The sequence below is a fragment of the Lutra lutra genome, chromosome 2 (assembly GCF_902655055.1).
Source record: "Lutra lutra chromosome 2, mLutLut1.2, whole genome shotgun sequence".
Taxonomy (NCBI): Eukaryota; Metazoa; Chordata; class Mammalia; order Carnivora; family Mustelidae; genus Lutra; species Lutra lutra.
This window is the reverse complement of record NC_062279.1, coordinates 101,912,472-102,489,187: the sequence shown is the minus strand read 5'-3', so window position 1 is coordinate 102,489,187 and position 576,716 is coordinate 101,912,472. Positions and strand designations below refer to the sequence as shown.

The window sequence follows — 576,716 nt, the reverse complement described above, 5'->3', positions numbered from 1 at the left end:
TTTTCTTTTTTTCTTCTGAACACCTTTTTATCCCCTTTCTCCCCCCTCACGATTTGGGATCTCTTCTGATTTGGCTAAAGCATATTTTCCTGGGGTTGTTGCCACCCTTTTAATATTTTACTTGCTCCTTCATATACTCTTATCTGGACAAAATGACAAGGCGGAAAAATTCACAACAAAAAAAAGAACAAGAAGCAGTACCAAAGGCTAGGGACCTAATCAATACAGACATTGGTAATATGTCAGATATAGAGTTCAGAATGATGATTCTCAAGGTTCTAGCCGGGCTTGAAAAAGGCATGGAAGATATTAAAGCAACCCTCTCGGGAGATATAAAAGCCCTTTCTGGAGAAATAAAAGAACTAAAATCTAACCAAGTTGAAAACAAAAAAGCTATTAATGAGGTGCAATCAAAAATGGAGGCTCTCACTGCTAGAATAAATGAGGCAGAAGAAAGAATTAGCGATATAGAAGACCAAATGACAGAGAATAAAGAAGCTGAGCAAAAGAGGGACAAACAGCTACTGGACCACGAAGGAAGAATTCGAGAGATAAGTGACACCATAAGACGAAACAACATTAGAATAATTGGGATTCCAGAAGAAGAAGAAAGAGAGAAGGGAGCAGAAGGTATATTGGAGAGAATTATTGGAGAGAATTTCCCCAATATGGCAAAGGGAACAAGCATCAAAATCCAGGAGGTTCAGAGAACCCCCCTCAAAATCAATAAGAATAGGTCCACACCCCGTCACCTAATAGTAAAATTTACAAGTCTTAGTGACAAAGAAAAGATCCTGAAAGCAGCCCGGGAAAAGAAGTCTGTAACATACAATGGTAAAAACATTAGATTGGCAGCAGACTTATCCACAGAGACCTGGCAGGCCAGAAAGAGCTGGCATGATATATTCAGAGGACTAAATGAGAAAAACATGCAGCCAAGAATACTATATCCAGCTAAGCTATCATTGAAAATAGACGGAGAGATTAAAAGCTTCCAGGACAAACAAAAACTGAAAGAATTTGCAAACACCAAACCAGCTCTACAGGAAATATTGAAAGGGGTCCTCTAGACAAAGAGAGACCCTAAAAGTAGTAGATCAGAAAGAAACAGAGACAATATACAATAACAGTCACCTTACAGGCAATACAATGGCACTAAATTCATATCTCTCAATACTTACCCTGAATGTTAATGGGCTAAATGCCCCAATCAAAAGACACAGGGTATCAGAATGGATAAAAAAACAAAACCCATCTATATGTTGCCTAAAAGAAACTCATCTTAAACCCGAAGACACCTCCAGGTTTAAAGTGAGGGGGTGGAAAAGAATTTACCATGCTAATGGACATCAGAAGAAAGCAGGAGTGGCAATCCTTATAGCAGATCAATTAGATTTTAAGCCAAAGACTATAATAAGAGATGAGGAAGGACACTATATCATACTCAAAGGAACTGTCCAACAAAAAGATCTAACAATTTTAAATATTTATGCCCCTAATGTGGGAGCAGCCAACTATATAAACCAATTAATAACAAAATCAAAGAAACACATCGACAATAATACAATAATAGTAGGGGATTTTAACACTCCCCTCACTGAAATGGACAGATCATCCAAGCAAAAGATCAACAAGGAAATCAAGGCCTTAAATGACACACTGAACCAGATGGACATCACAGATATATTCAGAACATTTCATCCCAAAGCAACAGAATACACATTCTTCTCTAGTGCACATGGAACATTCTCCAGAATAGATCACATCCTCGGTCCGAAATCAGGTCTCAACCGGTATCAAAAGATTGGGATCATTCCCTGAATATTTTCAGACCACAATGCTCTAAAGCTAGATCTCAATAACAAGAAGAAATTTGCAAAGAACCCAAATACATGGAGACTAAACAGCATCCTTCTAAAGAATGAATGGGTCATCCAGGAAATTAAAGAAGAATTGAAAAAATTCATGGAAACAAATGATAATGAAAACACAATGGTTCAGAATCTGTGGGACACAACAAAGGCAGTCCTGAGAGGAAAATATATAGCGGTACAAGCCTTTCTCAAGAAACAAGAAAGGTCTCAGGTACACAACCTAACCCTACACCTAAAGGAGCTGGAGAAAGAACAAGAAAGAAACCCTAAACCCAGCAGGAGAAGAGAAATCATAAAGATTAGAGCAGAAATCGATGAAATAGAAACCAAAAAAAACAATAGAACAAATCAACGAAACTAGGAGCTGGTTCTTTGAAAGAATTAATAAGATTGCTAAACCCCTGGCCAGACTTATCAAAAAGAAAAGAGAAAGGACCCAAATAAATAAAATCATGAATGAAAGAGGAGAGATCACAACAAACACCAAAGAAATACAGACAATTATAAGAGCATTCTATGAGCAACTCTACGCCAACAAATTTGACCATCTGGAAGAAATGGATGCATTCCTAGAGACATATAAACTACCACAACTGAACCAGGAAGAAATGGAAAGCCTGAACAGACCCATAACCAGTAAGATTATTGAAACAGTCATCAAAAATCTCCAAACAAACAAAAGCCCAGGGCCAGATGGCTTCACAGGGGAATTCTACCAAACATTTAAAGAAGAACTAATTCCTATTCTCCTGAAACTGTTCCAAAAAATAGAAATAGAAGGAAAACTTCCAAACTCATTTTATGAGGCCAGCATCACCTTGATCCCAAAACCAGACAAGGATCCCATCAAAAAAGAGAACTACAGACCAATATCCTTGATGAACACAGATGCAAAAATTCTCGCCAAAATACTAGCCAATTGGATTCAACAGTACATTAAAAGGATTATTCACCACGACCAAGTGGGATTTATTCCAGGGCTGCAAGGTTGGTTCAACATCCACAAATCAATCAATGTGATACAACACATTAATAAAAGAAAGAACAAGAATCATATGATCCTCTCCATAGATGCTGAAAAAGCATTTGACAAAGTACAGCATCCCTTCCTGATCAAAACTCTTCAAAGTGTAGGGATAGACGGCACATACCTCAATATTATCAAAGCCATCTATGAAAAACCCACCACAAATATCATTCTCAATGAGAAAAACTGAAAGCTTTTCCGCTAAGGTCAGGAACACGGCAGGGATGTCCGTTATCACCACTGCTATTCAACATAGTACTAGAAGTCCTAGCCTCAGCAATCAGACAACAAAAGGAAATTAAAGGCATCCAAATCGGCAAAGAAGAAGTCAAACTCTCACTCTTCGCAGATGATATGATACTATATGTGGAAAACCCAAAAGACTCCACTCCAAAACTGCTAGAACTTGTACAGGAATTCAGTAAAGTGTCAGGATATAAAATCAATGCACAGAAATCAGTTGCATTTCTCTACACCAACAAGAGAGAAGAAAGAGAAATTAAGGAGTCCATCCCATTTACAATTGCACCCAAAACTATAAGATACCTAGGAATAAACCTAACCAAAGAGACTAAGAATCTATACACAGAAAACTATAAAGTACTCATGAAAGAAATTGAGGAAGACACAAAGAAATGGAAAAATGTTCCATGCTCCTGGATTGGAAGAATAAATATTGTGAAAATGTCTATGCTACCTAAAGCAATCTACACATTTAATACAATTCCTATCAAAGTACCATGCATTTTTTTTCAAAGAAATGGAACAAATAATCCTAAAATTTATATGGAACCAGAAAAGACCTCGAATAGCCAAAGGAATATTGAAAAAGAAAGCCAAAGTTGGTGGCATTACAATTCCGGACTTCAAGCTCTATTACAAAGCTGTCATCATCAAGACAGCCTGGTACTGGCACAAAAACAGACACATAGATCAATGGAACAGAATAGAGAGCCCAGAAATGGACCCTCAACTCTATGGTCAACTCATCTTCGACAAAGCAGGAAAGAATGTCCAATGGAAAAAAGACAGCCTCTTCAATAAATGGTGTTGGGAAAATTGGACAGCCACATGCAGAAAAATGAAATTGGATCATTTCCTTACACCACACACGAAAATAGACTCAAAATGGATGAAGGATCTCAATGTGAGAAAGGAATCCATCAAAATCCTTGAGGAGAACACAGGCAGCAACGTCTTCGACGTCAGCCGCAGCAACATCTTCCTAGGAACATCACCAAAGGCAGGGGAAGCAAGGGCAAAAATGAACTATTGGGATTTTATCAAGATCAAAAGCTTTTGCACAGCAAAGGAAACAGTGAACAAAACCAAAAGACAACTGACAGAATGGGAGAAGATATTTGCAAATGACATATCAGATAAAGGGCTAGTGTCCAAAATCTATAAAGAACTTAGCAAACTCAACACCCAAAGAACAAATAATCCAATCAAGAAATGGGCAGAGGACATGAACAGACATTCCTGCAAAGAAGACATCCAGATGGCCAAGAGACACATGAAAAAGTGCTCCGTATCACTCGGCATCAGGGAAATACAAATCAAAACCACAATGAGATATCACCTCACACCAGTCAGAATGGCTAAAATTAACAAGTCAGGAAATGACAGATGCTGGCGAGGATGCGGAGAAAGGGGAACCCTCCTACACTGTTGGTGGGAATGCAAGCTGGTGCAACCACTCTGGAAAACAGCATGGAGGTTCCTCAAAATGTTGAAAATAGAACTACCCTATGACCCTGCAATTGCACTGCTGGGTATTTACCCTAAAGATACAAACGTAGTGATCCGAAGGGGCACGTGCACCCGAATGTTTATAGCAGCAATGTCTACAATAGCCAAACTATGGAAAGAACCTAGATGTCCATCTACAGACGAATGGATAAAGAAGATGTGGTATATATACACAATGGAATACTATGCAGCCATCAAAAGAAATGAAATCTTGCCATTTGCGACGACGTGGATGGAACTAGAGGGTATCATGCTTAGCGAAATAAGTCAATCGGAGAAAGACAACTATCATATGATCTCCCTCATATGAGGGAGAGGAGATGCAACATGGGGGGTTAAGGGGGTAGGAGAAGAATAAATGTAACAAGATGGGATTGGGAGGGAGACAAAACATAAGTGATTCCTAATCTCACAAAACAAACTGAGGGTTGATGGGGGGAGGGGGGTTGGGAGAGGGGGGGTGGGGTTATGGATTTTGGGGAGGGTATGTGCTATGGTGAGTGCTGTGAATTGTGTAAACCTGGCGATTCACAGACCTCTACCCCTGGGGATAAAAATATATGTTTATAAAAAATAAAATTAAAAAAATAAAAAAAATAATAAAACCCCCTACTATTATTGTATTCTTGTTGATGTGTTTCTTTGATTGTGTTTATAATTGGTTTATATACTTGGCTGCTCCCATGTTAGGGGCATGGATATTTAAGAATTTTAGATCTTTTTGTTGGACAGACCCTTACCTTATCTCTTATTATAGTTTTTGGCTTAAAATCTAATTGATCTGATATAAGGATTGCCACCCCAGCTTTCTTTTGATGTCTATTAGCATGGTAAACTGTTTTCCACCCCCTCATTTTAAATCTGGAGGTGTCTTTGGGTCTAAAATGAGTTTCTTGTAGATAGCATATTGATGGTTCTTGTTTTTTTATTCTTTCTGACACCCAGTGTCTTTTGAATGGGGCATTTAGCCCATTTACATTCAGGGTAAGTATTGAAGGATATGAATTTAGTGCCATTGTATTGCCTGTAAGGTGACTGTCTCTGTATATTGTCTCTGTTCCTTCCTGGTCTACTACTTTTAGGCTCTCTCTTTGCTTAGAGGACCCTTTTCAATATTTCCTGTAGCGCTGGTTTGGTGTTTGCAAATTCTTTTAATTTTGGTTTGTCCTGGAAGCTTTTTATCTCTCCTTCTATTTTCAATGACAGCCTAGCTGGATATAGTATTCTTGGCTGCATATTTTTCTCATTTAGTGGTCTGAATATATCATGCCAGTTCTTTCTGGCCTGCCAGGTCTCTGTGGATAAATCTGCTGCCAATCTAATATTCCTACCATTGTATGTTACAGACTTCTTGTCCCGAGCTGCTTTCAGGACTTTCTCTTTGTCACTAAGACTTTTAAGTTTCACCATTAGATGACGGTGTGTGGACCCATTTTTATTGATTTTTAGGGGCCTTCTCTGTGCCTCCTGGATTTTGATGCTTGTTCCCTTTGCCATAGCAGGGAAATTCTCTACTATAATTTGTTCCAATATACCTTCTGCCCCTCTCTCCCTTTCTTCTTCTTCTGGGATACCAATTATTCTAATATCATTTCGTCTTGTGGTATCACTTATCTCTCGAATTCTCTCCTTGTGGTCCAGTATTTGCTTGTCTCCCTTTTGCTCAGCTTCTTTATTCTCCATCATTTGGTCTTCTATATCACTAATTCTGTCTTCTGATTCATTTATCCTAGCAGTAAGGAACTCCATTTTTTATTGCACCTCATTAATAGCTTTTTTGTTTTCAACTTGGTTAGATTTTAGTTCTTTTCTTTCTCCAGAAAGGGATTTTATTTTTCCAGAAAGTGTTTCTCTAATATCTTCCATGCCTTTTTTGAGCCCAGCTAGCACCTTTATAATCGTCATTCTGAACTCTAGTTCTGACATATTATCAATGTCCATATTGATTAGGTCCCTAGTTGTTTGTACTGCCTCTTGATTTTGTTTTTGTTTTTGTTTTTGTCTTTGTTTTGTGGTGTGTTTTTCCGCCTTGTTGTTAGTCATTTTATCCAGATAAGACTATATGAAGAAGAGAATAAGGTACAAATAGGGTGGCAAAGACCCCAGAAAAATATGCATTAACCAAATCAGAAGAGACCCAAAATTGGAGCCAGAAGAAGGAGGGGAAATTATATATATATATATATATATATATATATATATATATATATAATATTTATTTATTTATTTATTTATTTATTTTTTACTGGTGAATAGAAAAGAACCACCCACTTGTTTTGGGGTGTATTCTGGTCTTTAGAGGAAACTACCTCCCAAAATTTTAAAGAAAGAAAAACATATATATATATATATAATATATATATATATATTATATATACACACAAACACACACACACACAAATAAGGATAACACAATGAAGAGATGGAATATGGCTATAAAGATGAAAATTAAAAAAAGATTCTAAAAAATGAATTGGTAAATTAAGTTGGTTGGAAAAATAAAAAATAGAGGAGAGACTGTGATCAGGCTGGAAACTAGAACAAAGCCATGTGGTAGATTTAGGGTATATTTTGATCTATTAGAAGAAATTGTATCCCAACATTTTAAAGAAAAATAAAAACCTATATGTATAGAAAAAACAAGGTTAAATACAATGAAGGGTTAAAATATGGCTGTAACAATGAAAACTTAAAAAGATTTTTAAAGCTAGTATTAAATGTGTAATATTTAAGAAAGAGGGAGAGTTAAATAAATAGAATAAGAAAAAAATAAAAATTTAAATTTAACTTTGCGAGACTAAAGGATCACGGGGGCAAAAACCATGAATTCTATGCTTTGCTTTCCCCTAGCTCTGGAATTCCACAGTTTTCATTGATTGGTGATTTTGGTCTTGGTTGAATGTTCTTGCCCATCTTCTAGAGAGGGGCCTATTTCAGTGATTCTCAAATGTCTTTGCCTGAGGCGGAATTGCACTGCTCTTGCCAGCGGCCAGGCTAAGTAATCTGCTCAGGTTCGCTCTGGGGAGCTTTTGTTTCCTCAACACTTTCTATAGAGCTTTGGAGGACAGGAATGAAAATGGTGGCCTCCCAATCTCCTACCTGGAAGAACCGAGAGCTCAGGGCCCCACTCCTCAGTGCACCCTCAGAGAAAAGCAGTCAATCCCTCCCGTCTCTCTGGTTTCCCGGCCACATTCCTTGCTCACCCAGCCTGTGACTGAGCATTTCTATCCCTGGCTTACAGGCCCATTTGGAGTCTCCAAACCCAGCAGATTCCTGCCGTGCGCTCCTTCGCTGCTCCTCCCAGAGGACGAAAGAGGGGGTCTCTCTGGATCTGCCACTTGTGGGGTCCCTGCTCAAAGAGCAGTGGCTCACCTGTGCCTTGGATCATGGCTTAAGGTAATCCTGAGCTGAGAGCCCCCACCTCAGTTCCGTCTCTGTGCTCCAATACCTGTCAGCTCTGCCACACTCAGACACCCCCAGTTTTTCTGTGACCCCGTGGGTCGTGAGACCACACTGTCTCTGCAAGGTCTCCAACCCCACTTAGTCCCTGGAGCAACATCCCTCATTGGAGCAGACTTCTAAAAGTTCTGAATTTGTGCTCCATGGCTCCACCGCTTGCTAGGAGCTGGCCCCTCGCCCCGTAGTCTATCTTCTCGTTGCTTCAAATTCACTTCTCTGCACATCCTACCTTCTCAAAAGTGGTCAATTTTCTGTTCCTAGAATTGCTTCTCTTCTTCTCTTCTATGTCCTGTAGAGTTTGTAGGTGTTCAGAATGGTTTGATAACTATCTAGCTGAATTCCTGGGACCTAATGATATTTCAGTCTGCTACCCTGTCATCTTGTTTCCTCCAGTCAGGATTTTTTTTTTAATAGCTATAAGGATTCTTCTCATTCACATGATGTTCAACAAAGAAAAAAGTGATTTATATTCATTATGATATTGAAGACTTACAATTATGAAAGAATAAAATCATAAGTAACTTTATGTGCATTTAAAGTTCTAGGCCATGTCTTTAAATGTAATGCTTAGCAGAGTAATGAGGTTTGAACATCCCACAAGGTGGGCTGAACTAAAATAAAGAAAGACATAGCTGGGAGGCAGAGATGATTGCTAAAACAACAAGAGAAATATCTTATGTCTTAGGTGATCACTGGCCAAAGTCCCAAGTAGACTATGATCAGTAAAGTGAAAAGAGGGAGTTATCCCATTAGAGAAGGATATGGAAGTTGATGGAGTAAATTCTGAAAAATGGTTAGCAGAATTCGCACATACAGACTCAGCTGGCATTATTAGATCAGTTGCTTGAGCCTATCTAATACCGCTATAACTTCTATGGATAGACTAATAGTAGAGCTGAAATTAGAGCATGGATTCATGGACACCCAGTTAAGACCTCCTTCCACTGCCTCATGCTGCAGTGCCTACATTTGGTATTTTTGTATTTTTTTTCAATCCCCCCTGCCATCTTTATTGAGTATAAGTGAGAAAAAATTGTATAGATATAAGGTGTATGACTTGATGTTTTGATATACAAATACATTGTGAAATAATAGTCACAATCAAGCTCATTAACACACATCATCTCACATAGTGAAATGGGGAGATGTTGGTCAAGGGGTACAAAGCTTCATTTATGCAAGATGAATAAGTTCTGTATAGCTAATTACAGCAATGTAGATATGGTTAATGATTGTATCATATAGTTGAAATTTCCTGAGAGAGTAGATCTTAAGTGTCCTAACCACAAAAAAGGTTGGTTTTAATGTTCTGCTTATATGTGTGTATATATGCATGTGTGTGTGTGTGTGTGTGTGTGTGTTGGTATTAAATATGTATGTTACTATTAAGATTATTAAAACAAATTCACTTGAAAGCATTACTAATTTTTAAGTTGCATTTTGTATTTTTTTTTCAATAAAGGGAGCAATTATGTGGAATATTTGAAATTTGGAGATGTTAAAAATAGTTCTCCTTGAGTAATAAAGGTCAGACCATTCTCTTTATGTCTATTCGGCTCAAAAACGAAGAGCCATATAATGTATATATTTTTTAATTGAAGTATAGTTGAAAACCAGTGTTATACTAATTTCAGGTATGAAACATAGTGATTTGACAAGTCTACATTATGCTATGTTCACCCCAAGTGTAGCTACCATCTGTCACCAGACAACACTATTATAATACCATTGACTATGTTACCTATGCTGTATCTTCCATCCCCTTGACTTATTCACTCCATCATTGGAAGTGTGTACTTCCCACTCCCCTTCACCCATTTTGCACATCCCCTAAACCCCTCCCATCTGGCAATCATCACTTTGCTCTCTGTATTTATGGGTTTGTTTCTTCTTTTATTTTGTATGTTTGTTCATTTATTTTGTTTTCTAAGACATGTAAGTGAAATCATATATTTATCTTTCTCTATCTGACTTATTTCACTTAGAATTGTACTTTCTAGCTCTATCCAGTTTGTTGCAATGGCAAGATCTCATTCTTTTTTTATGGCTGAATATATGTGTACACACACACACACACACACACCCCACATCTTTTTTTTCCATTCATCTGTTGATGAACACAGGTTGCTTCCATATCTTGGCTATTATAAATATTGCTGCAATATACATGGGGATATATATGTCTTCAAATTAAGTGCTTTTGATTTTGGGGGTAAATAGTAGTAGAATTACAGGATCATATGGTATTTCTGTTTTTAATTTTTTCAGGAACCTCCATACTGTTTACCAAAAAAGCTGTAATAATCAAAATAGTATGGTAGTGGCACAAACATCAACACAAATATCAATAGAACAGAACAGAGAACCCAGAAAAAACCCCACACTTACATGGTTGATTAAATCTATAACAAAGAAGGCAAGAATATACAACGAATGGTAATGGTACTTGACAGCTTCAAGCAAAAGCATGAAACTAGACCACTGGCTTGCACTACACACAAAAATAGAATAGATTAAAGACAAATGTGAGACCTGATACCATAAAACTCTTAGAAGAAAACATAGGCAGTAGTTTCTTTGACATGAGCTTAGGAACATCTCTCTGGATTTGTCACCTCAGGCAGGGGGAATAGAAGCAAAATTTAACTATTGGAACTATGCCAAAATAAAAAACTTTTGCACAATGAAGGAAACCATCTTCAAAACAGAAAGACAACCTAGTAAATTGGAGAAGATATTTGCAAACAATATATCTGATGAGGGGTTAATATCCAAAATATATAAAGAACCTTTACAACTCAGAATCAAAACTCAGGATCAATTCAGGATCAAAAACCACATAATCTAATAGAAAAACCTAAATAGACATTTTTCCAGAGAATCAGATAGACAGCCAATGGATGCTTCAAAAATGCTCTCAACACTAATCATCAGGGAAATGCAAATGAAAACCACAATGAGATATCACTTCACACCTGCCAGAATGGCTAGAATAAAAAAGATAAGAAATAACAAGTGATGAGGATGTGGAGAAAAAGGAAGTCTCGTGCACTGTTAGTGGGAATGTAAATTGGTGCAACAACTGTGGAAACAGTATGGAGGTAGAACCATATAATATTCAACATGGAATGATGTTACAGATATACAAACTTCTTCTCCTACTGAATTTAAATGATTGTACTGGGGAATATGAATTTTCAGTGACTCCAGAAAAACTTATTTCTAGCAACAAGAGAAGAGCTAAATAGGCAATACCTATTTCTTCTATTTTTAGTTTATACCATAGTTTTCTGGAGAATATGCTAAGTCTAAAAAATACACCCATTGGAAAAAATATGATCCCATATATAAAATCATTTGTTGATATGGCCTAACATTCACTTTCAGATTCCTCCTTCTCCAGAAGAGCTCATTCTAGAAGGGGGGGGGGGTATGTGGAGGATACTTGAAGTGAGAGATCTGTCACCTGACTTTCTTAGCTCAAGTCCCTGATTCCTATGTCTTTTGGGATTATTTTTTTCCAAAATAATTTTCATGAGTTGCCCTAGTTTAGGAACTTGCTTTTTTAAATCTGTCCTATATCTCTGCAGAATCTAAGATATTTGAAAGAGACAAAGACAAAAGCATCTGGATCTTGATATGACAAGGGATGGAAATAGGAGAGTCTGGGATTTCCTTCCACCAATAAACCTACTATCACTCCAGGTGATGTCAACAACCACAAAGAAGTCATTAAGCACTGTGGCATCTCACACCCACCCGTCTTCCCCTCTTTGCCACATACTTTCATGTCATCACCAATAACTAGAATGGTACCTCCAAAGTCTCAAGGCAAGCCAATACTGTTTATACCATCTGCTATAACTCTTTGTGTTGATTCCTCTTATTCATTGACCTACTATTTTTTGTCTGTCCATCTCATTCTCTTCTGTGGCTTGATGTACTATCTACTTGCTGATGACCCCTAAATTTCTGCTTTAGTCTGAGTGGGTGACTGCTATGGGAGAACACTCATAAAATTCTTAGATGCCCCCTTTTTTCAGATAAGGGAATCTATTAGACACTAGTTTAGCAGTATCCTTTAGCAAAGGGTTACACAGCCACTCACACAATTTTACATTTATCCGTAGGCCTCATTTGATTGAGAAATTTTTTACCAGCTGGAAAACAGGGATGAGAGGTGATTTACTTTCCAACCCAACAAGTGTCAGGTTGTGTCTGTTTTTTTCTAATTGCTGCTGGCAAACTGATCAGTCCCTTTGAGCCTGTGTATCTCTTCCTGTATTTTATCATAAACACTACTAAAAGGAATAGCCTGGCAGATTCAACATTCTGTGTCTAGATATTTTTTGCCAGATCCACAAGTTTATTAGGTATATTCTCTATCTTCCAGTTTATTACAGGCAATATTTATGCTAATTGTACTGGAATGAGTTATGAGAAGAGTGAAAGCTAAGATAGAAAATTGAATAATAATCTTGAGAAAGAAGAACAAAGCCAAAGGTATCACAATCTCAGATTTCAAGATATAGTACAAAGCTATAATACTCAAGGCAGAATGGTACTGACACAAACATAGACAGAGATCAATGAAATGGAATAGCGAGCCCAGAAACAAACCTACACTTACATGGTTGATTAATCTATGACAAAGAAGGCAAGAATATACAGTGAGGAAAACACTGTCTCTTCAACAAATGGTGCTGGGAAAATAGGACAGCTCACGCAAAAGAATGAAACTAGACCTCTGGCTTATACCACACACAAAAATAAAATAAAGACCTAATGTGAGACCTGACACCATAAAACTCTTAGAAGAAAACATAGTCAGTAATTTCATTGACTGATAAGAATTTCTAGTTCTGTCTCATTAGGTAAGGAGAAAAAATAAACTATTGGGGCTACACCAAAATTAAAACAAACAAACAAACAAAAAACCTTTTGTGCAGTGAAGAATATCATCAACAAAATGAAAAGTCAACCTACTGAATGGAAAAAGGTATTTGCAAACAGTGTATCAGATAAGGTGTTAATACTCTAAAATATATAAAGAACTTATATCATTCAACACCAAACAAAGAATCTGATTTAAAAATGCGCCAAGGATGGGGCGCCTGGGTGGCTCAGTGGGTTAAGCCCTGCCTTCGGCTTGGGTCATGGTCTCAGGGTCCTGGGATCGAGCCCCGCATTGGGCCATCTGCTCGGCGGGGAGCCTGCTTCTCCCTCTCTCTCTTCCTCCTTGTGGTCTCTCTCTCTCTGTCAAATAAATGAATAAAATTTTTTTTTAAAAATGCACCATTGGGGCACCTGGGTGGCTCAGTGGGTTAAGCCTCTGCCTTCAGCTCAGGTCATGATCCCAGGTTCCTAGGATCGAGCCCCACATCAGGCTCTCTGCTCACCGGGGAGCCTGCTTCCCCCTTTCTCTCTCTGCCTGCCTCTCTGCCTACTTGTGATATCTCTCTGTGTCGAATAAATAAATAAAATATTTTTTTAAAAATGCGCCAAGGACCTGAATAGGCATTTTTCAAAGAAGACATGCAGATGGGCAACAGACATGTGAAAAGATGCATAACTTCACTAATCATCAGGAAATGCAAATCAAAACCACAATGAATTATCACCTTTTGTCAGAATGGTTGGAATCAGAAGGATAAGAAATAACAACTATTGGTGAGGATGTGGAGAGCAAGGAACCCTCATGCACTGCTAATGGGAATGTAAATTGATTGTCAAATCACTATATTGTGCACCTGAAACTAATGTGTATGAACTATACTTCAATTGAAAAAAAATGGAAGTAAAATATAGTTTGGGACCAGACTGCCAAGATGAGTTTTCATCCATAATGGCAACCCTCAGAGTCTCCTCAGATAAAGACTATATGTTTTCCCTCAATTCTGTTTAGTTCAACAAATGTTTATCGAGTACTCACCATGCACCAGGCACTCTATAAGGTTCCTTCATTTAAGTTTTATAATGTGATAGGGCAGAAGGACATAGCTACATATATGGGTTAAAGTTGAGACTCTGGGAGTTGCAATAGTCTGTGTGAGAAATTCTGAGTTCCAGAGCTAAGGTATTGGAGGTAAGGATGAAAAGTGGGGAATCAGAGTGAGAAAGTCTTGGGAGATCATAGGTAATTAGGTATTTGGTGAGGGAGAAAAGATATTCAAGAATGAAATTGGGATGTTTTTAGCTTGGGGTGTCTAAATTTGTGGTGGTGTCCTCTAAAACAATAAAACCATAGGAAATAAATAGATTGAGAGCATGTTTGGGGTTTGGGTTTATTTCTGGACAATGTCAAATATATGTACAGACTTATCCAGGTGAAGAAATATGGCAAACAATTCCAAAGTGAGATCTAGTCTACATATACACCTTGCAAGTTATCAGTCTGCACATGACAGTCAAACCCAAGCCTTCCAAAGCTTTGATTTAAACACCCACACTAGTCACACAACTTCTGTGCCTTGTATAAGGGAGATAAGAGAAAGTTGTGGAGATTCAGTGGTGGTTTTCTCCCTATTGTTTCATGCGGAGCCCAAGTACCATATTTCACTAAATTATTCCTGCTTTTGGCACCTAAATTTTAAGTTACATAATTCCCACATTCAACTATCATACACTTAAGTTTATGGTTTTGTCAATGGCAATAAATTGAAAAGAGGATCTTGGATATTTTCTAATTTAGGACCAACTGCTTTTTAAAAACTTAACCAGCATGATGTGAATATTGATTATGGAAAAGATAAAGCAAAATTTACATTGGTTTTATGCTTGTCATTATGATATACCCTTTCTGACATTATTTAATCCTCTTCCTAAGTCTTTCAAGGTAGGTATTATTGCCACCACTTAATAAATAAGGAAACTGAGGTTAAGGGAAATTACTTTCTAAAAATCACAATATGTGGGCAAGATACTTAATAATATTAGCAAAACAACTTAGAACTCTTCAGTTTTTTTTTTTTAAGATTTTATTTATTTACTTGTCAGAGAGAGTGAGAGGTGAGAGAGCACACGTAGGGAGAGTGGCAAAGGCAGAGGAGGCAGAGAGATAAGCAGGCTCCCCACTGAGCATGATCCCAGGATCCTAGGATTGTGACCTGAGCCCAAGGCAGCTGCTTAATGGACTGAGCCACTCAGGTGTCCCTCTTCAGGTTTTTAAAAAATAAGTTTCAATGCTTCATAGAACAAAATTTACCATGTAGCTTAATACTTCTCCCTTAATTGAAATGTCACTTCCCATCAACTCTTCCTTTGCTTTCTTCTTCCCTTCCTGTCTGTTTGCAGTGTTGCCTTTTATAGTGGATTTAAAATTCTTCAAGTTTTTCAATGTCTGTAGTACATTTTGATTTTGCTTTACTTTACGACTTCGTTCTTTTATTCACTGGAAATTTTGCTGGAGGCCTCACAGAGATAGCACAGTTCCCTAAATGAGTTATCAAGCCGTCTGTGCCTTTGACACTTCAGATCCTATGGCCCATCTCTTTAAGTGCATTCTTGTTTAATTGATGACTTCCTCTGTCCCTTGTCATTTCACTACACCCATATAAAAAGTAATCTCAGCTGCATCAATCCACCAGCACACTTTTTCTTTTCCTGAACAATAGCTGTTTCTGAGTCCTACTAGAGAGAATTACATAATTCTGCACATTGATTCCATTACAATTTCAGTTTCCAACAGAAGACAATACTTGAGGCTCCTCAGAAAAAATCTTCTGTGTGCCCACATTTATCTCTTTCATTCCCCTCAAACTGTGTTTTCCATTTACTCTTTGTATCTTCTGTCCTTTTACTTTAACCTTCAGTCTCACCAGATAATCTCAATTCCTAACTCACAAACAAAACAGTGATGTCCTACAATACCTACTTCCTGCTCCATTTATCTAGCCCACAACCTGCCTACATCATCACCCATCCTTTAGACCACTTCCCTCATATGGTACCAGATGTGGTTCACTCCTATGTATGGCTAACCCTCAACTGGGCATAGGATGGCATTCCCATCTCCACAACTCACATCTCTAGATTTCTCTCTCTCATATTCCTTCAAAATCGCACTTTCTGAAGAAGTGGTCTAGGCTTCTGCTTACCACTTTCTAACTCCCCAGTGACTCTTCAAACCATTACAATCTAGTTTCTGTCTTCACCACATCAAACTAAAGTGTCTTCATGATGTATTCTTATTTCTTGAAACAATTAGATTTGGTATGGCTTACTCCACTAGTTTCAGTTACAATATAGTTAATCTTTTTCCTTCTAAAAAGAGCTAACTCCAATATTGCACGTTGTAAAGAAAAAAAAAATCTAAAAATCAGGGACAAAATTATAAAGCCCAGGCAATCAAAATATTTCCATCTGAGTCTTAGGGAACCAAATAGCTTTTGTTTTTCTTTAGACTAGGAATGCACTGTTCTACTTGACTTGTAGCCTCATAGGAGCAACAAGAAATATTTACTAGAGAATTTTTTTTTTCCTTTGGCTAGCTAAATACATATTAAGGCCTATGTGATTAACCGTGATAATGCTGCGTAATAGATTTAAATTTAAAATGATTTTGGGGGCCTTCTAGACAGAATTTATGTCATTTATTTTGTCTTACAGGGTCAGAACACTTTTTCCAATTGTGTTATTCTGTAGTATGCATAAAAAGAGAGTCTGTAATTTCTCCCGGGAGTTTTCCTTAGTAGCCTGTGTTTGCCTCTTCTGAGAGGCTTCTGAGTATTTCTTTCAGGGAAACATAATCCATTGGAGGTTGCCAATTATAAACATCTGAAAATCTTGAATAGTTATCTGGAATACACAGGGTAAGTTAGTGTGTGACAGGTGGAAGTAAGCTTGATGTCCACATAAAAAGTAGTAATATAGTGGGACACAGACTGTATTGGGATTAATAATATCATCTAATGCAAAAAGTAAGTCAATTTCTGTGCCTCATGATGGGCAGATTCCTTGAGTACACTTAAAGAGTTTCTGAAAACAATTTATAGTATCTCGAGAGAATAAAATGACTACAGGAATGGCTCCTAATTAGCTTTCATTCCTGATGAACAAGATTTTACTAATAGGATGGTAATAGCCTTATCAGAAACATTTGTTTACATGAAGTCAAAGTCTAATTTTTCTTGGGCTGGAGTTTGTGATATATGAAGTAAATGTAAGTACCAAGAGGTACCTATGAAAGTGAATCTACTTCTGAAGTGTTTAAAAGAACAGTTACTAAATTTCATCAATAGTCAGTTAAATCAGAGCAATAACTACAGTATGAGAAAAAGATACCATCTGTGAGTCTTATTTTTTCTTAATTGGCAGAAGAAAAGAATCAGAAGTAATAGGATGCAGATGACAATTATATTGAGAACTTTTAGTAAATAGAATGAAAAAACAACAATAGGCAAGATTAGTGGTAAAAGGAAGAAGTGCTGAAAAATCAGAAATTATTCCGTTGTTTTGAGCAGAAGTTGTCTACTTTTATAGTCAGTAGTTTGTCATTTTGGGAAGAGGTTGTCTACCTTTTATAGTCAGCAGGTTCAGAATGCCTAAAAATCACCAAGTTAGGGTCTCCTGTTGGAATGGAAGCCCAGTGGTCTACAGAAATTTTGTATATGTTTTAATTTGGGAAACATGAACCTAAAGATCAATACCTTAGAATTTTATTACTATACCAATTGTTAACAGTACCTTATAAGGTTTTTCCTGTTCAGGTTTAAGGTGCGTTTTTTTCGGATGCCTTTTTCAGAAGCTCAGATTTCCGGGTTTCAGATCATGCAAAGTCTGCTTAGGTAGGCATTTTGGAAATACATTTTTACTTCTTGGTATAAAGCTAGAGGTCTCTCAATTTGAGTCTCCTGCAATAATTAGTCATATCAGCTTCTGATAGAGTAGAATCTAGGGTTGGAAGTACTTCTCAAATATATTAGGCAGGCCTCTTATTAATTCAAAAGGAGATTACTTGTAGATACTAGAGATGATTGATCTTATTGTCCTCAAGATAGTTGACAACAGTTTAGCCTTGGTGGTTCGAGGTTCCCAAGAGTTTTGTTAATTGTAGCATTGGAACTCCCTCAATTCTCTTTATCTTTTCTGAAGTTTGGGATGATAAAGTTTGTGGAGATTCTGAGTAATTATTTTTTATAAAGTTCTTAAATAATGGTGCCAGTAAAGTATGTGTTCCTGTTACTGGAGAGAGAAGTTGGAATTCCCCAAGTCAGAATATAAAATCACACTTTTTCTACCACTAAAACCATAACTATTAAATTAAAGCTTCAAACTACCCAAAGAATGAATAACAATAGTTAGAACTTACTTAAAATGCATTTGGAGATATTCAGAAGGGTCCAAAATTTATGTTCCTGTCCATGTCGTACCTTTATGGGCCCACCAAGCCATTCATTTTCTATGGATTTCTGTGGTAGTCAGAAAAACCCAATAACCCAAGCATTTCAAAGTCATGGACTAACACAAAATCAAATATTTCCTATCAGTATAAATATTTAGCCTTTTACCTTTTTTTTTTTTTTTCAGAAGGGAGGTCTGAGCAAATGCAACAAATTTAGCCATCTAAATTGATGTAACTGTGAAAAACTTAAATCTTAAGGAAAATTCATCTCTGATAGAATAACCTACTTAAAAATTTTTATTTTTTTTAAGAATGAAACATTTACAAACATAAGTAAATCAAAGAATTATCCAAGAGTGTTTCTATCTAAGAAGTCTGTGCAAGGTATGGATTTTTTAAGAATGAAACATTCACAAACATAAGTAAATCAAAGAATTATCCAAGAGTGTTTCTATCTAAGAAGTCTGTGCAAGGTATGGATTGTTTCTGAGATAAGTTAAATGATCATGGGATTCTCCTTCCAGCAAAGGAAAGAGGTAGCTGGCTTTAGAGCACTGCAGAGATGAAGAGTTACACATGAATTGGAAAATGACACAGTTTCATAGTTTGACAACCGACCAAAAGTGCTCAGGCTATTTTGTCAATAGAAGAGCTTGTATAGTATGGGAAACCATTAAGCTTACTTGGCATTTTAAAACTAATGTCAGCTGAGGTTTTCATAATTTTTCTATTACTGGATCACTCTTAGTCAAGGGGCTATGTCTTGGTAATTAAATCTAGAGAAAGACTTTAATAAGCAATAGAACTATGATGATTTACATGTCATTGAATCATACCCCAGTACTTATTCAGACTTTAAATGAACAACAAAGAGAGAAGGAGAGAAAGAGAAAAGAAAAAAAAAAAGGTTTTATAAATATAGAAACCTCGAAGCAAATTGCATTGGTGATTATTATGTACCCTATCTATGAGCTGAAACAGGAATATGGTTTCTTTTTATTTGAAAAATATTCAGTCATTAAAATATCATTTATGTTCACATATTTACTAAAAAGACAAACTTTCCTTAAATTTTCAGTGTTTTTTTAAAATATAGATTAAGTTTGGTAGACAAAAGCTTTCAAAACAGTTTTGAATTAATTAAAATTTACAGGATTTTTAGACAAACCTAATTATTCTTATAGTCCTTTATTTTGTAGGGTGAAGGAGGAAACCTTGTGCTACCAAATGACCATTTTGGAAAACCCAAAAATAGTATAGTTATAAAAGACATCTTAGAAACTTTTTTTAACATTTTAATCTTAATTTTATTTTTTATCACATATTTCAAAATATTTTACTGAACAGTCATTATGAATTTTTACTTCCTAGGGATTTATTGGTTTTTAATTATTAAGGCAAATCAAAGACAGTAAGCAGTAGTCAGCAAGGGCCTGGGGGAGAATCAATATTAGCTCCTGAGGCAACTGCTTCTGAAGTATTAACTTTAAGTCAGAGAAGAGCTGATGGAGAGAGAAGGCCTTTCCCCCAACAAGCCAGGGAATTGTAGAGGAAGATGGAGATTACAGATCTGTCTCAGCCCACATTTTCCCAAGGGTCTTCAACCCAGATCTCAAGGTCCCACTTCTTTCCACCAGTGTCCCTATTTAGGATGAGAGATCTGGGGAGACTGAGTGTTTAATTTCAGGCTGCAAATCTGCAGTTATACTTCCAGATATGCAACCTCAGAAGAGGAGGAAAACACTCAAAGCTGCTATGGAGCCTTCCAATCCTGTGTTCTTAATTATATGCTTCTGACTCTTATTTCCGTTTATGCTTTCTGAGGCCCAGAGAGAAAAATGGGTAATTCCACCTTATATTATGCTATCAAGCATGACAATGTAAAGAAGGGTGATTCTACCACATGTGATGGATGACCCAAGTAAGTCCCTTTTATCTAGCAAGAAGGTTATCCCTGAGCTCCTTCAAATGCAAACCACCCAATTCCTGACACCCATCTCTAAGGTACATTTCCTGGGGACACGTATAGTATGAATTATCATATCAGTCAAGTTCCCAGCAGGAAACAGTTGGCATACTCATGGTAGAATAACTCAAGGAGTGTTTATTTACTAAAGGAGTATTTACAAAGATATTACAAGATATAGTGGAACTATAAGGGATAGTGCAGGATCTTGGGGTTAATAAGAGCCCTTATCATCCCTCAGCCTGACAGAATGAGAAGAGGGAACAGTTACCGCAACCTGGAAGGAGTATGTTGGGAGAAAGCACCTGCAGCAGTCAAGGGACACAGACTTCTTGAAGTAACCTTGAAAGAAGGGAGGCAAGAGAATAATTCTAACCTCAGTCTTCTCCTTACCTTTGGTCTGTTGGTACTCTTCATTGGCCAGTACCTACTGGAAGCTAGAGGACAAGGAGGACCACCAATGCAGTCCATCCTGGGGCAGAAAAAAAGGAAGGGGAGATAAGGATAAGGTCTTGAGAGGAAAATAGATGAAGTCTGGTCACTTGTATTACTGATATTTCCCTCTTCTATTTCACCTCTGCTGGCTACTAGAATCACTGTTGGGGGCTTCCATGAAATCCTATACTTCCAGATTTCCTGGAAGGGCCTTTTCTGACTTTGCTTTTGCAGCTCTTCCGATAGTTATCTAACTCAAATTCTTTATCTTAATTTTCTTTCCACTAACTATATCTTGAGTGTCTTCTGCTTTCCCAGCCAAACCTATCTCATCCAAGAACATTGCCTCCCTTAAAATGGGGTCCATAGCCAAAAAGTAAGTGATCAGAGAGAAACAAATCCAGTGCTTCTTTCTCCAATTCCTCTGGTCAGAAAGATAATGAGAACTGAACAGAGAGATTTTTTTTTTCTTTTGTTTCCTTGGAGACCTATGATATTGAATGAAAGGTTCACAAGAAGTTTGAAATGTTATTTTTAGTCATACTTAAGAACATAGCATTTTAAGAGCAATACATTCAGATGTGTGTATATAACACTAACACAGATAGAATAAAGCTTGTTAAGGCAAAATTTCTATAAAAGAGTGTTACTTTTTAGCTCTTCTTCTCTCTGGGCACCAAAATCTAGACTGCAGCAAGTATGTGGAAACTAACCAGAATGGATCTTCCAAACCTGGAGAGGTTTATTAATTCAAGGCAGATGAAAGTAAGGACTGAAAGCAAATAAACACATACTTTAGAATAAGAACCATCTGTGGAACACTTTGCAGTTAACTTGTTGTAAATCTAGATAACGAAGGACAAAACTTTATTATTCTTTTAAACATTTTATTTTATTATTTTTTAAGATTTTATTTATTTATATGATAGAGAGAGAGAGATCATAAGTAGGCAGAGAGGCAGGCAGACAGAGAGGGGGAAGCAGGCTCCCTGCTGAGCAGAGAGCCCGATGCGGGGCTCGATCCCAGGACCCTGAGATCATGACCTGGGCCAAAGGCAGAGGCTCAACCCACTGAGCCACCCAGGTGCCCCAAAACTTTATTATTTTTTAGGGAAACTGTGGAAACCTTTAATCCTATCTCTAGTTCAGTCCATGCTGTTTCTCCTCCCAAATCTGATGACTCTTTTGTTTGCCAGTCATGTCTTTTCTTTTAGTGGTCCATACTTCAGTATTATTTCCTGATATAAAGGCTTTTGCTTTTGGATACTGCACATGTATTTGCTAAAATTTTATTTTAACTACAGCCCTTATTAGTGATTCACTGTGGCGAATAAGAACAGCCCCAAACTCTAGAGCGCTTGTATGTACAACCTTACATTAAGCATGCTACATGCATTATCCAGCTTAACTCTCATAGGACCTTTATGAGTTCATCTGTTGTCTTTTTATTATTTCCAACATATAGCAAAGGAAATGGAGGCTTAGGGTTCCTGCCTAAATCCACAAGTTGGAATGTGAATGCAAGTCTGACTGACCTTAAAGGCATTGTTCTTTCTTAACCTTTACATTGTGCCCCTTCTTCCAAGCAAACCTACAACCTATACTAGGAAATGCGTTTTCTCTACATTTCTACCATGATGTTGTGCTTTTATGTCTCTCTCTACCGTGAACTGGTAATTCTATTTCTTGTGTCTTTTCTCCCGTATTATTCTATTTGTACTACTGTGAGGGAAAGGATTATTTTCTACCAGTTTTTTCAGGGAGAAGAATTAACTGATTGGGGCAACAGTTAGGAGACATTTGGATGCACTGCTACTTCCTATGTAGCACTGTGAAACTTCCCTGGAGATAGAGCTCTTTCATATCCTTTTTTGTGGGGATCATGAGTTGAGTTTTTATCATCCTGTAACACCTTTTCTTCCATAATCTAGAGCCATATCCTATTTGCATGGGCCCTTTGAATCCACAGTTAGCAACGATAACTATCATAGCCTACAGCTTACATGTCTTAAAGGCTTGATATTCCCACTTCACCTTATTCATTTCTAGAAACTGATCCCATCCTCATCACTTGCTTTCTAGGAAGGGAACACCTCACATTTATCTTTTGTTTTCCCTTTATTTAGCACAATGGATAATTATGTACTAAAATAAAAATAAAGAAAATCTAGGGCGCCTGGGTGGCTCAGTGGGTTAAAGCCTCTGCCTTCGGCTCGGGTCATGATCCCGGAGTCCTGGGATTGAGCCCCATATCAGGCTCTCTGCTCAGTGGGGAGCCTGCTTCCTCCTCTCTCTCTGCCTGCCTCTGCCTACTTGTGATCTCTGTCATATAAATAAATAAAATCTTTTTTAAAAAAATCAAAATATGAACACATACTCTGTTTCAGCAACTAAAAATGTTTTCTGTTCTTTGATCCAAAGATCTTTAAAGTGTTTATAAAAGACAACTAAGCTTTACGACAGTCTTATATATCTTACTAGCTACTCTAAAGCACTTCTTGCAAGTTTTGAAACATTCAAGGAGAGCTTTTAATCCCACTGAAAGCCAAAGAAAAATAGGCTGTACTGTCATGCCGCTTATTGGCAGAAGTGAAAAGTAAATATACTCTAAAGCGTACCTGAAATCTGTTTCAGTGATTATCTGAAGCTTTCTTCAGATAAGATTAAGAGATGGGGCCTTCCTTTCTAGCCAACAGAAGGTCACAGAATGCCACTCTGCCATCTGCCTCTTTTGCTTTTGTTTTTATCAAGTTTAAAAAAGATGTTGTATGTAGAAGAGTTTGACCAAGATCTTCTATAACTGATTCTCTTATCAGGGTGATGGAATCACCCTGGGTTGATGAAATTTTAGTCCTTGGTTTGGGATTAATTCATTCAGTCTTGGTAGAAAGACTTAATGTATCCTGTTTGGGGAAGCCTCTTTGCAGAAAGCTTTTCTTGGGTCTTTGTCTATGCTGTTCCACATGTTGGTGAAGTCATAGATGGAAGTGTCTTACTTGGAGGTGAACAACTTTCTTATGCAAGTAGGGAGACTAAAATAAAGACTGCTTTTGGGCATGTTTCTCAGGTTTCTTATCTGATTCCATTGAAAGTTCAGATTTCTGTAGTACATTTTTAAACACAATGGCTTTAATTTCACACTTATTTAACAACTAGTGCAGGAACTCTAAATAAATTATGGAGAGGACAATAAGTCCTTGCACTCAGGGAAGTGCTACATATGCGCTCATATTCTCTTCCGAACTAATCTAAAATGAATCTTTTCCACCAATAAATTGTACTAGTAATGAGTTGAATAGCTTTATGGGTTATTGGTCATTTTCTTGGTAATATCTCTGATCATTTCAAATACCCACACATAAAATGAGTTTTCAAAATGGGAAATAGCACTGAACATTAGGGGTAATGGGTTCAGAAATTGAAAACTAGATTTATATAAGGAAAAAAAATACTCCAAGTGGTTTTAGCCTCCACATTTAATAAAAGGATGTTCTTGAAGAAATTACCACAATATTAAGAGTTACTAATCAGTTATGCAAATACTTGTTCCCAAAGGTGGTTAATATCTAGTATAAGTGCTTAATTCAGGTATGTAACTGACAAATTGAAGCTAATTGGAAATACCAAATTTAAAAAGTTAAACTGGTATAACCCAGATGGCCTACCCAAGAGAAAAAAAAAAAACCTTGTTAACGATAGAAAAGAAGTGTCAAATAATTTCTTTGAAAGGTGAACCTAGGAAAAGCTCATTATCTATTTGTAATATTTTTTTGAGAAAATGCCATTGAGTTGGAGGTATGAGTTGTATCTTGATGATCAGCACTTTACAGCCTTTACACAGCTAAATAGATAATCAAAATTTTCTTATATTTGATCATACATTTTTTTACTTTCACTTGAATATGAATATGGATTTAACTTCTGAGAATTCACAAATGGTAAAATAATTCATATATTAGTATTTCAGAGTTCTTGCTAATTCAAATCTGAGTTTAGATGGTTTATCTATATACTACTTACATAAAGAGAATTTTATTAAGTAAATTAAAATCATAAGTGAGATTATGGGGGAATGCACAACATCCTAAATTCATTATCTTTAAGTGCTTTCTAATTATACTCACAAAGTGCTCAGCATTTTACATATATTATCTCATTTAATTCTTATAATGTATGAGGAATACCCAACTCATGGTATTCCCATTTCATAGATCAAGAAACCAAGATATAAAAAGTCTAACTTCCACCAAACCATACAGTCAGTAGATAATAGGGATGGAATTTGGAGAGCATTAGGCTCTAGCCCCTAAATTGCACCAAAATCCTTTTCAGTTAACTCTGAAAAGCAAGCTAGCACTAATGGTGTGAAAATGTGGCTGGAAGAGGGACTAGAAATAGGGACCATGTGGTTGCTTCCCTCTTTATTCACATAATATCACAGCCTCGTATGAACTATTAGAGCATCTGCCCAACCTGGTCTCAGAATGAAGACATGATCTTCCAGTAAAAACAGTCATTTGTTTATTAAACACCTGCTGTGTGCCAAGCATGGCTCTCAGTGTTTGGGATACATTGATGAACAAAATAGGTAAAGGTACATATCTGGCAAGGGGATACAGATAATAAACTATTAAAACAATAAATAAGTAGATTACATAGCATTTTGAAAGCTGATAATTGTCAGAGGAAAAAAGGTGTGATGAAGGGGATAGGGGAGTTTGTGTAGTAGGGGGAGCTGTACTTTCAATAAGGTGATGACGTTAGGTTTTTTTTAAGCTTGTATTTGACAAAATGCTTAGAGGAAATAATAGAGTTATCATACAGAGATAACTAGCAAGAGAAACACTAGTACAAGGGCATTGCTGTTAGATCTTACCTGCCTGTTTCAGGAACAAGGAAGTGAGTATGATGTGGGTAGAGGGGTGGGTGGGACAAAGGAGAGCAGGAAGAGGGCAAAGATGGTAATGGTGAGCTAGCAGGCTTCCCAGGCCTTGTAGGCTAAGGCATGGATTTTGGCTTATTTTCTAAGCAAAACAAGGAGATATTAAAGAATTTTGAACAAAGAAGTGACCTGATTTTTTAAAAAGATTGCTGTAGGTGCCTAGTTGAAAAAAGCAAGGGAAGAAGCAGAGGAACATTTGCGGAAATCCAGGGGAGAGATGACGGCTGCTGGGACCACGTGGTAGCAGTAGTGAGAAGTGGCTGGCTCTGCATTAATTTTTAAGGTACATTCAGAGGATTTCAAAATAACTAAATGTAGATTGGGAGAGAGAAAATTGAGTCCTAAGGAAGCAAACAAGCAGCCTTAAAAAGGAAGGAAATGCTAGGATATTCTACAACATGGATGAACCTTACACTAAATAAAATCAGGCAGCCATAAAAAGACATTATTATACTGTTTGTATAATTGATTCCAATTATATGAGGCACCTACAGTAGTCAAATACACAAAGACAGAAACTGGAATGGTGGTTGTCATGGCTGGGAGTGGGGGAGATTCTTTGCACAAAAGTGTGAATGTACTTAATACCACTGACCTTTACACTTAGAAGTGATGAAGATGATAGATTTTATGATATGCACATATTACAATAATTAAAATTTCTTAAGGGTTTTTTTTTCTTTTTTTTTTTCTAGAGAAAGCAAACTCTAAGCCAAAGATGACACAATGTATTTTGACCTGAGAAAATGAAAGAACGGTTTTGCCAGCCTTAGATAAAACCTAGCCCAGGCATTAGTACTTGTCCCTTCCAAAAAATTCTCAGAAAAATAAGACCACAGTTCTCTAAGAAATGATGGTTCTCCATCAAAGTTGTAGTACTGGTACCTAAAGTCTCCTTTAAGGAGAGTTTAATATATTCTCTCTAGGAGTTCCTCCTTAGTGCTCCTGCTTATACCATGCTTTGTTGTCTTCTATGTGCAAACAGTGAATAAGTGCATGTTCCTAATTTAACCGTTCTAGTTTAATAGCAGCAATAATCATGCAGTTATTCATTTCTACAAATGCATAACAGCAGTCACTATGCTTTACTTCTATATTTTAATTGCTTATCAACATCATGGGCCATTACCTTATATTCTAAACAATGGCTTATCATGCCCTTTTGCTTACACTGTGTCTTCACTTCTGCCCATTATAGTGACTCTTGACAACTTTTATAAGAATCTCCCTTTAACATGATTACTTCCAAGAACCAAACATTTTATCAAGTAGTTAGCATGTTGGTATTGCTTTCTCCCTTTCTGTCCATGTTTTTATCCAGAGACATGCAGGTTGATATCACACTTGAATCCCACTGTTGCTTTCCTGTGTGAATCACCATGGCTTCAGCTGTGGGTGTGTGCATGTATGTGTATGTGAGCTCCCCTGGGGAAGCTCTATCTGCTTCTTTGGGACCATCTTCTTTGGATAAAGTTGCTGGGGAAGTTGCTGGGGAGCAGTGGAGGTGGGTGTTGCTCTGACCCCCAGTAGTCAACAATGTCAACAAAGACCATTCATTTCAATTAGTAATATTACTTTCAGTGTTTCTGTATGAGATTTTTCTGAATTCTTTAGAACAACATCATCAATTAAAGTGACAGCTGTATTCTGTCTTGGAATGACTCACACACCCTTGATTCCTACCTTTTTCTAGAGTGCCTTCTTATATTGCTGCAGAGTCTAGAAAACCGGAATCATTATTGCCCAGACTCCTATGGATCAGGGTTCTAAAAGCAAATTAGGTTCCGTCAATTATATGTAATCAAGTAGATTTAGAAGGCAGAAATGCACACAATGCCAGATTTTGTATCTTTCTACTATTTTAAGAAAAGGCAGTTTCAGTGGTGGCAATTTTTTCTTTATTTTGGCTTCCTGATCCCTGAATCACAGCTATGAGATATGTTTTGGAACTCAATATTGCAGGAATAGCTGGAGAGGTTGTAGAAGATTTCCCCTGGCCTGTCAATTCTGAGATACTCCTCAAGGATCATCCTAAGAGCTCATTGTTCCCGCTGTGCCAACAACCCTCTAATGATTTTTAAGTACAGAACTCACTGTATTAAACCCCTGCCTTACTAAAATATAGTGTTTCTGTTTCCAGAAATGAACACTGAGTCATGCATACTCACATATGTGCAAAGAGATGTGTTCAAGGTTGTTCAATGCAGTGTTGTTAGTAATGGCAAAAAGCTGAATATCAATATGTAGAGACTGTTTAAATAGAATATCAATATGTAGAGACTGTTTATATAGACATCACTGCCACTGTACAGAGAATTAGGGAGATTTTTAGGTATTAATATGGTGTACTCTCTGAGTTATGTATTTTAAATGAAAGAAGCAAAGTGTAGTGCAGAGTACACAGTATGTTTCCATTTGTGAATATTGATATAGAGAAAGATACATATGTGGAAGAGTATACAGGTGTATAAGAAATAAATCACTTTGCTTCTGGACAAAAATAAAATCTAAGTGGCTAGACAGAGACAGGATATAGACTTTTTACTGTGGTTTTCCTTCTACCTTTTGAAGTTTGAATCATGTTATTATAAATAAGTGCATGACACCTACATTTACCCTTTATCTCTTATTATCCTGACTTGTAACTATTTTTCTCTGATGTGTCCTGGTCAATTCATGTCTTTTCTTACTATTCCTTTCCCATCTCCCTCCTGGAGTTTTTACTAATTTACTAGGTCAAAGGGTAGGGAAGACTTAAGGAGAAATGTCTCAATAGAATAACAGCTGAAGAATTTTGAGAAAGAAACAAAGTTGTAGTTCCTGGGAGTTTGTGGAAAGAACTGAAAAAGAGAAGCTGAGTGCTTAGTGAAAGTTGCTTCACTGAATCTAATTAGAATGCAGAAAGATCCTGGAAGAAAAAATTGGGTGGTCATTGTTTTATTGCTTGGAAAACTGAACCTAGTCTGGGGCCTTAACAACCATTGCTGATTCTGTTTCCAGTTCTTATTTTGTGGACAAGTACACTGACCCACACTATACTTATTTTCCCTATAGAGATGGCAATTTGTTCTCTTTATTTCACAGGGATTTGTAAGTTAGTTGGCAGGACTTTCACAAAGTGCTAATATGATATGTAAGAGTTTTAAATTAAAAAATTGTGTGGGGGCGCCTGGGTGGCTCAGTGGGTTAAAGCCTCTGCTTTCAGCTCGGGTCATGATCCCAGGGTCCTGGGATCGAGCCCAGCATCGGGTTCTCTGCTCAGCAGGGAGCCTGCTTCCTCCTCTCTCTCTGCCTGCCTCTCTGCCTACTTGTGATCTCTGTCAAATAAATAAATAAAATATTTTTTAAAAATAGTGTGAAATAACTATGTTCATAGTTCTTCATGAACTGTGAAGTTCAGTGTTTCATACAGATGTTGTGTCCTCCAAGCAACGATCCATACTATTAAAAACAGGAATCAGTAGAGGCACAAGATAGTTTATAAAACATTCTAATTACATACTCAGTTGAAACCAGATAAGAACATATATAATACTGGAATCAATGGTGATTGTAGCTAAACAAATCACTTAGAGAATCAGAATGTCAGTGTTGTACAATGCACACAAAGACCACATATATGTATCTATAATAAGAGTGGCCAATATTGTGGGTCATTAGATTCAATATCCTAATTTTAATACAGTCATGCTGGTAACAACAACAATAATCTAGCTAATGTTATTATATGCTAGACTATTATATGCTAGTAGAGATACTTGTTTATTTATTTTATCTTTCCCAAACCCCATGTAATACATGATACCAACTATACATGTGGGAACACTGAGATTTAGAGAAGCTAAATTAATTGCTTAGTGTTGCACAACTAATTAGTAAATGGCAGCCCAGATTTTGCTGGATGTCGAAGTTCAAACTCTTAACAAGTGCTTTATACTATTCATGTCTGTATAGCAGCTGTATTTGTTTGGCTTTTATTTATATGACTTCTTCCCTGTGCTAGACTGACAATGTTATACTGGATTAAGAGATGCCCTTACATTCTTCAGGCCATCCTATAGGGAACCAATGGAGAGAATCCATTTCAACAGAGATTTTCTTCTGAGAATGTTTGCACCGCTACCCTTTGACATGTGAAAAACCAGATTACATAAAAATCCTTCATAAATATACTATTTTTGGCTTTGGAACTTAGATCATCAGTCATCACAGATCATAAATCATCTGGAAGGACAAAAGGACTATACAAAATAGAAACATGTCTGCTACCCTTTCCATGAGCCATTTGCAAGAACAGACACCTACTTAGACTATTGTTTGGAGGAGAAAGATATAATCCAGGGCTTGCATTTTAGGCAAGAGTGTATCAAGTGGGAAGTTCCTGGGCTTCTGGATATTTTGCATTTGTAACTGAGATAGAAAGAATACGGATATTTTCTTCCATTTCCTTTCATGGATGGTGTCTTAACCTATTTAAAATATAGTTTACATATAGGGTGTATTCACTGCCTTTTAAGATTCTGGAATCTCCCATATGTGACAACTGAACAACTTGCCTAAGGGAATTACCAACCTCCTCCCTTAGCCCCCACGCATAGACATACACAGCCCACAGAGCTTTCAGAAATTAGCCGTATTAAAGTTTATTGTGACTAGTACTTATCTTTTACTAGTAGCTAACACAGAACCCGTCAGAAAATGTAGCAACTTTCATCAGAAGGACTTGCTAGTAAGTAAAGCCTTAAAGGAGATGGTATCTCAAAGGGCATTTACCCTATGATTGGCATCTTTATTTCTTGCAGTTCTCCAGAATTAACAAGTAGGAAAAAGCGGCAGGAGCTGTATCCAGGAAAATAGTGCCTAGAGGCTTCAAGTTCCAGGCATTTGGTTGGCATGCTGGATGAGTGTTTTTGGAGGGCAGAATTCTGTGTGTTCATGTTCCTTAATATGAAATTGATACTCCTAATTCTTGCTTCCATTTGAGGATTGCTTTGATAATCAACCGAAAATATGTGAATAAAGAGAAATTGACTACTGATTACTTGTCTTCTCAGAGCTCAGATGAGCAGAGCCATGTGCCCTTGCACATGAGGAAAGAAAATATCTGCTCCATAAGATTCCATCTCTTCCTTAAGCCCCCCCAAAATTAAGGAACACTAATTCATTTTCACTACTGTCTTGTTATATTCAAATGATTTTGTGCTTGGAGAAAACTCACAATATTTACTATGAATAGACTTTTTTGGTTTTTTGCTGATCAGTTCTACAAGAAGGTACAAGAAGAAACTAGAATGGTAGAAAATAGTGAAATTGGTAAATGTGTCACTCCCAGTGTATAGCTAAATTGATCTTATCAATGTCAATTATAGTACATTCTTTCTTTCTAGAAAACAGGATAAGATGTTCCTAGAAATCAGAAGAGACACTTAAGTGATAAATCTGTGGGAGCAACTAAATTCATGTCTATGATATAACTAAAATATTTAAAAAATGAAACATATAACAAAGTCTTTAGTGGTTGTTAATATGCCCAAAACCTTTTTTTCTTGAAAATCTAGCTTCATTAAATTAAAAACAGTAGTACTGATTCTATGTTTTCTCTTGGGCTAAGCATCTATGCTCACTTTATGAGGAAAAACTGATAAATAGATGGGAAGGAAATTATTAGTCTGTCAAGCACTTTGTATAGTGTTAAGTGTAAAACCGCTGAAAAACATTAGGTCTTGCTCAGGTTTAAGATTCAGGAGAAGTGGGGCACCTGGGTGGCTCAGTGGTTAAGCCTCTGCCTTCGGCTCAGGTCATGATCTCAGGGTCCTGGGATCGAGTCCCGCATCGGGCTTTCCCCTCTGCAGGGAGCCTGCTTCTTCCTCTCTCTCTCTGCTTGCCTCTCTGCCCGCTTGTGATCTCTCTCTGTCAAATAAATAAAATCTTAAAAAAAAAAAAAAGATTCAGGAGAAGTGATGAAATGCTTAGCTAGGAGTAACAAAGTGGGATTCAGCTGTGAAAAAAAAAAAGTAATAGTCCTTAAGTTTTGAATGAATATTTTAATCTCTTTGAGCCTCAATTTCCTAACCTGGGAAATGGGCATGATAATACCTATTTCAAAGATTTATTAGGAGGATTAAATGTGACTAGATAATAGACTCTCCCTCTATCCTGAAGCCATTTACTTTGTCATTTCTTTTTTTTTTCATCATGACTATCCTGTGTTCTTCAGTCTGGTCATTACACACGAGACTGGAACAATGGTGACTGACCCTGTCAGACCAGAACTGATACTGTATTTGCTCAAAGTTCAGACTTCAAAAAGAATAGCTTAATTAAACTAATTAAACTATATTTTGAAAACTCAACTCACTTCGTACCCTATATGTCGCCCTATCTGCAGAGAATGCTGATATTCCACCAATGTCAGCTATGTAAAATTGCTTGCCACAGCTGTTCTGTATCTTGGGCAGCAGTGAGAATTATTTTGTAAACCACTGAGGGTTTTAGCAGGAAGAGAAAAACTTCTGGATTAATTACCAGAAAAAGTACTCTTTCAGTACTTAGCGATACTCTGCTTTTCCTTTCTGGATTTCATTTCCAAAGTCCCTATCATTTTACTCCAGCAATATTCTCTAGTCTTGCTCCCTCCCCCCAGCTAGCGCCAGAAATCCTACAAAGCCAATGGAAGTATGACTACCAACTTCAGTATTTTTGGCATGTTGATGGATCCACCCACAATGTTTGCTTAACTTCGAAAATAATTTTTACCTTCTCCTAGGTGGTTGCTGAAGACATTTCTGCCCCAAATCTTTGAGTCAGTGGCTGTATGTAGGCAGTTTAATCTGCCGTATGAACTCAGACACGTTAATTGACACTTTTTGGTACATGACTCACCATGTCGTGTGTCAATATATGTGACTACTCCTTTGTTAGTGTGTAGATTAAAGGGAGTGCTCGGTGTGTCAACTATAATATTGGGTGATTTTATTTCACTTTCACTTCTTTTCTCTTTTTTCCACACTCTGTTTTCTCTATGGTGAATGACCAATTCCATTGTTTACAGCAAAATAATAATGTAAAGTGAAACATTGCTCCTCAAGGTCTCACCCCAGTTTTCTTCTTGCTTTAGCTGTTGCTGCTTTTTAAAAATGTTAATACAAATTGGTTTTTTGTTTTTATTTTGGCTTATTTTACTTAGGAAAAGCAAAGATTAATACTGGGAGAGGCAGGTCCTTTGAAAAATGGCAATGATTATTAAGCAACGTTGTTTACCTTAAGTAAAAGAATTGTGAAGTTTATTATTAAATCAGAGTGGGGGTGAGAAATCATAAGGCATAAATCATCATTTAATCTATGAAATAGAAAAATTAACTAAAAGGAATTTGTAAGTTTTTCAAAGAAACTGTTCAAAGAGGAGGATGTTTTTATTCCATTCTCTTCATCCTGATTCTTGAAAAATAATAGAATAAAAATTGGAAGTTTAGCAAGTAACTCCCTTTACTTTCAATCTATTTAGCAAAGAATCCTACCTAGTTATTATATGACTTCCTAAATTCATGTACATATTCAAATCCCAAATCAGCACACAACACAGAGGCAGTTCTCAATAAATGTTTGTCAACAGGAAAAATGAATAAGGGAGAATATAAAAGATGTCCTCATCTGTTATGTGGGAATTTTAAGTAAAGGAATGAGAAAAACTCAGTGGAATTCCTTATCACTATAACTGACTGAAAGGAGATGATACAGAGTGACATGCAGATTAAACAAATTTTTAAAAGATATTTTGAGGGGGTAAGCATTGGCTCTTAAGTGCTTGTATCAAGAAGCATTTATTTACTACTTACTGTTTTTAAAGAATTGTGAAAAGAAACTCAGGAGAACTGGCTGCTCTATACCAAGCAAAATCTGATAGGGATAGAAAAGTGCATATAACAATCAACTATAAAATTCAACAAAACCAAAAACCTATATGAAATATTTCTATTTAAATATAAAAGACATAGTAAGGAAGAAATTGGTAAGTCTGGGATTAAGGAAGAATTCTGGAATTATGACAGTTAGCTTGTACTATACTGAATATTTTTCCCAAAGAAATAGAGCATTGTTAAAGTACAATTAAAAAAAAAAAAAGTAAACTCAAGATTTTCAAGAAGCTATGAAATAAACATGTCAAAAATTTTATTCAATTTCATTAATTAGTGAGAGAACCAATAAAATGTTATGACCAGGCCAAAGAGCATTTGAGGAACTGCTTACATGTGCAATTAAATATAGAACTGTTAGGGGCGCCTGGGTGGCTCAGTGGGTTAAGCCGCTGCCTTCGGCTCGGGTCAGAATCTCAGAGTCCTGGGATCGAGCCCCGCATCGGGCTCTCTGCTCAGCAGGGAGCCTGTTTCCTCCTCTCTCTCTGTCTGCCTCTCTGCCTGCTTGTGATCTCTCTGTCAAATAAATAAATAAAGTCTTTAAAAAAAAATAAATAAATATAGAACTGTTAGGTTAAAATAGCTGGATTAGAAACAAAACTGGTTTATTTCTTACACAGCAGTGAGCCATATCTTTTGGGGTTGTCTCTTCTACCAGAAAGAAATTATTTGCATCTCTACCAGAGAAAAATCTATAGGTTAACCTCAGCCCCACAGAGCTGTAAAAAAAAAAAATCCAACCTCCAAAAAATCCAGCTGGCACTGCCCTCAAAGTGCCTTCAGAAATCTCTTTTGCCTGTTTTCAAGTGTTAAGGAAATTTTCTAGTAACATTAATACATTTTTATTTAGCACCCTCATAATCTATTTATTGTATTCAGTGTGTATTTTTTCAGGGTTTCTTCTAATCTTAGCTTGTTTATTTGGAAGAGGGGTAAAAAACACAGAATGAGGCAATTATAGAAGCTCCAATTCCCTTGTTTTCTACACCTCAAAATATAACTTCCACTTGAGTGAAATAGTTACATGCCCCAAACCCACACACCCATACTGAGTAGAGAGTATAAATCAAAAAGTTTCAAAAACAATCTCCTCTTCTGTTCTGCACTCCAGTGGCTCTTAGTAACATGTGCCTAAATACTAGTTGAGTAAATGTAGTATCCAGGGAGTGACTATATCAATCAACCTTCCTTCCCATAACTACAGGTAAACACTTGGCAGTTTTTGGCTGTAAGGGTGGAAGGTTTACATAGGTTCCCTTGAGGATATGTGTAACTTAAAATTGGCAAACTATCAGGACAAGCCACTGCTGGGGATTAACTCAAGCCTCTTCTCTTCCTCTACCCCTTCTTCCTACCCTTCCTTCTCATGTAATCTTTCTTGTGCGTGTGTGTGGAGGCGGGGGTGGGGGAGTGGGGCGGTGGGGTGGTGGAGGGGTTGCAGGGCAGGACTCCATGTTTCCTGTTGAGAGTATGTCTGTCTTCTCAACATGAAAAAAGGGGCCATTAATCTACACATTCTATATAAATTCCACAGACAACTAGAATAATTGGGATATTTAAACACCAGCTCCTAAATTAGGAAAAACCCTTTATAACTTGACAAGTTTCAGATTCCCACAAGCATGCATGTTCTTTCACTTAACAACTGCATAGAAAACTTACTTCAGCTCATTCAGCACTCATCAATACCATAATCTTATTATCTAGTTATCCCAATGTATGATTTTAGTTGAATAACTTTATCAATCCCATATTGTTGCCACATAGAGCCCAAATATTTGCTGTTACAAAGATAATATAACAAAGTAATTGATAGATATCTCTAAACATTAATGATTTCTAACTTAGGCTTCTTCATAGAATTGCTAAGTCAGAAATAAATCAGTTTTTAGACATTCGATGTGTTGCCAAATTGCCCTCTAAAAAGTTTTATGCCAATTTTTCTTCCCACAGAAAGTCATAAGAATAGTATTTTCCAAACATGATGCATTTTAATAGGTCCCATTTTAAACTTTAATTTTTTGACCAAAACAATATAAAATATAAATGCAAAAATGTAAATAATAAACCTATGAAAAATATTTTTTTCTCTTATAAATTACTTACACACACCAATTTTGACTTGTAAAAGGTCTGTTATCATAATGATATTGATCCCTTATCTAACATTAAAGCAGCAGGAATTTTTCACAATTTATCATTTGTCCTTTAATTTACTTATTATGAAAAGAATTTTTAATTTTTGTGTAGTCAAATCTGTTCTTCTATAGACTTTAAAGAAATATTCTACTCTTCTGACTTTATTAGGAATCACTTTAATTTTAACTAGTGCCTTTAGCATATATTAAAATAATGTTTTTATTTTGCCTACTAAAGTGATGTTGTGCTATAAATTTTATCAATTAATAATTCTTACATACCTTGAAGCCAATCTCACTTGGTAATTATTTCTCTTTGACTACACTGTCAAATTAAATGTTCTTAAATGTATAATTAAGTATAATATGTGAACATAAAAGTATACCTTGTAAGTGTACAGCTCAGTGAATTTCCAGAGATTGCATCAGTTTTGTAACCAGCATCTAAATCAAAAAAGAGAATGTTATCTACACTACAGAATTCCCTCCATGTTCCCTTCCAATGCTACTCTCATCATGAAAAATCAATATCCTGAATCTTAAGACTACATTTTGCCTAGTTTTGTACTCAGGCAAAATATTCTATCCCTTCTATCAATAAAAGTAAATGTTTAAGCTAATTAAAGAATAGGTAGAAAATTAGAATTTGTAACCATGCTAAAAAACTGAGTGAGGAATTGAAATGTTTTCACAAAGCAAACACCAGGCCCAGACAAGTTAAAAAAAAAAAAAAAAAAAAAAATATATATATATATATATATATATATATATATACCAAATATTTCAAGAACAGATAATCCCAATCTTAAGAAAATTTTCCCAGAAACTAGGAAAAGAGAAAAATGCCTCAACATTTTTATTATTGATATCCAAAATTGAAGAGCCAAATACAACAAAGGGAAATTATAGGCAGTTGACTTTGGTGAATATAGATACAAAAATCCTAGCCAAAATATTCTAAACCAAATCAAATATTATAAAAGAAAATATATCTTTTTATATATCAATACTTATATATATTGATATATATAAAATATATCAATTTAGATTTATCCAAGAACTTAACACTGACTTAGTATTATAAAAATTGATTTATTTAATTCACATATTAACATATTAGAAGAGACATACTTGGCAAGCTCAACAGACAGAGGAAAAGAGTTTTGATGAAATTCAACATATACTCATGATAGAAACTCTGAGTAAACAAGGAATTAGGGAAAAAAAGCTTCTTAATTTAAAATGTATATTTATAAAACATCTACAAAAATCATAATAACATTTTTAATGACAAAGCCTTTTAATATTAGGAATACATTAAGTGTATCATCACTCTTTTCATGATGGTACTGGAGGTCTTGGCCAGGAAAAGAAAGACAGAAGATAAATATAAAAATTATAAATAAAGGTGTTATTATTTTCAAAAGATATACTAGTGATATAAAAATCCCAAAAGAAACCCAAGAGAATGTTAGAATAAAAAGGAGGGATTAATAAGTTGCCTAGATGTTAAATCAATATACATAATCCAGTTACATTTTTATATAACTTTTAAAAATCATTCAGAAAATATCATTTTTAGAAGATGACATTTTTAAAATAACACAAAAAGTAATCCAAAATAAATCTACCAAAAACATGTTCATGCTTGTCATAAAGAAAATTATAAAATTTTATTAAAGTGCATTAAATAAAGCACTATAAAAATGCAATGCAGGACATACACAAAGATTGAAAATGGACATCTTAAAGATGTCGGATCTTTCCAAATTGAACTAAAAATACATCGAAATTTCAACAGGTTTTATACAAAACTTGAAAATGAAACATTAAAATTAATGTTGAAGAGCAAATATCCAAAAAGAACCAAAAAGCTTAAAAAAAAGGAAAGATAATCTGAAGAGGCTTCTCTTCCCAGATATCAGGGCTCATTTTCAAATTTGGTTGCATAAGACAGTGTAATATTGGAACAGAGAATATGAATAAATCAAAGGATCGAATAAAGAGCCTAGGAAAAGAGAGAGCATGAAAACATACATAAACTTGTTTTATGAACCAAGCTGTTATTGTAAATCAATGGGGAAAAGATGGATTATTCAGTAATAAAGAGAGCAGGTGCTCTCTTTAAAATTTAAAATTTAAATTCAAAAATTTAAAAACTTTAAATTTTAAAAATATTTTATTTTTAAAATGTTCAAACATACTTTTTTTTTTTTAAGTAGTAAAATGGTCATCTGTATTCCTTATTAGTCTTGGTTCTCCAAGGGAACAGAACCAACAGGATATGGAGAAGAAAGAGAAAGAGATTTTAAGGAATTGGCTCATGCAGTTGTGGAGACTTGGTGAGTCCAAAATATGATGGGGAAGGCCAGAAGGCTAGAGACTCAGAAGAGTTGCAATTTGCATCCAAAGGCTGTCGGCTGGCAGAATAACTTTTTGCTTAGGGGAGGTTAGTCTTTGTACTGTTAAGACTTTGAACTAATTGGATGAGGTCCACCCTCATTGTAGAGGGTAATTTGCCTTTCTTAGTCTATCAATTTGAAAATGTTGATCTCATCCAAAAAAACACCTTCACAGAAACATCTAGAGTAATGTTTGACCAAGTATCTGTGCACTGTGGCCCAGCCAAGTTGGCATATAAAATGTATTTCATTATAGCCATCATCTAAATTTTCCTCTCTCTTTTATTCAGAAGTTGTTATTTCTACATCATACAAACAATTAATACTAATACAATTCTTCACCCCTTATGCTAGTAATTGTTTTAGACCATTAATTATATTTAGTGTTCAATACCAATTTTTTTCCCAATTATCATTTTGGCAGATTTCTCAGGAAAAGCTCACTGGTGTAATACTTCCTTAGATTCTGCATGTTCAAAATAGTTTTTCTCTAGTCTTAAACCTAAGGATAGTTTGGCTAGATATTATTAGCTCATTATTTCCTTGCACATCTTATAGATGTTGCTATATTGTTTTCTGATAAAATATTGTTGCTAAAAGGTTAGATGCCAACCTGCTTTGCTTTCCTTTGAAAGAACTTGGTCCTTTTGTCAGAAACCCAGAGAAGTTTATCTTTAGTGTTTAATTAATACGAGGATATGCTCCAAGTTGACAATTCAATGTGTAGATTCAGTCTTCTGTAATTTCAAGAGAATTCTTTTGAATTATGTTTTGAAATATTAGTTCTGCTCTATTTTTTTCTTCTTTAGGGTTTTCATTTCCAGGTTTATTAGATTTACTTTGCCTTTCTTCTGTACCTGTTTATTTTTCTCAGATTCTTTTTGTCTCTTTTCTTATATCTGTGTAGTTTTCTTGACCTTTCTCATGTCTAGCATCTATGTCCCTTTATTATATAGTTATATTCACTCATCTTCATGTGTCAGTAGTTTATCTTAAATTCCAGGATGATTTTGTCCTTTCTGAAAAGTTTTTCTTGTTCTCTTAGATATTCCTTTACATCTTCCTCCTATTTTACCCATTCTTCTGATTTCTTACGTTTCTCCTTTATAATGGTTTTCTGTATTTTTGAATGTTACATTTTTATGTCTGTTTTGTTTCAGTTCTCTTTTACTTTGTGTCAGCATTTCTCTCATGTACTTTTATTTGCAACACAATTTTGAATTTCATCACATACTGTTTTCTTATAGTATCCCTGTAGGGTTTGCACCTTCTGGCTTTCTGTTTTTTATTTTTAAAGATGTTGGGTATTTCTGATATTTTATTTAGAAAGGGGATTCTATGGAAGGTAATTGAAATGGCTTTTCTGATTTCTCAGTTTGAGGGTTTCCTCTTCTGTTGCTACAACTAAGGGGAGTTGTTATATTACATGGTATTTTTTTGTGGCCAGCCTTTCTCTGGTTCTTCATTCCAATCATATTCTAAAAGGTCTACTTACTTTTAAAATCACTGCTTGCTGCTTTCAAAAGGACACCTTCCAATTTTTAGGTTGTTTCTCTTTCTACCCAAGAATTGGTTCCTTCCTAGGACTGCCGATTCCAGTCCCATGCATTTAGAAACCTGTTCCATTCAACTCCTCCATTGTTGAGTTCTCTGAACTAATCCATCACACATTTTTCTCAGCAGTTTCCTTAGGGTGGAACTCTTTCCTTCTGAAGGTGATCTCCTATACTGATCTTTTTTCTGGACTCTGACACTCTCTATACTTCATAATTTTCTGTGAAATTTTTTTCTGAGTTTTATGCAATATTAGGGGTTCTGGCAACAACTTTGTCTTGTATGCTTTTCCTAACTACATACAAATTGAAGTTTATAGTTGTTTCAGTCTCCCAGTTACACTATAGAAGTTGTGAGAGTTAATTTTATCTATTTTGACTATACATGAATTTTAGTAGGAAGTTTCAGGTGATTCCAGTGTAGGTTGCTGCTATAATCCTAGAAAGTCTGAAACTCCTAGATTTCTTCAGCTTAACTTAAATGAAAAAACCCATAATATTTAGAACAAAATATAGATGATTATCTGTGTGAATTTAGGATGTGAAAGACTTTCTTTAACAAGACTCAAGAACTTGTATGTGTCTTCTTGGGCTTCCATAACAAAATACCATGTTCTGAGTAGCTTAAACAACAGAAACTAATTTTTTCACAGTTCTGGAGACTGAAAGTCCAAGATTGGGGGGCCAACATTGTCAGGTTCTGGTGAAGGCTCTCTTCCTAGCTTGCAAACAGCCACCTTCTTTTTGGGGCCTCACATGGCAGAGAGAAACAGAGATAGAGAGAGAGAGAGAGAGAATTAGCTGTTTGGTGTTCCTCTTATAGGGGCACTAATTCCTATCATGAGGGCCCTATCCTTGTAACTCATCTAAACCTAATTACCTACAAAAGACTCCATCTTAAAATACCATCACATTAAGGACTAGAGCTTCAATATATGAATTTGAGGGGTTTGGGAGACACAATTCAATCTGTAACAAAGTAGAAGTCGTATAAGGAAAGACTAAGAAATTCAATCATATTAAATTTAAGAATTTTTACTCATCAGGAAATAGCATAAATAGATGAAAAGGGAAATAACTGAAAGAAAATTTGTCTAATACATATAACCAACAAAAAATTGATATCTAAAATATATAAAGAACATCAAATTAGTCAATGAGGAAATGGCAGAAAAATGGGCAAAGACATAAATAGGTTTTTCACAAGCAAAATTCCACAGTCAATGAACATATGAAACAGATTCTAAACCTCATTAATGTAATCCATGTGAATGTTATCCATGTAACAAGGAAATGGTGCTTAAAACCAGAATGAATATAAATATATACCCACAAAGATCAGCAAAATGTTTTATAAGTGAGAGATTATGTAGCAAAAAGGAAGCATTAAGTCTGAAAACAGACAAACATGGAAGTGGTAGAAGTCAGAACATTCATATGTTGGGTGTGGGGTGGGGGTGAATAGCAACTGTAATGGGGTATGAAGGTGTTTTCTAGGATAGTATTCTGTTTCTTGATCTATATGCTGATTATACAGCTATAAGTAGTAATGTATTTCATAAAAATTGTGGAGTAAAATAGGACTTGTACATTTTTCTATATGTTTGTGATACAATAAAGATATTGAAAATTTTGTTAGCTTTTAGAATAGAAATAAAGTACAAACCTACAAAACCCTAAGATTAGAAAAAAAAAGAGTTTACAAACCCAACAAAAATAATAGAGGAGTAAAAAAAATCAGGTAAAAGTAAACATAAAAATGTGACAACCATTTTCAATAAGTCAGTAAGCACATGTCACCTTGGTGGAAATCCATTTTTTATATAATTTGTAAGAGGTTTATTTAAAGCAACATTACAAAGAATGATTGAATATACCATGAAAATTCTAAGATAAAGCAAGAGTGCAGTTGCAACTTAAAATTCAAGTTTAAAAAATAAGCAAAAACAATAAAGTAATTATACATTGAACGATAAGTACCATCCCCTAAAATAATAATAATAATAATAATAATAATAATAATAATAATAATTTAATCATATGGACCAATATGTTTTTGTTGTTATAGTTGTTTGGGAAGAACATTTTAGTTCTGTTCTTTTTTGGACCAAATTGTTAAGTAAGGTTCAAGATTGCCCAGTTAATACCAACTTTCTTCTCTATCCATGCTGTGAACCAATTCAGAAGTCAAAAAAGAGTCAGACAAATGGATAGTAAATTATCAAAACTGATATTAGGGAAAATGACCTTTTTCTGTGGACAGGTAGGCTAATGAATTCCATTAATAGACACTCATACCAAATCACACTGATATCATTAGGCATCACTGCAGACGTACCTTGCAAGAGCAGATTCTTTACTGCTGGTTGATCACCTATCTGGGAGCAGTTGAGCACACATTATTATTTTTTTTTAAAGATTTTATTTATCTATTTGACAGGCATAGATCACAAGCAGGCAGAGAGGCAGGCAGAGAGAGAGGCGGAAGCAGGCTCCCCACTGAGCAGAGAGCCCAGTGCAGGGCTCGATCCCAGGACCCTGAGATCATGACCTGAGCCGAAGGCAGAGGCTTAACCCACTGAGCCACCCAGGCACCCCGAGCACACATTATTTTTACAGAAAGGGCACTAATGAAAAGAGGAAATGAAGAGACAGAACTGTGCATGTCCAGTTCTTCATCTCTAAATCATTAATTACCAATGTTCTCCCAAAGATGGATGAGTGAGAAAGGTAGAGGTCATTGGTGATTTGTGAATGGCTGAGTCTCTAATTGGCAGACATTAATTGTCAAAAATACCCATACACCATTTCTTTAATAAGAGTTTAAAGACATACCTCCTTATGCTTACTGGGTAAATGGATGTCCATCTAGACTTGACATTTCCAAAGTCTTCCCTACAAGTTGATAAGGACATTTAACTAAGTTCTGTCCAATGGAATGAAAATAGAAGAGATATGTGCCACATACTGATCAGCCTTTCAATGGTTAATGTACTCCACTGGCTAGAAGAAGATGAAAACTCAGACTCAGAGATGCAGCAGTCCAGAGGTAAGCAGTTCATCTATTCAGCTCTGCCCCTCCTCCAAGTCACATGTATAAACCACTGGATTTTAGGTTGTCTTAGTTATAGATACTTAGCCTCTTTCTCAAGTACCACAAATTAAGTGCCTGAAAGTATTGTAATGTCAAATTGCAAGGCTAAAAGCATTAGAATAGCTATTAATTAGTAGGCAGTGATGGCAAAGATAGTTGATATTTATTGTGCTATGGTAAATTTATTGTCATCTTCTCTAGGTTGAAAGGTGGACTATATGTCCACAGAGTTCTATAATTTTAGCAGAACTTAATTGGTATGTGTTGGAAACTCCTTACTGCTTTCAACAAATTTCTACTCAGACTAATTATAAGAAGTAACTCTGAAAAAAACCAAGCAGTTGGGAAAAAAGTCTCAGCCTTCAAAACCTCAAATTAGGAGTTTTTTATAAAACAATGAAAGGCAGTGGGAGGCAACCAGCACTAAAAATCAATTGAGTGTTGCATAGCCATCAAAGTCTAAGTTTGCTGGTAGAGCATTTGACTGCAAAGTCTAAGTTTGCACATGGCATTGAGGTGGTCCAAATAAAACTGAAATAGAAATGAAAGAACAGGCAAAAGGCAATATAATAGAAGACAAAAGTTGGAAGTCTTAACAGTTTTCTTAAAGGACATCTTTGAACACATGAACCAGGACCTTACTAACTCAGAAAGTGCAATTATATTACAAAAAAATCATATGCTTGACCCTCAAAAGCACATGACAGATTATCTTCTGAAATAATCCCCTAGAGCCAAACCAAATCAGCAGGAAGCAGGTGGTGACAGCTGTTCAACTTCCAGTACTACTTCTGATGTAGCTACAAAAGATAATGGGGCAATGTTTGCCCTCAGAGGACACATCCAAAGGCCACACAGAATAATAGGCTAAAGAGTTCTGCCCAGGGGTCACAATGAATGTCAAAAGGAGGAAATTTCTCCATGATCAGAGCAGGGAGTCAATGCAGGTCCTTCCCAGCAAGATTTCTTTGTGGTTATGGTACAGGGACTGCTGTGTGTTTCCTGCTCTTCCTCCTCCATAGAAGAATTATTTGTAGCTAACTAGTTCAAACTCACCATAGTATATTAGGTGTTAGGAGGGCCACAGATAACACATTAGTCAGGTCATAAGTCACAGGGTCACAGGTAGCAATACTTTGATCTGAATACAATCAAGGTGTAGGACTTTGGGTTGTTTAGTCTTGGAGACTTGAATGTGTTCTAGGTTTTGAAAGCAAGGTGTGGCTGGGTATGTGGGGATCAAGGGGAGTAGACTCTGGCAGTGACAGCTAGTTGCCCACTAATTTTCATTCCTCCCTTCTTTATTATAGAATGCCTGAATTATAGCTAGCCACTTATACTAGATAAAAGGTTAATATTCAGAATCTGTAGAGAGTTTTTAAAAGTCAAAAGCAGGGGTGACTGGCTAGCTCAATAGGTTAAGCGTCCAACTCTTGATTTGGGCTAAAGTCATGATCTCAGGGTGGTGAGATAGAGTCCTGCATTGGGCTCCACACACAGGGGGAATTTGCTTGAGATTCTCTCGCTCCCTCTCTCTTTGCCCCTAACCCCTGCTTATACTCTCTCTCTCTCTCAAAAAATAAGTAAATCTTAAAAAAAAAAAATTGAACTGAACTCATGAATTACCATTGAATTCCTGTCGTTCTACTCCCCATCTCCCCCCTCACAGCATTAAGTAAATAAGAGTGAAGGGATAAGAGTGAAGAGTTAAAAAGGAAAGAGAAAAGATGCAACCCACCAATGCAATATGATTAGGAGAAGAGACTAATCAGCACTTTGGAAGCTGGAAATCCATGGACAGTGGTAATTGATACAGTAATTCTAAGTCAACTGAATCCTAAATAAGCAGTGGGGGAAATAGAAAAGCATCATTATTTATGCTGCCAAAGCCCTGAAAGGTTTAAGAATAGCAGCTAAAGGTAGCTCAAGAGGTGAGGGCAAAGGTGGAGTTTAAGTGGACAACTACTTAAAAATCAGGATAGGAAACAACAGGTGGTCTTGAAACTCTTTTCCTTCACTTCATCCATTAGGCAACTATTCCCACACCCCTTAAATGCCCTGGCTTCTCCCCTCTACTCACCTTTTAATCTCCTACCAGACCTCCAGTAACACTGAAGGATTAGCCTCAGGAGAGGGTAAAATAGGCCTCTAGACCAGAACTGCCAGGTATTGCTGAGGACAGGACTGTACTAGACAGGTATCTTTACCTTACCTTGTAATTGCTGAGATCTACTAACTGCTTTTTTTTTTTTTTTTTTTTAAGAGAGAGAGTGAGTTCTGGCTGGGGTGGAGTGTTACAGATGGAGAGAAAAAGAAAGAGAATCAAGCTCCACATTCAGCGTGGAGCCAGACACAGGGCTCCATCTCATGACACTGAGATCATGACCTGAGCCAAAATCAAGTCAGACACTTAACTGACTGAGGCACCCAGGTACCCCACTAACTGCTTTTTATATAAAATCTTGGTCTCTGGTCACTGGTTTAACTTCTGGTTTATTCTTATTTTTATTTATTTAACAAATATTAAGTATGCTTAAATATATATATTTCTTTTGACCCAAACTAAAGTGTTTTTTTTCTTTTAGTTTCACATGCTGGCTTAATTCATTTATCTCTTTTAAAATAAGTAATTTCGGGGGCGCCTGGGTGGCTCAGTGGATTAAGCCGCTGCCTTCGGCTCAGGTCATGATCTCAGGGTCCTGGGATCGAGTCCCGCATCGGGCTCTCTGCTTAGCGGGGTGCCTGCTTCCCTCTCTCTCTCTCTCTCTGCCTGCCTCTCCATCTACTTGTGATCTCTCTCTGTCAAATAAATAAATAAAATCTTTAAAAAAAAATAAAATAAGTAATTTATCTTGCCTTTCTTACCTCTGGTATATTTTTACACAAGTTTTCAATGCTGCTTTGGTATTACTTTTGTTGCCATTTTCCTTGAATACAAATATATTTTCTTTGCCTCCATGTTCTGCTTCTGTAAGGTATATATCATATTTCTATTCTTTATTTATTAACCTTGAAGACTTTGAAAAACTGAATTAAACTTGTATTATAATTAAAATTACAGCTAAAGACAAACTGATACAAATTGTTTATTGTCTTCCTCCTTCAAATATGTTAAATTCCTCTCTGACTCTACGTGCCCAGATGGTTTATCCACCAACATTCCCTTGTACTATGTTAGTCTTACTCTATTAAATCCAGGTAATCATTATTTCATTTTTTCTTTATATAATATCTGTTTTTGCTTTGTGAATAGTTCTTGTTCGTTTTGTTCTGTTTTTAAACAGATTTATAACAGTTTTATTTTTATATATTTAACTACTTGGTCAGTCAGGAAAAAAAGGTAAAAACTGAGCAAGATAACCAGTCTTTACCAGTCCTTATCTCTCAGGTCTAGAAATGGTTACCTATGGAGCCATGAATTAAAGTATCAATATCACATCTCTTACAAAATAATAAGGAGAAGGAAGGAGAAGGGGGATAGTCATTGAGTAATATATACCTTGAGGATAGCTGCTGTAATTCTTGACTGTGTATCTAGTTCTAAGGCCATATTTACTAGTTTCTTTCCTTCTTTTTTTTTTTAAGATTTTATTTATTTATTTGACAGAGATCACAAGTAGCCAGAGAGGCAGGCAGAGAGAGAGGAAGGGAAGCAGGCTCCCTGCTGAGCAGAGAGCCCGATGTAGGGTTCCATCCCAGGATCCCGGGATCATGACCTGAGCTGAAGGCAGAGGCATTAACCCACTGAGCCACCCAGGCACCCTATTTACTAGTTTCTTATTCCTACTGTCATTGTGTTCCACTTGCCCTCAGCAGAATACTTGCTGGTTGGTATTTTTAATTAGGGGGATAATCTAAATCTTAATTCCTGAAATGTCTGAATCCTTAGTGTTCCTGCCTTTATTGGGCTGCTCTGTTCTTCCACTGAAATTTACTATCAGACCTAAAATTACTAAGAGCTATTTCAGTTCATTCCTAGGTTGTAAAAATAATAGCAACTGTTCCCATTTATAAAAGCAAGCCAATCATCCCCTTTGTAATTGGAACTGATCATCTAAGTTTCTTCTCTACCTGTAAATTCTGTGGTGTAAAAGGTCTGAAATACCTAGGCAGTGGTCTGAACTTCTAGTTTGATGGGACCACTGTTACATCTTCTACTAGAAACATTATACATGGGAGTAAAAAACTCAGTGCTACATAACTTGTGGTGAAATCAGTTCCTTGGTCAGAAGCAATGTGTGTAATATCATCATATTGAATAAGGCTGTCTCTAAATTCTCAGTTGTTGCTTGCAGTAGTAGTATTGTGAGTAAGGAAGGAATATCCAAATCCAGAATTAGTATTTATTATAATGAGGACAAATCACTACCTTCTCCATGATGGAAAAAGGCAGTGTGATTAACCTATAACTAGAAGGCTAACTTATCTTCCTGGAAGAAGGAGCCATATCAGGTCCCTAGAATTGGCCTCTATTATTGGTAAGTAGGGAAAGCAGCAGGGGCCTTCGCTTTATCACCCTTGGTGAAAAGAAGACCATGTTGCTAAATCCATGTAAAGTTTCCATCCCTACCACCATAGCTACTTTATGCATAGTTATTAGATTTCTGGGGAAAGAAGCCAGTATTCATAAAATGAGTCAGCTAGTTTAATGATTTTTTTTTAAAGCCTACTCTCAGTGACTATATTTTTATGAGAAACCACATGAGACACAATATCATCCCACTCTGTATGTGTTATAAGTCCATCCATATATATCTTCTCCAGACCCCTCTTCACCCCTTCACCATCAGTTATCTAGTCCTGTTCTTTTCAAGTTTCTGACCAATAAACCATACATTAGTTGACACCCATGAGTAGGATTCTCAGGCCATGCCTCCTTCCAAGCAAAATGGAAAATTATATATATATATATGGAAAATTATATATATTTCTCTTTTTCTCCACCTGATCAACACCTCTGAGTGGGTATGCAAGGCAGCAATATATCATTCCCAGTTGGTGCTAGCATAGCCTGCAGAACTTTAAAAACAAAGCTGCAGGGGCACATGGGTGGCTCAGTGGTTAAAGCCTCTGCCTTCAGCTCAGGTCATGGTCCCAGGGTCCTGAGATCGAGCCCCACATCGGGTTCTCTCCTCAGCAGGGAGCCTGCTTCCCCTCTCTCTCCCTCTGCCTGACTCTCTGCCTACTTGTGATCTGTCTGTCAAATAAATAAATAAATAAAAATCTTTAAAAACAAAGCTGTAGGTTTTCTTTTTTTCTTTATGTGTTAGCTATTCAGAAGAAATATCTCCATGAGGCTATAGGTGTGGGTAGAAAGAGTCATGACAATGCATCATGAGTAGGTATCATGAGAGCTTGAGCCATGTGTCCATGCAATTTTCTTGTTACTTAAATATCCTCAAGTCTAATCTAGAATAATACTCTGGAGCCAATTACTCAGTAAATCATAGTGATTCCTTCACAATCTTAAGGATAAATCTCATAATACCTAATACATGGTGGACATCTCAGGTTACATTGTATCCTAGTGTCCAGTGATCTAACACTCACTCTCTACCAGGTCTCAAAAAGTCAAGAATTGCTTCTCAAAATGAAATTGTTATCAGCAGAAGACTTTTCCTTCAAGTCCTAGGGAATTCTCTATTCATCCTTTAATGCAGATTAACAGAGATTTTATATGTAATCCTTATTTATTATTGATACTTGGAACTCCATTGAATTTAATGGGTGATAGGGAAGCTTGCAATAGACTGATCCTGTTGAGTCTTCTTTTGCTTTGCTCCCACTCAAAACATGCAGAGTTATAGTTTAGTCAAGAAATGGATCAGAGCATCACTTCCCAAACCCTCCAGAAGAGTCTGACAAGTCTATACTACTTTGTTAATGGTAGGCAGTGAAAAGTACATCCTTCCATTTGGGAAGAGAAATCACAAAATGCCTAAGACCTTTGCACTCTCAAAATTTACTGACCTGAGAGGTCCCTGAAAAGGATTTATCTCTTAGATCCTAGCACATATGTCTCCATATAAGGGATCTAGCATACTTGTTATTTTTCAACAGTTGAATCTGCCTGATATCATCAATACAGTACTCTATATCATAATGTTCTAGAAGATGTTCAGATGATCAGTGGTGGAGCAGATTACCATGCATCAGTTACCAACCCCAGAAGAGAACTCTAAACCCTTCTTCCCATTGCATCTTGGTATCAGAGTCACCAAGAAGAACACAGTGCAGTCAAGCAGTGGGTGAAACAATGCCTAAATTTATAAAGAACAAAGAGAGGAAGATCAGCTTTCTATAGTGGCTGTCATTCTCCCTGTGGCTTTGGGTCTTTTCCTACGGCTGATACAGAGCAATTTGCCTACTGTAGCCCTCTTGTACCATAGTAAAAAGACTTTGTCTCCTCCCTACAGAGGACAGATAAAACAGTGGGGTTGGCCAAGTGCCATATGTCTCACATGCATAAATAATAGAGAAAAGAGTATTATTTGATCCTAAAACAGGCAAAGAGATTCCCACACAAGGTGATAAGCCTGGTACAGGCTGTGAGGATTATTTGTCTCTTGGTAAGGAAGTGTTCCAAGCCCAAGGCTCATTCTTACATGACAAGTGGGAGTTGAAACACTGAGTGTGTGAGACTGCTCTTCCCAACGATCAACATTCCACTAGACTATGTGAGGAAAGAGATTTGAAAAAACATAACCTTGACAGTGAAGGTACACTTCTATTCATGTAAAATGAAAATGAAATGCTTCTCATCATCTTTCCAATTCCTACGATGTAGATTTCTTACAAACAGATGCAGTAATTCCTTATATCCCAATATGACACTTCTTTTTAAAATTTTTTTTATTTTTTATTAACATATAATGAATTATTAGCCCCAGGGGTACAGGTCTGTGAATCACCAGGTTTATATACTTCACAGCACTCACCATAGCACATACCTTCCACAATGTCCATAAACCAACCACCCTCTCCTTACTGCCCTCCCCCTGGCACCCCTCAGTTTGTTTTGTGAGATTAAGAGTCTCTTATGGTTTGTCTCCCTCCCGATCCCATCTTGTTTCATTTATTCCTTTCCTACTCCCCAACCCCCCTGACATTGCCTCTCAAATTCCTCATATCAGGGAGATCATATGATAATTGTCTCTCTCTGATTGCCTTATTTCGCTCAGCATAATGCCCTCTAGTTCCATCCATGCCATTGCAAATGGCAAGATTTCATTTCTTTCAATGGCTGCATAGTATTCCATTGTATATATATATACCACATCATCTTTATCCATTCGTCTATTGATGGACATCTAGGTTCGTTCCATAGTTTGGTTATTGTGGACATTGCTGCTATAAACATTCGGGTGCAGGTGCCCCTTCGGATCCCCACATTTGTATCTTTTGGGTAAATACCCAGTAGTGCGATTGCTGGGTCATAGGGTAGCTCTATTTTCAACGTTTTGAGGTACCTCCATGGTATTTTCCAGAATGGCCACACAAGCTTGCATTCCCACCAACAGTGCAGGGGGTTCCCCTTTCTCTGCATCCTCGCCAGCATCTCTCATTTCCTAACTTGTTAATTTTAGCCATTCTGACTGGTGTGAGGTGGTATCTCATTGTGGTTTTGATTTGTATTTCCCTGATGCCAAGTGAGGTTGAGCACTTTTTCATGTGTCAGCTATCTGGATGTCTTCTTTGCAGAAATGTCTGTTCATGCCCTCTGCCCATTTCTTGATTAGATTATTTGTTCTTTGGGTGTTGAGTTTGATAAGTTCTTTATAGATTCTGGATACTAGCCCTTTATCTGATATGTCATTTGTGAATATCTTCTCCCATTCTGTCTGTTGTCTTTTTGTCAACTGTTTCTTTTGCTGTGCAAAAGCTTTTGATCTTGATTAAGTCCTGAGTTCATTTTTGCCCTTGGTTCCCTTGCTTTTGGTGATGTTTCTAGGAAGAAGTTGCTGTGGCTGAGGTCAAAGAAGTTGCTGCCTGTGTTTCTTCTCAAGGATTTTGATGGATTCCTTTCTCACCCAATATGACACTTCTTGGCAATGGGATCTTGCCATTCTTCATGTGAAGTAGCATTATATTTCTTCCCCCACCTTGAATCAGAACTGGCCTTGTCATTTGCTTTGAGCAACAAAATGCCACAGAAGTAATGCTGTGAGACTTCTAATTCTATGCCTCAAGAGACCTTGAAGCTTCTGCTCTTACCTTCTACCAAAAGTCTGACTTGTAAAGAAGCCATAAAAAGGACACCAAGGAATATTACAACCTTTTGTTTACTGTTTTGGAAGTAAGGGGAAGGTCCAGGAGTTTCTCTTCTCCCATCTTCCTTTTTTTTTTTTTTTTTTTTATTTGACAGACAGAGATCACAAGTAGGCAGAAAGAAAGAGGGGGAAACAGACTCCCTGCTGAGCAGAGAGCCCCATGTGGGGCTCAATCCCAGGAGTCTGGGACCATGACCTGAGCCCAAGGCAGAGGCTTTAACCCACTGAGCCACCCAGGGCCCCATGTCCCATCTTCCTATTATAATAGTTCTTACTCCAAACATATAGAGGCAATGTAGAGATTTTTCAGTGGCCAAAAATGTTTATTCCAACTCTTCATTCAGAATCTGAGACGATCTCCATAGGCTGGATCTGTGGGCCTACTGAACGCTTTGTGAGATGAAATCAAGCTTGTAAAATTTTCAACACAAGAGGGCCTTTTTCCAGTTTAACTCAGAGCCCAGTTACATGCCTATGCCTAATTATAAGAGGATTAGAAAACATACAGAGGGACATAGATATTTGTTGGGCAGTAACAATTTTGGCAGAGAATTTACTGCCCAACAAATATCTATGTCCCTCTGTATGTTTTCTAGTCCTCTTATAATTAGGCACAGGCATGTAACTTAGGTACTTATTTCTATTCAATATATACCTGGGATAGGAACACAGAGATAATCATCAATTGATGTGCAGGAATTGTAAGTAAATAATTTAAAAAATTCTGTCCCTCATTAGTTATATGAAAATGTTCATGTTGCTATGCTAGGAGCCAGTGGACAGATCTGGAGCCTGACAATTTTTTTTTTTAAAGATTTTATTTATTTATTTGACAGAGAGAAATCACAAGTAGGCAGAGAAGCAGGCAGAGAGAGAGAGGAGGAAGCAGGCTCCCTGCTGAGCAGAAAGCCCGATGTGGGGCTCGAACCCAGGACCTGGGATCATGACCTGAGCCGAAGGCAGCGGCTTAACCCACTGAGCCACCCAGGCGCCCTGGAGCCTGACAATTTTACAATAGAACGCATGTTCATGATTTATTCTCCTTTAGCCTATGATAGGCTCTGTCTCTGGGTTCTCTTTATATTCTTTAAATAGCTCAAATGCGAAAATGGACAAGATATAGGGAAGATAGAAAAAAAAAATACACAGACCAGAAATTGCTTTGTTCTACATGCATTTTATCTTTCAATAGGAAAAATAAATATCCAGACCTCTTTAAATAGAAACGTTCCATCTGAAGCATTTCTTTTCCTTTATCCCTTTCTTTCTTTCTTTTTTCCTTTTTTTTCATGTTGTGCTGATGAGTTTCCATGATATATAGGAATTGGGGCTGAATGGGGAATATAGAAGCAGTGAGAAGTGAGAAAAGTGGAAGTCGACCTAATATTCCTGAGGAGGCTTTGGAAATCTTGGCATATTACTGAAGACATAAGAGAGCCTGTGAGCATTAAATGCACTCCTGTATTTAGTGAAACTGTGAAACTGCCACAGAACAGGGTACTTCCACTGTCCCAGATCTAATGTTCTCAACACACCAGTCTATCATTGTCAACTTTGAGTATACAACGTGATCAATAGTATGTTAAATTACTATGCTGTTCTCTGGATTAAAAAGGCACATATCAACCCAGTCTTTTCTAGCCTTCCACAAAACTAAATAAAACATGGAAAAAGCTGGTAACTCATTATAGAACTTAAAAAGCATAAACAACAACCTGCTTATTGTTGGAAACTGCAAAGTCTTCCTTTCCTTATAGGCAAAAAGAACTAAAGTTGAGAAAACCCAATCAAACGTGACATTATAACACACTTAAATTTTGCCTTCCTTCCAAACAAAACAAAACAAAACAAAACAAAACAAAACAAACAAAAAAAACAATTTATAGCTTTCCCACTATGTCAGTGGACTTAGAAATTCAAGGTCTGAGCCTGCTGTTTGTCAGAAGAAAAGAAACTAGCTTCAGTTTTATTCCTCTGTAGGTACCTTTTGTTTGTTTTTGTTTACTTAGATATTTTATAGTATTTTCCTTTATCTTTCTTGTTTTAATGTTTCCCAAGGTGGGAGTAAATAAGTATGGATTTATTTTCACTGATTCGGCTGAGAACATAACCTACTACATTAGTCTCTATTTCCTACCTGGTGGTTTTCTGAAAGTCACTTTCTCTGGATAATGGTGTTAGTGTTAGTAGAGAAAAGAAATGTGGAAAAAAAACAAAGGACAGAGGTAAAAAATATTTAGCAGAGTAGAGAAAGAATAATACTTTCTTCTGGTTGGAAAGTCTCAAACAATTTTACTCCAGTCACCTATTTCTTAGATTACCAGAAGACGTTCCTTGCCAAATCAAGGGAATAAATCCAGAATAAGACACAAAATCCAAAAAAGTGTGGGATCCAGACAAGAGTCTTTGGAAATCTTCACAATGAACATGAAGGGGCAGCTCTGGACCACACCTCTGCAAAGCCAATAACCAAAAGACCAAATTTAAGGGGGGTGGGTATGGAAGACTCCAGAAGCAAGGTCTCGAAAAATAAATACAAAAAAATAAATAAATATGTTACCTGATATGTTCTGACTCTCTTTTTAAAAAGAGATTTTATTTATTTGTCAAAGAGAGAGAAAGAAAGCACAAGCAGGGGGAGCAGCAGGCAGAGGGAGAAGAAGCAGGCTTCCTGATCCACAGGATCTTGAGGGAGGGACTTGATCCCGGGACTTGATCCCGGGACTCCAGGATCATGACCTGAGCAAGAAACAGACGCTTAACCAACTGAGCCACCCAGTCATCCCTGTTTGGACTCTTTGAGAAGAAATTCCTATTTCTGGTGAGAATCTGCAGGTACATTAATAAAAGGTGTAGAAGAAAGAAGGCAAAAGAAAAAATGAATCGCTTACCAACTTAAAAAAAAAAAGAAAAGAAAAAAAACAACCAAACACATGACCAAGGTAAGCAATGTATAATATATGTGTCAATTATAAATAATATTAACAAGTCATAATAATGTAAACACTGAATAATAATTTTAAAAACTTTGGGGTGTAGGAACAGACATAAGAGAACTATATGTTCATCTTTCACAACAGGACTCTATGTATGTATCTGAAGTTCAGAAATAAAAAAAATAGCAATCTGAGCATGTACTTAAGAAATGTAATAGTAAAAACAAAACAAAAGCCTAAAACACTGAAAATGATTCCCAGTGGGGTATAATAATAAGAAACTGACAGAATGGAGCCCAGGGTTTTCATTTTTCATTATAAACCTCAAAGAATTTAACTTTTCAAATTACATACATGAAATACTTCAAATAAAATAAAATTAAATTAAAAATTAGTTAATTAGTTAATTAAAAAATAAAGAAATAAAGAAGACTCTGGGTTCTCTTGACAGGAAAGTGAGCAATACCTAATTCATCTGCCCTCAACTTCTCGTTTAAATAGTTGTGGAAGTTTTTTTTTTTTTTTAAGATCAAAATTCCAAAAACAACAGAAACTTAATTTGTAAAAGCCACCTGTTTTTACGAAGTCAGTAATAGAATTGGTAAAATATTAGAAGAATCCCCTTGTGGTGGGGAAATGCAGGTGTAGAGAACACATGTGGGAGTTTTCTACATTTTGGACGCAGATTCTTTTTACTCATGAAAAAGAGATAAGCCTCCAACTTGGGTTGTAGGAACTACCTTTTAGTAGAATTACAGCTTTTCCATAACCTCTCCTGACCGTCCTCTCTCTAATAACTTTTTGGCCCCAATTCAACTTTCCCAGTAATGCATTTGCACTGAAAGTAATTTATATATGGTTATCTCCTTGAATCAAAAAGACTGGAATGGAGGACTTGATAAATCACAATTGTATTTGTTTGAGGGTTTGTTTGCTTTAATTCACCATTTCTAATAAGGAAAGAATCACAAAACATTGAAGAAGATTTTTAAAGTAAAATTTATTTCTTACCAAAATAAGCTCAAAATAAAACCAGGAAATTCCTCCTTCTACCTGAAATATCCAAATTAAATACCTACAAAATAGTAGAAGTCTGGCCAGGGGCCCTACAGTTATAATAAAAGAAGAATCTTTTTCCCAGCAGACTTTCCTGATGACCTTGTCCAAAATTGCAAACACCTTCACACCTCCCCCATTCCCTACACTATTACTTGTTTTACTTTTTCCTAAAATACTTGTCATCATCTAACATAGTATACATTTTACATATATTTATATATATATAGAACTCTGTATAGATATATACAGATAAATATATGATTTTTTCTCCCCTTCCCCTGCAGCAAGGGGGAAGAATATAAGAATATAAACTCCATGAATATAAATCAAGAATATAAACTCCATGAATAGGAAGATTTGTCTTGTTTGTATTTTCACTGATGTAGCCAATGGTTAGAATGACTGGCACAAAGTAGACAATAACTATTTGGTGAATAACTGAGTGAATTATAACAGGCACCAGGTAAGTGAAGGGAAGGGCCCGAGACCAACCACATACTCAGTTTACAGAGATCAAGCAAGCCTGGAAAGAACTTTCCTCATATAAAAACAAACAAACAAACAAAAAACCATGAAGCCTATAAAAATAACTTATAATCTAAAGGACTTACCATGTGACAGGCATTTTAAAATTTTTATTATATTTTTATAGGTGATATATTCAAATATTCCCAAATCAAAACTATGTGAAGGGAGAGGAGCATAGAAATCTTGCTCCTAACCCTGTCCCTGTCCTTCCCATTCTGCCAATTTATCCCTAGTGATGACCACCATTCTCCTCCGTTCCTGTAGTGAACACCACCATCCTCCTCTGCTCTTCTATAGTGTCTCTTTATATAAATTCCCATTTTCCCTTTATTTTAGAAATTTTTTCGATTGAAAAGCTTTGTTCTGTTCCATGTCTTGGTTTTATCCAGGAATTTGAAATATGTAAATTAAATCTGTCTTTCTTCTAAGAAGTGAAATTTCTCTCTTTTCTTTTGAAAACTCTTCTTTTCTGCCTCTTTTTGTTTGCTTCTTTTTTTTTATTACCTCATCTCATTCTTGTTACATTTTCTGTGATGTTTATTCACTCTTATGCCCTTATAATTTAGCCATCATCCCTCAGATATTTTTATCACCTATATCTGCTTTTTTCCTGAATTCTGCCACTTCCCATTTCCCTTGAGTTTTCTGGTTCTTGGTTGCCCTTGTTGGCTGTAGCTTCCACTGATTTCTTGTATTACTGTCTCTGGTCTGTCTTCATAGCTACAATTACCTCCTTATGTTTTCCTTATTCAAGTTAGATTATTACTTTCATCTACCTTGTGGCAGTATGTTTCTGGCATGTTTTCTTCAGAGAAATTTTTCTACATACTAGTTGTTCATAGTTTCATCATATAGACATTAGATTCATCCCTTCTTATAATTCCTCTTTGAAAGAGTTGAATTCTTTTGTACCAGTGATTAGCAGAAAGTTCCTGGAACAGGAGAGAAAAGCCAAGGTAGCTACTCAGATTTCACTAACTGACGGATCTGTCTGGTTTCTTGAAGATATAATCTCTCTCAGTCTGTGGGGAGTGGAGAAGGAGAATTTGTTCAATTTATTGTTATGTGTATTTTATTATAATAAAAGGCTTTTATCTAAAATAGTTCTTGTTTGCATATTTTAATACCCATTTGTTATATTATTTTAATATGTTAATTATATATACATATGTGCTTATGTTTATGCATGTCTATATGTATTCTGTGTAGCCATGCCACTTTTAGATCCCCAAACCTAAACTATTTCATAGAGTTTCTCTCATTACTCAGGTCTCCCTGGGATTGTCCCTGGGTCATACTATGAAGGGATATAACTTCCTTTCAAATGTGTTCCTTTTCTTCTAGACGGAGGTGCTCTCTGAGAGAAACACACACATGTAAATTTATTTAATATATATATAATGCAGTAGAGATGCTAATGTAGAGAATTATTTGGAGAAAGAGAGACAATTAGAGATGTAAATCAGTTATGAGGCATTTTTAGTAGTTTATGCAAGAAACACCAGTGGTTTATAAGAGAAGCTGACAGATACATGGAGGAAAAAGAGATGAAGAAATTGTTGGTATTTTGTGCTGTGAGGATCTGAGATTAATGTTACAGGCTATGATGTTATAGGTGTTAGGGCGTAACTGGAGATGACAATGGGATGGGAATATAGACGCCTTCTCTGCATACTATTCCAGGATGGGGACAAATTTTATATATATATATGTGTATATATATATGTGTGTATATATATATGTATATACACACACACATATAATGTATTTATATTATATGTAATTATATGTATATATATTATATGTAATTGATACAGGATTTGGTTTCTAATGATTTACACTTTACCTAAAGTTGTAATACTATGGTAGTGGGGAAAGAATGCATATTATTCATCAGAAACTGTAGAGCCAACATGCAAACTATTGGGAAAAAAATACAATTAGAGCAGTATCTCAAACTATACTCCAAAATAAATTTCAGGGATATTAAAAAGTTATATATAATATATGGAACAACAAAAAAGTTTTAAAAAATATGCAAATATATTTCATCTTGGCATGAAGAGGGAATAAAAGCAAAAGCAGAAGCCACAGGAATTATTAAATATGATTACATAAAAATGAAATTTATGTAAAGAAAATAATATCCTAAAAGTGAAACAAATAGGGAAAATTTCTTATGAATGAAGAAGTTTCAATATTCTTGATTTGAAAAGTTCTTGGAAATGATTACAAAAAAGATGCAGGTGACTGTTGAAAAACTACACAAAGACTATAAATAGATAACTTAAAAAAATAAAGAGAAGAATGGTCACTACCTTTAGGAAGAAATATTCATCTTGAATAGAAACCAAATAAATACATATTAAATAGTAAGACACTTGTTTCTCTATCAATTAGTAAAAATGTTCATTTTAAAAAACTCCATGAGGATGCAGGGTAAATAGCATTCTCACTATATCAGCTGATAGTGTAAATTGGTGCAACTTTTCTAAAGAGTAATCTGAAAATATGTATCCAAATCCTTAAAAATATTAAATTTTTGATCCAACTAATGTTCATCTAGTAATTTATTCCAGGCAAATAATAATACATTTAAAGGCTATATGCAATGACAGTTATAACAACGTTGTTTATAATATTAAAAATGGGGAAACATAAAGTTTCTAAGATACCTATTGACCAAATATTCATTCATGCACTAGAATATTATGCTGCCATTAAAAATCAAATCATAGCGCAATGTTCAGTGAATTGAAAAACTATGGCAAATGGAAAAAAAATTGTAACATGTAGAATGATCCCAAATTTATTTCATACATATATGCTTAATAGATTAGATATTTATTTTTAAATGCTAATAATGGTTATATGTGTTTACCTTTTGTATATCTGTGTTCTAAGCTTTCCGTGCTAATCCTGTAATCTTTTGTAATTAAGAAAAATGTTTTTCAAATTTTCTCTTCTTCCTTATTACTCCACCGTTTCTCTTACCCTTTCTTCCCAACTACTCTTTCCTATTGTTAAGACTTCATAAATACATTTCTAAGTTTTAAAATGGAGGACTCTTTGGAAAAGAGAAAATGACACACATATTATTATTTTTTTTTATTTTCAGCATAACAGTATTCATTGTTTTTGTACCACACCCAGTGCTCCATGCAGTGCGTGCCCTCTCTAATACCCACCACCTGGTTCCCCCAACCTCCCACCCCCCCACCTCTTCAAACCCTTCAGATTGTTTTTCAGAGTCCATAGTCTCTCATTGTTCACCTCCCCTTCCAATTTCCCCCAAATGCCTTCTCCTAAATCCCCATGTCCTCCATGCTATTTGTTATGCTCCACAAATAAGTGAAACCATATGATAATTGACTCTCTCTGCTTGACTTATTTCACTCAGCATAATCTCTTCCAGTCCCATCCATGTTGCTACAAAAGTTGGGTATTCATCCTTTCTGATGGAGGCATAATACTCCATAGTGTATATGGACCACATCTTCCTTATCCATTCATCCGTTGAAGGGCATCTTGGTTCTTTCCACAGTTTGGCAACCGTGGCCATTGCTGCTATAAACATTGGGGTACAGATGGCCCTTCTTTTCACTACATCTGTATCCTTGGGGTAAATACCCAGTAGTGCAATTGCAGGGCCATAGGGAAGTTCTATTTTTAATTTCTTTTTTTTTTAAAGATTTTATTTATTTATTTGACAGGGACAGATCACAAGTAGGCAGAGAGGCAGGCAGAGAGAGAGAGAGGGAAGCAGGCTCCCCGCTGAGCAGAGAGCCCGACGTGGGACTCGATCCCAGGACCCCGAGATCATGACCCGAGCCAAAGGCAGAGGCCCAACCCACTGAGCAACCCAGGTGCCCCCTATTTTTAATTTCTTGAGGAATCTCCACACTGTTCTCCAAAGAGGCTGCACCAACTTGCATTCCCACCAACAGTGTAAGAGGGTTCCCCTTTCTCCACATCCCCTCCAACACATGTTGTTTCCTGTCTTGCTAATTTTGGCCATTCTAACTGGTGTAAGGTGATATCTCAATGTGGTTTTAATTTGAATCTCCCTGATGGCTAGTGATGATGAACATTTTTACATGTGTCTGATAGCCATTTGTATGTCTTCATTGGAGAAGTGTCTGTTCATATCTTCTGCCCATTTTTTGATATGATTATCTGTTTTGTGTGTGTTGAGTTTGAGGAGTTCTTTATAGATCCTGGATATCAATCTTTTGTCTGTACTGTCATTTGCAAATATCTTCTCCCATTCCGTGGGTTGCCTCTTTGTTTTCTTGACTGTTTCCTTTGCTGTGCAGAAGATTTTGATTTTGATGAAGTCCCAAAAGTTTATTTTGGCTTTTCTTTCCTTTGCCTTTGGAGACATATCTTGAAAGAAGTTGCTGTGGCTGATATCGAAGAGATTACTGCCTATGTTCTCCTCTAGGATTCTGATGGATTCCTGTCTCACGTTGAGGTCTTTTATCCATTTTGAGTTTATCTTTGTGTATGGTGTAAGAGAATGGTCGAGTTTCATTCTACATATAGCTGCCCAGTTTCCCAGCACCATTTATTTTTATTTTTTTTTTAAAGATTTTATTTATTTATTTATTTGACAGACAGAGATCACAAGTAGGCAGAGAGGCAGGCAGAGAGAGAGAGGAGGAAGCAGGCTCCCTGCTGAGCAGAGAGCCCGATGCGGGGCTTGATCCCACAACCTGGGATCATGACCTGAGCCGAAGGCAGAGGCTTTAACCCACTGAGCCACCCAGGCGCCCCCCAGCACCATTTATTGAAGAGACGGTCTTTTTTCCACTGTATATTTTTTCCTGTTTTGTCGAAGATTAACTGACCATAGAGTTCAGGGTCCATATCTGGGCTCTCTACTCTGTTCCAGTGGTCTATGTGTCTGTTTTTATGCCAGTACCATGCTGTCTTGGTGATCACAGCTTTGTAGTAAAGCTTGAAATCAGGTAACGTGATGCCCCCAGTTTTATTTTTGTTTTTCAACATTTCCTTAGCAATTCGGGGTCTCTTCTGGTTCCATACAAATTTTTGGATTATTTGCACCAGCTCTTTGAAGAATACCAGTGGAATTTTGATTGGAATGGCATTAAAAGTATAGATTGCTCTAGGCAGTATAGACATTTTAACAATGTTTATTCTTCCGATCCAAGAGCATGGAATGGTCTTCCATCTTTTTGTGTCTTCTTCAATTTCTTTCATGAGTGTTCTGTAGTTCCTTGAGTACAGATCCTGTACTTCTTTGGTTAGGTTTATTCCCAGGTATCTTATAGTTCTTGGTGCTATAGTAAATGGAATCGATTCTCTAATTTCCCTTTCTGTATTTTCATTGTTAGTGTATAAGAAAGCCACTGATTTCTGTACATTGACTTTGTATCCTGCCACGTTACTGAATTGCTGTATGAGTTCTAGTAGTTTGGGGGTGGAGTCTTCTGGGTTTTCCATATAAAGAATCATGTCATCTGTGAAGAGAGAGAGTTTGACTTCTTCATTGCCAATTTGGATACCTTTTATTTCTCTTTCTTGTCTGATTGCTGTTGCTAGGACTTCTAATACTATGTTGAACAAGAGTGGTGAGAGTGGGCATCCTTGTCATGTTCCTGATCTCAATGGGAAGGCTGCAAGCTTTTTCCCATTGAGGATGATATTTCCTGTGGGTTTTTCATACACACATATTATTATTACATGTATTCTAGTTATATTTATGAATTATCTATAGTATTAACATTTATAAAACACAAATTCCTGGCTTTTAAAGCATGACTTTTTTTTTTAAAGATTTTATTTATTTATTTGACAGAGAGAGATCACAAGCAGGCAGAGAGGCAGGCAGAGAGAGAGGAGGAAGCAGGCTCCCTGCTGAGCAGAGAGCCTGATGCAGGGCTCGATCCCAGGACCCTGAGATCATGACCCGAGCCAAAGGCAGCAGCCCAACCCACTGAGCCACCCAGGCGCCCCTAAAGCATGACTTTTTAAGTAAAATTTATCTTTTCTATTTTAGAATATTTCATATTTCTTATGACTAAGGCAGTTTTTTTTTCCCCTCTAAATCTGGGTTCACAAACTTGACCGCACATCAGAATCACTGGAAGAACTTTTAAAATTACGAGGTCTGGGTGCAACCCAGATATTCTAACTCAGCAATCCTGGGGCCCATTTAGAAATAGATACTTCTAAGAAGTTCGTAGATGATTGTCATACTAAGTCAGTTCTGGAAAACGCAGCTTTGGGTGACTAATAATTCCATTCTATGAATCTTTTTTACCTTTCACTTATGAATAATAACACTAGTAAAACTAGGCAAATTGAAAAGTGAGGTTGAGTGTCTTTGCAAATTGACATAATTTAAAGTAAGTCTGTTTAAAGGAAACTTACAAAGTCCTCTAACCCCTATTTCTATGTAGCTTGCATCGTTCTACCAGACTACTCAGCAGAATTATGTTGATAATCTAACTCCACATTGACAAAAGTTGTATAAAGAAGTACCCTACTTTCATATTCTTAGAACAGAGCTAAGTGGTAAACAAAGACTGTCTTTGACCATTAGTGGAGAAAATAACCAAGAGATGACATCTCTACTTCTCCAAAAGTACATTTTTTCCTTTATTATGGAATTTTTTCCTGTTGTATTACATTCAACATTTAGTGTGAATGAAAGACCTAAGAAAAATCTTACCACTGAATCAAGAAAAAATTATGATTTGTGTTGAGTTTATAAAATTTTGTGGGCTTTAATTAAAAGAAGCACAGTATGTGCACCTAGGAGAAATGTTTGCATGCAATTCCCCCAGAAAACCAAATTCTTTTCCTTCTATGCAGCCATAATTTCTAACTTTACAGTTAGAATTCTAAATTCTAATAGAAAATATGCCACGTAATATTGTGCATTGGTGGTTTTATAAGGACAGAGTCATGAAACTAGATTTTTTTAATGCATTCACAAAAGAAATGGTAGCAGTTGAGCCATAATTAGTTGTTGCTTATTTAACTAGATCTCAGGCAGCAAGGCCCAAACACAGATTTTACCAGCTAAGACTAGACAGCATGGGTTCTAGAGTTCCTAAAACTTTTCAGTTGGGTAATGATGATGAACATTTTGTCATTTGTATGTCATCTTTGGAGAAGTGTCTGTTCATGTCTTCTGCCCATTTTTTGATGTGATTGGTAGATTCAAATCAAAACCACTTTGAGATACCACCTTGCACCAGTCAGAATGTCCAAAATCAACAAGACAGTAAACAACAAGTGTTGGAGAGGATGTGGAGAAAGGAGAACCCTCTTACACTGTTGGTAGGAATGCAAGTTGGTGCAGCCACTTTGGAAAACAGTGTGGAGATTCCTTAAGAAATTAAAAATAGAGCTACCATATGATCCTGCAATTGCACTACTGGGTATTTACCCCAAAGATACAGATGTAGTGAAAAGAAGGGCCATCTATACCCCAATGTTCATAGCCGCAATGGCCACAATTGCCAAATTGTGGAAAGAATCAAGATGCCCTTCAACAGATGAATGGTAAAGAAGATATGGTCCATATATATACAATGGAATATTATGCCTCCATCAGAAAGGATGAATACCTAACTTTTGTATCAACGTGGACAGGACTGGAAGAGATGATGCTGAGTGAAATAAGTCAAGCAGAGAGAGTCAATTATCATATGGTTTCACTTGTGGAGCATAAAAGATGACGTGGAGGACATTGGGAGATGGAGAGGAGAAGTGACTTAGGGGATATTGGAGAGGGAGACAAACCACGAGAGACTGTGGACTCTGAGAAATAAACTGAAGGTCTTAGAGTGAGGGAGGGGCGTAAGGGGTTGGGTGAGCCTAGTGGTGGGTATTAAGGAGGGCACAAATAGCATGCAGCACTGGATGTGGTGCATAAATAATGAATTTTGGAACACACACACACACACTAAATTTAAATTAAAAAAAAACTTTTCAGTTGGGGATTAATAGAACATTTGAAGTATATGGAGAGAGATGACCTTAATGTTTACAAGAAAGCTGGGGAGTAGAAATAGAAAAGATTTCGGCCAAGTGTGGTGTCTTTGCTACACTATTCAGGAGAACTATGTTTATAAAAGAAGCAGAGGGCGCCTGGGTGGCTTAGTGGGTTAAGCCTTCAGCTCAGGTCATGATCCCAGGGTCTTGGGATCAAGGCCCACATCAAGCTTTCTGCTCAGCAGGGAGCCTGCTCCCCACTCCCCTGCCTGCCTCTTTGCCTACTTGTGATCTCTCTCTCTCTGTCAAATAAGTAAGTAAAATCTTGAAGAAAAAAAAAAGAAGCAGCAGAAAGCTGAAAGTTGAATTTATTTGTGATGGGTGTCATTCTTTTACAAAACATCAGCTAGAAAAGTGACATTACAGTTTTTTTGTTGTGTCATATAGAAATAATGAAGACCAGAGGGGGATTCAGCTTCATGTTCTGGAGCAAGCTTAAGTAACCTAAGAGCTTGATTCAGGTCTCCCAAAAACTTTGTTTGAACTTGAAAAAAATCACTGACACTCCATGAGCATTAATTTAGTGACATGTGTAGAGGAAGGATGGTAATTAAAGTTTGGATTTTGGAGGAAGGTGCCAGGTTTGACTCAGCTGTGTCACATACAGGATACGCAGTCTTGCACGAGTTAATATTTCTGTGCCTTGGTTTTCTTGTGTACAGAATGGGAACAGTAGCACTTACTTCTGGGGTTACTGAGAGAGTCAACTGATTTATTATATGTTAAGCATATGGAAGAATGCCTGAAACACAGTAATTGTTTTAGCAATTATATGATGAAAACTTAAATCTAAAACTCGGTGGTTTTCAAATTACTTTTAGGTGTATGGCCTTGGTTCAAATGAAATGCCACATAGATATCTAAGTAATAAAACATGGAATTAGAAATGCTTTCATTGGGCAGACACAAATGAGTTGAGATTCATGCCCCCACATCTTTCCAGCCCTTCCCAGGTGAACCCCTGGACAATATCAAGAAACCACAAAATGATGGAGCACTGTTTAAAAACAGTAGTGAGCTTCTCCAAATCTGTCATAGGTTGTGTATCAGTTGGGAGTTGTGGCTAGTAATAGTATTCTGAAAATAGTGGATAAAACACATACGGATTTATTCTACGAAGAAGAAGTTTAGCAATGGGCAGCTACAGCTTATATGGAAGCTCTCCAATGCCTTCAGAAAGCAAGGCTCTCTCTATCCTCTAGAGACCCAGTCATCATCTTCATGGTCCAGAAAGACAACTATAGGAAGGAGAAAGGGGATAAAAACAGCTTTCTAATAAGCCTTCTCTAGTATCTTCTGTAAAGATCTCAGCCTTTATCCTTAGATAAAAAGGTGGGGTATGTGGAATCTTTTAATTCGATATGTGTCTACCTGAAATAAAGTAAGGAAAAACTCAAAGGAGAGAATGGGTTATGCTAGGATATGCCTTTATATATTAATTTTAAAAATACCATTGCATTTTGTGAGTAAAGGGAATGGTAAGGCTGCCTCCTAGATCAAGGAAATTGAGAAAAGAATAGTTTATCAATGAAAATCTGACTCTTTTTTAAAATTAATATATAGTGGAATATTTGCCCAGGGTACAGGTCTGTGAATCATCAGGCTTACATATTTCACAGCACTCACCATAGCACATACCCTCCCCCATGTCCATAACCTAATCACCCTCTCTCTACCCTCCCAACCCCCAGCAACCCTCAGTTTGTTTTGTGAGATTAAAAGTCTCTTATGGTTTGTCTCTCTCCTGATCCCATCTTGTTTCATTTTTCCCTTCCCTATCCCCCAACCACCCCACCCTGCCTCTCAAATTCCTCATATCAGAGAGATCATATGATAATTCTCTTTCTCTGATTGACTTATTTCGCTCAGCATAATACCCTTTAGTTTCATCCACCATTTTTGCAAATGGCAAGATTTCATTTCTTTTAATGGCAGCATAGTACTCCATTGTATATATATGCCACATCATCTTTATCCATTCATCTGTTGATGGACATCTAGGTTCGTTCCGTAGTTTGGCTATTGTGGACATTGCTGCTGTAAATATTCGGGTTCAGGTGCCCCTTCAGATCCCTACATTTGTATCTTTGGGGTAAATACCCAGTAGTGCGATTGCTGGGTCATAGGGTAGCTTTATTTTCAACATTTTGAGGAACCTCCATGCTGTTTTCCAGAGTGGCTGCACCAGCTTGCATTCCCACCAGCAGTGTAGAAGGATTCCCCTTTCGCCTCATCCTCGCCAACATCTGTTGTTTCCTGACTTGTTAATTTTAGCCATTCTGACTGGTGTGAGGTGGTACCTCATTGTGGTTTTGATTTGTATTTCCCTGATGCAGAGTTATGTGGAGCACTTTTTCATGTGTCTGCTGGCCATCTGGATGTCTTCTTTGCAGAAATGTTTGTTCATGTCTTCTGCCCATTTCTTGATCGGATTATTTGTTCTTTGGGAGTTGAGTTTGATAAGTTCTTTATAGATTTTGGATACTAGCCCTTTATCTGATAAGTCATTTGTGAATATCTTCTCCCATTCTTTCAGTTGTCTTTTGGTTTTGTTAACTGTTTCCTTTGCTGTGCAAAAGCTTTTGATTTTGATGAAGTTCCAATAGTTCATTTTTGCCTTGGTTGCCTGCCTTGGCGATGTTTCTGGGAAGAAGGTAGAAGAGGTTGCTGCCTGTGTTCTCCTCAAGGTTTTGATGGATTCCTGTCTCATATTGAGGTCTTTCATCCACTTGGAGTCCATTTTTGTGTGTGGTGTAAATGGTCCAGTTTCATTCTTATGCATGTGGTTGTCCAATTTTTCCAACACCATTTATTGAAGAGACTGTCTTTTTTCTAAAGGACATTCTTTCCTGCTTTATCGAAGATTAGTTGACCATAGAGTTGGGGGCTCTCTATTCTGTTCCATTGATCTATGTCTGTTTTTGTGCCAGTACCATACTGTCTTGATGATTACAGCTTTGTAATAGAGTTGAAGTCTGGAATTGTGATGCCACCAACTTTGGCTTCTTTTTCAACATTCCTCTGGCTATTTGGGGTCTTTTCTGGTTCCATATGAATTTTAGGATTATGTGTTGCATTTCTTTGAAAAAATTTGATGATATTTTGATAGGGATTGTATTAGATGTATAGATTGCTTTAGGTAGCATAGACATTTTCACAATATTTGTTCTTCCAATCCATGGCATGGAACATTTTTCCATTTCTTTGTGTCTTCCTCCATTTCTTTCATGAGTACTTTATAGTTTTCTGAGTACAGATTCTTTGCCTCTTTGGTTAGGTTTATTCCTAGGTATCTTATGGTTTTGGGTGCAATTGTAAATGGTATTAACTCCTTAATTTCTCTTTCTTCTGTCTTCTGTTGGTGTATAGAAATGCAACTGACTTCTGTGCATTGATTTTATATCCTGACACTTTGCTGAATTCCTTTACAAGTTCTACCAGATTTGGAATGGAGTCTTTTGGGTTTTCCACATAAAGTATCTTATCATCTGCAAAGAGTGATAGTTCATCAAGGATATTGGTCTGTGATTCTCCTTTTTGAGGGGGTGTTTGTCTGGTTTGAGGATCAAGGTAATGCTGGCCTCATAAAATGAGTTTGGAAGTTTTCCTTCCATTTTTATTTTTTGGAACAGTTTCGGGAGAAAAGGAATTAATTCTTCTTTAAATGCTTGGTAGAATTCCCCCAGGGAAGCCGTCTGGCCCTGGGCTGTAGTTTGTTGGGAGATGTTTGACGACTGCCTCCATCTCCTTACTGGTTATGGGTCTGTTCAGGTTTTCTATTTCTTCCTGGTTCAGTTGTGGTAGTTTATATGTCTCTAGGAATGCATTCATTTCTTCCAGATTGTCAAATTTGCTGGCACATACTTACTCATAATATGTTCTTATAATTGTTTGTATTTCTTTGGTGTTGGTTGTGATCTCTCCTCTTTCATTCATGGTTTTATTTTTTTGCCTTCCTCTTTTCTTTTTGATAAGTCTGGCCAGGAGTTTATCAATCTTATTAATTCTTTCAAAGAACCAGCTCCTAGTTTCATTGATTTGTTCTACTGTTCTTTTGGTTTCTATTTCATGATTTCTGCTCTGATCTTTATGATTTTTCTTCTCCTGCTGTTTAGGCTTTTTTTGTTTTTCTTTCTCCAGCTCCTTTACATGTAGGGGTAGGTTGTGTATTTGAGACTTTTCTTGTCTTGTATCACTATATATTTTCCTCTCAGGACTGCCTTTGCTGTGTCCCACAGATTTTGAACAGTTGTGTTTTCATTTTCATTTGTTTCCAAGAATTTTTTCCATTCTTCTTTAATTTCCAGGTTGACCCATTCCTTCTTTAGTAGGATGCTCTTTAGCCTCCATGTATTTGAGTTCTTTCCAAATTTCCTCTTGTGATTGAGTTCTAGCTTTAGAGCCTTGTGGTCTGAAAATATGTAGGAAATGATCCCAATCTTTTGGTACCAGTTGAGACCTGATTTGTGACCCAGGATGTGATCTATTCTGGAGAATGTTCCATGTGCACTAGAGAAGAATGTGTATTCTCTTGCTTTGGGATGGAATGTTCTGAATATATCTGTGATGTCCATCTGGTCCAGTGTGTTATGTAAAGCCTTATTTCCGTGTTGATCTTTTGCTTGCATGATTTTTCCATTTCAGTGAGGGTGGTGTTAAAGCCCCCTACTATTGTATAATTATCGATGTGTTTCTTTGAATGTGTCTTTAATCAGTTTATAAACTTGGCTGTTCCTGTGTTAGGGGCATAGATATTTAAAACTTTTAGATTTTTTTTTGTTGGACAGACCCTTTAGGTATGATATAGTGTCCTTCCTTATATCTTATTATAGTGTTTGGCTTAAAATCTAATTGATCTGATATAAGGATTGCCACCCCAGCTTTCTTTTGATGTCCATTAACATGGCAAACTGTTTTCCACCCCCTCATTTTAAATCTGGAGGTGTCTTTGGGTCTAAAATGAGTTTCTTGTAGATAGCATATTGATGGTTCTTGTTTTTTTATCCTTTCTGACACCCAGTGTCTTTTGAATGGGGCATTTAGCCTATTTGCATTCAGGGTAACTATTGAAGGATATGAATTTAGTGCCATTGTATTGCCTGTAAGGTGACTGTCTCTGTATATTGTCTCTGTTCCTTCCTGGTCTACTACTTTTAGGCTCTCTCTTTGCTTAGAGGACCCTTTTCAATATTTCCTGTAGCGCTGGTTTGGTGTTTGCAAATTCTTTTAATTTTGGTTTGTCCTGGAAGCTTTTTATCTCTCCTTCTATTTTCAATGACAGCCTAGCTGGATATAGTATTCTTGGCTGCATATTTTTCTCATTTAGTGGTCTGAATATATCATGCCAGTTCTTTCTGGCCTGCCAGGTCTCTGTGGATAAATCTGCTGCCAATCTAATATTCCTACCATTGTATGTTACAGACTTCTTGTCCCGAGCTGCTTTCAGGACTTTCTCTTTGTCACTAAGACTTTTAAGTTTCACCATTAGATGACGGTGTGTGGACCCATTTTTACTGATTTTTAGGGGCCTTCTCTGTGCCTCCTGGATTTTGATGCTTGTTCCCTTTGCCATAGCAGGGAAATTCTCTACTATAATTTGTTCCAATATACCTTCTGCCCCTCTCTCCCTTTCTTCTTCTTCTGGGATACCAATTATTCTAATATCATTTCGTCTTATGGTATCACTTATCTCTCGAATTCTCCCCTCGTGGTCCAGTAGTTGCTTGTCTCCCTTTTGCTCAGCTTCTTTATTCTCCGTCATTTGGTCTTCTATATTACTAATTCTGTCTTCTGACTCATTTATCCTAGCAGTAAGGACCTCCATTTTTGATTGCACCTTATTAATAGCTTTTTTTATTTCACTTGGTTGGATTTTAGTTCTTTTCTTTCTCCAGAAAAGAATTTTATTTTTCCAGAAAGTGTTTCTCTAATATCTTCCATTCCTTTTTCAAGCCCAGCTAGTACCTTTATAATCATCATTCTGACCTCTATTTCATATTGCCAATGTCCATATTGATTAGGTCCCTAGCTGTCCATACTGCCTCTTGTTCTTTTTCTCATGGTGAGTTTTTCCACCTTGTCACTTTATCAAGATAAGAATATATAAATGAGAAAACAAAATACTAAAAGGGTGGTGAAGAACCCAGAAAAATATACACTAACCAAATCAGAGGAGACCTGAAAACGGAGAGAGAAGAATGGGGGGGGAATATATATATATATATGTATATATATATAAAAAATATATAATATGTGGCTCAGTTCTATTCACCAGTCTAATAGATGTACATAATGTATAATATATATCATATATAATATATTACAATATATTATATTACACAATATATATAATTATATATGTATATAATTATATGTTATACAAGTAATTGTCTATTTTTATATAATTTATAAATATAAATTATATTATATGAAAGTATAATTTGTATATAATTATGTTATATAATTAATAATATATAATTGATATATATAATATAATATATAATGTATTATATTATATTACATAATATTTATAATTATATTCTTATATATATTTATAAGTATATAATTATAATTATATATATAACTTATATATAAATTATATTTAAATTATATTTATATATAAAATTTTTACATATAAATTATATATAAATTATATCTTTCATTTAATTTAAGTTATTAAAATTTTAAAATATTAAATTATATATTTATATATAATTTATATAAATAAAGTATAATTCATTTATATATAATTATATATTTTATATAAATTATATATAAATTATATTTATATTAAATTAAATTTATATATATAAATTATATTTATATTAAATTAAATTTATATATATAAATTATATTTATATTATATAAAATATAATTTGTATATAATATAATCTATATTATATATTATATATTATATATTTAACATAATATACTATATATTTTATTATATAATATTATATCATAATATGGTGTGTGGCTCTATTCTATTCACCAGTCTAATATATATTTGTATAACATATGTTACATATTATATAATATATATATTTATATAAATTGTATTTGTGTAATTTGTATATAATTATGTTATATAATTAATAATATATATTATATATTATATATAATGTTAATTATATATAATATTATATATAATACAAGATATATTATATATTATAACATTAAATTATGATATAATATGGTGGGTGGCTCTGTTCTATTCACCAGTGTAATATATATATATCATATAATATTATATGATATATATAATCATAATATAAAATTATATATTATATTATGACTATATATAAAATGTTATAAAATACATAATGTAATATAAAATTATACTTTTGTAATTTGTATATGATATAATTATTTTAGATAATTAATAAAATATAATATATATTTTATATAATTAATAATATATAATATAATTATGTTCTATTAATAATATATTATATATTATATCATTATATTATAATCAAGTGGGTGGCTCTGTTCCATTCACCAGTCTAATATATATATATAACATATATAGTATATATTATGTTATATATTATATATTATATATCATAATATTGTATAATATTATACAAATCTTATAATAAAATACATATTATATATAACATATTACAATACTATAATATATCTACCATACTATATTATATATCATATGATATATATTATAGATATATGATATATTATGACATATATGTTATAGTAAAATGTTATATATAATATATAATAAAAAGTATATAATATATAGTATAATATATAATATATTATAAAATGCATAATATTACACATTTATACACTTCATAATATATTATGTAATATATAATTATATAAGTATATTATATATATTTTATTCATATTTATATTTACATGTATAAATAGAAAATATAAAAATAAGTTATAAATATAATATAAATATATATAATAATAATAAATAATATATATAATCTAATTATGTAATAATATATAATATATAATATAATAACATAATAAATATATATTATATACATAATATACTTTAAATATATAAATCACATATGAATATATAATTAATTCTATAAAATATAAAATAATATAGTGGTATTATATATTATGTAATATAAAATACATAGGTTATATTACATTATAATATAATACAATATATATCATATATTATTATAATATAAAAATATAATATTATATCATTAATTATTATACTTTATAATTGAATTATATATAATTATATTTATAATATATTATTATAAGTATACATATATTATAAATTTTAATAATTATGTTAATTATTAATTTATAATATAATATGATATATTATTATACAATAATAATTATATTATACATATTGTATAATTATATAATTATACTTAGTATATTATATATTATTTAATTAAATATATATTTTATATGATTTATATATAAATTTTATTTATATATGATTTATATATGAATTATACTTATATATGATTTATATATAATATAATTATGATATTATATGATTAATAATATATATCATATTATAATATACTACACATGTAATATATATATTATATATATATATTCACCAGGCTAATATATTGGTGAATAGAACAGATCCACCTACTTGACTTTGGGTGTATTCTGGTTTCTTAGAAGAAACTGCCACTGCCTCCAAAATTTTAGAGAAAGGAAATAAGGATAACAGGATGAAGGGATGGGATATGACTGTAAAGATGAAAATTTTAAAAAGATTCTAAAAAGGAAACGATTAGATAAGTTGGTTGGAAAAAGAAAAAAAGAAGAGAGAGAATGTGATCAGACTGGAGTCTAGAACCAGGCCATGTGCTAGATTTAGGGTATATTTTGTTATTTTATATATATATATACATACATATATATATATATATAATATGTAATTGTATCCCAACATTTTAAAGAGAAAAACCTATATGTTTTCCAAAAATAAGGTTAAATACATGAAGGGATAAAATATGACTATAACAATGAAAATTTGAGATTTTTTTTAAAGGTAGTGTTAAGATAAAATAGTTTAAAAATGTTAAAAGAGGAAAGAGTAAGAATTAAAGAAACAGAATAAGAAAAAAATAAAATTAAAAAAAAATTCACTTTGCAAGACTAAAGGATCATAGGGAAAATGCCATGATTTCTATGCTTTGTTTTCCCCTAGTCTGAAGTTTGCAGTTCTCATTGATCTTGGTGAATTGGATCTTGGCTGGATGTTCTTACTGATCTTCTGGGGGAGGGGCCTGTTGTAGTGATTCTCAAATGTCTTTGCTTGAGGCAGAATTGTACCGCCCTTGCCAGGGGCCAGGCTATGAAATCTGCTCAGGTTCCCTCTCAGGAACTTTTGTTCCCTGAACGCTTCCACAGAGCTTTGGAGGACAGGGGTGAAAATGGCAGCCTCCCAATCTCTGCCATAGGAACTGAATGCTCAGGGCCCCACTCCTCAGTGTGCCCTCAGAGAAAAGCAGTCAATCCCTCCCTTCTCCCTGGTCTCCAGCTGCGCTCCATGCTCACCCTGCCTGTGACCGAACGTTTCTGTCTCTGGTGCACAGCCCCATTTGGAGTTTCTAAACACAGCAGATTCCTGCAGCACACTCCTCTGCCACTTCTCCTGAAGGAGGAAAGAGAGGGTCTCTCTGTATCTGCCACTTGTGGGGTTCCTGCTTGAAGAGCAGTGGCTCAGCTGTGACTTGAATCATGGTCTAAGGTAACCCCGAGATGAGAGCACACTCCTCGGCTCCAGCTCTATCTCTGTAGCCAGCTTCCTCACTCCACTACCTGGCAGCTCTGCCGAACTCAGACACCTCTGGTCTTTCTGGGACCCCACGGGTCCTAAGACCACACTGTCTCTGTCAGGGCTCCACCCCCACTTTGCCTGTGGAGTGATGTCTCTCAGTAGAGCAGACTTCTTAAAGTTCTGATTTTGTGCTTTGCTGCTCCACTGCTTGCTGGGAGCTGGCCTCTATCCCCGCAGTCTATCTTTCCATCGCTTCAGATTCACTTCTCTGCGCGTCCTACCTTCCAAAAAGTGGTAATTTTTTTGTTCCTAGAATTGCTGCTCTTCTTCTCTTCTATCTCCTGTTGAGTTTGTAGGTGTTCAGAATGATTTGATAACTAGCTGAACCTCTGGGACCTAATGCTGTTTCAAAAGTCTGCTACTCCTCTGCCATCTTGCTTCCTCCCCCGATATTTGACTCTTTTAATTGAATTTTTATCACCCTTAATTTGTATATGGTTTCTAAAAACATGTATTAATTCCTCTGGTGATTAAAATAATTTTCAATGAATATATGCCAATAAGTTTTAAAGTATTTTCTTCTTGGCCAGGGGAGTAAAAGGTTAAATAAATTTCCATCTACAAAATAAAAGTCACCTTGAAAATATGAAATTGATGATGTATGCATGGAATACAGCATAATGTCCAGAACATGATTTACAATAGAAGACATAATTCTGTATTCCCCCTTTTTACTCTGAATTTCAATTTCTTCATCAACTTAAACTAAATGATGCCTAAGGTTTTATAAAGCTCAAACACCCTGTGAGAAAAATCCCAGAAATTGAAAGACATTTGAGGGAAGAAGGGCTTTGGATGCCTTCAAAAATAACATTAAGTATATGACTTTAGGAACCTAAGCTCTTATATAAAAGCAAGACCAAAGGGACTACCAGGATATGACTGAAGCTAATTAAACCTCACAGGAAAAACCTATTTCAGAATATATTTTGCCCCATTGCCAAAGTAAATTTATAGCACTGGAAAACAGAGGGGAAAAACATTTCACCCTCAAGTCATTTTACCTAGCTAATTAGAAATTAACAATTTTCTCATTAGTCAGACTCTTTGAGCCCATAATATTTACAGGGACACCACAATTTATATGACTTTATGGGACATACGAATGAAACAGAAGATGAAGTGTCTGCACTAGATTGTCTTGAAACAGGGCAAGCAAATATTCACTAAACTTCTACTTTGTATCAAGTTCCATACAAGGAACTGAGTGTTGAATGCTGAATAAGACGCAAAACTTGACATCAAGATTGCTCTAGCCATTACATGTTATGCCTGGGTTCACTGTACCCCACTCACAAAAAATGTTACATTGTTACTCAGAACCTGCTTTCAAACATTATCTACCAAATAGCACTTCCTGTTCCACAGGTTTATTCTTGTTGATACTTAAGACTGAGTTCATGTCTTTAAACCAAAGAAACCTCCATTCCTGTGCAGAATAAATCCTTGGAAAGTTTTCATAGGATGCGTGTTGTTCTTACTAGTTGTGAAAGCAAAGGATCTTGTTGAATTAGGAAGATTCTCTTTTGAGCACATATGAAAATCAGTATCTAAATTTATAAGAACATCAAATTGAAAAAAAGCCTAAATTTTAGGGTAAAAAAAACCATTAACAAAGTCAAATTCCATTTTCAAAAATCAAAGTGAGAATTGAGGTATTTGCCAACCTCAGTTCTTCAAGACAAGAGATGGGAAACAGTTTATGTGGTATGCCAAGCTTAGCTTTTCCCATTATATGATTTTCACATATCCTTTCTCCTTTTCCTTTTCACCCTTTGCTTTGAATTTCTAGTTTTGGGTCTCTAGAAAAGTGACAAATAGCCAGCAGAGCCAGGCTGAGTATGATGTATATCTCAAGTCATGTACTAAATTTCAGTCTTCCCTTCCCTACATTCAGTACTTTTAAGAAGCCTGGAAGATATCTTTATCACTTTTCTTTGATTTTCATCATGTATTTTATGCTTTAAAATCAATCCTTGAATCATTTAACGGGTTTAGAGAGTTGTTTTTTGGTTAGAGGTACTCTGGGGTGAGGAGATGATTTATTCCTGGGTAATGGAGAACGAGCTAGAAGAAGGAAAGGATGCTCCCTATCCCAGAATAAAAAATCATCACCAATAAAATGTCTTCATATTGCCTAATATTATGCACTGGACAAATCTAATAACCTCCTAAGAGCTACTTACTACCAACTTATAGATTTGGTACTGCATTTCTTTCTTTTTTTTTTAAGACTTTATTTATTTATTTAGGATCATGAGTCAGGGGAGGGGCAGGGAGAGAGGGAGAGCAAATCTCAAGCAGACTCCATGCCCAGCTGGGCTTAATCTCCTAACGCTGAGATCATGACCTGAGCTGAAATCAAGAGTCAGATGCTTAACCAACTGAGCCACCTAGGTGCCCCAAAACTGCATTTTCTACCCATACCCAAAACTTAGGAAACTGAGTCTTTGGTAAAAATATATTAATTTTTACTTCTATCCAGAAACCTCATGGTAAAAATATATTGTTTTCTTACTTCTATCTAGAAACGAAATGTTTAAGAGCTCAGAACTACTTTTACTAACATTTGATTTTGATATTCTGTTCTCCTCACGAGTTAGAAAGAAAAGTAAATTCTTGGAGAATGAGAGGTGCCAAAGAAATTACTCAAAAGGAAGCAGTTAATTATTCAGTGATAGATGTAAAGATTAAAACCCTCCAGGGACGCCTGGGTGGCTCAGTTGGTTGGACGACTGCCTTCGGCTCAGGTCGTGATCCCGGAGTCCTGGGATCGAGTCCCGCATTGGGCTCCCAGCTCCACGGGGAGTCTGCTTCTCCCTCTGACCTTCTCCTCACTCATGCTCTCTCTCTCTGCCTCTCTCTCAATAAATAAATAAAAATCTTAAAAAAAAAACCCTCCATGTAGGAATTAGGTTAAAGACATGATATTATTAAATGAAAGCTGAGGATAATTAAATAAGGCTGAAACCAGCATCAAAAGTAGGTACTAAGGTGTGTGAGAAAAGGACTGTGAAGACTAGTAACCAACTGAGTATCATGTTTTGGAGAACAAAATTCTTGTGTTCTAGGAAATCAAGTATATAGAGCATATTTTATGGATGCATGGTAATACATGGTATAAATACATGTTACAATACAAAGCTTATAACTTGGCTTTTAAAGAGGTTGGGATTATAATCCCCTAAAGTTAATATTATATGTGGGTTTTTAGTGAGACTGTGATTGAATATAATGAGACAATTCAGAACTGGTAAAGAAAAAGCCAATAGAAAAGGCAAGATTCAGTGAAGATAAAGACTGCTATAAAGAAGTAATTGAAGGATTCACAGTTACTCTTTAGAGTGAGGATCATATTTCAGCATCTTTCTAACTTTAAAATATAGGTGTAAGTAATAGCAAAATTTGGAAATACTTAGAAAAAAATCAGCTTAAGCCAATGTCTTAAGACAGGAATCAGGAAGAAATCAACAGGGTGAAACAAGTATTCCAGGAGTATCACTACATACCAAAAGCATGACTTGGCAGTAAAGCACAGGAAAATCCTGCTACACCCTGTTTCTCTAGGAAGTGCCAAAATAAAGTTTTTGGAGAGAAGTGCAATTGCCCATGACCCAAATTGTTTCCATTGTAAATTATGCTTAATTGGGAAGATATTCTGATTCTTAATTAGGAAGATATTCTCCTTAGAATACCTGTGAAAATGAAAAGTTTATGGAAAAGATCAGTCTTTCTTTATACATCCACTAGGGTGACCTGAAAAGAGCACTGATCTTGGAATCAATCAATTTGGTTGGGAATACAGCTTTAAACTAAATGTAGTAATAATAACTGTTGCCCAGAGTTGTTCCTGTGAAGAGCTTATAAGTGCTGGGTAAAAATGACTATAAACATCCTTTTTTTTTATTCTAAATTAAAATTGATACATTTCATTTGATGAAGAAGAAGGAGAAAGAGAAGGAAAAGGAGATTCTTATTGAGAGAAGTATGCTAATTGACTTGTTAGTTTTCTAAAACAGGAAATCTATGGACATTATGTTTTTGTCTTAGAATAGTAAAATGGATTTCTCCCACTTGCATCATAGAAACATTTTTCTTGTAGGAATGACTCTACTGTTAAGCCTGCTATGTTGAGGAATTTCAAAGATTGGGGAAAATACAGTTTAAATGGATCACTTTAATATACATCTAGCATTTTGTTAGGAAAAAGTTCTGACTTGAAGAGTAGTTGTAAAATGGTTTCTTGTAATAAGCATTATTTCTATAATTCTGGTGCAATAATAATATAAGCCTTAATATTTAGAAATGACTACCATACAAAGAATTTAGAATACTATAAAGATAGCATATTGTCCAATATTCATCATTTCCTTAGGGTAGCCAAAATATCTCTTTTCTCCGAATGAGGGGGAAAAAATCAAGCCTTATAAATTACTGAAGTAGAATAACAATGTTAAAGATAATAATAGAAGTTGGAGTTTTTATTTTTCTTCATATATGTATGTATGTATGTATGTATTTTTCTACATATATATCTTTTTCTGATGTAAAGAGTCTAAATTAGAGAAACTCATCAAAGAACCAGAAAAGTAGGGATGCCTGGGTGGCTCAGTTGTTAAGCATCTGCCTTGGGCTCAGGTCATGATCCCAGGACCTCGGGATCGAGCCCCGCATCATGCTCCCTGCTCAGCGGGAAGCCTGTTTCTCCCTCTTTCACTCCCCTTCCTTGTGTTCCCTCTCTCACTCTGTCTTTCTCAGTCCAATAAATAAATAAAATCTTAAAAAAAAAAAAAAAGGACCAGAAAAGTGTTAGAAGTTCATCAAAAAAGAAACATAAAGGTAACACACGGGGAGAACTAGGTTTCTATCAATATTTAACTGTCTGGGAATTCTATGTATTTTTAAGTTCATAATCAAAACAGGGAAATCTGGGCTTCCATTAAGTAGAGAGATGGCCCACAAGCTGACCAAGATATAGATAGAGAAATGCATAGATTCATAGGTATGCAATTTATTTCTTTTTGTAACTAGAGAAATGGTACTTAAAATTCCTCTTCTATCAATTTCATTTGTTATGATATAGGTTGGACAGAATTGCCTGCCTTCTCAATCCAAATGTCCATCAATAGATGAATGGGTAGAGAAGTTGTGAGATACACCCACACACATACACACATACACTGGACTATTACTAAGCCATAAATAAGGATGAAATTTTCCCATTTGTAACAACATGGATGGATGTAGAGGGTAAAATGCTAAATGAAATAAGTCAGTCAGAGAAAGACAAATATCGTATGATTTCACTCAGGTAGAATTTAAGAAACAAAACAAACAAAGAAAGAAAAAGAACAGACAAACAAAAAAACAGACTCTTAACTATAGAGAACAAATTGGTGGTTACCAGAGGGAATGTGGGGGTGGGAAGATGGATGAAACAGGTAATGGGGATTAAGAGTACACTTATCATGATGAGCACTGGGTGTTTTATAAAATTGTTGAATCACTATATTGTACACCCAAAAGTAATATAACATTGTCTATTAATTGTATGGAAATTTAAAAATAATGTAATTTTAATAATTGCCTGGTTTCTGTTAGGGATAATGAAAGTTATCCTATAACTCATGTAAAATATATTGTAGTATATCTAGTTATAAGTTGCTACAAGCCCTAGACATTGAGATTTGAAAATAAATAGCAAAGGAATATAAACACTTAGATAAAAGAAATTGTAACAAGGCCCGTAAGAACTGGAAAAAAGTAAGGGTGTGACAAAAACAGCAAAGTAAACTGCAACCTGGCCATAAAAGCATTTTAAGCCTTTGTGAAAGAAGAACGGCTCTAACATAAGAAAAAGAAAAGAAAGAAAAGAAAAGAAGAGAAGAGAAAAGAAAGGAAATAGTTACTTAAACAGACTATAAGTACTATAGTTCAGAAACTTAGATAATTTAGGTGTTCAAATGACTGATTACAATGCTGAGGATTATGTTAGGAATCTATAGCAGGCCCTAAGCATTTTTTAAAAGGGGAAAAAATTAAGTCTTATTTTGTAGTTATCTCACATGGAATCTTCAAAGCTAGGATTACAACATGAACATATGAGAACCAGGAAGAATGTAAATGAAGTGGTAAGGACACAGAAGAGAGGAATAAACATGATTGGCCACATGGAAAGAAAATAGTTTCATTTGTCAGGCACAAGTGAAATAAGTTCCTCAAAGACTTATTAGAAAAGAAGTATCCCTAGGTTTGTAGTTATAGTGATTTGGGAGAAGAGTGATTTAATGACTTTTTCATATTTACAATCAGACATACATATTTTCCAACATCTTGCCTGAATTTATTGGGTATGGCTCTAACTTTTATGGAACATACAATTCAAAGTTCTTGTAGCTTAAAAATTGAGGATGGCTTACAAATACCTGGGACATTAACCCTCAAAATTTCTGGCAAGAAGGAGATGGCCCAGTTTACCAAAGTTTTACCAAAGAAATAATTCAGAAGCATAGACAAGCTTAAAGGAAACAAAAAAGAATAGTGAAAAATCCCACACCAATAACTGTAAGAAACCATTCTAACTCCTAAAAAGTGAAAGATGCAATTAGCAAAACTAGCAAGATGCGCAATAGGGAGAAACTCATTTGGACAGCTATGGCTCTTAGTATAGAACAAAGCCACAAGAAGAACCATATTGAAACAAGGATTGAAGGAAATAGGACATAGATATAAACCAAAGCTTTATCTTTCCATCACCTGATTTACTTCCAGTACTTCCCAATGTCTGAACCCTACTGGAAACCAGGCAATGGAGCCCGTGTTTCAGTCAGTAGAAGACAACCTCCCAAGGACAGAGCAGGATGGGAAACAAAAGTGTAAAGTGGATCCAAAGAGTCAAGTAGAGAGCAGTATCTAACACAAATTCCCCATTCTAAACATCATCAAGTTGCTTCAGTGGTTTGCTGGATCAAGAAAACATTTGGGCAAAAAAAAAGATTCACTTAGTCTATCATTTCTTTTGTGCATTGTTCATGACCAGCCAATATAATGAAAGAGTTGGGTTGGCAGTATGTTAAAAAAAAATGGTGAGTAAATTTTTTTTAAAATGGAGGATTGAATGCTTTTAGGATAAAAATTATTATTAAAAAGAATGTGGATTTTACAGTATGGATTTGGATAAAGAAGATGTGGTATATATATATACAATGGAATACTATGCAGCCACCAAAAGAAATGAAATCTTGCCATTTGCGATGATGTGGATTGAACTAGAGGGGTATTATCTTAGCGAAATAAGTCAATCAGAGAAAGACAATTATCATATGATCTCCCTGATATGAGGAAGTTGAGACACTTTCATTTTTGTACTACAATACAGTGACGTAAAATGCAAATTTGGGTGTAAGAATAAATTACACCCAAGAATAGAATAGAATGTAAGAATAGAATGGGCACAGAGAGAACATTAACCAGTGTCCCACAGAGAATACTGCAATTATCCCAAAACTGACCAGAAAACAAAAGTACTAGAAAACTGATAATATATTTACATCCAATTTAGCCAAATGTAGTACTTGCAAAGTGATGAAACACTGAAACAAGTCTTTATGAAGAAATATCAAAATACAGATTGGCAGCCACAGAACAGTCAAGAAATTACTGGACATTAAAAGAACAGGATAGTTAACACAAAGACATTTTTATATAGATTCTGTTCTTGTGTTTGCAAGTGAATGTTCTTATATCTAAAATATACCCAAAAGTAAGCACCAACTGATATAAGTCATGGGAAGGAGGATGCAAATATAAAGATCTGTTCAGGTTAATTAACTAATGAGTTTAGTCATAAGTTAAAGGATAGAGCATAGCCAGGCTCCTAGTTACTTGAAGCTAGAAGACAAATTAATTGAGTGTGTTCTCCAGTGTTTCAGCCTCCAGTTTAGCACCATACATTTCTGCTGAGGGCTATGTGACATTATTTTCCAGAAGCTAGGGGCAGAACTGTATAAGCCATTATTACTGCCTCCTAGGAGTCTATGGGCTTAGTGAAGGAAATGGGCACATAAACCCATAATCCTTTTCTCTAAAAAGCCAAATTGAAAATGGTTGTGATGAGATGAGAAGAGTGTGAAAACAGCCAGGGCTGAAAATCATGAATATCTAAATCGGATTCTGCCACAAGTACCTTTCTTAAGCTTCCTGAGGAAGGGTTATGGATAAAGAACATCTGATGAGGAGCAAACTTATTGAAAGCTTTGGCAAGCAAACTCCATTGCAGAACCTTAGAAACAAATCAGGATCAATGGTTCTTTTGCCCAGCCTAGGCAGGCCTAAGAGTCTTTCTTGTACCTAGGCTGATTTTCAAAGGGAATAAGGGAGACAGGGTAGTTACCAACACATAAAAGGAAGTAGAGTTCAGTGCTTCATCACACCACCAGACTAGGCAGAACTCGCTAGACAAAAGCAAACCAGAAAAGAGCTACACTGACAGTGTCATGATGTAATCCCCCATTCTCCTCATCTTGATATTTCTAGTGACTAATACCACAACTAAATAAACATTGCTGTTTCTGTTATCTATTGCTGTGTAATGAGTCACCCTAAAACCTAATGGCTTAAAATGCCACCACTGTATTTTCTCTTACAATTCTACAAGTTGACTAAGTCAGGCAGCTAGCCAGGTAGCTAGGCACTTCTTCTCCTCCACCTGATGTTGGATAGGGCTGCAGTCATTTGAAGGTTAAGTTGGTCTTGAACATCCAAGATGGTTCACTCACATAGCTGGCAGCTGATGCTAGCTATTGGCTGAGAGCTCAGCTGGAGCTGTTGTCTGGAACACTGCATGTCTCCTCTCCATAGGGCTGAGGTTCTCACAACAATTCAGTTGGTGTCCAAGAGAATGCATCCCAATAGCATGTGTTTGAAGAATATACTTCAAGCCACCAGTGTTATTTCTTTTTTAAGATTTTATTTATTTATTTAGAGAGTATGTGCACATGCAAACAAGTGGAGGGGCAGAGGGAGAGGGAGAGAGAGAATTTCAAGCAGACTCCATGAGCATGGAGCCTGACATGGGGCTTGATCTCATGACTCTGAGATCATGACCGGAGTCAAAATGGAAAGTCAGTTGCTTAAATGATTGAGCCACCCAGGCACCCCAAGCCACTAGTTCTTAAAATCTAGGCCTAGAACAGACACAGTGTCACTACTAACTCTTTCTGTTGGTTAAGCAGTCACAGGACTGGTCCAGATTCAGGAGAAAGTACAATAAACTAAAATAGAATTTCCAAACATTTGTATTTCACTACAATTCTTGAACATTAACTATCCCTATCAGCATACCCAAGAATAAAGTAAGGGACAGTGGTGAGGTGGTGGTACAGATGGTATTCATGAAGTCTCTCTAGAGAAGCACATCTTTTATTTATTGACCTTGAGTGGCAATAGGTAATGTTAATTGTCCAATATTGTCAATCACCTAGGTGTTGGGGGCAGTTGCCTATTGCTGACTGATTATATATATATATATCAGAATTTACAAGTGGAAGAATACAGAATTAAAAGGAGTCAAAAGAAATGGATGCTCAAAATGAGATGAGTTCAGAGAGTAAGTGAAGGGAAGATCTGACCTCTCTAAATCTAGATGGTAACACTTCATTCATAAAGTGGAGTTCAGTTGAGATTAACTAAAAACAAACAAACAAACAAAAAAACCATAGAAGAAATATGGTGTTTAGCAAAATGTCTTCTTTAGAGAGCATGAACTATGGAATATGAACATTATTAATTCAGTTTCTTGTAACTTAAATGTCCTTCCTTTTGTGCTTCTGGATATTCTCCCTCCCCTAAAACCAGATAAGTATGCTTATTATTGTAAAAAACAATAATGATAAGCTTGGAATTGTCTTAAACTACCAGGAAGCCTAATTTGTTCAATCAAAGGGAGCTATCAACATTCTGTTACAGAATATTAAGGAAATCAAGATTGAAAGTAGTTGAAAAAACTTTGAGCCAAAAGTGGTTTTTTTTTTTTCTGTTTGAACTGATTAATTCAGTATTAATGTAATCCAATTTAAGAAACAAAAAAACTTCTTCAAGCTCATTGTTTATATATTTTATATATTGCGTTAATCCGTTTTAAACATGTTTTTAAAATTTGTTTCCTTTAAATGTGTTTCTGTTTTATCTGTCAGAGATTTTCTGGGGTAGCAAGGCTCCAATTTTATAATGGAAGTCAACAAGATCAGCTTTCATGTGTAGAGAATTGCTTTCATAGGCAATATTTGTTTCTCAAAGAGCAGACATCTGCATTCTCTATCTGACTGTTCATAGCCAATAGCTGTGCTTTGGGACTACTTTTATTCTGTTACCTTAACATCAGTTATTTGAAATTAGTGTTTTTGGATGGGGGGCAGAGAGACTGTGACACAAATAATTTCTTATGGCTGAAACAGAAGTAGGCAGCCAAGACTGTAACTGCCCAGGCCCATGGACATCAGTGTGAGTAATAAAAACAAATCCTCTGGAGATCCTTTGAAATTTTAGCCTGCAGTATCTTTGGAAATGTTTCACAGTGAAATTGTATTTCTAATTCCATAGCCAATAGCTGTCACAACCACCTCCTCCATATTCTCCCAAACATGCAATGGCTTCTAACTGTTCATTCACAGCAGTCACTTCAATTTATACCAACAGTGCATGGTGGAGGGTAAGCCAGCCACTTCTGATTTACTCATTTCAAAACAATGCTGCAACATCTCTTCCCCCTACACATTTGACAGAGGAGTTGTGCAGTCTTCATCAAGTGTTCCTGAAGAACATTCAAGAAGGATGATTGATAACCCTATAGGAGTGGATTGATTCTTAAGACTTAGCATATGAACCTCACTTTTCTCTGTGGACAGAAGAAGAAAAGAGAAACAGTAGAGAAAGAATACAAATGTAGTCTCTCACTCTCTCACCCTCTGTTCTCCCCACCACTCTCTCTCTCTCTTTGGTTTTAATTTTCTTAAAACTCTTTTTCTCCAAAAAGACCCAAACCACAGTTACCACAAAAAGATATGTGCTCATGCTTATTTAACTCCTTGGTACCTCTCTGTGCCTCATCTAATAAGGATGTAGTCATAACCCTTACTCTATAGGGTGATTATAAAGATCAACAAACATAAAATTCTCACAAGAGTGACTGATACATAGTAGTCATCCACTATTTGTTATCTGTGCTTAGAAATCTTTACATAGGATTTGAATTGATATGTAACATAGTCTAGCTTTGGTCCTCTTGTGAACTGTAATTTATACCACCCTATTCCCCCTATTTTGGCCATACTTTTTCCTTATACATAAAGTCAATAAATCTAATATACCTTTAAAATAGTAGATAAGAAAAAAGGAATTAGTGCTACCTATGATTGACAGGATGATAACATCCAAAAACAAACAAACAAAAAACCTTTGAAAATTACCTCCAAAAATGATGATGATGGTGGTAGTGGTAGTGGTGGTGATGGCTCACGTTTGCAGAGTACCATATGTTATCCAAATATTTGCTGTACCCAAACTACACATTAGCCTTTTGATATAGTATTCCTGTATCTATTTTATAGAAAAGAAAACTGAGTTTTAGGTTTTATAACTTGCCTCTACATTTTTCTTAGGCCTTCAGAGTCAAGTTTTTAAAGTATTATGTGTTTACTTGACTAAATCCTTAATACCATGGCTTGTTAATCTAATCAATCCCCACCTCATGGCTGAAATGAAACAAAATCTTCTATGGCTTCATTATTACTAAATTAAATTAGCCCTTCTTACCTTATCTTACTTAATTCTACTATAGCAAGTGATATTGTTGAACACTCCCTCCTTTTTAAAAATGCTTTCTATCCTTTGTTTCTATAATACCATATTATCTTGATTTTTGCCTTTGTCTACTTATTGTGGTCACTTTAAAAAAAAGACTTTATTCATTTGAGAGAGATACAGAGACAGAGATGGAGAGAGAGAGCACAAGAAGGGGAGAGGCAGAGGAAGAGGGAGAAGCAGACTCCCTACTGAGCTAGGAGCCCGACATGGGGCCCGATCCCAAGACCTGGAGATCATGACCCAAGCCAAAGACAGATGCCCAACCATCTGAGCCACCCAGGCGCCCCATTGTGGCCATTTTTTAAGAGTCCTACCTCCCTATGTTTCTTAAGAGATTGGCTTCCAAATATTTTTATTGTACCATGGGAGGAAATATATTTTGAACCACAAAACTGCATTCGAAAATATATTTATATGGGGCACCTGGGTGGCTCAGTTGGTTAAGTATCTGCCTTTGGCTCAGGTCATGATCTCAGGTCCTGGGATGGAGCCCTGCTTTGGGCTCCTTGCTCAGTGTGGCATCTGCTTCTCCCTCTCCCTCTGCCCTTAACCCCACTCGTCCCACTCGTGTTCTCTCTCTTGCAATAAAAATCTTAAAAATGTGTGTGTGTGTGTGTGTGCACGCGCATGTGTGCGTGTATATGTATATACTTATACAATTTTATGAAACAGTATTTCCTTACTACAAGCAAGTATATTCAGATAAAGTTATCTTATCTCAATAAAAATAACAATGTTGGTCCTAACTATCCTTTTAATTTTCTGGTTTCCACATTTTTTAGCATTCTGTCTCAATATTATGTTATCTTTTGCATGTGGTTCAAACTCTGAAGGGACCAGTCTACTTTACCACAGCTATCCAAATGTCTGTCAGGTACTAGTACAAGGTAGTAGCAAGACCCAAGAGACTAGGTAAGAGTCTTAGTTATGCACAAAAAAGCCTAAAAGATAATTATAACTAAGTCCCCATAATATTTTTTAGATGATGCTATAGATTTCAAGGAGTCATTTGCTAAAAGTTTCAAATTGAATGAAGAAATAATACTTTGGGCACTGGGTTTTAAAAATAACAGAATGGATAACCTCTCTAATTTTGAACTAATAAAAACATCTACCATAAAAAACCCTTTAATACTAGAATCAAACATGACACTAGGATATTGTCTGATTTAATATTCTAATGGGAAAGCAGACAAATCTGTGCATCTCCTGTTAACATTTCAAGCATCATTTGTCCATTCATTCATTCAGCAATAGCTATTTAACATTTTCCATGCACAAAGTAGTATGCTTGAGACCACAAAGGACACAAAGATAATGTGGACATGGACTTGTCCTTCAGAGATGTCATATTAATGTTATATATTCATTCACTTAACATTTTAAAATAATAATGATTATTTTTGAATACTTTTCTGTCTTCCAAACATCCATGGATCTATAACTCATTAACTCCTTAATCGAAGACTAATGCTTTTTAATTATGTTCACCCAACTGACACTACAAACTTAAATCTAACAAGTCATTGGTGTGGGTTTTTTCTTTATTTTTTGGAAAAAACTCAAGTACTCTTTTTATTCTGAGAAAGCTTTATCTGTTAAACAATTAACATCTAGATCCAAGTGAATGATAAGCTATAATCCACTTGTGTTACATGAAGTAAATATTAGCCACAACTAGATAACAAAATTCAAATAAAGTGGATTTTTGTCTGTTTTTAGGACTTGCTTTCATGACTTTGGCAAAATTCATAATTTAGGTAATAACCTGCCACTCACTGATTTCTAATCTCAAAGAAAATGAGAAATTATGTTTTATCTTTTCAAAGCATGCTGAGTAACGTGTTTTTGATCTAGTAGAATTATTTTCCAGTCAAGACATGTAAACCATTACAAAGTAAACTAATCATGTGGGATGTTAATAATGTCTGGTTCTGTGGGTACTTCAGCAATTAATGTGCTACGAAAGTAGTGACCAAGAACAGGGTTCATGCTACACTATTAGCCCAATAAAAGGTGCCAGCCACACCTTATCCCAAATGATTTCTCTTTTTGTTTGGAATGGCAGCCAAGCCTGACAGCCTAGGTTGGTAGAAAGAAATCTTGGTCTAAAAATATGCCAAAGGGAATCTGAGGATATACATACCCTACAACACAGCAGTTTCACTTTGGGAAATATATTCTTGCATATATGCCAAGAAAACTTGTATGTATAAAGATGCTCCTTCCACCATTATTTGTAATGAAAAGCTAGAAGGAACTCAGATGTGCAACACACACACACACACACACACACACACACACACACGATAAGAAGATTCTATTCTGTGACTACTGTAAAATGAATAACCTGGACTTAAATATATCCTTAAACATAAATCTGACTATTGAAAGACAAAAGCATGATTCAGAGAGATATATAGAATATGATATCACATGTACAAATTTTACTTTTTTAAAGATTTTATTTATTTATTTGACAGAGAGAGAGAAAAAGACCACAAGTAGGCAGAGAGGCAGGCAGGGAGAGAGTGGGGGAAGCAGGGTCCCTGCCAAACAGAGAGCCTGATGTGGGGCTCGATCCCAGGACCCTGATATCATGACCTGAGCTGAAGGCAGAGACTTAATGCACTGAGCCACCCAGGTGCCCCACATGTACAAATTTGAAAAACACAGAATGGTTCCATACAAATTTTAGGCTTGCTTTTCCAGCTCCTTGAAAAATGCTGATGGAATTTTGATCGAGATGGCATTAAAAGTATAGATTGCTCTAGACAGTATAGACATTTTAACAATGTTTATTCTTTCAATCCATGAGCATGGAATGCTCTTCCATCTTTTTGTGTCTTTTTCAATTTCTTTCATGCATATTCTGTAGTTCCTCAAGTACAGATCCTTTATTTCTTTGGTTAGGTTTATTCCCAGTTATCTAATGATTCCTGGTGCTATAGTAAATGGAATTAATTCTCTAATTTCCCTTTCTGTATTTTCATTGTTAGTGTATAAGAAAACAACTGAATTCTGTACATTGATTTTGTATCCTGCCACACTACTGAACTGCCGTATGAATTCTAGTAGTTTGGGGTGGAGTCTTTTGGGATTTCCACATAAAGTATCATGCCATCTGCAAAGAGAGATAGTTTGACTTCTTCTTTGCCAATTTGAATACCTTTTATTTCTTTTTGTTGTCTGATTACTGTTGCTAGGACTTCTGGTACTATGTTAAACAACAGTTGCCAGAGTGGACATCCTTGTTGTGTTCCTGATCTTAAAAGGAAGGCTGTCAGCTGTCAGCTTTTCCCCATTGAGAATGATATTCGCTGTGGGTTTTTCATAGATAGAAGTTGAAGGAATTTTCATAGATATGAAGTTGAGGAATGTGCCATCTATCCCTATACTTTGAAGGGTTTTAATCAGAAACGGATGTTGTATCTTGTCAAATGCTTTTTCTGCATCATTTGAGAGGACCACGTGGTTCTTCTCTCTTCTCTTATTGATTTGTTCTATCACATTGATTGATTTGCGAATGTTGAACCACTCTTGCATCCCCTGGATAAATCCCACCTGGTCATGGTGGATAATCTTTTTAATGTCCTGTCAGATCCTATTAGCTAGGATCTTGTTGAAAATCTTGGCATCCATATTCATCAGGGATATTGGTCTGAAATTCTTTCTGATGGGATCTTGGCCCAGTTTTGGGGATCAGAGTAATGCAGGCTTCATAAAAAGAATCTGAAAGTTTGCTTTCTGTTTCTGCTTTTTGAAACAGCTTCAGGAGAATAGGTATTATTTCTTCTTTCAATGTTTGGTAGAATTCTCCAGGGAATCCATCAGGTCCTGGGCTCTTGTTTTTTGGGAGGTTTTTGATCACTGCTTCAATCTCATTATTAGATATTGGTCTATTCAGGTTGTCAATGTCTTCCTGATTCAGTTTTGGAAGTTTATATGTTTACAGGAATACATCCATTTCATCTAGGTTGCTTAACTTATTGGCATATAACTGTTGATAATAATTTCTGATGATTGTTTCTATTCCCTTGGTGTTAGTTGTGATCTCTCCCTTTTCATTCATAATTTTATTAATTTGGGTCCTCTCTCTTTTCGTTTGGATTAGTTTGGCCAGTGGTTTATCGATCTTATTGATTCTGTCAAAAAAACAGCTTCTAGTTTTGTTGATGTGTTCTACTGTGTTTCTAGTTTCTATCCCATTGATCTCTGCTCTAATCTTGATTATTTCCCTTCTTGTGAGTGGGGTTGGCTTAATTTGTTGCTGAGTTTCCAGTTCTTTAAGGTGTAAAGAGAGCTGGTGTATTCTGGATTTTTCCTTTTTTTTTTTTTTTTTTTTTTGTTTTGTTTTGAGTGAGGCTTGGATGGCTATGTATTTCCCCCTTAGGACTACCTTTGCCGTATTCCATAGGTTTTGGACTGATGTGTCTTCATTCTTATTGGTTTCCATGAATTGTTTAAGTTCTTCTTTGATTTCCTGGTTGATTCATCAAACATTCTTAAGCAGGGTGGTCTTTAGTGTTTGAATTCCTTCCAAACTTTTAGGGTGGAATGTTCTATATATATCTATGAGGTCCATCTGGTCTAATGTGTCATTCAATGCTCTTGTTTCTTTATTGATTTTCTGCTTGGATGATCTGTCTGTTACTGAGAGTGGCGTGTTAAGATCCCCTGCTATTAATGTATTCATATCAATATGACTCTTTGTCTTGATCAATAGTCGTCTTATGTAGTTGGCTGCTCCCATATTAGAGATATAAATATTTACAATTGTTAGATCTTCTTGGTGGATAGACCCTTTAAGAATGATATAGTGTCCTTCTTTATCTCTGACTATAGTCTTTAGTTTAAATCTAACTTATCTGATATGAGAATCTCCACCCCAGCTTTCTTTTGAGGCCCATTAGCGTGAAAGATGCTTCTCCATCCCTTCACTTTCAGTCTGGATGTATCTTTAGGTTCCAAATGGGTCTCTTGTAGACAGCATATGGACAGGTCCTGTCATTTTACCCAATCTGCAACCCTGTGCTGTTTTATGGAAGCATTTAGGCCATTCACGTTCAGAGTGATTGTTGAAAGATACTTTTTTATGGGCGTCATGTTGCCTGTGAAGTCCTTGTTTCTATAGATTGTCTCTGTAAATTTCTGTTCTATGTCCCTCTTGGGTTCTCTCTTCTTTTATAGAACCCCCCCTTAATATTTCTTGTAGTGCAGGCTTGGTCAATGTCTTCCTGATTCAGTTTTGGAAGTTTATATGTTTACAGGAATACATCCATTTCATCTAGGTTGCTTAACTTATTGGCATATAACTGTTGATAATGATTTCTGATGATTGTTTCTATTCCCTTGGTGTTAGTTGTGATCTCTCCCTTTTCATTCATAATTTTATTAATTTGGGTCCTCTCTCTTTTCATTTGGATTAGTTTGGCCAGTGGTTCTTTTACTCTTTTAAACCTTGTGGGTCTTCGAAGTGCTTTATCTCTCCATCTATTTTGAATGCCAACCTTGCTGGATAAAGTATTCTTGGCTGCATGTTTAGTGCCCTGAATGTGTCTTGAAAGTCCTTTCTGGCTTGCCAGGTTTCTATGGACAGATCTGACGTTATTCTGATAGACCTTCCCTAGCTGTCCTCAGTAGCTCTTATCTAAAATTATGATTCATCAGTCTCACAATCAAGTGCCAGAAGAGACCCTGAATGGCTAATGAAATGTTGAAAAAGAAAAACAAAACTGGGGGCATTACGTTGCCTGATTTCAAGCTTTACCACAAATCTGTGATCACCAAGACAGTTTGGTACTGGCACAAAGACAGACACATAGTCCAGTGGAACAGAGTAGAGAGCCCAGATATGGACCCTCAATTCTATGGTCAAATAATCTTCAACAAAGCAGGAAAAGAGATACAGTGGAAAAATGACAGTCTCTTCAATAAATGGTGCTAGGAAAATTGGACAGCTATGTATAGAAGAATGAAACTCAACCATTCTCTTACACCATACACAAAGATAAACTCGAAATGAATAAAAGACCTCAATGTGAGGCAGAAAACTATCAAAATCCTAGAGGAGAACATAGGCAGTAACCTCTTGGACATCGACCACAGCAACTTCTTTCAAGACATGTCTCCAAAGGCCAAGGAAACAAAAGCACAAATGAACTTTGGGACTTCATCAAGATCAAAAGTTTCTGCACAGCAAAGGAGACAGTCAATAAAACAAAGAGGCAACCCACAGAATGGGAGAAGATATTCACAAATGACACCACAGACAAAGGGCTGATATCCAAGATCTATAAAGAACTCCTCAAACTCAACACACACAAAACAGATAATCACGTCAAAAAATGGGCAGAAGACATGAACAGACACTTCTCCAAAGAAGAATACAAATGGCTAGCAGACACATGAAAAAATGTTCACCATCATTAGCCATCAGGGACATTCAAATCAACACCACATTTGAGATACCACCTTGCACCAGTCAGAATGGCCAAAATCAACAAGACAGTAAACAAAAAGTGTTGGAGAGCATGTAGACAAAGAGGAACCCTCTTACACTGTTAGTGAGAATGCAAGTTGTTGCAGCTACTTTGGAAAACAGTGTGGAGATTCCTTAAGAAATTAAAAATAGAGCTACCTTATTACCCTGCAATTGCATTACTGGGTATTTACCCCAAAGATACAGACGTAGTGAAAAGAAGGGCCATCTGTACCCCAATGTTCATAGCAGCAATGGCCACAATTGCCAAATTGTGGAAAGAAGATGCCCTTCAACAGATGAATGGTAAAGAAGATATGCCATATATACAATGGAATCTTATGCCTCCATCAGAAAGGATGAATACCCAACTTTTGTGTCAACATGGATGGGACTGAAGGAGATTATGCTGAGTGAAATAAGTCAAGCTGAGAGAGTCAGTTATCATATGGTTTCACTTACTTGTGGAGCATAAAAGATGACACAGAGGACATTGGGAGATGGAGAGGAGAAGTGAGTTGGGGGAAATTGGAGGGGGAGACAAACCATGAGAGACTATGGATTCTGAGAAACAAACTGAGGGTTTTGGAGGGGAGGGGTTGGGGGGTTCGGTGAGCCTGGTAGTGGGTATTAAGGAGGGCATGAACTGAATGGAGCACTGGGTGTGGTGCATAAACAATGAATTTTGGAACACTGAAAAAAAATAAAATAAAAAATAAATAAAAATAAAATAAAGAAAAACACAGAATGCTTTGAGATTATGGTAAATTAGAAAACAGATAAGAGATACATGCTAACTTTAGAAGGGAAGTTTCTTTGAGCTAAGAAAGGAAGGGAAAGGTTGGGAAGGGAGGAATTTTATGTGTACTTTTAATAACCTTTTTAGGAATTTTAAATACGAATGGACAAATCTTAACATTTGTTAAGTCTTAATTATAGGAACTGTGTGCTGTTTATTCTCTTTGATCTTTCTTATAATTCAAACATTACTGATTTTGAGCTATTTTTTTTTTTAAATGACAAGATTGACATGTAAACTTGGATCAGATCTGAACCAGAGTTAGTACGTACTATAACAAGATTCTGTCTGGGCCATCCAATATTTTTTATCCATCTCCTCAATATGATGATGCATTTATGATTCCAGGAACTTTGTCCAATTTGAGACAGACCCTAGTTGAGGGTATTTAGTAAGCAATGGTCACAGAGGCTGAGCAGGTTGGTCCCTGGCAAGAACCCTGGACTCCACATAAAATGGAAAATAGGAGTACTGATGAGGAACCCAGCTGAAAATTAGTACACCATCTAGGCTCCCCTGACAGCAAGAAACAAAAGATAATAGACTAAAGAAATAAACCTAAAATGAGACTAACCATACCCAATGTTTTTGGTGGCTTTCGTAATTTTCTATGTAACATTGTCATACTTGTAAAGCATTGTGCCATGTTATCCCTTGATATGCCTTGCTTCATTTTATACTTATGTCTAGGTTTTATTTATCCTGTTGTATGGATAAGGGAACTGAGTCATTGTTGAAAAGTGTTGAAACTGGAGTAAATCTAAATAAAGAAAAAGAAAGAAGGAAGGAATAAAAAGAAAGAAGGGAGGAAGAAGAAAGTCCCCACAATATAGTTTAGTAAAATGAAGATTTAAAATATTCAAGGGGGTGCTCCTGGGTGGTTCAGTAGGTTAAAGCTCCTGCCTTCGGCTCAGGTCATGATCCCAGGGTCCTGGGATCGAGCCCCACATTGGGCTCTCTCCTCAGCACAGAGCCTGCTTCCTCCTCTCTCTCTCTCTGCCTGCCTCTCTGCCTACTTGTGATCTCTATATGTCAAATTAATAAATAAAGTCTTCTAAAAAAATTCAAGGGGAAAAATTCAAGTAGTATGAGGTCAATAAAACTTCTTTTCTTTCTTTTTTTTTTTGTAGTCAAATCCATTGTTGTCATAAGTAGAAAAGTTGACCAACAGTGCCTCTGCCTAAAGAATTGGTAGAAACTATCCTCATGTAAGCAATACTCTTGGTTCTAATTTCAGAGATTTCTGTGGCCTTTTTCATACCTTAAGCTGAAAGAGCAGGTGAATAAATGCAAAATAACCTTGAAACAAAAAGAAAAGAATAAGTGATTCCGTATAAATGTAAACCAACATTCAGTTGGGGAAGCGGGAAGAAAACTGAGCATGTATACCAATTGAATGAGAATTTTATTTTTGCATCTTATGTTTAACATTGTAGTCTTAAAATGGAAGTCATTTTGACATTTTTTAAAACAAAGGGCAAAAGCTATGGTTGGCTTGCATTTTTGTCAGTGTGCCATTCTCGTGAGGCAAAATGCAGTGTAGACCAAAAGTCTGAATGACTGAAGATCCTTTGAGAATATAATTATTCAGGCAACTTGAAAGAAATGGAGAGAGGGGAGACCTAGGGAATAAGTTCTAAGAAAAATAGCCAAATTATAAAAGAATTATGTTTAACTTTATAGAAAATGGTTTTTTAAATTTATTTTTTTAAAGATTTTATTTATTTGGGGGAGAGAGCACACAAGTAGGGATAGGAAGGAGTAATCAGAGAGAGAGAGAGAGAGAATTTCAAGCATGGAGCCTAAAATGTGGCTTGATCTCATAACCCTGAGATATGACCTGAGCCAAAGTCAAGAGTTGGATACTTAACCAACTGAGTCACCCAAACACCCTGAAAGAAATAATTTCATTGGAAATATCTTTTTTTAATTTTAGGGAACCTTGAATTTTATCCTTTTGGAGAATTGAACATGTTTTGTTTTCAACAGTTAAAAATATCCTTATGTGATAATAATAAATGGCAATTCTTTTTTTTTTTTTAAGATTTTACTTATTTATTTGACAGAAAGAGATCACAAGCAGGCAGAGAGGCAGGCAGAGAGGGGGAGAGGGGGAACCAGGCTCACCGCCCAGCAGAGAGTCCAATGTGGGGCTTGATCCCAGGACCCTGGGAACATGACCTGAGCCAAAGGCAGAGGCTTTAACACACTGAGCCATCCAGGTGCCCCATAAATGGCAATTCTTAAACCCCTTTCACCACCTCCCACCTCAGGGAAGAAGCAATAAATTAAGTAAACATAACTGACACCTAAATCACTTTCTAGGTAGCAGGAAGTAGAACTTTTTATGATTCTGGCAGTCCCCAAGGTAAAACATAAGAAATCTTATGATCTTCAATGAAATTATGAGGCCCCACGGGTTCAAAGCTGTGCTAATTGCAAAAGAACCCTTTCTCAATATACATTTCAAATATACTTTCATGATGGGGAGCATATGATTAGGCTGGGACACCAAAGTGAAATAAATGCTGTTTTCCCAAGGAAGTGTCAGATAAAACGCCAAGTTTAAAAGCAGTTAAACGTAAAAAAGAAAAAAGAAAAAAAAAATGTTACATGATCCTTAGACTTGTTAGACTTGTTCCTTAGCCACATTGAGTTGATGAAAGAACCAGTTGTAAAGAATTTGTGAGGAAGTTTTTTGGAGAAAACTCTTGGGAGCTACAAAAGAAGTAAGCAACAAGGTATAATAATAAAGTTTGAAGAAGGTATGTCAGGTAAGAAATATCCAAAAATGGAGGAGGACTTTCACATAATCCATAAAAACACTCCATAGAAGAATCCACTTAAAACAGCTGCTGGATCAGAGAGCATAGAGCCATCTGTTGTCAACATAGTCAAAATAAGAACTTTCCTGCTCTCCTTAACTACTCCTCCTCCACCTTTAGGTTTAATTTTAGGATAGCCTGCCCTGAAACTCAGTTGAAACAGAAAAAAATAGCCAATAATTAGGGATGGAAATTTTAAAAGGAAGTGACTGAGCATTCTCCCTTTCTGGCAGGCATAGAATAAGAATATAGAAGGGTCATGAAGCCACTATAGGTCTCCCAATAAGTAGATATATTTTAACTGTCTTTATGCATTTATAAATGAGCTTTCTTTCAAGTTATCATTTACAAATCTATTTTATGTAGTCTTTACTGATTGCTATATTGCTATATATACTGATTGCCAGCTCTGTTAGAAAAATAATTCTTGTGTTACTCTCTATGTGCTAATGGTAACAGGCCTACAATGAGGGTCAAAAAGTTTTATGTTTTTATTTTTTGCCTATGAACTAGAGGTAAAGAGAAAAGAGTAGGAATTTGAAGAATCAGAACATCGACACATTCTTTTACACATTCCCGTATTTTCATGCCTAATGATTCCACATTTGTAATTGAGCATAAGACCCAAATTTAAATTTCTTCATATTTATTATATGGATAAAGCAAAGGTTCAAAGACCCCATTGCACATAACACAGAACTCGAAAGAGGAATCTATAAAAAGAGCAGTCTAACAAGTAAAATTTATGAGTTGTCACTAACAACAATTACCTAAAAATGTAACAATGAGGCAATGTTCTTTTTGAGGTGAACAGTTATTGTAAATTTAGTATAAATTAGTTGACATTTAACTTTTAAGGATGATAATTTTAGAGGAAATGTATTTATAGGATTAATTTTTTGATCTGATTAAATTTTACATCTCAGTTTAAATTATTTCTAAAACACAATATGCAGTACTTATAAAATCATTCCATTTTTATTAGAAAGTGTTAGTATTCTACAAATGCCACTGGATTCAATCACCAAAATCTAAGTAGTCTCTAAAAGAATATTCTGTTCTTATAATAGTGTTTTGATGATGGTCATCTACTTGTTATTAAAAAAAATTTTAAGAATTCTAGCTTGGTGAAAATTCATGGAGAATTTATTCATTCTGCCATTCTCACCTCCTAGACTTTGTGTTAAATTAAAGCTTTACACACAAAAATTAATCATTCACCATGAGTAGACCCTTTGCTAGGCAATAGAGCAGTGATACATTTATGTATTATCTTTATCTTACAAACTCATGAGATTCCAGTGGTTCTGCAGAGGACTTGGATTGGGTCTTTGTGAAAAAGCTTTCCCTATCCCATAAATCTTATAGAAGATGACGATTTCCTACAATAAGATAAAAGAATGATGATCTTTTTCAAGCAAAGAATAATAAGCAGAGTCAGGCTAGTAGATGTTGAGTGTGCTTGGCATAGGGTTCTGCCAGTTCAAAGAGAGCCCTTGTCAGGCTGCTGAAAGCCCAAAAGGGGAGTTTAACAGAGTTTCCTTAGCCCTAACCTTATCAACCTAAACCTTCAGCATAATTATCTGACGTGTTACAAAAACTGCCTTCAACTAGTGTAATACTAAACTTCATCATCTGAATTTCAGGTAAACTGATTATCCTTCCTAATTACTATATGGTGAGTAGGTATCACACATGTTCAATCATATGGCAATCATTTAACAATAACTAAGCTATAGGGGCAGGTGGGTGGCTCAGTCAGTTAAGTGTCTGCCTTCAGCTCAGGTCATGATGTCAGGGTCCTGGGATCGAATCTAGAGAGATGGACTCCCAGCTCAGTGAGGAGACTGCTTCTCCCTCTGCCTCTGTCCCACTCATGCATGTGCACTCTTCCTCTCTCAAATAAATAAATAAAATCTTACAAAAGAAACCCCCAATAACTAAGCTATAAACATGTCTAGTCATTGCAAGGAGAGTTAAAGCATGGAAATTCAGAGCCTATAAAAAGAGGACCCACAGAAAGTATTACATTCAGGAAATAAGTAACATTATTAATAAAATCACTTTCCTAGTAACATTATTAGAAATAAATATAAATAAGAAATGAGGCATATAGAATCTCTTTGAATTCCATTCTACAAGACAAAGAGATCTTTAAAAAAAAAGATTTATTTATTTATTTATTATTATTTATTTATTTATTTGACAGAGAGAGTGAGATCACAAGTAGGCAGAGAGAGAGAGGGGAGGAAGCAGGCTCCCTGCGGAGCAGAGAGCCCGACGCGGGGCTCAATCCCAGGACCCTGGGATCATGACCTGAGCCGAAGGCAGAAGCTTTAACCCACTGAGCCACCCAGATGCCCCCAAAGAGATCATTTTTTTAAAATAGCAAATGTCTGGGGCACCTGGATGGCTCCGTTGGTTGAGCAGCCAAGTTTTAATTTCTGCTCAGGTTGTGATCTCAGGTTCATGGGTTACAGCACTACATCAGGCTTCATGCTCAGCAGGGAGTTAGCCTGAGGATTTACTCTCCCTCTGCCCTTTCCCCCACTTGCATGCTCTCTCTCTCTCTCTCTCTCTCTCTCTGTGTCAAATAAATATATAAATCTTTAAAAAAATTTAAAAACAAATGTCTGGGTGCCTGGGTGGCTCAGTGGTTTAAAGCCTCTGCCTTCAGCTCAGGTCATGATCTCAGGGTCCTGGGATCGAGTCCCACATTGGGCTCTCTGCTCAGTGGGGAGCCTGCTTCCTCCTCTCTCTGCCTGCCTCTCTGCCTACTTGTGATCTGTCTCTGTCAAAGAAATAAATAAAATTTTAAAAAAATAAATAAAAAAAACAAATGTCTGCCACTGAAAAGCATCTTCTGTCAACTTAGAATGTTAAGAAAATCTCTTTGGTGAATGACATGGATGATGGGCCTGTAGGATCATGGGCAGCCAAAGCATCATATTATCCCAGTGACTGAGAGGCAGAGGTTCCATCAGCAAGTCTGCAACACAGCAGCTCTCAGAAGATACCTCAAGCAGAAGAATTCACACCAGCAGAAAATAATGAAATAATCTGAAAATGATATTTAAAATTAGTAGATTTAGAATACTCAGAGATAATGAGGAAGCAATATATTTGAAATAAAAATAGGTTCTCTAATGAATGGAAGAGCTGAAAACTAGCCTTTGGAAATCTTGGAAAGAAAAAAAAACAGTTACAAAATTAAATGCAGAACAAGTGTATTAAACTAAAACTTAAGGAGCCTAGAACAGAGCAGTAAGACATAAGAAGTTAAAACTCCTCCAAATGGGATCAGAACTCAAATTCCCAGATGGCCTTGAAGCTTGGATTCAGTTATATATATTTGACTCCACTATTCAGACATGCCCATTTGAGACCTTGATATGAAAGTGAGCCAAGAAAGGAATTAGTCTGTTTATGCAACTTCCACTTTTTTTTTGGCACAGGTAGTGAAAGAGCAATTGGTATTTTGTAGTGGCAGTCGAAGCTGGAGTGATTGCAAGACAGTCTTCCTGTTGCAGAAGAAGCCTCAGTGTTCCAAGAAGGGTTGTTCTCCCTTCCATGTGAACTGAGGAAACAGACATGGCAGTTTGCTCATCAGAAAAATTCTCTGATGTAGTTTTGGAAAAATGTTTTTCTGCTTGGACTGAGAACCATAAGTACAAATGGTGAACTAAAATATTGGCAAACTTCCTTAATATCTAGATACTGACTGCAAAAAATAACAACAACTTTTTGTGTTTTAAAATAAGATTAAGTTAAATACCCTAGAAGTTCACACTGTGATTATCTTAGTGAAACATCATTATGTTCTCTTTGAGTTTCAAGGTCAAACCAACAATATTTAACTTGGAACACAAGCCTTTGTATACTTTTCACTGAATTTGCTCAATAGAAAGTCTCTCAATTAGGGACAAACTATGTCTTAAAACACATTTTGGATGAAATACATAAAATAGATATAAATATATGGGATATAGATATATTGGATATATATATATATATATATATATATATATATATATATACCCTCAAAACTATTTTAAGATAGCAGTTAGTTTCCTGTTTTAACCAACAGATGTCAAATATAGCGTATACTTGAGTAATAATACCACCAAGAGTAGAAGAAAGAAGCTAGCTGAGAGAGAGCTCAGAAATTATGTATCAAGAAATAAGTTTAGAAGATGGTCTGAAACATTAGGCCAAGCAAAACATCTCTCTTAAGTAAGAATACTCCAGACCTTTAAAAAGAGAAAATAGTTTTATCTTTTTTGTGATTATAAAACATCACTATAAACCTTAAATAGTTGATGGAAACATATATTTTTAAAAAGTAAGAAAATCACCCTAAATTCTAATACATAGCAATAACCACCATTAACATTTATTAAACATTAATTAAATGGCCTCTGATTTATAAATGCCAATAATTTTTCTATGTATAAATAAAGATATAGGGCACCTGGGTGGCTCAGTTGGTTAAGCAACTGCCTTCAGCTCAGGTCCTGGAGTCCCAGATCGAGTCTCACATCAGGCTCCCTAATTGACAGGGAGTCTGTTTCTCCCTCTGACCTGTCCCCTTTCATGCTCTTTCTCTCTCATTCTCTCTTCCTCTTAAATAAATAAATAAGTAAAATCTTTAAATAAAGATATATATTCAGGGCACCTGGGTGGCTCAGTTGGTTAAGCATCTGACATCAGCCCAGGTCATGATTTCAGGGTCCTGGGATTGAGCCCTGTGTTCAGCCTCACATTGGGTTCCATGCCTATTTATCTCTCCTCTCCTTCTGCCCCTCCTCTGCTCATGCTCTCTCTGTCTCTCTCTCAAATAATAAATAAAATATTTTGAAAAATATTAAAGCATTAAATCATAGTATTGATGCCACTTTTAGTTATTATTAAATCTTTCCAATTATTGATGGTGAACAAAGGCATGTATATTCTGGGGCACCTGGGTGGCTCAGTTGGTTAAACAACTCTTGGTGTTGGCTCAGGTCATGATCTCAGGGTCATGAGATCAAGCCCCATGTCAGGCTCCACACGCAACATGGATTCTGCTTGAGATTCTCTCTCTCCATCTCCCTCTATCTCTCCCACTGCTCTTTCTCTTTCTCCTTCTCTAGAATAAGTAAATAAATACAATCTTTAAAAAGAAAGCATGTGCATTCGGATCTCTTCCTAAAAATTCAGTGAAATTTAATTTAAAAATTAAAAATATTTTCTTAAAATACAAATAACCAGGGCGCCTGGGTGGCTCAGTGGGTTAGGCCGCTGCCTTCGGCTCAGGTCATGATCTCAGGGTCCTGGGATCGAGTCCCACATCGGGCTCTCTGCTCAGCAGGAAGCCTGCTTCCCTCTCTCTCTGTCTCTCTGCCTGCCTCTCCGTCTACTTGTGATCTCTCTCTGTCAAATAAATAAATAAAAAAATCTTAAAAAAAAAAAAAATACAAATAACCAAAGTAGGGGAGATGCAAACACTCAAATTGCCTATTTGTATATATAAAATAAGGTGGAAAAATAAAACCACTTGAATCAGTTAACATAATTAAGTTGAGTTGACTTTTCCTTTCAAAATACAGGGGCTTTCAGTTTGCTTCAAATGAGGAAGATCCAGCTATTTACTACAAATAAGAAGCATTCATAAAGTAGAGTATCAAGAAAGATTAAAAATGCAGGAATAGTCAAAAATATTTCAAACAAATACTAACAAGAAGAATTAGAAAGAGCTACATACTATTTCATTAAGCAGGGTTTACAACAAAAACATTTAATTGGAAAAATGAGGGAAATTTTCATGATAAATTATATATAATCAATAAGACATACCAAACATAAGCCTTTGTGTCTCAAGGAAAGGAATAAGGAATGCTTCTAGAATTATAAACAGAAACTGACAAAATGATTACCAAATGTATTTATCAAGCATACCTCTTTCAGAATTTAAGAAACATCATAAGAAACAATATAAACTACAACATATAAAATTCGAATATACAATAATTGAGATTAAATTAATAGATTTAATAAACTACAACTAAAACACAGACTGCAGTTCTGTCCTTAGAATAGGAGCTGGTAAAGTCAGTCAAAGCACAAAAAACAAAACCAACAGAAAGGAAGACAAAATTGGAATTAATCTAAGTGCTAATACTGTACAATCTTCAATGATGGACATACATATCAATAAAATGAAAAAAAATTTTTGAAGTTTAAAATACTGTCATATTCCATTGCTTCTCGGCCTTTTGGCCAACATCAAGTATAAAGTGCTGTCATATTCCAGAAGTAGATTAGAGAGGAACTTCCAGTTCCCAGTTCCTCATATAAGGACACCACTCTATTCTAACAGCAAGTGAAAAGCTGAACAGACTGAAAAATAATCAATTCCTCTTAGATGCATGAGAGAGAAGAGAACAAGAGGCAAACTGCTCCCACCAGGAGTGGAGAGACAGACAGGTGAATAGAGGTGATCATAATTTACAGAGAAGCAGAGACCCTCAAGCAAAAACTACCTCAGGAACCTGTAGCATGAAACCTGAACTATAATTAACAAATTGCTAGAGGCTTGGTGGGGACAACTCTTGAGAGCTAAAAACTCCAGGGGACCCAGTCATAGGAGGCTCTCAAAATATTGTGAGGCTTAACTCACACAGTAAATATTAAAGATATATTCTCTTGGGTTTCTAGGAGAAGTGGGAAAAGGAACCATTCTGAAACACTCCAGAACACTCATTTTCTTAACAAGGACTGCCCTCAAGAAAAACTAATTAACCAGAGCCTAGTCTGCTAGGATATTATCAAACTCTAACTGACCTGAGGAAAGGAAGACACAACTACAGCCCACTCTAGCCATCCTACTCCCTCCAGAAAACAAACAAACAAACAAACTGAGAAATACTTGTGAAGTTCACCATCCAGAGGCCTAAGCTTAATAAAAGAATGAGACCTAATCATGAGACTATAGAATAGTTGCCCCCCACATTTCTAAAGGCCTTTTTAGAGTAGGTTCTTTTATCTGGTACCAGGTAAGTTATGAGGCATAACAAAAGTTTAAAAAACATCCAAACAAACACTATTCGAAGAAACTCAGCAAGCAGAAGAATTAGACATGGCAGGGCTGTTGGGATAACAGACCGGGAATTTAAGACAACTATAGTTAATATGCTGAGGCTCTAATGGACAAAGTATACAGTATTGAAAAACAGATGGGGAATATAAGGAGAGAAATGGAAAAAGAAATGCTAAGAATCAAAAAGAAATGCTAGAGATAAAAAACACTACAATAATAATGAAGAATGCCTTTGATGGGCTCACTAGTAGACTGGACATAGATGAGGAAAGAGCCTATGAGCTAGAGAATATATCAATAGACTCCTCAAAAACTTAAAAACAAAAAGAATAAAGGCTTTTATAGTCAACAAAACAACAGCAGAATATGTAAGGACTGTGGGTAGGACTACAAAAGGTATAACATCTGTGTAATTGGGAGTACCAGAAAGGAGAAGAAAGAGAGAAAGGAACAGAAACATTATTTGATTCAGTAACGACTGAGAATTTCCCCCAAATTAATATTAGACACCAAACCGCAGATCCAGGAAGCTCAGAGAATACCAAGTAGGATAAATGTCAAAAAGACCACAAACAAACACATACAAACAAACAAATAAAAACTATACCTAAGCATATCATTTTCAAACCACAGAAAACCAAAGATAAAGAAAAAACTTAGGGGCACCTGGTTGGCTCAGTTGGTTATGTAACTGCCTTTGGCTCAGGTTGTGATCCTGGAGTCCTGGGATTGAGTTCCGCATTGGGCTCCCTGCTCAGCGGGGAGTCTGCTTCTCCCTCTGACCTCCTCCCCTCTCCTCCCTCTTTCTCTCTCTCTCTCAAATAAATAAATAAAGTCTTTTTAAAAATTTTTAAAAAGAAAAATAAAAAACCCTGAAAGAAGACAGGGGGGTGGGAAGTACTTTCTCCCAGTGTTTGGGATTAAATTCATGCACAGCTGACTGTGGCTGACTTTTTTTTTTTTTTTAAAGATTTTATTTATTTATTTGACAGAGAGAAATCACAAGTAGGCAGAGAGGCAGGCAGAGAGAGAGGAGGAAGCAGGCTCCCCGCTGAGCAGAAAGCCCGATGTGGGGCTCGAACCCAGGACCTGGGATCATGACCTGAGCCGAAGGCAGCGGCTTAACCCACTGAGCCACCCAGGTGCCCCCTGTGGCTGACTTTTAGTGACTTTATGACTATTAGTGCAATGGCAGAAGGACCTTAAAATGGCCAGAAGCTTCCTTCTTCAAAACCATAATTTCCTTAAGTACTAGTTTTTGTACATCTACCATGCTTATGATCATTGAAGACAGAAAGTAAAATTTTTAAGAAATGGTTTTAAATGTCACTGTGAGAAGGGCAACTTTAATATCCAACCTTTGTTTCTGGCTATAGGAGAGACCACATGCATGATCTATGGCCTGCAGATTTAAGGCATGTACCATAAATTTGCAAATTTTTATAAGTAGCAGGAGCCATAAATAAAATTAATAAAAATAAAGCAGGAGCCTTCAGTGGACCATAGCAATATTTTATTAAGCCAACTGCTTTTTGATGATGTGGCACAGGGTAAGACCAATGAATTCAGTGGGTATATCCCATCATTGCAATATATATTTGGCAATATGTGTGTCTTGGTTAGAGACATATTTGTTTAGGATATAATGACATCTGCCAGCTTACAAATCAGGGTGCTGGGAAAAGTCTCTAGGCAGAGAAGGCCAATGCAAATATGAAAAATGTCTAATTCCATGAGGGAAAGTGCTTGTCTCTCTAAGGAGAAGAGTCAAACATAATCAATGGGCACCAACTAGCTGTCATATCCCAGAAATGGTCCCTGTGTGGGGTACAACATTAGCCTCCATTGCTGTCAGTTTAGGGGCTGAGCAATAGCAGTAGTCAGATCAGATTTTGTGAGGAAAAGACCATGGGTTGAGCCCATACGTAGCCTCCACCCCTGCCATTATGGTCATTTTGTTCATGCGCTCATTGTGCAAGTATTGGGGGACTTAGGGAGGGAGGGAGGGAAAGTGACTGACAAGACTCCAAGTCATTTTGTGATGCTAATTATGCAAAATCTCCTTCACTGTCGATAACCATATAAACATCTACATAGAATACAAAGAAGCTCACTTTTCTTATTATAAGAAGTATTATCCCTAACATTTCCTGGTCACCAATTATCCAATATTGTTTGTTCCAGGTGACTAAATATTTAGCCAATTAACCAATGCCCATAAATCAACAAGATACAAATCTCAGTTCATCTTTTTTTTTCCATAAAAAATGGACATCCAGATGTATCTCCAAAGACTATATTCTTGAAGAATTTTACTTCACTACAGTCTTTCAGGGTCACTTCACAAAGGGGTTATAATGAGAAGCAATCCACTTCTATCTGACAAAAATTTTCATGCACATCCATCCATAAACCAGACTCATTATACTTTCTCCTCCATTAACTGGCAACAGGAAACTTCCTGTGAAGTTCTAGGTATGAGTTAAGTAGGAGACGGTGAAGAACAGATACAGCAGGTGTCTGAACCAATATTCATGCGGTTTACTGCTATAGTCAAGATCAACTTAAGCCAAGTCTTATATAAACTGCTTCTGTTGTATAATGAAATGCTGCTGCGCATGCAGTTGCACGTTTCAGTAGCACAGAAAATACCCAGTTCATGATGGAAAGTCCAGGCCCCACTGTTACTTGGTGTCTCAGGGTCAAGTGTCCTGTCTCTACCCAGACCGAGCAGCAGCCCAAGAGCCACTTTCCAGATGGAGAATGGTTGTTGGCCAAAGAAAGCATAGGTCTGCTCAAAAACCCTAAAGGCATGCGATGTTATTTGCCTCCAGAGCTTTCTAATGGCTTTCTACAGCATCTTTTTTGTCTCAGGTATTTCAAATAAAATTGCATCTGTTAACTTATAAGGAGTAGATTGTGGGGCAGCATGCAGCACAGACTAGAACTGCTGCAGAACCCCTATTTATATATCCAGGCTGCACTCAAAACTAGCAACATTAATAGATATATAGTAAATGAGTTAATAAACTCAATTAAACTAAATTAAAATGTCCAGATATTTTATATGTTGCCTCCAAATGCAAAAAGATCCATGAAATGGTATGTCTCACAAATTCATACTAGGTGATACAAAGTATAGAATGAGTCTGACACTTTAGATACTGTCCATATAAAGAATAACTTGATAAGGCCCAGAACCCTGTATCCCAGAAACATCATCAGTGTGGCAGACCTCCAGTATTTTGCAAGGATTATTGCCCACCCTGTGGCATAGATTAATTTTATTAAGGCATCTTAGATGTTTGCTATTTTGTTTTTGCTGGGTCCAATTATCATTCTGTCCATGAGCATAATAAACCTGTGCTATGTTCTGTTGGTTACCAAGATGATCAAGGACATTCTAAACTATGTTACAAGATCATGAGAAAACATAAAAGTTTGGCAACATCCTGGGACAAGTCAGTAAAATTATACTGTTGTCTCTGCCATGTAAATATAAACTGCTTCTGATTTTATTAATTGTTGGGAACTGACAAGAGAGCATTTACTAGATCAATAACTGCATATTGATTTCCACAGACCGTTAATTTACTCCAGGAAAGACACTGCATTTGGAATTTCAACTCTGGCTCCTGTGTTTGCCTGCTTATATGTGTATCTAATCTGGTTTTCCATGGACTGTCTGGATTTTGAGTTCAGTTTTCAGTTAATGGTCAAATAGATAGGATATATGCCTATCTCAGGTCTTTGGTGATGGGCCTAATCTTTATTTCCACAGAGATGCATTAGTGTTCCTGATGCACAGTTTTGGTGAGGGTTGTTAGAGCCAGCTGCAGGGGCTTCCACTTGGCCTTTCCTGCTCTAATATCCTTACTCCAAGTGAAGCAGGGAGCCACTGTAGTGATTCTAACAGATATTAACTATATGTGTATATTCTGGGGCAGAGAAAATATTAAGACTGGTCTGTAGTCTGTCTGACATTCTGTGAGATGGAATAGAGCCAAACTTCCATTCATCACTTGACCTGTATAAGTGCCTGCTGTGTCTAGTTATTTATAGGTACATTTGGGTCTTTGAGGATCAACAAAAATTTAAAACAAAAATTTAAAGCCAATATCTAATCAGTCCTAGAGTTTCAAGGTTTTTTCTTTTACCTAGTGCTCAGTTGCTTAAGTTCATGGCTGAGGTCCCTCTGGAAAAAAACTTGGGGAAAGAATCACAGTATACATTGCACTCTTTTCTTCAGAATGTTTAGTCTCCCTCTGTCAAGGCTGTGTGAATCTGTGAAGTGGTATAGTTCTGGAAATAGGATATAAGACTACATTATATAATTCTACTCCTATAGCAAGTTAATTTTCTAGAAGCAGCCATAGAGTTTATTTTGCGTAAGTTACTAATACTTTATTTCTGTAGATAACATATATTCTTTCATGTCCACCATGATCAGTTAGCCTACGTCACAGATTTATGTGAGTCAAAACACTGACTAAATCCATCTCTGTGGCTTATTGTGGTAATGGGGACCACATAGTCTATGATGATTAAGCTTTGCCATATAACATCTAATACCCTGAATCATTTATTCCCACTGAATTCAGGAAACTTAATTCCAATGATGCAAGTACAACTTTATCCTTGGCCTACAGAAACTAGTCACCACAAAGTTCTTTAAGGTTGCTGGTGTCCTCCTGGTGCATTTTTTTTTTTTTTTAGTACTTTGATAAAAGTTGAGTCCTCCAGTCACAAGGTTACAGTTGAGGGAGGTGGGTGTTGCACAGGTAGACCCACTGTAACATGTACCTGTTTCTGAGGCTTGGACTGTTTCCTTTAAAGACACCATGCCAGGAATGTTCTTGAGCCCTTTGATTCTACTTACATGAGGTATCTTATAAAGTAGTTAAGTTCATAGAAATAAATAGAATGGTATTTACAGGGATTGGGAAGAGGAGAAAATGAAGAATTACTAAATGGATATATAGTTTCAGTTTCGCAAGAAAAATTTCTGGAGATCTGTTTCACAACAATGTGTATGTACTTAACATTACTGAACTATACAATAAAAATTGTTAAGATAGTATATTTTATGTTATGTGTTTTTTACCATAAGAAAGAAAGAAAGTTAATTTTTGATAACATAACCTTATTACCACTCCCAAGTGATTTTCAAAATCCAGGGTAAGTGCACTCCTGCCAATGAATCTGGCCTAATCAAAACTTATATTCTACCTTGTATTCAACCTTATATTCAAACCTTATATTTCCACCTCCCTGGTTTAATACTCCCAAACACACCTTTATTATAACTTATACTTTTACCTTTACACATACTTACTATCTTTCTGATGAAGATCAATGGTATCTTTTAATTTTGTTATATTCTTATCTCCTCCTAAAGATCTTATACTTCCCACCCAAGGCCATCTTGGAATCTAATTCTTAACTTGTCTTGGAAGCCAGAGAGTAAGTGAAGGTAAGCCAGAAAGAGAATTGCCATCACCTTGTAAGAAAATTGTCCCAAAGGGAGTGATTGAAAGATTTTTATGGTAAGAAGGACTGGCTACCTCAGATAGCAGAGATGGCCTCTGCCAACAGGATGGCCTTTGAAGTTTCAAAGGACTTTGAAGTTTCAGAGTTCTCAGCCTTGTCCATGTCTGCTGAAATGTGTCTATCTCCGAGGCCTCTTCCTTCCCCACCAGTGCCTTAACTTTAACTTAAAATCTTAGCATTTAATTGTTGCTACAATCCTGTAATTCTTATTGTCAGATAGAACTTGGTGTGGTCCTGAGCCATGTCTGTCCTGAACCTACAGCAGATGACAGATGATTTCAGACCTGCAAGGAGGACTGAGAGTCTCCCTATTTCTTCTCAAATGTATATTCGTAATTTTAATATTTCCATTTATCTTACTTCTCTAAAGGGACATACAAATGATCTAGTTGACTCCTCAGTCTTCATCATAGAAGCTGAGTGCAACAGCCATTTGATCTCCCAGTTCTTACTACTTAATATGTGGTATCATACCAATTGCCTCAACATCATCTGGGAGCTTTTTAGAAATTCAGCTTCTTAAACACTATCACAGACCTATTTTATCAGTAACAGCATTTTAATAAAAAAACTGCAGTGGTTTGTATGTTTATTAAAATTTCAGGGGCACCTGGGTGGCTCAATGGGTTAAGCCTCTGCCTTCGGCTCAGGTCATGATCTCAGGGTCCTGGAATCAAGCTCCTGCATTGGGATCTCTGCTCAGCAGGGAGCCTGCTTCCCCCTCTCTCTGCCTGCCTCTCTGCCTGCTTATGATCTCTGTCTGTAAAATAAATAAATAAAATCTTATAAAAAAATTTCAGAAGTGCTGTCCTTATTCCTTGCTTTCCTCAGGCACTACCAGTGGTGATAGTTTGAGTAATTGTGACACCACGGCATGTCATAGATTTATCTGTTACTCTTTTTCTCTTTGCAAGAAAGTTACCTCTGCATTTCTCGATTTTATGAGCAATCCAATCTCAGATAATATTTTAACAGTCTGTTTTCTGTGACTACTTCTGGTACCAATTACTTTATCAATCAGGTTCCTGGCAGAAAATAGATGACATACAAAATTATAATCACTTAAGGATGGCAATAAAAGAACTATTCACAAAACGTGGGTAATGACAGAATAATATATAAGGAAGTTGTCCAAGCACACACATAAACATACCAGAGAGCTCCTTTCTGTAGGAATTTAGCCTGTTTAAATTGCTCTTAACCTTTCATGTAAGTTTTATATATCCATTTATATTATTTATCTGTGCTCCTACTTTACTTCTATAATTAAGATAAGGAAACAGGAAAATGCACAAAACCAAGACAAAGCAAATTCAAAGAAGAAAGTAGAATGGAAAAGCAAAAATCTATAAACTGTAATATGAAGTCAGAAATGAGAAAATGAGACCATTAGAAAAAAATTGTAAGCCATATAGTTGGAATCAAATACGGCTATAAACTTCTAACAATAAACAAGGAAATTTGCACAAAGCTAAGTCTTCAGGAGTAATAGCTTTTCCTACTTAAACCCCAGAAATAAATATCTCTTACTCAGAGAGAGAACACTATATAACATATTGGCGATGGTTCTTAATAATGGCTTTACTTTATAAAAATGACAAGTATCTAAAGTGCGTGGATTGAAAGATTAAATCAATATTAAAAATTTTTAATTAATATATATTGTATTTTAAAAAAACATATATTGTATTATTTGCTTCTTGGGTCAGGTCTGTGAATCATCAGTCTTACACTATTCACAACATTCACCATAGCACATACCCTCCCCATTGTCCATCATCCAGCCACCCTATCCCTCCCCCGCCAGCCCCCTAGTAACCCTCAGTTTGTTTCCTGAGATTAAGAGTCTCTTATGCTTTGTATCTCTCCCAATCTCATTTCATTTTTTCCCCTCCCTACCTCCCACGACCCCCTGCCCTGCCTCTCCAATTCCTCATATCAGAGAGATCATATGGTAATTATATTTCTCTGATTGACTTATTTGGCTTAACATAATACCCTCCAGTTCCATCCACGTTGCTGCAAATGGAAAGATTTGGGTTTTTTTTTATGGCTACGCAATGAAATACTAAGATTTTAAAGGCACTGTTTGGCATTTAAACACTTTGTCCTGGTGTCAAATAATTAGCAAGTTAAAAAAAAAAAAGTTAAAAAAAACCAAACTAAACAAAAATGTAAATACAGATCCATAACTCCTTATTTTAAATTCTTAGGGCACATTTTAGAAAGCTAATTTTAGAAAGCTAATACAAGGCACATAGCATATATTAGAAGATATAAGACAGTCCTAGTAGGGATCTGAAGCAATGGCCTATAATCAATACATTAATATATCTGCAGTGAAAAATATGAATATTCACCTGTAGTGTGATAAAAAGGGACTATGAATACCCTCATTTCAGTCCAAGGTAGATTTTATCACTAAATTTCATGTATCCCATGAATCAGGGTTAGTTAATATCTGAAAATCAACTAATGTAAACCACCATACAAATAGGAAACAGAAAAATAAATCAAATGATCTTATCATAAGGGAGGATTTTCTTTTTTCTTTTTCTTTTTTTTTTAAGATTTTATTTATTTATTTATTTATTTGACAGACAGAAATCACAAGTAGGCAGAGAGGCAGGCAGAAAGAGTGGGGGGAAGCAGGCTCCCTGCTGGGCAGAGAGCCTGATGTGGGGCTCAGTCCCAGAACCCTGGGACCAGTACCCAAGCGGAAGGTAGAGACTTAACCCACCGAGCCACCAAGGTGCCCCAAGGGAGGATTTTCTTAATTTGATAAAGGGTATTTACAGAAATCTACAGTAATCAACATAATTAATGGTAAAACATTAGAAGCTTTCCCTTTGAGGTTAGGAATCAGATAAATATTAATATAGGATATATCTTCATGACCTCAGAATAGGGAAGGAGTTTTTAAACAAGTACAGGAAGCAATCATCATAAAAGAGAAAAGTTGATAATTTAAACTAAATTATAATTAAGAACTTCATTCTTTAAAAGACAACTAAAAAGAGTAAAACTAAGACTGAATGTGGGAGAACATATGAAGAGCACATAAAATTCAACTTTTGCTTGAGTCAGAAAAACATAAAACTCAATAAGGAAAAGACAAACATCAAATAGGAAAATGGGAAAAAACTATGAATAACAAATTCACAAAAGGGAATATTCTAAATTGCTAGGAATAGGCAAATATGTGCAATTTCACTAGTAATAGAAAGTGCAGATAAAAATAACATGACATTACAAATTTCAAAATAACACAATGTGAACATTTATCTGTATTTAAAATATATATATACACATATGTGCATATTATTATTATTATTATTATACCTATCACAAATCTCAGAGCAGAAAAATTATCCAGTAATATAATGGATATACCACAAGTAAGTTTACCAGTTATTTGTACAATGATTGCTTAGACACCTCTAGATACAAGGAAATCCATTTAATCTTTGAACATCTCAGAGTTAGAAAGTTTTTGCTTTTCATGTTTTTTGACCAATTTTTTTCATTTTTAAATTAATATTTGCCGGGGCGCCTGGGTGGCTCAGTGGATTAAGCCGCTGCCTTTGGCTCAGGTCATGATCTCAGGGTCCTGGGATCGAGTCCCACATCGGGCTTTCTGCTCAGCAGGGAGCCTGCTTCCCTCTCTCTCTCTCTCTCTGCCTGCCTCTCTATCTACTTGTGATCTCTCTCTGTCAAATAAATAAATAAAATCTTTTAAAAAAAATTAATATTTGCCTCCCACTGTTCTCTTCACCTGAATTTCATTCTAGAATGAGTCAAACCCCCTTTTCACATGACACAAAAAACTTATAAATTAAAATAATCCAGTAATAACAAAGATTAATTCATTTAGGTAGTCGTCTACTACTAGATGTGCACAAGGAGAGGATGAATTACCATATTTCATGACATTATAGAAAGTCATATGTGCCGCCTCCTGATGGTACACGGGAGAAGAAATGAGGCACAAACAAGTCAGTAGCAAGAGAATGGGAGCAGGGGAGACGGTCTTGCAGCTGACGTGTTTGTGCCTCATATGCATTAAATGATTTCCCAAGATACTTCTAAGATCTCATTTCACATAATTCAAGCAGTGTTTAAGATTCCTTATACTCTTTCCTTGGGTAAACATATCCCATGACCAGAGCTCTCCTGTCTGCTTCCTGCATCTACTCTGGCAGCTGCAACTGGATATTGTAGGAACAGGAAGAGCCCTGATGCAGGAAGACTCTGACACTTTATCTAATCAAGGACTTGCTCACTGTTTATGTGTATATAAGAGCAGATTTTCTAAGCCATAGAGCATACTATTCTATCCCATGTGGTGCCACTAATCACATATGACTATTAAGCATTTGAAATGTGCCAGTAAAAAGTGAAATGTGCTGTCTGTGTAAAAGACATACTGTAGTGCCCCCCCCCCCATTTATCCATGGAGGATATGTTCCAAGACCCCCAGTGGATGCCTGAAACCATGGATAGTACTAAATCTTATATATACTATGTTTTTTCCTTACATATATACCTATGATAGAGTTTAATTTATAAATTTGGTATGGTCAGAGGGTAATAGCAATAATAATAGAATAGATCAATTATAACAGTATGCTGTAATAAAGGTAATGTGAGTGTGGTTTCTGTCTCTCTCAAAATATCTTACTTTGCTGAACTCACACTTCTTGTGAGGTGATAAAATGCCTATATGGTAAAAGGAAGTGAGGTAAATCATGATGTAGCATTAAGCTACTGTTGGCCTTCTGACAGTAGGTCAGAAGGAAGATCATCTGCTTCTGGACTGCAGTTGACCACAGGCACCTGAAACCGTGGGGGGGACTACTGTACTGAATCTCAGACTCAGCACAAAGAGTATAAGATAGCTCATTAATAATTTTTATAATCATGACATGTTAAAATGACAATATTTTGGATAATTGAGTTAAATACATGTATTATAAAATTAATTTTGCCCATTTCTTTTTGCTTTTTAAGGGAGCTACTGGAAAATTTTAAATCACTCATGTAACTTATACTGATTTCTGTTGGACAACTGGGCTTAGAGACTAGGTAGGTTCATAGCCTGGTACTTTATAAGATAAATATTGTTCACAAAAGTGCTTTGTCCCTACAACATAAAAATTTAGACTTTGTGGCTAACTTTAAAAAATCATTAGTATTATCATAAAGTTGAGCTTTTTAAAAATTAATTTTACTTTAAAATCCAGGAGACTGGGCTTTTCTTGGGCTACTTTTGCATTTCTATGGCAGTAATTGTCTGGAGCTGAAGGGCTGCTGAATTCTTTTTAGACTAGCCTTGCCACTTCACCACAGTCCCCAGCCTTCCCTACTGTTAGTCTTTGTCCCTTCAACATGAACAGTATTTAGTTATGTTGCCTACCTGAGCACTGTAGGCTTTTGAATTTGTAAGCTCCAACACCAATATTTGACATTCTACTTAAAAGTGGGTAGGGGATTGTAACCATGTGTGGGGCAGGGTATAAAGGGTTGATTTTAGTAATGTGATATTCCACTGGCCTATTTTGTGACTCAGGTGTTTAAAAGTAGAAATCTGTATTTATATGTGGAGAAATCACCTCTAGGAATAATTGTTGTCAATTAAATCATTTGAATGAATGAAGTAGATGAGAGTTCCTATCCACTTGCTGAAACAGGATTTTGTTCAAAAGGTGTGTGGGGATTCCACATCCTGAGATCAATAGGGAGTAGTGATACATGTGTATACTAGAAAAGAATTCAACATTAAGTGGTTTGTTGATTCTTCTTGAAGAGAAACCAAATGGCAGTCACCCAAGCCTTAGAAAGAAAAGTCAAAGGAAGCTACAAATAAGAACAAACAAGGAAACCTTAGGGAGGGGGTGCTCCAAATCAGAGAAGCCCGCATTCCTGTTTGAGAATCAATTAACAATGTGGCCACCAAGAGAGACCTAATACTTCCAAACATGTTGGCATTTATAATTATAGTCAAGACAATCTGATAATAGTCCTTTATATAATCTGTTCTTCCCAAAATGTCATCTTCTCCCCCATTATCCATTGGCCATTTAGAGAGCAGGTTTCAAAAAAAAAAAAAAAAAAGGACACAATTGTACATTGTTTTCTAGCTCAACACTCTTCCTGACGGAATTATTGAGGAAGCATTATGCAGATCTATTGTTTACTAAAGCCATAAAACCATCTGGTCCTAGCGGTTCATTTTTTGTAGCTGGGTTCTGGAAGCCAGCATGGATTTAACTTCCTCTGTCCTCCCTATTCTAGGTGCCAAGCCACTGTTGACAAAACACAGGTGTTTTAAATTTCTCATTTTTGACTGAGCTTTCCATCCTGATCCTTGCTGTATTTACCTTTGTTCTATTTTCTGTAAGATCACCTTATCTTCAGCATTTACATGTCCCAGTCCATTTCCATATGTCACATAGGTTTCTTCTGAAAATCTGAGGAAGAGTCCCAAACTTAGACAAATATCTGTAAGTGTATCTCAGAGACACAAAGCACACTTGTAGGAAGTCACAAAAACCACCTTGGGAATACACATAACATTCAGGTGACAGCACAGGACTATGACCATTCAGCTGACAGCATCTACACTCCACAAAGTATTAACCATCTTCTGAGGGGTTTTAGGTTTTCAAAATCAGTCTCTGATCATACTCATATATCCATACATTTTGAATACCAGGTATAAGGATATCTAAGACTTTATTGCTATTAAGTAGGCTTGATAAGTGGATTTAATTTTCAAGATCATTAAATTATACTCTTTCATTTCCATTTTCTATGAGAATTTGGAGTATTTTTTTTTTAATATTTCACTGTTCTTTAACGCAAATAGATTCCTCCAGATCATAGCAACTTCTGTACCTACTTAAGGAGTGGAACTGTATTTCCACCCTGGAATTTCCACCTGGAATTTCTCCAGTATAAGCTATGAAGGCCAAAGCAGATCATAGCCTAGAAACTGAATGATGCCTTTTCTTAGTCTCTAAATACCCTGAGGGCAATTGTCAATCGCGAGCAGTTGGGGCTGTCCCCAAATCTTCTCACTATCTATATTAACATGAGCAGGAAGAAAAAGTGAAGTGATCTTTTTCCAGTAGTTTAGACAAGTAAAAAGACACATGCTAAAATATTTATTTTCTATGGTATTTAAAATGTTTCCAACACTTAAGCGCTTTAAAATCCATTGTAAACAATGTTAGATTGACCACACTGAGTACTACTAGAACAGGTTGAACCTTCTGTGTGCTTAGATAAAAATAAACAAATAAAGTAAACCAGAGAAGAAATTGTGATGGTTTTTTGAGATAACAAAGAACAGATAATTTTTGACATGAGATGATAAACAACAGTTGTTTATCACCCACCCCCACCGGAATATTTTGGCTAAATGAGCTTGGCTGTTTGAAATGTCAAAAGCCTAATATTTCTTTAATTTCTATACCCTGCTCTCTGTACTAAGTTCAGTGTGAGAATTGCTGATGAAAGAAGGGGGTTGTGATAGCAATAGGAAGAAGATGTGAATTTTGGTTAATGTCAGAATCCTGGGAGTTGCCATCAGCTAAAAAAAGAACTGGTGGGAGGAGGATGTGGCTAGTTGCTCAAAGACTTAGAGCTCTGCTCTGGTAGCCACATCCTGCCTGTGGCTAGGACAACCCAAGTACCACATCTTACCATTTTCTTCAATGATGAAGCACCCTCTGTTGTTGAAGGGGTCTCTCTTTGCAATAAACCAATGTAATCATGAAAGGTTAATAAATATTTAGTTATAAGAAACATGGGGCTTTGAATATTGTATATGCATATGAAAATGTTTGTGGCCAAGATCCTTTAATGATAATAAAAAGTAATATGCCATCACAGAAGAGAACTTGGAAAAATATGTAAAGATTCAAAGAAGAAATTCAGAGTCAACTCCTCTGATACATTGAGAATAGCATTTTTTTCTGCTAGTATATATATGTGTGTGTGTGTGTGTGTGTGTGTGTGTGTGTAGATGTGAATACACATATACATGAAGGTCGTTGATTTTATATATGATATATATATATATACTTATAAAATGGAAATCATATTATGCATAATTCCCATGGTCATATCAAATATGAGCAATTTTTACTCTTTTATTCACTTTATATTAGGTTATAAGGATTTTTCCATGTTAAGGGTTCCTTAAGAACACTTTGAATGTCTGTGTAATATTCCATTATATCAGTGGTTCTCAGGTTTTAGTATGCATCAAATTATCTTTGAAGGCTTTATAAATGCTGGACCCACCCCCGAAGTGTCTGAGAAAATAGGTTTCGAGTAGAACCAAGAATGTGAATTTCTAACAGTTTTCCTAGTGATTCTGATCTTGCTGGTTTAGGAACTACCCAGTGGTTGACTAGATTATATAAATCATTCTCTTATAATTGGATATTTAGATTTTTCCTCATAAATAACAGTAGAGTGACGATTTCTGTACATAATAGTTTCCATAAGATAGGTTTCTCTTTTTTTTAAAGACTTATTTATTTATTTGAAAAAGAGAGTGCTTGTGGGGGGTGCAGAGGGAAAGGGAGAGAGAAACCCAAGTAGACTCCATGCTCCATGCTGAGCACAGAGCCCGACTTGGGGATCAATCTGACAATCCTGAGGTCATGGCCTAAGCCAAAACCAAGAGCTGGACACTTAACTGACTATGCCACCCAGGCACCCCTCCATAAGATAGGTTTTTATAATGGAAATTACTGACTAAAAAGTTACTAACTTTTTGGAGTCTCTCAATATGGCCAAACTGAGTTGGAAAAACTGCCTCAATTTATACTGTATGTAGATTCTTTTATTCTACTAAGTCCTTTTTGCTACTTAGTATATTTTGCTTTATAAGCATTTGGTCAACATAACATCTTATTTCAATTTATATTTCTTTCACTACCAGTGAAGTGAAGTATTTCATTGTATTTTCAATATTTATTTGAGTGAAATGTGAACAAAGTTCTGTGGCTGTTTTTTTTTTTCCCCAAGATTTTGAGATCTTAAGATTTTTCTTATGTATTTCTAGGAACCATTCATATTTTTAGAATATGAATTCCTAGTTAATCATATTTGCCATAGATATATTTTCACTATTGTTTTTTCTTTATTAATTTGGCTGTTTCTGACAGAGTGGTTTTGATTTTTCAATTTTTATGCAGCCAAGCCCACTTTTTTCTTTGTGATTTTTTTTCTTTCATTAGAAAATACGTGTCCTAAAATTAAATGTTTTCCCAAGTTTTTCTCTTACAGTTTTAGCTTAGTATTTGATTACCTAATACTAAGTACTGGAATTTCTGGCCTTTCCCCCCTTTTTTCTATCTTCCTTCCTTCCTTCCCCCTTTCCTTCCTTCTAACCCTCCCTCCTCTCTTCTTTCTTTCTTTCCTTTCTTTTTTTTTTTTTTAAAGATTTTATTTATTTATTTGACAGAGAGAGATCACAAGTAGACAGAGAGGCAGGCAGAGAGAGAGAGGAGGAAGCAGGCTCCCTGCCGAGCAGAGAGCCCGATGCGGGACTCGATCCCAGGACCCTGAGATCATGACCTGAGCTGAAGGCAGTGGCTTAACCCACTGAGCCACCCAGGCGCCCTCTTTCTTTCCTTTCTTTAATGTTCATAAAATGTAAAGTGAAGCCCAAGTAGTTAATTAATTACCCAGTACCATTTCTTTAATAAGTATTCATTTTCCTACTCAAATATGATGCATGATCACATTTGAAAGCTAATCTGCAAGCTGGAAAATTAGTTCTTGGTTGGTATCTTTAGGAAATGTGACCTGATATAAGATATTTTTGTTTTTAGTAAGCATAACAGGAAACACATGTATGGCATCTAATGAGAAAACCAGAAATTGAGCCACTATGAAGTAATGATAGCCCTGATTTCAGTATGTGTCTTAGTTCCAGCTTTGGTTTCCAATTAGTTGTTTAGAGGGTTTCCTTGTTTTGTTCATTGACTTAAAGGTATTGCCCTCAAAGGAACAAAAAAAAAAGAGAAAAGTAAAAAAATTCTCATTGCCTTCAGGAAATATGGACAGCTGAGTGTGTTTCCCAGAGTATGAGGTAAATGGGAACTTTTATTTTAAAATCTCAGTGCATCATTAAACAAAGAACACAATTTTAGTATCTGGACTAACTTCGTTAGTTCCTTTTCATTTTGTTTGCCTAACATCAGGTTTTTCTCTATATTCTACCATATTAAACTTTTCCCACCTACCCCATCCTTGCTCCAGAATATATTGGAGCTACATTATAAGGTGTAACAGAGTAAAATAACCTTTTGATTTTGCTTTTGATAAAGTCAAGTTTTGTTTACAAATGTAAAGTCCCTCTCATAAGTAGCTGTCAACGATTTTTAAATATTATTGTAGTTCCTTCTATTAAAAGCTTCTTAGTGCATTACTGCAGAAAACTATCACTACAAAATCTAATTTCTGAGGCAGTGACAATTATTCAGCACTTTTTCAGTTAGCTTGTACAATAAATGTAATTATCTTTAAAACACCGGGTCTCAATTGTTACAATGGTAAAACCAAGTGGAAATGCCAGACCTTCAGACTATGAACCAAGGTAATGACCAATGTCCAGGTTCAAATTATTAAATGGCAAAATAATAAACTGTTTTTCCAACTTGATTTTTCTAAGAACTGACTTACAGATTTTGAATGGGAAATGTTATTATTAATAGACACAAAACTGCATTTATAATTCAAAGTCAATTATATTTTTAAATGCATTTAACACCTGTATCTGAGACAGTTTTGCAGATTTTTAAAATTTTCTAATAATTTTGGTACAATAGAGATTTTTGAGGGCTCAGTTTTTATGGAAATTTTTTTTTAAAGATTTTATTTATTTATTTGTCAGAGAGAGAGAGAGAGAGCGAGCACAGGCAGACAGAGCGGCAGGCAGAGGCAGAGGGAGAAGCAGGCTCCCCACAGAACAAGGAGCCCGATGTGGGACTCGATCCCAGGACTCTGGGATCATGACCTGAGCCGAAGGCAGCGGCTTAACCAACTGAGCCACCCAGGCGTCCCAGTTTTTATGGAAATTATATCCAGACCTTCATGCCAGCCCTCTTGTCCAGTTCTTTTCTTTTCCCACCTTCATGCTAAAAATAGGAAAATCATACCTAACATATTTTATTTTTTCCCCACTTAGCCACTGTTACTGATATGAATCAAAGGAAAAAATTACTAATCATGTGTTGCAACTTCCCACTTCTGGCCTGATGATAGATATGTCTAATCAACTGCAACATTTTTCTTTTTATATTTGTTATATGTCTTTTTTACAACCCTTCTAAAGGCACAGAGGTAACTAAGCAGTCCGAAGGTCTTCCCTGTCACTGACCGTGGGAAGGGATCTTATCATTTCTTTCAACTCTAAATGGATAGAGGAATTAACAATGTCCACAAGAGTGGAAGACAAAGTAAGAATTGTTGGGGATCCTAGGAGTCTATTTAATTTGCCTCAAATTACCTGCTGATGATCACTGAAATAGTGAGGAGTGCTGGATACCTGTTGCTAGTGTGACAGCAAGAAGCTCTATGCATGGTTCTCCTAGCCTAAATGAATCCCAAGTATGGAGTTCCTCCTTGAAGAAGCCTACATTGTCATGAAAAATTAAACCCCAAAAGGAAGCATTTGTCTGTAAATGGCACAGCTTAATCACCTCTTTCTGTGAATATATCTATGACAGTCATTGTATGTACTTAGGTGTGTTTTTATCAGATCCACCTTCCAAGCTGTTTCTCCAAATAGAATCCACACATCGAATATTAAAATATAACAATAAGACATGATAAATAAGCATATGCAATTTAGAATACATTTGATTTCTCCCTGAAAGTTTTGAAATAATAAATATTTGATCAATTGCTAAAATACATAGAGCCACATTTTTTTTTTGCTTTAAGATGTAAGATTGCAACAGAAAAAACATGGGCACACAGCAGCTGCTCTTACACAGAGTCCTAGCATTCCTGGCACAGGCATTCCGGTAGGACTGGGACAGTGCAGGAATCCAATTATTTTGGAAACTTGCAAGAATATTTTGGCCCCTCTCTTTTATTTGGCTCTCTATACTGTGGTCATTCACTAGTATTTTTCCAAGAGCTACATTTAAGTTTCTGATACAGCTAAGAAGGTTACATATAGCTACATAAAATATTTAGTATTTTCTCAGGCAATTTTTAATCAAAATATAACGAATATTCTCTAATTTCCTTTTTTTTTTTTTCCTCTCACCCACCTACCAACTGTCACCATCTAAATCGCACTTGGCCAGTATTTGGCAGTGGGATTCTACACCCTCCATCTGGCCCCATCACAGCCATCACTTGTGGATCACAGAATACTTCCCCATCAGCCTCAAAATCCAGCACAGGTTCCTGAGCAGATTTTTCCAATCTCTTTCAGTAGTTGTAAGAGGTGAAACCTAGTTAACTTCCTGAACTTATCTGAGGGCCTGAAGTATAGAAAAGATGTTCCAAACTAAACCTATCAAACTAGAATCTTCAATAGTGAGTGTCCTGGAATTTATATTATAAAAAATTTCACCAGGATGTATCACAGTACAGCCCTGCCTGTACTGTTCATAGATTGGCAATTAGAGACATTGATAATAAGGAAAAAGATTAATCAATTTATTTAAGATCATTGAAACTCAGTTTGCTAACATATAAAAATAGTATTATAATACTTTCTTCAGTGGGTTCTTCAAAAAACAAGATGAAATCACGTGCTTGAATGTACTAATATCAGAAATGGAAGTGGCGGGACTCCTGGGTGGCTCAGTTGGTTAAGCGCCTGCCTTTGGCTCAGGTCATGATCCCAGCATCTTGGGATCGAATCCCACATCAGGCTCCTTGCTCGGTGGGGAGCCTGCTTCTCCCTCTGCCTCTGCCTGCCACTCTGTCTGCCTGTGCTTGCTCTCTGTCTCTCTGACAAATAAATAAATAAAATCTTAAAAAAAAAGAAAAAAGAAAAAAGAAAAGAAATGGAAGTGGCAAAATCTGTACAGATTTAATGCGCATTAAAGAGGTAATAAAAGACTACTATGAATACCTCTATGCACACACATTTGTTAACTGAAAAGAAATGGACCAATTTGTGAAAGACACAATTTGCCAAAACTCACAAAAGAAGAAATAATCTCCATATCTTGTGTCTATTTAAAGAAACTGAATCAGAAATTTATAACTTTCCAAAACAGAAAGCACCAGGCCCAGATGGATTCACTGGTTAATTCTACTATTTAAAGAACTATTTTAAAATACTATTTAAAGAAAAAATATTTAAACTATTTAAAGAAAAATATTTAAAGAAAAATATACCAATTACCTACAGTCTGTTTCAGAGTTTAGTAGCAGAGAAAAATATTTCCTAACTCTATGAGGTCAGGATGGCCTTAATTCCAAAACTAGACAAAAATGTTACAAATGAAAAAAACAAAACCAAACAAAACCCCTCAGGCCAATATCTTTCATGAACACAGATGTAATTCTCAACAAAATATCAGCAAATTAATCTAACAATATTTATACACAAAAATTATATACCACAAACAAGTGGGATTTATGCCAGGTGAGCAAGACTGATTCAACATTCAAAAGTCAGTTAATGTGATCCATCCACCAATAAGCTAACAAAGAAAAATCACATAATCTTATCAACAGATGAAGAAAGCATTTGACAAAATCCAGCAAACTATTAATAAAGAAGAAATGCAACTACATAAAAAAAATCTACAAAAAAATTTATAGTTAACACCACACTTAATGGTGAGAAACTAGAAACTTCCACCTTAAGAACAGGAATAAAGCAGGGATGAGGTTTCCTTTCACCACTGCTTGTCAATGTTGTACTGGAAGTATTAGCTAATGAAAAAAGGACCAAAAAATAAAAGGAAATAAAAAGTATGCAGATTGGAAGGAAAAAATAAAACTATCTTTGTTCACAGATGGCATGATTGAATACATAGAAAAAATAAAAAGACAAAACCCTTCTGGGGTTTTGCATATAAGCAATTGCATATAAGCAATTGTAACAAAGTTGCAGATGCAAGGTAAGTACACAAAAGTCAATTATTTTCCTATATACCCGCAATGAACAAGTAGAATTTGAAATAAAAAACAAATTACTGCTCATATTTAGCAGGCAAAGGAGAGACATACTTTGGTATATGATGAAAATTATAAAATTCTGATGAAAGGTATCAAAAAACTAAATAAATGGAGAGATATTCCATATTCATGGACAGAAAGACACAATATTGTCAAGATGTCAGTTCTTCCCAACTTGATATATGGATTCAAGGTATTGCCAATCAAAATCCCAGCAAGTTATTTTGTGGATATTGACAAACTGATTCTAAAATTTAATGCAGAGGCAAAAAGGTCCAGAATAGCCAACTCAATATTGAGGAAGAGCAAAGTCTGATGACACTACCCAATCTCAATTTATTATAAAGTTATAGTAATCAAGACTGTGGAATTGGCGAAAGAATAGACAAATAGATCCATAGAGCAGAATAGAGAGTTCAGGAATAGAACCACAGAAATATAGTCAACTGATCTTTGACAAAAGATCAAGGGAAATAAAATAGAAAGAAGATAGTCTTTCAACAAATAATGCTGGAATAACTCTGTAATTGACATTAAAAAAAAAAAAAAAGAACCTAGAAACAGACCTTACACCCTTCACAAAAACTAATTCCAAATGAATCAAACACCTAAAGGTAAAACACAAAACTATAAAACGTCTGCAAGATAATATAGGAGATAACCTATGAGTTAAGTGATGACTTTTTAAATACAATACCAAAAGCACATTCATGAAAGAAGTAATTGATAAGCTGAATGAGAAGACAAGCTGTAGACTGGGAGAAAATACTTGCAAAAAGACACCTGATAAAACACCATTACCCAAAATACACAAAGAACTTTTAAAACTCTTCAAGAAAAAAAAAATAATTAAAAGATATATAGATACTAAATAAGCATCTCTAAAGACCTCCCACCTCACCTGTTATTGGGGATTTGTAAATTGAAACAGTCAGATATCCATACCAATTAGAATGCCCAAATCCAAAACAATGACAGCACTAAATGCTGGTGAGAACTAGGGCAACAGGAACTCTTAGTCCTTCCTGGTGAGAAGACAAAATGGTACAGCCTCTTTGGAAAACAGTTTCTTACAAAACTAAACATTCTTTTACCAGATGAACCACACTCCTTGGTATTTACCCAAATGCATTGAAAACTTATGCTCACACAAAATCTGCTCACAGATGTTTATAGCAGCTCTATTCATAATTGCCAAACTTAGAAGAAACCAAGAAGTTCTTTAGTAGGTGAATAGATGAGCTATAGTACATTCAGGAACAGGATATTATTCAGCAGTTAAAAAATAATAAAAAGGAACTATCAATTCATGAAAAGACCTAGAAGAAACTTAAATGCATATTGCTAAGTGAAATAATCCAATCCGAAAACGTTGTGTGATTTCATCTATGTGACATTCTGGAAAAGGCAAAACTATTAGAGACATTAGAAGGGTCCATGGCTGATAAAGGTTAGGGAAAAGAGGGATGAATAAATGGAGTACAGAGGATTTTTAAGAAACAAAGCTATTCTCTATGATACTCTAGTGGTGGATACTTGTCTTTATACATTTGTCAAAACCAGTAGAATATACAATACCAAGAATGAACTTCAATGCAAACTATGGACTTAGAGTGGTAATGATGTGTCATTTTAAGTTCATAGGTTGTAACAAGGTACCATTGTAGGGGATGTTGATAGTTGGGGGAGATTGTGTGTGTGTGTGTGTGTGTGTGTGTGTTGCACAGGAAATATACAGGAACTCTGTACAGTCTGGCCAATTTTCTATAAACTTCAAGCTGCTCTAAAAACTAAATTTTATTGATTAAAAATAAGTGTTGACAAAGATATGAAGAATTTGCAACCCTCATACATTGCTGGTGGGAATGTAAAACGGTACTCACTTTATTTTTTTTAAAGATTTTATTTATTTATTTGAGAGAGCAAGAGAGAGAAACAGAGAGAACTTGAGCAGCAGGGAGGCATAGGGGGAGAGGGAGAAGCAGACTCTCTGCTGGGCAGGGAGCCCAATTCAGGACTTGATTCTATGACCCTGGCATCATTACCTGAGCCAAAGGCAGACACTTAACTGACTGAGCCATCGGGCATTCCTGGTACTCACTTTAAAAAACAGTTTGTCAGTTCCTCACAATGTTAAGCATAGAATTACCATATACGATAAGCAGAATAATAGGCCACAAAGATGTCCACCTACTAATCCCATAATTTGTGAATGTTACATTACATGGCAAGAAGAATTTTGCAAATATGATTAAATTAAGGTTCTTGAGCTGTAAAGGTTATTCTGGAACATCACGGTTGGGGAGGTATAATCATAAGCATCTTTATAGGGAAAGGAAGAGGCAGGAGAGTCAGTAAAATAGATGTGAAAAAGGAAGCAGGAATCATAGGGTAGAGTTGGAAGATACTACACTGCTGGTTTTGAAGATATTGGATAGGGGCCATGAGCAAGGAGTTCAGGCAGCCTCTAGAAGCTAGGAAAGGCAAAGAAATTATTCTCTTCTAGAGCCTCTATAAACAATGCGGCCCCTGGCAACATGGCCTAAACTTCTGACCTCCAGAACTCAAGATAATAAATTTGTATTGTTCTAAGCAACTAAGTCTGCAGTAACTTTTTTACAATGACAATAGGAAACTAATATACTATATGACCCAGCAATTCCACTGTTTGGTATATGCTCAAAAGAATTGAAAATATCTTTGCACACAAAGATGTGAAAGTTTATAAAGGCATTATTTATAATAGTCAAAAAGTGCCAATAACCCAAATGTCCATCAACTGATGAATACATAAACAAATATGACTTTCCATACCATGGAATAGTGCTCCTCAATAAAAAGGAATGAAGTATTGATGCATACTAAAATATGGATGAATCTTGGAAAAAGGAACTAGACACACAAATTTACTTATTGTATGATTGCATTTATATGAAATATCCCAAAGAAACAAGTACATAGAGATAGAAAGTAGATTAGTGGTTCCCAAGGCCTGGAGGAAGGAAGAGGAAACAGAACATCATAGCAAATAGGTACAAGGTTTCTTTTGGGGATGTTGGGTGATAAAAATGTCCTAAATTAGATAGTGGTAGTGACAGTTGCACAACTCTGTGATTATATTTAAAAACTGAGATGTATACTTTAAAAAGGAGAATTGTATGAGATGTGAATTATATCTCAATAAAGCTGTTATTTAAAAAAGTAATGCACCTGATACTTAAATTGTTATCCAGATGTCATATACTAAGTTAATCTCAAAATACTGACACCTTTAGATAAGGTAAAACATAGTTTACAAATTGCATTCCCTTTACTAGCTTCACATTAGGGAGCATTATATCGGGGAGGGGGAACAGGAACTATTAAAATTATTGTATTTAAACCAAAACTAAAGAGGTTACATGACTTCCCCCAAGGTTACAGAACCAAGAACATGAAAGACTAGTTGAGAACTGCACAAAGTTCTGCCCTTTGTTTTTCCCTAAACCATCCTTAAAAGTTGAAAACCATTACCACTATTTGAATTAGAGAATTTCCTGAAAGGAGGTTAAAAAAAAAATTGGAAGGGCTTCTGGTAAGATATAAGGGAAAAACTCAAAAGAAATGGAAAGCTAGATGAAAAATAAGTGTTAAAAAATACTAAGTAGAATTCCTATAAATTGAGCCAGAATGGATTAATGAGATGGCAAAAAAAGATGGCAATTTTCATGGGCAAATATTGCACAAAGACCCAGACATTAAGGTAACCCAGATTTTCTTCATTTTATAGGACACCTATGGGTTTTGAATACTTGTCTTACCTACCAAAAATTTTCAAATGACATTCACTACTGCATTCTGTTCTTTATCAGGCTTTCTACTTTCTTTACTCTCTTTCTATTTTCTCTTTCCTTGTCTCACCAGCTTCAACCTAAATGACAGTCTTCAAATTTCCCATAATTCCACCTTTTGTGAACAATACAAGGCTAAGCTTGTCTTCCTGGACAAATATATTTACTCTCTGACCTGTCTCACTTTCCTAAGTTAGACTCATCCTTCTCACCAACACCCAACATGTTCTACCTTATTCTCAGTGACACACTCTTCAGTCACAGGCCCAAAATTTCCCTCCATTTCTTTACCATGTCATTGTCTCTTGGAAATTGATAGAGCAGGCAGAGAAAAGTAAACAAAATAAAAGTAAGACGGAATTTTCTAGAAAAACAGCCTCCAATTCCCAGGGAAAGAAGGAACGTGAATGTTTGAGAAGATGGATTTAAAGAATGTTGATAGGGGCACCTGGATGGTTCAGTCCCTTAAATGCCTACCTTCAGCTCAGGTCATGATCCCATGATTGAGCCCCACATGGAACTCCCTTCTCATTGGGGAGTCTGTTTTCTCCCTCTTACTCTGCCTGTCCCCCTCCACCGGTTTGTGCTTTCTCTCATTCTCTCTCTCTGTCTCTCAAATAAATAAATAAAATCTTTAGAAAAAAAAAAGTTGATAAAATGTGACAGTAGGCCAGGTGCGGATGGGGTGGCGGGTGGTGTTCAAAGATTGGATACTGAGGAAAATGAGAAAATAAATGTTATGGCATAAGAAGAAATTATATTTTGATGCGTGTATTTCTCAAAAGATGACTTTTTTTTAAAAGTATCCTCTCAAATAATTTTCCAAGAAAGTCTTCAAAAGTGATTTGGAGGGATGCCTGAGTGGCTCAGTCAGTTGAGCAGCTGCCTTCAGCTCAGGTCATGATCCCAGGATCCCGGGATCGAGTCCCACATCCGGCTCCTTTCTCCGCAGGGAGCCTGCTTCTCCCTCTGCCTCTGCCTATCACTCTGCCTGCCTGTGCTCTATCTCTCTGAGAAATAAATAAATAAAATCTTTAAAAAAAAAGTGATTTGGATATAAAAAGGCATCTGAGTGACTCAGTCAGTGGAGTGTCTGCCTTTAGCTCAAGTCATGATCCCAGGGTCCGGGGATTGAGCCCAGCATGGGGCTCCGTGCTGAGCAGGGAGTCTGCTTCTCCCTCTGTCCCTGCCCCAGCTCAGGCTTGCTCTCTCATGCTCTCTCTCTCAAATAAATAAAGTCTTTACCAAAAAAAGTAATTTGGGTATAAAAGTTTGGAAAATGGAATAGTAAGGTCAAAATGTAACTATCCAAGTCAATTAAAGTTACACTGTTTAGTATATAAAAATACTCCCCACTTGCATTCATTTTCACAGATTTTTTGAGAAAATAATTTAAGTCATCTATACTATAATTGGACTTTTAAACTTCAAAACATTTTATTAATCCTCCCTTGTTTTTTCCATGATATCTCATCTTTATTGACCTAATAATTACACAAGTGCAATTAAAGTCTTCACCTCTGGAAAAATAAACATCTTCTCAAGTAAATTTAGAGGATCAATTTCCATAAGTGGGGAGCACTCAACAATGTTTTGTGTTTCTTTAAGATTTTATTTATTTATTTATTTATTTATCTTAGAGACAGCAAGAACATGAATGGGGAGAGAAGCAGAGGGAGAGGGAGAGAGAATCTGATGCAGACTCCATGCTGACTATGGAGCCAGACCCAGTGCTTGATCTCAGCACCCCAAGATCATAACCTGAGCCACAACCAAATGTCAGACACTTAGTGACTGAGCCACCCAGGCACTCAACTTGGGTTTTTTTTGTTTTGTTTTAAGATTTATTTGTTTGAGGGGGAAACCAGCAGAGGGAGAAAGAGAATCCTTGAGCAGACTCCCCACTGTGAGTGGAGCCCTACATGGAATGCTGGATCCCAGGACCCTAAGATCATGACCTGAGCCTAAATCAAGAGTCAGATGCTCAACTGCTGATCAAACCCAGCATCAGGCTCCACACTCAGCAGGGAGTCCGCTTGAGATTCTCTCTCTCTCTCTGCCCCTCCCACCAGCTGCTCATGCACTCTCTCTCTTTATAATAAATAAATCTTATAAAAAAGAAAAAGAAAAAAAGAAACACTTGAAATAATCTGAATTCCTTCTCACTCCTATTAGAAGAAGGATTTAAAGAGAAGGAGGATGAGGAGGAGGGGGAAGAAGAGGAAGAGGAAGAGAAGGAAAAAAAGGAAGAAGAAGGAAGAGTAGGAGGAGGAAAAAAAAGAGGAAAAGGCTTCATTCTAACATAGTGAGTAGAGGAAAAAATGCTTACCTGATAAGATTAGAAACAGTAATTTGTCAGGTAATTTAAAAATGAGGTTAAAATAAATAATCATATAAATTATGTGAATGTACTGTAGAGAGTTGAGAAGGTATTCTGAGTTTACAGTGTCCTTGCAAACCAGCACTTTGGCTTGCCACAGTTTGATCCATAACAAAGCTTCTAAAAATTATGGGCAAAATATTTTGACAACTTAAAATTCATTCCCAAAGTGGCTAGAAAGTGAGGGACATCTTGAAAGAAAAAAATGAAGCCAACGTGTGGCTCCAACTCTGAAGCTAGTGACAGCCTAAAGACATTTTACAATCCCTAGTGACGTCATTCTTAATACAAATGGTAGCTGAGAAATATGCAGATATGAGCCTTGGGAAGAAGTCAGAAGCCCCATTTTCAGGATGGAGTATGACATAAGAGCCTATCATGAGGAGGAGTAATTGTCATCCTTGTCAAGTGGCGTCTGGGAATCTAGTGGTAAGCCTAAGCCTGCAGGTAGGTATTAGGGTTGAAGGCTTTATGATCAAACCATACCTGGTGAATTAATAACTACACACTTTAATTCTCTCATTTTCAATGATTTTTTTAAAGACTTGGGTCATTTGATTCTGCCCTAGATAAATAAAATTGCATGTGCTCTCAATGTTCTGGAATTGAGGTTATTATTCTAACTGGCACCTTTTTATTGTGAATCAAAAGCCATCTATATTTGGGTTTGAACAAACCATGTTATATTTGTAACTCAGAGCTCAGTTCTAGGAGCCAGGCTTATTCCATGTTTTCCCTATATTCTGAGAAGTTCCAACTATTTAGTTTATAGTATATTTATTTGTTAATTACCACAGAAGGAGATGGTAAAGTGTTTTACTTTCTACCTTCTCTCAGAATGGAAGGATGTTCATTTATTTAATCTGGAGATTTAAAAAAAAAAGTGAGATACAAAAAAGGTCAACACTATAGGCAGGATATTACCCCTCCTTTTCTTTTTTTGTCACGAGATTATACTGTTGTTATCCATGTAGAGAATCTCCTGAACACTTTCATTCTCACTGGCCTCTGGGCTGAGAGAAAAACAGACCACAGTCTTTTGGTTTTGAGCTTTGTGGGCTCACTTCTGCATGCTCTGTAACATGACTGACAGGAGGTAGAAGGCAGTTTGCTTCCCATAGCCAGGTTGCTATGAATCTCAAAACTCCTCGGCCAAATCAGTGGGAGCTTTGTACATCAGCTGGATAAACATGGTACCACCAAAGCAAATTCTTTGATCACTATTCCACCCCCATGTAACTTTTGAAGTACAAAATAATTAATCCATTATTTTTAGGAAGATCCATTCCATTTGCTACTAGTGGCTATGTTGGATACTAATTGATAATAAGATACTTTGGGGAGCTTCATTAAATATTGTTACATAATTTGTTGGCACAGATTATTTCACTGCGATGTGAGGAAAATCAATGAAAATGTCTAGGCCTCAATAAGGAGAGTACTTACTTTGTGGCTAGGAGGGGCTACAATACTTTGTGGCAGGCAGGTTATAATGTGCTAAAGAGAAATATTTATATAATGCAGGATGTAACTTTTGAGAGGTCCATTTATTTGTTTTATTGTTACATGAAGCATACAAGTTAAATATTACTGGCTGTTTGAACCACTGAGAAACACAACAACAGCTTTGCTTGAGTAAGAAAGATTCATGTACATTGTTACCTCACACTGCCTTCATTGAGGGCTGTAAGGAAATTCTTCTTAATCAGGCAGCAAACAGACAAATTTCTTGAAAACATAAAATATGGAAAATTATTTTTAAAGGCCTGCTTTTTGGGGGTGCCTGGGTGGTTCAGTCGGTTAAGTGGCTGCCTTTGGCTCAGGTCATGATCCCAGGGTCTTGGGATCAAGCCCCACATCAGTCTCTCTGCTCAGCGGAAAGCCTGCTTCTCCCTCTCCTTCTGCCTGCTGCTCTGTGTCAAATAAATAAAACCTTAAAAAAAAAAAATCCTGTTTTTCGGAGAACTCAGTAAAGGCTGAAAAATCTTAACTGATTTATATTTTTTCAGGGTTGTTTGTTTTATTTTGCCAAGAATTTGAATGTGTAGTGTGTTGAAAATACTTGAAAAATTTATGTCAATCAGAATTACTGCCAAGAATCATCAGTATTACTCTGTGTGTGTGTGTGTGTGTGTGTGAGAGAGAGAGAGAGAGAGAGAGGTAGAGCCCCATGCACACATATTAAGGTATTTCAAATTAGCTTATCATTTTTAGATCATAAGTGTTTTCTGAATAACACAAAAGAGTTAAAATCAATACATTTAAAAAATCCTCAGTTTTATTTTGTGGTAATATCTATGTTCTTAGAAATAAAAACAAATTATTCTAATACTAAATAAGTAATCACAGAGATACATGAAATGATCAGTGCAAAATTTTAGGAGAAACTCTTTTTCTCTTCCTCTTATCCCAAAATACTAATCTCATATTCTGAGAGGTGCAGAAATTATTTTACCAATTCTTTTCTATAGCAGACTGATACAGTGATGACTTTGCTTGAAAAAATGAAAAGAAAAAGAAAACCAGAAGGAAAAAGAAAAAGAAAAAGAAAAAAAAATACTCAAGCCTCAGAGATCTGCTCCCCAGAGGAACACTTGATTTTCTTCAGCAGCTCAACATGTCAAAAGATTTATTGGTCGAGAAATCTGACCTATGAGTGACCTCAGAAGATCTAAAAGAACGTGAACTAATGCTAGGACTTGGCTACTTCTCTTACATGTGACTAAGACGTTGCTACCTTGACTTTTTTTTTTTTTTCAAGATTTTATTTATTTTTTTGACAGAGAGAGATGCAGTGAGAGAGGGAACACAAGCAGGTGGAGTGGGAGAGGGAGAAGCAGCCGCCTCCCTCCAGCTCACAACCCCCACCCCACCACGCCACCACCCCCTGCCAAGCAGGGAGCCTGATACCAGGCTTGATCCCAGGGCCCTGGGATCACAACCTGAGCCGAAGGCAGACACCCAATGACTGAGCCACCCAGGCACCCTACCCTGACATTTTTGAAGTAAGTCAAATAACAACAGCTTTGTATTAACTATTTATCCTTTAGGATTTTGTCATTAAATAAAGAGATTTTCAGTTTTTTCATATGAAAATGTTTAATACAGGATATGTTGTTTTGGTTAATATTCCCCTTTGGAAAAGTGTTCTTTCTCAATCCTCTTGATTGGTCTCAAACCACTTACCCTTTTATTATCGTGATATGCCCATAATTTCTTCAGCCTCATTATTTCCCCATTCACTAAGAAAGATGAATGTGGCAGATGTAATAATAATAATGAAAATAATAAGGTGAAGACAAAGATAAAGATGAGAAAGGGTTTATTGAGTTTTCTTGTGTGCTAGGCACTCTCCTTGGTGCCTTGCAATATCTTCATTCATTTAAACTTCACAAGAATTCTGTAAGATAGATTCTAATTTCTTCACATTTTAGACATGATAAAACAGAGGAACAGAGATATTAAGTAAATTGCCCAATGTCATACATCAGCCCCCCCAAACTGTAGGCTTTCTAAACTGGGTTTCACCAACATGACTTAAACCTGGTTCCCGTCCTTTATGAGTACACTTTGCCCCACTGTGTCTAGTTAGTATTGGTCCTGGCAAGTTCAAACATATATTTCTGCCAAAGAGTACCATAAAGAATTGAATATAGTACACCATGAAGTCCCAAACCAGACAAGCTAAGCTGGCACAAGCTTAAAGCTTGACACTCCTTTTTCTTTGCCTACTGACCTTTCATGTCAGATCACCTTTCTTAAAATCTTGGACTCAAGATAAGGCCTCCCTTTGTGTCAGCTGTCAAGATTCCCAATAAAGCCAAGTCTAGTCAGTCTCCCTCAGTATTAGGCCAGACTCATCAAGGTCACTCCATTTTGCCTATTTTTCTTGGCACCTCCTCATATGGTCTCTCCTCCCTTTTATCAGTGGCCTTGCTGTCGAATGAAGTCTATAAAACAGCAACAGCAACACCAGCAGCATTACCCAGAAGGTTCTCAGACATGCAGACTCTGCAGTCCCACCAAAGATCTACAATTCTTGTACATGTCACGTTTGAGAAGCACTACTCCTGGACGTTGTCTGTCCTTTGATAAATGCACCTAAATCTCTATTGCAATGGTTTAAAAACTCTAGTGGGCATTAGAATCCCTTGGAGATTAAAACACAAATCTCTGTATCCCACTTACAGAATGTCTGATTCAGTAGGTCTGGAATAGGGGGAGTAAACATTTCTAACAAGCTCCCAGATGTGGCTCCTGCCCACCTGTGAACTAACTACACTTTGAAAGCCACAACTCTAACTCTTCCGGAACTCTCTCCTCTTCTGTGTTCAAAACTTCTCTAGAAAGTTGTGAGTTCTGCCTATGTCACATTAGGGAGAACATTCCCCCTTAGTGGTTCAGACCTGAAATTGTTCTACAAAGCTGTTATGATCTAAGAAGAAATTTTAGGCTGATGAGAGGTGGCATATATAAGGTGGGGAAGTGGGGATGCATACCTGAGACCCCTGCCCTCAACCTGATCTCTAAACTGTTGCTTTATCTAGTACAGTAGTTTCATAGAATAATTTTTGTTCCTTATTAAATGAAGTGGTCACAATTAAAAACAGGGTGGGGGAAAATATATTTTGAAGGGTCTTTTAAACGGGCTTCTAAATGGAAGTAATAATAGAATAAAGGGAAAAATTCAATTAAGAAAAGCATGGAATTCCTTGAGTGTCATGGAATACAAGGAGAATTTGGGATTGGAAAGAGAGAACAATGAGAGGATAACACATTATTTGTCTGGGTCTTTACTGAGGAAAAGTTTAGGAAGCTTCTCACTCCCAAATTATTTTAGAAATTGATATTTTGGAATTTCTAAGTTGTAGAAAAGTAAAACTACAGAATATTCTATACCAAATCACTAGGAAAATATAAATAATTCACCTGGTTGTCACTGGCATATAAGATTGGAAAATTTTGAGGTGTACAATTATGGAATATTTCCCAGAATGTTCAGGCTTTTATATAAGACAGCTGGTGATTGTGCAGTGTGATAATCATTTCTATCAGGGCTCCAGAGGGGATACTGGGAACTACCATTTACCTAAATCTCTTTCCCATTTCACAGAGGTTGTTACAACTTACAATAAAGCACTGGAGCTTAGAAAATATAAGGATATATATGTTATATATTTTATTATCTATGTATTACATACACATACATGTATATCTTGCACAAAAGCTAACAGGGCTTCTTTAAGAAAACTTATTTGGAATAATATGAGAAAAATGAGAACCAGTAGTTTTATAATCTATTTAGATTTTCAGATTTTGTTTTTAATTTTGTGTTAAATAAATGCATTGTGTTATCTAGTAATGGGAGGCATGGTTTTCAGTGGACTTGAATAGGAGTTATAGGATAATGATTTAAAAAATCCTTATCTTTGTAGCCTTCTTTTATAGATATATAAATAATTTGGAGGAAGCAGGCCGTAGTCAAATCTCTAAGTCTATAAATGGTGTAGGCTTTTTACTGCAGTGAGATTCTGACCTAAAACAGATAAACTACAGAAATCTCTTTTGACATGAGAGGGCATAAGAATGGCAAATGAGTCTCTATATAACAAAATCCAGAAAGTTGCTTATGGAAAAATAATCCAGACTTTGCTCATGGAATGGCAGAGACAACAACAATCCAGATAAAGGACTAGGCAATCATTATAAATGTTTTTCAGAGAACATTGGTTCTCTGGGAATCTCAGGGGGAAGAATTCAAAAGTTAGTTATCCTTCAAAGAAAATCAAAGGATAAAACTTATCTGGGTATTGCACAAAGTCATAAACAAGGACACATTAGAAATGAAGCCCAACAATGACAATCTGAGAGCACGAAGGGGCTGGCAAACGGTTTAATTAGAAAGAACCTGAGGATCAAATCTTCCACCTGCAAAAATGAGATACTGGCATGAGATGGAACTCTTTGAAATGTGAAATAAGTAATATACAAGGTGGAGGTGGAGAAAAGAGTCATTTTAGACACTGGAGACATAAATTAATTATTATATCCTGAGAGTTAGAACAAGCTGCAAGAAAATGAAAACAAACTGAAAGTTTTTTGATACCATGGGTTGTGGTCACATAATGACTTTCCTTCTAAGGAAATATGGGGAAGGGTGGCTTTTTATTGGGAGTCCCTCAGTTTTCGGAATGAGGATAGCCATGGAGGACACCCACAGTCTCCAGGGACCTTTGTTACCAAATACGAGGTTGGATATACCATGCTAATTATATTCTTATTGTTCTTAATGTTCTGTAAAAGTAGCTCTCTTCCTGATAAATTACAGAAAAGATTCCCCTTATATGAGCCTCGGTCCTCCACTCCTGTCCTTGGGGTATTTATTTATGCCTGTCTCCTAGCTGATTTCTCTCCTATCCTATTGCTTGTCTTTCTTCTCTTGTCTTCCCATTGCACTTTATTTTCTGTTCCACAGCAATATATTCTGGGCCTCTTTGATCACTTTCTCTCTCATTTATACTCCCCATAATTTCTTCCATCTCCAGTGTTCTAGTCTTACTGCATCTTTTCTTTCACTCATCTTTTTCTCAACCCTTGGTATTTGATGTTTTGGAAAGTCTTAAGGGAAGGAAAGTTGGTGGGTGAGGAATGGAAAAGCAGAGAAAAATGCAGGAAAAAGGCAGAAAAAATGCAGAGAAAAAGAAGATTTAAGATGAGGAAGGAGCATTGTAAGCGTACGCAATATCTATTGTTTCTGTAACTTTAGGACTATGGTGACACACAACACAATGGCATTCCTACTCCACACTGTTCCAAGTAACTAGCCAACTGTTTGGCCATCTTCCTTTGTATTAAGTGGGCTAGAAAGATGTTGAATCAAAGAATATTCATAGAGATCTGAAAAGTTTATTAAAATAACTCCTCCCTGTTCCAACTACCTGTCCCTATAAGACTAGATTTTCTGCTTATATTTGTACTATAGGCAACCAATTCTTCAATAAACGCAGTGAAATATCATGACACATTGAATGCAGAAACATATGAGAATGCAGCTCTTTTTCTATTAAGGACATATGCAAAAATATAAAACAATGCCACTTTCCTCATTTTTTGTTTCGGAAAATATAATTTTCATGAAAATATCTTATTTACATTAAAATGTAATATAATTATGACTATTTAAAAATTTAAAAAATTTTAAGCTCTTAGTTTTAATTTATAACATAGTAGATAGCTATAATCCCCCAAAATAAAATGTCCTTGAAGTCCTTGATAATTTTGAACCATGTATAATTTCTTCATAAATTATATTTTCTTATTTTTTCCATGCCGTTCAATGGAAACAATAGTTAGTTTAGTAAAGTTTAAAGTATTGAGCCATTTTCTTAAGTGAACAATCCTTTATATTTCTCAGAAGTGATCATCAGCCACTGAAAAAACTAATGTAGGGTTTTGAAATGAAGAGTTTGGAGAAGATCAGCTTTTCTTTCCAAGAATTTTGTGTATTATATGGTGAAAAGATAAAAGCCCTCTTAGGGAAATCTGTCAAAATCCTGGATAAACGTCCTTAACATAAATGTTTGACTTCACAAGTAACTAAAGGATACCTCTAGTGTCTCCAAACGTAGGAGAAATTGAAAACCAGTGTTATAATCAGGCACTAACAATTTGGCAGTCTTAGAGGTTTTGCTAGGCTGAGTAATCAAGAGGCTTGGCCTTTAAAGGCCACATGAAGCCCTGGGCACCTGTGAGTTGATAATTTGGAATGAAGATGACTCATACAACTACGACCCTTGAAGGACATCGTCCACAATGAAAGTGTGAACTTCATTAAAATCTCTCCACTTGAAAACGGATATGACAAAGGAACTTTGTATCATCCTTGGCTCTAGGTAGGGAAAAAAACACCTCCCTTAAAACATTGTATTCAGAGGTCTGCCTTAGGAAGGTTAGGGATTTAAATTAACACAGTTTTCATCGTCTGGAAAATTAATATAAACGGTGTTTCTCAAAGTGGTAATGTTTAAGCCTGGCAGATGCAAACCCAAGACTTTATTATAAAGATAAAACATGTCATCATCCTTCTAGGATCCTAATAGATAAAGTCAGTTGAACATGATTTCTGCATTCAAAACTATAAAACACATGAGGAAAACACCCACAATGAGCCAAAGTCATCAAAAAATTTTTTAAAAAAAGGGCAGACACATATATTCCTAAAATATTTAGATGAAAAAGACTGATAGATGTAAGTCAGATAATGTTTAAAATTGTGGAAGAGATAAAATAAGAAATTAAACACATGGGAAACAAACGTCCAAAAAGACCAGGCAGTTTGCAATAATAAACAAGTACAAATGTGAGAAATGAAAACTGTAATGGCTGTTAAAAAAAAAAAAAAACTTACAGGAGAATATTTGGTTATAAAGCAGATTGAAAAGAAAAGAATGAAGCAAAATATATATTTGGAGAAATTAGTAAGAATGCAACACATGAATAAAAAGAAATAGGAAATGGGAAAGAGAGAAAAGTAACATGAAACATAAAATGGAAGAACCAACATAAATCTAACAAAATTGCAAAGGAAGTGAAAAAAACAATGGGGAAAGATATTATTCACAGAAAGATAAGTCAAGAAAACAGGAGGCACAAATAAAAGCTATGATACATTAAAAAGAGACAGAACTATACATATACAAGATTTAATAATATATATTTTATGCCAATATATTGCAAATTTACAAAAAATAGGCAAATTGCTAGGAAAAAGAAAGTATCTTACCAGAATTGTTTCAAGAAAACATAGGATTATAAGAGAATGAGCATAGAACAATGAAAGTAATTGCAAGAGGAGTTAAACATTTACAAATACAATGTAATTTTACAGTGGTGTTCTTTGCATAATTACATGAGCTAATTTTTATCCTATATACTGTATTATATATAATAAAAATAAGGGATACACTACATGTTATCTGACTGGAATTTAAATAAAAACTTTTTTTAAAAAGGGAAAATAAAAAAAATAAAATAAAAGGAAAGGAAAATAAATTCCCAATTATCTTATGAGACTATGATAATCTTGATGTCAAATTAGAAAAAAGATAATAAAAAATAAAATTATAACTTAGTGTTTCTATAACATAAATATAAAAATACTTTAAAAAATTAGTCAGTTGGGGCGCCTGGGTGGCTCAGTGGGTTAAAGCCTCTGCCTTCGGCTCAGTTCATGATCCCGGGGTCCTGGGATCGAGCCTCACATCGGGCTCTCTGCTCGCCAGGGAGCTTGTTTCCTCCTCTCTCTCTCTGCCTGCCTCTCTGCCTACTTGTGGTCTCTGTCCGTCAAATAAATTAAAAAAAAAAAATCTGTTTATAAAAAAAAAAATCTGTTAAAAAAAATTAGTCAGTTGAATCTAGAAGATATATATTATTATACCTACTCACATACATGTATTTATATATATGACAAATTTAGATTTATCCCTGGAATACAATGTTGTTTTAATAGTAGATAATTCATATAAGCTATCCATTTAATAACTGAATTATAGTAATAATTTCAAGAAGAAAAATCACATAAATATCACAATTAGATAAAGATCAAATAATAAAATTCAATATTCCATATACGATAATGAATAAATTATTAGCAAACTAGGAATAAAAGGAGATTTCCATAATTTAATAAACAGTATCAAATTTTGCAGCATACATAATATTGATTGGTGAAAACTTAGAATTTTGTTTTCAATCAGGAATATGACAAGGACATCTGCCTTCAGTGACCATTTTAACATTATCAGAGATTCTAGCCAATATAATATAAAAATAAAAATAAAAATAAGGCATACAACTTAAAAAGGAGAAGCTACAATTATTTTCCTTCTCAGACATTATGCATTATACATTTTAAATATGGAAATATACTTTTAAAAAGTATTTAGATAACAAGAGAATTTATCAAAGAAGCAAAACTGTTTGATATGATTAAGATAAAACTTTAATTACAACTTCCTAATCATGATATACTTGCTTTTATTGGATTAGCCCTTCTGCTTATAACAAATATAAATTCTAGAAATTTAAGAAAAACAATGACAACAACTCATTTTTGAAGAGAGATGAGAAACAGAGACATTTGGAGCAATCTCAAATTTTGAAAGAAAGGAACTTCCCCGGGGCCAAATTGGCTTTCTGTGGCTTTTTGCTAAAGAGAACTCCCTGACGCTCTCTGCAGCATCTAGAACTAAATCAGAAAGCTGATTGTTAGGGTTAAACCACCACTCTTTCTAGCTTTCTACAACTTTGGTGGAAGTAGAACTTCCCTAGTCCTACCCAACTCTTAGCAAAGCCTTGCCAGGTGTGAGCAGGTGATTCTCAGGCCAGCTCCCACTTAAAGCCAGATTTCAGGTGTTGGCAGAAAAAGTGCCCATATATATTTTCTTTTTGAAATTACTTTTAGGGGGGGTTCATTCATGTTCTTTGCTATCAAGTATTCTATTTTATGACTATATCAAATTTTGCTCATTTTGTTTAGTGGACATTTGGATTGGTTCCATTGGCTAATAAAATTAAGGCAGGCAATAATGTTTTTGAAGAGGGCTTTTAATGTGCTCTATTGAGTGTGAATTTAGATGTGAAATTGCTGGTTTTCAGGATTATGTACATTCAAATTGAGTAGGCTATGCTAAGTAGTTTTCCAAAGTCCTTATACCAATCCTTTTTCAACTGTATATGATGGATCTACATGTCTCCATTACAAGGCTTTATGATACTTTATAATGCTGGTAAGTATAGAGAAATCACACAATTCCAATTTTCCTGCTAATTAATGTGGAGAAGAGCCTTCTCATATGTACATTGGTCACTTGGTCATTCTAAGTTTTTAAAGTGTCAGTTAACATCTCGCCCCCATTTTTCTATTGCTTTGTCTGCATTTGTCTTACTAGTCATTTTACATAGTAATAGTCCTATTATAGCAAATATCTTCTCCCACCTTTGTGTCATTCTCTTAATGGCATATATTGAACATTTTAATATAGTGATTTTTCATATTTTTTGTGTCCTGTTTTAAAAATATTCCTCTACATTCAAAGTCCTCAAGAGATTTTCCCCTTGAAGAATGACTTGGCTATTTTTGGCCCTTGGCATCTGTGCACAGATTTAAACTCACCTTGTTAAATTACATTTCAAAATATCTCCTGAGGAGTGCCTGGGTGGCTCAGTTGGTTACGTGTCCAACTCTTGATTTCAGCTCAGGTCATGATCTCAGGGTCCTGAAATGGATCCCTACCATGGGCTCCATGCTGGGCTTGGAGTCTACCTAAGATTCTTTCTCCTTCTCCTTCTGCCCCTCCCCCAACTCATGCATGCACATGCACACATGGGCTCTCTCTCTCGCTCAAAAAAACAAAAAAAAAATAAAATATCTTCTGATATTTTTATTGGATGGTTTTAAGAATTTTTTTTCCTTTGATTTTAAGGACATTTACTATGATGACCCTTCATGTGATATTCTTGATATTTATCCTATGTTGTGTCTGTTGTACTTCCTAAATATGTGGCTATAGATTTTTCATCAATTTTTGCAATTTTTTAATCCAGTATCTCTTCAAATAATGATTCTTTCCCAATTTTCTCTTATTTCCTTCTGGAGTATCAATTGCATGTATAAATGTTCACTATGTCTCCATGTGTCTTTTAATATGCTTTTCCATAATTCTTTCTTGGTGCTTCAGTTCACTAGGCCTCCTCTTCTGTGTTAACCAGCTTTAAATTTATCTACTAAGTTGTAAAATTTAAGTATTAAATTTTTTAGTTATAAAATTTCCTTTAGATATCTTTTAATGGATTTTAATTTTCTGGTAAAATTCTCCTCTTTTGTTTCATTTTTCTAAAATATCTTAATCACAGTCATTTTAAATCCCCTGTCTGAAAATTCAAAAATATGTATTTCCTGTGTGTTTATTTCTACTTTTTTATCTGTTGGTTTCTGCTCATTTGAATGTATTTCTCAGTATATGTTTTATTTTTGTACAGTATTTGTATTGAATGAACATACAGTAATTTTATTGAATGCAGGATACTTTATATGAAAATTTCTAGAAATAATTTAAAGAGCAGAATGATGCTATCTTTATAAAGAATTTAATTTTGCTTCTATCATTTAAGGAATGTGGGGCAGATTACCTTTATACAGTCTGGATTTAAATTGATTTGAATCTGGGCTTCAGTTTGTAAATTCTGCTCTATTATTGGTTGTCAATCACTCATAAAATGTACCTCTTCAGTCATCCAATTAGAAACCAAAGTTTCTACCAGACCTCTTTGCCTTGGAGAACTTGATACTCTAATTTCTTTTTCTCCCTCCTGCCCTCCCTAGCTCTGTTGAGACTGCCTAAAGCTTTGCTTAGTTCTTACCCTCTTGGTCTCTTTCCACCTGGCCTACCCTTCAGTCTACTTTTATTACACTCATCCTCTTGGAATCTGGAGAGGTACTTAAGATTTGACAAATGCTTTGAGGCAAAAATTATGCCAGTGTTGGTTTCATTTCAGTCCCTGCCTTCTCTCTCCGATCTCAGCCTTAGTTAGGTTTTCATGAATTTATAAGCTCTTCAAAGCTTTCAACTTTACTGTGTTTTTGTTTTGTTTGAGAATCTTATTATAGTAATAAGAAGTTACACAATTAGGCAAAACTGGGAAATGAAGATTCCAAAGGCAGAAATTAGAGAACAGGAGACAAATTGCTAACTAACTCTCCTGAAGTCAGGGGCTTCCAATGACTTAGCATGAAAACACAAAGGAGTGTTGGTGGAGAGGCATGTTAAAGGCTATGTCTTCTGAGTCTGCTGGGGAGCTTGGGAACATGACTGGCCAGGGCTGGCTATATGAAAAGGAGCTAAATGTAGTGGGGAAAAGAAAGGGCAAAGTGGAAACCGTGAACATCTCTACATCTATTTCTCAACATATGTGATCATGACACTTTCAAAGCAAAATGGGAACTGCTTCCAAATCTCACACAAATTTCTCTTTGGCCAACTTTACCTGGAACTATAAAAGGAAAGGGATTCTGGGAAACAGGTCTAGCCTAGTCAAGCTGACACAGTATAAAACTACCAGAGTTATGACAAACAATTTACCCACAAGGAAACAGATCACCAGTAAACATACTAAAAGATGCTGAACTTCACATTTACTGAGAAAAATGCAAATTGAAAACATAATAAGGTACTCTTTCCCATGCATCTGACTCGATAAAATTAAAAGTGTTAGTGAAGATCATGTATTCCTGGAAGAATATAAATTGGTTTAGCCACATTAACAAACGATTTGGAATATCAAATAAAATTAAAGATGTGCACATCTTCTAACCCAGTAATTCTACTACTAGATGTACACTATTCACATGTGCACACAAATAAAGGAAGCTAACCAAATGCTCATAGCAGCATTGGTTTAATAGCAAAAAAAAAAAAAAAAAAGGTCATCATCATCAATAAAAAACTAAAATAAGAAAAAAAGGAAGGAAGGAAGGAAAAGAAAGAGGAAGAAGAGAGAAAATTAAATGTCTTCTAGTGGAACTCTACATAAACATCTATTTAGCCATACAACAACAACAAACCACACAGTAGTTAAAATGAAAGAACTCAAACTAAATATATGGGCATGAGTAGAACTTAAAAACAAATTGAGAAAGCAAACTGCTAAAGAACATATAGAGTATAATAGCACTTCTAAAATTTTTAAAATATGCAAAATAACATATCTATTTGTGGAATTCATACATATGTAGTAGAAATATAAAACATTCAGCAGTGCGATACAAAATTCAGGGGAATGCAGTAAGGGACCGTTCACAGGAGGCTTCAGTTGTACATGTAGTGGTTTATTTCTTATGCTTAGTGTTGGCTGCATGGGTGCTGATTTTATTCTCCCTGTTTTTCTGTCTCTCTAAATTTATTTCTTAATTGCTGTAAAGAGAAACTTGATCTTGCCAAGTTATTCCATCCCACCTGCTCATAAAAATAGTCAATAATCCTCACGTACTCCACTGGCCAGTATCTTCCATGGCTCAATTCTTTTCCCTCTGTATTCAAATATTTGTCTTTCTTTTATGTAAAATTAATCATAGTTGTTAGATATTTTTAAGGGACGGTTAAGGCGTTAAGGCTCAGGTCTAAATTTTTTAAGTTAGATAATACCATCTCTCTTTGTGACTTTTACATTGTTAAATAAATTCGGTTGCATTTGATATATTTTTCTTTACAGAGCTAAAGAAGGTTATTTTGGAATTGATTTAAATAAAAAGAAAGGGGAATTTACTCAAAAGGATTTAGAGGATTTGTACTTTATATTAAAATGTGAGAATAGGGGCACCTGGCTGGCTCAGTGGGTTAAGCCTCTGCCTTCAGCTCAGGTCATGATCTCAGGGTCATGGGATCGAGCCCTACATTGGGCTCTCTGCTCAGCGGGGGGGGGGGCTGCTTCCCCCCTTCACCCTCTGCCTGCCTCTCTGACTACTTGTGATATCTCTCTCTCTGTCAAATAAATAAATAAAATCTTTAAAAAAAACTTGAGAATATTTGTTTGTCGGAATTTTAGGTGGTGACTGAGAGAGCAGAGTGACCTGGCAGGGCTGCTCCACTTGATAGAATCCATTGGACAAGGAGGCTGTGATGTAAAAGGAGGACCAAACAGGGGGTGTCCAGACTTTGGAAGCTAATAGAATGGAAAGGAAGAAACAAAGGAGTAAGCAAGTGGTAGAATGTTGTGGATTGTGTGAAACGGTCCTTCCTCAGAACACCTCAAATATTCAGTTAGATCACTAAATCACAGAATGCTGACTGAGATTGAAATTTTGAGGAAGTAGTTAAGGAGAGGATATTCACACCAGGGTTTGACATGGCAGAAAACTAGAATAGCACACATGGACAAGTGCACAGAGGGATAGAGAAATGTGAAAAATACAGCAAGGCAGCACACAAAGTTTAAAGAGAGCTTGGAGCTGTTATGAGACCTCCAGCTCGAAACCAGTCCATGTTTACTCAGATATCCAATGGCAAGTGGTCGTCACTGTTGAGATGTCCATTACATCAACAAATATTTAAAACAGGACCTGTTTCCGTCCCCTTCAATGAAGTTTGTAAATATAATTGAAATACAGTGCTTATTTTCAGAGCAACCAAATTCAAATTCAAAGTTGAATGAACAAAGACAACCTTTACTAAAGGAAAGAATACCCAAATGTGGTACATGCATGTAATATGATGCTCTCATGTGATAAAATTGAAAGAGCTATCAAACTATGCAAAGTCATGAATGAATCAAATGATACATTTAATTGCATATATTCTGTTTATGCCTTAATTAAAGAAAAATGGTAATATCTTTTTAGAGAAAAATGTGAATTAAAGACAAATTCATATGTCAATTTCATTTTTACATCTAGATATGTACTGAGACTGCCTCAGTGCCTTTTCACAAATAGACATATGTTTTTGCCTCTCTCCTTAAAAAAATGTAAACAGTAACACTTGCATCATTCCTAATCAAGGTAACAATCTGTAAATAAAGCATGTAATACTTGAGAAGACTTCTTTACTAAACATTTTTTTTTTTACTTTTCACACTTACAATATCTCAACATTAAGCATGTACATTGATGATCACTTTTATGAAAACAATTTCTTTGCCTTCATTTATTCTATCTCTTGTGAACTGTTTAATCAATAAAAATAATTCTACTTTATTTTAAACCTAAAAAGTACCTGTACTAGAAAAAGAACTATGAAAGAGTTACAGAATAAATAAAATTTCTTTAATTTCAAGTAGTAAGAACTGTACTACACTAAAAATATGATTTTCTTATTATTAAGCACCAACATTTTAGTGATTTTTGTTTTTATGCATAATATGTGTTCCTTTTTCATTCCTTGCTGGAATGAAAACTGTCTTGAAAATATTATGCCAGTGGTGGTTTTCAGTGAGAGGATGAGAAAATTGAAGCTGAAAATTCTTGGTTTTAATGACTTTTTTACCCAAACAGTAAAAACATATATCTTCTATCAGGAATTTCAGGGAAGGTAAAAGCCAGAACAAACCTCCTTAGCATTAGTGTTTAGTGGAAGTCTCTGGGCTCAATACTTTGATTTAAAACCACCACTTGGGTAAGCTGCTTACATTCTTTGTACCTCAAATTACTTATCTCTAACAGGAGAATGTAACCATACTTATTTCATAGGAGTGTTTGGAGATCTGAATGAGATGAAGTATGTAGCGCTCTCAACATAATGCTGCACATATTTTAAAATTGAATAATTGCTAGCTCTTCTTATTCTTAAATGACATAGGCCATCACAGATGATGAAGGTTTAAATATAAATATATATGCCTACATACATCTTACTGTTTGGGTTAAGGAGGCAACCCAGACCAACAGAAATTGCACTGGACAAGGTCCAGGTTGGCTTGCTGACCAGATGTTTTGTGACTTGGTGAATTCGGCTTCTCCACATCTTCTCACTTTCCCCATTTATAAAATGAGAGTTTACATGAGAGAGGATTTTTATGATTCTAATCCAGTCCTGATAGTTGATGATTCTTTTTTCAGAGTACACCTACAGTAGCAAGTAGGAATACATGGACTCACAGATTAAAGTTATTCTCAAGAGAGAAAAACAAAAAGCTGAAGAGGCTTTCTCTTGCCAAATTCAATGAGTGATAAGAACTCAGCAATAGATTTTAATATAATTGAAAAAGAGTTGTTATGGACTGAATGTTTGTTTTCTCCAAAATCCAGTTTTTGGAATCCTAACCACCAACATAATGGTATTAGGAGGTGGGGGGAGGGGGTCTTTGGAAGGTGACTAGGCTAGGAGGGTAGAGCCATCATGAATAGAATTAGTCCTTCTATAAGAAGACACAGTAGGGCTTGCTCCCTCTCTCTGCCCTTTATCATAGGAGGATACAAAGAGAAGACCACCATTTGCAAACCAGAAAGCAAGTCCTAACCAGACACTCAGTCTGCTGGCACCTTAAACTGGGACTACATAACCTCAGGACAGTGAGAAATAAATATTTGTTGCATAAGCCACCCAGTCCATGGTATTCTGTCATAGCCCAAACTAGGGCAAAAGTGAATTCTCCCAATCTATTGACTCTTCAGCCATTCATTTATGTAAGATTAATGAATACCTACTGTGTGCTTAGTATATTTCTAGGAGGTGCTAGAAATATGGAAATAATTATTAGCCCTCTGCATATTCAGTGGGACCAGTCATTGTGGGGGGGGGGAGACCATATTTATGTGATATGGTAATGTAGACCATCTACCTACCTCTAGAGGAGGTGCTAAGGAAGGAGGCCTTCATCTGGAGATGGAGAATTTTATTTCTAGATTATATATCTTTTATATATTGTCTTTCTCAGTTTTTCTGTTTTGTAAAATAGGGATAATTTTAGCAGCCACTTTATAGAACATTATGAGAATTTAATAATATAATATAGGTAAAGTGATTAGTGAGTTCTCAATAAATATTATATGTTTTAATTTTAAAAAGTTGATAATATATTTTAGTGGTTAATAGCTTTGTTTTTGGAGTTCAACAGGTCCTTTCTGAATATCAGCTTTGCTATTTCTTATTTCTGTGTCCTCAGGTTATTCCTTAACCTTTAAATATATCCTCATTTATATGGTGAGAATTATGAGTGTTCTTTGTTTTGTTGAGATGATAAAACTATAAAATATTATAAAATACTTATTAAAATCCAAGTCTATTTTTAGTGCTTAATAAATGCCAGCTATTTTAAAATAAACAATTGAAGATACAAAAATATGCTGTCATTAACAACATGTATACATATGTATCATATTACAGAACATCTTAGATCAGGTATCTTAAAGGTTGAGCCCAAGACAGGGCTTCTTGTTCCAGTGGTTTATTGGGGAAGTGCTCTCAGTGGAACAAAGAGAGGGAAACTAGATAGGGTAGTGTGTAAAAAACTAATCAAGAATGTAGTCCTAGTTAGACACTAGCTTCAGTCTGATCCCTTGGGAAAATCTGAAAACACAAGTTGCACAAGAGTTAATCCTTCATCATGGCAAGTGAGCCAACCATTGTCAGCCTGACATTGGTTGACTTCTTGAGGGCAGAGAGAGAAAGCAGCCCCCTAAGAAAGAAGTTCCTTATCAGCCAAGAGTGATTCTCTAGAGAAGGGCCAATGGTGAATTATAATAATAAGAGTTATTATTATTATTATTATTATTACTATTGTTAGTCAAATCCAGTAACAGGGTGATGGGTACAGATGGGTAAAGACAACCTCAGTAGGATGCCAACAGCATGCACTATACAGCAGAAAGTGAAGCTATATTTAAAAGGTTTAGAGGTACTATTTTTAATGAAATTGATGGTTTAATAGTTTAGCTTTCTGGAAGTTGAGAAGAATAGAATTTTAAAGTTTTTCTTGATCTATAAAAGTAATTTGTTGGATGTCTTCTGTTTGGCCCTCTGGAGCCATTGTGTATTGTTCTCTGCTTTGAGCTGTTATCTCCTGGAAGCTGAAATGCATGAACTGTGTCAAATATTCTCTTATCTTTGGCTTTTGATTGGGTCAGGCCAATAGGATCACTGGAAGACAAATTATGAGTCAGAAGGATTCCTTCATTTGGGGTTTATGTGTGCCTGCTCTGAAGGTCCCAGGGCCTTCAAGGATCCCATGTCTCAGGTTTTGGTAATTTCTTCCTCTTCTTGTCAGTGTAGGTGAAAGAGTAGCAAAGAATGCTCTGCTGTTAGCAGATTCATGATACAGCATATATACTGCTTATTCTATCGTAAAACATTTCCTTTTTAAACTTTCTTCAAAGTACTCAAATTAAATTTACTATCTGTTTCCTAAAGTGACCCTGAATTCCATAAGTGGTATATCATGTCATAACCAAAATGAATATTTTCCTTAAACTACATTCTAGACACAACTTACTACATGAATAAATTCTCACTTAAAATACATAGAATATGATAGACTGACTATGTGAACTATTTTTTTAATATGGCCATTTCTCTGGAAACCTTTCATAATACTGAATTAATACTGAATTAAAATTCATCAAAGTTATTACTATAGAAAATTAAGATAATATATCTGAGGGAATTAGCCTGGGATATTCACAGTAGCTTTATTACCTGATGCTTGTGTGCAAATGAGCATCAGCCTGAAGTATGGGTGTTCTCAGAAAATCAGAGTCAAATTCTGAGTCAATATTTCTTCAAAAGGACACAGGTTTACCAAAAACTTTCAAGGACCCAGTTTTTAAAAATCTAAAGAAATCCATACAATGCCTCTTTTCCCAAAATATTAATAATATTGAAAAAAATTAAAGACCTAAATGTGTGGGAAAATATACCATGTTCATAGATTGGAAGGCTCAGTAAAGATTTTGCCAAAATAAATCTAAAAATAGAATGCAATCCTAATTAAAATCCCAGTAGATTTTTTTTGTAGAAATGTATGTTAAAACACAAATATCCAAGGCAACCTTGAAGGAGAAATTGGAGAAACCTGTTCTACTTAATATAAAAAATAATTACAGAGCTACAATAATAAGGAAAGTACAGTTTGGATGTAAGGACAGATAAACTAAAGGACCAGAATAGAGTTCAGAAACAGACCCAAATATCTGGACACTTGATTTATGTCTAATGGGACACTTGCGGAACAATGGCAAAGCAAAATCTTTTCAATAAATGATGTTACATTAATTAGATATCCATGTGAAAAAATAAAGCTTAACTACTACATCATACAATAAATAAATAAAAATCAATTCCAGATGGCTATAGAACAAAATATGAAATGTAAAAGAAAGAAGTATCTAAAAGATAGTATCTAAAAGATAACATGGAGATTACATTTTATTTATTTATTTTTTAAAGACTTTATTTATTTATTTGACAGACAGAGATCACAAGTACACAGAGGCAGGCAGAGAGAGAGAGGAGGAAGCAGGCTCCCTGCTGAGCAGAGAGCCCGATGCGGGGCTCGATCCCAGGACTCTGGGATCATGACCTGAGCCGAAGGCAGAGGGTTTAACCCACTGAGCCACCCAGGCACCCCAAGATTACATTTTAAATATGAGGCTAGGAAAGGTTTCTGAAAACATAAAATGTGCTGATCATAAGAGAAAAGACTGACAAATTGGAGTATATTATAATAAGAATATAAAAAAACACCATTAATAGAGCAAAATGGAGGGGCACCTGGGTGGCTCAGTTGGTTGAGTGTCTTACTCTTGATTTCAGCTCAGGTCATGATCTCAGGGTCATGAAACTGAGCCATGTTGGGCTCTGTGTAGAGTTCAGAGTCTGCTTGGGATTCTCTCTTCCACCCCCGCAACCCTGGCACTCACTCTCTCTTGAGTAAATACATACATAAATAATCTTTTAAAAATAAAAAAAAAAAATAAAGCAAAAAGATAAGCTACAGAGGGAGGGACGATACAACCAACAAAGATCTGGTATCCAAAATACAGAGAGAAGTTCTAAAAATCAGTAAGAAAAAGGTAAAATCCACCATCCCTTTAAGGAGGGCAATTGTTATGATAAGCACTGGCTATTCTATGTAAGTGATGAATCACTAAATTAAAAAAAAAAAAAACAGACTCTTAAGTGTAGAGAATAAGAGGGACCTTGGGTAGGGGTATGTATGGGTTATATAGGTGACGGGGATTAAGGAGTGCACTTGTGATAAGCACTGGGTGATGTCTGGAAGTGCTGAATTACAATATTGTACACCCGGAATTAATATTACACTGTATGTTAAATATTTGTAATTTAAGTAAACACTTAAAAATAAAAAAATTAAACCCAATAGAAATATGTCAATGAGGGCGCCTGAGTGGCTCAGTCAGTTAAGTGTCTGCCTTTGGCTCAGGTCATGATCCTGTAGTCCTGGGATTGAGCCCCACATCAGGCTCCCTGCTCAGCGGGGAGTCTGCTTCTCCATCTCCCACTGCACCTCCCCCTGCTCAGGCTCTCTCTTTCTCTCTCCATCAAATAAAATAATAAAATCTTTAAAAGAAAAGAAAGAAATATGGCAATAGACTTGAAAAGTGACTCACAAAAAAGAGTACCAAAATAGCTAAAAACGTATGCAAGGTACTCAGTATCATAAGGCATCAGGGAAATGGAAAGTAAAATGTAATTTTGATAGGTATGTAGCAGCATGCCATTGGAATGGTAAAAAGAGAAACAAAACAGAGAAAACCAAGTGTTGGTGAAAATATGGAGCAACAGGAAGTGCTATAAATTGTGGGAGAATGGAGTATAACTTGTTACAGCCACTTTGGAAAGCTATTTGTTAGTATTTACTCAAGCTGATCATAAACATATTTCATAATCCTGCAACTGAACTCTTACCTTTTGGACCCGAAAGAAATGCACACATGTGTACCACATGAGAAGTTCAGTAATATTCACCAAGCATTATTAATCATAGTCCAAAACTGGAAACAACTAAATGTTCATCAGCAATGAAATACTTAAAGAAGTGTGTGTGTATATAAATATATAGGTATATATATGTGTGTATATACATACACACATACACATCATAATACTATTCATGAGTGAAAATTTTAAAAAAGACAGTAACAATTAAGTAAAAGAAAGATCATCATGTTAACATTGACTCCGTTTGCATAAACCTCAAACTGGCAAATGACTTTTTCATTTTTTATATGTATGTTATGCTTTGAAGGCTTTTTAAAAAATCATACAGATTCAAACAGGGATAAAGTGATCATTAAATTGTAGTAGTCAATTTTAAAGCTTTTGTGGTAGCAACTTAGGACTTTCTAGAAAATCTAGTTTCTTTTGACAATGTTTCCTTTTAGCAACATAGGTATGTATTTATGTGCTGAGCAATATATTATTTATGCGTTACCCAATATATTCTCTACACTACTTTAATGGGTCTACTTATAGGTAAAAGAAAAGGGAAGGAAATGGATACATACATACACATGTATGACATACATACATACACATGTATGACATAAGGAAAAGCACTAGGTGCTTTACATGTTTGTTTTCTTTCATCATCAGAATACCCTGCTAGTTATTACTCTTCACATTTTTCAGATTAAGAAGTTGAGACTCAGAAATTTTAAGTAACCTCCCTAGGTCATGGATCCACAGGATATATTTCCAAGAACATAGCTAGTACAACAGCATAGCTAGTCTGATTTCATATCAAATTGTTTAGCTCCATAGACTATATACGCTATAGGACATGAAACAGTTTGACACAGAAAAGATCTGAGCTTCACTGTGTGGCTTCAAGTTCAAAAGACTGAACTTGGGCCATAACTCCATCATTCACTACCTGTGGAACAGTGGCTCATGATCCTTAAACATTCTGAGCCTTGGTTTCCTTATTCCTAAATAGAAAACTAGAGAGGTTGTTGTTGTCCCTCCCAGATCCCCTTTACCATCCAGAGCACCCATTCCCCATCAGCTGTGAGTTTTGACTGACAGTGGCCCTCTTCTCCAGAGAATTGCCCCGAAAGTGTTGGTCACACAGGAACTGCCACTTGCCCAGAGATCTTGGCTAATGTGGGCCCAAAAGGCCATCTCCCTGCAACATGGGTGTCTCATTCTGTGGTGTGGTTCAGGCTCAGAGCTTTTCCCTGGGATTAGCCTGAAGCTAATGACCACTTAGGACCTCTCTCTTGCTTAGGTTTTATTCCCTGTCCTTCCTGCTTCCCTTAATCTTTCTCTTGAGGGCACTTTTTCACTAAATCATTTGAAAAGGATCTCTGTCTTGGGCTTTGCTCTTAGATAAACTTAGATAGACAAAAATACCCACTCAAACAGTATGAAAAAATAAATATATAGGATATATTCTGTTAACTATATTATTAAAGTTTGATGTTAATAACATGTAGAATTATAAAACAACTAAAAAAGTTTATTTTTATTCCTTTTCCCTTGAATATAAAAAACTACCACCTTTCAGGTACCTAGTATACTTGGTTTACTTCACACGTTCAAATAAGAAATGAGTGAATGCTTTTATACCTTGGTGATTCAGCTAATCAAAGTGTTGTAGTCTTAGGGTCACAAGGTTTCCAAGAGTATAAAGAGGAAAAAAAATATGTTTGGTCAGTTTGACTTGATCACAGTGACTTAATCTGGATGGATACATTTTGGTAATCTAGACGAATCATACAGTTTTTGCTTGGGTATCTCCTAAAATAATTTTTAAACATTATATTTTCAGTTGTAAGGTAAAATTTTATATTGAAGCTTTAATAGCTGCACATGATTGTAAGTTCTAGCAAATTGTGTATTGTATTTGTGTGTTAAATATTTTCTATCAAACCATTAGAGTGACAAATTTAACTTATTTAGAGGAAAAATATCTGCCAAGGAATTTAGTTGGCAAAATCAGTTCTTAATTGTGAAACCAATAATCTAAACTAGGCTTTCTGTGAGGAAGAAAAAAATCCAAAACCTGATTTTGTTTTTCAATCACAATAAACACGTAAATATGCATCCCCACTATCATCTAACTTCTGAATGTGAAGACATAACTAATGTGTAGTCTTTGGGAGATAGATAACGTGACAGGGACATAGCCATGAGCCTCTCTCACTTAGATAAGACAGAATACTTCCCTCTGATATTTTCGTTCATGCCTTTCTAGCTTTACCATGTGATGCTCTCTCAGCCTCACTTCTCAAATTGTTCCTTTGTTTGGCACCCAAGAGGTTTCACAGCTTGGGATAACTACCATACCAATTTCAGATGAAGGGGCAGGGCGTGAGAGTCTGTGAAGAGAGGTGTGGCAAAGGAGAAGGGGCAGGTCCCAGGAGATCGCCTAACAGATCAACTTTAAGAAAATGTAAGTGTGGACTTTGAGGATCTGGAAATTGCTCCTCTAAAAAGTGTTCCCATCTGGTAACTTCTGGAAAGACTTTTTAAACCCCTGGATTGTGCATTTTGCCACCCTAGCCTCTGGACCACCCAATGCTCATCCAGATGCCTGGAGATAAGGGACGCCCTCAGGTCTCTACTCAGAATTTCTCCCAGGCAGAGTCCATAGCTCAGAAAAGTTGTTACTGTTGGTTTCCCCTTCTTATGTATTACTTTTTGGTTACATATAACTAAATTTCAACCCAACATCAACACAAAATGGGAATGAATGCTAAGAATATACTGGGGTCTCGGGGGCTCCAAGAACCATCATGCATCTGGGCCTCAGGAACATGGTGGAGTTAGAGAAGGGAATACTAGCAGTCTTTCTACTGTCTTTCAGCTATGCTCTTCTCTGTATACCTAATATGTATTTCTTTCTCTCTTTCTGTAGAAACCCTTTTTCTGCTTTCCTGATCTTATAGGATAGAATGATATAGCTACTGAAATTGCCTTTGTATAAATACCACCTGTGTTCTAGAGAAAGATTGAATCCAAAATTCTGCAAATAAAGGAATCTGATGGGGGAAGACGACATCATGTACCCAATCTTAATCCATAGAACTATGGCCCCTTAATTCATGTAGGAGATGGGGATGAGTCAGGTTTGAGATGTGGCTTCTAAACAGATAAAACAGCCAGCATACACCAAATGCTTTCCAAGGCTGGGCAGAGGACCTAGCCACAAATACCCTGGCTCAGTTCTGAGCGGAGTCAATGTGTTTCCGGTCTTGGGAATATTTTCACATTAATCTATCCATAAAGGGACTACATTCTACGTTCTGAGACTTAAGAATTTCATACAAGACAAGGGAGATTATTTGGGGATTGGAAATGGAGCAAGAGTGAGACCATCTGCCGATGAAATTACATCACATGTACTCCTAGGATGTCCATTGTGGAGGTGGGAAAAGGAGACTAATGTGTAGCGATATAAAAAGAGTGGGTTTTTTTTTTTTTTTTTTGAAGGTATGCAGTGAAGTGATATGATTGTTTTCCTCTACCAGCCCTCTATCCATGTGGTTTACGATCCTGACCAGCAGATTCTCCTTATCCACCCATATCCTCTCCAAACCTTTTCCATTTCCATGTATAACAACTCCCTGAATGCTTTCACTGCATCTCTTGTCTCAGTGCTGTCCTCATACTTCCCCAGCACCTTCCCTCAATGCTATGAGAACCAGGATTGCCTCGGAATTTGCATCTCCACCACTGACTTGTGGTGTGAAATACACTCAGCTCCCTGTAGCCTGGAGGTGTGACTTAGGGGTCTGACTTAGGTGTGACTTAAGTCTGTGACTTAAGGGTCTACAGAGGTCCCCTGCAGAGGTTAGCAAAGTTACCATCCCTGGGTCTTTGTTTGACATCTCATCCTTGCCTTGTTTCCTTCCCTTACCTGTCATTTGCCCTACTTTCCTCCCCCCACTTGGGGCACTCTTTAATGAATCAATTTTAGATGAATTTTCAACTCAGGGTCTATATCTGGGTACCCCAACCTTAGGTAACTGACAAACCATTAGAATTACCTGGAAATTTGGTATATTTGAGAAAATAGAAATTCTTTATCCAGGCCATGAGTGAGAAAAACAAAGTGAATTTTTACCCTAGAAAATTAAAACAGAAGTTTTATTTCTTAATCAATATATGATGCGTTTCTACGTGACGTGTTGTGTGTGTGTGTGTGTATGCACTTGTTTGCATGCATGTGTAGGAGACAGAGACAACCAGAGAGACAGAGAGATATGGATGCATAAATATTAATGATATTTAGAATAACTGCTCACCTCGAATCAGAAAACAATTACACACTGTGAATATAAATAGGGGTTTGAAACAGAACCGAAATTATATATGTATATATCACATATATATATATATGAAATTATACACACATATATATAACTCTATGTGTTATGTGCATATAAAGAGATTTAAGGAATTGGCTCACACACCCATAGGCTGGTGAGTCTGAAATCCATAGGGCAGTTGGTAGGCTGAGGCAAGAACCAATGCTCCTCTTGAAGCAGAATTCCTTCTTCTCCCAGAGATCTCAGTTTTTGCTCTTAAGGCCTTTAACTGATAGGATGAGGCCCACCCATATTATCAAGGGTTATCTCCTTATGTCAAGTCAATTGTAGATGTAAATCACGTCTACCAAATACCTTCACAGCAACATCTAGACCAGGGTTTGGTTAAAAAACTGGGTATTACAGCCTAGTCAGTTGACATAAAGGACTACCTATCACACTGTAGGACTAACAAAGTAAGAAGAGAAAAAAAAAGTTTTTTTCCTGTATCAAACAGTACCAAAACATAACATTCACAAAAACTGCTTAGCATTTATGCAGTATAATGAATTTGCATATTATTAAACTGATCATATTAACTTTTTTTTTAAAGATTTTATTTATTTATTTGACAGACAGAACACAAGTAGGCAGAGAGGCAGGCAGAAGGAGAGGGAGAAAAAGGCTCACCGCTGAGCAGAGAGCCCGATGCGGGGCTCGATCCCAGGACCCTGGGATCATGACCTGAGCTGAAGGCAGCCACTTAACCGACTGAGCCACCCAGGCACCCCGGATCATATTAACTTTTTACAAGACAGTGACTCATAAACAACTCTATATATGTCTATGTATAGATACATTCATATTTCCAAGTAATCTGTTCACATCTTTGAAAATCAGAAAAGAACTCAGTATTTCTAGGTGTGCCTCAGACACATTAGGAAGGCATTCTTTTGGGATGCCTGGGGGACTCAGTGGGTTACACGGCTGCCTTTGGCTCAGGTTGTGATCCCCGGGTTCTGGAATCGAGCCCTGCATTAGGCTTTCTGCTCAGGGGAGAATCTGCTTCTCCCTTTCCCTCTGCCTGCCGCTCTGCCTAGTTGTGCTCTCTGTCAAATAAATAAATAAAATCTTAAAAATAAAAAAGAAGGCATTCTTTTTCAAGTCCAGCTTGTATAATACTAGTAACTGTCCATTCTTGTCCCATGCTGCCCATCTACAGAGGTGGCAGAGTGCAGAGCATGAGGGAGGAACCAAGCCTTGGCCTAAAAGGGAGCTGGGGAGGTTACACGAAGTGGTAGTGATACCGGGACTCTGCTGTGGGACTGCAGGCCCAGGGTAGATGCAGTAATATCAAAACCAGTCCAAGTGGAGTGTATCCCATTCAGTCTAGTAGAGGCCACGCAGCAGGGACAGAAGGAGAGGTTCAATACAAGAAGCAGATCAGGATGCACAGTCATTCAGAAGTATCTTGACATGTAAGAGCAGTAAGACACATGCCATCATCACTGGGTGTCAAACAGTAGCCTGGCGGTCCCACGGGGTTAGATGGATTATTTAGAAATGCTGATTGGCATCACTACTCTTGATAAATATTTGATCTCCCTCTACTATTGGATATGTGGGAGGATCACATACCTTTGTCCCTCTTGAAATTAGGTGTGGCCAAAGGAGGAGCTCAGGCCAATGAATGTGAGTGCAGCCATGGGTGAGTGTTATTTCCAGGCCAAAGCTCTTGATTGCTGGAGGCCAGCTGTCCAGGGCTCTCCTCCCCTTGGGTTACTGTGAAAGCACCTGCTAATAGGGTACCCTCTGACAGACTGAAGCAGGCTGGAATGCTGAGTCAGCACCCGGAGGATGGCTGCCCCGAGGGGTGGCTCAGACCTGCAGATGACTTCAAACTTTGTTAAGCTACTAAGATTTTTCCATTTGTACTGCAGCATACCCTGTAACCTGACTGATGGGGACATGAAAACAGGCATAGAGAATATTCAGTGAAATAGCTCCAAAACTTATCAAGACTCCCCAGTCAGTCCCTGCCCCACCTTTACATCTACTGTTTTGCTCTGTTTATTTTTGGCATTGGATGTGCTAGAGAAACAACTGGGATGGACAAGGATGGGAGCAGTTTATAGTCATTTTTTGAATGGAGAGGATTTCTGTAAGCCCCAGAATCAGAAGGTGTTAACTTTTGAAAACTTACAGAGCTATGGACTAACAATCTCAGCTGTTCTTTGTATCTTCCATATGATTTAGTGATGGGTCTTTGGATTGTAAGGAACGTAACTCTCAAACCAGCTCTAGAAAACACGGTTTATTGTAAGGGCAATGAGGGGTCTCATAAATCCAGAAAAAAATTTAAACAACCAGGCCTTAGGAAGGACAAAAAGGAAAACAGATTTAGGATAGTGTCTTTGTTCCCCTCTCCTCCGTCCCTCCCCCTAATCCTTTCCTCTCTTCACCCTTGCTGAATCAGACCTATGATCCTTCCAGCCCAAATGGCTTCATGTGTTTATTCACCTGGCACATGACTTATTTGCTGGTGGCCATCTCAGTCCCAGGTTGTAGGATCTTTCATTCAAACAACCACCACCAACTTTCTTCTGAATGTTTAAGTCCAGCTCTTCCCAGAAGGTATCTTATTAGCCCAGCTCACTTTTGCCAATTAGGTCAGGGAAGTTAAAGGTCACTAGTCCTTAGGTATCTTTTAGTTAGATGTTCAACTATCCTGGTCCAATCTTCTGTGGTAGCAGCAGGTGAACCTGTGTTCTGACGCTCACTCAGCAGGTTCTATGGCTGGGGCATTTTTAAAGATGGGTATGGGTGGAACAGGTACCCTAAAGCATTTCTAGCACAATTTCCCTGACTGTCTAGATTTCTCTGGGCTGGACAGCAGGGACACCCTGAAAGAGGAAAAAAACAAAAAACAAAAAACACCTCTTTTGAGAGACTATTTCTAAACAACCATTACCCACACCCTGCTCACTTCCTCCCTGAGAATTGCTAATGTCTGGCCTAACTTATCACCAGGGAATAGCTTAGATGCTGCAAACAATAGAACTCTTTGTGTATTTGGAGAAAGAGGAGCTGTGAGTAATACTGTGCCCTCCCCTGGATTTACACACATAATTATTCTTACAGTGGGGACATGTGAGAGACACGCCTCATGTTAAAACTAAACTCCTGAATTCCCATTCCATTTCTCATCTTCAAGGCCTGAGTCAACTCTTCGTAATCTATGAAAGTTGATTTTGTAACTTAAAAAAATCTAAATGTGAATTTTTCCCCCTACAAGTGCTTTGAAATGTTTATTTCTTCTTCTCCCCAGTTTTAATGAGATATAATTGACATAGAAAATTGTATAAATTTAAGGTGTACAACATTATTTGGTGTATACATATATTGCAAGGTGATTACCATGATAAAATTAATTAACATCCATCATCTCACATAGTTATAATTTTTTCTTTATGATTAGAACTTTAAGGACATATACTCTTAGTAACTTTCAAATATTCAATATGGTATTGTTAACTATAGTCATGATGTTGTACCTTACATCCCCAAAGCTTATTTATCTTACATCAGAAGTTTGTACCTTTGACCCCCTTCACCTCATTCCCCCATACCCCACCCCACTGAAATGCTTATTTCAACTTCTGAGAAAAGCAGAAAAACTAACCTGGCATAGCATTGCAAGTGAATATTCTTTATTTCAACAACATTTATTAAGCACCTAGGATGTACCAGGCATATGATCTACGGGCACTGGAAATTCAAATGGGAGTAAGGTCCCTGCTCTCAAAAATCATATTGTCTAACTGCAGAAGGACAAAAGATGGGCAAACAAATCACACACATAGCACACCCACACATGTAATGTCAAGTAATTATAGACATGAAAAAGGAGCTACCTCAGTATGGAGAGGCAGAGGCTGATGAGGTGCTATTTTAGGTAGGTGTAAAGACTGCCCAGCTACAATAACCAGTGAACTCCCTTTTTTCCCCAAAATCAGTAGTCCGTTCTCAGTTGTCATTTTATTAAACCCATCAGCATTGTTGACACAATTCATTTCATTTGCTCGACCTCACAGACACCCTCCTTCTCCTCCAGAACCTCCTCCTGTCCATCAGCTTTGCTGGTCCCTCCTCTTCTCTCCACCCCTTAAATGAAATGGAGTATGGCTACAATGCCATGACCTGCTGATTTGTACATTACCAGCCTGGCTGTCCCCTCTCCATAGACTCGTATTTCCAACTACCTGCATGTCTTTTCCACCTCTGCGTATAATATGCATCTCAAAGTTAACATATCAAAGTCCAGTTTTAGATCTTCTCCACAAAATATGCTCTATTTCCAATGTTCCTTTCCTCGGTGAATGGTAACTCCATCTCACATTAGCTCAGACTCCAAACCTTGCAGTTTTTGACTCTTTAATTTTCCTGCATCTTCAATCCAACAGCAAATCTGTTATCCTTACTTTTAAAATATGTTTGGAATTAGAAACTTCTCACTACTTCTTAAACTCTGTATCCAAACCACTTTATTTTCTAGCCTGGATTCAGACGCCACTCTCTTACGTGCTGTTGGCATTTCCACCCCTGGTCCCTTCCCACAACTATGTAGAGTGTCAGTAATTACAAAAGAGTGACAGTTTTCTTTATGCAAAAATCCTATCATTTACCACTTTCCTAACAAATATGTTTCATTTCACCAGAATGACAGAAATTTTCCTATGGTCTATAAGGTCCTATATGATCTAACCCTACATCATCTTTCTGATCTCATCTTGTACTGCTTTCTCTGATTTACCAGTGTTCTAGCTACACTGGCCTCCTTTCACATTTCTTTAAAAATGTCAGACTCTTACTTTGCATATGCTATTCCCTTACCTGGAACATTTTTCTTTTTTTTTTCCTCCAGAGAGCTGCATAAATACTGCCAGCAGTTCATTTTAATCTTTACTAAAATATCACCTCTCAGAGAGGTCTCCCCTCAATAATCTGCCTGCAGCAGTGAGTAACACCCCTTTGCCCATCATGTCTTTCAGTACCTTTACCAGCATACATTATTTTTTTTATTTATTATTATTTTTTTTTTTTACAGAGAGAGATCACAAGTAGACAGAGAGGCAGGCAGAGAGAGAGAGAGAGAGAGAGGGAAGCAGGCTCCCCGCTGAGCAGAGAGCCTGATGCGGGACTCCATCCCAGGACCCCGAGATCATGACCTGAGCCGAAGGCAGCGGCTTAACCCACTGAGCCACCCAGGCGCCCCCAGCATACATTATTTTTATGTTTATCACTTAGGCCACCTGACATATTGTTTGTAATTTTTTTAAAAGATTTTTTTTTTTAAAGATTTTATTTTTTTGACGGAGAGAGAGAGAATAAGCACAAGCAGGGGGGAGCAATAGGCAGAGGGAGAGAGAGAATTAGGCTCCTCACCAAGCAGGCAGCCCAGAGTAGGCCTTGATCCTACGACCCTGGGATCATGACCTGAACTGAAGGCAGGTACTCAACTGTGCCCTGAGTGTGCAATTGTTTGTAATTGTTCCTTTTTTTTTTTTTTTAATTATTTTTTCTCTCTGTTAGAATGTAAGTTTTATGAGGGGAGAGACTTTTTTTTTCCCACATTATATTCCTAGTGCTTGATATGTGTAAGTGTTCAATAAATGTCTATTGAATATATGCTTTCCAATAATCATAAATATTAATAGAGTAAAACCTCACTGACTAGAAATTAATGGAAAGATTGCTAGTCTGAGTACAAGATTTTTTTTAAGATTATATATTTATTTATTTGAGAGAGAGAGAGAGAGCAGAATGTGTGAGAACGTGAATTGTGGGGTAGGAGCAGAAGTCTCCCTGCTGAGCTGGGAGCCCAATGTGGGGTTCGATTCCAGGACTCCGGGATCAAGATTCTTTTTTCATAATAGACGATTTCCTTGCAAATTCATGAATTTTCAATTGATAATGGGTAAAACTTAGTCCCAGTAAAGTTAAATTTCTGTTGGTTTTGATGAGTGAAACTCATTTATAATACTATATTGATTTTGTATATGCAAGTATACTTTTAAAGGGCTTGATGAACTTTCTCCTAAATTGATTTATCAAATCTCCTACAATTTGATAGTACCTTTAGTTTGAGTACTAAGTCTTTTGCTGTTGTTATTGACATTGTTCTCAAAGCACTTCAAATACCAACTTCAGCTCATTTCAGGTCAAATATTCTGAAATTCTGAGTTTAGGAAAGCCAGAATACATAAAGTTTTATGGCATGACTATTTCTTAGATTGTCAATGTAATGTCACACATATATCTATTTAAAATGTAAACATTTATGACTTGGCACCATTAACCTATTCATATTTTTTTCAAGATTTTATTTATTTGACAAGATCACAAGTAGGCAGAGAGGCAGGCAGAGAGAGGGGGGGAAGCAGGCCCCCTGCTGAGCAGAGAGCCGGATGCGGGGCTCGATCCCAGGACCCTGGGATCATGACCTGAGCCAAAGGCAGAGGCTTTAGCCCACTGAGCCACCCAAGCGCCCCAACCTATTCATAATTTTTAAATTAATCATAAAATTAGAATTTAAGCTATCTAGGAGAAAGGGTTAATAAGACTTCTTACCAGTGAGTGTGTGAGTGTGTATGTATATATATACATACACACTCATATATATGGAGACAGAGATACGTATATATACACACACATATATGTATGTATATTAGTAATATTGAAATATCTCTGAGAGCAGATACTGTGGTATTAAGCCTAGGGCTTCACATATTGGATGCCAATACATTTTAAAATGCTTTCTTAAATCAACAAAATTGGTTGAGCACATACTCTGTGCTCAGAACTGGGATATAAGATGAAGATACAAATATAAATAAAACAATAATATGAATAGATGTTTATTAAATCTGCACGAATATGATCACCTGAAGTCTTGGTCAAATTTTATGTAAAATATGCCCACTTTGTATTAAACTTAGCATATAATTCTATAAGTTATAGTTTGGCCCCTAATAGAAAAAATTTAATTTGTTACTGAATACATTTGGCCTAACAATTTTTTATGTACTTGGGGAAATAACTTTTCTAAAATGAGTAAAATTGCCTTCTGAAAAATAAAAGGTTCAACAAAATTTCAAGAGCAATCCAAAAGATAAAAAATAAAAGCCCTTTTAGTTTAAATCTTGAGTAAAATCCATGTTGGATCATATATTTTGTAGAGTCTCTGTTGTGAAGAGGGTAGAAGTTCATAAGTTAGAAGGCAGCGTCAGAGGAATTAGCTTTACAATAATAAATCAAATTCTCGCACACATTCATGGCCCTATCAAGACTGACTGTTTACGCGGCAAGTTCTTCAGTGTTGTGCTCCACCAGTGCAGGTGAGAACAGGTCAGACATATTGCTGTCGACCATCGGCTACTCAGAACGAAGTGCATGCCTCACAAGAGCCAAAACCAGACGTTATTATGCAACTCTTCATGTCAAATGGTAGAATGTTCATCCAAGAACAGAAAGTCCACATTTTCGAAAGCAGGTTATTCTCAAAACAGGATATAAAATATATCTTTTTTTTTCTTTTCTGCAGAAGAAAAATGTCTCTAGGTCTACCAGAACACTTGACAGCAAACTAAAATATTGTTCATTTACTCTGATTTACACCAAAAGAAGTAAGCTGTGACATGGAACACTTGAATGCATTGATTATTCCAAATCTTCAGTATTTTTTTTGCACACGTATTTATCTTCATAATTCATTTAGATGAATGAATAGTAAAATTAGTTTGAGTTCTCCAATAATGAGAGGAAGTTGCACCTGACACTGAAATGTTTACAAATATGTGTACAATTCTTATATTATAAGACTTTGAGATTCTCAAAGGAAATGACTAAATCTTCGAATTCTTTATACATTTTGCATCACCTAGTATAGTACCTTGCACAGAACAGGTGTTCAAAACACACGTGGTAAATGAATAATTCATCTACAAAATATGCAATTTTGATGCTTGTGTATTAAAAGAAATAAGAATATTTTTGGTATTCTGGTCATGCTGTTATATAACAGATGCACGATAATTCTGGATTTTACTTTTTGAGCTAACATAGTAAATAACTCTTGTGTATTAATTTGGGAATACTAACAAATTACTAACAAATATTAACAAATAAATAAAACAACTAAAAATTACTAACAAATATTAACAAATTAATAACAAAATACTAACAAAATACTAACAAATACTAACAAACTACCCTAACAAACATATCCTCAAATTCCAGTGGAGCACTCAGTAAAAATCTATTTCTTCTTTTGTAAAGTCTAAAGCAGATTTCCTTTGTAGATGGGCAGCATTCCTATAGGTGGTAATCTAGTCATTCAGCTCCTCCCATTTAGGGTTATGCTTTCCCCTGTGCCCTAGAAGCCTCTGCATTCAGCTAAAGGAGTAGAGCTCATTGGCTGAAGAAAATGCTAACTGATGCCTAATTGCTGTTGACCTGAAACTGATCATTGATTCAGCCCAGAATCCACTGGCCAGAAATAGCACACGTGCCCTCTCAGATGCAAGGGAGTGGAATCCAGAGCTGGGCAGATGCTTTCTAGAAGTATACTAAGGAAAGGGAAATACAATTTATTATCAGACTGCATTGTTTTCTGCCACATTGGGCTCCCCCCACTCGTTTCTCCTTTCTTTTTCTTCATAAGCAAGGGACATTGTTGAAATAACTTCTTGAAAATGTAAATTCCAAGTGTAAGGTAATTTTATGTAAGGGATAATATAATCAAGGACTACTTGGACAGTATAATAGGATTTTAAAAAAATTGCAGCAGATCGTGGGACATCTGAAAAAATATCTCAGTATGAAAGATGATTTGGCTATACCAGTATGCAGGTTTGCAGGTAACTAGTCCTTAGTTAATATCTGCTGTGTTTTTTTCCTTTGAGGAGGGCCCAGTTTTGTCCAAGAAGAGGTGTTTGTGTTGCAACAGTATGGGACCATACACATGTATTAAAGGTGACTGATGAAAATAAGATGTGTTGTAAAATGATTATGATTCATAACTTTTTTTCCCACACATACCTCAGGTAGGAGGTGTCCCAAACTTGTAGCGGACTGAAGGGTGTGCCTCAAAGGTGTGCCTTTATTTCCTATCTGTATCATAAAACTTTTCTATGGTGCTGACATTTTAAGCTCTCTGATCTTGGTTCAAAGGTGTTCTTCCTAAACCTGAAAACTGAGTCCAAATAATGGTGGGATCTGCACCTCTCTTTGCAACTTGTGTCAAAAACACTGTGGCCTTGGAGGTGAGCATCACTGGACATGGCTTCCTGGTCTTTCCTCAGGCAGGCTCTCTTCTTCACCCATAGGCTTGGCATCCCTGCCTTACTCTGTGCCATCTGGCTAGGAACCAACTTCCCAAATCTGCCTTAGCAACTAGGGCTGCTGGTGCTCAGGAGACTGTTTTCAACAACCACTTCCTGAGGCGATACAGTGGCCTCTCAGAGCTCATATTTTTATGACAATTTTACTAGACTCTAGGCTTTATTGAGAGCAAGGACCATTTTCAAATAACTGCTCCCCAACACCCCCCCCCCCACACACACCCCACACAAATTATTCTACCACAGTGCCTAGCATGTAAAAGGAACACAATACATATTTATTGAATGCACTGTCTGCCTAATCACCACATGCTATCCTGGGGTTGTGAATTGGGCAGCAGAATCTTGGAGCTGGTGGCAGCCTCCCTAAATATGTGGGATACACCCTATATGGTCTCCTTTTGTTAGAAGGCTTCCACAGAAGCTCCCTGCCTTTTACTGTGAGGTCCTGTTCCTTGCAGGCTATACTCTTCAAGCCAACTCAAACAAGTTCTCAAACTTATTTTCGAGTTTGAACTCTAATCTAATCTGTCTACTGGCTCCATCTCCTAGCTCCCCTAAATCTTTTATTAGGCTTTTTCCTGGATTCATTGTCCAATTCAGGAAGTAGGAAAAAAAAAAACCCTGATATTGAAGGAATTAAGAAATATAACAGGAAGAATGGAGGGTAAGAAATTTATTCAGCTCTCTGTTGTTCACAGAGAAGCAAGCTCCAATCTCTTTGCGGGGTTGGTCAGAGAGAGGACAGTAGGAGCGGAGGTGTCCTTCGGACAGAGGGAGATTGGCTCTTCATTCTGTGGTGGGGCAGGCAGGTAAGAAAGGAGCTGTTGGGCCATTGTCACGCTGTCCTCCCGCGCCTAGCATTCTCTCCTTTATTCTCCCAACTGAAGGGACCACAGTGGGGATCCGCCTTGGGCTTCAGGGCGCCGCACACAGCCGGAGCACCAAGTGGACGTCGGATGATTGGAAGGAGCCAGGAAGGGAGGTGTGGTGCCACCAGTCCTGACCACTGGCTGCGTGAGCCTGTGAACAGGGAAAAGGAGACCCTCTGCGGTGTGTCTCCCGCCCCCTCATTTCTCCCTGGAGATCGGCAGGGCAGTCCCGGGTGACTCAAAGTTGCTGGGGGTCGCTTGGACTCCCGTCCCCAATCTCCTTGGCGAGCCTGCCCGGCACACTCAGCCACGTCCCTGACTCGCGACGCTCAGAAGCGGCCCCCTCCTCAGAAGGTGTGGATGCACGGGTGGGAAACACTGATAACCACCACACCGCCCACAGAAAAAGCCCAGTAACAAAAACCACCGTACACCCATCACAGGCGGAGCCCGACTCCCCAAGGTAAGTTGTTTATTCGTCGCCGTTTTGGCGATCCTCCCTGGACAGCTGCGGCAGCGACAGCGACAGCAGCTGTGCCGCGGGCCCCGGAGCTCCCCGAGCTCTTCCTTCCTCCGCCCTCTCTCGGTGCTTCTGACCCCCACCCCCTTCCCTCCTCTCCCTGCCTCCCTCCTTCTTGCCCTCTTGAGGGCCACGCACACACCCGGAGACACCCTCCGCGCTTGGCTACTCACACTGCGGCTTAACCCAGCCGACAACGCACAACTGCCAAAGCCGCGCGGGGGAGTATGCGGGGTCCAGGGGCGGATGCCAAATGGGGCTGCGGGGGGCAGCGTACAGCCCCTCTACTCCCAGCGGCGACCCCCTCCCCATTCTCTTTCCCTAATCCGGGCCTGCCAGCAACAGTGACACCTGAGCGGGGACTGGGTGGCAGAGGCAGCAGGCCCACTGGCCTGGCAGCTGGGAGAAAACAGCGGGAGGCGGGGACGGCGAGGAGGAGCGGGAGGCGGGGCGAGCGGGGAGGCCGCTACCTAACAGTGAGTGACGTTCATCTCAGCCAATGGATGCCAAGAGCTTCGACGCCGGGGCGGGGAGTGGGGGGTGCTGGCTCCGCAGGGAGGTGGAGGCTGCCGGGGCGCTGGAGGCGGGGGCCGGGAGGAGGAAGGGGAGGAGGCGGAGGCGGGAGCGGTGGCGGAGGCGGCGGCGGAGGAGGAGGGTAGGTTGCGCCCGGGACTGTGTCTGCCGAGCTCCGCGGCTGTGTCTGTGTGAGAGAAGGAGCGGCGCGGGGAGGCAGAAAGGAGCGCGGGCGAGCGCAGCGACGGGACGTCTCCGGCGGCCGCGGACGAGCGGTGGCTCTTGGTGTGGGGAAGCAGAGGCGGCAACAGCAGCAGCAGCAGCGGCGGCCGCCTTTCCGCCGCCGGGGACGCCGAGGCACGGCTGGTGGCACTGACATCGGCGGCCCTGCCTCTTCTCTCTCGCCCCCGGCCCTCCCATGTGATCGGTCTTAATCCCGGCAGAGTGCGCGCGTGGGGCTCCATTCCGCGGTGCCCGGTCTCCTTGCCAGGGTGGGTGCTCCTGTGTGCGCTTCTCCTCCCCATCCCCCTTCCCCCAAGAATAAAAGAAGAACCAAGAGGCGTGCTTAGAAAATAAATAAATAACCACCACACACGCGCAGCCCGGAGCGGAGTCGGCGGGGCTGGCGGCGGCGGAGGAGGAGTGAAGGCGGCGGCGGCGAAGCAGGAGGAGGAGGAGGAGGTGGAGGAGGTGGAGGAGGAGGGACGCGCGAGAAGGCAGTAACTTTAAAGCCAGCTCAGAGCCCAGACCTCCAGCCGAGCGGTTTGCAGCGCGGCGGCGGCAGCGTTGAGTGTCTGGCCCGCCGGTCCGGTCGGGGTGTGCAGTAGGACGGACGAGCAGCGCGTCGCTGTCCCCCGGCGGCTGGAGATGTCCGAGCCCAAGGCAATTGATCCCAAGTTGTCGACGACCGACAGGGTGGTGAAAGGTAAGCGGCGCGCCGCGGTCGCCCGGGTGCACCGTGTGCCGCAGGAACCCTCACGGCTTGCCTCCCCTCCCCCCGCCTCCGGTTCTCTCCTTGCTCCAGCCACGGACCTTCTAGGATATTGTGCAACCCTCGAACCCCCCTCCTTTGCGCGCCCTTCCCCCAAGCCTCCCACCCGGCCCCACTTGGGGCATTTTTATTTACGGGGGCGTCAGTTGGCAAATGGCTGAGCAGCGGGGAGGCGGCGGCGGGGGTGGCGGTGGCGGGAGGGGGCGCCCGGGGGGTGGTTGCTGGCAGGGTGTAGCTGCTGTGACAGAAATAGGAAGTGGGTGGCTGCTCGCAGGCTTGCACGGGATCGGGTTTATGATTTTCTTTTGCAGAGGGAGGGGTGATTTATGGCTTTTAAAAAATTAATATGGCATTTTTATGTGGCCGTGGCTTTCCACCGACTGCCTCGCTCGGGCAGGGTTCTCTCGGCGCTCCATTGCAGCAATTCCCTCCGCGCCCCCTCCCCCTCCCCCCTGAAAAGGCCTGCACAGGACTCGCGAGAGAGCGGGAGAGCGTGGGGGGAGCCCGGCGCTTCCTTCCGCGCGGGGCGGGGGCGGCCGCAGGCTGAGCGGGTGGCGGAGGGGACGCGCGGGGGCCGCGGAAGGCGGGGAACGACCCGAGAGCCCCGCCGCCGCCGCCCCGGGATTCCCCCGCAGGCCCTGAGAAAGACACGAAAAGCTGTTCTCCAACCTCCCTCGCCACCCGAGCTTTCCTCCGCCGACCTGTCATTGCTCTTGAATGGTTCCCCGCTGGAGCACTCCTCCCGCGTGGTAACCTCACCCCTCTCGCTTCTTCCATGCCCTGGCACCCCCTTGTTAACGGGCTATTTGATTCCTATTATTGGCTCCTCTCCCCGCCCCGGGATCGTGTATACTCCTGCCCCTGGGGTTTCTGGCGAAGAGAAGCCGGGTTGCGTGGGGGTGAGGAAGGGGACCGCCACTGGTCTTTCTTGCCCGGGAAAACCCGCCGTTCTCCTTGTGTTCCGTGGTGGAGTGGGGTAGGAACCATCGTACTAATCCTGGAAGGATGGGACAACGGAGCAGATCCGCCAGGATTAAGTAGTGTCCCTCGTCCCTGGCGTTAGGACCTGGAGCAGAGCGGGGATGGGGTCTGGGCTAGGCGCGCAAGGGGCCGCTGAAATTGGAAACAGCACTGTCTGGTGTGGCTTGTGTGTGTGCGCGTTGTGTGTAAAACTGAGATAGTATTTAATGCGGCCATGCAAGTAGAATGCAAGGCAATAAAGTCATTTGCCCCATGAGCACTTAGATGCAGTAACTCAGCAACCCTGAGACCATGAGACAGAAGGCCTGGGGTGTCCGAGTTGTTCATTGCTCCATGCACATTTGCTCAGTTTTTAAAGTTTGCGTGTGTGTGTGTGTGTGTGTGTGTGTGTGTTTTCCTGGTGATGGGGGGATATCGTGTTCTGTTTTTTTAAGAAAGAGAGAATAAAGTATCTTTTCTTGTTTTGGTTGTATTAGAATCATTCCTGCTTGAATGCAGTATTCATGGACTCATCAAAATAAGGAGGAAATACCCTTGCAGTAATGACTGGAAGTAGGGCTATAGATGCACAGCTGTTCTTTCTGCACGCATAGCTCCTCAGGTTGAAACAGTGAATTCAAATTCATTCAAAAGAACTAGGCTATGTATTAAGGTTTTCTGTTGACATTTTAAAAAAATTACGACCTTTTGCTGAGCTATGGGAGTATCTCCCTAAAGTGTGAAGTTTAGGTGTAACTCCAATCTGTATGTTGAGATTGCCTGTTTTCAAAACAAGTAATGTAAAGCCTACGATTCAAAAGATAGTAGTAAATGTGTCAACAAATAAAAAACATTCATATGTGCACACGTAAGTTCAGGTTCCCTGTTTTAAATCACAAAGTGTGGCTTCTCCCTGTAAGTGTAAAGTTGTCAAGCAGGGAAGAATGTAAAAATAATTGTCCATGCGTTCTGGCTTGGTGTCTTTACCAGTTATTGTGAAGGAGCCCATTCATCCATTCCATGCCTATTTTGTCTTGCTTTTTCCCGATGCTGTATTACAACATTTTTATAAGTGGCTCTTTATTGTAAGTACACAAACACCCCATAATTCCAAAAATATGATTTACATATTTTTGCAGAACTGAAATGCACATGTGGATAATATAGGAACATAGAAAAGTCTCAAAATAGGAAAAGGTAATTTTGCATTTGTTTTGATAAGGATCTTGATATGAATTTTGAATATGAAATTTTGTTTATAGAAAAAAATTTTATTGATAAATCGTAATTTTAAGGTGGGGATGCTATTTTTCTTTTGCTTTCTTAGAGACTTTATATTGTTGGCTTAAAAGGCATTATCGAAAGGTGGATCCAACATTTTGTCTCATATATGATTTTTATAACTAATTGTTTGAAATGGTAATCTATTTTGATTATCAGTTCTCTAAGAAATAGTATTTCCCCACTTATACACATGTTTAGTGAGTAGAGAGTGCATGTATAATGAATGGAAAACAGATGACCAAATGATTTTTTTGAATTTATAAAATTAGATAAGACATAGTTCATGGAACCATGACTTGAAAATTTGTTAGAACTTAATCTCAGTGGTCTGAGATTGACTCTTTAATGCAGGGAAAGGATTATCCTTGGGTGAAAATTTTGTGTTCCTTAAGCTTTCTCTCCTTTTACAAAGTACAGATAGTAGTATTTGGTTACATAAAGAAATAAGTATTTGGGTCATTATTACCATGGCCTGCCGTGGTGTTTGTTTACAGTTATCTGCATTAGTGTCATCTGGCTTTTGTTGTATAACAAATTGCTATTTACAAATAAAGCTGTGCTTGTGGTTTTGTTTGTAGTAATACCATGATGTGACGGCTTTCTTGATTTGTACTTCCAGAATGCAACTTTAGAAAGGTAGGTTGAGTTTAAGTCTCAACTAACTATGCAATTTTTCAGGTTCATAGCATCTTCTAGAGTGTGTTCAGAGCCTGTGATCAGTTTTCCAAATCTTAAAAATGAAAGGGAATGGCAGCATTGGAGACAAAAAGCATTCATTTAGGTTACCTCAGGAAAAAAGTTACTTCATTTAGCAAAACTGGTGCTGTTTCATTTTGACTGTTCTTGGATAAAAACAATGGAAAGCATAAAAATTCCTAGACAAGATCTTGGTAATGCCCTTTGTTGGAAATCAGAATAATTTGATCCATTTACTGTTTTACATTTTTTTAAGGAAACAAAATATATGTATAACTATATGGCAAAAGATGGAGGGCAGCAAATAGAAGAATAACCACTCTCCCGGCTTTCCGCCAGCACACCACATAGTCTGGATTTTCTCTGAAGCGGTGCTCCACAGGCCTGGTTTCAAACTTTGGCTTTTGTTCATTTCTCCCTGCCTGTTCCTGCCTTTAACTCCTTGACTGGCCCTAACACTCCTTATTGGCTATAGAACTTTGCTACACAAAAGTCATACACTTAGAGGAAATTAAATTGTATGTGATGAGTGTCTTGCTTTGTTGCATCGCTTTCCCTTCCCTTTGTTCCTATCTCTAAGTATTTTCCAATGGGCCTCTTACCTTAACCCAAACTGATTTTGATGGTAGAAATTCCAGATACCATGGCAGGTTGATGGGGGGCAAATTCCTGGGAGGAATTGTGGGGAATTTCTCAAAAACTGTAGGTAGGGAATTTGTGCTGTGTGTCAGGTTACTTTTGGCTGTGGGGAATTAAAACAAAATATGCTGTCTTTTTCTGTATTGCCAGCTTATATACTATTTGTGAAGACAAAATACACATAGGGAAATTCTGGAAAGGTATCTAAGATCATATAATCATGAAGCTGGTAGCTAAGCAAAATATTAAATAAGTAAGGATTCAAGCCACCAGTGTTTCTAGCTGAATGAGATAGTAATACTGCTTAAGAAGAAAATAAAAATATGCTACATCAGTAATCATCATCATTTTTGGATTTTGAAACAAAGTATTAACTAATGCCATTTTTTGTGGTGTGTCAAGAAGAGCTCATTGTGAGTTTATTTTACTTAGATTTATTACCATCAGTTCAGTTATTCCGTGTATATTCTATGTATCTGGTTTTCCATTTGAGTACAGTAAAACCTCATTAATTCAGTGTTATTAAACGTCAGTGTTTGGTGGCTAAATTTACATCAGCACTGGATGTGAAGAAAGGGGTCTGCTAATCTAATTAATACTATAAACAACACAATTTGGGTATGGTTAATATACTTAACAGAACAGATTCTTTTCAGGACATACTGAATAGCATGTCAATTAATGCTATTAATTACAAATTAGATTAATCTATTCATTAGTATTTTCTTTCAGGATTTCTACTATAAAGTAAATATAACAAAAATGCATGGTTTTCAACAAATTTTGTAAACTTAAGGCTTAAGGCATTTTGTAAACTTAAGACTATGATTCAGGGAAATTCCAGTGATTTAAAATGCCATCTATTAGAAGATTAACATGTAAAAAATAATATTTTTTGGAAACTGGAGGAAAGAACCTCTACTTTAAATGAGCCATGTGTTTTAAGACATCCAGTATAAAATATGAAAAAAGTAACACCTTAGAATCTAGTTAGAGGTTTACTCCAACATTTGTTTGTATTAGTTTAAAAATATGCCTTTTTAAGTCTATTTTGTGTTTTAAGTCTCTTTGTTTCTATAAGTATGACCTGTTTTTATTTATAATCTTAGAAATATGAAATATGACTCTGATATACTGTATGCTTATAACTTTTGTAATTGGACTCTTAAACTTTTCCGTGTCTTTTCTGTGTCAGCCATGTGTAAAGTTGGAACTAATTATGAAACCAAATAAAGAATCCATTTAGAGTGACCTCATTGGAAAACAGCATTTTTCTAGATATACCCTCCTTTTAGCAAATCCAGTTAAATTACAATTGGAAAGTTTTGTGAAAATATTGGACACTCCAGAACTATAGAGAATGATAGTGATTCATGATCTGGAACCTTGGTAAATACTAAGAAATCATATTGTTACTCTTTTAGCAACTTTCTTGACATTCAAGAGAGATACAGTGAGATTTGGAATTCCATCTTTCTGTAATTGCCCTGTTACATTTGATAAGTCACAGGCTATTTTCCTCAAATGTAAAATTGTACTCTCCATTCACTTGTGAGAACTAGAGTTCTCACACTTAAGAGATCCTTAAGTGGAATTTGAGAGACCAAGTGGTCATGCTTGCTCCCCTTGCCTGGGAATGGCAATTTGGTCACTGCTGACACAGAATTACAAATGAGAATGTGTTAATGTATTTTCAGGGTCACTCAAGAATAGTCAGAACGATTAATATTGAAATCTGTGAATGCCTTGGGTCTGCAACAGTAGCTTATGGTGGCATTTATTTTATAGTTGAAGAAATGGAGACAGAATAGATAGAATGGTCGGTCACAGGTGGGACTAGAATGCAGGTAAGTGTAAGCACATTCTTTCCTTTAGCAGAGATGCTCTTCTCTCTTAAAAATCTGTTTGAAACTGTGACTTCTTTTGGTGTATTTAAGCTATCACATTTTATTTCAAACTTAATTTTACTGAATTACTAGCTATATAAAATAACTATAATAGAAGAAGCTTTTGTATCTGTATTTAGCAGAAATATAAATTCTGATGATAAATGTTATAATCTGGTTTGATCATGGCATGAGGTTTACTAAACAAAAACTGTTAAACATTATTTTCTGTTCATATATGTACACGGAAATACCATATTCTCCTGCTAAAAAGTTTTTTTTTTTACTTCTATTTTGAAGGTTGTTATCATAAGCCTCTTTGTCTGAAATACAGATAAATGGCCCATACCGTTGGCCTGGTTTGAGGATTTTATTAATTTCTAAAGAACGATCAAATGAAAATACCAGCCAACGCTTCTTAGGGTTTTATTCCTTTTTAAAAAATAGTCATCAGGTGGGAATGTAGACAATGAAACACGATTTCAATTTATAAACTAAGTCTTTAGTAGTCTTGGTATTTGCAGTATTTTTAACTCATTTTATTTTTTACTGTATTTCCATCTTCTGTCTTCATGCAGGCTATATCATTGATAAGCCATCAATTATATTTCATATGAAGTCAAATAAAACATTTCATATTTCTCTACTGTCAGGTGTTCTGAATAATGGCTTAAATCAGATGGACTGTCAGCTTGAGGACTTAGACCTATGGCTGGGATCTCAAATCCATTTCACAGATGTACATGCAGTAGCCGAAACCTTGAAATTAGAAACAAAAACCAAGGAAGCAGTAATCGGTTATAAAATTACTACATTTTTGGAATTAGATGTATTCTTTGTAAGACCATCCTAGAGAAAAATAGAATTTTCTGTTTATCTTCTTATTACTTCCTTAATCCATGCTTTTGCCTCACAGCAAAATATGGTGGTCTGTCTGACTTTCTATGAACTATCTCCTGGAACTGGAAATTCTGCGAATGTCTGCAGAAGCATAACAGACAGATACCAGAGATTTATGTTTGCAACTGCCTCAGATTATGACATACCACCTTACAGAGTTGTCATTTTCGGGTACCTTTGTACAGTTATAAACCAGAAGAATGATGTTTGATGTTGAGACAGAGTTTTATTTATATGGAGCTAAATTTTAAAAAATCCCACCAGCTCTAAGCTTCTAAGACTTGGAGTCTCTTCTTAGAGTAACTGTCTAGATCCACTTTATTTTTTTCTCTTTTCGGGGAAGAGCTACTACTTCTGATTTAAAATGTTCATTTGTCTCTATGTAGCATTCGAACGTTTAGGAGGCTCTAATACGTCATTGTTTAAACTGTATCTTCCAGGATGCTGCGTATGCTTGGAAGGTACACCAGATTATCTGTTAATATGTCTGTTCAGAGTTTTAGTTTGAAAACTATGGTCATTGAACCAATGGGGCCTGGCTCAGTGCCTTGCTTCTTATGCACTGAACCAGTTCTTGTCAGATGACTTTGGACATTGCACAGTTCTCACGTGTGCCTCCTAAAGCAATAAATGGAGACAGATTATATGTTTATTTTGAGCTCATTATATTCTGATTCTTTGTAAATGATTCTATATGATGACTGTATGGCTAATTGGAATGCTTTGTTCTCCAGCCATATCAGGAAATACAGTATGAGGAGGAGGTATTAATAAGGTGATATAATTAGGTGGAGGGCAGTTTTGTGTTTGGTCATTTGGACTGGCTTTATGCCAGTTGAATTTAAAAGGCTAAATCCTTTTCACTGTGACAGAGTAGTTTGAACTTGAAAGCTTTCTTTCAGTTTTTGTTGTATTTCTCCATAGACTGATCAGTTTTTGACAGGTGAGAAGAAATATGTTAATCACTTAGTGTTTGACATATTGGGTGATAAATATTTTTTAATTATTGTTTAGATTTGGACTTGAAGAGAAAAGGACCTGGCAAATTCCATGAAAACTAACAAACAAAACCAAGACCAGAAAAAAAAACCCTCTTCCTTTGTTTACATCTCAATTTATCATTTTCTGTAATGCTTTTATAATTTAGAAATGCAGCCTTCTTCAACATAACCTCCTGCCCTCCTCCTGCCCTCCTCTGGCCCCCAAAATGTCATTGGATTCTATCCAGGTAGGAAGATATATGGGCTATGAGAAGTTAAAAAAATGTGGCACCAACTCTGCTGACTCCTTATATTCTGCTAAGTGGGCTTTAAGCCATCTGTTGACATTTGTTTTTAAACATCCTGTAAGCTATGCCATTTTATCAAATTAAATTAAAAACACAATATATTCTCTTACAGTGACAGAACCTGAGTCAGGACTTCCAAGTTTGTGTTATTATTGTTATGACTATTTTGTTTTTTACAAAGGAATTAAAAATTTTTTTCATTACACCTGGCATTGTTGGTCTGCTGTGCATATTAATGTCAATAAAGTACATGCGTCCCTTCTCTGTGTGGGTTTGATTATTGTCATGGTAACAGTTCAGTTGTCATCACTTAATTCTCATCATTTAGCCTTGGTTCAGATGTTGCCTCCTCTGGGACCCACGTCTCCTGATATCTTCAGTTGGAGTAAAGGGACTCAGCCTCTTCATTGTCACAGAGGACACCTTGAATAGAGCATGCTCTGTGAAGATTTGTTTACCTATCTGCCTCCTTCCCAGGAAGTGGAGAGCCCAGGAGAGTGGGGCCTGGCTTTACTTATCTTAGTATGTTTAGCCCTGGTACAATGCCTACTGTAGATTAGACCCTCCATACGTGGTTACTAAATGAACAGAATAACCGATAAAGGGGAAGAGGGATTTAATTTCTAAATTATAGGGTTCTTTTCTATTTTGAAATTTTGTGGATCTCAAATCATGGGCAGCTCCCAAACTTTGGTGAGTTTCCTGATTCTCAAGCGCCAGTCTTGTAGAAGGGTGTTTTCGCCTGAGTTTTTGAAATGCTTTCTTTCGTTAGTTGAGTTTGTATGTTTTTGCCCTAAAGACAACCAACGGAAGCATAACTAGCAGGAGCGGCTTATCCCCAGGATGTGCTTGGTTTTCAGGGGCTTATTGTCAGTTACAGGGCATGTAGGTCAAGTTTCTCGAGGAGGGGTGATTTTTTCTTCCTACGGGAAGACTGGTGATGATACCAAGTTGAAGGAGAACTGCTATGACAAGCCTCAGGGAGGCTTGGATTAGACTGCACGATTATATTGCTTGTTTAGAAAAATACACAAATGTAAATGAATAAGAGCTAATACATTTAGGAATCAGAACAGAGATGTGAAACCTGCTTGTAGGCCTATAAAAGAGATGTCTATGTAGTACTAATACAAAATCTTAAGGCACATCACGTGAGTACAGGCTGCTGGTGAGTCACCTCTCCTGATGGCTCAGCCCTGGGGTCCACATCAGCTGGGAGGGGGTATGATGAGGCATCTGCTCTCAGTCTGTTCCTTACAGGAGACCATGGACCGGCTAGCCCAGACTTGGTCCAATGCCTCTCTGCTAAAGGAGGCTGCCAGGGTTTTCCAAGCTCCTATTTATGGGCTAGGATTTCATCTGTTTCCCTAGGGCAAAAATACTTTTCCTTCAAGGAGTTGAAGGCTAGGGAAACGGTAGTTTCCCACATAAAATCACATCATTGTCAACTTCTGCCCATTTGCATTCAGCAGTCAGGAGGTGATACCTCTGGTACCTTCACCTCTGGTCAGAACTCTGAGTGTACTCTCATTCGACATGCACTTTCAGAAACAGGTGTAGAAAACTTCCAGTATCTTCAAAAAAAAAAAAAAAAGTTTCCTCCCCTTTCCCAAGTGATGAAAGAACTTAAAATTATGATAGGAACTGAGACATTATTCAGTCTGAATAAGATGAGGTTGAGTGGTAATTTAACTATAGATTATAGGTATTAAAATTAATTTCTACAGTGGATCACACTCATACATTATTACCACTAGCAATTGAATAAGAAGAAACACAATTGGGAAGGAGCCAGGATTTAGGTGACCTTTTTTTTTTTTTTTTTTTTTTTTTTTTTTTGAGAGTAGTCATGGACATTTAAGACTGGCACGGATTATGGGGGAATCTTCTGAATGGAGAGAATAAAGGATTCTCATTTATTTGGGTTGTAAATGTGATCTAAATCTGAAATTATGAAATTCTGAAGCTGGAAGAAACTTTGGAAATCCACTCATCTGGCTTGAAGCCAGTCCTCCCAATTCTGTAGGGTGAGAGGGATGGAGAAGGAAAACTTTTATCTCATACACTTGCTGTGTCTGAACCAAAGAAAACGAACAAGCCAAACTGAGATTTTGAAGGTACGATAGTGATCTCGCCCAGGCCATCCCCATTGTGGAATGTCCTGTCCAGCCTCTGGGGTGGATGGTAATCCCACTGTTTCATGAACACATGTTGTGAGGAGTTCCTACTTACTAAGACCTGCTCTCCTTTCTGCTTGCCAGAGTATTTCCTTAGAATTGATACCAGTCTAATGCTCTGGAGTACACAGTTATTATTCCTAGCATTGCCCCACAGAGTTCCATGAAATGGGCCTTATCTGTTTTTCATAAGAGAGCTTATTTGATATTAAAAACAACTTTCATGTTCTTAAGTCTTCTAGCTGTACCCCATGTGGCATCATTTCTGGGTCTTTCCCCAGCCCAGTAGCCTTTCTCTAAAACCATGCAGGTTGTTAAGGTCTTTGGAAAATGGAGAAGTTTGATAAGATACATTTTAGCTAGCTATTTTCATTGAACCTCCATCACCTTGAGCTTGATTGCCTAAGCCCTCTGCTCTGCTCTTCTGTGTCCTTATGCTGACCCTTAACTTTTTTCCTGAAACTCTAGTCCTTCACTGGTGGTCCCAGTCTCGTATGCATCTCCTGATGCCCGTTGGCTGGGTGCAGACTGCCACTGCCAGGATGCTCCTACTCCTGTCCTTTCTATTGAAATTCCCCTCCATTGTATCCTCTCCCAGGACTGCAGCTTTCAGGTGTCAAATACCTAACGTGCTCCATAAGTAGAGCTTTCCAGAACACCCGAGTAGCAGATGCATGACTTTCTGGAGGTGTTGCTTTCATTTTACTTGCTTTTATTTGTAATATAAACCAATAATAAAGACAGCAAGATAGCTTGACACGACAGTGCCATTAGCATGGTAACTGAGGATAGGCCAGGTCCCTTGTTTACTTTGCAAGTCACACCACCATGAAGAAGGCAGCTCAGCACCCCACTTGCCTAGAGCCAAACCTGCCTCCTCTGCCACCCAGTTTTTGAAGGTGGGTGATAAACAGCTCCTATGGTCATTGAGTTTGGCTAACCCAGTGAGTTCTACTGTAATTGGATAACTCGCTTAAGTTTCACTGAGGCCTAAAAGAGGCCAGTGCCTTCCAACTATGGTGTCACAACACATTTCTGTGTTACACTCAGCTGTGAGGTATTAACAGCTCCTGACAACAACGTACAAAAGTTTGCAAATGACTTATTTTAAAATACCTATATAAAAACGAGGCTGGATTCATGCTCAACCCTAAGATACTGCTTTCCCGGGGCGCCTGGGTGGCTCGGTGGGTTAAAGCCTCTGCCTTCGGCTCAGGTCATCATCTCAGGGTTCTGGGATCGAGCCCCACATCGGGCTCTCTGCTCAGCAGGGAGCCTGCTTCCTCCTCTCTCTCTCTGCCTGCCTCTCTGCCTACTTGTGATCTCTGTCTGTCAAATAAATAAATAAGATCTTTTTAAAAAAATTAAAAGATACTGCTTTCCCCTTGCATTTTCATATGTTTGCTCATGCAGGAGAGGAAGGGACAGAGCTGCAGCTGTCGTGGGGATCTTGCATTACTTGTAGTCTTCTTGATCTTCTGGTGCACCTCTGATCACAGTGGGACTTTTGCATCCCTACCCATAATCCTTGAAGTGTTTGCTCTGTTCCAATGAACATTTTTGAGGAAAGTTTCTTAGAGTCTGGATTCATGCATGCTTGTGTTTTGTGCAAGGGAATGTCATGTCCTATGCATCTCGACAGAAAGGCTGGCACACACGGTCAGAGATTGTGCCTTCACTAGCCACATCTGTCGATTGGATAGATCTTGAAACACATAGGGAGGCACCTCTGGGGTGATTTCAGCATGCTCTATGCAGCCTTGTCTCCTCAAACATCTCCCAGGGGCCATGCCCAAAGTACTATGATTAGTTATTTAGGATGAGCTTGGCCTTCTTTGAAAGACGTTTCATAAGTAACTGATCTTTAAAAAATAATTTGGTGAATGGACTAAATTTTTCTTGGCCTTTGGGTGGTACTGAATTCAAGAAGAATCCTGTGTTTCAGGAGACTTTTTGAGAGTAAATGTTCATGTCTCCTTTTGAAGAATTCATATCCCATGCTTCTTATATCACTCAATTTTTCTATCTGCTCACTTCAAGGGTGATAGAGTTGTAACATACCAGTTGGCAAATGGATTAAGTAATCCATTATTGAGTATCAAATGGCTGTTAAAAATATTATTTCCTTCACTTATCAGGCCATTCATCTCCCCATCCATCCTTCCATCCTGTCCATGCATGCATCACTGCTTGCCTAGCTCTGTGCTATGTGCTTGGTACTTCAAGTAGGGGGACTCTGAGGTTGCTATCCAGTGTGTGTGTGTGTGTGTGTGTGTGTGTGTGTGTGTGTGTGTTGGGGGGAAAGGGGAAGCAAATCACAACATAAGTGGTAATTACTGTAATAGCAGAAGACGCAATGTGCTGTGGAGTGCAGGGAAGGGAGTGATTAACTGTCTTCCTAGATCGTGCTTTCATTTTTTGGCAAAAATAAGTGGAAGCCATGTTAATTTTTTCCTGTATGTATTAAATATAAACACAATGTCAGGACATAGGCTTATTTGTAAATGAGGATGGCATCAAAGGAACTACAAAAGGGATGATGAGTGTATGTGGAATTCTGCCTCTCTTACAGGTTACCTGTGAGCAAGGTGTAAAAGAAAGAATCATGAGTTGTAGAAGGTGGAAGAGGCTATAAAAGTCAACTAGTTCAACTATCTTCCAAAACAAAACAAAACAAAACAAAACACTCTTCCTATTAAATGGTTAATAGCCCCCCAACCCCGTCCCAGAATATTTACAGTGATGAATAGGCAGCATGGGAGTGTGAAAAGAACATTGGCTTACAGTTTGATAAAACCTGCACTTACATCCTGCTTTCTCTGTGTGCCTGCTGTGTGTCTACGGGAAAGTGATGTAACAACCCTGAACCCATTTTTCTTACTGAAAAGTGGAAATGATAGTATTAACTTTGCAAGGTTATTGTTACTATGAGAGGAACTGTATTTGAAATACATGGCTTACTGCTTGCTCAAAAGAAGTCCTTAATATATGTTAGGCATTGTGGGTGGTTTTTTGTTTGTTTGTGTGTTTTAATTGTTGGAGAACTCCTTTGAAAGCAAAGCTTTTCACTTCTAGAAATAATGTGCATTAATGTATTCCTCACCTCCTACCCATTGTCAAATCAACTGCAGTTTTAGGTCCTCTGCTGTTGAGGCTAGCAAAGGTCACCAATGACTGTCCAGTTGCTGGCTTCTCTGGAATTTGACATAATGGGCCTCCTCTTTGTTCTTTAAATGTTGTCTTCATTGGCTTTCATGGATTTCCTCTTTGACTTGTTTGCCAGCTCCTCTCCACTGAATCCTAAATGTTGTTCCTTTTCTTTTTGCAAGATCTTCCAGGCAATTTCATCTCCTTACACACATAGGATTGACTACTGCTTCTAGGCTGATGAGTAACACCTCTATATTTGTAACCTAATCTTTTCTGTGGAGCATTCTCTCAAACGCTATACAGAACAGTTGCTGTGGATGGGTATGGTGAAAATAAAGTGGGGTATTTCTTTGCCTGTGTTTTCTAGCCTTGTTGACGTTACCATCATCCATCCAGGTTAATTAAACCTGTCATTAAGTTCAGGTCTTCTAAATATTTCACCTAGTGCTGCAGTAGCTTCCCAACATTAGTCTTTTTGCTTTCAAACTTGTCCCTTCTCATAAATTAATTTTCCCGTATTGACACTAGAGGAATCATTTAAAAATGTACATCTGGAAAAAAATAAAAATGAACATTTGATTATGCTAATCCCCTATTTGGTTGTTGACCTTTTTCTTAGTGGTTTGTTGCAACTGTTTATGTATTATGGAATTTGACCCCTATAGTGTGAAATTTGAAAATAGGTTTAATATAGCATGTGTTACGTTGTACTGCATTTAAGTCTCTGCAATTTATTAGAATATAAATTCTTGAGAGAGAACATTTTTTTAATTTATAGGTGTATTCGGAATGCTTATCTGTGTTTTGGTCTATGTCAAGTTGATTGAGCTAAACTGAACTACTTCAAAATCCCAATGATACTTTCCATGGCCTTGTATTTGCTTTACCTCTGTATGGGCCAGTCTAGCTTGTTATTGTGTCCTTCTGTGTAAAACTTCTCTGATCTCAGGCACAGCTGTCTGCTATACTTCTTATACTTTGTACATACAATATTTCATAAACATTTGTAACAAAATTTTCTCTGTGAAATTACCCAGGAAGGCTTTATCTACTTCATCTCCCCAGTGCTTAGTATGATGCCTGGCACATAATTAATCATATTATTCCATCCCTCCCCTTCCCCAGCAAACAAATTGATTGGAAAAGATCTATCTGTGCATCACAAATCCGTAATGATCCTAGTACTTCCATTTTCTCCCCCCTTCTAATATCGTATTTTTTATTAATGTAGTTCAAGTTGAATTATTTTTCCTAGTACTCTTCACTTCTGGAATACCTGACCTCCTCTTCCTCCTCCCCAGGCATGTTCATGTAAATCTATTAAGCCAAGTCTCCTTCACTCTGGATTTTGTCATTATTTCATGCAATTCTAAGCACAACAGTTAAAGGAATACCTTGGTTTGATTTAAATCTTGCTTACCTTGTCCTTGGTTCTAGCCTTTTTAGATCTTTTATTTAAACATTTGGATTCTCTTCTTTTTTTTAGTTATTTGCCCCAATTAATGTCCTTAGTGGATTTTCCTAGGTCTTATACCTAAACCTGGCAACCAAATGAATTTTTGGAGCCACTCAGTTTAGATGAGTAAGTTCACAAATCTTTATTTTAGGTTCTGGATATATAACATGGGAAAAAATCCCACCTGTGTTAATAAAGAAGCTTGTGGCTTCTGTGCCAAAAAAGGGAAATGCTTGAATAATTGATTGTCCTTGATCTTTTTCTTACCTAATTAGTGTATTTTTCTATGACTGTACTTGGAATGATAAATTTTTAGAAAATGTCCAATGCTTTTGCCTACTCTCAGATGTAGTTTAATCTTTTGTCATTTTAGGCAGTAGAAGAAATGAATTTTTCAGGGATAATGATTAGAGGCTTGGTGTCTTTATTGCTGGCATTTGTTTTGTAATATATTACATTGCAATTATATTTGAAGGAAATACTTTAACTTGTTAGCTACTTTGCTTCTTCACAGAATCTTACTCAAAGTAAATAAATAAGTAATCAAGCGCCTTTATATATTTTTGAGATTTTTATTCTAAAAACATTAGTATTAATGTATATGGCCTGCACATGCATTACATAATTTTATCCTTCCAATAACTCTGAGGCTAGGAGAGATGCCGTACCTTTTGAAGGTCACACAGCAAGTAAATAGTGGAGCCAGTATTTGGATTCCAACAGTCTTGACTCCAGATCCTGGGCTTTTACCACCATAACACTGCGTTGACTTGCACACAAGGTCAAATTCATTAGGTAGCATCAATGAATTGATAGAAAATAGACTTTATTAAGGATTTGTTTTTATGTAAAATACTGTCACTGCTGGCCATCATTTTAGTAGATTATCATTGGACTGTTCTGTGAGAGAAAAATCTTGCACTTTTGTGGGGCAAGTATTTCTGCTTCCTTTTTAGGAATAGATAGCCAGGGCTCACCAACAACGGGACTAGACTGTTAGTTAGTCTTTACTTGGCATTACTGACTTAATCGTGGTGTTACAGAACAAACTAATATAAAACATAGGAAATGCTGTGAGTTACATAAGGAAGGTATTTTTATTAGACCTTGACAAGGTTTTTTGTCCAAGTTAAAACTATGAAAAAAAAACAAAACAAAATATCCAGCTATTGTAGGTGCTGTTGGCCTTTGTTATAGAGACTTTGCTTCTTCATATTCATTTTCATATTTTTGTCACTAAAGCAAATAAAGGAAGCCACACATAGCTAAAGTGAAAGCCACTTCAAGGAGACGTCACATGAAACATTTTGAGGAGGGAGTTATGTGGTTTCATTGTGACATTTTAGATGAAAATGCAAATTGTTTTGAGATCAGAATTTTTTCATTTACTACTTAAAACTCTTCTGTACTATGACGAATGTTTGGGACTAGCCTAGTTGCACTTTTCAACTGATGTTGTAATTATTTAAAGGCAAGGGTGATGATTCAGATCCAGAATTTTTGATGCTTTTCTGAGGCAGTTAAGTAAATTTATTTCTTTTTTCACATGATTGCTAAACAGATTTCTGATCCAACTGAACATGGTTTGACTGATTTTGAGAAGTCCTGTGATTGAAATAGTTGCAGTCACAGGCTTAGGTGGAAAAGATTTAGCACCCTGCCTTGATTCCCTGAGTCTGTAAATTCAGGGAGCTTCAATTTCATTCTGAGGCCTCTGGGTTTCCTTTGCTTCATTGCTAATACCCCTGTATGTGGGAAAATTTCTTCCCTGCTGGAATCAGCTTGGGTTCATATTTCCTTTTCCTGTCCGTATTTCCCCCTGTGACATTTTTGTGAACTTTGGACTTCAAATATGACCTTTATTTGATGGTTGTTTAAAGGTGTTCATTAACACGTAGAAGAAAAAAAAAATGAATAACTTTGATTCTTAGATACCAGTACAATGAGGGTGTTTCATTGACAATTCTTGTTTTGTTAATGTATACATATTGAAGTGTAAGACAATTCATGGCCTGAAAAAAACAAAATACATATTATAACTTTTTGCTGTGTGTGTTTATTTTAATCCTTGGCCTAGACCTTGACTGAAATAAGCTTTACCTTTTAAGGAAGTTGGGACTGAGATATGATTATACCTAGGGCTTATTATTGTACACAGAGATAGTTAGAATGTTTTTAGTATAGGAAAAAATACCAGGTAAGTTTGTATTTAGAAAGGAATATCTAAGTAAAATAACCAGTGACTAAGCATTCTGTTTGTGCCTTACGTGAACAATATGAGCAATACGTAAGAAATATGCTTTTTAAATATGGCTTTCATTTTATTTTATCTTTTCAGTGTTTCAAGATTCATTGCTTATATAAAATTTAAAAAAAAAAAAGGAAAGTGGAAGCCAAAAAAAAAAAAAATACATATATATATGGTTTTCCTTTGTATCCTAACACTGCACTTGTGGAATAAAGGATTAATTTAGAGAGTGTCTCTTTTGAGAATTCCCGTAGTAAGTGCAACTTCTGAACTCACCTATTTTTGCTTTTTCTTGGACTAATGAAGGAGGCTAACATATCTGTAGTACATTCCAGATTGTAAAGTTTTATTCTTGTGGAGGACAGCAGGTCTCTCAGAGTCCCATTCAGTCACAATATTTGATTATAACTCAATTGGAATAGACAAAAGCGAGACTCAGTATGGCCTTGCTTCTTCATATTCTGAAAAAATGGAAATGTGCATAAATTATTTTCAGTATGGCCACTATTTTTAATAATTTCTCCTTTTACTCTTATGCTAAACATGTAGTATGAAATTTCCTTCTGTGCAAGGTGTCCAACTATGAGGTTCTGTGAATGGTTTCTTTCTGGAATGATGGAGTTGTCTCCAATAATGGATATTTTTAAATTATTATATAATCATTTGTAATTACATTACAGATAATAAAGTTACCATCTGCTTTTATTTGAACTTCTGTCCTATGAAGAGATAGCACCAGAAGTGATATTTTGCTTTTGATTATTTAGCATGTATTCAAGACATTGCCTTCCTCCTGCACTGCTATCCCCAGCTACTGTTCAGAGATTTTCATAAATGAAGGCAGTGAGTGGGAGGAAAAGCTGTGTTGCTTGTATTCGGGGCGATAGTGAGGCAGTTAGAAGTGGTGTCTGTCTATAGGTCACCCTTAGTTGATTTGTGTTGTCATGCAAGAAACTTTTTTATGTATTTATCTTAGGACACACATTCTGGAGAATTCACTATATGCTACTTTTTGCTTGCCCTTTCTCCCTTTCCTTTCCCTTCCCCCTTTCTTCCTTCCCTTTCTCCCTCCCTCCCACTCTCCTTCCTCCTTCCTTCCTTTTTAAAGTCTTAATTATTTAAGTAATCTCTACACCCATTTTGGGGCTCGAACTCATTACCCCAAGATCAAGAGTTAAAACCTACTCCAACTGAGCCAGTCAGGCACCCCATACTCATTGCTATTTCTGAAGGAATCTGGTCTAGAATGTTAAGAAAGAGGTAATGGAAAGGACTGGTATGGTAGGGTGAAGACACATCAGTCTTCACAGCCCCGCTTGTCTCTATTTTAGAAACATTTTATCATTCTCGTTACTTCTCTTTAAACTGACCCATTGGGTTAAAATTAAATTTATATTTATGATGTGGCCTGCTTGGTGTCAGTTATTTATTTATTTTTTAAATGCTCTTTCCTTTAATTCCTGTAGTCATCCTCATAAGGCAGTTAATGTGGCATCCTGTTTGACTGAAGAGGACAGTGGGGATCAGAGAAGTTATTTCTTCATCATCACAGAACTAATCAGTGGTGAAGCCAAGATCCAAAAACAGAACATTTAAAACTTATTTTGAAGGATATGCAAACATACATAGAAGTTGGAAGAAGAGAGCCATTAACCCCATGCACCTGTTCCACAGGTTAAGCATCGAGGTCTCACATTTCACTACATTTGGTTTACCTATACCTTTTTTCTTTTCTTTTTCTTTTTCTTTCTTTTTTTTTTTTTTTAAAGATTTTATTTATTTATTTGACAGACAGAGATCACAAGTAGGCAGAGAGGCAGGCAGAGATGGGGGGAAGCAGGCTCCCTGCTGAGCAGAGAGCCTGATGTGGGGCTCGATCCCAGGACCCTGGGATCATGACCAGAGCCAAAGGCAGAGGCTTTAAACCACTGAGCCACCCAGGCACCCCTTCTTTTCTTTTTCTTTGCTGAAATATTTTAAAGCTGATCCCAGATATCCTGTTATCGACAGTGCAAATTTCAACTCGAGAGCAAATGTTTTATCTCTGTACCAGATGTTCTAAGTATAGGAGAGAATGACCTAATATGAAAACTGTGAACTAGTGGAAGCCATATTTTTCTAGAAAACAAGTTAAATATCTATGTTCAGTTTTTTTTTTTTTTTTAAAGATTTTATTTTTTTACTTGACAGAGAGATCACAAGCAGGCAGAGAGGCAGGCAGAGAAAGAGGAGGAAGCAGGCTCCCTGCTGAGCAGAGAGCCCGATGCGGGGCTCGATCCCAGGACTCCGAGATCATGACCGGAGCCGAAGGCAGCGGCCCAACCCACTGCGCCACCCAGGCGCCCCTGTGTTCAGTTTTTTTGATATGGGTCATCATCATTTGCTGCTCATTTATTAATAAGCTCATAATAAAATACATACTACCTACCGAGTACCAATTCTGGGCTCGGAACAGCCCCTCATGCCTCAGGCATTGCAGTTCATTTAGTTCCCAGGAACCATGTGCTACGTAATCATTTCTTGTGGCTTCAAGTTACTTTTTAAAAATAATTTTTTAAGTATCTTTTTACATAGAAGTAAAATATACAAATTACCTTAAATTACAATATCTGTTGTACCCCTTTATCTCACCTTTAATACTAATTATAATAATGTATTGATGGAGGAATAGAAGGTTGTTGATCCAAGTGGGGACCATACACCATACACCTCTGCAGGGCCCGGGAGCACAGGAGAATTACAACCTCAAGCCATACCCCAGAACTTTCGAATTAGAACTGCATTTTTTTAAAAAAAGATTTTATTGATTTATTTAACAGAGAGAGAGAAAGAGAGATCACAAATAGGCAGAGAGGCAGGCAGACAGAGAGGGGTAAGCAGGCTCCCTGCTGAGCAGAGATTCCAATACGGGGCTCTGTCCCAGGACCCTGAGATCATGACCTGGGCCAAAGGCAGAGGTCCCTACAACTGCATTTTAAATAAGGTCCTTAGGTGATGTAGATGCATATTAAAGCTTAGCAAGCCCAGGGTAGCATTTAAATAGTGCCTCCCAAGCGTGGCTGCACTTTCCAGTCACCCGGAAAACTTTTACAGTGACCAATGCTCAGTTCTGTCCCTGACCAATTAAATTAGACTCTTCAGGTGAGGCTCGCAGCATCACTTTTTTTTTTTTTTTTTTTTTTTTAAAGTCTCCCAGGTGGTTCTTTTGTTAGGCCAGGCTTTAAAATGCACTGGTTTAATAGAACTAGAGTATCTTTCCATTCTGTGTCAGCTACTCTGAACAAAGAATTTCATCTCGCAAATCATATATTGAAAATGATGCCATTAATGTAAATGAGAGTTGAAGATGAAAGAAATTCTGGGCTTACACTTATTTCTTTTTTTTTTTTTTTAAAGATTTTATTTATTTATTTGACAGAGAGAAATCACAAGTAAGCAGAGAGGCAGGCAGAGAGAGAGGAGGAAGCAGGCTCCCTGCTGAGCAGAAAGCCCGATGTGGGGCTCGAACCCAGGACCTGGGATCATGACCTGAGCCGAAGGCAGCGGCTTAACCCACTGAGCCACCCAGGCGCCCCCACTTATTTCTTTTTTTGGTGATGGTAATTCATTGATCACTCCATAGGAAATAATTCCCTTTGATGCAGGACTGAACATCTTCACTCTTCTTATCCTTCCTTGGCACTAGGGAATGAAAATACTGCCAAAATACATTGTCTATTTTTGTTCCATTTTTTTCCTTTAGGTGAAGAATTATGCAGAGGGAGGCAGGGAGATAGGAAATACCAAATGTATAAAAACCGGACCAAGATCATTAAATAAACTCATGGGGCTACTCTAGATAGGTTTCTAAATATTATGATTTTGTTCTTAATTTTTTTTTTTCCCTGTGTTGGGACATGGACATGGATGTTTGCTTTTCTTTGTCCGCGTCTTCAGTTCTGGGCATAAATTTTGTTCACTCAGCTGCGGTTACGGAGTGCTTAGTAAATGCAACCAAACAAAGTAGTAGAAGGACACTGAACAATGGAGAGAGGTGGATATTTTTGTGCTCCTCACCCTGAGTGGTTTAGAGCCTGGGCTACTGGAGCCGAACTGCCTGTGTTGCATCCTCGCTCTGCTGCTTCCTTGCTCTGTGACTGGGGCCAAGTTATTACGTGCCTCAGTAGTTTGTTTTTTTAAACCTGTGAAACAGGGTAATAATGGCACCTACCTGTAGAGTTGTTGAGATGATTAAATGAATCAATATATTTGTTAAAACCCCTGAAAGCATTGTCTGGCATGCATGTAGTAAGCGCTGTGTAAGTTTTTGCTGATGATATTACTGTTATAAATATTACATACCTTAAAGAGTAGAGGTGGCCTATGAATGAAAGCATAGGTCCCTATCCTAATGGTTTTAACATCTGAGAGATTCTTTAGGTTAAAGCAGGACTTTTGTTCCGGGATATTACATCCATGATTAGATCAGGGGCACAAGATGTTCAGGGACATATTCTGTCTTCATTTATTCCTTACTATGTTGGGTAAAGTGGGTTAATCAGTCCACCCTGGACTGAAGGTGGGGGGTGGGTGGCACGTGATGGGGGGCCGGCAGGTGACACTCATCACACAGACACAATTAACCTGAGTTTGTTGAAGTATTTTACATTCCTTGAATACGAGGCACTGAAGAAAATCACATTTTAGTCTTTAAAATAATTGCTTTCCCAAAAGCCCCGTAGTAGCACATTTGAGTATTTTTAAAGCTATTCATTAGATTAGTGGCGTTTTAAGGTTTGGCTTCGTTTGAGGAATGGCTTTAGACATGGAGGAAATGTGGCAGACAGATTAGGAGGCCAGCACAGAGGGCCTGGAGTCTCTGCAATATTAGAACCATCAGAAGTGGATACTTCAAGGGAGCTAAAGATTACATTTTAGCCCAGTGCCTTTATTTCACAGACGACCAAATTGTGGCAGAAGTGTGAGTTTTAGTGGTCTTAAGGGGAAATGCATGTTCTATTTTAACTTATTTTTTGGTTCTTTTTTCATTAATTAAATATATTGTGGGCATATATGTACATACGTACGGCAAGTGTAGCAGAAATCATGTAATAGCAACATTGAAAGTTTTCTACAATAAAATGTTTTTGTGTCTTTTTATGTCCTCCCTCTTCAGAGTTGTGATATCAACTAAATATATTACTTCTTTATTGCAGGCATTTGGAATAGACTATGGTATCTATTTTTTTTTTTATGGGCAAGATTAGGCATGTTTATATTGGCATAGGAAAAGTTGCTATGTGAAAAGAGTGACTATTTTATTATTTATTTAACATTTAACCTGAAAGTCGAAATGTGTTCAAAAGAGTTCATTTGACAAGGGTTCTGAGTCAGGAGTATTAAAGGACAAATGAAACAAGGATTTCTTATTCTTAATCAGGGTTGGGGGAGAGGGCCAGCCTTCTGCAGGGGAAATGACTATAAATGGTCTTTGCAGTTAAGACATCCTCTGTTGCAACAGCTGTCTTTCTGGTTGGCCTGGTTTTCCCCTTTCTTCACAGAGTATTGCTGCTAAAAACACCTTTCTCTTGGCACTTGAACTCTGCCATTTGACTCTTCAATTTTCTCTTGTATCCTGCATAAAATTAAATTTTCTTGGTTTTACTTTTGAAGCTTTGTGCAGCCTTGGTACCAGGCTGCTTGCCTTTGTTTTCGTTGTTATTCCCATCTTGGGGGCCAGTTCACTGGTACTTGGTATCCTTGGAAGGGTTTCCTCATTTTCATGCCAGATGACAACAACAAATGATCCCAGCTCCTTGGTCCTTTTATAGTTAGCTTCTTTGGGAAGAAAATTTAGAGAAAGGAGATAAAAAATAAATTGTATTCAGCACTGAAGATGGAATGACATTCACTCCCACTGATGGACTTTTTGGTCCCTTATGGTTTTTCTAAGCCTGTAGGCTAAGGGTTGCTTTTCCTTGCTTTAGTGATGTTGTAGTGTTGCCAGAGTCACACCCAGCACTGATTTACCTATGAAATACTCTTCTGTTTGTTTTCTCAAAGAAATACATGTAGTTTCTGAATTCTGTTTTTTTATTGTAATTCTTTAAGTCAATTGTACTAGTGGATTTGTGTTTCTACTTTTTGATTCTGAGTTACAAATGCACAAAAGATAAATATGTACGGACATGTTCATCTCCATAGCTGTGCTGTCCTGGAGTTTGTTTATAAGCATTGTCATTTGTAACATGGAGGTGAGAAAATGGAATCTTTCGAATCGCATGGATCATGGGTGGATATAGAAACACAGATCATACCTGCTGTATAAGAGTCTTTTGATAGAAATAGCATAAATCCCATCAAAAATAGCTGGTATTGGAATTGGAAATCTAAGGCCTGGATTTGGCTTCAGCGCACATCAGGGTTCTCCTCCTCACCCCTCTGTGATGCTCTCCTTTTTGCTGGCTTTAAAATCATGCAGGCTTTTGCTATGTTGGGGGAAAGATGCCCACCAGGAGATCTAGACTTACATGGTCTTTCACTAGAGGTCTCAAAATAGGCCTGACCCAGTATACATCAAAATCCATATGCTCCCTCTAAAAAGATTCTAATGAAATCCTATGCCTCTCCCTGTCTTGAATCAGTCTTTATGTTCAGGTCTGCCTACTGACAAAGTAATGACAGCCTAATTACAAATTAGAATATTGCTTGTTGAACTCAAGCTTAGAATGAAGGAATAGCTGTGATGTGTCCTGTTTTGGTCAAGCTCTTATAGTCTGAAACATTGTCCTTTTTCTACTGCAAGTATATTTCTTTCCAAAAACCATGACCAATCGCTTGGAATCCGAGTCCTCTCCACTGTAGGAAACACATTGAAATATTATATCTTTTTAAAAAAAATATGCCATTGAAGATATTCTATGGCTGTGCTGATCTGTTTTTATAACATCTTCTTTTAGCAGCTAGACTGTTTTGATATCAGTAAACTATATAAGTCAACAAGTAAGTTTTAACTGATTACATCTCAAGGTAACTGTTTTTGGGTAGCTTATACGGAATGTCTCCCTAATGCTAATACCTAATCTCAAATGTAAACTCTTTTAATCGCATTTAAGATAGGTTACTTTTGGATTTTTTTTTTTAATGTACTACAAATGTTGTATGTGTAAATTCTCAGTGGTTTCTATAAAACCCAATATTTCCTAGTTTTGCTATTAGGTTTGTTGATTTTTATGTACTTTTGAAAAGTAAGACTAGTTCACACAACCTGTAGCTGATCTAGAAACTTGTTGAAATTAATGAACACTAAACAGATGCTCATGAGTGAGAGTTACTCTTACATGGGGCACCTCCCCTAATTAGTAGCCTTTCCTTGGAGACATGCCAAACAAGCTAAGTATCAGTAGTCATACCATAATCTTAGTCACTTTTTAAATAACATACTACTAGCTTTTAAAAATAATAATGGGGCGCCTGGGTGGCTCAGTGGGTTAAGCCGCTGCCTTCGGCTCAGGTCATGATCTCAGGGTCCTGGGATCGAGTCCCGCATCGGGCTCTCTGCTCGGCGGGAAGCCTGCTTCCCTCTCTCTCTCTCTCTGCCTGTCTCTCCATCTACTTGTGATCTCTCTCTGTCAAATAAATAAATAAAATCTTTAAAAAAAATAATAATGTAATTTTTTCCTCATTCTTTTTGGGGGCCATGCACTACTGAAGGAGGGTAAGATAATTTTCTCTTCTGTTCTTCCTTTTCAAGCCAGGCAGCTTTTTTCAATCTGATATAATTCCGAGAAAGAATTCTTTGCTTTCCAAAGCTTAAAGCTCATAAGAAAGTCTCTCAATGTCTGCCTTCTTTTAAAATATTTTTTTTCTCTTTATTATGTTCTTATTTGTTATCACTTTAAATTAATTAATTAGTTAATTAATTTATTTTACTTTTTAGTCTAGAGATTGCTTGTCCAGCAGAAATGGACCCAGTATACCTTGAGAAGTATGGAAGCCTATGTAGAAAAGTCTAGCAATGGGGATGGTTTGGACAAAATGAGAATCTCCAAACAAATTACCATTGTGCATTCCTTAGATTTTAGGTCTTTTTGTTAAAAGTTGCATGCAAGTGGTAATATATAGTGGACAGTACATTGGACCATTAGAATTCTTTTGGAATTTATAGTGGATTTTATATTCACATTAAAAACAGAGAACGCTGACTATTAAGTTACGCTCAAGTATAAGGCTATAGACCCTAACTTTAAGAGTACTATCAAATCTTAAACTATCCTTTAATGACTGAAAAACAGAATGCTGACTATTAAGTTACACTCAAGTATAAGGCTATAGACCCTAACTTTAAGAGTACTATCAAATCTTAAACTATCCTTTAATGACTGTTGCTGGAAGATATCTATTTTATTTCCCTTCTTGACCTCTACTTCATATTCCTATTTTAGTGCTGTGTACTGATATATGAACAGAGCAAGTATTACAGTACTGTATATATGTAATCCTAAAATATATAATATTTAAAAATAAGCCTTATAATTCCAATAAAGCTCCTAGATTAATGATTTATTTTAAGATTGGATAGGCAAGTATGATGCCTACCTCTTCTCAAGTTGACCTTAATCTAAGCCCATCATTAATGGAGACTGTTTGCTTACCACCTCCTTGATTTCTTTAAAAAATATTTCATTATTTAAGGATTTTCTTTCATGAAATATCATTTTTACTTAAAAAATACTTAATAGTTGAAATTCCTTTTGTTAAATGTGCTATAAACTTATTTAAGAGGAATGATTTAGTTGGTATGGGGGTTTTCTGAGGCCAGGCCTTTTATAAACAAATGTTAATAGGTTAGTTCAGTAGTTGAACTTTTTTTCATACCATTCAGTGGTTTAAGTTTTTTCTAAATCCATTTCTTAAAAATATAAGTTTGGTATTTATCCTAAAGCTTGAATGTATGTTATTACCTCTAGTGGGTGATTTATATTCCAAAGTGGCTTTTAATGTGTTATTTACTACAGTAAACTGCTATTAGAAAGTAAGAAATAGTAGTAGGTAACACTCGTTGAGTGGTTGTATGGATTAGGTATTATTCTAACCTATTTCTCATGTAGTAATTTATTTAATTTTCAGAGCAACTCCAAGAGGTAGATACTATTATTATCCCCATTTTATAGTTCTAGAAACTGAGTCGCGGAGGGAATCATTTGCCCAATGTCAAACGGTTTGTAAATGTCGACATGGAGACTCAACCTAGAGACGTGGTTCCAAAGTCCGCTATTTGTTCTGCATTATGCCTCTCCAAGGACTGTAAGAATACTGGACTGTCATGAAGTAGACCATCAGGTGGACCTAAATCCACAAAAATGCAGTTGATTAAGTACGATTCTCTGATTCTGAAAGAAGTAGACAGGTAATATTGCCAGTCTCCAAGTACTATTTGCTCTGACAAGTAATACCATTGTATCATCTATATTTTGATAGGACATTATTTCTGTGTCTAATTTTGAGCCACAGTCCTTGTAAATCTAACATAAAGAATGATTGAACACACTGACATGCATAGAATGGGAGCACATAAAGAGAGCTTACAAAGGCAGGGAATGTTTAGTCTAGCATTTAAGATTATGGGGAGATAGGGAAATTCACTTGTCTGCTAACTTTTTGGAAATACATAGAATTTAAGGATAAACTTAAATGAACTTAATGAAACTTAATGAAACTTAAACTTGAATGAGTTGAAAGTACGTCACTTCACAAAGAAATTGCAGGGTTGCCTCTGTGTGTGTATGCATGTGCATGGATGGGTTGGGAGTGCTGAGACGAGGGGCCCAAGGCCATGTTTCAGTGACAACGTGTGATCTGGTTTTGCTTGATGGAGGATTATTGGCTGGCTTTGTCTCACTGAGTGCCGTCAGATGGATTCTAGGAAATGATTGTGGGAAGTTGGGAAGGTTTCTGAGAGAGAGGAGGGGAGGGTAAATGCCATGAGGAGTGGAACATTAAAGAAAAAAATATTTAAAGAGATTTTCAAAGACTTTTTTGTTTTCTCCGTGAAATGACTCCTTCTTCTATCTTCCCAAAAACCTTTTGTAAAAAGTGACTTTTGGGGGGGTTAGTGCTTTTGAAGTTATACATCTGTTTTTCTCAAATGCTTCATCATGAAAGAAAAAAGACTGTCTGGTACATGGCATCAGGGACTAAGGAAGTCTATTCACATTCAAGTTACAGATGGACAAATTGTTTTTAAATACTAATGGTACTGTAACATGTTTGAGGATAGGTGTGCCTAGATTACTTATTGAAGCACCGTTCAGATTTTTAAAAAATTTTTTTAAATTATTTTTACTAACATAATGTATTATTTGCCCCAGGGGTACAGGTCTGTGAATCATCAGGCTTACACATTTCACAGCACTCACCATAGCACATACCCTCCCCAATGTCATATTTGATTCCTTATCAAGATTTGCATTTTCTCCTGTGTTCTCTGGTTATTTGTCCAGGACTACTGGATACTAGAAGAATTTTGGAACACGAAGGACAATTTAAACTCAGTGATACCCCCATTGGTAGAATTTATCACCTAATCCAATATCCTGTATTCAAACACAGGAGGGGGAAAAAAAAAAGATTTATTTTTTCCCTAGGTTCCTCCAAATATTCACTATTATCTTACATTTTTAGTTGAGCAGCTTGCTGTCAAGCCAGAAAACACATTTCCCAGCCCCCTTTATAGTTAGGTGAGTGCCTGTGACTTAAGTTCCGTCCAGTAGGAAGTTTGAGTATTGAGTGGTGTTTTGAGATACAGACTTAAAAAAAGAGAGGTAACACATCCCTCCACCCCCATTCCTTTATCCTGCTTCCCGGAATGCAGTTGCAATGGCTGGAGCTCTGACAGCCATTTGTGATGAGAATCATACACCAGAGAATAGGAAGTAGTCAGCTAAAAGAAGTCTGGGTCCTTGATGACTTTGTGGAATTGCCATACTAAATCTGGATTACCCAGTTTGATTTCTTTTCTGTGAGAGAGAATTCAACTTCTGTCTTATTTAAGTCATTGTTATTTTGGGTTTGTCATATGCAGCTGAATCTAATTCTAGCAGATGTAATTCCTTTTCCATACAAAAAAGTCAGTGAATAGGATCTTTTTTGGATACTTTGTTTATTGGCTTTATTCTCGTGGGCATATTTTGCATCCTAAATGAGAGACTCTGATTCCTACATGTAAATATTAGTGAATAATCAGAAGCAGCAAAGTACATCTAGGGAGAAGAGCATGAACTTGACTTCAAATTCTGCTAATTATGTGATCCTGGATTAGTTATTTAACCACACCGAGTCTCAGTTTCTTTTTCTGTAAAACTAAGATTGTAGTGTTTTCCAAAGATTATTGTTGAAGAAAATATATTTAGTTCAGTGTTTAGCACTTACTAAGCTTAGAAGTCACATTTGTTAATTCCCGTTATTCCATTATATTAAAGGATCTGAGATCATGTCAAATGGCATATTCCTCTAATGGCACTGAGGAAATAAAAAAGCAGAAAAATGGACCATGTTGGGGCTATTGGCAGGAAAAAAAAAAAAAAAAAAAAGAAGTGAAGGAAACTTATGCCAGGTAGGAGGGCCTCCACTAAAGGACAATCATAGGAGACTACCAACAAAAAAGAGGCTAATAAGAATTCATCAGGATGTGAAATGGAAATTGGGTTGTTAGGAGCTGGTATTTATGTGTTAAGGCTAATTTCAGGATTTTATATACAGAGAACAGAGACTTAATGGGTAAGTTCATAATCCTCATAAGTAGGACTGTAATGCTTAAATGAAAAAACAGTCGAATCAAGAACTAGTTGTTTCTAATTATTTTGAAAAAATATATATATAGTTGACCTGTGAACAATGCAGGGGTTAAGAATGCTATTCTACCACAGTCAAAAATCTTCATATTGGGGCATCTGGGTGGCTCAGTGGGTTAAGCCTCTGCCTTCAGCTCGGGTCATGATCCCAGGGTCCTGGGATCGAGCCCCGCATCGGGCTCTCTGCTCAGCAGAGAGCCTGCTTCCTCCTCTCTCTCTCTCTCTGCCTGCTTCTCTGCCTACTTGTGATTTCTGTCTGTCAAATAAAGAAAGAAAGAAAGAAAGAATTTGTTAAAAAAAAAATCTTCATATAACTTTTTTTGGTCTTATTTATTTATTTATTTATTTATTTATTTGACAGAGTCCACAAGTAGGCAGAGAGGCAGACAGAGAGAGGGGGGCAAGCAGGCTCCCTGCTGAGCAGAGAGCCCGATGTGGGGCTCTATTCCAGGACCCTGAGATCATGACCTGAGCTGAAGGCAGAGGTTTTAACCCTCTCAGCCACCCAGGTGCCCCTTCATATGACTTCTGACTCTCCAAAACCTTAACTGCTAATAGCCCATGTTGACCAAACCCTTACCAATAACATAAATAGTAGATTAACACATACTTTTTGTGTCATATGCTCACAATACTGTAAGCTAGAGAAAAGCAAATGTTGTTAAGAAAATCATAAGGAAGAGAAAATGCATTTATAGTACTGGACTGTATTTATTGAAAAAAATCCATGTATAAGTAGATTCATACCATTCAAACTCATGTTTTCAAGAGTCAACTGTATATTGTTCTGCTGCAGAATGGTTTTTATGAGAAGAAACTAAACAGTGACTCTTACAATCTTAGAATGAAGGAAGATGGCCATTCAGGTAACGAAGAAATAGTTTGGAGGATTGATTTTTTTTTTTTTTTTTTTTGTATTTTGTTTCCAGTATTTTCTTTGTGGTTCAGATGAAAAAATGTAGAAAGCATCTCATAGAGATTATTTTTATTCTTTTAAATATATTGAGTCAGGTACTTTTTATTAAATTATTTTAAATGATAAATGGTGACAGGGGTATTACAATGCCATGTAGTTTTCATAGCAGAGCAACAAGCAACTTAATAATTATTGTTTTGAAAATTACATTTTTTGGTCACTTGGCTGGTAATATCTCCTTAATTAAAATGTGATACATTAGAAGACTAATTCCAAAACCTATTCTTTAAAATCAACGTATGTTGAGATACATACAGTAATGTTGCCAGGACAATTGTTGAATAGTGTAGTGCAAACATATTTTTGCAAATATCTGATTCCCTTTAGTTTCTGGATTGTGTCCCAGTTTTAGATGTAGGGTAGGTGATGAAATTGCTGGGCATTCGATGGACTTAAATATTGCAAATGCATTCTATTTTCTCTAACAATTGCTTGACAACCTCTGACTCCTTTTTCCTATTGTACAGTAATGACTCTATTCTCCTAGTGTTTGTCCCTCAGTTGAAGTGCTTCTTAGAATAGGATCAGTTCCCCCATTTTTTCATGTGTTCATTTATCAGCTCTGGTTGACATTTAATTATGCCAACCTTTGTATTCATAGCCATTTAAAAGTTAAGTTTAATAGAGTTTTAAAGTATCCAAACAAGGTGTATCTTATATAATTTTATTTTCACTTAAAATTCTGTTACTAAAAAAGCCAGCATGGGGATTTGCTTATAATAAATCATGCCTTCTTCTAGGAATTTTAAAAGTCTGTTTAATGGGACTCCTGAGTAATAGCTGTGAGGTCTGAATTGCCTCAGACTCCAGACATTTCAGATGAAAGTTTCTACCAACATGAGTGCTGATCTCCACATATGCTGCTAGAGGTTGGTTGGGAAAGTTAGGGCTGGGATGTTCTCTTGCAACACAAAACAGAACATAAACTGAAATGAAGACCATATTGTGCAAAATCTCCATGTCTGCCATGTTTGCAGATGTCAGCCATGCGAATGAGAACATTAATTGGAAACTTCAGAAAGTGACCCTTCTAAAATGTAGTACATCTTGGACAAGAAGATGACTCTCCAATGGCTTTAAGTCAGATTCTCATTGGTTTGTCCCAGAGATGAAGTCCATAAACGGGATTCTCTAAGAACTCCGAATTTCTTGGTATTAAACACTCAAAGAGAGATGTTTATAATAGAAAAAAAAATCCATTTCCACTTATGTGGTCTTTCGTAATAAAGAATGACGTAGCTTCAGGAAAATGCAAGAATTTGAAAGGTCTAAGGTGAAGAATTTGGTTAGATAGAAAGAGAAGGAAAGAAGAAATAAACTTTTGAAAATGTATTAGAATGCTCTTCTTAATAACTTGCCTTATTTTTGGGGTTACATTTTCAAAGTTCTTTTTCTGTATTTCTTTTGTCTTTTGTATCCAAAATGTTAATATGTCAAAGACATCGGTTGCTAGGTGCAGTGCTTGGCTGGAAGCATTGCGTTCATGCCCTGATTGTTACATGTTTTGATTATCTTTTAAAAATTTTTTTATTATTATTTTAATTTACATATAATGTATTATTTGCCCCAGGAGTACAGGTCTGTGAATTGTCAGGCTTACACACTTCACAGCACTCACCATAACACATCATACCCTCCCCAATGTCTACAACCCAACCACCCTCTCCCTAACCACCCCCCAACCCTGCAACCCTCAGTTTATTTTGTGAGATTAAGAGTCTCTTATGGTTTGTCTCCATCCTGATCCCATCTTGTTTCATTTATGCATTCTGTCCTTCATTTGTTACTTGACCTTATAGTACTAATCTACACAGTTCCTTTTTGTAAAAAACCTAATTAGGGATTACTAGAAATTTCTTCAGAAAAGTATTATACAGTTGTCCAAACAAAATTTTACTAAAAGACTATGTTACTTTTTTCATTTTACACAAACTCTCCGTATATTAACTAAGTGAATGGTCATTCATCCAATATAATAACTAAAATAATTTATGAATTTTAGTTACATAATAATGTAAAAATTGGATTGTAGATATTTTATTTCAGACATTTGTTTTTTCTTCTTAAAGTCTTTTCTCCAAGGCAAATTTTTCTATTAACTATTTATTCACAAAATAATATTTGATAAATTCTAGATTTCTTTTGTGTGCCTCATATCCCATAAGTTTGAGTTATATTCATATACTCATAATGAAAATGGAATTGAATTATAAAGATCCATGTTATATAATTGCAATATTTGCATCAAACAATAAATATGCTATATAGATGTTTATCTCCTTTATCATGTATTTAGTTCAAGAGAATGTAGTTTAACTCAAAATTATATGTGATCTTTTTTTTTAAGAGATTTTATTTATTCATTTGACAGAGAGATATAGAGAGAGAGCACAAGTAGGCAGAGCAGCAGGTAGAGAGAGAGGGAGAAGCAGGCTCTCCACTGAACAGGGAGCCAGATGCAGGGCTTGATCCCAGGACCCTGGGATCATGACCTGAGCCGAAGGCAGAGGCTTTACAGAGTGAGCCACCCAGGTGCCCCATGAATGGATTTTCTGCACATCTCTATCCCTACATTGAGTAGAAAGAGATTAACTTAAAAAAGATATAATAAATTGGCTGGCTTAGGCAAGGTGTTAATGTATGTGTTTGTTCGGAACCTGAGCTTTACCAACAGAAAAAATACAGCAGTGTTCTGAGAGATAATACCATATACTATCTTATAATATAGAAATGGAGCATGGCTTGGGGACCAGAACACCCAATGGATAGCTGTGTGGCCTCGGGTAACTTACTCAATCTTTATGATTTCCAAATTTTTGGTTGGAGTAATAGGATTAATATCAATAAACTGATAGGGCTGGTTGTAAAGACTAAATGAGATAGCATTGGTAAAAAACAGGCACTGTGCCTTATCTCACACCAGGCACCCTACAAACTTTAATTCTCTTTTTCCTGGGCAGAGAAGAGAAAAATGGCAGGAACGTAATAGAACAAAATGGAATACAGAGCACTGTACTTTCATAATTAAAAAACAAAACAAAACTGATCCCTTAGGATTTTAGCCATAGCTGAGTTCATTGGCAAATAAGAAATCTTGAAATGATAGATTATGTTTCGTTTCTATGACTTACTTAACATCGTGAGAATTGACTAATTTTTGATTTTTAAATGAGTCTTCTTTCATAAAGCTTAATTTTTTTGGTGATTTTGTTCTTTCTTAGAAAAAGATTTTTGCATTTCTCACTATTCCATTTAGTTTCAATTAAATTTTCTACTCATATCTTTAAGATGATGGATTTCAAGTAATTTGCTCTTCCATCTCAAATACATTAATATAAATTGTATCTAGCCAAATATATAATTTTTATTTAACTTGATAAGATCCTTGGATCAAAAAAGATTTATGCATGCCTTTACTCTGCTGAACTTTTTCATGGATTTTATATATTATTCCCAAGTAATTTTGTTTGATTGAAGTAAATAATGTTAATTTACAAAATCAAACATAAATCCTTTTTTTCCTTTTAAAATAAAATTCTACAGTTAGTTTCCTTATTATTCTTGCAGGACAAGTGTCACTTTTTGGAAAAGTTTGAGGGCTTGTGTGATTAATAATTCCATGAGCTAAGTGGATCAGTATTAAAATAGAGCTTAATAATCATTTATTGGCTACTGAGAATTTTTTTTTTAATTTAAGCCTATTTTTATTTTTGTAGATTTGTATTAGTTGTGAGAGATTTAAAAAACCTTGGCAGTTGAAAACTACTATGTAGAAAAACAGGAAGTTAATCAGTGAAAGCTTTTCTTTTTACTTATACAAACACAATTATCAGTAATACTACAGTTGAATAAAGTACAACCGGCATACTTTAGTTAAATGGCGGAGTAGATATTAAGTAGGTAACCTGATAATTCATTGAGTTTTCATAATTGTACTTGGCTTAGGAAATCTTTAAATATTGACCTTTTTTATATCTTTTTTATATATTGATTTTTTTCATATAAGAGACAGAATACAGAATTAAAATATTAAAGTGGTTGTGTCTATTGAATCATAAGGGTAAGTTGATAAACACATACTTTTAAATAGAGTAATATACAGCATACTTTATAAAATTATTTTTTCTTGTTAGTCCAGTGTAAGAGTATTCTGTAGAAACACTCAGTTGCCTCACACCTTACAGACTATACCTCTTCTGGTTTAATTTTGACTGCTAACCATCCTTGTATGGTGTACAAAGAGAATTAATCAACAGAATATAGTCTGTTCTTCTTGTGCAGGTACATCTGGATTTCTTTTTTAAAAAGTATACAACTGGAATTTTCCCAGGGCCCTACATGGTGCATATATTATATATATGCTATGTGTTTGTGTGTATATCCGTGTGTGTGTATATGTGTGTGTGTGTGTGTGTGTGTGTGTGTGTGTATGGCTCTATTTTATCCTTAGGCAAGGCCGCATTTCTTTCTTTGAAGTTAGTGTTTCAGTTTGCCATCGTTAAGAAAGTTTTCCCTGAGCCCCTAGAGCAAGATGAAGTTTTTGGGACTGTGCTTTCCCTCTGTTCCCCAGTATTTTGCCTTTGGGGTCTCAAATGTTTACGTGAGACCTGTATCAGAACATAACTACTTCAGAGCCTGGATGCACCTACTTCAGAAGGATTATGTTTCTTATATTCTATTATTTATGCATTATTGTCGAGTAGAAAGCTTTCTCATTTTATAATATCTCTAGGAGTAAAGCCCCTTAAAACGGGAAGCCGCAGGAAGTACCAAGGTTACACCTGATGCATACCATCTTTTTTCCCTTTCTGCTCCCTTAGCTTTAATAAATCATAGATGACAAAGGCCTTGCTCTCAAAGTGCAGAAAGGCAATGGCAGGGGAAGGTGGGGCCACACCTCTTTATATGAAACCCTGCTTTCCCTTTTACAGGAAATATCTTCCTTTCGCTATTAGAAGTTTCAATCTCGTGTGTTTGTGTACAAAATTTCACATTTCAGAAAGCATGCTTTAGTTGAATAATGCAGGATTGTGTGAATATAAAAGTTTTTACTAATAAATTTTTTGTTAAAAATTATTCTGAAATATTACATTCAAGGGATTTTGTGAACATTCTATATGTCGGGTATCAGGATAACAAAACTGTAAGTAAGTATACTGTGATAACAACACAAAACATTAGGTTTCTATAGAGCAGTTTTCTCCATCCAGTTTTAAAATCTAGAATTACTGGGGCACCTGGGTGGCTCAGTGGGTTAGCTCCTGCCTTTGGCTCAGGTCATGATCTCAGGGTCTTGGGATCGAGCCCCGCATCGGGCTCTCTGCTCAGCAGGAAGCCTGCTCCCCTCTCTCTCTCTGCCTGCCTCTCTGCCTACTTGTGATCTCTCTCTCTCTCTCTCTCTGTCAAATAAATAAATAAATCTTTAAAAAAAATAAAATCTAGAATTACTTTGGCTCAGGTAAAGTCATCTTGGAAGAAAATAATTTTTAAAAATTCCATGTGCATAGCACGAAGAATTTTTGAATGTGAAAAATACATAAAAGTGTTAATAAATTACTTTTACTTTCTCCTCCCAGGCCAGATTTCAAGCATACGGATCTTTAAGAGTACAAATAGGAGTCCTTGTAACTGTAGACATGAGTCATTACAAGATGTATTGTTAAGTTATTTGGGACACACCCAATAGATGAAAAGGCTAAAAAATGTGTAAGATGTAATTAGGAAATTCTCCCTTGATTACTCAGTTACCATTGTGCTTTCTTTATCATTATTATTTTTGGGTAACAGATTCAATAGATTCATAGTAAGAATTTGTATTATGCAGGGGCAGTTTGTATCCTTTTAACAAACTTATAGAATTGGAGTACAAATCAATAAGATTTTTAAAGAAGAGAAGTATACCCTTAAAAAAGCAATATAAATACTTCAATTATAACCTCACTGGTTACTGTCATCTGGGAAAAAACACGGAGCATATATTTGCTCCAAAGAAAGATTTCACATGCTAGCCACTGATTGTCCAAGTGTCAGCCACAAGGTACATCTGGTAGACTTAAAAATAGAGAGGAAATTCCAACCAAAAAATATCACGTAGTCTACCGTGTTTTAACACTGGATCAATTATAACTACATTTTATAATCAAGCTGTAATACCTATTAGTCACATAATCTAGATAAGTCATTTGTTAGGAGAGGACTTTCTTTTTGGGAATTTGCATCTCTCTCTGTGGCCATTAGAGCTCGACTCCAGAAGGTTCATTTTCAGCTGATAAGTCAGCTAACTATGGTAGCCTCGCTGGTTTTCCTAGGTTGGTGCTGCCAGACTACATTCTCAGAATTGTTTCACCGAGGTAAAAGTCCTGAAACACTGGAAATATGGCAATTATTCATCCTCATTTCAACATACTCTGTGTTCAGGTTCCCATGGAGCAGGAAAAGTAGAGCTGTAATCACATCACTGACTGGGGCAAAAGTTGACTAGGCAGAAATCTACCCTCAGATGCTCTTGTTTTCCACATAATGTGGCATCGTTTATGTAAATACAAACAGTGTGCCAACAAAATCTGGTTTTCTTCGAATCAGAAAGAAATTAGGGCCGTGATTTCTTTTAGCTCCACTTTAGATCTTGGAATGTGCCCCATGCTCTAGGTTTACTGTGTTTTGCTGAGAAAAATTCTTTGGTCATTTGATAGAGCTGTAATACCTGCAAAGGCCATCTCCAGGGTCAGATCTTTGGGGAAGGTGTGAAGAGGTAGTGTATTGGCTGAGATATTCCACAAATGCTTATGGAGTGGAGGTCTGCCAGGAAGGGAAAGAGCTAAGTCCTTAACTCATGCTTCTGGTCTAGCTCGGAGACCTTGTGTGCACCGTTTTTGTCTTGCTTATCTGTGCCCTAAGCCTCACATGTTAAACTAAAGGAGACCACAGTAACACAATAAAACAAAAAAGAAAGAAAATGAGAGTGCACCTTCATAAAATAAGCAATCCATATGAAGTAAGGCACTTAGATAAATTTAAGGCACACAGTATGATGGTTTGACTCACATATGTTGTGAAGTGATTACCATGGTAGGTTCAACGAACACCCATCTTCTCGTATAGATACAATAAAAAGAAAAGAAAAGAGAAAGAAAGAATACTTCCTTGTGATGAAAACACATAGGATTTACTCTCTTAATGATTTTCCTATATATCATATAGGAGTGTTAGCTGTAGTTCACGTGTTGTACATTATAGCCGTCATACTTATTTTATGACTGAAGTTTGTATCTTTGATCACCTTCCTCCAATCCCCCCCACCCCTCCCCTCTTCTTTCCCTCTAGTAACCACAATTTTAATCTCTTTTTCTATGAGTTCAAGGTTTTTTTGTTTGTCTTTGGATTCCATATGTAAATAAGATCATACAGTATTTGTATTTCTCTTTCTTATTTAACTTAGCATGGTGCCTTCACAGTCCTACCATGCTGTCACAAATGCTAGGAGTTCCTCATTTTTATGGCTGAGTAATATTCCATTGATTATATATGCCACAACTTCATTATCTGTTCATCCATCAGTGGACACTTAGGTTGTTTCCATGTCTTGGCTGATGTAAATAATGCTGCTATGAACATGGGGGTGCAGGTATCTTTTTGAGGTACTGTTTTTGTTTCCTTTGGATATATTCCCAGAAGTGGAATTGCTGGATCATATGGTAGTTCTATTTTTAATTTTTTGAGGACCCTCTATAACTGTTTTAAAGGATGGCTGCACCAATTCACAATCCCACCAACAGTATGCAAGGGTTCCTTTTTCTTCTATCCACATTTGTTATTCTTATCTTTTTGATGATAATCATTCTACCAGGTGTGAGATAATATCTCATTGTGCTTCTGATTTGCTTTTTCTTGGTGAATTTAATGATGTTGAGCATCTTTTCCTGTACCTGTGGGCCTTTTGTGTATCTTCTTTGGAGAAATGTCTATTCAGGTCTTTTGCCCATTTTTAAATTAGGTTATTTGTGCTTTGCTTTTTTTGTTTGTTTGTTTGTTTGTTTTTGCTATAAAGTTTTATTGAGTTCTGTATATATTTTGGACAATAATTTCATTATCAGATATATGGTTTGCAAATGTTTTTTCCCATTTCATAGGTTGTCTTTTCACTTTGCTGATGGTTTCTCATTCTGTGTGGAAGCTTTTTAGTTTGATGTAGTTTCAGTTGTTTTTTATTTTGTTGCTTATATTTTAGGTTTCATTTTCAAAAAATGATTTTAAGACCCCTGTCAAAGAACTTTATTTCTGTGTTTTCTTCTAGGAGTTTCATGGTTTCTGGTCATACACTTAAGTCTTTAATCCATTTTGAGGTAATTTTTGTGAGTGGGATTATATATTGGTCCATTTCATTCTTTTACATGTGAATACCCAATTATCCCAATAAGTATTTATTGAAGAGACTTGTCTTTTTTTCCATTGAGTATTCTTGGCTTGTTAAATATTAGTTGATTATATATGCTTGGGTTCCTTTTGATTATGTACTATTGGTCTGTTTGTTTTTAAGCCAGTACTATATACTGTTTTGATGACTCTAGATTTATGGTGTTGCTTTAAAATCAGGAAGCATGATGCCTCCTCCTTTGTTCTTATTTCTCAAGATTCCTTTGGCTCTTTGGGGTCTTTTATGTTCTATACACAGGTTAGGAATGCTTTTTCTACTTCTGTAAAAAATGCCATTGGACCCTTGGTAAGGATTGCATTGAATCTACAAATGGCTTTCTGTAGTATTGACATTTTAACAATATTAATTTTCCCAATCCATAAACACGGGATACCTTTCCATTTATTTGTGTCTTCTCCAATTTCTTTCAGTGATGTTTTATAATTTTTGGAATAGAGATTTTTCACCTCCTTATTCCCAAGATTTTGTTGTTTTTGATGTTATTATAAATGGGGCTGATTTATTTCTTTTTCAGAGAATTTGTTAGTGTATCTCATTTACTTCTGCTGAGTATCTTTTCTTTGGGGTTAGAATACCAGTCTTTTGGTGTTCTCTCATTTTGCTGATAAGTGAGGATTGTAATGGTATATAGCCCATGTTCGTTTGCTTTTTATGTAGCTCCGTGTATCAATCATTACTGCTGATTTCTTAGTGGAAATTTTTCTTTCAACCTCATTTTGGCTTTACCTCGAAATGCCTTCTTCTGTTGGCTGAAGTTTAGCACTGTAATTTGTGGCTTTCCGGAGAGGGAACCTCCATGGTCAGGTGGAGGAGGGAGACTGCATTCCAACAATGGAATAGTAGGTGTTCCAGACAGAGTGATGATTCTGGAGTGACTAGGGGTGCGGGGTGAAAGTTGGCTACTAATTCAAGCCTTACCTGAGGCAGTACTTTTTAAATAGAAAAGTGCCCTCTCTAATTAGCTGGCCCAATAGGTAATTAGATTAATGACAGCCAACTGCTTTAGAAACCTCTTCCAGAGTAAGTTAACCAAACAATAGATGTTCCAAGGATATGACAGAGAGCTAATTTTCCTGCACTAAAGAATTTGTAGCTTTACTTCTTGTATTGTGGTGGACATTATCAACTTATAAAGGTGAAACAGGTTCTTATTTTTGGGAGGTAGACATAAAGCTTCTTTCTTCTGAGGATGTCTTCTTGGGGAAAAAAAAAGCCTATTGCTTGAATCTACCTTTTCGGTAAATCCTATGCTCTCAAAGCATTGTGTAAAGCTGAAATTCACTGGTTTAATTGGTAATAGAGTTCTTAGATACTAGAGATGGGTGTATTTACATCATTTAAGATTCACTGAATAAATAATCACTTTTGTGGGCTATGAAAAACACTTAGAAAACTGGTTTTAGGCTGTATATAATTTAGTGATAATTAAGTATATGTTCTTAAAAATATTTTTATACTATTAGAAGCTAGTAGAACACATGTCATCATTGATTTTTCTAAACTGCTCCCCCTACACCAAAATCTTAGCTAACCTGCTGAAAGCAGAAAATTTATGACAATTGATTTCATTCTGAAGTTAGACTTGAGTAAAAAGTTTTCATGTTACTAATTTAATTTTATTTCTATTCAAAGAATATGGTCATCTTTTGTCTTTTATGTGAAAAAAAGGATGATTGTTACCACTTTCTCTCCATACTTGCACTCTAAAAGAAGTTTGCTCTAGGCTTTCTCATCAATTAGCTTGACCCCAAATTAAATTATGAGAACAGACCCTTATAATTCTTGTTCTAAATATTCGTTGGCTTGCTAGTAAACTTCAATTATGATTAGCCATTTAAGTTCATTTCACTGTTCCTGAGATATGAAATACTAATTCTCTAAATGCACTTTCATAAACCATAATTCATGGGTGCAGACTACAGGACTTCAAAAGTTATTTAGATAGTGTCCTATATTTCTGTTGATCACCTCTTAAAAGTAGGACTAAAAAATGATAGATGACAGAAAGAAAGAATAATGCCTTTTGTGGTCTTAAATGGTTCAGTTTTCAAACATGAGCTTTATGGTTCATATGAGCAAAAGAGTTCCTACAAAGCAGTTAAGCTACTTGAAAACCAGGCAGTTTTTCCTTGCCTGATGCTGAGAAACATTTTTGAGCCATTCCAAACCACTGGGATCATTTACTCTGATTTCAGATAAGCAAAATAAAATAAACTCTTGCCCATGTGGGAACTGGTTCTGCTGTCTCTTGTTCTAACTCTGCAAAGCCTGAATGTCTCCCTAGTATCTTTGAATGGGTCTCATTGTTTATTTATTGTGCTTTTCACAAGTGCTTGTTACTTCACCCTTGTTTTACTAATAGCTTTCTTCTAAAGTGGGTTGACATTTCAGCTAATTTTCAATGGCCTCAATGTTTTTTCTTAAATTAGGCCAGGCTGATGGGCCTGTTTAAAGTGAGACAGTCTCATATAAATTGTAGCATATAAAAATAAGGAACCTTTATTAGAGATTTTTTAATTTGTTTTCCTACTTAAAAAATGTAAGGTCAAAGAGAATATTTTTCTTGTATTCTTTAATTACTTGTGTTGGTAAATTAAATAAATGGATATAGAGTTTAGAACCTGGAGAAATGATAAGTTTTTATATTAAAACCTACTAGCTGTGTAAATATTCTACATTTTTATTTATTTTTGATTGAAATACTTTTAAGAATCTTTACACGAGGAATTCAGAAGATAGATCAATGGCTTCCTTATCTAGATGATCAAATTTGAACACTCTATACAATATTTTACGTTTAGATTTTTATTACTTTAATTTTAAAAACTAAAAAAAATTTTTAATCTGTAGAAATGAAACTACAGGAGAATGTTGTCTTTATACTAAGAATTGAAACTTAAAACTACATAGCAATATTGGCACAGAAATAGGCATCATTATACAAAATCATGAAATAGGTTCTAGTACATAGTAAAACTTGCTTCCATGATAAAATGACATTTCAATTAAAAAGAAAGAGCATGGAATATTCAGAAAGTTATATGGCATAGCTTTTAGCCTTATTCAATTTTATATATAGAAATATATTCTAGGGGCTCTGGGCGTCTCAGTCAGTAGAGCATGTGACTCAGTCTCAGGGTCATGAGTCGGAGCCCCACATTAGATATAGAGATTACTTTAAAAAAATTAAAGAAAATCACTTTAAATTACTTTAAAATTACTTTAAAAAATTAAAGAAAAAAAGAAATCATTTTCAAATATATTAAAAACATAAATAAAAGCCAAAAAAAAAAAAAAACCAAAAAGCAATCTAAATAAAAATATTAGGAGAAAACATAGACTACTAAGAAAATATCCTGGTGAAGAATGTCTTCTTAAGCTCGCTAACAAACTTTGATCCAAAAAGCAAAAATTGACGAACTTGGTTACATAAAAAGTAAAACATTCTTATTTGCAAAGGCACCATAAAGAAAGGCAGGAAGATATTTGCAAAAAAATGGTAGAAAATTAATACGGTTATTATGTAAAGGGTTTTACCACCTTAATCAAAAGAAAAAACAGTTTAGAGAGGGTATGAACCATAAGCAACATGCAAATAGAACCAGTGAAGATTTACAAATAATAATATAGCTGAAAACAGTAAGATGTTATTTTTATCCTATCAGATTTTTTTTTAATCCTATCAGATTAGTTAATTTAAACAGACTTATAATATCTAATGCCAATAAGGATATGGGGTAATTGACATTTTTACAGCCTGTTGATAAGACTGAATTTTTTTTTAAAGATTTTATTTATTTATTTGACAGAGAGAGAGATCACAAGTAGGCAGAGAGGCAGGCAGAGAGAGAGAGAGAGAAAGAGAGAGAAGCAGGCTCTCTGCTGAGCAGAGAGCCCGATGCAGGGCTCCATCCCAGGACTCTGAGATCATGACCTGAGCCGAAGGCAGGAGCTAACCCACTGAGCCACCCAGGCACCCCAAGACTGTGAATTTTTAACACCTAAAATACATTTTTTATTTGTTCCGCTGATCCTATTCTTCTAGAAATCCATCCTTCAGAAAATACCAATTCATAGAGATAAAGTATGTGATGTCTATTGTTAATAATCTACACGTTGTTAATCTAAGTTGTTAAAGATGTATTTTTAGCAATTAAAAAATCAGTTAAAACTTTTGAGTCAAATACAGTATGTTCAAACTATAGAATATAATGCAGCTATATTAAAAACAATCGGTAGATAGATGCATTCTTGGGAAAATGCGCATGATCTTTTTTACGGGAATAAAGGAAATTGTACATATGTATGTGTATGTGAATATATGATCATATATTTTATGTCATTTTGTTAATAAAAAATATCCTATAAATTGCATACATTTGTATATCTTTGTGTACACATAGTCAAAATATGGATATTTCCCTGGCCTGGAAGGGCTCCTTAACTGTAAGACTGTTACGGAGGAGGAGGTAAAAGGAATACTCGTATCCTGCATTTGTAATGTTAAAAGCATTCAAAATAAATATAATGGCCCTTCCCAAGTTTTAAGTGAGACATAAATTTGCCTTCAACTTTTCAACTTGGTTACTGCCCTTAGTTTATACCTGCTTTGGAATGACTCAGGAAAGGCACTTGGATCGCTCAGTTAGTTAAGCATCTGCCTTCAGCTCAGGTCCCTTAGGCTCAGGTCTTGATTCCAGGGTCCCAAGAATGGGATCCCCTATCTGGCTCCCTGCTCAACGGGGATTCTGCTTCTCCCTCTGCCCCTTTCCCCTGCTCACGCACACAGGCTGTGCGTTCTCTCTCAGAAGCGAATAAATAAATCTGTTAAAAAAAAAAAAAGACTCAGAAAGATCATATTGTATTTCTCCTAAAAGGTAGAGGTTGAGAGCCAGGAACTTTTGACTTGTCATGTCAGGCTCTGCCTTGCTGAGGCAGGGCTAGATTATCACTGTGGCCAAGACTCAGTTTCTCCTTTTGTCAAATGGGAATGATTATATTGAGAATTAGTTTAGTGCTTTTAGGTTATTTGGAGCTCGATATAAAAACATATGGTAATGACAGACTTGGAGATGGCACGTTCTGTTATTTGTCTTCTTCTTAGTGGATCCTGTAACAAGCTGACATTATAGATCAAGAATTACTTACTACTGGGGCACCTGGGTGGCTCAGTGGGTTAGGCCTCTGCCTTCGGCTCAGGTCATGATCTCAGGGTCTTGGGATAGAGTCCCGCATCGGGCTCTCTGATCAGCAGGGAGCCTGCTTTCTCCTCTCTCTCTCTCTCTGCCTGCGTCTCTGCATTCTTGTGATCTCTCTCTGTCAAATAAATAAATAAAATCTTAAAAAAAAAAAAAGAATTACTTACTACTCTCTGGCAGTAAGCTAACTTAAGAAAAGTTTGTCCTTGCTTATGGGATTATGTGATACTAAGATGCTCATAATAATACCCCCCTGCAGCCTGATCTTCTCATGGTTTTAGAGCCAGAAGGGACCTTGAAGATTGTGATTGCCAGTACATTTTAAAGATGATCCTCATACTGAGGTGACTTCCTTGTCCATGGTCACAGAGCTGGGACATCCTCTGTCCCAGTAACATGCTGGGAACTATTTCTTGCATATATGAATCAGTAAAGTCATCTTCTTACCCTTACTCTCTAGGGCTTTTTCTTTAGCATTTATACATTTTGCTTAACGTTTCCTCATTGGAATGCATGGAAGGAGTATTGTAAAGAAATCTAGGTAAGAGGTTTACCTAGTGAAATTACTACCGATGAGATTACTATCTACAAGAAAAGTTATACCCTGTTGGAAGCTGGGTAGCTTTGCTTCCAATTTTACTTTATTTAACCCCCTTTCAAACTGAGATTTCTTTAGGATATTCAAGAAACTATATAATTCCCTATGACCCTGCAATTGCCCTACTGGGTATTTACCCCAAAGATACAGATGTAGTGAAAAGAAGGGCCATCTGTACCCCAATGTTTATAGCAGCAATGGCCACGGTTGCCAAACTGTGGAAAGAACCAAGATGCCCTTCAATGGACGAATGGATAAGGAAGATGTGGTCCATATACACTATGGAGTATTATGCCTCCATCAGAAAGGATGAATACCCAACTTTTGTAGCAACATGGATGGGACTGGAAGAGATTATGCTGAGTGAAATAAGTCAAGCAGAGAGAGTCAATTATCATATGGTTTCACTTATTTGTGGAGCATAACAAATAGCATGGAAGACAAGGGGAGATGGAGAGGAGAAGGGAGTTGAGGGAAATTGGAAGGGGAGGTGAACCATGAGAGACTATGGACTCTGAAAAACAATCTGAAGGGTTTGAAGAGGTGGGGGGGGTGGGAGGTTGGGGGAACCAGGTGGTGAGTATTAGAGAGGGCACGGATTGCATGGAGCACTGGGTGTGGTACAAAAACAATGAATACTATTATGCTGAAAATAAATTTAAAAAATGATTAAAAAAAAAAAGAAACTAGGGACGCCTGGGTGGCTCAGTTGGTTGGACGACTGCCTTCGGCTCAGGTCATGATCCCGGGGTCCCGGGATCGAGTCCCACATCGGGCTCCCAGCTCCATGGGGAGTCTGCTTCTCCTCTGACCTTCTCCTTGCTCATGCTGTCTCTCACTGTCTCTCTCTCAAATAAATAAATAAAATCTTTAAAAAAAAAATAAATAAAAAAAAGAAACTATATTAAATGGACTAATTGTTGCAGAAAATATATATAGGTAATGTTTACTAATTTGAGCGTTTTCTTTTAAATGGGCCATTATTTGGTGGTTTTCTCTGAGTTCATGTGTGATTTAAAAATATATATAAATTTTTTTTAAAGAAACTTGTTGTTTGGAATAAGCACCATCTCATTAGGTATGTACTAAATACAAGGTGATTAAAAAAATATGCAAGCCAATCTTTACAAATGTAAGCAGGATTACTTTTCCTGGAAGTGAGCATGATTATTGTATTACTTGGGCAAAGAATGGTCGAGAGAATTAGTGACTCACGTATTAATTTCATTGGAAATATTTGAGCAAGGAAGGCCTAATATGTAAGAACCAATATATCATGTTTTTTATATTAAATGAGTTGAGTTTTGTAGTCTCAATAAATTTTGGACATTTGAAGATTTGAATGCTTGCTTTTTATGTCATTAGGGTTTGTGTGTATGTATATTCATATAAGGGAGAGGTATTTTATATATAAATGTGTGTATATATGTGAATTTATAGATAAGAATGTGTATAAATTTGTTTGTTGGCCTTTTAGATGATTCTGTTTGTGATGAATGATGGTGACTTCTGTTAAGGACCTTTGAAGTAGTTTAAAGTAAAATCCTATATCTTAAATTATTTGGTAAGATTGCAATACTTTTTTAGTTTAATGCTTTCCCCCCTTATTTTCTCTCTCCTTTTACTACCAGATTATCCATGAATAGTGATAGAAACAATGATATTCTTAATATAGAGAGAACTTAGAATTTCTCAAAGATGCATTGCTTTTGGGATGTGGATATACATTACCTTCTGGGATAACATTTAAAACCTCTGCATGAAATTTTATCTTTTGTGGCATAAAGTGATTAAATTATTAACTTAAAAAGTAGTGACAAAAATTGTTTCATCACTATGGTAACCCTAATGCCTTTTCCCTGGTAGATTGTCATCACAGTTTATGTTTTTGATCTGATCTTTGTTCTTTGTCAGGAAAACCAAAGCCAAGATGTGTGACTTTGCCAGACTTTTATTCAAGCAGGTTTTCTGACTAAACATGTTTTATTATGTTATTATGATTCACATCTTCTGGATACAAAGTGTTTATATGGGTAGTTTGACTTGACAGCTTGAGGTGTTTATTTAACGTGTATGTGCACTAATTTTTAGTTTGTCTCTGTTAAATAAAGCTGATACTATTTTAGCTTATTTGTCCTTATGACCCAAGTTATTTGTTTCTCTGAAAGAGCAGTTGGTGTGCTAGTCTATTATTTGTCTTTTTACTTTACCTTCTTTCCTCCTCCTTAGTAGACTATGTTCCTGGAGGGCAAAGATCATTTAATCCACTTTACAAACCTAGTGCCAGGCTTAGAACTGGGCATTCAATAAAAGTGTGGTGCAAGAATGCCTTTTAAAGTAGTTGTAGGAGTGTGCAAGATGCCAGTCCTTGATGATAATGAGAGCTAGTAGTATAAATGTTTTTCTGCCACCTAATGTTTATGACTTGATAAAAATAAGTTAGACATTTCATAATAGAAATTATAAATCATTTCTTGGTATCATTTGCTGATGCTTACTACGTGTTTATTACAATGGGATATTAAGATTAAAAAAAAAGTAAGCCTCTGTTCTCTAGCATTGCAGAGATATAGAGGACAAAATTATAAAAGTCCGGTATGTAAAATTTATTAAAAAAAAAAACAAAACAGTAAAAAAAGATCCCTTGTAGGTCTAGGTTTTGACAGCCAGCTTTTCCGGTGACCACAAATGAAGGTTTCTTTGCCTCTGTCCGGTTTGGAAGGGAATTGAGACTTCCGGTTGCACCTCAGGGACTCTTGGATCTAACTGGTGGGAGCACTGTCTGTGAAGGTGGCATAGAAGTTGCTGTGAGACCTACTGGCTTGCGCTGATTCCAAGACTTACAGGGGAAATACTAGATTTTTGGAACTGAGAGCAACCTCTGGAGTCATTCATTAGAGTTGGCCTCTCACTGCTGAGAAAGCCCAACAGGGATTTGCTGTGGCCCACAGTGATGTCTGGGCAGAGCCAGTCCCTTTAAGAGCAGGTTCTCTGATTCCTGGTCCAATGGCTTTCCATCAGTGGTGTGTTTTTACTCCTTAAGTGGTGGTGATAAAAGTAAAAACAGCTGAACTATTCAAACAAAAGGAGCTATAATCCAAACATTATGATAAGGCATGAAAACCAATCAAACAAAGCTACCTTCATGGTTTTACTTAAAAATGACGAAAGCAGTATGCTGTAGAGTAGCTTCAGCGTGAGATTTAGGGCAGGAGATCCTCATTGCCAAGACCAATATTCCTGCACAGAACAACAGGGAAAGCTAGGCGTTTCTGTTATGGTATGTTGCATTTTGAGTTTTCTGCTAACATCTGGCCATGTATGTGGGGGCTGGCTTGGTTGACCCTTTTCCAGGATGGGTCACCAGTGGGTTCCCCTTCCTGGCAGTAGGTAATTGACCAGGACACACTCTGCATAGTCAAACTATATGGTTCTGAAAGACCTTGGGCCAGCTTCAGTCGCCTTATATCAATGGTATCCTGGTTAAGTTAAGCAGTGACTTGAATTATGAAGCCAACTCATGAAATCCATATAATAATTACCTAGGACATCGTAAATGAGTATGATGATGATTAGTTTTGCTCCATGACATAGGTTATTATTTTGAAATGGAAGCTTATAGTTACTCTTAAACTGACTCTGTGTTATAGATACTGTTTATGATCTGGAATAAATCCCATTGCAGCTCTAAAAGAAGTCGTTCAGAGAAGATTAAGGAGGATCAAGGAACTTGTCACTTGCCAGTATCATTGACAGGCGCAACCAAACTTCAGTAAAAAGAACAGATAAGAGAAAATGAGGAAGGCAGAGATGTATAAATATTTCCTTTTTTGTCATTACTTAGTATTCCGTTTGCTGTCACCTCTGAACCAGTCATATTTTGGTCTGAACTTTATCAGTTCCCAGGATGGTGTTGTATCCAAATGTGCAAATATTAAATTTTTTTCTAAAGATGCTCTTGGTGGTTTAAATATGTTCTGATTTCAAGTATTCTTATTTAAGTTCAGAATGTTTCTACAGTGGCTTGGCTGCAGGTTGGTGTTATAGAAGGGACCATTAAGGGCACATTAAATAGGGTGGCATTGTTTTGCTCTGATTCATTAACTTCAGCTATAATTTTATGTCTCTTAAGTTTTAGATCTATAATTGTTTACTTTACCAGTGGTAGTCCTGTATGCATAAATGGAAATTTTTGCATATATTTTCAATAATAAATAATCTTCAGAAAAACTATCCCTTATTAAAAAAAAAGTTGTTGGGAAACAGAAATAGAGTCATCTGTTTGAAACCCTCAGAAAAATAAACCTGTCACTAAAACCTTTAAGTAAAATGACATAGTTACCAGAATCTATGAGAATAATGGGGACAGGTGGGACTCTATCTTTTAAGAGTAAATATTATATATTCTAATTACCTCCTGATTATTTTTGAGAATACCTTAAAGCAAAAAAAAAAAAAAAAAAGTGAACTGGTTTATCAAAACATAGATTGTAATGAAAATAGTTCATTCATCTTCCTTTTATTCCTCTTAGCTTCTTCATACTAAGAGTATGAAGGAGCAGTAAAATAAACAAAAATAGGCACTTGGAGAAATATGAACTATGTTAGACTCTAGATGCATAATAAATAAAAATTTGCATAATAATACCTCGATTAATTGTAGAAACAAACATACTAGTCTATAGGTAATGGTTAATTCTTATTTTACACTGTGAATGAGAGGCAAATAGAATTAAAAATGATTTAAAGGTTACTGTAATGGAAATCAGTTGAATTTTATTTGAATAATAAATTACACACACTTTTTTTTTTTTAAAGATTTTATTTATTTGATAGAGAGAGATCACAAGTAGGCAGAGAGACAAGCAGAGAGAGAGAGAGAGAGAGAGAGAGGAAGAAGCAGGCTCCCTGCCGAGCAGAGAGCCCAATGCGGGACTCGATCCCAGAACCCTGAGATCATGACCTGAGTGGAAGGCAGAGGCTTAACCCACTGAGCCACCCAGGCGCCCCTGAATAATAAATTACACACACTTTAACAATGTTGAAAATTCTTCTCATGCTACCATGAGAAGGTAGACTTACAGGGGAAATACTCATTGCCATTAAAATGTATAATTTTTTTTTTAAGGTTAAGTATCCAATATGTCTCTCCATGTGACACTTTTTCTTGAAAGACGTAGAATATTCCTTAAGAAATTAGAAAAAAAAAACTTGGCCTATTTTAAAATCTATTACAAAGGAAAACTCAATGACAAGAAACCTTTCTTGAAGACTTAAAATGCAAAAAAAAGTTCATAAGGTGTTGGGTCTGGCCCACTGAAGTGAAAGATCACACTGTCCATGTGAGACTTGGAGATTTCAAATGTTTTTCTTTTATACTTTGCTTAGGACTTCAGAACCAGTCAAGAATGTAAGGTGTTAATATCTATAAATCATTACAGTAGGTAATGCGTACCTGGCAAACAGTCATTGTAGATTTGCTAATTATCTGGTTAAATTTTATTCATGTTTGACAGCAAAAAGCTAGAATTTAACAAAGAGAAAAGTTTGAAGCAAAGTAAGCACATCAAGAGAATTGCCAAATCTCCATTTCGTTTTATTCTATACTAGATGTGGCCTTACATCATGAGATCTACAATGAGATTTTGAATTTTCCAAAAGGAAATTTCCAGAAGTGTTCAAGAAATGTTATTTAGAATTCCTTAATAGTTGTAGACTGTACATGTGCTCATGTTTGAGGTTTTCCACCTGTGTGTGTTCTATGTGTAAATTAGAAAATAGATGCCTATTTGGATAAAACTCATGTCTCATTATTCCTAAAGGTCTTTACACTACAAACAAATGAGCGAGTGTTTTTTCAGATAAGTTGCTCTTTCCCTTAAGTAATTGCCTGTTGGTACCATAGCCCTACCTTGTGTATAATGGATGTTTTGTATTCCAAGATGCTAGATAATTAAATTATTAATATTATTCCCCTAGTGGTTCCCAATGTGGCAAGGGTTTGGGGGTAGAGGCTGTTTGCAATGTCTAGAGACAATTTTTACTGTCATAACTGGGGTAGGGATCAGGTACTGATACCTAGTGAGAAGAGGTCAGGGATGCTACTAAATATCCCATAATATACAGGACAATTTCCTGCAACAAAGAATCATCCAGCCCAAAATGTCAGTAGTGCTGAGGTTTAGAAACCCTATTCTAGATGGAAGGGATAGTTTCTTCCTTGTCATATAAAATGTATTTATTTTTTTTGTTATTAAAACTCACAAAACACTCCTAGCATGTAGTAGTATTAGACCCTAAAACTTACCCCTTAATGAAATTGATAGTTAAATTAGCTATGTATAGGGAATAAAATTGTAGCATCTGGTTAATGTGTGGATATAAAATTATAATACTGAAGTATACCTAGAAAAATTTTAAATTGAGATTTGGTAAACATTAGTTTGTGTTTTCAAATTACATATTGGTGAAGCTGGAAGGGATTATAGTGGTCATCTGATTTGTTGGTTCCAACTGAGGTGATGTCTTGATAGTCATCAATGCTTCCGAGTTTTACTTGAGGAGATGTCTTGCTCAAAAAAAGAATGCTTAGGGGCGCCTGGGTGGCTCAGAGGGTTAAAGCCTCTGCCTTCAGCTCAGGTCATGATCCCAGGGTCCTGGGATCGAGCCCCACATCGGGCTCTTTCCTTGGTGGGGAGCCTGCTTCCTCCTCTCTCTCTCTGCCTGCCTCTCTGCCTACTTGTGATCTCTCTCTGTCCAATAAACAAATAAAATCTTTAAAAAAAAAAAAAAAGAATGCTTAGAATCCTACTCTGAGATAATAACTTTTTATAACCTCGCTCACTTTTTAGAAGTACTTTTTGGAAGTGGTTGTCATGACCTTATGCCATCCCCTGGCACTCCCTCTTTGAGAACCATTGCTCTCTTCTATCCCATATTGCATGGAGGCTCAAAGATGCTGACATCCATTGGTAACATGGTGACTGCTGTATGGAAAAAAGCCGATCATCGTTTTTTTCCTATTGCTTTAGTCGACTTGCTTTTAAAATGTAGAAATACTTTTTCTCTATTACGTTCATTCTCCTTATACTAATAGAATGCCTCCTAGGTGCCTGCCAGTCCAGTGCTAAGGTGTGAGGATACAGACATTGTCCCCGTCCTCCTGGAGCAGGAGAGAGAATAAAACAGATAAGCAATAAAAGCAAAGTGGGAGTATGTAAAAATGGGAACAAAAACATTGAACAATGAGGGGCCTCCCCCACAGCTGGATCATCTGAGACCCAAGAAGTTGAAGTGACTTGCTTAAGGTCACCTAATGACAATGGAATGACAATGGAAATTGGAGGGAGGGCAGGGACCTCTGCACAGGGCTCTGCCCTCCTGCTCTGTGCCAGTGGACATGTGGGTTGGGAACAGGGGCATTTTCTAACTCTGGAAAAACAAAATGAAAATAAAAAAAATAAAAATAAAAATGGTGGAATATATTGGAGAAGGAGTAGGTACTTCAAAGAGAAAGTGACTAGCCCTTCTTCCTTTCTTAAGAGGACTCAGCCACAGCTCGGCTGGTTGGCATCCTTTGGAGGTCTGAAGAATGACGAGTTCTTTTCTGAGCTGGTCCCCTCCCTTGTACTAGGCTCTGGGAAGTCAGTAGCTGCCCAGATTGTCTCATGCAAAGGGGGAAGCATGGGAAGGTGGAAAAGGAGGATTGTAATATTGCTGCGGTGAAGCCAGGATGTAAGGGAGGATAAGACAAAAGGCTAGTGGGATTATAATGGAGAAAAGTCAAGAATGTGTTTTCCATGCTGCCTACCCTTTGCTACCCTTGAGCTTCATAACGTACTTGCCAATAAGCCACATTGTAGGTGGGGATTTTGTTTCTAGACCAGCCTCCTCTAGCCTACTTCACCTATAATGCGTTTTAACTATAGCACTAATGGTGCTATAGTACCAACATTTTTATAAACCATTTTGAAATGGTGGATGTGATTTGGGCAATACGGCTAGCAAGTTGACTTATTACATGTATAAATGAGGGCCTAAAAATGGCCATATAGATTTGGGAAAGGATTTTTAAAATATTTAAATTTTTGATCTGATACCTGAGATTATCGTATGGAAAAACACTTCAGTACAAACTAGATTCACTCTTCCCCATATGAGAAAAACATTTTCTTTTCCCCTTTGAATCATATCAGCTCTTAAGAATGCATAAAATTTTGTTAGGAACATGCTGTGCCCTCCCCTTCCCGCACCCCTCATTTTTTGGTTAATTGTTGTTTGCTCTGTTGTAAGTACTAAAAGCTGTACTTAGTTCCACTTAGTTCATCATTCTTTAATTTTTTTTTTCTTTCTAAATTGAGAACAGCCTGATTAAAGAGTATTGTGGCAGTAAAAATTCGCTAATTCATTGCCCCAGTATAGTGGCTCCTGTGTACAGGGCTCAAAACCAAAATACGCTCTAAAGCAATTATCTCCTTGGCTCCTAAGAGAACTCCTGTTAACAAAAGCAAAACAGGAAGTTATTGGAACCCATGAAAAGGAGGCTGATTTAGAAGCCACATGGAGATGCCACGGGAAGACTGTACTGGTGGGATTTAGGATGAGCAATTGTGATAAGCTTTCAGCTGTCAAAACAGGTAAGAGGAAATTAGTAGCCTGTCAAAAAGCAATGAAACTCAGCTAGGGCTAGATATAGCATCTAGGGTCTTTTTCAGAATTTTGAGTACAAAACACCCACATTTGAATTAATAAGCATTTATTGGAGATTCATTTATGCCATATTCTATGCTGGAAAGTTGGGAAGATAGAAAAGAAGGTTTGGACACAATTCCTGGCCTCAAAGACCTTTTGGAAAAGAGAGAACTGCCACGTTGGGGGCTGCGTGTGTAAAGGACAGTAAGTTGATACCATTAATGGGCTCAGAGGAGGTGAGAGAAGTTGTGGACCATCCAAAGCATATATTTGATCCCCTCACCCTTCCCATTGTCATTGTCTCCCACACATCATTAAGGTCAAGCACCCATTAGTCTGCCTTTGCTTTTGCAGCTGTTACTCAACCATTTCCATTCCTTTTTGAGATGTCCTTGAGAACAAGGACTGTGCCTTATTAGTGTTCTTATTCTAGTGCCTGTCAGTGCCTGCTAAACATATGTTAGATTTAATGACTGAGTGAGTTATGAATGGATTAAGAGGTGAAGCTTTGTGAAAGAGATGAGGAGGTAGGGTATGGCTAGGCACCGATGGAAAGTTGGGGCTGGGAATAGGAAGTGGAGGAAATATTCCAAATCCTAACAAGGTCACACCGAGGAGCATGAAGGGCTAGGGAGGTAATTCGTGTTAGATTTATGTATACATTAGAATGCATGTCAGTACAGACTCATTAGGTTGCAAGTCATAGGAACCCCAGCTCCAAGTGGATTAAACAACACGACATCAGTAACTTTGACTTTTCAAATGAGGAAATGGTCTGCAAGAAAACTGCTATTAGTGAAGGCAAAGCAGGAATTATTTTGCCCCACATAGAATGCTGAGTTAGTGAATACAGAGGCTCTTACCTCCCTGCCTAACTGAATGGCCTGTAAATCTTCAGATATCGTTTGAACTAATCAAATGCTGTTTCAGGTGCTGGTTGTTTTACTCTCCTGGGCTCTGTGTTCCTACTGGGTGGTTTTATTTTCATGACTAGCAAAATGGCTGTAGTAGCTCCTAACCTTATAAAGCAATACCAGATCTCCTGGTCTTGATGGCTCTAATGTCTCTTGCATCTGACTGTGATCTTGTTAGCAGCACATCTCAAAACCAGTCCCTGCTTCCAGGGAATTGGGATATGCTGTTTGGCGCTCGCCAGTCTGGTCTTAACCCACGAGCTAGTATTTATTGACTGACTGGTTGCATGTTTTTAGTGCTGGGATGGTGTTTAAATTGTAACCACACACTTCTGCTCTCACCCTGATACTCTCTGTGTTCCTTGTTTTTCTCCAGTGCACACATTACCTTCTAATATAATATATATCTTATTCTGTAGTAGACTGTTTATTTCTCCTTATTGGAAGGTAATCTTCATCAGGGCACATATTTTCGCCTGTTTTGGTCAGTACTCCATCCCTTTTGTCCAGAATATGCAGAACTCAATTAATATTTATTGACGTGAAAGGATGGAGAGACAATGCCCTTACTTTTATTTTTTAATTTTTTTTAAAGATTTTATTTATTTATTTGACAGACAGAGATCACAAGCAGGCAGAGAGGCAGGCAGAGAGAAGGGGGGCAGCAGGCTCCCCTCTGAGCAGAGAGCCCGATGCAGGGCTTGATTCCAGGACCCCAAGATCACAGCCGGAGTCCAAGGCAGAGGCACAACCCACTGAGCCACCCAGGTGCCCCTGCCCTTACTTTCTTAAGCCTACATTCTTGTGGAAGAGAACATATATTGCATTAGTAAGTAAACAAGACAATTTTAGATAGTGATAAGGATGGTTATAAATAAAACCTGTCCGTGGGACAGCAAATGCAGGAGGCGTGGTTTAATTCGACTGTCAATTCTGCCTTGATTGTATAGCTGATAACAGGAGAGGAGGGGCCGTCCATGCACATTCCAGAAAGAGTCAAACCCATATAGAGATAACAAACACGATATTCCTTACAGAGGCTGTTGTATGGTTTAATCAAATTAGGAATACAGTTATACCCTTTAGAGAAACCACTATTCTAGGATTTTTGTTGGTTTCTTCCTGGCAAGTCTCATGAACGTCTGTCGACTTGTAAACTCTGTGTCACTCATTTCTTTTGAAATTTTTTTTATCTCGCTAGGTAAAATTTTGGTGTTATATGGTCTTAGTTATCCATATGTGAGCGACACATCTCTGATGTCAGGCTATCTTCCTTCCTTGTGCCACCCTAGCATCACGATAATAAGCATTTTATGAGGGCATACAAACTCATTTTGGTAGTGGTCTTAAATATCATTAGGAAGGTAATTCTCTCTCTCTCTCACACATACACACACACACACACACACACCAGTGTTTAAAGTAATTTGACGATTATCTTCTGTTTTAGGTTCATGAGTGGCAGTTAACCAAAAATTGGTACAGTACTTGTGATGTTTCTAAATATGTAACTGGAACAAAGTGATATTTGAATGAGACAAAATCATATTATAGAAGTCCTATCATGACTTCATAGAAGTCACATTATGAGCTCATATTTGAAGATAGTGATTTTGTGTTGTAAAATAAAAGAAAGGTTTATAAAGCCTAAATATATACATACATGCTTATATATACAAAAGAAACAAGTATGGAGAGATCTGTACCAAGTTGTTACCAGTGCTTACATCAGAGAGTGAGTTTTAGGGGTTTGGAGAATACTGATTTTACTTTACACTCTAGCAGATACATGTTACAAGTTTATCTGGAAGTGTGCATTATTTATTTAATTCTGAAAACTACAAGAAAAATGTAACAGCATTTAGAAAATTGACCCAGAGTAGTTTTAATACTTAAGATAATTACTGGATATTTTGTTTTGCTTTATCACTCCAGATACTATAAATGGGTATGAACACTGTATAAGGCAATGAGGCATTATAATTATTGAGAAAATTATTTACAACCCTTGACTCATTCCAAGAAATAATTCAACTGAGAAAAAGAGCTACATTACACAAGTTGCTCATTGCAGGTTTAGTTAAAATGGGAGAAAAAAAATTAGAAACAATTTAAGTGTCCAATAAAAGAACAATGGAAATCACAATTGTTTGACCAAAACAACAGTGATTCTACCAAAGCCCATTCTATAAGAAGACAGGGTAAAAATAAGTAAGGAAGTGAATAAATAGCTCATTAAATTTTTGGAATATTATGGAATTCCTAATGAAGTCATAACTAGAAACATGGGAGGCATGTGGAAATGTTATGATGAAATGTTAAGTGAAAATGCAGAATGGAAAATTATAAGGGAACTATGATCGCAACTATGCAACCAAAAGGTATTCTGATATATAAAGATGAAGCAAATATGCAAAATAAAAATACGTATTTTAGTTTGGAACTATTTTGGCATACTTTATAAGTGTATTTTAATATAGATATATTTTTAATATAAAATGAGGTTGACATGAACTTTGTAATGGTGGTTATAAAAGAGAGCATTCCCATGTCATTTTTTGTAGTTGAAACCATAAAGAAAGAGCTTTTGTTTTTCCTTTCTCTTGTACAGTCGGAGTGACAGATAATTGTTGGTAACCCTCACTTTCAGGATTTCCTTTTTATAGCCAAGTTGAGAGGAAATGCCTCAAATCAAAAAGGGGAAGGAGAAAGGGACGCAAGGTGCTTCATTGTGTGTGTGTGTATGTGTGTGTGTGTTCTAATAGTTTAAAACATTGCCTCAACTTGGATTATTTCTATCCTCAGGCCAGTGCATAAACATTTTTTTGAAAAAAGCTAAAATGTTTAGACAGCTGCTTCCTTTATTTTTTTAAATATACAGATAATATTTTTACTACCTCCCAGACATTATCATGCCTCTGTAACTAGCATGCTTTCAACTCCTGTAAACCCCTTAACTTTATTTCTGCATTTGGTAGCACTGTTTTGATATCAATCTCTTCCTCCTTCTTCTTCCTTTTTAAAAATGATTGTTATCTATGAATTTGTTTGACCTTAGGGTGCCTGCAAATTCAAATGACATAAGAGTAATTTCATGTTTTGTATCCTCTATTGTTATTAATTTCATATTTAGTATTCTGTATTGACAGCCTTGCAGTCTTTTTGCCGGGGTGGGGAGGGGAGGAGTTAGCCATTATTTAACCTCAGTGAAATCAATGGCTTTTATGTATAACTAAGACATGTAAAAATGTAGAAGATTAATTAATGTCTTTTACTTGTGACTCTGCAACACCAAGTAATCCACTTAACTTTAGTTTTTCAGCCTAACACCTGGCCGTTTTGGAGATTTATTATTTTAACTGATTAATGTGGTAGGAGTGGTTGGTTCTGTCGCTCATATAGATAAAGCCTTAAGCTTCTATCACCTCTTTTGCATTGTTGGCCATCATGTGACCTATTGGCCTTAAAATGGGCTTTGCTTTCCCTGGATTCCTTCGGCTCTTATTTTTATATCAGATTCTACTTTGGTTGCTGGCATGACTTTAACCTGGCAGGGCAAAGGGCTTTCTTGAAGGTGACCTCGACCTGTCTGACTTCAACAGTCTGGTCAAGGAGGGGAAAAAAACAGTATAAGGCAGCAGGAACTGGGTTATTGGAAACTGTTGTTTTCATTTACATTTTTAGGGAATGCAGAGAGCTTAAGTTACAACCAATGATTAGCAAAATTCCTTTAAGGTTTGTCAGGTTTGTCTTTTGGACAGATTTACCAAAAAGACATTTAGGCATTTTCTCCACGTTCATTAATAAAGGGAGGCTAGTTAATAGACAACTAGCTACTATTATGTTTCCTTTTTTACGTCACATGATGCGTAGATCTTGAAAGGTAAAAAAAAAAAAAAAAAATTCTGTGCGCCTCTCATTGAAATGGTGCACATCCTTCTTGCCCTGTATGTAGAAAGGTGTGGGTCCTTTAAACAGAAGACTTCGTACATGAATGGAAGGCTGCCCAGAGCATCTGAGCTTCATACTCCAAGGCTGAAAGCTAGACCGTGCATCTAAGAAAATTAAAGTGGTTGGCCACTGTTTGGGCCAGAACCTTGTGTTTCCATGCAGAATATTTTCAAAACAAGATCTCTGTCATGAAGAAAAGGTCAACATCAGTTCTTTCCAAAGACTCTTCTACTTCTTTTGGTGGTACAGTGCCAAGTGTATACATTAAAAGGAGTTTAGATAAATGAGTGTGACTTTTCAGTTGTGTTTTTAATGCTTAAGTATGTTTAAGTGTGTTTGAAAGACTCAAAAGATATAAAGCTTATGGCTATTCCAAAAATTTTAAACGTCATTAAAACAAGATAAATTAGCTAGGGCATTTCTGCTAGTAGGGATTTTTTCCTTTCCATTTTTTCCTTTTTTTTTTTTCCTTTCCTTTTCCTTTTCTCCAGTTTGAGAAATGAAATACAGATTTTGGAATCATCTTTTTGTTTAATCTTTAAATAATAAGTGTTTAGTAAACATAGCCTCAAAGTGCTTTTTTGCCTAATTTTAAGAGAAAAGACATATTACTATTACACATAAACACACATAAGTTTTTCCTCATGTGTATAATCTAAAAGCTCCTGGAAAAAAAAATATATACTTTCTACTAGAAAAAAAAAAATTACTAACTACTTTTAAAAGCCTAAAGTTTCAAGTTTCAGCTGCCAAAATTGATCCTGGACCGCTGTAGCTAATGTACTCTCCTTAGAGAGGCCAAACCTGGCTGGTCATAGGTGACAGCTGACCTACTTACTCAAACTTTGCTAAAGGACCAGGTTCTCCCAAGTTCTCCCTAGATGGCCTGTCATCCACCAGCTCCGGCTGCTAATGCTGAATCTCTTACACTTAATTTTTTTTTAATAGGTTCAGTGTAACCAGTCAGTGTTGGAGTCCTCGTTAAAATTAACGTTTGGCAAAATTCTGACACATAGAGCAGCTTGTAAGAGTATTTAGAGTTCCATTTCAAAATGAAGATAGGGCTCGTGAATGCTATGAGTTTGATTATAGAGCCCTTTTCACTGTTTAAAGAAGTTTTTGGTTTTTAATCAGGGGTTTAACTTTAACTAAAATAATCAATTCCATAACTTTCATTCATAAGACATTATGACTTTTCTACCTTCTTGATAACTTACTAGTATAGTAAATATTTTCAGGTGCTTTATGACTTAACTAATTTGGGATCCCTGCCATGGTGTGTGCAGATGTTTCAAAGAAGTCAGGTGTCTGGGTGAAAACTATGCCAGGAGTGTGGCTGGCATTTGTGCTCAGTTGCTTTAAGATCTATTTATTGTCTTTTTCCTCTAAAGAATAGATATTTTACCAGGCAGTTGAGAGTTGGAGTTTATGCTGTTTTGCTTTTTTGTTTTTGTTGTGTAATTTATCTGCCAAAACCTTTGTTGAAAGAGTACAAGTTCTTGGTCTGTGTTCTCTGGACTACTTCTTGATGATTCACACTACCAGTGATTAATGGCATGCTTCAAAGCAGCAGCCACTAAATTCAGGACTCCCTTTGTTGACTTTGTGGGTCATGCTTGGGAATTCTGGGAGAGGTGTTTCCTCACGATAGGAATGGCCAACACCCTGTGTGTTAGGAAAGTTTGTGAAACGTGTGTGTGTATGTGTGTGTTTATATACGTTATGTATCTATATATACATATATGTGCATATATGTGTGTGTTTGTGTGTATACACACACACAGGTGTTTGAAAGGGAAGGGAAAAGGAAATAGATTTGGTTAATTCTTTGAAATGTATACCATTGTTTCAGAAGTTTTAGAACATTGGTTTATGGGATGTGATAGGAATGGGGAACTCTTTGCTCATTTACATGTAAGGAAAAGACATACAAAAATATGGGTCCATAATGATTTATTACATGCAGGGGTCATCACCATTTTTCTGCATTTCATTACACACCAGTCACATTAGATGCAGATCTGTATAGGGGCAAACATAAGTTGTTCATCTTTAATGGAAGGGATAGTTGGGAGGTCATAAATTCCTCTAACATTTGATGGCATTTGACTTCAATGAAGCAATACAGTAAAATAATTCATTTCCAAAATAAAAAGTTTTAAAAGCTAAAAAAATCTTTATGTCAAAATAAATATTGCATGAATATGGAGTTCTGTGTTTACCTGAAAACAACCTGTAAATTCTCTGCTAGGCAGACAATCAGATTTCACCACCGTTAGGTGTGAGAGTGCATATGACAGAGGTTAGAGTCCTTGTTTATTGTTATTTTTGCCTTTTTTTTTTTATTGTTAAACGTAACACATTGCTTTATGAAGATACTGAGAGAGCTTGCTTTAGCAAGTTTAAGTCTATTGGTGCGTAGGTATGACATTTTAATCCACATGGTTTAAATGATGTTTGGTTACTATTTGTTTAAAAACAATGGAATAAAAACATCTCCAGCTATCCAGATTCCAATCTGTACAGATGACTAATCATGTGGCAGATTTGAACATAAAGGTTCTAGTGAAAAATATAAAATTACAATGAAAAGTGTATTTGCTCCCTGATTTGAAAGTACAGAATGTTTTCTGTGCTGTTTAGATATGGGGAACTATGACACTGGAAACAATGGTAACCATGGCGAACGTACCTTACAAAATAAATGAAAAAAAAAAAAAAAAGAAGAAAAAGAGAGCGAGATGTGGGGGAAGAGTAGGAAGCAGTTGGTGTAGTAACAGACTGGTGGGTAAATAAATATTTAAACTTTATGCCTGGTTACTTGGGTAATCATGAGATTATTAGATATTTAATCTAATTTTCCTAAATTCTTAAATTCTGTGATTCTCTGACCCAGGAGGAGTCCAGGAGTGATGTGAGTAAACTTTTAAGTTTTGAAGGGACATCAACTCCAAGACTTAGAGCCCTTGGGAGTACCCAGAAATCACTAGTGAGACTTCCGAAAAGTTAACATTATGCCTCCTGTACCTCCTGTTAAGACTCTTATCTACTCCGTGCAAGTATAAAACAAATGAACAATACCCCCCCCCCTCCAAATCCTGATCCTAGAAGCTTAAGCAAAGAGGAAGTTTGTTAGAAGTGTCCTGGGCAGCATTATTCAAAAGAACTTTCTTTGATGACCTAAGGTACTCTAAATCTGGGCTGTCCTCTGTGGTAGCCAATAGACCTACACAATGATTGAGCACTTGAAATATGACTAAACTGAGGAACTGGATTTTTAATTGTATTTAGTGATAATTAATGTAGATTTAAATTTTTTCAATATTTAAAGGAATCCTGGGAATAATTCAGCCATCAGTCTTGATAAAAGTAAGAAACCAAGGTGGCCCTGGGGACTCGGAACTGCTTTGGGATCGTCAGAAGCAGGGGAGTGGACTTTTTAGAGTTACAGTTACCGTGACTCAGATACCCGTGGCAACCAGCCCATGTTTATAAGATCCAAAGGACAACTTCCAGGGAGTGACAACCTGATTGTCTTAGCTCGGGTCTGGAGTCAACCCCCAAATCAATCAGCTGTGGGCTGGGTTACTGAATGAATGAGGGCGTTCTTATGGGAGTGTTGATGATAGTTCTCAGGGGTGGGGAAAGTGCTTTCCAGGCTGCCATCTTCAGAATTATCTACCACATTACTTAAATCTTTTCTCCTTGCAGGCACCGATTTTTTGAAATTCAAAATACTCTAATTTAGTTAATTCCCTTGTGTTGCACCTGACATATTTACCTTTTTATTGCAAATTAAAATAGTTCTGCTGTATGTTGATAAAACTTTACTAATCCGAGAGACTAATGATTTGTAACATCATGTGGAAGAAAATCATAGCTACTACAGCTACAGGCAACAATCTGAGTCATAGGAGTCAACAATCTTTTTTTCTAGATGAGGAAACCAAGGCTTAGGTGTGCTCCCTCAAGTTACAGAATTAGTTTCACATTAGGGCCAGATGCTTACTTTCATCTGAACTCATGCTGTTGGCCAGTTCAACAGTAAAACCAATGGTTTGAAAATCATCTTGCGGAAATTCAGGGCTTTCCTGTACATTCTTTTTTAGTAAAATGGTAATGTGAAGAATTTGTGAGAAAGCAGAGTCATGCATGTTTTGAATTTTCATAGTTTTCCTTTTTTAGTTTTTTTTTTTTTTTTAAGAGTTTATTTATTTAGGGGCACCTGGGTGGCTCAATGGGTTAAGCCTCTGCCTTCGGCTCGGGTCATGATCTCAGGGTCCTGGGATCAAGCCCCCACATCGGGTTCTCTGCTCGGCAGGGAGCCTGCCTCCTCCTCTCTCTCTGCCTGCCTCTCTGCCTACTTGTGATCTCTGTCTGTCAAATAAATAAATAAAATCTTAAAAAAAAAAGTTTATTTATTTATTTGACAGACAGAGATCACAGGTAGGCAGAGAGGCGGGGGAAGCAGGCTCCCTGCTGAGCAGAGAGCCCCATGCAGGGTTTGATCCCAGGACCCTGGGATCATGATCTGAGCTGAAGGCAGAGGCTTTAACCCACTGGGCCATGCAGGTGGCCCCCCTTTTTAGTTTTTTTTAATTAAAATGTGATGTGTGTGCCATGTGAACTTAGAAAATCGCATCTTCTTACTTAATACGTTTGAACCAAGTATTACTTGTCTCAGGTAAATTAGGAACAACTAGAAAGGAAAGGTACCCACTTATGGTGATTGTGAATTTTTTGGGAAGTTAGAGTTTGAATAGCTGTTTAAAAGCCCATGATACGTGAGTTGAGGACTTCCCTGGGAAGAGATCTTCTTTGTGCATTAGCCGTATTTCTGTAGTGAGGGGGGTGGTGAGAGCCTCACTTTGCTCTTTGCACCTCCTCAGGCCCAGGAAGTGAAACTTACTAAGGCGATGAGCACCTACATCTATTGTATTAAATTATGCTAACAGCAGTCAGTGGCTATCAGTGCTCAGACTATCAAAAACACCCTCACTCAGAGTAGGTTTTAGCAGTTAAGTCAGATCTAAATTGTATTAGTCGTGGGGCAGTCGGCTCAGGTCATGATCTCAGGGTCCTGGGATCGAGCCCCGCATTGGGCTCTCTGCTCAGAAGGGATCCTGCTTCCTCCCTCTCTCTGCTTGCCTCTTTGCCTGCTTGTGATCTCTCTCTGTCAAATAAATAAATAAAATTTTTAAAAAAATTGTATTAGTAGTGGGATTATCTATGCTCGTAAGCAATAACTGCATACCACTTTTAAACTATTCCTTAAAATATTCTTGTTATCTCGAGTAGCTCTTCTCAGGAAAAGATTTGGGGCAAGGGCTATCAAAGTTAAATATCAGTTATTGTAGCTATGGAAAGCTCCGTGAAGATGTACTTACAGGCTAAGATCGGAGAGGGTATTGAATGCAAGTTCTCCTGTCGTCGTCCCCCCCCCCCCCCCCCCCCGTTTGTTATTTGTCATTTGGGAACCTAATAAAGAAAGAGACACTCTCGATAATTAGCAAGCCTGCCTTGGTTATATTAAGTAAAGCATTTTCACTAATTGCGCCAAAGATTATTATTTTACTACAGAAAAAGGAGAAAAAAGGAAAAGAAATTGAAAGACAAACAGTAGTTATTTTTCCTATCTGAGTTGGACACTGTGTGTTTTACCACATTCTGATTATTACATTTGATTCACTTAAAACCCAGCTGGGTATACCACTTAAGAATTTCAGACGGTCGTGGCACGTTCTTTTTGACACAATCTCATTCAGAGCCAACATAATTTCATTTAAAAAAAAAACCCAAAAAACAAAACTCAACAAACCAAATAACCCTGAAACCTGCACACATTCAAGACCAGGGAAGGGCCACGTCTTCTTCACTAGGTCCCACCCCTCTTTGCCTATTTGAGGGCATTGCCCCCAGCAAGTCCCTTTCCTCTGCTTCATCATTTTCCCTCCGTACTGGATCATTCCCATTAGCAGAAAAACATGCTATAATTTTTTGGTCCTAAAATCACAAACCATCTCCTGAGTCCACATTCTTACCCAGCTACTAGCAGAACTTCTCAAAAGAGTTGTGTACATTCACTGTCTTCAGAAGGCTGTCTCCTCCAACGTTTTCAATTCCCCTCAAATGCTTTTCCTCTCACTCTGCTCAGAACCTGATCTTGCTCTACTAGGTTTCTACTAATCTCCATGTTGTCAAGGCCAATTGTAGGTCCATCTAACTTGACATGGCAGCAGCCTTACGCAGTTGATCATCCCATGTCCCAAGGAACACTTTTTTTGCTAAAGTCCCAAAGCATCAAACTGTCTTGATTTTCCTCCTCCTTTTAGACTGTTCTCTCTCAGTCTTGTTTTGCTGGTTCTTCATCCTTTGTCCAACCTCTAACTGTTGGGATGTCCCTCTTCTCTTTGCTATCTATATGCACTCTGGGGCAGGGCTATTGTTTGACCATCATGTGTACAGTGATGATTTCTAATTTTTGTTCACTGTTTGACTCTTTTCCCAGAGCCTCTAGTCTCATATAGCCAAATGCCTGCTTGACATCTCTACTTGCTTTCTGAATTAACTTGTTTCCAGACAAACTCCTGCTTCCCTTTGTTCCTTCTGACTGGTAGCACTGGCCTTCTTGATGTTACTTCAACGCAGAAAACACACTCCTCACTCAAGGTTTCTGCATCTGCTGTTATCTTTGCCCACCATGCCCCGTCTTCCAGACATGCACACAGCTCGTCTCCCCACCTTCATTCGTCTTTGCTCGTATAATCACCGCTCTCAACCCCACCACTTTCTCTTCTTCATGTTTCCTGTAATCCTCACTTGACATGCTGTATATTTATTAGTTTCCATTCTGAGAATATATGCTACGTGAGGGCTAGGACTTTTGTCCACTTTATTCACTATTTTATTCCTCATTCCTAGGGCAGTACCTGATCCCCAGTAGGTGCTCAATTAATCTATGTTGAGTGAGAGACTACATTAATACTATAACCATGATGATACTACAGCTTGCTTCAGTTCCAGGAAACTGAAAATCTGAAATAGCTTAAATCAGGTTCTCCTTTGAGGCTTTGCTTTAGATAACTTGAGTCTTCGGGAGACAGCAGTGCCTTGCTCTTAAAGGACAATTTCCATCATGTGCCTTTTTCCTCTGCAGCTGTCTCTGAGCAGATTGCTCATCCTAGCTTCTTCTTGGAATGAATCTCTCCTCCTCTGAACTTCACTTGGCTCTTCCCTCTTCCAACTTGGCTTCTGTTCTCGGAGCTTAGTTCTGCTTCCTGACCTCACAGAGCTTGCCCTTTTTATAGTAAAAAGCCTATGGTGATGTCATGGGCTCAGCTGGTTTCAATCAGGTTTCAGGCTGAGCACAGTTGAAGCTGGTGAATGACTCTGCAAGTTATCATTTGCTGGGCCAGACTCATTCTGACACAAAACATCATCTCATATACAGCAACAACCCTTTAGCAATCATCACACAGAAAGTCACGGGAAAGAATTTCTTCACTCCTTACTAATGGAAAGTCAAAATGGTTGTTGGCTCTCTGTACGAATGCAGGATGGTCAGGTAACTAATGCTGCTGGTCATCTGGTATTCTGCTTATGGGTTCTCTGTGCCCCCACCCCTCTATTACCTCCTAATGCATGTTTGTTGCCCTGACTTCATTCCTTTGTTCCGCTTCCTAAGTATCATTCCTCAGACCCTTAATTAAACTATCCAAAACTCATTTCCCACCTTGTTCTTACTCATCACTCTGCTGCTTCTGGATTTTTTTTTTTTTTTTTTTTTTGGGCTTGTCATCTGTAAAATGAAATTGGATTGTGTGGTTTCTGCCCAAACTTACTCTTTTTCACAAATTGACTTGAATTCTAGGTGCTCATCTCTACTATTAAGCTTGGAGTCCCAACAACAATTCCTATTTTTCACTTTAGGACATTGATCAAACTTTTCTTAGTGAGAAGGTGATTGGCTTGAGATTCTTTTATTCAAGAAGAGTATCGTACTCCTAAGTCCGATGCAAGACCTTTTCATTGCATTTTTTAGTTGGGAGAAAAGCTTTGTTGGGAAACTATTCAGGTTTCTTAAAATAAATCTGTCATATTTAAAAACAGTCTTGTATAGAATAGAGTGTGTATGAAAAATAATGGCTGCCGGATTTTTGTATTCAGAGCTTTGGAAGTTTTGATAGCCAGTGGCATGAAGGGGATAGGTGTCAACAGAGGTGTTTGTTTAAAGGGATGGTTGGGAATATGTAAAGTGAGTGGGTGGAGGGAGAGAGAGTGCTTATGACCAGGGTGATCGCCTGATTTATTGTCTAAATTGGAGTACTTTGAAGATGCAAGTACAACAGGCAAAAACTGGGACTGCCTTATAAAAACCTGACTATGACATTGCTAACCCATGTCAACTTATGGGTGTCCCTGGGTGGCCTTCAGGATCTCAGGACTCAGTGGGAGTTGATATCTCCCGTCATGATCTACCTTATCACAAGGACCGAGACTCAGGAGGCACACAGTTCACAAATCGGTATGGAGAGACCTGTTGTTGAGCAGGAGCATCACTTTTAAACCACAGCAGATGGGAATATGGTGGAGGGAGTGTACCTAGTGTCTCTTTGGGTTGTTAATGGACCTAATTCTGAGAGCTAACAAGAGACAAAATTTGGAGTAATGGAGTAATAGTGAAGGGCTGACACATGCCAGGAAGTCCAACAAACAAAATAACCTTTAAATCAAATAGAATACGTGAAAAATATGCTGACCACATTATAAGTTTATAGTTCTTTTAAAAGTGTATAAGTTAAATAAATTCAGTATTAAGTTTGTTTTGAAACACTGAATATTATAGTCATAGTTAAAAGAACTGTTCTTAATTTTTCAGTAATGGCTCTTATTATTCATATTTTATATTTGTTGCCATGTTAGAATAAAGAAGTGGTTCTCTCTACATATTAAAAAAATGCCTTTTTAATCTACTAGACAGGTTCCACGTTATGACTTAGGAAGAATTCCTTGTTTACTTAAGCTTTAAGAGGATCCTGAAATTAAGAAGAGAACTTAAAAGACTGCAATAAAGTCTCTTAGTATTATGACTAATAATACTTCAGTTTTTTAAAATTTAATTTTATTTTTTCAGTGTTCCAAGATTCATTGTTTATGTACCACACCCAGTGCTCCATGCAATACGTGGCTTCCTTAATACCCACCACCAAGCTCACCAAACCCACCCTCCCACCTCTCCTCCAAAACCCTCGGTTTGTTTCTCAGAGTACACAGTCTCTCATGCCTCATCTCCTGCTCTGATCTCCCCCAATTCTCTTTTCCTTTCCTTCTCCTAATGTCCTCCATGTTATTCCTTATGCTCCACAAGTAAGTGAAACCATATGATAATTGACTTTCTCTGCTTGACTTACTTCACTCAGCATAATATCCTCCAGTCCTGGAGTTGGGTATTCATCCTTTCTGATGGAGGCATAATACTCCATTGTATATATGGACCATATCTTCTTTATCCATTCGTCTGTTGAAGGGCATCTTGGTTCTTTACACAGTTTGGTGACTGTGGCCATTGCTGCTATGAACATTGGGGTACAGAAGGCCCTTCTTTTCACTACATCTGTATCTTTGGGGAAAATACCAAGTAGTTAATTGCTTCAGTTTTTTTTTTTTTTTTAAGATTTTATTTATTTATTTGACAGAGAGAGATCACAAGTAGGCAGAGAGAGAGAGAGGAGGAAGCAGGCTCCCTGCCAAGCAGAGAGCTTGGTGCAGAACTTGATTCCAGGACCCTGAGATCATAACCTGAGCCGAAGGCAGAGGCTTAACCCACTGAGCCACCCAGCACCTAATTGCTTCAGTTTTCATGAAAATTTCTGTTTAAGGAGTATTGAAATAGACAGAATTCTGAACACTCTTAAGCCATTGAGCAGCAAAAATTAGAGATCAAGTTTGCAGTCAGTCAGTGACTTATAATAGTAGCTACTTAATAAATATCATTGACTTGATTTGGCTGAGGGTTGTCCTTGGAAAACATTATCAATCCATTTTAATTTTTGGTGAACATTTTTGCAAGGCTGTGTACATCTCTATAGATGCAGTGGCTGATATATATATATATATATATATATATATGTATATATATATATATATATTTTTTTTTTTTTTTTTTGGTCTAATAGGACTTGTGTGCCTGTGTGAAATGAATGTGTACACCACTGTGTCCTGGAGTGGATAGTGAGTGCATAAACTTCTGAGGAGACAAGAGCCATTAGAAACTCTTGCATACTTAGTTATCTAAATATTGATAAGTGAATGCAAGTGAAAGAGAGTCCTATGAAATTAGGAAATTAAAAAGTAGGCGTTAGGTTTGTTACTAAAAAAAAGTAACAAAATAAAAAAAATACAACTATGCTTCTTGGCATTTACCAAAATGAGTTGGAAACTTTTGTCCATAGACAAGCCAGTGCACAAATGTTTCAAGCAGCTTTATTAATTAATAATTGCCAAACATGGAAGCAACCAAGATGTCCTTCAGTAAGTGAATGGATAAACAAACCAGTACATGCGTAACAATGGAGTATTATTCAGAGATAAAAATAAATGAGCTATCAAGCTACAAAAAGAAAGGAAGCAACCGAAAGTGCTGGTTGCAGAGTGAAAGGAGCCAATGTGGAAAGTTTATGTTCTCTATGATTCCAGCTATACGAATTTCTTGACCAGACAAAAACATGGAGGTATCAAGAACACCAGTGATCCCCAGAGATTCCAGGAAAGCATGAAAGAGCGGGAGGGAGGAATAGGTAAAGCACCGAGTGTTTTCAGGTCATTGAAACTATTCTGTATGATATCGTTGTGGTGGATACATGACATCATGTATTTGTCAAAACCCACAGAAGTGTAAAATACCAAATGTAAGCCTTAAATTAACTATAGACTTTAGTTAATGTGTCAATGTCAGTTCAACACTAACAAATATATCACACTAATGGAAGATGTTAATAATAGGGAGAACTGTGGAGGGGCATCAGGAGGTAGATGGGAACTTGTACTTTCTGTTCAATTTTTGTAGATCTAGAATCGCTCTAAAAACAAAAGTTTATTAATCTGTTTTTAAAAAGGGCGTATCCCATCTTCTAGTCCACAGTGGGTGTTTAATTACAGTATGAGTGCAAGATGGGGTGAATGAAGTAATGAACCAAGTGATAATGGATGTGGAAGTACCATGTAAATTATAAAAAACCTCACAAATGCAGAGAAAAATAAAAAAGAAAAATGAAAAAAATGTAATTGTGGAAAAACTTCAGTGCAAAAGATCGAGGAGGAACTGAAATTTGATTGAAAGACTGAAACTGTTATTAAAAAGGTCAATCTTCGGGGCACCTGGGTGGCTCAGTGGGTTGGGCCGCTGCCTTCGGCTCGGGTCATGATCTCAGGGTCTTGGGATTGAGTCCCGCATCGGGCTCTCTGCTCGGCAGGGAGCCTGCTTCCCTCTCTCTCTCTCTGTCTGCCTCTCTGTCTACTTGTGATCTCTCTCTGTCAAATAAATAAATAAAATCTTCAAAAAAAAATTTAAAAAGGTCAATCTTCAGAAAAAAAATAATGAGTACAGTTTCCTTTGGATAAAGGTTGATAGCTATGCTTCTGGATTGTGTGAAGTAGAGGAACCCTTGTGAGTGCTTCTAACATTTGGTTGTGTTCTGAGGGTTTCTGGTTATAAGTTTCAGAGGGGCACTTCTCTGGAGGTATTTTTTGTTTTCTTCATTGTTTAATGTGGTCAGGTTTCCATAACCATGATACAAAACCTTGATAAGATGTAAATGTGACCTTTTTACATAATCAGCTTCCCCCAAAGAAGCTTGAAGGGGAACTTCATTTGCATCATATCTTATAATTTGGGGTCTTTGGTCTAAAGGAAACTTATAACATCTGGGTGAATTTTGGAGAGACCTTTGTTTTTTAGTTTTACTTTTGAGAATGTCAAGTGCAAATATGTTGAAGGTGTACTGCTGTTTTACTCAAATCAGCCTCTTATTGCCTTTGAAAATAATTGTGGCAGTAGCTTTGGAATGATTTCTCGTTGGCAGAAATGTATTTTCCCCAGCCTTAAGTCTTCTTTGCAGTGGTCCATAGGCATGTGGGTGGTGCAAGGTGGTAACATGTTGCCAGTCATGTTTCTGCAGGATTGGCCACACAAGGCAGTCTGACTTTCTGTAGGCTATTACAGAGCCCAATGACATGCTGCTGTAGGGGCCGGGCGGAGGCTTACCTGCAGCTCTGAGGAGTCAGGGAAGGAGTCCCAGGGGAAGTGACAGCTGAACAGGACCTGAGAGACAGGTGACAGTTAGCTGAGTGAGGAGCTGCTACTAAGAGAGGAAGGTCTGCAGGGGAAGGACTAGCCAGTTCATGCAGAGGCTTACATTAGTCAAGGCAGAGGAGCATCTGAAGAACAGAAAGATGTTCTTAGTGGCTGGGATATATATCGTTAAGTGAGGAGTTATGAAGAAATAATGAGGCTAATAAGGAAGTGGGGTCAGAGGCAAGGCCTGCAAGCCGTGTTAAGTAATTAACCTTTGAAGCCCAGTCAGTGAAAACCGTTCAGCTTTATTTTTGAACTTTTGAACATCTTGTGATTAAGAAATAAAAATTATGTATTAATGATTGATTTTTTAGAGGCTTTAAATGCTATTATTCACACATCTTATCTGATACTAATTGTCTTATTACTCGAAATGGCTTGGAATATCATAAATCACCTGTTAGACTTGTAATAATCTAAATGAACCTTCACTTTAACTTGATTAAAGTGTTTTATGAAGTGAAACATTAAATCAATTATATAAACTAGACTTGTGGGAAGGAGGGCTTTCTCTAAAGGCAGAGAAAGTCCCAAAGATTTTACTAATGTGGAAGATGCTTCAGGTGTTCTTTTTATGTGATCCATGACTTTCATGCCAGAATACTGTAAATGAAAAGATTAAGTAAAAGAGGTATAATTGTAAATTGGAAGTGTCTCATTTCTTTAGAGAAATTGGGAAGTCAGAAATTAATGTTGGTTTAGCATTTACGCAGAATAAATTTTGTCCTGAATTACTAAATAATTCAACAGATCTTCAGCCTCATTAGTTGAAATAAAGTAATTGAAGAGTTTGGAAGTTGTAGCAAAATGATAGCTAGGATGATTTTTTAAAAATAAGATTTCTTTTTTTTGAAAGATCTTCTTTATTTCTTTATTTATCAGACAGAGGGAGAGAGAGCTTGCGAGCACAAGAAAGGGGAGCAGCAGGCAGAGGGGGAAGCAGACTCCCTGCTGAGTGGGGAGCCTGATGTGGAGCTCGATCCCAGGACACAGGGGTTATAATCTGAGCCAAAGGCAGATGCTTATCTGAGACACCCAGGTACCCCAATAGCTGGGATGTTTCTCAATAATAATTGAGTAAAGACTGTAAAACAGGCTGAAATTTAAATATAGTTTTCATCTATAATGTTTTTTAAATCTACTCTGCTATTTAGAGAGTTATGCTGTAGTTTCTTTATATAAAGCTTTTTTCAGGTGTCTATTTACTCAAATAAATTTTTAAAAATTTAGGTTATAATAGTCAACTTTCTATTGCCTTTTGGTCCAGTGTGTTTTCCTATTTTATCTTTTTTTTTCCTTTTAGTCTATAGATATTGTAATTTCTGTATAGGTAGAAGCACCCTTAGCCATCTTTCTGAAAGAATTCTTCCACTCTGTTCCTTCACTCATTCTGACCCCATATATATATATATGGGGTCAGAATATATAATATTAATATAATATATATAATATTATAATAATATAATATATACAAATATTATATATTAATAATAAGTACTATAAGTACTTATAAGTACTATAATAATATAAGTACTATATAATAATATATAATATAATATATATGATATAGATTGAAACTTATTTATAATATATAATATTATATATGTTATATATAACATATATAACATATATATGCTCATTAATTCCCATTAATTCTTTAAGAGTAACAGAAACCCTTGTGCAGGTTTTGGGAAGTTACAAACAGCTAACCTGGATTTAGAAAGAAACATGTACCAGTTTGTATTTTGAAAATATCAACTAATGTATACCATTCTTAAATTGATAATTATGCTACCAATTGGAGGATCATAATCAAACTTACAAAATTCACCTACTCTGAAGTACAGATGATCTTAAGGTCTGATACTATTTCAAATGATTTAAAATCTACCTGGGAAAAGTAATTTAGGAGAAGATCTGAAGCTATTTTAGCTTCTTTTCTGCTATCCTTTCACCCCAGCTGCTCACTCTTCGTTCCTACCTGGGAACAGTTTGCTCTTTGTCCACCCAGTCTATCAGCACCCTTGCCCTAAGGGAATGTTTAAAAGTATTTGTGTTACAAGGTGTTTCTCTGTAAATAAAGTACATGTTGTGCTGTCAACAGAGTTTGCCATTAAGCAGGTTTGATGCAGTCTACCCACAGGAGAGTACTTTTGTTTAACAAACACTTCCCTAGTCCTTGACTCAGCCAGGTACTGTTTCAAGTACTTTCCAAATACCACCTCACTTAGTCTTATGAGGTAGATTGGTGTTATTATTAACCACCTGGTGTAGGTGGGGAAATTGAGGCCCTAGCTGTTGGATTGTGTGTGCTTTGTACTGTTGCCTTTAAGTATAAAAGAAGTATTAGTATCAAAGAGAAATATGCTAATGGTCAGGAATGTTGGGAACATCTTTATAAGTTTGTATTGAATAGATAAATGAGTCTTAATATGATTACCTTTTATACTATATAATATCCTGCACTTCTTGTGCATTACAGGATGAGAAAGTCCATCTCTGGAAGGTACCTAAGAACTGGGTTTAAATCTTGACTCTTGCTTAGTTATAATTTGTGTAAATATTTATATTGGGTAGATGTTTTTGAGTATAAAATGGAACTAAATATTCCATAAAGTAGTTATGGTATTAAATTAGATAATGAATATAACAGACCAACTATGTTGAAGGCATTCACTAAATGGTATATAGCATTATTATATGGTATAACTAGAATGATAGAACTGGAAGACATAAAGAAGATAAATCTAAAAACAGAGTTTCAGTGCTACATTATTGACTAAGGGTGGTGAATGAAGTGTCCACAAGCACGGGTCATATTCCCTAACCTAACTTCTAGGTGTGCAGAGTAGGGTGTCAGGAAGTCTTTTTGAAGGAAATTAGGCCCAGCTACTAATTTAAAAAAATGGTATTATTCACAATTATTAAGTAAATTAAAAGAGTTACATCATTTTATTATTATCAGGGATGGCTAGGATAATAGCAGTATGTCATATTTTAAATTGTTTTAAAAACGTGAATTGCATCAAAGATTGACATTTGTTTAGCAATGGCATTTTTGTTATCTGTGTTTCGTGTGTGTGTGTGTGTGTGTGTGTGTGTGTGTGTGTGTGTAATTTTTCCTACCATGTTTTTTGGTGTATCTTCTACCCTTGTTTGTGATTTACCTACATTGTGTCATTTCAATGGGAGAAGACTTTGCATCTTAGTAAGCAGCAGGAAGCTGTCCATTTCCGGTGGTGCTGACTCACACAGTAACAGGAAGACAAATAATGTCTGAAGAGGAGAGGGGGAAGGATAAGATCCCCTTTCCCTAAAAGGAGACAAATTCAAGCCAGAATTAAAAGCTACATGTGTGATAGGTAAATAAGCCCATAGGTCAGAAGTTTTGTCCTTATTTATTGCATTTTTCTTTGTGTTTCATTTTTGTTCCACTGGCTCACCAAAGAGTAAACGATTGCCAATGCATACTGCCTTTTAAATTTATGGTTGTTCTCTCCAATTAGAAGGTGGAAAGAGAATATCATATTTACACTTCTAATTGCTGGTATGTGTATGTGGGAAACTAGAGAGCTAGCACTTATCAATTATGCTTGGCACCAATAAATTGTTATTGGTTGAATGAAAGAATTGTTGAAATGGATTTTAATTATACTAGATTTAACTGTCTAGCTGAATGCATGAATTGTTAGTATTTCTAATGAATTGATGACTAAATGCTGCTTTTTACTTAAGATGGTTTAGAAAACATGTGGAGTCCTATAAAGAGAAACCCAGAGGACTTGGAAAGGTGGGTGGGGAGCACAGATATATGGAGACTAGCATCTGTGTGACATTAGGACTTTTGGGGAGCATATATATGAGGTGAGAGGTATATTTGTCAGTAGCTAAATCTAGTCACCATCCCTTATCCTGAGAGAATCACCCCCTACTTGCATACCTTTTAGGTACAGAATTTATTCTGTTTTCTTTGTTTGATATTTATAATAATAATACACATTATATTTTATAAATTTAGTTACAAAATAATGTCTTATAGAAGGGAGTGTGACTTGACGTAGGTAAAATGAGTAAGTTTGTATTAACTTTGTTAGGACCACAGGTGTTGCTGGTTTTGGAAGCCAGAAACTTGGCATTCTATGTAATGTGGTCGACTAACACAAAATCATCAGAATGATTTCCACATGTAGATTATAGAACTATTCTTAAAATTTCATAGACTCACACTAAACTTAATCTATTTTGGAGTAAAAAGTTCCAACCAGGACTTCTACACCATGATTTACTTGAGTGCAAATGATGATGACACTGGTAATTTAAAATGGATCTTATCCAGTTGCTAAAGCTTATATAGGGAATTGGGGTCTGGACCAACCAACCTGTAAATTAAGAAATAAAAACCACTCCAGTTAAACAAAGTTAGTATAGAAGCAGCTGGATGGGTCCTTTTTGCCAGTATACCCACGTGCCATTTCTAGAAGATATTCCGTAATAGAACCATTTATATAGACCAAGAAGGTCTAATTGAAAACATCTTTTGGTGCCTCATTTCCTGTAGCATAGTGCATCCCAAATAACTGGTAAGCAGTCATTTTGTTTCTCTGAACAAACTTTAAGGAACTTATGGTATTAATGCACTGAGCCTTTCCTTTGTAGCTCAGAGTTTGAAGTCAGCTTAGTTTGAACAAGCTTATCTGCTACCTGAAATTAGACATTCCTCTGTGTCTTGGGATGGAACAGTAGTCTGGGATACACATTTAGAACTAAAGAAGTTTTACTTTTAGAACCTGTGGTGGCATGGGTGCCTATGTACATGTGTGAATGGATCTCATAGATGATTCTTTTTATGCAATAGCTAGAGCCATTTTGAAAGTTACTGATGTTAGGAAGTAAAAATGCAAAAACTCAGCACCTTCTTTTTCATTTTGTCCTCTTGGAAATTGCTGTCTTTGTGTAATATTCTCAAGAACTTGACTGTAATGTAGCACACTTTGAAGCACGGGAAGTGTATTTTCATTACTATCTCATATGTTATGTGCCTTTAAGTCCCATTTGTAAGAACTCCTTCTAACATTTAATGAAATCTCCTGCAGCCCATCTCTGCCACAGAGATTACCATGGGAAAAACGAAAATTGATGAAATGTTTTCCTGTTCCGGGGGAGACTTAGGCCAGCTTATGGAGGCTGGCTAAGTAAAGGCCTTCCTTCTGCTAATATTACATTTCTGGAGAACTGCCACATTTGGACTCTTATCTTACAAATACTTGTGTGTTATCTTCCCCATGATGTTCACATTTAAGTGCTTAATTATGATGGCAGTTCACTTTCTGTGTTTCACAGCTGTAAAACAAAGTGGATAGTACCACGGCATGCCTATGTTTCCAACAATCTCACTTAATAAGAGCCTGTGGTTTTTTTTGTTGTTGTTTTTTAATTTTTTTACTGAGCACCTGTTAAAGCCAGGGAGAATTCTGGATCTTAGGGATATAACAGTTAAACACACACACACACACACACACACACACACACAAATCCCTCTTTGCATGGAGCTTATATTCTTTTTTTCCCCCTTTTGATTAGGCTATTAATTCAATGGATAGTCCACTGGATGATTATTACTCAACACTTTTTTGGAATAATGACACTTCTGTGTGTGACAGGAGTTGGGAAAAGTAAATAGCATTTTATCCCTGCCTTCATGGATGGGAATGGCAATATTGTTTTTTGAGCTCTAGAATATGAGTTAGAAGTAGATTTGATAGAGACAGTTTGGGGCCATTCTGTGCAAAGCCTTGCGTAACAAACTAAAATGATTGCATCTGATTCAACTGTGAATGTGGAGCTGGTAAAGATTTAGAACCAGATAGTGGCATGATTGCTGCTGGGCTTTGGAAGAATATTCTACAATCAGGGCCCATAGGAATTTCTAGTCTAAATTGTAAGTAAGGTATGGTCAGGTTTATGTCTGGAGAGGTTTATTATAGCCTGTTGTAGGCAATGGATTGATAAATGTGGATAGACCAGTTAGTGAGGCTGACACTGTGTTCTAGGGGGAAGTAGAAATTACCTAAAGCAATATACTGCCGCTGAGGGATATATTTGAGACAAATGGTAGAAATACCAACTAAATATGATGAATCCTTAGTTAGTGACTGCATGCGTGACAACTGACAACTGAGGTGACAACTGACTGGGTCTTGGGTGACCCCAGATTTCCATTCAGCAGTTAGAGTAGTGGACATGTAGTAAAATAGGGATTCCAGGCTTTGGGAGAAGGATTTAAACAAACTGGTGTATTAGTGTGAGGTGATAGGCAGGAGGAGAGGAAGCACAGCAGGCTGGGGCAGTCTGCATTTCAAGACCTTCATAGAGGAGGGGAAGTGATCACAACAGTATTATGTTGAGAGGGAACTGGATCCGTGGATGGGTTTTTCTCTTCCTTTCTTCTTCCTTCTTCCCTTCCTCCATCTCTCCATCCCTTCCTTCCTTCCTTCCCTCCCTCCCTCCCTCTTTCCCTTCCTCCCTCCCTTCATCATTCCTTCCTCTCCTCTCCCCTCTCCTCTTCTTCCCTGCCCACCCCTCCCCTCCCCTCCTGTTCCCTCTCCTCCCCTTTCCTCCCTCTTTTTCCTTCCCTTCCCTTCCCTTCCCTTCCCTTCTCTTCCCTTCCCTTCCCTTCCGTTCCCTTCTCTTCCCTTCCCTTCCCTTCTCTTCCTCTCCTCTCCTCTCCTCCCCTCCCCTCTCCTCCACTCCCCTTTCCTCCTCTCCTCTTCTCTCCTTCTTTCCTTTCTTTCCTTCTTTCTAGAAGGGACTTGAGAAGTTTTGTACAAAGAGTAAAAAGGAGTCAATCCCCAGAGAGAATCCAAAATGTAAGAGAACTGTTCTGCATAATTGATAGAACAATGGACTTGACTGGGCAAAGACATAACTTTCAAGAAAACAAGTAGAAGATTCCCTTGGCAAAGAGGAGGGATGCTTAGAACTCAGAGAAAGGAGTGAAGGGAGAGGGGACAAGGGGACAGAGGTTGTCTGAATTGGTGAGGACTGAGTCTGTGGAATCTCGGGGGTGAAGGGCTCAATGGTCTTGGCAGAGCTTTTAAAGGCAGAATACAGCATTGCTAAAAACTAACAGCAAAAATGAGAAATGTTGACTGATTTGGTAGTAGTAAACATAATAAGTGAATTTGGTGACTGACTTATATAATTTTTATGGCAGTTTTGTCCTGGACTGACCAAACGATATTTATGAACTTTGGGCAGCTAATATTTAGTGCCAGTTCCATGAGACAACTGAGTTAAAAGAATCAAATGCCAAGATATCAGGTTCATGAACATGACCTGGAATCAAATCATGATAATGTCCTTGGCTTTCTTCCATGAAGTTGCTAAGGAGGATGCTTTGGATACATGTAAGTCTCAGACATTTGGCTCACAGGTATGTTACTTACATATGTGGCTAATGTGTTAGACCTAGCGTGTCTCAGCACATTCATGTAAATGATATGCTATTAGGATATTTGGGATTTGAGTCTTCCTTAAGTTGGTCTAGTTATGGAGGTGAGGTAAAGCTGAAATTTTACTATCGTCAGTCTAGGAGTAGTTAAATACCTCAGTGTTACTTTGTGTTGTTGACTCTGACTTGCAGCTCTTCATAGTGATTCTGACTTATCTAGGGTACTATTCTAGATGAAGATGGTTCTGTGTGTTCCAGTTGACTCTAGCCTTGTGGTCCAATTGCACTGGAGCCAGAGAAAGAACCAACGGACCAGAATTCTCCCCTGTGATTGCTGAAATCCCATTAGTCAGTAGGTGCCAACTGAAGAATGTGATCACTAAAAGGTGACAGACTTTTACCTTCTTGTCTTGGATTTCTTCCACTGATGATTACTGTGTGCAGATATTTTTGTAGAAAATGAATACTATCTCTTTCCTATTTGCCTTAGTTGAAAATAGACTAATTATGAGCATGTATAGATTTTTTTTCGCCATATTGTTTTTAGCCCAGGCCATTCAGTGTATCCCTGAAAAAGAGGAAATTAACCATTTAAACTGAAAAAGTTTAACAAGAACCTTAAAAGTGTCCTTATACAGTTTTAGTTTCTCCTGCGCACTTGTCTGTAGACATGGTAGGTTTCTTCACTCAACTTGTCAGTCTTCAGTTTACAGTATTTCAGTTGTTCCTCATTAGTGGCTGAATTAAATTCAAGGCATTTAATCTCCCTTCCCACCTCCCTTTCCACCTTTTTTTAAGATTTTATTTATTTATTTATTTATTTGAGAGTGAGAGAGAAAACACGCATGCACAAGCAGTGGGGTGGGAGAGGGAGAAGCAGACTTCCAACTGAGCAGGGAGTCCACTTAAGGACTGGATCCCAGGACCCTGGGCTCACGACCTGAGGCAAAGGCAGATACTTCACCGCTGGAGCCACCCAGGCGCTCCTACCACCTTATCATTTTTTGCGCTGTTTTTTTTTTTTTTTTTTTTTTTTTGAGACTGAAATCCTATTACACTTAGAAAGAGGCTCAGTTATTTGCTTTCCAGAACATACCATGCGCTTTTTCCCCTGTCCCTGTTTCTGTGCCTTTCTTTACCAACTGCCCACCCCATCCCCACTTCTCAAAGTTGTTGTTTTTTCTTTTTCTTCAAAACACACTTCTACTTTCAGAAAATATTTCATTGAGTCAGTTAATTGCAAAAGATGGGGTAGGATTTTTTAAAAAATTACTTAGAATCTGATTTAAGATGTTGCATGGATTTAACTGGTGAGCTGGTATTTCATGGAAAGGCAATTTTGAGGCAGCTCAGTAGCTGAAGTATGCTATTGAGAAGTAGCCTTGGGTATTATTCCTTTGCTGAAAGTCTTCTGATCGTTTCCCTTTATGAGAGGACAAAGCTCTAGCTCCCTCAATTACTGAATCTCTGTTTCTTCTCTACCAGACCCCCTGTTGGTTCAGAGTCTTGGCACAGGGTCTTCCATATACCTCCAACACTCTTCCCTCCCCTTCTTTGCCAGATTAGGTGTCACCTCCTTTAGAAACCATTCTTCTTGCACTTTTCCTCTTTCAGTCCTAGTACAGTGTGGGCTTCAAGTATTTTTAATACTGAACCTTATGCTTGCGGCTCTCAAAACAGATGTCATAGCACAGTCTCTGCCCCATAATCATTTGATTCCTTGTCTTTCCCACTAGAGTGTAATCCCAAGTATGTAGCACAGTTTTTAGCAGTTCGTCCACCCTGAATAAATATTGGTTGAAAAAACACCTTTATTCACACTTACGGATAATTCATACATATTAAATATCACATTGACTTAAGAAAACCTTTTAATTTAGTGGAAGAATTTTATTCAACTTTTAAATGAACCATTAACTTATCCTATATCTAATGTATATTCTGTTCAGTACATGAATTATCTTCTAATATATATTTTTTTCTAACAACTAAGCAACTGAGTTCCATTTTATAGAGTCCTCCCCCTCAGGATGAGGGTGTGGAAATCCATACAGACATATTATTTCATTTCTAGGTAACCAATGAAGCCCCAGGGGAGAGGCAGACTGGTGAAAAGATGTCTATCTCACTACAACATAGCTCTATCAGCTGTTTGAAAAAGACAGCCAGGGTGGTAATCTGGTGCAGGGGTGTTTCATGCTCTTACAGTATTTGGCTTGTTTGTAGACAAGAATTAGTTGGTCTGATACTATAGATGGAGAGGACATCAGTAATCAACAATTATTGAGCAGTTATTAACTGTTCTCTCAGAATTTCTGTTCTTGTGTCTTTTTTCTGTGTGTTCGTGTGTGATACAAGTAACCCTTTATTTAAAATGCTTTCAGAGTTGAACTCAGGTTCAGTTGGGAGATTGCCATGGAGACTCTACTCTTATTGGTCATCACATTGTCTCTGAGTCTGTCAGTGTGAAGCTATTGTCTTCAGGTTGGTCCCAACCTTGACTTCTCTTTGAAATTTTATTAGTAATTCTTTTTTTAAAAGATTTTATTTATTTATTTGACAGACAGAGATCACAAGTAGGCAGAGAGGCAGGCAGAGAGAGAGGAGGAAGCAGGCTCCCCGCTGAGCAGAGAGCCTGATGTGGGGCTCGATCCCAGGACCCTGAGATCATGACCTGAGCTGAAGGCAGAGGCTAAACCCACTGAGCCACCCAGGTGCCCAAAATAATTCTTAGTTGTAGGTTTAAAGTTTTGTTTTTAAGCTATGGCTCATGTAGACTGAGTAACACCATGATTTTAAATGAGAGACATTAGATAGTCCCTCGGTTATAATAAGAAAACTAATTTTTATAATTTATTAGCAGCCATCACATAGCCAAGACTATACCTGAATTTAATAACCTCATTGAAAAAGTATATTTACTTTAAATTCCACTTACCTGTTTATACTTCTGATACTGCACATAAATCATAAAAAGCATAGGGATGTGTATAGCCATTCTTTTTTTTTTTTTTAGTTATTAATAGTTTTGCATATTTTGACAGCGTTTAGGAAAAGAATAAGTATGGGGTGAATGAGAGAAAATGTAGAGTTTTGGTGAAAAGTAGGGTTGATGGGAGGAAGGGAGAAGCTTTAAAAACAGTGTGGAATTACCAATTGTTATTCCATCTAAGGCCATTGGTAAGCAAGTAGGCTTGTTGAAGTATAATGTTATTCTACTTTCTGTTTGCATAGGTAAAGGTAATTCATCCCTCAGTAGAGATTAAATTCCATATTTCCTCTAGTATGATGTCACAAATACATTTGTAAAAATACAATATTTTTTTCCAGGTAGAACATGCAAATGACATTTATTGTAGAGACATTTTCTATATCCCTTTCCTTGATTTATTCACCTGTATTACATAATTAAGTCCTCCTCTATCCTATGAGCAAATGACCAGTGCGGCTTGTCAGTTCCATTTTATTCATTTGGAATCATGTTAAATGGGTTGTGTTGGGTTCGAGGGCAGTGTTTGTGTATCTGTTGTTACTCTTTTTTTTTTTTTTTTAAAGATTTTATTTATTTATTTATTTGACAGACAGAAATCACAAGCAGGCAGAGAGGCAGGCAGAGAGAGAGGAGGAAGCAGGCTCCCTGCTGAGCAGAGAGCCCGATGCGGGGCTCGATCCCAGGACCCAGAGATCATGACCTGAGCTGAAGGCAGCGGCTTAACCCACTGAGCCACCCAGGCGCCCCCTGTTGTTACTCTTGTATGATTTTTATTTGGCTTATGGTTTTACTTTGTAATTTAGCCACTCCTTACCTTTCATTCAGCTTGTCTCCTCCAAATGTTGACAAAAACAGAGAGAGAGCGTGAGTGAGCAAAAACTCACTGTTTATATTTATTCATGTTTCCAAGTGATTCATGTTCAGTTATCCATTGCCTGAATCACCATTCATTTAAAAAAAAAAAAAAGGTTTACTTTTTCACTTTTCTTTCTGTGTATGTTCTATATTTATTACAACAAATACAGAATTATTTGGGGCGCCTGGGTGGCTCAGTGGGTTGAGCCTCTGCCTTCGGCTCAGGTCATGATCTTGGGGTCCTGGGATGAAGCCCCACATTGGGCTCTCTGCTCAGCAAGGAGCCTGCTTCCCCATCTCTCTTAGGGGTTCAGGCCAAACTAGTTAGGTGAACTCAAAATGGGATATCTTGAATATCTTGGAGAAAGCAGACCCTAATGCATTGGCACATGGGGTGACAAACTAGACTGTAGGGAAACAAAGTTCAGTGGCGTGTTTATGGAAATCAGCGGTAATGTGAATTTTGGGGGCCCTCTTCAGAATTGCTTCTCTTTATCACCTAGATCAGAGATGAAGCCTGCCTTCCAGCTCAGATAGAATAATTTGGCCTCTGAAGAGAGGTATACAGTTTACATTCGTTTTAGCATACTGGATTCAGAAGTTTTCACATCAAATCGGACTTTTTCCTGCTGCCTCCTTTAATAAGGGCAATTTAGGGCCTGAGTTGCCAGATCCTCTTCTCAGCGTCTTCATCTCCTCTTCCCTCCGTAGACACATTTAGTTACGTTTCTCCCCTGGCTCCCGTAGATATGTGAGTTTGCTACCCTTTCTCGGGTGATTAAATGAGATATTTGTTTAATGATTTTTTTGAATTTGACAAACCACTGAGAGAAATTAAGGATCATTGGCCTGCTGGCCTGTGCAACTGGGTGTTTAGAATCTAGATTAACTCTGAGACTGAGAGACCAAGGTTAGCACAGTAAACTCAGTTTTATGTGTACCATGTGCATTTTTCCATATGTTAAACAGTAGCTGCTCGCTGGTTTCCAAAAAACAGTTCATGAAGAAGGCTTGAGAGGAAATTTTTTGCTTTCCTTCAGAGCCCTCAGTAGTCATTTCAGTTTTTGTTTTCAAGATTTAAACAAGCCAATTCTTGTTGAAATGTAAAACTGCAAAAATTCAAATGTGATTGTTAATGACAGTAACTTTTTTTTTACTACTAGAGTGCTGGGTCATTTAAAAAAAAAACAAGATAAACAGAAACAATACCTCTCTTGCAGGAATTTTTGTGGACAAAAAATATGGAAATATGTTTATGCTTTATTTGATTAAAAGTGAATGAACTACATTAAGCGAAGTATTTTTCTGCCTGTTTTGAATATTTAATAATTGCAATATATAATATATAATTATATATGTTTATATTATAATTAAATTAATATTTAATATTCAAACAGAAATATTTGAATATTTCTATATTTAAGGGCAAATTTGCTAATTAGTAGGAGAATCAGTACATTAAGATAATCTTGGGGAAAAATAGCTTTGGGTGGAGACGCTTCCTAGCAATTGTGGTATACCAAGTAAAGGACTCCTGTCAACATCATCTGTGTCAACCTGAATGACCTCACTTAAAAATTTGGTAAAGTGGTGAGAGTGATAAAAGGAGAGAGTTTGCAGAGCAGATCTAGATTTCTGTTCTACTTTAATAAAACTCTGGAATGGTACCTTAATGGACACGATATACAGTATAACTAGTGTGGAGTAGATGATAATGTGGTTGGACAGATTTTTCCCTGGTTGAATGAAGGAACTGATGATTTCATTAATGGAATATCTTCAGTCTGGAGAGGTGCTGCTGGTGATGAGCAGAAGGCTCTGACCTTTATGTGTGCATGGGGTGGGAGGTTTGACATTTTGCCATTAATTATGGCAACAACAACAACAACCACCCCCAAAACCTCAGGATGGCATTAAAGTAGAAATGTAATGTTGAGAGTGGAACATGTAAGAATCCAGAATTTTAGAAAGCTGTCCTCCTTGAAGGTAAGGAATACAGCTAATCTGTCTTCTTCTCATTTTTTATATTCTTGATAACTGTCATCTTGCCCTTTGTGAATGAGGTATTCAAAAACATGTGTTCATTGATTAATCACGGAATGCGATATAATGTGTGTTTTGGAGTAATGGGGACAAGAATGGCGCTGGTGCTAAGGTCCCACTCTTGAAATTCTGATGTAATTGATCTGAGATGGAGTCTGGGGATTGGCATTTTGTAGAAGCTCTTCAGATAATTTGGATATTCAGCTGGGGTTAGGGACTAACAGTTTATAAGTCTAAAATTGTCTGGGATGGACAGAAGGTGGCATATGCTCACATACTCTGCAACAGCTTTTGCTTAGTAATGCATATTTGTCCTAGGACTTTGCTTGTTAAGATTGAGAGCTGAATAAATGAAAATATCTGTATGGATATGGGACATAAGCTTCAACTTAAATGTATTTTCTCAAGGACGTACATACCACCACCTGAGTGTGTGTGTGTGTGTGTGTGTGTGTGTGTGTGTGTGTGTGTACACACGCATGCTCGTGTGCGCACGGGGCGTCCTAAGTGGCTTAGCTTCACCTGTGAGATAGGGTGATTCTCAGCCTTGTTTCTCTTCAGTTGCTTGCTTTCCAGCACCCCCTCCTCCCTCTGGCTCCTCTGAGCCCCCACTGCCTAAGAGAACATACCAGGGCCACAGGGTCAACCACGGGCATAGAATTTAATGCAAATTTTCTTCTCAGCAAAGTAGCTGGCCCACTAACTGTAGGAGTAGGGTGGTCAGGTGGATAGTTACAGCTAACACCAGCCTGATTTGCATTTTTCTAATTATTCTTCTAAGGCAATATATATAGCTGAAAGTTATGGAGCATGCTATATAGTCCCGGGTAATTGAAACCCTGAGAGTCAGGAGACCTGCATCGTAGCCTCAAATGTTTAGGGGGCCCCTAATTTTGTGACTTTCAGAAACTTATTTACCTGCCTTTCTGTCAATTTCCTTTCTGTAAAAGGAGAAGCTCAACTTAAGCACCCACTAAGTTTCCTTCTAGCTCTTAACATGTAAAATTCTACTTTTATTATTAATTTAAGAAAACATAAGCATCCACTTGTAGCTAAACACTATTTTCCCAACCTAAAAAAAAAAAAAAAAAATCCAGCTGAATATAGCCCTGTGGTGAATGATGTTGGTAATGCATGTGTGGGGGCAGGGAGCATATGAGAAACCTCTGTATCCTCTCAATTTTGCTGTGAACCTAAAATTGCTCTAAAAAAATAAAATCTTAAAAAAAACCAACAACCAAAAATGAAATAAAAATTAATGGCATCAACAATTTATATGATTTCTTATCTACCCTTAATTTTGGAGTATTTTAATTAGAATGTATCTTAGTGTTACAAATTAACACTACACCAGTTTAGAATATTTTTATAATCTGAATGAGGATGAAGGCCATGGGGATATGCATGTACTCCTATTATTTACTTCACTTGTAGTGCTTCTATAAAATGTAAATAACATTCCCTTTGATTGCCTATTTGTGAAGTGGTTATTAGTAAAGGGAGGGGGTTGGTGAGTTCCTCCTATTCTACTAAAGAAAAACAATTTAATCTAAAAACTGTTATGTTAAAAAGCCAGTCTTTATATTCGACCTTAGCCCATGGTCAATATTTAACTCACTGAGTGATTCTTAGAAAAATCTTTGAAAATCATTTTTTGGAAAACAAGGTTAATAATATCTGTGAATATTTCATACTGTAATCCTACAGAGAAATGGAAATAGGGTAGATTAGTTTAAGATTAGTTTAATTCTGCAGAGAATAAGCATTAATGCTTGATTCTTCTTTTGATAGCTTTTTTGGGGGTTAACCACACACATATAGTTTAAATATTTTTATGAGATCTTTAGAAGAATGTGTGAGAAAAGTCATGATGATTCTATAATTAACTTGCAGAGGAAGGAATTTGGAGAACCCATGATTAATTAGGTATTTCTAAACTAATATGTAAATCTCTGGCCAGTGTTTTGCAATGGGATCTTCCATTTGATACCTTTGAAGAAAATAAAATTCTGATTTCTTAAGTGAAAAAATTGTACTACCTCAGTAATTTATAAAGGATAGTGCATGCTTTTTTCAGACTGATGTACTAAAAGCAGTTACTGGGTGATGTTTGCAAATGCTTTGAAAGAACTTCAGGTATTTGAGATATTCATTTAAGAATTTGGAATAGTTGGGGCGTCTGGGTGGCTCAGTGGGTTAAAGCCTCTGCCTTCAGCTCAGGTCATGATCCCAAAGTCCTGGGATTGAGCCCCGCATCGGGCTCTCTGCTTGGCGGGGAGCCAGCTTCCCCTTCTCTCTCTCTCTGCCTGCTTCTCTGCCTACTTGTGATCTCAGTCTGTCAAATTAATAAGTAAAAAATCTTTAAAAAAAAAAGAATTTGGAATAGTTATAAAAATTATGGAATGATCATGTGACATTAAGAGACAGAATATATTGTTATAAAAATACTAAATTTAGTTTCAAATGTAAGGATTTGTTTCTGGAGTGCTTAAAGTTAAATGTGTATGTTGTTGCCTCCTTTTATGGAATTTTCCATAATATCCTTTCACTATGACTGAAAACAGACTATAAGACTTTTCTCATTCCTGAACGAGTTACCCCATTATGCTGTAAGAGGGCTTTGACTTTGACACTTTCACCTGTTTTGATCTAAGGAACTTGGGTTGCTAGACCTCAGCTTCCTTATCTCTAAATTGGAGATACTAATAGTACCTACCTTACATAGTTTCATGAAAACTAAGTAAGATAATACATATAAAGTATTTAGCTGAAGACTGCTCTGTAGTAAATACTCAGTAAAAGTGAGTGAGTGTGTTGTTATCTTGCCAGTGAGCTAAAAATCATCGGTTCTTTTGTTCTGCTGGCTGGTGTTCTCTCTGTGAAAGTGATGTCTCTAACCTTTTCCATTCTTATTCTTTCTTGTAAGAGCTCATGTATCCCTGGGACACTGAAAGTAATTAAGTGGTTTACTTTAATGGATCTTCCCTTCTAGCTTATTCTAGATGGGAATAATCAGAAAGTAGGTGACAGTGTTAATTAGAAACAGAAATTAACATCTTTTATAAGAATAATTTATCTGATGATAATAATTGAGAAGTGACTGTAAGATCATCAAGAAGATTTTATAGGATGAATCACTTTAGATGAACAGAGGTTGTTGTTTCAGAGGAAGAGGCAGATAGTTTGGACTTGCAGTTTAAGAGAGAGAGAGAGAGTTACAGCGTGTTGCTGGCATTCATTTTTTAGTTAGTAATTTGGCTCATCAGGGTCATACCTATAGGTTGAAGCAGAACTTGCCTCTTTGATGAAAGACTACTTGAAAGTACTAACATAAAAGCTTATTTAAATGACATATCTATCATTCTAGAAAGATCTTGGGTAGTCCTACATGGACCAGAATGGTATTAGAAAAGTAAAAGATTTCCTGTGAAGTCAGATATGCTATTTTGAGGGATGAGTTTATTTGGTCACTTAAATTTTGTGTTAAGCTTTGAATTCTCTCTCTCTCTCTCTCTCTCTCTCTCTCTCTCTCTCTCTCGCTTATTTTATCATGAATTTGCTTTGTAAGACCAGAGAGGAAGCCAACGTGTTAAGCAAGTTCTAAGTTATTACATCTCTAATCCTACACACACACACATAGGCACACGCACACACACCACAATTTCTGTGTCATTTCAGAATTACCCAAGGGAATATTTAAATGAGATGTGATGCCAAGATCTTTATTAGAATAGAAATGTCGCACCTTTCTTGTTGGTATTATTTGCTTTGTCTTCGGAAGCCTGTGCCGCTGCAGATGAGTCATTAAGAGAAACTGGCGTCCATGAAACTACATTATTACAGTCGTGCTTTCTAAACTGGTCATCTAGCTAAAACTGGATGAGGCTGAAAAGCAGAGTTTCTGCCTTGCAAGGAGAGTAATTAGTATTCAAATTGGTCAGGAAGTTTCTTATGTTCTGTGCGCTGACAGCTTTTAGCATTTTATTAGCATACACTTTAGACACCAGAGAAAATCCTAGGGCCAGTAGCATTCACAGAATGCACGGGTCTCAGAGAAGGGGGCATCTGACAGAAGATTCACATTCTTATTTAGTTTGGCAGTTTAGATCTACTGCCCTGAGAAGTCAGCATCTTTTAGGATGGTGTGATAGTTTTTATACAAGCATTCGAAAACACCTTTCAGAATTTATAAGTTGTTATGAGCATAATGATTTCAGTGTAGCGCTGTGAATAAATCTGGTGTTATAATGACGTGTTTAATAATTCTAACCAAGTAACTTTTTTTTTTCATGACAGATACAAGCAAATGACTACATTTGTTAAGCTGGTACTGAGATACATCATTTTTAGCTCCCATGAAAGAAAATTCTTAGTTGGTATAACAAAGCCTGCAGCTATAAGGTCATGGTCTGCGCTGCAGGTACTGGTCTGTGGGAGTGGAGGAGGGCTTGAAGTTGCTGGGATTTATTGAGATCCCTGATGATCCTGGTCAGAATGGCATCCACGCTCATTTGTGGATGTTTGCTGAATGAATGATTGCCAACTTGCCAACTGGGAGAGAAAGAAGGAAAGCATAAAATGGAAAAAGAAAATGTTCAGCAGTGAGGTTCATGACACCTGGGGTCATGACCCATGTTCTGATGAGTTTCCAAAGTTGAATTTATCTCAGGGACACATGAGAGGAAACAGTTGGCATGTGGGGTGGTAAAGAACGATGATAGAGGAAGACGAAAGAATTTGTAGTGTTGTTTTCTTCAGAGTCATGAGAAGGAAGTGTTCAGAGTAATAAAAATATTTAAATATAAACTGAAGAAAACCTCTGGTTCCCCTTTTCGGTAGATGGGGAAACCCAGAACAGAGATTAAAAGGTATAATCTTATCTCTAGATGCAGTCGACTGAAGTTTCAAAAACAGAAGCCGGGTCTTCTGACTCCAGCCTACACTGGATACTTTCCTCAGCTCTGTGAAAACCTTGGTGGAAATTCTAAATTGGAGTGGTTTGTTGGATTTCCAGAATCAACAGTATGCTTGTCTGGGTTCTTTTCAGAGTCTTAATTTCTCAGAGATTGAATTTCTTTCAAGAAAGGAAACCAAAGAATTCCTTGCCAAGCTTCAAAGAGGCAAGTTTTCTCCTTTCTGAGTTTTATCAAAGGAAGACTCACTAGGACTGTGGGGAAGGGATGAGCAGGAGACCTGGAAAGGAGTGGTGGCAGAGAAATGTTTGAGCCCTGCAGAAAGCAAGTAAGAGAGAAATTTCAAATGAAGGGACAGTTTCCCAGAGAGAATTGGTTATAGCTTTGTGACAAAATCAGGTAGTTCCCACCCAAGCAGAGGAATTTAGATGGTATCTCCTCTTTCCACCTTTAAGGTTAGTGTCTGAAACACTGACAGATTTGAGGGATCTTAGAGATTACTTCTGTATCCAAGAGGAAGACTTTTGGGTGCACAAGGCAGCAGCCCTCCTCTCTAGTGTTACTTCCTCTTTCTTGTGGTTGCTAGTGGTTCTTTGGTTCATCAGAAATTTTGAGCAAATTGCATGTGGAGGTGTAACTCAGAGTTACTTCACTTAAGTGATAATCCATGTGGGTAGTTCCTTAAGTATCCTCTTACTGAAGAGGATACTTAAGGACGTTTTCCTTAGCTACTATTTTCTACAGTGCTTTTTTTTCTCATCAGTAAATTTATGGGAATTTACTAGTTGTTCTTCAGATTTAATGTTCTTGATTAAAGTTGGGATTTTGTTTTTCTAGCTGGTTTTGTATTCTCTTGAGTGCTCCACTACTACTATGATCATACCTACTTTTTAAACAATTACTTGCTTATTTATATATTAATTTGATCTTATGATAAAGATTTATTGGATACCGTTTGCTTGCAGCCAATTTTGTATGCTTTCCTGTATCCAGACAAGTAGGACATAAAGTATTAATACATTTGTTTTGAACACTGTTTTATTTCTTTAGATAGTTTGAAGGGGAGTTAGTTCTGGTCATTTTTGGGAAACAATGATAATACATTTTGAATTTTCTAAATAGAGAAGAAAAGTTGAAGATGTTCCTAGATACATTCTAAATACAAGTAATGCATATTCAGTAATTAATGTTTTTAGACCAAATGTAAACAAATATATAAAAGATATGTTTATGGGTACACATGAATCCTTTTACATAGCCATTAATATTGTCTGTCAGGAATTACATAATGTTCTGTATGTTTCATGGATGAAGGGGTAAATTATCCAACATTATAAAAATAAACAGCACTTTATAGAGCATGATGCATGCCAGACAGTGTTCTAAGTATTATATATATATATAGACTGATTTAATTATTATTAGAGAAGTCTTGTGGGATAAATAATGTTTCTATAGTAAAGGGATAGTCCCTGATTTGCACACTATAGGTAAGGTAAACATAGCCCACAGTAACTATTTGTGCTTTTTACAACAAACTGATTAACAAGTTCTAAATGTCAAATAAAATGACTCATGATTTGTTCATTGGATTCAGTCCCTGAATCTGGAAGACTGACAAAATGTCTTCTGTGTGGAGATGGAGACCCCTAACTTTCTAACTTAGGATGAAAGTAACTAACCAACTAATTTCTCTAATGTTTTTCCCTTTGGGACATTAATACATCTTATCTCTATTAAGTACCCCCCCATGTGATTATAAAGGAATAAGAAAAGACAACAGAATGAAAAAATCAGGAGTAAATAACATGGAAGCACCTTCGGGGCTCATTATAAAGATGTGGTGACAGTCTCAGAAGGATAAAGGGACTTCTGGAAGGACACACAACAGGGCAGGGATGGGTTCCGTAGTGAGTATTTAGATCTGAATCCCACTCCTCCCCCCATGTGAGTGACCTTGGCAAAATTAATCTTTCATAGCTTCTGTTTATTCATGTGTAAAAAGCATGACAGTGATAAACTTTACAGCATTAAAGAGAGTACTGAACAAATTAATATACTTGAAAGTATCTAGTTTAAGCTTTAGTTCATAGTAGGTGCACAGTAAACACCAATTTTTCTTTGTCCCTCTGCTTGACTAACTCTGCTACCCTAGGACACAACTCTAAGATTACCATGCTACTCATGGAACCAGACAGTCCCACTGGCAAACATTCCCGACACACGCAGCTGTTTTATAACAGGTCTATTGACTCCTTCCATCATTAAAATTCTGCAATCATCATATCTCAGTTTAACTTCATCAGACTTGTTAACAGTCATTTAAATGGAAATTTCTGTTGTGGATATGGTTTATTTGCTATCAGTGAATACTAACACTGGTGAACAGGCAGCCTTGCTAACCAAATATTTGCCTTTGGAGTCAGCCAGTGATCATGATTGCTCTACTTTCACAGTTCATGTAGTTACACTTCTAGCAGGTGGACATTTGAAATTTCTAGTGATATTTATGTGCTATCATATAATTAGTAACCTGTTGTAAATCATCCAGCCACTGATGATCTGCCAGAATGAACAATAGCTGAGATTGCGTATTGCTGACTTTAATATTTTAACCTGAAAGACAACATCCTTTTTCCTGGTTGGTATCTAACTCTTCTGACAGTAGATGATTTTTAAAAAGTTAACTCTATCCATTCTCACTGTGATTTGATGGCCAAGTAATACAGTAGCTCTAATGGGCTAATAACAAATCTCTATTAAGAAGCCATACCTGTATTTGTTACAGTTTGTAACACATGTTTTCAATAAAACTGTTACTATAGCAAGAGTAATGAGGAGAAGATAAATATCAGATCCAGTGGCAGAAAAGAATATACGGTGTTCGACATATTGGTAATTTACCATTATTTTAGCCATTCTATGATGATAGTGTAGACAAAAAAAAAGAAGGAAATGATTCAAAGGATTCATTATCCCACTTAAAAACAAAACAGATGGAAGAAAAAGATAAAATGATAAAGTAGATGTGGTGATTATTTTATGATTTCCTAATGAAAAAGTAACATTAACACAGTACCACCAGTGATTATAGTAATGGAACAAAGAACAAGCTAAACATACCCCTAATGTGTCATTTTAGGACAAATTTTTTTATGAATATGTTTTATTTTAATTTGTATTCCTATTTTTAAAGGATTTATTTATTTGTTTGGTTGGTTGTTTATTTACTTTGGTTTCAGGGTGGAGTTCAGTGAGTCATCACTTACATATAACACCCAGTGGTCATCACAACAAAGACATCATGTGGCAACAGAAGCATAAGGTGTAAAAAAAAAAAAAAAAAGTGAGCGAATAAAGAAATTTTCAATTTAAATTTTTAAAATTTTGCTTTTACTTCAGATGATTAACACTGAAATAATAGATTGCTTTAATGTTTGCAGATTCCAGTCACTTTTAGTTGTTAATAAGAGTTTAGAATTTTTTATCAATTTAAAAATAAGGTTGATCATTATAAATATGATAAATGTGATAAAATAGTTGAGAAGAAGGTCCGGATCTTAATCTGTTTTGTATGTCTACTGTGGCCTTTATCACACAGGGATTTGCATTTCTTAAGTGTGAAATGCACTATTTATGTAATAAATAAAAATGTAATAAATAAAAAATGAAAAACAAAATTTTCACTTAAAAGCAGCTGATAAACGTGGGCACTTTATATCTTTGTCTTAAAAAAAAAATGACAGCAGGGAACCTCTGCTTTCTGGTAAATTAGGAATCAAAACTACTTAACTAAGTTGGGGAGGATGGGAGAAGGGACAGTAGAGGTGTCAAGTTGGAAATGGGATTGAAGTGCTGATTCACTTTCTCCAAAGTGCCAACTCTTTAGATTGTTGACATCTCCTCCCTCCCTTTTTTTGTAAAGCAAGATATTCTGCCTCAACAATTTACAGGAGTTAATAAATACAAGTACCTGGGGGTAATTGGTTATTAAGCATTGCACTGTGATGTGAGTTAGTTCTTATTTTCCAGAAGTGGCATGTCCTACCTTGAGGAAATGAGAATTTTGATTAGAGGTGAAAAGTGGGAAGTCTTAGGAAGTTTGTTGTAAGATATCTTAGAGGATAGGTCTCTGAAGGTGGATTTGCTGTGGGTTAATGCAGGGTGACTGGGGCATAGGGAGAAACAGAATTGGAAGTCCCAATAGGCTTTTCCATTTCAGTGATTTCAAATTTGTAAAATTTGAAGGTTTCTGTTTCCTCGAGTAAAAAAATGAAAGAAATATTATTCTGCACAACTTTACATCTTGATCCTAGGACTAATTTTTTTCCCCTCATGCCTTTCATATTTGCAGTATTGTGGAATGGAAGGATTTGCTCATTCCCGTACTACTCGTTTCCTGTTAATTACTTATAAGGCTCTGTATTTAGCCTGATAGAAAATACAAAGATTAATTAGATTCAGGATTTGTCTTCAAGAATGGTGTAGTTTAGAGAAAGAAACAGACCAAATTTTGTTGGTTGAATGAGAATATTTATAGACAGTCATATTTGTAGGTAGGCTACAAGAGCAACACTTGCAAAGGACCAGACTCAATATTTAACAGCCTAACAGAGAATCGTCAGTTAATACGTACTGATTTATCTTATTAAATTTCCTAATGAGGTTGATCTCCAAAGTCCATTTAGACAGCATTATCTCTGATCCCTTTTGTATGAATGACATCAATGAACACTGTTCTCCTTTTGTAATGGTATGAGGGCATACTTTTCCTTTTAAATCAAATTATTTTATCTTGACCTTAATTGTAGAGATCTTATCAAGAACTATCAACATTAACAATTATAATAATTAACATTTTGGAGTTTGAAGAAAGTTACAGAGCAATCACTAAATTAATGACTCTTGCTTTCTAAAAATTTAAAATGTGGCTAGGTTTTTAACATGGAACTAAAACTATTTTTTCCAGTAAGAAAATGTTTATGGTGATAAACATATGTGCTGATCACAGGTGTGGACCCAGTATACAAACTGAAATGATGGACTCATGAGTTGTACCTGATAATTATTGCTTTCATTACTCATGAAGTGCTTAATATGTGTTAGATTTTCTAGTTCAATGCAGAGATAATGGAGACTCCCCCCTTGACCTCACAGTTGTTGTGCTAAATTGTAACTAGAAGAGCAAATGCTACCCAGAGTTGAAGGACACTGAATCAAGTAGAATAGGTCAGTTTGGATACCTGTCTTAAAAGATAGGATGATTTTTTATCTTATCTGGTGTGGGTATGATACAACTTTAAAACACCTTGTTACTATAAAAATGAAGTCTAATGGTTCCAAGTCAAATGGTGGGAGGGAAAAAGCAACTACAAGATAAAGTGACTGCCTGTACTTTCTAATTTCCTAGGACATGTTCTTTGTCAAATCCCCACTAAGAAAACTAGAATTGATTTCTCTTTTTTTAAGATAGACCCTAGGTGACAGGTGCTATCTTTCCCTCTCTTTCTTTCACGTATACATACTGATATGATACAAGAGTGATTCATTCATTGGAAAGCCCAGAACAGTATGTGGTGGGAGGGGGATGAGTAAATGCTGGAGTTCTTTTCAAAATTATAATGTTATCAAAAATCAAAATAAATAAAATCATAATGTTATCATAATCTGTCAGTGAATGAGTAATTTGTAAGCATGCAATTTATAGTCTATAGAGCAAATCAGAATTATCCAATAAATATTCATTGAACAAATGAATGAGCTGATTGGGTCATTGGAATTTTTTTATTGGTATAAGTGATAGGGAAATAGAAGAGAAAACTTTATAATTAGATAGGATAATGATATCAGGTGTTTGGGATCATAGGAGATAATGAGCAGGGAGGAGGAGAAATGTACAGAAAAAAAGATGTGAGTGTGCTCGGGAGATGTCATAGGCTTGCCTGGGGTTCAAGTACTGACAGTAATTCTCATGTTTCTGAAAATCTTGGAATCACACTTAGAATGCTGTTCTAAGGAACAGGTATTCATGTAATTATGACATTAAATATAACTTATCAGATCTTTGAAGTATAACTATCAATATGTAAGATGTGCATATATTACTAATACATATAATATAGTCCTCCTTCCTTCTTTTCTGGAAATGAAAATCAACAAATAGTCACTTTTCTATAGCTGGGTCTTATATAAATTGGTAAGGTGTAGAATTTTTCTCATATTTTTGTATGTGATTTTATAACTAATAGTTGTGTATGTGACTTCAAGATATGGATAGACTAGAAATAATCATTTAGAAAGAGTAAATAGATAATGAGAGACTTTTTTTTTTTCTTAGTAAAAAATACTAATATTTTATTTTCAAAGTGCACTGGGAAGATGGTAATTTTGTTGAAGCCATTTTAAAGTTTGCTTGAACCTTTAATAATTTATGAAATGTACTATACTACCCAGAACAAGCTACTTGAAAACTTCATATTCTACATTCAACTTTATTATTTTTTTTTTTAAGATTTTATTTATTTATTTGACAGAGAGAGATCACAAGTAGAGAGGCAGGCAGAGAGAGAGGAAGGGAAGCAGGCTCCCTGCTGAGCAGAGAGAACCGGATGTGGGGCTCGATCCCAGGACCTTGAGACCATGACCTGAGCCGAAGGCAGAGGCTTTAACCCACTGAGCCACCCAGGTGCCCCGACATTCCACTTTATTATGAAGAAACTAATGCCCAGAGGCAGACTGGAAAAGGTATTTGTTTGGCAAAGCAAGTCCTAATCCTATGAACCAGTTATCTACTGAGGGATCATAGTGAAGACTAGAACAGCTTACAAGACAACTTCATTTTCTGATCAGCAGTTCTATTTACACAGACTAAAAGACTTATGCTTTTGTAGCTTTCACAATATAAAATTATAGAATAGTAACATCCTTCACTACTTTTCAGGAAATGGAAGTGATCATGCTTAACGGTATTACCCAGAATGTATCCTGGTGCCATAAAATAAAGTCTTCATTATCGGATTGGGCTCCAAGAAGTGGCCCAGAAGCATTTTTAAATTTTTAAAATTTCCTTTTAGGGCAGTGTAAAGAACATAGACACTTAGAATCAGGATTTCATTTGAATCCTATCTGAGTTTAAATCCTGACTCTGCCGTTTATATGCTGGGTAACTAAATTCATCATCTTCTCTGTGCTTCAGTTTCCTCATCTGTAAAGTGGAGATAATAATGGCATTTCTGCTTTGGGGTCAGGGGTAGCTTCATAGGCATGTAACCAGTGATATCATAAATGGTCTGGAACTCAGCGTATGACCCCAGGCGTGGTATTTCATGCTTTGCATTCACCATCTTGACATTTTTAACCATTTTTACTTTGATTTTATGTTTTGTAATGAGGTCGATTGGACAATCAAGCATACACTGGGGTCTTGGAGTCTTGGCTCACATGTGGTCCGTCTGCTGCTGCCTCCCCACTTCTCTCAAGAGGTTCCAAGTTGCTCCTTCTGCTGATTCCTCTGCCTCCTTTTGCTTTCAGTGGTGCCTGGGCCCAGGGTCAGGCAGAGACAGATCAGCAGGTAATGCATGTGCTGACTGTTAGGGACAGGGGAGGGCCTGGGCACCTGTGAAGATCTGCCTTCACCCTGCAAATATCTCGTGATGGGTTGAGAGCATGGAAGAAGGGAAAAAGCTTGTGTTCTCCAATTTTAATGATACACCGTGCATTTTCATATTGTCTTGGGCTATACAAATTATGTAGCCAGCTCTGGCTAGCGTGTTTGGAGGACTGAAGAATGAATAGATGGGAAGCAACTGGAACCATGCGTGACATACAGCAGGCAGTATAGATGGATTTGCTCTTATTCTGATACAGCGTGTTTACATATCTAGCTTGTCATCTGGTTAATTTATGGTGCTAACTATATGTATTATAATAATACATTGATAGAGCATGATTTTATAAAAGGAGGTAGTTGAATAATTTTCTTGTACATGTTGCCATGAATATTATGTATCATGTTCACATGGAAATAGATTTTAAAAGAAAGGATACTCTGTAATCACTCTTAAATACATGCAGTCTACTAAGTAGTACAGATTTCATTTTTGGAAATTTCAGTACAATAACTATAAAAAATAATTGTGAGAGGAAGGTTATACTATGGTGCAGAGTATATCCCCTTTTGTACTACAGTTGGATGGGAAGCCAGCATGCTGCCTAGATTTTCCTTCATGAATATATAAGTTTTCTAGCAGCAAATGAAAACCAAACTCAGCTAGAGTCTTTATGCTTTGTTTTTTTTGTTTGTTTGTTTGTTTGTTTTTTATGTATCCTCCTAAGGTATATGAATCTATTTTTTGTATCCTTTTTTTAAAAGTATGGGTTTTTAAAGATCTGTTACTCTTTCTTTTTCTTGACTGGAAAATGTCTGTGGGGGAATTTAGAAATGAATGTTATTATTTAGGTTTTATTTAATAAAGTTAAATTAAAACAGATTTTCTATATCACAGAGAAGTTGTTGCCCTTGGAAGTACTTGGCATATAGGCTGCAAATGTTGGGAGAGCTCAAGGAAGGAGACTACCTTTGGCTTCAATAATATCGTTGTCTTTCTTTCCTCCTTCTATAACACTCTGAACTTGACTAGCAATACAAAGAGCAGATGGTGGAATGGTGCCAATTGACATTCACCATCTGCTTCTCACATATATAATATTGTGAGCTAAAAAAATAATATAGCAGGGACCTTCTGTTTAGTGGCTGTTGGTTAGAGAAGCTGTACCATTTGGAACGATCATATTTCTACACAAATAACTTCATTAAATAAACATAAGCAAAAAAAAAATTCTGTGATCAGTCTCAGTGTATGGTTTTATCTGTTATTTGCATGTATGAGACTTTGTTCTTGTTTTTGACCAAAACTTGATATAGGACCAGGAATCTTAGAAAAGTATATTTGATTGTTGAGTTTGAACAGATAAAAGATTAAAAAGTGTCTTTGCTTTAACTAGTAACAAGTATCTCCCCCCACCCCACCCCCAGGCTTCATTTAAGCTGGGATGGAAAGGAAGATGGGTTTTGGTCAAACAACACTTAATTCTTATACATAATATGTAATAGAACAGTAGAAGTTTCTGAACAAATCAGAATTGATCGGGAATAAACCCAAGGCCATCCTATTACATAAAAAGAGGGGATGAGTAAGGAGAGCTTAGATTCACTCTTGGACTCCATGAGCTTTATCAGAGTTGGTTTTGCAGTGGCACAGAGGGTGCAAGATGCAAACTCCTGGAGCCAGCTGCAGTCTCAGCCTGGCTCTTCTGTGGTTTTACCTCCACAGATCCTGAATGTGTTCCTAGGAGTAGTGTGAGACTGATGGGACAGCAGCTGTCAATCAAGACAGATAATTGTCAAGAAGTACCTCAAAGGAGGGAAAGAAAAACTCGTAAGGGGTTGAGCCTCTGAGCCAGACTACAGATTTTAAAGAAATGAGTTAATAATAAAAATAATTTTGCTGTACATTTCCAGGTACCCATAAAAATTGAGTTTTATGGAGGCCTATATAGAGCCAATAAATGGTCTTCAGAGGGTTGGGAGCACCAGATTTCCATGGAGCACTTTTTTGGTATAGGTGCACATGGTTTAAAACCATTGCCATCGAGTTAAAATGTGAGCAGAGGAATTTCCAGCAAACCCTTTCTTTCATGGGTTCCACACTGGTGTCTTAGTTTTCATTGTTGAGTTATGACCAACTCAGGAAAAAAAAAATCATGCATAAATCAGAAAATAAATGGTGAAAAGTAATTGTATTTTTAATTAATTTTATGTATCCTCCTAAGGTATATGAATCTATTTTTTGTATCCTTTTTTTTAAAGTATGGGTTTTTAAAGATTTAAAAGATAAAGATTTTTAATTGGGTGAATGTTTCTGTCAACATCCCTGTAGTAATTTCCCTTTTTTTTTTTTCCTGTAGTAATTCTCTACTGTGTTTACAGCCCTATCAATGTCTGCATTTAGTCATTCAACAGACAAACCAATAAATAATTCATATTTACTTTAACTCTTTTGAAATTGTGGTAGAAAAATAAGAAAAGTTTATAATATCTGTATATTAGTAACATGGAGACTGGTATGGTAATTTCAGCTAAGGATAGGGACTTCAGAACGGATGTCTGGAGTGTGGGCCTGGGTTCTGCTGCATATTTCTGGTTGCCACTGGGCATGGAGGCTGTTTCTTCAAAAATTGGACATGGAGGCAGTTTCCTTATTTGAAAATTGGGGGGTGATAATGTTTAATGTTCAGAACTGATTTTATCTTAAAACCATAGTGTCAGGAATGAGAAGTGAGGACTATGGATATCCACATTTTTAGCTGGTACGACTTTCTGAAACAAGCACCTTTCTTGTGAGAGAATCTGGTTTAGACTTTCTAAAGGGACACCTGTTTAATCCTTTGATCAAGGAGGTGGAGAACAGGCTTACGTCTGTCCTTTAACTCTCTTGTTACCTCCATAGACCCTACCGTTGGTATTTATATTCATGCTTGTTTATAGGCAGAGAATGAGATCCTGTTTTGCTTTTTGCTTTTGGGAATGGTAAATGTTTCTTCCAGCTGGCTAAAATCAATGTACACTTCATCTTTGAACCTCTTGGGAAAGGAAAGACAGAGGGTGTTAGAATGTCCTTTCCTTGAAGTGGCTATTGTTATTGTACACCTTTAGTTCATCTGGGACTTCCGTGTTGCTTCTAATCTCTACAACATTTTTGTTTTCTATTATTCAGGAGGAGCATTAGAAAATCTCCATGATTATCAATTACAGGACATTTAACAAATGGTCTGATTCTAGAGGGCGGTGTCAGTGCACTGTATTCCAAAGGAATAATCATGGTGGGATCCAACTTAATTTTTATCCTGTGTAGCTTAATGTGGATATTTCCATTCACTTTTAGGCACTAGGGATAAGGTGTCAGTCACGTTTTCACACAGTAGAAAAAAGTCTCTGAAATTGAGTTTTGTGGTTAGCAAAACATAAGTAAAAATGTCTAAGGCCCTTTATAGGTATCATTTATAATAAAAGAGATTTGTCTTGGGAGAACATACAGAGAACTAAAAAAAGAATATGTGTATGTTTGTATATGTATGTGTGTATATAGGTCTATATATTATTATGTATGTTTTCTCTGATAAAACAGCAAAGAACTTTCTCCAGCTCTCCCTTGTCATTTTTCCCTCACTATGCGACATTTACCTCTATAGAGACATAACTTTATAATACTTGGAAAACTAAAAAAATCCTTGCTAATGTTTTTCCTCATAAATTAATATTAATGTATAATAAGTAATTTAAAGGTAAATAATATGAAATTTTTCTATGGATTAATTGGAAATACAGTTTCTTTTATAAAATTGAGACCATTCTTCTCTTATAGGCTATAGTTAGACATACCTTATTTGAAAAAGGAATTTTTTTTCCTTTGTTATCATTGCACTAAAATTAATTTTTTCAGGAAAAAGACTGCTTGGTAATCACAGTTGAGACATTTTACTTGACTTAAAATTTTTGATTTCCCCTAAGGATAAAGGTTAACAGCCCCTTGTATTTACAAAGAGAATTGTACTCACTCATTAACCCTATTAAAATTTTTGCAGTTGAAAAAAATATTAACCTCACTTAGGGAGAAAAAGGCAGAGGCTAATGAGTAGAATGGAAAAGCTTTGTTAAAGTCCCTTCAGATTAGCTTATTATGCTAATTTAATATGTAGATGGCAAAAGGTACAGTTCTGAATTTATGAGATTCGCATAATTGGGACGAATTTTAAAACTATATAGGAAAAATATGTATTTTGAATTTTAAGCAACTCCCAAGCTAAGCAGACTATCACCTTCATGAGTTATAGATGAGAGGGCAAGAGAAACATGGATTATGTGCAGCTATTTCTTTAATAAGGACAGAATGTCATGTATGCTTACCATCCTTGTATGTACCATGATAATACTCTATTCAATTTCATCATCATGGAAACATGTGAATTGCTTATTACGCCTTTTTACAGATGCAGAAACTAAGACCTTCAAAGATATAGTAGGGATGCCTGGGTGGCTCAGTTGGGTAAGAAGCTGGCTCTTGATTTCTGCTCAGTCATGATCTCTGGGTCCTGAGATCGGGTCCCGGGATCGAGCCCAGTGTGAGGCTCTTTGCTCAGCAGGGAGTCTGCTTGAGGATTCTCTTTTCCTCTCCCTCTGCCCTCTTCGCACTTGCTCACTGTCTCCCCCTCTAACATAGATAAATAAATCTTTAATTGGAAGATACAGTAATATCCACAGTGTAACACAGTGAGGGATAGAGCTTGGATGAGTAATAGGTCTGACTAAATTTTAGGTCTTCTCACTATACCACAATGTGTGACCTTGACCAAGGGGCTTAATTATTTGGGGAACTGTTTCTTCATCTATAAAGAGAAGATTTAGATTAATTTATATCAGAAATCTCATTGCCTCTCAAATTCTGATAACTTAGCTTTTTTTTTTCCTTGTTTTTAAAACTGGGACCATAAAGTATTACAGAAGTTACGTATTAAATAATACACTCATTAAACTGTTACCTTGATACTTACATAGCATTTCAGAATCCCAGTCTTTATTCATCCCAAATCAAATGTTAAAGTGTTCTTCACTCACACTTTAGCACTGAGAAAATTAGAGAAACCATAATATGCTATATAATTTTTAAAAAACTAACTAGAAAATTAGTTTGTTTCTATTTTGTATTATGTTGTAAATGTACTGAGGGGAACCTCTTTGAAATATGATATAATATTTATAATTATTTTGCTTTATGGTAATTTAGCTTTGTCATGTGTAGGCCGTGTTTGTTAATACATCACGCAGTTGAACAGAGAAGTTGATAATAGGTCACCTTTGTCCGACATTAAAAATAAAGCAAATACGTGTAAAAATTCTAAAGATCTATCTGTATAAAATGAAATTAAAATGGAATATCTGCTGAAAGGCCTCTGTTATGTCCTGAAAAATCAGTTTTGATAACTGAAATGAATATATCGAGAAATTAGAATGTTAACATATTGCCCTCTCACAAAATAATAATAATAGCTCCTTAACTTTCTGTGGTTTCTCTCTTCTTTTCTATGTCTAATTTTGGTATTTCAGAGGGACTGAGTGTAGTAAAAAAAAAAAACACTCATCTTTCCTCTTGCAGTGAATGAAAAATTTCTAACAATCTTCAAGATAATTTGTTACACTTTTTAATGAATAGTTCAGTATAAAGATAAATATAACAAATGCATTATTTAAGAAATAGTTTATAGTATATGACAAAATAAAAATATAAAGCTAAATTTAGTTGTCTTATTTTTGTTAATAGTGTGTTAAAGTATGTCAGAGGTAGATAAAGTATCTATAAAAGAGAAAATTGAAATCATGTAACTTTTGGCAATGTCTGCATTCTTTTAAAATAATTAAACCCTAAAAAAAGCAATAACTAATTTTTTTCCTATTAAGCATTGCTTAACACTTAAGAATCTCTGACAGATGTCTTCAGGGTTTTTCAGTTCAGATCTGAATCACAAAGATAGTCACTAATGAGGGACAGACAGGTGAAAGTCAATGGAATTTCACTAATTAGAAGTTTGATGGTTTTTTTCTCTATCTGTGGCCACTGGACCTCCAGATCGGCATCGTTAGCACCTTTAGTGGAGGGAAGGGCAGATAGTACTTTGAAATGCTAACAAGTAATCTAACATGTATCTTTGTTAAATCAACATCATTGATTCAGTTAATCTTCTGTGTCCACCACTGAGGTGGTGTATAAGTGGTGAGGACAGAACAGTTTCCTATTCTTTGGGCAGTGCCCAAATAAGTGGCATACAGATCATAGCACTCCATACATACTGATTAGCTTAACACTGCTGTTTTGTGTCTCTGTTACTTCAGTGTTGTCAATTTGCTCTTTCCACCCTGCAACAACTGTAACCAATTTCTTACATTAAATTTCTTTTGTTGACATACTTGCTATGATTTCTAGTTTCTGGATTGTGACCCAACACAAAATAAATCACAGACTGTGTGAAAAACATTAAATATGTATGGGGAAAATGAGCCATCTTGCTTAAAGTTTTTCAATTCTTTGCTCCTGGTAATTACAGAGATGATGCTCATACTGTGCTTAGTACAAAAGGCATAGAAAGGGTTAGGAAAGAAGGATCTCTAGTGATGGCAAGGAGGCAGACACATATGAAGACCATATATCTTTAGCAGATCAGAAGAAGGACATTATGACAGCTAATAACCAGGTTTTAAAAAAAATATTTAATATCCAATTTTTTACAAACTAGCTTTATGATAGGGAGTACTCTAGTCTAGCTAGTAAATTTGTATGTGATTTGCATTTGAATGCAAAATGATTTTTGCTTTAAAGGAAACACATGTATTGTCCTCATTATATACACTTTGTTTTTCTGGTAAGGTTGGTGAACTTTTCTCATTCCGTTATTCTGTGGGGCAGCTAGAAGGCCAAGGTGAGGGTTACAGGAGAAGGCTAGAAAGTCAAGGTTAAGCCAGTTGGCTGAGGAGAAGTTTCCCCTTTCAGTTTGCCTCGTTAGCACCACAGTTTACTAAACATATTTATAAATCACAAGAGACAGAACCCTTAAACATATAGCAGGAGATCTCAGGATGACCACATACATGTTTGCATATGTATGCTCACATATGTACACACACAGTTACTGTCTACACTGATTCAACTTGCAGTTGTTTTATACATAGAATGGTGTATAGGGTTTTTTTTTTTAAATAAAGATTTGAGAGTATTAACTCCAAATAACCTAAACATTTGTAATGTATTACTAATTACTTAAGATTTGATTATTTTTTTTACTAGAAAATAGGGATCTTGCTTGTTTTCAAAGTATTACCTCTTGGTCTTGGATGTGCTTTTTGCTTTTCCATGCAAAATGACCCAAAGCTTTGTTTTCACTTCATTTTGAATGAATGAAGTGAAAGTGCTTTTTAGATTTGACTGGTTGAAGAGGATCAGAATAAAAAGGAGCATCTCTTTGGCCTCTTCCTTCCTTAAAAACATACCAGTATTCTGGTGTGTGGATTGCAGTTGGTATCTCACTCTAATAAGACATTTCTTTGTGCCAGATAATTAAAAAATATAGCTACCATAACAAACTCATTCCATCCCTACCATGCATATTTGCTGGAAGTGAAGAAAATACTGTCCATAAAACATAGGGCCTTCCTGTAAAGAGATTATGCTCTAACTGAGGAAGACAGAGGGGAGGAGTTCATCGACCTGGAATGACTTGCACCAGGCTTTGAAGACTAAGTAGGGTTTACTTGTACAGAGAAGAGGAGGCACAGATAGTCAGAGACAACATGAGCAAGTGGGTTGGGAAAGACGTAAGTGTATGTACTTCAAGAGACTAGGCTGTCTACATCAGAGGCAAAGGAAAGCAATGGAAATGCGTGACCATGGGCTTACCAGTAGGGAGGAGGGAATTGAAAGGCAAAGAATTGAAAGTATTTGAACTGATCCATGAGACTAGCATTGCCCAGTTGCTCCATTCATGCTTGTTTTGGGGAGTGAAGGGTCCCTTGATCAAACAGCTATGGAATATGCTAGACTAAGAGCGGGTAAGCTGATTTCTGTACCTCAAGACTAAAGAAATTTTAATATGTTACTTTACACGGTGAAATTGAAAGCAGGGTGTATAGCAAGCAGAATATGTCAAACCTGGTTAGCCATGGGTACTTTTTATTTTACTTGTGACAAATACAGTTTGGGAAATACTGTGACAGAAAATAGATAAAATCACTATAGGTTTTAGAGGACATATTAAATAGTGTTTTAGGGAGATAAGTCTTCCAGAGATACTAGATAAATAGAGGAATAAAGAATAGCTCTTGAATTATTTCAGGAGAGGGTTGAAGATGTCCTTGTCTGGGGTGACAGCAGTGACTTTGGAGGCTGAGGTAAATTCAGGACCTTTTCAAACGAACAACCTAGAGGTTGTGATGGTGAATTGAATTAAATAAAGTGATGGTAAAAGTGTATGGTGTGTAGCGACTGAATACAATTCTTGTCACTCTTAGTGATTAAAAATGGTGAAAAATCAGAAACCGGTCCTGGGTGTGTCATTTGAGGAGTTGGCAGGTGTGGTGGCACCACTAACAAGACTAAGCCAGCAGTGAAGTAGGGCTAGTGTTCTATGGAAGAAGATGGTGGGTCAAATATGAGGTAAGCTAGTGCAGTCGGATAGTCAGACTGGGAAGGGAGTGGGCAGCTCAGGATTAGAGATTGTCTTGTGCAGTCTGCAAGCCTTCTCTTTTGTGTAATCAGATTGCATTGCTTTTGAGTTATCTTTTTAAAAGCCTTGGTGGGAAGGCATTTAAAAAAATCTCTTTGAAGAAGTGTAGAGAAACTACTCACCAATCTCATTAAATTTCACTAGATTTCTTTGAAATATATGCAGGCTGACAGTTATGATAGTTCAATTTCATAGCAAAAGTCAATTTTTCTTCCTTTTCTTTTTTATCAGTGACATGTGCAAACGTATGGCATAACTTGGAAATGATTTTAAATGTGTGTGTGTGTGTGTGTGTGTTTTAAGCTCCTTCTTATAGAGCCGTGTATCGGGCATCTCTACACATTTTGTAGGCAGACACTGTGGTGCAGAATGGAGTGCTTTGATTTGTGTCAATTTGACTTGAAATTCCATATTAACTGATTCCATACTTCGCTGGATCATGGATGGTACAACTTCAAGGAGCTACTAGTAAAATACTTTAAACTCCTGTCACCTCAAACAATGGAATCTGTTCTGCTCTGTTTTCACGTGTAACTTTAGTGTGTGGCTGTGTATGTGAGCTGTTGGTTTCTCTCTCATCTGCCTGGGGACTGCACAGTTTTTATTGTGGTGTTAGTCCTCGTTAGTACTACAGTGAGGAAATTATTTCTCACTTCCTCTTATTCCATGGACTTGATTAAAATCAGCATGTTATGTGTTCTCAGTAGAATACTCTATGTGCTGGTTTTTTCATACGCTGTTTCTGAGTTGTCTGTCTTGCAGGCTGAAGAGATTAATTATGGAGACTTTCTGTTTCAGTTTTCTCTTGTTAACTTTACAAAAAGTGACTAAGAAAGGAAAAAGCAGATTCTGTAGGAGTATATGGACCCCAACTTACTTTTGTGGGGTGGAGAGTAGACATTGCCTGGTGGAGAATGAAGAAATGCTTATTACTGGACATTGGTCCTGGTGTGACTTTTCTACAAGAGGCATTCTAAGAAATAAACTTGTATATAGGAAGTATGTTTTCAAATAACACATTGGAACTGAAAATCAGATGATTTAAGAGGAGAGTGATTGATATATTTCTCTAATATTTCAAATGTTACCAATATTTGGAAAATGTAGTCTTGCCTTTTGTATAGGGAAGCCAATATGCTACTCGGTAAGAGACTACGTTCCAACCATCATGAGAGAGAACATTTTTGATGCTATGAAAAAAGATACCAAAACCTTATCATATAAATCAAAGTTATTCGGTCTCCCTTTGATTTCACTTTTATTCTTTCAAGAATTAAAAGAGTTTTGAACTAGAAAATGTAGTAACTTTTTCTTCATTCGGGATTCAATGAATGAGAAGAGTGAGGGTTGGAAAGATTAAATAACCACCCAATACCATGTGGAACTGAAGAGAGGAACTGGGCTTTGATTCAGGATGTCTGACTCCTGGCCGAGGATTATTAACCACATATTTATTTTTATAGCCCTGTTCTATAACTCGGTGTGTTATTTCTCAGCCTAGAGCTTATAGGTGGCTGAGAATGTGTAGGGTTTTCTATATCCTTAGGTGTGCTGTAAGAGCATTGGCTGTGTTTATGAGGATGTGTGTGCATGCGTGCACAGATTTGGGTGTGCACATGCACGTGTATGGTGTAATGGAGGCAGCTGTGTGATAGATTGATAGTGGTGAAAATTGGGCAGTTTTGGGAAGATGAGCAGAAGGGGGAAAAGAAGATTTTTCTAGTTTGGAGATTGAAAGCTGAAGTATAAGAGAAAATAGTTTTGTTTTAAATGTTCTCCAGATTCTTGAACCACTCCTGATTTAGAGCCACCACAATGCTCACCATCAACCTTTCTGTTCACTTTAACCCACTTATATTCCACTGCACAGGTGGCTGCCATATTAGTAGGTTATTATAGATGATAGATTCAGCAGCAGCAGGAGCCCTCGTTCAAGGGCTCAGAAACACCAATTTCTTAATTTAATTCTAGTAATGACATATATAGATAGCCTGGAAGTCATGTGAATCCATGACATGAGAAATGGGTGGAGAACCCAGTTTTTTTTTTTTTTTTAAGATTTTATTTATTTATAAGAGAGAGCGTGCCTGAATGGGGGTGGGGAGGAACAGAGAGACAGGAAGAAGCCAACTTCCCACTGAGCGTAGAGCCTGATGCAATCCAGGACCCTGAGATCCTGATCTGAGCTGGAGGCAGATGTTTATAACTGACTGACCCACCCAGGTGCCCTGGAGAATCCAGTTTTCCTATTGTTTGTTAAGCTTCTATTTTTCTTTTCTTTTTTTTTTTTTTTAAGATTTTTATTTATTTGACAGACAGATCACAAGTAGGCAGAGAGGCAGGCAGAGAGAGAGAGAGGAGGAGGAGGCAGGCTCCCTGCTGAGCAGAGAGCCCGATGTGAGGCTCGATCCCAGGACCCTGGGATCATGACCTGAGCCAAAGACAGAGGCTTTAACCACTGAGCCACCCAGGCGCTCCATAAGCTTCTATTTTTCATACTGAATAATTTTCAAACCGCTGGAGTATTTTTTTTTTTAAGATTTTATTTATTTATTTGACAGACAGAGATCACAAGTAGGCAGAGAGGCAGGCAGAGAGAGAGGGGGAAGCAGGCTCCCTGCTGAGCCGAGAGCCTGATGTGGGGCTCGATCCCAGGAGCCTGAGACCATGACCTGAGGCGAAGGCAGAGGCTTTAACCCACTGAGCCACCCAGGTGCCTCATCCCTGGAGTATTTATACATCATTTCTGTTCTCTGGAACTTGGTTCCCCAGGATTTGACCTTTCTTATTTCTCTCCAGAACTTTTTTTTTTTATTCAACTAGTATCATATCTGTATTCAATTGGATAGAGTGTTAAATATAATTTCTGGGCTTTCTCACATAAGTAAATTTTGTGCCTTAGTTAGATTTTTAAAATAATTGATTAAGGTTGTATCTTTAATTGCTAGTCTATCTCCATTCAGTACCTAATGCAATTCCTATTGTAGTTGGTAGTAAATAAATTGTTAATGAATGAATGACTGTAGATAGTCACCTATTCTAGGTGTTTCTACTATGAGTTTTTAAGAATCCCTTGTGTTTAAACACTTTCACATTTAACTGATATGACTTAAGATATGTAATTATGAATATATTTTGAAGGCAGAGTGAAGAAACAGGGAAACCATATAATTGATATGATGCCATTGAGTTAGCTTCGAAGTATAAAAGAATTATGACTGTGTCACATAATTAACAGTGATCCTGAGTGAATTTTATCTGAAAATACTATTTTGGTCATGTACTGTGATATTTGTTCAGTTATACTTACTTACCAGTTTGCCACTGATTATACATGTTAATGAATTCATTTTAGTTTAAAAGCATGGTTAGTGGAGCCAGATTTTTTAGGTTTGAATTGAATCCTCCACTTATAGACTCTGCTTTTTGATAAATTATTTGGCCCTGTATTTTGGGTTGGGTATTTTTCTTCACATGTAAATAAGTATTTATAAATGAACTAGATTCTAATAGTAGATTCAATCTCATGGAGTTGTTGTCACATTACATTTCTAAAGTCTTTGGAATGCTGCCTGGCCAATAATAGTAAGCATTGGATTAACATTGACAATTATAGAAAACTGGGAGATCCCAGAATATAATGTCAATCTAACATTGTCTCTTGGCATCATTTGGTGATTTGGTTTTAGGTTTTAAAAAGTCTTTTTAAAATGTTCATCCTTTCATTGAACAGATGTTTCGTGACTGCTTGCTTTGTGTTAGAGATAGCAACCATACTGACTCTCACATCAGCACTAGGTTTCATCTGTTTCATGCACTAACATTTACAAAGCCCTTCCACGTATTTTCGCATCTCTTTCCTGTCAAAACTAGGAGGTAGCTAAGAAAAAGGATAGTGCCGGAATTTGGATGCGGTAACTTTTTGGAAAGATGCAAAAGTGTATCTCATTACAGGAAGTAAGGCTTAGGCCATTGTTCTCTCTCATTCTCTCTCTTTTTTTTGAAAGATTTTTTTTTTTTTTAAATTCGAGAGAGATAAGGAGCAGGAGGGAAGGACAAAGGCAGAGGGAGACGGAGACTCCCTGCTGAATGGAGAGCCAGATGTGGGATTCGATCCCAGAACCCTGGGATCATGACCCAGCCAAAGAGAGAGGTTTAACCAACTGAGCCAGTCAGACGCCCAAGTCATTGTTCTCTTCACTCTAGCACACCATCTCATCAGAGGATGCGCTTGCTCACACTCCCATGGAGCTTACTGTTGCCTCTGCAGGTTTCTCTGTGGATCCCGTGGACCTAGGGCAAGTGTCCATATTGGTTGGTTATTCTAAGGTTGGACCACAGTAATTCCATCCTTAGGTTTATTTGTTACTGTTTTTTTAACTTTTGGGAGGCTTTTCTGAATATCGCCAAATTTCACATTTTTAAAATAAATTGAAAATACTTGATTTATTTACAAACCATTTTAATATTCTGATGTATCTTTTTATCCTTTTGTGTCTTTGGCTTATCCAAATCCTCATTTCCTTTTAAAATTTTTTTCTCTTTTGCACATCTGACTTCCCAGCACTCCAGATTTAAATTCAAAGATCAACCTGTTTATTTTTCTTTCAACAGAGACAGAAATTGAAATAAGGAAGTGAAAAAAAGTGAAACTGCCCATCAGACATGTAATGGGCCTCTCTAATAGACCTGACTGAATTGATTACTCTAGCAGTTCACCCACTGGAATAAAAAGCGTAAGGCACTCATCATTTAGCTATAAATTTATTCCTTGCAAAGAGCCACATCCCATTAATTTTATGTAATTTGGTTATTCCCAGTAGCTGTTGGTTTTATGTGGTGCTGTTCTCTTGAGAGAAGAGAACTCTATGGTGTTCATGAACCTTAAAAGGCCAAAAGACTTTCAGAGCGTTCGCAGTCTTAACCGTTGCTTTGATTCTACTTGTAATCTCACTCAGAGATGATTTCCTCTTCTGTATTTCTGGCCGCAAGTATGTAGAGAAGCGTAGAGTAAAATGATGTGCAAACCAGCTGTTGTGTTCCAGAGGCTTGCTGGACTTTCTTTTACCCTAAATATCCTTAATCAAAACTATCGTAGATTAAATTCACTGATGATCTAGATGCTGTCCGTGTGCAGTAAAATGTGTTTGAACCCAAGGGGTGCCAGGGTGGCTTAGTCAGTTAAGCAGCCACCTTTGGCTCAGGTCATGATCCCAGGGTCCTGGGATCCAGTCCTGTGTTGGGCTCCCTCCTCAGCAGAGAGCCTGGTGCTCCCCCTGCTTGTGCTCTCTCTCTGTCAAATAAATAAAAATAAAACCTTTAAAAGAAAAACGTGTTTGAACCCACCACTACCCTGACTTCCACCACTGCCACAGTGGAGCTGCATTTTAACTCTTATTATGCTAAAGAGTGAGATTTTTGGCTTGATTTGACATGCATATAGAATTCCTGTTGCAACCTAATCCCTACAGGACTAAGTGAGGAGTCAGTTCTAACTAGTACTGGCATATCATCTTCTCATAGGAAGTGCCTATTGTGTATTCAAGGGCCATGGCACCCTTAATATGTCTTCAGTTTTACCTTAACGGTATGATTGGAGAAGAGTTGGGAAAGCAGAGATGAATCATTAAAATGATCATTTTTAACATTTTCCAATCTTCTTGTGAATTTGTATTTAACAGTTATTCTCATGTTTCCTATGTACTTGCTTTTCTCCATTGCTTCTTTTGCTTCCAAGTTGTGATAAATGAATATCCTCACTTTAAATTCTCTCCCTTTTCTTGATAGGAACGTTTTCTTCTGGAATTGCTTTTCTTTTGTTTGTAAAGACACTTCTGAATATATTTTGTGTTTGATGTGTTTGTTTGCTTTAAATAAGACGGTTGAGATTTTGACATTATTGAGAAAGAGAAAGGGAGTTATCAACAGTGACAGTCATCAAAAGTGCTTTAGTGCTCTAAGGAATAATATTGAACACAATGTTTAAGTTTTGTCATAAAGTAGAATTCAGGGAGACCATGGCATTTTGAGAACACTATTTATTTGTCTCTGATGCATGCGAGGGATAGGTTTCCATTTGCGTTGAATAAGGCCCAAGGGAGGACAGAACGATCTAAGTTACTTACATATGTAGCCTCTTGCTGTTGTTTTAAGTTCTGCTTCTGGGATTCAGTAACTTCTCACAATCTGTTTCCTGACCTTCACTAAACTTTCTTTGAATAAGTGTTAGTAGATAGAGGAAGTCAATTTAATTGTCAGCAATAGATGTGTGTGTTTCATTTATACTAGGGTGGACTGGCAAATGGGAGGATGGTTACGTTAGAGTTTTGATCCTAAAAATAATTATGAGTCATCAAAGTGCCAGTAAAGCAATAATTGTGTGAGGCATTCAAACCATCTCATTAGGTCAGAGGGAGAATTAAGTCTCAGAAGGCTAGTTGAAGGATAGGTGATAGGATATATTTGAGAACATAATTCTAGTTTCTGGTGAACAGAGTATATTCTTGTTTTACATCCATTAAAATTGAAGAGCTTTCCACCTAAACAATTAAAATTCTAGCTTGTGGTCAGAGATAAATATTGATTTTTGAAGTAGGAAAACTAGGAGTTTTGAGTCCCAGCTCTTTGAGCTATGGACTCGAAGACCGTAAATAGCCTCAGGGGAGTTTAGTATTTTATATGGATGCAAATAAGCTTGACTGTATTTCCCTCTCCTCCATTTTTAGTATTTCCCTTTATTTGTTGATCCTCAAGCTAAAACTTTTTCCTGATGTGTTCCTTTTTTTCAATCACTTTACATAATAAAACTGGAATTACATTCAAGTTTATAAGCTATTCTTTTAATTTAAAAGTAATATTAATTTCTCTTAAAGAAACTGAGTTATTTATTGAATTAAATCAGTTTTACCTGTAAGTAAATATGAGGTCCATACTTATGGAAAAAAGTAGTTGGGTGTGGAAGTTTAAAAGAAATGGATTGGTCCAAGACATCTATTTTAACCATTTATTATTTTCTCCATTAAAAAATAATAACTTTTCTAAGATTCCTATAAAATTAATGCCATCGGCCTTTTAATTGGTTTTTGGTCTCAGAACGAAGGGCAAGGTACTAAATCAGTTCAGGTAGTAAATATTTATTTATTTTTTTCTGGGGTAGTAATTATTTCTGTTTGACAACTTAACATTAAATAAGTAGTGAAATAGGGGCACCTGAGTGGCTTAGTTGGTTAAGCATCTGCCTTGGGCTCAGGTCATGATCCTGTGGTCCTGGGATCAAGTCCTGAAATAGGCTCCTAGCTCCTTGGGGAGTCTACTTCTCCCTCTCCTTCTTCCTGCCTTTCTGCTTACTTGTGCTCTCTCTGTCAAATAAATAAATAAAATCTTAAAAAACATAAGTAATGAAATGAAATAATATTCAATATTTTTGAGGCTTATTCACATATTTTTATTATCAGTGTAACTGGTGCCTCATGCTCTAAGAATGTTTTCTTTTGGAGAGAAAGCATGTGTGGATTTAGTCCAAAACCATGCACATATTCTACAAGTATTTGTTAGGTGAGTTGCTGGGTGAGCCTGAGAACTGTGTGTAGCAGGTGAGCACCTTCAGAACCAACATCTATGAGTCTATGAGGTCTGATGGTAATGAGGATTGAACTGTGATGCACTTGTGGCAGGGATGTGAACCAGTCCCACAGTGTCCCACAGTAAGCCCTGCCACTAGGATGGCCCTTCATAATCATCCTGAATGCTGGCAAGTGGACTGGGTTTTTGCTGTTGTGCATTGACCAGGGAAGTGATGTGACCTAGGAGTGGTGCATTTATGTGCAGCCACTTGCCAGTGCTCCTGGAAGAGTGGGGCAGTGGGGGGCAGAAGGTGAGCCTTGATTCTGAAAGGGAGTCCTGACCGGGGGATCTGGATGGTACATCACAGCATCTACTGTAGTTGCTCGCCAGTAGTCTGACTGCTATGTAGGTACCGAGGACACCATGTTGTGCAAAAGCCGACATGCTCTGTTCTTTCAAGAAGTTGATGTCTAATAGGGAAGAAGCATTATTCCAAAAGGACATAAACAAAGCAGACTTATGGTCATTATTGATGCTAATACATGGTATTAGGAAAGCCTACAGTAAGAAGCTAAGAATCTGTTATGAAGCTATAGGTAAAATACTTAAAAATTTTTTTTTAATTAATTTATTTATTTGAGAGAAAGAGGCAGAGACAGAGAGAGAATGAGTGTGCCAGCTGGAGGATGGTGGGCAGAGGGGAAGCAGACTCCTTGCTGAGTGGGGCTCCATTTCCCCACTGGGAGTTCATGACCTGAGCTGAAACCAAGCAAGTGCCCATGGCTTACCCAACTGAACCCCCTAGGTGCCCCAGCTAAAATACATTTCAAATGTATATTGATGGCAGTCAACTAATCCTTTTGCAAGCTCATTACTTATTAGCTTTCCCTACTATAAGCTTATGTTTTATTATATTTTTCATGCTCTTTTGTGGAGACATTGTTTAACTAAGTAACTGAGACTCCACAGGAACACCCAAATCCTCTACTCCCCAGAATGCTGGGTAAATCTGATTCAGATCATTCAGCCGACACAGTGATAATATTGCATTCACCCATTCACAGGAAAGCATTTCTGTATGCATGTTAGAGTTGATGACTTAGGAAATCACAGTTGCAGTTGTGATATTTTCTGCTGGACCTGAGGTTTCAGGAGAAATGGTATCTTCAAATGAAAAGAAAAAAGATAGGAGAAGCCACTTTTTAATAATAATTATAATTATAATTAAAATAATCATCATGACTTGATTGTAATCATTTAGTTGCTAAGTGCTTTATATGGGTTATGGTATTTAATTCTTATTTGGCTAGTGTTCTAAGAAGTTTACACAGAGTACATGATACAATCTTCAAAATATCACTAGGAAATAAATGCTATTATTATCCCCACTTTATAGGTGAGGACACTGAAACTAGAGTCTTCATGAAACTAGTAAGCAGAAGAGTTAAGATTTTTTTTTTTTTTTAATGGCCATCTGTGCCCAGAGCTTCTCATGGGGACATATTATGTTGATTTGAAATAACGTACTGGTAGTAGAAAATTCAGGGATGGTTGAAAAATAAATGTCAGCCATGGGGGGGGGGGGCTTTAAAAAGTGCTGTGACTTGTGTAAGACTGATGATTCACAGACCTGTACCCCTAAAGCAAATAATACATTCTATGTCAATTTAAAAATAAAAAAATAAAGGGCTCACTTGCCTTATACAGATGGTACTATTTAATAAGTGTATCAAGGCAAGGCCTTGGCCATCCTCAGTTCTTATACTTGCTCCCCATTATCATTCTCCACATGACAAAGAGAGATTTTCTGTTGGATCTTATTATTCCCCTGCCTAAATCCCATTTATGGCTTCCTGTATACTTGAATTTACATTCTTTGGTGCTGATGCATTCCACCACTGATGGCATCCCCACTCCTACCCCCTTCAACTTTGCCCATGTCAACAGGGTTTCTCTCAGTTCTTCTAAAGCTAAGATCTTTCCCTGCTCAGGCTTTTGCACTTGCTGTTTTCTATGACTAGAATGTGTTTCCTTCTGCTTTTCACATGACTAAGTTTTACTCATTCTTCAGATCTTGACTGAAATGTTACTTCCTCAACAGAGCCTGTTCTGACCATATTATTTAAAGTTGGTTTCCCCTTTTACTCTCTATCTTTGCACTCCATTTCCTTTGTAGTACTTGCCATAAATGGTGATCATTTCATTTGTTCCTTTGGTTATTTGTTATCTGGGTCCTCTACAATGCTACAAATTCTGGGACTCCAGGGCTGGTGTCTGTCTCTTACCTTTGTTCTCTCAGAGCCTGGCAGAATCCATGTTTGTGTTGTTTGAATGAATCATCATCTGTGGTAATGTAATGGTCTTTTAGTCAGGCCATGGTGAATTTGACTTTTGTATTTGCTCTTCCTTTTTTTAGAGCCTTTCAAGGTAGAACATAGATTTAAATTTAAATACAGAAAACCTGGTCAATTTTATTGGAAAGTCATATGGGCCCTACATAGTGCAAAGGGTGTGTTACTGTTAAGTGTTAATATTCATTTAGTTAAAAGTATATGTATTACCTTCTCTAACACCAATGGGGGAAGCATCTTTCTGAATATGAGGTAAAACAATTTTAGAGAAGTTGGCTGTCAAAAGATTATATGTGTTGTTTTGAGTTAAATATTATTATATGGGAAATTGAGGCCATAAAAAAGTCTGATTCTTTCACGTACTTGTTCAGTATGGTTCTAAAGTGTTTATCATTCATGATGGTTCCAATCAAAGATAAGATTTCAATGACCGTAATTTGCCATATTAATTAAACATGTTTACTAAGCATTGACTATGTGCCTGGCAACTTTTATAAGCTGTAAGGATATGGCAGGAAAACATAGGCAACCCTTGTCCATGAAGTGTATAGTCTAGTAAGGAGAGGAATGTTTCAATTAATAATCATTTTCCATCCTATATAATTTTACATTTGTATCAGTGCTAACACGGATACAAATATATATAACCATAGTGTGTGTGTGTGTGTATTATTATTATTTATCTACATATTGGTCTGGTAACTTTTTCAAAAGTCTGACGTGACATGAATTAAAGCTGACTGATGGGGAGAATAGTCAACCCCAGTAATGTTTTTTTTTTTTTTTTAAAGATTTTATTTATTTATTTGACAGAGAGAGATCACAAGTAGACAGAGAGGCAGGCAGAGAGAGAGAGAGGGAAGCAGGCTCCCCGCTGAGCAGAGAGCCCGATGCGGGCCTCGATCCCAGGACCCTGAGATCATGACCTGAGCCGAAGGCAGCGGCTTAACCCACTGAGCCACCCAGGCGCCCATCCCCAGTAATGTTTGTTGAGCGCTGAATGAGACACCTGTAAAAGTTATTTTCATTTACATTTTCTTCTGAAGCAATTCAGCCCCACACCCAATGGTAGATAGACTTAGCTAGTAAAAGGGGTTTGGTTTCATTGACATATATTCCCGAGAAGATAATCAAACACTTCATTTTATCTTTCTCATGATCATCTTCATTCCTTTTTTTCCCCCCAAGTTTTTATTTGAATTTCAGTTAGTTAACACACAGTGTAATGATAGTTTCAGATGTATTATATAGTGACTCAACACTTCCCCTACAAAACCTGGCACTCATCACAAGTGCCCTCCTTAATCCCCATCACCTGCTTAACCCATCCTCCTACCTGCCTCTCCCCATCACTATCAGTTTGTTCTTTATAGTTAAGAGTCCTTTTTCCAGTTTGCTCTTTCCCCCCGCACAATGTTCATTTGTTTTCTATCTTAAAGTCTACAGATGAGTGAAATCCTATGGTATTTGCCTTTTTCTGACTTATTTTCGTTAGCATAATACTGTCTAGCTCCATCCATGTCTTTGCAAATGTCAAACTTTCATTCTTTTTTATGGCTGAGTAATATTCCATTGTATATACCTACCACTTCTTTATCCATTCATCAGTCAATGGACACCTAGGATCATTCCATAATTTGGATATTGTTGATAATGCCACTATAAACATCAGGACATCACCTTCATTATTAGAGCCTGTCTAGTAAAGATTAACCCAGTAGGTCTAGGGGACTTCTGCATTCCAAAGAATGGTCTAGCCCTTGATTGAATCCTGGAAGAAAATATCTAAGCCTTTAAAATATCTTGCCAATAAAAATGTTTTTGTATATGTGGAGGTCTACCAGGTAAACTACCAGATGGTTTATATTAACAGTGTGATTTATGGTGAGAAACCTGGGCATCACCAAATCAGTTTGAATTCTAAAAGGAATTCAGTCTGAAGTAACTAAGATCAGCCTCATGAGCTCTCCATGCCCACATGACAGCCCCCACAACAATAAGAACACTGGACACCAAGGCCTGGGTGAGCTTTCCTCGTGGGCAATAACCCGATACATGCTGTCAGACATTGTTTCTGGGAAAATTAGGTGCGGTCTATACCACTCCACTGAGAGAGGACTTTTGGGAATCTGTCCCCATTTTTTACTGGACTGTGGTCTATTTACCTTTTGCTTTTGCTGGATTCAATTCATAGCCTTTCACTGTAATAAACTAACTCTGAGCATTAACAAAATGAAACAAAACATGGTTTAGTTTCTTAAACTATACAAGTTATATATGATTGGGGCAGCTTCAATTCAAGTATATAGTTTTTTTAAAGTTTTATTAGTTTGAAGTAATGTCTATCTTTCATGCATTAATAATTTATATGTTAAAAAGCCAACTATCCATGCTGTGTTTTATGATTGAAATGTATACATATGATTGGAAAACTTGTTGTAAAGAGCCTGTTTGCAGTTATTATTTCTGAACAACTCTATTGAAGTCTTCTCATTTCTTTTAAGCAGATTAGTCTTTTGCTTCTCTAAGAATTTTAGAGTAATATTCAAACTGCAAATTCATGGTTAGAAAATGAACCAGAGGAGAATTCCATCTTTAGGCAAAAAGCTATGACTCAGTAAAAGGTAATCATACCACCCTAGTTTTTAATCTTTGTACATTTTTCAGTTGAACATGTGCATTTCTCACTGCCTTAACTCATATGAAAATGGATGGGGTTTCTATTACTTGTAATAATTTGCCAAGCTCCTTAATACCACTTTGTAATATAAGAAATCAACTATTGATTAATTAAGTACTTAACCTAAATCATTTAATAAAAAAGGACTTGAAAAGTCCTAGATAAGACTTCTGAAAGTTTTCATTTCAGTTCAATACTTAATATTTTATTTATGTATTTATTTTTATTTATTTATTTATTTATTTTTTACTTTTAGACTCACACAAAAGGGCCAGTTAATTCGATAATAGAAAGTAAAAAGTGAACATTGTTCACTAAATTCTCTAATTTATAAAGTGGATTTTCTTTTTTTTTTTTTTTAAAGATTTTATTTATTTATTTGACAGAGAGAGATCACAAGCAGGCAGAGAGGCAGGCAGAGAGACAGGAGGAAGCAGGCTCCATGCTGAGCAGAGAGCCCGATGCGGGACTCGATCCCAGGACTCCGAGATCATGACCTGAGCCGAAGGCAGCGGCTTAACCCACTGAGCCACCCAGGCGCCCTAAAGTGGATTTTCAAAAGCCTTTTAAGGTTTATTTACATTTTCCTTTAAAATACAAACAAAACAATCATTATTCTCAAATGTTATAACAAAATCCAATTGTTAAAAACATATATTTTCTCTTTAAAATGTTTATGAATTCCTTTTAGTTCACTGTTGTATAAAGAGAAACTGAACATCTCAGTTTCTGCTGGCTGTGTCAGGTAGAAAGACCAGTTGGTCCCAGTGGGCCAGAGACTTTTCTGGCTTTATCACTGAATGACCAGTACCAGGGAATATTCCTCCCCAGTTAGGATGGTTGGCTACTTCAATGTCAAACTTAAAATCCTTATTACTTGTATACTGTTCCATTCATGTTTCTAGATAGCCATTCTTTATGCCTGTATACTTAAAAATTCTTTCTAATATAACTTCAGAGGCTCATTTATACTTTAAAAAGCAGGGTGTTGTCTTCAAGTTTACTTATGAGGAGAGTAGCGTTTCCTTGGAAAGTTAGACATAGACTAAACAAGCAAAAAGAAGACTAAGACCCAAATCTCATTTTTGTAACTCACATTAAGTCTAGATAATTAATTTTAGGAGAGGGGAGCCTAATGTGTGAAAAAACTTAGAAGAAATAAGAACATGAGAGATTAAGTGAGGCACTAGTAACTGAAATCATCATAATGGTATCTCATGTCGATGACCTTGCATGGAAGCATGATCAGTACTCGCTGAAATCCTTTAAATAAATGTGAAGAGAACAGGTAGATTTTATTTCATTGGTAGGTTTAAAGTATTTTAATAAATATTAGTAGACGTGAATAGTATTTTTCGTATTCCTGAGGATTTCTTTTCTGTTGTTGGAGTAGCAGACTATACGCTACTAAAAAATGAAATAGCATGTTTTTGAAATTGACATTTTGAGAATACATGAACCAAAATAATAATGGTACTTTTATTTAAAGTCGTGAAACCAGTTTAAAACTTAAGAATATTAGGAAGGAGGTTTTATGTAAAAATTGGAAAGCGCTGAGATATCCCTTTGTTCCATGAAGCTGATCTGTGGTATGACCAGTACACAACTGAGAGGAAAACACGTACAGTTCAGCTCATGAGTACTTGGTTTACATGTGGTCAGTCATGAGACGTTGAGATCAAAAACTGACTCAGGTACGAAAGATTTAGAAAGGCTCAGAAAGTCTACGGGTTCTGAACAAGAGATGAAGCGTTGATTCTTCTACATATGCTCTTGGTTACTTTATTTTGCTCTTTGTATTGTCACTTTGAGTGAACTGGCTACAATTTTCTTTAAGAAAAAAAATGTCAACCCTACTCCAAAAATTATATCTTAGGTCCTGGCAGGCTACATAAAAAATGTGTGCCATTGGTCCCAAGAGGAACTGAATGGCTCAGTCAGCACAATTCATCATGAGTACTGGAAAAAATAACTCAGCATGCCTACCCTGCTCATGGTGAGTCAGTGGCATCATATTCATATACTGACAGCACTTTTTTCTTTTTAGGAATTACCCTCTCTATCCTCTCTATCCTGAGCCAAAGCACATAGCAGTAAGATTAAATTAGATATCAGTGTTCCAAAGAGCAAAGGTTGATAGATTTATTTTAAATAAGTAATTCACTCAAAAATGTTTGGCTAGGTGCAGAGGTCAGTCTGATATGGGTCTTAACCTTGGGGAGCTTTTGATCTTCTAGAAAATATGAAATATACTGAAGTGATTTTTTTTTTTTTTTTTTTTAACTATGGAATGCTGAGTGAGTTACAGGTAGAATGAAACAGGAGTTCAGAGAGGGAATGAGTGCTTCTGGTTGGGAGGGCTTTTGTTTATTCAACAGTGTGACTACTACTGTGTTCTCATAGGAATTTTTAGCAAGGAGATTTGGAGCTCTTGCTGATCCAATAATCTGTCAAAAATTTGTTGAAAACCTAGAATAAAAGAGATATTTAAGAGAATAAGAGGTAAACTAACACACCGTTTAAGTTTTTTTTAAATAAGTCACAGTCCAGTGGAGGGAGACAGACATATAACAAGTATTTACAGCAAGATATGAGAAGTATGATGTATCTGTAAAGGATATAAGTTCTTGCTTATAGTGTATTAGAGTTGGAAAATGTCCACCACATTATCTTATAAAAGAAACAAGTCTTTATTTGTCAAGCCAATAGGCCAAATCAGACTTAACTCTTGGTAAGAAAAAGTATAACTTGATTTTTTAGTTTAAATAAACTATATCCCCTTCCCCAAGCATCTCATTTATAATTTCTAATTCTAAGATCGATGGACCAATAGATAAATAGTCCAACCTACAGGATGTTGGAGACATGAGTCTGGCCATGAGTTAGTGGCCAGATGAATGGAGATTCTGCCTTCCACATTTCTTGCTTTTCTCTTACAGGACTCTCCCTCCCACTTAGAGCTATGAGTTGTCTCCAGGTGCCAGGTGCTCTGGAGGTTTTCAGACCTGGTAATGCATCATTTTAAGATTGGTAAAGTGGAGAACAACATTTATGAAAGAAAAGGGGTGTGTGTGTGTGTGTGTGTGTGTGTGTGTGTGTGTGTGTGTTGGGAGGGATGGGAAAGAAGAACTAGAGTGTTCTCAAGGAGATAGTTTTAAGAAAGAGGAGATTTGGGAATTGAAGATCTAGAATTGATTATTATAAAAGTAGTCATACCCAAGTGCACTCTGAATGACTTTGTGTTTTGAGAATGCTTCATAAACCATAGGTTACGAAGTGTGAGTAGGATTACCCTTGATGAAGAAAGTGGGGAGGGGAGTCAGCTCATGGAAAGGAATAGTGCATATAATACTTAAAAAGTCTTGAAAAGAGCACTTTGTATTTATGGAAAGTAGAGATCCTCATTGTGACTTTAGGATTGAGTTATATTGTGGGAGTGGCAGAGGTGTGATTGGAGAGCTAAGTGGGTTTGGTTTGTGAAAAGCTGTTTATGCTCTTAATATAAAATTTAGCTTTTACTTATGCAGGCAGAAGGGAGATGCAATGGCTTTTTAGCGAGATGGTGCTGTTATCTGCAGATAATTCATGTGGCAGAGTGAGGAATGGAGGGGAAGTTGGGGGATGAGATAGAAGTCAGCCAGCCAGTTGGGAGATTTCGTCCATTCTGAAATGAACATTCTTCCCCCATCGCCCCCATTTGTGAGTTGGGATGCATCTTAAAATTATGGAAGTTATAATTAATTGGCAGTATTTTTTCTTAGAGATGCGTAATATAATGATATACTTTTAAAAGTAATAAAAACTGTTGTTCAGGTAGAGATGATGTTGGTCTTACAAGTAGGACCTACAGTGGGGATAGATAGAATTTAAGATCCATTTCTGCAGAAGAGAATTCTGACTAATGTAGTAAATTAAATGTAAAATGTAAAAAATGTAAAAAAATGTAAAAAAATGTTTTTTGATGTATGAGAAATGGTTTTAAAGATTATTAGGATTTAAAGTTTAAGAATTGTTAAGGCACTTTGATTAAAGTCCTTTATAACTCAAACCTGTGTGATTTCATGGGAGTTGTATTATTATCAAAAATCAATTTTCGGGGTGCCTGGGTGGCTCAGTGGGTTAAAGCCTCTGCCTTTAGCTCAGGTCATGATTCTAGGGTCATGGGATCGAGCCCCGCATTGGGCGCTCTGCTCAGCAGGGAGCCTGCTTCCCTTCCTCTCTCTCTGCCTGCCTCTCTGCCTACTTGTGATCTCTGTCTGTCAAATAAATAAATAAAATCTTAAAAAAAAATCAATTTTGGATGCATAAGGGGTATAGTCAATAATATTGTAGTAATGTTGTATGGTGACAGATGGTAACTACATTTATTGTGGTGAGCACTAAGTAATGTATAGAATTGTTGAGTCACTATGTCGCACGCTTGAAATGAATAAAACATTGTATATCAACTATAGTTCAATATTAAAAAATCAATTTTGTGGCTCAAAAATTTTTAATGGAGAGAGAATATATATATAATATATAATTTATCTATATATATATGTATACATATACATATATATATGTATACATAGTCAAGACTAGTGATAAATGGTTTCAAATGTAAGTTTTTTCCCCCTTGAGTATCTTGGAATATTTTTCTCTCTTTTTTCCCATTTCTTGGGGTTTTTCTTCCATCCTTTGCCAATTCTCTGTTTATCTTCTCATTTTTCCTCTTGTCCTATTTTGCTTGGGGGGGGTACAACTCCACAACAACAGCTAATATCACACTAAAAGCACCATCTGTGTACCTTTTTGTTCCCTTCTTTTCTACCTCTCCCTTTCTCTGCTGCCCTTTTTACCTGCTGCTTTGTGGACAACACTGGGAATAATATATAATACTGAAGGGAGCAATTATCCCAACATTTGGCCCACAGATTATAGTAGAGACTGACTAGCTTGTGATTAACTCCTAAGGGCTCAATTTATATTAATGTTGCCTTTAGATTCATTTTCTCTACCTGATAATATACTACCAAATTCCCTAATTGTTTATGCAAGTCGAGGTTTACTTTTGCAAAGAGTGAGTAGATCAAAATAGGAAACCAATACAATTCTTAAAAAGTGTCAGAGAAGAGACTAACAAAAGCACAGTTTTACTAGACACTTTTCTGTTTCTCATACACTTAGAAACTGAACCCTGAAGAACAATTCGCTTTTTGGCACAGAGGAATCAGCAGAGGCCATACCCCTGGATGGGTAGCTGGCTTCCTAGAGCTAGCTCAGAAGCTCTAGCTTTAGGACTGGATATTTGCAGTTCCATTCAAAGCCACAAGGCAGTGTCTCCCAAAAGTATTGTTTTGGTGTATGTGTAAATAATGTAAGTATAGGAATGGGTAAAAATTCTTAATTCTGACAATTATATTACCCTTTTAGCATTTCAAGGTATTGCTTGTTATTTATTTCTTAGATTGTCTTATTTTTTCAGTTGGTCCTTAAAAAAATATTCTGTGTTTTGTACTACTCTGCAGCATGTAGTTAGAGAGATAGACTTATTTATTCGACTCAGTTTATCATTGTATTTTATACTTTAGCCATTTGCAAGCCAATCTGATATTACTATAGAAATAGCTGTTTTGGTGCTGTTAAGCGAAGTGTTAGGAGCTGACGTGCTGGGCAGCCGAGCAAAAAGAAGTTCCCAAAAGAGTTTCTCCTGCTTTGTTAACTGGAAAATCAAAACTCATACCTAATGGGACAGCACCCACTGGCCTTTCCAGAAGAGGTTATCTTTGGAGAGCATATATCTATTTCCAGATCTTTTCTAATGAAATGGCTCTTTTTCTCAATATTTTGTTTATCATTGCCTATTGTTCCCTGGCAATTAATAAAAGAGAGGATTTTACCAGGAAATCAATTCTACTTCTGCTAGAGTCATCTGGCCTATCCTGATTCCAAAGTTTACATCTTTAATACTTGGTTCTTTGTGAATTTCAGGAAGGGCTTTTAATTCGCAAAAAGCATCTTTTGAAAAAGAGCCCGTTGGCCTGAAGATTTTTTTTTTCAGATTTTGTTTTGATTTTTTTAATGAACCAAATGAAAGAGTTCTAAATTAAAACAATTTGAAAAGATAAAATGTAAAACTCTTTATTGTGTCCTGTCTTTAATCAAGGCTTTCTAATGTCATTTAAGTGTTTGGTTTTTAAGTTTCCATATCCAAGATTGAAATGGTTTTTATTCAAATTAAATTCCATTACTTTGTAAAGATTTCTACAGACACTGTGGATGCTACCCGTTCATAATTTTGGATTGTGATTTAATCCTCATAAGACTTCCCACATATTAGCATTTCAGCAATTTTCACTCAGAACTTGAGTTTTTTTTTTATAGTTCTATAGCACAGTCTCTGGAGGTAGATCTTGAAAGAGTAGTCTCATGATGAGGTCAAAGAGAATTCCCTACTTAGGTGACTAGAGAATTCCTGTTATGAAAAAAGAACTGCGTACATTCTGGCTTTCTTGAAACACAAGTATCTTGTCCTTTAGTCAGACTGCATAAAAGGATATTGCATTTATCTAAATTCATTTATCACAGTAAATCTTAGGTGTTATGTGATCTTACCTTTATTTGGTCAAGTATAGCTTGAATCACTGATGAGAGAATTCCCTGAAAAGACCTGTTGGATGATTAGAAAAATCTGGCTCACTGTTTTTGAAGCATCAGAAGTGTGATTAAAGATGAGGATGAGAAGTTAGGATAAATATTTATTCTTTCATTGATTCATTTAATTAATCCAGTAAGTACTTATTGAGTGGCCTTTTGCATGCTAGGTACTAAGTTAAATATTCAATGATACATAAATTATTTCTTGCCTTTTCAACAGTTACATTGTAGAGTGAGAGAAAGACAACTGATGAATAATTGTAGCATTATATATGATAAGGCTACACAGTCTTGTGTATAAAACAAGAGCAGAGAATTTACAGAGGAGGAGAAAGCAGGGGTCAGACATAAGGGAAATATTTGCTTAAATTTTGAATCGTATATAACCCAGTGAATTTTTTTTTTTTTTAAGAAATCTATTGAGCATTTATTTTCCCTAAGGGGAATTTAAGTATGGTGTGAGCTTTCTTTCCTCCCATAAGTTTATTCTTTATTAAATAATATAATTTATTTGTGTATAGTATAAGTATTAGTATAAGTATTATACTTATATAGTATGTGTATTATAAGTAAATGTGTGTGTGTGTGTGTGTGTATGAATATAGAAACGTAGGTATCATTACCCCATAGATATCTGTATTTTTAACATTGGACTTATCAATAGGACCATATTTATTTTATTTTGGGAATGCTTATTTATAGTAGACCCTGTTTAATTGTAAAGAAAGTGCAAATAGGGGCAGCTGGGTAAGCTCAGTTGGTTAGGTGGCCGACTCTTGGTTTTGGCTCAGGTTGTGATCTCAGGGTCCTGGGAGCGGGCCCTGTGTCAGGTTCTGTGCTTAGTGTGAAGTCTGCTTGTCCTTCTCCCTCTGCTCCTCCTCCTGCCCCTCTCTCAAATAAACAAACAAACAAATAAAATCTTTAAAAAAAGTGTAAGCATTTTTACCTTCGATATTAACACACTATCCATCATATAAAAAATAATGCTACTGAACCGTGGACAGGCTTGTGATTATAAATCTATTTTCTTTTCTCTACTTGAAGTGATAATGTTTCATAGTGTCACTATTTCTCATACTTTTCTGTCCAAAGACACCATAGTGAGAGAGAGGGGAATGATGTGAGTGGCTGTGTTCTCCTGGGTTGCATGAGAAATATATAGCTCTGAAAGCCCTTTGTAGGAGGACCATATTTTGAAGGCTTAGGTTTCATATGAAGAAATTATGCAAGCATAACACCTCCAAATAGGGGTGTTTGTTTTAGTACATCTTTACCTGTTAAGCTTTGAGTAAAACTGATGGTTAAAAGATGTGCTAGGTTATACTTACTTCCCAATATACTTACTTCTGTAGTGCAAGAAACATGGCTGTAAATTTGGAACTTTAATTCAGTGGTATTCTAACTCTATGATATTCTGGTGAGTTCACAGAGTTAGAACTTGTTTTGCTTTGGACAGTAGTTGAAAGGGTCCTGAGAGAGACTCCTTCATCTAGCAAAACTCTTCCCACTATCAGTCATCTGCTGCCTCTGACTTTGGTCATTAGGTTCCAAATGTGCACTATCTGTTCAGGCCAGCCTGGGCAATCGACACTAGTGATTCTTTCCCAACTACTGCATCAGGATGTCAGGAGGTCCTAAGTTTTTAATTTTGTCACTTCTCTTGGGGAATTTTGGCCTAGGAGTTGAAGGCGATAAGGGTGGAGAAAGGAAGGAGGCTGTGTACGCACATTGTGTGTGCGTGTGTGTGTGTGTGTGTGTGTGAGCTTTTGAGGAGCCTGGATTATCAGAAAGTTCACATCTCAGGTCTTGGCACAGCTGTCTCAGGACAAAGGTCTTCACCACCTCCATTAAAACCATTCAAAGCTCAGGTCCTATGTTTATAAGGTTTTCTCACATAGAAAAAAGCGTAATATTACTATAATGTTAGAATTTCAAAATTTCAGATTTTTTTAAAAAAGATTTTACTTATTTATTTGAGAGAGAGACAATGAGAGAGAGCACGAAAGAAGAGCAAGTCAGAGAGAGAAACAGATTCCCTGTGGAGCTGGGAGACTGACGCGGGACTGGATCCCCGTGCTCCTAGATCATGACCTGAGCCAAAGGTGGTTGCTCAACCAACTGAGCCACCCAGATGTCCCAAAATTTCAGATATTTCAACATCACAACAATTACAATATTAGATAGCAGTTTATTTCCCAAAAGTATTTCCTATTCAAAGCATACAAATTTTATAGTTGTACATCATCATTTTTTCTTATTCTTCACACTTATATACAAATGTTCATTTTGACAGACAAAACTGAAAACTTAATTATCAGTGTTTCCAATGTCAATATTTGCATTTTAATGTATTTTGACACAAAGTGCTCACTATTAAATCTACATCCATCCCAGAGGCTTTAGATATGAGAAAGGAAGGTCTTTGTTTTCCTCTTAGTATTTTATGTATAATTTACTGTGAGTATTTTATATATAAGATACATGAAGGAATCTTTCTTTTCCTATTTTTAAATTCTTCTTAACTGTCATAAAATGTCCATGTCTAATATTGCTTTTAAAAATATACTTAGACAGAGGTGCCTGGGTGGCTCAGTGGGTTAAAGCCTCTGCCTTCAGCTCAGGTCATGATCTCAGGGTCCTGGGATCGAGCCCCAACTCTGGCTCTCTGCTCAGCAGGGAGCCTGGTTCACCCCCTCTCTCTGACTGCTCTCTGCCTACTTGTGATCTCTCTCTGTCAAATAAATAAATAAAATCTTAAAAAAATATATATATACTTAGACACATAATCAAATTCTAATTCACTGTACTTGTTATTGATAACATTCTGGAACCAAAAAATTCTATGTAATCCAAAGAATTCTGGATTTCAAAGACATCCAAAGGGACATTTGAAAAATGGCCAAAATTTTAACATGAATTTTAAATCATCTTTAAGCAACCAGAAGGATTTGTAACCAGTGTGCCTGAATGCCAGCCATTTTGGCAAGCTTAGTGCATTTAAGGGCTACATTTTTTATATTATTAGTTTATTTATTCAACAAATTTTTATCGAGCCATTTTTATGGCATTTTTCTAGGTGCTGTAGATAACAGTAGTGAGTATATTAGACAAAAACATCTTTGTCCTCATGAAGCTTGCATTCTAGTGGGAACATGACAGAAAAAAAATAAAATTTCTGACATAGCAAGTAGTGATATATGGAGAAGAATAAAGCTAGAAAGGAAGAGGAGTACCAGGAGTGTTCAGTTTAAAAATAGTGTGGCCAGAGGAGATCTTACGGAGGGGACATCGGGAGGAAGACCTAGAATTGGTGAGGGAGTAATCAAGTGCTCGCATGGGGGAAAGTGTTCCAACCAGAGCAAATTCTAAATATCTGAGGCAGCAGCATATCTGAATTTCAGAGTATCGGGCTGGCTGAGGCTGAGTGAGGGAAATGGGAGAGTGGCAGAAGGGGAGGTCAAAAGAGGTAGTGTTTTTAGGGAATGGGGGAAAAACTTTACAAGGGCTTTGGCTTTACTCTGGAGATGAGATGCCATTGGAAGGCTTTAAGCACAAAGATAATGAAGTCTGCAGAAACCCAAACCATACTTTGGATAGTGAGACCTTTTATTAGTAATATTGACTTGTTCTTCTACCCCACCCTTCCAAATTTCCTTATTGATTCCAAAGATTGAATTTCAGAAGACTTTACTTTTGTAAGGTACCCATCTCAAATCAGGGATAGCAAATTTTCCAAAGTCCACATTCAGGTGATTTCAGATATAAAGCAGTATATTAGCACAGGCTGAAACCAGACTGCTTCTTTCTGCTCAGGGCTCTGGCCATGACATTTTGAAATGGAAACACAGGGGTCATAAAGCTAAGATTGTAGAAGTAATAGCTTTTAAAGGAGATTTTCAGACTAATAAATACTTCTTGCCTTAGTTAGTAGATAAAATAGGACATGCAGAGAAAAAAAGAGTTAAGTGGCTTGACTAATCTTTTCCTGGATTGTAAAAGAGAAGTAGGGGTAGAAGGGAATGAAGGAAAAAAATAATTCTGACCTAAAAAAAAAAAAAAAATCAAGATGCTTGGGAATCCTTGAAGGAGATCCAGCTGGTGAAGACATAAAATTAGAGTGACCATATGTCCTGTTTATTTCCCAGGACAATGCCTATTTATGCCTGTTGTCCCAGTGTAATTATTAATAGTACCCTTTCATTCCCCAGAGTGTCCTCTGATTTACATGACAAATTATGTGATCACCCAATATATAAGTCCATAACTATGGGTACTTTGTATCTTTTATATTATTTTAAATCATTTCAGTTTTTGGTTTTTTCATAATTTAGTTTGATTTGGGGTATTTTTAGTATTCTTTAGTTCAGTATTTTGTTTATTCTTTAAAATTTTTCCCCCTGTGGGAAGAGTTTTATAGATTTGTGCCTAAAGAGATTGGAGATTGCCCACTTTCTAGGCAATTCAGAAAAATATGCATTTCTTATTTTAGAAGGGGCTTTTATTTAAGGTTATTTCATTTAACATGTGAAGAGACTATTTTAGTTTCCAAGTTACATGTAGTTTCTGGAGTATGGCTGTTAAAATAATATTAAATCATATATTAAAATTGTGCTATGTTATTTATGTATTATTTAAAAGCATGAGAGCTTTGGCTTGTGGAAGGAGATGGAAGAGAAAAAGAAAGGTTTCATTTTAAAGGGAATTTTCCAGAGTGGATGCTTTATATGTGTGTCCAAATTTTGCTTTGCTAATACACCATCTCGGTCAGAAACATCTCTACATTATAAATATTGGTATCACATTCTAATGGGTGTGGCATTGTGAAGTCAGGGGAAGAGAAACAAACTAAGAGTTCAGAACCTTGAATTTGAGTTTGGTTTTAATAGTAAGTGGCATGATTTTGCAATATCATTTATCCTGTCCGTGCCTTAGGGCTCGTTGGCTTGAACTAAGTCATGGGCTGTTGTGTGGAGCCAAGGAGCTAATATGTTTGAAAGAATTTTATGAATTATCATTTCTATCTAAATTTGAGATTGCATTAGATCGGCAGAAAAAAGAAAAGTCCTTTTAAGTGAGACAGTTACATTTCTTTCCTAAGGAAGTTCTGAACCAGTAAGTTAATTACCTCTTTCCCCTGGGGAATGAATCAGCTAATTATAAAGAGAGAGCCAAGGTCAAATTTAAGCCAATCTTTCCATTAGTCTAGGAGACTACTTAGTTCATCCCTTGAATGGAGGGAATGCAGGAGCTAATGTGAACAGTTTGACAGGCTTGGGAACCAGGGCAAATAGACTTGAAGAGGTTTCAGAATGACTTCATTATTTTATTGAAAATAATATGCATTAATAAGCTATCAGAGATACCCAAATGTCTGTGTTTCACATACAAATACTTTTTGGATTATGTACACCAGTGACCTGTACGATTGGCATAGATAATTACATTTCAACTGTGTCTTTGCAGCTAATCCAGCCTGATATCTGTGTTTCAGTGTAGGACATATCTTTAATTAGAGATATTGGAACAATAATGACTATGTTTAAATAGGCTTAAGGATATTCCTTTCTCATAATGTTCATTTATATTTTTATTGTATGATTAAGAATAGATCCTATTCTGTCCTCCTACAATTGGTCTATCTTTGATATAAGTACATTTTTATGAACCACATCTTCATCAGTGCAATGAATCATCCATTCTTGGGTACCTGCCAACAGATAGTCATGATCTCGGGAGAAAATAACCAATTGGGGAAAATAATCAGATTTCCATATGTGATGTTGGGTCATGTAAAGTGTATAAGGGATGTCCTTTCTAGTGCACACTTACTCAAATACACAGAAATGAAGGAAAAATTAAGTTAATCTTTTATGTGGTATTACTTTTAAGAACTGGGAAAACAACAACTAAAAAGAGCAATTATGGGTACCATTGTTATTGAGTGTATTTTTAATGTGTGGTTGGGGTGGGGTTGGGGGTAGAAAGTTTTATAAACTAGTATATCTGCTTCAGTATGAAAGTGAATTCTGTTCATTTATATCATAATGTGTTTCTCACATATATTTTTTGAAATTCAGTCGCTCTCTCTCCTACACTAAAAAGAATGGAGAAGAGAGGAGAGGAGATGTGGGGGAGGGGAGGGGAGTAGAAAGGAAGGGAAGGGAAGGAGAAGGAAGGCAGGGGTGGGAGGAAGAGGACAGGGGAGACAAAGGGGAGAGAGGAAAGGGGAGAAAGAAGGAAGGGAAGAGAGAAAAAAGAAGGAATGAAGGAAGGAGGAAAGGAAGGGAAAGAGAAAGGAAGGAAGGAAGGTGTAACTTGTTCTAGGTTGGGTTTTTGTTTTACTGGTCCTGGTGGTGGTGGTGCTGAGAAATAGTTGTGAGAAGGAATGGATTTCATTTTAAACATTAGGTATCAGAATAAATAAATGCAGTTGTTGATATGGAAGATTTCAGTAGGTAAAGATTGTGTAATTCTCAAACATTCATCCTTAATTTCATTGAACCAAGCAGACAGGAAGCTATACACATGACTATAAGAAAGCATTGTCTGAGATGTATTTTGACTTGAGAAAATTAAAAGCATAGTTAAAAATGTTAAGCATTTTATACATTGTGAAATTTTGAAGTTTTCTAATTTGCCTCACAATATTCTTTCTCAACGGATACTCCTCTTTATGGGAAATAATCCAGGAATGTTCAAATTTTTTTTTCCCCCTGCGTTATCTTGAAAATGATGCCCAGAAAGTAGGTCTCTGTTATGTTGTGTCTAGTTTGGTTTCAGGGATCTGTGCTGTCTCTTTTAGAAAGAGCGTTTGTCGAGCTTTCTTACTTATTTTCTAATCTTTATCTAATAAAATTTGGTGTGGGAATCTAATTAGATAATGCATTTTGGATCACCCAGCATTGCAGCCATTTGGTAAGCCCAGTGCTGTTGGGGCTTCCTTTCATCCTTGACTCTCAGTGCAAACGGCTGGCAGAATTGCTTGGGTTCTGAAACCGAGTACTTGCTCCAGGGTACCACTGTTAACTTGAGATGACTCCTGAGGCAATTTACACCAACAGAGGGATGATTTTCCAAGTGATCTAAAATGTTTGCTAGATGTTTATAATACCTGAATTTCAGGATTCACTTATAATCTGGGCTCCTAAATTTAAATACAGGTCCTTTTCGATCTATGAGAAGGAATGAGAAAAATCCAATAGGATAGATTTTGGAAGAAAACGAAAACAAATTAAGGATGAGTTGGATACCTCCTCTTGGTTGGAGATCTCCTATTTTAAAATGTGCTTTGATAGTGTTCAGAGCATAGTCTAGAAGAGAGAGCATGGGTGAACTTTATATTATCTTGGCTACCAAGTAGCAACTAAAGACATTGAACTTGCTTTCAGAGGGAGATGTGTTTTATTCCATGAAGCAGTTTAAAAATTTACTAGCTGATGCTATTGTATATTATTTTTATGCTGTAAGTGTATTTGGAGTTGTAAACCTTATTACATACTATGGTGTATCCAATCTGATGAAATGCAGTCATCCCTAAAGGTTGACACTCAGGAACGAGGAATATGCCTTACATTTCCAGCTATGTTCCTGTTGCCGATACTGGACTTGATTTTGTAATGCGGTTTTCCAAAAAGTAGGCTTTTTGAAATAATTTCTCATACGTTCATGGTTCTTTTTTTGTTTTTAGTAAAATAAACATAAGACTTAGAGTTCCGATTTGGAATTGTTATGGGGTTTTTGTTTGTTTTTTTGCCTCTGCCTTTTAATTCTCAAAATATGATTTCTCTTTTAAAGCAAACTTTTAAGTGATACGACCTAGAACATATCAGATCTGACAAAATGACAAAATTAGGAATCTTTAACATTGATGTAAAATGTTATTTTTCTGAGCATATTTATCTAAACACACTTATTTAGTTCTGTTATACATAGGAACTACAGAGGCAACTATATACTTCATATAATTCTTTGTGAAGGCCTTATAAGAAGCACTATAGTATGACCTTTTTTTTAATGGTTCTTGGATTACATTCCTATCACAGCACTTTATGTCTTACGGAATATACAGTTGGAATTAGTGCTTTCTACCACTTAGCAACTAATTTAAAATACATATGCAACCCTGAATCTATAGAAGCAAGTCATTTCATAGGAAGACTTCATAAGGCTTTCTTTTATCAAATTTTACTATGATTTTTGCTTAAAATTTTTGAATTCTATTTGACATTATTTTTTATAATAAAAATTCTCTGTTCTTTGGAATTTCTAGTACAAGACTGGTGTGGAGTGATTTGGTACAAAATACTTGAACTTTCTAATGGTGTTATTCAGATAGGACAAACTGTTTCAATGAAATCATAGGAGAAATTTAAGGCAAACGGGGCCATCTGGGCTTAGTCAACATTTTATTTTTCAGACCTTATGGTAAAGCTGTAAGTTTACCAGACTTTCTGAATTCACCAGCATAGGGGCCATCATTTAATATGAATGGATAGTTTAACCTGTGTTATGTGTGGGAGTGTGTATGTGAGTTATTGATAATGTATAAGCAGGTCACTAACTAAATTACAGACAGTATCCTCATGTGAATGCGGGCAATTGAAGAGGTAAAAACTAACCAAAGCGTTTCACTTGCATATAGTAGGTAGGAAGAATAATTACACCAAAAAAAGGGGGGGGGTGCTTTCCATTGTACCAGTTTCATCCAGACAAGTATATTTTTCCTTGATCAGAAAAGCTAGATCTTTTTTCCTTGATCAGAAAAGCTAAATCTTTTTATTAAAAGCATTACTAATTCTGTTAAATAAAACTTAGTATCAATACTATTTAAGAGATTATATTTTAGTATGATTATTAAAAATTAGGGGATTAAAATAGAAATAGAAATGTTTCTGGTGAAAACTAATAGGGTGATTTTCCCATTCTCATTGGACTATTATTTTAGTGAAGAAAAGAAACAAAACAAAAAGGAAAAACTGTAAAACATGCTGTCAGGTAATTGTGAAAAACAAAACATTGGGTATGCATACTATTATTTTAAGAACGTATTCCTTGAACTTGTCTCAAAGGACTTGAAAATTTAAGTCTGCTGTAAAAATTAGAATGCTAAATAATCTGATTTCCTCTATGATGAAAATATTCATGTGTATTTATAATCTTAACTATATAAGTGGCAGTGAAACATGTTTTTTTCCTAAGTGTGATCATCTGTTTTATATTTAATTGGAGAAAATTTCTTCCAGTTTTCTGATTATAATGATAACATGGCATGCAAGAAACCAGAGCATGTTAATCAAATCTCATGATTATAAGTATTTAACTTCATGGAAAATGATCATTATGGATGTTCAATAGCATTCATTTTGCTACATTTCATGTAAAGTTAGTTCCATTCTTTATGCTATAAAGTTATGCATTTGTGTATCTTGTTAATGAGGGGAATTTGGAAATCTGATCTTGAGTTGGAAATCTGATTCTCTCATTTTATTTTGCAACTTACACAATACATTTAGAAATCAGCTCGCATTGTTATGTGGAATACAATTTGTTAACTGGCCTTTCCCAAGATGACAGTTCCGAAGACTGCCATGTGTGTTGAATATTCATTTCATTCTAGGTGTTGACTACTTTTAAGATTGCATTCATTTGAAGAGAATAGAGCTTCTAGGAATAAAAGTTTTATTGTTCACCATGGATAATTCAGAATAATATGATTTAACTTCTCTTTTAAAGTTACTTATAAATGGCATTTCCTAATAGGCTTGCCTACCTAAAGCTAGAGGAAAGAGAGAATGTATGTGTAGCTTAAAGATGAAATTTTATTATCACAATTAATTATTTTTAAGAAGAGATTAATTCTCTTCTGTCTTTGCCTCCATGCTAGTGTTATTATTCTTAAGATTTGATTTAGAAGCTTTCTTTTGAAAATGATATACTAGAGCTTTACTTTTAACTGTATTTCGATTTATCTGCAGTGTTCATAATACTGTAGACTACTTTTTAAGGGGAGTAAAGATTTTATTAAAATTTCAAGCATATTTTGTTTATTGTTGAGTGGTCTCTTTTATAAGTATATATCTGCATATAAAATATTGATGATGTCATTAAGGAAGTGTGAGTTGAAAATGTCACAGATATATCTAATGACCATCATTGAGGCAATAATATTATTTTTTTAATGGAAATAATATCAACAATATTCTGTGTATTTATTTCACTACAACATTACTTTAGACTTTCTTTCTCACTGTGATTTTAGGTTTTTCTGTGCTTTTCTAGTAAGCACTGGCTTGTCACGGCTGTATATAAGGATGTTTGTCACTAACTCAGGTTGTCTTTGAAATGATTTTTTACTGTAGCACTTCTCCTAATTTATTTTCTTCTCCTTATTACATGAACCCATACTATTAATAGATTTGCCAATTTAATATTATATATTATGTTGTATAACTTATGTATCATTCATGTTATAATATTAAAATTTCTAATTTAAATATTAGATGTAGTGATAAAATATTTAGGAAAATTTGAGCACAAGAGGTTATAGTTGTAACAATCAGACTTTGGCAGTGAATCTGAGAACCCCAATCTCACCCTCCCATCCTTCCTCATTCTTATGCCCTACAGGGAAGTAGAATTTTAACATGGATTCCACCACACCTAGCTCCAGGTCTGACACATAACACTTAACAAAAGGCACTTAACCAAAGCTTTTTAAATGAATGAATAAACTCAGGTCTTTAGCAGGTGTTCTTGAAAGGATTATTTTGATATGAAGTAGCGTATGGATATCCAGTCAAAACTATGGAGGATTAAAGGGGTAGAGAACATTTTTCATTGATTGCTGATTGCTTATGTTGGGTTTGGGACTTTAAAAAAAAAAATCTATAGTTCTGTTCATTTCAGCCCTCTAAACCTGTCCCTTTTTCCTTCACATCCATTTACTCCATTAGTTCTGTTTCTTTTTCCCAGAGAACAGTTTGTTTTAGAGTTCATCCCCTGGCTGAAATATTCTTATTATTGTGTTCCTATCTTATCTGGATGTTGGATGAACCATATTTTCCATTGTTACACATGATTTTTCCTTTGTTTTCTCTAAATGAATTGTTTCTAGAAAGGAATCTAAACCCTGGGTAGTTATTATTCAGCCTTGCTAGTGTTTGTAAAAGCAAAAGTTGACTTTAGACGGTGAGGAGCTATGGGTAAACATGGGTATAACAAAAATTGTTTTTAAAAGTGGGAGGAAAGTATTCAACAGTGAAGGTGGGAGAGTAGGTTTTAGTTTTTAACTGAGAAAAAAAGGGGGAGAGGGATGCCTGGGTGGCTCAGTCAGTTAAACATCTGCCTTACACTCAGGTCATGATCCCAGGATCCTGAGATCGAGTCCTACATCAGTCTCCCTGTGCAGCGGGAAGCCTGCTTCTCTCTCTGCCTGCTGCTCACCCTGCTTGTGCTCTCTCTCTCTCTCTCAGACAAATAAATAAATAAAGTCTTTAAAAAAGGGGGGGATAATAGTTCAATAAAATAATGCCATTTTTAAGAAATATTTCTCAGAGTGGTTGATGTCTCTTCTCCTCCTCCTCTTTTCCTTTCCCCTTCCCTTTAACACTCTTTCTTTTTTTTTCTCTCCCATTCCCCCCCTTTTCCTTTCACCAGTGTTCATAAAGAGTCTTCTCCTTGATGGGTTTTTCTACAAAAAAAGGGGCTCATCCTCAAGCTCCAGAGGAGTAAATAGTATTCACTGAAGTTTTTTTCTTGTTCCACCTTGACAAGACAAACAAATTCTTTATTAAAATGTAGATCCCTATAGCATCACTCAGGGACTCCGGCTGGAGGAAGTAGAAAAGGTAAGGGTTTGACTCATCTTGGGGGGACAGCATTTGGACCTTTAGTTTCTGTCTCCTCCAGATATTTTTGTGCAGTGCCCACCCTGAGCAATGGAATGCAGAGGAATGCACCGCCTTATGCTGCTTTCTGTTTTTCATAGTATTCCTTCCAAAGCTGTAACTCTGGGGAATGCCCCTGGGATTTATCAGGCAGGTAAAAATTTGGTTCTATATCAGCGGTTATATATCAGAAACTCCTATGTGGCTTGTATTTTCAAAATGGAAAGCGATCTAGAGCCTATTGGTATTATTTCCTCGCTTTTCGAACAGGAAACAGCAAACGAAAAGTGAAGTTACATAGCCTGTTAGTGGCAGAGCTGTTCTGAATCTCTGTGCTAACTTGAGGACCAGTAAAGGTAATACCATACTGCTTCACTCACCAAGCATATAGACAAAATTAGATCTGATAGTTAAAAACAGTGTGTCTGAAAGTTATTTGGCATACCAATTTGATTTAATGTATTAGGTGGTTTAGCATGATATAGTGTGAAGAATTGAAAACAAACTTACCTGGTTGTGCATCCAAACTCTACCACTCAATATTAGTTAGATTGAACTTAGATAGCATATTTAATCTCTGTATCTTAATCTGTGAAATGGGAGCAATAAACACTTAATTTTATATGGTTATGGTAAAGTCAGGTTTCAAATCCAAGTATTCAAGCCTTCCCCCCCCCCATTATTTATTTGACAGAAAGGGAGAGAGGGAACACAAGCAGAGGGAGCAGGAAAGGGGAAGCAGGCTGGACCTGGGGCTCAATCCCAGTACCCTGGGATCATGACCTGAGGTGAAGGCAGATGCTTAATCAACTGAGCCACCCACGTGCCCCCAAATAGTCAAACCTCTTGACACCAGGGTAGAGCACTGTAGGCATAAATGAAATCCATATAGAATGTCTAGTCTCAGTTTATCCACTAGCATACCTCCTTCTGCAACAAATTTTAAAAGTGTTTCTAAGACCTTTACTTACATGTGTTTGGGAACATTTCTATTTTCTCTGGTCATTGAAAGCACATGATTGATATTTGAATAACAGTCTAGGAAAGGTATTTTTCAGTAGTTTTTCCTTCAAAATGGTTTCTGATACAATTTGCCAGGGATATAGGTGTTGGTTTTATATAATCCTAGGTAGGCTGTTAAAATCAACAGAACATTTTTGTAGCAAGTGAACGGCTCTAGAAAGTAGTTTAGAAGGACTCACTTTTTGGAATCCAGGGCCCCAATCTGGTGATCAGCTAGGGAAATAGAATTCATAGCATCATGACTAGCAATAGTAAAGTGAATTCAGGATCCAAAAAAAAAGTATAATTGTGCTTATTTATTATCACTACTAATTCCTTAATTTGAGGCAGTGCCATTCATTCTGTAAATGAGAGAAAAATACTTCATAGAATTCAAGTTCATTTGGGGACCATATTTTTTTTTCTCAGGTGGTACAGTGGCTAAATAATATGTTTCCAAATGAGAAGTCATATGTAATGCCATGTTGTTTGTTTATTTATTTAAAGAGAGCAGGGGCAGGGGGTAGGGGGTGTTGGTAACAGGCAGGGGGAGAGGGAGAGTGAATCTTAAGCAGGCTCTGTGCTGAGCATGGGTCTTGATTTCATGATCAAAGAGTCAGAGGCTTAACTGATTGAGCCAATTGAATGCTTTTCATTCATATGTAGGTCAGCCAAAAACTACCTCAGAAAGCACCTTCATTCTTAGATTTTTCTATTAGATATTCATTGTTGGCACAAAAGTTCAAGACTTAGGGACTTCTTTCTTTTAAATTAAGCCTAATATTCATTTAATAAAGGATTCTCTAAGTTTGGTGATAAGCCAATCTGTCATATACTAAATATGTCTTGTATTTCTCTGATACTTAAGTGCTATTTTTATTGGGCTTTGGTAATGTAACTTTAATCTTAAACCAATCATATTATATTTCTAAATCTTTGCTAAATGGCAAGCATTTTTAATGCTATATAGTTAAGTATATTACAGATTTTAAATGGATTAGCAGTATTTTAGAATAAATTCAGTGTATCAGCAATACAAGGTTTGTTCTAGAACAAATTCAATTAGCTTTATTAAATTAGGGATTTTAAAAATGCTTAAATGAAAACAGTTGAAGGTTAGTTTTATTTAGTTAAAAGGGACATTTGGATTAGAATGGTGAACAAATACTTGTTTTTGAAACACTTAAGTGAGTTTTCTTTCTCTTTCACTGTTGTTTACCTTTCTTTACCACAGAGAAGGAATTGCTTGCATTGTAACAAATTAACAAGAAATTATATTTTGCTTAATAGGTAACTGGATGGTTAATAGTTAATTAGGTACAAAAGAAAATTGAGAAAACTTTTGATTCTTTTCCTCTTACTAGAAATGAGGAATTTGAGAGAAATCAGTACAATGTGCATTAATTAAAGCATCCAGTGTTTTGGTAATAACTTTTTAAATTTATATATAAGTATTCCTTAGGAAGTGAAATCTTGGGACTTTGTATTTTGCTTAATATCTCTTGCTCAGATGAACAGTTTTTTTCCCCTTGATTCTTATAGAAATCTGCATTTATTTTTAAAAATTTTCAAGATAATCTTCTCTTGGTGTGAAGACACATATTTCATTTGGTAAATGTAATATTATATTTTACATTATTATTTACATTATTAATTAGAAATATTGTCATTGTAAATTATTATAAATGTAAATATTACATTGGGTAAAATGACATTCCTTCAAGGCAAACTCTATTCAATGAATATATACAAGACGAAGTCTAATGAAAGGACATGAGAATTTTCTTAGCATAGAGGTACACAGTTATATAGTCACACCATAAGAATGAAAACACTTAGATTATTGCTATTAGAGAGTTCTCTAACATTTTTCTCTTGCATTTTAGCTAAGAATTACATTAATTTAAATGAAGATAAAATAAAGGACCAGAAGGAAAATTGCTATGGTTAATCATAGGCATGTGCCTAGTCAGTGTGCTAATGGTTTAAATTTCTTTTTTTTCTTTTCCTGTTTTTTTTTTTTTTTTTTTGGGGGGGGGGTAGAGGAGGGGCTGAAGGCAAGGGAGAGAGAGCAACTTAAGCAGGCTCCATGCCCAGCACAGAGCTTGAAGTGGGCTTTGATCTCAGGACCTTGAGATCATGACAGGAGTCAAAATCAAGAGTTTTCTGCTTAACTGACAGACCCACCCAAGAGCCCCCCCAAAGGTTTTATTTCTGTGCATTTCAGAGCTTATCAAAATGAGACTTCCAAAGCACAATTTGACCCTTTGCATTTGATCACTGGTTATTTCAGTGAGCTCTCCCAGGTCATTTTGCTGTTTAGTTAAATCAGTGACTCCCCAGAGCACACTGGCCTCATAAAGGGTGCTCTTATAGATTGTTCTGCTATGGGAGGAATCACATTCTCGAGTGTTAAGTTTTGTTTATCTAATAGGTAGTGATAGAACTTCCTCCACAGAGTCATTTATGAATCCTGAAAGCCCAAGAGTCCCTTATGGTATGGGCATCATCTCTGAGTGAGGGCCTGTAATGATTTTTCCTCTCTCTCATGGGAAAACACAACTCAGGGAGCCACTGCATTTTTCTGTTTTTGCTCTCATTTTAACAGTTCTCATAGTAATCGTAGTAAACATTTATTGAGCCGTTTAGTCCATATCAGGCATTTCTTCGAGTTTTTATGTGGCGTGTGTTATTGAGTCCTCACCATCACCTTGCATGTTGGTATTATTATTATCTGCATTTTGCAGATGAGGAAACTCAAGCCCAGAAAGACTGAATAAATCCCGCCAAGATCTAGACCAACAGGTAGCAGAAAAAGGATGCAAACCCAATAGGTGGAGACCCAGGGGCAAAGACAGTTGTGTCGCCCAGACTTCTTTCCTATCAGCCCCTAAAATAAGAAGGGACATATTTTATTTGAGAGCAAAAATTCATTGTAATTAATGTGAGTAAACACTTCAATAATTGAGAGTCTTTGTTATCTCTGACTAGCAAGTCAAAGGATTGGGTTGGCCTTGGATCATAGATGTAGAATAGTGAACACTGGGTTTCAAAGTGGAGGGAGACTGGGAAGTTCCTGCAGCTGTGGTAATCCTATCAACCTCGAAAATCAAAGGTTTTCTTTCCTTTGGTTGGAAATCTTTGGTTTTCTTCTTCCCTAATTAGCTTTTTAAACAGTAATTAGCCACTGCCTTCGACCACCTACAATTTACAGGCGTTTGCAGGTTACTGTTGTGAACTTTGGTGAAGAGGGCCTGGGACTCCAAGATTATGTCCTGGCCCCACATGCTACCTATGTTATCTTTACCCTACAACCTAAACACAGTTTTCTTATTCTCTTGATCTATAAAATGACCATTATGATACCTATCACAAAGGGTTATCATGAGGATTGAATGAAATCATGTATTTGAAAATGTTCAAATATGTCACATATGTACAGATAATTGTTTCAATGTTTAGTAGTTCTTTTAAAGTTAAAAATCTTATATTCATAAAGTAGTTCTTCGTTCCAAATAATATCTCTGCCTAATAGAGCAGGCAGATGAAGATAGCTAGAGTGGTTTTGAAATGAGATAATATACAAGGAATTTATTCATTATTGAGTTGAAGATACCTAATAGCATTTAGTATCTTCAAATCATATGGAACTTAACCCAATATTATAGAGTTGTATTCATGTGTCATTAAGTAAACACTATGTGTATTATGTAAAAGTAAAAAATGTTAACTTTTGTTGCATGATAGCACATCACTCAGTATGATGCATATATGAATAAGGAGAAAGCAGAAATAAGCAGGTTCTCCACTATTTTTTTTTAAATTGACAGATAAATGCTTCTCAGCTTAAACAAACTAATATGCTTACAATTTTGATGAAAATTTCTGACCGATTTTACTAATATCCTCTCTGTTGAATATTCATGTTGGTGTGAACTTACTGACTTACTTTATCAAAATAATTGAATTGGTTATTTGTGTGCAGTAGGCTTTCACAAAATACAGTGTGTCAGGAAGACTGAGTTTTATAGGAAATAAGTTAGGAAATGATTGATTTCCCCTCCTGGATAGTCATAAGATACAATAACATCTGCAAATCTCTAAGAAAAGTATTGCACTAAACACTTTCATAAACAAGTTCTCATTTAATCCTTTTTAACAACCTCTTGAGGTAAATATCTCCATTTTACAGGTGTGGAAACTGTGGTTTCTTTAGGGACACATAACCATTAAAGCCAGAATGTGAATATAGGTGATTAGGGACTTTGTAACTCAGAACCACTATACTTTGTAGCATTGAGAGCTCAGATTCTGCTCATATTGCTGGTAATTGTAATGGAAGGTAGACTAACCTGGCATTTTAAGGAACAGAGTTTGGGGGAGCACACTTTCAACAAAATCACTGACTAGTCTGAGAGGTGGCCAGCAGTCATTAATGGGAAACTTTGAGGCTTTGGCTAGAACCTGAACTCAATGCTCATGTGTAGAAATACCTTGAAGGCTCCTCTTACCTTTGGATCAATACATCAGAAATCAAATTAAAACAAAGACCTTGTACTTTTTACAAGTGGAGTACTGAATCACTGATTCCTTGTCCTATTCTGGTCTCTTTCAAAACTAGGAACAATTAAATAAGACAGGTAAGCCAAATAAGGTGTCCAAGGAACAGACTGCACATTTGGGATAAATATTATGGCATTTAGAGAATTAGGTGGTAAGATGTGAATTGGGTGTCCATAAATCAATGTCCAAATGTTTTTGGAATGCTCTCAGTGGCCATCACTCTGGGTAGGGAATGGTGAACTCATAAGGAAAGAGCATCACCAGGGAATCCAGAGGACTAAATGTGTATTTCAGGCTTTGCCATTAATTACCTCTGGATCCCTGGATGACTCCCCTCTTATTTACAGAGGCAAAGTCACAAGGATTAAAAACACAACTCTAGAGCCAGAGGGCCCATTTTAATCTCTGGCTTCCTTTACTTATTTGCTACAGTGTGAACTTGGTAAATTTATTTAGTTTCGTACTGCCTGTGTTTTTGCATATGAAAAATAGAATAATGGTATCTGCATCATGGGATTGTTATGAAGATTCAGTGAGTTGGCACATATACAGTGTTTAGAACAGTGTCTGAGATATAGTAAGTGCTATAGAAGTGATTATTGTTCTTTGTTATTATTATCACTTGTACTCTTATTCTCTTTGAGTCTTAGTTTCTTCAACTAGAAAATTGAAAAATGAAATTAAATGATATGTAAGAACACAATTTCAGATTTGTACATATTTGTTGGACTTAGCATAAAACCCATCTAATAATTTGTGGGTTTCTTATGAGTGCTGAAGTACGAAAATTAATACAGGCAGGAAGTCCTCTATGTTTTAGGGGCAAAGAGAGAAACACAAAACAAAAACAGAGTAAAAACAACTTTGTGTTTTGGTGATCCAAGGACATTTTATTAAGTAACTGATACTCAGTTGGGGATTCAGATGGAAAGCAGGCTTTGAAAGGTCTTTTTAGCAGTTGTGACATTTGAATAGGGATGATCAGGAATCAGGAGGTTGCATTCTTAAGGAGCCTACAGAGGCATTTGTTAATCATAATGAATACTTAATGAAGTATTATTATGGTAATAATGTTCCCAGTGTTTTACAAATATTAGTTTGTTTAATCCTCAATTTACAGATCTGAAAACTTTAGCATAGAGAGATTAAATCATTTGCCCAGGATCATATAATTTGGTGAAGTTGGAGTGTAAACCCAGGCATTCTGAGTTTGTGCTTTTAGCCCTTTTTGCCTATTTCTGAAAGGCTTGAGGAAAGGTATGGAATTATATGGAATACTTATATGGAATATGTGGTGAGTAATTAGGTATGACCAGACCATAAGGTTTGGGGATTAAGTGGGTAAAGTGGAGATTACTGGGGATTTGGAGAAATCATCTGATCATTATTTGAATAATCTAGATAAGAGTGTCATTGAGCAACTAGACTAGAATGGGTCTCATATGAACATGAGAAAGCTGTGATGGAGGGAGCCTTAGCCCCTTTGGCTCAAGGAACCTTTTGAGAGTCTATTAAACTGCGGACTTTCTCCCCAGAAATGTGTGCAACACACAGCATTCCCACAGAATTTCAACAATTTTGCAAAACTTTTAATTTATTTGATGCTTTACATAGCTTAGTTTTTCTCCCTTGTAATAATTGTGTACTTTCATTAAAGTCTGCAGTTTTTCTCTTTTTTCTATGCTTTGTATTTTTCTGTTTTCTGTTTTGTATTTTCTTCCAGTAGTCATATTTTAAAATACTTTCTTTAGATACCTGTTCTTTGGTTTTAACTTTTACAAAACATAACTTAGGCGAGTTCTTAATAACTTAATCAACTTTGTATCTGCACTGTATGAATATATATATAAATAAATGATTGTAACTATTTTCCTTTGTTGCTTGAGTTCCAAATGGTAGACCTTGTGGGGAGCAGATAATCTCTATCAGTATCTACACTGTTCTTTGTTTATTCAGGAGAAGTTTGTTATTTGAATAGTTGTATCTGGGATGGGGAAATTATTTGCATTAAAGAAAAGGGAGATAAATCCTATTCCCAGTGCAACTACAATGGCCTCTTATAGAGAATCAGATCCAAGAATCTGTCCTTGCTTCTAGGACACACTTTATTGTCCCTAAAGCATGGAAACCTTTGGGTAATTAGAGTCTGGAGGGAAGGGAGTTCAGAAAAGATTGGGTGACTGATTATCATTTGTTTTGTTTATCATTTGGTGTGAGTAATAATTGGGTCCCTCTTGGCTAGGTGGTAAGCAATGCTAGGTAGTAAGCAATGCTAATACATGTGGGGAATTATTCTAGTAAAATTCACATGCTATTTTGGATTTGGCTTTTTTTTTTTAAGGGGGAGGGGCAGTAGAAGAGTTAGAGAGAGAATCCTAAGCAGGCTCCATGCCCAGTGTGGAGTCTGATCTCACAACCTTGAGATTATGACCTGACTGAAATCGAGAGCTGGATGTTTAACTGATTGAGCCACCCAGGCATCCGCTTCCTTCTGGATTTTCTAAATAAAATTTTCTGTTCTCTAGCTTACTTCAAGAATATGGTATATAATACATATAATATACAAAGTATGTGTAAATTGATTGTTTATTTTATTGGTAAGTCAATAGTGGTCTATTAATATAGCAGTCATATTTATATGCAGGTTTTGGGGAATCAAAAGTTAGGTGCAGATTTTCAAATGCATGGGGTGTTAGTGCCCCTAATCTTCATTTTGTTCAAGGATCAACAGTATACCATTATGAATATCATAGATATGCCCTGATTATCTAGGGCTGTTGTAAAATTGGAGCTGAACACATTCTCAGTATTGCCAGGCCATCATTCTTTTGTATTTATATGGTGAGGATGGCTCCATTCCTTTCCTGTGCAATAACAGGCACAGATTTTGTGGTGAGTGATCCATCTTGCACTACCTCTGGATATGTGCTTGCACTGTGATTGGTGAGGATGGTGGGAACTCAAGTTTTGGAGAAGTGGAGCATTATCAAGAGCCTTATGAAAAATACACACAACTCTACTGTTAGAGTAAAACATGTGATTATACTATTTGATTTGTGATGTGTATGTGTGCACGTGTATGTGTATGTGTATGTGTATATATGCTTGTGTGTGTGTGTGTGTGTGTGTGTGTGTGATTACTTTTCACGGGATGTGCCCTGTATCTTACATTTGTATTAATCTGCTAGTAGTTCCACTTTTAAACATAATTATTTTGGGGGTGGTAATTTAAGCCAAGGAATGATTTTAAATGATGTGGTAATAAAAAATATTATATTTCTTGTCTGCCAATTGTGAATTCTGCACACATAACTGTAAGAAAAGCAGTCCCAGTGCTGGCTAAATGGCTCACTGTGATACTTGGATAGTGAAAAATTTGTGGAAGTGAAGCTTTTTGGATATTTTGGGGAACCATAACCCAAAGTCATATGTCATGGGAGTTCTGTTGTTCTGTTTGCCATTCTATATGAGCTTAGAGTGAGTTAGATAAACTAGGTTTTAGCTATTCTTGATGGCTGCATTTCACAATGTATCTTTCATTTGTGTCTTGTAGTAAGATTGGGGTTCACTCTGACTGGTAGTGATAGTCATCAAGCAAGTAGTTAAAAGAGGGGAGAGGAGGACTCTCCTCCTGAACTACTTCTGACATATAGGGATGCTGAGAAAGTGTTAGTCATAAATCTCAGATATCACAAAGCTGGAAATGAAAAAAAAAAGTTTTTTATTTTACTGATGCATACTTCAATAAATAGATACTACTAGCATTCTTTAACTAGAAAAATGTTCTTTTTAAAGGAAATATTTGAACTGCCTTCTGAAGTTTCATGGGATAGAGCTCTGTGAGTGTAAAAACACTGAAGCCCTGTTGTACCTAGGTGATACTATTTTTATTGTTATTGAGTCAATTTTATATCACAAATAGCTACAAATTTATCTATGATCCTGTATTCGCCTATGGGAGTAAAGATATTTAGCACTTCAGACTTTTTGTAGTGATTTTTGCCCCTCCCCTTTTTTGTTTTCTATCTGTTGCTCACTTTTGACCCTATCAGTTTCATCTTGGAGTGAGGCCTCTAGTTCTACCCTACCAGCTGGCATCCATGGTCTCTTCCCTGTAATGAGTACTTTGAAAGAGACATTTACTAAATGAACGTTTCAGTTTCTGAGTTATTTTGGTTATTGACTACCTTTATACAATTACGTACTTTTAGATCTGAACAAGGCCATTTCTTTTTTCTATTCTCTCTCCCCTTTTTAAAAAAATTTTATTTATTTATTTGACAGACAGAGATCACAAGTAGGCAGAGAAGCAGGCAGAGAGAGAGAGAGAGGGAAGCAGGCTCTCCGCTGAGCAGAGAGCCCGATGTGGGGCTCCATCCCAGGACCCTGAGACCATGACCTGAGCTGAAGGCAGAGGCTTAACCCACTGAGCCACCCAGGCACCCCTCTATTCTCTCTTCTTAAACTAATTCTATTACCACAAAATTTCCCCAAATTCTAAGAAATCAAGGAGAAAAAAAAAATCCATTCATTTTTTCATTCTTTCAGAAATGCATTGATTGAATATCTGTCAATGCCAAGGCACTTGTCTTGCTGAGGCAAATTATGCTCAGAGAGTGAGATTCTCTTTGCCAATAATGTAGTTAACACAGGCTCACTGCAGGAATTATAATTTATAATGGTAATATTTCACAAGCCAGTAGCATATGGGGTAATGTCTCTTAATAAGCCAATAAAGAAATAACATACTCCGGGCCAATGATGGATTAATTACACTATTGTTCCAGGTTAGGGGGAGATGAAGGAAATAAAATCCAAATTTAGTTGACACATAACTGTCCAGGAGTTGGTTCTCAGAAGAGTTGGCTTAGCTAACCAAGAGCTGACGTCCTGCTGCCAGGGTAAAGCAGAAGTCCCTTGTTGCTGGCGCATATTGCTAAGGGAATGAAGGTGCTGCTGTTAGTGGACAAGATGCTCTCCTTCACAAGGCCCCTGAAAGGTTTTCACCATTCCTCCAAAGAGTCATCTTGGCATGGCAGGATCTAATGCCAGAGGTCTTTGTATACCTGCTGCCAAAGCAAACACTGTCTAAGGTCTTTGGAGAGCTATTTAGATCAGCAGTGGGTACCCTTACCCACACCGACTACTTTTGGCAGGTCCTCAAAATTCTTGGTATTTAACGTTTAAATGTACGTTACATCATAGTGACTCTTCCCTGTGCTCTTATTGATAAGCCCCCAGAGACAACCATCAACAGATGAGCTACTGAGTGTTTATTGACAACAACAGATATTGGTGACAACATTCTAACACAGTTTTCTCAACGTAAACAAATTCACCCTTCATTCAAAACAACTTCACTTAAGACATAGACAAGTGGATTTGAAATCTTAACAACCGATACACAACAGTACGGGACTAGACTTTGAATGCAACTTGATTGTTAAACTTTCTGTTAATTAAGCTGATGTTTTTTGAGTTATTGATGACTGATGGACTTATTTAAAGAGATCTGGTGTCACATGTTAATTTGAAATTGACATTATAATTAATCTTTTTCCTTAATTACTTGAGAATTTCTTCTTCGTACATGATATATAAGAGTGGAGTATCTCCTGTAAGTGTGGCTCCTTATTAAGGAAGGGAATGCAGTCTGTTGGAGCTTTATTATGAAATTAACCATTTTCCATTTGCTAGATTAAGAAATGCGAGTTTGATTTAAAATAAAATTGACATATATATTTTAAAGATAAATGAAATTGAAGTTTTAGAGGATTTAATTGTAGGTGGTAGTCACTAAAACATTCCAATTTTTAAATCAAAGTATGTGAGGATTATGATTTGGGGAGCACACATTTGAGTTGCTAAGACCTGGAACCTCCTGTATTATTCTTCAGACTGGGTGTTTCTTAGAAATGGTGAACCAGAGAAAGTGGAGAGTAGGTCTGGTCTTCAGACTGAAGCAAACAGTATAATTTGGCATAAGCATTACTGAAGCATGGAGAGGCCCAGAAGACCTAATATTTCACTATTGAGCCCACAGGGAGTAGGGAGCAGAGAACCAGGTCATGGGGGATTAAATGCAAACCTGGGATTTTAGCTCCCTGCCCCTGGCTCCCTGGAGGGTGACTGTGAGGCATAATATTGATCTTTGCTTCACGGTGGCACACAGATAGAAGGCTGTATGCCAGATTTATTTTTTTTTAAACCAATCACCCTTTATATGCAAAAAGTGGTAACATGGTAATATCCTTAAATTGCCATTTAGATTTACATTATTCGATATTTTGGACACAAATTTGCCATATCATCAAGACCTTTCAAAGAAGAGAAAGCCTATTCATTTAAAAAAAGTTATTCTGATGCCTGTAGGTGTTTTAAGCACAGGGATGGGGACCGTGGGTGAGTATGTGGGCATAGAAAATGTGTGGGCATCTCGAGCTGAATGATGAATTTGAAAGGAAAGAATTGTGTGTGGGCATAGATTGATTTTTCATATCAACTTCCAAGTTTAATTGAAGGCTTAGAGGGTTGCTATTTTTAAGACAGAGATTTCTGAAGTTTACATTTATTAAAGAATTTCTAATCAAATAGTTCGGCTCCAGTATAGGCAAGGTCCTTTCTTGTATTTCATGTCTTAGGCCATTGACTTGAGGATTTCTGAATGGTAAAGTATATCTTGGGTTAAGTAAAGTTTTATAATCCCTAGATACTTTTCATTTCTCAGGGAAAATTATCGTGTTCAAAGGGACCTGCTCGCTTGGGAAATAAATTCAGATTGTCTTAAAGTATCTTGTTTGTTTCTTGATTTTAATCTCCTCCTGTGACATATTTCTCTCGAGAAAAAGAAAATGTTCAAGGCAAAAACCAAACAAACAAAATAAATAAAAAGCCCTCTGTTTAAATATATTTCAGTGAGTAGAATTTTATTCATTACTGTAAGTTTGCTATTCTAGAGATTACTGTAAATACCATTTGCTAAAAATATTGCTGTAGTCACTTCATCTAGTATTGAGGTCAAATACATGTAGCTGGGGTCATATGACTAAGTATGACTGCTTATATATTTTTTTAATTAAAAAATTATAATGTACACTCTTACAAAATGATACATCTTCAATTATATATTTTAAATTTTTTAAGTATTTAATTAATATTTAAATTAAAATATTTAATATTTAATTGAAATTCTTCATTTAATATGAACATTCAATATCATATGTTAAAAATCAATAAATATAATTTTGCTTTCATCGTGTATACATATAAAATAATTTGGTTTTTTATTTTTATTTTTTTTTTATTTTTATTTTTTTAAAGATTTTATTTATTTATTTGACAGACAGAGATCACAAGTAGGCAGAGAGGCAGGCAGAGAGAGAGGAAGGGAAGCTCTGCTCTGCTCAGCAGAGAGCCCGATGCGGGACTCGATCCCAGGACCCTGAGATCATGACCTGAGCCGAAGGCAGTGGCTTAACCCACTGAGCCACCCAGGCGCCCCATATAAAATAATTTGTGATTGGCATGGCCACCATGGTAAGCCTGGACTTGTACATATAACTTTAATTTTAACAACAAAAAATCAGATTTTATTTAAGCTTTTCAGTAATGCCGAAATGTTTTGAAACTCTTAAAATATAACTTTTGTCAAATCATTTTTCATATCGAATCATTATTACATAATTTTTTATGTAAGCCAACTACAACTTTTCTAGTAATTAATAAACTCACCAAAATATTAAAACTTCAAAACAGTTCTGTGATAGAACGACCCAGTCCTACATGTAGATGAGGTCATGGACTATCACCCTGTCCTTGCGTCCTTAGACTTAAGAACATAGAGTAGCCAGAGAATACAGCCTATTTAAATGAAAAGTATTTTGAAATTCGGATAATAAAGGAAGCTCTGATTGTGCTGGTAGGTGCTCATTTTCACTAATTAAGTATTAAATCCCTTGTAGCTATAACAATGATTCTTTTAATTAATTAGTGTCTGATTTTTATTAAAGAATTGCTTGTAGCACATTTCAGATTTAGGTTCAAAAGTAATGTGTATAAGAAAAATTCTGTAAGCCAGAGGAGAAAAGATGCCCTATTTTAATGAATGCTTCGAGTATCATAGTGCCCTTTTATTAACAGTTTGGGGAAGTTACGCAAAATACCATTGTGCTATATTTGCATGTAAACATTCAGGAAAACCAAATGAGGTATTCAGTTTGCTAGTGAAATGATCAGTGCACATACCATGTCTGAAACTGAATACATTTTAAGGCTCGGCATCTGAGGGGCAATATTCAGGGGAGGCAGGAAAGGAGGTCTTTGCTCTAAGGATGGAGGAGCTCATCAAAACTGTAGGGAAAAAAAAAGCACGAGTAAATTAATAAATTGGGGTTTTATTTATAGATTTACTGTGAGGTTTTTTTGTTTTTTTGTTTTTTTAGTTTCAGTGGGACCGGATGTTTCTGTTTACAAGATTAATATTCAACCACACTTGAGATGAGCAAGCATATTTTAATTTGACAGACATTAATGTCTGTAATGAAAGCCAGCGACTTTCAAACAAACAAGTGATGAATGTCTACAGGAGAGGTGTAAGGCGGGCCCTAGTGAATAAGTTCCTATGATGTTTCTTAGAGGCTAGCTGTGGTTAATTTTTAAGCTGCCCCTCCTAGATGACATGGTTTGTATATTTTGCATATAGACATGATGTGCATGGATTAACATGTATCCCCATACTGACAGAATTTTTTTAAACCCAGAAGGATAGAAGTCAAACCTACTGGCTCAATATTAGAACCCAAGCAAAATTTAGTGAAAAGTCACCAGGATTTCCTTTTACATATGTCTTCACTGTTTATTCAGAAGCAGGATCAGATTTCAGGGTAATTTTATTTACTTACAAAGGAGTTACTTTTGTGTATTTTAACTGGCATTTTGTGTCTTAAAATTAGCATATTCTGTTTTTCATTCCTTACCTCAAAGGCAGAACTTCATCTTCTGGAGTCACCTAAAAAAATGATATATTTATTCTATTCTTCAGATGGAAGAAAGCTGTGTTTGTATCTGAGAGTTTATAGGAACCCAGACATAGCCTTAAAATAGATAAAGACACTTTTTTTTCTTGCTTACTCATTATACATCATCTCTCATTTTCTTTAAATTTTGTTCTTCAGTTTTGTGGTTTAATGCTTTTCCAGGTACCTCAAGCAAAAACCAATAGATATAACCATGATATCATATCACCTGGTAATGTCTTCAGTCTGGATCTGCCAGTATTTGTTTTCTCTTACCTACTTCTTCGTGGTGCTTCTTACTGCCTGACATTGAATACAGTGCATAGTAGGTGCTTACAAGGTGCTTGATGATTGATTGGTTGGTTGATACGGTTTGATAAGAATAGTAGTTGTGACATATACAAATGTCCACCAGGGAAAAATGAAGTGCCAGGGTACGGAGGTCACCCAGAATGTGTTTAAGTTGTGTTTGACATGTGATATACTTAAACTATTCTCTTAACATGTGCCAGCATAAGTATCTTAGTGCAGACAGTACTGTGAAATATGGGACAAGAGCTGTTTCTGGACACGTTCTGATGACAGAGAGGGAAGGAATACACATGTCTGGACTTGCAAAGACTTCACATCTGCTACGTTTGATTGACATTGTGGAACATGTTTGGGGGTGGGAATCAAACTGCTTGGGGTTTTATATGTCTTTGCTTATGGTATAGATCCGTGACTATCGGTCTAGACTTCCCATCAGTTTACCCTGGGTTTCTTTAAAACCATGCCTAGATAAATTAAATCAGAATTTCCAGAGGCTGCCCCTCAGCATCCTTTATTTTTAAAAGTGCAATCAGTTTGAGATAGTTTGAAGTACTGTAGGAGCTAAATTTGAAAAAGAAGAACAATTACAGAATATAATTTCCACTCCCCCTATTCTCGGTTCCTGGTTGAAAAGGCTGCATCATGGTCCATAATAATGTGGAACAAAGGATTTATGCAATTTTAAATGTTCTAGTATCCATATTAAAAAAATAAGGAGGGAGAGGAGAAATTCATTTTAATAAATCGTATTTAGCCCAATATATCCTGAACCTTATTTCAACATGTAGTGAACATAAAAAATATTAATGAGATATTTTGCATTTCTTGTTTTTTCTTGTATCAAGTGTTGTAAATCCGGCGCACATCATAGGCTTGCGGCCCGTCTCAGTTTGGGCCGAGCCCACCAACACCAGCCACTTTTCAAGCGTTCAGTAGCCATTATGTTGCTACTCAATTGGACAGAGCAGACTTGGAAAAGTGCTGGAATCCAAACCAGGAGACCTAAAGTTTAGCGGTTTTGTCAATGACTAATCCTGTGACCCTGGACAATTCACTTATCCTCTCTCTGGACTTTGGTTTCCTCTTATTTAATGTGAGGGGGTCAGGAGTCAGTTTGAACTGAGAGAGTTCTAATTGACCCAACAGTCATCACAGGGAAGAAGAGAGGCTGAAAGTGAGCTGCGTTACATTCTTTTTCCTTTCGATATACTTCAGGTGTCTTTTTTTTTTTTTTTTTGAGTAAATAAAAATAAAGGAAAACAAAGGTTTGAAAAAAAATCTCTAGGCTAAATGTCTTCTTCACCCGTGATTCTTTCTTGTCAGCATTTATGAGACCATTCCTGGAAGAGGTCAGGCAGCAGTTACCTTCCAGTGAAAGGTACCATCGTGACAGGGACCCTAGGGTGTTTCCCATCAAATAGTAGGAGTCCCTTTTTTTTTTTTTCTTTTTTTAAGATTTTTTTTTTTATTTGACACAGAGAGAGAGACAGTAAGAGAGGGAATACAAGCAGAGGAAGCCAAAGAGGGAGAAGCAGGCTTCCCGTCGAGCAGGGAGGCTGATGTGGGGCTCGATGCCAGGATGCTGGGATCATGACCTGAGCCGAAGGCAGATGCTTAACCACTGAGCCACCCAGGCGCCCCTAGGAGTCCCTTTAATTGTGGCTAATGTGGCTCAGATTTGAGGAACAGAAATCTCACATATCTAGATCTTCCCCAGAGTGAGAGCATATCACTTCCAGTTACCAGGACACATCATGGTCATCTAAAACTGATGCAACCCAAATCACAGGAGGAAACCCCTGACTATTTCAGAGGTGGGGTCCCCCTTGTCAGCCAGAAGCTAGGGCTAGAATTATGCTGGCGTCCCGGCTTTTCTGACTTGGAATGTGTTTCTCTCTGATGAATGAATAGTTGACAACAACTTTAGTAATCGTTCTATGGATGCCAATATTGGATACATGTGATTTTGGTTCCTTGACTAGTAACCTTTCTCTGAATCAGGTAGACAAACTCTCTGGTAGCATCAACAAATAGGAAATAAAGATACAAGATCATGTTCTGTTCACTAGAAATCAGTAGCTGCCAGATTTCCACAGCTATTGACACGGGAACTCACTCCTGGTCCAGTATATTGTTTGCTTTTAAAGCTGTGATTTATGCTAGGAATCAGTTGAGGATGACTATCTCCCAAATTTTATCTACTTTGCTATCATATTTGAGGAAAAAAGAGTGACATTGAGTGGTAGGTGTGAAGTGGAGAAAGCTGAGAGGGTTTCTATCTACATTTAGGATACTTCTGAGGGGACTATTAGAACACCATATTCCATACTTAGTAGGCAATTACATAAAAATTGGTTGGGAAGAGTCAGCCAAATATCAACAGTTATTTCTTAATTTTATTAGATGTACAGACTCAGCTCCTTCAGTCCTGGCCTGCTCATGTAGCAATGAAAGCAGCTTATAATACTCAAAACAATGGAGGGGAGGGAAAATCCAACTTTATTATATCAAGTGTAGCCATTTTTACAATTAATGAAAGACATGTTTTCTATGCACATTGGAGTCTTTGGTCTAAGTAGTTTTTGCTCAGTATTTGGCACATGTCTGTGTGTAGGACACCAGGTGAACAGAGAAAGCAAATAAAATGTGACCTTTGTAAGGCTGGTATTTTCTTTATGAAGCCAACGGGTGCACAGATACACAAATATTAGCCCACTCGTATTTTTTGTCCCAGAAAACTCCTCTCTGGCTTCCAGCGTCTCTGCATTCCAACTTCGGCATCATCGCTGTGCATCTTGGTTCCCTGGGGGTCTTGCCATCTGTTTAACCGGTAAAGGGCCCCATCTCATCAGTGTCTTTATCCTCCAGCTGGAAACAGAGCCCTCTGGTTGGCCTTTTTCCTCTCTTTCCTGCTCCTGTTTATTTGGAACCAGCTCCTCTATGTCAGAGCAGGTGGCTTCACCTTAGCCAGTTACCCAGGATTAGCAATTACTGGAAGGTAAAAGATCGGCCTCAAAGAGGGAGCATCTGTTACTGCAGTGAACTTGGCATTGGAGAGAGCCTAGGGACTTGGACAAAGTCTAATTCATGAAGGTGATGCATCTCAGGGTGCTCTGCTTTTGCCTCTCACCTTCCTCAATGCTTCAGTTCCTTCAGGTTTAACCCTTTCATCTTTCTTAAGTGTAATAAGGCCAGGTAGTCCATGGTTGTCCTACGGCCTTCATATACTTGACAGTAAAACAGTCCCCTATCCTTTCGTGCTCCTAGGATTCTTGTACACTTGTGCACAGTCACTTCAACCTTCATAGTTGCCCAACTCTTACCTTAGGAAATCACTGAAAAGAGAAAAAAAAAAAAAAATGGCTCTTCGCCTTACCCCAAGTGTCCTTTTGAAGTTTCTTCCTTTCCAACCCCTGTCCTATATGTGGGAGATTTTGAGGAGTTACCAGGTAAGATATTTTCTAATTTCAAACCATACATAAAGACCCACATTAAAAAAACCCAAAAAACAAAAAACAGAAATGTGGCCATGGAAATGTGGAATGTTGCCATGTTTTCTTCATAAGCATATCTGTTAGGTAAGAAAAAGCAGGGAAGACAAAGAAACAAAACGAGCAATTTTACCCCCAAATGCCTGAAGTCTAATGACCTAAATTCCTCATTTTTAAAAAAGATTTTATTTATTTATTTGACAGAGATCACAAGTAGGCAGAGAGGCAGACAGAGAGAGAGGGGGAAGCAGGCTCCCCACTGAGCAGAGAGCCCAATGCCAGGCTCTATCCCAGGACCCTGAGATCATGACCAGAGCCGAAGGCAGAGGCTTAACCCACTGAGCCACCCAGGCGCCCCTAAATTCCTCATTTTTTTCTCCTCCTTGTTTAATTCTTCTTGCCTTAGCTCTTATTGTACACTATGCTTCGGCATTATGCATTTTGTGTTTTAATTTACATTATGGTTTTGTATTCTAGATCTGTGCTACCCTGAGCTGCCCCAAATAATTTTGAAAACAAATGTGGTCTTCATAAGAAACGCCTCCTAGTATTTTTAGAATTGCAATTCGAAAAAGTGATTCCCTCCTGACTTTACGATTACTAAGCACTGTCCTAAGTCCTTTTTGAGAAGCAGTGTAGTGTCCTTGTTGACACAGCTATTCTAGCATCGAACTGCTGGAGTTTATACTTGTTGGGTCGACCTAGAAATTGCTAGGCGATTGTCTTGGGCAAAGTGCTTAATATTTTTAAGCCTCAGGTTTCTCCCCAACAGTAATGCTGTGAGGACTAAGAACACTGATATGTAAACACACGTGCATACGTCTTACTCATCTCACAGCTTTCCTGTTGTGTCTGACTTTATTACCCGAACGAAACCTGGCATAAAGGAAATATTCTATAAATGTTAGCTCTGGATGTTTCTACGTACTTGAGTTATTATAACAGTGCTGCGAGAGATGTAATCCCCAGTCTACAGGTGAGGCAACTGAAGCCAGAGGAGGTGATTTCCCTTGCTCAAGGTCATAAAACTGGTGGGTGTACAAAGCCAAGGCTTGCACCTGGGTTCATCTGACCACAAAAGCCTCATACTTCTCCACTGAGCGTACTTCTGCCGCTTCATTTTGGCTGCATAGTTAACTAGATATGCTTGGATTATTAAGAGAATCAAGTTGCATCTATTAGTATAGGTTTACATCCTGATTTTTCTTTTCTTTTAAGTACTTGTAATTTCTCTTAGATTTCTGCTCTCTCCTTAAACAGTGAGTCAATGAGTTTACTCAGAGGTGTGACTTTCTTTGGAGGGCCAAATCTGGTCTGGGAGACCTTTTCCCAGTGGAGACATCTCCTCCCGCGTTAGTTATGGTTGGCTGTATAGAAACTATTGTCTTTTGTAGTATTGATTATTGCCTAACAGAAACATCTCCCTCTCTTTTTATTAACTTAATCAGGATCTTCTAGATGCAACGTAAATTTTCTTTCAGCAGTCAAATCTAGAATCAAAGAAAGAAAGCAGTCTTTCATTCTTGACAACCCTTGATTTTATTTTAATGTGGGAACTTTTAAAATACTCCAATAGGTGTTAGTAACAGAGGGAGATATTTGGTAGCTATTATTGAATTTTTATTGGGTTTGGCTAATGGAATAATTTGACGTTTTCTTTTTCAGCTGTCCCATTTCCTCCAAGTCACCGGCTTACAGCAAAAGAAGTGTTTGATAACGATGGGAAACCCCGTGTGGATATCTTAAAGGCACATCTCATGAAGGAGGGCAGGCTGGAAGAGAGCGTTGCATTGAGAATAATAACAGAGGGGGCTTCAATTCTCCGACAGGAAAAAAATTTGCTGGATATTGATGCACCAGTCACAGGTAAGTCCTGAGGATGGAGACTGCCTACTTGTAGCTACACTTTATTCTTAGCATCAAATCAAAAAATCCTAGATACCAATGAGTCTTCAAATACCTTTTTCATCTTACTCTTTAACTATCAAGTTTTTACATGAAGGAGTAAAGCTATGATACAGATATAACTATTTTTTCATTTCACGTATTGAATATCTGTAAGATGGTGATGCTCTAAAAAGTGTTGTGCAGTTCAGAGGTGAGGAAGATATTCTGAAGTAATACTTTACTTTGGAGCTGATCTTGTTTGTTGGTGGAAACACTATCTGGCACAGAGGACACAAAACATTTTTTGGGAAAGATTGGACAAGGTACACCAAGACATCCACAGTGGTTGAGAAAGTGACTGAGTTAAAGTCATTGTTCTCAAAATGTTGTCCCCAGACTAGCATTATCATCTCATCCCTCTGAAACTATTAAAATGTAAATTCTTAGGCCCTGCCCCAATGACTGAATCTTATTCTCTGGGCTGAGGCTATTTCTGTTTCATCAAGTCCTCTAGGAGATTCCAGTACACATTCAAGTTTGAGAACCACTGAAGTTTAGGAAGAGGCCAAATTTCATGCCTTCTTATAGTATTTTGTGCCTAGAAAATGTCTTCACTTTGAGTTTTTTTGCTCTGTTACTTCTTACGGGCAGATACATATTTTTGTATAAGTATAACCTCTCTTAGTCCATCAAAATTAAACATTGCCCAAAACAATGTTATATGGTATAGTGGGTCAAATATTAGAGACTTTTGATCTATCCTTTGTAGAGTTTCTAAACTTGTAAGGTTTTTTTTTTTTTTTTTTTTTTTTTTGGAGAGGCTAAAAATTATTTGTTTTCTCCTTAATTATTATCATTCTGGCAAAGGAAAAAAAATTAGATATAAGATTTTGTCCTTTTCATAATAAAGGGGGTATTTTAAAATATTTCACATATAAAAAAAAAATAAAAAAATAAAATATTTCACATATACTACTGATTGCTTCTTCCAAATCTTTATTACTTACATAATGATTGGCCTTCAAAGGTATATTTAAGTATTATTGTTAAGAGAAAAATAAGCTCTCTAGAATACCAGACCAGACCTTCCTTGGTCAAAATGTCCTTAATGGTTCTTATTCCAAAGAAATTGACAATCTTGATGTTTTATTTTTGGTTGGTAATGCAATTTTTCTTGTTTGTAATTCAAAAAATATAATGAATGTGTTTGGGGCCAGGCAGCAGGAGAAATTAGCTCTGATGGTGTTAACTCAGTTTTGGCCAGTGTTGAGTAAATCAAGCCATGGATTCACTCTGTGTGTATCACTGTGAACCCCATTTTCCATGTGTTCAAATGGAGTCTTGCTTTATTATCTCCAACTCCTACACACTGTGAAAATAAGACAAAACCAATGTGAACATTCTTTACTTTCTTAGATACTAAAATGCTATATTTGTTTAGTATTCAGATACAAGTGTAGAAGCCACCAGCAAAAAATAAAGCAAAAAACCAAACCAAAACAAACAAAGAAACTACTGTAAGAATTGGTCATAAATTCCACTTACAAATTAATGATAAAATATTAGGTAAATGACATCTTTATCATTAAGCTTGCTTTTGTTAAGAATGAATGGCTTGATATTTTGAGTTTATTTATTTCACATGATAATGTGTGACTTGCAATGAAGAATTCATGTGAAGTTCACTAATGAGCCCAGTAGGTGGTAATGGAGGTGATAATTATCACTTAACAAAACATGTAAAATAGATATTTAGGGCAATGTATTTTCTGGGATGCAGGCAGCTTTTCTTTTTGATTAGGCCCTGTGCTGAAAGAACACATAGAGAAGATTCTGGAAGAGTAAGATTTAGGATGTTTTATCCCAGAAACCTTCTGGAGGCCATGGACTAATTGCCCCCATGTTCAGTACAGATCACACATGGTTCTTTCTTTCTTTCTTTATTTATTTATTTATTTATTCATTTGACAGAGAGAGATCACAAGTAGGCAGAGAGGCAGGCAGAGAGAGAGAGAGAGAGGAGGAAGCAGGCTCCCTGCCTAGCAGAGAGCCCGATGCGGGACTCGATCCCAAGACCCTGAGATCATGACCTGAGCCAAAGGCAGAGGCTTAACCCACTGAGCCACCCAGGCGCCCCACATGGTTCTTTCTAGTGAGATACCAGCAGACAGCTTGGCAGAGTTTGGAGTATAGCTATGAAGAGACTTTAGAAATCAGGACTCAGTCATGTATAACATTCCCAGGGGAAGCTAAAACCCAAAGCTTTTTAGATAGTGACAGAAGCAGCTACGGAGACATCACAGAATACGTAGCACTAGTGAAATATAATCCAAGCAGGAAAAACTTTTCTCTAGAGGAATGTTTATATTTCATAACAGAAGCAGAATCCCAAGGAACCTCTTGTAGATTCCATTGTAGTGATCTCTTTTCCTCTTTTCTGGGAACATAAGGATGTGGAATCATAGTGAAAATGGGAATAGAAAAAAAGAGAATAGAAAAAAAATATTTTAACATTTGGGTAAAAGGGAAAAAGGAAAAAGCCTTTTGCATGTAATTCACCATAAAGCTAGATTTATAGCTTCATATCCCAGCCCGTGAGTTTCTGAACAAAAGCTGAAACCTGCAAAAATGCAAAAGGAAATCAGGATATGTTGACCAGACAATATTACAATCCCTTTTATTTCAAGATACTTCTCATAAGAATCTGAGCTAGCAGTGTAATGTGCATCTTGTTTGTTGGTGGAATCACTATCTGGCACAGAGGACACAAAAAAATGTTTTGTTGTTGTTGTTTGTTTGTTTGTTTTGAGAGAGAGAGAGAGAGTTGGACAGAGAGCAAGGGAGAGGGAGGGAGAGAGAATCCCAAGCAGACTCCCCACTGAGTGTGGAGCCTGACAGGATGGGCTCCATCTCTTAACCATGAGATCATTACTTGAGCCAAAACCAAGAGTCAGATGGTTAACTGACTGAGCCACTCAGGATCCCCATGTATTTTTAAATTGAGAATATTTGTTGCTTAGACGACTGAATCAGTAAGGTTGTCCTTTTTTTACTGATACTAGGCTATGCGATACAAGTCATAGTTGACACTTAAAAATCTTCAGGATAGAGTATTCTTTATGTGGTTCAGAACTCCACACTTAGAAAAGATGGAAAACTCAGTTCAGAGGAGAAGGAAGAAGAGGTAGAAGAAGGAAGTAGAAGAGGAAGGGGAGAAGGAAAATAATATAGAGATATTATTTTATATAATATACAAATGGTATATATGCAATGAGAATGAAAGGTATGATATACAAATGAGAACCTGTGATAAAGGTTAAGAGGAAAGAAGCAAGGTCTTTTAATGTCCTGGAAAAGCCTGAAGCCTGACAACTTGGTGATATTCAAGTGGTATTAGAAATAATCTCTCACCTGCATATGTGAAATTCCTGAAAATGGTGAGGTGAGTGAGTCCTGGTAGAAACTGGTAACTTCTTGTGTGGAATTCACCTTTAAGTGGAATAGACCTGTAAACTCTCAAAATGAAACAAATGACAAGTATTTTGTAGTTACACACAAAAGCCCTCCCCCACTTTCCCTCTAGTCCTCTCCACTCTGAGTTTTTATTCATAAAACTGTTTCGCTCACAAATGTTTAGAAAAAAGCCTTGCTAATATCTGTGCCATGGTTTGCCCCCATTTTGAGAAAAACCTAGAAATTAGTATTCTAGTTATTTGAAATCTGGACATTTCATTTCTTGAGCAGGTCTTTCATGTTTAAATGAACCAAGTTGCCCAAATCACCTTCCCCCACTTTAAGTGTTTATAAAGGTAGTGAAAGGTTTATAGTTATTTTAGATTCTCTTTACCCTTAAAATTCTGTACATTTTATTTGGGGGGAGAAGAACTGGGAAGCTGCCTAGTCCCAACCTGGCCTTTTGGGTGTGTCCCTCTGGAGGAGATAAAGCACTGTGTACCTTGCCCTCCAGGGGGTTAGATTCAGATCAACCAGTAACCTCCTCATGGGAGTAGAGGTGACCATTAGCCGGGGTCCGCAATCAAGACAAGGAAGGTATGAGGCATGTTTTGCTTTTTTCTCTAAACTAACTTGCCTCATTAGAATGGTAGCTGTTTCAGAGATTTAATTTGAAGAATGTATTTCTGTGTTGGAGGCATTTTTCTTCTCTGATTCTTTTAGGAAAATTCCTAAAATTTCCTTCTCCAATTCTTTTAGGAAAATTCAGTTGAGTTTATCTTTGTTTACTTGTAACATACAAATGGGATAGGTAGCCAGATGTCAGTGTGGCCACTTACTATGGACTGAATGTTCATGCCCTCGCACCTCAATATTCAGATGCTGATGCACTAATCCCCAATATGATGGCATTTAGAGGTGGGCCTTAGGGAAGTAATTAGGGTTAAATGAGGTCATGGGGTTGGAGCCCCGATGATGGGATTATTGCAGGTCTGAGAAGAGGAAGCGATGAGAGCTCTCTCTCTTTCTCTCCTCCACCTGAGGATACAGTAAGATGGTCCCTATAAACCAGAATAGGGTCCCCATCAAACACTAAATATACTCCAGCACCTTGATCTTGGACTTTCCAGCCTCTGGAACTGTGAGAAATGTTTGTTGTTAAAGGTACCCCATCTCCAGTGTCCTCTTGAAGTGGCCTGGACCAAGATACAGTTCATTTTGGGAATTCAACTTAATGAATATTTATTGAACATTTATCTTGTACAGGTGGTGTGGGTTATACAGAGATGAATCAGATGTCGTCTCTGCTCTCAGGGGCTCAGAACAAGATAAGGAAAACTGATATTTTTGGCCAGAGATATCAAACTATGGATTATACAATATATGATCTAGATTTATTCAAGCAAATTAAGAAGTACCAAACTGGATATAGCTAATTTAAATCCAAAAAGTTTTCCCATCTTCCAAATGGCTGAGGTTTCCCTGCCTGACACTGCCCACTGATTATTATGTTCTGTCTTTACGTAAAAGAAACCGTTAAATAGCCAAGATCCTAACTATCTTGATTAGGGATTGAGAACTCCTTTAGAAGGTCAGGAACTGTGGAGGATAAGTACAGGAGGTCTAGTCCTTGACCAGAACACTCAAGGTCTGGTCAGGGAGTCAGACACAAAAGCAGATAATTACTATATAATTTGTTAAGAACTGTAATGAAGATGCCCACGAACTTAGTGTGGGAACTCAGAAAAAGGAATGCAGGGAAGGCAAAGTTTCGACAGATTTCATGGCATTTGAACTGGATCACATCTGAGAAGTAAAATTGTACTCTGTGAAGGATATTTTGAGCAGAGACAACGGCATATCAAAGGTAACGGTGTTTTGTGGGTTTTTTTGTTTGTTTGTTTTTGTTTTGGGGGGGGGTAAAGTGGTAAGACTTGGTTTTGGAGGTTTGCTGTGGCAAGCCAGGGTCTCAGAAGGGGTGAGGGTTGGGGGAGACTGAGGTTGGAAGGTTCGGGTTGGGAACGAGCCCCTGGCAGGCAGCGCTGAGACGTTCAGATACTGTTCTGTAGGCACTGGAGAATCTAGGGGCCTTTGAGCAGGGACTTACATAATCATGTTTGTGACTAGAATCACATCCTGGAGGAGGTGAGTGGAATGGAGTGGGAAGGAACTCTGGGGAGAGGCTTTGGTTAGGAACCTATCATATTCTCCCAGAGAAGCCAAGACGATGCCTTTGGCAGGGTAGGGGATTTGGATATGATTTTGATTACAGGTCTTTTAAAAAAATGATAATTAATACTAATCTTAAAACATCTGATAGTTTGTACTTGAAAGTCGGTGTCCACAAAGACTACTTGAATAAGTTAGGTGGTTTATGCAAGGATCCAATTTCCTCCATTTCTCCTTGAAGTTTTCATACTTTCCTGTTTTCCCTTCGACTGAGCAGAGAACATTGCCCTCATTTGTAAAGCAAAGCAGACCAGAAGCTTAGGTTTTGAATCCAGTGATTTAGAACTCATTTGCTGCTCTTTGGGCGGAGGGGATAGGCCTGCATAAGCTGGGCAAACTGCTAATCTCTCCAGTTCATCTGTTTCCTGCAGGGGGGGGATTTGTCCCTGGGGCAGCAAAGGATTCCCTTAGTGGCTGTGTCTGCCATTTAGCATGTCAGGCAGTTGCCAGGAGAACCCTCTGGCTTTGTTCCTGGATGCGAGAGTGGACCAGTGGCCAAGTTTAAGGTCATGGCATTCCTTCCCTTACAGCAGCTGACGTCAATTAGGAGAATTCCCCATGCCTTTACTCTGGGGAGAGTTAAGTGGGGATAAGAATCCAGTGTCTTTTGAGATCTAAAAGATCAGTGTTTACTCTCCTCCTACTGTCATTTGTCACTATCAAAGCCTAACGCGGCCTTAGTTTATATGGGGATAAAATATTACTTCTGGGGCATTTTGCCCACTTAGATTTCAGTGGCCAAATCTCGAGGGCCTTCCCTTCAGCCAGAGGCCTGTTTTGGTACCCGACCCACTGCTGGCAGTCAGCACATTTCAGCCCAGGCCTGTGACCGGAGCGCATCATTTTGAAGTCCTTATTCTCCTTAGTTTTGACCCTTGATTAAGAAAAAGAAAAAAGATAATGTTGATAAAAGATCACTGCATGTGAGCCAGAGTCCTTTCCCATGACGCGTTTACTCTCTGGTTTGGCAAGGCTGGTTTTAGGAAAACCATCTTAAGCAGGAGAGAAGGGAGTTTCAGCAGTCTGAGTCCATGTTTCTCAAAATTGAGCACGGATCAGAATCACCTGAAGGACTTTATTAAAACACAGGTCGCCGAGCTGCACCTCCAGAGTTTCTGATTTAGTAGGTCTGGAGGTGGGCCTGAGAATTTGAATTTCTAAGAGCTTCCCAGGTACAGATGATACCCTTGATCTGGGACCGCATTGTGGGAACCACTGGTTTAAGTGACTGGTCTGAGGTCTCCTGGCTAGTAAGCCGAAAACCTTGTTTTGACCAGGCATCCATTCAGGTACCTCCTGCTTCCTTATCACACTGTCTGACACGCAGTATTCTGTCTCTGTATAAGATTTTTAAAAATCAGACATTTTCTGGGCGCCTGGGTGGCTCAGTGGGTTAAGCCGCTGCCTTCAGCTCAGGTCATGATCTCAGGGTCCTGGGATCGAGTCCCACATCGGGCTCTCTGCTCAGCAAGAAGCCTGCTTCCCTCTCTCTCTCTCTCTGCCTGCCTCTCCGTCTACTTGTGATCTCTCTCTGTCAAATAAATAAATAAAATCTTTAAAAATAAATAAATAAATAAATAAATCAGACATTTTCAGTTCCTTTCACAAAATTTGTTCTTGCTTATTACTGAAAAAAAAAATGCTAAGAATGCTATTAAAGTTTCTCAAGAAATAGAAAGAAATAAATTACTTTGGTTGTTGATAATTTGTTTTATTTTAAATAAAAATGTGTTGCTGTAATGCAAGGCGGGGGGGAGACAAAACAGTAGTGCTTAGAGTATTTGGCGTACAGAGTTTATCTGTACATTTTTTCTCAGTGAAAAGAGCTCTCACAAGCTCTCTGAGAGTGGACTGTATAGAAAACTATGGCTGGGACAGTTAATAAAGGGGAGAAAAAGGGAAGATCAAAAGCATCTTTACGTGAATTGTTTGGTAATGAATGGAGTATTATATTAAGAATAGCTGAGCCATAGTCCTCCAGCACTCGTGTGTAACGAACGAGTCAGTAATAATCTGTTGACCTCAGTAAACACGTAACACCATCCAAAGGAAACATTTGACAGTCATTACACTTACATCATAATTACCACGAACAGATATTTTGCTTTAAGATGCAGCATACCCTGTCCTTTTCAGTTTGCCATAAATCGGTACTTCTCACAAATAGTGTTTAAGCACCACTGGTAAGGTGATGCCTGGAGCTGTTTTCTTTTATCCTTCCTTTTTTTAAAACATTTTATTTATTTGTCAGAGAGAGAGAGCACAAGCATTGTGAGCAGCAGGCAGAGGGAGAGGGAGAAGCAGACTCCCCACTGGGCAGAGAGCCTGATCTGGGGCTCAATCCCAGGACCCCGGGATCATGACCAGAGCTAAAGGCAGATGCTTAACAACTGAGCTACCCAGACATCCTATCTGTAGTTGTTTTGATAGGAAGATGAAAATCTCTAAAATTATTATCCTTAAACCTGAAAGTTATCCCTTGGAGTGATAATATTCTGATTGCTTTGGAGAAAGTTGAAATGAATTAATATATTGTAATCCGTATTACTAGGGCTTGAAGAGAAGTAGTGTTTCAAAGAGAAGTAGTGTTTCAGATAATACCAGAATTCTTCCAGATGAGGAAAGAACATTTTTCCTGGGTATCTGCAGGTAAAAATATAGATGCTCTTCCTTTTGTCTAGGTGGATTATATCCATATTTCCAGTCTCATCTCATGTTACATTTTCTCACTCAAGTGTCCCTAATAATTTCAAACACCACTGATTTTATTTTCTTGTGGGCCAGTAATGTTTATAGGTTTTAATGGACATTCCCGAATGCTGGTCACAGACTGGTTCTGGTTTATGACAGACTTTTTGTTGGTCCAGAGTGCAGTTATCTTTTTCAACTTAGTAAGAATGCTTTTTTTTTTTTTTGGTATATGAAACTATGGTAGATGGTAATTGTTTTTTTTATTGCTTTTTGGTAAATGAATTAATGAGTTATTTTGTTGTAAGGCTAATATTTAATTTCTTGTTTTACATTATTGTTATAAACACTGCCCTTTCTAACTCGTGTTTTCACCCGGCCCTATGAAGGAGGTGCTATTATCAGCTCCATTTTACAAATGAAGAAACTGAAGCTCAGTGGGGTGTCATATCTGAGTTTACCCTTCTAGAAGGTGCCAGAACTGGTATTAAAGCCCAGACAGTTCAACTGCATCTATTCCCATTTTATTTGGATGATACAGGTCCCTGGAATTATTAATTCTGGGAGTAGTCATATAGTATCGCCTTTAACAATATTGTACTGATTTTTTTCATCGTTTCATGCTGTTATCCTATTAAATGTTAACATCTGAGGATATAGATTTTGGGTTATGGTTTTTTGGATGTTCCTCTATTTCAAAATACATTTAATGTAAATGCACTGCTGATTTGCACATAGTAAATTATGAAAATAATAGAAGCATACAGGCACCTCCAAAACAGAGTTCATATCCGTGTATGTGTGTGGATATGTCTGTTACCGTGTGTGTCAGTGTAATCATTTAAATGACTGTTATCTTTTTATTCTGTTCTTTTCTCCTCCATAGCTATTTGTCTATTGGTGTCTTAAGTGGAATATTTTAGACATACAAAATACTGGAGAAATAAAATAGATGAACTTGTCAGAAGTAGCTTCTTATAGAAAAATCTGTGGCTTAATTAGTGGATCAGTAAGGGGAAAATAATATTAAGTTTTGAGGCAGCCTTAACTTTAGCTTTAGCGCTATTTAAAATGACTATCTTGGCATATAAAATGTATTATTTAAAATATTAAATGCTTTCATACGTATACTCTTGCCAGTGTTAAGATACATTCCCTGAGAGAAGGCTGGTAGGCAGTTCTGTCCTGGCTCGGTTTTTGTCTGCTGGTCCAGCTGTCTACCAGCATCACTGCATGAGCACTGTCTCTTGAAGTAACGTGAAAGTCCATGGAGAGCTTTGAGACATGAGTCCATCTGTTGGAGAGGTTAAAAAAACACAAAAAATCACACAGAAAAAAACCCACCAAAAAATCCCAAGAGCTATCAAAAGTTCAATGTTTATTTTTTAATATTAAACACTGATATATATAATATATGTATTATATATATACAAATTATATATATATATATAAATACAAGAGTAAATTACAAACTGATAACAAGTCTCCTTTAAGTTGCCTTTATCATTTAAAAATGACACTTCTCATAAAATGTGGTTTGTAGAAATAGGATTTTATGGATTATATGAAAAGAGGAAACCAACAAACCAACCCCACATCTAGGGGGGTAATCAAATCTTTTTCAAAGATTTTTATGAAACAACATCCTATTTTAATATTCTAAACAAAATTTAAATTCCTGCTATCATTTGGTCACTGTTTGACTTCAGTTTGGTGTATAATATGCTTCCCTGTAATTAATTTCTGTTCACAGTTGATCTTGTGGTCCGTGTATTAGCCAGTTTTAGACACAGAGGCAGTGTTTCATTCTGTTCCTTAAGATATTTAGAGTTTGGACACCAAGGCTTTTGAACTTCAACTTCATGAGAGTCTTATATGTAGGCCAAAAGAAACTTGACCTCTTTTTCTTTAAGCTTTTCTTAATTTTTTTTTCTTCTAATGCTGTCTTCTGAATTGTCTTGTTTCTTATTTACAACGAACAAAGCCCGGTGAAAGAGTAAAATGAGGATTTATGGGAAGGACAACTGTAGGTAAAATTTAAGGAAAGATAAAATTATTAACCAGACTTTCTTTTTCTGTTAAGACTCCATTTGTAGTTTTTGTTTGTTTGTTTTAATAATAATCAATGTCAAGATCACTGCTTGATTTACAGTGCCTTTCTTTCCGGATTCATATTCTTTGTTATATTCATGACAGTATAATTGTTGTGACTTTTGGATTTTGTGATTAAAGTCCGATGTTTTGCTCTTAAGAAATTGATGTGGAATTCATGAATTTGATTCCACTTCAGAGACGCAGCTGTTGACATGATCTCCACCCCTGCTCTCTGATTTGAGATGCCATCTGGTGGTATGCATTCGATACATCGAGCTGTGCTTTTCACTGCCATTGGAGTCTTTATCCTTCATTGCTTATGAAGGTGAATATTTGTTGAAATGACTTGCAAAGACGTCTGTTTTCATTTCAAACAAAGGATCTTTTGTACCTTACTTTCTGTTTTCTCAAAGTAATATGCCTCTGTGCCTTGGTCTTTATTAGCCTAATCTGATTCTTTCTTAAAACAACATTGACTTTGAAAATCAGGCTCCAATGTTAGGAACGCAGAGCTCACAGAATTGAGCTCACAGAAATTTGTAGATATTCAGCATCTCCTTTAAGATCCTAATTACATATGCTTTTCATTTTATTTTCAAGTGGTATATCTGATTGGGTATTTGGATATCATGTGACGAATAGGAGATTACCAGATAATTCTAAACATGAAACAGATTATTCGCTTAAAATTCTCTCCCTCATGTTTTAAACATTAAAGGCCAGTTCCTTCAAAGGTGGATCTTAGCTTAATCTTAACGACTGCTTTCTTCGCCTTCTTCAAGACATAAGCTGGTGATACTTATTAAATATATATCAAAGCTAGGTGAAAATTTGGAAAGTTAATTGTCTGCATTATTGATGTGAAATATCCATTCCACTTGAGAACCTGACTTGAGGAAATGTCAAAAAAAATGAGATTTTTGTTTTGTTTTGTTTTGGGCTGTTTTATATGAGTTGTGGCTCCTTAGCTTAGTTTATTGGGGGCATGGTGGCAGTGAGGCAATTTATAGAATCTTTTCCCTCTGTGGGCTGTTCAGCATTCTCAGATTATACTCAAACTTCTGGTTCAGCCAGTTTATCTGGGGGAGAAAAAAAATAAAAAGAGAGAGAAAAGAAAAGAAAAAAAAGGATGGAATGAGAAGAGGTGAGAAAAGGAAGTGTGATTTAATCTCTGCTGTGCTAATGACCATGTGACAATAACTTCACTTTCACCCTATGTGGTATCGGGGTTAAAAATTATGGATCTTGGGACACCTGGGTGGCTCAGTCATTAAGCGTCTGCCTTCGACTCAGGTTATGATCCCAGGGTCCTGGGATCGAGCCCCACATCAAGCTCCCTGCTCATTGGGAAGCCTGCTTCTCCCTCTTCCCACTCCCCTTGCTTGCGTTCCCTCTCTGTGAAATAAATACAGAAAGTCTTTAAAAAAAATTATGGATCTCTAGATTTGCATGCCGGATCTGCAGTTTTCTAGCTTTGTACCACTGGCCACTTGTTTCACCTCTGGAAACCCCAGCTTCCTGATCTTTGAGGAGATGGGGTGTTAGTCTCATGCCTGTTGCTTCCAATAACGTGAAATGCTGCAGCCACAGCTAAGTGCCCAGTAAACAGTAGCTGGGTGGTTATTATTGCTACATCCATTCTTGTCATGGTGGTTATTGTTGTTGTGCAGCTAATATTCCAGCCATCGGTTCTCTTCCAGTGTTGGGTGATTGGAAGCCCAGAGAGCTTTTTCTGACTGCTCATCTGGATTTTGTAGCAGGCATCATGCTTCTCCTTTCATGGAATAGGTCAATACTGAGAGGGCTGTGGAATGCAGGGGGGAGCAGACAGATCCTCCTGCTGATGGCTTCCCACCGCTCATCCTTTCTAAATTGCAAATGAGTTTCAATTTTAATTAAGGAAAAATACATTTTGCATTTGTGAACATTTTTTTGTCCATAGTCAGGACCTTAAGTAGAAGGAAGGAATAATGTGGTACCTGGCAGGCTCAGTCAGAAAAGCATGGGACTCGGTCTCAAGGTTGTAATTTCAAGCCCCACATTGGGGGTAGAGAATACTAAAAATAAATAAATAAATAAATAAATAAATAAATAAACAAACTTTATTTTTAAAAAAAGAGGGAATGAAAAAAATTAGAAAAAAAAAACAATCCAGTGAAATGTGAGGTATTAAGTTGTCTTTTGAATTGGAAGTAATTCAAATATGAGAGGGTGGGTGTTGCTCAGGCATCCCATGTCAAGTGGTAATTTTCCATATTTGACAGCTGGATATCATTTGACGCAACCACGTTTTCGTTTCAAATTTGATTGATTGACTTTTTAAATAACAGTTCATGGAACTACCAACAAAGTACACATTATCTAGATTTTACATTTCCTATGTAATATGCAACTGTAGATTGCTCTCTGACATTTAAATCAGATAAATGTGACTGGGATTTGCAGTCACATTCCAGTGTTTTTTTTTTGTTTTTTTTTTTTTTTGTTTGTTTTATGTTTTTTTGTTCTCTTCCACTGGTCACCCTAGGGCCAAAAATCAATGATAAATGGTATTTGTCTTATGTGTAAGTCATTGTATGCTACACAAAAGACAAATACCATACATTGACATATTAAGATGATTCAAATATTTTTAAGGTTTTCATTCATTGAACATTTACCCTGGTACAAACACTGTGCTAAATACATACATACAATGGTGTCCAATTGTCAAGCATCAAGTTGCAAATCCTAGGATGGTTTAGAAAGTCTTGAGTGTTCCATTGTCCATAAATATCTTCAGTCTCATCTAATACCTGGTTCCCTCATTACCTCTATTCTGTGACCTGTCCACAATGGCATTCTTTCAGTTCAGCTCTGTTACCACCTTCCTTTTCAATAAGAGACTTGCCACATGCTCTTCCTTCTTTCCAGAATATCCTTCACCCCCATACACACATTCAATAATCTTGAATAGTCAGATTTCAGCTTAAATGTCACTTTGTTAGTCTTCAGGGATGCCTTCCCTCACTAGTTCATATAGTACCATGTACTTTTTCTTCAAAATATTTATCATAGCAATAATATTATGTTATTTGTGTGATCATTATATTGAACTTTCTCTTCCTCACTAGACTATCAATTTCATGAGGGCTGACCCCTCATCTGCTTTTGTTCACCATTTTATCCTTACCATGTAATATAGTGACTGTGTGATGGTAGACATTCATTAACATTTGTTAAATGAAGCTATGCATGACCTCAACTTATAAAGTTTATAATATTCCTTATGACCTTAACATGATCACATACCATGTGTTGATACCATGTGTCAAAGAGAACCAAAGCCAGATACCAGTTAAAGTGGTGAACAAACAAACAAACATTTTATTCCTAAACTATTGCAAAGGGGGAAAGAGACCAGTAGAGAGCTGAGCTCTGTTCGGAATATAAGGACAAGTAGGAATTGATAGCCAAAGAGTGAGGCAAGGAAGTCTGTGGATGGAAAATTACTAAGAGGAGATTTCAAGGGTACAGAGATTCTTGCTGAAGGCAGGCCAGGGTGATCAGATATCAAGGATAAGGGGATTCTTAGTACCACTGGACAGGCAAGCTAAAGACATTTTCCAAAGGATGAGGCCTGGAGGAGAGAAGGCTCAGAGGAGCCTGACTAAAGTTTGGTCAGAAAGAGAGTCTTTGGGGCACCTGGGTGGCTCAGTGGGTTAAAGCCTCAGCCTTCAGCTCGGGTCATGATCCCAGGGTCCTGGGACCGATTTCCACATTGGGCTCTCTGCTCAGCGGGGAGCCTCTTCCCCTCTCTCACGCTGCCTCTCTGCCTACTGTGATCTCTGTCTGTCAAATAAATAAATAAAATCTGTAAAAAAAAAAAAAAAGAAAGTCTTTGTCAGTCCCTCCTCCTGTTCAAGGAGAGAAGACACATTCTTTTTCTCTCTCAATAACATGTCCATTTTTCATTTGGTCACATTCTGTTCATTAAGGACCAACGAAATTATCTATTGAGACTTGGTGACAATTGCTCTACTTTGTAACCTGGAGACATTTAGTAAGAGAGATACCTATAAAAATAAACAGAAAGGCAGAGATTAGAGGCTGAATCAATCTATATGCCCAATTTCACAGGTTTTCATGGGTCCACCAGAAGTCCTAGAACCTGTCATCTTTTCTCAGCAGTGACAGCATGGTGATAGCAATGCAAGGAATTTCTTCATTTGTCTCTGGAATCTTCCTGATTACTACAAAGGCATGAGTTAGATTAGTGGGACAAAAGTGCAGTAGTAAGTTCAACTCCATGTCCAGAGTGATACAGTCATTGAGGACAGTGTACTGGGTTTCTCCTAATTAGCAAGTTATAGATTCGAGGCCAGTAGTGATGTGGTCGATGAACAAGACTAACTGCTTCAACAATGAATATGACTCTGTTATTGAATCAAACTTTTTCATCCAGGCAATGGATTCTTTCCGATGGTATCCAAAAGGTAACAAACCTTTCCCCCAAAGCAATGAGGTTGTGGATAGGACTTAGGCCCAATTCTGTAGCTGTATTTTCTAAACATCTCCACAGGAACTGAGATCACCTACAAGGGAATCTATGATGTCCTGGGCACCTTTTTGGTTTCCACAGTGAGAGACAGGTGAACTGAAAAGAGTGGGTCCTTATTTTAGAGCTAGTCAAAAAATGGAAGAAAACTGTGGGTATGATGAAGAGATTGGGAAAAGCAGCAGGTCCGCAAGATCTGGTCCAGTTCACCAATAGACTTGGTTTCCACAGAGTAAGAATCATCAGGGGCTAGTCAGGAGTCATAGAATTAATTCTATCTTAGATGAGGGTCACTAGAGAATGTGAATTTTGGGGGTGGGGAAAAGACTTGTCAGACATAGTTCATGTGTAGTTGGGTTGAGTCTGAGGAACCAGACCGGGAAGGCTAATGGGACCTTTCCATTGAGCTGAGGAAAATGAGAGGGACCGGAGGCTGCTTGGGAGTCTTATGGTTGCATTTAGTGATGGCTAGGTAAGTGTAATGACTAATGCCCATTTCAGGAAAGGGACTGGTTGTAACATTCTGATGGAAACAGACATGATTATTGCAAAGATACACTGGAATGGGTTTGGGGGTTGACTCCTGATGGGTAATTGTCCAGTTTCGAATGATGGAGGGAATGGGAAGAAGGGTTGTAGACAAGCAAGCATTATGATTGATGAAAGGAATCTAGGCAGAGTCTGCTATGCCCACTGGAAAGGGAGCCGTGTACCAAGGGTCTGTCTGGTAGAGGACAATAGGAGACAGTGTGACTGTATTTGTCTGGTAGTATAAATTATTTTAAGGGTCAGTGGTGATCGAGATTCTAAATACATTTTTAAAAATGTAAACATTAACTTTCTTTTCAACCAGACTTTGATTTTCTGTTTAAGTAAGACCTAATGTGAAAGCTGTTAAATCTTCACTGTACTCCTGGCAAAAAAATAAAATTTGAACATGTGTATAGAAAGTGAAATTGCAGTGGAGCATGGATGTGTTCACCCTTGTGTTCCAGGTGTTCTTTTTTTTTTTTTTTTTCCCAGTAATATCTGCATTCTGTGTGTCATGAGAGTGCTGTCAGGATGAAGGTCTTCTGCCTAGTGGAAAGATCATTGGCTTCAGAATCAAATAAGTTTTAGAATCAACTAAGTTTTAATCCTGTTGCTGACAAGTTACCTAACGCATCCCTCTCCCTTTACTCATCTTGCAGATGGTTGAAATAATTTCTATATTACACTGCTGTGAAACTTGAGGTAACATAAGAAAAGTTCCTCATGCAATGCCTGGGATGTGGGAGGATCTCGAGGAATGAAAATTATCGTTTATTACCATTAACACCGTCATATATGCACTTAGACTCCCAAATCTGCTGTACATGGATGGATACCTATGCTCATATTTAGTAAGAAAAGAAAAAAATGTATTTTTTTTTAATTCTTAAAGATTATTTATTTATTTATCCGGTACACCCAGAGAGAGAGAGAGGGAACACAAGCAGGGAGGGTGTGGAGAGGGAGAATCACACCCCCCACCAAGCAGGGAGCCTGAGGTGGGGCTCAATCCCAGGACCCTGGCATCATGACCTGAGCCAAAGGCAGACACTTAACGACTGAGCCACCCAGGCACCCATGAAAAATATATTTTTCTGTATGTAGCATCCTATGCTGGACCATGATATGCTTGTAGGAATCATGCTGTTTTGTCTGCTAAATGTTAACAATCATTTTTGGTAAGAAACATCAAACATTTGGGAAACCTAGGTGGCTCAGCTGGTTAAGTGTCTGCCTTCGGCTTAGGTCATGAACCCAGGGTCCTGGGATGGAGTCCTGCATTGGCTCCTTGCTCAGCAGGGAGCCTGCTTCTCCCTCTGCCTACTCTGCCTGCTGTTGGACTTCCTTGTGCTCCTTCTCTCTCTCTGACAAATAAATAAAATCTTAAAAAAAAAAAAAGAACACCCACACACAAAAAGTTAGAAAAAAAAAAAAAGAAACATCAAACATTTGCTGATTTATTCAGTGCCTACTTCCTATTTGCCCTTTTGGTACAAATCAGAATTCATTAAAATAATTCATGATCGAAAATTCAAAAATTCCACTCAGAGAACTTATATAAACTCATCCCTTGTTTTGTTTTGTTTTGTGTGCTTTCTTAGTCCCCGAATTCCACTTTTTATCTGACTCACAGATGAGTTCCTTGACATTTGTTTGGGTTGCGAGTAGGATAGTGGTTTTGTTTAGATCTTCTTGTCATTATTCCACTGAAAGAATACCTTTCTCTGAGCGTAACAGGAAAAGGAAGATAAAAATAATGATAGTGGTGAAAACTATTGTCTGAAAGTGGTGAGAAAGAGTACAGGACCATGAATCAGGAATCCGGGGAGGTGGCTGCCCATTCTGACAGCAGTTTCTTCCTGCAATTCATGAGCAGATGATTCGCGGTGATCTCAAAGCCCTTTTTAGTGTTGATTCTATGAGTGTATTTCTTACTCCAAGTACCTATTACAGGACTTCAAAGTGAATATCTTGATTAGATACTTCATTAACCTTATCAGGGCTTCCTCCTGCCACCCTTTCAAAACATCTCTGTGTCAAAGCAGCAGATAACCTCAACTTTTGTTATTGTGTGATTTCACCTTCCCACCATAGGATGGTTTCCTGACCATTTCAGAACCACTGGTTTTATTTTCGTGAGTTCTTCAATAACCAGCATGACTTCTGTCATTAGGAACATCATCTGTGTTATAGCTGAAGCTTCCCTGCCCTTCCCCACATGGCGTTTTTTTTGTTTGTTTTGTTTTTGTTTTTTAATTCTTTAAAACATAGAAGGGCTCTTTCACCAAAATACTTTGTCTTCTTCAAGTATATGCTCTTTATACTTTTCTAATATAAATAACGAATAAATCGGCTGCTTTTTAAATTGAATGATTTATAGTAGCTGTGTAAAAAAGGCATTGTGAAAAGGGAAGGGATTTGTAATTTTAAGTAATATATTCTGATATGTCACCACGACATAATGAGAAATACATATTTGGTTCCCACCTCCAGTTTCTGACACAGAGCTCCTAAAACCCTTGTAGCTCCCTGAGTCATGAGCGTTAGAGGATCCTCTCACGGAGCACTGCTAAATAGCTTGGAGTTTCCTGGGTGATAGGAGCAACTTTTGTTCTAATGAGGCAACTCTGAGTGGGTTCCTGGAGGGCTTCAGGGGACCTGAAGCCATGATTAGAAGCTTGGAACTTTCAGCTCCAACTCCATCTTCTAGGGGAGAGGAAAGGGACAATAGATTGAGTTAATAATCTATCATGCCTGTGTGATGAAGCCTCCATAAAAATGTCTAAATTATGGGGTTTGGAGAGCTCCTGGGTTTATGAACACAAGTACATGCCAAGAGGGCAGTGCACCCCAACTCTACACGAACAGAAGTTCCTACGCTTGGGATCCTTCCATACCTTGTCACATGCCTCTTCCTCTGACTATTCATCTGTATCCTTTATAATATTCAGTCTATAAACCAGTAAATATAAGTAAATGTTTCTCTGCGTCTCTGCCCAACATTGAGGGGTGTGGGAGGGAGGGGGTTGTGGGAACTCCCAACTTTGTAACCAAATCTGTCAAAAATGTGGTACTCTGAGTTTGGAGATTGGTTGGTGTGGGGGAAAAGCCCAATACATATGGTGCCAGGAGTTATGTAAGTAGAGAAACAGTCCTCCTCTAATCAATATAGCTACTGATGTTTTATTGAATGTTGACCTCTCTTACTCCCATTTTGTTGTTGGTTTTGCTTGTTTGAGGGGTGGAGGGATTTTTATAGTTGTTGTATATAAGTAATAGAAATAACTTAATGAACACATCCTTTATTCCTTTAAGGATTAAATATTTGCTCATAGATCTGATTGCTGGCCATATCAATCCCTATTACTAAATTCTTGACTTTGAAAAAAATATATAAATTTTTTTCCCGTGATCATTTTCCTGTTGTGAACAGTCATCTTAATTTCATTTTTGGAAGAGATTTAGAGATAACTTCAGCTACCAGCCTCAGGGATCAGGAAGCTGAAGGGCACTGGTCTGGTAAGTTCATTCACTGCTGGTTAGTGCTGAGTCGGGCAAAAACCCCATTCCCCGCCTCAGTGTCCCACCGCCCTTCTTTGTTCTGTTACGTGTTTGCTTCTGAACAATGGAGAATGTTGATGATTACTTCTGTAGCATGTTCAGTGTTACTTTTGCAGTTTAATTTCTGTTGCCTTTATTAGAATTGAATGTACATTTATATACATTTAGTGTACTTTAGTAGTTATTCTTCAGTGGTAGATTTGAGTTTTTCTGCTCATTCCTAGCCTGTAGATCACATATTAACTCACTTTTCCCTACTAACCTTTAAATAGAGTAAGCCCTTAATGTCCTTCTCATTTTGTCCTTGACCTGGAGTTTTTTTCTGCTTCTTACATCATAGTTGGCAGCAGGGCACAGGTAATGACCTGCGAGGCGTGCTGTTTGTCCATTCCATGACTATCCTTATTTAACTGCTGGAAATGTTTCCCTCATCTTCCCCCATAATTACCTTTAAATGTCTTCAGACTTGAGAAAGTTGGGTTTTGTGGAGACCGCATAATGCTAATGGGAGCCTACCACAGATCTCCATTCTCTGTTTCCTGTGGAAAATGGAATAAAATAGAATGTTTTAGTTTCCCAAACTTACTCCATGGTGTGGTAGAATCAACCTTATTCATTCTATTTGTGCCTAAAGAGCAAACAACATTTTGCCCCTTTCCTGCAGAAGTTCCTTCCTGGCCAGCTCTGTCAATTTGAAAATAGAAAATAGAGAGTGTTTCATGTACCAATGACGATTACTTCCCAGTTTCTTCCTTCTCATCTAGCATTTGGGGCAGGTTCAGGCATATGCATCTTTTAATATGGTGTACAGCTGTGGAATTAGAAAGTTCTCGATGTGTGCATGCCATAGCTTGAACTCCTTTTGTGCTCTGGATCTCCTTCTTTAGCAAATACGCAAATAGAATCGTAAAAAGTACTAAATCTGGAGGGAACATTAGGGATAAAAGCAAGGCAAGTAGTGTAGTGGGAAGAATGGCAGACTGCTCAGTAATCAGCTAGGATAACCTGGAGCCAGGCGCCTCACCTACCGTGCGTCGGTTTTCTCTGGAGAAAATGAGTCAGACAGCAAGGTGCAAAAATTACCTGGATGTCACTTCTTTTATTCAGTGAAAATCGGTTGTTATAGTTTCCCAGGAGTCTGCCACAGGAGTCTCCTAAATCCCCATTTTAGCTATCACCTTGAGGGCCCCCTTTATTACTCAGAAGAAAGGCTGTTCTCCTCTGTAGGCCCCTGTTGATTTGTGCAGCTTCAAAAACAAGGGGAGTCTCAGACCAGCTTCTTCTCAGAAGTCTGTATTTCCTGTCTTCAGGCTGTGTTTTACTCTTTGCTTCCAGGTCATTCCCATCTCCGTTTCTTCCATTATTATGGATTTCTTAGATCTTTTTCATGTCTCTCAGTATTTGCCAGAGCTTTAAATCTGGCCCTAGCCCTCGACTCCCATTTCACAAATAAGTCCCCTTCTCAGGCCGCAGGGTGCCTGGTTCAAATCCCAGTTCCGGTTGCCTCCAGGCCCTGTCACCTCTCAGCTCTGTGGCTGGCCATTCAGGTCATGTGCACTCTCTGTGCTTCAGTGTTGAGCTCCCAGAATTGTTGTGGGGATTAAGTAAATCAGTACCTGTAAAGCTCTTCAAGCATTGTCTGGCACATAGTAAGTGCTATGTGATTACCAGCTATTGTAACGTGACTGTGGGCGAGGTGCCCCCCCCCCCACCTCACTCTTCTTGGCCAGCTGAGGGTCTCATCTTCCCCAGACGTAGAATGCTTGTCTGTTTATGTTATTTTAGATCAAGAAGTAGACATGAGCTAGTGCCCATCAGCTTCTCTTCCATACTGCAAATGATGTCTAATCTCATATTTAGACTTGAGCACACATACTTCTGTTCCTCTCAGCCTAAGTCATTCTTAACAATACTTATGGTCTTCACATGTTGTTGGAAGGAAATGCTGTGCTTAATTCAAGAAAATGCTTTAGAAAAGATTTAAGCCAGATTACCAGAATACATAAATACCGAAGGACATTGAAATTTCTTCTTAGACATCAAACGTACCTAAAGCCTCGGCTCTTCAGTGGCTTATTCCCCAACCCTAACTAATTTTGTGATATCTTAGTGGAAAAAGTTAATCCACCAGGTGGTTTGGTTGCTTCATTTTCTTGAAAAGAAATCTTTCAGGTTCACGTTTTAAAAGCATGACTATTAAACAAGTCAGGCTGAAAGAAGCCAACCTTATTGCTGAAAACACAAGTATTTAATACAGTCATAAAATGTCAGAAAAGCTTAAAAACTCAGAGATCATTCAGCTCAGTGACTTCCAAACTGTTTGTTAATGACCCAAGTCTTTTTTAATGAACTGTTTTACAAAACTTAACTATAAAACTGAGAGGCCCTGGTTACAAAAAGATGATTGCCTCCCTTCCCTGTGACCAGACAAAGACCATACGGAAACAGAGTTGAGAAATGCCCACTCAGCTAAACCTCTCCTTCAACCCTGGAAGAAACTGAGGCTTGCAGAGGTTGGTCCCATTACAAGAATATTCAGCTAGTTAGCAGATGAACTAGAGGTAGAAGCCAGTGCCCTAAACTCCTAAATAAGCATAATTTCCCTGCTTCATTTCACTTCTATCCTGTGAAATTATTGTTACAGTTATTTATAATATTTTCGAGTATTATGTTTGGAATATGTTTTATAGCTGGGACTTGGGGGTTGCATTGGTCTAGGTTTAAATTCTGGAGCTGCCCATTTTGTCACTTAAATGACTTAAAGTCTCTGCACCTTATCTTACAGATAAGGTTTTCTTTCTCTGAAGTAGGAATACCTCACTGGGTTTTTATAATGCTATCACATCAATAAATGTTAACTTATTATTAGCATTTATGTGGTTGTTGTTCATATTATTATATTTAGTTAGCTAATTAGAAAATCAGAAATTAGCTTGAAAAATTTAAAGTAAGCTTAATTAAATTAAGTTAAATTGGATGAAAATCCTCTTCCAACTGTTACTTAAAACTTATGCTCGTAGAAGGTTGTCATCTTCATATCTATAACTGTATCTGTATCTATATTTGTATCTTATCTGTATCTGTATCTCTATAAATTCTGATATCACTGCCTTTCCTGGTGCATTAGAATAAGTGTGTGGTATAAATATAACAATGTTGTTTTTCAGCTCTTGATAAAAATGTAGATTGTTGGAGCTGTATATAACTGTGGAAATCACTTAGTGTTTCATTTTACTGTTGCAAAAAATAAGCCCGCTAAAATTTGGATTTTTCCCTTAGCACATCGGGTTTGCAAAATCTTGTACGTCTAAGCACTGCCTTCTCCCTCCTACCACAGGCTAAATAAACACTCAGCCCACCACCCATCCATGTATTACTCATAGCAATGTAACTAGGCCTATGGGACATTTTTCACATAACACCTCACATCACCCCACCGCCCCCTGCAAAAAAAAACACAAAAAACAAAAAATAGAAACCAAAAAACAACACCCAACAAAGAAAAGTTCAGTTCCTTTATTCCCAAAAGGCCACTGTCAAGGCCCAGGATCCATCCTCAACATCTCAGCCATGTTCTTGCACCAGCCTGATAGCTCTCCTCCTATACTAAGGAGGCAGACATGGTAGTGGAGGGGAGTCAGAGCCAGAGAGTGGGTGTACTGAGCTCAGGGTATATATGGATTATCAAAGATCTGGAAATGCTGATTTTAAATGCAGGTAAGGATGCCCCAGCACGAGGAAATCTAGCGTGTAGCTACCTACATAGTAAATTGATTTTCTTCATCTGACCAGTGATAATAAAGCAGTGCTGTAATTTCGTAAACCTTTTTTATAGGGTCGTTATGAAATGGATTAAAGGGATGCCAAGATTTTGATGAAGAAGAACTTAGAGACGTATGTTTAATATGTCTTATGGGAATGAGAAAGAAAATGAATTCCTGGTGTAAGTTAGAGTCTGTCCTGGTTTAAAGATTAAATCTACTCCCCTTTGCATTAGTGAACTAGATAATTTCACAGAAGTAGGTCTAAGCCTGCTAAGATTCACTGTGGAAGGGGTCACATGGCTTAGAATCTGAAATGGGGAAGGAGACAACCCCTTTAGAGATTTTAAAGGGAAGGGGAAGTGGGAATAACATTGTAGGGACGTTTAGTCACAGGAGAGCTGTGATGAGCAGAGCATTAGTCACAGTGCTAGGCACTTGTACACGTGTTTTCATATTTAAGGCCTTTAATGGCACTGCAATTTAATAATAAACTTACTGCCAACTCCAGAGCAGGCTACCATTCTAAATGTTTGGAATCTGTGACTAAAAGGCAAGATCAGCATATACCTCTCTACAAATAAGAGAGCCTGAACTCAAGGATCTTAAACTTCTTGCTGAAAGCCACAGATAGGAGTGTCAGAAATGGGATTTGAACCCATGTCCCTGAGTCCACAGTTCAAGTTTGGGAAATATAGCATGAATTACCAGGCACACTCTTGTTGAGTGTCTTTGCCTGCAAAATACAGCTGATAAAACCTCTGTCGTCTAGCTCCTGGGCTTCTCATGAGAATCAAGTGGTCTTCTGGATGAGGTGGGCTTTCTTCTCTCCCTTTCCATCTCCCTCTACTCTCTGTTGATACTTGCGTAGAGTGTTATTCATATTAATTAATGGGTTAAGTCTGTGTGCAAGTCTGAGTCCTCCAGTGGAAAAGTGCACATCTGTCATTCTCTCACGCAGTCATTCGGTGGGTCAGCAGATACTGGTGGAATGCTGCCATGCATCCGGCACTAGGCTAACTGTGAGGCTCCCATGGGAAACAAGAAACATGTTTGTTTTCATGGGGTCCTTACATCCTGGCAGAGAAATCATGCAGTTGTTTTATATTTGTGCTAAAGTCATGGAGGAAAAATAGAGACACGTCTGTCTCCCTTAAGGCTACACCTAATTCATTTGCCAAACGAATTCGTAAATGGATGAGTAGTTAGAATAAATTCCTCTATAGAGTGGCAACTGAGCACAGGCACTTTGTGCCATCTTGCCAGGGCTCGGAACCCAGTCCTTCTGCCTGCAGAGCTTTGGGACCTTACCCAGGTTACTCAGCCTCCCCGTGTTCCAGTTTCCTGCAGAATAGAAATAATCATGGTTGTTATAAGGGCTGAATGAAGGACTATCAGGAAAATAATTTCGAAGTGTGCAAGACAAACAGTAAGTGCAAAGCTTTAGCTATCATTATTATTATTACTACTATTACCATGTCGTAGAACTTTTCAGGAAATTCTTTTATCCAGAGGGTTCACCTCTGCTGTTAACCTTCTAAGAGTTTGTTAAAAGGATTGTTCTATAGTTGGCATCAGAACCAACTGTAAGGCTTTAGAGAAGACACATACCCAGCCCTGTAGTAGGATATTCTTATTCAGTAAGTCTGGATATAGCTCTGCACTTCAAAAGCTTCACAGATGACCCTGATTCACACCCCAGGGTAAAAACTGATCATTTTTAAATGACTCAGAAAGGAGATTACACACATGGTGGAGCAGGAGCGTTCCCTCTGGACAGCCACCCAAGGACTTCGTTTTGTGTACCTGTCTTGAGTGAGTATTGAAAAATGTGATCGCTAATCAAAAGAGAGAACTATTTAAGAATTCCGGGAGACACTAGTTAATTCTTTTTTCTAAATGACATTTAACTTAAACAATTTTTCAAAATACCAAAATAATTTGTCAATTGCCCAAATAAGTTTGACAAACCTAGAATGTGAGCTCTTGGGCAATAGGAATTTTTGTCGGTGTCACTAATGTTCTGATGTATTGGTATATAGTAGATGCTCGATAAATGAGAGTTGAAATGAATTGAGTACATTTTAAAGCCTTAAAGATATTTTGAAAGAAATAAGAAGGATAAATTATAGGCTGGGCCAGGATTTTCTTTCTTTCTTTTCTTTTCTTTTTTTTTTTTTTAAGATATCTTCCTTTCTTCCTTCCTCCCTCCCTCTCAACCTTCCTCTCTCTCTTTTCTTTTTTCTCTTTTCTCTTCTTTCTCCTTCTTTTCCTTCCTCCCTCCTTTCCTTCCTTCCTTCCTTCCCTCTCCAACCTCCCCCTCTCCCTTCCCTTCCCTTTCCTTCCCTTTCCTTTTCGTTTCTTTTCTCTTTTCTTTTCTTTTCTTTTTTTCTTTCCTTTCCTTTCCCTTTCCTCTCCTTTCCCCTTCTCTCCTCTCCTCTCCTCTCCTTTTCCTTCCTTCCTTCCTTTTTCAGGTGGGAGCAGAGAGAGTCTAAGCAGACTCTGCCCTGAGCCTGGAGCCAGTGCAGGGTTCAGTCCCATGACCCGAGATTCCAACCAGACCCAAAACCAAGAGTCAGATGCTTAAGTGATTGAGCCACCCAGGTGCCCTCAGCCAGGATTTTCTAGTGAGTGTAAATGAAATCTATATTGATTATTGTATATTTTCTAAGTAAAGTCCTGGTATAGAGATATCTAAGAAAGGTACAGTGACAGAGCTGCTAGGTGTGAGGTTGATTCGAGCCTCGTAGACATTTTCGGCAAATATAAAATTCTCATTCTTCTCACACCTCTTACCTCCCCATCTGGTGCTCTTTCTCAGATCTTAGCTCCTTTCCAATTAGGTAGCTTCTATTTAGTTACTCGAATTAATAAATAAAATATTTCTTGCTTTTGTTTTTAAATTCCGGCTAACGTTCTGTGTTTGTTGCTTGGTTAACTGTGGCTTGACAACTTTCAGGAAGAATTACAGTGCTGAGGGTCAGTGACATTAAAGCTGAACATCTCAGATATTTTGCAGTGGGTTCTGGTTTCTGATCTCCATGGGTGATTTTCAATAAGAAGTAGGAGGATTTTTTTTTTTCTACTTTTCTGTGTAGCTTTATATAATCAAGGGGAAAAGAATGTCTTGAGGCTTTAAATAACAGATTTTGTGTGATTTGTTTTAAGGTCACTGTTCTTTTGTGATTTCATTCAGTAATCCAGAGATCTTAAATTTTTGTCTGTGGCTAATTTAAAGTATCCTGTAGTATCCTGTGTTATGGCTCTTAATTGGGCTGTGATGAGGACGATGCAGGTAAGAAAATGATAGAAAATAAATTCTGGATTTTACAAGGAAAATTACAGAAATGTGGGAAACAAGCCAAACAGTTTGGGCCTGCCTTCTAATACACTGCCTCAATTGAAAACATGCCACATGGCTCTCACTGTAAGTGAACAATCTTTTTCTCTTCAGAATCAACAATGACTCCCCAAATTTAAGAGGATAAAAATCATCAGCGTGACTCCTAAACATGGCGTTTCAATGGTTTCTGAATCAGCATTTCTTAAAGGTGCTTTTTATGGATTGCTTTAGTGTTGCAAAGTCATCAAGTATGAGAGAGTCAGCCTTGAAAACGGTGTTTCCTGCTTCTGGTATATATATTTGCATGATCAATCCCTGCTTTCTAGCAGTTTATAATCAAACGCTGAAAACAGATGATATGCATAGTAAGGTACAAATCATCAAATCCATATGTAGGCATTTGGTAACTATCTTTTTCTACGTGACACATCTTTGTAAGCCTGTTTTCAGTTTATATCGATTTCATATTTAGTATATGCGTGCCGTGACCGTGATTGTTTTTTTTTTAATTATTTTTCTATTTTTTTTTATTAATTTCTTTTCAGCGTAACAGAATTCATTGTTTATGCACCACACCCAGTGCTCCATGCAATACGTGCCCTCCATAATACCCACCACCTGGCTCCCCCAGCCTCCCACCCCCGCCCCTTCAAAACCCTCAGATTGTTTTTCAGAGTCCATAGTCTCTCATGGTTCATCTCCCCCTCCAATTTCCCTCAACTCCCTTCTCCTCTCCATCTCCCTATGTCCTCCTTGTTTATTTATTTATTTTATTTTTTTTTTATTTTTATTATTTTTTTAAGATTTTATTTATTTGTCAGAGAGAGAGGGAGAGAGAGCGAGCACAGGCAGACAGAATGGCAGGAAGAGGCAGAGGGAGAAGCAGGCTCCCTGCCGAGCAAGGAGCCTGATGCGGGACTCGATCCCAGGATGCTGGGATCATGACCTGAGCCGAAGGCAGCTGCTTAACCAACTGAGCCATCCAGGCGTCCCCTCCTTGTTTATTTTTTATAAACATACAATGTATTATTAGGACCATGATTGTTTTTGACTTTAGTATGAAAGTCTGAGGCTGATTGATGCTCTCTAGGGCTATCATGTGTGGTTGGGCCTGTGTGCCCATTATGACTTGATGGCTGCTGTAGAGCCCGACCTGCATGGTCCTGTGTAGTAGCTCTGGGCATGAACTCCATTCATTCTCCTCTTTACTGCTTACTGAGCACCTTCTCTAGGCGCCATGCTAAATTGTGTAGAAAGCACGGATGATAATTTCACCCTCCAGCTCTGTTAGGACCTAGGTAAAATACTCGGTTTCCTCCGTTGCCTCTACATGAACATATCATATCAGACGCTCAGTTTCATCTTCCGTGAACAGGCAAGGCTGGTTGTTGACCCTCGTGTCTAGCTATAATTACTTAGCTGCTTATCTATGGCTCCTTACTTCAATTAGTGATTCTTGTGGAAAGTCGGCATCGCAATTTCCTGTTTGCGGTTCTTCTTAACGTCTACAGAGTAGCTTTGTCATTGTTTCATTTGATGCTTATTATCGATCCCCCAGCAAATAAGTGTAAAGGGGAAAGATAGAATTATCAAGAATTGGTTCCCAGGGTTAGTTCTCATCATTGTCTTATCAGGCTAAGGGGGTAGCTTTGGCCGACGGATCACTGTATCTGTATAAGCAGCTATAGCAAATACAAAAGACTTGTAAATGTCTAATAAAGTGTTAAACAATTTTACTTACTAGACATGCGGATGGGATGATATAGCTCCTAAAAATCAATTTCCAAAGAGTGGTATATGTGGTCTTTCAGATGAGACTCAGTTTTCCAGGACTTGAACATATTTTTTGTCATCATCCCAATTTAAGTCCTTCTCTCATTGAACTTCTTGGCAAGTTGACACCCTCTCTCTTTTCTAATACTTTCTTCACTTGGTTTTCAGGATTCCACACGCTCCTGTTTCTCCCTTAGCCCCTAGCCACTTCTCTTTGTCTCCTTGGTGCTTCCTCCTCCTCTTAGAGTGCCCCAGGGTTTCATTCTTGGACTGCTTCTCTTTGTGTATACTCTCTTTGGACACCTCGTCTGCTCTCTTGCTTTCAAAACCATCCTCAGTCTCATGCTTCCCAAATATCTGCATCACTGGCCCATTCCTTCCTCTGAGTCCAGGCTCCCATTTCTCAGGACCCACTTACCTCCATTTGTCTGCACCAGAGACATCTTGAATCTAAACATGTCTAGAGCCATACTCCTGACTTTCCCTCTTACATCTGCTCTTTCTACTGTCCTTTCTCACAATACACAGCAACTACGCTCTTGACATCTCTTTCTTTTACATCCCATATGAATTCTCTCTGAAAATCCTTATGGCTTTAGCTTTAAAGTGTGCCCCAAATTTGTGCACGTCTCATCCCCATCACCTCTGCCCGGGCCTGGGCTTCCTCGCCCGGATTGTGGCAGTGGTCTATAGGTCAGTGCTCCCTGAGTGCTCTCTTCTCTCTCTTGTCCTCTTGTCCTCCACCCAGCTGTCTGTGTCATCCTGGGGAAACGTTGATAGGATTATACTAGTCTTCTCCTCGATCCCTCAAGTGGCTTCCCTTCCCACTGCAGAAGAGGACAAGTGCTTGCCTTCATCATTAAGGCCTTACAGGCTCTGAGTTCTCCCCAGCTTCTGTTCATGTTTCTCTTGTAATTATATCTCTTGCTCCCTCCACCCTCCTTGATTGACCTTAGCCACACTGGCCCATAGGTCTGTACCATCTTCACCTCCTCTGTGTCTTGGCTTGAAAGTCACCTTCACCTCAGCAAGAACTTCCATCACTGCATTATAGAAGGCAGTGGTCCTCTCCCCCGCACCCCCCAACTACTACTTCTCAGGTACTTGGTGTCCTGTACTCCTATTTTATTTTCTTCTGTTGCACCTGTCATCCAATGACACACTTTGAAGCTCAGTTTGGTTATTTATTCTCTGTCTTTCTCACTAGAATGTGAGCCCACAGAAAGCAGTCATATCTATTTTTCCCATTGCTCTATTCTCAGTGTCTAGAGCAGTATCTGGAATCTATTTGGCACTTGGTAAATACTTGTTCAGTCAATGAATAATGATTTACATACTTGCTAAGCCCTCTTTAGATGTTTTATACTATAGCTGTCTAGCTGAACAAAACTGTTTGTCTTGGAACCATGTGGCTGAGATTTACCCCCCAAAACATGCTGCTCTGTGTGCCTCCAGAAGCAATTTGATCTTGTTACCTTAACCAAGAGCCACTTTGGTGATAGCAGAAATCATCATCCCTATAGTCTGGTAAAGACTGTGGCTTTTCAGGCTATCATAATTAATGGCTACCCTTAGAGCCTAACAAGTTATTTCTTCTACATAAATGTCCTTCAGTATCTGTCCCACTTCCTTCAATTGATGAAACTCTAAATAAGATATTCAGTTGAAAGCATAGGATTTTGGAGTTTGGCTTAAGGCAAATCATTCCTTATCTTATTTTCTCCTGAATTCAGGTTAAAATGTTCAATTGCAGGTATAATTAAAAAGGAGAGGCAGGGGAAAGTGAGAGACTGGTCGTGGGTTATTATTTCAGTGTTTTAAGTTGTCTTATTGTTCTCAAATAATCTAGGTCTCGTTAACATTAACAGTACAGGGCCAGTAAGTCATAGTGCTTTGGCTCTGACACATTGTTGCAGGCTCTCAGATGTTTTAATGTACCTTAAGGAAGTGCAAGTAGCTGTAAGATGTAAATAGCCATCAGGAAGTGTGTTGGTATTATTAATGTTGCTTAGGAATCCTTAGAGATAAGATCTTTTTTTAATCTTTTTTTTTTTTAAAGATTTTATTTATTTATTTGACAGAGAGAAATCACAAGCAGGCAGAGAGGCAGGCAGAGAGAGAGGAGGAAGCAGGCTCCCTGCTGAGCAGAAAGCCCGATGCGGGGCTCGAACCCAGGACCTGGGATCATGACCTGAGCCGAAGGCAGAGGCTTAACCCACTGAGCCACCCAGGCGCCCCTGTCTTTTTTTTTTTTAATCCATCTTTTAAATGAAGGGCTGGGTACTTCCAGATGATTGGCTTAGTAGAAGGGAACAGCTCATATGAAAATCCAACAAAACAGGCGATAGTCTCCACAGGAATAGAATGCCCAATGGAGACTCATAGTGGCAAGGCATGACAGATGGCGTGCCATTAGCGTGCCACTTGCAAATATGAGTTAGGCACTGAGAAACCAAATTCCGGGAATGTTCTTTTCTTTTCTTTTTTAGTTCTTCTCTGGAGGAGGGAGAGTGTTCGGGGAAAAATAGCTTTAGGAAGCCAAAGGAATTGGCTGACATAAATAAACATGGGATGTCTGTATCAAGACTGAATTTTGCATGCTGGAAATCTACTTTGTTGGGTTGGGGGAAACGGTGCACTGGACTGCTCCAGCAAACCAGCTGTCCACTGTTTTGCCTCGAAAATGGGTTATGGGACCCCATTGGGTGGCATAGTTCAGAAGAGTGGAGGTTAAAGAAAAAAAAAAGAAGAAGAAGGAGAAGAGCTGAGATAGCAATTGGTTGAGATGAAAGGAAAACCTAACCAATGAAACTTGACTGAGCTGGAGAAAATATGTTGGTGTTCGATGCCTGTAGGGAGAAGAATTTCTTTGCCTGGGAGTACTTTGCAGAGTCGTCACAGTGGTTGTTGCATGTGCCTCATCCTAAAACACTTTGAAGTCAGAATGTGGATGCAAATTCAAGTCCACTTTCTTAAAAATTCTACTAAATGGACTGTGTGTTCCAGCTTCAACCCATTTGTATCCTTAGCACTCCCTTAAGTCCTGAAATTTTACCTAACTGATTTATCAAGTCTGCAGTTTCCTACCATCGCTCATTCCATCATTATGCCATCCATCTGCCTTTGTCTTAATTAACCAGATGAGCTGAGTCTTATTTGACATAAAAATCATTTTGTTATTGTCATGTAGAAATCTTTATGTGTATATGGTCTGGTTGTCACTACCAACAGAGCTATATCTCAGTAATGTACCTTAATAAATTTCTTTTATTTTAATTTTAAAATGCCCACTGTCTCATAAAGGACTGCTGTGTGCTTGTTTATGGCTGGTAATCCTGAGATTAGGTAAATTTTGTTGATGTACACAAGTAAGTTGCATACTATTTGGACAGCCTAGGACAGATATCAAAGATGAAAGCAGTGTCAGATGTTTGAGGAGTTTTCTTCTTATTTTGGGGTGAAACATAAGAAGTAAAGTGTTTAATATCGGACTTTAGAAAGTTAAGAATGATATCTGACTGGATAAAAGGATAAGGACCTGCGTGAGGCACATTAAAGATTGTTACTGGGTTCATGTTTTTGCATGTTCAGAAGATTGTATAAATAACAAACTGACGTTCTAAATATTTTTTCTGTGTGTATAGAGAAGAGTTACTTACTCCATATTAACAAAAGGCATTATTTCACGTTGTTGAACCCAAAATCTGAGGTGATTATGAGAAAGATTTTGTCCTGATGCAAAGAGAAATGTGGAATAAGGAACAGGATGTGTAACCCACTCAAAGTTCCTTACTGTCTTATCAGTAGGGGACAAAATGTAAACAATAAATACAATAAAGTATTGATGAGTAAATTATAAAGTGATAAGCACCACAGAAATAGGAAAAGTAGAGTGGAATAAGGGAGTGCTAGGGTAAGAGTAGGTGGCATTGTTAGGTAGAGTGGTCAGAGTAGGGCCCAGTGGAAAGTTGGGATTTGAGCAGACTTGACATTGGCGAAGAAGTGGCTCAGGAGATCTGTGGAAGAGGGGCTCTTTCTGGAGTGAATGGCTACACCATGACACTCTAAGGCAGAACTATGGCCTAGTGCTCAAGCAATAGCAAGGAGGCAAGTATGCCTTACACAGAGAAAACAAACTGGGGAATAGTATATCTGTTTACCGATTCTAATAATACTATCCTTAAGCAGTTTGTCACCAAAAATAAATCCTAAATCACTTCACTTGTATTTAATTTATTTGTTTTGGTAAAACTGAAACTGGAATATTTACTAACCCTGGATTGAAATTAAATCATATAACATGCTATATATAAAAAGAACAACTTTTTAATCAATATTTTGTCCCAACTGTGTCAACATGAGTTTCAGAAGACATTTCTAGGTAGAGAGAATGATGGCCTAGATGGGGAATTACAAATACCAATTACAAATACTGTCACCTACCAGCTTGTACCTGAGAACATGAGAGAAATCTGTTTAATAGGGTAAGTAGCTCCTCACTAAGCCTTTAGCTCTGATCCTCAGTATAGCACCTGAAGTGTAGGCTAAGCCAGTTGGAGAATTCTTTCCTGATCCCCTCAAGGAGACTTAAAAACAGTGCGAGATCTGCTTTGCCTATCTCCACTCCTGAATTTGGCCAGGATCATTAAGTTATAGTATTCTGACCCAGAGACAGACTAGAAAAATGAAAAGAAGAGGATGGAGAACGCAAGCGTGGGGATCCCAACGCTTAGTGCTCTGCTTCCACAACCTAGCCTGGGCCTCTCACCAGCGCACGCTGTAGTAAGGGAGAGGGAGAGGGGCAGCAGAATAGACACCCCCTTTCCTGAAGGTCTGTTAAGTCTTATCAAAAGGGTGGGGATAAGAAAGGATGAGAAAATAATGATGTGTCTTCTTTAAAGCCTTTACCCAGCAGTTTCAGAGTCCACACATGCTTCTGTTCCATGCTTTTGTGAAGTCTCTCCGAAAACTGCACAACCTTGATTTGTGAACTAAAAAACACCCCCTCAAGTCTGATAGATCCAAATCAGTAGTTTTTCTTGGGAGACAGATTCAGGCAGATATTTCAAACCAAGAAAGAATTTAAAGTAAAGAATGAGGTGCCTACCAAATTGTTGGAAGGAGGAGAGTGTCGGAGGATTTTTGCGGTGGTGGTTGTTCCTTGGGCTGCAAACTATGAACAAGTATCCAGGAAACTATGGCTGCCACCCCCAAATGAAGGAACACCCCGACAAAGCTCTAACAGGAAGCCCCTGGGCTGGCAACTGGTAGGAGAACATGGAATTGAATTGCCAGTCGGTGGAAAACAGTTGCCAAAGCGTACAGTCAGTCACCATGTCGGGCGCTGGGCTAAGGACTACTTCTCCTTCCTCCCTTCTCTCTTGCTCCTCCCGTGAGTACATCTGACTGGCAGGCTGTCATGTCAGCCTTATCCAGACCCCGAATGGCTGGCGGATAGGAGAAGTGTAGCTCTTGGGTTTCAGGCCCCAGAAGTGGGTGATGTGAATCCTGGCGGACAGTTTGTTGGAGTGTGTGCATTTGCAAAATGAAGAAGTAAACCCCAAGTGGAAATTTCCACAGGGAGAGGGAAGAGTCACATTTGCTAGTAAGGAATTGTAATCCCAGGTACAAGGTACTATAGGCTGAATATATAGTTGTGTTTGTGCCACTCCTTTGGATGGATTGACTAACATCGATTTTCACGAGTTGAGGAAGGAGTCCCATTTATTTTCTACAAACCATCGAAGGAGTAGAAATCAGTTGTTTAGCTAACTGCTATATTTCAGGGTTTTTTGTTTGTTTGTTTTTGTGTTTGTTGTTTTTAAGGAGTATGGACTGGAAAGGTGGACTTTTCCTACGGAATGCGTGTATAACCCAGTCATTTACAGACTCCTGCCTGGGGAAAAAAAGATAATCAGCTTGCCTGCCTCAGAGCAACTCTTAGTATGGTGTGCAGCGGAAGACACTGGCTTCCCTGTTCTTTTGGGAGCAATTGAGTTTTGTCTTACTAACCAACTCCATCTGTCCCTTTTCCTAGATTCTTCAGAAATCTGCGACTGTAGTTGAATGTGTTTGGAATCCCTTCATCAACTATTGCAGGATCCGCACAGCTCTCACCTCTATGTGCTAAAAGAGATTTTAGGGTTGTGTAACCAAATTGTCAGTTGAACATTTTTCCTTAATGTCTCTATTTAAATGATTCTTGGGACTGCCAGTCTTCTAGAGTTAATGAATTCTTTCCCATTTGGTAGCAGATCGCTTACTGCCAGGCCCTTTCCCTCTGATAAATGTTCCCATAGCAACACTAAGTCACTCTGTTTGGTTTCATTAAATACCAAATTATAGCCTGAGAAAACGTATAATGTATTATACCATATTATAGCACCTAGTGAAAGGACTCGTGGATGATTGAATTCATTGTGATTGTGGGGCCGGGGTGGGAGGGTGTGTTCAAATAATCAATGAAAAGATTACATGTCTTTTTGGAAGAGAGAAAAAGTCTTGAAATCTGAATCATTATTTTGAACTTCAGCGAGGATTCACATTTGCTCTTGATGGTAGCATATCTAAATTTCCTGACCTCGTTTTTCTCTGTATTCCTAAAACCTGTCCCCTTGTTAGCTGTTTGGATACTTCCACTCACGCACGTATTCGGAACATACGTTCATTTTTCTGCTTCGGAACATATTTTTAAAGAACGGATAATCTCTGGGTATACGGAAAGCAGAAATGCCTACGGATTTCTGAAAATCAAAAGTGCTATACCTTCTTTTTCTATGGCAGGGTAGTTTAATGGTGTTTGCAGCCTGAGAGGGCCGGTGTGCCTATTTTAAACAACCTGAAAGGAAAACCTGGCTTTTCAGAAACAAAACAGGAAAAGTATAAATCATCTTTCAAGGCCTATTTTGCTTCTAAAAAAATTCACTGTAGTCATAGTGAGATTTCTGTTCGCATTCAACATAATTGGACTCCTCATTTATATAGAAGTTGGGGGATACTATTCTTTCTTTGATGAGGCGATGATATTTAACTTTGAAGAGACTAGAGAAATCATGTTGGCCATTCTCCTGTTTCTCGAGTTGAAAAATTTGGGTTGACATCATGTTGTACCAGTTAAACAATTACAATATTTATTTGACAGTTATACTTCAATAAATGTGTGTGTGTATGTGTTGGGGTAGGAGACTTTATTTTTTTTAAGATTTTATTTATTTATTTGACAGACAGAGATCACAACTAGGCAGAGAGGCAGGCAGAGAGAGAGGGGGGTAAGCAGGCTCCCTGCTGAGCAGAGAGCCCGATTCAGGGCTCAATCCCAGGACCCTGAGATCATGACCTGAGCTGAAGGCAGAGGCTTTAACCCACTAAGCCACCCAGATGCCTTGGGGTAGGAGACTTTTAAAAAACAAAAAACTTGGGGCATAAAGAAAAAGTTACTTGTCTAAAATGAACCAAACCTTATTGGTAAGGATTGTAAGTATTTACTACTTGTGGTCTTTGCCAGTGGGTTTTCCATGAAGAAATAAATTCACGTACTCCTGAATTTTGTTGGCTGCTTCATTATTACAGTTGTGTATAGGTTTATAGTTACCACACCATTAAATTATATGGCACATAGCAGTTCAAAACAGAGTGTGGAATGCAGCAGGCACCCACCAACCATACTTTTCTACTACATCCTAGTTTATTTTTTCTTTTTCTACCCACTTTTCAAAGGTAGTTGTCACTTTATCCTCTCACGATTTGTGTAATGATTTATACATGAATATTTATTTCTATTAGGTTATGTTCAATAAGAACCAGACAGAATATTTTGTAGATAGCTCCACTTTTTATAACTCTAAGAATAATGCTGTCCCTACCAGTGGCCCCATTACTGTGTATAGATGGTTTTGATGTATATATTTCAGGTATCTGGAGCAATGCAGAAAAAGGCAGTCCTGGTTGATAGCTATTTTAGAATTAGTCCTACATCTATAGACATATATTTTTGAAAGATTTATTTCTGGAATTATATGGTCCTACAATAAGATGAAGTTTTGTTCTGTGGATTTTTAAACTGGTGACAACATAGCATATAGAATAGGAATAATTTTGAGGCTAGGGGCTTTGTGAGGTTTTTTGAATCCATTTTATTTAATAAAAATATAGATGTTTATTTAAACCATTATTGACCATTAATAAAGAAAACTGTCTTTCTGTTGACATTAGAAAGAAGGCCAGTCCTGTTCACGGACTCTAAAAAACAAACAAACAAACAAACAAAAAACCAGCTTCTGGTAAAAAGCCTGTCATAAACTAAACCTGTCTCTTTTGAGGGGAAGGGTTGCATTACTCTAAAATCCCTGATGTCTTCTGATTTCATGTAGATCTGGATGAAATCTCTTGCTTATCCTGAGTGGGAGGGGTAGGTCAGTGTGTGATGTGGGCAAGGAGAGAGGGAGGAACCACTGAGTACATAACTTAGGTCAGTGTGGGGAGTGGGGAAGAACACTGACTCCTGAATCAGAATGCCTGTATTCTAGTTCCTCTCCTCATGAGCTAATCCATGGGTCCTGGGGGCCAGACTGGCAGGCCTAGTCCATATGTCAGTCTGCTGTATGACTTGCTAACCTTAGGGAACTCGGCCGGTTACCTAAAGCCCTCTGTGCCTTGGTTTCCTCATTGACATAATGGAGTTAATACCTTCCTTAGGGAGCTGTGAGGGTTAAATGAGCCAAACCCCCGAGTAAGCCAAACCAGCTCTTATTATAATGATTTAAATTTCTTAACCATATTGAGCCTTAGTTTTTCTCATTCATAAAATGGAGGGTTTATGAATAGCATGAAGATTGAATAAAATGGATGATACTGATTAAAAGTACTTAGCAAATATTATGAGATGTGAAATAATTTTTAGCTGATAAAAAATGCTTTAATGAACTTGCATTCTCCATTGCATCAAATATTTAAGTAACAAAACTTTTACTATGTTTAGTAAATTGCAATTTATTTAGAAAGCAACAGATTTTGCTATTTATTTTTATTTTATTAGGTATAACTGCACCCAGTATTATATTAGTTTCAGGTGTACAACACAGTGATTTGACATTTGTATACATTACAAAATGATTACCACAATAATGTCCAATAATGTTAATTACCATCTGTCCCCTTACAAAGTTGATATAGTATTGTTAATTATATTCCCCCATGCAGTATATTACATCTCTATGACTAATATATTTTATAACTGGAAGTTTACATTTCTTGATCCCATTCACCTATTTTGTCCACTCCAACCCCTGTCCTCGCTGACAACCATCAGTTTCTTCTCTGTCGCTATGGATCTGGGTCTTGTTTTGTTTGTTCTGTTTTTTTCAGATTTTATATATAAGTGAAGTCTTGCAGTCTTTCTCTATCTGACTTATGTCACTTAGCATAATATGCTTAAGGTCCATCCATATTGCTCAGATAGCAAAATTTCATTCTTTTATATGGCTGAGTAGTATTCCATTGTGTATGTATGAAACACATCATCTTTATTCATTTATCAAGGAACATTTAGGTTATTTCCATATATTGCCTATTATAAATAATGCTACAGAGACATAAGGATGCCCATATCTTTTTGAACTAGGGTTGTTTTGTTTTGCTTTGTTTTTCCAGTAGATACTCAGTAGTGGATTGCTGGATCAGATGATAGTTCTATTTTTAGTTTTTTTGTGAAACCTCCATAGCATTTTCCATAGTGGCCGCACCAATTTACATTCCTACCAATAGTGCACGAGGGTTCTCTTTCCTCCATGTCCTCACCTACACTTGCTCTTTTTTTCTCATTTTGTTAATAGCCATTCTGACAGGTGTGAGGTGTTATCTCATTATAGTTCTGATTTGTACTTCCCTGATGATTGAGCATCTTTTCATGGGCCTGTTGGCCATCTGTATGTCTTCTTTAGAAATATGTTTATTCAGGTTCTCTGCCCATGTTTTAATTGAATTGTTTGTTTGGTTTGTTTTTGGTATGTATTTTGAGTACTATCCCCTTATTGAAAATATGATTTGCAAAATCTTCCATTCAATAGTTTGCCTTTTTCTTTTGTCAGTGGTTTCCTTCACTGGGTAGAAGCTTTTTAGTTTGATGTAGTCCCATTTATTTTTGCTCTGTTTCCCTTGCGTTTGGAGTCAGATGCAAAAATACATCACTAAGACCAATGTCAAGGAGCTTACTTCCTGTGTTTTCTTCTGGGAGTTGTATGGTTTTAGGTCTTACATTCAAGTTTTTAATCCATTTTGAGTTGATTTTTATATATGGTTTAAGATAGTGGTCCAGTTTCATTCTTTGGCATGTAGCTGTCCAGTTTTTTCAACACTATTTATTGAAGAGACTGTTTTCTTGCCTCCTATGTTATAAATTAATTGACTGTATATGCATGGGTTTATTTGGGGTCTCTCTATTCTGTTTTACTGACCTATATGTTTATTCTTATGCTAATACCATATTTGATTGCTACAGCTTTGTAGTATAGTTTGAAACCAGGGAGTATGATAACTGGTCTTGTTCTTTCTCAAGATTGTTTTGACAATTCAAATTTTAGAATTATTTATTGTAGGTCTGTGGAAAATGTCATCAGAATTTTCATAGCAATTGCATAGATTCTGTAGATTGCTTTGTGTAGTATGACATTTTAACAATATTAATCCTTTCGATCCATGAAAACAGAACATATTTTCATTTATTTGTATCTTCAATTTCTTTCTTCAGTGTCTTACAGTTTTCACTGTACTGATTTTTTACCTCCTTGGTTAAAATAATTCTTAGGTATTTTATTCTTTTTGATGCAATTATTAATGGGATTGTTCTCCTGATTTCTCTTTCTTATAGTTTAGTTATAGTGTACATAAATACAACAGAATTTTGTATATTATTTTTGTATCCTGAAACTTTACTGAATTTATTTATTTGTTCTGATAGTTTTTTGGTGGAATCTTTAGGATTTTCCACATATAGTTTTTTGTCATCTGCAAATAGTGACAGTTTTGCTTCTTCCTTTCCAATCTTAATGTCTTTTTGTTTCTTTTCCTTGCCTAATTGCAGTGGCTAGCACTTCCAGTACCGTGTTGAGTAAAAGTGGGGAGAGTGAGCAATTCTTATCTTATTCCTGATATTAGATGAAAATGTTTGAGCTTTTCACCATTGAGTATGATATTAGCTGTGACTTTGTTTTATATATCCTTTATTTAGTTGAGGTATGTTCCTTCTATACCCATTTAAGAAAATATTGAGAGTTTTTATCATAAATGGATATTGAATTTTATCAAGTGCTTTTTAAGCATCTATTAAGATGATCATATGATTTTTATCTTTCATTTTGTCAATGTGGCATATCACATTGATTAATTTGTGGATGTTGAGCCATCCTTACCTTCTTGGGTTAGATCCCACTTGATCATGATGTATGATTGTTTTAATGCATTGTTGAATTCAATTTGTAAATGTTTTCTTGAATATTTTTACATCTGTATTCATCAGGGATATTGGCCTGTAATCTTTCTTTTTTACCCTTCCTCTTTTCTTTCCTTCCTTCCACCCTTCCTTCCTTCCTTTCCCCCTCCATTTCTTTTGGTGTCCTTTTTTGGTTTTGATATCAGAGTAATGCTAGCCTCATAGAATAAGTTTAGAAGTATTCCTTTCTCTTCAAATTTTTGGAAGAGTTTGAGAAGTGTAGATACTATATCTTCTTTGAATGTTTGGTAGAATTTGCTGTAAAGTTGTCTGGTCCTGGACTTTTTTTGGAGGGGGGGAATTTTTCATTACTAATTTAGTCTCCTTACTAGTAATTAGTTTATTCAGATTTTCTATTCTTTCTTCATTCAGTATTAGAAGATTTCTACATTTCTAGGAATTTATCCATTTCTCCTAGGTTGTCCAATTTATTGGTACATAATTGTTCATAGTTGTCTTTTATGAGTCTTTGTATTTCTATGGTATCTATTGTACTTCTCTTTTATTTCTGATTTTATTTATTTGAGCTTCTTTTTCTCTTGGTGAGCCTATCTAAAGGTTTGTCAGTTTTGTTTTGTTTTGTTTTTTTAACTTTTCAAAGAATCAGCTCTTCATTTAATTGATCTTTTCTATTGTCTTTCTTAGTCTTTATTTCACGTATTTGCACTCTGATCTTTACCATTTACTTCTATTAACTTCGGGCTTTGTTTGTTCTTCTCTAAGTGTAAAGTTAAAATCTTTTTTTGAGAATTTTTTTTTTTTTAAATTTCTTGAGGTAGGCCTGTATTGCTATGAACTTCTTTCTTAGAACCATGTTTGCTGCATCTGATAGATTTTGGCATGTTGTATTTATGTTTTCATTTGTCTCTTGGTATTTTTTTATTTCTTCTTTAATTTTTTTTTCTATGACCTAGCAGTTGTTCAGTAACATATTTGTTTGTTTTTTTCATCTTTATGTATTTTTAGTTTCTCTAGTTTTCTTTTTATGATTGATTTCTAGTTTAATACCATTGTGGTTGGAAAAGATGTTTGATATTATCTCAGTCTTCTTGAATTTATTGAGCCTTTTTTTGTGGCTTAACATGTGATCCTTTGTGGAGAATGTTCAATGTGCATTTGAGAAGAAAGTGTATTCTCTTCTTTTGGATGGAATGTTCTGTATACAACTATTATGTTCATTTGGTCTAATGTGACATTTAAGGCTGATGTTCTCTCATTTATTTTCTGTCTTTGTGATCTATCCTTGATGTAAGTGGCATGTTAAAGTCCTTACTGTTATAGCTTTGCTGTCAGTTTCTTCCTTTAGGTCTGTTAAAGTTTGTTTTATGTTGTTCCTACAGTGGATGTGTAAATCTTTCTTTAGCGCTAAGTTTAGATTTCTTTCATTTTCTTTTGCGTTTCTACTCTAAGTTTTAGTTTTATTGTTACTGTGAGGTTCACAAATATCATCCTATGTATATATAATGGTATATTTTAAGTAGATAGCAACTTAAATGTGGAGGCATTCCAAAACTCTGCATGCCTTCATACATTTTATGTTCTTGATGCCACATTTTACATCTGATTTTATGTCTCTCTTAAGTAATTATCGTAAATTTAGTTAATTTTACTACTTTTGTCCTTTAACCTTTTAATAGCTTTATAAATGATTAATCTACTACCTTTACTATATATTTGTCTTCTCCAGTGAAATTTTTACTTTTGTATAATTTCTTGTTATTAATTAGTACCTTTTCTTTTTGGCTTAAAGGAGTGTTTTTAACAATTCTTGTCAGTCCAGTTTAGTAGCAATAAACTTTTTTAGCTTTTGCTTGTCTGGAAAACGGTTTCTTCTTCAATTCTGAATTGATAACCTTGCTGGCAAAAGTATTCATGATTGGACTTTTTTTTCTTTTTTTTTTTGCACTTTAATATATTATGACATTCTCTTCTAGCTTGCAAAGTTTCTGCTGAGAAATCAGCCAATAGTCTTATGGGGTTTTCCTTGTACCCAACAATTTGGTTTCTTTCCTATTGCTTTTAAGCTTCTGATATCTAATATCAGATATAAGCTTTCTGATATTTTAATTATAATATGTCTTGGTGTGGCGGTCTTTGGTTTTATCTTCTTTGAAACTCTCTGCTTCTTTGTCCTGGCTCTCTTTTTCTTTCTCTAGGTTAGGGAAGTTTACAGCCATTATTTCTTTGAAAAAGTTTTCTACCCTTTTCTCCTCTCTTCTCCTCTGGCATCCCTCTAATGCATATGCTCTTCTGCTCGATGTTGTTCCATAGGTCCATTAAGTTATCTTCATTTTATAAATTCTTTCTTTCTTTCGGCTGCTTTGTCTGGGGGAGTTTTGTTGCCTTGAGTTCCTACATCACTGATCCATTCTTCTACTTTGTGCCATTGCTGTTGAACCCCTCTAGTGTATTTTTTCAGGTCAGTTATTGCATTCTTCAGCTCTGTGACTTCTGTTTGGTACTTTCTTATATTTTCTATCTCTTTATTTAAAGTTCTCACTGTGTTCATCTATTCTTCTTCTGAGTTTCATGAGCATCTTTATGACCCTTACTTTGAACTCTTTTTATTAGGTAGGTTACTTATCTCCATTTCATTAAGATCTTTTGCTGAAGTTTTCTCTTGTTTTCCCATTTGGAACATACTTCTCTATTTCTTCATGTTGCTTGACTCTCTGTGTTTATTTCTATGTATTAGGCAAAATAGCTACCTCTCTCAGTCTTGAAGGAATGGCTTTGTGTAGGTGATGAATCTTTTCTTTCAACCTTGCCCTAGCTCTTGGTTGGTCTCTTGAACCTTTGTGATTGTCTAAGCTGCCTGATTTATTCTTGATACATTGCCATTGTTGAAGGTGAGCTGAGACCTGTCAGTGTTGCAAATGGAGGAGTCTCATTCAGCACCTAGTTTCAGACTGATTGGAAGCCAGACCCCCATGGAGCAGCTTTTAAAGTATGCAAATATATACAGTCCTGTGGGGCTGCGTTCGTCATCCTTGCTGGCTTCCAAACCAGGTCTGGAGGTGTCACTTGGACAGAGATTGCAATAACTGGGGCTCCAGTTGAGGGTATACGCTCCTTTTTAGGGAGATCTTGTGCTTGAGGACAAAGAAATGTGCAAGGGTGTGTCTTGCTGCTTACATTCTCTGGGAAACCTCCTTAGCCTCTAGATGTGTGGGAAACCTAAAGCCTATCCCTCAGGTTGAAACTCCAGGCAAAGTAAATAGGTCTTTTTCACAGGAAGTCTGGGTTCTGTTCTGGTCTGCAGTCTGGAGTGCTGGCAGGGGTCCGGGGTGGGGGGCGGGGACGGTAGGGGTGATTGTTCATGGGGTTGGCCTGCCAAGAACTGTCTTTCCAATTGACATTCCTAGGTGGCGCTCATGATCTTCAGCCCCTTGGTCAGGAGGGCCAAGTGATCAAAGAGCACGCCCTATGTGGATTGCTGGCTTTAGCTAGAGAATGGAGTATATAGAGGGTAGGGACATGCTTACCGGCTTCAGAAAGGTGATGAGAAAGTGTACCCACAGGTTTCAAGAATGCATCATGAGAGTGCCTTGTCTGTGCATGCACACCAGCGTTAGTCTGGGAGCAGGAGAATGCTATGACCATTCAGTCACCTGCCCCCAGTCAGGGAGCAGGGGAGTGCTATAAGCACTGGTACTCTCCAGCTTTAGCAAGACAGTGAGATAGTGCTATGACCACTTGCCCCTGCCTGTCTCAGCAAGGCTAGGCAGGGTGCTGCCTCTCAGCTCCCCGATCTGAGCTACCAGGGAAGATGGAGCATGCACAAATGGCATCTGCCAGCTTTTCTGACTCCAGGAAGAGTTTCAGCTGCCCCCTATCCTTCCAGTGGATGCTTTTGCATTAGCAAATGTATCTCTTTCATATATAGTCCTGGCACCTTTCAAACTGCTTTTTCTTTTTTTAAACTGGGTCTCTGGGTGAGTGAAACTACATATGAGACCTCCAGAGGGGGAATCTCAGTGTCTTATAGCACCAACTGTTCCTTAGACTTCAGTTCAGTTTTTTTTTTTTTTTTTAAGATTTTATTTATTTATTTGAGGGAGAATGAGTGAGAGAGAGCATGAGAGAGGAGAAGGTCAGAGGGAGAAGCAGACTCCCCAAGGAGCTGGGAACCCGATGCGGGACTCGATCCTGGAAGTCCGGGATCATGACCTGAGCCGAAGGCAGTTGCTCAACCAACTGAGCCACCCAGGCACCCCCAGTTGGTTTTTTTGAAGCCAGACATTTCAGGGGCTCTTCTCTCCCGGGCAGATCCCAGGAGTGGAGGTAGAGCACCAATCCCTTGCTCTTCCAGGAGAAGTGCTGGACTGGTAGGTTCCTCCCCACTATGTGTCACTGTGCCAGGGGTGGGGTTTGAGGCCTGACTATGTCTCCATCTCTCTTACCGATCTTTTTTTTTTTTTTTTAAAGATTTTATTTATTTATTTGACAGAGAGAGATCACAAGTAGATGGAGAGGAAGGCAGAGAGAGAGAGAGAGAGAGGGAAGCAGGCTTCTTGCTGAGCAGAGAGCCCGATGTGGGACTCGATCCCAGGACCCTGAGATCATTACCCGAGCCGAAGGCAGCGGCCCAACCCACTGAGCCACCCAGGCGCCCCTCTCTTACCGATCTTAATGTAGTCTTTTTCTCCTTTGTTAGGGAGAACAGTTCCTTTAATTTTCAGATATATTTCAGAGGGACATGGTCCATCTGCAGTTGTAGATTTGATGTGTCTGTGGGAGGAGGTGAGTTCAAGATCTCCCCTCACCACCACCTTGTGGAAGTCCCCTGAAATCTTCAGCTTTCATTGTATTTGCTGATGTCTAGAGCAGAGAGGACAAAGAGAATGGCCAATATGAAGCTCCAGAATGGTTTCTTTACAAGAATTACTACCCTTATTTCCACCTGCAAGTGTTAACACAAACCTTTGCCATTCTCCATTTCCTTTGCTTTTTCTCTTGTTTTCATTTTCCTTCTTTACTCCCTCCTTCCTTCCTGCCCTCCCCTCCTCCTTCCCCTCTTTCCTTTTCTCTCTTCCCCTTTCTTCCAGTATTCACCTATTGACTCTTACAGTTGACTGCTTCATTCTGAGATTATTTATTGAGCACTAACTAAAGGAAATCACAGTAGAAGTGTCAGGTGAAGTCTCCAGAGCCCAGAGAATCTTGAACTGTCATGTGACCACTTGTTTTAACTACTGTCATGATTTCTCCCCTCCTATTTTATTTAAATATGATACGGTACAGAGGCTCAAGGCCCCAAATATTGAAAATGAGAGGTGAGCCCCTTTAATGCACTGTAGCTTTCAATACCCATTTTTCATTTGAACCTCCAAATGTTTCAAAAATGAAAACAAAATAAAACAAAACAAAACCCTCTAGTCTTAAGTAGGGCTTTTAAAAGTGTTTTTAAAGTATTCTTTCCTCTTCTCACCAGGCTCCCATTTGTGATCCATCTGAAATAACTATTTTCACATAACACATTCTCTGTTCACTGCTGATCTTCCCTAGAGCTGCTACTGCTTCCCGTGGGGAATATAGATGAGGCTGGTGAGGCACCGGGAGCCAGCCAGGGGACACGGAGATAATGACTCTTTGTCATCGTGAATAATTCTGTCAATTGGAATTCTCAGCAATTAACCAGGTTCTGGTGGTGCTTTTATTATTTTTTTTTCCTTCCCCTTCTTCGTATATATCTAGGTTTATTTTTTTTTTTAAGATTTTATTTATTTATTTGACAGAGAGAGTGAGCACAGGCAGATAGAGTGGCAGGCAGAGGCAGAGGGAGAAGCAGGCTCCCTGCCGAGCAAGGAGCCCGATGTGGAACTCGATCCCAGGACACTGGGATCACGACCTGAGCCGAAGGCAGCTGCTTAACCAACTGAGCCACCCAGGTGTCCCTATATCTAGCTTTAATTGTTCATAGGATGCTTGTCACCCTGAAGCTTTTCCTGCAAAACAAAGACGAAAACTTAACACAGTAACGTTATTTCACTGGTGGCACTTCTCTCTCCATGATAATGTATATCAGTATCATTATTTAAATGCCCAGCCCGGAAGTTTAAGTTTAGGCACTTGTAGCTCTGAGATACTGATTGAAAATAGAACTGTCTGGAAATGAGTCATGAAAACTTGGGAGTTTGGGGGCCTGTCAAGGAACTGCTCAAGATTCATAAATGTTTTCTGAACTAAGGGGTAGAACTGTGTAGAATTTTGATTTGAAAAATAAAGTAATTAGAGTGTCCCAAATCAATCACATTAAAAGAGCAGGAGAAGAGAATGTGGAATGAATTTCACATCCTCCAGGATGGGTTTCAGTGAACCCTGTAATTGTCCAGGTTGCTTCCCTTCTTCCAGATAAGAGATTGCTTAAATTAGCCTTTAAGATCTTTACTCACTGTGCACAGACACCTGTCATGTTTTCCTGGGGGCTGGCTTCCCTCTAGCATTTATTTCTACTCAAGGCACTAACATGCTCGCTGTCTCCTAGGCTTGAAACCAGGGAGCCCGTCTTGCTGCCTTCTTAGCCTCATCCCCTTCTTTAGGCTGCCACTAAGTCCTGCCATTTCTTTCTAACATCTTCTTGCCACCCTTTCTCCTTGACCACTTCTGTTGCTTTCTTCCTGACATTGTATCTGGACTGCGACAAGTACAGAATGCCTTGACCTTCCCAAGGGATGAAATGCCTACAACCTCCACAACTCAATCCCCAAGCTCATTGCTGGAGCTGACTGCTTTTTCCTCCACCTGTTGCAGTTTCCAGGAGGCACATTTGCATAAAGAAAAGTATTTCATTAGTGAGATCCACTGAATATAGGACTCTGGCTTGGCAGGGGGGATACCCCAAAATCTCATAGTGAAGTAGAAGTACAGTGTCAGCTAACTACCTGCTTTTACAAATCGACCTCATAACTCTGTGCCCTAGAAAAATTAGAAATGAGAACATCTGCAGATCACTTGGGAAAAGTTGAAATTGTGAATGTTAAATCCGTGATTGCCAAGGGGCGATGGCACTTTCTGCCTATTTTGCTGGTACTTTGCCTCTTTCTCTTCGAATTCATTTTTTAAAAGTCTGTTAGATTAGTTTTGCTAACATACCATTTTGCATTCCTCGTCTCCTGTTTAAAAACCTGCAGTGACTCACCGTTAGTTATAGAAATCAGTTCATAGGCGGTAATAAAGAAGCAGGTTCCAGGCCTCCCACAATTTGGCCCATACCCACCTATCTCCTGTTCTCCTTCATAAACCTTTCAGATCTCACCAAATTGATTTGTTCTTTGTCTCTGGAGTCTATATTTTCCTATCTCTGCCTTCTTCTGCATTTTCTTTAGACTAGCTCTGAAATCTGATTCTCGTTCTTTAATCTGTGCTGTGTCTGTGTTCCGGGCATGGCCTGGGGGGGCCTTGAGTGGTTGGAAGGCCACCCTAGTTGAAATGTGGGAGAATTCCATGACATAAGCGAATGCCATTACTTCCATTATTAGTGTGTATTGATACAAAAAGTAAATTGAATTAGGACTGAGGAATGACCACACACTGAAAAGAACCACTCAATAGGTCCATAATTGGAACCATTCTGTAATTGCTTATCTGTGGTAATCCTTCTTGCTGTCATCAGGCATGCTTCATACTTTCATATGAAACTCCACAGTTGGAGCCCAGAGCATCACTAGCATTAGATCGTGTGGGTGTGAAACCTCACTCTGACTCCTAGCTGTTTAATCTTGGGCATAAAATTGAGTATAATAATGATACTGACCTACCTAAATGGGTATAATAGTGGGAAAATATGGGTATAATAATGGTACTCTAAATGGATATGGTAATGGTGCTTACCTACCTCGTAGGGTAGTTGCAAGGGTGGCAACAGTGTCCGGCACATGGTAAGAGCTCAAGGAATATTAACTGCTGCCGGTAGTAGTAGTAGTAGTAGTAGCAGTAGTAGTAGTAGTAGTAGTATATTATTAACTATGATTAATGTGAGCTGTTTTCTGATGAATTTGATACTTTTTCTTTCAGCATATAGTTGACCACATTTAATTTTGAGTTACCAGGTATTTCCTGCTTTGAGAATGAAATCTATTTCAAGTTAAAATAAAAATTTATCTAATATTCCCTTAAGTAATAATGAGGCATTTAGTGCACTGAAGTATTTATGTGCTTCCCGAAGTGAGTACTTACAACAAAGAAATCATTTAAGCTTAACAATTCCTTATATTAGTCATGTAATTATCCCTTCTCTTAGAGGCCTAGGGCCAAATGGATCTGTTCCCAGGAGAAAGAAAGTATCACTCCTGGCTGAACAAAGATTTGAGTATAAAAACCATCCACCTTCTGATCCATTGCTACCTCCTGGAATCTTGGAATGCCTGCCTCTCCCATGAGAAAGAAGAATCTGTGAGGTGGCAAAAGCAGAAGGGACCTTGGGTCTTTCTTGAAGTCAAGCTGAAGCCTAGGATGCAGAAAAAAATGCCCACCTGAGCTCTTCAAAATAAAAGGGCCCAATGGAGGTGCTCTACACAGTGAACATGCTCATCCATTCATTCATCCCGACATCCATCCACTCTTCTATTATCCATTCAGATCATCAACCATGTGTTGAGCGTATGCCCGGTGACAAGCACTGGGCTAGGTATTAGATATTCAGAGGAAAAGAATGAGATTTATTTCTCTGCTTGAGATTAGGGAGGTGTGTGTGTGCATGAGTGTGTTTTAACATACCAAATCAAATTAAGTCTTAAAATATTTCTTCCGGGAGTGAATATTTTCTGAAATGGATTTACATTTGTTAAACTCAATGCCAAGTGGAACAAATGCAATGCATGTTTAAAAAATCATAAAGCAGAAGCATTCGAGCAGTTGAAGAGTCTCTTTTTGAGGCAAAGAAACCCAGCCAGAATTGGATCCATTGAGGACCAGGTGACTCTGGGCTAGGCCCCCACCAGCAACTTCTAAAATCCAGTCACTCTACGAAGCTCTGTGGTAAGGTGTTGGAATTTAAATGTTTGTACTAGGCCCTATGATTGTTAGATGTATAGAAAATATTTTTATCATTTGTAGCATAGCTTTAGAATAGTTCTCCCACCCGTTCTCCCAGCCTGGGAAAAGAACCATTTCTAAATTCCTATCTATTATAAGCCCCATTCTGCTTGATCTGGGGGACTAATTTAAGCTTTGATCCTGTCTATAATAGTTTTCTAGTTGGAATTATGTTCCTGGGTGTGTGATTTTGAGTTTGAAAATTTTCTTCTGTTTATCCACTGGTAACGTCTCTGAGGTTTGTACAGAACAGCAAATACTATTTCAACATCGTAAACTTTTCCTTACTAACTCATCCAACCATTTACAGTTCTTAAAGTACTCTGACAATGAAATAATTTGGAGAGAAGGAAAGAACTACTTCCTCTTCAAAACTGGGAAATAGGGGCGCCTGGGTGGCTCAGTGGTTAAAGTCTCTGCCTTCGGCTCAGGTCATGATCTCAGGGTCCTGGGATCGAGTCCCGCATCGGGCTCTCTGCTCAGCAGGGAGCCTGCCTCCTCCTCCTCTCTCTCTCTGCCTGCCTCTCTGCCTACTTGTGGTCTCTACCTGTCAAATAAATTAAAAAAAAAAAAAAAACTGGGAAATAGGCAAGCAGGATTCATGTTACGGATGAAATACACAAGTAAATATGGTGCTTCATAAAAAATTGAGTTAGTCCCATTGTTAGGAAAAAAATTTCCTTCTTGCGATTTGCAATTATTTTTTTCTGTTAAAAGTGGCCATGAGTTTTATTTAATAATTTCTACCAAAGAGCAGCAGACAAGGCCATGCGTGTCCCGGACTATTCTAGTATTAAATACTGAGCTGTTCTGGTAACTTGGAGACATGGCAGCCAGCATGCCCGAGCACACAGTGGTTCTCTTCAGTGTGGTCTTGAGACTATGTTTCTGGAATATGCTTGTCTTTGTTGACTTAAGCCAGTTGGGAGGAGGTCATCAAAAAGGTAAAACATTCCTTTTTGTTAGCTAGGTGAGGTGTGGGTATTGTGTGGTTCTTCCAAATCAAGGAGAATGCCTGGTTGAGAGCTAATAGGATCCTTAGTTCGGTTTTCTAATTGGAAGCCCTAATTAAGCTCTGACAAGATCTCTCTCTGTTGATGTTTTGACACTCTCTCTGTTGACCTGACTCTTTGTTCAGAGATCCTTTAGCAGCTAAACAAACAAATGTGGGACGAGGACTAGAATTTTATAGTCCATGTGCTCAAGATATGATTGTCATGCCACTAATGGACCGTATCTGCAGATCTTTTGCTGTATGTGTGATGTTGAAATGAATGTTGTTGTTTTTTTTTAAATAAAGAGACATAGGGGATGCTCCTTTTAATTGGTACAATAACATGCTTTGTTTAGGTTCCATATTGAGGAGAAGCCTGAATTCTTTCTCATAATGCCTGCTTCCCTCAAACCCACACACAGAGCTCTGCACAAACACGTCAGTCCCCTGCTCCTGCACAAAACCCTTTAGTAACTTCTCTTTGCCCTTTGGATAGAATCCAGACTCCCTATAGCCCTGAGTAACCAGAGGGCTGTTTTCTTCTCCAGCCTCCTTGGAGCTTTTACCCCTAACTCTCCTTGCCCTCACCTTACCAGATACTTTATATTACACAGGATTTGTTAAGCTCCCCCTAAACCCAGATAAGACTTAAATGTCACTCCTGTGGAATTCTTTCCTTATCCACAGAAGCAAGCACTCTTCTGATGTCACACTCTTCCCCTTGGTGAGACTGGAGCACTTTAATGTACTTTTAATAAAGCGTTTGGTGCCTATTGTCTGTGTTCCTTTCTAGACTTTCTGTTTATTCATTTCAAAGAACGGACTATATCTATCTGTCTTTGTATCTCTCTCCAGTGTGTAATACTGTGTCTGCCCCGTGGTCCGTTATTTTAAATATTTGCCGGTTGACTGATAAAGAGAAAAAGTGGTTTAAGTACTTATTACATGATGGAGAAAACTGTTTTTAGTAGAAGTTAATGCTTGAACTACATTTATGCAGTTTATTTTCTGTTACATAATCTGGATTCCCAATTCCTACTTTCTTTAAATTATATGTAATATTTATAACAGTATTGTAATATTCTCTGATTTATGAAGTAAAATAACTTCATTAAGCATGGACGACATTAGAATGTGATCATTAGACAGTCTGAACTAACAATTTTTAAAAGTTCTCATGAAAAAAAAATAAAGAGTTCTCATGAAAGGAAAAAATCCTTTTTAAGCATCCAATAGCATTATAGATGTGTTATTATACTTTTCAACAGTTGTGCTGGTAATTCTCTGTTATTCTTACCTATTCCTTATATAGCTCCGAACAACCTCTACTCATATATCTCATCCTCGATCAAAGTATTATATGCATTTTCTAAGTATTTAATTGCATTTTTAAGCATCTAATTGAACATTGATCTGTCCAGTCAGTGCTTATTGAAAGGAATAAGGAATGAATGAATGAATTTTAAAAATTTTAATACTAAGTTTAGGTTATGCATATTTATGAAGAATATAAAATATTACCTCTAACTTCTAGAAATATTTGAAAAATACTTTCAAGGTTTGAATTTTCAACAGTTCTAATGTCCTGCATTCTTCTAGTTATGCTGGATAAGGTTTTGCTATACTGTATTTCCTAACTACTAGAATATTTGAATATATGTAGAAAAATATAAAACTTGGGCTTAGCTAAAGTTTGGGAATAATCTAGAGCTCCTTCCTTGATATAGAAAATTGAGAGTAAACATTTCTGTGTGGAAATGCATCTTTTGAACCTCATCAAGATAAATGGGGTAGAAGAGTATGTGGTCTGAGCAGTATTGTTCAGCCTTTATATTCAAATCCTAACTAAAGGTTCACTGTAATGGTACAGGGTCTACAATGGAGTAGCACTCTATAGAAAGCTACTGATGTTAAAAATAAAGTCACATCATTCCAAAGTCTTCTTGTGAATTTAATTTTTCTATTATTGTAGTTAGGTATAAGCATGTCAGACTTTAATTATAGATTTCTTTCTCTCTCTCTTTCTCTCTCTTTTTAAACAAAACTCTGTTGACTACCTAGGACATATAGCTTAATAGGTTAGACTTGGAAGATACACAAATGAAAAAGGCATAACAGGGGCGCCTCAGTGGCTCAGTGGGTTAAGCCTCTGCCTTCGGCATGGGTCATGGTCTCAGGGTTCTGGGATCGAGCCCTGCATTGGGCTCTCTGCTCAGTGGGGAGCCTGCTTCCCCCTCTCTCTCTCTGCCTGCCTCTCTGCCTACTTGTGATCTCTGTCTGTCAAATAAATAAATAAAATCTTTAAGAAAAAAGAAAAGAAAAAGGCATAATAACTCTTCTTAAGGACTGGGATTCTAGGGAACCTAAATGTTTCCCCAAATAATGTCGTGTGCCATGATAAACACCAAAAATTTAATGAAAAAGAAAATATTATGAGAATGGCAACATGGATGTGATTAATGTGAATTTGTAGAATCAGAGAATGCTCTATAGAGAAGAAGGTAGTTGAAGGTTGAATTCTGTTGAACAAACAGGTCAAGGGGGAGACAGAATATTCCAGGTAGAATAGAACTACTGGAGCAAATAACAGTGTTGTGTTCAGGGAATGGGACCATCCAGTGATAACAAATTACAGGAGGTTGGCAAGTGTGAAAAGAGAGTTGAAATTTACCGCCAGCAGAAATTCTTATCATTTCACTTCTGAAACTTTTCCCACTGAAGAGATTATACTCATATTTCCTTTATGTTTCTGTGTTTTTCTCTTTAAACAGATTATTTAAAAAATTTTTTTCCAGAGCTTTGGTGAAATTAATTGATGCATTGTCCTTACTTACCTACATTTACTCAGTTTGTGGTAACTATTTAGACTCTCTCTATTTCGCTTCTCTACTGCTTTATTAAATATATAATATCATACGCAGTGGTTTATTTAGCAGTATCTTAACTTTAGTAAAAAATATTTTGGTTCTAGTGAGTTAATGAAAAAAAAGATAGATCTCAACTGCTCTATGAATCTTTAGTGTTATATTCTAATAGTGATAATAATAGTTACATAAAGAGCTGTATTCTCAAAGTAATTTAGTATGTGTTCTCTCAATGACTAAATGAGAAAAAGCAGGGTAGGAGTTCACTTCATTTGGTGAATGAGAAACATGGAAGTTAGATATTAAGTTAGAGGTATTTCACATATACAAAGCTGCCTATAGATCTTCCAGAATTTTGAAGCACACAGAAGACTCAACAGCTATTGGGTATAAACACAGAACCTGGGCATATCCTCAGATAGACCTAAAGAAGAACTCATTAACTTCTAGAACTGGCTGCTAAGTATAATATTTTTGACCTTGGGATCTGAATAACTATGGGTCTATTCTGAATCTTTCTCCTCTGTGTAAAGTTCCGATGATCTTATTCTCTCTGTTTCAGTCTTTGTATGGTGTAGTTATGGTGGAAGTGTGACATTATCACTCTACCCAAAATAATAATATGGATAGTATAGGCTAGAGGTGAAGAGCACAGACTCTGGAATCAGAGGTTCTGCTTTCAAGTCCTGGGTCCACCGTTAGAATTGTGACTTTGGGATCACTTACTCTATCTCTCCTAACCTTAGCTTACCTACCTTTTAAACTGAAGTAAGAGTTGTATGTGGGTAATAGGGTTATAGAGTTGAAATATGGTAATCTACAGAAAGACATTACTACAGGGTTTTGCATGTTGGAAACTGAATAACCTAGCCATTGTTAGAAAATGATCTAATGAGATCGCTGAAGTCTTAGGAGTACTGCTGATGATGCCATCACAAGCTACTTGAGGTCTAAGTTATACTTTAGTAGAAGTGCCTGATAATTTGTTAATGTTTGATAGGCTTGAAGAATGTTTGAGGAATTAAAATGTTTATAGAATAAAGAGATTAGGATTCAGTTTCCTCTGCTCAGTTCTTAACTATTAATTAGAGAAAATCCCGTCAGTTGAGGTACAGAGGAACACATGACTGCTTGGATTTTTAATGCCTACCACTTAAAGGGTTTGAAAGACACAAGAGAAGACAAAATAAACATTGCTATTGTGTTGGTCCTGATATCAAACTTGTAACTTCTAGCAAAAATCTTTCATTTTGGTTAATGTTTGACTTTCTCCTTTCCCAGAGGTTGCATTAACACAGAATTTCCAATGCTAATCTTTTAGTTACACAAGCTGAAGAATGAAACCAATTCCTCTTTTTAAAGAATTTCTGTTTAATACATGCGTGTTTGGTTTATAACCTGGGTACATAGGTGTGGTATATCGGACAGCAATGTTTCCTAGAACAGGCAAATAATGTAGGCAAGTGCGTGAAGCCAAAGTCGCTGTTCAGCTTGCATCCAGTTCCCATTGCTGCTTTAAATGCAGTTAAAGGTGGATACTGCCTTACACACACTGTGTTCAAAAACTGTTATAGATGGGCACCTGGGTGCCTCAGTCATAAAGCGTCTGCCTTCGGCTCAGGTCATGATCCCAGGGTTCTGGGATCAATCTGCATCTGGTTCCAGGCTCAGCAGGGAGTCTGCTCTCCCTCTACCCACCACCCCACTCCCCAAACTTGTGCGCGCGCAGATGCACGCACTCTGTCTCTCTCTCTCTCTCTCACACAAATAAATGAAATCTTTAAAAAAAAAATTGTTGCAGATATTCCTAATTCAATTTTATATATTTTTGTCTTAGATAGTTTTTAGAACTGTTAACAATTTGTAAGTGCTTGTGGTTTCAAAGATATAAAATTGTAGCCATTTCAATAGCAATATTTTCAAAAGTACCAATTTCCGAAAATCAACTTTTTCTTCACTTATTAAAATAATAATAAGAGGAGGGATGCTGGGTGGCTCAGTGGGTTGAAGCCTCTGCTTTCAGCTCAGGTCGTGATCCCAGGGTCCTGGGATCGAGTCCCGCATCGGGCTCTCTGCTCAGCGGAGAGCCTGCTTCCTCCTCTCTCTGCCTGCTTCTCTGCCTACTTGTGATCTCTGTCTGTCAAATAAATAAATAAAATCTTTTAAAAAAATAAATAAAATATAATAAGAACTCAAAGAGACACGTTAAAAAATTTATCTTGTTCAGTGAGGCAATGTATTCCTGAAGAAATTAAGAGCCATTGCTATGATAAGTTGCTTTCAAAAAATCTGAATAAATTATGCTTAATTTTTTTTTCTAATTTCGAGTTTGGCAACAGGATCTCCTGAAAGAGTCACCAATTTTACTTCTTTTAACAAATATACACTATTTATTTATTTATATATTTAAAGATTTTATTTATTTATTTGACACAGAGAGAGACAGTGAGAGCAAGAACACAAGCAGGGGGAGTGGGCGAGGGAGAAGCAGGCTTTCCGCTGAGCAGGGAGCCTGATGTGGGGCTCGATCCCAGAACCCTGGGATTATGCCCTGAGCCGAAGGCAGATGCTTAGTGACTGTGCCACCTTGGCACCCAAATATACACGGTTTAAAAGCAATACGACATCTTAGTAAGAACCTTCCATCTTTACCTGTCAGAGAGACTTACCCTCTGTTTTCTCCTGAGCCTGATGAAGCACTTACAATTGAGATGGAAGACATGCCCAGGCACCAGGCTCCCTGGAACCATGGAAAGTGCTATCAGAATTCAGCAGGTGACAGTCCAATTGCTTACTTGTTACCTTTAAAATGTGTATGTTAATTTGATTGGAATGCAGTCAACAGAAACAACTTACTGATTCTGCCTTATGAATAGGATATCAAGAGATTAATAGCTCTAAGAAAACCATTATTTGTAAATAGAAAAAACATAATAGAAAACATAAATAATGTTCCTTTCCATGCTGTCAGAAATTCCTGTTTCGAAAGATAAATTAGCTTTCATGATCAAGACATTTAATAAATTAACAAACAGAGTAGCTAGGGCAACTGAGTTAAATGTTTAGAAATAATTCCATATGAAAAAAAGAGAGACTATATAACGTGACAGATTGTGTTATGGAATGAATATTTGTATCCCCTGCCTTCCCAAATCTGTATGCTGAATCCGTAAGGCTCAATAATGATGGTATTTGGAGATGATACCTTTGAGAGGTAAGCAAAGTGAGATGAGGTCATGAAATTGGGCCCCTTTTGATGAGATTAGTCACTTTCTAAGAAGAAACGAGAGGTACCAAGTTAGCTGGTAGCTTGATCTTGAACTTTCAGTTTCCAGAACTGTAAAAATAAATCTCTGTTGTTTGAGCCACCCAGTCTATAAGATTTTATTATGGAAACCCATGCTGAATAAGACAAATTGAAAAATGGGAATATATACCATGATAAAATTATTAAAACCTTTGCATTTAAGGAGTCTGATAATTCATAAGTCATATTCTTTTTCAGCTGTTATTTCTATTTCATATCTAGCCTCAGAGGGAACTTTTTTTTCCAGCTGTGTCTTAAAAATCCTGTGTGACTTGAGTTTTCAGTATCATGATAAGATTTAACTCCATGTATTTCAATAATAATGGTTGCCTTTGATGTATCCTCAGGGAAAATCTTGTTCTTTTGTTTATATCTTGGATGATGGAGTTGAGGTAAACATCTTAAGAAGGGGGTTTTATTGCCTGCAATATACCCAGAATCACCAAAATTACCTGATTTTGTCTATTTCGGGCAGAAACATGGAGCTTAGTAGAAGACACCAAGTTACTTAACTGACTAGATTTTGAAAATGGCCATCTACCCTCATAAGGACTAAAGACCTGTGACTACTTGGAACAATAATTCAGTTACTTTTAATCTTGTAGTTTTTAAAATGAGAAATACTAGCTATTTGATGGCTCATGCTGTTATTAGCTACAGTGGAAAAATAACACAGTATGTGGATCTGTGATTTGAGTCTGTAAATTTGTGTGTGTGTGTGTATGTGTGTGTGTGTGTGTGAGCATGTATGTGCTATTTAGTGTATGGATCAAGTGTAGGAGGGTATATCAAGAGGAAAAGGGGGCAGTTGTAACAAACGAATTGAGTGTATTGCAGTTTTTAAAAGAATAGCTCTTGGAAACAATCCAGATTGGTCCAGCTTCAGTAGCCAAGGTAATAATATCTGTGAATTACCTGTATGCCACATTCTTGTATTATATTTCAATGGACTCAGCCTTTCTCCTCAGTGTAATAGGAACTCTGTGTCTTTTTTAGTTAGTGGCCTTTGATATTCTCAGATAAAGGCATCCTTCTGAATTCTTTGATCATAGACGATAGCATGCCAGTAAACTCTCACTCACGGCAACTTTGAATAATGCTCCTATTTTTTCAAATTCTTTTTAAATTATTTAATAATACAGTAATGTTTTTTGGTATAAAGGAAATTAAGCCAGAGTTTAATTGCATGCTCTGGAGAAGAACTGAGGAATTGAGAAATCGTTGGCCAGAAAAGAAAAACTCTGAATTCTAAAATCTAGCACCTTCTCAGTTTTTGCCTATTCACTGTATTTATTTAATTGCAAAGAGTCCAATGGGAATAGCCTGTCTTTAGGAGAAATCAGGGTTCAAGGCTTAGTCTACTACCTACTAGCTATATGCTCTGCACTAATTACTTAGCCTTTTGGGGGGTTATTTATTTATTTATTTGTGAGAGAGTGCATGCACACACTGGGGGAGGGACACAGGGGGAGGGAGAGAAGCAGACCCCCCGCTGAGTGCAGTGCCCCTCACAGGACTCCAGGTGGGGCTTGAGCTCAGGACCTTGAGGTGATGACCTGAATCCAAATAACCAACTGAGACACCCAGGTGCCTCTAATTACTATACTTTCTAACTGTGTTCTGAATCACATTTCTTAGTTCATCCTTGTAAAGGGGATAGCACTGACCTTTGGGTTGTTTGTGAGGCTTATGAATGACATGAATTATCTGGCACATTGCTTGACATTCAGAGACACTTGGTAAATGGTGGTTCTACTGAAGAGCTCTTACCCAATCTCAATGACTCTTTGAGGTGTATTTGGACGAGTCAGAGAGATGATTTCATGCTCTTAGGAGCTTTGAGGAGGAGCAAAGATGAAAACACAGAAAATACATATATGTAGGTGAGAAATACCCCAGTTTTAAATGTGAAAGAAAACTTCCTAAATTTAAAACTCTCCTAAATTTGATTCATGATACTTAGATCTGGATGAAGGTAAAATGTTAAGCATGTTCAAAGGGATATGATTAGCATTAACTAATATTCCTTTTATGAATTAAGTTCAGAGCTTGTAAGCAAACTGCTTTATATAGACTCACCACAGCCGGATCTTCACATATTTTTTTATATAGTTTATAGCAATTTGTGAACTTCAAAGAAGTAGCATATTATTGGTTTTTTAAATATTTCATATTTTTTTCATTCATTTACATGGATATTCCTATCATTTGGACAAATGATAAATGTTTTCCAGTAACATTTATAGCTAAATGTTAAGAGAGATGCTTAACTAATTCAGTAATTTAATTTCCTTACAGGTAAGATTTTTTTTCTATAAATACTATTATACAGCAGTATTGTTCACAATATGTGTGTGTCACAACTGTGAGACATGAAGACAATTTTTGTTTATCAATCCAGTCTTTTTGTAATTTATGCAAAAGACTGGAATAAGAAAGAAAATACTAGGGTATATCATACAAAATAAGGGGAAGTATCTATAAAGTTTTGTTCCCTTGTACATATGTATATTTGTAGTGGTTTATGAATGTCAAATATATTTCTAACCTTGGTTTGTGATCAAAGGATTTTAGAAAACCTGCCTACAAGCACCATACCTTTCACAGAATTCCCATTGTTCAGAGAGATGACATAGGGAACATTCTGAAAAAACTTCTTTAAGTATGGATAGTCAACCATCAGGGGACTATCTAGAAGTTGATCAAAGTCTGCTAAATAGAATATTCATTCTTCTGTTTAGTTGAGAAATAGTTATTGAGCATTTACATTACTGGGCACATAAGGGGTTGATGGGAGAGGGCATCCCAAGCAAAGGAATAATGAGGTCGAAGGAGGAGAGAGATCTTGAGCTTGGTATATCTAGAAAACTATTCAGGCTGTGGGCAGATGCCAGGAATGAGGTTGGAGAGTTTGGCTGGGGAAAGTCTCATACTCTAAGGATAAGTAGTTTAAACTTCATTATGTACGGATACTCCAAAGGGAAATTACTTGATTAAATATGGTGTGTGTGTTATTATGTGTATTCACTTGGGCATTGCTGGGAAGATAGTACTGGAGGGAGTGAGACTGAAGGCAGAAATCCAACTAAACTGACATGAGAATGGTCCAGATGAAGACCTGAATCAAGACAGAGATAGTGGCTCAGGTAGTGGGGGTCAAGAGGATGGGATTTAGTGGAATATTTAAAAGTTGGTGTCTGAAGAGGAAGTGATGGGTAGAGAAACTTGGATGGTTTCAGCATTCTGGTTTATTGTGACTAGATAAGCGGTGCTGTCCCATCTGAGATAGAATGTATGTATGGAAGATAATGAATCCGTTTGTGTGAGAAGATAATGGATTCATTTTAGGGAAATCTTATGTGCTACCCAGTAGAGTTAGCTGCTGTGTGTGTGTGTTTCTCTGGAGGTCAGCTGAGAGATCTGGTTTAGAGCTGTGGCTCAGGAATTATCAGTATATATATAGGCAGCGGTAAGATCATGAAATTGGGTAGATTACTAAGAGAAAGCTAATAGAGGGGTATTAACAAAGCTGCGGATAATGCCTGCATTTAAGGAATCATCAAAAGAAAAAGGCATAGAGAAGTTTGAGAAGTATGGCTAGAAAAGTAAGTATAAAAACTATTATAAACCGAACGTTTGTGTCCCACCAACCCCAAGTTCATATGTTGAAACTTTCTCCATTGTGATGATGTTTGGAGGTGGAGCCTTGGGTAGAATTAGGTCATGAGTGGGATTAGTGCTCTTAAAAGAGATGTCAGAAGGCACTCTTGCCCCCTGACATCTCTTCATGAGCCAGTAAATGGCCCCTCACCAGACACCAAATCTGTTAGTGGCTTAAATCTGCAGGTGTCTTAAGCTTAGATTTCTTAGCCTTCAGAACCAGGAAAAGTCAGTTCGTGTTCTTTGCAAGTCACCGAGACTTGGTGTTCTGTTATAGCAGCCAGAATGGACCCAGACAAAACCAACTAGGATGCCATTACTGGAATTTGAGGAGAGAAGAAAAAGAATGTCCACGCTTTAACAGTTGGGAAACAAGAGCACAGACACTGCTCTCTGTCCATAGAAATGGAGTAGAGTGGCTGGGGACAAGGACATTCCTGTTACAGTGAACTGAGAGGGATTGAGGCGGAGGATGGGAACACATTCATGTAGACCAGGTCCGTTAGCTTGACGGAAGAGAGAAAATGGTCCAGTAGTAGGATGAAGGATCCACAGGGGCCAAGGAGAGGCTTTTCCACCATCAAGAGACTCAAGTGGTTATAGATAAAATGGGAAGAAAAGAAAAAAGTGGAAAAGGAGAAGCCAGGAGTAAAAGAGGCAGAGCAAATAATTGATGAAGAAAACAATCCCAGTGAAATTAGGCACAGAAACATGGTAGACTAATCAGCTTTAGTCAGCAGAAAAGACCGAAGGCCAGAGCGAGAGAAATCTGTATGGGTGAGGAAGGAACGAGTCAGGAGACAGACAATGTGCTTGCCTGCTGGCTTTCTCTCTTCATTTATGAGGTAGAAATTGAATTATGTGCTGAGAGTGAAGACTTCCAGGAGAGTCAAGAAAGCAGGAGATGGTAGCAGAAATGTCTGGATGGGGTGGCTGGGAAAGTAAAATGAATAGAAGCCAAGGTAAAAAAGTATAATGAGATCAGTATTGGGGCCAAGGCATGTAGTCAAAACGTCTTGCACAGCCCAGCTCCAAGGGTTACCCTGACTCCCCCCAGCTGTGGCCTGTGGCCTCCCTGATCATTAAGGTATTTAGCAAGGTGTTCACCAGCCACCTTTTCTGTACAAACATGGTTTTTTACAGGCTGATTTGTAAGTTTATTTCTAACGTACATTTGCTGACCTGAATGCATTATGGAAGTTTGTCTTAAAGGGGTTGCCTTGATTTTTAAAAGGTGGGGGTGGTTAATGGTTGTGGGGTTTGCAGTTTGTGGGCATTATGAGTGTTGACTGATTTGTATGATGCCAGCCTCAGAACCAACACTCAGTGAGTGATAGGTATTAATATCATTATCATTATTCATTCCAAAAGTCTGTCCTGTGTGTTTGGACCATGCTTAGTTTTTCCTTTCTCACTGTCTTGGGTGGTTAGATGACATCACTGCTTTCCTCACTTCCATTTCACTAACCAGCACCTCCTTGTATGTCAAAATCCAGTATGGAGTGACGGTTATCCTAACTTTTTCCTCAAGCTCTCTGGGGTGAAATTTACATAATGTCAAATTCAGCATTTTTTAATGCTTTGTTTCTAGGCCAATAAATGTTTACAAAGGTATTCGAGTAGTTAAAACCTCTCATTTCAGGTATATTTTGCTTCTGTGCTGATTTTTTGATCAGAGCCTTCTTGGCCAGATAATTTATAATCAACTACAATAAATTCTGGGGGGTTTTTTTGTGTGTTTTTTTTTCCCCTTTGGTTACCCTCAAGTGATCTGGAATAATTGACATTTAATGCTTTTTCATATGAAATTCCATTGGTATGTTAATGTTAAGTATCATTGTACCACAAGTAGGCAACATCTTTGAGATTATTTTACTACTTTGTGTTATAACTGCATATTCAGCTTCGGTATCACCCATCCTCTAAATTCATTCATTCATTCAATAAATTTTCTGAGCTGGTCACTAAGCAATAGGTTGGGATACAGCAGTGTCTCTGTTCTCAGGAAACTGCATTCTAGTGGAGGAGACAAAAACTGAAACATAAGTTTAAAAAAATACATAATATAGTTCTAACTAGTGCTCTGAAGAAGACTGAAGAAGGCTAAAGGATGAAGTACGTCCTCAGAAGGGAATGTGAGATGGAAAATTGGGAAAGGTCTTTCCGAGGAGATAACATGCCAGCAGATACAGAATGAAGTGCGGAAGAGAAGAGCACACGTTAAGAAATTCTTCATGGAGAGGAATAGCAAGTGCAAACGCCCTGAGGTGAGGGTTGGTCTGATGTCCTTAGGAAAGCAAGGCAGTGTGGTTGAAGCCAAGTAAGTGCCCGGCAAGAAGGGAAGTTGAGGTTAAAGGAGGAGCTGGGAACCGGAACAGTTAGAACCTTGGCTTTTAAGCAATGCAGGTAGGATGCCACAGGGTTTTGAGCAGAGCAATATTTTATTGCTCTTATGTCATCTTGAGATTCTATTATTTCTGTCCCCATTATATTGTAGCTTCTTTTCTGGATCACGAGAACTAATCAAAATTTCTGAGTATTCCATGAAAACGTTTTACTAGAGAATGATGCCTCATAGGTAATTTAAGTTCAAATCTCTAAATCTACCCACCTTTATTTACTTCAAGTGGATAGAATGCCAGAGATGGATAACATTGTTTCCTTTAAATTTAATCATATGTTTTAAAGAAACATGTGTCTCCAGATAGAGACATAACCAGACGCATAACCCCAGTGCTGTGTACACTTAAACAGAAATACTTTAGGAACTGCAAGCTCTCTGCGTGAAGATGTTGGCATCATTTCCTTTGTCCATAATGCAGTGTTGATGCTGCTCACAGATTCATTTGACTTTTATTGAAAGTGACTTTAAAGAAAAAGGCAACTTGAATTTTTTCCTTCCCAAATTAGAGTGCAAGTTATAGCACATTTTTTCGCATTATTTGGACTCTCATAGTTAATGCGTCCTATCCAGAGAAGATTACACTAGAAAGGGTAAGAAGAGGGAAAAGGAAAGTGTCCTCAGTGTCTAGTAGTGTGTGGTTAATGTTCTAAGTACCATTGAGGAGAGTCAGCCAGCACATCCCTGTCTTTAATGTGACCAGGTGTCTGCCTGGGGTATATATTTGTCTGCTGAGATTGACGTCTTGAAAGGGTAATGTTTTGCAAAATGAGACTATCATTAAGTCATCAGTGCTGAATTGTGCCTTCAGAACTCAGTGTGGATATCTGTTAAAATCAAAGTTAATTTGAAAAGTAAACTGCAAAGAGAAATATAGCATGAGTTCTACTTCGTTGAAGACAAATGAACATTTTTGTAAGTCAGCAAACTGAGATGAAATGAGGTTTGGATAATTATTAAGTACCTTTTTAAAAACTGCTGTGCAAATAAAGAAATAGGTTAGGATGGGGAATTCTGGCCAAAAAATATGTTAGTAAAATATGAAAGTACTACACAAAATTCATTGGAAAATTAATAAAAGAGACATAATTTGTGGAAAAAACCTAGAATTGTATAGTAATGTCACATTGCTAGAAGGCTTAAAAATATCATAAAAAGAAATGAAATTTTAAAGACTTTAAAGAATTAATAATATTGTTTTATATACATTATTTATCTTTCCCAGTAGTAGGAGTTGTTGAAACAAACAACATCAAAACTAGCAGAAAACATGGGGCACCTGGGTGTGGCTCAGTGGGTTAAAGCCTCTGCTTTCAGCTCAGGTCATGATCCCAGGGTCCTGGGATTGAGCCCCGAATCGGGCTCTCTGTTCTGCTCCCTCCCTCCCTCTCTCTCTGCCTACTTGTGATCTCTGTCTGTCAAATAAATAAATAAAATCTTAAAAAAAAAACCTAGCAGAAAACAGAATGAAGTGTCTTAAAGTCTTTTATTTTATTTGCTCAATAATTATAGGGCCAAAGCAAACAAACAAAAAACAAAAAATCTGCTTTGGGTAGGGAATCCATTCTATTTCTGTGCAAAAACACCAGGACTATATTGAGATTGAACTCTTTCTTGGTTTATGCCTAAAGCACTATTTATATTTGCCATATTCTTTGTAGGGATTAAGCAAAATATGACTGAGCACCCATGATGAACAGATGCTGTAGGTACCGGATACTGTAGAGAATGCAAAAAGGATGTCTTTGTCCTCTAATTGCCTAATCAAATTGGGGATGTGTGAACACTGCTATATTAGGAATTAGGAGTCTTGGGCCTGACCCTGTGACTAACTGGTTAAACCTCCTTTAACAGGCCATCTAAATCTAAGACTGACTTTCCATCTTCACAAAATACTTTGTGAAACGCTTTCTTTAAAAATGTTTTTCATATGTCAGATATTCATATCATTTCATATCATTCATATCACTTCATTTCATTTCAATTTTCCTGTCATATTATTTACAATACATGTTTATGTATTTAGCCTTATATATATGTAAGCTTTTACACAGGTAACCTTATAACCAGGTATAAAATTGAGTATGTAACATCATATGTAACTATATAAAAGTAAGTATGTATTTAATGCAAAATAGAAGGATCAGTAGAAAGACAAATCTAATAAGATTTCAGACAAAGTGATATGCCTTTGTTGTAGCATTAGCTACATTTACATACACTTACTATGTCAGATAGTGTGAGTGGTGACTAAAAATGTCACACAATAAGCCAGTGAGTAGATGTCTTCTCTCTGTTTAGTTTGTTGAGGTAGTTAGTTGTCCCAAAGTGATGCATTCGATGGCGGTAAAGCCAAGATTTGAATCAAGTCAGATAGACACAGGCACTCACACACCCAACCACAACACCAAATACCCCTCAAAGGGATTGACCGGAGATGGGCCTGGAGAGGTGGGATGGAACCAGACTGTCATGAGAGGAAGGGGTATAGTGGTGTCATGAGAGGAAATGTAGATTTTTTTTTTTCTTTTTAGGCAAAGCAGCCTTTGATTATTTCTGCCCAGAGAAGTGTCATGGTAAAAGCAATGTTTTAAGATTACTATGATCTCAAATTAACAGAAGTAGAAATACAATTGTTCATTTATTAATAATCTGTTTTACGTAACACAGAATAATGAAGACAGAGTCCTTGCTGGTTTGAGGTTTTTTCTTTGTTTTGTTTTGTGGGAGGTTATTTATTTATTTTATTTACTTGGTTTTTTTTGTGGACTGTGAGTTATAATGAGCTTTCCAAATTTATACACGCCTACTCCCAGCCCATGGAGAGTAGTAAATTGCTCTTGTTCTCATGACACATTTAGATTAGAAGAAGTAGAAAGAGGGGAGCAGGTCTACATCGACTAATTAAAACTAATGTGGGATGATGAGCTTTCGAAAAGAATAAGATCAGCAACAAGGAAAAGAAAAAATAGCACAGAGGCAGGCACCTAACCCAGGGACAGTGGTGACTCAGCCCTTCCAGAGGGTTTCAGCCTTCCCCTGCTCAGAAGGCCTAGCCTTTGTTTCAGTTGGGTGGGGAAGGGCGTGTGGCAGTGAGGTGGTCCACAGAGAGCTGTGGAAATGACAGGACTCCCAAAGTCATATGTGGAAGAGCACAGACATGTCCCTGAGTGCCTTCTCACACTGGCTGGGCACCAGGCTTGCCAACTGCATGCCCTTCCTCAGTCACTGAGACAACCAGGTTTGCGACTCCTTATTGAATGTGTTCTTAGAGTTGCATTTCAAGGCATGATTTCAGTCAGATCACCCGCCCCTCCCTCCATCTTGCCTTTTAATTCCTTTATGATGAAATGATCTTAGGATCAAAAAGTAATTTAGCAGTCCTCTATTCTAGACCATGGCAGAAAATCCCCCTACTGAAAGCCGCCCCCCCCCAATAGGGGGATTTTCTACAGACTTTACTCCATTAGGCAAGTGTTTATTGAGCCTCTCTTTTATGTGAATACAGGGGCACCTATTAAAATAGACATTTCCTTACAACTGACAAAAAACAGTACCTTATTTCACCAATTCTAAAATGCAGTCTTTTCATATTGTACCTTCTCTGAGATTTGCATGGGTCTCAGAATCACTGTTGGTCGAGCAACACGCATGATATAGCTGTCATTTCCTGCTTGGGCATGAGCTCAATTATAGCCTTTTATTTTGTCTTTGAGTTATGTGCAGTGCCGGAACTGCATGAGTTAAGTTTAATTGCTGTTTACGGTGTCTTCAAAAATATTTCGCATTGAAACTAAATGTTATTGTGTAGAGAGGCAGAGAAGCGTGGTGGTGAGGTACACAGCCACATTTAATATAGAGAAGAAAATATTCATTAATTGGACAACTGTCTATAATTACCTATTTTCACACAAAGCAAAAACCATATGCTTTACATGAACTGAGAAATGACGATTTCCATAAGCCCATGAAGCCCCATCACATTTTCCTACCAGCATAAAAGCGGAGGATTGCCTATCGTACTCCAGACAAGGAAGTTCAGCACCAAAATCCTGGTTATGATATTGCAGCATTCTTTTAGTTTTTTAAAGAGTTGATGTATTTATTTGACACAGGGACAGAGAGAGAGAGAGAAAGAGAGGAGGAGCACAGATGCAGAGGGAGCTGCAGGCAGAGGGAGAGGGAGAAGCTGGATGTGGGGCTCCATCTCAGGATCCTGGGATCATGACCCAAGCCAAAGGCAGATGCTTAACCCACTGAGCCACCCAGGTGCTCTGGGAGCATTCCTTTAAAATACACTGGATCTTGAGAACTTGGGTAGCACAGATGATGATACCTTGTGAAAAAACAAATGATTCTGATATGAGAAAGGATTCTAGTGAGTCAAACTCAATAAGAGGAAGGTTTAGAAATGTATTATTCAATATTTCTCTTATAAAGTATAAAATAAGCATTTTAAGTGGTATGAAAACTTTTCATTATTTGCTTTTTTTAGTGATACATGAAATACTAATGTATCTTATGACTGGTAGGGTCTTAAGGTCATTGAAATACAGCAGTGACAGTCACAATGCTTTTTAATCCTTATCCATGCAAGGTGAAATACTATTATTTTAGTTTTATTGAGAGAACAGAGATGAATAGTTCAAGATCTTAGGAAACTCATAGCTGGTTAGTGTTAGCTGCTGCTTGAAGCAGGATTCAAGCTGCCCAAAATAAGTTTCCCCAAGTGAAGAGAATCCTTAGTCAATAATAAGAAAATGAAGGGAGGGCACAGGGATATAATGGAATTACAATAGCGACTTGGTGCCTCATACTTGACATAAATATTTCTTGTGTAGGTGAGCTCACTATGCTGCCATACTAGCCATTCCATTCTGCTTGTTTTCTTGTTAGCTATGCTTTTTTTTTTTTTTTTAAGTACTGGACAAATAGGCTCCCTTTTAACTTTCACTCATTTGCCTTTATTCTAACTTCCCAAAAAACAGAAAATAAGCCTAATGTTTCATCCATAAAAGCCTCTCAAATACTTGAGAGCAGTTAGTTACTATGTTGCCATCTTTTTTTTTTTTTTTTCTGGACTGAGTAGCCCCTCTTTTTCTTCTAAACCATGTTTTCAAGGTCTAAAATAATGTTTGTTGTATTCCTTTAGGGCATTCTAGTTTGTTGCTATGTGCTTAACTATAAGGAGTTCAGAATGAGCTGCTGCATTTGGAGTTTCACCACAGACGCGGCACACAGCGAATCTGTAGCCAACTAAAACTTTCAGGACCCTTTCAAGGTCATTGTCATGGACCCAGGCTCCTCACATTTGCTTTTTTATTTTTTATTATTTAATTTATTTATTTGTCAGAGAGAGAGAGCAAGAGCGAGCACAAGCAGGGAGTAGCAGGCAAAGGGAGAAGCAGGCTCAACGCCTGAGCAAGGACTCGACCCCAGGACGCTGGGATTGTGACCTGAGCCACCCAGGTGCCCTACATTTGCTTCATTACGAAAGTTTTTCATGTCATCTCTCAGGGCATATATCCTAACTCTTACTGGGAAAGGACAACTTGGAAGGTTTCGCAGCCCGAACAACTGCATGTGGAGGGTGGTTCACTATGAAGACTTGAGCCTTGGGGACAGGGAGGCCTGTTCACATGGCAGAGATAAGGTGGCTGACAGGAATAGTCTGGACTCCTGAGTAGCTTGGGCCTGTGTTTGAATTTCAGCTTTGCTACCTACCAGCTTGGGTGAGTTGCTTAAGCTTTCTCAAATCCCCGTCTGGAAAATGATGGTATATAATGGTACCTACCTCCTATGGTTATTTCAGGATTAATTGATCTCAAGTATTTAAAATGGTTAGAAACACTGCTTGTCATATTTTAAGATCTTAAAATGTTCGTGTGTGTGTGTGTGTGTGTGTGTGTGTGTGTGTGTGTGTGTGTTTGTATCCGTCAGTCAGTCAAATTCTAATAATTGAGTGATAAATCTAGTATATTAGTTTCCTAGGGCTGCCATAACAAAGTTCCACTAACTGAGCCGCTTAAAACAACAGAAACTTATTGTCTCACAGTTCTGGAGGCTAGAAGTCTGAAATCAGGATGTAGGCAAGGCCATGTTTGTTCTGAAACCTCTAGGGGATATCCTTCCCTGCCTCTTCCAGCTTGTGGTAGCCCCAGGCCTGCCTTTGCTTGTAGCAGCAAGACTCCAGTCTCTGCCTCTGTCTTTACATGGCCTTGTGTCTCTAGGTCTAAATTTTTCTCTTACGAGGACACCAGTCAGACGGGATCAGGACCCATCCTCATGGAGTATGGTCTCATGTTAATCTGATTGCATCTGCAGTGAGACCCTAGTTCCAAATAATTTACATTCATAGGCACCAGGGGTTAGGACTTCAGCATCTTTCTGGGGGACACAATTCAACTCCTAATACCTAGTAACAGAGAAGTTCAAGATGGAGGAACTGGATATCTAGAAGTAAGCAGATGTCATCATTAGGGACCTGGGGAAGATCTGAGAACAGGTGGTGGGTTGAGACTGAGCCAGTGAATAGGCATTAGGGGTTTCTGTAAATAAGTAATATAGCCCAAACCAAGCCCCTGGGCTGAAAAGTAAGGGAGAACAAGATTTCAGGTCCCTGTGGGGACAAATCTGGACCCAAATTGTAGAGGACCTACAATACTGAACACCTAGGTTACTAAGATCTAAGTTATAAACCCAAAATTGGTGCTGCGGATTCTCTTCACTTTTGGAACTGCCTCTCCTCAAACATGGGATCAATAGCCTCTTGGCAAGCCTGAAGTATTCATACAGTTTTAACAGCCTTCATAGAAGCAGCATTGTAGATTTTGATTCCATGGCCAATTTCCAACACAGATAGATTTTCTTATGTAAGAGGCGTTTGGGGGTGCCTGGGTGGCTCAGTGGGTTAAGCCTTTGCCTTTGGCTCAGGTCATGATCCCAGAGTCCTGGGATCGAGCTCTCTGCTTGGCAGGTCTCTGCTTCCTCCTCTCTCTCTGCCTGCCTCTCTGCCTACTTGTGATCTCTGTCTGTCAAATAAATAAGTAAAATCTTTAAAAAAAAAGAAAAAGAGGCATTTGAAGGCTCCTACGGAAGAGAATGTGGTTATTTTCTGAGTGGAACACTTAAGTAAGAATTTGCTCTGTATAGTCATTAGATGCTGTCTGCTCTTGAGAGCTTGAGTCGTGGGTAAGCAGGAGTTTGTTAGGTCTGTGAAGTTTTTAAAGATACTATGAAGAAAAGGTGCATCATACATAAAGGCTTATTATGATAATCCACGTGTTTGTGCCATCAGTATTTCCAAAGTAACTAGTCTTGATTTCCCACGTAGAAGATTCTGATGGCAAGTAGGAAGCAATATGGCTGAAGTATGAAGAAACTCATCTCTTTTGTGTTTTAGTCAAAAAGTCTTTTGTAAATACCATATTAATGACAACTGTGGAAAGAGAAATATGGAAAGTGTGCTTAACGTAGGCTTTTCTAATCCTTACAGGAATTGGAATCAACGAAGATTAGATCATCCCCTAAGTGGGTTTTTATATAGTTGTTTCGTTTCCAGTTTTCCATCCCTTTCCAACACTTGATCTTTGTATGAAAACTGCTGCCATCTTCAGAGACATGAGTCATGGTACTTAAAATGTTTTCACCATATTTTAGACATCACAGGATACAGTAGGAGAAGAGTTGAGTCTTGGCATCCACAATTTTTTACATTCTAAGACTTGACCTTTCACAGTGGTTCATTACATGTTTAATTTAGCTCATGCACTAGGCTAGCGGATCCTTCAGTGTCTGAATTACATTTTACCTTTTTTTCTTTTTTTAATTACTGTGTGTCTTTTCACCTGTATATCTGTGTGTATGTATGTGTAGTTTTCTGTGATAAAGAAAAAAGACCATAAATATAGCCAGTTCCATTGGCAGTGAGAAGGGGTGAGGCGATGACTATAACCAGAAGGAAAGGCTTTAGATAAACTGAAGAGTGTAATGTCATCTTCTTCAGGGATTTGGGTCTGTAATAGAAGTGATTCCATCATGCATTCTGTGCAGACACTACATAAAGTGAATATTAAACTGTTTCAGTGAGTTGTCCAGTTCTTGCCATGTTGCTCAAGTAAGGACTTAAAACTCTAGCAAAGGCTACTGAAGAGATCTTTAAGGTAAACAGAAGTACAAGAATTCCAACCATTTTTTTTTAAGACAAACAAACTCCTTTTTGTGTTTGCCTAGAATATTTCTCCCATCCCCATTCCTTTTATATGACAGATGTCACCTGTTCCCATCAGGAAGTCGGGGTGGGCACACGACTCAGGACTGGCCCGCCGGCATGCACTGTTCCGTGGACATAGGTTCTGAATCATGAGTGAGCAGGGAAATGCAGGGGGGAAATGCAGGGGAGAAGTTATTCCATGGCTAGTTGGGCTGGAATTGGTGAATCTACCTCTTAACTCAGCATGCTGGCAGGATGTGATTTGGAGGATATTTGGAGTAAGTCTAACTGGTAGGAGAAAATAAGACCAGTGTGCAGAGAAGCTGATGAGAAAAGAAAAGTTAGAGAGGTTTTGTGTAAGCCCAGATCCATTTGTGCCTGAAACCAGTGCTCATGCTTAACCACATTTCATGGAATAATATGCTTAATAACATTTTCGGGTTATAGGATTTTCAAAGATCTTGGGAACAGATCTTTTATGTGGCTTAAGGTTCTATGTTATCTTATTTTTCCTCACCTGCATGCAAACAAGCATTTACACTTCATTGTTATGTTTGAGGCTTTGGTGGATTTTGAGTCTCTGCTTTAGGACACACTGGAACTCTTTGCTTCGTTTTAAATACATTGTATTCACAAGCAGTGGAAAGCATTGTGTGTATCAGTTAATAATTCAGAAACCTGTCCATGTTAAATTACTTCAATAATGACTATCAGTTACAGGACTTTATAAGTGATGGGATTTAAAAGTGTTGCAATAAAAATGTGCTGCTCAACACAAAAATTCTAATTTCTGTATAATCTATTTATGTGTATTTTCTTTTTTAAATATTCTGCCGCTGTTCTGATTCAGTCACATTGTGTGAAAAGAGGTGAATAAAAGCAATGTCACCTTTCTTGTGGTTTGCATCTCTAGGTTTAACATTGGGATTATCACCCTTTACCTAGCATTAAATAAAAGAAGGCAAAATATTAGTGTAAGGTATACAAAACTCTTTATCCAGACTAAAGCCAGTGATATTTTAACTTTGAAATATTACTGTAATCACTTACTAAGGGGAGGTGGGCAGCTCCAATCAAGTGGAGCTGACAAGAGCTGTGATATTATGGAGATAGGAACTTACCTCATGTTGAGTTACTGACTTGTGCCGGTTACTACATTATCAGATTTAATCTGCACAACTGCTGTGTATGATAGCTGCTACTGCCCTGATTCTACGCATTAGGCACTTGAGACTTAGAGAAGTAGAGTGATTTACCAGGGCTAAGATAGTCTTTCTCTTGCCCAAATGAAATTCTATTCATGGCTCCTCTTTGGATGAAGTTCCTATTTCCTAACTTGGATGAAAACATCTGTGTTCTCTGGCCGGTGGTAATCTTACAGCTTCATCTCTTTTCATGACCTCCCTAGACTCCAAATTCACAGATATGCTTTCACTTCCTAAGTTTATGCCACACACTGTTCTTCTGAGCAATATTTCCTGCCCGTGGCCCAACCATTCTGTCACTAACTGCTCCTAGTTATTCAGATTTCAGTTTAAGCACCGTATTGTCTGGGAAACTTTACCAAGTTTACCATGCCCATTGCATTGTTCATTCATTCATTCATTCATTCATTCATTTGTTCAGCGACTATTTATTGAGGATTTCATAAGTGCCAGGTGGTATCTGGCCTCTAGGATTACAACAGTGAACAAAGAAGAAGAAGAAGAAAAAAAAAAAACTCTGCCTTTAGAGCTTCTACCCTAGTAATTTTACTTACTTAGTTCATTGTCCTTACATGCTACTTTTATGAGAGCATTAGTTATGTCTAAGTTCTGTTATGTTCTTAGGGTCTAACCCAACATTCTTAGGAATGTTGTAGGCATTTACTATTTACAGAATCGGGGCATACGTGAGTGACTTCATTTATTATATACTTTTGAATGGTCGTAGAGAAGTATAAAAATATCGTAGTAGGCCCCCTTGATCTTTTCACATTGCCACCATTGTAGTATCAGACCTCCTTGTCTTGTGACTTAATTATTGTAATGAACCTCTAATTGAAAACCACCTGGCTTTTAATTCTTCCACACCATTGCATTTTCCCCGAGAGCTTCCAGATTTATCTTCTTACATTACTGGGATTGTTTTCCTTCTCCTCAAAACATCACATGCAAGAATCCAAGGCCCTTCACAATCTAATCTAACTTATCTCCTCTGTTTCACATATACCCTCTGATCAAAACATTTTTGTTTCCTTTTTGCAGTCTATTTATTCTAGTTCATTTGCCCATTCTTACCTAAGGATCCCTTCCTCTTATTCTCAATTGATTACAAATTTTTATAAGTGCTATAGGTCACTTCCCTTTGGTTAAGTCTTCTTTGATAATGTCAACCAACCTTCATTTCCAAATTTCTGATTTTCTGTTAAGCCTTCTATTTCAGTAATAATTGTAAACAAATTTTAAGCAGCAGACTCTAACCCCCAACACAATGCCCCCAACACAATGCCCACCCATACACACTAAGAAATCTTCCATGGGAAACTTCAAGTATGAAACATAATAGAAGTAGACCTTATTGTTGTAATGGGCCCTAACACTCCTCATGCACCCTTTTGGCTCTGAAGAACACATTTGCAGCCAATAGATGACCTTAATCACACTGGTCTTTGCTTGCTCTTATTATTAGCGAAAGAAAGCTCCAAAGTGGTCGGGATGACTTAGCACTACGGAGAGGAAAATTACTTATTCATGAAACTGAAGGAAAGGATCATACTTGCCATAACAGCCACAGCACATATTGCAAGCCCTATGTGTTTGACTTCTTCCTTCTTCCCAGGTAGTATCTGTAGAACAAATAGAGTACAATTGATTTCATCTTATCTCTAGTGATTTTATCTTGTCTCTAGTTCTGAGACATTTGAAATGTTAAGGAGACTCTTGATTAGATCCCTCTGCACTGGGTTTTAGCCATCTACATTTCCCAAGTCTAGAATCCAGAGAGTGAAGATCATGGTCAAAGGTCAGTGTTTTCTTAGTGATGAAAGGTCAGATCCTTAGCCCTTTTGTAGTTGGAAGCCCCATCTGGTCCTTATTAGTATCTGTAAGTCTTACATCCCAAGTACGATCTGTCTTTCTTAAGGGAATTGATTGTTTTTATATTCCTTTACTATGAAATTACATCTTATTCTTGAATTATTTCATATTTATATAAACTTGTCTTCCCATCATTGAAAGTCACTATTTTTTTTTCATTTTCTATAACACTTATCACATGGGAGGTATTTTGTAACTACCTGCTAATTAAGACTAAAGAGAATATCCTAGTTTATAGTTAGCTATTTATTTGGGATTTTGGACAATTTGTCCCTCTGACATGTGAACTCTCTTGTAAAGTATCAAAACATCACAGGAGAAATCCAGTGCCCTTTTGAAAAATGTAGTTCAATTTGTAACAGGACTAACAACAAAGAGACATAATATTTTAAAATCAGCCTCATATGTATTAAGAACACTTGAAAGTCATATTTAAAATACCTTAAATGAATATAGATGGTGGAAAGAGTTCTGGAGATTTAATAAAGCAGGTTTTTAATGAAATGTAACTTAAATTATGTGATTTTATAAAATAAACTTTTCCTTAGTAAAATCAGTTTAATAATTCACCAAACACATTATGAAATTTTTTTGTTTTTCAATTTCTTTATATTTTGTCAAGGGAAAGGAAAAGAGTTGATTGACAAAGCTGATTGATCCTTTTAGCATTTCAAATATATAAGAAGCATTCATCATTTTTAATCAAATGAAAAATAAACTGAATTTGAAAATGATTATTAATGAATCACAGTATAAGATGAGTTATTGGCGGGGCGCCTGGGTGGCTCAGTGGGTTAAGCCGCTGCCTTTGGCTCGGGTCATGATCTCAGGGTCCTGGGATCGAGCCCCGCATCGGGCTCTCTGCTCAGCGGGGAGCCTGCTTCCTCCTCTCTCTCTGCCTGCCTCTGTCTGCTTGTGATCTCTCTCTGTCAAATAAATAAAATAAAATCTTTAAAAAAAAAAAAAAGATGAGTTATTGGCAGTGGTTTTGTTTTCCAAACACCTGCATTAGTTTGCCATGATTCCTTAGTTTATATGCCTTACACAACATGTTAGAGAAACATGATTTTTGCATAATTTAATAGATATTTATCAAATGGTGAAGAGACAAAAGACGTGATTCATGCTCAAATTTGTGACAAGCACATATATAAAAGTACAAAATATACAGAGATGTGGATGCTTGACCTAGATCAGTTTAGGACTGTGACCCCAATTTGTATTCATTGAGATAAACAAAATTGATGATTTTATCACTGTGGAATATAATCAGCTCCACAAGAGGAATAGTCAATTGAATGGATATTAGTTCTGACATTGAAATATGAAATTAATTCTTTAAATTTGAAAATTCTTAAATTGATACCTCCTTTGGATAAACAACACACTCTGATGCTTTCTTAATGTAATTTGAAATTTCAAAATAAAAACATAAAAAAGTATATGTAAAGTAATTTTAACTTGACATTTATTTTTAGAGAAACTATATATACTTCTGCCTCTGTTAGGAAGTTTGACAGATGGCAAAGAGGCAATGAAATGATTCACTTATATAAATGTTTATGAGAGAACTAACTCGTAAACCCGTATTTCTTGACCATAAGAGAGTGCTCCGAGTTTCAAAATGGAGAGGCAATACTTGGATGCCAGGAAGCCAACACTTTTCAATACCATTTTGGATGCATCTGCTTTCTCAAGTACATGCTTAAGTTCTTGAGACCAAATTCCAAGCCTTTCATTTCTTTATTGTCCCAATATATTCTAGAATAAATAAGAAATCGTCAGTCTTTTGGGGGGGGTCCTTATTCATCCTTTTAATACAGTTTATTTAGCAAATATTACACCTTTCAATGGTTTGCTTAATTTTTCAGGTATTTCTTAAAGATTTTTTAAAATGCTTTATTTGAGAGAGGGAGAGAGAGAGAAAGCATGGTAGTGGCAGTGGGTAGAGAGAGAGAGAAGCAGGCTCCCTTGGCAGGGAGCCTGACGTTGGTGCTTGATCCCAGGACTCTGGGATCATGACCTGAGCTGGAATCAAGGCAGACATTTAACCAGCTGAGCCATGCAGGCACCCCTATTGTTTCACATATTTAACTGAATAAATTCTGGAATATCTGAATGAAAGATGGGGGATTGACAGATTAAGGAAAACTAGTTAGAATTTAAAAATAGGCTCATTGCCTTGTCAGAATTATTTTCCAGAGAATACTTTTTCTTAGCTAATTTTCAAATGAATGTGTTCTAGCATGTCTGAGTTATTCATCTATTTTTAATTGGTCAATTAAAAATTAAAAATTCCATTTCCAAATATACCTCATATGACAAGTAAGCTTACATATTTTTACTAAAGAAATTTAATCCTTCTTTCTATTAAGTCATCTAAGTATTATCTTTTAGGAATAGCACTTACTAGTTTTGTTCCCTTACTAGTAGGCATAGATAGAGCTGCCTACTTGAAATTCAGTGCTAGATAAAACTCCTTTACCGATAAGCCCACTGGATATAATTGCCAATTTAATGATGAATAGGGGGACTTTAGAATTAAATATCACTAGCTTGCTTTCCTTGAGTTTTTAAAATATTAGAAACAAAATAATCTTTCAAATTGTCCAAAATTGAGGAGTATCGTAATAATAATAATAAATGACTCATTTATTCACCACCTAGAAGATTTTTCTTAATTGAGTTTTCCAGAATTCTTAGAAGAGTTGTTTTGTTTTATTTTGTTTTTGATCCATTTGGTGCCATACCTTATATTCCTTCTATTTACTATGTCACTTCCAGCATAATTTAAAACATTACTGCCATTACACAGCCATAAAACAGAGTAGTCTTGTAAATGAGCTTTGCTACAAAGGAAAATGAGGCTAACTAGAAACTCACCATGGTGCTGTTACCCCCTGAAAGGTTGGTGATATCACTGAAGCCATTTGGCGATATTTCCACTCTTAGAAAATGGCATTTGTGGAGCATGAGACCAAGTCTCTTTGACTTCAGCCTCAGTAGCTTTCGATATATGATAGCATAGATTTGGATAAAAAGTGGAAAAAAAATGAACAATTTCTTGTATATTTTATTTATGGCTAGGTTGAGTACAGTTACTTAGATCATCTAGCTAAATCTGGCAAAACATTCATGATATTTCTTAGGCAGATGCTATCTGGAATAGCTACCATGACTATTTCGTGTTGTGTCTGTACAGTCCATGGACCACAGCCTGCTAAGCTTTTTTTCTCCCTTATATTATTTTATTTAATTAAAGAAAACATATCGAGTAAGGTCTCGTGTGAAACCTCCTCCAGAGGAGGCATCAGAGACCTCCTAGAAAGATTAAGTAGCTTGTTCTAGTCAAATTGGAAAAATCTACATATTCAATAGGTGGTAAAGCTGATTTGGGGAGAAGGAAGAAGATAATAATTAACTAAGAAAGCCGTAGTTCATCAACTGCGGTCCATCAGGAGAAATACACATAACAAACCAAAAAACTAACAAGAATCATTTACACAACCAGGCAGTCTAGCTTCGCAGTCTGTGTTCTTAACCATTGCACTCTACTGCCTCTTCTCAAGGATGAAATACCACATCTGAAAGAGTACTGTGACCACAGCAACCAAATAGTTAAAACAACAACAACAACAACAACAACAAAACAAAACAAAACAAACCTCCAGAAATACACAGATGGGAACACTACTAAGGCATAGATCTGTAACCCCCAGATCTGGTTATAGTAATGAAAGCCATGTTTCAGGCCTGGAGGGCGTTCACTATGTCCTGAAATCTGGGATCAGTATTTCGAAAACTGAAGAGAACAATCATTCATTTGCTAATAGTATATCTAAGTATGTAAATCATTAAATTTATTTATATTTGACTGAAGTCACATCAACGAATAGTGTTCATCCAGTACTCTTGATTGCTGATGACAATCAAGGGCTTGGTGAACTACATAATATAAATAAATCCATGTATCACATAACCAACCAATAGTTTCCAGGTCTGACCAAACTTGGACACATGAACAGAGTGATGACCAAATTTAATTAAATAATCCAGTAAGTATTGTACATACTTAAAATTACTATTAATCATTAGTATCACAGTCATGACCATGACTTATATAATAATAATTATGCATTTTATTATAAGTTGGATTGATGCTGAGGTGGAAAAATAGTGATAACAGTTAAAACAAATACATTCTTGTTTAATAAATTAAATTCTTCTAGTAAACAAAATCTTATAAAGCATTCAACTCAGGAAGGAAAAAAAAATCAAACAATAATTTTGACGGTGAGAACACTTATTTTTAGGACAAAAAAATAAACATAAATTTCAATAATTTATTTTTCTATTGATTGGAATACACTGTATACATATATTATGGTGTTGTACCCATAGTACAACCAAACGTATTGTTTGGTTCTTCTATAACATAGTTTAAAAACGTAGACTATCCTAGTTTTTTTCCATCAGATTATCATTATCAACTGAGATTTGGGGATTTAGGGGATTTAGTACTGTGCTGTTATAATTAGAATCCATAATATATTTTCCTTTTTTTTTTTTTCAGTTGTCCTGTTATATTTCTCATTGTCACTGGTGAACAGGGAGTTTATTTATCTTCATAGAACAGCATCATAAATATAAAGTGTTTGAAATCATTGCTACTAATCTGCAGTGGTGCTGTCATTGTTCTGTAATTTCATAGCTTCTTCTTTCTTTTAAAATTATTGAAATTTCATGGGGTCCCTGGGTGGCTCAGACGGATAAGTGTCTGCCTTAGGCTCAGGTCATGATCTCAAAGTCCTGAGATCAAGCCCCATGTTGGTTGAGCTCCCTGCTCAGCAGGGAGCCTGCTTCTCCCTCTCCCTCTGCCTATTCCCTCTGCTTGTTCTCTCTCAAATAAATAAATAAAATCTTAAAAAAAAATAAAATTGTTGAAATTTCAGTATTTAGCAAATATTGATTGGAGATTTTTCATTACTGTTTTATACTATCAAAACCAGAGTGCCCTGGTTAAGAATTCATATTTTGTGTTTTATAAAATGCCCAAGGCTTGTTAAACATTTGACATATAATATTTGCGATACATAAAATATTAATTATATTGAAGTACACATCTTTCGTGGATTAGACCCCTTTATTTTTTCTTGGCTAGTTTATTTTACAGTTGCAGATTTTTAGAAGTAAGTGAATGCCATAATAAAACTCACTTTTATCTCACTAATTGCCAGATTTCAGAAGTTTAACATTCTGCTAATAAACTACACGTACTCATGCCAGCTGATTTGTACTGGAACTTAACCATTCAGGAAGGTTTACCTAAAGCTGGATTATTAGCAGGAGGAAGCAAATATGTACTAGTGGTATCACTGTCTTTAACCTAGAGCACAATCTCTACACGTAAGACCTTTCTCTGCAGAACTGTAAATTTTGGAAAAGAATAAATTGTAGCTGACAGAAGATTCAAGAATAAGCCAATAAGTTTAAAAGATTAACCCCCTCATGCTGAGAATTCAACATGTTAGTTCTTTAACATTAGAGATGTTATTGGGGCGCCTGGGTGGCTCAGTGGGTTAAGCCTCTGCCTTCAGCTCAGGTCATGATCCCAGGATCCTGGGATCGAGTCCCGTATCGGGCTCTCTGCTCAGCAGGGAGCCTGCCTCCCCCTCCCTCTCTGCCTGCCTCTCTGCCTACTTGTGATCTCTGTCTGTCAAATTAAAAAAAAAAAAATCTTAAAAAAATCATTTTGGCAAACATATATAGAAGTTAACAGTATTTAAAAAAATTAGAGATGTTATTGTCTTGGGAGAATGTGGTTATTACAGAAAAAATAGTGGGTTGAAGTCAATGAAGCAAAAAGGACAATGGCAATCAAATGGTGAAAATTGCTGGGCAATTCAGTAACATCTTTTCTTAAAGAAAAATTACAAACTGTTAGTTCAGTATGAACTGAAAAAACTTGTATATTCTACTTCATGCAGGTCTTCCAAGATGATAAAAGCCAGCATTTTGGAGAAATTAAAAGGTCTTTATAGAAAAATAGCAACTCAAAAATCCAAAGCACTTGACTTCTAAATCATGGTATCGATGCAATTTTGAAGTGCTGGTCCATTAAAAATCTGTTTTCCCCCTATAATTTATCATTTGAAGTTTTGTTTTATTTTATTTTGTTTGATCTGTTTGTCTGTCTTTAACAACTCACTCCTCTGTTCACAAGCCTTCTAATTTGTTAAGCTTTCTTTAACCTAGAATACTATGACATTATGGAAATTTTGCTTAGTGTCAGTAGGAAATTGACCTAATGATGTTTTTGATTGTGTGTGTGTGTGTAAACAAGAAAACAGGACCAAATGTGTGAGTGTTAGCACTAATTCAAAACTATTTTAAGTAGTTTTACATGAAAGTATATGTTTTATGTTATATTTGTTAGTATGACTCCTATTCAGGATGATAGTTTTTGTCAAAGTTCTTTTCAGACTATCAACTATATAGCGGTTATACTGGGCCCTCATCCTTCTATATTCAGTACTGTCTACTGTTTACATTTTTTAATGTCGTAATGTAATTGCCAATGTGAACTTGGAAACAATGGGATTCTGTGAAAAAATAATTAAATTATAATATGGCCATACTTATTTGCTGATTCACTAAATTAATTATGACATGCATACCTAGTTGTATGATTAATATGCATGTGGTTCTTGTACTGAACACTTATCCCTTCTAAATAGAGTTACCAGCTTGTCTCTAGTCGGGAGATGCAAGGTAGGGGTTTGGTCATGATTGTGATTATCTTTCCAGCTTGTCCTTCCTCTGCCTGAGATTATTTTCTCAAGAGCCTGTTTATCCTCCATATGCTGGCCATTATCTTTTCTCCTTAGCAGTGTGCTAGTTTTAGGGACTCTTAGACTTGTGCTGTGACTGACTCATTGTCCAGTTTTTGTAGATTACAAGAACATACCCAGCTGACTACAAAGAGTCCCTTGTTACTGCCCCAGCTGTTTATTCCTCTTTCACTTTAGCACTACTTTGCTGTAATATACAGTGAGCAAAGTCTTGAACTTGTTTAATGACTCCCTAACTGCTTCGCTGACCACTAATCTCCAAATAATTCCTCCTTTGTGGTGGGTGGTTTTACACATGTACATACACACACGCATAACACACACAGACACACATTTATATTTATGTTTGTATGTACTTGAACCTCCCTCTGAGCCTGTGATTCTAAAGCTTAATAACTAGGTATCCAGTAATGATATTAGAAATAAAAGCTATTCCTTTCCTTAAGAAATAAAGACATATCCTTTCTGTATGTTTTTTTCAGTTTCCCACTTCAAAATTCCATACTCTCCTTCAGGAGATTTAGATCAGAAGTTGGTACCACTTATGTGTGAGAATCATTTCCAATAAAGTTTTATGTGTGGTGGACTGAGAATCATTGTGGGCGGGGAAGCAATATTAAAAGGCAGTTACGTAAAAGTAATTGTTCATTTAGGTATTACTTAGCGTGTGATTGTTTTTGGCATAATTTATGTATTTCCTGATAGCAGAAGAGAAAAAAGTAATAAATATGGTAGCGCGACAGGATGTTGGTCACTCTTGTATCATTTTGTTGTACTGAGAATGTTAGAATAACCACATTCAAACTCACTTAGTCACTCCACTTAGGGAAAGAACCAAGAAAATAATGACACCTTCTCACCAAATAGACTGAACTGCTTAGTATACCTGAGAGGTATAAAAACTAATGGAGTTCTTCCTTCTCCAGTACAAAAACAAAAGTAGGACCACAGCTCATAAGGAAAATAACCATCAGGTTGTGGCACATCAGGTTACTCATGAATATGGGTACCAATGGTCCAGAAAAAAAAAAAATCCTTATGTTTTATTTCATTATCTTTGATATGTTCATCTTATTAATGCCATAACTCTCTACATTTCTGATGGAAATATGTACAATTCTCCTAATAATCTATTGAAGACATATATATTTTGGGGAAATATTTAGCCAAGTGTATGGATATTTTCATAGAAAGTGGGAATGCTTTTATTAACAATATTGTGTTTCTTTAGTTTTGGAGCCTTTTCAATCTGACAGGCCTTTCGGTGCTGGCCCTTAGTTGAGTAATCCATCCACCAGCAATGTTCAGTTGGGGATGAGAAGCAAATAATGAGAGCTAGAGAAATGTGGGAAACAGGGCTATGTTGATGAAGAAAGAGTTTGCCTTGAAGGTTTAACAGAATTGTCAAAGCCTTGTTGTTTGGAAGTGCTGTTAAAACCAAATGATTTTGAAGATGAAAGGACCTAGCCTGGTTGAGAATTGGAGACTGAGCAAACAAGAAGACAGCTTGCCTCGTTCGCTTGCATTTTATACTGCTCAGATATGCCCAAGGGGATGGAAGGTGGGAGCAACGGCAACAGAGAGAGGGAAAGCCACCTGGCTATTCCGTTCACTTACCATCACAAAGAGGTAACTTTCCCTCTGTGTGGTGCCATGGTTCCCACCCACTATCTTCTTGGGTGTGGCAATCACTTGCATCCTAAAGTTTGGTATCAAAATAATGAATGTTTCCAGCTATTTGGGATAAATAATTTATCTTAAAACTGAAGTGCACAAGGCATAAGCAATAGCTACATTCAAAAGCCCAAAGAAGTAGTTTTGTTCTTTGTTATCAGTTTTCTTAGCTTCATCTCTTTCTCCTAGATTTGATCAGACAATCCCTTCAATATTATCCTTTCACAAATAGGAACTCCTATTTTCACACCAACCTGGAATTAACTTAGAAAGAAGTTGCCTTTCAAACATGTGTCTCCCCCACATATAATCCCTATGAGGGGAGGGAACCACACAAGCTTGCAGGATGGGGACTGCGTCCACAAAGGCTCAAAACTGCAGGTCTGTTTAGTCTTACTGACTAGATAAGACCTATCTAAGAGCTGGTTGTAAATCTGCATCTCTGGAGATTCCAGTTCAAAGTCCAGGGATCTAGTTTCCAATCCTCCCCCCATGCGTTTCTGGTGTAGAACCAGGTAAGGGAACCACCATCGGATGCTTGGAGGTCCCACCTTCTAACCCAGTCTTGCTGCAGACTGTTTTTCAAAGTTGTGACTCAAAGGCTTAAAACAAGCATCTCAGACAAGCTGAAGGCTTGCACCGGTGAAGCCCTACAGACTTGTCATCCAACTCTATCAATCCCAAGCGCATCTCAAAATCCCTGACTTCTTGGTTAATGGATTTCCAAATTAAGCACAGCGTAGGGCCAGTGGAAGAATCCTCAGGTAGCACATATTTCTCATGTACCTCTTGGTTGGGAGGTGGTGGTCTTAGTACTGGAGATACAGCAACCAAGACTGACCAGTTATACAACCTCACAGAGGTTATAGTTCCATGAGAAAGATCAGGGAAGAAATGGCATGCAAATTAATAAGCTAGACAATTCCTGATAGTGTTAAGTATTGTGAAGAAAGTAAATTAATGGGATGAGGAATGATTTTGGAGAGAGGTAACTCCTTTACAAAGAGTGCTCAAGAAAGAACCCTCTGACCTGTGACTGGTGGGTGAAAAGGCGTCAGCCTGTGGAAATCCAAGGAAGAAAGAAACTTGGATTATTTAAGACATGAAGACCCACATCTAGTGAACAAGAGGAGGAGAAGGGGAAGGAGATGGAGATGGACTAAAATGTTCTTATCTTAAATTGATTGCAGCACAGAATGGGTTAAGATGGCATGCTTTAGCCTTCTATTTGTTGATACATTCATTCCATGAACCTCTTAGTGTTCAAGAAACAACCCATCATATTCATCATTTAAACATAAAATTGTTTTAAAATATTAAATACATATACATAGGTAAAACATATAAAATAACAAAGATATTATAAATGATGGTTGGCAGCAAAAGCTTTGAATTATGCAAATCTGAATTTAAATCCTGGATCATCCATAGGGAAGAGTGATCTTGCTTAGCCCCATAACCTGTCTTAGCTACACCATTTCCTCATATGTATAATGGAGATTATATATATATACACACATATATGTATGTATATATACTTAAGGCTTTGGAAGTAGTAAAGGAAATGGTAAGTACTAAATAAGTGGTTTCTAAAAAGAGAGGTTACATCATTCTCCGAAGAATTTTGGTTTTAAAAGAGAAGGTGAGAACGTTAGGAAATACTATTTCCCAGTGATTTGGGTACTTTACAAGTTTTGGGTTTTTTTTTTTAATTTAAAAAATGACGATTTAATTTTAAAATGACAATTGTTTTTGTCATTTTAACATCTGATAAGAGTACATCTTATAAAAATGTTCTTTTATAATTTAAATTTAAATTGGAGGGGTTTTTTTTTTTGGTGGTGCATAAATTAATGATGTATTTTATAATTGATGGCATTTTAGAGTCAATGAAATACAGTTTTTATGATACATATTAACTTTCTTTTTCTCCAGGAGGTAATAAAATGTAATACTTATTTATTCAGACCTCAGTTATATAGAGATAATTCCAAATTTTTGAACCTCCCTTTGCCTTATCTTTTCTCTACAAAGGGAAAATTCATCCCATGACCTTGTTGGTATTAAATCAGAAATTGTGCATAAATTTCTAAGGGTGGGGTGTGGTGATGTATTATTGAAAGCACAGCAATACTATTAATTATTATTATTACATTTACTTTCACCGTTAATCTGTGACTTGGTAGATTTGGATCCTAGAGCCAGGTCCGCCACTAATTAACATTGAAATCTCTGTCTCCCTTATCCTATTTTGCAAAAGAATGTTTCAGCTAAGATGAGCTATACCTTCCTTCTGCCTCTAAGATTTTGTAATTTTTTAATCTAATTGAGAATCATAATGTGACCATAAAATGAATTTTCTTTGTTTCTTTCAGTTTGTGGGGACATCCATGGACAATTCTTTGACTTGATGAAGCTTTTTGAAGTGGGGGGATCTCCTGCCAACACTCGCTACCTCTTCTTAGGGGACTATGTTGACAGAGGGTACTTCAGTATCGAAGTAAGTCTGTATCATTTCTTAGCTATTTGGGAATGAATCAACAATATCTTGGCAAACCACAAGTGGTAAATGTTATTGTCTTAAGGAAATTCCTAGTCTATAATAGAACTTTAATACTCTCAGTTATTGGGATACTATGTATTCTATATTCGGTTGATTCCCATATGCTTTTTAATGCATAGAGATGCCAAGGAAATGGCTATTATTAAGACTTTGCCTTTTATACCTTTTCTATGTTTGCAACTTTGCAAAAATTGCATAATATTTTACATTAGATAATACTTTTTCCTATTGACAGAACTAAACTAAGTTTATTAAATAAGCAGGAATGTGTTTGTATGATTATGCCTTATAATTGTGAGGCAGTAACTTATCTTTGTAATTTGATAACCATGAGCATGTGTGTCTTTGTCTGTGTCCATGTTTTTGTGTGTGTGTATGTGTGAGTACACTTACAGCTGCTATATTTTGTCTTTTTTGGCATCTGTCATCTAACTAGGGTAATTTGCCAAACTCATTAATTAAAACAAAACAGATAATTTTTGAGTAGAGGTTCTTCCTCAGCCTCCCACCTGCATCTGCTTCAGGTAAGTAGAAATTGCATTCAAAATAAAGGCAAAGACTTCACTTTATTCATTTCTTTGTTTTTCCTGGTGCTTACCATGGTATCTCAAACATAGAAAGGGTTCATTAGATATTTATTGAAAGAAATGATTTGATGGGTTGCCTGGGTTGTTCAGTTGGTTGGGTGTCTGACTCTAGATTTCAGCTAGGGTCATGATTTCAGGGTTCTGGGATGAAGGCCAGCATCAGGCTCTGTACAGGGAGCTTGCTTGAGGATTCTCTTTCTCCCTCTGCCCCACCCTTGGGGCGCCTGGGTGGCTCAGTGGGTTGAAGCCTCCCTCTGCCCCACCCTCCACTCCCCACTTGTGCACACGCATGGGCTCTCTGTGTCTCTCTCTCCTTAATAAATAAATAAATCTTTAAAAAAAGAAATAATTTAAAATAAAAATGATTGTTAAAGGAGCAGAGCTCATGCTATAGCACCTGACGTTATTATATGCACTCTCAGGGGAAAAAAAAAAAGCATTTAAAAGGAAAAAAAAATATTCTTTTTAAAATTATTTATTTATTTTTTTAAATTCTTTTCAGTGTTCTAGAATTCATTGTTTATGTACCACATCCAGTGCTCCATGCAATACGTGCTCTCCATATATTCTTAATTAAGAGAGAAGTCAACTTTATAAAAGTCTCACACCAACATCATATATTCATAATAGTCATGTAAAAGAGAGACTAGGTTTTTAAATTTTCATCATAATATTTTATTTACCATAGGAATATTTTATGTTGAAGAACATACCGCTCTTAAACAGCTTTTGTTTTTAAAGCTATCATACCAATTTTATATTTTTGGTTGTTCAATTTACCTTCAGTAATTGAGTCTATGTATATAGAGAGAAGCTATAGTCATTGGCTATATATATTAAAATATATTTAATATTTTCACCAAATATTAAGCCTTTGTGTATTTGAGAACCATACACTTCTTATTTATTCATGATGATGAGGGAAGGAGGGATGGTTTTGGTATATAAAAACAAAAGGAGAAAGTAAATTTTTGATATTTCTTCCATTTGGTAAACACGTACTGTATTATTAAACACATGAAACGTATATGCACTATGATCAGAACTATAGAGAATTTGAAGAGATGTGTAGCCTTGCTCTCTAGAAAACTAAATCTATGTTGGAAAATATGACTATAAAAAGTTATATAGAATCAAAAGCCTAGACTAGGTAGTCGTCCAGGATTCAATGATTTGAATTATTAAAACCTTGTGATAAAAGAAGTATGGAAAACGATTGCCATTGCAATATAGGAAAGTGGAACAATTCTGAGAGCAGACATGACTGAGGAAGATTAAATCAAAGGAGGGAGACTAGCTAGGAAGGAAATTGAAATAAGAAAAGTACAGGGGAAAAAAATTAGTAAACTCCACAGATGTCATTCATGTGCTAACTCGACCAACTTAGTAGGGAAGGGCGATTGAATACAAATTTTCTAAGACCTTTATATCACATTAGGACTGGTATCTGCCAAGAGAAAATAACGACCTGAGAAATGGTGGTTTGAACAGGATAGATGTTTATTTCTCTCTCCAGTAGAAGCTCACAGATGGGACTGCCCACGTGGTATGTCCCAGCATGGTGCCAGGGCCCAGGTTCTTTCTGCCTTGTTGCTCTGATAGGCATGGGATACATAGGCTCGTTCCAAAGACTGCCTTGTGACTCAAGACAGCTACACCAGCTTCAGCCATCATGCCCCATGTTGCATTCAGCTAGAAGGAAAAGGAAAAAGAGGACATGTCTTCTCATTTATGCGTATTTCTTAGAAGTGATACCATTACTTCAGCTTGCATCCCATAGACCAGAACTTGTTGCTGTGGCCAGAGGTGATTTTCATTACGCAGCCACAGGTTTGTAAAACACTGCAATAAGCAGAAAACAGAAATGGGCGTAAAATGTTTCTACTACGTCCCTTAAGTTACAACTGTGCGGAATCTGCGTAAATACTTTCAAAAATTATTTGAGCGACTCTTAAATACATCTTATTCATTTAACATGCAAAGTTCTCCTGTGTAAGGTTCTGAGAAGGAACGAAATAGATATTCTACTTTCCTTGAAGCTCACCTTCTTAGGGAAAGCCCAAGATTCTCCTGTTGGGAGTGATTTATCTTTATTGGCCAAACGATGGAGTGCTATGTTGGAAAATTTTTTTAATAGCATATTTGCGATTTTGAACTACTTAATTGCCATCTTCTCAGTCTAATCAAAGAAATAACACCGTTCCCTATTAATTTACTAGTAAAGAGGAACCACTAAATCATGTGTTCTTTGAGGAACAGTTGACACATTTGGACTCCATCTTTGTCTCACCAGCTCCTTCTTTGGATAATATTATTTCTTAATCTGGTTCATGTTTATTTACCTTTGAATTTTTACTCTGAGAGTTGAGGCTTCTGAAGCTCTGGCCTCAAATTACTTGAAATTTCCTAAACTCTCCCTAATTAGGAGCTGTTTAGAGCTCTGTTTCCTTAAATTAAAGAACTCGAGAAGCAATAATCACTAACTTACTCTTCAGCAGATTTCTTTTGAGTCTACAATTTATTTAGATACTTGAACTATAGAATTTGCAATTTTTTAAAAAAGATTTTATTTATTTATCTGACAGAGAGTTCACAAGCAGGCAGAGAGGCAGGCAGAGAAAGAGGGGGAAGCAGCCTCCCTGCTGAGCAGAGAGCCCCATGCGGGGCTCGATCCCAGGACCCTAGGATCATGACCCGAGCCGAAGGCAGAGGTTTTAAGCCACCCAGGCACCCCAGAATTTGCAATTTTGTGTGTCGTGGGCACCTTTTGGAATTCAAAGGATCAGAGATTGAACCCCGATGCTGGTGACATAGCAAATGTATCAGGACATTTGGAAGTTCTGAGATGCATATACCAGAGTTCCCATCTTTACAAATAGCTCTTTAATTAAACTCTAAATGTCTGAGAGTACAGCTCCAGGGACTTGCCACATGCATACAGAAATAACAAAAATGTGAAGTCCTCCTCTATGAAAAGGATCCATTTTGATTAGACTGTGACCTTTGAGGGGCTTTGGGATGGCTCAGTGATATCATCATGTTTAAAATAGAACAGATGTTTCTATAAAATATATTTACCGAGAATACTTTGGGGCTCTTAATGGTGGATTAAGGAAGCTTATATTGTTTGCCTGCCGAAATGCTATTGTTGGGCTGGGATACATGAGCTCCTTTATTCCTCACAGTTCTGCAAGGAACGTGCAAATGTCTTCGTTCTGTGAGGGTGAAAACCAGAGCTCAGAGAGAGTTGCATGCATAGTAAATGACAGTGCTGGGCCTCGAAGTCTGTGCTTTTCCCACTCCACCCCACGCCTTGGCCACATTCACGAGGCGAGCCACCAAAAATGCACACATCAGTGTTGCAGAAACTGATCCACACTTTTATATCCACTCATGCACGTGCAAACAGGCACACGTGGCCCTCTCCTCCACCTCTTCAGTCTGAGGTCCAGCAGGAATACAGCATATTCTGTTTGAGTAAGACACTGTCAGTTTACGAGAGTTCCTAAAATCAGAGCTCCCTTTTCCGGCGTGGACTATCCTAACAGCTTTCAAAAGGTTCTTGATTCCTCAATAATTCAGGGCTGCCCTGCAGGTATTCTTTGGTTCTCCTCTGGGCAAAGAGGAGCCACTTATGTTTAATTTTACCAAATCAGCTTTGAAGAGTAGGTTCATACAGTCTCTGCTGGGGAGTGTTTCCAGGCAGTAGGTAATGTGCTGTGGGCAGCACACGGAGTTCGTTTTCTGCACCCCTCCCCACCCCTTCCCACCACCTTCTCTTTCTGCCAAGATTAGAAATCACTCGCCACAACGTTAGCCCCACTAAAACAAGCAGGCTTTTGAGTAGTGATGGAAGAGGTAATTTAGTTTGGAGTAATAATTTGTCTCACACCAAATACCATCCTCTTTCTGATGATGGCATTATGCTACCTAATCTCTTTGATCGTGTCTGCAGAGGTCCGCATCTGAGTGCGCTCCTCGGAGAATGCGGAGAAAACCAGAACTGCAGACGAGGCATGCCTCGCCGTTTCCTTCTGTTTGCTTGCTCTTGTGCTTTTCCTAGCCAGTCTGTGCGGCTCCACGCCGCAGGGCTGTGAGCTTAGCAGCGAGCCCACCCCCCCCCCCCCCCCCCCCCCGCCCCCGTGCTACTTACATACAGGTCTCGGCCCAAGCCTCAAACTCGGTTAAGCAGGAAGAGTTGTGTTTATTCGCTGTGAACTCGGAGACGAAATGAACCACGGCAAGTCAGGCAGCGTCCCCTGCTTCTGCAGGAGAATAACAAGCAGACAGTGCAGCAAGCCTTGTTAGGTGACAGAGTGATGCCACAGACCCGAGGAAGGAATTGTCTGCTGTCTCCCCGCCGCCGATGGTCTCTGTTAGTGCAGGACTAGTGCTCTGCTGCCTGTCGGTATGCTTGTCAGACCAGGCAGGGAATGTCTGAGAGGAGCCGCACTTGACATTTCGGGAGTTTGGATCTTTTCCCAGCCAGTGTACATCCCTCACTTAATTGTCCTATGACTGAGAGGCGTCCCTTTTGATTGGAACATATCACAGCTTGGAGAGTTATTTTGGAAGGCTGCTTGATGTATATCTGAAGCTGTCTATTTGCTTTTTAACTTTCTCCCTCTTTCGTCTCTTTCTTTACTCCCCTATACAAGTTTCCAAGAATACTCATCATCAAAAGGCATAAATTACAAAAATAAATCATTGCACTACTCTTATCAGTGAACCAATTAAACTAATGAAGAAAACGGTATCCTTGGCAAAACTATATCCTCAGTGCTGTTTCATTGGGGAAGATTGATAAATTAAATAGGAGAAAACCGTGTCTGTGACAGATTAATAAAAATATAGGGGGTGCTCAGTTGTTCATACTTTAAAACTAATTGTAAGTCGTAATTGTTTAATTATTTCGAGTAGCCCTGGAAAGACCGTCAAGGTCTGGTTGAAAGTCATTAGCACAAGGAATTTACATCTAGCCGTGCAAAAAGGCCAACATAACTTGCCTCTCTGTTTCCACCTTAACCAATTAATTCAGTGAACATTTTGTTCACATTAGCCATCTCCTACCACATAGAAGAAAATAACCAATTATTTTAACTAATTTGTGTTTCATTGCTTAGTGATTGTGATACTTTTTTTTAGAAGAAACTTTCCTTTTTTAAAAATAATGTCCAATTATGATTTCGCTTCAGATCTACAGGTCTGCAGAATATTAGAACTTTAGATGGCAGAACAGTTGCCAGCAAGACAGTGTTGTACTTGGCGGCTCTCACCCACCAGATGTTGAGGGTGAAGGCTGGCCGGGCTCCACTCTCCAATCCACCCTTGCCCTTTCATTTACCATGCCACTTCTTCCATATTGGCTGCATTTGTGGTTTTAGTCAGCGCTTGGGAAGATATTTTGTTCTTGCCACAGGGGAGAAGGAAATAAAATGTGAAAACAGGATTCTTATTTTGAGGGTGTGCTGAGCCAAGAATTTGGAAATTAAGTTATGTTTTCTTTCTCCCTTTCTTTTTCCTTCTCCTCTTCTTTTCTCTTTTCTTGCTTTCCCTCAGTCCTTCCCTACCTTCGGTGTTCCTGTATTCCTTCTCATTTACAGGAAAAAGGAACTAATATTTCTTAAACTCCCACTATATACTAGGTGCTTTATATCCGTTAAATAACAAGGATATTAAATGTGCCGTGAATCATTAAAAGGTAAATAAGTATGAAAAGCATATCATAAAATATTTCTGTATCACTCTGAGATTTCAGTTAGGAAAAAGCTACAGAAATTAAAACTAAAGGCAGTAAAGCCATATGCTAATGTCAAAACTGGATCTTTAACAGACGGCAAGAGAGAAAATATGGGTCCTAAAAAGCGACTCCTGTAGCACTTAACAGGGGTTAGAAAATCGCGTTTTAGATTTTAGTTGGAGAGATAATAGCTTTGCTTAAGATTCTTGCAGACAAAGCCAATCCGAAGAGTTCAGAATTGTGGTTACATTTCCAAAAGGATATTGATTGGGAAAGGCCACAAGGGAACCTTCTGGGTGCTGAAGTGTAAGTGGATTTGGTTAGTCGTTTCATGAGAATATACACATATACAGACTCATTGACTGGCGTATTGAAAATATGCGCACTTCTTCCTATGTAAATTAGACTTTAATAAAAACAACAACAAGAAAAACTTTTTTAAAAGCAGCTACAGTATGGCCAAAACATATACTCTTTCTCAATATAAAAACAGAATATATTAGATGTAGCAATTTTAGTAAATAAATATAATTTTTTAAAGATTTTATTTATTTATTTGAGAGAGATCACAAGTAGTCAGAGAGGCAGGCAGAGAGAGAGGAGGAAGCAAGCTCCCTGCTGAGCAGAGAGCCCCATGCAGGACCCTGAAACCATGACCTGAGACAAAGGCCGAGGCTTTAACCCACTGAGCCACCCAGGCGCCCCATAAATATAATTTTTAAAAGACTTTACATTCTCATCTTATTCCAAACTAGACATACGAAGTTAACAACCAATATGGAAGTGTGTGTGTGTGTGTGTGTGTGTGTGTGTGTATTTCTTTAGTATTAAGGTACAACTTTGTAAAGTTTAAATTGGGAATAGTTTTCTCATTGACGTAATAATCGCTTATAAATATCTTCTCTGAAGTGTGAGACGAGTTTGAGTAACACTCCTTTTGTGAAAGCATGTCAATGTACCCTGAAAACCAGATGTGTAACTGTCAGAGACTCATCAAGCCACAATACTACCCACTGGGATAACAGGGAATGTGCACCATGGACGACGGATCATTTGGTCAACTGTTCAGAAATAGTAATATTATTTGTCATGTGAACTTTAACTAATAAGTATAACCAGAAAATTATAATTAGAAAATTAATTGAAGTAACATATGTGTGTGTGTGTGTGTGTGTGTGTATAAATTGATGTCAACCCATTATTTGTTTACTCCAATTATAATTACATAGTTGGAAACAATACCTTACTTGAAAAATAAGTAATACATACTTGCTTTGATAATTAGTATTTTTCCCCAGGACGTGGGCTGTATATTCAAACATAATTATTTCCACTCATTTAATAAATTGGTATATAAGCTGACAGAGGTGATTAGTCTTCACAGGTATCACAACAAATGAATCACTAGTAGCTTTTCTCAGTGGACATTATGCAGCATATTTACTTTATGTTGGAAAGCTCTTTATAAAAATGTAAATGTTTTAAATGTTTTTTGGTTTCACATTTTAGTAACCAGAATCAGACTTGTCTCAATATTTTTGTGGTCCTCTTATCTTCTTACCCTCACTTTTAGAAGATAAACTTAATGAGGAAAAAAGAGCATACTTGTTTTCAAAGAGTGGTTTTCTCTTTCCTGTGGGTTCTTGATGAATGCCAGTGAAGGATAATGAAATTGATGGTAGTACTCCAGGATCCTGCTTATCTTAATTCACACTCCAGGATGACTGTGTCAGTGGAGGCTTATTCCAAACCTGGTGAATTCAAAGGGGACCTTCATTTTTACACAAACTGTAATACCCAAGTAATTAATTTGAGAGTTTTAAGGTATATGAAATTCTTCCCGTAGTTACTTGCAGAATGTGTAGTGAGATTCCCTGGCCTTCAGTTTAATTATATTTGGATGTAAACCAAACCAAAACCAAAAACAAACAAACCACCACCACTACCACCACCACCAACAAAAACCCTTAAGGATTTATATACCTAAGGCACTGAAATAAAAGACAATGTGATGAGGGAGAAGAAAGCTAGTGAAAGAGAGAAAACATATAATAGACGCTGAACACCTGGCTGGCTCAGTTGTGCAGCATGTCACTCTTGATCTCAAGATTGTAATTTCAAGCCAAACAGTGGGTGTAGAGATTACTTAAAAAATAAAATCTTAAAAAAAAAAAAAAAAAAAGAAATCAGTCAGCCTGAGGCTGGTGGCATTGTTTACTTCCAAATTTTGCCTTTCCTTTCCTTCCCAATTCTCCTGTTTCTTTTCTTTTTTTTTTTTTTTTTTTAACAATTATTTATTTATTTGACAGAGGGAAAGAGCACAAGTAGGCAGAGAGAGGCAGGCAGAGAGAGAGGAGGAAGCAGGCTCCCTGCTGAGCAGAGAGCCCGATGTGGGCCTCCATCCCAGGACCCTGAGACCATGACCTGAGCTAAAGGCAGAGGCTTAACCCACTGAGCCACCCAGGCTCCCTCTCCTGTTTCTGTTATCCTTTTTTTTTTTTTTTAATTTGTTTTATAAGAGAGGTGTCTTTATTCATTAATTGCTAATCATATTTCTTCTCATGCTTGTACACCAGTATATTTTGAGTATATCTTCATTCAGACTTCTTCCAATAGACCCTGTAAAGTCCGTTGTTTTCTTGTGGTGCATAGAAAATCAGTTTATGCATATAAACCTTGGCTTTGTACTAATATTTTCTGTTTAATTTTTAAAAATATCCTCCTTAATAAGGTCTAGCCTTTTGGGGACTTTTGGTCATAGGCACATATTAGTTCATGTCTTCCTCATGTGTGAGCAATGGGACCCTTAAATATAATGGGAAAATGTTTATTTTTATGTTATTCTTATTTTTTTCAGTGTGTGCTGTATTTGTGGGCCTTGAAAATTCTTTATCCTAAAACACTGTTTTTACTTCGTGGAAATCATGAATGTAGACATCTAACAGAGTATTTCACATTTAAACAAGAATGTAAGTATACTTCAATCAAGCTTCTTCCTTTAATGCCATATGTGCTAGTCATTTTAATTCATACCAAGAGCTCATGATGATATCCATTGCCTAAAAGTCAAAAACTTAAAAAATGATACCATTTTATTCTATGTCATTCCATATTTCTTTCTAAGCATGGACAATGAAGAGAATTCAGAATTTCTTTTTAAATTATAAATTTTCTATATAGTGATCTGAAAATTCAAATTAATTTTTGATGTAATTTGTTCTAAGAACCAATGATTAACTTAGTTTCTAAAAATAGCCAGAATACTACTATTCAGGGGAATAATTTTACCCTTTCATCTCAAATCACTCCAGAAAAGCAGATGGAGGACAAATTCAACTGTGCCTCTCTTGGACTCAGTAGATTTACTAGCCTCTAGTGGATTTTACAAAATTAGAGATGACATCTTCCTTCAGACGTAAATAGTAGAAGTGAGGAGTACTTCATATAAATTTCATTTTCCTCCTCTCTTAATTTTCCCTGTTGTCCAGTGAGACAAATTTCTCTCTGTCATTTAGCCCTCTATTCAGTGGAGTACAGAGTCTTTTCTCAGAATATTAGCTATAAATCAGTAAGGGAAAAGCAATGTGCAGTGATACGGAAACAACTTTAGAAAATTTCTTGCCATCTCCTTTTCTATAAGATCACTTAGGAAAATTAGCCAGCTTTACATGCTCTGTTGGTCTCCTGGTCGTTTGTATATATAATTTTTGAGATACAGCTGCAGATCAATAGCGAGGATATATACGAAAGTTCTCGCCTCTGCCATATAAAAAGTTACTAAAAACTGTAAAATAGGGATGAACAATAAAAATGTAAAACAGTAGATCTAAGGATTAATAATGCAGGTATAACCCGCCTTTTGAAAGTATGTCTTATGTCACTTTGCTTTTATGAAAACCTACATTAGTACCTGTTACTGCTAACCAAAAGAAATCCAAAGAGAATTTTGCTTTTAGGAAGAAAGTTGAAAAACAAAAATAGTGAGTGGTCAGTGTTACACTTGCAGCGAGCACTTCTGGAGACAGCACTCAGGCCTGAGCAATGAGTCAGTCACCACGCCCCTTCCCTGGGAACCACACTGCACCTCACCATCTAGCCGCCAGGGCTTTGAACTGTGTCCGTGAGCATCTGTGCTCTATCTCCATTTATTTTGTGCATCCGTTACAAGTAGTGTCTTAGGATATCAGAAAAGCCTAAGAGGTTATTTTTTTGGATCTGGGAATGCCCCCCAGTTTTTCCATATCAGTGAGTGATAATTGCTTCGGCTTACAAATGGCTTCATAGGAACACTGCGCTTCCAGATAGGGCTGACACCTGTACTCTACCTCTTCGAAACGTGCAACTTATTAGATCATGCTTTGCAACTTGGCAATGTGTAGTTCTATGCTAGTGGTTTGATGCTGGCAAGGAAACATTAAAAAAAAACAAAACTGTTTCATGGAAATTATCCTAGCTATGAAATCATGAGTCAATTATTTGTTTTTTTGAACCATGTTTTAAAAGGTAAAATAAAGTATTCAGAACGCGTCTATGACGCCTGTATGGATGCCTTTGACTGCCTGCCCCTGGCTGCCCTGATGAACCAGCAGTTCCTGTGTGTCCACGGTGGTTTGTCTCCCGAGATTAACACCTTAGACGATATCAGAAAAGTAAGTTCTGTTGTTTTGAAGCCTCGTCATTCTGGGCGCTTCATTAATAAACTGAAAACAGGAATGTCCCTTTCTTTTTCAAGAACTTTATCCTTTTGAATTGAAGTAATTTAAAGTTGTCACGCATCTCTTCTTTGTATTCATTTTTCTTCAGGAAGAAAAATATATTTATACTTGAAAGGGTTTTTATCTCGAAAACTTCAGGGTTCCTTTTACCATGTGATATGTGTCCCTGAAATGTATAATGTTTGATTGCTACAAAATAGATGCCTTTTTTCCTCCTTTGGCTGGTGTTAAGCAGCCCATTGTATATTCATAGTCTATTAGAGCCAGAAAATGTTGCTTCACTCTTGGGAAAATATCACAAGTCGACCTTTAGAATATGTCCATATTATCATTTTTTTAAAATTATTATTTTCACGCTTAACACTTTAAAGCAACAGTCTGACCAAAGCAATTGTGATATCCTGTTGACTGTAATGATTGGCTAAGTGAAAGCTGATTTTTTTTGAGGTATTTTTTACTTAATTTAACATTGGCTATTAACAGTTGTTTTAGCCAGCAAAAAGATGAGTTAGCTTGAGTATGGAATTATCTTTTTCTTGAGAATATGTGATAATACAAGATAGTTTTATATAGTAGAAGAGAAAATTTTTTATATATTATTATTATTATTATTGGTTTGCTCAATATTCTTTGAAAAGTTCCCTGACTTTTAAAGGAAAAACTATATTTAAGGAAATGAAACATTCAAATTCTATCTTAATACTCTCATTAAGGTCCAAGTTTTCAAGTGTAAAAATAATACAGTATTTAGTTTCCCATCAGAAAGGAAATGCATGATTTTTATTTTTAAAATCAAACAGAAGTACATTAAATAAACCTTTGCTTCCTGCTCTGTGTCTTTTTTTATAAGACACCACTATCCATCTGCTTCTAGAATTCTGTAGCACACAGAGCATTGGTATTTGCTCTCTGTTGAGTACGAGAAAGACATGACACTGAACTATAGTCATGGAGTTGGAGGAGAGAGTGGTTCACTTTCTGTATGAGTTCTATAATCAGATGGACTTTCATTATATTATCTAAACTGTTATCATAAATTAAGTAAATTTTAAAACTGTCACCCACCATCCCCAGTATTTGCTTTTTGACATGTTTCAGCTATCCCGTTCAATTTTCACACATATCATTAAGCTCTTCTCTTAGCCATAAAATGACTTTTAGCTTTGCATTTTACCCTGTGTCAGAGTTTCTGCCACCCTTACTTTATTTAATTAATTTTGTAATTGTTTTTTTCTTCCTGTTGGTGATATTAATTTTAACATTTTGTAACATTTTGAGAGTAAGTTCTGTATTCTGGTTGCTGTACCAGACGTTTAGCTGGGAATTCCAAGTAACCAGAAAGACTCCCCTCCTTTGCTGTTCTATCCCTAATAAGAAGTTCTTCTTTCTTAGGAAGAAATTCTGTATTTTTATGAACAAGCATTATTTTTCTTGGATGAATTATTCCAAAAGCATAAATTATTTAAGTCTCTTAAACAAGTCTAAGTTTGCAATGAATATTTTATGGGTAACATAATGGTTGAAATATAGAGGGTCTTTGCTTATTGAAGTTTTTCATTGAGTGTTGAAAATGTGAGATATTGCCTCATTCTTTTTAGATATTAGTAAAAAATGGTGTGTAGCAAAACCATTATTTATGTCACCTTTTATGTATCAGGAAAAAGAATTTGACCAGTTGCCAGGCTTATATATCCACCTTTCCCTATGGGTTTTTGAAAAATATTAAAGTATTGAATATGAAGAATATCAGTTCTTAATAGGTTTTCACAGCTGTTTTATGCTTTTTTTTAAGAGACTATAATGTCTGCTAACTTCACCCAAGATTCTTTAATTGCAATTCAATCAGGATAAGCTACAGGAAAGTGATAGTGTTATAAAATTGTTGGTGAAATGTCATTTCCAGTTATTATATTGCTCTTGCTTTCTAAATACACCTTTTAAAATTGAAATATGACCTTGCTAAACATTTATAGCTCGAAAATGGATTTCATATGAGGGTTCTGGTAAACCTATAAAGCTTCGAATTGTGAGCTGAAGAATGACCAGCAAAATTGGGGTTTATTTTACTGCTTATCATTCCTCTTGGTTTGTAACTACTAAGATAAACTACAACAGGCTTGTACTCTAATTCGAAACTAGATAGCCCCTCATAATGAATATCCAGAATGCCATGTAATAAGTGGCTGCTCTTAAAATGAAAGCCGTTTGTTCTCAAAGTGGTATCGTTCAATATAAACCTGATACGTTGTTCTGCATCCAGATTTCTAAGCCTCAGTTTAATGGAGGCAGTAACAGAAATTTCCCCAAAGACAAGACAACATAAAAGCGCCTCCTCAGAAGTGAAACACAGGGTCACATCAACTGGTAATGACTAAAATATTTAGATCAAATAAGTAAGGAGGAGCAAAAGAAAAGATAAAAAGTAAACTAGAAGACGAAAAGAGAAGCAAGGGGTAGGAATTAAACACGAGGGAGGTGAAGAGTGAGACAAAGACAGGTAATGAAAGAGGCTCCTCTGGAGGAAGGAGGGAAAGCTGGAGAGAGAGAGGAAGTTTGGATGAATGGGGAGGAAGGAAGGCAGGAGAGCAAACAGGAAGAGAGGAAGAGGGCCGCCCTCACAGGGCACAAAGCTGGGGAGGCAGTCAGGGACTTCAACAGCACTTCTATTTTCTGAATTCCAAGCTTCCAAAGATTAGTATTTTGCTCTCTATCTTCTATTTTTCTTAGTTAGACCGATTCAAAGAACCACCTGCTTATGGACCTATGTGTGATATCCTGTGGTCAGACCCCCTGGAGGATTTTGGAAATGAGAAGACTCAGGAACATTTCACTCACAACACAGTCAGGGGGTGTTCGTACTTCTACAGGTGAGGACGGACGGCTCGCCATCGGGAGCACACTTGGTTTATCGATGTTCTAAGTTATCAGTTCATGGGTTGTTTGAGTGTTCATGACGTTTATATAACTTCTCTAAGAAACAAGGCTAAATGAAAGGTTCACTTTACAAGCCTTGTTCTTAGCACTTGCAAAAGGAAAAGATAAATAAAATATTTGTAGGGGCGCCTGGGTGGCTCTCTGCTCGGCGGGGAGCCTGCTTCCTCCTCTCTTTCTCTCTCTACCTGCTTGTGATCTCTGTCAAATAAATAAATAAAATCTTTAAAAAAAATTTGTATAAATACACAGATATAATAACTGTGAATAATAGAAAAGGCATAAAAGAGGCATGTGGTATGAGTGGCGAGAAGCTGAAGAAGATGGTAGAATTTAGTAGAAAATGTGTTGTTTCAAGAACTGAAGGAAAAAATCCAATGCCAGCCTTGATTTTTCATTCAATTATATAATCACTTAAAACATTTTTTACCTGTTTTTGTAACTTAAATCAGGAAAATAATTTTAAATCTGTTAATGAAATGATATTGAACTTACTCTTAAATTTTCTTAAGTTGATTAGACTTCCTGGGTAAATTAAAATTAACATAGCAATCAGTACATAGGGGCCATAGTAAATTTATTTTTAGCCCTTTGACAAGCCACTTTGCAATATTGTGACAGTAATTTTTATACTTGCCAGTGTAGGGGAATCTGCCCATTCTCATTGTTTCAGATCACTTCAGAAAGAAGTCAGCGACATGGTTGGTTTTTTTGCATCCTCACGATTTTCCTGATGTCCACTTGTTGCTTCTGCTTTTGATTAGTCTCTGTTCCACTGGGTGCTCTTAGCATGAGACACACAGTTGATGTGACAGTGGCCAGAATAACAAGAGAAGGAGGTTGTGGAGAAATCGAGAATGTTAAAATGTTAAGATTAAGACATAATCTTTAAAGAAAACAAAATTCAAAACTTATAAACCTAATGTGATGTGCACTGAAATCGATGCTTAATTCCAGCCCCTGCAGTGGAGTAGCTGGAAAGGCTGGGGCAGTTGGGGGTTGGGGGAGACTCTGACACAGGCGCTTGTCTTCTGTCTGGAGAGCCAGCAGCCATCAGTATCTACATAACATTGATCAGAGTTGGTTCAGTGGTGGAACATTTTGTTCCATATCTTAAGTTTTCCTTACAGGGGGAAAAAGTTGCCTTTTATATATCTGTTGAAGTGATTGAAAAATTAGTTTGTGAACAGAAATTCTTGTATACTGTCAAGCATCCTTCAAAGAATACTTTTTGTTATAAATATTAATAAAGCGGTTTGCTCTGAGCCTATTCATCAGAAAGGTTACAAATCATTTCTGTGTTTTAGAAATCTGGGCTCCAGGTCAAATGAGTCTATGTTGGGTGGAATGAAGAAGCATGGTAAAATCATTTCTGCAAAGCCTGAGGTTTCTTTTCAGTAGTTAATGTAGAAGTAATCTTTTATTAAATATGCTAAAAGTTTTAAGGAACAGATAAATGTTGTGGACAAATATCAAAGGGAAGTTTTCGATTTTTAAAATCTGGTGTTACATCCTTCATCATACCGTGAGTGTTTAAATTACTTACTTGATACCTCTGAGCTGTGCTTCAATACTATGACAGCAAACAAAAGCCAAACTTCTTGACTTTGATGTAGAGGCACATTGCCCTGACCTTTCCTTTCATTAATAGTATATATAACATTCTTCTCTTAGTTTTCTGAGTCAGCTGTTCAAGGAAATCATATTCTAAATGAGGTTCTGTACTGAACTTATATAAAGTTATGGTATTTTTGTTTTGTCAATATAGACACAGATGTGTTTACATCAGAGATAAAGTCCATCAACTAGCTAATTAGAAGATTATTCATGTTTTCACACTTTTGTTCTCAACAAAGTGGTTACTTAACTCCTCTCATTAGAGTTTCTTTAGTATCGCTGGCCATGACAAATGCTGAATATTTAAATCCATAGCCTATATAGACTCTGATGAATAGCAAAGGAGTCTGGATTTTGTTTTATCTAAGGAAAAGAAAAAAGACTGTTTCCTTCTCTTAGAGCTTTTTGATTCTTGTCTTTAGTTCACTTGGAGGGGTCAAGGCATCCTCTTGTGGCTGAGCTTGATAGAGCTGACCTAGGGGCACAAGGGAGAGCGATAAAATAAGGGAGAGCGATAAAATTGGTCAAGAAACTCGGTGACAATGCACCTGTTTGAGTTGTTGTCAGTGTAGTTGATTGGCAACTCCCAGTTCTATTTGATGCATTTATATAGAGTCTGCATACTTAATTTGCTATGTCACCCTAGCCTCATCTAACATGGTGTCTGGGCCATGATTTAAATAAAGTGAAGTTCTGCAGAAAAGGGTATCAGTAAGAATGCATGGACGCCACCATGAGTTGGAGAAGAGAGCGTGACTGGGGAAGGAATCCTCTGCTCTGGCCCCAGTGCCGCCATCTTTGTAACCTAAGATCACAGTTTGCAAACTCACATGCCTATGACATCCCGACAGGTGCTTGAGATACTTGAAACAGGCCAAGCCTTACACTGTAAAAATTCGTGAGGCTTCTGACAAATTGAAGGTAAAAGTTTCATTTTCATGTAGACCAAACAAAGCTTTTGGCTGGATTTGGTGCTTGGGTTGGCAGTTTCTGTGTCTGCCTTGGATGAATCACATAAGTTTTGTGTTCTAGGTTTAGCTTACTTCAAAAGGAGTGAGTTACATCAGACCTTCTGAAGTTCCTCTAAACTCTGAGCCTTAAAGAACATCTTGACAGTCATTTTAAAAGCTTTTTTGAAGCTGTAAATCGAGGCTCACTCAAATCACTGCCAGTCTCTTAATCACCCATCAACCATGTGTCTGCTCGTCCCGTGAAGCCCGCCTTCCCCTCTGCAGCTGATGCTCCTGCCAACCCCTTCTACCTGGAGATCCTCTGGTTCCTCCTCCTGCATCATGATTCTCCTCTAACTTGTCCAGCAGATCCCTGCCACTTCTGCTGTCCTTTCTTGGTCATCCTCCTGCTTCAAACATTTTTTTTTCTTCATTTTTCCCTGGAGCCTCCTCTTCCCTTATCTTCCCTGTAAACTGTATAGACTCTATGGTTTGATTACCAGATCTAGCCCCTTCATCTGTTTATCTTTCCTGAGCTGGAATTCTCTATTTCTAGGTGGCTGCTTGAAGTTTTGTCTTAGATGTCCCATGGTCACCTTAACTTCAACTCACCTTGCCTGAAAGGGCTGTAGTTTACTTCCCCACTAGGGATTCCTCCTAGTTTCACCATTTCTATTAATGGTTTCTATTAAGAGTCATGGAGACTAGTAGATATTTTCGCTTATTCTTTTTGCGTGGAAATCACTACCAATCAGTCATCATATCTTATTGACCCTTTCTTAAAAATATCACCAGCACCTAGATCACACTGCCTTCCTTTATTCCCACTCTGAGTTCAAGATTTTCATTTTTAGCTCATTGAAATCACATCTAAATTTCACAATGCCCTTCTCACTCCCTCCTACAAGTCATATGGCTTCCTTAATGGATATCCCTTTTAGAATTCATTCACTCATTCAATTATTTAACAAACATTAGTTGAGCACCTATTATGTATGCCTTCTGTGAGGCTTTATAGATACTCAGAGTGCTGCCTTTGAGGGTGAGTGCCTTTGAGTGGCAAAAACCCATTCACTGTGACAAATAAAATTCAAGGTGAGAAATGCTATGAGAAATGTGGAGATTATCACAGACACACACATACACAGCTATACAGAGTTGGGGGGCCGAACCCAAACAGGTGTGGATTGGAATTTAAGGGACAGGTCATGGTAGAAGTGTTATTAGATCTGAGCTTTAAAGGATGAACAGAACACATCCAACCAGAGTCATCTGGGAAGGCTGTTTGCAGGCAGGGAAAGTGGTGTTCATGAAAATATGGTGGAAGAGAACACATCTAGAAAAATGACCATCCCCCTTCTACTTCTTATCCCCAGTTACAGTTGGCTGCTTTAGTATACACTAGAGCTGAACATACATCTAACTAAGCCATTCTACTTGTATTTTTATATTCACTAGAAATGTGCACATGTTTGTACCCAAAAGATTGCGTATAGCAGCCATATTCATAATAGCCAAGAAATGGAAACAACCCAGATATCTGTTTAATAGAATGAATAATAAATTGTATATCTACATACCTAAGTACAGCGAGTGAGAAGGGGTTCACCAAAGCTGCACATGATACGGGTGAATGCCACAAGGATAGTGATGAGTGGAGGAAGCCCGATACTAGAGCTCATGTTGATAATAGCATTGAAATAAGAGTTTAACATGACAGAAAGATAATCTATAGTGTTCAAAGCCAGAGTGGCTGTGACCTTTAGTGAGGAGGTGATGGTGACTCGAAGGAGCTATGGAGGATGGCTGGGGTTCAGGCCATGCACGTTCTGTGACTTGATCTGAGTGTTAGTTACAAGGGGAAGATAGATCTATCCATTGGCTTTCTTCTGGTTTGGGCAGTTTTCTATATAGATGTTATACTTCAACAAAATGTTTGCCTTAAATAAAAATTGCTCATTTGCTCCTGAGGCAGCCTGCAGTCAGGTGCAAGTGAGCACTTACGCTCTGGCAGGAAGAGTTGGAGCCCTTCCAGGCTTGATACCTGGTGGGTAAAAAGAAATTAGTTGGAGAACCCTGGGGCAAAGAAAAAACAAAACAAAACAGAGGAATCCCTGGGAACAGGTACGCCTGACAGCATCCAGGTGACACCAGGACACCCCAGGGCTTAGGACCTATTGCCCAGCCCCCAGAAGCAGAGGAGGAGCTTGGCAGTCGGTCAGAGTCCTCCCTTACTGCTGGGCTGGGAGAAAGTAAGGACACCAAGGAGGCACGAGAGGCTTCCTCCCAGCCCCTCAGCAGGGGTTGTGAGCTGCCTGCCTATGCTTTGCTGTACCCCGTGAGGGAAAGAAACCTCTCCATCTCTCACCTGTTAGACTGCCCCGTTGAGACTACTCCCGCGATTGAGTGTAAGCTCTGATAAGCTGACAGATTGCTGCTAAGCATTTAGGATATGAAGACAAATACGATAATGTCTGTCTCTTAAGGCATTCAGTATTGCTGGAGAGCAGATATATACACATAATTTACACTACAACATGATGAATGGTATCTTAGACAAATATGTTATGGGATCATGGTGGATGCAGCAGTTCTCCACACCTCAGAGTGAGGCAGGTTTGAGGGGAAGGGTTTATAGGGGATAACTTAGCCAAGGCTTGGTGGAAGAGTAGGCTTTTCCAGAAGAAAAAATACTCAGTAGAAATAAAGACATAAAAGCTATAAAGAAAGCATTTTAATAATGCTGGCTGGCTATATCTTAAAGAGACAGAAACCTGGGAGGTTTAATTCAAGGTCTAAAACATAATTTCATATAGGAAGGAACAAAAATAAGAGAATAAATAGAATGAATAATGAATAATGAATAAATAGAATGAATAATATCTATTTTATCTAATGCCAAAACAGTTTCTCTTGCATTTCTCATGTTTCTCTTTTCTACCTTCTTTGCCTTTGTTCATGCTCAGTCTGCATTCGTCCCTCTCCCACTCTAATTCTAACTCCTTTCCTATCTAGTATTCCCCATATGTCATTGCCTTTGTGATCTAATGTGAGTCACAACTAATAAATTTAACAGTGCTAAAAAAAAAAAAAAATCCATGGATTAAATTTTAAGATCTAATTGGCTTTATTAAACAATTCATGACCTGGGCAGCGCTGAGGGGCTCTGAAGGGCTGGGCAAAATGGAAGGTTTTTATAGGAAGGAGGGTGGGTTGAGGGGTTATTAGCAAAAAAAAAAAAAAAAAAAGTCTTCTTTCAGGCCAGTCACGTTGCTTTGGGTGGGGGGAAGGAGGAAGGGGGCCGTCTCACACAGATTACCTCATCTGCCTGTGGTGGAGGCAGAGGGCCCATGTGACAGATTACCTCACCGAAGCACGTCAGAACATTCCTGATTGACCCGTTAAGATTTACTTTTCTGGGGAAAGTTGAAACTTCCATTAGGTTAGGTATAAAGCCCCAGATGGTGACTTGGACTAAGTGATACCGTTTTAGGCCTATAGGTTCCTTTTTCACAACAGCTACTAACTAGACTCTGGGGTTGCTGACTCACTTCTGTGCTGCCTTCTTTCTTCCACAACATGGTAGCATAGAGAAAATTAGGAATTGTTAAATGTCTACCACTCTCAGTCGGGCCCTAGACTAGGGAATTTACATATATTGCTAACTCATTTAATCTTTATCTCGAGTCTATGATATAAGTGCTACCACCTGCATTTTTACCAGTGAGGTAATTTGGGCTCAAAGAGGTTAAGCCATTTTCCAGAGTTTACACAGGAAATTGGAATAAGAACCCAGATCTAAGGATTCCCACTATTCCATGGAAATTTCCACCTCCCTTTCTACTCAGAGGAAAGCATTCTCTAGTGCTTAAGGGATAATCATGTTCCAAGAGGAAAAAAAAAAACAAAAAACACATTTTCAGAGAGTCTAGCTTTTTCCCCAAACACAGGTTTTTTTTTTTTTTTTTTTTTTTTTGCATGCTGGTAAGTGAGTATCATAAAGCTAGAAGCTGGCCTTCACCGATCTTTGCATTAAGTCTTCTTTCAAGACATGTCCAGGACACTGGGTTAAACAAAATCATGCTAGGTTTGCTTGACAAGGGTGCCCATGGATAGGTTTGAGAGTAGGACTGAGATCCAGCAAGCCCTGTGTTCAAAAGGAGGCCATGGGCCCATGCTTGGGCTTTCTTTCTCTTTCTTGTTGGTAGTCATACTATCTCAGAAGCTTCACCTCATTAATGTGAAGAAAATGAAAAAAGAAAACAAAAGATCTAACATGTGATAGAAATTTTTCAGAAAATTTCCTCAGACCAATATACATTATTTGTTCTATAACATGCTTTACTTTCCTACCTAGGTAATACATATCCTCAAGACAGAAACTACACCTTACACTTACCATACCACCCCTCCCTGTGCCTAATACAATCTTCTAACAAATAGAACAAGTCACCAGTCAGTCTTTGACAAATTATTGGGGAATAAATGATTTTCCAGCTTCCTCCGTGATATTAGGGGTTCTGAACCCTGCTTTCTCTATCATTCTACACATATCTTCTATAGTACTTTTTAGCTTGAATGCTTTTTTGTATATCATCATTACCACTGAAAAGCATAAGAATCTTGTGAAGTTTGTTCATTTGTTGCTTTATATTATCAAAGACTTTAATGTATCCCAGGCAGGCAGTTGACCAATAATGGGAATCTAGATGATATTCAAGTGTTTTCTACATTTATTTAGAAAAATGTTTGTAATTCTTAGAGAGTTTGAATATTTGATTATGTATGCCTTTAAATCTCTAAAGATTTTCATCAAAATGAGTTCCTTCCAAGTAATAATACATGTGTTCCTCACTTAATGCTATTAACCTAGCATATTGCTGCAAGGTTAATTTTATTTTCTTCAGATTACCGTTAAAAATCAGATATATATTTCCATGAGGGAAAATTTAAACACATAAAGGTATTAAACTCAGCATGAAGAAAATATATTAAAATTATGCTTTCATAAATCTAGTATAGGTTCTAACAAAAGGAAAAAATAAATTTTAAAAGTGCTACCAAGCCTTTTGCCCAAGGACAAAAAGTGACCAACCTAGACAAACAACCTCTGTCTTTCAGTGGTACAACAAGGCAATAAACTATCTTTTAAAGGAAGTATTTCAAGGGCACAAGAATTCAATGGCTGAAAGAGATAGGGAAGGAACATTTACTGGGTGCCACCCTATGCTGTCATCCATTGGCTGGGCACTTTATAGCTAAGTATGTCCAAACGTGCTATTTTTTTAAAGACCAATCCGTGTCTCAGCAATTAAGCTTTTTTGTGTTGACACACTGATCTCAAAGGTGATATACTCACCTTTTCCTAGGGTAGAACACAAGTCTTTGAAGATGCATGTTGGTCAGCTCTTGGTCTAGGTACTGTTTTGGACATATTTCCATGTGCATAGGCTGGGCCATCTTCTCTAGTCTGTAGGTTACACTAATGTTTATCAGTTACATGGTGTATTTACTGGACTGACCTGGGACAACTAGGAAGTAAAGGCCTGATGAAGGTCTCCTTTTTTTCTCTCCTTAGCAGATTGATAGAATATTCTAGAACACATATACATATGCATACAAATGCGCATAAATGTGTGCACAGGCACAAAGACTATTTTTTATTTCAAATTCAGTTTTGCAAAGAACTGAATCCTTTTTATAATCAACATCTCTACTATGGTGTGCCATATTAATGGTATTTTTTTTCCTTTTGATCAGGGAATTCTTACAAAATCTGTAACATAGAAACTATTTTCTTTTTTTTTTTTTAAGGTTTTATTTATTTGACAGAGATAGCAAGAGAGAGAGCAGGAATGAAGAGGAGAGAGAGAAGCAGACTCCCCACTAAACAGGGAGCCCCATATGGGGCTTGATTCCAGGACCCTGAGATCATGACCCGGGCTGAAGGCAGATGCTTAACCAACTGAGCCACCCAGGCGCCCCTAGAAACTATTTTCATCTTCTATTTTATAATAAATAATTTGAGTGACATACACTATTTAGTATTTCTTCAAAATATTATTTTGATATTTGATATTGATAAGTATTGTTGCTGAATTATTTCTCATAGTGCATGTAGTTTAGGTTCTAGTGAGCTTCTGCAGTTTGTTTATATTAAAATGAGCATTAGTTTGCTGTCCCTTTATTTGAAATACCTAAAATTTATTCATTTTTATGACATACATTTATCTCGTGAAAAATTTGTAGAGCAGAGACAATGTGATTGCCCAGGGTTCCACAAGTTCAGTTTGTAATTTGAATTTCATTTTGAATAATGTTCTCCTCTTTGGTTTTGAGACTTCCTTAACAGACAAAATCATCTTGATTATATATTTAATATTTTTATTAAGTCAAGGTAAAGCAGCAGTCTTAAGATACAGTTCTGTTGATCATATTTAAAGTGCACAGTTTAAAACCTGTGAATTCAGTGATTCACAGGTTTTAACAGAATCTAAAATTTAAACAGAATATAAAATTCTGTTTAGATTTTGAGTGATATATTGGTTACTGTATTCTCGCCCACTCCCTACCTCAGTCCACTCTGTAGAGCACTCAGGCATGCACAGGCATTCAAATACAAATAGTGCTCTCTTGGAGAAAATCGAGATGGAGGTTTATATTTTCAATTCCATTCTCATGTTATATTGATGCTTCTGTTCACTTGTGCTTAAATGTAGACTTGATAATATCGATGTTTCCTATGAGTGGACATTCCTCTAGTGTTGTTATATAATGACCCGCGTTCTTTGTCCAATTCACGCATCTCCAGCCCTTTCTGATTATGTAAAAAGTGGAGCTGTGGGTGCTTTCTGTGCCACAGGGGAAAAGACCTGTCCTGAGAGCCGAGAGGCTTGTTTCATGAATGATGTACGTTTGATTACATCTGATCGAATCACATAGGTCAGGATGTTACGGACAAATGTGCTATTCTTGACAATTTCATAACAGATGCTTCTTTCTCTTTTCTTTTTGTCTCTGGCAGTTACCCGGCTGTATGTGAATTCTTACAGCACAATAATTTGTTATCTATACTCCGAGCCCATGAAGCCCAAGATGCAGGGTGAGCAGTTTTGTGGGTTTATGGAAACCGTGCATGGCCCCAGGTCACAGCTTCCTCGCTTCGTTCGGGCTGTGGAGGATTCCTTGTGCTAGGCTCTCTCCCTGAAGAAATCAGATCCTAAAATTGTCTTCTGATGACACAGATATGGCAGGGTCCTGGGGAATGAGTGGTCACAAATGTGTGGTAAAGTCCCCTTGAAAGTGCCTCTATGTTTAGCTTGAACAGGTAAGATTTTCAGCCGGCCTTCTTAATTTCTACGGGCCCGTGTGATCTCTTTCCTCTCCCGCTCTTCCCACTGTCCAGTAAGTGAGTACATTACCAGCAGCTTTTCAGTCTCGGTTAGCAATGTGAGTGAGAACTACACATAAATATTTAACATACTGCACAGTGTACTCTTGTTGAAAGAATATCACTCCTGACCCCTGTGAAGTTTTAAAGGACAAAAGCAGAGGCATTTAAATGAGGGAGAAAATTCTATATTCTAACAAATGCACAAGAGGATTTTGTAATACATGGTAAATTTTAAAATTTAGGGTCTAGGGTTAGTCTAATATTTAATATAATTGGTAGGCTTATTGTAAGGGCTTAGAAAACTAAGAAACATCAGATGTTCCGTTTGATAGTGCATTAAATCTGCATTAAGGAGGAAAAGGCATAATGTGTTCTAGGATTTGAAGTCCACTGCCATACTCAGTAGGCTCTACTGAAAGGTATTGTTTGCCTTCAGATGCTTAAACTCATTCCTCCATATTCTGAGTTTTCTGAAAGGGAGGAACACTTCATATTACATAACCTATGTGCTGAAATTAGGAATAGTGGTGTCCGCATTCTGAAGTTAGCCCATATCTGATGATCCTAAGTCAAGGCAGAGCTTATGTTTCTTTCAAAATTAGCTTATTTCAATCAATAATCAACAGGTATGAACTGATCCAATTCTGTGTACTCAGTGTGTTGTAGCTGAGCTTTGATATAACCTGTCGATATGCCAACCAGTCAGGTCCTCAAATAATTTTTTTTTCTTTTTTTCCCCCCAATTTTCAAGGCAGTGGTGTCACCATGCTTTTTTGACTGACTGTCCCAACCGAACATTTTGAGCAGCTTTCTGTTAATCCCACTACAGACCTGTAATCATCTGCTTATTCGAAAATATTTTAAGTTCATCGGTTAAAATCAATTAGCATATTTGCTTGAAATGAGCATTTGATTGATTAAACTGAGATTATGTCATCTAGTTTCTTTGTTTTCATTTGTTGTCAAGTAGGTCTACGTAGCTAATCACCGTTTGTAACGCCAAGATACTAAGATTGGGGGTGTTAATTATCTTTTACATTCTGATTTTTTTCCACCAGCAGAGTTTAGTCCGATAAGCAAAATAAATACTTCTAGAATATTTCAAAAGGTTCTTGAGCGTATATTTTCTCCTAGGGAAAGTAGTATCAAAATATTTGTGAAATTATAAATCTTAAGGTGGCTATTTATCTACCTAAAGGCAGATATTTGAGGTATTTTAAAACCCAACTAAAGTTGGTATGGTTAGTCAGCCAGAAATAACATGACCCAGAATACCCAAGAAATGATAAAATTTTGTTTTGCACTTTATAGGAAATTTTCTAAACCAATATTCCTAAAATCTGTTACATAGAAGTCATGAGATATATTTTCACCTTAATGGAAAAGAGCCAGAGTTTCCTGTATTTTTTGATTATTTGAGGACTAGAGTCCTATTTTTATCTAAGTAGAAGAAAAGTAACTGGCTTATTGGTTTATTTCCAAAGATCTCACAGATGTTCTGTTTCATTACTGATTGATTAAATATTACCCTGCTCAGACAGTAATCTTCGACCTGCAAATGCCAGAAGAGATTGGTAATAAATAAAGTTCTAAAATAGAAACACTTTGAACATGTAAAACCCATAGATTTAACTGCATATCTTTTGAAAAGCAAATTGCTTAGTCAAGACCATAACAGAATATTATAAATATTGTAGATAAATTGAATAATCAGCCCAGTTATTAGTGTGAAAGATTTATATATTGCTCTGCTTATTCAGTCTTATGTCAAAAATATTGGTAAACTTCTAAAAAACATGGTAGGTACAAGGATATCTTCGTACAAAAAGGGACCTTCTTGTTCTCCATTGCACATGTGGATATGAATTATGATTTTGCCTTGAATTCCACCATCCCCCAGGCCTGTTAAACTTAGGAAAGGCCTCTTTGGATATTATCCACCTGATTGTATGTTTTCATGGTTGAGCTTGGGAGGAATCATGTCTGTGTGTAACAGACTTTAGAGAGAAAATTTTGTTTAATGTTACGTAATTGAGTTGTCTCGGAGTGATAAAACGTAACTTGAATATTTTATTTTGAATCTGTAATTTGATACCATCTTCCCCCCCTTAATATCCTGTTGTAACTTGTCTTTATTGTGTTTAGGTATCGCATGTACAGGAAAAGCCAAACGACAGGCTTCCCTTCTCTAATTACAATTTTCTCAGCACCAAATTACTTAGATGTATACAATAACAAAGGTAAGTCGTTTTAGATCCCTCTTGCAGTCTTGCCTACCCTGTGCAATGTTTTATTTGGGTTTGGTTTGAATGGTTAAATGGCTTGGTTTGAAGGATTTTTAGTCATTCTTTTTTTTTCCCTGGCTTTCTCACGTATTGCTGGATGCAAATTTTGTGATTGTCTTCAGAGTTACAGATTCAGTTGGTCAGACGTGGAGCCCAGGCACTGTTATTTTTTAACTGTTCTGCAAGAGATTCTAATGTATGGCAGGATCTACACTGAACTGCTCTGGTAGATAGAGGTTTTAAAAGAAATAATAATTGAAAGTAATCCAAAATCACACCTCTTAAAAAGGATGTGTCTTTCAATGAGAACAGGGTGATTGTGCATGTAAGGGTTTAGGAGAAATGAGCAAAAGCTTTTGCTTCAAATTCAAGTTTAAATTGCATTTATTCAGTACCTACTGTGAGCCAGAGCATGTTCATTTATTAAAAAAAAAAAAATTGAATTAAACTTCAAAATAAATATCCTTAGCCCCCACCCCTTTTAGTATGCAGAATGGGTCTCTGTGGCTAATTGCTTTGCCCCAGGTCACTCAATTAGGTAGTAAAGAACTAAAATCAAACCCACACCTTCTGGTTTAGCATCCTGTCCTTCCTTTATGAAACTCCATACTTGTGTGCCTAAAAAAGACCAAGAAACAAGAGGGCATTCTTTCTGACTCTAGGGAAGAGGGGAGGAGCAAGGGACACATTATCCTCTTTTATCAAGGTAATTTCTATATTCAGATGACATGGAATATTACAGGTATGACGGAATGGGGGATAAAATGTGAAAAAGCCATTAACTCTGGTTGGCATTGGTCTAGATAACATCCTTGCAGCATATCTGAGGGTGAGGGTGGCTTGCTGAGATCCTTGCCTCCCCGCCCCAACACCCCCCCAGCACATCTGTGTTGTCCTATAGATACCTCACATGGCTGTCCCGACCCCATAGCCCAGAGAGACACACCTGTTGGGTGGGGTGGCATGGTCACACCACACAGTCTCTCACACCGCCATTTTGACTGTTGTGGGCCCTCCTCTGTGGCCTTGGAGTGAAGTTATCAGAAGGCACTGTGACATTTCTGTCACAGCGATGGATGGCAGGGAGCAAGGGAGAGTTGTCCCCTGTTTCCTAGTTGCCTGATTTCTAGAAGAGGAGCTGTTTTTAGTACTCTGTGGCAAGAAGCATATAAAGTAAAACAAACCATGTTCTTGGTGTGCCCAGGGCTTATAAGCCAGTTGATGAATTAACACCTTTGGGTGATTTAATACAAATATAAGACACAGCGTCATTAAGTGAAGCTAAGAGAGTTAGCTTAGCTTAACCAACACTGAGTCAGTTGGACAAGGAATCATTTTTCTAGAATGGTCAGAGAATGCCTTGTTTAAGGTAAAACATGATCTGGACATTAAAGAATGGTGACCATTTGATTAGAAAAAGAAAAATAGAATAAAATAAAGTCAACACCAGTGTTTCTGAATTATTTTTTTTCTTTTTCTTTTTTTTTCTTTTTTTTTTTTTTTTTTTTTTTGCCAAACAAAATCTCAATCTTGAACTCTTTTGTATAAAAGCAGTAAGATTGAATTCCCTTGGATTGGATGTGGGTTCTCATACCAGAGAATTCCCCAGTGGTACCTGGAAGGAATGCAGGAACCCAGCCGGTCATCTTGCCTGTCCCATCACGATCCTACTATTCCCCAAAAGTATATACAGTCTGAACACTTAGTTTCCTATTTCTTTATGGCATTAAAACAATTTTTTTTTTTCTATTTCACCTAATGAAAGGAGCACCCAAAAAAGTAATTTTCTTGACAGAGACCAATTACTAAGTAGCATGGACTATACATACAATTTTTTTTTTAATGATTGAAAAAAAGTCAAAATAGTAAGAAAAAAAAAAGAAGAAGAAGAAAAAGAAGATTGGGATTTCACTCCATAAAAACAGACTTAAGTTTTTCCTTTCATTATAAGGCTGGGTAGCGGTTTTGCTTGAGACCAATGGCGCTTTCTCCCATAGGGTATGCATTGCTTCTTTGTCTATGGTTCTGATTTAACAAGGCACGAACTTTAAAAACAAAAAAAACAAAAAAACAAAAAAACAATAGACATGGGTGGATTGCAATCTTGGAGGCTTTGTAGTTCTCTCGCTGTGTTCTCTTGTGTTTAGGGTAGATCACAATCTCTTGGGAAGGGGAGAGAAGCATTTCATTTTGGGAACCTTTTCATAAAAGAAAGAATTCTCCTGAGAGAAAAAGATAAACTGATAGGAAGAAGAAAGATATATTCTTCAGTTTGAGCATAATTTCAAAAGACTTTTGTGTAAAGTCTCTGAAGCACTTTAAAGCTATTATACTAACAGTGTGTACAGTATGTGGGAGTGGGAGTCAGTTATTCATGGCTGAAGTGAGGCTATTACTGTATTTGAATAAAATAAATGTTAACGAGAATTATAAAAGGCAGTGCCAGAAAGCTGGGTTGCAAAATATCATCAATGGAAAGAGAGCAGTGAAGAATCTCTAAGTTAACCATCTGATTCTTAGAAACAGATGACCATATAAGGCTTTGGAGTTGTGTATAACCCAAGAATTAAAATATGATGCGATTTTTAAGCACCTGCAAATTAAGGCAGCAGCAAGAGCTCTTCAGCTACATGAGACAGTGAGAAAAATGGGTGTATTCTGCCATCTTAAAACCAATCCTAGGTGTGTGATCAGCTTCGTGTTTCAATGTCTGTAGGTTGTGATTAGTAGTTCATACTTGCCTGCAATGAAAAGAGGCTTTCTAAAATGAGAGACTGTAAGTGGCCCTTCCTTACTGTAGCCCACACTGATTCACATGGTGCTTAGCCTTGCCCTCCCACATGAGCACAGGCCAACCACTCACCCCTCCTCCGGCCTCTGTCTCCTCACTCTGAGGACTCCTGCATCCTGTCCGGGCAGAAGATGGAGCGAGCTTGCGATCACAGCTCTGCAAAGAAACAGCCAGCTCATTTACATGTATTGACACGCAGTGACATCTCTGCAAAAGGAGAAAAAAAAATTTCTTCTGTGAATAATAGATGAAATTACCTTGCAACAAAATGCTGTGCAGTATTAAGATATTATCATCTTTGAATATTTTATGTTGCTATCATTATGCCACCTGTCAGTGGCTTCAGGGAAACTGACAGAAAAACACCCCGTTCTCTTCAGCCTCTTACTTATAGTTTCACTTTGTGACTCAGTCTACCTTTATAAGCCATCTCGCTGCTTCTTCCTGGGTGAACCCTTCACTTTTAGCGAGCTGCATTATTCCACTCATGGCCCTGTACAAATTATTCCCTTTCACCACATCTTTGCCCACATAACTTTTTTTCTATCTTGAATACTTGTCTCCCTCTTCTCTGCCCATCTAAATGGCCTGTTCTCAGACTCCAGTCAGTTTCTAAAGACTTCTCTCTCTCTCTCTTTTGTATTATTTTCTGTATTTATTTTATTAACATATAAAATATTATTTGTTTCAAGGGTACAAGGTCTGTGAATCATCAGTCTGACGCAATTTCTAAAGACTTCTGTTGGTAGGCCTTCCCTGAATTCCCGAAATACCAATCATTTGCCGTCGTACTTTTCAGTTAATATTTTTTTCTTGTTAGCTCTTCCTATAGTTAGCATTGCTCTATCTTCCCAATGGATTATAATTAGTTTGAAGTGGGGGCTTTTTGGAGCACGTGATAAAGCCAGGTAGCATGCATTATACATGGTAGGCCATCAATACATTCATTGATTGAAACATTTTCTTTCTGGAAATTAAATAGTAAGACAGTGCCCCAAAGGACCCTACCAGACCCAGAGAGCTCTACCTCACGTTAAGTAACTGTTGTACCCAGTTCTGATACCCTTTCCAACTTGGAGTTAAACATTTGCAGAGCACTTTACCCATTTGAATTGTTTTCCTCCTTCGAATCTGTAGCCCTAAGGGTAAAACAATTTTCATAATTACCCAAACCCACTGAACAGAAGAAAACTACAAGAATGACACATGCACACTGCTTCTGCTAATAATAACAACAACAACAACAACAATAATAATATGCCAGGGTGCCTGGGTGGCTCACTCAGCTAAGCATCTGCCTTTGGCTCAGATCGTGATCCCAGGGTCCTGAGATTGAGCCCCACATCGGGGTCCCTGCTTAGCGGGGAGTCTGCTTCTCCCTCTGCTGCTCCCCCTGCTTGTGCTCTGTCTGTCAAATAAATAAATAACATCTTTAAAAATAATAATAATGATAATATGCCACCTGTAAAAATGACTTCAACCTCATCCACTCACCACTGCAACAAAGCATTACTGAGAACTTACGTATACTAAGCACTGTGCTAGATGCTGCAGGTATAAAATGAACAAGATGGGCATTTTCCTTCACCCTACTTGGGTTTTTAACTTGATGGTGAAATAGATGTTAAATAAGGAATTCCATCAATAATGATTCAGACATACTTGGAAAATACTACAAAGAAAGGAGTGGTATTGAGAGTGGAAACTAGTCCATGGACACCAAATGATAATAATAATAATAAGCTTAACTAATGAAGTGACATGAAAGCAATCTTAGAGTAAAATCTCTCCGTATCGAGAAATAAGGGGCAAATGTGAACTCTGCCTTAGTTTGGCCGAAAATTATAACGAACCTCTGGAAAAATGTGTTTTAAACCTTGATCTTTCTAGCGATATACCTGTGCTTCAGAGTAATCTAAAGGAAATCACACAAGGTTGCCAGTTCCCTGTAGTTTAGATGAGTTTTCATATGGGTGGCGGGGGGGGGGGGGGGGCGGTGAATGGGTGGATGGATATACAATATGGATATAGAGAAATACAAATATACATACCAGGGGTATACACTCAGTTCCAGGAAGAGCTACTGACAGTAAAACTAAGTAATTAAATAAAATTTATTAAATGAAATGTATTTTGGATTTGAGAAGAAAAACCTAAATGGCAACACCACTAACTTAGTAATTAAGACCAAAGATTAAAAATGATGGGGAAGAAAATTAATTCAGTATTAAAGTAGGTTAAGGAAGAGAGAGGTGCAAAATTGGGTTTCGAGGATAAGACAAGAAAAGCATCATATGCTAAAGTCCTAACATGAAAAGTCTACCCTTTTTGATGGGGAAAAAAAAAATGTGTTATGATGGTTTGGACTTTTAAACTAGGAAAACTGATAGAATTACTTTTAAAAAGCATATTAGCCCTACCAAAACTTGACACAGTCAACATCCTCAAATATTTTCCTTCAAATAGTAGTCATGATCCTCAGAAGCACCATTTATAAATAAAGAGATAATTTATGACTTGGCATACTGTCATAAAGGGAGGATTGAATTCCTCCTGTAAGAAACCAAGGGAAGAATCTTATTGGCAGTCATGATGTGGACACACATGAGCAAATGCAACATATCTGAAGTCAGCTCACCTTGGTCCCCTGCTGTCTAGGGTGAGCACTCAAACCTCAGTGACACCATCAATGACGTGGGCTGCCAGCCCTAAGAACCTCATTTCTTTCTTTCTTTTTTCTTTTCTTTTTTTTTTTTTTTTTTAAGATTTTATTTATTTGACACAGAGAGAGAGCACAAGCAGGGGGAGTGGCAGGCAGAGGGAGAAACGGGCTCCCTGCTGAGCAGGGAGCCCCTTATAGGACTCAATCCCAGGATCCTGGGATCCCAGGCTCATGACCTAAGCCCTCCACGTGCCTAGAGAACCTCATTTCTTATCCTAGCATAGTTCTTTCATACCAAGACCTTGTTTCAGCTTTTAGGAATTGTGTTCACAAACTTAGTGGTATGTAGCACCTGCCTGGTTCAGGAGCCAAAGGCAAAACCAACTAGATCCTTATCCTGGGCAAAAAAGGCAGATGGTTGGGGGCAGGGGTGGGGGACTGTCTCTGGAAAGGAGTAGAATTCATGCCCAGGCAACCCTAAGTTAGAATCTTAGCGTCTTCCTCTATAGCATGCCAAAATCTTACTTCCCTACAAAACTGACCACATTTTATAAGCAGGAAACCATTTCTGTAGAACCTGAGGCCTATCTTAACTATGGGAATAAGCTTTAGCTTTACATCAACATTTTTAAAGCATGTTTTAGGTCTTTACAACCACAGGCATAAATATGATCATTAGTGCTTTACAAGTTAGTTAAAATTAATCCAGAGATTTTGTCCAATGGCCACAATTTTCCCAGCTTTTACTTTTCTCCTGCTGCCATATCAAATCTAAAGATCCTCTTAATTGGTCCTAAGCGACTGTGTGCCAAGATCACTTTTCTCAATATACGAAATATAAGTATATATTCACGGTAGCATTTTGTTATTCGATATTTGCTAGCAAGTTGTAGGCTATGTGTTTTTCTTGTTGTTACTAACGCAAAACAATAAGTAAAATAAGTCCCATCGAAAAATAGTAATTCCTTCCTTTATTTAGTAAGCATTTTTATTCTAAAAAAATGTTTATTCTTTACCCAAATGAGTATTGTTTTACACACATTGGAAAAATAATTTCTTTATAATGATTATTAAACTTAGGACAGTCTGTGGACAAATGATATGGAATCTACAACCTCACACAGGAGCAACGTGGAAAACATGAAGAAAACTCTTAGCATTCGCTTTTTGTATTATCAGTATGAGGTAGTAGAAAAGAAATTTATGTAGACATTTAAGGCTGAAGAGAACTTTCAGTTGGGAAGTTTTGATTGGTTTTCAGAGAAATCGCCCCTCTGAGATGAATGGAGTGAGGGGTTTTGGCAGAATGTCCCCTTTTACTGCCTGTTATATCCACGACTCTTTAGTATATTAAATTAATCTAACCGTGATTATAATTTCTTATACTATTATCATTATTGTTGTCACCTTGACTGCTACAACTTGGTATATTTTCTTTAAAGTCTTAGGTTGGTAATAATATATCTAGTAAACATAAATATTTCCCTTCAGTTGGGATAGCATGTGCACAAATGTTACTTGCTTTATTCATGCAACTTGCATATAATAATAATAATAATAATGTAATATAGAACATTTACTTTGTGCCAGACACTGCTCTAATTTTCCGTGTGTAAATGCATTTAATCTTTCAACACTCCATGAATTACATTCTAATCATGATTTTACTGATGAAAAACTAGGGTGCAGAGAGGTTGCACACTTTCACCAAGGTTCACACAACTTGCAAAAGGATTGAGATGGAAACTTGGCAGCCTGACGCCAGGGCTCACAAGTTAACCTCTGTCTGTGTTCTTTTGGGTCAGCTTTGTTAGCTGCAAGTTTTCGGGGCAGTGTTTGTCCCGATCCCCTGTTCAACTCATGGCTCCATTATGCTGAGGTGACTAACTGTTCTTCAATAAGAAAAGAGCAGCTTTTGAAATGAAGTCATTTGTTATCCCTTTAAAATTACATGAATGATATACATTCAAATATATACATTACTAAAAGAATGGGGTATCTCTTATGTTCTTCTCAAATAAATGATTTCTCTCTTTAAAAAGTGTCCCTTAGGTACTTAGACTTTTGCTTTTGTTCATTTAGCTCCATTGCAAAAGTGTCATTGCTGGAGGTCACTTTCTAAATAGATATTTTTGTCCAGTCGTCCACTTGCTTACATTGAAGCATTAATGGGACAGAGGATAAAACGGAAAACCCATCAAGATTTAATATTTAAGAATTACCCTGAGTATATGTTTTAATTGAATGCATCCTCAGTATTGTTGCAATGACAAATGAACTTCTTGGTTGCGTGACCATCACTGCTACATAATTACCGATTTTGGCAGTGAAGCAATTGTGGAACTTCCCTAAGTAGTAACTCAGTGAGTGAGGTAATCCCTGCTTCTCACGGATTATCGCCCATAGAATTAGAGGATTGAGCTCTTGAAGTTATACAAGACCTTAAACGAAGATGAAGACAGGGAGCAATGCTAAATCCTCCATGCAGGTTCATTGGCAAGTCTTGCTGCCACTTGAAGGGGATCAACTGGGGGATGTGTCCTGAGGTGTTGCATTCTGTCTTCTGACAGATGGTTAGAAGATTCTTAGACTGAACTGAAACCAATTTTCTAGAAATCGAATTCTCTGTAAAGCATTTAATAGGAGGAAAAACAGGGACAATCTACGTAATGTTGAAGACCCAAATCATTGGCTTGTTACTTGCTATTCGTGGTCTGGAAATTCTAGATCTGCAAGAAACTTGACCCTGCCAATGTCAAAAAGTCTGCAGTGAATTTACTTTCCACAGAAAATATCAAAGATATGGGCTTAATATTAACTCAGTGCCAAGGGTATCTTGGAGATAGCAACCTAGAACCATAGCAAGCTCAGGGCTTGATACCAAGTACAAGCTGGAAGGTGAAAAGGGTGTTCTGTGATTGCATACAGATACCGCCAGTATTCCAGGTACCTCCTGCCTGGGTATCCTAGTGCACTTGGAGCTTATGAGTATCGACCACATTGAATGAGAGCAAGGCATGGGCACAGTGTCTTCTAAGGCCATGCCCACTTCTCTAGCCGTTTAAAGCTTCAGCTAAACTTTTTTCTCTCATTTACTACAGTGGCTTAAGCCTTATTTCTAGCATTATAACTATACGGATTAGAACTTAAAGATAAAACTGGTAAAGAACTCATAATTCATTCTTTCCTCTTGGCTTAGCAAAAAATACCTAAAGTTCTCTATGTGAAATTATAACATGGAAAAAATTCACACCGTTTCAATGGACTTGAACTGATTGCAAGGATCAGTTTTTGGCCCAGACTCTCCGGATATTAGTATTTCGATGTGATTAGGTGGGAATTATAAAATGGCAATGTGTTAAACATAGATAGCTATCCCTTCCTTGAAGAATTTGAAACTGCATCATGATACTTTGTGTCTTTCAGGTGCCAGATATTTTATCTAATCATATATATTATCATGTATATTAATCCCATATATCATTTTATTTGATCTTCATACTTTGAAAACAACAGAACAGGTCATAATTTTTCCTACTTTACAAGTTTAGAAGGTAAAGCTCAAATCAGGAGAAATATTTTTCCAAGTTCACACAGTTACTTTGTGACAGAGCCAATATTGTTTCCACTCTTGTCTAATTTAGAGACACTTTGGCAATTTTAAAACAGGGTTTAGCCTCCGAAGTGACATACTGTCTTTCTCCTGAATTCCAACATGTACCCTTCATACTGTTCATATGTGGTTAGTTACATTTTTAGCCTCATGAGAAGTTACATGTTTTATGTTCTGGAAAATTTGTTTTTACTTTTTCTTTGCCTGCCTGCCTGCCTTCTTTCTGTCATTCCTGTCTTTCTCCATCTTGTCCTTCCTTTCTCTCTTTCCTTTCCTTAGACCTTTTCTTCGACCAACATTATTAAACACCAACCATGTGCCAGGTATGGTGCAAAGCACTGTGAAAGGAAAAAAGTGATCTTGCCTTCTTCATCCCTTCTATCATTTTCCTTTTATTGACTTACCCAAATTCTGTATTTGAATAATGAGCTTCTTCAAAATTTACTAACATAATATTAAAAAGAGAAACACATAATATACACACACGAGTACACACACAACCATAAAATTGACTCATACTATTTCATAGATATATCTGGTACAGTCTCTTTCCTTCACGTATATAGGATACCATCAACCACGTTTTATATAGGACACTTACAGCAAAGTAACAAGGTGCCATGAAGGATGAGTGTACAAGGTAGAAGGAGCAGGCAAGGACTAGATATGTGCATAAGAGGATTATATACAGTAACACACATGTGAAATACAAAATCAGTAGCTCACAGCTTCAAAGAAATTATATATACCTACTGTTCATATTTATTAATGATAAAATATTTCAGATTGATTGAAATTCAGTCACTACATGGAAGTTATTGAGAACATGCCAGTGAGAGACCCTATGTACTAAATCAAGCAATTTAAACACTAAATTTCTCAAGAAACCCAGACTGAAGAACGTCATTAAGACAAAATTACCTAAAAATGAAGACTTGAAATCTGCCTCCATAAATGACTGAATACTCACTCTTGTCATCAATCTTATGAACTATAGCATAAAAGTGAGTTATAAGTTGTAGTCCTTGCTCACCAAATACAGCAACCCTCATGAATTAATAAATTTCCCTTAGCCTAGGTCACTAGTAATAATGAAAAGAATCTTTTTAAAACAAAATACACCAGGCAAGTACAGGACATTGAGGGAAAAACAAAAAGGAAATGAGAGAAGTCAGATTTCAAAATGTAAGGAATCATAGAGATTGTGTTTATAGATGCTATAATATGTACTACAAAAACTATACATATATGTCTTCACAAAATCCTTAAGGAAAATTATACCTTAAAAAAATAATATTGGGAGGGAATAACTGAAACAAGACAGGACCAGGAAAGGAGACAAACTGTAAGAGACTCTTAATCTCAGGAAACAAACTGAGGGTTGCTCGGAGGTTGGGGGCAGGGGAGGGATAGGGTGGCTGGTGACTGTATGTGCTATGGTGAGTGCTGTGAATTGTGTGAGACTGATGATTCACAGACTTGTACCCCTGAAGCAAATAATACATTATATGTTAATAAAAGAAAAAAGTAATCTCTATGGGAAAATACAGATTTTTAAAAATGTATAGTATCTCTCCCAGAATCAAAGAAACACTTTCATGCAGCATACAGAAAAATCTTAAAATATTTGCAAAGAACATTGTAAGTATATAGGCCCTATCTCAAGGATTTTATCCATGTCGGGTGCCTGGGTGGCTCAGTGGGTTAAAGCCTCTACCTTCGGTTCAGGTCATGGTCCCAGGGTCCTGGGATCGAGCCCCGCATCAGGCTCTCTGCTAGGCAGGGAGCCTGCTTCCTCCTCTCTCTCTGCCTGCCTCTCTGCCTACTTGTGATCTCTGTCTGTTAAATAAATAAGTAACTTTTTAAAAATTAATTAATTAATTAATTAATTAATTAAAAAGAATTTTATCCATCAAGCCATCATGTCTCCTTCTGTGATGGTAGGACTTTGCCAAAAGAACTCACTGATGCTAGTTTTCCTGCTGGGGTATCTATAGTCTACAGGTGGCAGAACTGAAATTTAAAAAATTAATTAATTAATTAATTAATTAGCTAATCCTTGGGTCTGTTATGCTTTTTTTCCCCTTCTTTTTCTGGTTGTTTTATAATGATTCTAGAGTGCCGCTTTCTTCTCATCTTTTCTGTCCCTCTGTACCATCTTTTGAAGATGGGCGTGGATGGTCATTTAGGGTTAAGGAGAAGAAAAATATTATTAGAATTCATTATTTCCATTCTTTTGACCTCTCCTCTCCTCTATTGAAAATAGCACTAGTGGTGCTGAGAAAGCCTGAGAAGTATGCTGGGAGCATTATATTACTAATCTAAAGGCTTTCAGAAAAGACGCTTTGTATTCCTCTTGAAATCCACTTGAAATGTGTTGAGCCCATGGTTTGGTGAACCATTTAATAACTCTTGCTAGCAATGTGTCACTAACTTCTCTTAAATTAGAAGGTCTGTTTGGATATTTCTGTTTTGTTTTGTTTTGTTTTGTTTTGCTTTTCACTCATTGCCCTATCATCATCCTCCCTGATGATGACAATTATAAAGATGTTGAGAAATGTTACCGAGTTCTTACGAAATACTGGTTTTTGTGTCTCATCAGAATCTCAAATTTTAAGTAGGGGAAACCCCTTTAATTTACAAATTTGGATATGGCCTAGCATTTTAGTGCATAGTGTGGTAAACAGAGGAAGGAATTTTGTTCTTGGGTTTCAGTCTATTCAGGGCACCTAGTTGTGGCATTAAAAATAATAGAGGTCCAGTGGCTCTTCTCTATTTTCAAGTAGGAGCTGTCCCTTGATTACTGATTTTGTATCTTGTGCATGGCATGGCTTCCATGTTTACTCTGGGTTCTACAGGTGCAGTAAAAACGATTAGACCAAGTAATTGCATAACTTTTAGACCATAACTTTGACATCAGAGAAAGAACTGGCAGTCAGACCTCCAGACTCATGGGGATTAGTATTCTTTCCATTATATTGTTCTGGCTATTCTTCACAAGTGCATGTGCAACAGACGAGCACTTTTTTCTATGCAATCTGGTCCGCTCTAAATTTGGCTAATAACGCAAGGTCTGTATATATGTCATCATCCCTCTCCAGGCCTCTGATATAACTGTTCAATGACAGGAGGTCATGTATAATTGCCTGTGAAATAGTGAGATTTCTTGATGGTAGACTTTGTTCTTTCTCTGTTTCTCAGACAAGGTCTCAGGAGTTGGTCTCGAGTGATTCTTGAAGTACAACCATTTGTATTATTTATACTGCACTGGAGATAAATGTCTTTCAAGTACTTCAGAGAACAGCACACTGTTAGGGCTCTAGTTGAGTTTTGTAATCCCAGTGACAGTTAGAGGCAGGTGGCAGGGGCGGACGTGGGAGGTGGAAGATGAAATGTTAACTGTGAACTTCGTGACTATAGATATTTGGGACTGTTTTGGTTTAAAGGGTTTTTTTTTTTTCCGTGTATTTTTGTGATATATATATACACACACACACACATATATATATATATATATATATATATATATATATATATAATACAAAATAATAAAAATTCATGAGTAACCTATTAATGTGAGGTTATTTGGGAAGTATTTGTACATGAATATTTTATGTCACTGAAGTAAAAGAATACATATTGGTGCATTTGCATTTTTATATTAGTTATTCTTTTTTTAACCTATAGAAAAGTAGGAAAATGTTCTATAAATAGCTTCTAGAATTACTGAGACTATTAACCAATAATTGCATTAATGATGAGGTCTTTGTCCCAGAAGTTTGTTGCTATTCAGATCTGGAAGTGGTCATATAAATTTTCTAGATAAAGTTAGGGGAGGTAATTGAGACCTCAAAACATTAAGTCGCCTTGGGTCTTGTGAGTATTAAATGAGAGAACCCATCTAGCAGTTGGGGTTCCTGGCCCTCCAATTCAGTGCTCTTTAGTTTTTTTACAAAGAATAAATGTGGAAGGAGAATCTGTCCAAAACTTGTCAGACATTGAATGATTTGCGCAGTTAGGTTGAGAATATCATGGAATCCTAGAAAGAATAAGGACTTTACATTCAGGCCAAAACTGAATTTAACTGCTTCTCAAGTGTGACGTTGGGCAAATAACGTCTCTGTTTGCTTATTTTCAAAATGCAAATGATTAAGAACGACTTTTGAGGGATATTGTGAAGATTTGTGATTCTGTTTTGTGAAGGACCAAATACAGTGCCTGGCATATAGTAGATGCTTAGTAAATGTAGCCACTGTTAAAATGTTATTATTTCTGGTGTTAATAAACAAAAATGGAATCTGAAAAAAATGTTTGTTTTATTAGGCACTCCAATAAATTGTGTTGAGTCAATGTTGAAAGAATAAATGCTTTCTCTCACCAGCTACAAAACAGAACTTCCATTTTATCTATAGAGCAACCCGTACCCTCAGTTGTAAATGTGCATCATATTTCATTTTCTCAAATATGTATTTTGGCAAAAGCTAAAACGTCTTTAATTATGAATACGATATTCAAAGATAAATTACTATGACCACTAGGACTAGAATTCATTCATCCATTTATAATTTGTAAGAGACAGAAGGGAATGGTGGGAGGGTAATGGATTTGATGTCAGTGAAAGCTGAGTTTAGATAGGAGTCCATTCATCCAGTTACTGGTTGCATGATTGTGAGCAAGCCGCTTCACTTCTCAACCTCGATTCCTTAGATTATAACATGAAAGCAGTCACACCAGCCTCTCAGATTTGTAGTAAGGATTAAGTGAGATATTCTGTAGAGCCTCTCCCTAAGCCTCTCCCTATCCTCCAGGGCGCTGTTAGTTATAACATCTATTTTCCTTCTTCCTGCTATGTCAACCTAATGCCAATAAAAAGGCGGGGGGCACTTAGAGAAGAAATTATTCTTCAAAAAGACAACTTAGGGATACCTGGGTGGCTCAGTCAGTTAAGTGTCTGTCTTCAGCTGAGGTCATGATCCCAGGGTCCTGGGATTGAGCCTTCATTGGGTTCCCAATGAAGGAACACAGGGAGCTTCACAGGGAGCCTGCTTCTCCCTCTCCCTCTGCCCCTCCCCCTGCTTGTGCTTGCTCTCTCTCTTTCTGTGTCAAAAAACAAAACAAAACACACACACAAACTTAGAACCTTAAAGATCCTTTGGAATTTGTGAGTATACACTCCTGCTATGAATATGCTGTATCCAAAAATAGTAAAGACCTTTTCAACGGAGCTGGTATTCAGGCAGTACTTAGCAAAGGTGGGGAATACTTCACTTTTTCCATCTGGTGGATCAGAAGTATGGATATGGTAATTTGCCATGATTCTTTCATTTGGCATGCCTTTAATACTATACGAGTGTATCCTTAGGCCGAGTGTCATATGGCATAAATGATAGGATAACTTAAAGAAGAAGGGGTGTATGGAAACATGTGCAGGCTTCAGCATTCTGTGGGAAGAAGAGAATAATTCCCTTCATATCAATGTTGACTGCACTATCTGCATTTCTTGTCCCCAAAGTGTCATGATTCTGTTCCCTGGAACTGGCTGGTAAGACAGAAATATGATTCAAAGCAAAGACCATACTGTTCTCATGTATGATTTTAGTGAACTGCAAGCTGCTGAAAACATCAACATATTATTAGGCTACAATATGATATATATAGTATCCAAATTACAGGAGAAACGATAGAGCCTCCTCATATTCTGCATTGTATAAACCCACCAAAAAGATTCTATTCGTTCTGGGCCACACTTTTATAGGGGTATTGCCAATGTGGCGTGTTCCCAGAAAAAGGATGAGCAGGATGAGGAAAAGGCACTAAAAGCCATCTCATCTGAAGTAGAGCCAAAGGGAATAGAAAGAATTTTCCTGAAAAAAAAAAAATTTTTTTTAAGAGAAATACCGAGATCAGTCCTTAGCTTCTGAGCATCTATATTTAAACGGTGGTATGGGGATGCCTGGGTGGCTCAGTGGGTTAAGCCTCTGCCTTCAGCTCAGGTCATGATCTCAGGGTCCTGGGATCCAGCCCTGCATTGGGCTCTCTGCTCAGCATGGAGCCTGCTTCTCCCTCTTTCTCTATCCCTGCCTCTCTGCCTAGTTGTGATCTCTGTCAAATAAATAAATAAAATCTTTTAAAAAATAAAATAAAATAAATTAAAATAAAGGGTGGTATGTAAGGACGCCTGGGTGGGTCAGTTGGTTAAGCGTCTGCCTTGGGCTCAAGTCATGATCCCAGGGTCCTGGGATCAAGTCCTGCATGAGGGAGCCTGCTTCTCCCTCTGCCTGCTGCTCTCCCCCCCCCCCCGCCCCGTTTGTGCTGTGTCTCTCTTTCTCTGACAAATAAATAAATAAAATCTTTACAAAAATTTTTAAAAGGTGGTATGTGAAACACAAAGAAACATGAAGCTTGTTGCATGACACTAGTCTTTAAAAATATGGAAGTTATGTCTTAAAGACATAGAAGAATGGCTGTGATCAAAATTGAATAATAAATGCAATATAGAGGTGTAAGTCAATGACTTTTGGAATTCAGAAGTTTAAGATTATATCCACTAGAAGAAATCAGAAAATATTTCACTGGAGAGGTAGAGTCTGGACTGGACACCACAGGATGGAAAAATCGGGGTACTCAGCAGTTTCTAAGAAAATATTCCAGGTGAGGGCACCTGTGTGGCTCAGTTGGCTAAGCGTCCAAGTCTTAGCTCAGGTCTTAGTCTCAGGTCTTGATCTCAGGGTCGAGTCAGCAGTGGGCTCCACACTGGGCATGGAGCCTAGGCACCTGCACATACATAAATGTATATATATGTATATACATGTGTGTATACACACATGTACATATACATATTTATATGTATATATGTATATTCCAGGTGGAGGAACAAATGCAGTTATGAAAGCAATGCTATGTGAAAGATGTTGTTAAGTAAGAAGTTAATGCAAGGGCTCAAATGCAGTAAACTTTTGGTAGCTTTTCAAAAAATAGATTTTGAAGGGCTGTCTTTACTCTATTATCTGCAATCAAGTGCTACAATGTAAAAGAAAGTAATGAAAGGGTTGATTTCTCTATGTTTTAAACCCCTAAACAAAACAAGACAAAACCCATTTGATATCATCTAGGATCTCTTCAGTAATTTCCACTAATGTAATGCTAATCAGGCCACGAGAGGATAATGAAAGTAAAATCTTTCCAAAGATCAAGAAGGTATGATGTGAGAGTTTTGTTCTTCATATTTAAAAGATTGTCATTTAGAATCAGAAGCATACTTGTTCTGTATTTTTCCGGAGGATAGATTTGGATCAGTAAATGATAAGGAAGTTTTCAACTCAACTCGAGAACTTCCCACAATTTAAAACTGTCTATCCATAGAACAGATGATGCCTTTAAAGCAGGTAGCTTTTCCTAAATTGAAAGTAGAGAGAGTCAATTATCATATGGTTTCACTTACTTGTGGAGCATAACAAATAACATGGAGGACATGGGGAGATGGAGAGGAGAAGGGAGTTGAGGGAAATTGGAAGGGGAGGTGAACCATGAGAGATTATGGACTCTGAAAAACAATCTGAGGGTTTTGAAGGGGTGGGGGGTGGGAGGTCAGGGAGCCAGGTGGTGGGTATTGGGGAGGGCACGTATTGCATGGAGCACTGGGTGTGGTGCATAAACAATGAATTCTGTTACACTGAAAAGAAATAAATAAAAAAAGAAAAGAAAAGAAAGTAATAAAAAAAAAGTAGCTACATTCTTTCATGATGACTAGTTGATAACACTGTATTGTGTAATTGTGCTAAGAGAGTAGAACTTAAATGTAAATGTGCTAAGAGAGTAGAACTTAAATTTCTGTCTCTCTCTCTCTCTCTCTCTCTCTCACACACACACACACACACGCACACGATAACTAAGTGAGGTGATGGATTTGTTCATTAACTCAACTGTGGGAGCCCTTTCACAATGTATACATAAATCAGATCATTATGTTGTACACTTTCAATATATTACCATTTATTATATCTCAATTATACCTCTATAAGGCTGAATAAAACGTGGGAAATTATATGGGGCTCCTGCTTGATTAAAGCTCCAGCTTGGGAAAAAGTTAAACTTAAAAAAATAAAAAGAAAGAAAGAAAGTACTCACAGAGGGGCTCCTTGCTGGCTCAGTCAGCAGAGCACGCAACTCCTGATCTTGGGGTTGTAAGTTCGAGCATGTTTGCTGCAGAGATTACTTAAAAATGAAATAAGAAAGGGAGAGAGAGAAGGGGAGGGAGGGAGGAAGGAAGGTAGGAAGAAGGAAGGAAGAAAGAGAGAGAAAGAACTCACAGAGACCTACTAAACTTGTATCAGGATTGTTATAGTGAATTTCTGAATCTGGTTACAAGTGAGTCTAGTGATGTTCTTAGGATCTCTGCAACCATAACTTTTTATGTAATTGTGTATCTAAGCTACAGACACCATGCAAAGCAGAGTGAAAGGGGCAGATTCATTTTCCTAAGTCATGGGTGGTTCATTCTTTTCAGCAGTCAAGGGTGAAGTCAGATACCAGTGTAAAATGTTGTGCAGGATTCAACCCAAACACTTTATTTTATTAAGTCAAGAATGCAATCTGATTTAAACTACTGTGTATAACCATTGTAAGTTCTACTGGGAAATGTGTGGTTTTCTTTTTTCTTTAAGCGTAGAAGTAAATTTTGTTCAAATTTTTGTGGAGATTATTAAATTGTCAAACAAATTTAGCTATACCACTTTTGTTAGGCTCATTAGATGTTAAATAAGACTACAGTGTTCTTGGCTGTGAGAGGAGCTTGACCAATTCCTGACAGACTTTTGATTAACCATATTATATAAATATTTGCCAAATTGTAATGTCATTTCATATTAGCGTTCATATATTGTGCAGTTACATATTATACTGAGTATAGTTTAATTCCCAATAGCATAAACATTTGTGACTGATGAAGCTACTTGTCTTGATATTTGGAACTTAAGTTACATAGTTGAATTCTCTGGATCAACTAAAGCCATGTGCAGAAGCAGAAATATGTGCATGTGAATCTAATGCCCTTGTGTTTGTTGTTTCCAGCTGCAGTATTGAAGTATGAGAACAACGTCATGAATATCAGGCAATTCAACTGTTCTCCTCACCCATACTGGCTTCCAAATTTCATGGATGTCTTCACTTGGTCCCTGCCATTTGTTGGGGAAAAAGGTGTGTTGGGGAATCTTGAGATTTTCTTAATGTAATCATACAAGAAGGAAAGGGAGGAGATGGGGACTCTTCTAACCAAAAAAATTCATGAGTTGCAACATGAGAGAAGTGATTTGAAAGTATGTCACCGTATATACCCTGTTAACAAAATGCAATGACTGAAGTAAGAGGAAGCAAAAGCAATGAGAAATACCAAGAGTATTTGTATCATCTCGTTGGAACAATATAACTCTTTTAAAAGTAACAGATAGGGCACCTGGGTGGCTCAGTGGGTTAAGCTGCTGCCTTAGGCTCGGGTCATGATCTCAGAGTCCTGGGATCAAGTCCCACATCGGGCTCTCTGCTCAGCAGGGAGCCTGCTTCCCTTCCTCTCTCTCTGCCTGCCTCTCTGCCTACTTGTGATCTCTCTCTGTCAAATAAATAAATAAAATCTTTTAAAAGTAACAGATATATAGTTTTAACTGGTTTCAAGCTGTAATAATGGCTCCTTTTTCTCCTTACCCCTTTGTATTAATTCAAAAGTGCTATTTTATTTTACAAACTCCCTGTCAAATTAAAAGATTACGATAGCTATGCCTTTCTCACACTTCTGATGTTGATAATAATCATAGTATGATAGTGATCAATGGCTGTAATAATTTGAAAGACAATATATACAACAAAAAAATGGTTCATGACAAATAGACCATCATGTTTACCAAGGGAGACAAATTTACATTTAAAAAGCTGTAACTATTAACTTGTCCCAGTTTTTCAAAGGAATTGTCTTGCCTTTCCTTCCTTCCTTCTCCCTTTGTTTTGTTTTCTATTTTGACCTAAACCTCAACAAAAATTTCAAGGACAGGCCGGCACCCATTGAGCCTGAGTGTTTAGGTCAGGAGGCCTTGGGACAGACCAGGTCATTCCTTGTGCATCTTGGCACTAGAGCAGGTAAATAGACATCAGAATAAAGGTAAGAGTTTGCACATGTTTCAGCATCCCCTCGGAGGGTTGTAGAGAAAAACTACACATTTTAAAAAATATTTAGTTATATTAATAAGTATGTATAATATATTAATGTAATATTTATTTTCTGATAATATTTATGGGGGGGTTTTCCTTTAAATGTCCTACAATGATTAAACCCAGAAGTTATGATTGGTCAGTGAATAAATCTTTCTTTCGGACACCAAAATAAGTCAAGAATCAATTTTGAGAGTCTCTGATAAGTATTCCCAGCACTACCCATGTCACCACATTCCCACCCTGATCAGAACACGGCATGTGTTACTGTCCTCTGTTGGCTTTTCAGGAAACAGAAGCAGTGTGAAACCTGATAACTGTTGGGCACCCTTTGAACACCCTGCAGTTGGGTTGTTTCCATTAAATGTTCAGATTTTGAACATCTGTTTTAAAAGAACCTATTCATGTATTTGAGTACGTAATTCACTTTTGATAATTAAACTGAAGCTATGGATTAGTGTTGACTACACTGGTGTTTTACTCTTTATCATATGTCTTCCACTCTAGAGGAACATGGATTTCAAAGAGTAGCTCTTGAGGAAATAGTGGGCAAGTTTCTTTTCACCTTTCAACCTAATTTTAGAAACGGTTAAATGTAAATAACATGCATCTTATAGTGTAAAAGTGATGCAGTACTAATTTCTGTGACAACACTTTCATGCAGTTTTATTGTCATCAATTTAGCCAACTGAATTTCTTGTTAAACTTACCTATGTTTTATTGTTAAAGACTTTTTGAAAATAAAATTTAATGATACATGTATCAATTCATTTATTTTTAAAATTAGTATCCTCAAAACTACCTCAAATATATTATTCCCTCAATCAGCATTTTTTATTAAATACAGAACTACATGCCTATCACTGTGCTGGGTTCTCTGGGGGATTAAAAAGATTTAAAAAGAGATCTAGCATTCATTGAGTCCCTGCAAAACAGAAGGTCGCAATGTGGTCTACATCTCGTAGCCTCATAGTACAACAAGTAAAAATTCAGAAGTAGCCCTCTCTCTTTCATAGACTTATGGTATATCCATAGCCACATATTTGGTTGTCCATTGTCTGTTGACCTATGGCTAGTTAAATGTTATCATAGACATGAGCTAATCCTTTTATAAACATAAATTCTGTGTAGAATCACAAAGCCGGTTATCTTTAATGATCTGAATTTTATAGAAACTATCTTGCAGGAGATTCTCTATACAATACAGGTAAGAAATGTTATTGCTAAGCTTCAGAGTAATCACTAAGGTTATAATAAAAAATCTGAACGTTTTTGCTTTTATTTTTTTCCTTTTTAGTGACTGAGATGCTGGTAAATGTGCTCAACATCTGCTCAGATGATGAACTGGGGTCAGAAGAAGATGGATTTGATGGTAAGAGACTTGAGCCTATGTGCTAATGCTGTTTGCCAGGTAATCACGTGGTATCTCCTAGGTAACCCAAGAGCAAGTCTCTAAGATTAAGCTTATGTTAAATTATAACATAATACTGAGAATGGAAGGTACTATATTTTCCATTTGCTTTGAAGAAGCACACACACACACACACACACACACACACACACACACACATATACCATGAAATAATTTTCCCATTACCCTGAAAACAGTGAACTATTTTATTAACCATCTTTCTTTCTTTTTTTTTTTTTAAAGATTTTATTTATTTATTTGAGAGAGAGACAGTGAGAGAGAGCATGAGCTAGGAGAAGGTCAGAGGGAGAAGCAGACTCCCCATGGAGCTGGGAGCCTGATGTGGGACTCGATCCCGGGATTCCGGGATCATGACCTGAGCCGAAGGCAGTCATCCAACCAACTGAGCCACCCAGGCGTCCCTATTAACCATCTTTCAATAGCTCACATTGCTAAGTGATTTTTTTGGCCCCTTAAAAAAAAGAAAAATTCAACCCCGTAGCAGACGTTACCATTTACTACGTAACTTTCGAAGAGTGCCTTTAGTGAAGTTGTTCCTGTCAGCTATTCATATTTTGATGTTTATGATAAAAGAAGATATTTACACATTGATATGTTGGTATTCATGTCAATACCAGTATTTTTTTCCTACCTGTAATAAGTAATGAATAAGCTATGTCGCTTTTGTATTGTTGTTTAAGATACTATTTGGTATTCTGTTACCCTTGAAGAGTACGCTACCTCTGTAAGAGATGAAGACCCATCAGGTGAAAGATGAAAAGAAAAAATTGCTGTGGCTCTTACCACGGCACCCCAAAATCAGTGGAAGCTAACCAAAATGTAGTTGGAGGAAGAGAGTGCGAGAGCAAACCATATTTCCATAAACATGAATAAGGACCTACTCTTTGTAGGGCACTTAGGATGCCAAGATACCGGAGACTTCATCAAGTCGCAGTCTGGATAGAGAGACTGATGCATAAACAGAAAATATCAATGGAATAAGACAGATTATAAATTGAAGAGTGAATGTGGCAGCAGAAATTAGATATTGAGGAAATTTAAACTGATAACATGTTTCCTTTTTTTTTTTTAAGATTTTATTTATTTATTTGACACAGAGAGAGAGACAGCGAGAGAGGGAATACAAGCTGGGGGAGGAGGGGGTGGGGGAGAGGGAGAAGCAAGCTTCGGGCAGAGCAGGGAGCCTGACCTGAGCGGAAGGCAGACGCTTAACAGCTGAGCCACCCAGGCGTCCCAACATGTTTCCCTTTTAAAACTGCACTTAAGTCAAATGAAAACTGAATGTGGTCCTTTCTGAAAGTTAGAATCTAAACAGCATGATGTAATGTTTACTTGGATTTAATGCAGGTCACATCTACAAGTGCAAGATACTAATGCTTCAGGCAAAAGTAAAATAAAAGTACTCCTGTGCTCATATGAATTGAGTCTATGTACTTAGGTAAACGTGGAGTGTCAAGTTGTGCCTATCCTATCCCAGTTTTCCTCCTTTCTATAACTTCTCCCAGCTTCATTACTTATTTGTCTCCATATCCTATTCTTTAGTCATAGATCACGTTGCAAGGGTATGCATATTATAAGGAAAGAGAGAAAGTAATATATATAATACATGTATATATACATGAATATTTACTAGGTTAGAATTAGCTAACAAGTAGTTGTAAGAACTTACTTCAGTAACTATATTCATATATTTTGAAATATCCAAGAGTTCAATGGATATTTTATGCTTTATCCAGGTTCTAGATGTTTCATATGCTCTAGCCACAGTCCGCTACTGATAACTCTTCCAGGGACAGTGATATCATTCAAGAGATAATATTTTTATCATGACAGATTTTTCTTCTAAAGGAAGAATACCACCCTGGCAGAATGTAAATCTTAAAAGTCAAGGGGCGCCTGGGTGGCTCAGTGGGTTAAGCTGCTGCCTTCGGCTCAGGTCATGATCTCGGGGTCTTGGGATCGAGTCCCACATCCGGCTCTCTGCTCAGCAGGGAGCCTGCTTCCCTCTCTCTCTCTCTCTCTCTCTGCCTGCCTCTCTATTTGTGATTTCTCTCTGTCAAATAAATAAACTCTTTAAAAAAAAAAAAAGTCAACACACGCTTTTCAATAGATGTCTTTCCCTATGGTCCTTTTATTCCTCAAAAGAAAGATTAATTAGCATTAATACGGTCATGTGCCTCTGTTAACAGACCTCTTTTGCAGTCAGGTTCATTGGCCAATATTTATAATACAGACAATATGATAAACATGTAACATAAAGAATAAATAGTACTGCATAGTAGACCTGTAATAAGATGTTTATGATAAGTAGACTGTAATTATACATTAATTCATTCACTCAGCAAATATATATTAAGCACCTAGTGTGTGCTAGGCACTGCAGCTAAAATGCCTATACATTTCAACAGTACAGGTGTTTCCTGCCGTTAAACATTACTAAGACTAACTCAGTGCTTAGGTCAGCAATAGTTCTCTTTGGCCACCCTCTTGGTCACTTACATGAAAGGGTATATTTTGTGACTTACTCTGCTTTAGAATAATTACTTTCAGTCATCATCCAGTTACTCATCAGCAATTGCTTTTAAGCCTGTTAATTCCAATTATGGAGTGCATGTGTTTCATTAAATCTTTAGTCAGTCCTGCAGAGAAAGAGCTATGACCACTAACTGATCTTTAAGCTCACATCTTATAATTAGGCCCTCTAAGGCAAACAAAAAGAAAATAGAAATAAAAATTTTAATTAAAAGTATGTTGAACTTAGGACATTATGCATTTTGAAGTAAATACTCAGAAATGTTCTTTAGTGTCTTGTGTAACATGATGCAAAAACTATGAATTTCTTCAAAGTTACTCAAAGTACGAGTTGGAAAACTTTCCAGAACTCTTTGACTCTCTGAGATTATAGTTTATTGAGAACGTATATTGAAGTTTCTTCTTTTGGAGTGAGGGGTGCAATATTATTTTCGACCTTAGGAGAAAGTGTCCCATTCCTCCCAGGCCCTCCCACATGCAGCCTGCAGTCTGTCTCTCTCTAGGGTCTGGCCCTCTGCTCTGCCTACCAGGCTCCCAGGCTTATAGGCTACAGAGGTGGAAAGCAAGAATCAGAAGACCGCAAAGGACTCAACTGAGCCTCTTCCTTAAAGGGCTACTAATTCTAAGGGTGCGGTTGGAGAGATGTAGAATTTCTTCATGAGTTATTTATCAAGTTCTTCTTAATATTTTGTTCCATATTCAATGTTAACTGCAAAGTCAAAGGTAGTAATGATAACCTCTACAATCCATGACTATCTTTTTGTCTTATCAGGTTGACTTCTTAGTGTCTATAAAGTCTATAGCAAATAGGGATTCTTTTCATTTCCTAGAGGAATGGAAGTTATGGGATGAGTTTTGGTTTTCCTTCACATTCCATCAGCTCCCCTTTACCATTTAACGATGGCGATGACAGCATTGACACTATGTGTCAGGCATTATTCCAAGTCCTTTATATATATTCACTCCTTACTAATTTTACCCTTCTGACCAACAAAAATTCATGATTATTAACGGTCATTATTTTTAACTACATTTACTAAGTGGTTTATATTATCTCCTCAAAACAACCTGTTGATATAGATGCTATGATTATCCCTCTTTTACATTTGAAGTGATTGAGACTGGATGAGGTGAAGGTAAAGTGTAGGGTCACACAGCTAGTGAAGTAGTAGAGCCTGGATTCAAAGTAATGTCTGCCTTGTTCTCAGACTCTTGGAACTTTCTACAAACTGTGATTACAATGCTTGAAATCTTTTTCTTTGAAAGAGTGTGATGCCTTTTTGTTGTGAAGAAACAACAGTTAAACATAATATAGTTTGTTCTGTTTAAATATACTATAAAATAAGAAAGTTTTTTTTGCACTAGCTAGCCATGAAAGTCAAATAAATGGCAATTAAAACAGTTTCATTCTATACCTTTAATTTTAGTTTACTCCAAGAAGTTATGTGATTCATTGTATTAAGGATTTTGTTGTAGCTGAGCAGACGATTAACTCCTGGCTCCTCTAGTCTTTACTAAGTAGAAATCATGCCATGAATTACTCCTCCTTAGCGTCTGCCTTACAAATAAAGGAATTTGATAGCCTATGTAGAACAAGGTTGCTATTTTAAATTGGTCTGTGGTTCTTTTATGTTGAAAATAAAAACTTTTATTATCTTGTAAAGTTTTGAAACTGTTTAAACAATGCATGTCGTTTGAGGATCTAATTTATATATATTGGGGTCTTTGTTTCCTGTTTCTACTGCTGATTTTGGATGATAAAATTATAGTCTGGTTTCAATTTGGGGTTGTTATTCACCAGACCATTTTAAAGAAAGAAGAAATCCAAATAGATGTATTTCATTTGGGTAGTTAATTCTCATTAATGAAGAAGACTCATTTCAGACCAAAGATTAGAAAGTTATCCCAAAATTGGGATGGGGGGGAGCTGACAGAAGTCAAGCAAACTGCATCATTTCAAAGGTTTCTTTATTGTTCATTATTACAACAAGAACATCTGGAATAGTGATAAGCATTAGGAACCTAATAACAGTTTCATGAGTTAGAAATATTTATTTGGAACTTTCTTTTAAGTCCTAAAATCGTAGACTCTGAGATCACATATATGTGTTTGTGTGTGTGTGTGTGTGTGTGTGTGTGTGTACACACATATATACACACATACAGAAGTTATGTTTGAGACTACGTTATGTGGCAAGTCTGGCTACCACAGAATTGTGAAGGTGAAACTGAAATCCTGTAGAATAAGAAAGGAAAGAAAAGTATAATAAAATGAAGACATTTCAAGCCAAATATAGTTTCAGGCTGCACTGGAAAGACTTAATATTAAATTAGAATTTATTCCTCTGCTTTCATCTAAAGAGCAAACCACATGGTGGAACTCTTATCCTTTATCCACATTTTTGCCTTATCCTAATATTAACCACAGACCAGTCACTGAATATGGGATAAGAGCAGTTTTTTGCAAGCCTCTATGAACCCATCTAAATTTATACAAGAAAATTATCTCCCATCGTCTGCTTTGAATTATTAGGTAATTCTTGATATGAAATATCATAGGTTCCAGAGTGTCTCCCCACTTCTTTTTGTCTAACTTAAAAAAGCCATTTCCAAAATTTTGAAGGGTGAATTGGGAATTAGTGGCACTAACATGGCATCTGATTGGTCCCTGAAGAATACCTCTATAAAGGTTTGTTATATTATTTTCTATCAAAACTGTATTTAGTTGCCATGATGAACGTATGAGACAAAATTTCATCTTAAAAACTCCCTTCTTCTGCCTTTGGCATCTGTCAGCGACACATATACCAAGAGCCATTAACCTAGAGTTTCTCTTGTGGCTGCAATTATTGTCATTTCTGTGCATCTCATCATATCCTTATATATTTCAGGTTCCTGATTTGAAAAAAAAAAGTATGTCCTATAATAATTGACAGTTTGGGGTAAGGGGAATATTAAGTTTTAATATAAAAAATAGAAACATTTAGTGGTGCCTGGATGGCTTAAACAGTCAATCGTCTAACTTTAGCTGGGGTCATGATCTCAGGGTCCTAGGATCGAGCCCCACATCTGGCTCCCTGCTCAGCAGGGAGTCTGCTTCTCCTTCTTTCTCTGCTTCCTCCCCCTGATCCTGCTGTCTCTGTCTCTGTCTCTCTCTCTCAAATAAAGAAATAAAAATCTTAAAAAAAATTCTAAAGACCCCAAAATTTACCTAGAAGCATTAAAAAAAATAGAAACATTTAAAGATTTATTTATTTGAGAGAGAGAGAAAGAGAGCAGGGGGAAGGGCAGAAGGAAAGGGAGAGAGAGAATCTTCAAGTAGACTCCCAGCTGAGTGTGGAGTCTGACATGGAGCTTGATCCCAGGACCCTGAGTTCATGACCTGAGCTGAAATCAAGAGTCAGCCACTTATCCAGCTTGCACCACCCAGGAGGCCCCCAAATAGAAACATTTAGATATAATAAATAAATAAATAGCTTCAAGGAACACAGGGTGATATGATTCTTGTTCTGTCAACATTGACACATGACCTTAAGTTGGTAAGCTTGGAAAAATGCTTGCAAAATGAACAAAGGAAGAGTAGGAATATAAATTAGGAACTTGATAATGTATCTGAAAGTTGAGGTGACCAAATCAAAACAATGATAGTGTTAAGAATAAAACAAAGTGAGCTATTCCAAAGAGCTGTCCAAGAACTTAGAGCTATAAATCAATGGGGTAAAGGAAAGAAAAGTTGATTTTGGTGGTTCAGGCCTAGGGGTCTAGGAGGATGAGAACATTTATGGAAAAACACACAAGTTTCAGGAGAAATGAGTTTGAGTAAAAGGGACACACATAGCTCTGGAAATGTCTAAGCGAGGTTTGGAAGTGGAGTCCTGGAAATTGGGAACAAAATCTGGGCTGGTGGTAGAGACTTGGAATGAAACGTCACAATCGACTCTATTGGCCTCTAAAGTTGCTGACATAAAAGGGTAATATCAGAAAATTGCAGACTAATCCTTAAAATTAACCCTTGTTGAAGCTGGGGGAAAAAGACAAAGGAGAGAAGGAGAAAGAAGGAGCGATCAAGTAGAAAGGACCAGGATTGTATACCGTTTAAGGCAGCAGCTGTTAAAAATATTTGCACCAAGTGCAGAAAAATTACTGTGAGATATAAGTCTGGCCAAAAAATGAAATATTAGGACATCACTATGCTTGTCAGATATCAGATTATTGAAAGGAGATGTTTATGGTAGCTGTGGTATTTATACCAGCTAAAAAAGAACATAGAAATCATTGGCAAAGGGCCAAAAAATAAAATTCAGAGTACCTCAATTTTCATATCATATTTTTATTTTATTTTATATATTTTTAGTTCTCTGTAAAAATACTCCTTCATGGAATATCTTTTTCTGTATATGCAGGCAAACACATGGTTTCTGCCTTCGTTGAGCTGAGAGGCTTGGGCAGCAAGAAATGGATTTTAAGTATTTTGTCTTACAGAGGCTTGAAAGGGTTAAGGGAGGGAGCATGAATTGTGACAAAATATTTGACAACTCAAGGAGAAAATTTAGAGGAGTCTTTCTTGTCTTTTACTTCTGACAAGGAAAAGAAAAACACCTTATGTATATTACTCCATTTGGATGTACAGCCATGTGAGAAATCCATGTAAGTTTTCCAGGAAATGATATGAAAAGATGGGTTTTAGTTGACTGTTGACCAGTGTTAAGTTCTCTTATCTTTTTTATAATATTTGAGTTTGAGTGAGGTAATTGGAGAAAGGAAAGACATACATAGAAAGAAAAAATATTCAGTATTTTATAAAAGGTTTTGTTATTTTTTCCTCAGGATTTTGTGAATTACCATCGAGTTTAGTGTTGTTTTTTTCAATTACTTAATATTTTGGTCTATAATGTAGAGTGTAAGCCATTTTTGTCACAATAAATGTATCCTTTGTACTCTGTACCATTTATAGTAAGGTAACTACTTTTGTTTTGTTATCATGGTTATACCATAAAAAGGAAGCAAATAGTTTATATCCAATATATCATTAAAGTTGAAACACATATAAAAAATACACAGGGATTTCATACATAGTAGGCTAGAAATTCCTATCGTATTTATGGCTATTGGTGTTTTGGGGCCTTGACTATCATACAAGGTGCCTGGGTAGCCATCATATTGTAATCAGTATCATCAAGTCTAGCTTATCATATTTAGTTGCAACAATTAAAGTCCTTTTAAGTTACTAATTAAAATGATACAATGACACAGACATTGAAAGTACTGCTTTCCCTTCATATTGTACTACCATGATTTTGCACAAATGTGTTTCTTTATTACCTAGCCAGATTTTCACATTACATAGAAGCCAGACTTTGCAGAACAGAGTAAACATGAAAAAAACAGCCATATCATTGTTGGTATTTGGTTGGGTCATGTCCACCATCGCCAGAATATTATGCTCATAGTAAGATAATACTCTTGAATTTTATGTTGCATTTTCAGAGACACATGTATTTTACACATGTACAGTATTTATACCCAGGTTTAAAAATCATTAATTTTGTAGTATTTGAGCCTTCCTCCAACTAGTGGTGACATTGGCCAAATTACACTAAACATTAGCTATTGTGTATCTAAGCATACATTTCAACTGAATGTATTTGAGAAAGAAATTTGAGAAATTTGAGAAAGAAACCTGAATACATTCTTTATTTGAAAGGAATTGAAGTAGAGAACTCTTTTTCCTCAATGAAGGCAAAGATTTTGTGTATATGTCTATATTTTAGAAAAACATCACTTCTCACAAACAAGGTTAAGGTAATTTGCATGTGAGTGAGGCATTCTTCACAAAAGGGACTAACTAGAGTGGTAATGGAAGCTTGCTGGAAAGTGATACCATAAGGAAAGATAATTCGTCTTGTATTTTTGGCAGAGCTTTCATGATTCTCTTTGTACTAAGCCATTTTATGGGTCCAAGTTGTCTACCTGAAGTACTTATATGAGAATAATTATTAGTTAATTAACAACTGCAGACAGAGCTGTTATGAGTCCAACGTTTGTAAAACATTCTTTTGATAATAATCATTTGATCTCTGATAATGAGTTTAAGGACTCTATGAAAAAGTGAAATAAGTGCTCAGAAAATCTAGATTTTTTTTTTAATTTATCTGACAGAGATCACAAATAGGCAGAGAGGCAGGCAGAGAGAGAGAGGAGGAAGCAGGCTCCCCACTGAGCAGAGAGCCCAATGTGGGGCTCGATCCCAGGATCCCGGGATCATGACCCGAGCCGAAGTCAGAGGCTTTAACCCACTGAGCCACCCAGGCGCCCCAGAAAATCTAGATTTTAAAAATATTTTTCTATGAGTGTAGTCTGTTTTTGCTCTTCCTCTTTACTTATAAAAGTTTTACTATACTTTTACTATAAAACTTTTCTTCCACTTTTTCTCAGCACAGAAATAGAAATCTTGATTATATTTTGTCAGTCCACCTTTTGGAAGTGTTTCTTTTCCCTCCCTTTCTTCCTTCCTTTCTTTCTTTCTCTCTTTCTTTCTTTCTTTCTTTCTTTCTTTCTTTCTTTCTTTCTTTCTTTCTTTCTTTCTTTTTCCTGAAAACTGAAACCAGCAGCATCCTGGCTGCCAGCATTTTCCCCTAGTAAATGTGCCATCATCTGGGGCCCAGCCTTTAGCCTGGTTGGCACAAAATAAAACTGAGGTCCCAACTTGGGGAGCTTGATATTAACAAAGATCACACAATCAATCTTTTAATCTACAGTGAGAAGTGTGAGTGTTAGAGGAATTGGAATGTCCACCTCTCCGCAAGCATTTCCTTCTTATTAATAATGATTGCAAACATTGCTGAGTACTTCTCATGGACCAAAGCTCTGTGCTAAGTGCTCTAGCAGGTAACACGGTATCGGACACACGTTTGTTAAATGTTGAATGAACACATTACTTATTTAATTCTTCAACCCACCTATGAAGTGGATCAGTCAACCTGCTACTGTAATGGATTTTGGCTCTGGGTCAGCACTTTTCAGCTGTTGACTTTAGGTAAACAAATTATCATCTCTATTCCTTAGAATCATGCTAAGGATGGAGGAGACTAATAGTACTTCCTCTAATGGTTGTTGTGAAGGTTATGTGAAATAATGCAAATAAAGCACTTTGAACCTTCTTGACTTTACACAACCTAGACTAGAAACCTAGTCACCTGTCCAGGACAGCACAACTAGTGAATGGAATTGCTGAAGCTCCAACCTAGGTCTTTTATTCCCAGCCAAAATTCTTCGCCATGGTTCCCTTCTACCTCCCACTTGCCAGTATCTTCAGGTCTTCAGAGAAGTGAACGAGCCTGCTATTCATGATCCGAAGCCTTGCACTAGGGCCAGAACCCTTGAAGCCTTTGCTCCCTGGACAGAACTTCCCTAGACATTTCAGGTGTTTGCCTCAGCTTCTCTTCTGTACTCTGCCTCTGTGGCCCACCAGCACATTTTTGATTGGCGTATCCCCTTCCTCTGATAAGATAATAATATCTGTAGGTGTTGTTTAAGTCTCACTTAATTCTCCTGTACATGCCTGTGTGCTGATCATAGGCCACAACCTAATGCTCATTTCTTTATTCTCATTCTTGGGCAAAACATCACTGCATCCCCCATGTGCTGGCAAAACACCCACCTAGGTCTTGAAGAGCACCAGAAGACCTTTGAGTGGCTTTCTTTCGGATAGGCTCAAAACAGGCCCATGCCTCCAGGTGGGATGGGGCGGGTGGGGGGGCTGTCTCCACTGTCAGACCAATGAGTTGCCTTACTTCTCTCGGCCTGTTTTTTTATTGTGCTGTCAGATGGTGCTCAGTTCATTTTCTATCTAGCATATGACACGTAGGACCATAAAACATATTTTACTCTGTCCATTTCCCCCCTTAATTTGTATCATTTCAGAGATAAATTTAGTTTAGATAGTTTAAATGTAGTTCTAACATTTGATGAATGCATAAATCCATAAAGGTCCAGAATTCAGTTCTAGTGCATGCATCCTTTGGCATTTAGCATACATGCATAATGAGGTCCTTAATAAATACCTTTTTGAACCGTTACATCCTCACCTATACACAAAACAATCCTGGATAGCTTGGACATCCAGGCATTATGATTGCTTCTCCCATAGCCAAGAAGTCTAAATATTCACTTGGCATTTATTATTTCATTTCGTTTTGCTTTGATTTTCACTTGTCAGTTTACAAATTTGATGTGTTTCTGTCATGATAAAGAGGCCAGTCTGACCTGGCATGTGAAATCCCATTAGTTTCTACTTTGATAAGTATAAGCAACTCAAATGTTCTTTGTAAGGCATAGTTTGACTATGTGATGGTTTCTCGAAAAATCAATGGAAGTTCTCCAATGTACTTTGAGATCTTTTAATTTTTACCCAAGTTAGATTTATGTATATAGCCAATTTCTGCAAATCTTCTGAGGAGTCCCTGAACAGATGGGACAAAATGTCTCAGAGAACAAAAGTCCGTGGAATCAAATTAAAACTTGTAAACAGAAGTAACTTTTAATTATGCAGGATAACCAAATAATGACAGTTACTTGACATTTGGGAGTAGTCTGTACATTTTTAAGATTTCCTATCCAAATAATTCATTTATGTTTTATGACAAGAAAAGCAGGGAAAAAAAACAGTCTAGGCTGTACTGGCCTTTCTTGGAATCCATTACACAAGAGAGGCTTTTTACTTTAAAAATATATATATTTTAAAGGATCTTCTGTTCCTTTCAGAATAGGATATGAGACAGAATCATCTTATGCCAAATATCACACTATTGCAGGGTCTCTTACGTGCTGAAATTTTAGTTGAACTAAAAAACATATGGGAAAAAATTGAGAGTAAGTTGTTTGGAGTGAATATGGAGTGAATAGCCATTATATTCCAATTTTATCACCTATGTATATGTCATATGGTAGAATGAAAAACAAAATCAAAAAAGTATTCCAAACATTTTAGGTTATGATCTTTAAAAAGATGAAGTTTTACAGGATTTATTGAAATCTGTGATCCCGAGGGTGTTTTCCTGCCTCACGGAGTAACCTACGTAAGCAGAGGGAGAGCTATTTGGTGAGGGCCAGCACCTAACAATCTCTTTGGACTAGATTTAACTGGAACTTTTGTCAAGTGCTTGAGCAGTACAGATCTCCAAGTATGGCTAGTCAAGGAGCTCTTCCGGCAGCTATCAACCCTAGAAACTGAGCGATCGCTTTCTTGATAGAGCAGCAGTCTTCATGCTAGAACATTTGTACTACTGGGGTTACCCACGGATGTCTCAAGGGGAATTTCAAGGGAATCCGTTTTCTCATCCTCAGCTTACAGATGTCCTCCTTGCGAAAACTGTCCGGACCTGGAAAGTGCAGGCCTCATAGCTTCTCTTTTCCACCTCTTCTTTCTCAACTGTACTTCTCCCACTTTAACAGAAAGGCATAGGTCTCCGGAGACATCATCATTGTGAACCTTGCCTTGACATGTTTAGTACTGGGTACCAACAGAGAGATGCTGAAGACTCAGTGTCTAGGAAGTCTCTTTAAGCAAGGCGACATAAACCACCCCCCCATCTTTGTCACTAAGGGATGCATTCCAATAAAACTTTATTTATATGCTTTTAACATATTTTTAAAATATTTATCATAGATTTGTACTATCTAGCTCATTTATGTACTACTAATAATTGTGATCTTGATTACAAAGGAATTTTTGAACACTTAGGGCTTTATTGTGTCAGGAAATTTTTTAAAAATACATTTAACTCAGGGGCACCTGTGTGGCTCAGTCAGTTAAGCATTTGCCTTCAGCTCAGGTCATGATCTTGGGGTCCTGGAATTGAGTCCCATGTTGGGCTCCTTGCTCGGCAGGGAGCCTGCTTCTCCTTCTGCCTGCCTCTCCCCACTGCTTGTGTGCTCTCTCTCTCAAAAATAAATAAATAAAATCTTTTTTAAAAATAAAATAAAAAAATACAGTTAACTTAGATTTTGAAACATATTTTTGATAATAAAGTACAGTGTAGTCATAAAACTATTTTAAAATATAAATATATAATTCACTAGAGTAAAATCAGAGAAATGGAAATGGAAATACAATTTCAAAGAGAAATAGGACTCATGTAAGATTTCTAAGTGTCAATGAGTATCTTGTTCGTGAACTTTTTTTTCTTTAAATGGGTGATGGTGGGATGAAATTGTTGTGACATTTATATGCCATTCATAAAAAAAATGTAATACAGTCATTTTAAAAGTGGCAATATCTATTCTTTACAACTATTTAAATTTAGCAGTGGGAATAGTATACTTTGCAGGATAGTCTTTAGTAGATGCATGAGTAAAAAATGTAAAAGCTACAGTTTTAAAGTCAGTCTGTCAGAGTGAACACAGTTACTCAGTGTTGATGGTGCTATCCCTAAATCCAAGGATTCAAATGCCTGATGGCACGGGCAGATGTTGTAAAGCACTTGACAAACTCATAGCCAAGGGCGAAACCAGGTGGATGTCTACGTAACTTATAGATAGCATCACTTTGTTGGCATATAGAAGCTCAAGATTTATTACTAAAGTAGGCCAGGGAAACAAAAGACAAAGAGTAAGGTTTAGGGATTATGGCACATGATTTGGATTCGTAGCCTTATAGGGACATGTGTTCTCCTAAATAAGTACTTATGGTGTCATCATTATCATCTGTAAAAAGTGCAGTTATGCAAGGTTTTTAAGGGGCATCTGAAGACTCTTCTTTTTATGATATCTTGTATTTCAAGGTGCTAATTTTGGATGGAAACCTAACTAATTTTTGTCTTTAGTATAACATAACAAAAGATATTTTTTATCTTAACATCTTATGCTTAGTTCCATCAATAGCCTTTATTCAAATTCAATAATTTCTCTTTTTGATGAAAAATACAATCTGGGGGTACATCTAAACTCTGCTTAATAATAATGAACTATGATAAAATTTTACTTTCAAAGAGAATAAGTTTCCTACAGAGATCAATTTTGTTAACAAATTTGGGAAAGTGGTAAGTTTTCTCTATTAGTTTCTTAGATTCTAATTAAAAAGGTAGAGATTGGAAGCTTATCAGCAACATATAGTTCTTAAAATATCTTTCCTTTGAAAAAAAAGTGCAAAATGTTAGTGTATATCGTACTTTTGTATAGAATATATTTTATTTAATAATATATGCTATGAATATACTTGTATTAAAAGGCCTTTAAAGAAAGAGGCCTAAATAATATCAAAAATTGAGGCCACTTAAAATAATGAGGTGGAGAATTTCTGCTACCATTTACATTAAAGAGTAAACACCTCACTATTTCTCTGCTTTTTTGGAAAAGGAGATTTTTCATATTCTAATAATCTGAAAACGTTCCTATTTTACAAGACATCTGAGTATAAAAGTTTTAAGTAGCTCATCATCTTCATTTCTTAAAATTACTAAAAGGCATTGAAAGCAATTAGAATCCATTGAATTGGACATATAAAACAAAACCTTACTGGGTCAATGTTCTCTGGGAGCTGAGGAGGGATGGGGTGTAGGTAGCCACACTGAGAACTTTCCTTTATTGCTTCCTTTTTGGCCAGCTCATGCATCCTCCTTATAACACAAAGGGCGGGATGGAGACACCTCTCTTCTCAAAAGCTTTTCTCCTTTCCCTCAAAACCAAGTTTCTTGCAAATACAATTTTGCTTTTTTGACATTTTATTATTAAAATATTTTAAATATACAAGAATGTTGAAACAATTGAATGGTCAATATCCATGTACTCATCACTTATAGTCTATAATTAACATTTGATTGTATTTACTTTGTCACGTATCTACCTCTCTACTATCCATTGGTTCTATCCATCCATCTATCCATCAGTCCATCTCTTTCTTTCTTTGGTAGATACATGACAGGGTATGTTCTGTTAATCTCTACTATGCTAGTATGTAAGTATGCTCGTACGAGTATGCTAGTAAGTAAACTTCTTGCCTGAGTGTACTTACATGCTTACGCCTTTACAGGTTGGTCCAGGCAGCTCCTGCTTCTCTCACCTGTCCTCACCCCGGCATATCTCCATCCACAAAAGACTTCTCACCCCCCACTGAATATAACATGAATTGTTGTGGCCTCCAAAAGTTTGCAAATTTTTTTCCTTCTACAGAGAATACTCATTCTCCTTGTTCTTTTGCTCTTACTTATCCTTCAAGATCCTTTAACTACTATGATTTCAGTGAAGTTTTTTTCTCATGCCTCAAGGCAATTGGTACCTGCTATCAGTGGCATGCTGGTATGCCTTTAACAACTCATCCTCCAGGGGAAAATGGCCCTAGTCTGTGGCATTTGCAGATTTCCATAGTATATATTCTCTTCCCTGCTACTGATGTCAGGCTGCCAACATGAAGTTGAGAAGAGATATGCCCAGGGTCACCTGGTGGCTCAGTCAGTTAAGTGTCTGACTCTTGATTTCAGCTCTGATCATGATCTCAGGGTCCTGGGGTGGAGCCCGTATTGGGCTCCATGCTCAGAGGGAGGGCTGTTTGAGATTCTCTCTCTGCCTCTCCCTTTAGACCTCCCCTGGCTCGTGCTGTCTCTCTCTCTTAAATAAATAAAATCTTAAAAAGAGAGAGATGCACTCAGTCTACTCTCACTCTCACTAGTGGACCCGAGCCAGCTGGGGCACACCACTGCTACTATCACTCTATTTGTCCCACTATCTTGTTGTCATTCCCGTGATTTCCTCCAGCGGAGATCCCGCATCCTTCATATTTCTGTTGCTGGCATTTAGCACGTGGCAGGTGATACGGGGTAAGATTCACAAGCACACTTAATGAAGAAATGATTTGGGTGGTGTCATATTCTATCTAGCACTTCCCACATAGTCTAATTCAGTTAACACAGAGGGGTTTGCTGCAGTACCTCAGCAGGTTGGAGCTGTGAGCTGGATGACAGAGCACGTGTGATGTGTGGCAGAAAGCCCATGTGCTGAGAATCTCTCTTCCCCCTAGCAGTTGGCTCCTCCCTGCAGTGAGGCTGCTGCACTTTCCCTGTCCCCTTAGAGGCTGAAATCTGCCCTGCAGGGATGCCGCACTCACTCAGCAAGCCATTTGGCATGGATGCCTTTCAAAGTCATGAGAAGTCAGCGAGGGGCTAAGTTAAGGTCAGAAAGGACACATGTTAAAAGCAGATCTTTAAAGATTTCCTTGGTCCCTGCATTAGCCTCTTCCACTTTGAGGACAACTGAGTGTGCAGGTTTGCCTGGATTCTGGATACAGTAGCATCAGACCCCAGGCATAAAAGAAGATTAGAACTTAAAAGTTGAAGAGAGAGAGAGAGAGAGAGACGGGCTCAAAAAAGAAGTGATAATTACCCGAATGGAAATACAAAATGAAATTTACTTAAAATGACCATTTTTTTTTCAAACGTATGAAATGTTGCCTTTCCGTTATGGACTTGTAGGTTAAAATGTTCTGTTCTTTTCAGTGAAAAATAGTCACTTCAGTTTTAATGTAAAAGGAATTTTATGTTCCTGCATTATTTTATTTGCTCGATTTTAATTTGAGCTACTGTGGTCATTTCCAGGACTTAAAGAGAGCAAGTATGTTGACTGTGACATTGTGTTTGCATGTTGCAACTAGTAAGATTCTGAAAAACATGCTTTTTCTTTGATCCCGCTATAGAATACAGACTGTGAGGAATTGCAATGGAACGAACATTATTTGAGTATTTCAAATTTTGGTGAGGTTATCCAAGTGTGGCATTAGTTTCATTTTGATTTTGAATATTTAGAAAATATTGAAGGCAATTTCTAACTTAAGAGATACTCATTTTGAATGTCTCTTCACACTGTCTATGATTAGGTTATTTTTTTTTATTTTTTGAGTAAATGTATTCTAATTTTATAAAAGGAGTAGTAAACTTTTTACCTGTGTTATTGAGATATTTAAAAAGAGACAACCAGGGCGCCTGGGTGGCTCAGTGGGTTAAAGCCTCTGCCTTTGGCTCAGGTCATGATCTCAGGGTCCTGGGATTGAGCCCCACATCCGGCTCTCTGCTCGGCAGGGAGCCTGCTTCCCTTCCTCTCTCTCTGCCCGCCTCTCTGCCTACTTGTGATCTCTGTCTGTCAGATAAATAAATAAAAGATATTTAAAAAGAGAGAGAGAGAGAGAAACAACCATTCTTCATTAAGAAAAGTGTTGTCAGGACGCCTGGGTGGCTCAGTTAGTTCAGCATCTGCCTTCAGCTCAAGTCATGATCTCAGGGTCCTGAGATGGACCCTGCTTAGGGCTCCTTGCTCCATGGGGAGCCTGCTTCTCCCCTGCCTGCTGTACCTTTTGTTTGTGCTCTCTCTGATTTAAAAAAAGAAAAAAAATATTGTAACATACTGTGAATCATCATTTTGGGGGAGTATACCTATGAGTACATAAAGTAGAATAATCTGTTACATGCTCTTCAGTAGGTCATTTGACCTGAAAAAAAAAATAAGGAAGGACAGACTGGCTCTATCAGAATGTTGATTTTACATTTCAAATTCAGAATTCATTTGAGCATTTTTCTGAGAATCAGTTGATACTGAGCTGAAAAGGACAGTTCCATACAATTTCTTTCCCTCCCTTTCTGACTAGTTTCTTATTTTTCTTTGCTCTGGTTGTGGTTTTTACAAGGCCTTTACTGAAAAATTTCTGGGAGATTATCCTTCTTATATATTTCTCACTTATTTTATGTTTTGCCTTTCTCATTTCTCTTAAAAATATACAGTTTTATTTCTAGCTGCTCCTTCTTACTGCTTTCCTTACCGTGCTTCTAAATATAGTCACCACTTTCAGACCTCACCCACATTTTACATTCTTTGTGTCTTTTGGATGGATTTATGATCTGGCCATACTGTGTGTTGGAGAGGGTCAGAATCTTTTCCCTGACTTAGCACCCCATGAACTCAGAGTGGACTGGGTCAAACACACTGGAAATACTAACTATAGAGTAGGAATAGCATGGTGTTAGACCCAAAACAGAATTTAATGGAATAATGGAAAATATATAGATAAGAAAGAAAGCCACCTTAAGGAGACTAATTACGATCCCACTTTTTTCTTAACAAATGTTTCTTAGTAGTCTGTTGATCATAAATTACCTAAAATGGAAGCACAGGAACGTCAGACTTTTAAATGGTCTCTAGGACAGGATTTATTGTATAAAGAATCATAATTACAAATCATAGGTAGTAAATATTGTTAGAAATCCAGGATAAATTTCGAGGCTAGGATCCGGCCCACACACTGTTTTCTTCTCAACTGTTCTGGCCAACAGCATGTAATTCAAGGAACCTAGCAAATGAGAATCCATGGTTCCACTTAATCATTAGAAGAACTGGATTGGAGAGTGGTTTTTTCTCATGCATTGAAACTTCCTCTACTCATCTGCAGGCAGAATAGCTGCTAGTAGTTAAGTCCAGCCAGTCGGTATGTTGGGAGATACCCGCCGTGCTGGGATTGCCACAAGGGAGAAAGAAATGGTCAAAAATACAGGCTGTGTTCAGGTTAGAGAGACAAGGGGAAGAAGCCAGCTTGCTGGTACGCACCTTCTGGGGAACACCCATGAGTATGTGAGGTGGGTGTGCCCTCATAGCTCTTCTGGCCCACTAACCCCCTCAGGAGAAGGAAGTGTGGCCCATTATGTTTTCCTTTTCCTTGGGGGAGAGAAAAGCAGAGGTTTGGGTTTTGGTTTTTTGTTTGTTTGTTTTTTACCCCCTCGGGACAGTTCAAAATTGTGTGTTGATGTGAGTTTTCCTTCTTACAGAAATGTTAGGGTGGTGATTAATTATTTGACTCTCATCAAACAATGAAAAGGATTCTAAATCACATTCTTAAAAGCCTGTGAAGAACCTGAGGTGCCTGGGTGGCTCAGTTGGTTGGGCAACTGCCTTTGGCTCAGGTCATGATCCTGGATTCCTTGGATCGAGCCCTGCAATGGGCTCCCCACTCAGCTGGGAGTCTGCTTCTCCCTCTGACCCACTCCTCTCTCATGTGCTCTCTCTCATTCTCTCTCTCTCAAATAAGTAAATAAAAGTTCTTTTTAAAATTAAAAAAAAAAAAACTTGCTGAGAGAAAAAGCAGAACTCTTTCCATCCAAAAAGGTCAGAAAGCTTGTCCTTATCTCAGATTAAAAGACCAAAACTTATACCAATTAGCACTGGTGGGCTGCAATCTCTAAAAAAATTAGCTGACTTAATAAATTGTTCATTTGGACTAAGAACATTTCTGATATTATCTGAAAGGAATATTTTGTTGTATTTCTATTGGTGGCAGTAGAACTAGAAAAACAATCTTGTGTTAACACTTCCTACAAAGTCCCATATAATGTATAATAAGGCTATCTGAGCCCCTTTACCTTGGATTATAAAAATCTTAGAAAGAGAGATGTTTTTCTGTGATTTGCACTTCCCCAGACATGCTTTGGGAATTTAATAAAAAATGAAATAGGTTCACTAAAGATCATATAGTATTATTTTTAAAACATGATAAAAATGTTTACAAGTAACAATAACCTGCATAGATTTTTTTTTTTTCATTTGGAAAATACAGTAAGTGGTAGAAGTTACTCAGACAGACCTGTGTATAACTTTTACATAAGTACTAAAATACAGACCGGGCCACCATCTCTCACTAAACCCAATGCAGTAGTTCTCCATTTTCCCCTCAAGAACATGTGAACCAGCAGAAGATGGAAGAGTATCAAGTCCTAAAAGAAATGTTTTTATGGCCACTAAATGACATGCATGAGGTTTCAGGGAACTTAGGGAGTTGAGACTCCCTTTACCTCAAGGGAGAACCTTTGAAAAAGGAGTTTCCTAATAAGGTAGTCTTCTCAGCATGAAGTCCAGAAATGAGTAGAAAATCCTGGTGACTCACTTGATTCTTTTTGCCAATACATACTCTCTCTGTAAAAACAAAAGAGAAGGATAGGAACCAACCTGGTCAGCTCCATGATTTTTCTCTTTACCGACCTCTCCTTGGAAATCTCGAAAGTTGCGCTTTGGCATTTTGAGGACCTCTGAAGAGCCACATCCAAGTATTAATAGCCAGATGTATAGGTTTTTAAAATTAATTCTGAGATAAATCCACTGTTGGGGGAGGGAGGTGGTTTTGCTTACTGTAGTCGGTTATATATCTAAACTTGTAAAATAATTACAGTTAGATAAAAGGTCACTGACTACTTAACCCTCTCTTTTAAAATATAGGTGCAACAGCCGCGGCCCGGAAGGAGGTGATAAGAAACAAGATCCGAGCAATAGGCAAAATGGCCCGAGTGTTCTCGGTTCTCAGGTGGGATCATTGTTCTGGTGTTTCTGTTTATGTGATTATGTGTCTTTCGATAAACATTTTAATACCATAATCTGGTAATATAAGTATTTTACTAGAAAATATTTGCTTTTTCTTAGTTGTTTTTTTTTCTTTTAAATGGGATTGTTTGTTCCTTACTTTCTTAGTCAAATTGAAATATTCTAAATTATTTCCTTAGAGAAAGCCTCTAATTAGACTTTTTCACATTTTAACACCATTTCCTGCTGGACTTTAGAAAATTTATTTCACAATAGTTTGAAGTTGTGGTAAAATAGGAAAGCTGTTATAATTCATTTTATGTTTCATTTTGGTTCTGTGGTAAAAGATGAATTTGTCAGGTGCATTTCACTAGATTTCTAGGTAATGAACATTAACCATTGAGCTTGTTCATGTGACTCTATTATTCTAATAAGTCATTGAGAGAAAAATAATTATTTAGTAGTTATTTAATGTTTCAATTCCCATGCAGTGGTTATTTTTTTAAATAGATCATGAACCATGTTATTATTAATCCTACGTTGTAAAAACAAAGTTTTCTTGAAGAGAACTAACTGCACTTTATTTAAATTCTTTTATCATCTACTATTTGGTAAGACAAAATAATATATTTCTCCTCAAAAAATTGCCTTGAAATATGGCATTATTTATATGTGAGGAGTATATGGTCAATTCACAATTCCTCATTAACAAGGATAAATAGGTATACCTTGCAAAACAGACCATTTCCGTGTTGTATGATTCATAACCAAATTTTTGCCAATTTTTTATCTCAACTCTTCCTCTTAGAGTAGCTGCGTGGGCTCTTCTGATTTCTCTTCTTGCTGTTGCTAGTCTATTCCTGGTAGAGTCACTAAAGAATAACCAAATAGCTTGTTGCCAAAAGCAGGGAGCTGTGAAAAAGATGAAAGGCAATATCATCCTTTCTTAAATACACCAAATCAAAGTCAATAATAGCTCCGTGCTGACCTGCCAGATCCTGAAGAGTCATGTTAAGGCTGAAAATAGGGCACTGTTGCTCCTTACAGCCTAATGAATGAGGCTGCCTGTGCGCTAATGCTTTCTATTCCTGACTGAATTCTCAGGACTCACTCACTCATTCAGTAATAACTATACATGTAAAACATTGATTACATACCATGAAGAGAAAAAGGCGGATAGCAAGTGGGACATGAGGCACTTAATTTAGTGGGTGGCCAACAAAGAACTTTCTGAATAATAGCATTTGAGTAGGAAGTGTGGGGGTGACCTTCACGAAAATCCAGAGTTAAGAGTGTTTAATACAAAGAGAAGCAGGTGCAAAGAGTCTTGGATGGAAACCAGGTCATCAGTTTTGAGGCCCAGGAAGGTCTGTGTGGCTGGAAGGATGTCTTGTGGTAGCAAAAGACCATGTGAAGATCGGAAGTCCACCAGGACTTCTACAGAATCACTTGCTTGTTTATCATACTTCACATTTACTGACTTTTTTTTCTTGATTTTTTTTTTCTATCTGAAGTCTCTTGATTTTTTTTTTCTATTTGACATCTCTGTGGGAAGAAGTAAAAAAAGCTCCAAAATTTCCAAGTGAAAGTGTATTTAAGGAAAAAAGGAAAGCCTTTCTTAGTATAAAAACTTGTTTCCATCCATGTTGGTTTTCAAAGCATATGAAGGTGGTAAAGGCAATGCTATAGAGTCATAGGTCGGTCTCAAAATTGGAAAGTCCTTCTAGTCAGTCCCCTGCCCACAGGTACATAAGATGGAATTGTTCCCAGCTGAGAAATGGTCTCTTCACACCCAGCAATGGTCAGTGACTTGATGGAGATTATATACATTGATGGAAAATAAAAACAAGATATATTGTATTGCAGAATTCAGGGGGTGTCTAGCCTGAGAAGGTGAAGGTTAGCAAGGAATGACTGAATGTTAGATGTGTACAGTACACTGAGTCAGGTACAATGAATACCAAATTGGAATGACAGACATGTGGACATGAAACTAATACAAGACAACGAAATGTGTGCTAAGTACATGAAAAGATGCTCTGCTGCGGATGAGGACGGGGCTCCACGGAGTTCTGTTTCCTGTAAAACAGAAAACAAGAAACCATGTTCCTCAAGAGGTTGAAATAGGAGGAATGCTGTGAAGGATAGGTAGGATTCCTTTAGGTGGTGAATTGTGGAACAGGCAGGTTTGGGAGCTAAGTCATCAACCACACAGTCACATGGTCCTAAGGGCAGTGCTTTAAGAGCCCTCTTGCTAAGTGCCAGGTGCCCTGTCTCATGGTGTATGCATTTGACAGTAATCCACACAGCAGACTTGCAAGGGAAGCACTGTGTCCAAACTCAGTGTGCAGCACTAGTGAGTGTCTGGAACAGTGTGGTCGGTGAATTCTAAGTATTCAAAAGTGCGGAGTCTTAAGACATGAGGGTAAGTGAGGAATCTAGGGAAAAGTGAAGCTGAAGATGTATTTCAGTCCAGATCCTTGACAGCCTTGAATAGTATGGTCATAATAAAATATCGAATTTTTGCATGGAGTCAGGGACAGTCATAGGATGTTTTTAATAGGATAAAAGGCATGTTCTAACCCATGTTTAGATATTATATGTTAGTGGCAGTGTGACAACTGGACAACAAGATGACTTACTGACGTCAGGGAGGACGTTTTGGAAACAACTGAATTTATCCAAGCAAATTAGGGTATAGGGGGAAACATACAAAGGAAGAGACGAAAAGAATTTGTGAAGCTGGAAGTTTTTAAACGTAATGAATAAGTGTGAATGGTGGTATCCATTTGTCAGGTATAACTGCCCGGCATATCCCTTACATTGTGATAATTTGCCACATTATAAGGGAATCAGAACACTGTCATTCAGCAGACTTGGCAGGGAAGGTACAGGCATGTTGCCTAAGATCACCAATCAAATGAATGCACAGAAAATTTGTGTTTTGAAATGAGCACCGTGAGGAGGCAGGAAGCGGGGAAGGTGATTTCTCTCTCAGCTGTGAAACCTGAGAGGACAGCAAAAGAACTACTTTCTCAGAATGTTGACAGCATTAGCATGAGCTTAAGTGTTGGCTCTGAACAGTGGCGGCACCAGATTCCACAGTGTGGATGGACACCCGTGCTCTTCTGGGCTGCAGACTCTCTGGGTCTGTAAGCTCTCTCAGATCCTTTAGTGCATCTCTCTGCTGTCAGAATCAGCCAGAGTAGGTTCTGTCATTTGCTCCAAGAATTCCAACCTATGCAAGGGGCAATGAGGGAGAGGAAATGTTCTAAGAATATTCCGTAGAGATTCTAGCCTCTGCAATGGGTTGGGTGATAGTGCTGTTATCTAAGGAAGAGGAAGTATTTCTCCATTTAAATACCTAACAGGTATTTTGGGGGAGGATTATGATAAATTGATTTGGGCATATTTTTTCCTCTGGGATGCCGGTGGAATATTCATTCAGAGACGGACAGGAATTCTACCCTGGAGCTTTAGAGAGAGATGAGGGTAGGAAATGTTGTCATGAGAGGGTACACAAGACTAAAGTAGCCTAAGTGGATGGTCTCGCTATGAAACAGAGTAGACATAGGAGAAAAAGAAAAGAATCCTCTAGAACAGTGCTTTGGAGTAGAAATATGATGTGAGCCACATCTGTAGGTTGACATTTTCTAGAAGTCACAGTAAAGGAGTAGAAAGAAATGGGTGAAATTAATTTTAAGACTGTCTTTTATTTAACACATATGTTGAGAATTTTATCCCTTCAATGTGTAGTCAGTATAAAGCTTCTGAAGGAGATGTCTTACATTCTTATTTTTGTATTAAGTGTATGAAATCTGGTGAGCATTTCATACCAACAGCACATCTCAAGTCGGGTTTCAAGTGGATAAGAGCCACACGTGGCTGGAAGCTTCCATTTTAGAAAGCACAGGTATGGAGCCAGAGGAAAAAGATCATCCAAGGGACTGGGAAAGGGGAGGCCAGAGGAGGAGGAGAACTAGGGAAGAAAGTGATTGAGACCTCTGCAAAGAGTCTTTCCAGAAGCAGGTGTGGTCATCAGTGGGCAGTAGAGCCAAGGTGTGTGAGGGAGGACTCAGTGGATGTGGTTGGAACTGAGGAATCGGGAAGCTGCCAGAAACTATGAGTGCTTGGGTTTTGTGTACGGCAGGAGCTACAATCAGAATATAGGGAGATGAGGAATATCATTGAGTGCAAAAGGGAAAAAGAAGGGAGGAAGCCTGATTACAAATATGAATGCAAAAAAGAAGATATGTTCCTTTCTTTAGAGGGACTCCCAATTCCAAATCCACATATTAGCACTTAAGATGATTTCTTCTTGGGGCGCCTGGGTGGCTCAGAGGGTTAAAGCCTCTGCCTTCGGCTCAGGTCATGATCCCAGGGTCCTGGGATCGAGCCCCGCGTTGGGCTCTCTGCTCAGCGGGGAGCCTGCTTCCTCCTCTCTCTCTGCCTGCTTCTCTGCCTACTTGTGATCTCTATCTGTCAAATAAATAAATAAAATCTTTAAAAAAAAAAAAAAAAAAGATGACTTCTTCTTTGTGTGACCTCTACTGGTTTGACAGCAGAAGCCTGGAAAGGTTACAGTACTGTATGAGGGCAAGCAATGATTAATGACCATCTCAAACCTAACATTTTTAAGTCAACTATAGTAAAGGATATAGAAATCTCAAATGTGGATAACATCGCCATTCTATTTTCCTTTTACTCATTCTTTTAGTAAATGTGTTTCGAATGTGGACTATATACCAGGTGCTTTCCTGTCTGGATACTTAAAACAACAACAGAATAAATAAACTGTATAGTTTTTCAGGGGTAATAAGTGCTTTAGATAAAAATAAAATCAGCAAGGGGAGATGGGCAGTATATAAACAGCCTTCTAAAGGAAGTCCTCACTTAGAGGGCTATACTTGAGCAGAAATTCTAAGGCAGAGAGGTAGTGAGCCATGCAGATACTGGAGGGAGAGTGTGCCAAAGAAGGGTAGAGCCCTGAGGTGAGGTGTGCCAGATGTGTTGGAGGGACACTAAGGGGAGTGCACGCTGATAGGAAATGGAGTACGACAGATGGGTGAGGTTAGGAGAGCGTGGGTTGGGAGTTAGTTTTCAAAGGCTGTGTTCAAACCTAAAGATTTTGATTTTCACCCTTAATGAGAGGAGAAGCCTTTGGAGAGCTTTGTATAGGGAAGTGGTAGGCTCTGCATATGTATTAAAAGGCCCAGCCTGTTTGCTACACTGAGAATAGACAGGGATGGAGGCAGAGAGTGTGATGAGGATGGAGCAGGAAGACCAGTACAGAAGCTGCTGGAAAAATCCAGGCAAGAGATGCTGGTGGGAAGCAAAAGAAGTCAGCTGCTAAAAGCTATGTGTTGTATGATTCTGCCTCTATGAAACATCTAGAAGAAGCAAATGTACAGAAATTAGATTAAGTGGCTATATAAAGGTGAAAGAAATGGAGAGCCACTCTAATGGACAAAGATTTTCTTTTGGGGGCAATGAAAATACTTGAAAATTGATAAAGGTGATTCTTTCACAATTTTGTGAATACACTAAAAAAAAATTGATTAAATCACATACTTTAAATGGATGAATTATATGGGATGTTGCTTCTACTCCACAAAACTGTTTTAAAAAGGGAAGTGGTAGGATTGTGAGAGTGGCAAGATGCTGGAAATACTTTGATGGTAGAGCCCTCAAGGTTTGCCAGCTGAGTGGAGATGCGAGGAGGTGGAGAGAGAGAGAGGACGGGAGTGAAGGGGTAATTCTTGAGGCTGAACGAAAAGATGAAGTTGAGGAGTTTATGGAAGTAGCTGGTTTGGGGGGATCATTTAAGAATTCTGTTTGGGTCATGTTAGATAGCTTCATAAAAACATGGCTTTGGTAGTTCTACATATAGTAGATGTTATATATATATATATGTTTGTATTATAAACACTTTCTGATTATGTAGAATTACAGCGTTAGCTACATGGAAAGAGATGAGAGTATTCTTATTTCATGGTTATTTAATCATGATGATTTATTAATAAATCAAAGTGATTAATAGTTCTGTGACTAATAAATAGCATTGAAATAATGATGTGCAGAAGATGTAAGACAATCATCACAATGAGTAATACAATAAAGTTCTATTAGCACATCAGTGGGGGGAAACACTGCTGAAAAGGTGGGAAATGTTACCAGTGGCTTTCCTGGCTGGTTGTCATTATTTGTCTACTTACCATGTGATGTCAATTACTTAATAGCAACTTGAATGTAATTTCTAGTTCCGTAATCTATAAACCAGAGAGTTTTTTGGTTTTTTGTTTTGTTTTGTTTTGTTTTGTTTTTAATTTCTCATATATACTCTGGTTTTCTCTCCCGAGGGAAGTAAGTTCCACTCATTTCTGCTGAGCCTTGGCTGGAAAACTTACACATCAGCACTCTCCAGGGCTCATTTTCAACATATTTATGGGTGTCACGGTGGCTGTCCAGCAAACACTGTATGGCAATGCCTGCTTACAGAATGTGAATTGTTTTCTGTATCTTCGGGACTCAGAAGACGCTGAGCCTGCGCCAGTATATATAATCGTAAACTAGCACGGCAGCTGTCCATTGACGTGGCATGACTTCAGTAGGAATGTATAAAAACGCAGTATGTTTGAAATAAAGTAAAATCCAGAGGGCCTGGGTGGAGGGAAATGTGAGTTCTACTATGTATTTCCCCCTTTCTTTTGAAAGAAAATCAAAGTTGATGTCCTCTCTCCCCTTGTGCCTTTGCAGAGAAGAGAGCGAGAGCGTGCTGACGCTGAAAGGCTTGACCCCCACGGGCATGCTCCCCAGCGGAGTGCTTTCTGGAGGGAAGCAGACACTGCAAAGCGGTAAGCAGGCCCAGTGGTGAGGTGTGTGGGGGACAGCTCAGGCCGCGCGGTCGTCAGAGCCCCGAATTAGTCACCCCTGTCAGCGCGGCCTCGGTCTTCAGACCTTCTTGGCGGGAAGAAGGGCTGAAACCCCATAGCAGTCGGACTAGTCCTGTCCGACAGAATAGCTCCCTCGTCGTCCCTGCACCGCGGTGTTCGCCCATCCACCGCCTACCTCGCCACCCGCCACGTACACACAACAGTCACCACACCCGCAGGCTGGGGACAACCCACTTAGGTTGGCCACACGCAGGACGGCTTTGACAGCTTAGAGCCATTCCACTGCTAAAAATAACTTTTTATAAATTACGTTTCTGCTAAATGTTCTGGCTATTTGACTGAAAAACTAGACACACGGGTAAATACATGTCCGGAGGCCTAGATTATAGTGGAGAATGGAAGGACCTCAAAAGGGTTACTTCATTATCTCCTTGAATAGAAGTCGGGAGTCATATGTGTCTTTGATTTCTCCATCCAAGACAGAGGAGACTGAGAAGAATCACATGTTATTTTTGGAAAACAATGAAAACATTTCTTTTAAGATAGAGATATTGTTTTTGTTGTTGTTGTTTTTTTTTCTTTTTTTCTTTCTTTTTTTCTTTTTTTTTTTTTTTCTTTTTTTTTTGCCAGTTAAAATGTGTAGCTTTCTGGACAAGTGCTGTCTAAAGAACTTTTTGTGATGATGGAAATTTCTGTGTTGGTCCAGAGGCCACTGGCTACGGAGCACTTGAAATACAGCTCCTACAACTGAGACACCAAAACGGGATTTTTTTAATTTTAGCTAATTTGTATTAATTTGCTTTAAATAGCCACATGTGACCAATGGCCACCACACCAGACAAAACAGCACTGCATACTCTTTTACGTTTGTGAATTTTGTCTTGCTGTTTTAACTATCATTATGTACTACCATTATAATTAGAGTCCAATTTAAATAATACATGATGAAAATTTGCTATTAAATTATACTTTAAGTGAATGAGTAAAAATCAATAAAACAAAAATCCACTATAACATTTGAAAAACTAATCTCAGCCTCTTGCTTATTTTCCCTTATTTTTCCCTGAATCTTTTTTTGTGGGTTTTTCCCCCCTATCTCTATCCTTCAATCTAGAAGATTCAAGTATTCCTATAGTTACATGATTTAGACACACCTCTTCTACATAGAGAATCATGCTCAGCATCACGATAATTTTCTTTATTTTCATGTGAGTTTATTCCAAAATCAGTGTCTCTGGTTTCCAGAAAAAGACACAAATTTGTAAATGAAGATAGGAAAAGGCATAGAAGTAAATTTATCCTTGAATTTGTAACTAAAAATTATCCTAATAAGTTTAAAAAAACAAAAATTTCTCCCACCAAAATAAACATGTTCTCTAAAAAAATTAGCATAAATGGATCATTTGCACAAAATACACAACTATCTAAATGACTGAAATATGCATAGTTTCTGATAAGCACATTTTAAGGTACAGGGGGTGTATTATCAGAGACTATGGGCCACATTTGCTTTGGAAGAAGACATTTAATAATGGACAGTGCATATTTCTGATACATGGGTGCTGGTGTGGTTCCAGATTTTTGGTTTACCTTTGAACTTAAGTTATTTAAGTTCTTAAAACTCTTTGTTTTGTTAACAGATTTTCACCTGTATTTTAACTTAGGTTATTCAGTTTCCTTTTCTGTTACTTTATGTTGAATCCATTGGTTTGTGTTTTTCTGTGTTGAACTCTCACACGTGCAAACACATCCACATATAACAGACATTAGGGCTAGAACCTCGTTAGTCCTGAGAACTTGAAAACCCCATATATATTTTAAACCACATCCACTGAAACAATTTCAAAATCCACTGTCTGGATTTCAAATTATCAAAAAGAAGAAACTGCTTAAAGCTTCACTGTTTAGCTTTTCCCCATAGTGGTAAATATTTTACATTTTTATCAGAAGGCATTTAGAATACACTGTAAGGAAATTATAGTGTACATTTGGCAGTTGCTCTAGTTTTAAAACCTTAAATTTTAAGAAATGTGCAAATTCAAGGGAAGGGGTAGAATTTTAATATTTAACATTTTGGAGTTACCAAGAAGTTTTACATTTTAGCCCTTAATTAGGGAGATAGCAGCTGGCCTTAATAACGTGGAAAGACTCATACACCTGTATTGGTGAGAATATAGACCCTAACCTTATTATAAAAATTGCTGAGAAAGCAGTGGGCTTTTAAAGTGTTGCCTCAGAAATATGCTGAGGTTTCAGTGTTTGGACTGTCTCTTCTTTAAAATGCTGATAGAATTATTACTGCAACTGACATGTTGCCACTTGATGGTAGCATTTCAAGAATTCCCTTTCCATGGATGGTATTCCAGTAAAGAAAACTGACTTTAAATTGGGTTGCCTGGCAGAGGAAGTCCAGACTGTGCATACCATTGCCCACCTTTTCTCCCTCTCTCTTACCACTCCAGACAAGCTCTGTTTGTCTTTAAAGGACTAGCAACTCAGACACATTGATTTTATTCTTCCTCCAGATTCACACACACATACACACACTCCACTTTTCCACTGTGCTAGGAATCGTGCCATTTAATGTTAAATAGTGTGAATTATCCCACTGATATTATGACACTCCTTCGAGGTCTGCCATTTTGTCTGGCATTTTCAAATCTTAAGTCGCCAAGCATAGAAGTGGATTTTGTATACTTTCTGTGTCCGACTAAGACTGACCTAGTCTCTTACTGATTCAATCTAAATAAAAGGAAAATGTCTTGTTTTTCAAAAGGGTTGACCATATTGTCATTTATTTCATGAACAAAAACCAGTTCACTCAGATAGGTGTATCCAGCTCATAAAATAAACTTCTCATTTTTGTTGTGTTTTTTCCTTTCTTTTTACCATATCTGTTTTGTTGTCTATACCAGAATCCAGCACTTACAGGAACATTAATTCTCTGAGCTCCCTTGATCGTCACTGATTTGTTCTTAGAGTTAAAAATCCTCTGCTCATTTTTCTCATTCATTTTGCACCCCCTTTCTTCTCTTCAGCTACTGTTGAGGCTATTGAGGCTGATGAAGGTAAATTGGCCAGTCCCCTTTCTGTTGTACCTGCAACAGATAAGGGCTCTGCTGGGTGTATTCATTTTTTTATTTTTTTATTTTTTATTTTTTTGCTGTAGCTTGTACAGAGTGTGTGGGTGTTGGGCTAACAGTTGTGGCTCAGTATTAACCAAAATGTTCTTGCTTTAAAGGGGAAAATGTCCTTTTATGGTTTGTTTGTTTGTTTTTTTTTTCCCTTAAAGCTATGTTTGACTTTGTACGCAACGAACCTAGTATAGTCACCGAAAACCAAAGGATTATATATCTTGAAATCTTGAACGATGTGGGGTGGGGGTTATGGCAGCTGTTTTGACGAATATCGCATAAAATAATATTCTTTGAGCTGAACCATGTCCCTCCCTCAAATCATTTTCAGTCAGCACTGAAGAGAAGAGAAGAAAAATAGCTTTATTAAATCTAGTCTTCAGAAGTTTCTAGCCAAAAATAAGTGTTCGTTTGAATAGCGCTTTGTTGTAGTTCAACATTAATTTATGTCTCTAAAAAATATTCCAGTGTGAGACAGCTGTGTATGAGGTAAACAGTTCTGCTAGTCTTACAAATTTTAACCTATTGGTATTTGTAGGACAGTTAACACCATTAAGATATTATAAAGAGTTCAAAAATCCCCAGTGGCTGTGGCAGTGGCCGTGACAAGAACAGTGACTATCCAGTCGTCACTCAGTTGATGGTTCACTGAGTGTCTGTTTGGTGCCAGGCACTGTGCTAAGGCGCAGTACAGAAAATCAAGAATTGTACCTCCCCCACTGTGGCCTAGCATGGCGCAAGGACAACATCGTTGGTCCTCTAGAAATTACTTTCAAATCAAGTGCTTGAACAATATAGTCAAGAGAGGACTGCCTATCAAAATAGTTTTTAATATTATCTATACCACACCCTCTGGAAATTTTAAAAAGAATAATTTGAAGTTCCCCTTTAAAACAAAATTCTTCAGTTGTATTTTGTTCTTGCAAGATCACTTTTTTTTATTTTTTCCCCAAATTGTGTGCATATGGTCCTTCGATACGATGTAAAAAGTGCCACTTTAGACTGTCGAATTTGCATATGATTTGGTTCTGGTAGGGGAAATGATAGCACTGTAAGAGAAAATACAACTGCTTCCTAAATAGCAGCGAATAAACTGCTATTTATGTGGGAATTCTCTATTCCTCTTGGCAAATTCTAATCTGCAGTGTGCATTCTTGTTGATAGTTTGGCTGTTTTCTGTGGTTTCTGTGACTCTGTGTTGTGTTCAGTATACTACCAATGTAAATTGCTAATACCCATTGTCTGACCAGCAACTACAGCAGAGCACATTCTTCCAGACCAGGGTTAGAGATTTGATTAGAGATGGAGCCCCATTTGGGACATACCCATTGTTCCAGCTAGAGTTTGAATTTCTGCGCTCTCACCCTATTGGCTTTTAAAACCCTGAGATGCCTCTTTTACCATTTAAATAATAAAATTGCTTCACAAATTATCATGTTGACAAACTTCTGTATTTATTCGTTATGATGAAATGATATTTACAGTGGTTTAGAAAAAGAGTAGAATGCCACTTTGTGCCATTATTGTGTCCCTCAAAATAATTGAGTGTTCAGGGTGGGTGCTCATGAGACAGCTCTGTTATTTTGCAATTTATTACCAAATTAGAGAAGAATTAAGAAGCTTTGCTTTGGGCCTTGGTCTTTCTTCATTTCCCCCATCTTCTTCCTCTCACAGTTGACTAATCACCATTTTGCTAACCTTTAAAATGCAGTGGGGTAACAAACTATCTCTCATCCTTTCATGAGTTTGGAAGCAATGGTGTAGCTCTTTAAAGAATTTCATCCATGCTAGTGAAAGGCACTACACATTTGTGTAGGACTGGCTGGCAAAGTTTCAGCTTGAAACTGCTTTGCTTCTCCCCCACCCCCCAAAATAAGGTGGGGAGGGTAAAGTTACTGCAAAAGTGTCCCCGATCATCCAAGGAGATGTAGCCCAATTCAGCTCTGGTGATTGGTCCTTCAGTATCTGGCTTGCACATCACAGGAAGTAAAGCAGACTGATGTCATTGGTTTCCTGTATGTACCTTGTTTTCAGCTCACTGGTTGGTGCACCCACTGAAGAAGTCATTAAGCTTCTTGCACAAATGTCTGATCTATCTCTGCAGCATACTAAGGGTTAATGAAAAAAAATCAAATATCCATATGTCCCCTTGAGAATGCCATGTTTTCACTGAATAGGGCCCAAACCAATCCTGTAATTTTTGCTGAAAGTTGTGAAAGGCGTTTTCTCCTTATTCGTAAAGCATCACTTACATCTGCCTTGATCTACTAGGAAAGGGTTTTGCTTTGATTTAGGCAGTAATGGATACCAGATGAACATCAGTTTGACCCGTTTTGCGCTGAAGGGTGGCCAACGTTTTTCTACTTAGTGATCTGATCTTGATTTTTCTGAGTTTCTCTTTACCTTGTCACCCACTCCACATGCTTCCAAAGTTGAGTTAGAGAAACAGAGGTTTGTAATTTCTCTTTTTTCTTCATGCAGCCGATGAGTTGTTTGCCAAGAAAGCCTTTCTGGGATTCTGAGATGGCATGGAAATGCCCCTAAAGTTAACTCCTTTTAGAGCTCCTTTTAGCTTCTGCTCTAAAGCTCCCTACTAGACTTCTAGGCATAGCTTGCCTGACTCTACTGAATTTGCCATTACTAGTACAGTGAAAGAGCCAAAGGAAGCCTATGTTATGGTCTGTCTAGGTTAGGGTGTCTGATGCAGTAACCATGCTAATGATGTGGCCAGTTGATGCTAAGTCTGGATACCTGTCCCTGGTAGCAACTTTCCTCTTGACATATCCACTTCAGATTTCATTGATATAAACTCTTACGAAGAACCAGAGCAATGTTTACATCTTACTAACTTGAAGAGGACATTTTGGTTGGCAAGAGACATTGGCTGTTTTCAAACTTTTTGGTTATCTTCGGGTATGGTAAGGAGTCTGTTGTGTTGTGTTCAGGTCCCGTCATTCTGTTCTCTACTAAAGGATTCCCTCACTCACTTCGAAATCTCTAACCTCACCTGATGCAACAGCTGTGCCCTTTGTTTTCCTCTGGCTAACCTAATTTTTCTTTCTTTTTTTTTTTTTTTTAATGATTTTCTGTCTAGCTATCAAAGGATTTTCACCACAACATAAGATCACTAGCTTCGAGGAGGCCAAGGGCTTAGACCGAATTAATGAGAGGATGCCACCTCGCAGAGATGCCATGCCCTCTGACGCCAACCTTAACTCCATCAACAAGGCTCTCGCCTCAGAGACTAACGGCACGGACAGCAATGGCAGTAATAGCAGCAATATCCAGTGACCACTTCCTGTTCACTTTTTTTTTTTTTTTTGAGCTGCAGGGCATGATGGGGATTGCTGCATATCAGCAGTTGGATGTTCTTGCCTCTGATGGTAGCTTATTTGCTCTGGGGGCCAGGAATTGGATTCAGTTTACACTATCATTAAAAAAGAGGGATAGAGATAATAAACTATATTTTGGTGGGGGTGGTGATTAAACACCTCTTTTGGGTATGCCTTTTAAAAATGCTTATAGAAAAAAAATTAGAAAGAAAGCTAATGCTAGTCTATACTGCAATGTTAGGGGAATGAACATGTTTTCCTACTGCATTGGGGACTTCTAGATAGGTTAATGAAAGGTCTTTTATTATGTTACTGGACACGAAAACTTTGTCTAATTTCTTACTCTATTGTACGTTTACAGTCGCAGCACTAAAAATGGATGACATCAAACATTTTTAACAAAATGATGTACAAACTAAATAAGGACTATTTATTGATAATGTTTTGCTACTCTTGTCAGACAATGGCTATAAAATGAATTAGGCAGTCTTAAAAAAAAAACAGAAAAAGAAAAAAAAAGAATGTTGCAAATTTGTTAAAATGCCAAAAAGGACAGTTTAATTTTGTACAGATTATGCTTACCTCAGGTTTCTTTAGTGTGCTTGAATGCCCTTCTTTCCATATAACACTTATCTTATTAATTTAGCAATGAGTATCTTTTCTTTTCTTTAAGTTTTAAAAAAACTGGAATAATTACATCTATCTTTTTTTGCTGTTTATATTTAGGGTTTTTTTTGTTGATAAATCAAGTCTTGGTTGTGGCTTGCTGAATTAAATATTTATGAGTGGTGCATTTTTAAGTATAGTGAACAAGACACCATATTAAGTACAGTGATAAAGCATCTATATTCTGTAAAAAAAAAAAATCTGCCTATGCATGTTTTTTAAGAAAAAAAAAATGGCTGTATCGGCCTGTATGAGACTGTAACGCGCTTAGTGGTCTGACATATACTGGAAATGTATGTATACTGGCGTACTTTATATTCTCTAAATGCTTAATGCCTTTGAAATTTTGTAATCAAAAAAGCTTTGAAAAAATCTAAAGGGGAGAGTATTCTTAAAAGTTTTTAACATAAGCTTGTCAGTGCACATATAGACGGTTAGCATGTTTAGCAAACCTTGTGAAATTTAAATAAGTTTGTAGTTACATGTGAAACTCTAAATGCATGGTAACTGTTAATGTCATAACGGTTTAGTTATTTTGTTCTGTTCTGTCATGTGCCACAAAATATGTACTTTTTTCACTTTTTTCCCTTTGTATATCAGTTACGGGTTACAACTGGTTCATTCTGAAACAACAACAAAAGTCCATTCATATTTTTTAACAATTGTATAAGTGCCCAAGTAATTCACTACAGCCTAAAGCCTTGCCTTTGTAATTTGACTTCTGAAATGTTGGCAATCAAAGCATGCACTTGTAACAATGACAAAGAAAAAGCATTTTATATTACTACTCAATAAAATGTGCATGAACTTAAAGAACTCTCATCCTTTCACTGAGTCTGCTGAAGGGATTTCTGTGCACAACCACCATGCTGTCTTCGAGGTGCTGGGCCCACCACCACACATCACAGATTTACTTATTTAACAGGCTTCCTTCCCCAAGGGCCTGGTGATCTGAGGTGTGGTGCCTACTTCCGCTGGAAGAATCTTGGTGGCTCTGTGTCTCAAATCAGCAAGAAAAATATATTTAAAGAGCAAATGCCATCTTCTGGCTCCCTCAAATGTGGGAGTCAGTTAAGAAACCAGAGCATTCCTTTTTATTGAAAAAAAAAAAATTGTTATCAGGTTGTTTCAGTTGTATTGGATGCCCTATCTGCTCAAGCGAAAAGAACTAAGCGACTAAGTGCATTTTCATCACAGACGAGAGTTGCGTTTGTACTGATATGAAATTTGTATATGGCGCTCCGGCTCATATCTAATCACCTGAAGATTTAAGATACACCAAATTGCAGTTTGTTTCTAACATTGTTCATTTTCAGTGCACTTTGTTTTATGTAATAAAGTATGCCTGTTATATCAAATAATAAGAATATGACAATTAGTGATATAGTGTACCAAAACAAAGATGTTCTAGATATATTCCCTGGCAAAGACTATCCCAAATTTATTTTCATGAATACAAACATTTTTCCCCCCTATGGATATTTTTCCACCCTTAAAAAAATGATGTCCAAGGAAAATATTTAGATGCAACTTATTAGAATGATGTGGAAGAAGTGGTAATTCTTGATACCAAGGTGTTTCTTTTCATTCTTATAACTGTGGAGAAAATATCCTGACCAAAAATTTTCATTTTGGGGGATTCCTTTCTTTTACAAATTGTGCTGAGGCAACTGTGGCTTAGAAATAAACATTTGACATTAAAATAAGCAATTGATGTGAGTATGGTTTGGTCTGTCCGGTCAGTAGTTAGGAAAGTAAAACTGTATGTTTTTGCATGATTATTCAGTCTATCAAGGAAATCAACGTAAAGCTGGAGTTATTTCTCCAGAAGGGATAATACCACCAGATCACCAGTTACTAGAGCTTTCTCCTTCACTTTATTTTTTTTTTATTTTTTTAAAGATTTTATTTATTTATTTATTTGACAGAGATCATAAGTAAGCAGAGAGGCAGGCAGAGAGAGAGAAGAGGAAGCAGGCTCCCCACTGAACAGAGAACCCAATGTGGGGCTCGATCCCAGGACCCTGAGATCATGACCTGAGCTGAAGGCAGAGGCTTTAACCCACTGAGCCACCCAGGCGCCCCTCTCCTTCACTTTTAAAGAACCTGTTGAATTCTTGAATTATTTATGGCAGTGAACCTTTGGCTGTACACACAAACACCCTCATGCCTGCATGCACGCGTGTGCACACACACACACACACACAAACATACACACACACAGAGACACACAGAAACAGCCTTCTGTCCCCTCCTTCACCCACCCTTAAAGTGATTTACCTCTTGAGAGGTCAGAGTCCATGCTGAGTGGTCATCTAGCTTTTTAAGAAATCAGAGCTAGATTTGATCAACCCTCAGTTAGCAACAGTATCTTTCTTATCCAAAGTACCCTCTGCTTCTACTCTAAAAATATTTTTGAAGAAAAGAAAGAAAATCTTTAGACACTAAACTTGTATGATGAGGGGAGCAAAGTGAAGTGGTAGGGGACATCTCTGTGCATCGACAATGGCATGCCTTAGCCTAGAGCATCAAAGTGGAAGTATCTTGTCATGTCAGGCCAGAACGCATCATGGTGATGCTAAAGCACCCGCCCCCCCCTGCCAGAGTGCTCTTTTCCTGAAACATTTTTTCCTCCTACCCCACCACATTCATGTGAAGTATTAAAAGTAGACATCCATCTTTCTGCCTGAAAACCAGGGCCCCAACATGAAGTCAGCATCACAGGTGGAACTGTGGGAACGGCCTTCCTAAAATGTCTGACACTTCCTTGACTATTTCATGTCCCAGTCACTGGATCCCTCTTGTCACATTCAGTTAAGAAGCAGCGACCTTTCAGTTTGCCCTGGTTGAACCCCTGCGTTGTTCAAGACTGGAAACCCCTTGAGTTGGACAAATCTGAGATCCCCAAATTAAAGATATGTCCATTTACCTTGGTATGTGGCTTTCCACTTAATCCATTCAACAAACATTGAGCCTCTCCTATGTTCTCTCACTCTTCTTCTAGGTTCTTATTTTACACACACACACACACACACACACACAAGGTGGCAATCATAACAACATCAAGGTTTTCACTATGATGTTAAATGTTTACGTAGTGAGTTAATGTCTGGCTTAACATTGCTTTTTAATGCCATTTGTACTCTGTTTCATGGATATTCCTTTTCAGTATATTTTATGGTAATGTTAACCAGAAAAGCCCCATCAGGACCGTTCATGATAAATTCACTTTTTTATAAATGCATATGTAGTAATGAGAGGCAAGAAGTTGGGAAAGAAATGTTGGACCTATGAATACATTTTCAAGAGGCAGCATTGACAAATTGGAATGCATGTAGGAGAGTGGAAATCCAGCAGGGAAGGAGAGTTGTTTTAAAAAAACATTGAAGAAACCTAAAAAGTGAACAGAAGTTGACATGGTAGCTATATTATTGAGTTGGTTATTCCAAAAAAACCTTGCTTAAATCAGAAAAATGCCAGCTTATTGTAAAGTAGAGGTAGTTAATAAATGACCGTGTTTAACAGAGAGTAAACTACGGGAGAATATTGGTTTCCCCCCCCTTCCCTGGAAATGTTAAAATCTAATCAGAGTTGATTCAGTGCTCTAAGCATCTCCTGAAGGATGCTGTATGGAGGGAGCTATACTAGACATAGCTGAACGGGTTCTCCTCAAAGAAAACATCAAAGTTACCCTTCAACAGTAGGATCCTAAATATCCATTCAATCATTCAGTTTTCTGAAGGCGTAGAACTCTGATTTGAAGACTGTTCCCTGGGATCCCATTTACAGGAATACTGCCATGGGGCTGAGTGTCCTGAATCAACCAAAGCAGCCCTTTTATCTATTTTGCATATTGAGCTTCTATATAAACTCAGCTGACAAGTGTATCCCCTAGATTAGCAAAGCTCGAAACTGACTGTTGTAGAAATTAGCTCAGAGCAAGTTCCCCTTAAACTCCAGCCCTAAGTCATTCTTGTCAAGTTATATTTTGAAGTCATTCTATACCCAGTGCTGAGGATATCTGGGTTTCTTTCCGACACCACCTTCTTGTCTACAAGATTGAGTTCAACCTCTTCAAGGTGGTGTGTAAGGCTGTTCACAATCCACCTCTCGCCAGCCTCATGTATCCTCACTTTCCCCAACTTGACCCTGGGCTTCAGTTGTGTAAGACATTTCACAGTGCTCAGAAAACACCAGGTTTCTTTAAGTTTCTGAGTCTTTATGCATATGTCTTCTATGTCAAATTACCTCACCTTTGTAGGGTCAAATTTGCCTTAAATATTCAGGCAAGGAATTCCCCCTCTCTAAATACACAGTATCCTGCACTATCTCTATTTTAGCACTTACCACACCATGTAAAATTGCTTATTGTCTTTTTCTTTTCAGTGAGAATTGTTGCGTATATATATATATATATATATATATATATATATATATATTTTTTTTTTTTTTTTTTTAAATCAGCATTTGAGAGTGCCTGGCATAATATTCTTTGGGAAAGGGGCAGGTTGGAAAAGAGAAGAAAAATGTTTTCCAGTGTGATCTCACAAAATGGGTTATCCCAAAGCCCAAGTGTCAAATCTTTATTGAAGAATAGCTGAAATGCTTGTCCTAGTTCGGTATGTTCTACCCATTCTCAATAAGTATCTTCTGGAGACTGAAGGTCTGGAGTGAAGTCTGTATTTCAATAAATATCAAAATTTTTATGATCAAAAAGGTTTAAGAAGCCATGTCCTAGTTTATTTCTAGAGCAAATTTAAAATCCAGCCCTATATTTCCAATTCAATGGAATTCGATGGATGATCCTGCATGGACAAACATTTTACTGCTTACCATTGTTGCTACACAGAATTGGTCCTAATGAATTTGATTTTCATTTATAGTTGCTTAATAAATAGGAATTTAAATGAAAATGTGGGAATTATTTAGTTATTTATGTAAACCTTAATATTCACTACTATCATTAACTGCTACTACTAGCATTAACTATTACTACTACCACTATGGGAGAAGATAGTGGCATTTTAAAATCTCTAATACTTCAGTCAGGAGATTAGGGTGGTAGAGTATCTGGATGCTTCTCCTGGAAGAATCAACCAAAAAAGCCTCATGTGTCTTGAAGAGAATGAAATGCTTTCATATTGAAAAAACTGTTTGTTTGTTTGTTTGTTTTACACTATCCCTCCCACTAAAATAACCATCTTACCAAAATTTGTTTAAAAAATATTTCCTGAGTGTGTATTCAACACAGTTTACCTTCAAGAATCTCATAACGGGGCGCCTGGGTGGCTCAGTGGGTTAAGCCTCTGCCTTCGGCTCAGGTCATGATCTCAGGGTCCTGGGATCGAGTCCCACATCGGGCTCTCTGCTAGGCAGGGAGCCTGCTTCCTCCTCTCTCTCTCTCTCTCTCTGCCTGCCTCTCTGCCTACTTGTGATCTCTCTCTGTCAAATGAATAAATTAAAAAAAAAAAATCTCATAATGTACTTGAGATTCTACCACAAAAGAGACATTTCTTCATGTTCAACAGCACTTTTTCCAAAAGTCCATTATTAAGAAATACACATTGGAGAAGGGAAACCACAACCATTGTCAGTTACTAACATCTTAGTGAGAATTAACTTAATCACAGCTCTGCCAGGGCTGGTCAAAGGCTCATAAGGATAGATGTGTTTGATAGATAGAGAAGGGAAGGGCTCAGTTGGCCACAGCTGGAGCCTGGGGTAGTGCTGGCAGCAAGCAGGTAGGAGCTCTGGCCCTCTGAGAGGATGACTGCCCGTTGATCAATGGGTGTGTTCATCACGTCTCTCTGCTGCATGCACGCCAGCAGAGAAGCGAACAGTAAAATCCAACACAGTCTCTTTTTCGTGATAGGCAGTAACAGTGAGAATAAAGCAATGTTTTGTGCCACATACACTCACTTATATGTACTGTTCTCTACACCAGTTCCAGTCTAGAGTCAGACCTACGTTGGAATTTTTATAGCTCCACTACTTACTGGCTGTCTGTGTGACCCTGAGACACTGACTAAGCTTCTTTAAACCTGATTTTTTCTTTGGCAACAATGAAGGCGATAAGAGTACTTAATTCGTTAACTTTCCATACAGAGTAAAAAGGACAGAGCAAGTAATATACTTATCATGGTGGCTGGCACAACATAAGCACTCAATAAGCTTCACATTTGGTTGTGGCATCGGGCACCATGCTGCACTGCATGAGTACTTACAACCAGTATTCTGGAGATGAAGATGGTGTGTGTGTAAACATGTCTGTGTGAATGTGGTTGGGGTTGGACAGGTAAGTGTAGTCAGAAAATTCTCCTGGAAGAAATGGCATTTGGTTGGAACCTTCCTATGAGGGTGGATTGGTAGAGGAAGGAAGCTGGGGAGGGGAGTGGAAGGCACTCCAGCCTGGGAGAAAAAGTAAGAACAAAGGAGAAGATCCAGGAAAAGAGTGATATGTCAACTACTTTGGTTAAAGCATATGAAGGGTGGGATGTCCAAGGAGAATGGTAGGCTGCAACAGTTACTTTCACAGCAGGTCTTTCAGCTGCAAGTAACCAAATACCTGATTAACTGAGCTCAAACCATAATGACTTGTACAGTTACTGACAAGGACATCTGGGACTATTTGGTCCTAGGATTCATTTGGTGACTTACCATTATCATCAATGACCTAGGTTCTTTCCACACTCCTTCTCACACTATTCTTTTGGCTTCAGTCTTCATGGTTGCAAAGGACTGTCACAACTCCTGGAGAGACTTCCTAACACACCACCACCTGGCTACCAGAAAATACCACCAAAATAATATAAATAAAGCAAATCTGAATTTCTTTCTTATCATGGTCCTATAACCCCTACATTTGCAGAGCCGTAGTAAATCTAAAAGAGCAAGGACAAGATGTACTATTTATGAAGTTTTTTTTTGGCTATGGTGTATCTTTCTATGCAGGAACATAAAATAGGAATGGGCAAAGTGTAAGATATAATATTTTAACATTGGAAGAAGCAGCAAAGGGAAAGTTATTAAGGGAATTTTAAAGAGTAGCAATAAATATTTGGGCTAAAGTAATAGACTTTGTTTGGTATTGTAACTTATTTAAGGTATGCAAGACAATTGAAAGCAAAAATTATAAAACTACAAGATGCTGATGAAATAAATCAAAGAAGATCTAAATAAATGGAGAGACATGCTGCATTCATAGATTGGAAAATTCAGTACACTGAAGTTGTCAATTCTTCTCAAATGAACCTATAGATTTAATGCAATCCAAATCAAACCATAGCAAAGTTTTCTTGTTGCTGTAGACAAGTTGATTTTAAAATCTATGTTGAAAAGAGAATGACCTAGAATAGCTAAAACAGTTTTGGGAAAGTCAAAGTTGGAAGGCTTACCTTACTCATTTTTAAATATACTCTAAACCTCAAAATAATATGGTATTGATGAAATCAGAGAAACATAAGTCTATGAAACAAAATAGAGTCCAGAAATAGACCCATACAAATAGTCAATTGAGAAATGTACAAAGACAATTCAATGGAGAAAGGGTAAATTTTCAGCAATGATACTGGAATAATTGGAGTTCCACTGGCAAAATAAGGAAGTAAATTCAACTTCATACCTTATACAAAGTTAACTCAAAGTGGATCATAGAATCAAATTTAAAACATAAGATATAAAATCTTTACATGGAACACAGGAGAATATTTTTGTGACATTAGGTATGGAAAAGATTTCACACGTATGGCACCAAAAAGAAGAAGTTATATAAAAAAAAAAAAAAGAAAAAATGACAAATTGAGCTTCATCAAAATTATAGTGTTTTTGTTTTGCAAAAGGCATTGTTAAGAAAAGGAAACACAACATAACCTATAGTCTGGGAGAAAGTGTGTTCAAATCACATCTCTATCAAGTTACTTATATACAGAATATACACAAATCTCTCCCAATACAATAACAAATAAACAAACTAGAGGATGAGCAAAAGATGTGAACAATCACAACAAATGAGATATACAGGTGGCAAATACACACATGAAAGCTGATTGACATCATTAGTCACTAGGGAAGAATAAACTAAAGTCACAACAAAATAACACTATATAGGTATTTGGTAACACACACACACAGAGCAAAAGTTTTTAAAATGATAATATCAACTTCTTGTGTGGATGAGGAGCAACTGGAACTCTCAGATACTGCCAGGGGACATCTAAATGCTAAAAAGCTACAGCCACTTTGGAAAACAGTTTCTTAAAAAGTTAAACAGTTTCAGATAAAGTTCCATTTGATCCAGCAATTCCACTCCTAGATATTTACCTTAGAGAAACGAATGCTATGCTCATACAAAGCTCTGTACACAAATGTTTGTAATAGTATCACTCATTAACTACCAAAACCTAGAAACAGCACAAATGTCCTGCAGTAGGCAAATAGATAAACAAACTGTGATACATCCAATTTTAACAGAGTAGTACTTATAAATAAAAAGAGATGAACTATTTGTTATGGGCTGAATTGTGTCTCCTCACCCAAAGGATATGTTGAAGTCCTCACCCCTAGTGCCTAAGAATGTGACCCTATTTAGAAACTGGAGTGTTGCAGATTTAATTAATTAATTAAGAGGAAGTTCTGTTAAAGTAGGATGGACCCCTAATCCAATATGACTGGAGCCCATATAGGAGGATGGCCATGTGAAGACAGAAACAGATGGGGAGGAGGCCGCATGATGCCAAAGGCAGAGATTGGAAGTATGAAGCTGCAAGCCAAGAACCCTACGAATTGCTGGCAAACCACCAGCAGCTGGCAAGAAGCAAGGAAGAATTCCTCTCCAACTTTCAAAGGGAGCATGGCCTTGCTGACACCCTGACTTGAGACTTTGAGCCTCGAGAACTGGGAGACAATACATTCTCAAGCCACCCAGTGTGTGGTACTTTGTTATGGTAGCCCTAGGAAGCCAATGCACTACTGGTACACATGAAAACCCAACGATCCAAAAATGCATCATGCCAAATGGAACGAGCATCAAAAATTGTGAAGGGTCGGAAGTCTAACCCTACGTGCAAGCTAACTGAAGCTGCCACAGTGTCATAGATGCAGATAGAACAAGGAGACTCCTATGTGAGAGACAAAAGGTCTTTATTACCCGTGGCAGAGCAGCAAACATAGGCTGCATGTTCAAGTCAAAAACAATGGAGCTACCTCCATTTTAGCAAATGACCTTGAAATTATCATAGTAAAGGGCCTCAAAGATAATCTGGAATAAAGGCTGTCACAAAATGTGTAAAAATGCAGGGAAGAATTGACTCCCCACAGACCCAGTCTCAAAAGATCACATGCTGTGTGATTCTATTCATGTGACATCCTGGAAAAGGCAAAGCTGCTGTGATGGGTTACAGCTAGATCAGTGGTTCTCAGAGGTTAGGGTTGGGGTAAGGACAGGCTCAAGATGAGATTTTTTGGTGTGATAGAGTTGTTCTTTGACTTGATTGTGTTGGTACCTATGTGAATCTACACATCTACTCAGACCTGTACACCAAAACAGAAGCTAATTTTACTGTATGTATGTATGTTTTTAATTAACAAGACCTTCTTTATCTTTTTTATTGAGATATAATGACATATAACATTGCATTACTTTTAAGTGTACAACATAATGATTCGACATAGGTATACATGCCAAATGATCACCACAACAAGTTAACATCCATCCCCGCACATAGTTATACTTTTTTTTGATAAGTAAGATTAATAATATTTTAAGATGAATAAAATCTGAGGATTTAATGTGCAACATGGTGACTGTAGTTGGTAACACTGTATTATAAAATTGAAATTTGTAAGAGAGTAGACTTAAATGTTCTCACACACACACAAGAAAAAATAAACATGTGAGATGATGGTTGTGTTAATTAACTAGATGAGGAAATCATTTCATGATATATATATATATATTCATCATGATATACACTTTAAATATACTATAATTTTATTTATCAATTATACCTCAATAGAGCTGAAAAGGAAATAATAATACAAACATATTATTTATTAATATGGAGGTATATACCAGAATAAACAGCTATGAGTCAAAAATAATTATCTGTAAGGAGAAGGTATCAAGGGCAGTAAGATATACTGAATGGCAATGTTGCTTAAGTTGAAAGCCTTTTAGCAGTACTTGAATTTTTAAAGCCCTGTACATGGTTTAATTGGATATTTAAAAGAGAATGATCCAAACCCCAAAATAGCAAAAAACACTTTTATTCCCCCCAAACATTGGTAATGTCATAATGAGAGATATTTTTCTCAAAATGGTATCTATCTAAACATTCTTTAAAAAATTTTGATTTATTCAATCACTTATAAGTAGATATAATTTTTTTAAAGATTTTTATTTATTTATTTGACAGAGAGAGATCACAAGTAGGCAGAGAGGCAGGCAGAGAGAGAGGAAGGGAAGCAGGCTCCCTGCTGAGCAGAGAGCCCGATGCGGAGCTCGATCCCAGGACCCCGGGATCATGACCTGGGCGGAAGGCAGAGGTTTAACCCACTGAGCCACCCAGGTGCCCCTATTTTTTAACCTAAGGGGAAAAGTGGGACTAGAAAAGATTAATGCCCTTATTTGCGTTATATTTTGTTTTTGGAAAAAAATACACAAAAGTCAAATATGAATATACAAAGAATACTTATTATAAAAAGAGGGCGTTGGTGCTGAAAGAGTTGCAAATCACTTTTCTAACCATTCCTCCTATTTCAAGTCCACTAATAATTTCTGAAATGCTGCTTCCATTTAAGGGATCAGTGGTCAGAGGCAGCCTGGTATGAACTGTTTACATAAACCTAGGAAAGTTCGTGTACACAAGTCCACAGGAAAACACACAATAAGGTATTTGAGAATTAGAAGACAAACATTAGCTTTTTAATGTCTGGTTCTGACATTTGCTCAATTTAAAAAGAGTGAGTCTTCCGGGGAAATGGTTCTCCAATTGTGCCAACTTTCAATTACTTTCAACAACCAATTACATGATCTATTTCTTTAAAAGATAAATTTTGACCTGACCTCCTTGTCTGAATCAGAAGCACAGACTTTTTCTGCCAATATGTAGGTATTTTTCATCTTAGAAATGAAATGGAATGCTATATTACTCCTGACCTCTTTTCCCATTACAAACCAGGCCATCTGCGCCAAAACTCTTCTTTTCCCTCCATCTTAATTCCTTTTCCAATATTCTTTTTCTCTTGTAAGGAACATTACCATTTTAAACCCTCTCAGACCATAAGGCAAACCCTCTCAGGCCCTAAGGCAAAACTGATGCTTTGGGGAACCAGGTTAGGAGGTAGTTAATTATATTCAAAACAAATGTTTTCAACCTCCTATTACCAAGACTTCTTCCAAGGAGTGGATATTAGGCGTAAATTAAACCACTTAGGTCAACAGATATACTAACTGGAAAAAAAAAAATGGTGGGATGTTGCTGTTTAATTTAGCACGTAAATACAACTTCTCATCTGTAGCTTGTATTACAACCAAAGATTAGAACAATTTCCTCAAGCTTATTGGTTCTTAAAAGAAGGGATGAAAAAAGTTAATTCCCTCATTGCACTTAGGAAGTCACTTGAAAACAGTGTTAATTGTTCTTATTCCTGGACGCTACTTCCAGATCTAACATTTTTTTTTTTTTTTTAAATTTTCCCCTACGTTCTTCACTGAAATCCTTGGGCTGCTTCTAAATGATCCTTCCCGCAACTCTGCCACATTTAGTCTTCACAGGTCAGGTACCTTCCAAACTCATACTTTCTATACGTTATCCATTTGTAGCCTTAAGCTGATGTAATATTATGTTCTTCTGTCATTCCATTTTTGGGGTTCTTTATAATATTTATATATTCATACAAAGAATACTTATTATAAAAAGAGGGCATTGGTTCTGAAAGAGTTACTATGACTGGGTCCCATTCAAATTATAAGAAAAATTTGCTCCCTCCTTTATCTGAAGATGCTCAAAGCAATAATGAAAATGGGACTCAGGTCAAAGACTTTGTCTTTTAATCTCAAGGCCGTGAGGAAAAGACAGGTGTAAGGAGATTCTGGAAGCAAAGTAGAGTGCTTCCTTGGAAACCCAAGAAGAGTGGTGAATTCTTAGCAGATTTTTAGCTTTTTTTTAGCAAAAAAGTCAGAAGCCGCAGTACTTTCTCTTAAAGATTTTATTTACTTATTTATTTAAGAGTGAGAGACAGAATGTGTGTGTGTGTGTGTGTGTGTGTGTGCGTGCGTGCGCGCACGCGCCCACCCCTGTGCACCCAAGTGGGTTGAGGGAGAGGGAGAATCTGAAGCAGACTCTGTGCTGACCATGGAGCTGAACCTGGGGCTGGATCTCATGACCCTGAGATCATGACCTGAGGTGAAACCAAGAATCTGTTGCTTAACTGACTCAGACACCCAGGCACCATGCAGTTCTTTTTCTTAGATGAATATGGTTTAATCTGAACCTAGGAAGAACAGGTCATTGCACTTTCCAAACACAACTAGTTTGGAGCAGTTATCTTGGCTGCCCCTTCAGCATTTGTTAATCCCCTCACAGCTCCATCCTATTCAAACATGACCTTTTGGCCATTGTTATTAGAGCTCTCCACCATCTTCTCTCACCCTTACCTTAATCCTACATCATAGTCCTCCTTATAGCCTTCTCATGATTGCGCAATGTCAGTCCCTTTAAGTGCATTTATTCAATTGTCCCCATGTGTTTAAAAAGTGATTTTTAAAATTTAGTTGTCAACTGTTCTCCTATAAGACCCCTGTGTTTCCAAATCAAATTTCACTTTAATCAGTCTGATATCATACAACATTGAGGTGGTTGCCATAGTTCAATATGCATGTTGGCTTCCAAACTCATTAAAAAATACCCAGCTATTCCTGGAAGAGGTGCTCAATATGTACTGTTTGAATAAATGAAATAATGAATGACAAGTAAGCTTTACTATCATCTGGGAGATTACTGCGTACTAAAACAACTTATAATTTATTCCTTAGAAGTCTAAGTTTGGATATAGCCTGTAGTGAGTGATGGAATCCATAATGTAATAAATGAAAGGGACTTTTCTAGAGGATGAGTGGTCTCTTTGAAAGAAGGCGATGGTGGTATCTTGTGCCTTGCTTATTAAAAACTGTAAGAAATAATAACACTCGAGAAATACTGTCCAAAGTTAATAGCAGGCTGGGAATTATGGGAGGAATGTGGAATCTGAATTTAAAAAAAAAGAAGGCATTGAGGCACCTGGGTGGTTCAGTGGGTTAAAGCCTCTGCCTTCAGCTCAGGAAATGATCCCAGAGTCTTGAGATCAAGCCCCACATTGGGCTGCCTGCTCAGTGGGGAGCCTGCTTCCTCCTCTCTCTCCACCTGCCTCTCTGTCTACTTGTGATCTCTGTCAAATAAATAAATTAAATTAAATTAAATTAAATTAAAAATGAGAACATGATAAACATGAGAACAGACAAAAAACCCAAAATACACTGAGTTTACCTGGAGATCAGAATGGCAACCAGTTACCTGTGAGCAACTGAAAAACCCAGATCACTAGAAGTTTCTGTTGTAAACCAAATGTACAACTTGGAAAGCAATGGTCAGTTTCTGGAAGTCATCAAAGGGCATCTGTAGCAAAGTAAGTGATGGAGTGTTGGACTCTGAAAGACATCCTTAACGTGGAAGCTAGTATTCCTATAACCTCGTATCCCCCACCCAAACACACACACACACACACACACACAGTTGTACACACATAGGTGTGGATAGTATGAGTCATCCAAAAAGGAAAAGGATATATAATGTCTATACTTAAGAAAGCTATATATAATATATTTCATGGGGAAAGAAAAGTAATAATCATTTGTCAAGTCTTCTGATAGGGTTGGAGAGAAAGTACTTGAACCAGGGAGGCTGAACTTAAATTACTTGTTGAGATTTGGCCCAATCAGGAAGGTCCCTGTCACTTTACAAGAAAAGTTATCCAGAGGTTTTAATCTTCTGAGTTCAGTGAAAAATAAGGCCACATGAATCTCTAGCCTGCTAACACTTGAAAAAATAATTTGTTTGTCTATGGTTCTTAGACCAAACCTGAAATAAGCAGGAGCCCTGAGGACATGTTAAATGGAAGGGAATGGGAGATGATGGAAGAGAGAATGTCTTCATCAGAGTTTTAGGTTAGACATGGAAGATGATGTGGTCCAGGCATTAACTAGCTCATAGTGATTTCTGGGTTAGGTTTGGGAATTGCTTAAAGAACTCACCAACTAATTGGTTTAGCAAAAAATATCTTCTCTGAACCTAAATGAAAATACACAGTTTTACATTCTTGTGGTGTGAAACGGAGAATAGTACAGAAATATTTCTACAGATATATTTATAAATATAAGTGAGACGTCTATGTAAACATAGTAAGCATACTAGCTAAATATTCAGGCTGTAGGAAAAATGAGGAGGCAGTTAAAGGCTTATTAACAGATCTTCATACATATTAGTCTACTTATTCTTAAAAATAATTATTTTGTTCAGTTTTGAGAACAATTTCCTTAGCTCAGAAAATCTTTCTATGCCACGTTCGTGTTCAGGAGTGATGGGCAGATGTTGCTCAATGGTAGGTTACTCTTCCTTTGTCTTCCTTCACTCCCTTGTCCCCCTTTCTCTCCCCACCTCTCCCCTTCCTTGACCTCTAGTACCCTCCTCTCTCTCCACTCCTCCCCTCTCCTCTCCCACACTTTTATGAACTTCCCTTTCCCTTTTATCCCCTCCCTTCCTCTCTGGTCTTCTCCCACCCCATTCTCCTGTCTCATCCTGTCCTCTATGAGGAGCAGAGAAAGAAAAAATAAAGTAGAAGAAAGAAAAAAAATGCTTTTATTCATTTAGTGAATAACTATTGGGATCCACCAAATTCCAGGACTGGATCTAAGTTCTCTTGATTATAGAGTAAAGAATTTGGGGCGCCTGGGTGGCTCAGTGGGTTAAAGCCTCTGCCTTCAGCTCAGGTCATGATCCCAGGGTCCTGAGATCAAGCCCCACATCAGGCTCCCTGCTCAGCGGGGAGCCTGCTTCCCACTCTCCCACTCCCTGTGCTTGTGTTCCCTCTCTCACTGTGTCTCTCTCTGTCAAATAAATAAATAAATAAATAAATTAAAAAAAAAAAAGAATTTAACCATAGTGCCCGCCCTCAGAGGGCATATCATTTAACAGGGAGGCAGACAACCAAATGAGACAAAGGTGTGTTGCCCGTTATGGTTGGTATTCTGATAAGACAAGCCCTTTACCCCAGCCATAGTGTCTCCATGCTATTTCTATACAGACATAGGGGAACATGATCTTCTTACTAAATTTCTTAAAAGACTCTAAGTATAAAGGAACTATTAGATTTTAGTGAGTTTGAATGGATATTTAATGAATAATTTGACAAATTGTTCCTGGCTATTGATTTTATTTTATTATTTTAACCTTGTGGATAGTTACTATAAAACCGAACCAGGAGAATAAAGGATTCTCGAGTGGTATTTGTGCAATTCCAAAAGCAGTGTATGTTATTTTCCAAAATGATGAATAAGAAATGAATGTTCTTCTGCCTTATTTTAACTAATTAATTTTTTTTTAGCCAGGATTTCTTGACTCAAGTGATTATGTTGGGCTCTAGAATAAAATGATGGGTAAAATAGGCATTGTCTTTGCTCTTAAGGGTATTTAGTAAAACAGGCAGAGTTGAATCTAGTTGCCTTCAATAAATTTTCAGAGGAGTAAATGAGGCTTTAGTTTGGGTTTCCCAAAAGTAGAGAGAGAAACAAAGCTTCAGGTGGTAGTGGTTTAGCTAGGATGCAGGAATGAAGGAACAGAGAGGCTAAGACTGAAAGGCCATTATCATGGGCCATGCTGTTTGATTCCACAAGGGCCCACATTGAAAAGTGCACAATGTCTCCAAGAGCTGCCTCACTGGAAGCCCAGAGATGGGAGTACTTATCTACCACTCCCATTGGGTGAGGGCTGCTCCCAGGGGCATGAACTCTCCTGTATACTTGCTGGGGGTTTGCATGTAGGCCAAAGAAGCTCCTGCCATGTCTAAGAAGGACACAGGATAGATGTGGAGGAATGTTTGCTTGGGGACTGACACTCAGGTGAGCAAAGCGAACTGCCTGCTGCATCGGCTGAAAGCAGGGAAGCTGTCTGGGAGGCTGTGATTGAAGACCAGGCATCATCTACAAATGGCATTCTAAGACTTCCCATCTCGATGCTGAACTAAAGCATCAGGATTCAAGTCTCTAAGAGAGAAAAAACCAGCAGAATGTAAATCTGCTCAACTGATCTTATAAAATTGGTCCAGGGATGAGTTCCAACCCCCAAATCATTCTCTCCATTAGTCATTCCCAACTTGGGAAATACCCTGGCAACATCCAGATCAAATATTCTGGTCCTTATGGCTTTCTTTTCTCCCTGCTTCAGCCCCACAGTCCCACGGCTTACGTTGTTTGAAGAGGAATTGACACTATGATAAAGAAAACACATAGACATGATTTTCAGGTAGAAGCAAACAGACTGGCTTTGCCAAAGGAATATGCAGGGACTATTTTTATCTATAGGAGTCATGCTGTCATTTGTATTTAAGCAGTGCCTTCTAACTCATCACTGGCAGAGTATAATGCTGTTTTCCCCTGGATAATACTGATGGGTTTACTTTCATCACTCCACAGTTACCCTGGATGCTTTCTAGCCAGGAACAAGTATTTGTCATTGAGTGGTGTAGATGAGGGGGGTATTCACCTTCATGCATCTGAGACCAAGTTCATAGATATATGATACATTATTTATAAGTACCAGTGTGATTAAAGTATTTCACAAGAATGTTTGCAACTTAACAGAATGTTATGAATTTGTAAATTAAAGTGGAGGCTATTTGGGAGTCTATTATTTTTATAATTTTTCTGTAAGTTTAAGATACTTTTTTCTGAATTTATTTATTTTTAATTTTTTTATTAAGATTATTTATTTATTTATTTGACAGACAGAGATCACAAGTAGGTAGAGAGGCAGGCAGAGAGAGAGGAGGAAGCAGGCTCCCCACTGAGCAGAGGGCCCGATGAGGGGCTCGATCCCAGGACCCTGGGATCATGACCTGACATCGATGAAATAGGTTTGAAAGTGTAAATATGTGTGATTTAAAAACTAAAATGAATATTAAAGGCTAAAAGAGATAAGCAGGTTTTGCTATATAATCTTCAAGATTTTTTATGACCAACGAAGAGAAAATCAATGAAACAAATACAGAACTGTCACAGGTATTAGTATTAGCCCGTGAAGTCATTAACAGAATTGTTTTAACTGTATTTCAAACAACGAGGTCAGTCCGTGTGCATCCTTGAAAGTGAATGCATTCTCAAACTCTGTGCCCAGACATGTCTCACACCTGACTTTAGTCCTGATCTTGGTTCCAGATGTTTAAAAGTGAAGTTGAGACATTGAAGACATAAAAAAGAAAAGTCTCAAATGAGAGCTCTAGGAATGGCAATGACAATGCATGAGAAGAAAAAATATACTGAACGGGATTAATAGCAGATGATATATTACAGAAGAAAAAATTAGTCATATTGAAATCATCATAATAGAAACTACCCCAAATTAAATAAGTTGGAAAGGAAAATGCAAAAATAATCTGTGAACTGTGGGATAACTCAAGAGACTCAACATATATGTAATTACAGTTTACAAAGGAAAGGAGAACAGCAAAAATATTCGAAAAAGAATGGTCTAAAAAACTCAAAATCTGATGGCATTTACAAACCTGTATATGTAGGGAGCTTAATCCAAAACATAAAAATCATAAAGAAAACTACACAGAGGTACATCATAAGCAAATTGCTCATAAACAATGAAAAAATGAAAATCTTAAAAGCAGCCAGAGGCACAAAAGACACATGATGCATAGAGAAAAAGATAACAACAAAGGTCTCATAGGAAACAACACAGGCACAAACAGCGTAGAAGAATGTTTTTAAAGTGCTGACATTTAAGGAAAGAAAATTATCTCCCTAGAATCCTATAATTGGCAAATATATATTTCAGAAATGAAGGCAGAATTAATAGTTTACCAAACATAAAAAAAAAAAAAACTGGAAGAATACATTACATATAGCCCCACACTCCAAGAAATATTAGAGGAAATCCTTCAAGCAGAAGTAAAATGATACCAGATGAAAATCTGGATCTCCATAAAGCAAAGAGCCCCAGAAATAGAATTACCAAGAACTATAAATGGTGTGAAATTCTACCCTATCTGCAAGCTAGTAAGTTAGCCTTCCACAATGTCACGAGTGCTGGCAGGAGCTACGAGACTCCTGCATTAAAGAAAAAGAACTTTATCGCTGATAACGAAGCTGCATGAGCTTTACGTTTGTGCCCAGTGCCTATGCCCATCAAGTCCCATGTGTTGAAGAAATCACATGTTCACACAACTGTGTTTGTAGTAATGAAACAATGGAAACCACCCAAATTTCTATCTATAGGTAAATGGGTAAATGCACTGTGCCATGTCCACACAATAGAATACTAGTATCTGAGTTAGGGGCACCAGAGCAGAACACCATAGACTGGGTGGCTTAAACAACACTTATATTTCACAGTGCTGGAAGCTGTAGGGTACCAGCAGAGTCGGCTTTTTGGTGGACGTCCAGTTCCTGGCTTATAGACAGTCAACTTCCTGTTGCATCCACACACAGTGAAGAGAGAGTGAGCTGGGGTTCTTAAAAAGACACTAATCCCATCATGGAGGCTCCACCCACATGACCTAATTACTTTCTGAATACCGCACCTTCAAAGGTCATCGCATTAAAACTCCGAGAGGTGGAAGGAGAGGGGGGCACACGCATTCAGTCCATAGCAACTAGTCATCATTACAACAGAATACACTGCCGATATGTGCTACCGTGTAAATATAGAAGTAATTATGCTGAGTGAAGGAGGCCAGACAACAGGACAGATTCTGTATGATTTCATCTCAGTCATATTCTATGTCATATTTGTGGATAAGAGTAAATGTCAGGGATGATCGTCAGAGTGAGATGACTAAGAGGAAACCTGGGGGTCGAAGAACATGCTCATTATTTTGCTAATGATGATGGGTTCAGCAGGGTCAACATATGTTAAAACTTATTGCACCCTTAAATATGAGTAGTTCATTGTATGTCAGTTATATTTCAATAAAGCGGTTTTTAAAAGCACATGGATACAAAATGCTAATTAATTAATTAATTAATTAATTGTCTAGCAAGGCTCCCCCGCATTGCTTTCCTATCAGCACCATGGAAGAGGGCTGGCTTTCCCTCACCACTGCATAGTCCTTGCCCACTTGAGAGGTGAAGGGGCACTTCATTATTTTCCTTTGCATTTATTTTATTACTAGTTAGCTCTTTTTCAAATATTTAAAAGAATGATATTGTTGCTTTCAAATAGGATGGAATTTGCCCGGCACTAACTGGCTTTAGTCACTACATTTCTGGGCAGTGTGATTCCCAGAAGACCTTGGATTCTGAATTATTTCTCAAACTTCGTGTAAATTGGGGGGGAGGGGAAGGAAGAAAGACCGACAGTGATATTGGACAATGTATCAACACAAGTTGAGCAGATTTTGTTTTGGAGCCACTGTGTCGATGCATTTGTATATTAAAGGACCGTGCCTAACGGAAGAGGGAAAACACGAATAACGTGACCCTTGTATTCCTACTTCTCCTCTAGTCTGGTCTATCATCTGAACTCCACTCCTTCATCATACTTGAACCACAAAAAATACAATGCTCCATCCACGTGTACAGAGATCTCCCTTGATCTCTTCTTTATGGCATTTGTAAGAGTGCTAAAATATTTTTGATAATCACTGAAGAAAGAACAATGACCTTTGTAGCAAGTGCAGCTGGGCCATGGCGTGGAGCCAGCTGGAGAATGTCCTCTCCTCAAGAGCTTGCCAATCATTCCTGGCAGGAGGCATCACCGTCTGCTCGACTCTTCTGGAAAGCCTCACCATGCAGTTTGCCGAGAAGCTATTAGGGCTTTGGGAGCAGAGAATTTGTTCCGTCTATGAAAACTACTTGCAGACCTTGGGGTTTAGGACTGGAAACACAGTAGAAATGGCCCTATAATCCGGGAGCTTTGAAGTGTGCCTGGTGAGGACCTTCAGGGTGATCGGGAATGTGCTACCCATCAAATCCCAGACCTTGGGGGGCTACATGAGGGAAAATAAGGTGAGGAGTAAAAGAAACGAAAGGTCTGCTTTTGGGTTATTCACACACTAGTCACCCTTCTCTCTGATTTGGCTTTCTTGTTGAGAGAAATTTTCATAACAGAACATTTCAGATACATACCAATATAGAGAGGATAGTACCTTAAGGTAACTCACTCCAGCTTAAATGATAGCCAATCGTGTTTTATTAAACCAGAGCTTTCAAAATTCAATGAATATAAAAATTAACCTAAATGTTACAATGCAGTTTTTTATTGTGTTGTACTTGGGCCTGAGATTGTTCATTTCTAATAAGTTCCTAGATGATGTGGATTTTGTTAGCCAGCGAATTACTCTTGGAATAGCAGAGTTCTATTCCCCTAACTACCTTCATCCTATCTACTTATTTTCCAGATATCCTGTCATTTCATCCATAAATATTTCAGCAAATATCCTGAAAATAGGAGTTCATTTTAAAACCATAGCCATGATACCATTACTCTACCTTAAAACTTAATATTCCTCAATAACACTAAATGTTCGATCACTATTCAAATTTCTCTGATTGTCTAATAGTTGTTTTATTTTTTTTCCTTCACAGTTTGTTGGACTCAGAATTGAAATAAAGTCTGTACATCGCAATTGATTGAATTTTCTTTTTTGTCTCCTTTCCTTTTTTTTTTTTTTTTTTTTCGAGAAAGAGCTGGCACGTGAAGGGTGCTGGGGAAGGAGAGAGTCAGGGAGAGAGGGAGAGAGAGAGTCTCTCAGTGAGTGCAGAGCCTGATGCAGAGCTTGATGCAGAGCTCAACCCAACAGCCCTGAGACCACAACCTGAGCCGACATCAAGAACCAGAGGCCCAACTGACTGAGTCACCTAGGCATGCCTATTGATTTTTCTTTAATCTATAGATTTTTTTTCTCTCCCTTTACTTTCCATTTTCCCACCTGCCACTTATATTTCTTTGCAACATTTTTTGAAAAAATTGCAGAGGTTGTTCTGCAGAGTTTCCAATGGCCTAAGTTTAGCTGATAACATGGTTTTCATTAACATTCAGTAACACCTTCCCTTTCATGGTTTCACGTTCCACAGTTTCATTTATGCTCTGGTTAACCGCAGGCTGGAAGCAGATCTTCCTTCTGACATATCTTCAGAAGGGCAGTAGTAGCCTAATGCTGCGTAATTATTTCACCATCATTCTGCTTCCTTCATCTCATCATGTAGGCATCCTATCATCTCACATCATCACAAGAAAAAAGGTGAGTACAATAAGATATTTTGAGAGAGAAAAACCATACTCACATTACTTTTATTACAGCCTTTTGTTGTAGCCATTCTATTTTATTTTATAGTTATTATTGTTAATCTCATACTGTGCCTAATTTATAAACTTTATCACAGGTGTGTACATATGTATGTATAGGAAAAAACATATCGGTAGTATACTATCTGCCATTTCACACATCCTCTGAAACATATTCCTGAGGATAAGCAAGGATTACTGGATTCCTTTTTACCTTGTTTTTCCTGGTGAAATGGTAGTTATGGCTATAGAGATTAATTTGGGGGGTGAGGGCATGGCACTGAGGGAGGCAAGACTATTTCATGGATGTTTTTTGTATCCAAGGAAATGTGTGGTTCTCTCCCATTTGGTCATGTTAGTAGACATTATTGTTCATCTCCACTAGTCATTCATTAATTAGGGATTATAAATGGTGATGGTCTATCATTCTTCTATCATCTATCATTTGGCATAGATATACAGAAAAAAATCTTTCCCTATCAACTGTGTTTACCCTATATATTTTGTATAAAAAGACAAGATAAATGCTTTGTCCTTTCTCCTTCTTAACCAGTTTTCAAAAAAAGAAGTTTGATTACCTGTTGCTTTGAAGTGATGAACTAAACTTTCATGTGTGTGTCTGGGGTCGATACCATTACAAACACATAGATTAATTATATTTGATATATTTCACTCCATTGCAGTTATTTTTCTTAGCAATGCTCAGATGTTCTTCCCTTGTCCAAAGTAGCCTCCTTGAGTTGACTCCTATATAGTGTTGTGCTGGCTAAGAGGACCCCAAAGGAAAAAAAAAAAACAAACTACAATATGTAGCATGGTACCAATTTCTTTGGTATAAATTCTCTCAACATGACTGATTGCAAGCTACCACTATTTTCGCAACACAGTCAGAAAATTCTGGATATTTCACAATCAACTCTAATGATCTTACATATCCTCGCTCCAGTCTAGCCCTGCTCTGGATACCCATTGATATAACCACCGAAGCCTGGGAATGTATCTTTGCGGCCTATATGACAAGCTACTTCAGGTTTGTCTTGTATGTGTCCTGCCTGAGGCCTGGAATAGGCCTTTTCCTCTAAGCAGCCCTGTTTCCTTTTTAGTGGGATAAGGGAACATTGGTAACATGGAATAAGCCACTGTTTAGACCTACTCCCTGAATATGGCTAGAAAAATTGCTTCTTTTCAAAAGATAACCTATTTATAGGTTTCTACTAATAATTTCCATTTCAATTCAGGACTACAGTGTTTTTACTAAAAGTTATCTGTTATCTGCTTTTCTTTTCTTCCACACAAAAAATCCCAGTTCCCAATGAACCAACAGAATGCTCGTTGGATTTATCCTACAATTCATGTGTAATCATTTTAAGATAACAATATCAATACTATCTCCAACAATGTGGTTACTGAAAATATTTTAAAATTTGTCATTTTTTCCCTATAGTTCATTTTGTGTTATGACATATTCCATTAGGAACATATGAACATTTTGCTCTGTTGTAAAATTGATTGAATTCCTTCCATGCAGTTATTTTACCCATTTGATAAATACTTAAGTTTGTTTCAATATTGTTTTTGACTTTTGGGCATTGCTTTTCTAAAATTTAATTTTATGTTATAATTATGTAAAAATTCCAAAGTCAAATTTATAAAGCAAAATATATTCAAAGTCTATCTATCTAGACTGTTCCTATCTGTTCCTCCACCCTACTTCCTCTCTCCCGCTACAGATGGCATTTTTAATAAAATGGTTTTTGGTTTATCTGTCCACTTAAAAATATGAATATGTGTATACACTCATCCTCTCCTTACATGAAATATACTACACTCATTTTTTTCTCCATATTTTTTAAACTTTATGTTATGGAGATCAATCCATTGCACTACATGGAAATACTTCTCATGCTTTGTTTATGACTTTATAATACTCCATTATACAGACAAACTATTGTTTATTCAGTCAGTGCCTTGGTGAGGAAGTTTTAGATTGCTTCTTGTCTTTTTATTACAGATACGTTATGTCTGTATTTTCTTTTCTTTTTCTTTTTTAAGTAAGCTCCATGCCCAGCATGGAGTGCAATGCAGGGCTTGAACTCATAACCCTGCGATTGAGACCTGAGCTGAAATCAAAAGTCAGACACTTAATGGACTGGGTCACCCAGGCACCTGTTATGTCTGTATTTTTGTCATCATATCTTGGGGATAGATTCTTTGAAGTGGCTTTCTAGGTGAAGAAAAATGTGCACATAATTTCGCTAAGTATTTTTCTCTCAATTATTGACCACCTTTAAGTGCAAAAGGCAAACAATAGTAGAAATCTTGAAACTCAGATTCACTGATCACTAGTACTGCTTTCTGAGTTTTAAGTCAGTCTCCCTGACTTCAGTAAACTCTTGGTACTGCTCTAAGAAATATTCCCTTTATTCGTTTTTCATGACAACTCCGTTTTCTTTTCTACAAGCAACGAATGTTTTCAAGAATTTTTAACATGACTTAACTTATCCTAAAAGTGTGTATAACATTATAACACAGAAATATAAGCTTTATACAATTTTTAAATTGGAATTGACATTAAAAATATTTTCCTTTATTAAAAATGGAGGAGTATAAATATTAAACAAAAGAAGACTAAAAGGTATATTATGGTAGAAGCAGGATTAGAATCCAGGCTTCACTGTATGGGCTCGAGACTCTTTCATCTACATCTGAGATTCTTAAACTAGTATGTCAAAAGACACACGATTCCATGAGAAAAACATGGTGTATCTTTTTGGAGTTTGATTCTAGCAAATAATTCGATTCCATGGTAAGTCAATTTTATTCCATGGTAAGTAATATAAAATATTTTTGTATTTATTTTTTAGAAAGAATTTATTTATTTACTTGAGAGAGGGTAAGAGAGAGAGCATGAACAGTGGGGAGAGGGAGAAGCAGGTGCCCCACTGATCAGGGAACCCAACATGGGGGTCAATCCCAGGATGCTAACATCTTGACCTGAGCCGGAAGCAGACGCTTAACTGACTGAGCCACCCAGGTGCCCCAATACTTTTGTATTTAAACATATAATTGGAGTAGGATAAAAAAAAAGCCGTGTGACATTTTTTTTTGACCTTTTTAATGATAAAGTATAGAACATTGAAAACCTCTCCAGCTTGTAGCATCCCATGTAGAAGTGACATCCCTGGACTTCGAGGCTATCGGTTCATTCTCTTCTTCCCAAGAGCACTTAATGGGAATGTTTGAGGAGCATTGTTCATCACTGAGCTGACTTTCACTTGAAGTTGATGGCCATCTTTTCCACCAGTCTAGTAGTTAATATGTATACATCCTACTCAAATTGGGCTAGGTACATGACTGAGGAGGAAAACGAGAATGAGGAGCCTGCTGGTTTGTCCTGTCCTCAGGGATCAGTTGGCCTTGATTGATCCACACTTAGGTAAAAGAGAAAAGGAGGAAGCCCCAGCCTCCTGACCCAAGATGGGCTGAGAAATCTTAGAACCTTCTCTGTTGCCCACCATATAAAGGCTATCACAACATCAAGAGATATTGGGCTGGTTAGGAGTTGCTGCAAAAATAAAACAAACCCATAATTTTCATCCCTGTATTCAGAGGAATAAATACTCCAAATGGTTGTCATAGAAATATCTGAAGCTAGAGCATCGCCTTGTAAACAAAAACTAATTGCAAAGAAAAGTTGTTCGTGGCCTAGCACCATGGTTCAGTCTGAATGCTCTTTAATTCCCTCGAGGACCCATTAGCTCATTTCTTTAGAGGAATCACAGGGACCAATGTCTAAAATCAATGTAGAAAGTGAAAACAAAGTATGGAAATAGTTACCATTGTAAATCCCTTAAATCAACATATGGAGTGCATTGAGTGTACATGGTTCTACGCACACAAACTTATACAGCAATTTCTTTGCAATTCCAGAATTTAAACAAAGGCAAGAAGAGAAGAAGAGCTGGGTGCAGATGTTGGGCTTTCGATCCATTTTTTGTTTTGTTTTGTTTTTTGAAGTTACCTATCAAATCCCTGGGAGTTCCTAACAGAATAAAAGTACATTCTAAAGTTCTCTTATTTACAGGGCTTACAAGTTTCTGACTCAGCACTAAGTCAATCCTTAAATATCCAAACTATTCTTTAGATGGTACAAAGAGGTAAGCAGAGACCAGTCATTACAGAGTCTGTTTTGATTGACTGGTGCTTATGTGTGGTTATCGTATTTGCAGGAACCAGATGAGATGCAGAAGTTGACGTATGTACAACATATTGGGTACTTCATGTTACTGGTCACAGGAAATGATGTTTATATTTTATAGTATTATTTCCCCTCTGATAAAGTATCTTTGCGTATCTTGGCCAATCTTAAGTTACTATGATCCAAACTGCATACTGACAAGGTAAAATGTGATTAAATCAAATTAATTGAGCTGGCGATGAGGCCCTAGGAGCTTGTTCAGCTAATTAAGATCAAAGGTTTTGAGGATTGTCCATAATGGACGATTTTAAAGACAAGGCTGTTTTCTTGTGTGCAACTTCCCGTTAAAAGTCTGGATGTTTTTGCTCCATGGAACAGCGGTAGTTCTGAGTTGGAAAGTTGCTTAAGCCCTCACGCAACTGAAAGGCAGAGTTAGTGGCTTACAAGCAGTGGAAAAATAAAACTGGCTGAGAAATGTTTGGGGATGTTTTTAATGCTTTTGGATCTTTTGCCACGATATGCTCTTACTTGATCACCAAATGTGAACCCTTCCAAAAATGTGCCTTTTTTTTTTTTTTTCCGTTGAAAGATATGCCTAAAGTATCTGTTTGACTGAACTGACGAGTGGGAGAGTCTGCAGTATAGAAAAAGCAGGGAGTAGTGAACTGTGAACATACCGAGCGGGGAAGTGACCAGGCCCTTTGTCTTACTCCAAGGTTTAATATTGATTCAAAAGCCTTTGGTGAGACCAGGAATTGAGAGATCCATTTGGGGAAACTTATGCAATAGGGAATTCAGGGCAATAGCCTAGTACCACCGCAGTCACTTCAAACCCTCTGAATCCATAACCACAGTGACCAGCACATGGTATCCTGAAACAGTCACACTGTGTGAGTGATGACAGAGTGGCTATGTGAGCTATGTAAGCACAGCAGCTTTCGGAGGCTGTCACTTCTCACCACTACCCACCCCCCACTCCCACCCCTGCCAAGCAGCCTGTCAGAGCATGTCTCCTCACTGACACACAGCACTCATCCTGAGAAGAATTATGGTCATTTATTTCAGTTTCTTATATTTGCCGGAATGTTGAATGCCTGTGATACATGGGCCCTTGGGGTTTGAACCTGGGTATCCATCGAAACACACAGTTCTGAGTCTCAGCTCTCTGCTGCTTACAAGTTACATGCCATTGAAAAATTCACTAAATTTTACCAGCCTCAGTTTTCTCTTCTGTAAATCAAGGCTAGTAATAATACCACCTAATAGAATTATTGTACACTGTAAGTGAGATTTCTTGTGCAAGTCATTTCACACACGGCTTAATACATGAGAAGCACTCTACAAATGTTAACTAACATTATGGTTTCAACTTCAATCTTGAAGTTTCAAGCCCCTTCTCAACATTTTGAAAAAAAAAAGAGGCTTGAAACTTCAAAATGAAATTACCAAGAGGCCTCATTCATCTCAGGGCCCCATCTTCTCCATTGCGTTGAAATGAGTTCGGTGTTGGAGTGAATTCAATGTAATCATTGGTCTCTGACAGGTTTTGACCTGTTGAAATGGCTGTTGTAGATGCTTAATCTAATGTCATTTTGTCCAAAGAGGAAGTACAGACAAAGGACAAATGTGATGATTGAGAATTTTGCAGGAAGGTGGGGCGCCTGGGTGGCTCAGTGGGTTAAGCCTCTCCCTTCAGCTCAGGTCATGATCTCAGGGTCCTGGGATCAAGCCCTGCATCGGGCTCTCTGCTCAGCGGGGGGCCTGCTTACCCCCACCCCAAACTGCCTCTCTGCCTGCTTGTGATCTCTCTCTCTGTATCTAATAAATAAATAAAATCTTAAAAAAAAAAAGAATTTTGCAGGAAGGTGATTCTGTGAAGAATGTTTACTATGTTCCCCTCACCCCTTATCTCTCAATTGCTTCTATACCTGGCTTGAGACGGAGATGATTCCTGAAAGCTATGTCTGCACTGGAATAAGTTCTTTTCAAGAAAGTTCCTCTGCCTCTCTGTATTTCCTCCTGGAAATGAAGCCTCCTTACCATAAAAAGCTCAAAATCATATAAAGCATAAAACTTCTCTCAGGAGAATTCTTTTTTTTTTTTTTTTTTTTTTTTAGGATTTTGTTTATTTGACAGAGAGAGATTACAAGTAGGCAGAGAGGCAGGCAGAGAGGGGGAAGCAGGCTCCCTGCTGAGCAGAAAGCCAGATGCTGGCCTTAATCCCAGGACCCTGAGATCATGAACTGAGCTGAAGGCAGAGGCTTAACCCACTGAGCCACCCAGGCGCCCTCTCAGGAGAATTCTTAAGAGAATTCTGAAAGGACAAAGGGAAAAGAAAGGAAAAATATTGCTCTTTACTTGTGTTTTGCTTTGCTTTTGTATGTCCCTGTGGTTTTCCTAAGCAGGAATGATCAGGTCACCACCTATATCAGAAAATAGCTTTATTTTCAACATATTGTTCAGCAGCTTATTTTCTCAAACTGTTTCCACTGGGAAGAAAGGAAAAAGAGTGTGGTGTGTCTTCCACGTTAGCGTCAGAAGGCAAGAACTTTGGAATACACACCAAGCATTTTTATTTAGAGACTTTGGGCAAGAATCACAAAGCAATCGAACTTGCGGCGAAAGCCAAAATGAAAGTCTGTTGTTTCTTCTTCTTTTGCCAATTCCAGTGGCAGGCTCTGGCCTGCAGATCTCAGGATTTTTAAGCGTCTTTCCAGCACAGAACTGCTTTCATGTTTGTATCCTTCTTGCTAAATCTGGACCTCTTCTCACAGCATCCTTCTTGCATTGTGTCCAGGAGCCCTTTTTTGTTTGGAAGGATTCTGAGTTTTCTCTTCATGGAAACCAACGCCCCAGTTCACACTGATGGAAATGTCCTTCCTGCCTCCTACACTGCGGAGCATGCTTTGCCAAAGTGTATTAAAAAGTGAGTCCATTTGAAGAAAGGCCATGAAATCAAACTGTTTACGAGTCTTCATGTTCTTGATTGAATGCTTCGGCATTCCATTTTTTAAAATGTTTCAATATGGAAGCCATCAAGAGACTCTCACCCAGTCTCAAGCACCAGAGAGTAACAAAATCCAAGTGTTACCGATGTCCTGAAGTAGTTGTGATGCCCTGATCTTCCAGATGTCTTTCCTCTTCATTCAGTTTATTGTGTCCTAAAATTAGAATGCCTGTGAAATTTTTGTAAACAGAAGATTGCTTGCTTTCTGGCAGTTGGAAGAAGAGCTTGGAGAATTGAGTCCAAGCTTGGTATTGGTGTGCATCTGTTCTCCTTCCTCAGTAGACGCTGAGGATACAAAGACAAATGAAATGCTCTTCCTGTCCGGAAGGATTTGTCATCTAGTTAGTGAGGAAATGAGAGACATCAAAGATCAGGATACAGGCACGTGAGGGTTGCCATGGGGAAAACTAAGGGAGGTGACTGAAGGGTTGGAGGAGAAGATATGTTACCTGTGTCCTACAAGAACTGCAGGGGGGAAAAAAATAAAGATGTAAAATAACATATTTCTAGTCTAGGAAAAAGCGGATGTAAAGACATAAGCAGTGGGTGTTTTAGTTCAGGCTGCTATAAGAAAATCCCATAAATGGGGTGGCTGGCAAGCACCAGAAATGTATTTTTCACAGTTTGGGAGGCTGGAAGTCTGAGATCAGGGTATCAGCACTGTCGGCACCTGGTGAGAGCCCTCTCCTGGGCTGCAGACTGCTGACTTCTCACTGTGACCTAATGTGATAGAAAGAGAGATAGAGAGGTCTCTAGGGTCTCTTACAAGATAGTAATCCCACCCATGAGGTCTCTACCCTGATCAACTAGTCACCTCCCATAGGCCTCACCTCCTAGTACCATCACATGAGGGGTTAGGATTTCAATATATGGATTCTGGGGAGACAAACACAAGCATCCAGTCCATAACTGTGGTAAGAATGCAGTGGTTATCAAACCTGTAACCAAAGGACAAATTTTAAAAGATACTTATGTTTTGGGCACCTGGGTGGCTCAGTGGGATAAGCCTCTGCCTTCAGCTCAGGTCATGATCTCAGGGTCCTGGGATCAAGCCCCACATTGGTCTCTCTGCTCAGCAGGGAGTCTGTTTCTCCCTCTCTCTCTCTCTCTCTGTCTGCCTTTCTGCCTACTTGTAATCTCTGTCTGTCAAATAAATAAATAAAATCTTTAAAAAAAAAAAGATACTTATGTTTGAGTTTCATCCTTAGAAATTCCAATTGAATTGGTACAGGATTCTGTCCGGGCATTGGGACTGAGCTTTGAGAAGCTCCATTGAGTATTAGAATGTGCTGTTCATGTTGAGAACCACTGTTGGAGATTATCCTCTATCTGGATTGTAGAGCTTGTGGTGAATGAGTGGAGCAGAGACTTATAAAGTAGATGGGGTACACTGTAGGAAGCTCAGACTTAAAATAAAGGTCATAGATTGAGTAGTCCTCAGGGATTTTATGCAGGTGAATAGCAAAATCAAGTTTGTGGATTAGACTAAGACCATAGGTAGGTGGCAGTTGAATGGACTGTGGAGGTGACATTGTGAGTATATTATGGGTGGGGTGGGAATAAGCCTGGGGGGGGGGATAAATCAACTCCTCAGAGGGAGTCTGTGGCTGGGATTCAGGAAGGACTTGATGACAGCTGGCACTAAGGTTGTTCCAGGGCCCCACAACCGATGCAGCCTAACAGTAGTAACACATGAGCATAGGAATTCTTACCTGGGTAATTCCATGTGTATACCTACATTTTCCAGGACTTCAAGATAAAAGGAATTTTTTTCTGGTTTCCTTGGATAACTTCTTCTGCGCTTGCCTCCATTTTGCTTGTGGAGAACAGCCCTCAGGGAATGCTGCTGAGCTCAAAGCTAATCAGAATGGGAAGCATCTTTTAATAAAGAAAAGGAGGTAATTCCACAGGCTTTTCTTTCCTTCCTTTTTCGCAAGCTAAGGCATGTTTCTTCACTTTTACTATCCTCACTCCTCCAAAAAAGCTGCAGCAATTTTCAAAAGGTCATTTGCCTGAGTTCGCTGAGATTATCTGACTTTCTTGCTGAAAATACTACAATTGATAGGGTGGTTTACCCGTACCCCACCAGCTACTTCGGTGATTTCTCTGGTTCCCTGGAACTGCTTTCTTCTGATACGGTCTTTGAGCAGCTGAAGAGCTTGCAAGTGCCCTATCAGAATTATTGTGGCCAGAAGAGATGTAGCAGTGGTTTCTGGCTAATTGGCAGGGTGAGCTCTGACTTATGTAATGGTTACCTCTGGCAATTTGTCCCAACACCCCTTTTGGCAGCAACGCTGCGGTATTTTTAATGGTAAGAGCTTGGCCAGCGTTCAGCCAATCAGCGTGTTCATTTTGCTGGCTGCAATTAGAGTTACTGTTTCTTTCACCTTGTTCCCAGCCAGACCTGGTTCTGTAAATATGTCACCAGGGGTTTGGATGGAGCTGTGTTCAGCCTCAGTGCCTTAAATCCATTATTTCAGTTCAAAAAGTCATTTTACCTTTACACAAAGAGGTCCCCTGATGTACCTGACCTTAATTCTACATGTCAGTGAGACCCTTAGAGAGGGAGTCAGATGTTCCAGATTTTAATGACACTTTATAATTCGCAAGGAGGATTTGAGGATTGTCAATAGAAAGGAAAGCAGCCTGGGTCCTGGTGTGCTGGATTCATTAGAAGTTGTCTCCTGTCCTTCATGCCGGTCATCACCTGGTTGTAGCCAGTTGCTGGAAAAGCGGTATAATGTTTCCTGACAGAGCCCAGAAAGGGGGAAGGAGATCCCATTTTCCAGAATTTGGTATCTCCTCTTTACCTTCATCACCCCTGCCGGGATTTATTTTGGCCTTGCCAGTGTTGACGATGATAAAGAACAGAGCTTCCTTATTTACCTTTAGCAGACCTAGAGTGTTCTTGAACATAGACGGTAAATCGAAGGGGGAAACTAGATGTATTATGTAAGAAATACACTTCAAAATTTACAAATACTATTCTCCTCAGAGAGGAAATTAAGCCTTCTTTCATCTTAATTTCTCTGAGGAATTGAGACAAAGACAATGGAGAGAACTCTAAAGAGTAGTGAGAAAAAACACTGTCCCCACCCCAAAAGGGCCAGGAAGCTCTACTTTGCAGTCTCTCTCCCACAAAATCCCTTATGTTGAGAGGCCTGGGAGGTCATTTCTAAATTGTCCTCCACAATACAAATTTCCCCTGAATAACTGTTGTCTAAGGAAATGTTTGGGTCAAAATAAAATAAAATAAAATAAAATAAAAATTTATGTTAGTACAGGTAATTTAGGCCACATGACCAGAAAAATGTCTTGGATACATTTTGAATGAATACGTTTAGAAATATTTCCAAGCCAAATAATAATAAGCAGCATATCTGACTATCTCCATAATTTCTCTCTCTCCCTCTTTTATGTATTCTTACTGTTCTGATGATATCGTTGTAATTTTTTTTTTCAATTAGGTAGTGATGAACTCCATAAAACCTGCTAATCTCCATTATAACCCGGAAGGTCCAGATATTCTTATGACATCAGAAGCAATTCTAGGGACTGGCAAAAAAGAGAATAAGGAGAGGGCCTTGGGACCCAGCAAGAGGAAATCTGTTACCTTAACTCTCCTTTATCTTTAACCTTGCCCAACCAGGTTAATGGACTAGTCAGCAGCACCACTTGAATTACATGGCAAAGTAAATTGATCTAAACCCTGTTGAAGTAGTCAACATTCTCAAAAGGGAATTAAAAAAGAAATCTAGTTGGCATCAACCTAAATGGGTGTTTTTTCTGGCACATATGTACAGACGAAGTAAGCTGAAATTATAAAAGTAAATAATTCATGAGCATGCCTAATGCTTTCTCTGGAAGCAATGATTATTTTATTACCCAAATTTTAACCCTTGAACATGCATCTCCAGAGGTAGATTGACTCAGAAAATCTCAAAGGAAAATTGAATGCAGTATGAATATTTTCATATGCTGACTTTTGCTTTTTTTTTTTTCCCCAACACTGAGTTTTCTTTGGCCAGTAGAAAAACTTTAATCGGTGACTTCACACAAAATTTACTGCTTGGCGAATTACCATAAAATGAAGATACATGTGCATGCCACCCAGAAAAGAAATAGAACATTTCCAGAACGTTGGAACTTGGAGTTGGAGGTCCCAACTTTGCAAGAAAGGAAGAAAAATAAACAAAACAAGAACAGTATTGAAAATAAGGAAATAAAATTGTCATTTTTCCATCCCGATACTGTTGTATATGTAGAAAATACAAAGTTATCTACAAATAAAGTATAATTAAGCATATTTAGCAAAGTCACAGAATCCGGTTAATATGCATAGGTCAACTGTATTTCCATATCCACATAGAAAATAATTAGAAAATGAAATTTTAGAAAAGAATACTATTCATAATAGCATAAAAAAAATTAAATCTCTAAAGTAGTAGTTTTCTAGGTGTGGCCCTGGGGATTCCTAAATTCCATTCAGATGACCCGTTTTTACTCTCATGTTTTTATGAGTGAATAGTGGAGCTTTCCAGAGGTAGTTTATATGTGATAATACATCAAATTGAATGCAGAAGTAGATCTGAGGGGCTAGCTGTTTTCTATTACACAAAGCTTTAAAGGGATTTGCAAAAATGTAAAATAATGCCAGTCTATAATCAATTTAAATGATTATATATCAGTGTTTACTCTGAGACTACGTGAATCAAAGGACACTTTTTCAAGGATAGCATCTCTTAGCAGGTCCAGATTTCAAGACCGTGTCTTCACCTCTTACTGCTCCCTTATACTCTACAGTCTGCTTCACCAAATTTCTTGCCTTTCTTCTCATTTTCATAAAATCACATTCATTGTAGATTCACATATATATTGTTTCTGGAGTATCCTTCTCCACTTTTCTCTCTGGAAAATCCTTTGTTATCATTCAAGAACCAGCTCAAGTGCTGTCTCTTCTAGGAAGATTGCTTGAACCATCTTTGCCTTACATTAAAATTAGATCCTTCCCCTTCTCTGTTTTCATATTTTGCACAGTACCTCTATTAGGCACTTATACCTTTGTGATTATTTGCTTATTACTGTCTTCCTGAAAAAAATGTAAGCTTTTCAAGGTCAGGTTTTCAAATCATTTCTTTGAAAACCCATGACTAACACAGTATTTAGAACATAAGAGGAACTTAATAATTATTAGCTAGAAAAATAAGGTTTTCAATATTATTGAATCAGCCCAGCAACAAGTCATTCCCTTTACTGAAATGTGATATCTGGAAAAGAAGAGGTATTCAGTTAATATTTGTTCAGTTGATAAATCATATTAGTTTTTGGGCAGAAGTGGTACTTGATTCTCAAGATGTAGTTTTTTTTTTTTTTTTTAAGATTTTGTTTGTTTATTTGACACAGAGAGAATGAGCACAAGCAGGGGGAGCAGTAGGCAGAGGGAGAGGGAGAAGCAGGCTCCCCCTGAGCAGGGAGTCCCATCCCAGGACCCTGGGATCATGACCTGAGCCGAAGGCAGACACCTAACGACTGAGCCAACCATGTGCCCCTAGTTATTTATTTATTTATTTATTTATTTTTTAATAAAAAGAATTTTGAAAGAATAAAAAGTTTGGATGAAAATTTGGAGGCTGATAGCTGGAAAAAATACTTCTGGGATCATTTCTCTGGAAGTTAAACCTAAATTCTTTTTCATAAAACCAAGATTAATTAAGGATAAAATCACTGAGGCATAGATAATTTAAGAAACATCAGTTAGCTATAGGCCTTAAGAAAAATATGTCAAATGTCACTATACATAATTTATCTTAGATTTTTGACTGGTCAGCCATGAAAACCATATTCTGTAAATGTTTAGATATTAAAGAATGCCGTATATATTTCATGGTGTTTCTACCCTCTATGAAACCTTCAAACTCTGCAGGCAAGTCTCAGTTGCCATCGGGCTATATATGGACACTTAAACCTGAGGGATTTAAAGCAGCAAGTTTTGCCCAATCAATGAAAAGCCATTGGCAGAACTTCTGCAACATATGTGCAACATTTTATGCACATAAAATTGTTTTAGGGATATATAATTGTGAGTTTTTATTACAGAATCTTCAGGTCAAATTGTATTTTACCAGGAGATTCTGTGAGTTTTTTAAACTCAGGCAAATGTAAAAGATTGTTTTTTCCGCTAATGAAGCTTGTAGTAGCTTCTTTCCAGGTACAGAAATCAGGGCAGTGTATCGGCTGCTTCACATCCTTTTCAATCTCTGCTTGTGTGAGAAGGTTGAAATACATATGTTAGACAGACCGGACCACACTCACACTCTCCACCTGACTTTCTGTATGAAGATAATTGCTAAGTTCACAGGATTTTTTGTTGGCCTTACAACTGACAGAATAAAAGGAAAAACCTACCAAACTTGAACTATAATGAGAAACTTTGACTATAGATGATTCTACGTTCTGCAAGCATCTGTTCAGTCACAACTCAATATAAAATAGTGTTTGAAAAGTCTTTTTGACATTAGTTATTTATAATATTCTTTTAATACATATAATATTATAAATAGCTATTGCTTGGTGAGATCAGCATTGGAAAACCTATTTAATTCACAACATGACTGAAAAATTACACATTTATAATGAAAGATAGTATACAAAATCTAACGGCCACGCTAGGAATTTAAAAAATTATTATTAAAATTTAATTCATTTTTATTATTAAAAATGAGTTCTCAAAAAATAAAAAATAAAAAGCCTAGTAAAGAAATGCAAAGCTTTGTGGTGATTTGCTAAGGAACTTCTGGAACTGTTAAGGGAATTTATATTTTGAGAGTGTCAGTTCTTTATTGCTTCCCATTTTGTGTGAAAATTATCTGGGGATTTTTCTTGGTAGAGATCCATCTCTTCTCTATGTTTATACCAGACAGAGTTAATATTTGGGTTGATATTTGGTTCCTTAATGGAAAAGAAATAAAAAGAAATAAGAAAAGTAAAATTTTCAAAAGTAGCCAGCATAAAAAATGACAAAACATTTCATAAAGAGATTAGTGGAGAATTAGTCAAAGATAGGATATACAGATAAGACCAGGAGCCCAGAATGTGCAAAATCTTACCAGAAATGGAGACAGAAAGGAGCTGTGTCCATGAAAATTTCATGCTTGTAATCCAGAATGTAAATGGCCATGTATAGAATATTCTCTTTGTTATTCTCAAAAAGAGTATCTCAGTTGTGATCAGCTCCTGGCAAATATTGATTTTAAATGTATTACCCTTGCCTTTTCTGCCTAGCTGCTTCATGATAAATGTCTATATTGATGCTGCCCGTAATTTTTTCCCCCTTTAAAGTTTATTTATGTGTTATGCAGAGAAAATCTTTGAAACACTTCTCTTTCTTAGGACTGTTTTTTTTTTCTTTAAGTTCAAGATACAAATCCATAATAGCTCTAAGTTAGGAAATTGTTAGGTTGAATTAGGTTACCCTCTAAAAAGACAAAATCAGGGAATTGAGCAGCTTTCCAGCTTCTTTACACTATTATTATAGTGTAATAATAATTGATACTCGGTGGGGGCATATCCATAGTGATAATGGGTAGGGATGGACAGAGTTGACCCTATCCTACAGATTATAGTATATATGGTCATGGGGCTGGAGCTAAGAGAGAGCACCAAGCATTATGAAGCATGAGTGGAAACTAGTTAATGCTAGGATTATGAGCTTGGGCTAGGAAATTGTCAGGGATTTCTTGTCCCTCATGCACACAGTAACTCTATATGAGGTACTTGTCTAACCACTTCCACTGTCCCCTCCAAGAATCCCACCTACCACATCCACTACTTGTTTGTTCCTATTCTAGAGCCTTGATTAGAATTCTTTTTCTGCTGCAGTCATCTGGAGTGGGGTGGAGAAATAGAGCATGTATGATGAGGTTCCACCCCAGACAGACATTTTCCTACAGGAGGAGGTAAGGAAGAGATCCATTTCTCTTTTCCTGCCAGCAGCTCTGGGACGTGGTCTCAATGTTGATACTATCTTGATGGTGAAAAGCTACTAGGAGTCATACAAGAGCTGCATAAAATCCTTTCTTCTATATGGTCCCAAATGTACCCTCTTAACTTGCTTATTTGCTCTGAACTGAATATAAGAATATTAGACACACCTATATTCAAATAGAAATATGTGCATGGAAACATATTTCAAGCCAAAAATAAAGAAATTTTGAACAGCCAAATCACTTTGAATTATCTGCAGTATATCCCTTTTCTCAGGATAAATAGATATTTAGATATATGTATTATAAACATGTGTCTACTTTTATGTACCTTCTTTTTCTCTGATTCTGGAAAAAATTCTCAAAATATTGCTTTTGAGTTGTTCTTTTGATTTTATCCCCAGAGCATTTATTCAAGAGAATAAATTTGGCCATTTTCAAACTGTGAGAATATGGAATGCATAGATTTTCTTAGTATAAAATACGTTTTTGGTGTATTTATGTAACTCAAAACAGATGCATCTACAAAGTTTACACATAGAAGCAGAGATTACTGAAGAAAAAGAGTCAGGTCTGGCTAGGAGAAGATTTTGGTATTTTTACCCTACGAGTGTTTCCAATGTATAAAATTGGTACTAGGTACTTGGTTCCAATGGCTGGGTTCTGGGAAGATTTTTGTAAAATAGCACAAGATGAGCATCTGACTACAGAACATTTCAGCTTTAGGCCTACAATCTTAAGCACAACTATGTTTATTTTTAAATTGACCCGGAGAGAACTCAAAGGTTGTTTCTGCAAGATTTTCTAAATAGTGGTAGCATGGTCTAGTTTGAAATTACACCAAGTTTAAAGTTGAATTTTTCTGGCAGTTGATCAAATCAACAATATGGTAATCTGAATTGGCTGTTAAAATGAAAATGAGACTTTTAAAAATGGTTTCGGGAGTCCAGAATTTATTATGCAAGCCACAGACTGACTCTATGATATAGTTACTGAAATGAGGTCTCAGTGTTGGCCCGTGGACTGAGGTATCTAGGTGAATCAGTTTCTTTCCTAGAGCAGGCTTATGACTGGCAGTATTTACCAGCTCTACTAGCAGTATTTAATTGCTTTAAATAAGGTTCTTATCTATTTGCCTTCTGAGAAGAGGGAAGTCCAGCAAACACCTGTGATTGTGGGCAGGGACTGGTGGAATGAGTCTAGCAATATCAGGAAGTTATTAGGTATATGGTTCCTGATAAGACTAATAGAATACATCAAATCCTTTATGGTTTCTCCTCAAAAGCTTTGTTCCCTTCTTCATTAAGTAAATGGCCACGTTTTGCACCTAGATCTCCAGTGGATTAAAAATTTAAGATAGATCTGATCTCATTCTTTCACTCAACACCTATTTGTTGAAAAATTTTTTTATTGCAGGCACATGTCAGTTACTTCCCAAGGGTTTGTGTGTGTGCGTGCTTGCCTTTTCCCTGTTCAAATTAATAGGACTGAAAATATTAATTTCTTCCATGAAAATATCATTTTTCTATTCAATGTCTGGTAAATTGAAGCAACCACTTTTAAGGAGCTTTAATATTTTTAACATTTACACTTTGAAGATATTTAACTCTTTTAACTATTTCAATAATATGACCAACTGAAACTTATAAAGGACCTATGAAGTTCTTTACTGAAACTTACTAATGTAACAAGTAGTTTATCATTAGTATGTGATAAAACATTTTTATATTTTTGATTTTAAAATCACAAGTGTAAATTAGTAATTAGACATTTTAAATTATAGTCGCAGCTCTAATATGCCAAGTTCTCTTAAAGATTACAAATATGTCAAATTAATAATGTACAAAGGTTATTTCTTAGTTCAAAGCACAAGTATTAAATCTACAGATTTAATTTACTTCATTATTTCTAACCTTAATCCTCAATCTTCCTGGAGTTAGACATTTTTACCCACTGATTAAATAATTTTTCCATCTCCAAGCAATTTGTTTTTCATCCCAAGTAAATTGGTGTTTCACTTTTCAAAAAGTGAAGAATTTGGCTAGGAAATGAGATCTGCAGCACCTGACATTAGGAGATTTTTCTCATGATCATGAGGGACAGGTCTAGGCCCTCCAAATGGTAGATTAGATTTGGGAATTGATAGCAATAATAAATATGAAGTTTTTGGTGTAAGCAGTAGGGCAGAGAGTGATACCATTTCAAAACTAAGAAAGATAGAAGAAAAGCACATTTTAGGGAGAAAATGTAAAGCTGTGTTTTCATTTTCCTAACTTTTGGGGCCAGTGGATATTGAAATGGGTTTGTTAAGAGCCTGATTAGATGTTTCTGGAGCAAAGGTTGGGTTGGAAATTAAGGTTCAAAAATCACAGGAGTAGATATTCTTTAAGTCTATGGAACTGAAGGCAAGAATGCCAGGGAGAGAAAATAAGAAAACATAAGGCTGAGAACCAGTGGGTGAAGGTTTAGAGGTCAGGGGAAAGGGAAAGCACTAGAAAAGAACAGCGGCGGGGTGGGGGGGGGGTAACTCAGTCAGTTAAGTGTCCAAATCTTGATTTCAGCTCAGGTCATGACCTCAAGGTCATGAGATAGAGCCCTGCATCAGGCTCCATAGTCAGTGGGGAGTCTGCTTGAGATTCTCCCCCTCTCTCTGCTCCTCCCCTCCACACTTTTTCTCTCTCTCTATAAAATAAATAAATCTTTTTTTTTTTTTTTTAAGAACAGAGAGAAGGAACAATGATGCAGGAAGAAAACAAACAGCCAGCAGTGAGATGCAGCATGAAAACCAAGAGAAGAGAATGCTTCAAGGAGGAAAAATTTCAAGGAGGAAATGGAAAAGGAAAAAAATTATAGAGTTGAAAGCCGTATTTCAACAATTAGAACAAAAGCAAATGTGAATGGGAGAGTCTGTGGGTAGGCTTAAGGAAATCACACATAATGAAAGACAAAAGGCCATAAAGATATTGCAATAATTTTAGAGAAAGAAATAGATATGGATGACATAGAGAGACAGAACATACAGAGAGCAAAAGAGCTCAGCACATATGGACTAATAACAAAAATGTCTAAAAAAATGAATAATAAACAACTTCCTGAAATAAAGTCCAAAATTGATATCCTCATCAAATAATGGAAATTATTGAAATAAGAAGAGTGAGAGAGCCCAGATAGGGTTGCTGTGAAGATAAATTTTGTGAGGCATAAAGATATGTGCCTGGAACATATTAATCACTCAACAAATACAGCTGCAGCTCTAGCTTCCCTCTTTCTTGTCCTACATTCATGCATTATTATTATTGTTAGTGTGATTATTCTTGCCAGTTTCATACTGAATATTGATATTGTTTAAGACTGGGTCTTATGGGGGCGCCTGGGTGGCTCAGTGGGTTAAGCCTCTGCCTTCGGCTCAGGTCATGATCTCAGGGTCCTGGGATCGAGCCCCACATCGGGCTCTCTACACAGTGGAGAGCCTGCTTCCTCCTCTCTCTCTCTGCCTGCCTCTCTGCCTACTTGTGATCTCTCTCTCTCTGTTGAATAAATAAATAAAAAAAAAAATCTAAAAAAAAAAAAAAAAAAAAGACTGGGTCTTAGACCCCTCTGTTTTGTCAGTGTATTCTCTCTTCTCAGGCAATCTATTATTTTTCTTTTTTAAAGATCTTATTTATTCATTTGACAGAGAGAGACACAGCAAGAGAAGGGACACAGGCAGGAGAAGTGGAAGAGGGAGAAGCAGGCTTCCCACTGAGCAGGTAGTCCCATGCGGGGCTTGATCCCAAGACCCTGGGATCATGACCTGAGCAGAAGGCAGATGCTTAACGTCTGAGCCCCCAGGTGCCCCTCAGGCAATCTATTATATACACAAAATTTCAGTTATCCTCTGTTCACTATGACTCTCACCATTACATCTCTACTTGGATGTCACAGAGCACCTGAAATTCAAATGCCCAAGATGTGTTTCATGCTCTCCTCCCCCTCAGGATTCCTCTGCTTTCTGGCCAGAAAGCTCAGTCCTCTTCCAGTATTGCTGATCTACACAAATGGTACCATTCCTTCCCAGGTGTGTGGGTCAGGTGATGAGGAGTCATTCTTGATCTCTCCTTTTACTCATGTCATGACAGTATCTGCTCCTTCCACCATAGTGTGTTCCTCATACAGTGGCCAGAATGATTTAGATAAGCCAGATTATGAAATTCTTCTGCAAAAATCTTCCAGTATTTTTCTGTGTCATGCAAAGTAGTGGTCCCTGGTCCCTACTATTTCTCTGGCTTCATTTTCAATATTCTCCACTTGCTCTTTCCACAGAAGCTAGAATGGTATCTTTTCTCTCCTCACATACAGCAAGAATACTCTCACTTCAGGTAACTAGCTGATTCACTACTTGGAAAGCTCTGTCCTCAGCTACCCACATACTTCCATCCCTTAGTTTCTGCTCAGAGTTACTCTATTCCCTGATCTGTCTCTGTTCCTCTTATTCTTTATTTTTCTTCTAAATACCTAACCACTATCTGATGTATTTCATATCTATTTGTCTCCTTTTCTCTCTCTTGTACTCTAAACTCAGCCACACTTTCTTATTCAATCACTTGCTTTTGCCGCAGGGCATTTGCACATAATATCTGCTCTACTTGAAATATGTTTTTCCAGCATCTTCCCCTGCCATTTTACCTAGTTAATTCCTTCAACTATTTTTATTTTACTTTGGATGTCACTTCATCAGGGATGCCTTGCCTGATTCATAACTCTTGTCAGTAACCTTTATTTATGATTTATAAAACTATTTTCCCTTTCATTTATAGAAATCTTTTATGTAGTTATCATACACTTAATTGTATATATGATTATTTTACCACCACTCTGAGTAGTATTTTTGGTCACCATTATGGTGTCATCTGTGTTTAGCTCATAACCACTACATTCAAGAACTCTAAATATTTGACAAATAAATAAATGAGCCCCTGGACCATTGTAGTAATCTCTCTTTTTTGTTTATTGGCTTGCCATCACATCGGTAAGCTACTTTGTAATAATTAACTATCTCCAGTTTCTCTTCCTTCAGTCTCCCTTATACCGTTTCCAAATTAAGGTTATTAAAACATATCTCAAGTCACATCTTATCAGTGGCCTTCCATTCCTTTGAAAAGAAAATGAAAGCCTCCCAACTTCAAGCTCCTCCCTCCCTTCATTTTTAGCCTTACACTCTCTGCCTGGATAATATAAGTGTGAATGTTATTAATAATGAATTTGTCTTATTATACTGATGACTAACTTTAATTAACATTAAATAATTTCAAATAATTAAAAGAAAAATGAGGCTGGGTTATGATACAGTTTATATAATCTTGAGAAAGACACTCAAGCTTATAATTGTATCATGTCATTTCTTAAAACATATCACTAACAAGATCTATAGCACTAATAGTGCACATTGCAGAGAAAGACAATTTGTTGAGTATCCTTGGTTAGTCATACTGTAATTTTTTTTTAAAGAGCTTTTCTCTTATGTGAGTGTTCACTTTCATTATGACCCATGATTGAGAAAATTCTTTCTTACTCTATGAATTGAACATATTGTCCTCTGCTTTATTGTTTATTTTTTGTTTCTCGGTTTTAAACCTAATGGATCTCACTTTGGTACGACCTGGTATCCTGCATGCATTTTAACAATTGGATCATCCTAAGAAACAGGAAACAAGCTATTTTGTTTGCTGATGGGGTTAGAGTGAGACAATACCTCTCCCCATGGTGTCACCTGATGATTAAAAATTTGGAAACAGTCCCATTTAAAAGTTGTCACTTTCCTTATTTGAAATAAACATTACTGAAAATTTTTAACCTACCATATATATTTAGAGTGTGATCATCATACTCCTTCAGATTTTTATAAGACTTTACAATGTACAAAACACTGACAGGCAAAAGTTATTTTTTGATATCTCTTGAAGTGTCCATATAGCCTCTATTTTCTTATTTTATAGGTAAAGATGCTGAAGCTCAAAGAGATTGTTAAGTGGGCCAGGTCCTATGTTCTGATTGTTTTTACACTGTACCACCACAGCTCTCCACAAAGTATAATCCTGCAAATAGTTCTTTTAGTTCTGAGTCGTTTTATCATTTTGAAGATCCCTGGTATAAGTGCAGGGAGAATAAAAATGTAGAAATAAAGAGATTTTCAAATATATGGGTCTAATTTTCCATCTCATTTCCCTTTGGTTTCCAACTTGTTGAAGCTGTTCAGAAAAAAGTTAGGTTTTTGTTTTGTTTTGTTTTTGTTTTTTTAATCTGGCATGGGTCTACTCAAAAGATCCTTATCTACCCAGAGGATTCACAGAACTAATGATTAACCGGAGCTACCTCTAGCCCATCTGGCACCTTTCTTCTGGACTAATAAAGGGTTGGGTGGAACAGGGCTTAGTAAGTAAGGTCTGGGATGTGATCAGCCCCAACCCACCCTCTCTCTCAATGCCATTGTACAGGCTTGTTCCAATTCAGCTCAGAAATACTGGGTCTACCTTTAGGCAACTTTAAAGAGGGGAAAGGTGTACTTATCAGGCTAGGTTGCTCCCTGAGAATTTAGTGCTATTATATCCCAGAGGGTCACTCAAGAGTAGACTTAATATTTTCATCATATACACCATTGCTGAAGTGCGGGAGCTGTCCTATCCATGGAGTCATGTGAACTAGAAGCTACCCAGGTCCGTTTTTAGGAATCTTCATGGATATTAAATAAATGGCTTAGAAGATTCCTGTCTATTATAATTATACTGCTATTTTCTGGATGCCTAAGGGATACATAGATAATCAACTGATTACCTCAATTGAGCCTCACCCCATTGATTATGGAAATTCAGCCCAGAGATCCCAGTATGGATCTGTATGGAATTAACACCTGTCTGGGTTTCTCTGAACAGCTATGAGAAGTTTGTCTGCATGAGGACAAAGGAACTTCTCAGGAAAATTCATCTCAATAAAAGCAGGAAAGAAGGTGTCACCTGGATGGTGATGGTGGTCTGAATTTGACTTGCTTGCTGTCAGCTGAATCAATCTTGAGCTAGTTCTGAAAAAGTGTCTGAATCCTAGGCAGAAATGGAATGGCAAGTACAGTTAAAAGAATATTCCACTAAGAACCTTATACTTTTGGGGTGTTGGTTCAAGCAACTTAAAAGGGAGGTTCTTCTGATAAAATATGATATGGAGGAGAAAAGGCATTGAGTCCACCCATGCTTTAATACCCTATCATAATGTTTCTCTAGGCTAAGATGCAGCTTGAAGATGAGGTTGTGCTTCTTTTCAGAACCATGAGCACCCATATGCACAATTAAGTGCTTAATAAGTCCTTTTAGATTAAGATAGTAAGGTATTAGAGACAGGCATCAGTGCTTCTCTGCTTGGCAGGCATCCTGGTCAGTTAGTTGAGGAAAAGATGAAACTGCCTTTGTTAGTTAAAAATACTACTGTTTCATCCCAGGAATCTGAAATTGATTTCCAGTCTCATGTAGTCAATTAATGCTTCTAATACAGGCATACTAAGTGCAAGGCATGTGTGCTTTTTTTCCTCCAAGCATGCAACCATGAGAAACATGGCTGATTGAACATAAAACTATTTTCTAGAGCCCAAATGTGGCCCGAGTAGTATCCTCAACACAGTACTCCAGGAAGTGACCAGAAACTAATTTGCAACCCCTGTTGCAATATGTTTTGGAACAAAAATATGGTAAACTCCTTTAATCCTAAACTTCTTTATTGGGAAGGAAAGTCCCAGGGTAGCCTCTATTCATGCAAATGACATGTTTAAGGTAATTACTATTGACAAACAGGAAATCCTTAAAAGAGGAACAGGCTTTCCTGAGCCAGAAGTCCTCATCTAAGAAAATTGAAAGGTCCTAGGCTGAGTGTTCAGATTATATTTTGAAGCACTTGAAATGCTGAAAGATTCTTCAGCCTGTGGTTGCCAAGTAGGTATGTCAGCTCACCTTTGGTTTTCAAAAACCAAATTCGGTACAATAAAATATGTTGAATACAGTAAAGATATAAATGTAAGACTTTTCTGCTCTTGCCTTCTTTGATTCTTCTTAGAAGAAGGCTCCATTCCTGGATCCAACATACATATGTGTATGTCATAGAATACAACCAGATGAAAAGAAGTGGATCCCTGTTCATTGAGGGGCATATAAACTTCTTTTTTCAAGTAAATGACTTTAAAGTAAAGGTTATTTTAATAACCCATTTAGTGTGGAGGATGATTTCTGTTGGTTTATTTAAAGAGGCCACAACCAATGGTTGGTCAGGAGAGATACTGGACTCATTTATCTATCAGTTATTGAAAAAGACAGGGTAGAAAATTCTGTTTGGATAGCATTACAAGTGAACAAAGAGAGCGGGCATCCAGGAAGTAGGTGGAAATAGCAGATGAAGTGCTTTATTGATTAAGCAATTTCCCAGCCCTGTGTGACAATATAGGAAGGACATGGGATTTGGGCTTTAGGATAAGTGGCACATTGATCAAAAGAGTAAGGGAGGAATGGTTCCAAAATCAATGCATATTTTTAAAAAATATGAAGGCCTTATCACTTTTTTGATACTCGGGTCAGCTGGTTTCCTTGACCACAGGAGCCCACCTCATTTAGGTGCTCCAGCTATAGCAAATGTAGGCTACTCTTGGATTATACCAAGGTCTCATCACTCTTAATTCAAAACTCCACACTCATTAGTGTGTTGTATTTTTAATATCCCCCATTTGACAGCGTGGATGATCTTTAGTTGGTAGAGGTATGATACATGCAGCAGTACAGAAGAGAGACTGAGCCGCACAGGGAGGATTTAGGAGCCCAGGACTGAAACCGGACATTCAGGTACAACTTGTGCATTGAGACTAGAAGTTTCAGTATCCTCTTTAATAAAGTGGGTTAATAAAAATAATAAAAACTCCTCTATGATACTGTGGTGTGAATGAAACAGACATTTTCTATATGTCTTAGATAAAGGGGCCAGGGAAATTATGCAACACTGAATTAAATTTGAATTTCAGATGAACAATTTTTTTAAGTATATTATATGCAATATTTAGGACATATTTCCAGGAAAATTTATTGGTCACTTCTATGTATTTTTATTTGCCAAATATGACAACCCTAGTATTAGAGGATGAGTGGAAATGGAGCTTACACTCTCAATGGGGTTGGTACAGCCTGACTTTGGTGGACAACTGCTACAGACAGTGCCCAAGCCTGTAAGAGCAACGGTGAGTTGTCTTTATGGGGCCTTTACGATTTTAATGGCCGAGGCAGCAGATACGTAGATATGGATCTCAGAACAGAGCCAAGGAGTAGAAAGATGGTGGCATTTGTCAGATAGCTCAACATGCCATTGATGAGACACTTCCTGAAAGCTCCCAAGATTGAGAGATGGTAAAGGAATGGAGATTCCCCAATCAATTCAGGAGCCTAAGATAAGAGAACATACCGTTTATAAATTAAAAAAAAAAAAAAAATCCCTGGGCAATGATGTAGCCTAAGGAAACATAGGTATGCAAGACCCAGGACAAACTCTAACTCTGTAAAGAGCATGGTGAAATCAGAGTGCTGGGTAAGTATTTATGACAGAACTGCATAGCAACCCTGAGTTCCAATGTGATTTAAAATGGTTAATCCATTGTTTCTCCCTCATGAAGAGGTAAGAATTAATAATTAGTCTGTAGGCTGCTATTTTCCCTGGTGCTGTCCTTGTGGAAGCCGGTCAGCAACACGACTCCCTCCTGGGTAATGTTTGAATTTAATTACGTTCAGGGACTACACGGAATGCATCAATTCATTAACCTTGTTTACTTCAAGATACTAAATTGATGCATTTATTCAAATAGGGTGGTTTAATATACCCATCTTAGGCCTCTTACTTGTAAAAGAAAAATGTCAACTTTAGCAAGTAATTATAGCCCAAAAAGACACAACTAGGAAACAAGGCTTTATGAAAGAAATGCTGAAGATTCTATTAGCAACCAGTCCTGGGAGAACTCAAGGGCCTGGCTGAAACGTTTTGAGCAAGGTGACCAGCTGTAGCCCTCAATCTGTATGGCCCACACTGCCAGCCCACATCCTGAGACCCACATGGCTTAGATTTTCAAAACTGTAATTTCTGCTCATGGGGGAATGGATGATAGATTTCTAACATGGGGAGTGAAGGAACTGCCCTCCAACAATCTCTATTGAAGAAGTTACATTCATAGGAGATATTATTTTTCTGTATTATCATGCCTGTCACTCTAGAAGAATATCAAAGTGTGCAAAATCTCTAATTCCATGCTTTTATGACCACAGTCAATTTAGGAAGGTTTTCTAAGTCTTTTCTCTTTCTTGTTCTTTTTCTGTAAGAGGCCATCTTGTAATTGGCTTCCTTGTCCCAGAAATAATTCTGGAGCATCTAAACCTTACTGCTGATCAGGTAGGCTCCTGGCTACTCTGAATCCACTAACTCCAGGCCTCTGGGTTTTCTTGACAAAATTGCCTCAGATCTTATTTTCCTGGATAGCTTAATTTCAAAAGAACTTTGTTCAACACAAAGGTTATTCCAGGAGTTCACAATGGCCCTAGGAAGGCTCCAACCTGCTGCATGAAAGCTGCATGGTTGAATGAGTGCTAGGGATAGCAGGTGGCACTTGCTCAACAACGCCAATCTAGATGGCTCCCTCTCCAACTTCTCTGTGAACTTTCTCTCCTGCTTTTTCTTCTTCTAAACCGACACTTTCCTCAACCTGTTGCAGTAGCTGTGGGGGCTCTACAAATAGTCAGCCCTGTACCAAGTAAACCCTGCAGTGAAAAAAAATTACCCATGATGGCTCAAACATCAAGCATAAAACTGGAGCTCAGTTCATGGTTTCCCTTTTCTTTCTTTTTCTTTTCTTTCTTTTTTTTTTTTTTAAGAATTTTTATTTATTTATTTGATATAGAGAGAGAACACACAAGCATGTGGAGTAGCAGGCAGAGGCAGAGGGAGAAACAGGCTCCCCATTGAGCAAGGAGCCTGATGTGGGACTCGAGCCCAGGACCCTGAGATCATGACCTGAGCTGAAAGCAGATGCACCAACCGACTGAGCCACCCAGGCGCCCCCATAGTTTCCCTTTCCTTAACAGCCCAGAGCAAAGACAGTTTATACTGACAGTTGTGCCCCCACTCTAACCACATCTTCATTCCTACTCATGAAACTTTTTTCCTGCTGAGAAGCTTCTGCAATTTTCTCCTCATGTAGTCAAAACAATTTCCCGGCTAGATGAAACTGGCTATAGAACCAGAAGATTCCAATCTGTGGAGAGATCACTCAAGTCACTTCACTCTAACTCCGAATCCTGATTTTCAGGTCCAATAACAAAGAAAACAACAAGAACACACAAGAATAATAATGTCAGACATGTGTGAGATGCCTCCCATGTACTCTCTCTAATGCTCAAAACAGTCCCGCAAGCATTTCCAAACAGGAACACAAGGTCCACAAAGACTGAACAACTTGGTCAAGGGCATACACAATCAGGAACTGGCAGTGCTAGATTCATACTCGGCAATGTCTATGTCCAAAGCCGATGCTTCTCCTTCTAAAATGTTCTGTTGCCCCCAATTATGGAAACTCATCCTAGGTAAACTTTGCACATGAGTTTGCCCCAGAGAGGTTATTTTGGTTTTAATTCCTGCCCATATAAAGAATCGTGAGGTTGGTTCAGGCCTCAGTCTAGTATCTTTTCAATCCCCTGCTGAATTAAGTCTTCCTGCTTTGAGTTAATAGTATAAAAATTACTCGCCTTAACATATAATTTTGTTTCCTTTAGCCCTTAGCTTGTGCCCCTTTCTTGACAGAATACTCAGCCAACTGGGCCTTTGAATCCGTTTCTAATAAAGGAAGCTGATATTGCAGCTTTTAAAGAGGAAAATAAAGGTGGGTTGTCTGTCATTGATTTGTCTCAAAGCATGTAACAGCAAGACATCTTGGTAGAGCTGAGTCTTAGACCTTGGGCTACTGCATTGATTGTTATTTCTTCTGATGTCCACACCTTTTCGCAGAACTGGGCTGGGATGCTGCAGGGCATCATGGACTATCTGCACTATTGAAAGGAATATACCCCAACAATCTCCTCATTCATTGCGGAAAGAGGTATCATATAAGGGATGACCTCTCTGTCTCCGTGTCCTCACTTACAAAGCAGTTTGCAAAATTTCTAAAGCTATAGGTTTCTTTTACAAAAGAAAATCTTGTGCAGAAACCCCAAAACTCATAGAACTGGAAACACTGTGGCTAAAACGCAGGGCTAGAAAGCACTGCCAGGAGCCTCACCTGGAGTCTTCCCTGTTCCACCCCCTTAGCTGCCTTTGGGACACTTGCCTAAGAAGCTCTCCAAGACACGGAGTGACAATGACTGGATGAGATTTTCTTGAGGCTCCTCCCTAGCGTTAGCATTCAAGGATCGGTGGATTCCCTTTCTCCACGCGTCTGTCACACCAGTGGCACAGACATGTGTTCTTGTCCCCTCCTGTAGCCATTAATCCCTCTCAGCCCACACTAGCGATGCTCCTACGATTCTGGAAGGTTGATGTTGGCTTCTCCCCTACTCCCGCGCCTCTGGACCCTGTGAGTTCAGGGCATGGGCCTGTCCCACTGCCTACTTCCAGACCCAGGCACTGCTATTGCAGACTCGCTGTCAGAAACTTGGCGCAGAACAAGCTATCTTGCTTTTTCTCGTTGCATACGAGAGTCAGGATATTTCACGTTCTTAAACAATTTTCAAGAAATATTTCAGCACATTCGACTCTGGATATCTTGGGAAGGAAAAAAAAGTGTTATATACTCAGTTCTTTGTAGAGGTAGAGACCCTTTGTAAAGAAAGCAAGCCAATGGTGAGGACTTGAAGGTGGGATGCTGGGTTTAGACTACTACTGCCTCCCAGTGGTCCCCCGGGGTATCGCAGTACTGGTGCTCCAACTGAGGGAAGAGCGTTCTAATGAAAAAATTCAGCAGATCCAACTTAATAATCCAAAGCTAAAGAGCCCTTACCTGCTGTTTTTTGAGTAGTAGCACTGTTAGAAATGGGTTGAGTATCTTCTGAGCAAATGTATTCTGGAATCCGCATTTGTATAACAGCTTTGCCAAATTATAAGCTGTGTAAAATAGGGAAAAAATTTCAGACCCCCTCTGAGCTTTAATTTCCTTTTCTTCAGTAGAGATAATGACACCTACCTTGCAAGGCTTTGTGAGAATTAAATGACATGGTGTACTAGATTTCCCACCAACTGCCTGGTACATACTTGGGGCTCAATTAAATGGTAGCTATTTTCCTTTAAATAAAGGGAGACTGGACAAACTGAATACATCCTGAAGCCAAAAGCAGAAAGATAATTTCACTGGTGTTCAGTAGGGGAAATATGATTAATTTTCCCTCTTCTCAGACAAATATTCACTAACACTGCAGACATTATGCCATTTTAGTACAGAAATCAGAGTGGTCTTGAAAACTGTAAAACAGCCAATGATGTAATTTCCCCCAAAGTGGATCATATTTAGTTCTCTTCTCAGAAAAAAACAGAGAGAGAGAAGAAGAAGAAAACAGAAATAGAGACTTGACAAATAAAAAAAATCAGATGCCTTTAACAGTGCCATGTAATGGAGTTCAACCAATAAATTATTTTTCCTTTCTTTTAGATAAATCTTCAAGGAAAACTCATGAGAAGATTGCTGGGGATATTTCTTGGTTTGGATACCAAGTTGTGGCAACTTCCTTTCTTTTTAAAAGTTCTTTCAATTTGCTTTAAGTTGTTTTCTTAGCAATTTTATCGCAGGGAGGAGTCGGGGGCGGGGGTGGGAATGCTATTTGGGGATCATCTTTCAAGAAAAATGATCTGAAATACTCCACAGGGATGAGCCAAATAAAATAGCATTTGAAAGGTAAGAAGCTTGAGTGGTAGGTTTTACAATCCCTATTCCAAGCACCCAGAACTTCCTGACAAGGGCATACGAAAATTCTTCTTTTCACATGTTGATTACTACCTGAAATTGTGTTTGTCTTATCGCTTCCAGGATCCTAACAGCTGAGGGATTAGAGGCACACTACCTAGAAAGGAAAGTTTTAAAGAAAGAGCATTTACAAACATGAACTCAAATACCCCATTTCAGAAAAATATAACAGATAGGCGGATGTTACATAAGCTCCAGGAATATTGTGTGTGTGTGTGTCTCTTCTGTAGCTAATTTGGACTGCTTACATGCAGAGCTATGTTTAAGCGAAACCAGTTACCATGGTGACACAGTATCCCATCTAAATGCGGTGTGTGACATCTAATTCCGTTTGTGTGTTAACTATTTAGCTGAAAACTGGAGACCAGCTTAGAAGCCCAACAAACTGATCAAGAACACCTCTCTAGGTTTCCTTATTTTTGCCCCGTCTCTGTCCTGGTCAATCTCTTCTGTCTTCAGACAAAATATGAAGTTTTCTTTTGTACATGATTATGGGTGAATACTTCTTTTTTCTTTTGAACCTGGCTGTACAACTTCAAAAAAGAATCCAGAAAGGCTAGCCATTTCTCCTGTTAGGACAGGACAGAATTCCAACCTGCTAAACAAGTCAATTCATTTTTAGAGAATTTCTTTGTTAGTTCTCATTAGAGGTGGCATGTTCGAAATAAATCCCTAATATTAGAGCTTGTTGGTCTCTCTAATTTTAGTCTTTTCCCTCCTACACCCAGTCACGAGTTCTTCATTTTAGAGTCATGCTCTCTGGCTGAAGTATGGGGAAGCTGTTTTATAGGAAAAAATGGAACATGAGTGCATGTTGAAATAAACAAGCATATATAAATTCCAATCTTTTAAAAATTATGTTCTAAAAACTCAATGTCTGATAAGAGCTCTTTCAATATTTATAAGAGCAAATTATACCCATTTTTTTGGTGATTTTGTAGTGAGGTACTTGCTGTTCTGTCTGATCAGTGGTAGGGGCAATTCCAGGAGAAATTATGAGAGAAGCTTAAGAGGCCTAGTGAGTCCCTGACAAGAGCCAAGTCTTAGTCAACCAAGTCTTGGCCTCATGATCTGGGGGAAGGAATCACGTGGGCCATGAATTAAACACATAATGTCCAGCCAACCTTCCTATAAAGTTAATTAGAAGAGCCAAATTTATTAGCTGAGTTTTTACCTCTTCTCATTTTTCCACATTATAGTGGATATCCTGATAAATTAAGCTTCCCCAAAACAGGTACTGGATGAACAGAGAATTAAGATATTACACTTTATCAGTGAAGAAGTAAAAAAAAATTATGGCCAGAAAGCCCAAGGAAGAGCAGTTACCTGTTGCTTCTGTGTGATGGGTATAGTCTTCATTGACTGAAGTTAAGCGTCTGTTCTTGGTAATGCACTCTACTTAGTGCTATAGGAAATTAGATTAAAAAAAAAAAAGACTCCATCTGGCCTTCTGACCACTTGCAATCTAGTGTAGAAAGAGGAATATAGAGTTTTGTAGCTAGTTATTAAGTGGTTGTCTTTGTGACTTTAATGTCTACAGCCTTGGGAGTCCACTTATGTAAAAGGAGTAATTTGTGCTTATAAGACTATAAGCTGGGAAGCTGGGAGTCTTTGAATACCACAGATAATCACAGAATTCATTCTAAAAGTACTCAAATTATTTAAATTAGGTGGTAATAGTATGAATTCTTTTGCTGTGTGGATGAATAGAGCTAATCTATAGAGTGTTGGATGTGGGAGGTGTGCTGTGTGATTTCCTTTTTCTCTTTGTGTAAGTGATTGTGAAAACTTATGATATGCCTGTTTCATTTGTTCGCACAGCTAAATAGTCATTTCCAAGAAGGTGGAACAATTGCTTTTCTGGGAAGGAAGATTTCAGAATTGTTTAATTCCAAATTTGGGGGCAACGCTAATGACAGATTCACCATCCTTAGGAAAGTCCAACTGACTTTCCCCTGCTCGGGCCCAATTAATGTATGAGCAAGCTATGGTTTGGTTGAGCTCTTTTCAAAATCCCTCTTCATTTTTAAATGACAGGACATAATTGCCATAAACCGTTCCCTCCCTTTGTATCTCCATTTCCTTCTGATCTGCATCTCACTAGCACCTCTCTCCCACCGAATGGAACTATCTACTCAACAAGAACAATCACTGTTAGCACCTTGGTTTGTATCTTACGATATTTTTTTTGCATATGCAATTACATGTGTAAACAAACATACATATTTTACCACTTCATTATACCAGGAGGACCAGTACTGACACACTTACCTCTGGAGCCCCGAGGATGGAGCAAAGCATTTCCTTTAATTCGTGCCACCTGTCAGTTCAGACAGATCTCAGTTGGGACATAATCATAGAGATCCCATCCCTCTCACTCCGGTTTGCTCCTTCTCCTCTTCTACAAGCTCCTGGTCGTACCTATAACTCTTATTGAAAACTCTGATGCTCAAGTGCTTAGATGTCACCTAGAGACAGAGGACAGGGCCTGCTCCTTCTTTCCTGAGCTCTATAGAGCTGGAGAAACCTGGAGAGCCTTCCAGTCTTCAGAGTGAAATACCCACAAACCAAACCAGTACTTTTCTGGCTGGTAGTGACAGTTTCTTCTGGCAAATATTTGTATGTTATGCCCAAAAATCTTTCTATTATGTCTCACCAAGGACCACTCTCCCTTAATAAGACATGGCAAGAGCAGGGAGTGTCAGGAGAGGAAAAGAAAGGAGAGAAGAGGCTCCTGAGTGCTATCCAGAAATAGTTGTCCCCTGCCCCCCCCACATTAATGTATTTAAAAAATGGAATCATCCTATATAGATTATTCCATGTTTTATCCATATTTTTTATTTAACAGTATATCATGGAGAATATTTAAAGGTCAGGATATTTTTGATGGTTTATAAAATTCAACTGTATGAATGTTACCACTTTTTTATTTAACAAATCTCCTATTTTGGGATATTTAGTGTCATATTTTTTAGTATATTAAATAATGTGAAGAGAATCTTTGTATGCATAGCACACATACTTGAATTAGTGTATCTGTAAGATAAATTTCTAGAAATGGAATTGTTGGCTCAAAGTCATGGACATTTTAAAATGTTATGTGTATTGCCAAGGTGATAAATGATGCCGAGATTCTAGTAGTATGCTTGATGGAGCATTCGGGAGGCTTATTTTAATTATTAATTACCAAATAAGTTCCTAAAGATGTGGTTTATTAATCTGGGACAAAGGAAGAGATTAAATAAGGAGGTGGGAAATAAGCAAACCCTCACCAAGACATCCTGGATTCTTAGGTATAATTTTGCTTACAGATAATCATCCTGTTGACTTCATTCTGAAAGCTCTCTTCTTTTGATCTCAATGCCTCGTATTTTTAGTAGTATCTCTTATTGGTTTATCTGCCAAGTAGTCCATCAGTCCGTCCATCCATCCATCCATGAATCCATCCACCCATCCAGCATCAATTAGGCTTTTTGTTTGGCTCTGTATTTTACAAGCAAATGTAATTGCTTGGGAACAAGATATACCTGGTTTTAACCTTCAAGAAGCTTATTATCTTACAGATGGGTATTAATAAATACATTAATTAATTATAGCTTAGATGAGTGACACAAAGGAAAAATACTAGGTGCTAAAAGAGCATATAGTAGAAAAATCTAACTGAAGAACACTTCTTTGACAGTCATCTGCTGACTTCCCTTTTACTCATTTTTAATAACTAGCACTTGACTCCTACCCTCTATCATTATCCTTGTTGTGTTCAACGCCTAAAACCCTGACTCACAGTTTTTTTATTTCTACCCTTCTTTATTCCATCAAACTTATTTTCAAGAACTCATCACAATAGCCTCGCTGTAAAACTCCAAAATCCAGAATGGTTTTACCACTGTGTTTTCAAGTTCTGATATTCTTTCACGATGACTGCCTCCTTTTCTCACCCCTACTGAATATACTCTTATTCTTGCTAGAATTGCACAACTTGAATGATTATATAGAATGTAAGTGTTCTACATGCAATTGTCTCCTGTAATCTTCCCTAAATTCTAAGAAAGAGTCACTACTGTCATCTCATTCAATGCATATAGAAATGTTAAGAGAATTTAGACATATCCAAGGCCATCTAGGTCATCAAGTGACTTGAAATAGGTCTATTTGACCTGCAGGCTGGGGCTTGTAGCTCATATGACAATCTAGATCAACTATCATTTCAGTTTGGCTATTTATAAAATAAACCAATGAGGATGAAGTATAACAGATTGCAAAATAGGGGCAATATATTCACAGTATAGCCTCTTAAGATTTGATTATTTTAAAAATTATTTTGGGGTTGGGGCAGAGGGAGAGGGAGAGGGAGAGAGAAGCTCAAACAGACTCACTGCTGAGTGCAGAGCCCTGAAGTGGGGCTAGGTCCCAGAGCCCTGAGATCATAACCTGAGCCAAAATCAAGAGCTGGCAGCTTCATGGACTGAGCGACCCAGGTACCCTTAGCCTTCTGAGATTAAAAAAAAAAAAAGCTCTGACAAGGTTAACTGGACTTACAACCTTCTTACTCCATCTCTGGTAGTTCTGGGAGGTGAGCGCTCATACAGGAGGCAAAAAAGTCAAGTCAGTGTGTCTGCTGCGTCCCATGTGCTTTGTCAAATTAACCATCGGTGACATGAAAACTATTGATACAGGGACCTATTAATAAGTGTTACTGGCGCAATGGAGATTTTCCCTTTTTTTATGCTGATAAAATTTGCCAAATACTTTTGTCTATGTCAAGCATCTTAGAGAATAGCAGCCTATTTTAATTTTCCTAATGAATCTATCCTCACTGTTAGTTGTCTCACTTTAGTTTTGTTTCTATTTGGTTGTATTGCATTTTAAAAAATATTTGCTTATTTATGTCTCTTTTCATAGGGATAGACTCTAAGAGGAGGGACTTTGACTCTGTCTCCTGTTTTTTACCTAGGATCTCAATGATGCCTGTTGAATACATCTATAGAATTAAATATAACCTAGGATCTGGCAACTGACAAAATCAAGTTTTAAAAATATGCGTTTGGGGGCACCTGGGTGGCTCAGTGGGTTAAGCCTCTGCCTTCGGCTCGGGTCATGATCCCAGAGTCCTGGGATCGAGCCCCACATCGGGCTCTCTGCTCGGCAGGGAGCCTGCTTCCCCCTCTCGCTCTCTCTGCCTGCCTCTCTGCCTGCTTGTGATCTCTCTGTCTCTCTCTCTGTCAAATAAATAAATTAAATCTTAAAAAAAAATATGCATTTGTCCATTTGCCATACTTTACTATTATTATTTTGTTCATCTCACAAATGTATTTTTTGAATCTTGACTATGTTCTAGCCCCTGTGTTAGGTGCCAGGAAAATAAAGATAAATTAGACATATCTTTGTCCTAGTGGCCTTGCAAAAAGACGTTGATTGACAGAAAACTAGACAGAAAAAGATGTTATATTGCACTAGTGGAAAGCAGTTCATAAGAATCTTGTTGAAACCCTGGGGAAGATAAACACTGAAGAAAATCTATAACAAAAAGGAGACTACAAGTTGGTTATTTCTAATTTAAGACATGTACCATTTCATTTTTACCTATGTTTTGTGTTTTGTTTAGTGCCTTTTGTTTTATTATTAATGGATATTATGTACTTTTGTAAGATCTCAAAAATGTCAAAAATCACTTTTCTAGGCAATTAAGAGTAGAATGAATGATGGCTAAAAATAGAAGGTAAGGGCACATAGGCTCAAAACTAATAGAAGTGTATGTCTTGCACAAAGATGGAATGAGGTTGATGTTCTTGATCAGCTAATATTTCTCCTCTTCAAGGTCACCCAGGGAAGGAGCTTCCTTCCTTTGGCTTCACCATTCTTTAGAACAATAGTTCAGACCAGTGGCTCTCCAAGTGTGGCCCCAGGACCAATGAGACTGGCATCATCTAGGACCTTATTAGCAATGGAAATTCTCAGACATCATCCTAGTCTATTGAATACAAAGCATAGGGGTGAGATCTAGTGATTAGCACTTTTAAAAGCCCTCTGGATGATTCTGATCCATGGTAAAGTTTGAGAACCACTGCCCCTGGTGTGGAGCCCCACCCTGTGTCCATCTGGTAGGTGGAGGGGAAAAAGGAACACCGGCTTCATAAAAGTCTCGACCCATAAATGTCTCACATGAGTTACTTCCTCCACATTTTATTGTCTAGAAATACAATAATGATGTAGCCACAGAATCTCTTCTATGGAGTCATAAATGCAAACTCACATGCTATATAGGAGATTTGGGCTTTGGAGGCTGAGGTATGGCTGCGGAGGGATGATATGAAACATGATACTGAGGACTGGTTCCAGAAGATCTGTATGCTGTGTGATGGCCCTAATACAATTCAGTAGATACTGGCAAGATCTGGGGACAGAAAAACTTTTTTTTCATACTGATGATCACTAGGGGGAGAGTATATCTTGTTTGAATAATGTTGTGTAAAGAAGTGGCAAGTGGGAACGACGGCTCCATCCTGAAGAATAATTTTAAAAAAGCAATGGGGCAAGAAGAGAGACTTGCAGCTGCTGAAGAAGAGACCAGACCAGTTTTTTGGTGCTTTTTTTTTTTTTTTTTTTTTTTTGAGGGTGTGGAACTGAGGAAAACAAGTTAAAGATGAGCATGTGTCAAGCTCGTTGAAAGGCCCTCTTGAAAGACAGATTCCCTGGTCCCAGCCCTGGAGTTTCTGATTCAGTAAGTCTGGGGTAGAACAGGGGACTTGGCATTTTCTAAGTTCTCTGGTGATGCTGCTGTTGCTGTTCAGGGAGCCTCACCCATTAAGGATTATAAAAAGAGCCTTTCAGATGAAACCCAGATTTGGGGGAAAATCCTCCTCGCCCTGGGGCTTTTTGACAGGTGTTCATGTGAAAGGCAGGCCAGAGTAGTTTTCTTTTTGCTGGCAAAGTCAGAGGTGTGCTCCCAAACTTGAGGGTTGGAGAAGAGATGTTGGCTGTTCTCCAGAGCAAAAAACAACAACTTTGCACCTTGAGGGAACATTTATTAATCCTCATTATACCAGCAGTTCTTCTTGTAGTGGGAATAAGGAGCTAAAGGTGTAACTCATTTCATTAATTAGACAATCTTTTTCAGTCACAGAAGAATTTTATTACTTTCTTCCTTTCTCGCCCTACCTGTCAGTAAGGCTGATCATTTTCAAATATACACAGACATAGGTACGTAGATGGAAACACACCACAGGTGCATGCGTGCGCGCGTGCACACACACACACACACACACACACACACCAAGTCTCTTCTACCTTTAGAAGGTTTGACTTCACGTAGCTACGAAGACATCAACTTCCACTGTAGCCAAGTAAATGCATTAGGAACAGGAAATTATCTTGCTTAATTTACTTGTCTCCTATAGGATAGCTTGCCTAATAACTGTGGTTTTTCCTGCAGTTTCGGCTGAGTCTGTGAATTCATTGAATCCAATTGCTCTTGCTGACTTCCAATCTCTCTTTGTTGCTTCTGAATTAAAATTCTGTGTTAGCTGCCGCCCAGCATTTCTGCAAACTGCAAGAGGTGTGCATTTTCCTTGTGTCTTATTGTTATTATGATATTAATTATACTATACATTTAACTGAGTGTCAGCGGTGTCCCAGGAATTGTACTGAGCAAAGATTTTGACAAGGTCCCTGCCTAGAGATTATGTAAAAGCCATTCAAGTAGAATTGAATTAACATATGACTTAGTTTAGAGTGGCTGAACTTGAATATTGATTGAGTCTTTGGATGAAAAGTGAGTGTGGGAGAGCAAAAGAAATGAACTCTAGAAATTTTAGGCTCTAGTTTTCTGTCATATCCCATAATTTTAAGTAAGAACTCGACTGCATCTGCACCAGATAGTTTGTGTTTATCATTTTATTTCTTGGAATTGAAATAGTAGTTATACAGGGACTCAAATTGGGAATAGGGAGTGGGAATGATGTCTGATATCCTCATCACACCTTTTTTTTCAGACCAAATGTGTTCAGGCTTCTTAGGTTTAAATTCTTCATTCTGTTTGTCTGTTACAGGTGCATGAGAGGTAGTGTTTTGTTTCATGTTAAAACAGGTTTGAAAGTTTCTCTACTTTCCCGGGCCACTTCTCCCACCTTGTTTGTTTGTTTATTTATTTATTTATTTATTTTTACTGAAATTTATTATATGTGAAAGAGGTACATAAAGTGCATTGATTAGAAATGCATGGACTGATCTATTTTTCCTATCTATACATCTATGTAATACCCAGCTCAAGACAGAATATTCTCATACCAAAGAATTTTCCTCATTTTTCAGTCAGTACCTCTCCCAGAAGTAATCACTACTCTGATTTCTATGTTCTAACATCTTGAATTACATCTACACATTCTTGAACTTAATATAAGTAGCACCATATAGTGTATTTTTTTGGTGTCTGTTTCTTCTGATCACTATATATATATGTCTGGGAGAGTATGTGGTTGACTGTCTGTGGTTGTAATCTATTCTTTATTTTATGAGCACATGTAATTCATTTACCCATTTTCTTACTATTGGATGTGGGTTGTTTCCAGTTTAGGGTGTTATGACGAAAGCTGCTATCAATATTTTTATACATGTTTTTGGTGTCATATGAACTAATTATTCTTGAATCAAAGAATCAGCATATGATTAGCTCTAACTTGTAATGGCCGTATTCTGAATTATTTTACTAATTTATGCTTCCTCCAGCAATGTTTCACAATTTCAGTTGCTTCACATTCTCCTCAATGTTTGGTATTATAAGTTTTCAAAATGTTAGCTATTCTTGTGGGCATGTATTAGTGTCTCATTGTCAACTTAGTCTTTTGTTTTAATCAATTAACGAAACTTCTAGATTAAATGAAAAAGAATTCTTAAGGTTGTTTAGAAAATGTTAGTTTAATCAGCTATCAATATTTTAAAGCCGTGATAGACATCTACACAGTTATTAACTAGTCAGTTCAGTGACAACTGGTGAGCTGAGATTCACACAAGAAATAATAATAATTATTAAATGTGTGCTAGGTAATAAATAATTTGCTAAAGTATTTATTGTTGTGACTATGATACAGTAGTATCATTGTTTCTAAACACACCACAGTTTGGGGTGCTTTCAGCCACTAATGTAATCCAGATGTCCTCACCTGATCTAAGTATACTTCTTTAATGAACCCCATGTCTTTAGAGGCCCAAACATTTACTCTGAGGACAGAACCCACAAACTAAACAATATCATTTTTTTCTGAGAAGCTGCTATCAGCATTTTGGTACAATTTTTGGTCATCATATACTCTTGAGTCATTAACTTTTTTCAAGTAATTTCATTTAGAAAATTTGTCTGTGTGCCATAATGGGAAAGTGAAACAAGGAGGTGTTTTTCTGTATTAACTGCTTTTGGGAAAAGGCTGTTCTTTATTCTCCATTGGTAATTTTTTGGAGCCTTTTCCAGCTGGGTGTCAGAGTATGGGATGACAGAGTATGGGATGACCAGTTCTGAGACACTGCAATCTCACTTTTAACGAGTGGTGTTTGGAAATCAAGATTTCCGGGTTGGATTAGAGGCAAACAAAACTTCAAGGAAGAGGACCACATCTCAGTTGAGGCAGTTCTGCGGTTTCTTTGTTCAAGTCTTTTGACAACTTCTTTTGATGAACAAATACTGAGTAGGGAAGAGCAATGGGACAATGAGTGGGAAAACAGTGGATACTTTCAAGTGGCTTTAAAACACCCTTAACAATCCTCAGTATGACTTCTGTTTGTGGCTGAACCCAGAAAAGAAAGGGGATCATGGACGCACGAGGGAAAACTGCTTTAGCAGTATGTGGTGTTGAGGTCCAACATAGCAGTGTAATATAGTTAGTAAGTACCAAGACAATTCAATGGGGAAAGAATAGTCTTTTCGATAAGTGTGGACAACGGGGTATACACATGCAAGAGAATGCAGCTGGACTCCCACTGCACAACATCTTAGAAAATGAACTGAAAGTATCAAAGACCTAAGTGTAAGAGCTAAAATTAAAAGGCTCTTAGAATAAAACAGAGCCCTAAATCTCTGTGACTCTGATTTGCACAATGATTTCTTAGATTTGACACAAAAGCACAAGCGACCAAAATAAAAATAGATAAATTGGACTTCATCAAACTTGGAAACTTTTTTTCAAAGCACTCTATGAAAAACTGGAAGACAACCCACAGAATGGGAAAAAATATTTGCAAATATATATATATATATATATATATATATATATATATATATATATGGGGCTAGTATCCAAAAGGTATAACGACTCAGCTAATGACTAAAACACAAATAACCTAATTTTTAAAAAATTGGCAAAGGATTTGAATAGACATTTTCCAAAGAAGATATACAGATGGTCAATGAGCACATGAATGTATGATCAACATCATTAGTTATTAAAGAACTACAAATCAAATCAAAGTGAGATTCTATTTCATACCTATTACAATGGCTAGAACTAAAAAATCTAATAATAGCAAGCATTGGGAAGAATGTAGAGAAACAAGGACCCTCTCACACATTACTAATGAGAATATCAAATGATATAGCTGCTTAGAAAAAAAAAAAAGTTAAACGCAGAGTTTCTATATGACCCAGCAATTTCATTCCTAGGTATATACGTAAGACAACTGAGCATCTACCCATACAAAAACTTATACAGGATATTCATAGCAGCAATATTCATAATAGCCAAAAGTATAAACCAAATGTCATCAATTGATGAATGAATAAAAAAAATGGTATATCTATGCAATAGAATATTATTAAGTCATATAAATGGACAAAAAGGGGCACCTGAGGGCTCAGTCAGTTATGTGTCTGCCTTAGGCTCAGGTCATGATCCCAGGGTTCTGGGTTTGAGCCCTGCATTGGGCTCCCTGAACAGTGGGGTGTCTCCTTCTCTCCCTGACCCTCTCCCTTCTTGTGATCTCTCTCTCTCTCTCTGGTAAATAAATGAAATCTTTTTTAAAAATGGGGAAAAAATCTGGTGAATGTTACAGCATGGATGAACTTTAAAAACATGCTAAGCGAAAAAAAAAAACAGATACAAAAGATGATATTATGATTCCTTTTATATGAAATACTCAGAATAAGCAAATCCAGAGAGAAAAAAGTAGATTAATGGTCATCAGAGAAGAATGGGGAGTGATTGCTAACAGATATAGTATTTTGGGGTGGATGGTATTCTTCTGGAATTAAATAGCAGTAACAGTTGCATAACTCTGTGACGATATGAAAACCCGCTGAACTGTATAATTTAAATGAGTAAATTATATGGTATGCAAATTATATCTCAATTAAAATATTGTTTGAGAAAAATTATAAAAAATTTGTTTTCATAATATGCATTATCTTTATATTCCTGTAAATCTAATATTTAATATTCTAATATTATATATTACTGTCTAGAAATAGATCCAAATAGACTTTGGATTAGTTCTTCAATCTTTGTAGGCTCTAGTTTTCTCAATATAAAATAATGAATCAATTTGAAATTAATTATCAAAATCTCATAAGAAACTACCAGTTTCAAATATTCTGTGTTGAAAAATAATCTGTGTTAAAAATATGAAGTATAGGAATCAAATATCAGCAATTTGATTCCTACAGATTTTCTTGTATGAAGAAATATGTAAAATTTTAAAAATTATAATAAGCAGTGTGTTCTATTGACAAAGTTTTCATTTGTTTTCATTTTGTTCTTGGATGGTGAAGTAAGAAATTCAAAACACAAAATCAGATATAAAGATTTTTTTCCTGGAAACAACTAAGTGTCCCTGAACAGTGTCCATGGAGTTGAATGGATAAAAAAGTTGTAATATTTGTGTGTGTATGCGTGTATAATATGCATATGTATAATATAACATATGTACAATATAATATATAATATTATAAATATAATGCATAAAACAAAATATTATTCAGCCATGAAAAAGAAGAAAATCCTGCCATTTGTGAAAATGTGGGCATTGTGCTAAGTGATGTAAGCTAGCAGAGAAGGACAAATACTGTGTGGTATCCCTTATATGTGGAATCTAAAAGGGTCTAAGTTATAGAAACAGAGAGTAAAAAAGTGTTATCAGGGACTGGGGGATGGGGGAAATAGAAGGAGGGTGGTAAAAGGATACAAACTTTCAGCTGTAAGATGAATAAGATCTAAGGATCTGATGTACAACATGGTTACAACAGCTGATAACACTGTAATATATACCTGAAATGTGCTAAGAGAGTAAAACTGAAGTGTGGTATGTGTTTTCTTTTAAGAAAAAGACACATGAGTTGATAAATGTGTTAAAATTAACCAGATGGGGTGAATACTTTCAAAATGTAAACGTATAGCAAACCACCACAATGTCTGCTTTAAAAATCTTACACTTTTACATGTCAATTATCGCTTAATAAAACTGGGGGAAAACCCCTTATTGAAATGTCAAAAAAAAAAATGACAGTTAATATCATCCTCATTTCTCCCCAAGGAAAGAAGTTAGTGCAAGAGACTAGTTGCTTCTGTGTGTTATGGACACATTAATGGAGAGGGTAAGGTGCCAGAGGGAAAGGGAAAGGGGAGAGGGGAGCAGAGGAGACGAAAGGGAGTGACGGGAGAGGCAAGAGAGGAAAGGGGAGAAAAAAACCTCAAACTTTCTGAACAGATATTTAAAATAAAGTGAATAATCCAAATTGTCCCCCATCTACTATCTTCTAATTCCAGATGTTCTAAATTCTAAATCAACCTTAGGTGGATTAATTATAAATATGATCAGTGTTAAAGTCAACATACCTGGTTTTCGTTTTATTCCTTTTTAACAGTACAGGTGAGGTTTTCATTGTCCATGTGCATTTTTAGTACACTGGGCCTATGTGTAAACATTGTATAACTCACAAGACTATTTTTTAAGACTTTGAATGTTATTTGACAAGTATGTTTTTTTTATTTTTTTATTTTTTAAAGATTTTATTTATTTATTTGACAGAGATCACAAGTAGATGGAGAGGAAGGCAGAGAGAGAGAGAGAGGGAAGCAGGCTTCCCGCTGAGCAGAGAGCCCGATGTGGGACTCGATCCCAGGACCCTGAGATCATGACCTGAGCCGAAGGCAGCGGCTTAACCCACTGAGCCACCCAGGCGCCCAGACAAGTATGTTTTGATAAAAGTTTTATTCTTATTATATTTTTGCTTCTGTGACACACTATTGGGCATATATATGATTTCCTTGGATTCCATGTAAGAAATAAAGTCTCAGACAACTAAAGCAAAATGTGATTTGCTTTTACCCTAATTTCCAGGAATGCGTCAGACAGAATTGAGATGCCAATGAAATGAACATGAAATTGGAATAAATTGAAGGAAGCTGAATCTGCTTTTAGATTCAGGGAATTCCAGAAGGAGAGACTCTGGGCACCCATGTGTTGATGCTGAAAGTGCAGGGGCTGGCTCTCTGGGCAGTTGGGTGGCAAGAGAAAGAATGAGCTTGTCATAAGGTGGACAGATTGCTTTTTTTTGTTTGTTTGTTTTGTTTTGTTTTGGTTTGGAGACAAGTGAGTAGTTATTAAAATGGTATCTCTCTCCATTAATGGCTTCCTGATCTACAAATCCCATTGGTCTTGTGAAATTAATTGCCATTATTAATTACCAACAACTCTGGAAGAACTTGTTATTTTCACATTTTAATGAGTGATTGTTTTACTGGAAAGGCAGTTTTGTGCTGCAAGCCTAGAATTGCTATGTTTTACTGCCAGAATGAGTGTTGGAGTGTGATTCATCTCCAAGCAAAGGAAATGGTCAGTTTATTGGAAGTTTCCTCATTTCTTTGCTACGACAATGTCACATCTGCATTATGAGTAATCAAATATATATATAATATTATGTTTCCAAGAGTGTAAATTTATCAGCGTAAACCTAATGGTTCATGATGTTTGCCAAAGCTTCCTGGAATGTACTTTGATGAAGGACACAAAAGATTTGTTGACTTGATTTCTTTACAAATAATATCAGTGATCATAATCTCTTGATTTCTTTTTTTTTTAAGATTTTATTTATTTATTTGTCAGAGAGAGAGAGGGAGAGAGAGAGCGAGCACAGGCAGACATATAATGGCAGGCAGAGGCAGAGGGAGAAGCAGGCTCCCCGCCGAGCAAGGAGCCCGATGCGGGACTCGATTCCAGGACGCTGGGATCATGACCTGAGCCGAAGGCAGCTGCTTAACCAGCTGAGCCACTCAGGCGTCCCTCTTGATTTCTTTTTTAAGGGTTCTTAAAGTCCTGCAACTTTCTGGGGAGCTAGAATGATGAGACTGTCTTCAGGGCAGGAAAAGAGGGGTGACACAAGCAATGCAACAGCTGAACAGCCACAGGATGGGCTGGGGCTGGAGCTTCAGACCATCTTGAGACCAAGTTCCACAAATCCAACAAGAATGTTTGTAAGCCCGTGTTACCAAAGTGGTAAAGATAATAGTATCACTTAGGAAACTTGTCTTTGTTTTCATCTTCATACTTTATTTTGTTCACAACAGTTTCTATGCTCTAGCCAATATACAGACACCAGAGAATATTGTCTTAAAAATGTACAAAATAATATATGTTTATTGATAAATATGGGGAAATATAATTAAGAAATGATGGGGTGGGGAAGAAAAGAACTAACCTATTTTGGAAAATAGTATTTTTAAAACAAAAGACCAATTGAATTGTATATGCATGCTGTCTTCTCATTGGTAATTATTATTTCCTGATAGCAATACGGATTAGCAATTCTGAGGCTGATTTTGGGTATACTAGGATTGCACAAATAAGTGAAACATATTGTAGATTATTAAAGCCACATGTCTTCTGGTTGGAGAAAAATGTTACAAATAAGGAATAAGAATAGGCTAAAATGAACCCTGTGGTGTTGAATTGAAATTGGAGCCATCAATATGAACCTGGGGTTTTTAATATATTTTTACAGATAATTACAAAGAGAAACATAGATGTGCATATGCATATGTGATTGATATTACATACATATATTTTTTAATCAGTCCACTGAATGTGCCTAGAAAAAAGATGACTCCAGCAGCAATGGGCATGCCTATTGCCAGACCTTGGTTTCTAAATACCATTCTCCAATAAAAGAAACCAGGAGAAATCGTTGATTCCCATGGTGGGTTAGGGAAAATACAAGATCTTAGAATATATTTTTGTATGAGAAAATAAGGAAGTGATTGAAAAAGAATGGACTGTATTGAAAGGACACAGGAGCCACACTAAAGGAGCTACTGGTGACCAAACCTGGAAAAAAATAGATGACAGTATTGAATTATAATGGATAGACTAAGATGAATTATCTACAACCCATATAAATATAAATAGGTCAATCAGACAAATAGGAAAATGGGGGAGAAGAGAAGTAACTCTTTCTTACAGATGAATTCCGATTCATCAATGTAGAAGATGCAAAGGAAATACAAGCTTTATTAGGTAAAACCCCCCGTAATAATTGTAGACACAGTCCCTGGATTGTTGCTAAATTAGGGGGTAAAAGTTTTAGGAGAAACAGGCATATGCATAATCTCAAAAGGTCTTCACAATGTATTTATTAAATACAAAGGGAAAACAGGGAGAAACTTAGCAAACACTAAATTAAAATTGTTAATGTTAATATCATCATAATTAAGATCTATCAACATCAGGTATACTATGTTATGATGCAGAGGATACCAATTTGTGATAACCTTGCCAAAAATGTATAACTTCAATTTAATTCTGAGAAGATATTCGTTAAACCCAAATTGACGAACAATCTGCTAAACCATTGACCAGCAGTCTTCAAAAGTGTCAAGTTCAGGAAAGAAAAGACTGGGGAACTGTCACAGATTAGAATAAACTATGAAAACATGACTATTAAATTCCATGTGGGATCCTCGTTTTGATCCTGGAACAGAAAAAGGACATTGGTGGAAAAATTGGTGAAATTTGAATAAGGTCTATACTTTAGCTTATAGTATGTACCAGTATTAATTTCCTGGTTTCAAAAATTATACTCTGATCATGTAGGATATTAACATTAGGGGAAGCATGGCAAAGACTATATAGGAAGTCTACATAGTGTTAGTCTTCCTACAACATTTCTGTAAATTTAGATTTATCTCAAAATAAAAATAAAAATACAATTAAAACTATGTGAAGTCCCATCACTGGAAAAGGCTAATATGATTCTTCATGACTTTTTCCCATGTGTGTACATATTTTAAACAACAAAAGTTATTCCTTGGTGGTTGAGAGCACAGACTCTGGAATAAGAACCCCAGTTCTCCTACCTATAAGCTTTGTTACCTTGGAAAACTTACCTTGCACCTGTAGCTTATTGGAACAATAGGAAGAGTGATGAAAGTAGCACTCTTACAGGACACTGTGAAGATTACATGAGTTTTGTTGTTTTTTAATTTTTTTTAAAGATTTTATTTATTTATTTGACAGAGAGAGAGACCACAAGTAGGCAGAGAGATGCCAGGCAGAGGGAGACAGGGAAGCAGGCTCTCTGCTGAGCAGAGAGTCTGATGCGGGGCTTGATCCCGGGGCTTGATCCCAGGTCCCTGAGACCATGACCTGAGCTGAAGGCAGAGGCTTAACCCACTGAGCTACCCAGGTTCCCCAAGACTACATGAGTTAATACAGTTGAAGCACTTAATGCTATAACTAGCACACAATAAATTCTCAATAAAGTCTAGCGATTGTAAATCATGGCTTGCTGTTTGGAACTGTGGACTAGGTAAGTATATAAGGACACTAGCATGTGTTTAATGGCATGTGTGAAATATTTGGATAGGTAAGAAACATTCCTGGACCAAAGGAAGTAAAATCCTAGTTGTGAAATTCTAGAATTACACAATAAAACATTAATAGAATTACCTTGCCTTTTGCCTAACTGAAAAGTATTGAGGTTGAACCTCTTCTGTGTTATCAGTTCAGACTCTAAGTGTAACTATACAACCACAATTGATTTGTATTTATTTTCTTCTTTAATAACATGAACATTGCATTTAAACAATTTATAGAGTATGATTACACAGAAATGGTGTAATAAAAACCAAGTATGTTTGATATGTACTGACTTTCTTTCTGAAAGTTTAGAAACAACAGGGAATCAAAACAGAAACAGAGAGGATAAGCCTTTCTTTTTTTTATTTAAAAGATTTTATTTATTTGACAGAGAGAGATTACAAGTAGGCAGAGAGGCAGGCAAAGAGAGGAGGAAGCAAACTCCCCATGGAGCAGAGAGCCTGATGCAGGGCTCGATCCCAGGACCCTGGGATCATGACCTGAGCTGAAGGCAGAGGCTTTAACACACTGAGCCACCCAGGAGCCACAGGATAAGCCTTTCTATTGCCAGAAACCATAATCCAACATGTTTGGAAATCCTTTGCCTCAATGTGACATGCTGAATTAGCTGACCCCAAAGGGCAGCATCTCTAATAAGCTGAGTAGATTTTGAGAATCTGGTCAGCCTTCTTGGAAGTTAGTGTACACAGAGCCAATACTAGAACCCTGTTCAATGACCTTTCCCAAATCTTCAAGTGAATGGTGGTGCATTGAAATGAGGAAAAGCAAAGTGACTTCCTGTCTGGGAAAAGACTGATAGTCCATTCTGTGAGTTAAGCTTACTGGAGACATTTAGACCCTCATGTTTAAGCTTTGTAAAGATTAAAACAGCAGCAATATCATATTGCTGGCTTTTTTCTTTATCATCCATCCCATCCACATTGTTCAGGCTAACACATTATTGAACAGATGGGCCATGTCCCGATCATAGGAAAACATAATAACAAGTAAGTGTGAGACCAAATTGGTAGAGAAAGAAATTTCAGAGGTATCGCTGTATGTTGAAATCTCCTTACCTTGAGAGAGAATTTATCTCTAAAGCCCAATGGCATGTTGGGAACACAGTAGATTTTACCCAGCCCGTTCTTCAGGGAAATGTTAGAAGGGTAAGCTCATAGCTGATGAAGTAAATATTTATCCATAATTAACACAAATTCATGTAGCTTTTGTTAAAATAAATTGCTTTCTGTTTTTCTTTCCTCATTTGGTCTTCTATAAGTCCATAAAATGCCAATACTGGAAAGAGTTATATCGCTAAATTTTACTTTTAACTGGTGTCACAGAAACCTGGTAACCCCCCCCCCCCCCACCACAACTGTTTTTAATTAACTTCCCCACGGTACATGGAGTATGTCGGCTCCAGCTCTGAAATACCTATCTCTATTCTTCTGGATTCTACTTTCTCCTTTCCTACGCTCTATCTTTTCTCCTCTGCATATGCAGTGCACTCAAATAGTCTTCCTCTTTTTATCCCCTTCCTTGCTGTGAGATGTTTTTAAAGTCACAAATAATTATGGCATTTATCTGGATTGGATTCTTTGATAGGTCTCCATTTCCTACAGATTGAAATCCAGCTTCTTAGAATGACTTACAAGGATTTTCACAATCCCATCACCACCTGTCTTTCTTGTCTCACCTACCAAAATTATACTTCATATCTTCTGCTACGTGACGCACACCATATCCATCCTTTCATGCCTCCATGTCTTTGTGCTGCTTGCTCCTTCCAACCAAATTGCCTTCTCCCTCACTTCTGCAATGACAACTTGCTGGTATTCGAATCATCCTTTCTAGCCCAGGTTGAATGTATTTTCTCTGATGCACTCTGCTCTATTCTTACGCAGTTTGAATTAATCATTGTCTTATTGCTCTATTTATACAACTACTACAGAGCATATCATAGAGCATCATATTTAATTGTGTGTTTAGAGTATGAGTTCCCTGAAAGCAAGCTCCATGTATTACTCATGTTGGTTTATCCCAGCTTTTCTATACTTAGTAGGAATTTAATGAATGTATGTATGAGTCAATGAATAGACAAATAACGGTGGCCCAGGGGCTCAGGTACTCCTCAGAGACAGGAAAATTTAGATTAAACTGATTGAAATTTGGAAAACACTGTTCTGAAATCCATGGGACCATCCCTTGCACTGTGGACATTAAGCCTTTTTAAATGGTGCTTTGTGGTTGTCATGACAATCTAAAACACTGCCAGTCGCACATTACTTCCTATCTTCTATAAGGGTGGTACTTTCCTGGTTGTAAATAATTGCTGGCTTGGCCCCTTCTTTGTGTTTCATAAGAAATCCAGATAGATTTGTGATCTTATAAAGAAAGTGCTGGGGAGTAGAACACCACACATTGCACATACTTGTCCCAGTTCTCTGGTGACATTTCTCCATTTCCCCCCCAAACTTCACCCTTCCAACACTTGATCCCTTTTCTGACTTCTGTTCTTTTTTTTTTTTTTTAGATTTTATTTATTTGACACACAGAGAGAGAAATCACAAGCAGGCAGAGAGGCAGGCAGAGAGAGAGAGAGGAGGAAACAGGCTCCCTGCTCAGCAGAGAGCCCGATGTGGGGCTCGATCCCAGGACCCTGAGATCATGACCTGAGCCGAAGGCAGAGGCTTTAACCCACTGAGCCACCCAGGTGCCCCCTGACTTCTGTTCTAAAAGAAGCATTATCCAGTCCCTCTCACGCTAATTCCTTTTCTTAGGAAAGTGGCCCCATGTGAATGGGCTGTCTTCTTTTCCCTGATATTCTTTGGAAAGCCTTTATTCTTGTAGTACTAAAGCAAATAATATATATTATGCTAATAATCAAATTATGGTTCTAAATTTCCTGTAGGCATTCTCAAATATTACTAATAAGTTCTTGGGAAAGCCCACCCTATTTAGGGGCCTATTATGAACTGAATGTTTGTGTACCCCGGGATCCTCCCCAAATTCACACCTTGAAGTCCAAAAGCCCAGTGTGGCTGTATTTGGAGATGGTGCATTTAAGGAACTAATAAAGGTTAAATGGGGTTATAAGGTTAGGCCCTGATACAACAGGATTAATGCCTTTATGAGAAAAGACACCTGTGTTTGCTCCCTCGTTCCCTCTCTCTGTGTACACACCAAGGAAAGGGCATGAGAGTATGCAGCTAGATGATGGTTTTGAATGATCCAAGAGAAGAGGTCTCAGAATGGAACTTATGTTATTTCCTTTTCCATCGTTATGTCATGTGGCACCATGAGCAGGAAAGTCTCCTATGACACGGTGTACAAGGCAATGTGTGAAGTCCTATGCAGCAACCAGTGCAAAAGCCAGAAGGTTTTGAAGACAGTGGAGCTGTAGATCAGCTTGAAGAACTAGGACACTCAGAAGGACAAATGCTTCTTGGACACCATTAGACGTAAGTGCATCCCCACCCCAAGTTCTCCATATGTGTTTTGGGAGACCAGCAGCACTGTGATGAGGCCAAGGCTGTGGATATTGCCTACATGGACACTGAGGTGTTAAAAAAAACTCAACAAGAATGAAAAATTAGTCAAGAAGTTGGTTGAGAAGTATGATGCCTTTTTTGGCTTTGGAATCTCTGATTAAGCAGATCCCATGAATCCGGGCCTGGGACTGAATAAGGCTGGCAACTTCCCTTCCTTGATGACCCACAATGAGAACATGATGGCTGAAGTGGGTGATGTGAAGTCCACGATACGATTCCAGATGAGGAAGGTGCTGTGTCTGGCAGCGGTTGCTGGCCTCGTGGAGATGACAGATGATGAGCTTGCATATGACATTCATTTAGCTGTCACTTTCCTGGTGTCATTGCTCAAGAAGAATTGGGAGAAAGTCTGGGCTTTAACATTACAAGCAAAATGGGCAAGCCCTAACACTTATACTAAGGCACACTTAATCAACCGTTGTGCTACCATTACCTGTCTGCCAGTGCAAGGGAGAGGGAGGTGCTTTCTGAGCTGATGTTGCATGCCATAGCACTGTGCTGGATGACAGCAGTTTCTGGCACCCAGGGATAGGTGTCCTTTTCTCCATACTGCAAACCAGGAAGTACGTTCCATCTACCTTCAAAACCATGCAGTGTTATTTATTATTTAGATCTCCTGGATACTTACAACATGCAATAGTAGGGCTGCTAACCAAGACTGAAACATTCCCCAACCTTAAGAGGGGCAGATGTGGGCTAGGACTCCAGCCTCCAGTGCTCTCACTGCTTACTAGTGGAGAGAGGGGTAAGACCTTCTCATTGAGGATGTTGACTCAGCCCTTGGCAACATGCTTACCTATGGTCTACAGTCATTTCCCTTTATGCCATGGGTTCTTTCTATGGGCTTTTTGTTTTGTTTTATCCCTCTAAATCATAGATCTGGGCTCTTGTTCTGTAGGGATCACAAGGAGTGTTCCAGATGGAGATTGAGATCTTAGATTCTTCAGATGGGAGTCGTCTGAATCCCTGACTGATGTAGAATTTGCTTGTCTGACCCCAAACAGCATACTCCATATTCAGGGTAGTAATTTACTGTGTGAAATGGTTAGGAATACATAAGTAGGAGACCTGTGCAATACTGTAATTCATCAATCCTGTTTTCTAGGGGCCCTTAGCAAATGGGTAAAATCAGGCTGTGGAAACTTCCAGGCCCTTTGTCCTCCAGGTAGACTCTGTCCTCTTCCTGACCTGAGGCAGTTTCCTGTTGGAGTTCTGCCTCCAGTGCCCAGTACTGAAAGTCAGTTTTTGGTGTGGTGGAAAATACCTACAATTTAACTTTTGACTTGAATCTGCTTCATTGAACTTTGGTGAAGTAACAAGTTCATACCTCCCTCTTTTAATACAGCACAAAGGCTAATCCAAAGCATAAATAAAGATGTTACACCTTCTCAAAACAGGCTTGAACCATGAAGAATACAAGGTTTACACACACACACACACACACACACACACACACACACACACACACACACAGAAAGCCATTTGCTGGCATCTTGATTTTGGACTTCCAGCCTCCAGAACTGTGAGAAGGTAAATTTCTATTGTTTCAGTCACTTGTGGTATTTTGTTATAGCAGTCCAAACAAAGCACTACAGGGTCCAGTATTCCTCAGTGTCAGGCTTGAGAAAGCCGACTAACTTCCCTTAATTAGGATGTAATAGTACAGAAGCCCAAATCACCTTCCTTCTCACCTAAGCCCTGCCCCACAGGTCCCATTCTCATGCCCTAAGCTTCTCTGCAAGTCACTGCTTGGTGCATACTTGCTTCCTTCCCATGTTATTATTCTGTGGCCTATATGGCTGGCCTCAGCTGTGTATCCTCATATTGGATTATTTCGGGCCTCACAGAGTGTGCTCAGTCTTGGTTTATATGACTTAAGATTGGGACTTCAGAATCCCTGCTCCCACAGGCATTTTTCCACCTTTCTGATCATCTGCATGAGGGCTTGATGTGCATTGGTATAGTGAGGTAGAAGAAGTCAAAGCCTATCTTCAAAGAGTGCTGGGCAGGGGCGCCTGGGTGGCTCAGAGGGTTGAAGCCTCTGCTTTCGGCTAAGGTCATGATTCCAGGGTCCTGAGATCGAGCCCCACATCAGCCTCTCTGCTCAGCGGGGAGCCTGCTTCCTCCTATCTCTCTGCCTGCTTCTCTGCCTACTTGTGATCTCTGTCTGTCAAATAAATTAAAAAAAAAAAAAAAGAGTGCTGGGCAGTGTGCTGAGAGGGATTCTCAATGACTATTCTGCTTTTGTCCAAGAGGAGCTCAGTGTGATGAGTAATGCAACTACCACCAGCCAGTGAATGACCCCATGTGGATCCTTTGGATGAATGGGCACCCCTGAGATGCACATTGCATGAGAAGCTCAGTATGCTGACACAGGGAGAAGCTTCCAGTGACCTGGAAACTGCAGAGCAAGAAGTCATGAGGGTAAGATGGGAGAGTCTGGGGGAAAGAAAGCCATGGAATAGCCTGTGATTCAAGGAAGAAAGTGTGAATAAAAAGCTGTATGAGCTCATTTTTCAGTAGGGCACTCTGATGACCAAGAAAAGGACCAACTTTTCTGGCTTAGGAGAACTAGGGAGCCTTGACTACCAGTTCACTAGCAGTTGTGCTGGTGTCATAGGTGGTAAGTCACAAAAGCTTGGTTAAGGATCCTGAGGATAGTAGTACAAACTCAGAGACCCTTGTGGATGATCAGGAACAGAAACCCATACTCCCCACATCCTAGAATGCTGGGGCTACAATAACAGATTACCAGGGACTAGGTGGATTAAACAACAAAAAGCCATTTTGTACAGTTCTGAGAAGTTAAAGATCAAGTTGCAAGCAGATTCCGTGTCTGGTGAGAACCCACATCCTGATTTGCAGATGACTGTCTCTTGCTGTGTCCTCACATGGCTGAGAGAAAGGAAGTGCTCTCATGTCTCTTCTTCTAAGAGCACTGATCTCAACAGGAGGGCTCCACCCTAGTGACCTATGATGTGTCAGCCCAATTGGGTTAAGTGATGCTCCAGATAGCTGGTAAAACATTATTTCTCAGTGTGACTGTGAGGATGTTTCTGGAAGAGACCAGCATTTCAATTGATAGACTGAGTAAAGAAGAGTAGTCTCACCAATGCCAGTGAATGTCATCAGATCTCTTGAGGGCCTCAAGAGCGCAAACAGGCAAAGAAAGGGCAAATTCACTCTCTGCCTGAACCAAGATGTCCATCTTCTGCCCTCAGACATTGATGCTCCTGGTTCTTAGGACTTCGAACTCAGACTAAATTCCAGACAGCAGGTTATGGACTTGGTTTCCACAATCATGTGAGCCATTTCCTATAATAAATCTCTCTCTCTCTTTTCTTTTTAAAGATTTTATTTATTTGACAGACAGAGATCACAAGTAGGCAGAGAGGCAAGCAGAGAGAGAGAGGAAGGGAAGCAGGCTCCCCGCTGAGCAGAGAGCCTGATGCGGGTCTCAATCTCAGGACCCTGGGATCATGACCTGAGCTGAACACAGAGGCTTTAACCCACTGAGCCATCCAGGCACCCTCTCTCTCTTTCCATCTCTCTCTCTCTCTCTCTAATATTTCTGTGCTGTTTCTTTAGAAAACTCTGACTAATAGATAACTTGATTACTTCCCAGAGCCCAAATCTTCTATTACCTTCCCATTGGGGTTTGGGGATTCAACACGTGAATTTTGGGGGGACACTAACAGGTGGTCCACAACACCACAATAGGCTTGACCAATAGAGCTGAGAAAGCAGAAAGAATTGACAATGAAGCCCACTAGTGGACACATGAAGCTCCCTGCTGGGCAGATGGTCAGGGGCAGCATGGTCCCAGATTGCTACCACCCCCAAGAAGGAAATGGTAGTGTGGTGGACTTGGATGAAGTATTTCGACCTCACATAAACAAAGCCCCAGTGACTGGATCTCTTGTACAAGGTGCTATAGCAGCTGGGGCTCTCCTCTCCTCTCCTGTTGGCTATCCTCCTGCAACGCTGGCCCAGTTCTTCTCAGAGCACCTGGGGAAAGATGGCAACCTCTATAAATCCACCCACATTTTTCTCTCTTCCTTATACCTGCCACATGGAAGGCCTCTATCCAACCTTCTCACTGCCTGCTGGATTTTTCCATCTCAGAAGAGAAAGGCTCTGACAGGATCTGAACGTGAAAGTGGACTTCCATGTGTTGGCAGCCTGAGATCTTCAGCTCCTCCAACCCACTTTGATAATTTTCATGCCACATGGTGCTGGCAAACCTCACCTCTTCCTGCCCTCGGGATTCTGCTCCATCAGCTTCATTGCCATGGAACTTGCCCAGGTGGACTCTGTCCTGCTTACCACACGTCAGTCACTTCACAGTCGTCTCCGTGAGGATGTCTTAAAGATTTTGTGGACCTCTTCCACTTCCCCCTCTAATGACAGCAGCAACAGTGACAATGGCAACAGTACTGTCATTTGTGGAGATGGACCTCTGTGACTATCCCTGGGTTTCACACCTCAGGAACATATACAATTTTGTTGAAACCTCATGGAGACTCCTTTGAGCTAGATATTTTAAGTTGTGTTTTCTTTGAAAAGTCATATACTAATGTATGCATATTGCAAAATATTTAAAGAAACAGAACTGTTTATAATAAAACTGAAGGTACCCCTCCCATTCTCTTCTCCATGGTTACCATTAACAGTACTGGAATGTGTTTCCTTCCAGATCCGGTGTGCGTGTGACTGTGTGTATGTGTGCGTACATATGTTCACAAAAAAAGCTTGGATGCAGATTTTTAATATAAATAGAATCATAGAATAAATATAATTTTGTGATTTTCTTTTTCACTGAACAATATATCTTAGAACTAACAGTAGGAAATATAACTGTCCCCATGTTATAGGCAAGGAAACGGAGGTTTGGGGAGATTAAACAGCTTGATCCTATTAGGTAGGAGTTTCCATTACATGATAGGTTCCTTGAAAACAGTATAATGTTTCTGCTTTATGCAGAGTTCTGATGCCTTGTATTGCAGTATTTGTAGCCATCTTATTCCAGAAGTCTGGTATTTCTCTTCTCTTCCTGTTCTTGAAGCTGGATTCTTATTTCTCTCTGCGTGCCTGAGTCTACCTGAAACCTGTAATTTGAGTCAGGCTGTACTTTTACTATGGCTCATCTAGGTAGTGCATTCTCCACCAAGGAATTCGAGCACCTTGCATCTGCTGGCAGCCTTCCTGAGGCCTCCTGCTTGCCTGGGGGAATTCCCTTTGTTCCTGACCTGCTGATGGGACACTTTTCGGGCTTAACATTGACTGGCACTACCTGCCTGCTCTTCGTCTTTCCTGCCATCTACTGGGCTGTCAGGCTGGGCTTCCTGCCGGTGGTGCAGCTGCATTTCCTTTTCTTACCTCTCTCTTAGGCCCCAGTACCTGTCCTCCATCATGGGGTGGTCCCATTCCAGGTCTCCAGCAGCACACTTGATCGGACCAGACTCCTGCCTGCCCTATGTTGAGATGAACTTCAACTTGTCATTACTTAAGAGAATACTAAATTCACACTTAACATGAGATGAGATCACAGTATATTCCATTGAGAGAATAACAGATATACAGTCAAGCCTTTGGCATAAAGTAGAGCAGATAGAGTGAACCAGTGCTTTACATTTTTATTTCTCATTTCTTTAACATTTACGAAATGGTTATTCTGTTTAGGCTAATCACCAACATTTCCTCTGGCCATACTGAGCTTGTTGGTTTCTTTTATAAAATATAATACTGCTTTTTGTTATAAGAATTAATTATCTAGAGGGACACCTGTAGTGGCTCAATCGGTTAAGTGTCTGACTCCTGATTTCAGCTCAGGCCACGATCTCAGGGTCATGAGATGGAGCCCCACATCAGGCTCCATGCCCAACATGGATTCTCTCTCTCCCTTTCCCTCTGCCCCTGTCTCTCCATGCAGGTGCTCTCTCTCTCTATCTCTAAAAAAAAAAGTTACTTATCTAGAGATTGAAGGATTTTTTTCAGAGACTTTTGAAACGCCTACTCATGAGGTTTTCCCATTTTAGTAAATAGTCTCTCTTAATTTCTCAGCAACCTGCCTTACTTCTCTCATTTCTTTATCAGTGATGCTAAGTTTTTTTTAGTCACCCAGAATGTATACGTGGGAATCATCATGTATCTTCTTCTTTCTCCTCTATTGCTGCTGCCTGTGCCCTAGTCACGTACTCAGAACTACCTTCTTTTCAATCTTCCAGACTCCAGTTTGCCCCTTCCTTCACTATGCCCCACCTCCATGCTGTGATATGCTTTTCCTATAGGCATTATTTTTATTACATCATTGATCTCCTCCCCCACCCTACCCCTGGTGCTCTCTCTCTCAAATAAATAAGTAAATCTTTCTTATAAAGTAAATATACACATTATATTAATGAAATCCAAATTGCCATTAGTTATAAGATACATCCTTATTCTATTTAACAGTTAAAAAAAATAAAAAAATAAAACGCTGAAAAAGTGAACTGTGATTTATATTTCTATTTTAAATTTACTGAAAATAATTTTAAAATTTCTTTTAGAAGATTCTGGTTATACAGCACTCTTATCCGTGTATAAAATGGAATATATATGCTGAATATATTAGTTAAGCTCCTCCTAAGGCTTTGCAGATTCTGACTGTATTGAATCATACCTTAGCTCGTCTGTTGAGGCCTGTGGTTTCCCACAGTGTGGTTCTCCGTGCTGCTAAGAGCAATGTTGATGCAGTGATTCTTTCAAGTGTACTTCACTGTCGTTTGGGGGATTTTCATCCAAGCTGCACATACCCACCTTTCAAGTTTTGATGCTGTATATTTCTTGATATTATCAGAGAAAGTCAATAAAACTCAACAACTAAGTATTGTATTGATTCCTCAAAAGTTCAGTCAAGGGTCACAGGGTTGTGGTTGTCCAGTTATGCTCTTAGAATATCAGCCAAGGGGCGCCTGGGTGGCTCAGTGGGTTAAGGCCTCTGCCTTCGGCTCAGGTCATGATCCCAGGGTCCTGGGATCAAGCCCCACATCGGGCTCTCTGCTCAGCGAGGAGCCTGCTTCCCCCTCTCTCTCTGCCTGCCTTTCTGCCTACTTGTGATCTCTGTCTGTCAAATAAATAAATAAAATCTTTATAAGAAAAAGAATATCAGCCAAGTGTGTGTATGAATGGGTAATAACACTTACATCTTTACTGACACCAGGCTAAGAGCAGCTTTGAGATACCAGTGCCTGTGAGACTTCTCACTAGTTTAGAGATATTGAAAAGTGGAAAAATGTATTTTAGTATAGATGAAATATAAGAGTAATTGTTCAGTTCACTCATGTCAGTGGATTAAAAGTGAATATAGTTTTCTTTTTTGTTTGTTTTTAACGATAAGAGTCATGTGTATGAGGCAGGACTGTTATGTAGAGAAATGGTTGGACACGTATTATCAGGACTGTGATCCAGGTTTGTTTGTTTGTTTGTTTGTTTTTTTAAGATTTTATTTATTTATTTGACAGACAGAGATCACAAGTAGGCAGAAAGCCCGGCAGAGAGAGACGGGGAGGCAGGCTCTCCGCTGAGCAGAGAGCCCCATGCGGGACTTGATCCCAGGACCTTGAGATCATGACCTGAGCCGAAGACAGTGGCTTAACCCACTGAGCCACCCAGGCATCCCTGTGGTCCAGGTTTTATCCCTAAATCATTTATGACATTTAAATTTCACCTGTCTGGATTTCAGTGTCATTGCTTGAAAAATGAGGGCAGTGACCTAAATGATCTCTATAAGTTTTCCTAAACTAATAGTCATGGCACCTGAAAGCAATGAGATTGAAATCTGAAATCACTAGCCCAGATTCTTGTCCAACAGAAAAATCCCTTGGACTATAATTCTGGCTAAGAGATTTGAATTTGTCTGATGAAATTTGGCATTAGCCATGTGTGGCAAAGGCTGGACTCACTGGGGATGATAGTATGTAATCCTTATCCCTCTGAGGAGAAATTGTCCATATGCAAAGTCTCCTGGTGGAGGGGGTGAAGGTGGGGGAGAGAAAGTAATCAAGAAGATTAACCCGAGAGTTCATCTGTATGGACAGTGCTAGACCCTTGGAGATCTCATTTTTTTTCGGCCTGAGTATTGACAAAGGACCAGAGGCATTCTGCTGGAAGGAAATTAGATTGCAAAATGGTTACTCCTCCCCAAATGGAAATCTGGTCAAGAATTTATGCATGGAGCCTGAAATATACAGAGCAGAGCCAAGTGACTCAGTCAATTTAGAAAAGATCACATTTTAATGAAATGCAATGGGAGAGAGAAAAGTAGAGAATTGTTATTCTGTTTTTTAAAGATATATAGAACCTCTGTAAATACTGTCGGTAAGTAATGTTATTTGTTGTTTTTTTTTTTTCTTTTTCTTATTCTGCAGTCAAACCATACAATACAAACATAAGGGTGTTTTTATTTTATTTATCATGACCTGTTAGCTCTTTTCCTTTGTAGTTAGTCCTCAAAATGGAAGCACTATTTTTTTAATTAAATAAATTACATGCAAAGAAAGGGGCTTTAAATGAAGTATAGTTGCTAAGAAGATTTAATATCTTGTTAATTTTTTCTTACACTTTAAACGAATAACAAACAATTGTAATGGTTTGGTGAGATCATGCTCCAAGTAAGAACATCTTTGTGCCATCCAGAGTTGCATATTGGGACCACCTTGTTTGAATCCACAGATTAAGAATTATATTTGGACATAGTCTATTTCCATCAGACCTAAGGAAAAAAAGTAAATCTAAAGGAATATTACAACGTTTCTCAAATTTTCAGGTTTTTAAAATAAGCATTTGGTTGATTTCTTTAAATTTCAGTCTTGTAAGTGAGAATGTTTATATTACTGCACTTTGTTACATCTGGAATCAGAAATCTTTTTTTTTTTTTTAATTTTATTTATTTATTTGACAGAGAGAAATCACAAGTAGGCAGAGAGGCAGGCAGAGAGAGAGGAGGAAGCAGGCTCCCCGCTGAACAGAAAGCCCGATGTGGGGCTCGAACCCAGGACCTGGGATCATGACCTGAGCCGAAGGCAGAGGCTTAACCCACCGAGCCACCCAGGCGCCCCTGGAATCAGAAATCTTAACACCTAGTACCTTTATCAGTTTAATAAGAAATAAGCAATGGAAAGAACATGTTTTTCAAAGTTAGACAAAACTGAGTTCAGATTCCGTGCAGGTCATTTACAGATAATGTAACCTCTGTTAGGTTCCTTAAGTCCTCTAAATCTTGGTTTACTCACCAATAGCATGACCCACTCCAAGGACTTGTTGTATGGCTTCAATATAATAGATGAGAAATATATTCTAAGCACACAGAAAACCTCTGATAAGTGATAGCTACTATAATAATAATAATAATAATAATAATAATAATAATAAAAAAACACATTTGGAATATTTGGACCCAGCATTGGAATCATGAAGGAACACAAAAGGAAGTGGACACACAGGTCTTCATTGCTAGGCATTGTGACAAGCAACAGTCCTATAGGTTTCTAGTCCAAAAAACCCCAAAATGCCAAGAAATAGATATCAAAATATCTTTTGGCATCATGTACCTATTTCAATTCATACGGTCCCATGTGAAAGGGCACATATTATGTCAAAATACCCACTGGGCAACTTTTAAAACAGGAATAATTTGGCATCATGTGGTCAGGCACGAAAGTATGGTCACAGCCTGCTTGTCCTAGGCACGAACTGGTGTGCAGAGGTAGACATGACTGCCCTCAAGTACCAGCCATTGGCTCCCACTAAGTTAAGAAAGCTTTAGTTTCCTTTTGAGGGTTATCAATTGAGGAAGAGAAAGTTACATTTGAAATTAGTGCTTCGTCTCAGACTTCAGACAGTACCTGAAATTAATAGTAATAGTCACTGATCTTATAGGCCCTACCACTAAAACATCTGTTATCCAACCTAGGTCTTAAAGCAACTGAAATCTAGTAGTTTGAGAGCATTGTGAAACCTGAACTTGCTATGTTTCTTTCCCTTGGCTGTGTGGCAGGTTCTCTAGTATGAAGAGAAAACTGCATTTGAGGAAGTCCTTCCCAGCTTTGACTCATTTGTGATTCTCACTTAGGTTTTAAACGTCTCCATTTTCAGGCTATTAAAGAGTTCAAATGCCATTTATAATATATTTACTAGAAGAGTTCTGGAAAACAAGTCATTTGTACCTACTTTGATAGGATTCTCCTAATCAAAGATTTATTGGGACAGTTTAGAAAAGCATCAGATAAATGTTCTCCCTACCTGGGAGTTGGGAGATGTAAGCGGTGCTCTGTGGAAGATTTATGCTGAATTGCTCTATGCCATCTTGCATTTGATTAACTTTTATCAACCAGAACAAAAAGCCCTTTCCCAATGCATCATTTATATGAACTTTATAAATGAACCATCTTTCTTTTGCCAGCATAATTCACCATGATATAGCCATTTAAAAAGCCTCTAAGGGATAAGCAATTAACCTGGGACATGTTTGTGTGATAATTCTGCAACAATTTTATTTTGAAAAACCTGAGTGTATTACTCTGCAATCTGAAACTATAAAGGTTTGACATCAAGTTTTCCAGATTTTTTTTTTTTTTTTTAAGTAGGCTCTATGCTCAACATGGGGCATGAATTCTGACCCTAAGATCTAGAGTTGCATGTTCTACCAACTGAGCCAGGTATATGCCCTGGATCAATATTAAGTTTTAAGCATTTCTGAGAACAGGTAAGAGAAGTAAATTGTTCCAACCTACAACCTTCTTGATGGTACAAGTTGTTTTTGATCAGAGAATACCAAGTGAAATGTGAAATAAAACAATTAGCTTATGAGGTATAATGTGTGAGTTCACTAGGATCTGGACGACAGTATATAGTCTTATTATGCCTTTGTGCAGTTTCTATTTCCTGTCTGAGATTTCACACAAGTAGGACCATGACATTTTAAAATCTGAATGACAAAACCTTGGTAAATTGTTCTGAAGGCTCAATGATGACACTTTGAATTGATTTTTAATCATACCAAGAAAGACATTCTTTTAATAAATTAAAAGATCCTTCCTGGTGAATGTGAAAAAATGTTAGGTCTCCTAGGAATACAAATACCTATTGAATCCTGTTGTCATTGTACTTCATTAGCTGTATCTTCTTAATGAAAAATTACTAACATAGACATTTCTTTTGTAATAAAAAAATGAAAAAGAACAATTAAGGTAAAGGGCTTATGAAAACATTAGAAGTAGCAATGGTTTCCAAAATGGTTTTGACTGTCCTCAAATGATTGATTGACATTTTCAATCTCCTTGACATTTCTGTGACCACAGATTTTTTTTTTACATGTTTATTTAAAAGGAAATTTGGTATAATATTTCTTCTCCTTTCTCCTTCAGACTTACTAATTTTCTTCTCTTTCTGCCCCAGGAGGCTTGCCTCTATATGGTTTCTGTTGGATTTGGCCAGTGAGAAGACCCAGTGGAAAGTTAGAGATTGGGAGGAGAGAGAGGGTGGATGTTCATTCTCCTGCTTTCTCCTGGATGAAGTGGCGCTGTTATTCTACATCCCAGATGTTGTCGGTGGGCTTTTTCTTCTATGGCTATAGCTGTAGAGGTCTGTACTGCTGTTTTAGCCCCATAGCCCTAGAAGTGCTATGAGATTCCCGCATCTGTAGTCACGGCATTCTATCGGTTTTCTTGACCTTGTGTACATCTTTGAGAATGTTCTCTTTACTAGACTCTCTTTAATAAAATTCTTTCAGCTCTGTAAACTTTTAGTTCTGTCTGCTTCATGTTGGGACCCTGACATAATATACTTGGCATTTTACCCAGATAGATGTACAGCCTACTAATAATATAACATGACAAAATTAGAGTGAAAAGAGCGATTATGTAGAAGGAAAAAATAGCACTGGAGATTAGTCCCAGAATTCTTTCTCAGCCCTGCCAATAACCAGCTATGGTACCTTGGGAGTGTCATTTAACTTTTATGAGTCACTTTCCTTATTTGTAAAACAAAGGATTAGGCTAGTTTAATGTTCAACTTTCAATAATCTAAGTTTATATAGTGATGTTGCAAAAATGAATCTTTCATCTAAAGCCATAGAAAGCAGAGATTATTGTGTTCCTCACAATATTTAACTCAGAACTTTAAGTACATGGACACTGAGGACTTGATGAAAAATATTATTATTGTGAGTATTCTGAGTATATTAAGTTACTTGGAAACAGTTTGATCCTTTCAAGTCTTGCTTTTAAGCTATGTTACGCAAATCTTTGAAGCAAGACCTGGCTGATACATTTGTAACTTAACTCTATCTCAGAACAGACCTCAAGGATATCTAGGGGAACACAAATAGACGAACCACCTGAAAAGGTAAAATTCACAATCTTACATCTAATAAAAATGTTCCAGATATGCAAAGAAGGAGGAAAATGCAACCCATATGTGGATAAAAATTAATCAATTGTAACTGACTCAGAAATGACACAGATGATAGAATTAGAAAAAAATATGAAAGCTGTTATTATAAGTATATTATCTATGTTCAGAAAGCTAGGAGGATGATTGAACATGTTAAGTAAAGAAATGAAAGACATAAAAAATTCCCAAATCAAACTTCAGAGATGGAAACTTCAAGTAGATGAAATTATGTCTGAGATGAATACAGTTGAATTGTATTATTTTGGGATTTAGGATCTATAGAGTTGTTATAAACACAAGTAAATAATTAATAATAGCTCCCAGGGAAAACATGGGATTGAGTTCCCATGAGTCTCTGATCATAAAACTTTCATTGATCAGTCACAATGAATTCACCATATGTTGTGCTTGAATGAAGCTCATCTATCACATATATTTTCTCTATAATGCACAGTACAATGTTTTTGTGCTTGGGAACAGTGGACAGCAAGCACTTCAGGACTACTCTTAGGGGTATCTTGAATGCTGCTGTCATCAACAAAAAGTAAAAAAAATATAAGAAGTATGGCATTAAATGAGCTGGAAAAAATACTTGTTTAAAGTATGGGAACCAAAACAGGAACACAGAGTTTTGCATTTTTCCACCCCCGTTGTGTGAGTATATGCATTCATTGGGAACATTTTTTTTTTTTTTCAATTCTGCTCTGGTCCAAGAATGACCATGAAAGTGCAAAGAGAATTGATTTTGAAGTTATAAATAAATTTTAGTGACTAGTGAATTTGCGAATATAGAATCCATGCATAATAAGATTTGACTGTACTCTGCTGGTATTAATGGAAGATCAGGCTTTAGTGAAGAAAAGATTACTAAACTTGAAGAAACAGAAGTAACCATTTAAACCATCTAAAGTAAAGCACTAAAAAGAAGATGAATAGCTTTAAGTAGAGTAGTATACATGTAATTGGAATTCTCAAAAGGGGGAGTAGAAAAAGTATTTGAGAAAATAATGATTGAAAACTTCAATATTTGATGAAAACTATAAGCCCACAGGTACATGAAGCTAAAAAAGAAAAAAAAATCCCAAAGAAGAAATATGGATAAAAATCACTAGGGCATATCATACTCATATTGCTCAAAACCAATGATAAAGATAAAAATCTTAAATGTGGCCAGAGTTGTGGGGGCTGTGTTAAATCATGCACAGAGGGGAAAAACAACAACAACAACAACAAGAAGCATGACAGTATATTTCTCATCAAAAACAATTTGAACCAGGAGACAGTGGAGCAAGATCTTTAAAATAATGAAAGAAAAGAAACATTAACCTAGAATTCTGTACCCAGAAATAATCTCTCTCAAAAATGAAAGTAAAATAAAGACATTTTAGACCTATAAATTTGAAAGAATTTACCACCAACAGGTGGGCATTAATATCAAAGCAGATTTCAGAGAAAATTACATAACCTTTGATAAAGAAGCTTATTTCATAATGATAACAGGGTCAATTCATCAAGAAGAACTAACAATCTTAAGTGTTTATACATCTAATAGAAGAGTTTAAAAATTTGCCTGGGTGACTCAGTTGGTTAAGTATCTTGAACTCAGGTCATTTTTTGATCTCAGGGTTGTGAGTTCAAGCCCCATGCTGGGCATGGAGCCTACTTAAAAATTTTTTTTAAAAAATTACTTACTTAAAAAAATTAAATCTATCAAGCAGCATCTGGCAGAATTACAAAGAGAAATAATCGACATTTTCACAATGATCATCAAAGATTTTTATATTCCTCTCTCAATAAGTGATAGAACAATTAGACATAAAATCAGTAAGGATATGGGAGACTTAAGCAACATTGTCAACCTACTTTTCCTATCTGATATATATATATAGAACATTCCACTCAACAATGACAGAATTTTCGTTCTTTCCAAGTGTACAAGATAGATCATATTTGGTCCATAAACAAGTCTTAATAAAGTTAAAGAGACTCAAGTCATACAAAGTGTCTTATTTGACTAAAATTACCTCTCCTTACAACTTGCAGCCCACTGACAAATCCTTGTGATCTGCAGAACATGGCATTCCTCAAGGAACTCATGGCTGCCTTATCGTTGGTATTTCATTAAAGACTTAAAGCAATCCTCACAATCCCAATGTGGCTCTTCCTGCCCACAGGTCCTGTCCTCATGCTATAATAAAAGCACCTTTTTTGCACTGAAAAAAAAAAAATGAAGTCAGTAATAGAAAGGTATACCAAAACGCCCCAAATATCAAAAAATTAAATAAGACAGTTATAAATAAACTGTGGGTCAAAGAAAAATCGAAGTGGAAATTAAAGCATTTTGAGTGAAATGATGAAAATTGAAACAGAAGATACCAATATATTTGCAATGTTGCATTACTCAGTGGGAATTTTATAGAACAAAAGGCCTGTGTTGTAAGGAAAAAAGTTCTCAAATAACCTTGTTACCATGTTAAGAAAGCATTAGAGAAGAAAAGAGCAAATGAAATCCAAAGAAAATTGAAGAAAGGAAATAGTAAAAATCAGTGTAGAAACCAATGAAATAGAAAACAGAAAGACAACAGAGAAAATCAATGAAACCAAAATCTGGCTCTTGGAGAAGATCCATAAAATTGATAAATCTCTAGCCACTAATCAGGCAAAAGAAAAAGAATATGAGATTCACCAATATCATGAATGAGAGACGTGACATCATACAGCTTTTACAGATACTTGGTGGATGATAGGGAATCAAATGAACAACTTTATGTCAATATATTCTACAACTTATAAAAAAATGGATAACTTCCTTGAAAGTTGTGAACTGCAAAGACTTACTGAAAAATAAATATGTAATACAAATGTCCTGTTGTCTATTTAATAATTTTTAAATTTAAGTTGAAAACTTTTGCATAAAGAAAATTTCAGACCAAGATGTCTTCAATGATGAATTCTTCCAAACATTTAAGGATAATGATACCAATTATATATACCTTCTTTTAGAAAATTAAAGAACGGGGGTGCCTGGATGGCTCAGTGGGTTAAGCCTTTGTCTTCAGCTTAGGTCATGATCTCAGGGTCCTGGGATCCAGGCCTGCATCAGGCTGGCTCTGTGCTCAGTGGGGAGCCTGTTTCCCCAACTCTCTCTGCCTGCCTCTCTGCCTATTTGTGATCTGTCTCTCTGTGTCAAATAAATAAAATCTTAAAAAAAAGAAAAGTAAAGACAAAATGTTTTCTAACTCTTTCAATGGAGCCTGAATTATTTTGATAATCAGATCTGAAAAATGCATTGCAAGAAAAGTAAAACACTGTATTTCAAAAGACACAAAAATTCTTAACAAAAAATTTAGTAAATCAAATCCAATAATATATAAACATGGTAATACATTATAGTTAAGAGAAGTTTATCCCAGAAATGCAAGGTTAGTTTAATATTTGAAAATCAATGCAATTCACCATACTAACAGATGCATACACACACAAATATCTCAAGAGATGTAGGAAAACAGTTGCTAGAATAGAAAATCTTATCAAATTAATAAGAGAAGGGAAACTCCTCCATCTTATAAAGGATAGCTTAAGAAAAACCTACCTCTAACATCCTACTTATGAAAAGACTGCTACTGAGTATTTCTTTCTAAGGGTGTCTGCTCTCATTCCTTATATACAACATTGCACTAGAGGTTCAAGCCAATAAGGCAGGTAAAAGAAGTAAAAGACATTTATATTAAACAGGAGGAAAGAAAATTAGCTTTTGTTACAGACTTCATAATCCTCAATGTAGAAAATCCAATGAAATCTACAAAAAATTTACTAGAGTCAAAAAATAAATTTAGTGGGGCGCCTGGGTGGCTCAGTGGGTTAAAGCCTCTGCCTTCGGCTCAGGTCATGATCCCAGGGTCCAGGGATTGAGCCCCGCATTGGGCTCTCTGCTCAGTAGGGAGCCTGCTTCCTCCTCTCTCTCTGCCTGCCTCTCTGCCTACTTGTGATCTCTGTCTGTCAAATAAATAAAATCTTTAAAAATAAATAAACAAACAAACAAACAAACAAATAAATAAATAAATTTAGTAATCTTTCATGATACAAGATGCATATTCAAAAGTCAATTGTGTTTCTGTATACATTAGCAAAAAGTTATCAGAAATTTGAACTTTAGGGGCACCTGAGTGGCTCAGTCAGTTAAGCGGCAGACTCTTGATTTCAGCTCAGGTCGTGATCTCAGGGTCGTGAGATAGAGCCCCATGCTGGGCTCTGAGCTAGGTGTGGAACCTGCTTGGTATTCTCTCTCTCCCTCTTTGCCCTCCATCCCCCTTGTGGACATGCTAGTGTGCTCTCTCTCTCTCTTTAAAAGAAAAAAAGAAAGAAATCAAAATTTAAAATATATAATTTATAATAGCATTAAAATATGAAATACCTGGGCATGAATGTGACAAAAAATGTGCAAGCTCTATACAACAAAAACTATTAGAAAATCATTGAGAGAAATGAATGCAGTCTTAAAAAAAGAGAGAGAGAGAGATGTTCTGTGTTCCTGGATCCCAAGACTCAATATTAAAATATCAATCCCTCAAAACAATCTATAGATTCAATACAATCAATAAAAATACCAGAACAATATTGTATCATTTCCGTCCATAAGCTGATTCTAAAATTCATATAGAAATGCAAAGAACTAGAATAGCTGAACAAACTAAAAAGAATAAAGTTGGAGGACTTACAATATTGGATTCCAGAACTTATTATAATGCTGTAGTAATCAAGACAATGTGCCATTTGTATGAATATAGACAGATAGGTCATTGGAACAAAGTCCAGAAATAGACACACACATAAGCAGCCAATTGATTTCAACAAAGGTACAAAGATAGGTCTATAGGGAAAAGTTAATCTTTTCAACAAATGATGCTGGAAAAATTGGATATTCATATGCCAAACAAGATACAAACCTTCAATTCATCCCTCACATAATATATAAAAATTAAGTCAAGAATGGATCATTAACTTAAATATAAATCCTAAAACTAAAAAATATCCAGTGGAAAACAGGACAAAAATCTTTGTGACCTTGGGTTTGGCACAGGTTTCTTAGATACAATGCCCAAATCATGATTCTTGAAAAGAAAGAAAGAACAAATCAGACTTCATCAAAATTAAGAACCATTATTTTAGAAAGACCATTAAGTGGGTGAATAAAACAATTCATATACTTCAAGAAAATATTTGTAAATCACATATGTAAGAAAAGATTTCACCCAGAATATATTAAGAACATGTAAAGCTCACAATAAGAAATCAAACAACCCAATAAAGGGCTAGTGGAAGATTTGAATAGACACTTTATCCAAGAAGATATATCGATAGCAAATAAATATGTAAATATTTATTTACATATTACATATTACATAATATGCTTTATTTACAATTATATATTACATAATATGCTTAACATGAGTAATCAGTAGAGAAATGCAAACAAATTAAAGGGACAGTGGCAAAAATTAAAAATCTCAGGGATGCCTGGGTGAATCAGTTGGTTGGATGTCTACCTTCAGCACAGGTCATGATCACTTTCCCAAAGTGCTGGGATAGAGTCCCACATTGGGCTCTCTACTCTGTGGAATTCTGCTTCTCCCTCTGCCTCTGCCCCTGCCCCGCCCCTCGGCTTGCATGCTCTCTTACTGTCTCTCTGTCAAATCAATAAATAAAATCTTAAAAAATAAAATTAAAAATCTAAAATGTCTAAAACTTAAAAATCTGAATGTACCAAGTCTTGTTGAGCAGGAGTTGGAGCAGGTGGACAGGCCATGCACTGATGGTGGAAACGTAAAATGGCACAGCCACTTTGGAAAACAGTTTGTAGTTCCTTAAAGAGATAAACATACACCTGCCATCTGACCCAGCCATTTCACTCCTCTCCATTTCGCTCCAAGTGACATGAAGAAACACATCCCCACAGATACTTGAATACATCTGTTCATAACAGCTTTATTGTAATAGCCCAAATTTGAAACCAGTCCGAATGAACATCACGGGTAAACAAACTGTGGTATAACTGAACGACTGAATACTGCTCCACCATGAAAAGGCATGAACCACAGCATTTGAGAATCTCAGAGCAATTTCTCTGAGTGAAATAACCAG

General features: G+C 37.3%; 1 protein-coding gene and 1 pseudogene across 4 annotated transcripts; both read left to right on the top strand.

The window, feature by feature from the left end:
• The first annotated feature begins 165,656 nt into the window (after positions 1-165,656).
• PPP3CA (protein phosphatase 3 catalytic subunit alpha) lies at positions 165,657-488,753 on the top strand. Of its 4 annotated transcripts, XM_047718085.1 has the most exons (16): positions 165,658-166,493; positions 169,382-169,439; positions 171,927-171,985; positions 321,936-322,136; positions 406,064-406,188; positions 415,436-415,547; positions 417,082-417,227; positions 420,021-420,160; positions 429,816-429,893; positions 432,330-432,424; positions 450,605-450,730; positions 453,030-453,104; positions 472,938-473,022; positions 479,775-479,872; positions 482,950-482,979; positions 486,140-488,753. In XM_047718085.1, the coding sequence occupies exons 4-16, from the start codon at positions 322,028-322,030 to the stop codon at positions 486,334-486,336; spliced, it is 1,416 nt and encodes a 471-aa protein (XP_047574041.1). In that variant the 5' UTR covers positions 165,658-166,493; positions 169,382-169,439; positions 171,927-171,985; positions 321,936-322,027; the 3' UTR covers positions 486,337-488,753. The 4 variants fall into 4 exon arrangements, with proteins under 4 accessions (XP_047574039.1, XP_047574041.1, XP_047574042.1 ...); XM_047718086.1 differs by lacking the exon at positions 171,927-171,985; XM_047718083.1 differs by lacking the exons at positions 169,382-169,439; positions 171,927-171,985 and having other exon boundaries at positions 165,657-166,493.
• Positions 488,754-557,890: 69,137 nt separating this feature from the next.
• LOC125094306 (60S ribosomal protein L10a-like) lies at positions 557,891-558,531 on the top strand (annotated as a pseudogene).
• The last annotated feature ends 18,185 nt before the right edge of the window (positions 558,532-576,716 follow it).

Bases quoted from the DNA above. Each gene is read 5' to 3' on its own strand.
- PPP3CA (XM_047718083.1), top strand. From the start codon at position 166,436: ATGTCCGAGCCCAAGGCAATTGATCCCAAGTTGTCGACGACCGACAGG. The intron at 450,731-453,029 runs GTGTGTTGGGGA...TTTCCTTTTTAG, and splicing joins GCCATTTGTTGGGGAAAAAG to TGACTGAGATGCTGGTAAAT. The intron at 479,873-482,949 runs GTAAGCAGGCCC...TCTTCTCTTCAG, and splicing joins GAAGCAGACACTGCAAAGCG to CTACTGTTGAGGCTATTGAG.